The 576,716-nt window shown below is 44.3% G+C and overlaps 1 protein-coding gene and 8 pseudogenes across 1 annotated transcript; 4 read left to right on the plus strand and 5 right to left on the minus strand.

Annotated features, from left to right (window-relative positions):
• The first annotated feature begins 637 nt into the window (after window positions 1–637).
• ABCA13 (ATP binding cassette subfamily A member 13) lies at window positions 638–257,253 on the plus strand. The gene is made up of 55 exons (XM_066629193.1): window positions 638–1,327; window positions 8,927–9,087; window positions 9,934–10,049; window positions 14,830–14,963; window positions 18,673–18,840; window positions 26,453–26,629; window positions 28,686–28,888; window positions 31,801–31,940; window positions 35,353–35,467; window positions 37,106–41,794; window positions 43,899–45,617; window positions 46,876–46,991; window positions 48,547–48,665; window positions 50,146–50,318; window positions 52,087–52,163; window positions 58,587–58,708; window positions 62,186–62,380; window positions 63,321–63,485; window positions 77,473–77,650; window positions 80,223–80,362; window positions 88,100–88,213; window positions 88,960–89,050; window positions 93,507–93,683; window positions 95,787–96,093; window positions 97,628–97,742; window positions 98,253–98,582; window positions 100,842–100,911; window positions 103,114–103,248; window positions 107,259–107,398; window positions 112,107–112,116; window positions 114,638–114,809; window positions 117,919–118,137; window positions 120,223–120,419; window positions 125,935–126,092; window positions 128,035–128,265; window positions 131,629–131,734; window positions 142,384–142,630; window positions 146,058–146,144; window positions 149,794–149,946; window positions 158,510–158,597; window positions 164,887–164,995; window positions 192,363–192,417; window positions 193,516–193,693; window positions 193,927–194,042; window positions 203,447–203,603; window positions 205,130–205,383; window positions 206,100–206,295; window positions 209,164–209,273; window positions 223,584–223,734; window positions 230,407–230,541; window positions 239,292–239,395; window positions 240,569–240,661; window positions 249,238–249,343; window positions 251,836–251,973; window positions 257,164–257,253. Exons 1-55 carry the CDS (start codon window positions 638–640, stop codon window positions 257,251–257,253), a joined length of 14,736 nt encoding a protein of 4,911 aa, XP_066485290.1.
• LOC136654532 (5S ribosomal RNA) lies at window positions 62,490–62,606 on the minus strand (annotated as a pseudogene).
• LOC136654670 (5S ribosomal RNA) lies at window positions 83,022–83,141 on the minus strand (annotated as a pseudogene).
• On the plus strand, window positions 127,833–127,951 carry LOC136654449 (5S ribosomal RNA; annotated as a pseudogene).
• On the plus strand, window positions 228,666–228,782 carry LOC136655147 (5S ribosomal RNA; annotated as a pseudogene).
• A 152,773-nt stretch (window positions 257,254–410,026) lies between the features above and the next one.
• Window positions 410,027–410,146, minus strand: LOC136654774 (5S ribosomal RNA; annotated as a pseudogene).
• Window positions 410,147–426,656: 16,510 nt separating this feature from the next.
• On the plus strand, window positions 426,657–426,776 carry LOC136654515 (5S ribosomal RNA; annotated as a pseudogene).
• Window positions 426,777–480,277: 53,501 nt separating this feature from the next.
• LOC136654817 (5S ribosomal RNA) lies at window positions 480,278–480,397 on the minus strand (annotated as a pseudogene).
• A 45,786-nt stretch (window positions 480,398–526,183) lies between these two features.
• LOC136655013 (5S ribosomal RNA) lies at window positions 526,184–526,297 on the minus strand (annotated as a pseudogene).
• Window positions 526,298–576,716: the final 50,419 nt, after the last annotated feature.

Below are 576,716 nucleotides of genomic sequence, written 5' to 3' on the forward strand. Positions count from 1 at the left end.
AGAAAAAACGTTTGGGGCCGTTTCTCAACTCTTCAGTCAAGGAGTGAGTAATCTCCCAGTTTGATATCTTTGAAGACCGGGTTATTTAGAAGATACAGTTGCTTAATAGACTGAGGGAATTTGTCCTTGGTGGAGAGAGGAGGAGCTGAAGAGATGGCGTTCCCTCAGAAACCCGCATCAAAGACGCTGTGATTTACAATTTGAAAGACTAAAGATAAGACTAATTAAGGAAACAACAACTTTGGGAAATTCAGAGCGACCTGCTGAGATGGCATTGCTGCCTTTTTAAGCTGCAATCAATAAGTAAGGAAAAATAATCTACAGACTGTAAGGGACATTTCAAACACTGGATAAGGATACCATGAAGTAGAGAGACATCTAGTGGAAAAAAATATAACTGATTTGTGTGTGTATGTGTGTCTCCTTTAAGAAGACTCTGGATGAAGGAATGCTAAAAAGACTGTCTGTGTTGGAGATTAATGAGTGTTAATGCTGAGAAATCAATATTGTAAGCTTTAATGAGATTTTGATTTATGGAATTGACATGGTAGTTATTGGTATAAGAGCAATTGAAATTATTTTGTAGGGATATATTATTTTGGATGCCCTGTCTATTTTTTATTTATCTCAATGTACAATGGAATATTCTAGGAAACAGTCTTTAAAAGCTCAGAAAGCCTCACCAAATACCAGTACTTCCATTCAGACAATGTTAACCCTTGAGAAGAGTACAGAAAGAAAGAAAGAGGACCAAGCAGGAATTATGGATGTTCTCAGAGAGATCCGCGAAGAGTCCAGACAGATGAAAACACAGATCTCTAATCTAGATAAAAATTTGACTGAGAAACTAGACCAGTTATCATTTAAACTGAAGGAGATGGATGAGATGGCGAAGGAAACACGTAAAAAGGTCAATAGAAACCAGATAGAGATCAATAAGATGAAAGAACAAGCAAAAAAAGACCAGGTAAAGATTGAACAGCTCACTCAATGCGTGGAGGTTGCTGATCAGCGCAATTTAGTCCTGGAAAGAAGCATTATGTTACTGGAGCTTCAACAGGCAGGCTGCATGCTCCGCGTTCAGAATTATCCAGAAGAAAAACAAGAAGATATCAGAGCAACAATGATTCATTGGTTGGGAGAACAAACAGAGTTTGAAACAGAACTTTTAGAAGGTGGATTACATGCAGTGTATAGACTTAGATCTGTATATGCAAAAGCTCACAATCTACCAAGAGAAATAATGTTGAAGTTTACACAGAAAAGGGTGAGAGATATGGTTCAACAAGCACTGATGGAGAAAACATTAATGGTTGGAGGAAATCCTGTGAGAATTTTAAGGGAAATACCATGGAGCATAAGACAAAAGAGATTACAATATAGGACTCTTACATCATTTTTGAGAAGAGAGAATGTTAGATATAGATGGTTACTCCCAGAAGGATTAGTCTTTACATATCAACTGAAAAGATATAGTATAACATCAAGAATGAAAATGAGAAACTTCTTGGAGACGGTGCAAAGAGATCAAGAGGAACAAGAACTACCAAAAGATGCAAGAAAGGATAACTATGATCGAGGAAAAATTAAAGCATCTCTAGAGGATACAACATCCTTAGAGAAAGAATCAGAAGTAGGATTGGACCACAGCATAGAAGATGAAGAAGCAGAAGGGGAAGAAGAAGATGAAGAGGAAGAGGAGCAGGATGATGAATCTGAAAAGAAAGAAACCATTAAAATTAAACAACAAAGATGTCAACCAAGAAGAGAAGTGAAAATAAAAAGGAAAAATATAGAATGATAGCTGCAGATACCCGACTTGAGATTTTATCCATAAATATTAATGGATTAAACGCACCACGAAAGAGAAAAAGGATTTTTCATCAGTTAGAAAAAGAGCATAAAGATCTAATAGCAATTCAAGAAACACATATATTGAAAAAAGATTGGAAATTTTTACAAAATAAGAAGTTAGGTGAACTATTTTATACAGCAGAAACAAAAAGGAAGAAAAAAGGCTTAGCCTTATATGTTAAACCTTGGTTGAGTCCAAAATTGATTTATGCAGATGAAGATGCCAGAATATTGATAGTAGAAATCACATATGCTGAAAAGAAATTATTGGTGGTAAATATATATGCTCCTAATGACTCTCGTGAAAATTTTTTTGAAAAATTACATAGAAAATTGGCTACTCTAAATGAATTTGACTTGATCTTGTTAGGTGATTTTAACTCAACGTTTGACATAAACCTAGACAGATCAGTTAAAAGGAAAAAAAAAAGGAGGTAATCTACCCAAATCTTTCTTACAAATGGCAGAAGAATTTAATTTGATTGATGCATGGAGAGTCCAAAATCCAGAGAAAAGGCAATATACTTATTTTTCGACACGACATAAAGTATGGTCAAGAATAGATATGTGTTGGATTACAGCAACAACAGAAGCATTTGAAGCAGAAATATTACCAAATACCTTCGCGGATCATAATCCAATTAGTTTAAAATTTAATAGATCTCGGAGGAAAGGGCTCTGGAGATTGAATGTTATTGATATGAAAGATAAAGATTTTGTGAACTTAGCTAAAGAAGAAATGAGCTGGTTCTTTAAAATAAATAATCATCCAGAAATGAAACCACAAATTATTTGGGATACAAGTAAAGCGTACTTTAGAGGAATTATGATGAAATTTTCAGTAAGGAAAAAAAGGAAGGAAATCCAACTTATCAAAGAACTAACCTTAAAATTAAAGAAGAAAGAGCGGGAGTTCCAAGAAAATCCATCTAGAGAGGAATTAGTTGCGAATATACAGAAACTTCAACATGAGATCAGAATCATACAAACGGAAGAAATGGAGAGAAAATTAAGATTAATTAAACAGAATTATTTTGAAAACGCTAATAAACCTGGAAGATGGCTGGCACACAGACTGAAAAAAGAACGACAGAGGAACTTTATAAATAGTTTGATAGATGAAAATGGAATTGAGAAATACAAATCCTCAGAAGTTAAACTTATTATTGAAATTTTTTTCAACAATTATACAAGAAATATAATGTAGATCCGGACCTGCAAATGGATTATTTATTAAAAAACAATATGCTAAAATTGACATCAGAACAGAAACTAATTTTAGATCAAAAAATTTCCATGCAAGAACTATCAGAAGCAATCAAAAGACAGAAAAATCAGAAAGCTCCCGGACCAGATGCCATTCCAGCAGAATATTATAAATTATTTGAAGAGACGATACAATTACCATTTAAGAATCTGGTTAATGATATATGGGAAACAGGAAATATTCCAGATTCATGGACAGAAGCTTTAATTACGTTAATACATAAACAAGGAACAGAAAAGAAAGAAATTAGAAATTATAGGCCAATTTCTCTTTTGAATACAGACTACAAGGTTTTTGCATCAATATTGGCTGGAAGATTAAAGAGAGTTCTGCTGCAAATAATACACCAAGATCAAACGGGCTTCTTGCCAAAACGACACTTAAAAGATAATGTGAGAGTTATTATTAATATAATAGAATATTTTGAGGCACACTCAGAGAAAAAATTAGGATTAATTTTCGTAGATGCGCATAAAGCATTTGATAGAGTAAATTGGAACTTTATGATTCAACAAATGTACCAGATGAACTTTGGGCCAAAGTTTATAAGGGTTATAGAGAAGATATATACCAAACAAACGGCAAGAATAAAGATAAATGGTGACATAACAAGAATGATAGAAATCCAGCAGGGAACAAGACAAGGATGCCCTCTATCTCCATTACTGTTTATTATAACTCTGGAAATATTAAATAATATAGTAAGAAGAGATGAAAGAATTGTGGGAGTGAAGGTCCAAAATGAAGAATTTAAAATTCAAGCTTATGCAGACGATCTCACTTTTATCTTGGAGAATCCAACCCAGTCTTTAAAATATTTGATAGAGAATCTGACAGAATACGGTAAAATGGCAGGATTGAGGATAAATTATGATAAAACGAAAATATTAGTGAAAAATATGAGAAAACAAGAGAAACAGCAACTACAGGAATTTGGTATTAATATCACAAAGAAAGTTAAATATTTGGGAATTACTGTATCAGATAAATGTAGTGAGTTGATGGAAAATAATTATCTAAAGTTAATGATGGAGATTAAGAAAGACATAAAAAGATGGAATGGATTAAATTTATCATTGTTGGGTAGAATAGCAACAGTTAAGTCAAATGTGCTGCCAAGAATATTATTCTTATTTCAGACAATCCCAATTTTATTAAAAAAGGTGTTCTTTCAAGATTTGAATAAAATGATGGCTAATTTCATTTGGCAAGGGAAAAAAGCTAGAATAAAGATGAAATTATTACAAGATGTGAAAGAACGAGCTGGTTTCGGAATGCCAAATTGGGAAATTTATTACTATGCAGCGGCATTAAATTGGATAAAGGATTGGGCAGAAGCCGAAAAATCTAGAGAGTTAAAATTAGAACTACACGATTTGCAGGTTGGTCCACATGCCTTTTTGATTTATGATAAAGCCAAATATCATAGTTACTTTAAACAACATCTGATAAGAAGAGCATTGTTGTTTGTCTGGGAACAAATCAGATATAAAGTTTATGAGAAGATTCCAAGATGGGTGAAACTGTTAGAAATTGATACTAGGCCAATGTGGTTGCGAGGTTCACAGAATAGGAGATATGATGAATTATTAGATGAGAAAGCAGTTATGTACTCAAAAGAGGTATTGTGGGAGAAAGGGATTGAACTGGATTGGTTGACGGAGTTACAGATTAAAACAAGATGGTTGAAAGATAAAAAAGAAGGAATCTACCCAGAGGAGACGGAATTTGATAAAATATTTTTATCAAATGAGCAAAATTATATCAGAAGGATGTATCAATATTTGTTGAGTATGGAAATGGTAGACGAATCGGTAAAAGAGGTAATGATTATATGGGCAAAAAATATTGTACATAATATAACAATGAATAATTGGGACCAGCTTTGGAAGAGAAATATGAAGATAATTAAGGCAGTAACAATGAAAGAAAATATATACAAAATGTTTTATAGATGGTACCTGTCTCCAGATAGATTAGCAAAAATGTATCCCGGCACATGTGATAAGTGTTGGAAATGCAAAGAGGTGAAAGGTTTTTTTTATCATATGTGGTGGCTTTGCCCTAAGGCCAAAAATTTTTGGCAAAAAATATATAGAACTATTCAAATTATTTTTAATTGTGAAATACATTTCCAACCAGAACTGTTTCTCTTGAGTATTTTTCCTGAAAGTTATAACAATGATCTTAAACATATTTTGTTGTATGCAATTACTGCAGCGAGATTGGTGTATGCTAGATTGTGGAAGAACCCTGATACTCCCACTGTAGAGATGTGGATTGAGAAATTATATGAGATGGTTGAAATAGATATATTGACGGAAAGATTGGGAGATGGCGAAATAGAGAGAATACAGAAATTGTGGAAACCATTGTATGAGTGGTTAGATAAACAATAAGTTATTCAAGGATGATAGGTAGGGAAACATAAGAGTAACGGCTACAGTTCTGTGATTTCCTGGTGTTTTTTCCCTTGTGTATTACCCTGTACATATATGTTTGTGATTTTTCCTGTACCCATGTCTTAAAGTAAGTAAATAAAAAAAAAAAAAAAAAAAAGAAAAGACACTGCTGGGGTGAGGAGGGCCAGTTACTCTCTCCCTACTTAAATAAAAGAGGTTTAGCACCCACTTGAAAAATTACCTCTTACCCAGTCAGCAGGGGTTATTTGTACTTGTTATCTGTATCATTATCTGAACTCTGGAGTAAGCAACAGTGCTGTCAGTTTGTCACGCCAAAACTCTCCCTGTCTTTCAGCAGCAGTCATGGCTTTTCCCACTCTACTCCTCCCCTGTCTCTTTACCCAAGCGAAAAAAGAGTTTTGCTTGCTCTCCTTTTCGGGCAGCCACTGAAGGCACATAAACCCTACCACAAAAAATACTGGTCAAGCATACCAGAGCAGGGGCAGCTCATCCAGTAGGTGAGGTGGTATTGGTTTAATTAGTGGCGGATTGCAAGGGGAGCAAGAAGGTGGCAGATCTGGGGTGACCTCCACCCTGAGTCTACCACCACTGCCTCCCTTCAGCCCACTGCAGTTGGAAAGAAGATACTTACCTGTCAATCAAACATGGAAGGCCTGCACTTCTGCATTGGAAAAAATTGCGCCAAAAACAGTTTTTTCTTTTTGTGCAGAGGAGGCAGTGGCAGACTCGAGCCAGCATTCCTGGTCATGCCACCACTGTACCAGTGTCCTTACCGAAATGCTGCGATCTGCCTTCTAATGAGGTGTGGGGTGGGTCACTGAGTGAACACTACTCCAGAATTCCAGCAGCTTTTTCTTCCACTAGAACAGGGGTCTCTGAACCTTTTGGCCAGAGGACATAAGAACATAAGAACAGCCCCACTGGATCAGGCCATAGGCCCATCTAGTCCAGCTTCCTGTATCTCACAGCGGCCCACCAAATGCCCCAGGGAGCACACCAGATAACAAGAGACCTCATCCTGGTGCCCTCCCTTGCTTCTGGCATTCTGATATAACCCATATGTTATGTCTGCATCAAATATCTGGCACAGTGTCAAGGGCTGGATTTTTTTTTTAAATATAAAATTTAAATAAATACATTAGAGATGGAATTTAGATGAATGAATAAATGAATGAATGGGCTCAAATTTCCAGGATTTCTCCAAGCACCAACACACACCACAGAAATAATGCACATGCTCAAATCAACCCCTAATTCCCTGCCTCCCAAGCAGCTTACTTAAATATACAGAAGTAAATAACTCATAATCAGTGCATCACAGGAAATACCCGGAGCATGTTCTGAGGGCTGGGGAGACTTCCCCAACCTTCAGAACACCTTCAAAAGGCACAAAAAGTTACTTCTGGGCAAGGCCTAGGAGAGGGGCGTAAAGGGGGTAATTTGTACCCGGGCCCAGGGTCAGGAAGAGGACCCAGGAGCCAAAGGAAAGGGCCTAGAAATTTCCTTGGATCTTACATTCTGCAATCTCACTGCCCACGCAGAATACCGTGGGCACATGGCCACAATTACTGCCATACACACGAGGCCCAGGATTGCATACATTCCTTAACAGTCTCACATCTGGGAGGAAACTCACCTGCTACAGTAGCTCTTTGGTTTGTGGATTTGCTAACCATGAAGGAGTGTATAGGAGCTCAGCGACACATCTGCAGGACTACAGCTGCTACAGAAGTCGGTTTTGGTGTACACAGGACACTTTCCATTCTAGTGTGAGCATAAATACAATGGTACTAACCTCCTGCAATGATTTTCTATATTTGAAAGATTTTAGAGAGACGTAGCAGTATGTTTGGTTTTCCGTATTACTGTATCTACCTGCCAACACCAGGGAGGCAAGCAGACCTGAGCTCTGCATTGGGAAGACTAGTAGACCTGGACTCCAAAGACTATTCCAGCTGCTGCCACTTTCCCCCTGCCTGTTTTGCCCCCACTGCCACCCCCCCATTCTGTTTCACCTGTCCCTCTTTGGGAAGGAGCCCAAAAGAAACTCTGTACTCCCTGATAAAATTCCTCTCCGAGGCCCTGCTTCTGGGTGTTTTGGAAAACCAGAAAGTGATGTTTTTAGGCCTTTAGAAAGAGTACTGAGGGCTGGGAAAGTTGCACACAACCCCCCTTGGCCCTCAGAACACCCTCTGGACGTGACCTGAGCACAGCTCCAGTGGTGTTCAGTTGAGTGGGCCAGAGGCCTCCAGGGGATCAGAGACTGGCATCTGGCCCCCAGGCCGGGGTTTGGAGACCCCTGCGCTAGAGACTCACCAAAGTCTGAGTTTGTGCATATTTCTAGAAGTTTGTAAGACAATTCTATTCATACTGGCATTTGGTGACCAGAGATAGAGCAGAATACTCACCTCACCTTTCCTGTTCTAAGGTCTTAGGATGGGGTGGATTTTAAGCCCACACAAACTGACAAATAGGCTGCCAACCAAACTCATCTTTTTTTGTCCAAATTTTGTGTTAATATACTGACACATGTTTCCATAAAGCTGTTTGAGAGGAGGAGGGGGTTTCTAGTTTGGTGGTATAGGTACAGACTGGGAAAAAATATTTCTTTAGATTCCCAAATAATGGTTGGAAGAAAGTATGTGAATGGGTTAGTAGGTAGTGGAAGGGGGCTAAATATTTAAGGGATACTTAGCAAAAAACAAAAAAAGTTTGTGAATGACAACCTCACCTTTGAAAAAAAATAAAAGAAATATATTTTCTTTTTTATAGATCCTGCGGACAGTTCGCTGTTCTTAGGTGTAAGTGTTCTTTGTTTTTGTTTTCAAATTGGATTGAAAATATTACAACTCTGTACTGGACTGTAGCGGAGTTCATCTTTGCTGTAGGTTCATAGACTAATAGGTTTTCTGAAAGAAAAGTCAGGCGTTTTATCTGTTTAGATGGGCTTCCAGGAGTGATTCCTAAGCAACTGTAGTCTTTATGTCCCTCTTCACACAGCAAATCTAGGACCAAAATACATGTGAGGAGATAAAGCTGTGTTTGAACTGAAGGTGGGGGTTCACCTGTCAGGGCTCAGGGGAAGAGTTCTAACCTGAACTTATCCCTGGAATCTAATTGTTGTGTGCAGAGAATTTTTTCGTATGGAGGGACTTTCAAAACATGCGGGCCAATGTATGGGAATGTGCCATAAAGACAGCCTGGAGCTGAGCGAGGAATGAGTGCTAGGCCAAATTTCTCAGATTGTTTTGCTTCACCATCCTTTCTATGGCCTCTTCTTCGGATTGCTGTTCATCTCATGCTGTCCTTCTTTCTGCTTGCTGCCACACTCTTACCTTTGACCCTTTTTTGTTGTTGTTAATGTTGCCGTTTTGTTAATAAGATGAACTTGAATGAAACGGAGGCAATGATTTCTCAAGTGGAAAGCTTCCATCATCAGCCCTATGTCTGGGACCTGCTATACTCACTGCCATGGCTTGAGACAGGAAGTCTTCAAGAACATGGAATCGAGTATCTGTCAAAGTTCCTGACGACTATTCAAAAGTAAGTTAAAAAAACGGAATGACTGAAACTTCGAATTGTGTGTTTGTGTGGGGGGGCGTTCAGGGAGTTATATTTATTCAAAATCTTATGCACTCACAATTTGTTGAATGACTTTCAGTTTCCTAAGCTGGTTATTGATAACTCAAATGGTTTCACAGTGGCGGGCAGCAATTCTGAGCTGCCGTGGCACCTTAATGACTGGTGTGGTATCTAGTGTGCAACCAGTCCCGCCCTCATCCCACCCCGCTCCCTCCACCGCCTCATCTCCTCCCTGCTCTCCATCTGCCTTTCCCTGCCTCCCCTGCCCCAGACGGCCTCCTCCCCACCTTCTCCCACACCCTCACTTTCCTCTCTGCTGCCAGGTGGCCCTGGCAACCTCTGGGCGGTGACCACTGGGCAGCGAGCTTGAGCTGGGCTAGCTCTGGTGCTGGGCCTGTGGTAAGGGCTCGCAAACATGCCTTATGGTACATTTCCGACAGTGTGCACTGGCAGTGAAAGGAAGCAAACACTAAGGCTATGTACAGACAAAATATTTTCAGTGCCTTGAGGAGGCATTGCAAGAGTAGTTATTCTTTGTGGTACACATGTTCTTTTTTGTATACGTCTCATCTTAGTCTTCAGTCAAACCAGTTTGCCAGCTGAAACCTGTGCCTGCATGCCAGGCAGTTTCCAGTGCCCTGGAAAAGCTTAAACGAGCCCTCTGAAGTGTCATCAGCATACACTTTGACAGATATGTTTAATTGTCTTAGGATGGATTTTACAGTATAACGTATGTCACTCATACTTTTCTGTTCAAAGTTTGTAATATCATTTTCTGTTCATAAAAAAATGATTCTTTCTGTTAAGTTCCTTAGCAATTTTGGAAGATTTAGATGTAATGCCATCGAACAAAAAATTTTATGAAGCCATAAAAATAGGACTGAATGTAACGGTTGCAGTGTTGCAGACCTGGAATGCAGACGGTATGTAACTATTTTCTGTTTTTTTTTTCCTTGTCTCTTCTCCAAAGTTTTCAGTTTCCATTTGAAACTGGAAGCTATTTATTTATAGAGCTAGTTCTCAGTGTTATGTCCCACTTGAACTTGCCCAAGAAACAAAACCCAGGACAGGGCTATATAGATGGTGGGAGTTTGCAGATTGTTTCTTAGTGGATTATATCCCTCGGAGCAGGTTTAACTCCATCTCTAATTGTGTTCCCCAGAATTCACCCCTTTACTTTTTCCTATATTTGTCCTTCACTGCTCACACTCTTTATGCCCAGAAAAGTGCAATTTCAGGTTTAGAGATACTGTTGCAAAGAGGGCAAAACTTGACCTCCATCTCTGACATTGGATGGCCTCTTTTCCTTTTGACAGGGCATCCCTAGGATTCTTGCAACATGCAAACTCTTCATCTACATATGTGCTACCCATCAAAATGATCAGAATTTTTGCTGGTATCATGCTAAACCTGAAGTGCTTATCATGGCAAACCACTGCCAATGAAAAACCAGGTTGCTGTCTTTGTATAAGTGATTCAACTGCTGGTGTGCTTCTCAAGTTCCCTGGTTACCTCTAGCATAGCAATTCAGCATGAATATTTAATTTTTTTAAAATTTTTAAAATATTTATACCCTGCCATTTCTCCTGGAAAGGCTCAGGGCAGTTCTCAATGGAAACAATTGACTTCAAATCCCTGTTCAGCCTACTGAGTGACATTGGGCCAATCACTGTCTCTCAGCCTAACCTACCTAACAGGGTTGTTATGAAGATAAAATGGGATGGCAGAGAAGGAACCAGGAGGAAGGGCATTGTATAAATGTTGAAAAATAAATGAGTAAATTGGATTAAATATTCTGGCAGACTAACAGCCCAGTCCTAACTAATGCCTGCTGCAGGGTGCGGTGGTGTCTGCACAGACTCACCTGAATCCTGCGGGTGGACAAGGACCATGTTGAGACAGAGAGGTAAGTAAAATAAAGTTTCACTTATCTTACTCTGTTCCATCTTGGTCTCCTATGGGTCTACTTGGATTTGTGCCAACTCGTTGACTGGCACAAGTCTTAGAAGAGCCAAGGGGGGGGGGTGTCAAGGCTGAACAGGAGTGGAGTTAATTGGCAGAGCCATTGCCACCAACATCTGGAGGCCCCAATTTGCACCCCATTCTGCCTATCCCCTGCCACTGGCTTACCTTTTGGTGGCAGATGTTGCTGGTTCTGGCAAAGAGCCTCTGGCAGCACCGCTGTTTGTGGTGGCAGTTAAAAAAATGGCTGCCAGAGGTGCATTGTGTGTGCTTCCATATATCCATTTATGATAGCGGAACTGTGTTCCACTATCGTAAATGCCTGGTTAGGATCAGGCTGTAGGTTTTGAATTGTCGCTTTCTCTGAGGCAAGATGATAGTGAAAGCAGAAATAAACATTATGTGCAAATGTATATAATTATGTGCAAACCCTAATAGTCGTTTGTTTTTTTAAAAAGCAACTTTGAGAGGGGTCAACGTAAAACAAAGTAGTGGTGGATGGAAAAAGTGTTAGACAGCTCTTCCCCCTCACATCTCTCCTTCCAAAATCTCACATCTCTCCTTCCAAAAGCTGCACAGGGGAAAGGGAGGAAGGAACCCATTGGTAGTTTTATGTATTTGCAAGTAACATTAACTTTTGTCCCTTGATACTTAACAAGATTTTGCTTCAAAGAATTATTGGGACTTAAAGGGCAAGATCCCAAGGGCTTCATGTGCACGCCAGAATTCTTCTGGTCCCTTTCTCCCTACAGGCCCTTGTGCCACCCAAAATGCTGTTCATGAAAGGCAGAGGAGTTTCTAGAACAGGTTCAGCATGGTGCAAAGGGCAGCAGTTGGAAAGCAAAATCAACAGCTTCTCCACCTGCAAGTAGAAGCAGGTGGCCCCAAGGCAGGCGCGTGGGAAGCTGGGGGTGGGACGGGGACCTGGCGGTTTTGCCAGATCCCAACCCCCGTTCCTGGGGAGAATGGAGTGGCTTCAAGCCGTTCCACTCTCCTCGGATTTGCATCACCTCCAGAGGTGGTGCAGCTGAAATCAGCCTCCTCGGTCTGGCGTGCCTCCACACGCCAGCCCAGCCGAAACTCAAGAAAGTGCAAGCATACCTTATGGCATGTTTACAACCCTCCTGGGCTGGTGCAAGGTACTTGCGCTGGCCCAAGGGCGAGTCAGGATTCCGCCCTCAGTTTGATCCTTGGTATAGGATCAAACAGCAGGTTGATCCTTGAGCTTGGAAGGCTGCATGTTTGCCCTTAGAAGGTAGGTTAGACTCAGCAACAGTAACTTTCCTATACAATATAATCTAGTGAGCTTCAGCTTGAGCAGGAAACTGACCTTGGGTCTTGCTGGTCTTTGCCCAATACTCCCATCCACTACACCCCAGCTGTCAAAGGGTGCAATCCTAACCCGCACTTAGGCTGGCATAAGTGCCCCAGGAGTGGTGCAAATGTGCTGTAAAGCACGTTTGTGCCTCTGTGGAAGGAAGATGCATTGGCGCATCTAGATGTGCCGATGCACGGAGGCCAGCAGAAGCCTCTGCGGCGGCTTCCTCGCCGCTGCTTGTGTCAGCGCACCCGCGCCGACACAAGCAGCAAAGGTAGCCGTGGGGGGGCGTGGAGGAGGCGGGAGGGAGGTGTTTCTGGGCGGGGGGAGGGTGGGCGATGGGTGGCCCCAAGGCGGGCGTGTGGGGAGCCGGGGGTGGGGCGGGAATCTGGCGGTTATGCCAGATCCCAACCCCCGTTTCTGGGGAGAATGGAGTGGCTTCAAGCCATTCCGCTCTCCTCGGATTTGCGTCACCTCCAGAGGTGGTGCAGGTGCGAGGAGACCCATTGGGGCCAGCAGCCCTTACCCACAGGTAAGGGGAAGAGCTTCCCCTTCCCGCTGGCTGAGCCGCTGTAGCCAATGAACCTTCGTTGGATGCAGTGCAAGCCTCCTGGCTTGCCTGCTCCAGAGCAGGTTTGGATTGTGCCCAAAGTCTATCAGAGGGCATCTGCGGTCTGGGAATACTGCCCGCTAAATAATTATTTACAAGGTTGCCTGATTATATTGGGGCCACTATGCAAAATAGGACCCAAAGAAACTAGATGTGTCAGTAGTAATGTGTTTGTTTTTCTATAGTTATGTTTTGTTTGCAATACTGTACAAGGAAGTTTTTTTTTTCTCTTTTGAAAATGTTTAAGCATCTACATAAACAAGACTAGAAAAAAAAAGACTGAGAAATGCTCCTGGAAAATTGGCATGCAGTAGTGTAATCTAGAGTCCATGGTGTTCATCCTTCTCTTAGCAGTCACTCATTTATCCAGTCCACTCGGCTGCTCAAAATTTCAACACCACATGCTGAATAGCGCTCACTAATTTAGATAAATGGTGCAGCACCACTGCTTTTGGCACATGCTGTTTCATGGCAGGAGCAGAGCCATTTTGCTGTCTGCTTTTAGTTTGTTTACCAAACCAAGCCACATGATCACAGTAGCAATTCTGTATGAGGCCTGTTCTAATGTGGGGTGAGGGAAGTGCATATTTTGGTAACAGGAGAAGCCAAAGAGATGAAGTGGTGTGCTTAACAGTTGTATGCAGTGGGCCAGATGATACACTAAAACAGGGGTGTCAAACTCATTTAATACTAAGGGCCAAATAGTATTCATGATGGCTACTGAGGGCCGGAAGTGATGTCATTAGGCAGGAAGTGATGTCATTAAATAGGTCATAATAAAAAATAAGCACTTTTTCTCACTTCGTAACTCATTAGCTGCAAATGACAGAAGAGAAAATACACAAATCTTGATCATATTTCAAGATATGGGAGAGCCAATTTTCATGTGGGCTGCCCTTACGGCAGTAACACCTCAGCACTGCTCAGAAGCTGAGAGCCTGAGGGCAGGATAAAAGCTTCCGTGGGCCGCAACCGGCTCCCGGGCCTTCTGTTTGACACCCCTGCACTAAAAGGTAAGAGCCTGATCAACGATCAAGGAGGAAAGGGCTTGGTTCTCTTGCTGCTGTGGAATGTAGGGTAGTATTGGGGTCAGGGAAGGCCCCTGTGAAAGAGTTTGGCTATTGATGGTAGCACTCTATGGGGGCTCCTGTTTTCAGTGCCTGTGTCCATACTAGGTGTTTCTAGCTAGTGTGTGGTTTCATATCTGCCTGATGCTGATTCCATTCTCTCTCTTCCACTGTGCCACTCTGCTCCTATCAGTAGGAATGTCAGGTAGTGGAACTGTTTATTAACAGAGAGCTACCTTTAACTTTTCTGACACCTGAAGCAAAAACATGAAGGGCCCAATTCTGTCCAACTTTCTAGCACTGATGCAGCCACAGTGCAGCCCTAAGGTAAGGGAACAAATGTTCCCTACTTTGAGGAGGCCTCTGTGACTGCCCCCCCAGCACAGGATGCAATACATTCCCTGTTGGCACAGCTGCATAAGCACTGGAAAGTTGGATAGGATTTGAGCCCTAGGTACCAAGACTCTTCCTCCTGCCTCACTCCTGCCATGCATCTAGTTGTCACCTTCCTCTTTGATGCCACTATCAGGGAAGCAATTCCAAGAAGGAGCTTCCTTTGAAAAGGGGAGTTTAGAACAAGCTTTCAAATGTAGCGTCATATAGGCTGAAGTTTATGGATTCATGGATCTGACTGTAACATTCAAGCCATGTTTTTACCATATCTTTTTGTATTTGTGTCCTACTGCATGAGAGTTATGAGAAATGGAAGGAAAGCATAACATAGACCAAATTGTTCCTTCTTGCAGATTTGCTGTATAATCTTTCTCTTTGGGATATTGTGTGGAACCCAAATGTTGTTAAGACGGATCTTGAATCACAGTTTGGTCTGGAAAAGAGTCTTGTTGAAAGGATACTGAACTATACAGTAAATCTGAGTAAGGTGAGATCCTGGTAATTCTTCTTTGTTGATTAATATTGTTGTACCGCTCCCCAATTTCCTCTCTCTACTGAAGTGTTCATATCTATATCGATGGATATGCAGAGAGGTATACTGTAGATCAGTGGTTCTCAAACTGGTGGGTTGTGACCCACCAGCTTGAGAACCCCTGCCCCTTTCTCTTTAAGGGGCGGGGTAGGGGAAAGCAGCAATGTGATCCCCAGGATCATGCTACTGTGGGGGAAGGGGGGCTGTTATTTAATTGTACTTACTTGCTGCTGGGATCTGGGGGTGTGGGAATCCCTGTGGAGTCCTCTACTGGGTTCCCTGTGGCTTGTAGAATGTTAGGAAAACTAGTGCTACCCACTTCCAGTTTAGCGATCACAACCATGAAGTAAGTTGCAATCTTTTTTTTAACATTCTACAACTGCGGGGAGCCCTCCAAAGGGCTCTGTGGGGCTCTCCACACCCCAGGACATGGCAACAAGTAAGTACAGCTCCCCTTCCCCTCCAGAGGCACGATCCTGGGGATTGTGGCTCTGCTTTCCACCCCCCCCCCCGCAAGGACTTGAACTTCCTGAGAGTTTGAGAACCAGTGATATAGATATAACAAAATGTGGATGACAAAACAGAAATGATCTAAAACTTTTCCATTTGAGATTTTGGCTTCTGCCTTTGTCAGTAACATGCAGTTTAGCTTTAATTATATAGTTTTCGACGAAAGCAAAAGGTGAAATGTCCAATGAAAAGTTTTAAATCATCTTTGTTATGTCATCCACTTATTATTCAGACTGTAAAGTATTTTAATTTACAGTACCCTTCTGGGATCTAGAGCCCATTTGTCTGAAGCAAAGTCATGCACATTGGGGCAAAAAATCAAAACTTTAGATATAGGCTGATGGGTTCTGAGCTGTCTGTGACAGATCAGGAGAGAGATCTTGGGGTGGTGGTGGACAGGTCGATGAAAGTGTCGACCCAATGTGCGGCGGCAGTGAAGAAGGCCAATTCTATGCTTGGGATCATTAGGAAGGGTATTGAGAACAAAACGGCTAGTATTATAATGCCGTTGTACAAATCTATGGTAAGGCCACACCTGGAGTATTGTGTCCAGTTCTGGTCGCCGCATCTCAAAAAAGACATAGTGGAAATGGAAAAGGTGCAAAAGAGAGCGACTAAGATGATTACGGGGCTGGGGCACCTTCCTTATGAGGAAAGGCTACGGCGTTTGGGCCTCTTCAGCCTAGAAAAGAGACGCTTGAGGGGGGACATGATTGAGACATACAAAATTATGCAGGGGATGGACAGAGTGGATAGGGAGATGCTCTTTACACTCTCACGTAATACCAGAACCAGGGGACATCCGCTAAAATTGAGTGTTGGGCGGGTTAGGACAGACAAAAGAAAATATTTCTTTACTCAGCGCGTGGTCGGTCTGTGGAACTCCTTGCCACAGGATGTGGTGCTGGCGTCTAGCCTAGACACCTTTAAAAGGGGATTGGACGAGTTTCTGGAGGAAAAATCCATTATGGGGTACAAGTGATGATGTGTATGCGCAACCTCCTGATTTTAGGAATGGGTTAAGTCAGAATGCCAGATGTAGGGGAGAGCACCAGGATGAGGTCTCTTGTTATCTGGTGTGCTCCCTGGGGCATTTGGTGGGCCGCTGTGAGATACAGGAAGCTGGACTAGATGGGCCTATGGCCTGATCCAGTGGGGCTGTTTTTATGTTCTTATGTTCTTATGTTCTTATGAAGCATTGTTTGACTTGTTTTGATTATAGATTTATATTTACTTGGTATTTATATTAATATTTGACATCTGTATAGTACTTTCTGAGTGTCCAAAGCCCTTCGTTTGTATGAAGTTGTCCTTACAATGTCTCTGTAAGGTGAGTAGTTAATACTGTAGCTGAGACTGAGGAACTTGCTTGTCTGAGGACACCGAAATATGAACAAGGGAAGTTCTGATTTGCAGTTTGGTCCTTTAACTACTTTGCTTCATGAAGCATTTCACATACATTAGGAAAAATTACATTCAGCCTTAGTTAGCTTCCAGTCTCACCTCTGCTGTGAACCTAGTAGGTAATCTTAGGAAAACTAGACCTCTTCACTTCAGTCCCACTCCCGGCTGCAATGTGTAGGTTATAATACTTTAATAGTGATGCTTCCACGATTTGAAAAGGGATTCAGAATATGAATTTCTCAAGCTTATAAAAAACGAATGTACGAGCTCGTATTTCCACATGAGCTCTCTTGCCCTTGAAAGTGGTCCTCTGCTCATGATCTAAATCAATATTACCAGTTTATGTGACTATTCTGCACCTGTGCTGTCTGCATCCTTCAGACTGTTGCAGCAAGGCAACTGCTGCATTGAAACATGTTTATGGATTGATTTTTTAAGAAACTGAGTATACAGTTTGTGCCACTTATACTGAGTTTTGAATTGAGCCTTCAGTTTGTCCATGAATTTTCAAATGAGAAGAATGCTCCTATGTCCCAGAGCAGGACATTCATCATTTTCATGGGACCTTTAAAAAGCAAATCATGAGTCAATGTGGTCCAGCATCCCTAAAGTTGAAAGTTTGAGCATCCCTGGTGTAATGGAACAATGGAAGGACAGGAATTATCACATAGCTGGCCAGGCAACACACTGCCACCCCCTCTTTTGTACTCTGCATTACAAGTTCAAAGTAGTATTGCAAGACTGTGTGCGCATCTGGGAAGGAATTAAGTATGTCATAATTGCAAGCCAGTTTAGAACCTCATTTTAAAATTTTGTTTAGCATTCTCTGATGCCACTCATAATTGGCATGTACTGAAGTGGATTTGTTCTTGATTGCCCTGATAAATGATTAAAATTACGAGAAGGGAGATCTTAGTTAAACACTAGGAAAAAAACTAGGAGAAACTTCCTGATGGTATGAATTGTTCAGCAGTAGAACCAGGGCCTCTGAGAGGAATTTTATCAGGGGTTACAAAGTTACTCTTGGGCTCCTTTTGGGGTACAAAGTTTCTGAGATCCCAGGATATTTCTGGCTCCCTTCCTTTGGCTCTTGAGCACCCCTTTTTGACCCTCGGCCCAGTTACAATGTATCCCTTGCATCCCCCTTTGTGGACCCTGAGTAGAACTATTTGCCTGGGAAGATGGAAGACTATCGCTGAGATCTTTAAGCAGAAGGTGGATAACCATCGGGATGTTGTAGTCGTGAGCAGACTATGTTGGTAGGGAGATGGAATTGATGGTCTTGTTGGTCCCTTCCAACTCTGCAGTTCTATGAATTGCAACCCATTTTCAATCAAGGGGTGTTCAACTGGTATGCTAAGCGCTCCTCAGCAGGCAGGTGAAGTTTTTCTCAGTGTGATGAGAAACGTTTCACTTGCTAAATTTCTTCCTGTCAGCCAGTTATTAAAAGGTTAAGAGCCATATTAGAAAATGCTGATGCTATTAAGGAGATGTCCTTCAGAGGATTTTGTAACCCAGCATTGCTACAAGGCCAGTTAAGCACATTAGCAGATTTTCTGTTTTTCTACAACATTTGTGCAACAACTTTTTTTTGTTGAAATTATTCGATATCATTAGGTCATGGATGCTTGATTACGGGGCTATATTCATGGTGCTTGAATATGTGTTCCTAGCTGAATGCTGGCCCTTGTTCGTCAGGTAAGAAATTTGATATGTGTGATACCTGCATAATCTCATCTATTCCTGCCAGATTCCCACCAAAGATACACTGGACAAGTTTGTGTGCTTGGTCCTGACCAGTGTGTCAGAGCCTGAAGCTGACAAAAGGGACAATGAGCGAGGCTGTATCTTCCCACCATGGCTAGAAGCCAAGACCTATCTTGTCCATTCTGTCGACCTGCTCAAGCTTTGTACAAAGGTATGCTTTCATTTGGGCTGCCTCAAGCATGTTTAGCAAGCATAGCTTCCACTGGCAGGTACTGGGTTACTTGAACTCTATACCAAACATGTAATTGATAAATCTTAATGAAGAAGACAAAATTGAATTTAAGATTGGGTGTTGTTAGTGACATTGCTGAATAAAGTGAAATGAATGTGAGCTGGTTTAGTGAGCTCTGTCTTTCACTTCATTGACAATACCATTACTGGTGAAACTTTCCTCTTATCCTACATAATTTGTTTGCACCATTCAGGTTTCCCATAGCTCACCAAATACGGTGATTTAATATGTTCAAAAAATGAATTTTGACTCCTGCACTGCACCCTGGGAATATGGGTTGGGCTGGGCAGAATTTGTTCCTTCAATGCAGTTTCATTTTGGGAAAACTGATTGGATTTGTTTGACAGATTTTGAGGAGTGGTTCACAAATGCTTGTACTGTACATCACTTGATTTCTTATCACTTAATGATTAAGGGAGTGGGTTCAGCAGCAGTGGAAGCCAAGCAGATCTGCTCCAGCGATTTCACTGGTGCAGATCTGAGTAGGTACCAGACCTCTGGAACTCTCTACCCCTGCAGGATGCAGCAGGAGCTAGTTTAGCACATCTGCATTGGCATGGGGGGGGGGAGAAAAGGATTGGGCTGTATGTGATTTCCAGAAAGGTTTTAACAGCTTCCCTCACCAAAGGCTCCTGAATAAATTTAGCTACTGTGGAATAAGAGGGCAGGTCATGGGTTAAATCTTTAAGGGCGCAATCCTAACCCCTTATGTTAGTGCTTTCCAGCACTGACATAAGGACAATGCAGCTCTGAGGTAAGGGAACAAACATTCCCTTACTTTGAGGAGGCCTCCGTGAGTGCCGCCCAACTGCAGGATGCAGCACATGTCCCATTGGCACCGCTATGCCAGTGCTGGAAAGCACTGACATAAGGGGTTGGGATTGTGCCCTAAGTGGATAAAGAGACTGGACAATGATCTTCTGATCCCTTGCCTTGTTAATAATTCCTCCATGTTTTGCATAATGGGGAAATTCCCAACTTGTAAATAAGCTAACTTTATTTCCTTTTAAATGTCCTAGATATTTCAGCAGTGGATTACCAGTAATAACCTTCCTAAACGCTTTACTGGGCTTGGGCAAAGCATAGCTAATTTTATTCTTCAGTATCCCAGAATCAATGAACTATGGAAGCAATACAATACTATCAGCAGTACAATAATTCAGAACTGGAATGAAAGCCTCAAATGTAGTTTTCTAGATGATGATTGCCAAACTCTGAATGTGTAAGTCGACCTCGGTATTCATAGGATTATTTTTGCTTTATTGAATATCAGCTACTGGAAGTCATTGTAAAAAACCTTACTATGATTATGATCCTGCCAAGGTCCCTTGCCCTCATGTTTTACGTGTTTCAGAGCCAAATCCTGAGCTCTTACCACTGATTCTCCACCAGTGCTGAGTGTCGCAAATATGCAGTAAGGCATGTCTGCAACTCTCAGTGCCATTCAGCACCAGTGCTAGCTCAGCGCCAGTGGACTGCTGCTGCACTGCCACTCCCTGGCTGCCCGAACTGCTGGGTGGTGGAGAGGTAGGTGGGGGCATGGGGGGGGAGGCTGGGAGGAGGCTTTCCAGGGTGGGGGAAGGGTCAGGAGAGGGTGGGGAGGAGGTGTGCCAGAGTAGGGAGCAGGGCGGAAGGGAGGCGGGACTTGAGCAGCTCTGTTCCTCCTCATCCAGGGCCTCCATGTTGGGACGCGGGCCCGACATGGAGGCTCTTGATTCTACAGCAGTCCAAGGGTTGCGGGGCTACTTGCCTTAACCGGGGGAAGAGGTCAAAAGTCCCTTACCCCTGAGGAGCCAATGGCAGCTGCCGTGTTGCAGATAGGATGCCGCGGCAGCTGTTTCGATGCTGCGGCAGTCCCAGTGCAACAGGCAGCTCAATATTGGGCTGCCTCTCTTTCAATTTGAAATGGCCGGGATTCCACTTGACTTGAAATCAAGTGCTCAGCGTTGTTTAGATCATTGGTTCCGAACCTTCTCCTTGGAAGTTGAGAAGCACATAAATTGTTGTGTGGTATGAGAGAAGGCAGCACTGCAATCACCAGATTGTGCTGCTGCCAGGGACGAAAGGGTTTGTTTGTTTTTAACCAGGGGCAGTACTGGCCACCTTGGTGGTGTGGCGAGCCCGTAGATGCCTCCACAGGACTTTCTAAGCCTCAAAATGTTTAAAAATCACAATCGTGACCCACTTCCGGTTTGCGATCACATAACCGGAAGTGGGTAGCGATCGTGATTTTTAAACATTCTGAGGCTTGGGGAGCCCTGTGGAGTCATCTGTGGGCTCTCCACATCCCCAGGAAGCTGGTGCTTGCCCCTGGTAAATTAAAAAAAAAACCCTTCATCCCTGGTAGTGTTGCAATCCTGGTGATCATGTTACTGCCTTCTCTCCTGTTCGTCCCTTGAGGGGGCAGAGACAGGGCTTTCCCTGGCTGGTGTGTTGCAATCCACCAGTTTGGGAACCACTGGTCTAGATCATGTCCTCATGCTTTAGGGCCTAATCCTATCCAATTTTCCAGTGCCAGTGCAACCATGCCAACGAGGCAATGTGCTGCATCCTGTGGAGGGGAAGCACACAGAGGGCTCCTCAAGGTAAGGGAACATTTGTTCCTTTATCTCGGGGCTGCATTGTGGCTGCACCGGTGTGAGAAAGTTGGATAGGATTGAGTCCTTAAGTATCTATTCTTGGCTAATATTTAGCTGCAATTTTAAACATGTTTACTGGGGATTACGTCCCATTCAATTAATAGGGCTTTTTCCTTGGTAAACATGCATGCGGCCATACTGTTTTGTAATATAAAATCAGAACTTGACAAAAAGTGTAATGCAATGAGAACAAAGAGAAATTACTGTTCATTTATGCAGAAGTGGATTATTACAACCTGCAAAAACTGTTGGTTCTAATCACATTATTCATTATTTCATGTTATTTTTGTAATTCGGCATGAATTATAGAAAAATGCCTGATGTTCAAACTGTGTATAGATGGAGTGTGAAGTCTGAGCAGCAACCCTGAGCATGCCAGTTATGTTCTGCTGAAATCAACAAAGTTTACTTCAAAGTAGGATAGCTTGTTAGCTAGCTAGCTATACTTTAGTCTTAATGATGTATTTTAATTGTTGGTAGGACCAGAGCATAAATTCCTTGTAGTATAGGTCCTAATCTAGCAGCAGGTCTTCGTCAGGCAACAGTGTGATGCATTGCACACAATCCTTTTTAAGCTCTTGACTTTAAGAAGCAGCTTGTGCTCTGGGGGAGGGGGCAGTGCAATGGAAGTTGAATCTAGTATTTACAGAAAGAAGGTAGGATCATCATGGTTGTAGGAGTATCCTTGAAATCCATATTATTTACTCCCAAGCAAGTGCTGTGAAGACTACAACCTTCGGTCAGTAGGGGAAAAACAGTAGTTTTTCAGTAGGGGAAAAACAGATTTACAGTGCATTCCTATGAATTTCTGCTCGAGAAGTAATCCCCATTGAGTTTAATGGAACAGACTCCCAGATAAGTGTGTAGGATTGCTGTCTTAGGGCTGCAATCCTATCCACCCTTTCTTGAGAGTAAGCCCAACTTTTAGACTTTCTTCTGAGTAGACATGCATAGGACTGTGCCCTAGATCTGTGCCCTAAAGCTGTTGATGTGGTCATCCATTTGTTTCTCATATAAATAATATTTAAATTCCTGACTTGCCCAAACTTGGGGCAAGTTTCTGGAGGAAAAATCCATTACGGGTTACAAGCCATGATGTGTATGTGCAACCTCCTGATTTTAGAAATGGGTTATGTCAGAATGCCAGATGCAAGGGAGGGCAACAGGCTACAGGTCTTTTGTTATCTGGTGTGCTCCCTGGAGCATTTGGTGGGCTGCTGTGAGATACAGGAAGCTGGACTAGATGGGCCTATGGCCTGATCCAGTGGGGCTATTCTTATGTTCTTAACTCATTTATTTGCATTGTCAGTCAATAAATGATATAAGGAAGAATTATTTTGCCATCTGTTGTTGGGGAAAAAAAATCACTAGGAGACTATCCTAGGGTATATTTTAGCATCTCAAATGTACATTTTACAGTCAAAGATTCTGCCATACTTTTATTTATAAACAACAACATCTTTCCCCCAAATTGAAATGTATTCAAATTAAAAACCGATAATTTATATTTTGAATTTGTATTTTGATTGTGAAGTTCAAAGGCTGCAATCCTGCACACAGTAGTTACCTTCATACAAGTGCCATTGGTTTCACTAGGAGTAATTCTTATGTGACTGTGTGCATGGTGATGGTAACTAGGGCCAGAAGTCAGAGGAAAGTACCATTTCTCCCGCCCCCCACTCGTTTTAAAAACACATCACATCAGTCATGCAGTTTGTTCTTTTACACTAAAAAGTAGTTTGGGCATTAGGTGTGGGAGTTGTTGAAAAAGACATTGCCGCCAAGCCTTGTTCCCTCACACCTAATTTCCAGCCTACTGTTTTGAACCCAGAGGAGTATAAAGAGCAGCTTAGAAAATATTGGGGGGGGGGATGTGGGGGAGCAAGTTTTGACCTGAAAACTCTGGAATGAAGTTGGATGCATTCACTCAATGTCCACTTGTATGCATCCTTCTGGATCCTAGTTTGAGTATGTTCATATTTTTAATTTCAAATTTATTTGATTTCCAGACTGTGTTAAAATGTAGCGATTGCAGTTGTCTGTTAATCTAGGTTTATTGCCAGCTGTTCCATTTCACTTTAATTATATCTACAGAACGTTGTTTGTGAATAAGCTGCAGGCATCACTTCAGAATTTGTTTCAGTGGCCAGTTATGAAGCAATGTTTTCTTGTGGATGCAGCTATAAGGAACTTGGCACTCCAGAATATATGTTTTTTTAAAGGTAATGCTTGTGTGGTTATTTGTTATCACTAGCTCTGCCAGTGGTTGTTCTGACACTGATATTTCTCTACAAGTTAGAAACTTGAGACTTTCAAATTCTGTCCCCCTTGGACCTGCTTCACGTAAACAACTAATAACACTGTAAGTTGCTTGAAATTCAAATTGTTTGGGTATTGTTCCATGGACTGAGCCATTTGCATACAGAAAATTGTCAAGTAATCCACGAAGTACCTTTTGTTTATAAATATGTCCAGTTTTGTTGACTTCAGTGAACTAGCACTGCTGATCCTAAGAGCCCAAATCCTATATCTTTGAGACTTGGCAGGAAAACACAAAGAAAAGTCTTCATCAAAGGCATGCAGTAACCAGCAGTTAGAGCTGGGTTGCTACACAAAGAAAGCTTCCCCCACCCACACACATTGCTACGCTATGCTATGCTAAACCTGGGGAAGTTTGTATGCTGGCTGGAGTCAGTCAGCACTCAGAAAAATAAAGTAATTTAAGTCAAGATAGCTAGACAATCTCTAATGTGCAGCACAATCCTATCTTGCACTGGAACAGGCAGGCCAGGAGGCCTGTGCTGTATCCAGCACAAGATTGGGGCCTGAAGTAGCTTGGCTGGAGGCAAGAGAAAACTCTTTCCCTTATCCCTGAGTAAACCACCACAGCCCCAATGGGTCTCCTTGGACTTGCGCCACCTCTGAAGGTGGCATAAGTCCGAGGAGAGCAGAGCAGCTTGAAATGGCTCAGTGCTGCTCAGGAAACAGTGTTGGGATCCGGCATAATAGCTGGGTCCCAGCCCCACCTCCTGCTCCCTGCCTGCCCTCCCTCCCTCTGCCCCGGAACTCCTCTCTCTTGCCTCCTCCCCACCCACCCCAGATGCCTGTGTCAGCTGAGTTTGGCTGATGCAAGCCTCCCTTCCTAAGTTAGCGTGGAGGCTGTATCCAGCCTCCATGGGCTGGCGCATGTCCCTGTGTTGGCCCAGCTGACTCTCAAGGAAGCGCAAGCGTGCTTTACGGCATGTTTGCGACCCTTCTGGGCTGGCACAAGGGACTTGTGCTGGCCTAGGGTGCAGTCAGTATTGCGCCCTTAAGCAACTTATTTACAGTGCTCAAGGAAGCCCCCAAGCCTTGCACTTGTGCTTGAGCAAGTAGGTGATCCTTCCATCGTGCTTGAGGAATGGGTCACTCGGTGACTGACAGAGTGACTGACAACAAAGATTTTATGTTGGTTAGTGCTTCTATAACTGATTTGATGATGACATCAAGTTACTTGATTGGAGGAGTGCAGCACACCAGGTTTGCTCCACCCCAACGCCTTGACCTAGAGAGATAGGTCTAAAATGATGATCCAGCAGCTTTTAGCAGGAACTTATTAAGTGGATCCTAGAGGACCAAAAGTGTCTCAAAATACGGAAAAATGGTGGGGGGAGAACAAGGGCATTCATCCCAACAACCTACTGATTTACTGAATTTTATACATATTCAGCTTTTTCTAGTGCAGTCCTGCAAATTTTTGGTCCTAAGAAAGGTATGATAAAATTACATGATAAAATTGTGATGGGTGTTGTTCATATATTACAGAAGCTTTACAGAATGTGGAAAGTTTGGTATCGAACATTAGCAGAGAAAAGTTCATGCATACAGACGTTGGAACATTTCTTATGGGTCTAAAACAGGTAAGTCTTGTTTGCAGATAATACAACCAGGGATGTGATTCATCTGCTCATCTGGAGTGAGAAACCGATGAGCAAGTGAAGGCTTGTGATGCAACCAGTGAAGAAACTATGGGCTGGAAAGGGCCAAACTGCACTTCTTTTACTGCATGGGTTGCATCTTGTGGGGCTTAAGGAGTAGAGTGTGTTGCTGTGATTGCAGTGGGGAGAAAATTATGATGCCACAAAGTTGCCAAGCAGACAGAAAACACTCAGATGACCAATCGTAGGGCTAGTGTATTTAGTGTAGTGTAAACTGAGCAGTAAACTGTACCACTTTAAGCTGCACGTGGAGAATTGTGTGTTCAAATTCTCTCCCATATTACAAAATCCGTCCTTGCCAATGCATATCTAGCGTGTTAAGGAAAGAACTACAAACTAATAATCTTCCTGTCTTACTTTATTTCTGGGGTAGAAAGTTTCTTTTTAGTGGGAGAAAAGTCAAACATGTGAACCTTCACCTGCAGTCCAATGAAAGCTCTGTCACTGGATTATTTTGAATGCATAAAGTTTGCTCTTAGGGTCTGAAAAGCTATGAGCATCAGATTCTTTTAAAACATGTTTATTAATTAAAATGCCAATTAAAAATAGATAAAGGAAGAAAAGAGGGTTCTCTTTTCACAAGAGGGTTCATCTGTCAGTAACATTTGTCACTTATATATGGTCAACTCAAGGTAATGCCCAATGTAATATTGTGGTCAAAATTTAATTTATTAAGTTCAGCCCTGGCTCCACTCCTGAACTGCCAGCTCTTGTTTTGGCTGTGTATTTTTGAAGACAAAAACTGGAAACCTTGCACTAGTTAAAGATCCAGAGGTAAAGTGGAAACCTGAACAGGTGCAGTTAAGATCACCTTTGTAGACAAGAACTCAATATTTGATTTGTATAGCTGTGTGAATTACATTTCTGAGTGTGCATATATTTAACTGGTTCAATTATGTATTGTCTGTTCTTTAGATTCTGATGAGTGATGCCTCTTGCACCTTGAATAATATTCTTAGAGTTTTTGAAAAGAGCCTTGTGCTGCTACAAGACTCGAGAGTCAAAGATGTCCTTGAAGCATTTGTGTGTCATCAAAACCATTCCAATGAATCCTCCAAGTTAAGGGACCAAATCCAACTAATAAAGGAATCTGTAAGTTTTCATGAGACTGATTTGACATTGGTCCCTATCACAAGGATTTAACGCAGTGTAAAATAGATTATTGCGGGAACAGTTGAATTACGCAGTCTGTACCAGCGAAATTAAATCAATTGTCGTATTGATGCCTTCTGTAAACATGCCATCTAAATGGAGTTATTTGCCTCATTTGACTGAGCACAGACAATAGGCCCCCCCACCTCTCCGAAAAACTGAAAGTGGTATGATAGATCCTTTGTTTCCGATCTGTGTGCTTCTTTTTTTCTGTTCCAATATTGTGTTTCAAAAACCTGTTCCATCAGAGAATAGTAAGACAAAGGACATCAGTGTTTACACCATAAGCAATGACAGATACCACCTTCAGCTCTTAAAAACAATATTGTTTGACTCTAGCTACTGTTACAATCTCTCAAGGAAACTGAAGCTACAAGCCTCAGACCAGTGTCTCTCAAACTGTGGGTCGGGATCCACTAGGTGGGTCGCGAGCCAATTTCAGGTGGGTCCCCGTTCATGTCAATATTTTATTTTTAATATATTAGACTTGATGCTACCACGGTATGTGACTGCATTTGGGGAAATGTTACAGACCTGTACTTTTAACAAACTACTGTGTATATTCTTTTAACAATGTTAGTAAATGGGACTTACTCCTGGGTAAGTGTGGGTAGGATTGCAGCCTAGGATTGTTAAAAATTTTCCTGCTTGATGATGTCACTTCTGGTCATGACATCACATCTGGTGGGTCCTGACAGATTATCATTCTGAAAAGGTGGGTTCCGGTGCTAAGATTTTGAGACCCCACTGCCTCAGACTATGTGCTCTGAAGTGTGGTCAGTGGCTTCAAACTGTAGTCCATGACAGTGGTTTTCAAACTGTGTTCCTAGGACCCCTTGGGTTCCTCAGGACTTTCTTCATGTCAGACAAGCTACCACCATTACTGATCTTAGCCTGCAATTTGCAGCAACAGGGAACTGTTTGCACACTTCTAGAGCACATTCTCATTGTGAGGAAAGGCATAGAGGCCCAACAGAGGTGGTCAGTGCTGTGCCTGAACTTAGAATGTACCCCAGAGTTCTCCACTATTTGCAGAGCTCTCCACTATAGCAGACAAGTAATGGTGGAAGAGGCTCCCTGGGGGCAGAAAGTTCTGGAAAATGCTGGAGAAAGGGGCTGATACAGACATGACTGTCTGCTTACAGGGATCCATTTGTTGAAGACCATCAGTGTGCAGTAATGTAATCTATCCTTTATTTAGATCTCAGACTTACTCTAAGATTTCAGCGTAGGTACGCTCACTTATTCCTATCCTTTGCCTTCGTCTTAAGAATTATGGGAGAGTACACTATTGCAGAGGGAGAATTAGAGTCTGGCTTGAAAGGTGTGAATGTGTGGCCTCAGAGTCAAGGTGGGAGTGGAGAGAAGGTGAGGACAATAAACCAAGGTGAGACACCTGTTCATCCTGTCACTATGACAATGGAGGCATGACTCTTTCTGTCACAAAGGATGCATCAGAACAGCACTGACCCCATTGCCAGTTAACAGAAAGAGTTGCCTGATCTTGTGAGATATGGCAGTCATGAGGGATCTGGGGAGGAAGGAAGAATTAGATATGGGGTATAGAGGATGCAGGCAGTGGATGTCAGGAAGGAGGTAGCATGTAAGGATGGATGGTTTTCTTGGAGCTGTGCTGAGTCCCTAGAAGTTATGAAGGAGATGGAAAGTGAGTTGCTGTTTGTTAACCTCTTTCCTTGGTGTCAGGCCTCAACAGGAACTCTGCAACCTGAACCCTGGCCATTACTCTGTGCCCAGACATTCTGCAGTTGACCATAAAATTGCACATCAAGTCTACAGCTTAGGTTGGGTGAAAATCCCCCCCCCCCTTGTAGCTATGTCCAACTTTCTATCCCCTGAATGACACTGGCACACTTTCTTGTATTTTCTATGCCACCTGACAAAAAGGAATAGGAAATGGTACTTGATCTTCCTTCTTAGTAGCCATTTCCTCTCTGCTTGCTGATTAAATGTCAATGTGTCCTTGTTTTCCCCTTAGGTCCAGCTTCTGCAAAACACAATTCAAGGACAACCCAGCATGCCAGTTTCAATAACTGAAGGGTATTTGGGCTGGCAAGATATAGGAGAGAAGATTGCAGAGACCAGTGCTGTTTGCTATGAAATGATGAAGTTATTGAACGAGAAGCAGCCTGTGGAGTTTCCCTCTTTCAGCTCTTGTCAGGAACAGCTCATCCAATTGCTGTATGTAGCATGTGTGTTTTAAGATGTAAGATGAACCTGAGTTTGGTCTCCCTTTATGCCAGAGTGTACAATAAAGTGCCACCTAATTTGTGATCACTGATGTGCATTATATTTCTAAGCCAGGGACTCTGCAAATTGTCACACCATTGCAACATTGATGGCATTCTGTTTACACTTCTGAAGTTTTATCTACAGGCTAACGACAGGCTGATGCAATCAGTTAAGATGGTAGTTCCCTAATGTTTTTGACTGAGGACTCCCTTGATCTACTGGGCCATTGGCCTCGGCTCCCTATTAGGGTTACAATCCTATACACCAGCAATTTTCAGTCTTTTTCATCTCATGACACACTGACTAGGTACTAAAATTGTCAAAGCCAAACTATCAGGTTTTTGACCATTAACAAGGCACACCATACTGCCAGTGGGGGGGGGGAGGGCTCACATACCCCATTGGCCCTGCTAATAAATTACCTTCCCCCAAATTCCTGTGGCACATTTGTGGACCATTTGTGGCACACCAGTGTGCCACAGTACAGTGGTTGAAAATGACTGCTATACACTGTATAGGGCAGCAATTTTTTTTGTGAAGATTCTGTGGCACCCCTGACTGGTTTCTGTGGCTCCCCAGGGCTCACAGTTTGGGAACCACTGAGTTAAGGGAAAAGATGGCTTCTTGAAAATGAGAGTTGAGATCAGGGAGATCGGCATATTAGTATTTTATGATTTTAGAAGGGTCCAAAAGACAGCCCACTATAGGCAAAGCAACATTCCATTCCATCCGTACACATGATGGTAGGTGCGAGAGTGGCTGTATTGCTTGCAATGCCATTTTGGAAATGAGAAAGTAAATGATGGGGTGACTGTCCTTTTCCATTTGGCAAATATTGATTTTTTTCCCCTCTCTCCCTCCCTCCCTCATGGTTCCAAATGAGTTTCAAATTGAAAAAGTGTTCTGTTTGCAGCTCCCGTCTGCCCCAGCTTCATGGTAATGAAGAGTTGTGTATAGGCATACAGTTCTCAAATTAAATAATGAAGCAAAACTGGTTTCCAGGCCCAAAGAGCTTTAACTGTGTGGAAATGTTTCTAAACAGTTTCATTATTTCTCTGTGGTTGTGACAGGATGGTGAATTATTTCATAAGGCTGTTCCACTGTATCACTTGATATATGGAGGTTCAGCACTCTTAGTTAACTTTATAAATGATGACCATTTCCATTATTAGTGTAGTTACCACAGTTCAACCAGTAACGTTTATATGTGAGCTTTGATCAGTTCAGCCAGAAACTTTATTCATTGTTAGGGGAAGTGATTAATCAGGAAATGGCAGATGCTGCACCAAAAAAGCTGATCTGTATTTTACAAGACAAGTGAATTCACCCAGGCCGAATACTATGTAATGAAAGAAATGGGGCACTTTATATGACAAAAATATTTGCTATATGTGTGTCAGTGGTAAGGAACATGAAATGGGGTGTGTGTGTGTGTGTGTGAACAAGCAGTGGTCACATACCAGGAAGCCACAAGTAAATGGAGCTGGGTAAATGAAGCTGCTTTGTGTGTGCCTATTGCATGTTTTCAGTGATGGAAAAGAGACAAGGGTGGCCTAACAGGCACAGCGCCTAACAGTTAGTGACAGCTCTTGCTCCCTTGCTCACTCCTTCCCTTTCTTTACTGGGTAGCGTGATGTTGCTGGGAAATTACACAACTACGCCTAAGACTCGGAAACTCTCAAGAGTTTTTGTTGGTTGTGTTGTGTCTGGCCTCCCAATCTGGAAAAAAACTGGTAATGACATCTTTACCAGTTACTTCCACTGATACTTCCAGTAGGTGGACCATGTGAAGTGGTACGGCAGGGGACTCAATTGAGAAATACTGCTCTATGTGCAGTTTCAGCCAATCATGGCTTTCTAATGTATGTATCTGTATGATATATGTGCAAACAATTGTCAAATTACCACGTTGCACTTTTAAAACGACTTTAGCATGCGCTTGAAGAATATCTGAATCAATGGAAATGTATAAAGGTTATTCATTTTAGTGTGCAGAGTAGAGGCTTGGAATATAGTGCTGTCTTACTTCTGATAGTGTAGTGGGATATGTTCTCCAAAACTTGAGTGCCGTGTCTCTACTATCAGAGACATTGTTGCTGTGAGGCAGGAAACTGCTTCCATTGGCTACAATGGCTGTCAGCCAAGACAAAGAGTATTGCAAAGAACCAGCACTAAAGCAGCCCTCTGAAAGGTGTTAACAGGTTGAGTCTCATTATTTATGAGAGAGAATTTTTTCAACTATTATTCAACTCATGTGGCTGGCAAAAGTCACATTAAAGCAAATCCATTTTAAAAACAATGTTCTTTTAATAGGAGATTTAAAAACAGTCTTGCTGACCTTTGTGATGTAAAACAGAGACATTAGGCAGATAATCCATCAATCAGTCTTTCTCCAGGTGCTTAGGAGCCAGCAATCCCTCCCTTCACCCAGAGCAAAGTGATTATCTTTCATTCATGTGCTCAGGGGGAAGGGAGGGATCACCTGCCTTGAAATGAAGCCTGGAGAGAGAATGATTGATGGATTGTCAGGTGTTCTCTCTCTGTTTTCCTTTAATTTACCCTTCTCACTGCATTGAGATAGAAAAATCTGTGGATTTTTCCACAGGTGAAAAATCCTTGGATAACTAGGTTATACCTGTATTCTCTTGCATGACAGTTTCTACAACAGTAAGAAAAGCAGTTTTTTAAAACTGTGATTTTAAAGGGATGCATTTTTCCCCTTCTCCAGGGATCAGCACAATCCTTCTCATTTGCAGCGGCCATTCGTGTTGAGTCAAATCCGTGTATAAAAAATCTGCGTATAACAAGGTTGAACCTGTACTGCATAACTTATTGCTGTTTATCTTTTATTTCTGTCCCAGGTTTTGGGATATCCTTGATGAATTGTGGTTTGGTTTTGAGAAGAACTTCTTCTGGAAAGGCCTATCAACAATTGTTAGGAAAACTTGTGAGATGGTTTACTATGTAAATGAACAGGAACGTTTCACAAGAAGACAATCTGGTATGTAAGGAGTATGCCCTTGTTTCCTGTCTTTATCTAGAATGGGACAGTTCAACTTCTGCTCTGCTGGATCCTGAACTTTGTGTTGAGTCAGAAGGCCCAACATGGAGTCTCTCAAGTCTGTGCTAGCAAAATAGCCAGAGCAGACTTGAGAAGTCCCATTGCAGAGCTTGGGGCTTTCCCCAAGGGAAGCGAACTTTCCTCCCCTTCCTCCAAGAGACCTCTGGCAGCCTCACCAGTGCCACTGAATGCAGCGATAGCCGTTTTGGTGCAGCTGCACCTGGCGGAGCTACCAGCTTTGGGACTGGGATGCCCATCACCTTCAAAGTATATATTGCTTAGCAGATTTAGACACAGAAATATTAGTTTTCTGACTTTGTTCTCAAATCTCTCTGATGAACTTTCATATTCTGGTTTACCGTAATGTCTCCAAATGGAACCTTTCAGGCTGCATAATTGATATACCAGGGCAGCATTAATGCATTTCTTCAGGGATTTATTTAAAATTCTAATATATTAAAATATGTTTGATCGACTTCTATCGACTCACCCTTTTGGCCCAATCTTAGTTTAATAGTTATGCATCCACGTATGTAGATCAGTAAAAACCAATCATCTGCAATCACGGCGGACCAAAGTATGTGTTTTAAATTAGCAAACTAAAAAACTGGTGTGTCTTTTTCTTAACAAAAAGCAGATTCAGATTTTCAGATTCAGAAATCTGAAAATTCAGATTTTCAGATTCAGAAATCTGAATCTTAACAAAAAGCAGCTGCTGAAGTGGGGGCAGGAGGGAAATATATTAGGACTGTGGCACACACAGGAGTTTTAGAAGGTACTATTTTCTATATTTTGCACTGTCACACTCCATCACTCACTTGATCACCTTGCCCAGAAATGGGAGGTTTGAGAATGACCGGTAGTTATCCAACATGGTGGATGGTGGAGTCAAGGGAGGGCAACAGGGTTCAAACCACCGCCCGCCTCAAAGCAAGCAGTAGCACCTCCTCCATCAAAGAAGAGATGACTGCCCTTCCTTCCATTCAGCCAGCCCCTCCTGGGCAAATCTAATAAGCCAAGCTGGACAAGGGTCAGGCAGGCAGATGGCCTCACACTCCATAGGAGTCTGTCCACATCCTCAGGCTGTACAAGCTGAAAAGTATCCTACACAATCGGATATGGAGACGCCAAGGGGACACCAACAGACATTGTCACTGTGGCATCCAAATTATGACATATTCAATCAATTTTTATTTGCAAATTGTTTTGCAAACACATTGCAGCAAGCAACTGTGTGTTCCTCCTGATCTATTAGAGGGGCCTGGTGGAGTAGGCCTCGCACCATACGGAACAATTCTGCTGGACCAGTCTCTGCAGACGTAATGGTAGCAGAGAAAAAAGTTCTCATCGCTGCAATCACTGCCATGGAATGGGCTCTATAATGAGTTCTATTCTGTGTCTGGTCAGACTCATCATGAGTTTTCTGCCACCGTTGCTCTCGATGTCTACCCTGCTGTTTCATCATTCACAGCTCCTCAGTAAACCAAGGAGCCGCTCTGATTCTACGGCATGGCAGAGGTTGCTCAGGAGCAATCTCATCCACTGCCCAGGTCATTTCTCCATTCCAGAGGTCCACCAGAGCCTCAAATGGGACACCAATCTTGGCAGCTAGCAAATCCCCCAGATACCTCAGGAAACCTTCAGGATCCATTAGCCTCTGGGGGTGGACCGTACAATGTGGTCCCTTGTCTCTGCAGAAGTATGAAACCACAACAAGTCTAAATTTTACCAATCTGTTCATGACAATGAAGTGATCTTAATCTCTACCAGATCAACACCCTGTTACTCAGCTGTGAACACCAGGTCCAGCATGTGTCTTGCTGTGTGTTTCAGGCCAAGATCTCCTGGGAAAGGCCCATAGTTTAAATTCCCCCAGCAGGGGCTCCAAAACGACCCCCAAGATCAGCCCTGTCAGCTCAGGCAAGGAAACTGTTGGGCAGCAGGACAAGTGGTACACCAACAAAATCCCAGTCCTGTCCAACCCTCTCAACACAACATGCAAATACTTCAACCCAGCGATCTGCTGAACAGGGCACCTGGCAAGAGAGATGGACTCAAAATAGACTATTGTGACTTCCCTCCCCATCCCTGCAGTAATGGCTGCTACAACACCTGAAAACCTGGAGGACAAAGCTGGGAGAGATTGACCTCATCCAATCAGCTCTTCATAGTACATACTACGTTGTCACCCTCATTCAGGATTAGGTTCCAGATAATACAGGTTTTATTATTCACCAGCCTGGTGTTCAAAAGCAGTAGCTTTTGATTCAGGGAATCAATGCCAAGACTACCAGTCACTGAAGGATTGAGAGAGGGACCAAAACGAGAGACGATCTGTCTACGATGGACCCTCATTCTCCTGGAATGGCATGTCTGAACCCCACTGCCACACCTTATAGACACCTTATAGTGGCATCCCTCCCACAAGCTCCCTCCTGATAGAAGACACATGCTTTTCTGGCAAGGCCTGCCCTCTGAGACTGGCCTATCTGCTCAATTATTCAGCAAGGCTGCTGATAAAGCAGATTAAGAACAAGATAACTGTAATGCTGAATAAACAACTAAGGGCCCAATCCTATCCAATTTTCCAGCACCGGTGAAGCTGCAATGCAGCCCTGAGGTAAGGGAACATATGTTCCCATGCTTTGAGGAAGCCTCTGTGACTGCCTCCCCACCACAGGATGCAGTGCATGCCCCATTGACACAGCTGCACTGGCGCTGAAAATTGGATAGGATTTGGTCCTAATAAAGGTGAGGACATGTCCTTGCTACCCCTCCAACAAACAAAGTTGTTAACAACCAATCATTTTTCTTGTTGCTGTAGTTTTAGATTGGCTCTTTACTCCCCCTAGTTTAGTGGTATGAGGGGGAAGGTAGTCTGGATGTTGTATCACCTGGCCTGCTGACAAGGGCTCTCCAGTCTTCTGGGCATGAGCTCTTGGGCTGTGGGCCAAGAGCCCTTTGGTGGACTGCTAAATGGCGAGCCAGAGGCTTTTGCAATTTACCTGCAAGAAAAGGGATCCAGTCAGCCTTGTGACTTCCCAAGGCCATAGGTGGTAGCTATCAGACCCTTCTCTCCACCCTCCTGGCTGGCAGCTCACTGACTCCCTCTGAATGAATGAATACAATATTTTCTATTTAAAAATTAGGATTGCTATTCTCATTTGCTTCTAGAAGTTCATCCGAATACTTCTAATTTATGAAAGACATTTTTGTTGCTTGCAGTGACAAGTCTGAATTTTTCCACTTCATTTTGCATCAATTGTATGAAAGGTCATCTAGCTATTTGCTGATCATGTGACAGTGCAGTAGAAACTTTGTCTTTGAATAAGAATCTGACTTTTTTGTGCAGATGCATCTCAAACACTTCTTTGTTCTCAAGAGAAGCTCAATTTGAAGGCCATCACTGATAATTATGCTTCATTTCTACAGAACTTCTCAAAGTTGCCATTTACTTCATGGGTTAGGTAAGCTCAATGAAATTTCTTTCATTTCTTAGTTCAGTACTGCCTTTTACTGGCTGTTTTACCTTCTGTATTGTTTTGTTGATGTTTTGGATTATTGATGCTGATCTTCAAAAAAAAAGGAGAAGGGACCCAGGAAACTACAGGCTGGTCAGCCTAATGTCTGTTCCAGGTAAGATGGTGGAATGCCTCATCAAAGATAAAATCTTAAAACACATAGACGAACAAGCCTTGCTGAAGGAGAACCAGCATGGCTTCTGTAAGGACAAGTCTTGCCTCACAAACGTTCTAGAATTATTTGAAAAATTCAACAGGCATGTGGATGTGGAAGAATCTGTGGATATTATATATCTAGATTTTCAGAAGACATTTGATTCTGTCCCTTACCAAATGCTGCTGTGGAAACTCCACAGTCAGGGAATTAGAGGGCAGGTCCTCTAATGGATTAGGAACTGGTTGAAGACCAGGAAACAGAAAGTGGGTGTCAATGGGCAATTTTCCCAATGGAGAAAGGTGGTGTGTCCCAAGGATCTGTCTTGGGACCGGTGCTTTTCAGTCTGTTCATAAACAACCTGGAGACAGGGTTAAACAGTGAGGTGGCCAAGTTTGCAGATGACACCAAACATTTCCGAATGCTGAAGACCAGAAGAGATTGTGAAGAGCTCCAGAAGGATCTCTCCAAATTGGGAAAATGAGCAGCAGGGAAAATGAGCAGGAACTCTGAGGTTGTTGGAAAAAGTGTGTGTGTGTGTGTGTGTGTGTGCATGTGGGGGGGGAAGCAGAGCAATCTGCAGATGGAGCAACACCTGACAGGGCTTTTGCTATCAATTAACATATACAGGGGCATAGACTGGTTAAGATTTCAAAATAAATATTTTACTCACAGTTTCCAAGTTTGCATATTTTCTGAGTAGTCAGAAGTTTCTACTACTTGTGGAACAAAGAACCCTAGAGGAAGTGGTGTGCCATTCTTCTGCTTCGTTGGAGTGGAAGAGAGAGAGGGAGTAGCGAAAGGACAGGAAGTAAATAGCATCAAGGACCACACCTCCTGCAAGGATCATAGAGGGCAAGTAAAGGGTCTCAGGTGTCTGGACAATATGATGCTCTTCAGAGACCTGCAGGTGGCCTTGCATCCAAATTCCAACATATATTAGCCAACATAATTCTGATTACCATAAAGCAAGCGTAAATGGGGAAGCAAACAAGGAGATTGGCACAGAGGTATTATGCAGATGTAAAAATGTGACCAGCCCATGGGCAGTGATGCTAGTGGAATGTGTCACTCTCCCACAGAAGACTATACACAACTAAATTAAGTCTGGTCCTGTCAAGCTATGACTACTGATTTAAGCTCCACAGAAGTTGGTAACAACATATATATTTAACAAATTTATTTATGGCTCCCTGGGAGCTCTTAATGTGGGCCTGGAGCAGGATTCCTTCAAAGCCATGGGAAGAGAGGGTAGGTGAAATCTGGAGGTTGGATTGTATTTAAAGAGCAGTGCTCAGTTAATACATTGTGCCTGAATAAAATACTTTAGGAATTTGAAGCTGTTTCCAATCTATGCAGTTAAGATAGATAGGCTGTCACCTACATTTCCTAATGACCAAGTATATTAAAAATATTGGTTTGTATTGCAGGATTGTTACATTTATTCAAGAATTTCTCAAGTCAGAAAACAACTTGTGGAAACTTGACAAGACAAAAACAGGTTTCATCGAACAACTTGTTGAATTTATCCAAGAAATCTTTCTGTCTAATTCTTCTGTCTCACTGAATATTCACAATCTCCAACCCATTGTAGAAACTGTTATAAACAGTACCGTCTTTTTGATTAATGATTTGGGAAGAACTGAGAAAGAAAAGTTCCTTGATGAAGATGATGATATACTTTCCAAACTTGCTAATGGAGTATTGGAGAGCTTCCAACGGCTTGCAGTACTTTGGCATTATCAAAAGGCCAATGGATTTTTGCAAATGATGGAGGCATTTTTGCATGAACCTCACCCCAAACAGCCCCATGTTTTGAGAACTGAACACTTGGTGAAAGAAGTAGCAGAAGATTTAGAGGTTTTATCTAGAATTGTGATGCATGTTTTAGGAAACCAGAGAATTCTCAACAGAAGCTTGCAGTTTTTTGAGCACTTCCTAAAAGATTGGCCTGAACCAACTGTTGTGAATGCAGATTATGTAAATGGTTTCAGTGAACACTTCGTAAGAATTCTCTACGATATTGGATTGTTGTCTCCAGAACATGCTGCCACAGCTTTTAGCACAATTTATACTGTGAGAAATGCCATTTTCTTTCTGGTGTCAAATTCAAGTTCTGTTCCTAAGATGCAGGAACTGGAAAAAATGGTTTTCAGCTTCTACCAAAAGCTCCACAGAGTAGAAGGAAACCATACTGTTTTGCTTGTCCAAAAACTTGCATCCCTTTATCATGATGTTGACCAGTTCTTAAGGATGCAGAACAATGGGCCTTTGGTAATGTTCTTTGATAAAGTCTCGAGAAACATGTCAGTTCCCTTCCAGCAACGTGATTTGATCAAGTTTTTTGAATTTGTTTTGGATACTGTGAAGCTTCTTCAGGATCTTCCTCAGAAATCTCTTTGCAAAAAACTGGCAATGCTTTATAACTATATAGAACATCAATCTCAGCTGTTAGTACGGAGTGGTGAACAAGAAATGGAGGCGATAGCTAACGCATTAAATAATCCAATATTCCTAGACAAGGAACGTTGTATTGCTGCTTTTCGACATTTGAAACAACTCGCTGGCACCCCCATGGAAAACTCATTCATTAATATATCTGAAACTCCTCCTGTGAATCATTCCAGTTCATTTATGCTTTCGCTGTTTGGTCATCTCCCAAATGCACCACCTCTAGGAAATGAGACAGATGGACCTTTATCCCAGAATTGTACTACTGCATGGTTTCAAATGTGGTTTAATGTTTTGGAAGAAGTGTCTAAATTGTTAGAGCTGGATTCAGATTTTTTCACTGACCTCCACGAAACCTTTGACTTCCTTTCAGTTCGTCTTACAAATAGTAACATTACTGAAAGGTGCAATAAGACAACTGCTGTTGGTGAGCAAATGAAATCAAGATTAAATATGTTGAAAGGTGTGACTGAAGCAGCTGATTTGGTTGATTTTGAAGCATTTATGTATCTTACTACTACACTGAGCCATGCTGTAGGCATAACCAGTTCATACACACAAGAGGAATTGCAAGAAGTGATGGAGATGGTGGAAAACGTAACTATTGAATTGCACAAAATTCTATCAGATGCTAACTTTAGCAGTAACTTTTTGGACTTTTGGATTGACATTTTCACTCCTGCCAGCTCTGAACTAGAATACAAACTATGTGCCTTTGGGAAATCTATCTCAAATATTCTGACACACTGTTGGGAAGAATTTCAAACTACCTTTGTTGTGCTCAGAGAGGCTATTGAACTCCTCAACAATATATCCCAAGAACAGAATCTCCTGTCCTGCACTGAAATTCTTCAGAATGTAACCAAGCTAAAGTCAGTAGATATTTTGAGTAGCCAGAATAGTTCACGGAGATGGTTTACTGTGCTTATAAAATCTCTTCTGAACTTTGAAAATGCAGCAAGCACTGTTAAAGATTGTAATGCATGGGTGATTATTATTAAGAATTTCATTGAAAAATATTCCTATTTCCACTTTGAGAACGCTAAAGATGTTTTAATTCTACTGACCTCTCTTGGCCCTTTTAGTGAGACTGATAAAAGACGAGAGAATATTGGAGATATTCTTCACGTGACCTTTAAACTTGCAAAACTTCCTTGTTTACAAAATATAACCACTGCACATTTGACAAGCGATTGCTTCAGTGTAGTGGTGGAGTATTTAAAATTAATACTGCCTACTTTTTCTGATCAAGATGATCTGCAAATAATTGACTTCATTCTCACCCTGTTTAATTACACAGATTGGCAAATTGAAAACTTAGTTCAAAAGTTAACAGGTTCTTCACTATATGCGCCTGACTCAAACTATACAATGTTCTTAGAAGATATCTTGAGTTCAAATGTGTTTCCAAGTTTTCTCCAACAGTTCTGGTCTTCTTTAGTAGAACCCCCAAAAGAAATTCAGACTATCCTGAAAAATTTGTCTTCTGAATATCTACAAAATGGTTCATTTCCTTGGCACTCTGTAATTGTGCTCAAGGCTCTTCAAAGCTTCCAGCAATACAGTATAAACTTCCTGAAAGAAGCCTTTCAACAGTTAGTTCATTTCTTTAAGGACACCTTGTCTTGGCGTGTACACAAGGTTCACAATATCACTTTCCATACAATGACAAATGCATCTAATATTGATGTTGAACTCGTAAGAGAGTTTTTCAGAATGTTGAGATCTTATAGCCTCCCCAGTTTTCCTGGAGTATTGGGTGAGGATGTCTTCCCAAAGCATTTGATAACTTTATTACAACAAACTGAGAACATGGATGGAGAACTCGCAGTAAAATTCCTGAGGCAGATCAGCAAGAGTCTGACCTATATCCTGACAAATGTCAGTGAAGATCAGTTCACTGAGAGTTCTGAGCTGAATGTGGTAGCAAGCTGGTTAGATGGCATTGCTTCATTTTCTTGGAACTCCACTGGTTTGTGGCAGATCCTGCAGTTATTCCAAGAGGCTGAGCTTACTGAAGTAATGCAAATATTTCATGAGCTTTCAAATGCTGTTAGTCTTTTAGAAAGAATAGCCCACAAGAACTTCACAGACGTCCTGATAGATGTGTACCAGTTTATGCTGAAACAAAATGCAAACATGGCTGTACTTTCCAAGGAAGAGTTATCTACTGGAATAAATAACTTCCTCGAGTTACTAGATCCCGAGACAGGTTTTACCAAAGAGTCTACAAATGCTCTGAGATGTCTGGCTGCTGTCATTTGTTGGAAAATCACAACAGCCACTTCCTGGGCATGCAGTTTAGGCATGCAAAATGATTCCTTATCTATTCGTGACATGGTTGCTGACTTCCACGAATGGTTCACTCCAGAAGCACTCCAGAGAAAATTGCCCTGCTCTGACGAACATTTTCTCAAAGGCGTAACATACAAAATGGCCTGCTTCCTTCACCAACTTGAGCAGTGGCATCCTGTTATCTCAAAGTTTTATCAAGGTAACAGCTCAGTCCTGAATCAGCTGCTGGGATTGTGGAATAAACTTTCAGACTATGCTCTGACTTCCAGAGCCAATATCAGCAGTTTAACCCATTGTATTTTGATTGGGAAGAAGCAAACCTCTTTGCAATTGATAGAGACACTGAGTAACATGATTCCATCTGAAATTATTGCAGCCAAGGCTCTCTTTGCACAATTTACAGACTTGTATGGTGACCAAAACACAGACAGGGACACTGCGGTGTTGAGGATAAAGTCCATCCTTATTATTTTAAACAGCATGGCCAATTGTATCTTGGAAACAAATGCTACTGAGGATAATTTGATGACTTTCCTTTCTGCAGTATGGCCTTTAATAACACTGTCACCGGCTAGAAAGGAAGCATATATGATGCTTAGAGCTTTATTAACTTTAGCCAGCAATGGTAGTCTCATAGAAAACTTGGAGGCTGTCTGGCTTGATACAGAGAGAGACATAGAAAACTTGTTGTCAGATTTTAATGTTAGGCATTTGTTGTCACTGATTGACAAAGAAATTCAACTATTAAGTACAGCAACAGGGCAAAATATCCTGATGTCACTTGCAAGTACCCTAAGACCTTTGACTACATTATTTCCAGAAACACCACTAAAGAGTTTTGAAGATGTTCTTGAGCTTTGGAAAAAGAGACTACAAGAATACAGTACCAAAGATTACTCTAAAATAATAAATACTTTAGTTGTACACATGGCCGGCAGAAAATCACCAGATGAGATAATACAGACCATAAATGATATGATTTACTTTTTGAAACTGTTCAGGAATGGAACTCAAGAAGACAATCCTATTTCCTTTATTACTGATTTTCTTAGTGGCAAAAAGCTGAAGAATGTTCAGATCACACATTCAATTCTGCAAAACAGGTTGCTTAATGTGATCTATGATCTTGTGACTAAAGAGGAGGAATTGCATTTCAACGATTCAGACCTTCAGATAATGGAATTCATTGACATGTTCTTTGATAATACACAGTATGAAAACTATGAAAAAGATATCACTGTATCCCAAAGCAGGACAATGGAATTAATTAAAGAATTTTTACAAGTCATCTTTCCATCTTCCACAGAACATTACGGGAACAAAATATTTTTCTTGCTGAAAGATATACATAAGGATATAATTGCAGAAATGAGGTAAGCATGTGTAGTTCTGCCAGCTATATATATTCCAATATGGTAGACATTTTTTTAAAAGATGCTTCACTCGTATTGTAGTGTGAGCCCCAACTCCCCTTTCTCAACTTCCCCAGTATCCAGAATTGAAATGAAGGCCTGGGCCTGACTATGGAGCCTGACTGAAAGAGGACATGCTGTAGGCTCAAGGGCCTGGCATTATATCTTACTGTGAAGAGACTAACAGTGCAATCCTATCTTGTGCTGGAACGAGGAGGCTGACATGCCTACCCTGTATCCAATGCAAGTTTTGGACTGCAAATGGTTCGGCCTGGGGCAAGGGGAATCACTTCCCCTTGCCCAGGGAGAGCCCCAATGGGATGTGCGTCACCTAAAGTGGTGGGGCAGATCCGAGAACCCGAGAGCTGGCCTGGCCTGCCCGGGAATGGGGTCAGGATCCAGCCTAACTGCTGGGTCCCATCCCCATCCCCCGCTGTCCACCCACGGGCCTGCCTGCCCTCCCTCAGCCCTGAAATGCCTCCCACCCATCTTTCCCAGACCCCCATGCTGGCCTGGAAAGGCCAGCACATATTTATCCATCCGCCAGCACAGTGAGGCCTGATTCAGCCTCCAAAGGCCAGCACATGTCTGTGCGCCAGCCTCCCTTCTCCTAAGTTGGTGCAAAAGTGCTTTACGGCACTTTTGCAACGATGATGGACCGGTGCAAGGGACTTGGGTCTGCCCAGGGCGCTTTTTGAACTGTGTCCTAAGGGCCCAGTCATGTTCTTTCCCCACTGATGCAGCCACACAAAAATGGTGCTTACTGTAACTGGTGGGGGAAGGGGGGAATGGTGACATTTTGGAGGGGAAAGGGGAAATAAATTCTTTTCCCTCTGTAAGCCTCCTACTGCACAATGGATCTCTTTGGACCTGTGTGAGCTCTTCAGCTGGTGCAAGTTCAAGGAGAAGGAAGGGGTGGCGAAGTCTGAAAAATAGGGGAGAGGATCCGGTGTACATCATTGCAGCAGGATCCATGTCTCCCACCCTCCATGCTACACTCCCCTGTCACCACTTTGTTCCATCCACAAACATTGTTTGTTTAAGAACAAAAATAAAAACAAGAAAATGGTTTTGACCTTTTTCTTCCCATGTTGACCGCAGCGTCAGGCCTGGTTAGTCCTTGGATGGGAGACCGCCTGGGAATACCGGGTGCTGTAGGCTTATACCATAGTCTTTTGAGACTGAAGGTTGCCAACCATTTTGACCATGCTGGTGAGCATACTGCTACTATGTGGTGAGTGTAATGGACTTCAGTCATCCTCTCAACCTTGGAGAGATGAGTGGGGATTGTGCCCACAGTTGCACAATGATCGCTATCCCTTTCCCAGCTCCTTGGCTGGGAGGAAGTTAGGGGTGGTTTCACCGCTGCCTTATCCGAGGGATCAGAATGCCTTGGCCATGAAGGGTCAAACTGGCAAACTCTCCACCATATTTTCTTTTTGATTCCTTTGCTTACTACTTGGTCACGTTGCCTTGGGCACCTTTACTGAGCAGCAGCCAAATGGTCAAGCCCTGCAGCAGGCAGGAGGCTGAAGCACATGTCCGAAGCACCTGGAATTTATGACTGTAATTTTGGCTTAGCAATCAAGACTAGCCAAAACTTTCGTATCTCTGTTATGTAAACTTAATTAGGAGTTAGCCCATTGAACTTAGTGTTGCATCTTTCTATGTGAACGTGTTTATGATTGGTTGTGAGGCTATATACAGAGGTTAGTTTTTCCAAAGAGATGGAAGTAAAATTGTAGAGCCATTATTATTAACAGTATTATTATTATTAACAGTATTATTCACAGTATTAATTACCGATACATTCATTTTCTGTGTTCCACAGTGGTCTCTAATTGAATGAGTTTGGCCAGTTTTTCTACTGGTATGGAGAATTTGTGATTATATATGAGTACTATAGTACACCTGTAATTTTTTCCTGTTGTTTTTTTTTCTTGTTCTGACCTATCTCTTTTATAGTATTCAAGATTGACATTAGCCATTGTATTGTTAACCTTGTCCAATGGTTCTGTTGCAGTGTATTCCCCAGGGATAAACTTTTAGCTCTTTTAAATCTCAGTCAGTTGGATCATCTAAATGAAGAAGGTAATGACGTTGCACAAAATGCCATCTATTTAAGTCTTGGAGATGTCATATACAGCTTATTAAGTGAAACAGTCATGTCAGCAGGTGAGGCTTTTCATTTTGACCAAGCCAAAGGATTGATGTTTGCAAAATATTTTCTCAACATATTGCTTGAAAATTCTGCTGTTAAAAAAATCATCAGAAACCATGAGGAAGTGTTGGCTTTTACAAACCACATGCTGCGGAGTGCAAATAATTCTTGGGACTTCATTCGATTGATTCGGAATCTCTCTGCAACTCCTCAATTTATGAAACAACTTTCTGCAGAAATCAAAAACTTCATGAGTATTCCAGCTCAGAACAATTTTTCTCCCAAATTTAAAGAAATTATCCAAGAATTGTTGACCTCGGTTAACAGTGCTTCTCTTTTGAAACATTCAGATATAATTGTGGGAGCGCAAAGATTACTTTATATCCTCCTTTGGAGTAGTAGAGTCAATTTTACTCACTGGCCCTTTCCAGAGATTCATGAGGTTTTGAAATCTGTTTCTCAGGAAAACAGCAAATATGGGCAGGTGGAGAAAGTAATAGAAATGCTATTTAGCTTCCTAACATTATCCAGAAAAGCTTCAGAGCACTTGGTTACTATTTCTGAAGCACTCATGAATTCAAATACTACTGAAAAACTTGGTTCCCTTGAGGTGGTTTATTTAGCTTTTGAAAAAGACGTTCGTGATGCCGTTCGAGAGAGGAGCCTGATGAAGAATGCAGAAGTGCCAGATTCTAATGAAGACCAGCTGGCTGGCTTGTTGAAAACATTTCTTGATTTGACCCACTTGATAACACCACTTAATCACTCTAGTTTGAATGGACCTGAAACATCTAGGATGGTGGCAGAATTGACTGAAAATCTGAGCAAAGTCAGTGGTGTGTTAGTAGACGAAATTGCAGAATTTTTAACAAGTGTGTTCAATTATTCCATTGTACTGGAAAAGGTTGTTAAGATGGTCACAAGTACAGTCATAAACTCATCCAAGGAGGCTTCCAGTCTAGTGGAAAATCTTCTTGATTTCATTGCACCAGTTAACAGTGTGATGCAAAAAATAAATCTCAAGCTTATTTTTCATCAAATCCTGAAGCAGGTGAAAGAAAGAGATGAAATACAGGAAGCAATCTCATATGTCCTCGAAATGATGCAAAATTTTATGGAAGAGAAGGCTGCTGTCAGAGCTGTGACAGATATTTTCTCCGAAATCTCCTTGAAAAACATCACTGAACAGGACTTGAATGTGCTGCTTACTGTTGCAAAAAGACAAGATGGCGCTCTGAAAGTCTTAGGGATAATTCTGGAGTTGTTTAATTTAACATCACATTTTACCCAAGAGCATTTGAGTGCCCTGTCCTTTCTTAGCAATCCTGTCATCCAGCGTGCCGTTGAGCTATCTATTCTGGGTTTGTTTAATAAAACAACTCCTTTGATGAGTCTGCCTCACTTGAATAATAATCAAAACTGGGACTTCAATCAAGGCTTATTCCAAACAATTTTGAGGACTTTTCTTAGGGAAAGTATTATAAGAGGAAATAGCAAAGAAATTGTGAAAAGTGTACTAAAGCTCTTGAATGATTTTGACCTGCCTTTCAAGAGTTTATCATCTTATGAAAAATATCCAGAAGGTTTGATTATCCTGGTGGAACAGTGGCAAAATGACCAAAGGTAAGAATCTGTAAGTTTTATATTTATGCAAATAGTTCTAATTTTCAGAACCAAAGTTTCCAATTAGATCAATGGAAGTTAGGGGCATGCTGGGAAGACTGAGCGACCAAACTGTAGACCAGAGCCATCCCCCAGAAAAAGGCTCAGGATAAGTCCAGGAGCTTTTGCAGGATGCAGCCTTTGCCCAGACAATCATTTATGGAGCAGGGCTCCATAACTAGGTGGACCTCATTTCATCTCCTTGATGAATAGGGAACAAACAAGACAAATCAGTGAATCAGATGGGCTCAACAGGTATGCAGGGCAGACAGGCAGATATCCAATGGGAATCCAAGAATCAGGATATGATAGAAAGCTGAGAAGAAGCAGTCTGGAGGCATAACCAGCAGTCCTGCCTCCTGAAATCCTGATACAAAGTCTGCCTGGGGAAAAAAACAGGGAATCCCAGCAGCCAATCACATTGCACCTGATCGCTAACAACTGATGAAACTAAAGGTATCAACAAGTGCAGACAAGGCCAGGTGAGGGACTCAATCCTGACAAGTATTTATCATGTACATAAACTGTACCAAACATACTAGGCTAAATATTGGCTGTGTTCTCGTGGGTTTCCGTGAGCCAGATGACTGAGCTACTGTGATATAATGGAGGATCATGAGAATTCAAACCCTAAAGTCAGAAGTCACTTGTGAAATGTTGAAAGCTAGTGCCTCTGTTGTGAGAGTAAATGTGGGGTCATTTGAGGCAGTTAAGGGTTAGATAGTTGAAGGATGACGGGGCTGAGGAGAAGTAATATTCGGAGAGAAGGTGTTTTGCCTCATGTACCAAACTTTGATCTCCTTACCAATGTGAATTGAGAATAACTTCAATCATGTAATGAACAACTCCAGGATGGTGTAGTGGTTCTGGTGTTGGACAGACTTGGAAGATCCAGGTTCAAATCCCTAATCAACCTCAGGGCTTCCTGGGTGACCTTGGGCAAGTCACTATCTCTCAACCCTCATTGGGTTGCTGTGAGGACAAAAGGAAGGAGGGAACTTTATACACCACCCTGAGCTTCTTGGAGGAACGGTGGTATAAAAATGTGAAAAATAACTATAATTTGGTTCTCCCAGTGTGAAATGATCCAAACAGAACAAAATAAGACCTGTGGATTTTTTGAGTGATGTTTATCCCTGCACCCCCACATATATGGCATTTATATTTTGGTCTGGCTTATATAAATAACTCCTTCATATTCTATTTTTGTTCCTTTCAGAATCTATGAGACATGCCAAACTCTACACAAATACTTAAACTCAGAAGATGCCCTCCTGCTGGGGAAATTGCAAGCTGCAGCTTTGCATATATTGACAGTTTTTTCAGGTGGTCACAGTAGCATGCATTTATTATTATAGTGCAAAGCTGATAAAAAGCTATTTTTTATAGTCACCAGGGGAGAGGAAGTTGCTTCCAGGCAGGGAAGCACTGAGAAAGCTGGTTCTTAATTTTGTCCACATATGCCTAACATATATAGAGTCCCAAAGGACCATGCATCACTTGTGCATTACAAAAACATGCAAAGAAAACCAGAAGTGTTCATACTTTCTTGGAGGCTACAGTTATCTCACCTTGCATATCTGTAAAGAGGACGTGACAGCCTTGGAAAAACCACTGTATCTATACAGGTAGTCCTCGAGCTATGGATGTCCAGCTTACAGATGTCCCAACTTATAAACGGCTGCATCTGTGCTTTTATGCTTGTATAGTATGTTCAAGCTTGTGTTTTCACACCTGTGTGATAGTGCAGTTCTGACTTAACGGTATGTCAGTTACAACTTTTGGACAAACATCTGGACAGAACCTGGATGCAAATCAGGAACGACCTGTAGTGGATTAAGTTCCAGTATGTAACATCCTATATATAAAAATGATTTTCCTGTTATGCAATAGTGTGACCCAGAAACAAAACCCAGGACAGGGCTATGCGGAGGAGAAGATTAACCCAGAGTAAAGCCATACTGGTTATCCACTGATCTGTAACGATACAGCTTGCTTGATCTGGTTATTTCTGGTCTTTTCTTTTCCTTCTCTGGGGTTGATGTGAGTGGCTCACAGAAACCAATGGAGAAATCCAAGATTTTTAGTGTATCTGTGTCTGGATGGCAGCAGTATGTTTTCTCCCCATCACCACTGCTCGCAAAAAGTAGCAGGGAAGGCTTGAGTTTCCTCTCTCCAGACACTGACATCAGTTGCCCTTGTATGCTCTTGTTTTTGTGCCCTCAGCTTTCTGTAAGGTACTAAAACCTCCTGTGGCTGTTTTGCGTTTTGAAAGTACTTCTTTTAATTTCCACACATTCAGTATATTGCTGTGTACCTTGGGGGTTCCCTGCATATTTAGAAGGAAGCCACTATGCTATTTATTTCCATTTTGCTTCCAAACTGATTGGCAACTCTGAGTTTGTTACTATATATGAAATTAGATGAGATGGATGTGATTAGACTGCAATCCTAATAACACCTTCCTGAGAGTAAGGCCCATTGAACGAAATAGGACTTACTTCTGGTTAGGGTTGTGCCCAATATGAGATAATAAAAAAGCCTTGCTTCTCTCACTGTTTTGTGTATGGCAGGGCCTTTTACATGGCTGATAAGGTGTTTCCTACAGCATAATTTGACATTTTTGTTTAATTTATTCTTGAAAAATCTCTCTAGTGTATATGAACATTTTGATTTATAGTTCTACAGCCTTTGTCCCTTACACTGAATCCCTTTAATGTCACATTGGATTCCGAGGAGCAAGCTGGATAAGTGTGTAATCAGCCCCAACCTGTGTGTTATACATAAATAGGCAGATGTAGCTACCTCCTCCCATCATATCTAATTTAGCTTTGATAAGTTTTTAGCTTGCTTTTGTTTCTCCTGATCTATTGCATGTTCTCTGTTACAGACAATTCTGCTTTTATCAACAACCTTCAGTGTGCTCTTAAGAGCTGTCAACTTGGCTTCACAAGGCATTTCCTTCTCTCTGTCCTTGAAGGAATCCATTTTTTCTATGACCAATATGTGGTGTGTATGAGACTTTTCACTATGCTCCCCTTAAAATCTACTTAAAATAAGCTATGTTGATTTGAGTTTTTCCTTAGTGGGCTTATATCAGGGCCTACCCAAGGCCTCCTGGTGCCAGACAGTGTGCCAAATGCTGCCCCACTTTTTACCTGGTTATGTTCCAGCTTCTTCTCCACACCTCCTTTTGTGCTCTGTTCTTCCTTTTTCCAATCCAGGGAATGAGAGTGGGAGGAGAGGCAGCAGTTGGTGGACAGCAGTGATCACCTCGGGCTAATCTGCTGCCTGACAGCTTCAGTTGGCTTAAGGGATGGACACTGGTCTACTAAGTCCCTGATCAGCAACTCTTTTTTGCCAGAGGAACACTGTGAAAAAGAGAAGAGAGAGTAGTGGACCAAGGATCCAGTCCCCCAAAGTGGTCTGCTTCCTAGTTCCATTACTTCAGTTACCCCTCCCTTCACATCCATCTCTTGCCTCTAAATCAAGGGTGCCCAAACCCCGGCCCTGGGGTCACTTGCAGCCCTTGAGGACTCCCAAGCCGGCCCTCAGGGAGCCCCCAGTCTCCAATGAACCTTTGGCCCTCCGGAGCCTTGCTGGAGCCCGCGCTGGCCTGTTGCAACTGCTTTCAGCTCTCAGTCAACTGTTTGACTGTCATGTGAGCTGTGGGTCGAGGGCTCCCTCCACTGCTTGCTGTGTCACGTCTGTGATACAGCAGCAATAGCAAAGGAAAGCCTGGCCTTGCTTTGTGCAAGGCCTTTTATAGGCCTTGAGCTATTGCAAGACCTTCATTCATTCATATAAGTTCCATCTCTAATATATTCATTAGAGATTCACTGGACCTACCCAGTTGTGCCAGTCACTGAGTCCTCTCTAATAGTGCCCGCAGTAGCACCCAGTGCACTGTTTGAGGGCGGAGGGCACCATGAGGTGCAGTGTTTTACCTAAGGACCCCCAGCAACTGCCAAGGATAATTGGAACCATCATACAAGGTGATGGATACATGTTTCATGTTGCATGGATACATGTTTCATACTTTCCTATGGCTAGTTCTATGAACTTATGATTTCAAAGGACATTTATGGTTAAGGGCGCAACCCTAACCCACTTTCCAGCACTGGTATAAGGATAATGTAACTCCAAGGGAAAGGAACAAACATTCCCTTACTTTGAGGAGGCCTCCCTGAGTGCCACCCAACTGCAGGATGAAGCACACATCCCATTGGCACAGCTATGCCAGTGCTGGAAAGTCGGTTAGGATTTGGGCCTATGTAACCGAAAAGGAATGTAGCAGAAGACTTAGGTAGGTCTTAGTGTTGGGAGTGAGAGCACAGATTACTGTCTCTGATTACCTCAGCCCTGTTTACATTTAGTGATCAAACCATTCAACTGTTAAACTAAATGGCTATTTTTTTCATCCCTGAAAGATGCTGCATTCTAATTTACTGTGTGTTAACTATTTGTTGTTGTTTTTTTCTTTGTGCAGCATACTGAGGACCCACGGACAGCTTCTACGCAAGGGGCTTGTGAAAATTTTGTGCATCTCAAGAAGAAGCTTTCCAGTACTTTGGCAGAATTCCAGAGAACCTTATACAATAATTCTGACAACAGCTGTGAATGTCAACATGTTTCAGAAAGCATTAACAGGCACCTGCAAATGTAAACATCTCTCTGTTCATAGTTGCACACTGGATTGTTTTCAGAAAGAGGACTCTTGTTCATAGCCTGTGGTTGAAATGGTAATAGGAAAGATGTATGGTGCTGAAGCTTTACTTTGTTTCAGATGGATTGGAGAAGGAATCAATTGTCTGTTAGGGCCAAACTGCATGCTCCTTTGAATCTGTCATTTGCCTTGATGTGTTTGTTTTTCTTTGAAAGCAGAAGCTGGAAGGGAGCATGTGATTACTACAGGGATTTCAGTGCATGGAGAGAAGGGTTAACCCATTGTTCCCTAAACTATAGACTCAATAAAAATCTATTCAAAGCTCCTCTTTGCCCCAAGACAGAAGCTGCCATTGGTTAATGCCAAGCTGTTATATTAAATAGTTTGGCCCTCAATGTCATCCTTGCTCGCAGATCATTACTTCACTAGGCACAAAAAACTCGCCCTGACATTGTAGAACTGTCACTAGGATAAGCAGCACATCTATGAAAGGAGGGCCTCTGTATAGCAGGCAGGGCCTAGGAGAGGGAGGTAAAGGGGGTAATTTGTATCTGGGCCCAGGATCAGAAAGGGAGCCCAGGAGCCAAAGGAGGGGGCCCAGAAAGTTCCTCGGATCTTACATTTTCCAATCTCACCCAGACTCATTGCCCATGCAGGATGCTGGGGGCATTACTATGGGCACATGGCAATGACTACTGCCGCAAGTATGGACACACCAGGCCCAAGTATGCATGCATTCCTTAACAGTGACACATCTGGAAGAAAACTGACCTGCTATAGTAGCTCTTTGGCTTGTGGATCTGCTAACCATGAAGGAGTGTGTAGGAGCTCAGCAACACAGCTGTGGGACTGCAGCTAGTGCAGAAGTCAGCTTTGGTGTACACAGGACATTTTCCATTCTAGTGTGAACCTAAATGTAATGATGCTAATCTCCTGCAATGATTTTCTATATTGGAAAGATTTTAGAGAGGCTTAGGAGTGTGTTTGGTTTCCCATATTATTGTACCTAGCTGCCAACGCCAGGCAGTCAGGTTGACCTGAGCTCTGCATTGGGAAGACTGGTAGACCCAGAGTCCAAAAACTATTCCAGCTGTTGCCAATTTCCCCCTGCCTGTTTTGCCCCCATTCTGCCCACCCCCATTGCCACCCCTACTCTGTTTCACCCCTCCCTCTTTGGGAAGGAGCCTGAAAGAAACTTTGTGCCCTCTGATAAAATTCTTCTCAGAGGCCCTGATAGCAGGAAATGTAATGCAATGTCATGCACTCTGCACATAGGAAAACACTGTTCCTGTTGGTGAAGGTAGGGCCACCCAATGATGGGAGCTGATGAGGAACATTTATGTCCACTGCAACATTGTCCTGAAGTGCACAGCTTTCTTTTTCCCAACAGGCATGATGAATGGTAGCCATTTTCTTTTATAGGAAAAAATAAAAGTGTTGCATTTGAGGACTGGGGAAGGAGGATTAAGCATGCTCTTGCTTCTCCAGACCACAGAATCTGGTACAGGAGGCAAGTCTATTATGTCCTACATTATAGCCTGTTCACTTGATACTTTGTTTACTTACTGTGCCCCACAGAACTCCATGGCAGGCATTAGGAATTATGTGCATAGCCCTGCTGGTTGTTCTCCATATCCCCTACCCTGGGTTCTGTGTCTTGTTTACTCTACAGCATGATGGAAACTTGACAACTGACTTGTAATTTATAATGATATATTACTTTGTACGACAAACACCTTTACTAAAATTGTTTTGTGTTTTTAGGTTAATGGAAACCATACAGATGCCTTTGTCAGGGAACCCATTGATCTCTTTCCTTAGAAACTTCAGTTTGCCAACTGGTAAGCTTCATTGATTCTTTGCGAAAGCTTGTAAAATTCATCACAATGTGATGTTGATGGTCTCAACCATTTTTACATAGTTTTTGTATAATTGTTTAACAAAGCACTTTAGTGCTGACGAAGTTGCACTTCAGTCGGCGCAAGGGACTTGTGGCAGCCTCTCTACACCAACGTGGGCCCTGGGGAGGGTGAATTTGCACCTAACATAAGAACATAAGAACAGCCCCACTGGATCAGGCCATAGGCCCATCTAGTCCAGCTTCCTGTATCTCACAGTGGCCCACCAAATGCCCCAGGGAGCACACCAGATAACAAGAGACCTCATCCTGGTGCCCTCCCTTGCATCTGGCATTCTGACATAACCCATTTCTAAAATCAGGAGGTTGCGCATACACATCATGGCTTTTTCCTCCAGAAACTTGTCCAATCCCCTTTTAAAGGCATCTAGGCTAGACGCCAGCACCACATCCTGTGGCAAGGAGTTCCACAGACCGACCACACGCTGAGTAAAGAAATATTTTCTTTTGTCTGTCCTAACCCGCCCAACACTCAATTTTAGTGGATGTCCCCTGGTTCTGGTATTATGTGAGAGTGTAAAGAGCATCTCCCTATCCACTCTGTCCATTCCCTGCATAATTTTGTATGTCTCAATCATGTCCCCCCTCAAGCGTCTCTTTTCGAGGCTGAAGAGGCCCAAACGCCGTAGCCTTTCCTCATAAGGAAGGTGCCCCAGCCCCGTAATCATCTTAGTCGCTCTCTTTTGCACCTTTTCCATTTCCACTATGTCTTTTTTGAGATGCGGCGACCAGAACTGGACACAATACTCCAGGTGTGGCCTTACCATAGATTTGTACAACGGCATTATAATACTAGCCATTTTGTTCTCAATACCCTTCCTAATGATCCCAAGCATAGAATTGGCCTTCCTCACTGTCGCCGCACATTGGGTCGACACTTTCATTGACCTGTCCACCACAACCCCAAGATCTCTCTCCTGATCTGTCACAGACAGCTCAGAACCCATCAGCCTATATCTAAAGTTTTGATTTTTTGCCCCAATGTGCATGACTTTACACTTACTGACATTGAAGCGCATCTGCCATTTTGCTGCCCATTCTGCCAGTCTGGAGAGATCCTTCTGGAGCTCCTCACAATCACTTCTGGTCTTTACCACTCGGAAAAGTTTGGTGTCGTCTGCAAACTTAGCCACTTCACTGCTCAACCCTGTCTCCAGGTCATTTATGAAGAGGTTGAAAAGCACCGGTCCCAGGACGGATCCTTGGGGCACACCGCTTTTCACCTCTCTCCATTGTGAAAATTGCCCATTGACACCCACTCTCTGCTTCCTGGCCTCCAACCAGTTCTCAATCCACGAGAGGACCTGTCCTCTAATTCCCTGACTGTGGAGTTTTTTCAGTAGCCTTTGGTGAGGGACCGTGTCAAACGCCTTCTGAAAGTCCAGATATATAATGTCCACGGGTTCTCCCGCATCCACATGCCTGTTGACCTTTTCAAAGAATTCTATAAGGTTCGTGAGGCAAGACTTACCCTTACAGAAGCCATGCTGACTCTCCCTCAGCAAGGCCTGTTCATCTATGTGTTTTGAGATCCTATCTTTGATGAGGCATTCCACCATCTTACCCGGTATGGATGTTAGGCTGACCGGCCTATAGTTTCCCGGGTCCCCCCTCTTTCCCTTTTTAAAAATAGGCGTGACATTTGCTATCCTCCAATCTTCTGGCACCGTGGCCGTTTTGAGGGACAAGTTACATACCTTAGTCAAGAGATCTGCAACTTCATTCTTCAATTCCTTAATAACCCTTGGGTGGATGCCATCAGGGTCCGGTGACTTATTGATCTTTAATTTATCAATGAGGTCTGAAACATCTTCTCTTTTAACCTCTATCTGACTTAACTCCTCGGTTAGGAGGGGCCATTCGGGCAGTATCTGCCCGAGGTCTTCTGCCGTGAAGACAGATGCAAAGAACTCATTTAATTTCTCTGCCATCTCTAAGTCTCCTTTTATCTCCCCTTTCCCTCCTCACCATCCAGAGGGCCAACCGCTTCTCTGGCGGGTTTCCTGCTTCTAACATATTTGAAGAAGCTTTTATTATTCCCCTTAATGTTGCTGGCCATGCGTTCCTCATAGTCTCTCTTGGCCTCCCATATCACCTTCTTACATTTCTTTTGCCACAGTTTATATTCCTTTTTATTCTCCTCATTAGGGCAAGACTTCCATTTACGGAAGGAAACTTCCTTGCCCTTCACAGCCTCTCTAACTTGGCTGGTTAGCCATGCGGGCACCCTCCTGGATTTAGTGGAACCCTTCTTTCTTTGTGGTATACACCTCTGCTGGCCCTCTATTACTGTTGTTTTAAGCAGCCTCCATGCACTCTGTAGAGATTGGACTCTTTTTACCCTCCCTTTCAACCTCCTTCTAACCAGCCTCCTCATTTGAGGGAAGTCCGCCCGTCGGAAGTCAAGGGTTTTTGTTAGAGATTTACCTGGTATTCTTCCCCCAATGTGCACGTCAAAACAGATCGCAGCATGATCACTGTTCCCCAATGGCTCAGTAACGTTTACATCTCTAACCAGGTCCTGCGTACTGCACAATATTAAATCCAGAGTCACCTGTCCTCTGGTGGGCTCCGTGACTAGCTGATCTAAGCCACAGTCATTAAGCACGTCAAGAAATCCGGTTTCCTTATCGTGACCAGAACACAAATTGACCCAGTCAATATGAGGATAATTGAAGTCCCCCATGATTACAACCCTGTCCCTCCTTGACACCTCCCTGATCTGTTTCCTCATTTCAAGGTCCCCATCAGATTTCTGGTCTGGAGGACGATAGCACACCCCCAGTATTACATCGCTGCACAAGCCTGGTAATTTAACCCACAGAGATTCTACGGTGGAGTCGGACCCACCTTCAATCTCTACTTTGCTGGATTCTATCCCTTCCTTAACATAAAGGGCCACCCCACCTCCAACACGCCCCTGCCTGTCCCTCCTGTAGAGTTTATAGCCTGGGATTGCGGTATCCCACTGATTCTCCGCATTCCACCAGGTTTCCGTTATGCCCACTATGTCAATATTTTCCCTTGTCACCAGACATTCCAGTTCTCCCACCTTTGCTCATAGACTTCGGGCATTCGCATAAAAGCATTTATACACGGAATGTCCCAGGATGGGCTGCTTATTTGCTCCTTTGTCCCCGCATCCTCTCATTGTGCCAAACCATCTATCACATCCCATCACCCTACCTTTCCCAATTTCTTCTCCTACTCTGTCTTTGTCTTGTTGTTCTCTAACCTCCCCATCCTCATCCCATAGGGATGAGGAGTCCCGAACCGGATGCCCCTCGGCTCCTGTCGGCCTTCCCCCAGGGATCAGTTTAAAAGCTGCTCTGCCACCTTTTTAATGTTATGCGCCAGCAGTCTGGTTCCATTCTGGTTCAAGTGGAGCCCGTCCCTCTTGTACAGGCCCCGCTTGTCCCAAAACGTTCCCCAGTGCCTAACGAATCTAAACCCCTCCTCCCTACACCACCGTCTCATCCACACATTGAGACCCCTGATCTCCGCCTGCCTAGCTGGCCCTGTGCGTGGAACAGGTAGCACTTCAGAGAACGCTACCTTTGAGGTCCTGGCTTTCAGCTTCCTGCCTAAAAGCCTAAATTTGGTCTCCAGGACCTCCCAGCTACACTTGCCCACGTCGTTGGTGCCGACATGCACCACAGCCGCTACCTCTCCCCCAGCACTGTCTACTAGCCTGTCTAGATGAGAAGTGATGTCCGCAACCTTCGCACCAGGCAGGCAAGTCACCATGTGGTCCTCACATCCGTCGCAAACCCTCCTCTCTATGTTTCTAATAATCGAATCCCGCACTACAAGAAGCCCCCGACCCCCCTCCCACCGAGGAGTATCCCGAGTGCGCTCGGATACGGGCCCATCCCCTGGAGAAGGGGTCCCCCCTAGGGGATTGTTTCCCTCCTCTCCAGGATGACGTCCTCCAGTCCCGAGACTTCTCACCCGGGCAGCCGAGGAGCTGCACGCCTGAGGTTGGGACGAAGCCTGATCGTCCCCGGAAGTCTCCCCACGGTCCTCCTCTGCCTGCCTGCGCTTCTCCAGGTCGGCCACCAAGGCTTCAAGGGAGCGGACGCGTTCCCTGAGACCCTGGAGCTCTGTGCACCGAGGACACACCCATGACTTATGCCCCAGAGGCATATAATCATACATGTGGCACTCCATGCAGAACACTGGATAGCCCCCACCCTGCTGCTGGCTGTCTGACTGCATAGCTTTTTTTGTTGTTGTTGTTGTTGTTTTATTTAGGGGTCCTTTTAAAAACCGTACACTGGTTAGCAGCCCTCTTCTCAAGGGAAGAGGAAGGGCAGTGCATGGGGCCCTGGCCTCCTCGCCCTGCTGCTGAACTCTCAGTTTACTTGGCACTTAGTTCCCAGAGGCACCTGGGGTTCCCAGAGGCCACACGCGTCTGGAGAGAGCCTCACGCGATGGCAGGCCTAGCTTTATACTCCTGGCTGGCTCCTCCTCCCTCCTTCCTTCCTGATTGAAAGGGGGGCTGGTCTTCCCAGGTGAGTTTACAAAAGCTCAGGAAGACAAAAGGCTGCTGATGGGCGTGACCTACTCTGCAGGCTCCTGAATGGACTGCTTGGATTAGCCTAATGGGGCTCTTAATGGGTTGGGAATTGGCCCTTCCTAGGTTCTTTCCCTCCTAGCTCTGTTCTCTTAGGCTGGACTGTTTTTGTAACCTCAAGCTAGTTTTTATTTGGGTTTGTTTAATTATTTATTGCTCTCTAGATCCTGTGTCCCAATTTACTGACCTGTTTAGGTTATGTTCTAACTTACATTAAGTTTAACCTGGGTTAAGTATAGGTTTAATTTAAACAAGTAGAAAAACCTGCTTTCCACTTTATCCTCCTCCCTTCCTTCGATTAGGTGCTACCTTAGGTGCAGCTAACTTTCAACTTTGATTTAAATGCCTGACCCTTGGGCTCTTACTCACGAGTAGGACTCTGCTCTTACTCATGAGTAGACCTATGTACCTCCCTTAGGTGCTAACTTTCAATTTTGATTTAAGGTTGCTTTAAATGTAAGGTTAAGGTTAGAAGACAGGGAGTTAGAAAGACAAAGCGTTAGAATGAGTACACTTACCTCCTCCTCCTCCTGCTCCTCCTCCTCTCCTTCTCCAAAACTCAGAGGTCTCCTTGCCTTCTCCTCGCCCAGATGCTAAACTCTTGTGCCTTACCTGGCACTTAGTTCCCGAGGCACTTGGTTCCCAGAGGCCACACGCGTCTGCAGAGTGTTCAGAGGCCACGCACACCTGCTGAACTGGGCTGGCACAGTGATCTGGAGGGGCCATGGGGAGAGTGGGAAGGAGGCAGCAGGGAGGTGTTCTGGGGTGGGGGTGGGGGTGGGCAGGCAGAGGGCTTTCCTGGTGGTGGGCGAGGAGCAGGAGGTGGGGCCCGGACTCATCAGTTATGCCAGAGCTGAGCCCCATTCCTGGGTGGTCCGGGCAGTCCCAAGCAGTTTGAATTTGAGCTGCTGATTGAGGTGGCACAGATCCGAGTAGCCCCAGGGGGACTGCAGTGGCTCTCGCTGGGGTAAGGAGAAAAGTTTCCCCTTGCCTAGGGGCGAGCCTCTGGCTGCCTGAAACTTGTGCTGCGTACAGTGCAGGCACACTGGTGTGTCTGTTCCAGTGCAAGTTAGGATTGTGCTGTTGGTTTCTTTGCTGAGCTGGGTAGGTATTTGGAATCTTGTTAGAAAATAGTCTTCTGTTTCCTCACAGAATTGAAATTCCTAAGAAGCCATGAAAATTAGATGGGTATAAGGCCAATTTTATGATAGGGTGCATGTACCCCTAGTTCCCAACCTTTCGTCCTGTATCACAAATGAACCAGGCTGCTCTCTCAGTCTAACTATGAGTTACCATACCAGGCATGCTTCTGGTAGTGTTCCCTTTAGTCCCAGTGCCGTAAAGGCCACTTACTCACTTTCTTCTGTCAGAGTTGCACATTCGGGCATGTTTCATATACTCCTTGAATTCTGTTGCTCAAATATGCAGTGAGATAGCAGTGAGGCATGTCCTCTTTCTACAGTGTGTGGGACCCAGATGTGGGGGGACTTTCTGATGTATGCAGATGGTCTGATGTGTACAATCATTTTCTCTAAAAAGGGGTGGGTGTTGGTGGGATGCTTCATATGGAGTAACTGCCTCACAAGTAATGTCTTGTGTGGTGTGATGTGAGGTGACTGCAGTATTCCTACACCAGGCAAATCAGAACACCAATTGAATGAGTATATGAACTCAGCCGCTATTTCTTCCATCCCAAGTTTAAAGATGCATGACCCTGCCAAAGACTGCTTCTGCCTTTTTTTAAATGCACAATTTTATATTGTGTTGCAGATGTGAAAATCAAAGATTGTGTCCAGAATACAACTGAGCTGGTCCAGGAGCTTCATTCTTTAACCAATATCTCTGACAAAACCATCAGTATCGTAATGGAATCCAGTATTTCACATCCAAAGGTATACGATGGGGGAGGAAAAAGAAGAGTTTGTGTCATATAGAGTTATAAACTCCCCAAAATGCCTTTGTGCTATTTTTGTAGAGTGCCAGCATCAAATGATGGCCCAACCCTATCCACACTTACCTGGGAGTAAGCCCCATTGACTATAATGGGACTTACTTCTGAGTAGATGTGAATAGGCTTGGGCTCAGTAAGGTGCTTTATTCATATGTCACTGGAATGGCAGCTTCCTCACAATATGGTCCCACTCTACTTCATCTGTAACATGTGAAAGAAGAAATGGATGCAGACTGTGTTGAAAGGAAAGGGGCATTCTAAAAAGTACCTGGAGTGTTTATTGCAAGCTTGTTCATACATTCATGGGCTGTCAGCAAGTTTTGTCTAATGGTGGTGAAGTTTTGTGAGATAAGTGTCTAATATGGGCACTCCATATGGATGCCCAAATCACATTATCTCCTCCTCCCCAGCCCTTTCGTGAGGACTTAAGAATTTGCCCACAGTTCTTCTTCAGATGGGGAGAGGACAGACGTTAACATTGACTTCGCGACCATATGAAATGTGTTGATGTGAGAATGTAGGAAAAGGGCCATGGGAACCTGTAAAGCAAGTACTTTGCATAAAATATTGCTATGTCTTGTTGGGTAGGTGTTGGGGATCTTTCGAGAATATATCACAGAATGCCAGTTGTTTGCTCATTGAATCAGATAGGGAGCTTTTGAACATCATGGACTTTGAACAGCATAGCCAGCAACTCACAGTGAGGCTGGGGTAGTCACAGTAGTTTTCAACCTGGGAAATGCTGGGGTTGCATGGCAGCTTATTAGGGGTTTAACTAGGAGAAGATAAACCTCGACGGGGAAACAGAGAAGCTCAAGAGGTCTTGTCGGTGTCCTATGTGTTTGCTTTAGAGCAGGGGTGTTCAAACTTTTTGGCAGGAGGGCCACATCATCTCTCTGACACTGTGTCAGGGGCCATTTCAAATTTGAATAAATTTACATAAATGAATATATTAGAGATGGAACTTATATGAATGAAGGAAGGTCTTGCAATAGCTAAAGGCCTATAAAAGGCCTTGTACAAAGCAAGGCCGGCCTTTCCTTTGCTGCTGCTGCTGTACCACAGATGTGAAACAGCAAGCAGTGGAGGGAGCCCTCATCCCACAGCTCACGTGAGAGGTTGAACAGTTGCCCTCAGGCTGAGAGCAGTTGCTTTGGGCCAGTGTGGGCCCCAGCAAGCCTCTGGAGGGCCAGAGGCTCATTGGAGACTGGGGGCTCCCTGTGGGCTGGATTGGGAGTCCTCAAGGGCCGCAAGTGGCTCCCGGGCTGGGGTTTGGGCACCCCTGCATTAGAGCATGCTCCATAAACTCCTACAATACACTGGGATTCCATGGCAGGAATGCAGGGATTCCTTGACAGATGGGTTAGTGTGAAAGAAGGTAGAAATCTGAAAACCATTTATCTAGACCAGCTCCTAGTAACTCCCTCAAGGTGTATGTGGAGAATTATAACTGTAATTGCTACCCTTCACTTTGGGGAAGTCTGAGTTATTTGTTGCTTGACTGTCCTAGAAAGCATTGGCTCCTCACTGCATGCCATATCTCCATCTCTGTTGCCTTCTGCACTTATATGGCTTGGAGTGGCATTATTCTGGGCCTCATAAGGCAGAAGTGGAATACTGAATTTCTTCTCATTGCTTTGTGCTTGAAATTGGGATAGTGGAGATAGCCAACTCAGACAAATGGCCATTAGATGTCACTGGTGCTCCACAACAAAGTAAGGTGCAAGAAAGTTTCTTTCCATTGGAAGCTTCCCTGTTAAAATCCGGTTTGGATCTGTTTGGATTCGCTTCCAAGGCAGGTTTAATTCTTATTTTAATTTTATTTCTATTTGTTCCTTTGCATCTTCCGTAATGAGAGGAACTGGCATTGTTGCTTGTTGATTTAGACAAAAAGTTCAGTAAGAGTGGAATTTGACATAAAGCTCTAAGTTTGTATTCTTGTGAATTATCCAGGCTTTGGGACTGAATTATGAAACAACATCCACAGTAGCACCATAGGAGAGTGGAGAACAGGAAAGTAGAGGGCAGTCCAAGGTGGCTGAGTTATAGAGATCTGTTTTACAGGATAGCAGTGAATGGGTTCAGCCTTCATATTGTTGTGTAAAATGGACTTTCTGTGAGGAGGCAATTTATATTGCTCCTCTAAAAAGGTTGTTGGTTTTTCTTTTCTCTTATAATTCTCTCTCTGTGGTAAATATATGCACAAGCACTAAGCTTGGCCTTAGTATGTTGGCAACAACGACAACAGTCGCGCCTGCACAAGAGCAAACTCTTGGCCTTGGTAGTATGCTGAGTGTCTGAAGCCCAGTGAAGTAAACAATGGGAGGTCTTTATCTCAAGAATGTTTTGCGGTTAGCTAGAAAGCCAGCTAGTTATAGCCAGTATAAATCTCAGCAACCTTCAGTAATTTTCCCTATTGCCTCATGTATTTTGAGATTCAATAAAAAGGGCTTGCTGAGAGCTAACTGGAAGCTTTTTTCCTCAGTTCCAGCTCTCCCCCTGCCTCTATACTTTGAAACCAGTCTGTGTCTCTTCATTGCTTTGACTTTCTGCTGTTCTAGCCTCACTTTTAACCCTTCAGTGCTCTGCACTCCATCAGGCAGCAAGGTCCAAGCCTTGTGTGCTTCCCAAGTAGCATTGCGTTGCAACATCTCTCGTCACACATGATGAAATATTACACAAGGGTTCATTGTGGGATTGTCATTGTAGGATTTTAGAAATACCTTAGTAGGTGGTCGGGGGTGGGTGGATGGGTGAGGAGAGGAGCCAGGAACAGATTCTGACTGATCAGATGTGGACCTTGGTGGATGTTGGTGATTCAGGAGATGGAACTATGCAAAGTTTGGCAAATCAGTGGGTGGGATTAATAGAAAACAATTATATAACCCTCATCACATGCCTCAAAATATTGCATTTATTTAACAAAATACCTATGACTAAACTCAAGGCCAAATGCCAACTGGGAAGATAAATTTTCCCAGGTTCATGGGACAATAGGTTTATGGGACAATATAAACTCCATTTCTGAAATGTCATATCTTTTGCAAGTAGGGGAAGAAGAACACATTTTTATTTCCACCCCTTCCTTTCACCTGGACAATGTCGTTTTTGAACCTTTTCCCCTCATGCCTTTTTTCTCAATTACAGTGCTTCCTCCCCTGAAACTGTTTGCCCCATGCTTGTTGAACAAAGCTCCCTGCCCCATTTTGCTGCAGTATTTAGTTTTCTGCTCCCTTGATGTTTTGTACTGGTTCAATACATTTGTATATGCAAAAATCCAAAGAGTTACTTTAAATGAGGCTAAGGCCTTGCTCATACCTAGTGAGCTTCCCCTGCTTTTTAGGAAGATTTTACGCCTGCAACTTTCATAGTCTTTTCAGATATATTTTAAACTATACATTTACTTTCATTGTGACAGTTCTTTTCTAGTGCCCTGGCAGTGCTGTTAGTTGGCAAATGTGATGTGGAAGCACTTAGCCCTTTGCTGACTTTTCCAGCAGAAGGTAAAAGTCCTGCTGCCATCAAAGAACTTTGCTCTCTGCCACCACAGGAGTTGTACACCATGATGATACTTCTTTTGCAGAACCTGAATCTGCGCAACATCATTTATAAGGTGAACAAATCAGTTTTTTATTTTCTGCCCATTTCTGAAGTTGGCTTAAAAGGGGGGCTTAAAAGAAACTTTGTTGGCAACCTTCAGTCTCGAGAGACTATGGTATATAAGCCTACAGCACCTGGTATTCTCAGGCAGTCTCCCATCCAAGTACTAACCAGGCCTGACCCTGCTTAGCTTCCGAGATCAGATGAGATCGGGCATGTGCAGGGTAACAGTTAAAGACATTATCAGAAAAGTAACTAGCAGAAAAGACAGAAATTTTGAGTACAATAAAATTCAAAGTGAATGTGGGCTTCTTCCTTTGGCAAGTCACTTGAGTTGAGAGAAAGCCAAAAAAGTTTCATAAGTGAAATTTCTTAAGGGGGGGGGGGTGATTCACAGAGCCGTAAGTTGTAACTGGTTGAGGTCTACAGTGAAGTTGGAAGTGGATTTTCTCAGGAAAATGCTTGGAAGCTAGCTCCCCCCTGAAAAAAAGTTTCAATTATTAAGATTAGTGAAATTTCTCTAGGGTGGGCTTCTATATGAAGGGGGTGGGGAGGGCATGGGGGATTAGGGAGGAAGGAGGAGGAGGGATAAGGGGCCAGGAGGCTGTGGGATGGAGTGGATTTGGTGGTGAAGTCGTGCGCCAGATCCTGTCCTTTTTTCCGCAGCCTTCCTGTTCCCTTTCTCTACTTGAAACTGTGCCAGCTAATGAGCTGGCAGCGGTCCAGGGAGACCCATTGTGGAGCAGGAGGCTTATGGTAGGTGATTTCCAGGGGAAAAGGGATTTAAATCCCCCTTCCCTTCTGAAGCCACCTGTTCTGTAAACCAACTGGATATAGCATGCACCTTTTTGACACAGCTGCACATGCCGGGGGAAGGGGTTGGATTGGGCCAAAAATTAATTAACCAAATGAAAAGAAGGAGTAATGTTAGTATTTTCCACTTTACCTTTAAGATCAAAATACCATCTGAAGTAGACAACTTACTCAATACACTGTTGGATGTTGTATCCAGCATCAGCTCTCTTCTAAATAAAGCTCAGCATGTCTTTGAAAATCTTCCTGTATTCCTTCAAACAATTAAAAGCACATCTCTCCTCGATATCTCTGCTTTTCAGTCGGTAAGTGTGTGATTTTATTCAGCTACATTTCTAACTAATTTTCAAGAATAACTTTGATAGAGGACTAATTTTAGGATATAGGCTAAATAATAGCGCCTTTTATAAGAAAACATATTGTGCATTGTCCAGACTACTGGATTATATTGAATAATGTGCCAGTGACGTCTTTATTTCCAGAAAACAGATTAGATGCTACATCTCCTGCTATTTCTAGTTATCTCCCTTCTTGATATAATTTAGATCATGAAAATCTTTTAAAGATTGCCATAATACACAATCAACGAAACTGAGCAGTGAATCTCTTGTTGGACAGTATTGTTTTACTGTGCAGAGTGTTCTCAAATAGTAAAATCTCTCTGCACATAGAAAACTAGGATGTCATGGAGAAGTGAAGACTAGAATTCTTTCCTTTTGACATGCTACATGGTAATGGACAGGGAGTTCTTGACGTAGGACAGCATTCAGTCATACACTATCCCATGTCTACCATTTCTGCAGTTCCTTGGAAGGATTGTTATACCTGTTCTCCTGATTGTGTGGTTCAACTCTGAAATGTAATGATGGATATGTAATATAGTCATTGTTTTGGGCCAGTGCCAGAAAGCAAATTATAAAGTCCTTTCCTCTTTAGCTGTTTATTTTTACTTGGCTTGTATTACACAGGTCTACAAAAAACAAACAAAGCAAAAAAAAACATACTTTTTTAGTTACCAAGGATATTTGAATGAATTTAGGATATTTTTGGAGTACTGAATTCAAAAATGGCAATGGTTTTGCCTGCGTGGCTCTCATTTTGGGGGTACGAAACCAACACCATGGCTTTCTCATAAAGAAGCTGTTTGAATAGGCATATAAGCCATACTACTATGCAATACCCCCAAATCTACAGCCAACTGGGCAAATCTGATGCCATTTTTGGATTCAGCACCTCAAATATATCCAAGGTCTAACTTTTAAGATCGCAAAATGTGTGTAGGCCTTTGTTGTTCTTATTAAGAGCACTCTATTTATATACTGCTTTTTTTACAAAAGTGGTGATGAAAAGGCAATTTTGGAATTGGGTTCTGTCCCTGGACTTGCCAAAAACTGCTGAACTCTGTTCTGCCAAGTTCTTGATTTCAGGAGTTGACTCCTCCATTCAAAGGTTAGTATGAAGAAAGGCTTAACCAAGTATTACCTTCAGAATTTTATTGGAAACGGTCCTTAAACAAAATACCTTAATCAGAGTTGGATGTGACAGACTTTTTATTAATATTGTCTTCAGCTCTGAGTGAGGGGGAAAATCCCAACAGATAAGTTCATAAAATAAGCTTAAGGAGTTTGACACAGTTTGTCTGGATCTTGTCTCCAACAGTGGTCAGTTTTGAATGCGTTAGATACACATAATATTGCTTTATATGAATAGAGTAATTTTTTGCTGTTTAGTATTATGGTATTCTTTTTATTTTCTCCTGGGAAAGTCATGCCTGCTTTTTGTCATCTTCATTCTTCTATGAAAGCCCCGGAGAGAAAAAAAATTCATTGATTTAGCAATTCAGTGTCTATCTTTTGTTAATAAATTGCCTGTGTGATTTTCTCAGACCTTTCTATCTCCATTACTGGTCTTTTTTGTTCCTTTCTGTATCTGGAGTAAGTTATTTGCCTTAATCGGTTTCTAATTTTCCCCTCCTTACGCTGGTCAGACAGTGGGGGGGGGGGGAGGACTAACGGCCCTATCCTTGGATGCTCTATAGAAGCATAGCAAATGATAAGATTGGTTGCATAAAGAATCCTCCTTTGCAGCCCCAGGATTTGGAACCCCAGAATAATAACTGCTTGAGCCTCCCTAATAATAATAATAATAATAATAATAATAATAATAATAATAACTTTATTTTTACCCCGCCTTTCTCCCCGAAGGGACTCAAGGTGGCTTACAACAGATTAAAACATAATTTAAAAACAAATAAAAACATATTAACACATCATAAAAAACAGGAGTCAGAATAAAAAATAGGTAAAAAGAGCATAGAGCAGCAGCAAGTCATAAAAGAATCAGGCCTGTAAAAAATATTAAAAGATGTTAAAAAGATGTTAAAAGGCCGAGAACTCAGAAGGCTTGTTTAAACAGAAGGGTCTTCAGGCCTTGCCAAAAGGTCTCAAGAGGGAGCCTTTCTTAAGTCAAGGGGAAGGGAGTTCCATAGTGTTGGTGCCACTACTGAGAAGTGGCATTTCTATTTCTTGCAGCCTATTTCTTGCAGCCGCCCCACGTACCTCCCTAGGCGGCGGCACTTGTAAAAAGGCCTTCTCTGATGACCTAAGAGGACGAGCCGGATTGTATGGGAGTAGGCGATCTCTAAGATACCCTGGCCCAGAGCAGTATAGGGCTTTAAAGGTCAATACCAGCACCTTGAATTGGGCCCGGAAACGAATGGGCAGCTAATGCAGCCGCTGGAGAAGCAGACTGACAGAGTCAAACCGCCTACCTCCAGTAACCACACGGGCCTCCACATTCTGCACTAGTTGCAGTTTCCGAACTGTCTTCAAGGGCAGCCCCACATAGAGTGCGTTACAGTAATCTAATCTCGATGTCACCGAAGCATGGATCACCGTGGCCAGGTCTGCACGATCCAAGTACAGCCGCAGCTGGTGCACCAGCCGAAGCTGAGCGAAGGCCCCCCTAGCCACAGCCGCCACCTGGGAATCCAGGAGCAGCTGTGAGTCCAGGTGGAACCCCAAGCTGCGGACCTGCTCCTTCAGAGGGAGTGCAACCCCATTCAGTGCAAGCCGATAGTCCAGCACCTGCATCGAGGATTTCCGAACCAAGAGTGCCTCTGTCTTATCCGGATTTAATTTCAGCTTGTTAGCCCCCATCCAGATCCTCGCTGCCTCCAGACAGCGCTCCAGGCCCTCAACCGCCACCTTGGAGTCTGGAGAAAAGGAGAGATAGAGCTGGGTGTCATCGGCATATTGATGGCACCCCACTCCAAACCCCTGGATGACCTCTCCCAGTGGTTTCATGTAGATGTTAAATAGCATGGGGGACAGAATTGAGCCCTGTGGCACCCCGCATCTCAAGGGCCAGGGTGTCGAACAGGCATCACCCAGCACCACCATCTGGGACCGACCCTCCAAGTAGGAGCGGAACCACCGCAAAACAGTGCCTCCAGCTCCCAACTCGCCAATCGGCCCAGAAGGATACCATGGTCGATGGTATTGAAAGCCGCTGAGAGGTCCAGCAGGACCAACAGGGATGCACTCCCTCTGTCCAGTCCCCGGCGTAGGTCATCCACCAAGGCGACCAAGGCGGTTTCCGTCCCAAAGCCCGCCCTGAAGCCAGATTGAAAAGGATCCAGATAATCCGCTTCATCCAAGACCCTCTGGAGTTGGGATGCCACCACCCGCTCAATTACCTTGCCCAGAAACGGGATGTTGGAGACTGGCCGGTAGTTATCTAACACAGTGGAATCCAGGGAGGGCTTCTTCAGGAGGGGGCGAACCACTGCCCGTTTCAAAGCAAGTGGTAATGTCCCCTCCATCAAGGAAGAGTTGACCACCCTCCCTGTCCACTCAGCCAGTCCACCCTGGGCAGCTCTCATCAACCAAGCTGGGCAAGGGTCGAGCAGGCAGGCAGATGGCCTCACACTCCAAAGGAGTCTGTCCACATCCTCAGGCTGTACAAGCTGAAAAGAATCCCACAACACTGGACAAGCAGTTGCCAAGGGGACATTGTCAGACACTGTCAATGTGGCATCCAAGTTGTGACGAATACGATCGATTTTATCTGCAAAATGTTGCGCAAACACGTCACAGCGGCTGACCGTGTATTCCTCCTGGTCTACTGGGGGGGCCTGATGGAGGAGGCCCCGCACCACACGGAACAGCTCTGCCGGACAGTTGTCAGCAGACACAATGCAGCAGAGAAGAACGTTCTCTTCGCTGCTACCACCGCCACGGAATAGGCTCTGTAATGAGCTCTACTCCGTGTCCGATCGGATTCATCCCGAGTTTTCTGCCACCGTCGCTCTAGACGCCTGCCCTGCTGCTTCATCATTCGCAGCTCCTCAGTGAACCAAGAAGCCGCTCCAAGTCTGCGACGTGGCAGAGGTCGCTCCGGAGCAATCTCATCCACTGCCCTGGTCATTTCCCCATTCCAGAGGTCAACCAGGGCCTCAGATGAGACGCCAGTCTTGGCAGTGGGGAAATCCCCCAGAGCCCTCAGGAAACCTTCAGGATCCATTAGCCTCCGGGGGTGGACCATAGAAAACGGTCCCCCGCCTCTGCGGAGGTAGGAAGTCGCAACAAGCCTAAACCTTACCAGGAAGTGATCTGTCCATGACAACGGAGTGATCTTGATCTCCTCTACATCCAGATCACTGCCCCCGTGCCCAGCTGTAAACACCAGGTCCAGCACGTGTCTTGCAGTATGTGTCCTCCCTATTCTCATTGGCTCTAGTTTCCCAGAAATCCCTATTTTAAAAAGGGCAGGGAAAGGCTGCTGGTAGGTTGGTCTAGAGTTTCTGTTCAAAGTGCCTTGATTATATCCCTGAACAGGTCTGTTTTCTTTCTCCTTTTTGCTTTTCCCTGTCTCATAAGAACATAAGAACATAAGAACAGCCCCACTGGATCAGGCCATAGGCCCATCTAGTCCAGCTTCCTGTATCTCACAGCGGCCCACCAAATGCCCCAGGGAGCACACCAGATAACAAGAGACCTCATCCTGGTGCCCTCCCCTACATCTGGCATTCTGACTTAACCCATTCCTATAATCAGGAGGTTGCGCATACACATCATGGCTTGTACCCCATAATGGATTTTTCCTCCAGAAACTCGTCCAATCCCCTTTTAAAGGCGTCTAGGCTAGACGCCAGCACCACATCCTGTGGCAAGGAGTTCCACAGACCGACCACGCGCTGAGTAAAGAAATATTTTCTTTTGTCTGTCCTAACCCGCCCAACACTCAATTTTAGTGGATGTCCCCTGGTTCTGGTATTATGTGAGAGTGTAAAGAGCATCTCCCTATCCACTCTGTCCATCCCCTGCATAATTTTGTATGTCTCAATCATGTCCCCCCTCAAGCGTCTCTTTTCTAGGCTGAAGAGGCCCAAACGCCGTAGCCTTTCCTCATAAGGAAGGTGCCCCAGCCCCGTAATCATCTTAGTCGCTCTCTTTTGCACCTTTTCCATTTCCACTATGTCTTTTTTGAGATGCGGCGACCAGAACTGGACACAATACTCCAGGTGTGGCCTTACCATCGATTTGTACAACGGCATTATAATACTAACCGTTTTGTTCTCAATACCCTTCCTAATGATCCCAAGCATAGAATTGGCCTTCTTCACTGCCACCGCACATTGGGTCGACACTTTCATCGACCTGTCCACCACCACCCCAAGATCTCTCTCCTGATCTGTCACAGACAGCTCAGAACCCATCAGCCTATATCTAAAGTTTTGATTTTTTGCCCCAATGTGCATGACTTTACACTTACTGACATTGAAGCGCATCTGCCATTTTGCTGCCCATTCTGCCAGTCTGGGGAGATCCTTCTGGAGCTCCTCACAATCACTTCTGGTCTTTACCACTCGGAAAAGTTTGGTGTCACCTGCAAACTTTGCCACTTCACTGCTCAACCCTGTCTCCAGGTCATTTATGAAGAGGTTGAAAAGCACCGGTCCCAGGACAGATCCTTGGGGCACACCGCTTTTCACCTCTCTCTATTGTGAAAATTGCCCATTGACACCCACTCTCTGCTTCCTGGCCTCCAACCAGTTCTCAATCCACGAGAGGACCTGTCCTCTAATTCCCTGACTGTGGAGTTTTTTCAGTAGCCTTTGGTGAGGGACCGTGTCAAACGCCTTCTGAAAGTCCAGATATATAATGTCCACGGGTTCTCCCGCATCCACATGCCTGTTGACCTTTTCAAAGAATTCTATAAGGTTGGTGAGGCAAGACTTACCCTTACAGAAGCCATGCTGACTCTCCCTCAGCAAGGCCTGTTCGTCTATGTGTTTTGAGATCCTATCTTTGATGAGGCATTCCACCATCTTACCCGGTATAGATGTTAGGCTGACCGGCCTATAGTTTCCCGGGTCCCCCCTCTTTCCCTTTTTAAAAATAGGCGTGACATTTGCTATCCTCCAATCTTCTGGTACCGTGGCCGTTTTGAGGGACAAGTTGCATACCTTAGTCAAGAGATCTGCAACTTCATTCTTCAATTCCTTAATAACCCTTGGGTGTATGCCATCAGGGCCCGGTGACTTATTGATCTTTAATTTATCAATGAGGTCTGAAACATCTTCTCTTTTAAACTCTATCTGACTTAACTCCTCGGTTAGGAGGGGCCGTTCGGGCAGCGGTATCTGCCCGAGGTCTTCTGCCGTGAAGACAGATGCAAAGAACTCATTTAATTTCTCTGCCATCTCTAAGTCTCCTTTTATCTCCCCTTTCCCTCCCTCACCATCCAGAGGGCCAACCGCTTCTCTGGCGGGTTTCCTGCTTCTAACATATTTGAAGAAGCTTTTATTATTCCCCTTAATGTTGCTGGCCATGCGTTCCTCATAGTCTCGCTTGGCCTCCGCTATCACCTTCTTACATTTCTTTTGCCACAGTTTATGTTCCTTTTTATTCTCTTCATTAGGGCAAGACTTCCATTTACGGAAGGAAGCTTCCTTGCCCTTCACAGCCTCTCTAACTTGGCTGGTTAGCCATGCGGGCACTCTCCTGGATTTAGTGGAACCCTTCTTTCTTTGCGGTATACACCTCTGCTGGGCCTCTATTACTGTTGTTTTAAGCAGCCTCCATGCACTCTGGAGAGACTGGACTCTTTTTACCCTCCCTTTCAACCTCCTTCTAACCAGCCTCCTCATTTGAGGGAAGTCCGCCCGTCGGAAGTCAAGGGTTTTTGTTAGAGATTTGCCTGGTATTCTTCCCCCAACGTGCACGTCAAAACGGATCGCAGCATGATCACTGTTCCCCAATGGCTCAGTAACGTTTACATCTCTAACCAGGTCCTGCGTACCGCACAAAATTAAATCCAGAGTCACCTGTCCTCTGGTGGGCTCCGTGACTAGCTGATCTAAGCCACAGTCATTTAGCACGTCAAGAAATCTGGTTTCCTTATCGTGACCAGAACACAAATTGACCCAGTCAATATGAGGATAATTGAAGTCCCCCATGATTACAACCCTGTCCTTCCTTGTCACCTCCCTGATCTGTTTCCTCATTTCAAGGTCCCCATCAGATTTCTGGTCTGGAGGACGATAGCACACCCCCAGTATTACATCGCTGCTCAAGCCTGGTAATTTAACCCACAGAGATTCTACGGTGGAGTCGGACCCACCTTCAATCTCTACTTTGCTGGATTCTATCCCTTCCTTAACATAAAGGGCCACCCCACCTCCAACACGTCCCTGCCTGTCCCTCCTGTAGAGTTTATAGCCCGGGATTGCGGTATCCCACTGATTCTCCGCATTCCACCAGGTTTCCGTTATGCCCACTATGTCAATATTTTCCCTTGTCACCAGACATTCCAGTTCTCCCACCTTTGCTCGTAGACTTCGGGCATTCGCATAAAAGCATTTATACACGGAATGCCCCAGGATGGGCTGCTTATTCGCTCCTTTGTCCCCGCATCCTCTCATTGTGCCAAACTGTCTATCACATCCCATCTCCCTACCTTTCCCAATTTCTTCTCCTACCCTGCCTTTGTCTTGTTGTTCTCTAACCTCCCCATCCTCATCCCATAGGGATGAGGAGTCCCGAACCGGATGCCCCTCGGCTCCTGTCGGCCTTCCCCCAGGGATCAGTTTAAAAGCTGCTCTGCCACCTTTTTAGTTTAAAAGCTGCTCTGCCACCTCTGTCTCCTCCAATCAATACATTTCCTAAGTAACTTATTTACCCTGTTCATTTTATACCTGCCTCTTCCATGCCTGCCTGTTCTGAGTTTGTCTGCTCAGACTTCCTATCTTTCTATTTGTCCAACTGTGCTATCCATGTACTGGCTTGTCTCTCACAGCTTTCCATAAAGCCAATAAAGGGGGATGATGACACCTGTGGTACTTGACCCAGCTCCAGTGTGGAAAACCATATTTTCCCCTATCCCTATTTGGCATAACTATTTGCACAGCTGTTTGATGCTTCTGTGCCTCACGGCCGAACCACAATCACCCCCGGCGACAAGGAAGACTCAGAGGCAGAAGTTCACCACCACACTCCTCCTTTACTTATGTACAGATATTTACAAAGTCCAAGTAGTACAAACGGTACACGATCCACTCTCCAACCAACGTAGCCTCCGGCTCACAATGCTCTGCTTCTCCCACACACTTGCTTGCCTCTGCTGGACATTTATATTTCTTGCAGCCAATCACAGCATTGGGAATTACTGCACAGTCATGCTGACTGTGCAGCTGCTGCCACACACACACACACACACACACACACATGAAATCACCTGATGCAATATCACTAGATATTGCATCAGCATGAAGCTCCCAGGATGCTGTGCACTCCTGGTTTGGCCAAGGCTTCAGGCCTGATACTGTGCAGCCAGTAAATTACCAGTCAGGCTGGGGTTCAACCTGTGACAGTACTGTATAACCCAGAAGAAATGTATTTGGGTCTGGAATGATCCTGAAAGGAGCAGGGCTGGCAATACTCATGCACTATCCTGCTGACTACTAGCCTGGCTTTGGAGCAGCACTCTTTGAAGCAATACCCTGCCTGGATGTTTTACATGGGTGTACATGGGTTTTACATGGGTACCCTCCCTGGATGTTTTACATGGGTAGTACATGGGTGAAGGGCCTACCCACTCTTCTCAAGCATACTTCACCTTTTGAAATGAACGTAAATAAGAAACCAAATAAGAGAAGGGCAAATCTCCAATGCGAACGTATTTTGGCTTTATACCACTTCAGCTTTTAGGACTCCCTCTAAAGAATCCTGGTAATTTTCTTTTGGTGAAGATATTGCATTAGAGATCCTTAAGAGGATCTCTTTAGAGGTTCTGCTGCATTTAGAGGTCATTTTAAAGGTCTCTGCTGCATTAGAGATCCTTAGGCTACAATCAAATACACACTTTTCTGGGAGTAACCCCGTTGGATTCAATGGGACTTACTTCTGAGTAGACATGCGTAGACTTGTGCTGTAAGTCTCTTTTCATGGAACTATATCTCCCAGGGTACCCAGGGGAGCGAGGACTGCTATTAAGCCAGTTTAATGGTATAGATTTTCCTATTCAGGACCAGTAATCTGTAATCCTTATCCCACTTGCTCCAGACAAAATATCCCCATAATAAAGCAAACTGAGCACTTTTTCTAGGCAATGGGCTGGTTAGGACAAACAGGCTAAATGCATGTGAGTGTGGGTGCAACAGGACTGAAAAATCTAGAGTGTGTGTGTCAACCTTCCTGTAGGCTTCTATCTCAGTGTTCTAGAACTTGGTGATTACAATGATGTCATCTCCAAGTGCTCTACATCCACCCCCACACAACCCCATAGGGCTCTGTACACTCTGGTAGAAAATTAGAGGAAACTTTGGCATGTACACCTGATGGTAAATATAGAACAAGACTGGGAGGTTAAGGCTTGTGCATCTATACAAGTGTGATATTTGAACATGGGTGGTTAGTTTGCCCTAGAGCTGGGACAATGATGCCCAATTGGTGGAGTACAGTGGACATGATGATCCCATTCTCTGACAGCTTACAGTGTATCAGCATGTCTTAGTCAGCTCTGAGTGGTTTGTGGATTGAAAGTTAAGCTATACTTTTTATATTCTGCAAATAAGAAGCCCCTTTGCCCTTTGACTAGTTTGCTCACTTGTACAGTCATTCATATTTGCCTGCCTTGCTGTCTCTAGTAAATTTATTTTACTAAATGGCATAAATAGCCCTTGGGCATATGCACATTTTCTCTTTCTAAAATGCTTATCGTATCCCTTCTGTGTCCTTGCTGCTGGGATTTCATCTAGTGATAGCTGGGAGCAAATTTCCAATTTAGTAGATGGGCAAGTATAATCTGCTTTTTCCCCCTTGCCCTGATATATAAGAAATTTAATTGATGAGCTACAATACATCCCTTGGGCCAAGTCTGATGATTCAGACAATTGACTTTCTCTGCTTTAGCTACCTGCATGAGGACTGTATGTCACTTTTTTTTAGTACTGCCCTGACATTTGGCTAGCTTTGAGGTCTGGATTAAAATGGATGGATTCGAGGGAGCTGAAGCATGTCTTGAATTCTTGACACAACTGCTAAAAATTCGTTGCTTTATCAAAATGAGAGAGGGATTTAGCTCACCAACTTGTGTGATTTAGGAAACTGCCATGGAGCAAGGGTACTGGAGATCTTTTTCCACTCCTCCCAACTCACTGTAAATAACTATCCAATTGTATTGGCAACCTTCAGTCTCGAAAGACTATGGTATCGCGCTCTGAAAGGTGGTTCTGGCACAGCGTCTAGTGTGGCTGAAAAGGCCAATCCGGGAGTGACAATCCCTTCCACACCATGACTTTGTGTACCTTGGCTCAACGATCTCCGACACTCATTCTCTCGATACCAAGCTAAACAAGCGTAACTATCCAATATGCTGCTATTAATTTGGGTTACAATCATCCAGCATCTTTTCCTATGAACAAGCCTATCACCAGAAATGTTGCAGTAGGAGTGGTGGAGAAGCTTACGTGTCCATTAGGGATTAAGTTGATGAGAAATGGGGGGGGGGGACGACGACTGGAAATGAATGTAGTCATGTTTGTTTATAAAATCAGCTTGATAAAATTAAAAGTTAGTAAAATTTTAAAAATTGTCCAGGTGCTTTTTGGTCACCCCATTGCCTTTGTACTAATTGGAGGTGACCCTGGAAGGCTTCTTTCTGACTATGAGCAACTGGGTAAAATACTACTTGCACACTTTCCTTTAATCTATAAGTCAGGGATCTCCAAACCCCAGCCCGGGGGCCAGATGCGGCCTGCAGTAAGCCTCTTTCTGGCTCGCGGCAACCTCTTTTCCCCTGAAGCCTCTGGCCCACTCAACTGAACATGACCAGAACTGTGCTCTGATTGTGACTGGAGGATGTTCTGAGGGCCAGAGAGGTTGAATGAATGAGCCCATTCATTCATTTATTCACTCATCTAAGTTCCATCTCTAATTTATTTATTTAAATTTTATATTTAAATTTTTTTTCCGGCACTCCACACCACGCCACATATTTGATGTGGCCCTCTGGCCAAAAAGTTTGGAGACCCCTGCTATAAGTAAAAGGGGTAGCAACTTAGACCTGACCTAAAAAAAGAGACAGCCCAATCTTAACCAGCTTTCCAGTGCGGATGCAGCAATGCCAGTGGGGTACACACTGCATCCTGTGGTGGTGGGGGCAGTCATGGAGGCCTCCTCAAGGTAAGAGAATTTTTGTTCCCTTACCTTGGGGCTGCATTGCAGCTGCATCTGTTCTGGAGAGTTGGTTAGGATCGGGCAGTTAGACTGATCCTTTCATCACATCTGAGAACTCTGGAAACTGTATAGACTACAGATCTCTAGCAGAGAATGTTCAGTATTCTTGCCTAACTATAGTACTTAGGAGTATTTGGGGGGAAGCCATGACGACAGTTAAGCCATGCCAACATAAAACAGTTCTAAGTTTGTGTAGAGCCATGCCCTTAATTTTGTTTTTTGAATGAAAACTGAAAATTGAGGAAAATAGTCAGGAATATCTTTTCGGGCATGGGAGCCTCCCTGTATAGCCTCCCTGGCTATAGCTCTGTTTGAACAAAACCGATTGAAATGAATAAGACCACAAACTTTAATTGAATTTATTTATGGGGGGGGGGGCAATTCTAATCAGAGGCAACATAATTTAATAAATGGGGCTTTGCATAAAGAGTATAGCATCCCCCTGTATCTTTGGGTCCTGTACCTGGTTTCACTTCTCTGTGGTTCACAATCCCCCCCCAACTCTGCACAGAAAAAGCCAGACACGGGAGACAGTGACAGGAGGGCAGCAGTCAGAGACCAGATAAGTCATTTGGCAGGAGGTCTGGTCTAGAGGGTAGAGCCTCCGTTGGCCTGAAGATAACATCCGAAGGTCACCAGTTCGAGGCCACCGGCACCGTGAATGGCGAGACCTTGAAGCAGCTGACAAGCCGAGCCGAGTTATGCCGAGTTATTCCACCTGCTCTTTGTCAGCCTGTGTGGGAGGAAAATGGAGGCCAGAATGTGATACCAGATCATAAAAGATCCATCTGAAATGTTGTGGTTCTTGAAAGACAGAACCTTCTTCAATTGTAAAAATCCCTATTGGGATTTAGTATAGCCTGCCTATGTAAACCGCCTTGAATTAAAGTCTGAGGAGAAATCTGACGACCAAGAAAGGCGGTATATAAATACCTGTATTATTATTATTATTATTATTATTATTATTATTATTATTATTATTATTATTGTGATGGAGGAAGATTTGTGATCCGCTGCTTGTAGGGTTTGTGGCTATTGTTGGTTTCTGGTATCCTAAGTGGCAATTGGAACTTATCCCAAGTGGTTATGGGGGATACATGTATACCTTTATTTTCTGGTACTGTTTTGGTTTGAGTGTGTTACTGGGAATGGCAAAGACAATTTAACATTTTTCTTTTTAATCTTAAGCTTCCTTTCTTGACCTAGCTTGGATGTTATTACAAACCATAATTTGGAGCTAGGTTGGAATGGTGGGGGTGGGGTGGGTTCATTGCCCCTTCACAGCAAAGTGGCAGTTTTCTGTCATCTCCAATGGGAGGGTGACGGGTGTACCTTTTGGCGCATGGAAGCACTGTGAAATGGGCCCTCCCTCCCACTCTCACTCCCACATGGCTCCAAATGGAGCCGTTTCTGGGGCTACTGTTGCGTATGCACAGTGGAGGGAGTGTCTGCACATGTGCGGGGGTGACATGATGACCCAGGGGTGTCATTGCTTCCCCTGGCCCAGGTTCCTGCCCCCTCAGCTATGTTACTGATAATTTGTAATTACATGCACTAGAAGGTGTGACTCTCAGGTTTGCATGTTGACCCTCTTCCCTTCCTTTTACTCTTCCTCCTTCATGCCTGAGAGGAAGATGTTTAAAGTTTCCAAATCGCAGCCTTCCATTTTCTCCGAATTGTGAAACTATCTTGTTCAAATTTGGTTAACAAACCTGGATATCAAAGTAGGCTCTGATGTTTGTTTGATATCCTGGTTTGCTACCGTTATACTTTGTACAAACTACAGTTTCCTACATAGGGAGGAAATAGGCAGTTGTGGTTTGCTGCAAACTTTGAACACTTTCGCTCTTTGCATGTGGAGGGGGGAGCACATGAACTCATGGAAGCTGGCTGCTTGTGCATATAACAACAAATCATTATTTGCTTTACATCTGAACCAGACCACACCCCCAGAATGCAGCTATCTTGGTGGTGTAAATGTCTAGATAAAGATATTTCTTTAAATGTGAGTAATTGATTTATCACCTTGAAATTCTGCAATTGGTTAATAACCCTAAAGTGAATGGGACCTGCAGAGAACTTCCCAATGAACTAAGACCTTGGTTTTAGTTCTTCAAGAACACATTTTTAAATCCCAGTTTCCAGTTTTTTCTTCAGTATGCTCTGCTTGTATTGAAAATGACAACACAGTCTTTGCTATCAAGTTGTCCCTACATTCACATTCTTTTTGCTGTTCAGCCCATCAGAACATGACTTTGGAGAAAGGTTAAAATCATGCATTATACAAACTGTCACTCACATACTGCATTAAGTCATTAAGGTTGTAATACCTTCCTCAGCACAATAGTTGTCATGAGAACAAAAAAGGGAACAGTTTTTCGGGCCTTTGTAGGTAATCTCAGCATTGTCATGTTTTTGGCCTCTTTGGATGTCGTAACAAGGAAGACGTTTGAACTGTCATTGTAACCATGACAACTTTCATCTAGATGACAATTCAAGGCAACAGTGAAGTTTGAACTGATTTTTCATTTCTTGACAATTGCCGTTCCAGATTTTCCACAGTGGTCAACCCAGAAGTATTGCAGTCGGTTCGTTGCAGTCATTCATTAAGGCAGTATGTAAAGAAGAATCCTCATTCTTCAGCAACACAAATATGTTCATTGACATGCCTCGAATCACAGAAGTCTTGGAGGAAGACATGGCAAAATTCAGCATTCCCAAAGACTCATGTAGGAACAACAGGAATCATGTATTTGTACACTTGCATTAATAATGTCGCTGCATGTTTACATTGAATTCTGAAACTTTACCTCCTGTGTAAGATATTGTTCTCACAGTATTCAATTTCTCGGAGTGATAGAAACTTACAGCTGCAGGATCATCACCTTTTTGAGGAAAGAGAAATAGGGACAGACTCATTCTATTTTTGTACTATATGGGCGCAATCCTAACCCCTTATGTCAGTGCTTTCCCAGTGCCAATGGAACATGTGCTGCATCCTGCAGTTGGGTGTCACTCACAGAGGCCTCCTCAAAGTAAGGAAATGTTTGTTCCCTTACTTCAGAGCTGCATTGCCCTTATGTCGGTGCTGGAAAACACCGACATAAGGGGTTAGGATTGCACCCTATGTTTATGAATATAAATGTTGAGCATGAGGTTGCAGACAGCCATCCAGACAGATAGTGGGGCAGCACAATCCTATCTGACTCTCTGCATGGAGATGCGGTGGCGCTGGTGAGACCTCCACTGCATCCCACTGGGGAGTTTTGGCTGCTGGAGGTCTCCTTGAGGTAAGGGGATATTGGTCCCCCTTTCCCTGAGGTAAGCCCAAGGAGCCGATATGGGTCACCTTGGACCTGCGCCAGCTTGATTGCTGGTGCCGGTTTACATTGACCCGTGCAGGCAGATCACATCCAGGAAGGGGCTTTGAATTTGGCGCACACTGCTGCTGCCAAACCTGCTCCCCTCCTTTGCCCGATCCACCCATTCCCCCACCCCATCTCCTTCTCTTTCTGCCCCCATTCCTCCCCCTCCCTGCCCTGGTCTAACCCCTACTCACCAGTGTTGTAGCTGCTGCAAAGTGCAAAACACTTTATGGCTGTTTTGTGGCAGTCTATGCCAGTGGAACATTGTTCCACCAGCGCTTCAGTTAGAAATAATTGGGCCTTTAATCTGTCAAGCAGCATCAGTTTTTCCGAAAGCAAGGAGATTAGCAGCCCCCTCTTCCAAGGCTGCTTCTTACCAGTTGGATGCAAAATGCGGACTTCCTTTGGTGGCTATATTCTCATTGTCTGCTTTCTTCAGTTTATGCTAAGATTTCATGTTCCCCAAAGGTTACACGTATCAGCTACTAGAGATTTTTAAGCACCTAATGTGTTATACAGATATCTTTAGAGAAGGCATTGTCCAATGCAGTGTGGATGTCTGTAGCAATATATTAGCAACCATTAGTGAGCTGACATGGTAGATGTGGCAAATAACTTTATCAGAGATACAGGAGAAGAGCAAGCAATTCAGGTTCCTCTTTGTGCATATCAAGAATATATTACTCTTGCTTTGCAACTAATTTTCCACCAATGCTGGGTGTCTGCTTTAGATAATACCAATTTTTTCTTGCATTTTTTTTCATATTTTTTTGTGGGGAGGAAAATTTTAGAGAAAATAATTGTCCTTTTTGGGGGAGGGGAGGAAGGGTTCTGCTAAGATGTCTCAGTCAAAGGGGAATAAAAAAAGATTTCCTCCACTCAAATGGATACCCTCACTGGAAGCCACCAGCAAGGAGGACAGAAAAGACATGTAAAAGAGAGAACTGGAATGCACTGTACATATTGTCCCCTCTGTCTGCTGTTCTTTCCTCTGTGTGTATTGGTGGTGGTGGGGGGGGGGAAGATGCAGAGGTACAGTGTACATATACATGAAGAGAATGGAACACTGCATTACTCAGGCAATGCGCCACACATTTCTGGTTCTGTCTTTCACATGTTCTTTTCTTCCCAGTGAATGATGGCGTTCAGTGGGGTAGCCATTTCAGTGGAGAAATTATTATTTTTTATTTCCTTTTGGAACAAGATACTTGGGGGCAACCAAAAGGGTAACCCCAGTTTCAGCAGAGTTTCAAGAACTCCACAGGTATTACTCCACAGGTATTACCAAAGAAAATCACCCCCTCCCCTCCAAAACAGCAGAAAAGGCCATTCCATTTTTGAAGACAGAAAGTTGTTGTGAAATTGGAGATGGAATTTTAATCAGCCCTTGAATTTTGTTCCTTCCCAGCACCTGCTACACGCTGCTACTTAACATTTCAGTTTGTTCTAGCTCTCTGCCCCATAACTCAGTGATCTGAGTCATTATTCTTTAAATGCTTTGATGGCGAATTAGGCAGAAATCTCTAATGACTGAAAACACGATCAACTCTACCTTTGTTGTCTTTCAGAACATTGTCTGATGAGGATGATTCATTTGTTTTGTGCACTCTTAACAGGCAGAATGCTACATATTCTTCATCTCATTTGTTATCCCAGCAGTCCAGTAATGTATTCTTATTTTATAGATGGGGAAATGTGGATTATATCTATTGCAATCAGAAGGTATTATGCAATCCAGGCACATTTTTTATTTTTGTTAATCTTCTTTATTTGTGCTCTATTCCCTGGCTCATGGATGCCTCACTTGGAGGCTTTGACAGTACACTGCCTATTCATACCCTCACTTTAACAAGCAAAAATGTGTGATTACTAAGTAAATCCATTTCTTTCTGTGCTTGCTTTTTTTTCCTCCCAAGAACTTTCTTTGTTATTTCAGCACAGTTCTGCTTGCAACTTTATCAGGAAATTTTACAGTCACCTAATGGGGCTCTGATTTGGACTTTCCTGAAGCCACTCTTGCATGGAAAGATACTGTATACTCCCAATACTACGAAAATTAACTTAGTGATTAAAAAGGTAAGTAAATCTACCCATGTGGATGAATTATTCCAATGTATTTGTATGTATTCCATGAGTGCCAGCAGTTATTAGTCCTGTATGCAAATATTTAGAGCAGTGGTTCCCAAAGCCCTCCTCAGGAGGAGAGAACCACTTAAGTCTTTGCTGGGGCAGGGGGATGGCAGCAACGTGATCCCCAGGATTGTGCTGCTGCCGGGGCTTACTTATCTTCTGCAGTGCTGGCCTCCAAGGGGTGTGTGTGGGGAGCCCAGCAGAATCCTTCACAGGGCTTCCCAAGCCTTTGAAAATGTAAAAAAAGTGATTAGAAACACTTCTGGTTTTCACTGTGCACATGCCTGATCTCCTCTGATCTTGGAAGCTAAGCAGGGTCAGGCCTGGTTAGGACTTGGATGGGAGACCGCCTGGGAATATTGGGTGATGCAGGCCTATACCATAGTTTTTCGAGACTGAAGGTTGCCAACCATTTCAATTGCCAAACTGGAAGTGGTTTCTGATTGCATTTTTTACACTTACAGAGGCTTGGGGCGCCCTACAGAGGGCTCTGTGGGGCTCCCCCCCCAGAGGCCAGCGCTGAGGAAGCTAAGCAAAACCTCCTATCAGCCCTGGCAGCAGTGCGATTCTGGGGATCGCATTGCTGCCATTCCCCTGTCCCTTAAGGGGCCAGAGCAGATTGCTTCTCTGGCTGGTGGGTCGTGACCCATCAGTTGGTGAACCACTGATTTAGAGACATGACAATTATGTGTCATTTTCACTGTCACTCCCCCCTTCCCTGTAAGTAGTTTTGGAATAGCCTTATGCTTGGTCAGTTTCCTTGTGAGGAAAATGTCCTGAAGTCTTATGGGATGTTTGCAATATCTTTGAATTCTGTGAAACACTCAACATAAGGGAGCAGGCATGCATGCAGAGTGTGCAAGTTTTCAAAGCTGCATGCGTTTATTCCCCCCCCCCCCCAGAGCTTTCCCCTTGCCACACTGCCTCATTGTTGCCAGCCAACCACAAAAATACTTGGGCTGTTCTTTCAGTTAGTTAGCAAGTTAGTTAACTCCAAGCAATATGTCAACTCCACCTCCAAGTTAACTCCAAGTTAACTCCAAGCAATATGGACGAAGCTGATGAAACTTGTATATTGGCTTTCACAAAATCTTAGTATTAAGTTCCTTACAGCTGCTGTTTACCTTGGATGACTCCTTTGCAGGGGTAACAGCAGCTGCATCAGAAGGGAGGGATTGGGTTAAATCCCCTTCCACCCATGCCGTGGTCCCCAGTCAGATCTGCTATTTGTAAAGAAGAAAACAAAATCCACACACACACATGCAGGGCCAGAAGTCACATCAGTGTTTATTTGAGCAAGCGTCCTTTACTCATCTTCCATCCCGAAGAAGAATCTTTAGGTATTAACTGTAGAAAGGCCAGCAAAGGAAAGCTGGGAAGCAAAAAGACTCCCTCTTGCAATTCCAGTCTGCTTTAGCTTGAGAGGACATTGACAGTGTAGAGGAGGGTTATAAATGATAGCAATACAAAGAGTCTTTGATGCAGCTTTGTCCTGTTGCCCTGATCCTGCCCAGTTTCTGTGCTTAATTTTTGGAACTGATACCGGATTCCATGAAGCAGAAAATTTTGAGTCAAAATTTGAGTTTTTGTTAACATCCTTGCTTTTTAACATGCCAAAGTGCAAATTAAGTGATAAATAGGAAAAGCACTTGGTAAAATTTTCAGGAAGGGGGGGGTCTCAGTGGTTCCTGCTTTAAAGCTGAAACGTGAATCTTAGCTGTGTTGACAGGCTATCTCTGTTCTCAGTATTCTTTGCAGAGTTGAATTAATTTTTAACTGTTGAATGATATAGAAGTGGCTCTTGATTTGTACAGTACAGCCTATTCAAAGCAGTAACAATTGCGATAGGTGATTTTTTTTTTCCTCTCCAAAAGGTTGATACCCTCTGTGTGCAGAATTGCATTCTTCATTAGAGTGATGACTGGAATAATGTGCTGCAGACATTTGTCAGGTTATTTGAAAATTAGCATGCTCAGACTGTTATCTTAAAAGGAGCTGTGATACGAAGACTCCCTATGAGAGCATATACATTTCTTAAGCTTGTACCTGAAACAATCTGAGCACCTCAGTCAAAATATAATTTTAAAATCACAAAGAAAACTGAGAATTGTAAAAATGTCAAGAATTGAGATATTGTTTTTCCCTAACTAACTCCAGACTCTTTTAATAGTCCTGTGCAGTTCCCTAACCATAAACCGTAGCCCATAGATGGCCATGGCTGCAGAACCTCCTGCAGCCCTCTCCTTGACCCATGCCTCTGGCAAGATGTGAGCTGCTCACCTTTAAAGAAGCACCCCACTTTTCTGTGTAAGAGAAAACAAGGAGATGGCTTCATCCTCAGCTCTCCATTCTATTTGGTAGCAGCTGGACCTCTCTGTGGTTATAAGGGAGAAGAGCAAGGCAACATAATTGTTGGCAGTTGCAGAGAGAATAGTGAAGGAAGCTACAGATCACTGTGGTTATGGGAATAAGAATGTTTGAGCTATCAAAGCTTTCCAAGGTGGAGCTGAATATGAGAGGCTTTGGGTGAATTTTTAGTCCTGGAAGGAAGACTGAAGTGTAGATTCTAGGTTGGCAACCTTCAGTCTCGAAAGACTATGGTATAAGCCTACAGCACCCGGTATTCCCAGGCGGTCTCCCATCCAAGTACTAACCAGGCCTGACCCTGCTTAGCTTCCGAGATCAGATGAGATCAGGCATGTGCAGGGTAACAGTTGCTGCAACAGTGTAGATTCTGTGTCCTGACCTTTGTGGTCTAGAACCAGGAACCCACAGCTCTGTGCACAAATGCCCTGGCCTATGTGGTTAGCCACCAAGGTGGTAGGTCTGTGTGATGTGATGTGGAGTGGTGTACATATGTGTGCCAATTAGCCATTCTGTGCCATGATTTTCAAACTGCAAGTTGTTTTTCTAAGTAGAGGAATAGTCAGTGACCACAGGAGAGTCTACCCTGATGCACCCATAAAACAGGGATGCCCAGTCTTATCAGCAAGTGTGCCACAGATCAACTCCCAAATATGAGATTGTGCCACACTGTAGCTTTAATGGAACATGAGCTCCTCTCAAGCTTCCCCTATGATAGACAATGATGTAAACACTAACATATCCCCTTAGGCAAATTTACATCCTACATCCTTAGGCAAATTTACATCCTACTGGTGCTTCATCTTGACTAAGATCCTTCTGAAAACATTTTAAAGGGTGTACCTGAGTACTTCTGCTGCTGTCGTCACTCACTTTACCTTTAGGAAAAGTGCTACTGCCTATGTCAGCTACCCCTTGGAAATGTCTGGCTGGTGTCAGGCAAAACTGTTAATCAGACATAGCATCCATTTTCACTATTTTGTATAACAAACATACATGTTTGTTTTGTTCTTGGAAAAAGAGCTAGAGGCAAGTTAATTATGAAAACCAAATGTGAGCAACTGTCGTAACACTTGTTGGCTTTTGGCTGGTTTCTTAATATGCATGTAGAGGTGGATGGAAAGGATCCATTTATTGTTGGGGAAAAGAATAATGTCCAGTAGTAATTGAAGGCAGCATTATGTTGCAGGGTTGTATACCCAGATTTGGGTAAGACCGAAATAGACGTGAATCAGAGGGGACCTGTTTTATACAGCCATGTATAGGGCACACTCTGCCCAGACCACAAACAGAATCCAGACTACTATGCTGAGAGGACCATAGATGTGTGTGCACATATGCCACAAGAACAGAGGTGCAGTGTGCTCCATAAGGTTCCTTGCAGTAGTAATATAAATGTTGAAGCTCCAGATTACTTTTATCTGCTGTAACAATTGGCATTTTGCTAGTTAGTTTTGGCCCACCAGCAGGTGAAGGCATTTTGGTAGTTGGGCTCCAAAGATAGTATATTTGAGCAGTACCTGAACAGGGCTTCATTAAGCCCATCTATCTATCTGAAGTTCAGGTGTCTGAGGCCCCTTCAGCTATAGCCAGCTGGATATATGTGCATATGCAGGTAATTTAATGCTTGGCATTTCCACCTGTTGAAGACACTCTGGGCAGTTTGCAGTAAAACAGGAATAAAAAAATTAAAATATACAAAACTTGCAATAATGTAATAAAGAGCACGAGTACAAAACAAATATGAATAAAACAGCAGTGGGAATTAATAATTCAGTTCAGCTTAAGAGTCTAAAACATTTGCAAAAGAAAAAAATTTCATGCGGAGTTTACTAAGATCTGTGGAGGACTGGATTTGGCCAACCTCTCTCAGAAGTTCAACAATAATGAATCCATAGCTGGGTTCCATAGGCCTATTCATGCATTCAGAGGAACCTAAGGGGAGACATGACTGAGACATACAAAATTATGCAGGGGATGGATAGAGGGATGTTCTGTTCACTCTCGCACAACACCAGAACCAGGGGACATTACTAAAATTGAGGAGCGTTAGGACAGACAAAAGAAAATATTTCTTTAGCCAGCATATAATTAATCTGTGGGACTCCTTGCCACAGGATGTGGTAATGGCTTGACCTAGATGCCTTTAAAAGGGGATTGAACAAATTTCTGAGGCTACGGAGGTGGTAGCAACTTGATAAAAACAAAGGATACCAGCCTGGTAGCATTCAATATCAGGTGGTACATTAGGATCAAGGAGCAATATGTGGAAGTGCAGTGGAATTTGTGTTAATTCCTGAATTTCAATACTATTCCACTATATGCTGTTCAATAGTAGGCCTGTTCGTGTAACTATCTCTAAACAGCGAATGAATTTGAGGGGGGTGGGTGGGGAAGAGCTGGAAAGGTTTTAGTGATAGACCTTGTCCCTAACCTGTTTGTGTTCAGTTGGGCATGTGAACTGATCCTACATGTATAGGGTTATCCAGGCAGTTGGGAACCCTGCTTTTTAAAGGATTTTTCACCATTCATACAAATCCTACATGCATATAGTTCAATGCCTAATTATCATTATTAGTAATAATAATATTTATATATCTCTTCAACAAAAAACAGTTAACAAAGCAGTTTACATAGCAATATAAATCAATAAATAGTTCTCTGTCTTCAAAAGGTTGAGAATCATTTTTAAAAAAAATTGCAGAGACACCAGCAACAGCCACTGGAAAAGACACCAGGTTGGGGTGAAGAGGAACAGTTGCTCTCCCCCTGCTAAATGTTGAGGACACCATTTTACGAGGTGCCTCTTTGCCCAGCTGGCAGTCCAAATGATAGGCTGGCATGCAAGTTTGGAAGGAGGTACATACCCCTCTCCATAGTAATCTAGGGGAACCTAGTCTACACACTCCCCTTTCCTTTTCTGAGGGAGGAAAGATCAGACTATTGTGGCTCTGGCCATGTCAGGTGTTATGTTTTGTCTATGATACCGAGAAGGGTGTATGACAGGGGTGCTCAATAGGTGGATCGCGATCTACTGGTAGATCGCGAGGCAAAATGAGTAGATTGCGGAGTGCCGACCCCCCCTTCAGGTGCCTCTGGGAGGAAACGCCGGGAGTAAGGCCCATTGTACTCAATGGGGCTTACTCCCAGGTAAGTGTGGCTAGTATTGCAGCCTCACAGCCTAATCCTAGGCATGTCTACTCAGGAGTAAGTCCTGTTATACTCAGTGGGGCTCAAGGTACACCAACATACATTGTACACATAAATGTTATATGTTATGATGGCGCGAACATTGTAAAAAAAACTCTGGTAGATCTCCGGGCCTTTCTGGGTTTCAAAGTAGCTCTCGAGCCAAAAAGTGTGAGCACCCCTGGTGTATGACCACACCTCCACTCTGTGAATTGGAGTACCAGTCCAACAAGTGTCTGTATCTGTCTGTATTGGTCTGTTGATGTTCATTTGATCCAAACCATCCATCATTCATGTTTCATATCAAACTTCCTATTGTATTCTTGTCCTTGCTGAAGACAGTGGCATAGAAGATAGTGCAATTCCCAGGTAGCTTGCTTGTCCCTCTAATCCTGTCATACACATTTTCTCCTTATCGTAAAAAGGATGATCCCCCCACAAGCTTCAGGACTAACACTAGCTACCAAATTTAATTCTTCAAGTAAGCTATCAGTATTTACAGGCAGAAGATATTTCCAGCCTTAACGAATACTGCCATTCTCAGTAATAGCATTGTCTTCCTTATCACAGAGTAATTTACATGTGAGGAAATTATTCTTTTAGAGCTGCCCCCTCTCTCTTTTGCTGTGCAGTACTGCTTTTGAGCAATGCCACATGCAGGTGCTTCATACCAGTCTGTTCCGTTGGCCTTTTCTGCCTCTGCTATGTAATGTTTTCTGTCATTCTGAAACCAGCCTGCCTTGTTCCACTCCACTGTGCCCTGCCTCCAGTAGGTGGCATTGCATATGCCTGGCCATGCCTTTTGACAGCCACTTGTTGAAAAAGTGTTGTTGCCCTATCAGACAAATATGACTCAGATCTTTGCTGCTTCCAGAAGGGCTGCTTAGCAACCAGCTCCTCTATGTCCTTTCTTTGGCCTAGATTACCTCCCTGCCCTGCCCTAACCAAACCGCTTTGTTGGAGTGGACGTAAGGGCGATTTAGACTCCCCCTCCCGGCCCATGCATGAGCAATCTTAAGGAGTGCAACCAAGATTGTTGCCTCCTACCAAAATGTCTCCCTACCATTTGGGGGTGGTGCCAAACCTCAGCCATGAAAGCATAACCCTATAAAAATATAATGGATTGAGTTTCAAACTGTTGATGCCCTCTCCGCCTTGGTTTGTTAGTGACAGATACAGCCTTCTAGGAATAGGATCCTACAGCAGGTGACGTGTGTCTTTCTTGACTAGTCTGAATAGACGGAGAGCCCAATCCTGTTCTCCCTTCCCCCCAACAATGCAGCTGTGCCATGGAGGCTTGTGCTGCTTTTTGTGGGGAGGGGGGGCAGAGTGGGATGCTTGAGAGAGGTAAAGAAAAATATTTTCCCTTACTCCCCCATAAACCCTTCAACTGCTACTGTGTCTCCTTGAACCTGCACCAGCTCCTTAGCTGGCGAAAGTCTGAGGAGAGAAACAGAGTGTGCCAGCTACTATCAAAGGGGATAGCATCTGGCACAAGTCACCCACAACAGGTGCCAACCCCTCCTGCCCTGTCATGCCCTCATCGTCCCCATCCCTATTCTGTCATCCCTGCCGACCTACCTTTGCTGGCAGGCACTTTACGTCACACTGCCACATGCAGGGCTGTTCCAGCCTTGCTGCCAGAGTCCTGGAAGGCTGTTTATGATGGCCGGAATGTGAGACCCCCTGTCAGAATGCAGGAGGAATATGACTGGACTGAGGTCCTTCAAAGCAAACTCTCACTGCTCCATGCTGAATTTATGGGGGTGATCCTCCCTCTTGTGTCCTTTCATTCCAACATGACACGGGAAGAAGAACGTTCTGCATCATATCCAATGTAGCAATTCATGGAAGATCACAACAGCTACTAATTAACCTGATTAAATTAATGGCAAGATGCAGTTTTACTAATTACTGCGATCTTCTTGATCCCTGACTTCACACTAATTGAAACATGAAGAAGATATTGAAGATCTTTAATAATGTAATGACTTCACCCTCTCTAAGACAGACAGCAAGCAGTAGCCTGATGAAAATTAAGGCTACATTGAAAAAGCATGTGAGATTATCTTATATACTTTTAGTTAATGGCTTTTTGTTAACTTCAGGGTTTTCTGTCTTGTTTTTCAGGCTAATCATACATTTGATGTTGTGGAGAAGTTGAAGATCTATTCTGAGTCTTGGCTTCAAATGACAGAGCTTGCTAAAAACAGTGAAAACTTCCCCATGATCACCCAGTTACAGGTTGGTGAATTGGGGGAAATTGTTCAACATAAGGGTAAAGAGAGACATAGCAAATGTTTAATGGTCTGGAAGCACACTCACCACATTCAGTAGAAGAATATGCAGTTATTTCAGTTAATTGTGTGATCTTCTGAAAGCAAGAACCATACTTCCTCAACTGGACCTTCTAGAGTTCTCACCCTCTCCACCGCCACCCTTGGCCCTGTTATCAGCTGTAGGATTGACGGTATTACATTTGTACATTGATCAGCTTTTACAAAAGGCTGCTTCCCAGTTTCTGAATTACAGTTTGTTTAGTAGCATCTAGACAGGGCACTTTGTGAATGGTATACACCCCTGTATGTTTCCTAGTCTCAGATCCTGTTCTTTACTCACAAAATTTAAGTCTTGCTACATCTTGCCGTAGAAGCCATAAATCTGTCGGGGGAAAAACTGGAGCCTGTTGTACCTTTTGTGAAGTTCTGTCACTCCTTGGCCTGAGAATGAAAACTCCAAGGAACCATGCTATGTTGATTTCACAGTGATTCTCTCTTTTGATTAGGATGACAGTGCACCAGGGAGCGTTTGGGATCGGGAGAAAAAAAGGCCGTTCCTTTGCTCTCTTCTGTGATCTAATAATAAAAAGCAATACAAAAAAATAAAAGTGACAGATGGGAATGGATGTTATATGCTAGACTGTATTACCAAGAGAAGCAGTACAATTTTTTTTCCTGTTCTTTTTCCTCCCATTCAACTTCTTGTTTTAGGATGCACTGCAAAATACTTTTGTAAGGAACTTTGTGGAAAGCCAACTGAATGTGAACGTGAAAGAGTTAATTGAAAAGCTGAGAGAATATGGTAAGTATGTGTGGGCTGGTTGAGTCAATTGCATAAAATACTGGACTATGGGTTGGGTTCAGACAGGTGGCACCGTCCTCTACACCAGCAGCACCAAGGTCAAGGCCCATATATTTTTGGCAGCCCCCATGCATTTTCAGTAATAGTCATGACATGACATGAATAATAATGATGACCAGAGAAGAAGCTCGGACTGTGAACATTTTCTTTTATTGAACTTTGTGTAGCTATATATACTATATAGTTTGTATAGATTGTACAATTATATTGTATTATATCTAACTTTGTAACTTCATATATATAATTAGACCAATAAACGTACTTCTCTTGTGGGTAACTGCAACCAGAACTAGACAAATTGTGGCTGCAGCAATGCTCACCCCTGCGGCCTTCTTGGGGTGGCCTCTTGGACACCACCCTGCAGCCTGGCACCCAGGTCCGCCCCTCTGACCAGCGTCTTCGTATGCCACTGCTCTGCGCAGGTGTTTTCTGCATATCAGTTACTAGATACTATTGCATACTGACTGCTACTGCTTGTCAGCTAACAGCCCAATCCTATCCTTGAGATATGCAAACATATCACTACATATGCAGGCACAATGATAGCCTGCCAGTGTTGAAGTATGCTCACCGATGGATGCACCACATATGTCAGCAAAATGTGAGAAAATGTGTAACTGAGATGCTACACCAGCAATGGGATGAAGGAGAGTTGACGCACACCATATCCCAACCGCTCTTATTACGATGGACCTGTCCCTGATGTGTGGAAAACACTATGCCAATAGATCTGGCATAGGTAGTAAATCCACAGGGAATAATGGGTAAGAGAAAACTCCAAAAAAATCTCATCTCCTGTACCTTGCACCTTCCGTCTCTGTGCAGTGGAGCCTAGGATACAGACTACATTTGGCAGCCAGTCACAGCGTTCCAATCTTGTATAGAAACCTGCACCAGGGAGATAGCAGCTTAGATGAGGAAATGCACAGTGTGGCGTTAGGGCTGTACCTCTTTGGTTACTCAAAGTAGAATTTTGGTGATGAGAATCATGGTGAAAGGGCACTTGGCACACAAAAGGAGCACTTTGCATAAGCAACCTTTGTAACACGTATAACAGGTTGTCTTCCCAGAATTCTTATTGCAGGTATTCTGCCCAGAAGAACTCCACACACACCCAAATGGAACCTCTACCTCACCAGCCCAACAGGGAAAGCAAGGTAAGCAAGGAAGGGAATCATATGCCACAACGTGCTGATGATACATCTCTGTCTCATCTCTCCATGCTCCCCCTCACACACACACTGACCCACCAGGATTGTCAGATGTGTCTTTGCTATAAACCAGTGTTTCTCAACCGGTGGTATTCATACCACTGGTGGTACTTGAGGTGGTATCTGGTGGTACATGTTGGCAGCAAGACCAGCAATGCAATGTGTCAAGCAGCAGTGGGAGACTTGGCTCAGTGAGCAGAGATCCAGCGTGTGCTTTTTGCAAGCTCAAAAAAACTCTCTCATCCACCTGGAGCCTCTTACTGGTGTTTGTCACATTGCACTGACCTCCTATTGCAGAAGTAACTGGTGATGATATCATCACCAGTTACTTCTGGTGGTACTTCTAATAGGTGGGCTATGCAAAGTGCCACTGCAGGGAACAAATGTTGAGAAATGCTGATATAAACCATCACTTCTTTTTATAACATCTAACAGCAAGGACTGTCTGTTTCTTTTTGTCACAGACTCCAACCATTGGTGCTGCTGGCCAAACACTCACCTGAATCCTTTCTGTTTTTCAGGATTGCACCACTGTGGAGTTCCACTGCAGCCGCTCCAGGAGCCACCAGACTCTCACCCACAACAGGGTGCCCCACTGCATGTATGTTCCACTCTCCCTCACATCAGTCTCCCTCATATCAGTTAGTGACTTATGCTGATGTCTATATCTTGTTACTCAATCTGTGCTTCTCCTTGCTCCTCAATCGCAATTGTCCCACAGGCGAAGACACCATCCAGACCCCAAGGGAAGCCTGCCTGCTTTCCTGCCTGCTGTGACCAGTGTGAGTCTAGCTGCTGCTTTGTAAGGTTTGCTGACCTGCTTGTCACACTCAGGCCCCTGTGGCATATCAAATTCCACGGCAGATAGCAAAACAACTGGTGCAACCAGACTTCACAGGCAACTATTACATGACTGTCTGTTGCATTGCCACAACAGTCTTACTGGGAGGAGATGATGAGCAACCTTACATCTGTGTTTCCAATTCAGATTGTGTTCTATCACTTGATACCATTCAATAAAAGTTGTCTTTGACTGGACCACACTTGTTGTCTCCTTGTTAGCGGATCGGGAACCCTTCTTTCTGCCTTAATTGTTTCCTATCTCAGCTGTCCTCAGGTTGGGGTCCTCTCTGGTCATGAGCCCCCTGTTCTTGCTGCCATCAGTCAATGAAGCAAACAGTATCAGGGAGATGGTTGGTAGCATACTGACAGCCAGCAATGAGGCCATGAATGGGTGTGTGTGTGAGTGAGCTGTTGCAGTAGGCATCCTGTGTCGCATGCCAGCCCATACCATACTTCCTCTGATAGGCCCATATGCTTGCTGCCTTCCAGCCAGGTGTGCCTCTCTGTGGTGATGCAAAGTGTTAAGTACTAGATGAAGTGCACTTTGCTTGTCTCCTGTTGCAGCTGGGTTGTTAGCTTTGTGGAGTTGGCAGGGTGGGTTTTAGACCTGCCTCCCCCTCTTGTTCTGTCCCTGCCATGGGTGTTTTTGTCCAGTTCTGCAAAAGATGAGTGACTTGCTAGTTAGGGCATCCATTGTTTGGGCTCAAACCTATCTGGCCTTGCTCCCAACCTGCATCCTTGTGCAGTGAGCTACCAGCATCTTGCTTTGCTTGAGTGCCCTTGCAGCTCCGCTTGGGACTTGCCCAATCTGCCCTCCCCCCTTTGGCAAATGGGTTCCTTCCAGCTGGAGAATGCCCCCATAGGGACTCAAACTCTTGCCATGGAGAGGCTTGTGTGTTTCACATGGCTGCCTTCTTTCAAAGGAGCTATCTTTCTCCCCTATGTCTGCTGTGGTCAAAATTACATTCCTTGGATGTGTGTTTTTGTCTGGTGCCCCTGGGGTATTTTCCCACAGTGGACGGGGTGTTGATTACTGTGTTGCTCATTTGTAGTTGCTCATTTGCTGGCAGAGGGACATCTCCCCCCCAGCACTGGTGGTTCATTGGCCTTGTAGGTGCCCCCTCCTCCTGCTCTGTTCACCCTGGTGGTTCTCCTCTGACAGTCAATCAGAACTTGGAACTGAGTATCACAATTGGTGTATCAATCAATCAGGGTATTAATCAGCATTGATTGGCTCCTTGGACATCACATTGATCATGCATACCAATCTGTGGGTGATAGGCTATGTTGGGGTTCCCATGGACACTGTCAGTGTTGCTGGGAAGGGCTGCGCCATCATTATTCAAAGGCACTGGGCTGGCATCCATGTGATGTTGATGCAGTGTCCAGATAGGATTGTGCCATAATTGATACTGTCAAAACTTACTTCACTGTCAACTGCTGAGGGCTACTGAGCTTAGGAAAGGTGATACAGAAATTTTTAAATAAATAAATACTGCTTGTCAGCACACTGTCAAATGCGAATGCTGAACATTCAAGTACTGTATTGATTGAATGTTCACCCATCCAGGGAATATTCATTTAGAGAATATTTACCATCTAAACATTGAAAAAATTGAGAACTTTTTGGAGCAAATTATTTTCAGCTCTACCCTCACAGTACATGCAATTTCTGTGACTTTTGCAGCTCCAGAGCTGATTTGCACAAATAGGCAATACTTATTCTGTATGAGAATGTATTCTTGGGTGATTCTTGACTATGTGGTAAAATGTCAATGTGAACGGTATACTTCAAAAGGAAGAACTGCAGTCCTGAAAATACGTTCTTATTGTCATTTCAGCCTTACTATAAGCTATTGTTGTAATGGGGATTCTATTACATTAAGCACTGTGGGAATTTTATTGCAAGTTTCTCTAGCCATTTGTTTCACTAATAGCTGAAGATATTTCCTCTGTGAACACGGATGAGTAGAAGTTGCTATAACGAGCTTTTACAATTGATAGCTTCTGGCACAGCTTGCTTTGGTGGGAGCAGAAGGGAAACAATTTGGGAGTTGGAGTGTAGTCAGTAGAAGAGATGGTCACCAGAGTTTTGAAGCTGACTAGGAGACCTCCAAGAATATGCTGTCGGCTTTGGATGGAATTGATGCTATTTTACAAACTAGCACTGTCTGTCTAGATGCTTATTCACTTCTCAATGTGTTACAAAGTCGTAAGTCTCCAGTATTCTCTCCTCACAAAGAATGTGACCCTGCCTTCTCCTAGAACTTCTGATTGCTTAGAGAGTTGCTTAGAGATAACACTGTCATTAATAGCTGTGGTATTTTTTTTTCTCTTCTTAGAGGTGATGCTGGATAAAGTGCTTAACAATTCTGCAACTGAGCAAATCAACCTAATGACACAATTTGTGGTCAACATCTCCTCCTGCCTTTTACTGGATCGGTTCCAGCCTGTTGAGTCTGTGCAAAAATTGGAGGCAAATGCACAAGAACTCATGAAGGAAAATAATTTCTTGGCCAGTAAGTACCATGTTAAGCAGCCAGCAGTAGAAAATGTCCAGGGTCAGCAACACTTTTTCTCGTTTCCCCACTTACTTGTGAGTAAAAACAATTAGAATAAGATCACAGTCCTAGGCATGTCTACTTAGGCCAACTGACGTTCCTTCCAGGTAACTGTATAGGATTGCAGCCAAAATCCCACTGAATTCAGTATACATGTGATCAGGCTGCATAGCTACAATGCAAAATAACTTAGGATCAAGTTTCAAGTGGGACTTCTTCCTCTTCCTTTCCTTCATACTGTAAATGATCAGCCTGAAGATTCTGTTGCTTTCAGTGAGATATTTAAACATTGCTGAAACCTTTACTTTTTTGGGGGGAGGGGAGGGCATAAATGTATTTTACTTCAACTACGTAGTGCCCAAATTTTAAAGGATGTCCCCTTGTTCTGGTATTGTGCGAGAGAAAGTAACTTCCCTCTATCCACTTTATTCTTCCCTTGCATAATTTTATATGTCTTGATTGTGTTTCCCCTCGGGTGCCTTCTTTCTAGTCTGAAAACTGCAATGAATAGAACTGCATTAAGCATCATGTGTGAAAATATCCTTAGAATTAATTATGCTTGCTAATGTTTTATTGTAAACAACATCCAGCCAGTGTAGAGTACATTAAAACAAAATAATGAAACTAGGGGAAAAAAACATCCAGACATTTAAGAAATTCATGTGCCTTTTGGAAAGGGTTAGACCCAGATCAATGGGCAATAACTATCAGGTACTATTAGGCATGATCATAGAATCATAGAGTTGGTATGATTCTTGGTAGGAACCTCCAAGGTCATCTAGTCCAACCCCTGCCTGTAGCAGGAAATCCTCCTACAGCATCTTCAACAGGAGGTTGTTGAACCTCTGCTCGAAGATCTCTGGTGAGGGAGAGTCCACCACCTCTCTCAGCAATCTGTTTCACTGCAGAACCACCCTTACCCTCAGGAATACTGTCCAGATGTCCAATCAGAATCTCTTCTCTTGCAGTTTGTAGTTCTCAATTGACTCTGAAAATAGAACAAATTTGTCCCTTCTTCCATATGTGAAGAGCTGTATCGTACCCCTCTCAGCCTTCTCCAGGCTGAACCTACCAAGTTCCCTCTACCTTTCCTCATAGGGCTTGTTCTCCATCCCGCTTGTTCTCCAGCCCTCTGATCATTCTTGTCACTCTCCTCTGAACCTGCTCCAGTTTGTTTATGACTGAATACCAGATGCTGAGGAAAAAGAAGGGAAGACTCACCTTCATGCCTTGTGAACTTCCTAGAAGTATTTGGATGGCCACTCTTGGAATGAGAATATTTGATAGAGCTTATCTTGATCATTGTTGGCAACCTTCCGTCTCGAGAGACTCTGGTATCGCGCTCTGAATGGTGGTTCTGGCACAGCGTCTAGTGTGGCTGAAAAGGCAGATTCGGGAGTGACAATCCCTTCCACACTGGGAGCAAGTGTAGTGTGTCCCTGGTCTCTCTCGCTGGCTATGGGCCTTCCTTCTTTGCCTCGGTCTGTTGGCAAAGTGTCTCTTCAAACTGGGAAAGGCCATGCTGCACAGCCTGCCTCCAAGCAGAACGCTCAGAGGCCAAGGTTTCCCATCTGTTGAGGTTCATTCCTAAGGCTTTCAGATCCCTCTTGCAGATATCCTTGTAGCGCAGCTGTGTTCTACCTGTAGGGCGCTTTCCCTGCACAAGTTCTGCAAAGAGGAGATCCTTTGGGATCTGACCATCGCCCATTCTCACGACATGACCAAGACAATGCAGGCATCTGTTTCAGCAGTGTTCAGCACTGTTTCAGCAGTGTATACACGCTGGGGTTTCCAGCTCGTTCCAGGACTACAACAAGATAATTCTCATGTACAAATATTCTTTGAAAAACTTTAGTGAGAAGTATGAGAAGTGCTGATGAGTCAAAACACAGTTTTAAATTACCTCTTGTGTATCATGCAGGAAGTCTGCCTATGCTGTATTAAGACTGGTCATCAAAGTATTCAAATCTTGAAATGTACATCTAAGGCATGCTAATGACATTAATTTAGTATATATGCTTTTCTAACAAACTCTTTCTTTCTGCTTATTATCTTACCTAGGTGTTATATTTAATACTTCAAGCTGTCAGAAGGGTGGAGCAGATTTGGTTCATGAGCTCCCAAAACATGTCTCTTATACGATTCGAACGAGTGTCCTGTACAGCATGAGAACAGATTCAATCCAGAATCCAGTATGGAAATCCCACCCCCAGAACTTACCAGCCAGTGGGTTCAAGTACAACCACATCTTCGTTCCTCTGCAAGACATGATAGAAAGAGCCATAATTTCGGTGCACACTGGAACAGATCCTTCGGATGCAGGAATACAAGTTCAAGCTATGCCTTATCCATGCCACACCAATGATCTGTAAGTAGGTGACTTATTTTGGACTAGGAGCTTCTGGTGTTATGATAAAATTCCATGACTGCATTTCCTCCCCTCACACTTTTCAAAGTGGGGAGATGAATATTCTTCCTCTGCAAGAATGGACCATGCATATCTCTTTGACGGAAATGCACATCGCTCCCTTTGGTTGAGACCTGGAAGCACAGGGAAAGAATTCTTGTCACTTTCATTCTCACTGCTCTTTTGAAACATTGGAAGTGGCTCTTAGTGCATCCTTGCCATAGATACGAGTATTTTCAAGTATTTGAAGCCAGATCCTGTATTCTTTAAATGCTGACAGATCATCACTGGGGATCTTTTTCTAGCAGGATATTGCATCAGCATCAGTTGCACTGCACTTTAGGGTGTGAGAGTTTTCCAGGAGATGGGATGATTAAGTCCAGAGGCCTTGAACAATTGATGCCTTGATGGTGACTCATTTTGGCTTTGACCTTCATTTTTGTGCCTCTAAACCAGCCATTTTCAACCACTGTGCCGTGGCACATTGGTGTGCCGTGAGAAGTCCGCAGGTGTGCCTCAGGAATTTGAGGGAAGATTATTCATTAGTAGGGCCAATGGGGAAGTGAGCCCTCCCCCCCCCCCCCACTGGCAGCATGGTGTGCCTTGTCTAATGTCAAAAACCTGATGGTGTGCCTTGACAATTTTAGTGCCTTGTCAGTGTGCCATGAGATGAAAAAGGTTGAAAACTGCTGCTCTAAACCATGCTGATTCCTCACTATAGATTGAGATTCTTCTGTGGCTGGTTGACTCAGAGATGGGGTGAGGCAATAATTATTGTGAAATGGTGAGGAGATGGAATTCTTGGAGCTCTTTCCCTTGTTCTGTTATGTCAACAGAAAAGGACCTTAGCTGGGTAGTGGGTATTTAGATGCTGCTAGTAGGATTGCCCCATTGACAACTTGAATGGTTTTTTCTTTTTAAGTCACAGATGTGGCCAACTAGATATAGAGTGGGAGGCAGTACCTGGCTCCTGAGCCACACCTGAGGGGGAGGGCCCCCACATTCTTTGTTGTAAGGAGGCAACCAACTTTGGGGTAGCACTAGTACATGTAGGGTTGTATGTCTGGTGAATGGCCAACAGCACTGTCTTCATGTGCTGACATCAGCACTCTTCATCCATGTGCGTGTCAGGCTATTGAGGACAGTGAGCATCTCCTATTTATTTGCTGTACAGTATGGAAACCAAGTGTTGCCTCCCACATCTTGACTTGCTGGCCACATTGGTGCCTTCAGTAAGAAAATTTCTCCAAGTTTCTGATCTGTCGCTCCTAACTACCAGTGTCCTAAAGCATACCTAATTGTTTCAGTGTAGCACTTTAAAACATGAAAACATAAAAGTGAATTAGGGAATACTGCCTTCATTGGAAAAAAAGAAGGGTATATTGCTTCTACAAACATATTTGCAGGACATAAGCAATACTTTACAAATAATCATTAATATGTTGTTTCTAAAATCTATATCTCGCTGAACTTACAAACATACTTTTGCTTACAGCTTCTTGAACAATATTGGTTTCTTTTTCCCACTGATAATGATGTTATCATGGATGGTATCTGTGGCAAGCATGGTCCGCAAGCTTGTTTATGAGAAAGAAATTCATCTCGAGGAGGTAAGAAATAGCTGACCTTTCTACTTGTGAAGCACTTAGGGGGACTTCTTTTGGTTTTTCCTGTCTCTAACTACCGTTGAAAAACTTTGAATTTTGGGGACAGAGGCACTTTTTCAGGTGGTAAAAATCTTTATATATTTAGCAAGGGGAGAGTAACTGTCCCTCTTCACCTCTGTGCAGTGTCTTTTCTAGTGGCTGTTAGCTGGTGTTTCATCTGTATCTTCTTAGGTTGTGAACGCTTTTGAGATGGGATAATTTTCTTCACTTTTCTCTGTAAACCATTTTGTGAACTTTGTTGAAAAGTTGTATAAATTGTGAATTGCTTTTATGTTTTTATACTTTTTTAGTTGCTTTGGGATTACCTGCACAAGATATGAATGAATGAATAAATAAAATCATGTATTCCTTTGGGAGGCAAATGTTACTGATGTGCCGCAGGTGGCTGGGGTTATACCTACTAATCTCTATTTCTTTTGATTAACAATAGTTCCATTGGTTTTGCTTTGACAGTATATGAAGACTATGGGCGTGCATGCAGGTGCTCATTTTGTAGCTTGGTTTTTGGAGAACATCATTGCGCTCGCTATAAGTAGCTGTGTTCTGACTGTCATTTTAAAAGTGAGCGCCATTTTTGCCTATAGCAACGGCTTCCTCGTCTTCCTCTTTTTCCTGGATTTTGGCATTTCTGTGACCATGCTAAGCTATCTGCTCAGTGTGTTTTTTAGCACTGCCAATACAGCAGCCCTCTGTGCTAGTTTGGTGTATATGATTAGCTTTTTACCCTACATTATTTTGTTGGTCCTTCAGAAACAGCTGAGCTTTGCAAACCAAACTGTTGTGGTAAGCATTTCTTACAACTTCTTTTAAATAGTTTTGAAACTAAACATGCTGTAGAAAGCCTCCTGTTCCTTAGTCTTGGTTTCCCAACTTCCAACTATTTTTGTTTAAATTGCTTTTACCTACTCTGATAATTTTAACTATTATTTGCTGAGTAGCAGATGTGATTTTTGTCCGATATAGACAACACTCTCTGTTTAGTATTGGAATTCAGTGATTAAATAATTACAGCATAGAGATGGGGGGGGGGGGCATTAGCCAGACCAGAGGGAAATGAATGAAGGATAAAAAAGGCCTGATCAAATACGAGTCATAATCAATTAGGATTCATGCAGTCATTATGAGGGAGGTGGTTACCTGAAACAGTGGATTATTTCATAGTGTGTTGGGTGGCAGTAGTCACCCTATCACTGATGCCACCCCTCCAGCATGTTCCAAGGGTGGTTGCCCTCTGCATGTGTCCATATAGCTATCCCTATAAAAGGAAAATAAAATGTATGCTCATCTTATCTGACCAAGGTGCTCCTCTTTCCACACTGGATTTGAAAAAAAGAAGGAGATGGAGCAGAAGAAGATCTGTAGGAGAGGAGGGTGGTGAGCGGATGTGCTAGCCTACTGCTTTCCTCTCTTTCGTTTCCTCTTCCACTCTATTTCTTCTTTTTTTTTTTTTCAAATACAACCCAGGAGGAGGAGGAAAAGTTTGCTCTTGGTATGTGTGTATGATGATTATCAATAAAGGCTGTTGTTTTGAAAGTACTGAGGTGTAGAGAGGATGGAAAGAAGTACTGGTATATTAAAATCTTCTTTTAAATAGGAGCATTAATGGGGAAAGGCTGCAGCATACAAAATTCCATAGGTTAAATCTAAGAATGTCCAGTCCAGGAATGTCTGATTCAAAAACTCTTCAAATGAATGAATGCTGATCAAGAGCATGTTTGTGCTCCCCGACAAGATGTGTGCATGAATAAAATTTATTTCTGAAGAAAACCTTATGGCAGGTATTGCCATTTGAAAAAAAAAATATAGCTGTAATGTTCATGACTGTTATACTTGGTGACCCTCTGCCAACATGCTTAGGAAGTCCTGTCTCCCACCCTACTGTATTTGTCTGCAGTGACAAATATTCAAATACAGAGACTTTCTCTCTGTGTTCGCTACTCTGATCATGTGGCAGGTGGAGTGTCATCAGCCTGGGTTAGGACTTACTGGTGCATTCTGGACCTCTTCCTTGTGATCTTTCTATTTATGGATTTATGTCTGCATAGGGCTATAGTATGCCTCATATTTGGCTAGTGGCCTCTTTCTCCAAGCCATATGCTTCAACTATCTCATCTCTGTTGATTTCCAGTATCAAGCATTTTGTACTTTTATGTTTTGCTCTCTATTGATTCAGCAGTGATCCCATTTCAATTTCCTTGTGAAGTGATGAAATACTGCTTAGCATTGGCATACTTTGCCCATTTCAGAATATGTGTGTCCCCTATGTCCACCCCTTGTGAGAAAATAATAAATTGCCTTATATACTTCTCCAGTGTTATGCATTATATAACTATAAAGTGTGATAGATTTATATTCCTCTCTATAAGGTGAACACTTTTTCAGGGATTGAGTGACCCACTCCCTAGGTCTTTAATTTTGGCAAGAATACTCCTGTAAAAAAAATATACAGGTATATCCTCCATACCCACAGATTCTGTATCCGCAGATCTGGCTCAACAGAGGTTCCCGGAACCCATGTTGAGCCAGATCTAACCCAGTCTGAGCCCTCCAGAGGTGACTGGAACGAAGCTCCTATCACCTCTGAAGGTTTTCTGAAACATGCAGAGGCCACGCACATCTGCCCGCAGCCTCCATGGGCTTCAGAATGGGCATTTTGGCAAAAATGCAACTTCTGGTTTTCTGAGGAAAACCGGAAATGTTGGGTTTTGCCTTTATAAGGCATTCTGAGGACTGAGGAAACCCCTGGAGGGGGCTTCAGAAAGCCCTCCAGTTACTCCACAGGGCTTTAAAGGGTTGAAACCACAAATTTCATTTTCTGCGGTTTTCAGTATCCGCAGGAGGTCTGAGGACGGATTCCTTGTGGATACCAAGATCCCATCTGTATATTTTTCCCCAGTTTCAAACTGTAGTTAAGGGTTACTAGAAGATTCATTATTTGATTGAAATTTCTTCCATTTCAAGGTGCAGTCATTCTTTGTTGTTCAGAGTATCCTGACGTAGCGTTAAATATGTTAATTCTTCCTTTCTTTTTCTCCTTTGCAGTGCTTTCTTTCTACAACTGCTTTTGGGCAAGGAGTGTTTTTCCTTACCTTATTTGAAGGTCAAGAAATAGGTGAGATCATTGGGGCCACTCTCTGTGCTGCTTTTCAACCCCCCTCATATACTCGTACATTAATAGATATTATGAGTAGAAGTGGGGGATAACTGAAACAGTCGAAACTGAGGGCACAATCCTAACCAGGTCTACTCAGAAGTAAGTCCTATTTTGTTTAATGGGGCTTACTCTCAGGAAAGTGTGGTTAGGATTGCAGCCTGAGTCCAGAATATGGGGGTAGGAGCGCTACTGTACTTCCTATCCCTTTTGAAAACTGTTACAAAGTTCAGCTTGGCTTCACCATATGTAACTCAAACAATTGCATTTGCTTCCTCTGTTTACCCATGTTTCCATCCCCTTTTCCTCCCTCAGTATCTAGACCAGGATGGTCTTATTTCTAATGGCTGGGGGACATACACAACACTGGCATTGTCCATCCCAAGTGTGCAGATGTGGAAGTAATTGGCAGTGATGTTATGATGTCACTGCCAATTACTTCCATGTTCTGAGCCGCTGAATTCACTTAGCAGGCTCAAGTGGTAGGAGGCGGAGGTGCGGAGGTGGTTGTGGGCGCAGCAGGGCTTTTTGGTCTCTCCGCTGCACTGTTCCAGCTTCTCCTTCTCCAAAGGGAGATTGAAAAGCTGCTGAAGCAGGAGGAGGCGATGAGTGGTGGCTGTTGTGGAGCTTTCAAGGACTGTCAAAAAGCTTCCTGAGGGCTACTTTTGGCCCGTGGGCCATGTATTGGACCACCCAGGGCTAGTCCCTGAGCCTCTTAGGGCAGGGACATGACTTTTCACCCTGTTATAAATGTCATGTACATTGATGGTGCAATAATACATAAATTAAAATGCAGAATGTTGTGAATGCCGATGTTAATTCCAGTCTCATGGGAGATAAGTTGTCAGCTAGTTATGTACTAGTTTGTGTACAACCTGATCCACACTATTTATGGTCTTTGCTCTTTCAAATATTTGATAGCCTACATGCTTTTTGCTGCTAAAATGACCACAGTGAGTTACTCAAAGTCAAACGATAGTCCAACCATGCATCAGTAGTATAATTAAATCTGAGAAATAATGCAAATGTGAGACACTGACTTGCCAAATAAGAACTGAACTGGGGTGTCCAGCTTTGGTGTCACCATCCTATAGAGTGACTAACCCCTCTCATGAACTTGCCAACAGTGACAGCACAGCAGGACAACTAAAGAGCAGCTATAGCCTCCCAAGGAGCAGGAATACTGCCCATTGATGAGCATGGGCAACCTGGTTCCCCTCAGATGGCCCAACTCCCAGAGCAGGCAAGGAAAGCTGAGTGGATGGCCTCTTGCTGTGAGAAAGGGAGAGCAGGTTAATTATGGCCTGGGGGGGGGACAAACAGGAGCAGGAACACCTGGAACAGCCTCAGGCTGGCAGAGGGTGGGGCAGTTTGTGGGTCTAATCAGGCTGGGGGGGGTGTGTGTGAAAAAGAAGCAGATTATGAAGCTGGGGAAGTGACAGAGAAGAAGCCAGACCCTGAAAAGGAGAAGGTGCTCTCTCCCTCTGCTTCAAACAAAGCACCAGTAGGTGAAGGAGGAGAAGGGTGAAGTAAAATTCTCTCCCCATCCAAGTTCTGAGGCTCCTGGCAGAAGGAGGACACCAACTGGCTACTTGTGGTGGGGTGATGTCACACGGGGCATTAGAAAACGTTAACCTAGTTTTTGGATTTTTGGTTTCTATTGGTAATGCATGTAGAGAACTTTACAGAACATTCTTGACACAGCAATATAATTATCTGCTCTTATGCTAAAAGCATGGTTTCAAACAAATACCTACACTAAACTATATACTGATGAAATGTGCTTACTTTTTTGTTATTGATCAGTGCAACGGATTGTTTGGATAATGAATAAATAATAGCTGTCACTTTGTAATGGCAGAGTCAATTTTGCTAGTGAAAACTGAAAATTTTCTGTTATTGATTAGTTCCTGTTTTTATTTTATTTTCCTACTCTCAACAACAGCAGAATCATTAAAAATACAACTGAAAAATGATACTAAATCTTGCTGAAATCAATAGAATGGGAGTATTTAACTATGATTTATGGGTCTCTGTTTCAGTGGCAGTTAAACACACCTCATTTTCTCTAGATTGCACCCAATAGCATTAATGCTTGGTATTGAGATATTTATGAGCAAGCAACCTTGTTCAGATTTAGGTTTTACTTTCTATTGTTCTTAGGAATTCACTGGAGCAACATGTACCAGCCATTGGCACAAGGAGGATCTATGACCTTCGGGTGGGCATGTTGGATGATTCTTTTTGATTCCATTCTCTATTTTATAGTTGGATGGTATTTCAGCAATATAATTCCTGGTAAGGTTGATGTCAACCCATCCTCGCCCCCCCTCATTTTCTTCACTGTTTAATAGCAACTATATAAGTAAATTTTCCCTCTATTTTCTTATAAATGATCTAAAGGAAGAGAAAATAATCAAATCGTTAAGGTGATACATTTATTTTTTGTGCTTTCAGATAGTTCAGATCTTCTGTTGGGGTTAATGTTAGGGTACTCTGCCTTTACTTGTGTTTGCAAATTGTGCAAAAAGGTGCCAGATGAAGGGCTACAGTGTGTCACATACAATAATTTATATAGGGGAAGAGAGTTAGAAAAGGGGACAGAACATAAAAACAGCACCTAGTTCTGAAGAATGTATTGAAGTTAAATGAGGCCGCAACCTATCCACACTTACATGGGAGAAAGTCCCATTGATTATAATGGAACTTACTTCTGAGTAGACAAGCATAGGATTGGGCTCTGAGTCTGTTCAGTCAGATTGATACTAATAAAAGTAGTGATAAATTGTTTCATATTTTCCATTTAGATCCAAAGATAGGGCTATCTACAGTAGGTTTTTGTTTCCTTTGGGAGAGACAGCACAAAAAGCTTATTGTATTTTAGTCATACCTGTAGACCTACAGGTAAACCACAGCTGCGATACAAGGACAACTGCAAGAGGGATCTGAAGGCCTTAGGAGTGGACCTCAACAAGTGGGAAACCCTGGCCTCTGAGCGGCCCGCTTGGAGGCAGGCTGTGCAGCATGGCCTTTCCCAGTTTGAAGAGACACTTGGCCAACAGTCTGAGGCAAAGAGGCAAAGAAGGAAGGCCCATAGCCAGGGAGACAGACCAGGGACAGACTGCACTTGCTCCCAGTGTGGAAGGGATTGTCACTCCTGAATCGGCCTTTTCAGCCACACTAGACGCTGTTCCAGAACCACCTTTCAGAGCGCGATACCAGAGTCTTTCGAGACTGAAGGTTGCCAACATGGATTTTAGTCATACTTGCTAAAAGTGTGCAGGAGGCAAGCAGCATGCACACACCTTTCATACAAGTCATGCTTCGTTATTCCCTCAGTGGATAAAAAAAATCAGTGGATACCAAATCAGTGGAGAAATAGCTTTAAAGAGTAACTTCCAGGTTTCTTGCTCCTCCGTCGTCACCCCAGAATGCATTGGTGGGTCACAAGCCAATTTCAGGTGGGTCCCCATTTGTTTCAAAATTTTATTTTTAATATGTTAGACTTGATGCTACCCTGGTAGACAACTGCATTTGGGGAAATGTTACAGACCTGTACTTTTAACAGGCTACTATGCATATTATTTTAACAATGATAGTCAATGGAACATACTGCTGGGTAAGTGTGTGTAGGATTGCAGCCTAGGATTGTTAAAAATTTTCCTGCTTCATGATGTCACTTCCTGCCATGACATCTCTTCCAGTGGGTCCTGACAGATTCTCATTCTAAAAAGTGAGTCCTGTTGCTAAATGTGTAAGAGCCACTGGTATAGACACCATACTGCATTCAACCACTAGATGAGGGGGAATAATGGAATCAAATGGAATAATTTCATAACTTCATTCCATTAGATTCCATTATTCACCCCTTCTAGTGGCAAAATGTGGTATAGCGTCTATAGTGATGCATTCTAGGGTGACAATGGAGGAGCAAGAAATCCAGAAGTGGGTCTTTAAAGCTATCTTTAACCCTGAGAAGCTTGCAACTGGTGCAATTTAACAGCGCAAACAGTATAGGAAATTGGATTTTGATGCATTTTTCCTTATTACAAGGCACTTAAAGATGGACCTCTGTATCAGTGGTGAGTCAAGTCAGTGGATAACGAGGCACAACCTGTATCTGCTATCTCACATCAGATTCCCAGGGACAGAGAGACTTGCACACATAAGTTGCCTTCAAAAGCGTGACATCAGAAGGTTGACCAGTTGGGGCACTGGCTGAGAGTCCATGCCCATCAGAGGATCTACCTGGTCAGGCCGCTCCCTGAACTCTCAGAGACATTGGAGAGCCCACTGCAGAGATTTGTCCCAGGACCCCCAGCACTGTGAATTCAGCTCACATCTCTCTCTCTCTCTCTCTCTCTCTCTCTCTCTCTCTACTTCTAACCTAGTCTCTCTCCTAGTCTCTTCACACACACTGCGTCTACCTACATGCCTTACACCAGCCCTTCTTCATAGCTTGGGAGGATCACCTCCTCCGAGTTCTGATGGCAGCACCCATGAGAGATTTTCAGATAACTTCCATTCACTAGCTCCCATTAAAGAAAGTCCTGGGTCATTAACACTATGGGCGCAATCCTATCCTACACTGGAACAGGCTAGCCAAGAGGCTTGCGCTGTATCCAGCGCAGGATAGTGGCCATCTTCCCCTTACCTCTGGGTAAGGGCTGCTGACCTCTATGGGTCTCCTTGGACTTGCATTACCTCTGGAGGTGGCACAAGTCCGAAGAGATCAGAGTGACTTGAAACTGCTCTGCTCTCCCCGGGAACGGGGGTTGGGATCTGGCATAACTACCGGATCCCAGCCCTGCTTCCCGTTGCCTGCCTGCCTGCCCCCAGGGTCGTCCACCACCCGCCCTCCCCCCACCCAGGAACTCCTCCCTCCCACCTCCTCCCCACCTCCCCCACGCCTACCTTTTCCTCTTGCGTCAGCCCAGCCGGCCCAACACAAGACTTAGCAGGGGAGCTGCCATGGAGGCTGGATTCAGCCTCTGTGTGTTGGTGCATCTGGATGCGCCAATGTGGCTTCCTCATAAGGAGGCACAAACGTGCCTTACAGCTTGCATTGGCCCAAGGTGCAGTTTGGATTGCGCCCTATGTCTACATGGTAAAGGAAGAGCCTACTGGCAGCCATAATATTGTAAACTTGCTTAAAGTGACTCTTCCTGAACTTATGAAGAAGCAGGTATCTGCATACTTACAGAACCCACCCCCACCCCTGAAACCATGGCCAGTCTCTCTTTTGTCACAACCTTGTGCTCCTTTCCTCCCCATCTTGATGTGTGATGTACTTTACGGAAAATCATTTTCTGGAATGGTACCACAAACATAAATGGCGTATGCATTCAGAAACTCTTCCAAGCTTGGATGCATTTTGTCTGCACAACGCTGTTTTGATAGGAATGTCTATTCCAACATGCGTTCAGTTGTGCATCCCCATCCCCATTCTTAACATATGCACCTAGAAGTGACTCAGGGTATATGAGTTAGTTGGGGGGCAAGTGGGTCTGAGAATCTGCCTTATACAGAATTCATATCATTGGTTCATATAGCTCAGTATTATCTCCACGTAGTTCTGTATAACTTGGTAGCAATGCTCCAGGGTGGTACACACGGGCCTTTCCCAGTCCTACTTGGAGGTGGCAGGGTGGAATCGGAGACCTTCTGTATGCAAAATACATGCTATATCACTGACGTATAGCCCCTCCCCAAATAATGGGCTCTTGATGGACTGTCAACCCAATCCTATGCAGCATAGTGCTTTGTGACAGTGGAATGGAGTCCAGCAATGGACGGGGAATGCTCAGTTGGCGGCCATTTTGGGAGCACACCAGATCCCATCTCCTCTGTCAGCAGCCTCCCCAATCCCTTTCTCTCCTCATACTTGCATCAGCTAAAGAGCTGGCACAGGTCAAAGGGGAACTGTTGCGTAGCAGGAGGCTTACAGAGTGGTAAGGGAATTTAAATCTCCTTTCTCTTCCAAAGCCTTCTGATCCCCACCCCCGCTGGATATAGTGCACGCCTTGGTGTGGCTGCACAAGCAGGGCAAAGAGGGAGGGTAGGATTGGGCTTTGTGTTTGTCTTCTTCCTTCTTAACTTTTTGTGTATTTGGGTACTCATAGTACTTTCCATGAATCTACTGCAATGAATTCCAGTAAACTCCGTACTGCTTCCCTCTATCCTTAGCAGCACAGTAATTTTTGATAGTGTTTGGGGATGTTATGTATGGTTATAAATACTATGTATACCTTATATTTTATTTTAAAATATAACAAATATTTGATTTTGTTCTTGTATTTAACTTCTAGGAAGGGTTGGGTTGAAACGATCCTGGTACTTCCCCTTTACTCTCTCTTATTGGAAGAACATGTGTGGTGCTGGAAGCAAAAAACAATCTTATCTAAATCCTACTGTATTTGTCGTCAGTGAAAACTTCCAAGAAATAGGTGTGTGAAGTTAAACACTTTTCAGTATTTCTTTTGCTGTATGATATACTAGTTTAGCAGTTGTCATCTTGTGGGACTACTACTGCATTCATAACTTGACTTGTTTTCAAAAAAATGCATTTTATTTTTTTGTTAACCTTGTAATAACTTGTTATAGTTACATTATAAATCATAATTAGGCATGGCTAGTTCATGTTCCTTCTCAAACGTTCTGAATTTTCATTCATCGTGGTACTGTCCGGGTGCCTGGTCTTACTGCATTTTGGATTTCTGTGGGGGTGGGAATTTCTTCTTTAGATACTTCATTTCATTCTTACATTAGAAACATGCCATTATGGAAATAAGGACATGCAACCTTCCCCTTTTGTTTCCTGCCAGCACCTGGTGCGCAAGTATTGTTATGGCTAATAACAGTTGATAAACCTATTTGTCTAATTCTTTAAAATAATGGTTGGCAACCTTCAGTCTCGAAAGACTATGGTATAAGCCTACAGCACCCGGTATTCCCAAGCGGTCTCCCATCCAATTACTAACCAGGCCTGACCCTGCTTAGCTTCCAAGATCAGATGAGATCAGGCATGTGCAGGGTAACAATGGTGGTTTTTTAATTTCCACTTTTAAGGAATGCTTTTCACATTTTCACTTCCATATTTTCACACTGCTAATGAAACCCTTGGCTTGTTGCAGACGATTCTGGGGTATTCTAGGGCACATAGGTTCTGACCAGAGCTGTTGAGCCTCACTGTCACCCCAAGTGAACAGAGAGTGCACCCTGGAACACCTCCCTCCCCCCACACCTGAAATTGAGGAGAAAGAGCAAGAATGGTGGACTATCACCATTATTCACCATTACTGATTTTCTCATCGAGGAACCCCAGGGATCCCTTAAACACAGTTTGTAACTAGAACTGAGTTAAAAAATATATTTCAGAGGAACTGAGTCAAATTTTAACTTGCAAGTGGGCCTTAGAGCAGGAGGGATGAAGTAGGGTGATTTCTGAGATTGGGGCAAAGTTTTTAGTCAATTTCATGAGCTACAGTTCACTGCTGGGCAATGGTGTTGGGAGATGTGGTGGCAGCAGTAACATTGAAAGTGCTGAATATCTTCCTGGCAACTGGCTCTCTCTGTTTACCTTTTTAAAAAAATCTTGGAGTGCCCTGGGAATGATGCTACATAAAATCATGATAATCTAAACATCATGAAAACTTTCAGTGTTGTTTTTGCCATCACTGTCCAGAGCAGGGCTTCTGAGAGGAATTTTATCAGGGGGTACAAAGTTTCTTTTTCGGCCCCTTTGCAAAGGGGGAGGGGTGAAACATAGCAGAAGAGGGTGGTGATGGGCAAGCAGAATGAGGACAGGGAGGGGCAAAATAGGGTGGAGGGAGGGTGGAGACAGCTGGAAAAGTCTTTGGAGCCCAGGCCTACCCACCCATGTGGCATCAGTAGTGTCCCCAGCATCACTGGCATCACTAGAGGGGTGCGGGGGGTGCGGCCGCACCAGGTGATGCGCTGGGGTGGTGATGCGCCCTGGGGAGGACGCGCTAACATCATGGGGTTAGGAGCTACCACATTATGCCATACACCATTGGATACAGAATGGCTGGCGGAGTGCAGTGCAAAAAACAGAATTGAAATCGCTCCTTTTGTTCAAACGTTATGGCCAAAAAACCAGAAGGAAAAAATGCATGGAGCCCTATGGAAAGTGAAAGTGAGCCGTATCGCGCGTTTACTCGCCATGTCGCTAAGTACGCCATGGTGTACTTACCATGGTCCATTCGAAAGGGCAGGCTGAGAGGAATCCAACGACACTAGAATGGTCCCGATCCAATGAATGCAGCCCCCCCCAAAACACCTGAGAAGCTCCCTCCTCCCAGCTGTGAGTTTGAGCCTGAAACGAAGCCACATGGCTGCGTTTACTCACGAGTAGGCAGACTTGCCTTAGCCTGCTCTCAGGCAGGCTGAGAGGCTCCAAGGACGTCAGAATGGTCCTCATCCAATGAGTGCAGCCTCCAAAAATACTGGAGAAGGAGGTTCCTCCCTCCCAGCTGCCTCCCTCCCAGTCTATGGAGCCCTAAGGAAAGCAAAGCAGCCTCACAGTCGTGTTTACTTGCGAGTAGGCAGACATGCCTTGGTTGGTGGTCAGGCCAGGCAAGGGGGAATGTGAGGACACCAGAAGGTTCCTGATGTGATGGAGCTGCTCCAGAAGGCAGCCTCCCCCTCTAAAAAGAAGAAAAAAGAGGCTTGAATGGTAAGCAGAAAGTTTTCTATTTTGCACTTGTGAAGCCAGGAGGGTCTTTATTCTGATGTGCCTGAAATAGAAGAACTTTAAACTGGGCACTGGGAGGGCTGGAAATCTCACTGATTCTTTTTGGGGGGTTGTTATTGCAGGCAGACTACAGAGTAAGCCCCATTGACCACTATGGGACTTACTTCAGAGTAGACATGCAATAGGATTGGGCTCACAGGCTGCAATCCTACCCATACTTTCCTGAGAGTAAACCACATTGAACACAATAGGACTTACTTCAGAGTAGATTCACTTGGTGGAACAGGACTGGCTCCCCCTTATTTAATTATTTTATTTTAATTTAATTATTTATTATTATTTATTTTAATTTGCTTGATGATGTCACTTCTGGCCATGACATCACTTCCAATGGGTCTTGGACAGATTGTCATTCTAAAAAGTGGGTCCCAGTGCTAAAAGTTTGAGAACTGCTGCAATAAGGTATTAGTAAGTTGACACGGGTGTGTGTGTGAGACTCTATAAGTTTTCAAAATCACTAAAATCAGAATTTGGAGGAATAAGACCATCATGTTATATATCAATCAATGCGCAATTTCATGCAGAATGCAATGAAGCAAACCACATAGAAATATCTGTGTTATAACAAAAGGTACAGCCAAAAAACTGGTGGGGGTGGGGCGATGGTACATCACCACGCCCACCTGGGGCGTTGCCCCGCCCACTACATGGGGTGACGCACAGGCCTCCCACACCGGGTGATGCGAATCCTAATGACGCCACTGCCCAGCATCCCCAGTTGTGGTCATGTCCCCAGCATCCTGTGCAGGCAACAAGTTGGAAAAGATAGGAAAATGTCAGATCCCAGGACATTTCTGGGCTCCCTGCTTTGGCTCCTGGGCCCCCTTTTTGGCCTGGGTACAAATTACCCCCTTTACCCCCCTCTCCTAGGCCCTGGTCCAGGGAACTGGGGATTTTAAAAAGAAATCATGCTTGAGAAGGGTACCAACCAACAGTAAGCTATGTCCCCATAAACTTCCTCCTTGCTCCCAATCATCAAATTGGCCCTCACCGTATTTGTGCCATTTGCTTTAAGATATAGGGCAGTATTTCTCAAGGTTTGCCTTCCGCTGTACCACTTCACATGATCTACCTATTCGAATTATCACAAGACATGACTAGTGATGACATCATTGCCAGTTACTTCTGGGTTAGGAGACAAGATGCAATGCAACAAATACCAGTAAGAGGCTCAGGGTGGACAAGAGGGCTTTTTTGAGCATGAAAAAGCATGTTTTGGAACTCTGCCCACCAAGCCGAGCTTCCTACCACTGTTGGTTGCATTGTATTCCTTATCTTGCTGCTGTGTGGCAGGTGTCCAGGAGACCTGTGAGTACCACGAGACACCACCTCAAGTGCCACTTCTTGTTCCATCCTGAACCAAACAACTCATGTTAGGAGCTGGGGATGCACTACAGCATTTTGCAGCAGGTCTCCACTTGATGTTCTGTTATATAGTGGGTCTCACGCATCAGTAGACTTTAATAAAAGTTCCATCATAGTTTATTCATACTCCAAATGAGTTAAAATCACACACCCACATACACAAATACCCCAGATATATATACAACTCCAACAAGCCTACATCCCTCTTGATTGGACAGCCAATCACATATAACCTGTTGCTTTTCCCACAGGTGATAATACTCACATACATAACATGTTCTCTTCTCAATTCACATTTTAACAACACTTCTTTTTGTCTCTCTTACTGTGCTTCCACTTCTTTATAACCAATTTTCTCCTGTTTTTGTTCTGTGTCTGTACTTGGTTGCTTATCTGTTCTCTACATTCTTCTCTGCTTAGAATTAGATTTTTTTCCCCTAGCATAACACGATTTTCCTATATATTTTTTCATTAAATGTCTGTGGACAAAGAGACTCACACTGCCCACCACCAATCTTGTGCGATACGAATCCTCTGTAATAAGATGAAACTCAATTTCCCTTGAAATGGCTCACTCATTTATGTAAGAGGTCAGGGGTGCAAGCCATCTATCTAGGAGACTTTTATGTTGTTATTGCTGTACCTGTGCAAAGAAACTTCAAAAGCCTCTGGAGGTCTACTCTCTGGATGGAAAAAATCTACATGTTATATATTACAGCCTCACTTGCAGATTCAGACTCTGGTTCAAAAGAATATAACTTCCCTAAACAAGACTGTTAGCACATGTTTCTCACACTGGCACCTTCACCTCGCCGCAGCCCCAAATTGTGTGGGTTGCAGGACGATCAGGCACATCAGAGCAAGAGGCTTCCTTTGCTGCCAGCTTGATTGGCCAAGAGCTGTAAGTTTTTTTTTTTTTTTTACCTGCCCCAGACTGTAGTTGGGTGTTGTGTGGTAGGTTTTCACTGTTAAGGTCAATTTGGCAGGTAGTGTGTGGCGGGGAGGTAGGTAGGAGGAGTCATCAGTGGGTCCGTTTTGAGGTTGGCAAGGCCAGAGGTTGAGTAAGAACTGCTGTAAAGATGCTTGACTGGCTCAAGGAGGCTGTTGACAAGCCCCTGGTTGGAGCTGGGAATTATCCACTGGGCTTGGCCTATGGAAAAGTTCCATTGCAGCTGCCTCAACCCTTTGGGGTTGGCTATGACAGGCATGCTCAGTCCAGTCAGTGTAGCCTCAAGTCAGATGTATGCTTAACCCTACAGGGAGAGATATATGACTAGGGCAGTTTCCCCCAAGTTTAGATCCCTGCACATTTTGGGGCAGTTGAGTTTGGTTACTCTGCTGCATGTTGTAAATAAGAAATAAAATGGCACAGTTTAACTTCATGACTCTGCCTTTTAGTTTATTGGGGGGTGCATGGTAATGGGGTGTGTGTTTATTGGGGGTGCATGTTTATTAGGTTCATCTTCTCTCATATCGTTTTTCCTTTAGTTCTGACATATTGGCAAGAGTACAATTCCTCTAAAGGCTGCACTTGCTTTGGGTGCGTGAAGGGCATAGCGTGCAATTTATTAGTTTTAGTTATAATATTTATAAATACTTCCTATGGCAAAAGGAAATAATGTCCATTTTTTTGGTATCGTATAATGCCAGGTTTCTTAAACTACTTACTTTGGCAACCCACTGCATTGTCCATGATGGATCCAGAGCCCTCCAAGACAAAGAAGCTGCATCCTAAAATGCCATGTGACCCGAAACTAACTTCAGGGTTGTGCTGGTGCATGATCCATCTCAGTGGCTGTAGTGCACTTTTGTTGTCACTGGTGGATTGCAACATGATTTTTGGACTGAGAAGAAGCATGGCCACTGTAACAGGTCACACACCGGCATAACCTGGAAGCAACTTCCAGGTCACATGCCACTTTAGGCTGCAGCTTCCTGGTCATGGGACCTGTGTACCATCAAAAATCAGGTTGCAACCCACCAGTGGGTCACCACCCACAGTTTGATAAATGTTGGTATAATAGAAAAGCATGATTTAATTTAACAAGTGGTAGGTTATTCAGTTCTGCATGACAAGTTAGAAGAGGAAGAATTATAGGTATATGTAAAAAGGAGGCTAGCGCCAGTGGATCTCCAGAGTTCCACCGCTTTGCGGTTGCATGTGGAGAGGTTGGGGAGAGGCGGAGGGAGGGCGAGGAGAAGGCATGCCAGGGGGAGGGAGCGGGGTGGGAGGGAGGCAGAACCGGTGGAGTTTTGCCCCACCGATTCCAGAACCTCCGTGTTGGGCTGGCCACCTGACACGGAGGCTTTTCATTCTATACCGACCTTTGGGTCGACATGGAATTGTGTAGCCCCATTGTGGGGCTACTCGCTTCACCCAGGGGAAAAGGGTTCCCTTCTCCCGAGGAGGAGGCAGTGGCGGCTGCCTGGAGTGCGCTGGATATAGCAGCAGCCATTTATGGCACCACTTCAGCCCCGTGTGCCAGGTAGCTCAGGATTGGGTAGCTCAGGATTGGGCTGTGGGTCATCTAAACATTGCACCAGCTGAATGGGTGCTATGTTTGGAAAAATTCCCATGCAGCTGAGATCATATAAATGATTCCCACTTCAGAACATTTCAGGAAATGGGTGCAGCCAAGACTTCCTGGGGTCAACTTCATTTTGATTTCAAGAAGCATTTGAAAGTTTTAGCTGAATGTTCTCTTAATCACATTGTCACCTTTTGGTCAGTGTTTGGACTGATTTTGTGTGCTATAGATGACATGTTGCTTATTGTTTATGCTACTCTTCTTGTTGTAATTTGTAACTGCCTTGAGGGCTCCTTTGCTGCCAAAAGAGAGGGTGAAAACACTAATCAATAAAAAGAATTATGTCTGCGCAGGAAATCCCAGGCATCCCATTTTTTCTGCCCAGAGGGACTACATCTTACATTTTTTTTCTAGCATGGAAACTTTCTTGAGCAGATGTAACTTATTTTGGATTTTGAGAATTTTGGAGCACCGCACATTTTATCCAAACAAAGAGCGCTAGAACTCTAAAAAAACAAATCTGACCATGAAATCCTCAGTATTCTAATCCTTAATCTGTATTATTATTTCCCATTCTTTTTTTCACTGCAGTGATTTTTATAGTTTTCATTTGATAAACATGTATAAACATTTGATAAACAAGAGCCAGGGTGGTGTAGTGGTTTGGGAGGTGGACTTGGTCCTGGAGATCTGGGTTCGAATCCCCCCTCAGCCACAAAGCTTCCTGGGTGACCTTGCGCTAGTCACTTTCTCTCAGCCTCACCTACCTCACAGGGTTGTTGTGAGGACAAAAGGAGGGGAGCAGCTGAGCTCTTTGGAGGAAGGGCGGTATAAAAATGTGAAAAATAAATAATAGACTAAACATATGTATGTCTCCAGTCACAATGAAGTATTATACTCTAATCTAAACTTTTTTTAGATAGCACTTTACAGTTCATATTTTGGTCGTAAGATGTGTTACTGCCTGATTTTATTCTGTCTGAATTGTTATATATTACTGTTGCAGGTTCCTGTCCAAAAGAACACAAAAGGCATAGCAAAGAAGCAAGCTCGGAAGGAGTTGTGTTGATGTCGCTTACCAAGGCACACAGTGAGAGCAACAAGATTGCTGTTAAAGATCTCAGTCTCACTTTCTACAAAGGTCAAATCACGGCTCTCTTGGGTACAAATGGAGCTGGAAAGACAACAGTGATGTACGTTGCTTGTTTAATGATGAGATACTGTACAGCATCATTGTGCACTTTGTATGTTGTCAGAAAAATCTCTCCGTCTAGATTTGTTTATCACATTGGTATTCCATCCTTCTTTGGGGAAGATGGGGTGATTTTGAACTCTGATTTCCTTGAGGCAATTAACACTGATTCTTCTCCATTTCCAACCATGAGTTTGTAGGGTAAGACATACATAAGCAGTCCTATTGAATGCATATTTGGGGGGGAAGTAAATCCTAGTGGATTCAGTGGGGCTTATTCTTAGGAAGCGGAGTGAAGCAGGGCTGTGTTCTCATGCCGACCTTCTTTGGGATTTTCTTTGCTGTCCTGCTGAAGCAGGCCTTTGGAACTGCAACAGAAGGCATCTCTCTCTGGACCAGATCAGACAGAAAGCTCTTCAACCTCTCCAGACTGAGAGCAAAGTCCAAAGTCCAGCTGAAATGTCTGTGTGACTTCCTCTTTGCGGACGATGCAGCTGTCACTGCCCACTCTGCCAAAGATCTCCAGCAGCTCATGAGCTGTTTTAGCAAGGCCTGCCAAGTCTTTGGAATGACAATCAGCCTGAAGAAAGACAGGTCATGATTCAGGATGTGGACTCACCTCCCTGCATTGCAATCTCTTCACATGAGCTGGAGGTTGTCCATGACTTTGTGTACCTTGTGTACCTTTGTGTACCTTGGCTCAATGATCTCCGACACTCTTTCGATACCGAGCTAAACAAACGCATTGGTAAAGCAGCTACCACATTTTCCAGACTCATAAAGAGAGTCTGGTCCAACAAGAAGCTGACAGAACATACCAAGATCCAGGTCTACTGAGCTTGTGTCTTGAGTACACTTCTGTACTGCAGCGAGTCATGGACTCTTTGCTCACAACAGGAGAAGAAACTGAAAGCTTTCCACATGTGCTGCCTCCGATGCATCCTCCTGGCAGGACAAAGTTCCAAACAACACAGTCCTGGAACGAGCTGGAATCCCCAGCATGTATACACTTCTGAAACAGAGATGCCTGCATTGGCTTGGTCATGTCGTGAGAATGGGTGATGGTCAGATCCCAAAGGATCTCCTCTATGCAGAACTTGTGCAGGGAAAGCACCCTATGGGTAGAACACAGCTGCGCTACAAGGATATCTGCAAGAGGGATCTGAAAGCCTTAGGAACGAACCTCAACAGATGGGAAACCTTGGCCTCTGAGCGTTCTGCTTGGAGGCAGGCTGTGCAGCATGGCCTTTCCCAGTTTGAAGAGACACTTTGCCAACAGTCTGAGGCTAAGAGGTAAAGAAGGAAGGCCCATAGCCAGGGAGACAGACCAGGGACAGACTGCACTTGTTCCCAGTGTGGAAGGGATTGTCACTCCCGAATCGGCCTTTTCAGCCACACCATAACCACCATTCAGAGCGTGATACCATAGTCTTTCGAGACTGAAGGTTGCCAACAACAAACTTCTCAGGAATATGTGCAAAGGATTGTAACGCGAGTTGTGTAAAGATCGTGTGTGTCACCACAGAGTCCATGGGATACCGTTTTAAAAAATGCCTTGCGATGAAAATAAATCTCCTGTACAGAAAGTTACTTCTAGCAATGGTAAACTAGCAATGGTAAACTGTATCTGAGTTGAACCAGTTCAGATTGTAAGGTTATAAGCTCATAGAGCTGAAGACTCCTCTCCCTATTCTCTCCCAACAAACTATTCTCTCCCAATGGAAGAGTAGGGGAGAGTTCAGAGAAAGCTTCTTTCCCTGTTCCCTTTCTCAAGCTTGCTTTCCTTGACATGCTAGCTTTCTAAGTATATTGTAAAGAGATTTGGGGTATGTTATATGTCACAGGTTTTATCACGTGAACCTCCATCAGAAGTCACGTAGCCCAGAGGCAGATTTACCACCTCAGTGGCCCCACATTCTCCAGGGATTGTAATGTGAATTGGCTCTCTGTGCTGCTGGCTCGGGCTCTGTGAATTGGCTCTCTGGAAACTGCTTTCATGGATCAACTATCTTGTTGTTTAGATACAGTTCTTAAATTTCAGTAATCAGTGATATTCTTTTTTATGCTGTTGTATGAGAGTGGAAGGGAAACAGAAGTGATAAACTTATTGCATGACTTACTACCACATGAGTAAAACTATTTCAGAAGCAACTTGGCAGGCAGCCATTTTGGAGAAAATTGCCTTGAAAAATATGCAGAGAAAATCCCTTTTCCTTTTCTTGGAAGCTTCTTTTTCTTGCTTCCTCATACACAGCTATGTTGAACAAGTAACTTTGTTTCAGGCGCACAGACTGCACCTGGGGGATATGATGATGGGAAAAGTGAGCAGATATAACAAAAGTGAAAATCCCCCTCAACCATATTTTTTAAAAAGTAGTTTCATTAAAAAGTTAATATCTTTTCTGATTTTTGTATTGCTGAAATATTAAAAATTCTCTTCTTTTTCTCTCCTTGATTCTGCATCTCCCAAGGTGCATAAATTACTAATAAGAATGAGCTGGATACTAGATTTATTCTGCTTGATTAACATTACTACTGGCTACAGGAATGTGAGTGCCTAATGAAAAAGAAAGCCTTGATCTCACCCTTTAAATACTGTGACTGTCCATGGACATATACAGTTTGTTCTGCCACAAGTTGACCTCTGCTGGAGACTTATATCCACATCCTTTGGATGGGTCAAGACTGCATAGTAGTTAACAGCAAAAGCTGGGGTTGAGGCAACTTTTCAGGTATTTCAATTGTCGTAGGACCCAACCCTATCAAACTTTATAGCACTGATGCAGGCTTGATTGCACTGCAAGCAGGCTAATGGAGCACACAATGCATCCTGCATTGGGGGACGGGTTAGGGAATGTTTGTTCCCTTACCTCAGGGTTGCATTGTGGCTGCATTGGCACTGGAAAGTCGGATAGGATTGGGCCCCTAGTCATTTTTGTAACTTGTCCCCAAGTTTGAGGAATTTCTTTGGATTGGGCCTTTTGGGGTTAAGTCAAGAACTGCAGTTTCCTCCTGCCGAGGTATGCAGAACTCTCCTACAGAGCTTCATCCTGTGTAGCCATCTTGTAGTGAAGCAATCCCTGTTTCTTTTCACTCCAACTTTATTTCAGATCCATGTTGACTGGCCTATACCCACCTAGCTCTGGTAGCATCATTATCAATGGGAAGCACATGGAGACAGACCTCGCTGCCGTTCGGACAGAGATGGGAGTATGTCCTCAATATGATGTCCTATTTGAGACTTTGACTGTTCAAGAACATCTGCTGCTTTATGGATCTGTAAAGGCCCCTTTCTGGACAAAAATGCAGTTACATCAGCAAGTCAACAGGTTGGTGATGGTTATAAATCTTGTTGAAAAATATAGGTGTGACCTAATTATCCACAGATTTTTCACTCAAAGTTTCATCTCAATGTGATGAGAAGGGTCCTTTAAATTAAAGGAAAAAAGTGTTTAACAATAGCTTCGTTAATGCAGCAGAGGGCAGCAGCAGACAATCCATTAATCATTCTCTCTCCAGGCGCTTAGAACAGCTTTGCTCCCTTCCCTTCCCCCAAGCATGTGAAAGAATGCAAGTGATGATCACCTCCTCTTTGCATTCTTTCCACCTGCTGCCCTTGGGTGAAAGGAGGGGCTGCTGCTGCAAAGCCTTTCTAAACATCTGCAGAGAGGCTGATTGTCTGCCTGATGCCTCTGTCCTGCATGACAGAGGTAAGCAAGGCTGTTTTTAAATAGCTGAGCAAAGAGACATTATTTTTTAAAATGCATTTCCTTTAACACAATTTTTTGTATCCATGTGGGTTCTGGGAACGGAATCATTGTGGATACTGAGACTCAACTTGTAGTGCAATGCTGGGTGTCATCTCCTCCCCCAAGTTTCTCTCCCGATTAGAAGCCATGATTTATGAGTGTCTCAATGGGAAAATTTAGGGGCCTGTTGTTGTTGCTTAAAAATATATGGCTGCATTGAGTAGGCTTTCCAACTTCAGCATCAATTACCCACTTTCACATCCAGGATCGAGCTGGATTTCATGCGTATATAACCAATGGTATGCAGAAGTGACAGTACCAGATATGCTGGCTGGCTGGTTGTGAGGTGGAGTTGTTGATGAGGGTTGTTGGAGCAGTCCAGGCATGGAACTCAGAAGGGGTAGCAGCAGGCAGAGGTGCAGAGGCATCGCAGCCAGGCAATTTTTAAAAGGGTCAAAGGAGTTCAGGGAACAGAGTGAGTCCTTTGACATAGAGTTATTGCCAGCAACCTCAGAGGCTGCTATAGGCCTCCTGCAGAGTTCTTGGGGTGTATGTGGGTGTGTGTCAGAGAGACTGAGAGAGGTGAGCAAAATTTTAGGTTAGAAGTAGTTTGAAGAAAATGGCTGATGTTTTCTCTTTCCTCAGAACTGCATATCAGCCTGTGCAAGTGACTCTCCCTCTGGGCTCCTCCTCATCTCTCCCTTACTCACTCATTTGCTCATTAAACTGTTGACCTGTCATGCTCTCACTCATTTTCTTGCCTTTCCTGCTGTTGCTATACATAGAACTACTGTATTTTTTTTTTTTAATCAATCTGGTCTCCTTGCCTTCTTCTATTAAGACATTATTTAAAATGTCCCTTCTTTTCTTGCATTTGCTACCTGATGTTATTCAACCATTTTAAGTTCTTCTCTATTTCCAAGTCTTTCTATTGTCTCAATTCTATCTATTCCTTAGCTCAGTGGTTCCCAAACTGTGAGCCGTGACTCCCTGGGGACTTGTGGATACCAGCCAGGGGAGCCACAGAAGCCTTGCGAAAAACCAGCCACCATATACGATATATAGGATTTTAGCCCTAGCAGGGAGCCATAGCCAATGACCAAGTAGGTCAAAGGAGCTGCCAGTCAAAAAAAATTTGGGAACCACTGCCTTAGCTACATCCAGCAAATGCAAAGGTTTCTTTTTTTCCTCCACATTTTCTTTCCTTTTGTTTCACGATTTAACTTTGATTGTAAGAAAGATGGACCTTGTTTATCTTTTATTCATGTGCAGTGCCAAGTAAGCATTTTAAAAATATTGGATGATGACAATGAGGGGTAGAGCTTGTAGTCAAGTTATTGTGGAAGATGATGGTTCTCAGAGAAGCAAATGAAATGATGCTTTAAGCACGCTGTGTTTGGGAATGTTTTGTTTTTAAGTGGCCTAAATCTCAGAAGAGGGGCTTGGCACAAAACAAATTTGAGGACTTCTCTTTTCTAATCTAAGCAAATGGCATACTTTTGGCTCCTGTGAATCCATGGTTTCTGTCATAGCCAATTGCTCAGTTACTCTCATAATACCAGAATTGACAAATTTTGCTCCTGGGTGAGATCATTCATATGGCTGCTATGCTTTTTTGCACAAATTGATGAAAGATTTTCAGATCTTTTCTTATTCTTTCTTAAGAGCCCTGAATGATGTAGGATTATTTCAGCATCAATACAAACGTGTTGGAGCCCTGTCTGGAGGAATGAAGAGAAGGCTGTCCATTGCAATTTCCTTTATTGGAAACTCAAAGACTGTGGTCCTGGATGAGCCCACCAGCAGTGTAGATCCTTGTTCACGTCGTGACATCTGGGATATTTTGCTGAAGTACAGGGCAGGTATGATTATTTGGGTAGCACTGTTCCTTCTCCAGACATGGGAGCCCATGAAACCCCTTCTCCAGGTTTGTGAGGTTTTTTAACTCTGTCTCTCTGAAATGTCCTTGGGGCTTCCACAAGATGGAGGGTATGTGCATCATCTTATGTTCCGAGTCATGGTCTGTCTATCCATCAACTTCCTGAAATCCTCCCTCCTTCTATTGGGATTCTCTGTTTCCATGGTTCCTGTTTTTATGTAATACCAGAATGCGACTGTAAAGTAGTTCTCATACCACAGAGACCATGTCAAAAACCAGGCCTCACATGCCCTTGATGGAAGCCTTCCTGGTTTCAAATAGGAAATGATGGCTATTTGGAGGCGTATTAATTCATATGCTCAAATAATTATTTGAGTACACATAGTACTCAGTACACATTCCCACCACACTAAGGCAGAATAGAGAAAGAAAGAGATGGTGGTGAGCTCAGTGCTGAGTTCCATTCTTGAAATGAAGAGTGTATGCTGACTGGTGAGCATTTATTATGTTTATAGTTCTTTCATGGCATACTTTGCTTTTCTCCTTTTTGGGTTAGTGGATAACTGCCATAACCCCTGCTAATTGGGTAAGAGGCACTTTTTCAAGTGGGTGCTCCTTTTTTTAGCTGGGGGAGAGTAACTGGCCCATCTCACCCCAGCACTGTCTGTTCTAGTTGCTGTGTGCTGGTATTCATTTGCATCTTTTAGATTGTGAGCCCTTTTGGAACAGGGAGCCATTTAGTTATTTGATTTTTCTCTGTAAACCGCTTTGTGAACTTTTAGTTGAAAAGCGGTATATAAATACTGTTAATAATAATAATTATTTATTATTATTAACTATTTATATACCGCTTTTCAACTAAAAGTTCACAAAGTGGTTTACAGAGAAAAATCAAATAACTAAATGGCTCCCTGTCCCAAAAGGGCTCACAATCTATAAGATGGGAACATTGATCTGGAAGTATTAATTAATTAATTAATTAATTAATTAATTAATACTTCCAGATCAATGTTCCCATCTTATAGATTCAAGGAATCATATAGGCCCCTATGGGAGCCTGTCGGCACATAGTTACCTTGACTTTTGTATCAACAAACGGTAGCAATCATAAGTTCCCTAATGAAATGTTATCACAGGGAATAGCAAGTGAACCTTGAAGTCAAACTAAGATGCAACTACAGTAACCATGTTTGTCATTCACATGTCTGTCGTATTCACACATAATATGAGGAGTAGAGATAGATCTAGCTTTAATAAAAATATATACAGAGGTGAGGGAATCTGAAACCCCCCCCCCCCACACTACACATTCCTGTCATCTATCACCCAAACTCCTACTTTCTTCAGCCTGGTCCTTGTACTAACTAGAAGAGAGCCAGGCTGAGTTGAAGTGCTTGGTGCGATGGACTATGTCACAGTGGTTTTCAAAGTTTTTAGAGGACCTAGAGGCTGTTGCCTGATTTATAAATGCCAAGGTGTGTGGCTGTAATGGTGATTGGGTAGCAGTGCTCCCCCTAGCAGCTTATTTAACCCTTGATGTTCATAGCCTAATCTGTCTTGTCAGTTTCATGAACCACCAAAAATTGAGTCATGACCCACTGGTGAGTGCCAGACCCACAGTTTGAGAACCACCAGACTATGAGAAGATGGTGCAGGGGGCAGATTTAATTTCCACCATGCATCTTTTTAATGTTAAAATGAGACCCCACTCATTGTTTTATAAATATGAACAAGTTCCTCCCACCCATAAACTACTACACAGTGTTACCATCACTGCTTCCAATATATCCTTTGATGTTTGCATAACTGGAATTCAAAGAGGGCAGGACTCATATCTTGATATACAAGATGAAATTTCCATAGGCACAGCTTGCTGTGGAGGATTGCTAGTGTTGTATTGGCTGAAATTTTCTTTTCTATACAATATCAAAGGTACATGATCTCTGTTCTCCTTTGTATCTGCTCACTTAACCTTTTTGGATGTCTAGGTTGGAAATATCACAATAGCTCAAACAGGATGAATCAAATTTAACAGGATGAATCAAATTTAACACAGCTTCCCCAAATACTTTGCAACTGTGAAAATCAGGGTGAAATCATTACCTTGAATCCTTTGTATGATTCACAAACTTTTACTGCCCTATCTGGTGTACATTTAACAGCAGCTGGGGTTGCTGAGATTAAGCAGGCAAATGTTTTCCTAGCATGGAGATATAGAGACAGGTGTTCTATGTAGAACTGGCCACTATATTGTAGCTTTGCTTTCAACATTTCAGCATTTTGACTGCTGACAGTAACAGGTGATAATGTTTATCTCCATGACATGAAAAGCTTTACCTGCTGTTTTTTGCAGATCAAGCTGTTATTAAAGAGGTAAGAGAAGTCTGGACATTTTTTCTCTCTAATCAGTTGGCAACCTTAGTAATTCATCATCTGAACAGTAAGTAGTTGCAAGTCAGGCTGTTGTTAAACGTGTAGGAACAAGACCTCTGAAAAAGCAAAACCCAACACTTTGTAAAGCCAGAAGAAAGAAAAAAATTGCAAAAGGAACTTTTATGATTTACAACTAATATCTAAACTGTTCTTCTTTAGGGGGAAAAAGTAATCTAGTGAATGCTTTCTGTGATACTTATGAATTGCTTGCAGCTCAGTCATCTTCAATATACATTATTCATTGAATTTCTAATTTCATGACATTGTTTGTCACCTTTGTGAGGATTACACCTTTTTATGTGTAATTGCATATATTTTTTATTATTCAAGTATACTTATGACTCACAAAAACTCATTAAACTTTCAAATGCCAAAATCAACAACTGAGTACAGAAGGTAGACTTTTGAAGCAGTAGTTTCTTAACCCATTAAAAGACCATCCAAACAGCCTCTCTGTGATTAGAGGCAGAGTACCTCTGTTTTCCAGCTGCTAGGAGTTAACAGTGGGACATGGCTGTTACATATGAGCTTCCCATTACATGCAGCTTTCCACTATTGGAGACACAATACTATACTAGATGGTGGTCAGATCCAGCAGGGCAGTTTTGGTTTGAAGTTCATTTACTGAAAATTGCCTTGTGTGTGTGTGTGTGTGTGTGTGTGTGTTCAAATAAAATACAGGCACCTCTTATTTTATGCGGGGATTACATTCTCAAAAATCAGTGGGTATCCCAAACGTGTATAAATTAAAATCATTTTTACCATTGGAACATATGTAAATAGTGCTGTTTAAGGGCCCAGTCCTATCCAATTTCCCAATGCCAGTGCAGCCATGCCAATGGGGCATGCACTGCATCCTGTAGTGGAGGGACAGTCACAGAGACCTCTTCAAGATAAGGGAACTTTTTTCCCCTTACCTTGGGGCTGCATTGTGGCAGCACCAGTCCTGGAAGTTGGATAGGATTTGGCCCTAAGTTATATAACACTTAAACGGATGACTAACAACTTCTGTTTGCTGAAGATGTAGTGGCAGAGACTATAGATGTCGATGACTAAAAAGCAATGATGCTGTGAGAAGGAACTGAGAAGGGGGTAAGCTGCAGCTATGTGAATGCCATCATACATGTGGCGCACATGGTACAAGAGCACATAGGAAGGTTGACCATGTTATTTCAAAAATTTTCCAGTGTAAATTAGATTCTGGTATTAATGGAACAAGCAATTATTATAAAAACATGTAAAGCAACCCCATGCAAAATCAAAGCTGCCTGTACAGGCAGGAGTATGTTCATTTATTTTAAGCGTGTATATCCTACCCTTCTCATCTGGGATTCAAGGCAGCCTACAACAACAACCATTACACCAGGGTTTCCCAGCACAGGGGCCAGCACCGACAAGGGTGTCTCATGAGCAGATACTTGCTGGACTTCTGACAGCGGTGGAACTGACAAGAGAACCTCCCTAAAGAATCTCACAGGACAGGCAGATTCATGTGAGAGAAGACAGTCTCAACTAATTTGGCCTCTAGTTTATGGTTTTAAAGCAATAACTAGCACTTTGATTTTGGAAACAAACTGGCAACCAGTGCATATGGACCTCTTGCACTTTTCCTGTTCAGGGGAAGTGCAACCCTATCAAGAACTGGGCAGTACACTGTTTCCATCTGTTTACAATATACTGTCTATTTAGAACAGGTTGGAAAAGGCAGAGGAAATAGTGGCAGTGTTTCAGTTATTTACGTAGTTCCTATGTAAGAAGTACAAACTATAGTGACAAATTAAATTTTCTGAATTATGGTTATCTGATTTTCCTATGTGTCCCTCATAGGAATTCATGCCAGTTGAAGCATAGGTAATAGACGTTCCTCTTTTTTCAAGCTTTTGATGAACTAAGGCTGCAATCCTGTGTATGCCTTCCTGGGAGAAAGTTCTACTAAATTCTAAAGGAATTCTTTCCTCCTTGTGTGGAGACGTGTGTCTCTGAGGAAGCTTTCAAGATCTTCAATCCATCACTGAAAGGAGTTTCTGTAAATAAAAGCCAAGCTGGATAAAGAGCAAGCACAGATTTATAACTAGCAATCCATGTGGTAATGGGTTTTTGTTGCTTCTTCCTCTCTTTCTCACATCCCTTATGAGGTATTTAGGGTTAAGTTCAGCACTGAAAGAAAAAAATTGTTTTGGTTGCTGTTTCTCTGTACATTCACTGAATCCAATCATTAATCTTATATTTGAACTTCAGGAAAAAGGCAAATTTCATCTGCCCAGTTACCAGCCTCTTCATTTTGTTAAGAAATATATGCATGCTCAAATATAATTAAAAATTGTTGGCATCTCCACCATGGAATATTTAGGGATCGGAATATGGCTTTAGAGCCCAATCCTATGCTCAGAAATAAGTCCTGTTATGGTCAGTGGGACTTACTCCCAGGTAGGTGTGGACAGGATTGTAGCCTTACAGCCCAATCCTGAGCTGCCCGTTGCACCAGAACTGCCGTGGTGCCAAAATGGCTGCCATGGCATCCTACGCGCAACGGGGCAGCCGCTGGTGGCTCCTCGGGGGAAGAGGACTTTCGTCCCCTTCCCCCAGGTGAGTCAGGCAGCCCTGCAACGGGGCTATTCAATTCTGCAGCAGCCCTTGAGCTGGTGCAGAATCAGAGCCTCTGTAGGGCTGGTGGCCCGACAGGGAGGTTCTGAACGCAGAGGAGCAGAGCTGCTCCTGTCCTACCTCCCTCTCATCTTGCTCCCTCCCCCAGCACGCCCCCTCCCTGCCTTCTTCCCCCCCCCAGAATGCCTATTCCCTGTCCCCCATGCCCCCACCTACTTCTTTGCCGCCCCACCTTATGGCACGTTTGTGACACTCAGTGCCAGCGGTGGACTGGTGCTAAGAGCTCTTACAGCCCAATCCTATGCATGTCTACTTAGAAGTAAGTCTCATTGTGTTCAATGAGACTTGCTCCCAGGAAAGTATGAATAGGATTGCAGCCTCAGTTTTATGGTATAGTGAAATTTCAGTTTTACTTGCACGTTTATAGTTTTTTGAAGAATGGATTGTTCTTCCTCATGTAGGTCGCACTCTGATCCTCACCACTCATCATCTTGATGAAGCAGAAGTTCTGAGTGACCGCATTGCCATCCTGCAGCACGGGCAGCTGAGATGCAGCGGTTCTCCTTCTTACCTGAAGGAAAAATATGGTCAAGGACACAGCCTAACATTCACAAAAAAGGTGAGATGAACAAAGGGTGCAACACTATAGTCAGCTGTCAAACATGAATTGTTCTTACTAGGAATTTGACCAGTCTTCCAGGATCTGAGTCTCATACTAAACCCTGCCCTGTTCAGCTATTTGCCAGTACTACTCAAACACCTGCTGATTTTTTTTTCATGCCAAGGATCTTATATTAGTATGGTCTTGTGGTGCTAGGCAGATAATGTAGTAGTGCAGTGTGGTAGTTAGCTTGAATCAAGTATTCCATGGCTGCTGAATATATTTGATTGCATTTATGAGGGTGACCCAGTTGATCTGGTTGTTTGAAATCTCTGTCAGGAGAAAGTAAGATGTAGGTGAGACAAGTCTGATCTGGTAAGAGTTAACCCTGCTAACTGGTTAAGAGGCACTTTTTCAAGTGGGTGCTCCTCTTTTATTTAGCAGGGGGAGAGTAACTGGCCCACCTCACCCCAGCAGTATCTTTTCTAGTGGCTGTCTGCTGGTGTTGCATCTTTTTAGATTGTGAGCCCTTTTGGGACAGGGAGCCATTAGATATTTGATTTTCTCTGTAAACCGCTTTGTGAACTTTTGTTGAAAAGCGGTATATAAATACTGTTGTTGTTGTTGTTGATCTCTAAGTACAACACTGGTAGCCAGTTTCCTTGGACGGTTTTGGCTCATATTGAATTCTGAAGGAGGAATATCATTTTATTCCTATAGACAGGTTGAATATCCCTTAACCACAATGCCTGGAACCAGCAGTGTTTTGTATTTTGGATTCCCCCCTCCCCCCAGATTTTGGAATATTTGCATATACATCACACTTTGACGTGAAAGGTGCAGAGGGAGGGGAGCAAAGTGGGTGGAGCGATCCTACCAGCAGAGTGCACAAGTCAGCTAACAAGTCTGCTTCTTTCCCTGCCTGCTTTGTACAACAGACACAAGAGGAGAAATAACAAATGAAGAAATAGGGAACATGTGTGTAAAGGGCCAAGTCTTCAAACCTCCTTTAGCAGGATACTGGCAAGGAGAGGGACAACTGCACAGAACAAGTTAAGGAGTTCTGCAGAATAGGAGTTCTGTAGAACTGGGAAGGCTCTTATGTTTGTCATAGCTTTCCATGGCACAAAATTTGCAAAGCATTGATGTTTTAGTTGATCTTATACACAACTCTGCTTATAACTTAACACTAGACCTTGGTTTGTTTGTTTGCAGTATTGCATATAATATTTCTATAGGTGGGGCCTCTGTATCAGTGAGGGATCTTTTCTTGGATCCCCTGCAGATAATGACATCCGTGGTTTCTGCCCCTTTAAACACTCCAATCTGTGCTCCGGTCACCTCTGGAGGATTTTCTGAAGCCCACAGAGGCTGCGTGTGTCTCCCGCAGCCTCTGCAGCTTTCAGAATGGTGGAAAAGGCAAAAAACAAGCCACCTACTTTCGGTTTCCCCTCCAGGGCCTTCCCCAGGCCTTATAAGGCATAAAAATGCTACTTCTGGTTTCCCCTCCAGAAGTTTCCCTGGGCCTCAGAATGCCTTATAAGGCATAAAAACATCTGGAAATGGCAAATGACTTTTTTTGGCCATTCTGAAACCTGCAGAGGCTGTGGGCAGATGCCTGCGGCCTCTGCAGACTTCAGAAAACTCTCCATTCGGCGGGTTCAGATTGGACCAAGCCTGGCTCAATGCAGGTCCGGGAGAACAATGTTGAATATAAAATCCGTGGATAAAAAGGCTTCACCTGTAGTTCCACCTTTTCTTTCCTGTCTATCAGCCCTGCACATGCCCAATCTCGTCTGATCTTGGAAGCTAAGCAAGGTCAGGCCTGGTTAGTACTTGGATGGGAGACCGCATGGGAATACCAGGTGCTGTAGGCTTATACCATAGTCTTTTGAGACTGAAGGTTGCCAACCATCATCAAAAAAAATACATATGTGCTGTTCTTTTCCTCTCTGTACAGCCCTCTACATTTGCAGTTGAAGATCCCAGAGATACCCTTTGTGTCACATCTCTGGTACAGGCCTGCATTCCGCAGGCATTTCTGAAGGAGAGCAGTGGGAACGAGTTGACCTATATGATCCCGAGAGAGGCTGATGAGGCCTCTTTTAAAGTCCTTTTCCAGACTTTGGATGAAAACCTTCAACATCTGCCTGTGACTGGCTATGGTATTTCTGATACTACGTTGGAAGAGGTAGTTTGTTTCCTTACAATATTTAGCAGTGGACTTGATTTTTTTTAAATCAATTACTCTTTCCTGATGATCTCTGTGCATTATTTTGAGGAAGATATTTTGAAGATGATTTTTTTGTTGTGTAATGCATTAGTAGAATATATATTGTTTAAACCAGTGGTTTTCAGACTGGGGCGTTGCGACGCTCCAACCTGAGAGCCCTGGGTAGTTCTCCCTTAAGGGGAGGGGCGGGGGAAGGCAGAGACGTGATGCTCAGCATTGTGCCTCTGATCTGGACGCAGGGGCACACTGCCACTCACCCCTGCCTGCAGCAGCCTCCTGGGGCTTGGGGGAACCTGGCGCCAGCCTCAGCAGGGCTCCCCACGAAGCGCAGAGCCCTCCAGAAGACAATCGCGACCACTTCCTGTTTCATTATCTGGAGGGCTCTGCGCTGTGTGGGGAGCCCTGCTAGCTGGCGCCAGGCTCTCCCAAGCCCCAGGAGGCTGCTGGAGGCAGGGGTGAGTGGCAGCACGCCCCTGTGCCCAGATCAGAGGCACAATGCTAAGCATTGCGTCTCTGCCTTCCCCCCTGCCCCCACTGCCTGCAGCAAAGACTTAGTGGCTCTCAAACTCTCCCAGAGAGATAAGAACCACTGGTTTAAACCTTTTGTGCTCTTTTTCTATATACATCAGTGTATGCCATTGTATGAATTCATACCCAGTAATCTTTCAAGTTCTAAGAAACACTTTTAAAAAATACCCTTGTTTTTGGATGCTTCCAGCATTTGAGGAATCTGATATCCTTTGTACAGTATTGAATTCAGTGGTATGCCACACACAGACGTTACTGTGCATGACAGACATGACACTTTTCCCAAAATGGAAGGGGCAGGGCCAGTCCAAGATATTTTGTTGCCTGAGTGAAAGACACGATAGCTCCCTCACCCAATCAGTGCCAGGTTACTGGGGGACTTGCAGTGGGTTCCAGTTGCACTCTGCTTCTCCCACGCTCATGACACAGTTTATCAGGAGTGTTTAAAAAAAAAAAATTACTGCAGCCAATTCCATTAGGGCAAAACTCCGAAATCCAAAATTCACAGATAATGATGTTGGTATACAGCCTGGCCACTGTGGTGTTCTGGGTTATCATAACTCAAAATAAGCCTCACCAGCATGTAAAATAGCAGGTTATATTCTGCATGTGGCCTTGCAGTGCATGTGTACACAGAAGTAAGTCTCATTGTGTTCAGTAGGACCTATTCCTAGGAAAGTATTTATAGGAATCACTGTCCCTTGCTCAAAGTTGCATGCTAAACTGGGTCACCGACTGCAAATGCCTTCCAGGCTACATATACCTGGAGTAAATTTTGCAGCTTTTTTTTCTTCTGCAGCAATATACTGCAAGGATCTGGCTGAGATCTCAGCTGTGAATTTCCCCCCCGCCCCCCTTCAAAGCACATGTTGTATTTTCTCTACATTACACAATGTGTGTGTGCTCTAACAACTCACAAAATAGACATAATAAAATACAGAAGTGAGCAAGGGCAGAAACACTAACCTCCAGTCCTCTTGAACTTTGGAGGATACAAGTCATTACAAACTCTATGAAAGCTACAAGATGCTTTCTGAATACAACATTTGTGTGTTAAAGAATAAAATCAAACTGCCAACTGCCTTCCTTGTTTGTAATACATCCCAAAACTAGTTTATAATGTCTAAAATTAGCTGCCCGGAGACGTGATGAGGGCCACTAGTTCAGACAGCTTTTTAAATGGTTAGACAAATTAATGGAAGCATAAGTGCTGGACACTTGTGCTTGTGCTGGGCACAAGTGTTGTTGGAGCAGATGGGATGTGCTGCTGTAGAACTTTCCTGGGATCCCTGAAATCCTGGACCTTGCTTGGCAAATAAATTGGTAAAGATAAACATGCTAAGGCTTTCAGTGAGCCTTAAGTTCAGTATAAATTGGTAAAGGTTCCATCTTTTGGTTCCTATGGCAGCAGTCAGGAAGGATGGTCATTATACCACTAAGTGCAGCCAAATGTTTACAACCCTAGAAAAAGTCCCCTTTGAGTTGATGGGTAAAAATGGTATTGAAGAAGCCGTTATAACAGAAATGAGTTATTTTCTTTGAATTGGACTCATCCTAAGTAAGACGTATCAATTTTCCCCCTCCTCCTTGCTAGGGTTTTCTATGCTACCATTCTCCAGATAATGAACCACCACTATTCTGCTGAAGACCATTTCTTGATCACAGTTTTTTTGATTCTCAGATGGACAATAAAATAATACACCACTATTTTTCAATAGGGGGTGAGATAATATTTTTGTTGATAGTGCAGGCTCTTTACTAGACTTTGCAGGAGCTGCTGTTTCTGTATTGATTTCCTTGCTCTCCAACAGGAAACTGCTCTCAGCAGCAAAACTACAGGATGACAAGGATGAGAGTGCTTGCTTTCCTGCAGGTCCCTTGTATATCATTCAGTGAAAGGAAGGGTTGGCAAGCACTTCATTTTATGTTTTCCCCCAAATAGTGGGGATCATATGCTATGATTTTCCAACCTGTAGAAAGTGACCTCCTGAAAGACAATTTTTTAAAAAACTCTTTCCTTCTTCCTAGCCAATAATTCTAACAGACTGGTCCCCAGATCTTTGGCTGCATCCAACTCATAATTTCCCCCTAAGATTGCTAAGGGGGAAATCTGTGCTATACCATTAGCAGTATGGCAAAAAGATGGTCAGCCAGTCTACTCTTTCTTCATATTGTTTTAGTAACAGAGGAGAACTTGCTCAGTTCTTCCTTGTCCACAGTTTCAAATTTGCTTATTTTTCACATTTTTATACCACCCTTCTTCCAAGGAGCTCAGGGTGGTATAAGTTCCTCTATTCCTTTTGTCTTCACAACAACCCTGTGAGGTAGGTGATAGTAACTGGCCCAAGGTCATCCAGGTAGCTTTATTTGAACCTGGATCTTCTAGGTCTAATCCCCAAACCACTACGCCATCCTGGCATGCGCTCACTGTTATGGCCAACATTAGATTTCCTTGTGAGAACACAGCTTTAAAATGGGATTGTAAACCACTGCTGAGATCTTTCAGAAATAATACCCCACCCTTTGTTAAAAGGTGATAGAAGAATGGACGGAAATCTTAATGAAATATCCAGACATACATTGTTGCATGCAAATGCTCATTTTTTCCCTTTCTAAAGGAGTGAAACAGAAAATAGCTATCTTGAGAATGGCCCTTAAATATTCATAGCAACAGTGATTATCCCCACGTTGAAATTGGTAGAGACTGTGTAAAGACTATCCTTGTGTAACTGTGTGCAGAATTTCTGCCATATTAAAGAGAATTTTATATCTGATTTCCCCCCCTTCCCAAAGGTGTTTTTGAAACTCCTACCAAGCACAGAGAAGACATCACATATTCCAGCGGCTGTAGACTTGGAGTTCACTCAAGCTTATAGCAGAGAACCAACACATAAAAATGGTAACTAGAACCCACCCACTCTTTGCCATCCACACATGAAAAAGCAAGTTAGCCTCTGAGGCAGCTTAGTTTATAATATAGCGGTATAAAATTACCTGGATTGTAAAGGGCCATCATCACCTTAAGACAGAATCTAAGGGCTAGGTTTTGGAAGCATGCCTTAGGGCCTATTTGTAATGTCAATTTTTTTTCCTGATGATCTTGCACTCCTCTTTCTTGAATTTAAGCAGGTTTATGTTCCTTATTAAACATAAGAATTTGTAAATAAATGATCACTTTTGTAATTCCTTCTGTGCTTCTGATCTGTTTCTCTTGATACCATAACCTGTCTGTTCTACTCTGATGGGCCTGTATTACTTGGGTAAGTTATTTGGCTACCTGGCCTCTGTTAGGTCCTTTGATGTCACATCTCCCCTTGGCTACCATTAATTCAGCTATTCTGACATCACAGTATCCATTGCTCTGTGGTCTCAGAGTTTGGTGGATCACGGCCAAGCCTGCATGAGTGCTTAAAATAGGCTTGCACTTCAGCCTGAATATAATCTGCTAGCTGTGTAAAATGGCAGGGAGTTGATAAACCTGCTTTTCCTGCCTACCTTGGCTTGCAGAAATAGAAGGATTGCACCTCATCTGGCAGGTCACAGTAAAGGAATAGTGGGCTCCATTTGGGTTGTAAGTCACAAGTTGTACAAGTTTAATTTAGACAATCTTATGCATGTCTATCAGAAGTAGATTCCATTGTGTCCAACTGGGCTTACTCCCAGGAAAGTGTGTGTAGGATTTCAGTCTTAGAATCTAAATTCTAAGGTCCATGATCATCTTATGGCAAGAGCTTTTTAATGACAGCTCAGTTGAGTGATCTCAGGGATTTTTATCTGCTAGTCTAGTATTTCTAGATAATCCAGAAATGAGAAACTGGCATTTCCCCTATATTTTTGTTATAGGGGAAATGCCTGTTTCCCATGTCATTGCTTCAATTCCCATCCCTTATCCCCTTTCCTTAGAACAGATCAATGCTGGCATAAACAGCAGTATGTGTGGTGCATTGGTGGCCCTTGCTTGACGGACCAGATACTTGGTCAGTAGCCCATAAATGGGTAGTTGCTGGCTGATGCATTAGACTCGCTTTATGTGTAGAGCAGTATGTGTAGAATACTGCTCATGTTCTGGGGATTTGGGGTAGAGTTGCCAATTACCAGAAAAGAAACCAGCAAATGCCTGACACACATCTGCCTTTAACCAACGTTCATACATTGCGTGTGGAAGGTCCAAGGATCATACCTGGCAATCAAGTAGCAAGTGATGAGAAAGACTTATACCGAGAGTTTTCAATTCTGGGCTATTTAGGGTAATGGTCTGACTCAGTACTGTATAAGGGAGCTTTATGTATTCATATCAAAGTTGGCAGTACTATTTGGGGGGCTGTTTTGGAGAGGGCGCAACTGGTGATAGAGAAATAGTAGTAGGGAATTGGTAAAGGGTTTCTTTGGGTATGAAGGATTAAAGTGCTTGTTTCAAGATAAGAGAGTGGGTTCTTTACAATGAATGTTTGGGTAATTTCTTTTGCATTTGCAGTAATCACGGGGACTTTACATGAAATACAGAAACTAGTTCTGCAGCCACAAAGCATTTGACATTTGTTTATATTCTGATGAATTCCCAAAAGTTTTGAGAAGTGCAATTTATTAAAAAATAGTGATTGAATTTATGTATAATTAACAGCCACCCTTCAGAGATAAAGCTGTGTGCATGTAAGGTATTTTGTCATGTATCTAAAAGAAACCCAGTAATTAGAAGTTGTAGCTTCATATTTTTGCGACTGATGAATTACAGGAAGAAAATATGGCAAATGTGGGGAGGAGATTGGAGAGAAAAATCTCCATTCTCCATTGATGACTGTCATTTATCATTAAGGGCAGTTATGTAGAGCTGGTGTATGGAGCTAGGGAATTGCCTGAAAAATGTATTTGTCTTTGTCGGAGTTAACGAGAATTCTTTCAAGATGCTACTTTGACCCTTATAATTTTGTCTTTGAAGGTATATTCAAAGGCAGCAGCAAACTTTTCATTTAAGAAAGAAGTTAAATAGATACTCTCTAAAGCAAAACAATCAGAAAGATGATTAAGCAGATCACAAATTAAACAGATCACAGGAACTATTTCTATGCAAGCTAAAGAGAGTTTGGGTCCCAGAACTGTTTGACCGTCCAAACCTAGTGTAAGTTTATATAATTAGGGCTTAAAAAGACAATTGGAAGACTCACATTCCTCTGTCACCTCAGTCAGAATAGGGTTTGCCTATTAAAGCACTACTCAAATCTGCAAAACCTGTTTGCAAGAGCACTGCGATGGTTCACCTCGCAGGCAGCGATACCTCTTTCATCCTACTTTCAGTTCTCTGAAGTAACGGTATTCTGTCTCCATCTCTTGTCTCCATATTTCCCCCGTTTGAAGACCTGGTGCATCTTCCTCAACTAAAATATTTATTCTTCTGGCATATGAATAATAAAAACACCTGTCAGCCTTCTCAACTGACCCTTCTTCTTCCTGAGATTATTCCACATTGACAGTTTTGTAGACTTGCTTCTCTTTCCTCATCCTCTTGTCCCCCACACTTGTCCCCCACACAAAAAAAATTGTTATTTTAAAGGCTCATGCCTAGATTAAATATTCATCTTGTTCTCTCCAATGGAAGGGGCAGTTCAGCATGAATGCTATATGAAATGAATCTTCAGTCTTCTCTATGAAGCTTTTTAGTTTTTGGGTAGGTGGTCAGCTTAAGAAGGTAACATGATAGAAGTATATAAAATAATATACAATTTGGGAAAAATGGTTCACACCAGAACGTGGAGTCATTCAGTGAAACCAATATTCAGGACAGGCAAGAGAAAGTACTTCACACAATGCATAACTAACTTCTGGAATTCATGGCCACTGATTTAGATGATTTAGGAATTCACTACCACTGATTTTAATCCTCCTTAAAAAAAAAAAAATAAAAGAGTTAGATCCAGGCAGGATAGGTTTATCCAAGTCTATTAGAAAGGATAGCTAAATGAAACTTCCACATTTAGAAGCCATGTATGTCTGAATGCTGTTACTGTGGAGAAGTGAAAAGGGCTGTTGCTTTCATACCCAGCTTCTGGGTTCTCCAGAGGCATCTGCCTGAGCTAGATTGGATGGACTTTCTGTTGTTATCAGTGTACAGATGTGGTTGCTCTGTGGACAACAGTTGTTAAGCCCTATAGTAGCAGAAATGTGGCAAGCTGTAGGCTAAAAGGACATAGTGTAGTCAGAGCTGTGATTGTATGCATGCTTGCTTGCCAGAAAGCTCGATTGGACATGCATGTGATCAGGCTGCGCATTTTGGAAATGGCTGTCCTTACAGCATCTCCTGTTTGCTAATTATCAGCTAATGCCAAATATGAAAATGAAATACAGTTGGGACATCCAATTTTGATAGCAACTTTTGGATGACTATATGGCAAATATCAAACTATTCTGAGAATACTGAACATTGAAATGTGCAGAGAAGAATTTTGAGGTGAATTTGTGGGTATACATTTGCAACTGTTGCAATGAGACGTGAGTATCAAGCAGAAGCACTCCGATTCCTGAATCTGCCCAGATGTTAAAGAGCTATTTTCTCTCTGTGTTTGTCAGTATTTGTCAGTCTGTAATGCTTTAGGAAGTTGTGGTCTCTGGAGAGTAGAAAGCCTAATGAATTGTAGCTTTTATGGTCAGCTCCCTTGGCTGTGAGAAGCAGTGAATGCTAAAATTTTGTAGCTGGTAGTACCTGAGATACAGCACAAAGTGTAGTTAATTGCCAGTTGTTCCGGTGGATGCTCACTAAAGCAGACTCCCGAAAGACAGCAAAGCTGGCATGGTTAACATTTCTAGGTATCGCTATCAATATATGCAGTGGGAATGTAGTGACTTAGCAACATCTCTTTTTATTTGAAATACTGCCAACAGGGAGTTGGGATTTTTTAAATGACTTTTCCCATAGCAAATAGAAAAAAGCCTCTGATATCAGATGGATAGATCTGGCATGCACCGTACTGTATATTTTCTCAAATAAACTATAGAACAGCATTAGTCAAAACAGAAAGCAGTCTGTTGTTCTCAAGCAAGTATTGGCTGTTGTCAGGACCCACATGAGGTCAGACCCTAAATCAGATGAGACCTCATAGGAGGAGGAACAAGATACCAGTGATGGCCCCAGCACAGAATGGGACTGAGGGGAGTTACTGCCACCCCATAAGTGAGGCCACAAATTTAAGGGACCTATTGCCGACGACTAGACCCCCTCCCCTAACTCCAGAACCCTTCACTGTCCCTTCCAGGACTGCAGGAGCAGGAATGTTGAGGGAACTGTACCAAAGCCCGGAACTGGATACACAGTGCCTGTTGGGCAGCCTGAGGCTTCTTCTCCTATCTTTCTACCTAGGAGGCAATGGCAAGCATAAACATGTTTCAGTTTACAGCCCTGCTGTCAGGAAGGGGTGGAGCAGCAGAGCCGAATATAAAACTACGCGATTGCTGCCTGATGTTGCTGAGGACAACTTTTTGGTTATTTCCTGGCCTGGACAGCTCCATGGCAAAATCAGTATGGTTTCTCATTCAAGTACAAAGGCAAATCTCCTGCTTCTGCTACCATTACTTTGAGTGTTGAATTGCTTGGACTGATGGACCGTCCCTGGAGCCAAGGTTTTATAGGTGAACTGGGATTGGTCTGTGATGCATCCATCTTACATTTTGCCTCAGTTGTTCCAATTATACAGGCCAACACGTACTTTGCTGTTTTATGGGAAGTCAGCAGAACAGGAATTTATGGTATGAAATTCCCATTTTTCATATTAGATTACATACCTAAATTAGAAAGTCTCTTGATTAGGGATGATCATATGTGCATTTGTAGCACCTTCATAGTCTAATTGGAAATAATTTTTTGTCTTTAATGAAAAGGGATTTGTGTAGGGTTACCCACTGCCGGTTGTGGGTTTGTCAAAGTTTTGGTGTGAGACAATAGTTTTAGGATTCTCAGAGCCCAATCCTGTCCAATTGTCTAGCACCAGTGCTGCTGTCATGCAGCCCCAAGGAGGAGGCCTTTGTGACTGTCCCTCCTCCACAGGTTGCAGTGCATGCCCCATTGGTGTGGTTGCACTGACCTCCCTGCACATGCCTGATCTCATCTGATCTCAGAAGCTAAGCAGGGTCAGGCCTGGTTAATACTTGGATGGGAGACCGCCAGGGAATACGAGGTTCTATAGGCTTATACCATAGTCTTTCGAGACTGAAGGTTGCCAACCATAGCCACTGACACTGGAAAATTGGATAGGATTGGGCCCTCAGTGTTGTAACTAGTGCATCATGGGAAGAGACAGTCTAGAGAACTTAAACTAAAAGAGTATTATTAAGATCCTCATTCTTTATAAACAAGAGTCCCTGAACATTGAAAAATCAAGCTAAGAAGCATTTGAAAGCCTCTTTCATCCTCTGTTTCTTTGTTACCTTAACTATTGAGAAGAATAACAATAAGCCTACTTGCTTTGATCATTAATATGTTAATTAAGCATTTATTCTTCAAATGATTTGTAAAAAAAAGTTAGCTGGGATAATGATAATGAAGTCTTCTTTCATGTTAAATCTTTCCTGAAATGTTTTAAAAGGAAGTACTATTTTAATTATACATTATTAACTTTTAAAAGACAAGTATTTAATTAGAACAATGATAAAATATAGTTGTATGTGAATCATTTTATCTAACACTCCATTATTCAATACAAGGAGTCATTATTTTCTCAAAATTGCTAAAATAATTTACATTTTCCCTGCAACATCTAAGGTTACATCTGATGCCCACTTAGTTGGGACTAAATCCCAGGGATTTATGGGTTTACATCTGAGTAATTATGCATAAGAATATTACAAATTTAATAGGAAATTTCTGCCCCACCATTACAGTTTCAAAGAAGATCTCAAGTGGCTAATTTTTAATGATTAAAAACAATGAACCAGCTGAATCTTTCACAATTGAACCAATTGATTAACCATAACTAGTCATCATATCTGGTAGTACATCAGATTTCCAGTTTTTTTGCTGTAATAATATTTACTGCAGTCAGCACTGAGAACTGAAATAGCGTAGTGCCCAAGAGACTTAGCTATACATCTGGAACTCCCAAGTTCAAATGGTTCTATAAAAATGATTATTATGATAATTAATTCTGAGTAGATCTTTTAAATTTCCTAATAAATACGTGGACTGTGATCTTATGCACAGTTACTAGGGAGCAAGCTTCACTAACATCCTGGCAGCTCAAGGACCTTTAGGACTATTGCAAAAGGTGACATGCCATTTTTCAGAGCTGGATTGCCACCACAGACAGCTGTTGGCTGTAGCCACTCACCAGCAGTCTTGCAATGACCTCTGGCACTGGTAAGTCAGTGTGGGGAGAGATGGAAGGGAAGCAAGGGTGGGCAGAACAGGGCGAACATCAGAGTGGGGTGGATTGAGGTCAGTATTGGCAGCAGTGGAGCTGCTGGTATCCACCTTCTGAGTCCACTTGGACTTGCCCTAGCTAAATTGCTGCTGCGGGTTCGAGTACACCCAGTGGAGCAGTGAAGGCTTACCTCTGGGCAAGGGAACAAATGTTTCTTTACCTAGAGAAGATCTCTGGGATTGCCCACTCAACAGGATGCAGCACTTGCTCCAGTGGCATTGCTGCATCAAGGGGGTGGGGTAGATGGGATGAGGCTGGGAAGATATACAGGTCCAACCTTGTTATACATGGATTTTTTATACACGGATTTTACTCAACAGGAATGGCCTCTGCAAATGAGAAGGAATGTGCTGATCCCTGGAGAAGGGGGAAAATGCACCCCTTTAAAATGCTTTTCTTACTATTGTTGAGATTTTTTATCTCAACATGATGAGAAGGGCCCTTTAAATTAAAGGAAAACAGTCCTTGACAATAGTTAGAGAGAGGGCAGCCAGCTGACAATCCATCAACCATTCTCTCTCTCTAAGGGACCCCCTCCCTTCCCCCTGAACACATGAAAGGTGATCCTTTCTAAGTGCCTGTAGAGAGACTGATTGTTGGATTGTTGTCTTAATGATTCTATCTTAACATCACCAAGGTCAGCAAGACTGTTTTTAAATCACTTGGGCAAGGGACTTTGTTTTTTTAAATTGATTTGCTATACTGTGATTTTTGCCATGTACCTGCCTTCTGGGAAAACCCTCCTAAATAACGAGACTCAACCTGTATAGCCTTTATGAGATGGGAGCATTTACCATCATGCTAATCCCACATTTTCCCAGGATAGTGCCACAGCTGGGCAGGCTCAAAAGAGGGATGCTGTGTGGATGTGGGCAGCCCTTGACAGTTGTTGCAGTTGAAGCCTTTGGCCTGAAAATGGGTAGATTCCAGTATGTTTTTAGCAGCATTTTTTGCTGCATGAGTTACCCATGCAAGGCAACTGAGGAAGCTGATAGGATTGGGCTGATACTTATACAACACTTTTAATATGCACAGTGCCATAGAGCTTAAGAAGAAGAAAAGTTCTTGCTCCTAAGGAGCTGACAATCTAAATTACAATCTAAATAAGGAGTGAATAATGCCTATCAATGCTGGTTGCTTGAATTAACACACATGTGTAGTCACAGTCACTTCCAAGATGAGAATGGAGAATTGGGATGAATTGGGGAGTACAATTTAATTGTGGTTATAATTGCATCTCTGATATGTAATTACATTCATAAGTCAGGCAAAGCAACTTTTAACAATTGGATTAGATTTTTAATTTTATCTTCTAAATTATTCATGTAAAGGTTCTTTCAGGAAAGAAATTCAAATTCACAACTTTGAGTTTGGTAGGTTCTTATTCATAGTAATTTTGTGAAGAAATTCTACCCACTTGTTAGACTTAATTGAGTGCCTAGTTCTCAGGTGAAGATTTACAGGGGCACAGGATGCTGCCCTCTGTGGAATCAAATCATTGGTCCAACTAGCTCAGTCTTATTGACACTGGCTGCAGCACCTCTCCAGGGTTTCAGACAGGAATCTTTCTAAGCCCCGTCCAGGGATTGTCTTTCTTTATGCACTTTGCCACAGAGTGATGGCCAGAGATGGCCCAACATAATTACCCAATGCCACCGTGCACAGTCTTCCCCTGTGACTGTGCTGTCTCCCCCTGAAAACAAAACCTGAGCAGAAGATAGTAATTCAGCCCCTTATCTCATCACCTCCCTCCCTTCCCATGTAATATTTTTCAACAAAACAGGAAGTGTGGCATGCACCAGAAGTTCTCAGTATGTTCTCAGTTCTCACTTCCTGCTTTATTTAAAGGGACTGCGCAAGGAAGGGGCAAGGTGAGTGGACAGGGAAGCAGATTCCCACCACCTTCTGTGTGATTTTATTTATTATTATAATTTTTTTTTGGTGCAGACAGCAACAAGGATGATCTGCTTCCCTCCCCACTAGCCTTGCTCCTTCCTTGTGCAGACCCTGTAAACAAATCAGGAAGCTCACATACTGATTTGTTTAAAAGTATCACAGGAGGAATGAGTAAGATAAAGGGTAAGGATGCAGATCACTGCTGCTCTGTTCACTGCAAATTGAGGAAGGCAGTGGCAGAGTTGAAGAGCACCCAGGCTCTGTTTGCAACATCACCTGCTTTTCTTTAGTACAGTTTGTATAGTTACATATTTATATCAGTTGCCCTAAATGTCAGAAACTTTTTGAATGTTGATGTTTACTAGTAATTCTTAAGAGGCCCAGATAATTCTGACAGTTGCCAATAAATCTCAAAACCAACTGCTCATTTCCTTTTCTCACAGATTCTATAATCAGTTCCCTTAATCGCATGGTGCTGATAGGTAGACAGTTCATACAGATTACAATTCTACACGCACTGATTAATAGGTTTTTAATAGGATTAAAGGAACTGGCCTCACCAGGAAGTGAGAAGAAGGGCCAAAACATGTGTATGTCATGAGCACGCGCATACTTAAATGTATGGGGCCAGTCAGGTAATTTAAGTGATCTGAACTGGCTCCCTGCTTTCACTTAACCAAGTGTTAACAAACTTACCATGTATTTACCAAGAGGGAATTTACTACTTATTTTAATGTAGCTCTTTTAACGCAGAATGTGTTTTACCTCATTCATCTTCATTAAGATGCCCGTAATGGTGTATAGTATAATGTTCCTTGCACAGATGAGGAACTGAAGCCGAGAGATTTCTGTTCAAGGCTACAAATCAATTGCTGCCATTAGCACAATGCACTTTGCACAAAGGAGAATGGATCAGGATCACATGTCCCTATGGAAAGAAGTATTGAGGGTGGTGTATGGAAGGGATTTATGGACTTGGGAATGCAGGAATCTCAGAGTAGGAGGCTAGGACCTAGCTAATTATCAAGAATTGTGTGTGTTCATGCTTTGGAACCCTTTTAAGGTGCAGAAAGGATAGTCTGAATTGTCTGCATTTGCAAGGTCCTGCTCTCAAGTACAAAAGATTGGCCCTTTTTCCTTTGCTGGCAAAACTATGCATTCTGCTTTCAACACTTCAGTTTCCAGTAACCTGAGTTTCAGATTTCAGCTCAAAGCACCAGCCTCAGGACAGGACCGGTGAGCAGTCTTACACTGGGCTTCCAAGCATTCTCTGCCCACCCTGGATGACACATTGGATACTACTGCTCCCAATAGTACTGCTTGTTCAAGGGGGTGGTCCTGACCATAGGCCATCTGATGGACATGGGGCTTTAGCTAGTGCTTCACCTAACTATCCTATGATGTCATGTTCCCCCCTCCCCACCTCTGAACTACACAGCGTAATTTCCTGGTCAATATTTGGGTAGGGCCACACACATCCCAGGCCTAACTTTGACAGCGAACAACTCCTTGAGGCTTAGAGCATTGGCCTGTATTCCAGCTATGTAGTGTTGTGATCTGAAGCCCAAGCTGAGATGCACTTAAAGTGAAGGCCAAATTTTCTGTTCCTTCTGGTTGTTGTTGTCGTTTTTTAAAAACAACAACAACAACAACCTTTTGCAAGTGCATCTGCTCACACTTGTGCCCTCACCCCTCCACCCCGCTCCTCCCCTCCATGCCCATCTAGCAACTTCTTCAAAAGTAGGCTGGGCAGGACATACTGGGAGTAGAAGAGAGTCCTCTTGCGCTCCTATCATGCTTGCCAAGCCAATTTTAAAGAAGCAGTTGTACAAGCCAGGAGGAGGAGCCTTGAGTGACTGGGGCGTGATTGCCGGTTCAGCAACCCCTTGCTTCATCCTCCAGCCCTGTGGTTGCTTGCTTGTGGCAGCATTGCAGGACAAAAAGCTGGATTGCCAGTGCTCTGGTACTCATTTGCTCTCAGCAAGCAAGAAGAGGATCAGAGTGCAGGGTGAAGTGGTGACATTGGTGGTGGAGTGGGGATGGTGGTGGACAGGCCCTTGATGGAGACAGCACCATCAATTTGCCACTTCCACCGGCCCGCTGCTCCAAATAGCTACTCCGCTTGGTCACATGGGTAGAGCAGCCCTGCTAATAAATTATAAAGGAATTGACAATCTTGAGAGCCCTTTGCCTTCTATCCCTGGCCATTCGCTTTCCTGAACAGGTGCATCTGTTTGTCACACAACAGGTAGTTTTCTAACGGAGGTTCAGAGCTTCCACGGAGGAATGCTTGTTCTCACCCAGATTGCTGCTCTTCTGATGAAGCGCCTTCGTCACACCAGGCGAGACTGGAGAGGGACTCTATCAAACGTTCTACTACCTGTCATCTTTGTTGCCATGGCAATGGCCTTGTTTACTGTGAAGCCATTAGCTATTGATTATCCTTCACTTAACCTGATGCCTGGACTTTATGACAATGCTGAATCCTTTTTCAGGTAAAAAGGCTCATTCATCATCATCAATAATACAGGGATAGGGTCGTTATTTCTGAAAGGGTATTCATTTTTTTTTTTAATTTAAGAAGTTATTCCTTGAAGCAGGATAATCATGGTTCAGATATACAAAGGCAGGCACAAAAGAAAATCCATAAGGCCGCTCCCAACCTCAGAAGCCATTTTCTTTTTTTGGAGAACCATGCAGACTGCATGAGACTCGTGTCTTTGAGCACAATCCACCAAGTACAATCTGCAACAATTTTTGGAGTATCTGCCACATTTCATATACATGAAGATGTTGTAATCCTTACAATAATCACGTAGCTTAAGAGCCAAATCCTATCCGACTTTTCAGCACCGGTGCAGCCGCAATGCAGCCTCGAGATAAGGGGACACATTCTCCCATACTTAGAGGAGGCCTCAGTGACTACCCTTCCACAATAGGATGCAGCACACATCCATTGGTATAGCTGCACCAGCACTGAAAAATTGGATAGAATTGGGCAGCAACCCTATCTGCACTTTCCCGGGAGGAAGCCCCATTGACGATAATGGGTCTTACTTCTGAGTAGACATGCAAAGGATTGGGCTCTAAGCCAGTATCATTATCCCCACATTGAAGCTTGTGGCCTGAGGCTGTATGGTTATGGCGCACCAAAGGCCCCTCATTGAGATCATGGCAAAGTCAGGACTGGAAGGAGGGACTTCTTGATTTTGTAGCTCTTTGGTTTTGTGCCTACACTACACCACCTTACCTAGTCTGCCTTATTGAAATAATGGTTGCATCACTTTGCTTTGCAGACAGCCACATCATGTACACACACAGATTTTTTTGCATTCCAGTCTTCCCAGTATTAGCCTACCCAAACCCCAACAACCTTTTGGTCCCGTTAGGACATAATATTGTTTTGCTATTATTCTATAATGGATTTGATTGCTGTTATAGAAGAGGAGAAAATACTCCTCAAAGCTACATTTGATCCCCCATTATGCTGGGGGAGCATGTGCTCCAAACATCCCAAACAGCACTTTGTGACAGTGCCAAAGTTATTTGCATTGGCTGGAAGGCCTATGCCAGGGGTGTCAAACTCATGTCATACAGAGGGCTGAAAAGCATTCATGATGCCTGCCGAGGGCCGGAAGTGATGTCATTACACAGGAAGTGATGTCATTAAACAAGTCAAAACCAGAAATAAACACTCTGTTCTGGTATAGGAACTCATAAGCTGCTAATGACAGGAGAGAAAATACACAAATCTTGATCATATAGCAAGATATGGGAGAGCCCAATTATCATGTGGGCCACCCTTTCAGCAGTGTCACATCAGCATTACTCAGCAGCTGAGAGCCCGAGGGCCAGATAAAAAGCTTCTGAGGGCCGCATCCGGCCCCTGGGCCTTATGTTTGAAACCCCTGGCCTATGCCATCTGCCACCACCAGATCCAGGTAGAATTTACTCTGGGGCAGGAAAGGGCTGCTTTGAACAGTGTGGGAGGTGGATTAGGGCAGGGGGAGGGCAGGGTGGGAGTGTAAGGGAACAGGGGCAGGCAGCAACGAGGTGGGGATGGGCATATTAGACCCATGAAAGGGTGGGATTGGTGACACTGGGGTATGTTGTATCCTGTCCCCCTTCCTGGAACCAGTCCTCTGACATGGGGCAACGCAGACTTGCGCTGCCACTTAGCAGGTTATCAGAGTTGCCCCATTATGTGGGCTTAGACTTAACCCGGGGCAAGGAGACAAATGTTGCCTTCCCTGAGGAGGCTACCAGAATGGCAAAAACCTTGATAGAATGCAGTGCAGGCTGTGTTGGCCCTGCTGCATTGGCACAAGAGTGGGGTAGATTGGTTTGGGCTGTTTATTTATTCCACTATCTTATAGTCCTTTATTCCACTATCTTATAAAAGACCTAAAGCAGTGGTATTCAAACTGGGGTATCGCAATGCCTCAGCCTGTGGGTCCTGGCCTCTGCCCCCTTAAGGAGTGGGGGCAGCCAGGAGATAGGGGAAAGGCAGCGGCGTGATCCACAGAATTGTGCCGCTCAGGGGGGCTGCAGGGGCTTGGGTACACTTGCCCAAGCCTCCTGCAGCCTCCTGGGAGTGCAGGGAGCCCTGCGCAACCTTCGGTAGGGCTCCCCAGGTCAGGGAAAATGAAAGCAGAGCGATTGCGGCCCACTCCGCAAAACTGGAAGCGGAGCACGATCGCTCCCCTTTCCCTTCTGACGGGGCTGCAGGGACTGGGGTGCACCCTCCAGTCCCTGCAGCTGTCCCTGTGTGCGGGGAGCCCTGTGTGAGCACCTGCAGGGCTCCCCAGGTCAGGGAAAGGGAGAGCGGGGTGATCGCGCTCCGCTTCCACTTTTGCGGAGGCAGAGCAGATCGCTCCACTCTCCCTTTCCCTGACCTGGGGTGCCCTGCAGGTGCTTGTGCAGGGCTCCCCGCACACAGGGACGGCTGCTGCAGGAACCGGTGAGTGCATCCTAGTCCCTGCAGCCCCCTGAGTGATGCGATCCTGGGGATGGCATCGCTGCCTTCCCCCTGCCCCTGCTGCCTCCCCCTCACCCCCGCAAAGACTTATTGTGGGTTTCAAACTCACGGAGACTTTGAAAACCGCAGACCTAAACTCTGGTCAGCAACTAGACAATGGGAGGGCTGTTCTGAGGGGCAAATAGAGGGTATTAATCCAAACTCCTCCCCCACACCTAGTGAAATGCCAGGAAGACTCCCTGCCACCTTCAGCAATCTCTACATTTACTTCTCTTGCTTTTGGTTTCTTAACTGGAAAGGGCCACTCACTACTTTCTAGATACCAGATTTGGCCCTGGGTCTTCCAGCTTTAGCTGCCCCCCCCCCCATTGCTGATCTCTACCCAAAAATTTGTTTTATTATTTATTTAAAAATGTTTTTATACCACTTTTCCATAGAAACTGGGCAGGAGAGTGCAGGCCGGAGGGCAGATTGGGCTGACAAGGGGGCAGGGACAGTTGCAGAGGCTGCCACTGTATCCTATCCCCCTTCCAAAGCTGTAGAGTCTGAAATGGGTCTCTTCTGTTCTGCGTCTGCTAAATAGTGGGAGAAAGACCCATTGGGGCTTCTGGAGCTGTACACGGGGTAAGGGAACCGAAGTTCCCTTACCACAGTGAGACCTCCAGCTGCTTCCCTGGCCCCATAAGATACAGTGGTGTCAATTTCAGTGCTGCTGTACCGTGGGGCAGTGGGGAAGCATAGGATTGGGCTCGTAGGCTGTGATTCTATCTTACTCACCAGAAACAAACACCTCTAGTATTAGGTACTTTAAAATGCAGTCAACAATATCATATGAACAGTAAAAAAGTAAAAACCATAAAAGGAGCATTAAAACTCGTAAACAGTGACTCAAAAAGATAACTACCTTACATGTGTGTTTTTTTCCCCTTATATTCATTTCTTAGCAGTAGCCAAGGTGATAACCTTTCTCACATGCTGTTGCGGTACTTTGCAGATGAGGATGACATGTGTGTGCATTCAAGACACAACAAGTAAGTGAGAACAATTCAGTTTGTGTGTGCTGTATTGCACGAAGGTAGCCTAGAATTTTCTTAAAATAGTTTTTAAAAATTACTAATTTAGCAGGGGAGATTGCAAGGGAGGGGGAAGATAAACAGTAATTACAAATTGCATTTCATGCTTCATAACATTTTATGTTAGTATGCTAATTATTAGCCATTAATCAAATTGCTATTAGCAATTAGGTGGCTACTTAGGTATATTCTTTATTGCTTGTCAAGGGCTGCTTCATGCTTTGCTTAGTAAGTATAAATTTAAATGATACCATCTCCAAAAATTACAGATTGAATTACATGTACTCCTGTAAATTTTGCTTCTTGCGTTGTTCATATCATTGTAAGTCTGTGTTGGCTTTCTTTTAAAAAATAATCCTGTAGTGATTTACTTCCGTGGGCTGCATCCGGCCTTATGTTTGACACCTCTGCTCTCGGGAACTGGTCTTATAAATGAAAACTGCACCTGTTCTCTAGATCTTTTCAATAAAACTTATATTCTTTTTGGAAACTTGTCTCTTGTCTACCGGTTGCCTCATTAGAGGCACTTTGTAGTTGTTCACTCTGCGATTCAGTCAATGGCCCCATAACAGACATTCACTGTGTCACCTCTTCCTTGGCAACTGAGCCTAAATCCCCCCAATTTGGTCTTAATTCCGGACTGGACAACCTGAATCCAAGATAGTAGATTTGCACATGCAGTAGCAGACGTGAGTGTGTAGGAGTAGTGTTGGTAACAGTACCTGTTGGAGAAAGGCAGGATGTAGGTCTATTCAATAAATAAGTAAACAAACATGTTTTGAAGGTGAAGGGGAGAATTTGACAATAAAGCTGCTGTTTTGGGCAGCAGTCGTGTTTCTCTTATGGCACAATCCTTATCTAGACGGACACCAGCACAGAGACCTCTGCATCAGTCTAGGGTGTCACAAGCACTCTGTGATGCCTGGCACGTAAACAGTGCCGATGGGAAGGCCTGCACCATCCTGCCAGCACTAAATCCAAAAGGAGTGCCTGATACAGCAGGTAAGCTCCCACCGGGCAGTGCAGAGGGTGGGGGTATATCAGAGTGGGGGAGGATTCGGCCCAGGAGTGGGGGCAAGATTGGCTGCACTGGCACATGCTGAATCCAATCTCCCTTCCTGGGTCTGGAAGCTCAGCATAGGGTTTCTTGGACTTGTGCTGGCTATTTGGCAGGCTCAGATCCAAATAGCCCTATTATGTATGCTGGAGCTTTACACAGGGTAAGGAGACAAATGTCCCCTTACCCCAAAGAGACAAATGTCCCCTTACCCCAAAGAGACCTCCAGCCTGCTCCTTCCCAGTGCTGGATCCAGCGTGGGCCAAGCAGCCCCGCTTCTCTGGAGTTGGCTAGGATTGTGCTTCCTGTGTGTAGTTCAACCCACATGGAGAAAGCTAAACTAGAATAATCCTCCCTGAAGAGTTGTCTAAATGAGTAATTGTTCCCCATAAACTCCAAACACATATTTGCTCAGGGGCAGTCTGAAAGGGGGGTAAGCTTTGTGGAAAGAGATACTTTCACTTTAAAAAACTTGCTTAAAGCGAGGACTCTGTATCTCTGAGTGTGATGCCATGTAGTCAGCTTTATTTACCTGCATGTCAGTATCACAGAGCAGATTCAGAGTTGGTGAGACCAATGCTTACTGCCTTCATTTTGAATGCATAAAAACATTTGTCCTTGCTTCCATCACACAAAGTTAATTGGTACAGGGTGGGAGAGGGAGAACTGTGGATACAGGATATGTGGATGGGGGAGGCATACCTGTATATCGCATTACAGCCAGACTGCATCTTATGTGGACTTGTGCAAATTCAACTCCATGCACATGGCAAACATAAAACAAACGTCAAAAAACAACAATTTAAATAAGGCAGGTAATTCCGCCCTTCACTCCACTTGCTAGATACATGCCCCAGAGTGATCAGGAAATTAGAGAATGGAGCTGCAGTGCGCTCTGTTGGTCTGTTTTTGTCTGTCTCTTGTAATTTTTAAAGGAACAGTATATATTTTTCTGATGTAAGGGATTTTCAAGGCAATACAGTACAGGCACTCCATTTTAGCTTTTAGGCGCTGACTCTGGAACATAACCCTTGTGTAAGACGTAGCTGACTGTATGTCTCTGCTTGTTTCTAATTTCTACATGCTGGCTTCATAGTTGTGATGAGCAGTTACGACTTGGACACTTGAGCATATTGTGAACAAAATCTGAATCATTTAACAGCAGGAGAGTTGTGGATATGACTGACTGTAGTTAAAACAAAAAGAATGAAGACAAGCAAAACATTTTCAGACAGGTGAACCTGATCTGGCAGCATCCTCAGGGCCTTTGGACCAGCTGTACCATCCTTCTCCAGGGTTGAGCTCTGCAAATGAAATTGTTGAGCAAGTTTGCAGCAGAATCAGGCTGTACATAGCGCAGATTGGCTGCCACCGTATTATGTCATTAAGAAGGCTTCCTCCCCAAATCCACAGAGCATTTCTGCACTTTAAAAATAATTTGGGTTTTTTTAAAATTAATGTGGTGCTGAAGAAACAAATAGATGGATAAACCCATGTGCAACTGTCTGATTTTTTTTTTTTAATAGATAATGTGCCTGAAGCAGATGGCAGGGAGGCAGACTCACAGCTGGACCAGTGTCCAATTCACTGGTATTACATCTGTAAATCAAATTGCAAAGGCTGGGGGGAAGCCAGGCTCTTGCCATAAGCTGTGAGACCTGTTGCAAGCTCTCTATTTGGCTTCCATTTTCACCCCTATGGTACAGTGATTGCATTATTACCATGCATGACTACTATCAAATCGTATTGTTTATTTTGTATTGATTCTCCATGGTGTTTCTCTTTACAGCATTAGAATAAATAGTTTGTGCTGGCAAACCACTCCTGGTTCAAAACAGGAATCTTTGCCTTGGTGTGGATGTGCAGTGGGCCAAGAGGTATGCAAATTTGCTTTCCTTGGGGAAAAATGAGCTGTTGGATGGAACATTAACATTACTGGAGATTTCATTCTGTTTTCTGTTGTTATCACTCTGCTGATCTGCCTTTTATGGAGTGACTCCATCAGTTCACTCATAGCCCAATCCTATGCATATCTACTCAGAAGTAAGTCCCATTAGAATCAATGGCGCCTACTTCCAGGAAAGTGTGGATAGGATTGGGCTGTTAGTCCAGTACTGTCTGTGCCAGCTGGCAGTAGATCACTGCCTGAGATCCTTTTAACAAGAGATGCTAGGGAATGAGTCTAAACATTCTCTATACCACAGTTGTTTTCCACCCTTGATCTGTGGCTCTTCTGCCTCACATCCAGAGATGTTTTAAATTTAGAGGCAGTAGAGAATGAATCTAGAACTCTAGGCATGCACTCTTGTGACTGAACTATGAGCCACAACATTTTCAGCCCTGGGTGTTCCAATCAAATTGAAGACATCTGGGCTTTTGAAGCTGAACACCATCCTGAAGTTACCTTATGATGTGGCTTCTCTGCCCCAGCCCACTTCCATTCTTTGTTTTGAGCAACAATTTCCTGTTGTGTTTGTCAAGTGAGAGAATACTAATACATTAATAGACATGCTAGTGTGGTATTTCTCCCCTTCACCATTTGCTTACCAGTCCTCTTTGGACTCCAAATCAATTTTTTTCCCAGATGTGTCCACCACTAAATATATCTGCTCCATATTTGCGGAACAAGAAAGGACATACCTTGTACAACTTCTCAGGCCTCAATGTTGAAGAATATATAATCAGACCTTCAGACAAAACAAGGTATTTTTGAATATTCTGTAGAATTGTTCAACTACTGCACAAATGTTTGGACATTTTTTATCATTATTATTATGAAAAATATGCATAGCCAGCCAGATGTCAGTGGCTGAATTTGGCATGTTGAATAAGGTCCTTCCCAAGAACCTTGGTTGTTCACAGATATTTTTTGTAATATGTGTGCTTTCTATAGCTGGTGTGTAGTAATTTTATTTATATCCAGGATGTTAGGTGTTCTGCAAAGTCTTCTGGCATTGTGCCTAGAACTTTGACAATGATTGGTAAAATTTTAGCACCATCATCATAATTATTATTAAGCATTATGTAGTCATCTATAGCATGTGTGCAATATTTTATGTTTCAGAATCTTATTACTCAGATTTGATATTTAGTTAATACTGGGGTAGAATCATAGAATGTTAGTGGGAAGGTACTTTGGATGTCATCTAGTCCAACTGCCTTCTCAGTATAGGTGACTTCAATATCCCTAAGAAATGGCCATCCAATCTCTACTTGAAAACATCAAATGAGGTCTAGCTTTAGATCTACTTTTCTGTAGTTTCAATGCATTGGTTGTAGTCCTGGCCTCAGGAACCTCAGAAAGTTAGTCCTTTCCTCCTCCTTCATGACAGCGCTTCAGATACTTAACAGTGGATATCATATCACTCCTTCTCTTCTCCAGGCTAAACATACCGTAGTTTAGTTACCATACCATAGTTAACTGTTTCTCATAGGACTTTGTTCCAGACCCCTCACCATTGTAGTTTTCCTCCTCTGAATTTGCTCCAGCCAATCAATGTCTCCTTTAAAACATGGTGCCCAAAACTACATGCAGTACCCCAAGGGAGATCTGTTTAGGTCAATATGAAGTGGAATTACTACATCTGGTGCCTTTGCTTGTTTTGCAGCCACATCATACTGCTGGCTCATGTTCAGCTTATGGTCCACTAAGACACGTAGATCTTTTTTACACATGCTGCTACTGCCAAGTCAGATTTCTCCCATCCTGTACTTGTACCTTTGATGGTGGTTTTTTTTTTTGTCTCATCATGTGAGAATTTAAGATTTATCTCAATTGAATTTCATTTGGTTGATCTGGGCATGATCATCAAATTTGCCAAGACTATTTTGAATCCTAATTCAGTCTTTGTAACTATCTACCCCCGCTTTGTGTCAGCTGCAAATTTGATACGCATTCCCTTTATGCCATTATAGTGATCATAGATGGTCTTGAAACTAAGGGCATGCCTACATAATTTGGTGGTGAAAGCAGGGCTGTAGCTAGGAGGGCAGGGGGGTTTCCCCCCCCCTGAGCCAGCAGTTTGCCCCCCAGGCATTTTTTCCACACTTGTCATGTAAGTGTGGTTGAATGTCCTCCAATTTAGCTCCTGTTCCTTAAGAGCCCAGCCCCTCCCTGCAGGCAGCCTCCTCCAATCAGCTCAGGCTGCTGATGCTTAGTAACTCACCTGAGGGGCCAATCATATCAACCTGCTGATAGTCACAGGACACCAGAGAGGCGGGCATGAAAAAGCCTGGAGGGAATGTGCTCAGTGCCTTCAATCACCTTCCTGGGAGCTGAGTGGCTGTGCAGGCACTTTGCAGGACCCTGGAGGCTGCTGCTGAGTGACTTTGGCATTGTTTGGGGGTGAACAGGCAGGAAGTTTTGGATGGGCCATTTCTGCTGTTTGGGTCTGGTAGGGCCTTTCTCTTTGGGAGGGGGGAGAGGAAAGCAAGGATCTGGCCTCTAAGATTTTGAATCTTTCCTAGAGATCTCAAAGTTTGTTTTTTTTATGGGTATTGGATATATATACCACCAAACAGGCACTTACTCTGAAGAACCTGAGTGCAAAAGAATTAGTGTTGAAATCTTCCAACATGGACCATTTTGTTGTCAGTAAGGCAATTAATGAGAAGACTCATGATGATTTAGCACGAGTAGGAGAGCCTATTAAACAAATTAAACTTGGTAAATATCCAAAGAACAAAGATGGCAGATCATTCAGATCAGAGTGGTTTCAACATTTTAAGTGGTTGGAATATTCTTCAAAACTAGATGCTGCATTTTGTGTGTCACCAATTTGTTCCATTTACTAAAGAGCCAGCTTACATAAAAAAGGGATTTAGCAATTGGAAGACTGCATTAGATAAAACTAAATCAGGATTTTTCAAGCATGCTTCATCTGAGACCCACATGCAGGCTATGTTAATGTGGTCTGAACCAAAGAACTGATTCAAACACATCTGTTTCAACTCTAATTAATGACAATGTGCTTGAAAAACATAGGTATTACATTTCAAGCATTGTTGAAATCATTCAGTTTCTTGTAGCTAATGAGCTTCCAATGAGGGGAATATACAACACTGAAGAACATGTGGAGGAAAGTTTATTTAAAAACCTTTTCAAATATACCCTCAAAAAGGACCCAAACCTAGCTGAATCTTATAAAATTATTCTAAAGAATGCCACTTACCAATCTCCAGAAATTCAAATGAAATACCGTATTTTTCGCTCCATAAGACGCACCTGACCATAAGACGCACCTAGTTTTTAGAGGAGGAAAACAGGAAAAAAATATTCTGAACCAAACAGTGTAATAAAATATTTAATAAACTATAACAGAATAACATTTGAACCATGTAAAGTGAACAGCAGTCAACAGTGGCATTAAGAACCATTATCACTCTCATTAACAAATGGAGAGACTTAAAGGTTTGAGTACTCTAGTTTTCTGGAAACCCCAAGAACTCATCATCATTAGAGTCAGAGTTTATGAAGCTCACAAAAGCAGGTGCACACAAATAGGGGATCACATTATCTTTCTGCTACAATGATGTTCTGCCAAATCCCAATCCATTGGGCCTTGTGCCCGCTTAAGGCTGATCAGTCCCCCTTGTGCAACTCACCAGTGCAGCAAGCAAAAGTGAGTCCAGTTCCAGTACACAGATGCCAAGTAAATCAGTCCCATCAATCAGAGTTGCCAAATCAGAGTCCAGAACCAATAAGCCAAATTACAGTCCAAGGTCAGTCAAATCCATCAGGGTATCCAAGTCCAGTCACAATCCACAGTCAGATTCCAAATTCAATAAACCCAGTCAGTCTCCTCTCCTGCCTCCAACCTGCACTCCTTCAAAACCCACAAACCCTTTCTGCCTCAGGTACTCCTTATATCCCTGAGGGCCCTATTGCCTTCCAGTGGCTGCAGCTGTGCAGCACACTCTGCTGAATGCCCAGGCCTTACCCTTAAAGGGGCCACTGCTGACACCACATCTACCTCCTCGCCAGATCTTCTGTGATTCCAATACAAATGAACAAGTGGAAAGTCCAACCACAACTTGAATTCTAAAGACACAACAAACCTCTGGATTTATGGTGAGAGCCTTACCTGGGGCTTGTGCAATAAGCAAACACTGGCATTCTGACCAAGGAGACAGTTTTTTCTTTGTGATGGGGGGGGGGGCTTACATTCAGATGCTGGATGAGGTGAGTGAAAGTGCCCCTCCCCTGCTGTGTGAGTGTGTGTGGGGGGGGCAGAGCATCTGTGTGTGTGTAAGAGAAGGGGGCAGCCTGTGTGTGTGAGAGAGGGGGGAAAGTGTTTGTGTTGCAGAGAAGTTGTGATGCTCCAGGCTTGGGGTGGGGGGAAAGAGAAGCTGTGATGCTCCAGGCTTTGGGGGGGGGAGAGATAAGCTGTGATGCTCCAGGCTTGGGGGGAGAGAGGATGTGATGCTCCAGGCTTGGGGTGGGGGGGGAAAGAGAGGCTGTGATGCTCCAGGCTTGGGGGGGGAGAGAGGCTTTCCTGGGAGTAAGCCCCCCTGACTCTAATGGGACTTACTTCAGAGTAGGCATGCACAGGATTGGGCAGCTAGACTGCCACCCCACCCACGCTTTCCTGGGAGTGAGCCCCACTGACTCTGAGACTTACTTCTGAGTAGCCTCTGACTGCCCGGGGAAGCAGAGCAGAGCGAGGGGGTGGGGCCAGGGCTGGGGCGGAGTTTTTTCCCCCCCAGTATTTGCTCCATAAGACGCACACACTTCTCCCCCCCCTTTTTGGGGGAAAAAGTGCGTCTTATGGAGCGAAAAATACGGTAGTTAAAGTAATGACTGATCTCATTCGAGAGGAAGTTTCCAGTGACATAAAGAATGCAGATGTCCCATTTTTTCTGTCTTGGAGGATGGAACAAAAGACAAAAATTGAAGAGAAAATATAGCAATTGCTACTATATATGTTAAAGATGGTGAAATTTATGAATCCATGCTATCCATAGAGACAACAACTGCTTTGGATGCTAAGAATTTTACAAACACAACTTTAGATACGTTCCGAAGGTATGGTTTAAATCCTAACAATTTGTTGTGTCAATGTTATGATGGAGCATCGGTTATGAGTGGTAAGAAAGGTGGTGTCCAGGCATTAATTAAAAAAAAAAACTGAAGAAAGAAATTCTATATGTCCATTGTTTTAACCACAGGCTACATTTAGTTGTAGTTAAAGCAGTTGAAGTTGTGCCAATGGTGAGGAAATTTTTTGGACAATGTGTGGAATTATACAACTTTTTGTCCCGTGGGGTAGTAGCTGCTGAGTATGAAGGCAAAACTCTTTCTCGTCTGCTGGAACAGAGATGGTCAGGACATCTTCAGGTGTGTAGGACAATTTTTGAAGAATACAAACATATATCAGAAACTCTTAAACTAATATCAATAAATCATGGAAAAAGATTTGCTGGGGAAGATGTGGTTCTTAGCACTGGTCTCCATCTTATAATGTGGAAGCAAGAGTTTAGATTTTGTCTAGTGGTAATGAAAAATATTTTGGAAATTCTTTCTCCAGTAGATAAGGGACTCCAAAGTCATGACATTTCCTTGGAGCAGGCCTATAACTTAATTCAAGCTACAAAAAGTTCACTAGAAGACTTAAGAAACAGTGAGACTTTGAAATAAGTTCTGCAGCAAACATCAAAACTGGCTAAAGAGGAAGAAGTAAAAATGCCAAGGAAAAGGAAATTTAATTTCTTACTTGATGATTATGTGGTGTCTGAAACAACAGGTAACAGAGCATCATGTAGTGACACCCACAGTAAGCATGCTTCTGACTTTTTTGAAATTCTGGATGTAGTGCTAGCCGAAATAAAAAGAAGATTCCATGACAATGAAGAGATTCTTCAGGCAATAATCTGAATAATCTGAATAATCTGGGCAGGAGGTCTGGTCTAGAGGGTAGAGCCTCCATTTGCCTGAAGATTAACATCCACAAGGTCGCCAGTTCGAGGCCACCGGCACCGTGCGACCTTGAAGCAGCCGGCAAGCTGCAGCTGAGCTGTTCCATCTGCTCGGAGCGTGGGAGGATGGAGGCCAGAATGTGAAACCAGATCGGAGTGTAACATCTTGAATGTGGTGGTTCTTGAAAGAGAGAACCTTCTTTCAATTTGTAAAAATCCCTGCGTGGATTTAATAAGCCTGCCTGTGTAAACCGCCTTGAATAAAGTCTTGAATAAAGACCAAGAAAGGCGGTATATAAATACTGTATATTATTATTATATTATTATTATTAATTGCAGCAGAAAATTTATATGATGAAATTGGTAGGGTTAATTATCTAAAAAATTTCAATATTACCATTTCAAGTAATGAAGAAATGAAAGCAGTAAAACATTTCCTTGAGAAGAACAAAATTGAAAAACGAAATTTCTTCAGTGAAATATAAACACCGGAGTGCCTTTGAAGATTGTTACAGTATGTTAGCGGCTGTAAGAACTTTTGCATGTAGCACAGCAGTTTGTGAATCGACCTTCTCAGTGCTTACAAGAATTAACAGACCTCAAAGACTATCAATGTCTCACTCAAGAATGGCTAATTTAGTATACCTAGCTTTTGGGCTAAAGAGAACCAAGAATTTAAGTGTGGGAAAGGTTCTAAGAAGATTCAATTCTCAGAAAGATAGAAGAATTCAGCTCTACTAGGTCGTTTCAAATCTTCTGTACCTTGCCTTTTAAAAGTAATGAATAATATAAAAAACTAATGTTCCATGGTGTTGCTATATTTTACTTCAATATCTTTCCTCTTGCTTTTAGGTAAAGCAGATTTACTTTTGTCATCAGCAAATGAAAGGCTTTCAATAGAAGTATCATGTATTGATGATACATGATACCATGTATCATAGTGATATGTTTTACTTTTGCAGTGTTGCAAGTCTGTGTATTGCTCTGGTGTCCAAAATGAAAGGACAAGTTGCATGTTATTTCTATGTAGACAAATAGATTTTACATTGCATACAGAGATGCATTTATTCTATGCTGATCATTGTTAGATTGCTTTACAGATAATGAATGCATCTTTTAAAAAAAAAAAAAAACACCCCAAAATATTTCCTCCTAATGAAATTTGGGTTAGTTATGGGTCTTTGATGTTTCTTCATACTTATCCTTCATTTTGCACACCAGTATAGATACCTGACATAATTGTCCCGCCTGAAAAAATGGTCCGTCCCCCCCCCCCCCCAGAATCCTGGCTGCGGGCCTGGGTGAAAGATAACTAAGGCAAAAGTTAAGGTGTGCCAAAGTTTACTAAAAAGTGCTCGAAAACAAAAAAGGGGGGAAGGGTTAAACTGGGACAAGAGGGATTAGTAGGGAGGCAAGTAAAAGGGTACAGGCAGGTTAAACCATGGTTGAAGGCTGTGGCTGAGAATGGCTCTCTATAGCCTGAACCTGAATCTAAGGACATGGTATGAAAGCACTTCAACCACCTGTAGCAAGGGAACGAATCTATCGCATCAAACAAATTCTCCTTGACCATGACGTCAAACCTCCTAAGGAGATTGGTACAGGACAGAGAGATTTTCCTTGTTCTGGGGGCTTGTCGGATCAGTAAAGTGAGTCTGTAGCAGAGTGCTGAGTTTGATCTCAGGATCTGATCTGAGTTTGATCTATTACAAAAGCCCCCCCCCCCCCACGCACGTGCACAACTCATGGAAGAGAAACAGATAGAATAACTAGGTGTGCAGTCCGGTTGACCTCACTAGGCAAAGAAGAGGAAAGGTAATGGGCATTTGGGGTCCTTGAGACCGCTGCACTGCAGACCAAGTTTACCTCTCCTGTTTTGCAACAATTGGGAGCGGGTTGTTGAAGCGGGTTGTGGCAGCAAGGGGTTGACCGAACAAATCTCCCTAGACAAAGAGGGTCTCAAATGCATATAGAGGACTCCTAAGCAAGCCCTGAACATGCTTAGAAGGGAATAGCCTTTCAAGGAAAGGCAAGGATTTGAGCTGCTTTTCTTCCCAGGAGAGAGAGAGAGAGAGAGAGAGAGAGAGAGAGAGAGAGAGATGGCCAAAGAAGTTTGGCTCACCAGTCTATTCTGGTTTCAACAATTTGATAATGCTCAAGGAGAAAGGGAAGAAGGCAGAAAAGAGAGGGGTTTATGGGTGACGGTTGGCATGGTGATTCTCAATAGAGGCTAGAATTGAGGTGACTTGTTGCAGCACCTTCATGTTAATGATCCACACCCAGCAAGGTAAGATGCTGTTGGTGGGATGAAGAACACAAGGCTCTGAAGTCAAGGGTTTTTATACATTTTCGCCCAATAGAATCCTATGTGATTCTTAGGTGAGGTGACTCAATTAGGAGGTAGAATTGCATACCTTAGTTTTGGAAATGATCCAGCAGCCATCCAACAGCTACCATATCCTGGGAGGCAAGACAAAGGCAGAACCCAACTTGCCCTTGGGCCGGTGCAAGTCCCTTGTGCCAACTCGGGACTCTTGCAAGTGTGCACGTTTGTGCTGACTTGGGAGTTGGGGAGGCTAGTTCAAGGGCATGCCTCCCTGTGCCAACGCAGGCTCCAGGCCCAGTAAGTTTGCACCAGCCTTTCCATGCTGGTGCAGGGGTCTGGGGGTGTGTAGGGAGGGCGGGGAACAGGATGTGGTGTTTTGAGGTCCAGGGGGGGTAGGCGGTGGGTGGGTGGGGAGTGGGAGGTGGGACCAGGATCCGGCACTTATGTCAGATCCTAGCCCTGTTCCCAGACAGCCTGGGGCAGCTCCGTGCTGCTCAGATTTACACCACCATGTGTGGCCTGTTTCGGTGGCGCAGATCTGAGTAGCCCCTTTGGGGTTGCTGCAGCATGATGCAAGGTAAGGAGAATTATTTCCCCTTGCCTCAGTCCTAGCCAGCCCCCAAACTTGCGCTGGATTCACCATGGGCTCACCACCCAACTGCAAGTTAGGATAGCGCTGTGAGCTTCATCATGAGGTTGGTGAGGACCATAGGGGGTGTGAAAAAGTTCCTTTGTTTTTCAAAAGGTGTTTTTTTTAATCAGCTCAGGAGTTTTTTTTGTTGTTTTTGGCATTCCTTGCCAGCCTCAGTTCATTCTGTACTCAAGACTTCCTGATATCATCCCTGCAGGTGCAGACTGTACTTGTGTACTATTTCTTTGATAACTGTTTCTCCTTCTACTTCTTGTACATGTTGAACCAATAGTATTGACATAAGGCCATTCTTCATATCTTTCCCCACCCTGCTAAGAAATCTATCACTGTTGATGAATAGTATGCTCTGCTGTCATTTTCTTCCACTTTTCCAGATATGGAGGTTGGTCTTTTGATGGGAGATTATCTGCTGAACCTCAAAGCATGAAGGTCAAACTGTCACATCATAAATCTTTGGCTAAGGTAAGCTCTGTGTATTCAGAATGCTGCCCAATTTGTACTGATGCTCAGATTCCTCTTTAAATTAAAAGCTGCACTGGTCACTGTAGTAAACATCTAGTATCCACTCATTTCCAAATACAAAAGTTATAATAGTTGCATCTTGCCAGTAGTCTTGGGTTCAGAAGCATACAGCTATGTTCCCTAGGTTTTTCAGCACAACTTTTAGTTTGTTTTCAAATAAAATACTCCTTTAAATGTGGGAGTTTTTTAGTTGTTGTTTTTGCACTAGAACACAGAAGGGCTATAGCTCCATGGCAGAACACATATGTCACATGCAGAAGATCCCAAGTTCATTGGTTGTTTTTCCTTGAAAGGATCTCAATGCCAAGAAAGAGCTCTGCCTGTGTCTTGGAGACCTGCTGTCAGTCAGAAGGAGCAACAGTGAGCTAGATGAACTAATGACTTGCTAGATCCATATACAGGCCTGCGCTGCTTAGCAACCGTTTGCTTAACGACAGATCGCATATATGATGGTGGTCAAAGCACAACAACGTTGCTCTTAATGAGGCAATCGCGTCTCCCATAGCCTGCAGCAGAGTGTCTGTTTACACAACAGAGAGAATCTTAATGCAAAGAAGAGGCAATCTATCTCCAGCAGCCTGTGCAGCCAGCTAGTGTCTAGCAGGGAGTATCTGTTTACACAACAAAGGCAATCATTTGGACTGAATGTTCACTGAACATATCCCCATGGTTAGGTGGCGCACACCTGTATATCAACATATCTGTACTATTTATTTTTCTTATTTTTATACTGCCCTTCTTCCAAGGATCCCAGGATGGTGTACGTAGTTCCTCCCCTCCTTTTTTTCTCATAACAGCCCTGTGAGGTAAGTGAAGCTGAAAGACAGTGACTGATCAAGGTCACCCAGGAAGTTTCGTGGCTGAGCGGTGATTCAAACTTGGATCTTCCAGGTCTCCCAAACCACTAAGCCATCCTGGCTCTCTCTCTCTCTCTCTCTCTCTCTCTCTCTCTCTCTCTCTCTCTCTCTCTCTCTCTCTCTCACTCACTCTCCCCCCCCCCCAGTAAGGTGCTTTATAGATATGGAATAGAGCAGGCAGTAAAACCTATTCTTGACTTAAACAAACACCAAGCAACAATGAAATAAGATTCGCAAGACCAAACTCCTGTGTTCAGGTAAAGCTTCAGAAATAATATAAAATCTTTAAATACAGATGAGGGAAGTTGTTTGGTGGACCTTCCCATGCAGTAAATTCCAAACAGGTACAATGACAAAAAAGTACCTGCCCTGCACCCCCGCTGTTTCGATTTCCATAAACAAAGGGGCATGGAGCAAGGACATATCAGTTGGTCTCGAAGGATACGGAGGGAGAAGGTATTTCCATGAAGACTAGATCTGTGCCCAGCATGGCTGATTAGATCTGCCCAGGAGGGACTGGCCGAGTGGACAGAGAGGGTAGTAAATTATCTTTGGGGGAGGGAGTGCTGCCACTGGCATTAAAGTAAGCAGTGGTTCGCTGCCTCCTGACAAAGCCCCCTCTGGACCTCTCTGTATTAAACTATTGACCAGTCTCGAGCCTCCCATTCCTGAGCAAAGTGGTTGAGCGGGTGATGGCATCTCAGCTCCAGAGGGCTCTGGACGAAGCAGGTTATTTAGATCCTTTTCAGTCTGGCTTCAGGCCAGGCTTCGGGACCGAGACGGCCTTGGTTGCCTTGGTGGATGACCAACACCAGGGACTGGACAGAGGTAGTACATCCTTGCTAGTCCTTTTGAACCTATCAGCAGCTTTCAACAGCATCGACCATGGTGTCCTTCTGGGATGGTTGACCGAATTGGGGATTGGGGGCACTGTCTTGTGGTGGTTCTGCTCCTTCTTGGCCGACAGATCCCAGATGGTGGTCCTGGAGGACTCCTGTTTGGCAGCTTGGCCTTTGGGGTGTGGGGTATCAGAGGGTTCTATATCGTCCCCCATGTTATTTAATACCTACATGAAACTGCTGGGAGAGGTCATCCGGGGATTTGGAGTTGGGTGCCATCCATATGCTGATGACACTCAGCTCTCTCTCCACTGGAGACCAGGGTGGCTGTCTCTGTCCTGGAACTCTACCTGGAGGCTGTTGAGATCTGGATAAGGTCAAACAAACTGAAACTAAATCCCAACAAGACAGAGGTCCTCTTGGTTACAATAATCTAATCTTGATGTCACCAAGGCATGGCCATGATCCTATTGAGGCAGGTATGGCTGCAGCTGGCACACCAGCTGAAACTGGGCAAAAACATTCAGGGCGTCCAGCAACCTGGACGTCCAGAAGTAGCTGTGAGTCCAGGATGACCCCCAAGCTGCGAACCTGCTGTTTCAGGGGGAGTGCAACCCCCTTCAGAGCAAAGAGGTAGTCCAGCACCAGTATCATGGATTTCTGAACCAAGAGGACCTCTGTCTTTTGACAACCACTTGACTTGAGGTGGTTTTATTCCACAAAGTAAAACCACCGGTCTCCAGCAACCACATAAACATTCTGTACTAACTGTAACTTCCAGACTGTCTTCAAGGGCACTAGACATTTATTTAATGTTTTTATTGATGTCTCTTACTGCTTTTTAAACCCATCCATGCTGAGCTGCACCTGCCAAACTTCCATAAAATGATTAAAGGTATAGGCACTCTGTCCTCCATTGTATTTGGTCACCCTGGTCCAGTGTGGTTGGTGGGTTGCTTCAGGAAAAAGGGTCTTCCGATTTATAGCTCTGGTTAATATAGATGCCTAGACCCCCTTTTTCTATTGTTGCCATCCCGGGATGGCTGCTCTCACATATCTCCCAAGAAAATATGTAGCATCTGGGTAGATTGTATGATTATGTACCACGTAACAACATGCTATGTAGCCACATGATCCATCCTAAAAATGTACATGGAACCTGAATGCATTTCCAGGAGTGGTGCAAATGTTGTTGTCAATCACATATATATGGGGATTAGCGTGTGTTTTCTGCCTAGTCAGTTTGCAGTGAGTAATCGATAACTTCTGTTCCTTGATTTTGCATCTTCTGCAACAAACACAGCTAGTGTAGCCAGGACCGTGGACGAGTGTGTTTGGAACATTCAGAATCAGCATCAGGGAGGAGAAGGATTTCTTTTTAAGTCTAGCCACCGTGAGTAGATAGGCTGATAGATCACCTGTAGGCCTGGCCATGTGTGGCAGTTGTTAGATGTCAATATCATTGGTACTAGAGATGTATGAAGTCCCACCCACCCCTTGGGAAACCCTTTCAGAATTATTTTAGTTCTCTACAGAATTTCTACAATTATTTCTTTTGAGCAGGGCCCTCCACTGCTGGGTTCAATTTTATTTAGTTAAATTTGGTAGCAGTTCTTCCAGTTACCCACATGTGAAAGAGGACACAGGATAACAGCTAAGTGTAATGTTTTAGAGCCAAATTCTATCCAACTTTCCAGCATGGATGCAGCCATGCCAGTGGGGGGAGGGGGGCAGGCAGTCATGGAGGGCTCCTTAAGGTAAGGGAACATTTGTTCCCTTACCCCGGGCCTCATTGTGGCTGCATCTGCACTGGAAAGTTGGATAAGTCTGGGTCCTTAGTTACAGAAGAAAACAGTCCTCTCAATCTTCCTGAGTCTCCAGTTCTCCTCCTTTCCCCACCTTGTAATATCTTATGTTTGACAATCATTTCATTCTCTGTATTTTGTTCTCTAAAATGACTTTCGTCCTTGATCTGGACAGATGGGAAATGAAGTTGGCGTGGGCAGCGATCTGTTATTTCTTTCTGATTATAAGAGGCTTTTAAAAAAATGACTGTACCTACAAACAATTTTGAATTGTTTTGGCATGACCTGCGTATTTGCTTTTGTCAGTATCTTTAATAACTTTGGCACAACTCCCATATTATCAGTGCAACAATAAATTATAGTTACACTGTTATTGAATGAGCTTCCTTTTTTTTTTTCTTCTCTCAGCAGAACACAATTGTGCATTAGACTTAAAAAGGGCACAGTATAATCTAAAATACTGCCTGGGACTGACTTTTGACTGATGTAGTATCAAATTATGGCATTAACCTTTTGATAATTAACGACCACGCTTCTGCTTTGACCTTTAGGACCTGTAAGCGTGATGGTGAAAGTACCATTTACCCAGACTTTTATGAAGAAAAGTGGGAAATTAGAATATGAGAGAGCTGCAGTATGATTCATTACTATCTAGAAGGCCCCTGACCGGAGTTTTACAAATTATCCCTTTCTGTTGCACAATGAGTCAGTTTGCACATTTTTACTGCAATTTGAAAATAATTGAGAAACCCGGTTGCCTATGTGCAGGATAGCAGCAGATATTGAGAGCAGATTCACAGATGTTTTTCATCAATTCAAGCCTACATTTTTTTCCCATTTATTTAAACCCATTTTTGTTCGTCTGTCTTCTGACTTATGGCCCAATCATATTGTCTAGTAGTGCTGGTGGGGCACATGCTCCTTCAGTTTGTGCTGTCGCAAAAGCACATAGGCCAGGAGTGCTGACCAGAAGGCCAGAGCCTTCCTGCTAGCACCAGCGGTCACACAGATGCCAATTGGAGCAAGTAAGTCTAGCGCAGGGCAGGGGAAGGGCGGGAGGGGTAGAATGGGGTGGTTGGGTGGATTGGGTCCAGGAGGAGGGTTCAGTGGTGCTGGTGTGTGCCATATCCTATCCCCCTTCCCAATTCTGATCCACCACTACAGATCAACTTGAACTTGCACCAATGATAGCGCTGGTGCGTTTGTGTTGAACCATTGCAGCTGCTGGGGCTTATCCAGGGGCAAGGGGACAAATGTCCCTTTACCCCCCAATGGTATAGCTAAGGGATCTGGCACCAGGGGGCAAAAAAAATGTATCACACCCCCTGGGGGGCTGGATGCCCAGTACATCCCACCCTGAAGATGTCTAGCAGGTGATACGTGGCATGGGGAGACCTGCTGGAGGCTTTAGAAAGGCACTTCTGGTTTTCGGTAAAACCTTCTGAGACCTGAGGAAGCTGTGTGCCATGCTCCTCAGTAAACCATTTTAAAAACTGTACAAATGTATGCAGAACTATGAAAATGTAGAAATGTAGAATGTTTCATTTTGTGAAAGGGTTACATGTAGTGGTAACAGGTCAGATAAATACACTTCTCATACTTTATTATATATGTAGGAATTTTTTTAAGCATGCAGCTTGTACGTATCTCAATTTATTGCACCATAATGCTGTGTCATAATGCTGTGTCATAATGCCTTTCCCAGTTTGAAGAGACACTTTGCCAACAGTCTGAGGCTAAGAGGCAAAGAAGGAAGGCCCATAGCCAGGGAGACAGACCAGGGACAGACTGCACTTGCTCCCTGTGTGGAAGGGATTGTCACTCCCGGATTGGCCTTTTCAGCCACACTAGACGCTGTGCCAGAACCACCTTTCAGAGCGCGATACCATAGTCTTTCGAGACTGAAGGTTGCCAATACAATGCTGTGTGTGTTTACTCAGAAGTATGTCCCAGTTTGTTCAGTGGTGCTTAATCCCAAGTAATGTGCTTAGGATTGTCGTCCAAATCTCTTTTCTAAAAATATTATGCAACGCAATGTCCAATGAAACATGAGAGAGAGCATGTATTGTTCAGTTGGCAACCTACTTTCCCTGTTTCACTAGTCTGTCTCCATTCATGATGGGCAATTGGCCTCAGTACTTTGGGTGTTTTCTGGGAGGGTAGGAAAGCCAGCCCCCATCACTGATGTTTGGTGGGCGGCAGTTTTCATGGTGCATGTTTCTGCATTTCACTCTTCTGAAAACTGTCACCTAAAACCAGCACCATTTTCTGTCCCGGAGTCCACTTGGGACATCATGCTTACAGTTGATTCTTACAGAGTTTAGAATGCACACAGGCCAGGATCCAAAGGTCTCTTTGAGATGTTCTATGCGTATACTAGGGCTTTCCAGACTTCCCATTCCCACTGTAGTGTTCTACCTCCCACCATTCCTGCAGAATTGAGTTCCTCCATAGCAACACTTGATGCAACACAAATGACGGCAAGTAGAAATTCAAAAGTATTGTAAGCATGTGAATGGGAACTTTTAGATCCCAGCCAGAGATCTTAGTCAGATTCTTATTTGTTGGTACGCAGATTCTTTTTCTTGCCTGATTTTTCTCTCTTCCTGCCTGATTAGTACAATATCTTCAGAGTAGTGTTTGGTTGATAATAAACTTGGGTCCTGAAGATATAGTATTGTGGATTGGATGTTCAGGCCATCCTGATATTAACTGCTTCATCTTTTAGGTCTGGTACAATCAGAAAGGATTCCATTCCTTGCCTTCTTACTTAAACCAGCTAAACAACTTTATTCTATGGGAGAATCTTCCTTCAGATATGGACTGGAAACAGTATGGTATGGCCACAATATTTTACACACTTGTCTCTTTTTTAAAAGTATTTATTGGGTTTTTATAAAAATAACCTTCAAAATACAAATGGAAGGATATGTGGTTTTAATTGAATTGTTGTACATTGTCTCAATCTATTTGAAAGACACCTTATAAATCTTGCAAATGAATGAATAAAATTGTAAAGACCAAAAAGTGCAGTAATTTTAACAGCACGTATCACATAGAAAAAAACTGGAGTAGTCCATGTTTGCCACTGATCACTTACAGAAGTTATATTAATAGCTAGTAAAAGGAGAAAAGAGGAAGTTCTGTCTTTGAATGAATGGTTTAATAAGCTCCTGTCTATTGCCAATATGGTCAGACTGCTAATTTCGTTTGGGAGACGGAAATGATGGGTATGTTTTCCAGATCTGTTTCATGTGAATGCATTGCTTTTTAAACCAATTTGTGGATAATTAACCTGAAAAAACAGCAACTTCTGTATGCTTAACCCTTGGTCGAAGCCAAAATTTTCTCTATCAATCTGATGTTGGGGTCAAATGTATTTGAAGAAAGTCATTTTTAAAAATCCTGGTATTAAGCACAAAACCATTCACAAGTTTTAAAAAAAAAAATTATTGAGACCTTTCCTTTTTCACTGGAACAATATACTAGTTTGTTCATGTACCAGTAGGGGCCAATGATACCCCACAATGTAAAATTCAGAAGCAATAGGAAATAGGCAACCTCAGTCAGCAAACCTATTAGCTTCTACAATGTGACTTGTAAGGACACTACTTAGTCATCCCCCCCAAAGTTTGACACCTACAGCCCAAACCTAACTAAATTCCCTCCCTGCTAACACAGCCATGCCACCAGAGCACACACTGCATCCTGCAGGGTGGGGGAGGGGCAATCCTGGAGGTCTCCTCCAAATAAAGGACTGCTTGTTCCTTTGCGCACGTATAAGCCCTCACTGCCCTGCTGGGTTTACTTGGACCCACACCAGTGCTGCTGCTGGCGCAGTTTGAGTAGACTCAGGAAGGTGGTTTGAGGCCAAGAAGAGGGATAGGATATAGGCGTATTGCCCCCACTTCCCAGCCTGGATTCAACCCCTCCCCACTCCAGTCTCTGCCCTGTTCCTCCCCCTGTCTTTGCCCTTTTCCGCCCACCCCTGTCTCCCACTTGCCCCCTGCACTGACTTACCAGCTCTCGGTGCCATTGGTGGACCGCTAACGTTGCTCACTGTTTGTAACCATGTCCCAACCTCACTGAAAGGTGTGTCACATTTTGCTGCAGGCATAAAACGTGCTGCACTGCCAGGCAGTGAGTTCTGGTGGTGCAGCCCAATAGAATTGGGCTACTAAAGTGCTAAGGAGAATTTTTTTTTTAGCTAAATCCACATTTGTATGGTTCTGGACTGATTGTTTACAAAGATCCCGCAGGGAAATCTTCAAAGGCAACTTTTGCAGAGAGGTTTACGTAAACAGAGAAAAGTAGTTCACATAAACATTCTTGATTGAGAAGCGCTATCAAGTTTGCCCTCAGGAGAGGTGAGATGGGTGACTTGCAAATTTGCAGAAGAACCCCAAAAGCCATACTGGAAACTATTTGTCAGCATGAATTCTGCACATAGCTTGATGAAAGAAACAGTTTTGCTCAGTCACAAGGAAGGTTTTACTTTTAAAAATTTAGTTTTTGTAAGGGGTTTTTGTAAGCCTAAGGGGTACCCCATGTCCACTTGTTGTGTTATTAAGAAAAGTGAAAATGTTGTCTATTTTGAAAATAGACTTAGGGTGCAATCCCATGTACATTTATTGGGAGTAAATGTCAGAATGCCAATGCAAGGGAGGGCACCAGGATACAGGTCTCTTGTTGCCTTGTGTGCTTCCTGGGGCATTTGGTGGGCCGCTGTGAGATACAGGAAGCTGGACTAGATGGGCCTATGGTCTGATCCAGTGGGGCTGTTCTTATATAAATCACATTGAATTCAACAGAATTTTGGATTGTCAGACATACTTAGATTTGTGCTGTTGGGCTGCAATTCTGTACACCTGGAAGTAAGTCTCATTACATTCAATGGAGTCTACTTCTGAGCAGACATGCATAGGCTTGCACTGAAAATATTGGATCACCTTTCATGCTCTTTTCTTACAAAAAATGTCTATATTAAGTTCTGGTCTAAGCATCTGTAAAGATGCTTAGTGTAACTAAAGAGTAACTATCAAGAGTGACTTGCTTATCTGGGTGCTCTAGAGCCTTGTGCGGTGCTCCCCAGTGCTTGGAAAGCCTTCTGAGCATCCAGAGGCCCTTAAATGGTACTTCTGGAAAATCAGAAGTAGCGTTTAAAGGGTCCTCCGGAGGCTCAGAAGGCTTTTTGAGCACTCCGGGACACCGTGCAGCACCTCACTGCCTGGTACCACATGACTCCCTGACTCTAAAGCCAGGAATGCCACTGTGCCCTAAGGATAGTCCCTAGGGAGTGGTTTCATGGAATCACAGTACAATGATGTATAATTATAGGGGTGATTGCTGCCAATATACTGATGAACTACAGCAGGGGTCTCCAAACTTTTCAACACGAAGACCACATTGCATATCTGACACAGTGCTGAGGGCCGGAAAATTAATACATTTAATTATAAATAATAAATAAATGCATTGGGGTGGAGGAGGAGGGAATGAATTTTGAAAAGGAAAAATTAATTTTGGGAGAACTTGCTTTCAGTATTTGTTGGATAGACAGGACCGATTCGCCAGTAGTTTGATCAGGGTAGTGAGTGTATCTGAAACTCCTTCTCTCAGGTTTGTGTTGTTATTTTGGGGAGCTGAGAATCAGGCAGAAGTTACTCTTGCGTTGCCCCCCTACGCACACACACAGCCTACCTAGCTCGCTTGGTCGGTCTCTCTTTCTCTCTCTCTCTCTTCCTTCTGGGGCAATCTTCAGGAAAGCCTCTTCAACAGAAACATCTCTCCACACAAGGCTCTGCATTCCTGGCCCATTAGCAGGTTGCTGTGGACCAGAACAGTCAAGCTTCCACAACACTTGCCGTGGGCCGGATCGAAACCTCCCTTGGGCTGAATGTGGCCCCTGGGCTGGAGTTTGGAGCCCTATGAACACATGACCTATGAATGCAAATCAGAACACAGATGGATTGTTGAAGTTATGTAGAATAAAATAACTGCATTTTGCTTTCTTAGAGAAAAATGCAGGGATTTAACTGGTGGAGATCTGCAGAAGTATTGTTTTGCTTATGAGCTCTAAGAATACCATTGAGAACTGAGTGATTGATGTCTACTTATGCCTTGCAAAATGGAGCTGATATATTGATTTTTAGTGTGCTTCAGAAAGAAACATGCATATAATTACCATAAAATTTTAATGCCAATTATATTTTGCTAACAAAGCAGTAAAAATAACATGGTATTGTCAAATAAGCAAGGGATTAGAGCCTAACACTTGTTCTTTGAAACAATAAGTTTCAAATTCAGATATCTGAATTCTTAGCATAACTGATATACTTGGTTTCTGGACTGTGACCATAACTGAAGTGGTGATTGCCACACCGGCTCAGCAGTGGGAGAAATAGTTCCTATAGGACAACGTACATAATAATCAGGTGTTTGATGCTAGGTTTGATATCTTTTTTCCTCCATCTCCATGCTCACCCATGCTAATGGCTACTGATTGAATGGACTAATAACAATTTGCAGTAGCGATCACCACCATTTACTTGTGTCTTGCAGGTACTGGGTACAAGTACAATACAAAAAATTAGTTATCAGCTCTTAAACAGTCTAGACTTATTAAAAATTAAATTGTTCACAAGAAAATTAAGAAACATGAAAATTAACTTCCTTATCTACTCATCAAATCCATAGATTATTTGGCTCATTTTCCCCTCGGTGTGCCAGAAGTCCATGAATGGTTTCCAATTATCCATAAAAGTTTTTACTGACTTGTCTTTAATAACAATTGTAAGTTTATCCATTATCCATCAAAACCTCTTCCTCCTGACATTGATCCTGTTGTATATCTTCTAATCTTCCCTCTTGTCCTCTTAAGTCCTCCTGTTCTTCTTTAAATTTCTGCATAAAGTCTCTTGCCTTTTGGATCATATCCAGCCAGTAGATTTTTTTGTTGTCTATAAACTTGATCAACTTCTGAGCCAAAGATTTGTTCTGTTTGTAAATACCAAGCTAGGACCTGTACCATTTGTTGTCTCAAAGCTTCTCCAGCTTCTCCGAAATTCTTTGGTACGGCTCTTAATCTCAGTGTTTTTTCTTTATTTGCTTGTTCCATCAAAGATATCATATCCAATGTTTTCTCTTGTTCTAAACTGAGGACTTCCATACTACAATCAATGATATTGACTCTGTTCTGGATCTCCTGTGTCTCTTGTTTAATATCTTTGACAGATTCTTCCAGCTGAGCCATATCTTGTTTCAGTTCCAGTTTCAGGTCTTTAAGCTCTTGTTCGTTTTTAATTCAATTTTAACCTGAAACTGCTGAAACAGGTGTTCCAGAATTCCATACTCAATTTTTGGTGCCTGTGTTAGTAATCTTTGCTGTTTTGTTTTATTTGCTCCATAGTTTTGGATCATTATTCCAGTTTTCACCAGCAGATGTCAATTTGAGCAATTCAAAATATCTATGGGTTTGCAGTTCTTCCGTTCTAAAGTTCATTCAGTCAAATTTCGTAAGCAATGACATGTCACATAAGAGTAAAATATAAACATCCTAGATATTGTAATCATTAAAGTCAATAAAAAGTCATTAATCAGTAGAAAAACATTCTAATAAAGCATTTGGAGACCATTCTACCATTAGAAGCTTTCGAAACACATCTTTATTTGTGTTTTTTAATTTTTGACAAGATTTTTTAATCTGTTTTAACCTGTTGTAAGCCGCCTTGAGTCCCTTCAGGGAGAAAGGCGGGGTAAAAATAAAGTTATTATTATTGTTGTTATTATTATTATTATTATCTCTTTGTCACAATGCTTGCTGCGCCACATTCCATTCCTTCTGATAAGCATAACTTTCATCTCATTAAAATTCTTTCAAGTTCCTTTAATTGGCAGTCTTATCTTGAATGTCCAAACAACTTTTATAAATCTTTACACTATTTTTCGCCACTTGCCAGAGCGAAAGTAGTAAATTTCGGGGGAACCGTCAGGCTTTGTCTCACCACAAAAGACTCGAGCTAGATGTCTGTCCTTCTCTTCCATCGCTCAAACTAAAGAGGGGTTCCCCAGCCTTTGCCAGAGATACCTCCCTAAAAAGAGCAACCTCTGAAGAGTTGTAGGTAACTTCTCATTATCCCTTTGATCCAGGGAACTCCTCGGCTGCAAGCTGTCAATAGCAGCCGGGTTTAAGTCTCCTGGTGCTTTCCCAAGCAGGAAAGTTCAGCCCGCCATGTTAACGCCCCCCCCTTGCTTCTGGCATTCTGACATAGCCCATTTCTAAAATCAGGAGGTTACAAATATCCATTTGCAACCCTGGGTTGCAAATACTCAGGAGGTTGCAAATACTCAATACTCTCCTTACCTTGCGCTGCAGCAAGCCCTATGGGGCCACTCGAATTTGCGTCAGGGAAATCACTGGCAGGAATCTGAGTGGCCCGTGTCGGGCCAACCCATCCAAGGATGGGGGTTGGGATCTGGCTTAAATGCTGGAGTCCAGTCCCCACCTTCCTGAGCTGGTTCGCTCACCAGCCCGCCTGTTACCCATCTTTCCCTCACTCAACCCAACTCCCTGCGCCAACTGCCATTGACCGACACAACCTTACCTTCCTGGAGTGGCTCAGAGGCTGGATGCACATCTTGGATGCATGGAGACTGAATGCATGTTCCTTCCACAAAGGAAGAAGGGCTTGACTAAGTTCAGGAGGGTGCCCACATGGCTAATGAGCCAAGTTAGAGAGTCTGTAAAGAGCAAGGAAGCTTCCATAAATGAAGAGAATAAAAAGGAAAATAGTGGCAAAAGAAATGTAAGAAGGTGATACGGGAGGCTAAGAGAGACTATGAGGAACACATGGCCAGCAGCATTAAGGCGAATAATAAAAGTTTCTTCAAATATGTTAGAAGCAGGAAACCCACCAGAGAAGTGGTTGGCTCTCTGGATGGCGAGGGAGGGAAAGGGGAGATAAAAGGAGACTTAGAGATGGCAGAGAAATTAAGTGAGTTCTTTGCATCTGTCTTCACGGCAGAAGACCTCAGGCAGATACTGCTGCCCGAATGGCCCTCCCTGGCTAAGGAATTAAGTCAGATAGAGGTTAAAAGAGAAGATGTTTCAGACCTCATTGATAAATTAAAGATCAATAAGTCATCGGGCCCTGATGGCATCCACCCAAGAGTTATTAAGGAATTGAAGAATGAAGTTACTGTGATCTCTTGACTAAAATATGCAACTTGTCCCTTGAAACGGCCACGGTGCCAGAAGATTGGAGGATAGCAAATGTCACACCGATCTTTAAAAAGGGAAGGAGAGGGAGTCTGGGTAATTATAGGACAGTCAGCCTAATGTCTGTTCCAGGTAAGATGGTGGAATGCCTCACCAAAGATAAAATCTTAAAACACATTGATGAACAAGCCTTGCTGAGGGAGAATCAGCATGGCTTCTGTAAGGGTAAGTCTTGCCTCACAAACCTTTTAGAATTCTTTGAAAAGGTCAACAGGCATGTGGATGTGGGAGAACCTGTGGACATTATATATCTGGACTTTCAGAAGGCGTTTGACATGGTCCCTCACCAAAGGCTACTGAGAAAACTCCACAGTCAGGGAATTAGAGGGCAGGTCCTCTCCTGGATTAGGAACTGGTTGAGGTCCAGGAAGCAGAGAGTGGGTGTCAATGGGCAGTTTTCACAATGGAGAGAGGTGGAAAGTGAAGTGCCCCAAGGATCTGTCCTGGGACCTGTACTTTTCAACCTGTTCATAAATGACCTGAAGGCAGGGCTAAGCGGCAAGGTGGCCAAGTTTGCAGATGACACCGAACTTTTCCAAGTGGTGAAGAAAGGAAGTGATTGTGAGGAGCTCCAGAAGGGTCTCTCCAAACTGGGAGACTGGGCAGCAAAATGGCGGGTGCGTTTCGATGTAAGTAAGTGTAAAGTCATGCACATTGGGGCAAAGAATCAAAACTTTACATATAGGCGAATGGGTTCTGTCTGTGAAAGATCAGGAGAGAGATCTTGGGGTCCTTGTGGACAGCTCGATGAAAGTGTCAACCCAATGTGCTGTGGCAGTGAAGAGGGCTTATTCCATGCTTGGGATCATTAGGAAAGGCATTGAAAATAAGACAGCTAATATTGTAATGCCATTGTACAATTTGATGGTAAGGCCACACCTGGAGTATTGTGTCCAGTTGTGGTTGCCACATCTCAAAAAGGATATAGTGGAGATGGAAAAGGTGCAGAAGAGAGCAACCAAAATGATTACTGGGCTGGGGCACCTTCCCTATGAGGAAAGGCTACAGTGTTTGTGCCTCTTCAGTCTGGAAAAGGTGCCTGAGGGGGGACTAGCCACTGTTAATAATAATTTTTGCTTTGAGTCATTCAAGGCGTACAGGAACAAAAATCACGCGCATACAAACATTGTCCTGAACTTGAACATCAGAGTTGAAAGGGATAATATACGCAGGAAAAGGGGTAAGGTTTCACATATCCAAACTCAAAGGGAGATGGGTTTGTGCATGAAAATCCATTTACACAAAGTTCTGTTGAAAAGTCGACACTGAAGAAGACACAGAATATCAAGAATTAAGGCTATAGCAAACCTCCAGTCTAGTTAGGAGTGGTTTTGTATTTATGAACAGTACCTAGGGCAGGAACAAGAAAAGTTAAGCATTTGTATTGACAAACTCTGAAAAGAGTCTTCATAAGAAGTTTCAACAGCATAGCTCAATAATGCTCCCTTGTGTTAATGTGATGTTTTCCTTTCAAAGGCATTACTTTTTCCTTTCAAGATAAGTTCAATTTGTTTAGAGAGTCAAGGGCATAAGTGGCCATATCAGAAAGCAAAAAAAGAGGCAAGTTTATGTCCTACCGTAAAAGAACAATTGATGGGTTTCTGCAAGGAAATTCTTCGGAAATATGGAAGAATAAAATTTATATATCTCTAATGACAAACAGGGAGAACAAGCTGAGAGCAGGCACACTAAATGTGTGGCAAGATTGATCTAGTATGTGCTAAAAGCCACACATAAAATGTGAAAAGTTTGCAAATTGCTTGCATGCCAGTCCACTAGACCTCCCTTTCAGAACACCCAATTTGGCTCCCCTTCACATCATGCTCTTTTGCATACAGAGAGTGATGTGAGGACTGCTGTCTCATTATGTAGTCTCATTTAGTATATTCAGGAATATGCACCTGATGAAATGGACCATAATTCACAAACTTATGAATAAATTTGTTCTTAAAATGGCAAATTGTTTTAGCAAGGCCTACCAAGACTTTGGACTGACAATCAGTCTGAAGAAAACACAGATCATGGGTCAGGATGTGGATTCACCTCCTCATTTTATTGCAATCTCTGTGCATGAACTGGAGGTTGTCCATGACTTTGTGTAACTTGGCTCAATGATTTCCGACACTCTTTCTCTCAGTACTGAGCTAAACAAATGCATCAGTAAAGCAGCTACCACGTTTTCCAGACTCACAAAGGGAGTGTGGTTCAACAAGAAGCTGACAGAACATACCAAGATCCAGGTCTACAGAGCTTGCATCTTGAGTACATAAGAACATAAGAACATAAGAACAGCCCCACTGGATCAGGCCATAGGCCCATCTAGTCCAGCTTCCTGTATCTCACAGCGGCCCACCAAATGCACGAGGGAGCACACCAGATAACAAGAGACCTCATCCTGGTGCCCTTCCTTGCATCTGGCATTCTGACATAACCCATTTCTAAAATCAGGAGGTTGCACTTACACATCATGGCTTGTACTCCATAATGGATTTTTCCTTCAGAAACTTGTCCAATCCCCTTTTAAAGGCATCTAGGCTAGACGCCAGCACCACATCCTGTGGCAAGGAGTTCCACAGACCGACCACACGCTGAGTAAAGAAATATTTTCTTTTGTCTTTCCTAACCCACCCAACACTCAATTTTAGTGGATGTCCCCTGGTTCTGGTATTATGTGAGAGTGTAAAGAGCATCTCCCTATCCACTCTGTCCATCCCTTGCATAATTTTGTATGTCTCAATCATGTCCCCCCTCAGGCGTCTCTTTTCTAGGCTGAAGAGGCCCAAACGCCGTAGCCTTTCCTCATAAGGAAGGTGCCCCAGCCCCATAATCATCTTAGTCGCTCTCTTTTGCACCTTTTACATTTCCACTATGTCTTTTTTGAGATGCGGCGACCAGAACTGGACACAATACTCCAGGTGTGGCCTTACCATCGATTTGTACAACGGCATTATAATGCTAGCCGTTTTGTTCTCAATACCCTTCCTAATGATCCCAAGAATAGAATTGGCCTTCTTCACTGCTGCCGCACATTGGGTCGATACTTTCATCGACCTGTCCACCACCACCCCAAGATCTCTCTCCTGATCTGTCACAGACAGCTCAGAACCCATCAGCCTATATCTAAATTTTTGATTTTTTGCCCCAATGTGCATGACTTTACACTTACTGACATTGAAGCGCATCTGCCATTTTGCTGCCCATTCTGCCAGTCTGGAGAGATCCTTCTGGAGCTCCTCACAATCACTTCTGGTCTTCACCACTCGGAAAAGTTTGGAGTCGTCTGCAAACTTAGCCACCTCACTGCTCACCCCTGTCTCCAGGTCATTTATGAAGAGGTTGTAAAGCACCGGTCCTAGGACAGATCCTTGGGGCACACCGCATTTCACCTCTCTCCATTGTGAAAATTGCCCATTGACACCCACTCTCTGCTTCCTGGCCTCCAACCAGTTATCAATCCATGAGAGGACCTGTCCTCTAATTCCCTGACTGTGGAGTTTTTTCAGTAGCCTTTGGTGAGGGACCGAGTCAAACGCCTTCTGAAAGTCCAGATATATAATGTCCACGGGTTCTCCCACATCCACATGCCTGTTGACCTTTTCAAAGAATTCTATAAGGTTCGTGAGGCAAGACTTACCCTTGCAGAAGCCATGCTGACTCTCCCTCAGCAAGGCCTGTTCGTCTAGGTGTTTTGAGATCCTATCTTTGATGAGGCATTCCACCATCTTACCCGGTATGGATGTTAGGCTGACCGGCCTATAGTTTCCCGGGTCCCCCCTCTTTCCCTTTTTAAAAATAGGCATGACATTTGCTATCCTCCAATCTTCTGGCACCGTGGCCGTTTTGAGGGACAAGTTGCATACCTTAGTCAAGAGATCTGCAACTTCATTCTTCAATTCCGTAAGAACTCTTGGGTGGATGCCATCAGGGCCCGGTGACTTATTGATCTTTAATTTATCAATGAGGTCTGAAACATCTTCTCTTTTAACCTCTATCTGACTTAACTCCTCGGTTAGGAGGGGCCGTTCGGGCAGCGGTATCTGCCCGAGGTCTTCTGCCGTGAAGACAGATGCAAAGAACTCATTTAATTTCTCTGCCATTTCTAAGTCTCCTTTTATCTCCCCTTTCCCTCCCTCGCCATCCAGAGGGCCAACCACTTCTCTTGCGGGTTTCCTGCTTCTAACATATTTGAAGAAGCTTTTATTATTCCCCTTAATGTTGCTGGCCATGTGTTCCTCATAGTCTCACTTGGCCTCCCGTATCACCTTCTTACAGTTCTTTTGCCACAGTTTATGTTCCTTTTTATTCTCCTCATTAGGGCAAGACTTCCATTTACGGAAGGAAGCTTCCTTGCCCTTCACAGCCTCTCTAACTTGGCTGGTTAGCCATGCAAACACTCTCCTGGATTTAGTGGAACCCTTCTTTCTTTGTGGTATACACCTCTGCTGGGCCTCTATTACTGTTGTTTTAAGCAGCCTCCATGCACTCTGGAGAGATTGGACTCTTTTTACCCTCCCTTTCAACCTCCTTCTAACCAGCCTCCTCATTTGGGGGAAGTCTGCCCGTCGGAAGTCAAGGGTTTTTGTTAGAGATTTGCCTGGTATTCTTCCCCCAACGTGCACGTCAAAACGGATCGCAGCATGATCACTGTTCCCCAATGGCTCAGTAACGTTTACATCTCTAACCAGGTCCTGCATACTGCACAATATTAAATCCAGAGTCACCTGTCCTCTGGTTGTCTCCGTGACTAGCTGCTCTAAGCCACAGTCATTTAGCACGTCAAGAAATCCGGTTTCCTTATCGTGACCAGAACACAAATTGACCCAGTCAATATGAGGATAATTGAAGTCCCCCATGATTACAACCCTGTCCCTCCTTGTCACCTCCCTGATCTGTTTCCTCATTTCAAGGTCCCCATCCAATTTCTGGTCTAGAGGACGATAGCACGCCCCCAGTATTACATCGCTGCACAAGCCTGGTAATTTAACCCACAGAAATTCTACGGTGGAGTCGGACCCACCTTCAATCTCTACTTTGCTGGATTCTATCCCTTCCTTAACATAAACGGCCACCCCACCTCCAACACGCCCCTGCCTGTCCCTTCTGTAGAGTTTATAGCCCGGATTGTGGTATCCCACTGATTCTCCGCATTCACCAGGTTTCCGTTATGCCCACTATGTCAGTGTTTTCCCTTGTCACCAGACATTCCAGTTCTCCCACCTTTGCTCGTAGACTTCGGGCATTCACATAAAAGCATTTGTACATGGAATGCCCTAGGATGGGCTGCTTATTCGCTCCTTTGTCCCCACATCCTCTCATTGTGCCAAACCGTCTATCACATCCCATCATGCTACCTTTCCCAATTTCTTCTCCTACTCTGCCTTTGTCTTGTTGTTCTCTAACCTCCCCATCCTCATCCCATAGGGATGAGGAGTCCCGAACCAGATGCCCCTCGGCTCCTGTCGGCCTTCCCCCAGGGATCAGTTTAAAAGCTGCTCTGCCACCTTTTTAATGTTATGCGCCAGCAGTCTGGTTCCATTCTGGTTCAAGTGGAGCCCGTCCCTCTTGTACAGGCCCCGCTTGTCCCAAAACGTTCCCCAGTGCCTAACGAATCTAAACCCCTCCTCCCTGCACCACCGTCTCATCCACGCATTGAGACCCCTGATCTCCGCCTGCCTAGCTGGCCCTGCACGTGGAACAGGTAGCACTTCAGAGAACGCTACCTTTGAGGTCCTGGCTTTTAGCTTCCTGCCTAAAAGCCTAAATTTGGCCTCCAGGACCTCCCAGCTACACTTGCCCACGTCGTTGGTGCCGACATGCACCACAGCCGCTACTTCTCCCCCAGCACTGTCTACTAGCCTGTCTAGATGAGAAATGATGTCCGCAACCTTTGCACCAGGCAGGCATGTCACCATGCGGTCCTCACATCCGTCGCAAACCCCCCTCTCTATGTTTCTAATAATCGAATCCCCCACTACAAGAAGCCCCCGACCCCCCTCCTGCCGAGGAGTATCCTGAGTGCATTCGGATACGGGCCCATCTCCTGGAGAAGGGGTCCCCCCTAGGGGATTGTTTCCCTCCTCTCCAGGATGACGTCCTCCAGTCCCGAGACTTCCCACCCGGGCAGCCGAGGAGCTGCACGCCTGAGGTTGGGACGAAGCCTGATCGTCCCCGGAAGTCTCCCCACGGTCCTCCTCTGCCTGCCTGCGCTTCTCCAGGTCGGCCACCAAGGCTTCAAGGGAGTGGACGCGTTCCCTGAGACCCTGGAGCTCCTTGCACCGAGAACACACCCATGACTTATGCCCCAGAGGCATATAATCAAACATGTGGCACTAGACTTCTGTACTGCAGTGAGTCACAGACTCTTCGCACACAACAGGAGAGGAAGCTGAACACTTTCCACACTTTCCACATGTGCTGCCTCCGACGCATCCTCGGTATCACCTAGCAGGACAAAGTTCCAAACAACATAGTCCTGGAATTAGCTGGAATCTCTAGCATGTATACGCTGCTGAGACAGAGATGCCTACGTTGGCTTGGTCATGTCGTGAGAATGGGCAATGGTCAGATCCCAAAGGATCTCCTCTATGGAGAACTTGTGCAGGGAAAGAGCCCTATAGGTAGACCACAGCTGCGTTACAAGGATATCTGCAAGAGGGATCTGAAGACCTTAGGAATGGACCTCAACAGATGGGAAACCTTGGCTTCTGAGCGTCTCGCTTGGAGGCAGGCTGTGCAGCATGGCCTCTCCCAGTTTGAAGAGACACTTGCCCAACAGACAAATCAAAGAGGCAAAGAAGGAAGGCCCATAGCCAGGAAGACAGACCAGGGACAGACTACGCTTGCTCCCAGTGTGGAAGGGATTGTCACTCCCGAATCAGCCTATTCAGCCATACTAGACGCTGTACCAGAACCACCATTCAGAGCACGATACCATAGTCCAGCCATTTTCAACCACTGTGCCATGGCACACTGGTGTGCCGCGAATGGTCCCCAGATGTGTCGCAGGAATTTGGGAGAGGGTCATTTATTAATAGGGCCATTGGGGGATGTGAGCCCCCCATTGGGAGCACAGTGTGCCTTGTCAATGGTCAAAAAACTGATGGTGTGCCTTGACCATTTTAATGCCTTGCCAGTGTGCCATGAGATGAAAAGGATTAAAAATTACTGCCATAGTCTTTCAAGACTGAAGGTTGCCAACAACTGAATAAATTTGTTAGTCTTTATGGTGTCCCAAGTCCCTTTGTTGTTGTTTTTTTGGTGTTACAAATTAGCAGAGCTACCCCCTGAATGTTGAGGAATGTGTATGAATGTAGTGACCGTTTAGACAGGGCTGATTGAATGTGTCCTTCCTACCCAATGGGTATCCCACTGTGAGCGACAGTGTGGGTGAAAACTTGCCTATTTGACTGTCTGGTTCACATATTTATTTCATTCTCGCACACTTTGCAGTGGTGTGGAGTTGCATCACACAGAAGTACTCTCATACCACTAGGCACTGTACATGTGTGAAGCGATCTCAAACAGGCTCGATGAGAATGCCCACATTTGTTTAATGGGAGTCATGCTGCGTTCATTTAAGTTTGAAGTCTTAATGGTTTCAGTAGGATTGTTCAAATAAATTCACTCCCCATTTGCAATGTGGCTGTGTGTCAGTGTTAAAAATGCAGTTTCTTCCTGCTTCTGTAAGAATGGGCATTTATTGAAATATAAGGTAGGGACAGATTGTTTAACCAGTGGGCTTAATTGTTAGGAATGAGAGGAACCCCTCAGAGAATTTTTGCTATTCTTTGGCTTTACTGTGTTTGTTTTCCTTAAAATTCTTCAAGCATTTTTCTTTGAAGAGAACCCTCCAAAATTCAGTGCTGTTCGAGCTGAAATTCAGTGGGAACTCTAGTCGTAGGACTCACCAACATTGCTCAGGATGTGCTGAGTTTCATCACAAAATAGCTGATATTGGTGAATATGACTCTTAAATATTTCTCAGAAATGTTCTCAGAAATGTTCTATGCATTCTTTGGTTGCCAACAGATTTTTCCAGAAGTGAAATTTGAAGTAAATCTGGAGGCAAAACATCATTTTACATGAAACCAAAAGAGCTTCAATAAAGCAAGCGAAACTTCTTTGCAAGAGGGACTTGAACATTCCTATGTTAAAATTTCCATTAAGAAGTATACTAGGCCTGCCCCGGTGCATGTCTTATGAGGTGCTCTGTATCGAATCAGGCCAAATTCATCTTGAAACACTGGCATGGATTAGAGCGACCAAATTTTGGCTAAAAATTCTCTATAATACTGATCCTAACACTCTCCTATATAACCTCCTTGATGACCCATATTTCTCAGATAAACCTTGGAGCACAAAAATAAAACAACTAGGAGTTGAGCCTGACCTTCTTGGTCATTTGTCCCAAGATGAGGCATTTAGGCTCATTAAAGGGAGACTTTTGGATACCTATACTTCTAATATCCTACTTGCTGTTAATAAAACTTGTTCACCAGTATATCATCACCTACCAGTCAAAGTGGGGGAAATTCCCAACTATTTTTACATTTTGGAATGTCCCAAAATTAGAAGGGTCTTTTCTATGGCCCGTTGCAACTCTATTCCATCCGCTGTTCTTTGGGGTAGATTTCAAGGTATTCCTCTCCAGGAAAGAATCTGTCCTTGCCCCCAGCGAGTTGCAGAAACATTAGATCACCTCCTTTTTCACTGCCCGCTTCATAGTGTGGCTAGGAGGAAATGCTTAGTTCTCCAATCTTATCTTAACTCCTCTTTTGAGGTCTCTGTTATATTGCAATCTTTATTAGCCTCCACTGACCCTAACATCATTTTCCAGATAGCAACATTTATTTCACAAATAGTGGCGTCCAACTTGAAGCGTGTCCCTACATCCTGAAGTCCGTGCTTTATAATTGTCAATTTTAGTTTGGTATGTTATGGTTCTCTAGTCAGCTCTTTTAAGTTGTTTTTCTCTCTCTTGTATATGTGTGTATGTATTGTAACTGTATGCCAATAAAGGTACTGAAACTGAAACTGAAAAAACTGTTAAAATTTCCACATAGGGCCCAATCCTATCTAGCTTTCCAGTGCTGGTACAGTTGTGCCAGTGACGTTTGTGCTGCATCCTGTGATGGAGGGGCAGTCACTGGGGTCTTTTCAAGGTATAGGAACGTGTTCTTTTACCATGGGGCTGCATTGTGGCTACACTGGAGCTGGAAGGTAGGATAGGTTTGGGTCCTCAGGCTGCAATCCTTACTTGGGAGTAAGTCCAATTAAATTCAATAAGACTTACTTCTGAGTAAACTTGCATAGGATTGCTCTTTTAATCAATATACTTAGGATTGTTTTTCTCTTTTGCCAAGATAATTTATACTCCAGACCTTTCTGACACTAGATGAGGAGATAATTTCTTTTCCTGCTAATGATAATGCTAATCAATAATTAGCTTGGGTCATAAATCCAGTAAGACAGCTTTTTTTAAAAAAAAAAAAAAGACATCAAGTATTGAAGATCATTTATGTGTAAGAGACAATTCATTAACATGGGGAAAAAATCTGATAGAATGCCACACAGATTATCTTTAGAGATGTACTTGGCTCCTATTACAATGGACATTACTTGTATCTCTTTTGAAATCTCCGAGCTGCACCTTTAAGATAAATACTGCCAAAAATTTAGATGATAGGAAAGAGAGTGGAAGTGGGGGGAACATAAGGAATAAAATAGAGATATTTTCTGAGAGGCTTCAGTCTGAGACATCAAAAACATTTTGTGTCTGACCTCTCCATTTATATTATAGCAGACTTGTCAGTAACTTTGGAGGGGGTCCTTGGTTAACCTTGTTTCATTTGCCCAGACAATCCTCCTTTCTGTCCAGACATTATGAGAGACATTATCCGCCATCCTATAAACCAGTGCATTGCTTACATCTATTCCCTAGTAAGTTTATTTGCTTGAAAGGGCACCATTGATTTATTCTGTTCGGTTCCTTGCTGTTTGTTTTGCAACTCTTTGTTCTTAGGGCAAATGGGCACACAGGAATAGTATGAAAGACAGTCAGGGGCAAACTGCTACATAATATCTAGAACTGACATCTTGAATTTTTGTAGAGGGAAAAACTATAGGCATGGACTCATAGTATTTGACCCAATAAAAGATATTGTTCTCTGTATCTAAGATTTGTATCTCCTCCAAGGTGCTGAGGATGGTTTACATGAGGTTTCCATTTTGCCCTCAAAGTATCTGTGAGAGAGGCTAGACTGAGAGATGGTGACTAGCAAAGGTCAGCATGACATTTCATGACTGAACTGGAATATGAACCTAGGTCTTTCCTGTCTGAGTGCATCACGGTATTTATTACACTGTACTAGCGAACTCTCTTATACTAGCTGGGAGCAGCAAAGCAGTAGAGGGTATACACTTACAGGTGCTGTTCTCTTTCAAATCCCGTTAAAAAGAAATTGTGTAGGAGCAATGCCTAGTTACAAGGTATGAAGCAGAAACTACATATTCACATTGCAGATCAGTTTCCTGAAACAGGGAGGAGGGATGCAAATATTATTGTCAGAAAAAAAGAATCTGTTTAATTGCATATGCTTTAAGGCAGGGGTGCCCAAACCCCGGCCCTGGGGCCACTTGCGGCCCTCGAGGCCTCTCAATGCTGCCCTCAGGTAGCCCCCAGTCTCCAGTGAGCCTCTGGCCCTCTGGAGATTTGTTGGAGCCCACACTGGCCCAACACAACCGCTCTCAGTGTGAGGGCAACTGTTTGACCTCTCGCGTGAGCTGTGGGATGAGGCCTCCCTCCACTGCTTGCTGTTTCATGTCTGTGATGCAGTAGCAGCAGCAAAGGAAAGGCCATCCTTGCTTTGTGCAAGGCCTTTTATAGGCCTTGAGCTATTGCAAGACCTTCATTCATTCATATAAGTTCATCTTTAATGTATTTATTTATGTAAACTTATGTAAATTTATTCAAATTTTAAATGTAAATTAATTATTTTCTTCCCTGGCCCTCGAAACAGTGTCAGAGAGACGATGATGCCCTCCTGCCAAAAACTTTGGACACCCCTGCTTTAAGGCAAGCAAACTAATTTGGCATACTATGTGTTACAGTGATTCAGGCCAGCATTAATCGAGACTGCTTTGGATACTTTTGAATGAAGAACATGATGTACAGGCTTTTATTCAGATTTCTACTGCTGTTTGCACTTTTGTATAAGCAATTGCTGATGCTAATACTCATGTAAATTACAACTATTATGTGACTCTGCCTTGGCAAAATGATGTACTGTATCTGCTTTTGTGGATATGTATTTCAAATAGAGATGCCAATAAAACTGACCAGGCTCAGGCCTAGAAATGAAATTTGAGGATCTGGTAAAGTGTGCCTCAAAGGAAAGGTAAAGATTAGAAGCTTCTCAATTCTCCAGTTTGTGTTAAATCTCCTTAGTGAATTAAGAGGAGACATCAAAGTTTGCATTGTACTCAATAGGGCAGTGTTTCTCAAACTGTGGGTCAGGACCCATGGTGGGTTGTGAGTCAATTTCAGGTGGGTCCCCATTCATTTCAATATTTTATTTTTAATAAATCAGACTTGATGCTACCCTGGGATGTGACTGCATTTGAGGAAATGTTACAGATCCATCCTTTTAACAGGCTACTATATATATACTTTTAACAATGATAGTAAATGGGACTTACTCCTGGGGTCATGTGGGTAGGATTGCAGCTTGGGATTGTTAAAAAAAATTCCTGCTTGATGATATCACTTCCAGTCATGACATCACTTCTGATGGGTTCTGACAGATTCTCATTCTAAAAGGTGGGTCCCAGTGTGAAATGTCTGAGAACCACTGCAATAGGGAGATTTGACGAGGCTGCAGCTCTGAACTTGCAGTCCTTCCCCAACCTCTCAGGCACCAACCAGATTGATGTAACACACACAGGGCCAGAAGACTTCACAGCTCACCTAAGGGGAGAAGGTCCAATCAGTCTCCAGCAGCACTGTCTCCCCCCCCCCCCCAACCAAATTCAAATTGGTTTAGATTAGTCTTCTTGTCCTGATTTGGGGTGGGAGGGAGGGGAGGATGGCTTGGCATATTTTTCACAGCCCAATCTTATGCTTTCCTCCCCACCACTGCAGCAACGCAAAACTGGCGAATGCTGCATCCATGGTGGGGGGGCGGGCAAATCAGGAAGCTTAAGCAGGGAAAGTGGATTTTAAATCCCTTTACCCCTATGTAAACCTCCCAACCCGCAAATGGTCTCCTCAGACCTGTGCTGGCAACTTGGCCAACTCAAGTTCAAGGAGGAAAGGGGGCAGGGAGGCTTCCATCAGAGAAGGGAAGATCAGGTGTGGGCTGCCCACAATGGATCCTCCCCTTCCTGCGACCTCGTTACCTTCCCCACCTGGTTTTGCTCCCTTCCCACCACTGTACCGCCCTCCCGCCACCCCCTCCTGCCTCTCTCATCATCGTACCTGCTCAAGTGAGTGGGAACTTCCTGGATGGCGGTGGCAGGGTGGCACAGGCCTTCCTGTTAGTGCTCTGGACGGCACACTGACTTGGTGCTGTTGGAGCACCTTTCATGACAGGTGCTGACTGCTTGATTGCAGTCAGCGCCATCAGAGGAACCTTGCTACCATCGGATGGCAAAGGAAGGATTGGGCCCTCAGTCAGTCTGATGCAGGCCATGGAGGACTTGTCTATTACTGGTCCCAAACATGCCATGACAATGTACAAGAAGTCAGAAATATCAGCAAAAATATAGTCAGGTTTCCCACAACCTACATTTGCTCACTCATCTAATTCATACTGGGAAACTGGAAGGCCTTGCAACAGGAAGAAGCATTATACTACTATTGCCCTTGATAGCTGTGCCAATCTACTCGATTCATTTTAGTTAGACCAGAATTCCACAGAAGCATAACTGCTTCCAAATGTCCTGATGCTGAAAGTATTCTAGCATTGTATTTGAAAATTCCAAGTTGTAAATGATACGTTATTGTTGGTGGCCGTATCGCTTTATGAGAGGATGAACCTGTCAAGAATTAAGGGCCTTATTCTTGTAAAATGCTTTATACATTGTGATACATTGTAACTCACTCTGAACGGTGATATCCTTTTCAATGCCAAACAACCAGATAATAGTACTGGGACTCTTCGATGTAAATGCCTACTGTACTGTAGAACTCCTGCACTGTAGTCACTATGGTGACTCTGCAGGACACAAATGAACTAAAAGATGTTAGCTTGATTGCTGTGGCAGGGTGCCTGGCACTTCAGCTGAAGGTATATGCTTCCTCCACAGTCACCTGGCATAGGACTCTCTTCCGCCCTATTCAACTTTTTTATAAATGATATGGATGGGGGGGTGGGGGTGGAGGGAATGTTTTTTGAATTTGCATATAACACAAAGCTGGGGGAGGATAAGCAACACCCTGGAGGACTAAATTAGGATTCAAAATGATCTTGACGTGCTTGCTGATTGGGCCCGTACTGACAATATAAGATAAAGTCCTGCACATAGGGATAAAAGATCAGAGGAACGACAGGATGGGGAAAACCTGGCTTGGCAGTAGTATGTGGCAAAAAGATCTAGATGTCTCAGTCTGATCCTACACCAGGGCAGCACCGAAAGCCTGTGTGCTGCCCTGACAACAGCTGTTTGCAAATGTACCATAAGGCATGTTGAGGCAACTGGGAGGGGAGAGGTGCTGGGGAGAGCCCAGCACCAGTCGATGCTGGGCCTCTTTAAGGACCTGCTGGAGTGCATGACAGTAAGTATCCCACTGAGTGGCAGGAAGGCGATTCTGGACGGGGGAGGGCAGGGTGAAGGAGGCGAGGAGGAAAATCTGGGTGGTTGCGAAATCCTATCCCCCCTCCTGGGCCTCAGAGCCTGACACTCCTCAGTTCTGCACCAGCTTTTTAGTAAGCCCAGCTTTTTAGTTGGTGCAGCTCCAGGCAGATTCATTGGGACTGCCGGGGCTCAACATGGGGTAAAGGAACCAAAGTTCCCTTACCCCGAGGAGACCTCTTGCTGTTTCCCCAGCACTGCAGGATATCACACTGGCCGTTTCAGCACCCAGCTTTCCTGGATGTCTGGCAATGACATACAATGTCATCGTCAAGTCTGGAAGCACCATTACTCCACCGTGCAGCTACTGAAGGAAGCTCTTATGCAATGATGTGGGCCGCTTTGGGAATGCTGCCCGCCCTTGCCACCACTTTAACTGCTCTTGTACAACCTTGGTGAGCCTTTGGTGCATGCACAGGGGTCTCTGGCCATTTGGGCCACCTGTCCTACAGTGCACAGCAGCAATGTTTGTGATGTTGTACTGGACTTTTTGTACTATACTAGATGTTGTACTGGAACTTGGGCAACGGATTGCAAGATCTGCCACTGTAAACCCAGGATTGGGCTTGAGCTGCCTGGCTAGACATGAGGAAGAATTTCCTAACTGTAACATCTGTATGACACTAGAACAATTTGCTTTGTGCCGTTGTGGGCTCTTCCTTATTGGGGGTTTTCAAGCAGAGGCTGCATAGCCACCTGTCAGGATTGCTGTAGTTGCTTGTACTGAGCAAGGGCTTGGGCTGGATGGATGATCTTTAAGGTCCCTGCCAACTCTAACATTTTATGGTGCTATGTGGGAATTTGTGCTTATGAAAATTGCAGTAAGGAAAGGTGCCTGCAGCATTGAGCTATAACGGGTGCCCAAACCCTGGCCCTGGGGCCACTTGTGGCCCTCGAGGCCTCTCAATGTGGCCCTCAGGGAGCCCTCAGTCTCCAATGAGCTTCTGGCCCTCCAGAGATTTGTTGGAACCCACACTGGCCCGATGCAACTGCTCTCAGCGTGAGGGCGACTGTTTGACCTCTCGCGTGAGCAGTGGGATGAGGGCTCCCTCCACTGTTTGCTGTTTTACATCAGTGATGCAGCAGTGGCAGTGAAGGAAAGGCCAGCCTTGCTTCATACAAGGCCTTTTATAGGCCTTAATCTACTGCAAGACCTTCATTCATTCATTCATATAAGTTCACCTTTAATATATGCATTTATGTAAATTTATTTAAATTTTAAATGTAAATTAATTCTTTTTTTCCCCGGCCCCCAACGCAGTGTCAGAGAGATGATGTAGCCCCCCCTGACAAAAATTTTGGACACCCCTGACAAAAATTTTGGACACCCCTGAACTATAATATTCACATACCACTGAGAGGACAATAGTGAAACCATCATGACCCTCAGAATGATTTGAGCGTTCCATATCCTATCCCCCCTTCCTGGACCTCTATCTCACAGTGCAGGTCCATGCAGATCTGCACCAGACATTTAGCTGGTGCAGGTCCAAGTAGACCCTCCTACAAAAACACACAGTGAAGGAATGATTATTCCCTTACCCAGAGGAGACCTCCTGCTGGACTACCTCCTCCCCATGGGATACAGCACTAGCCATTTTGGCACTGATGCATTGGCAGGGGAGGGAATGGAAAAGATTGGGCCTTAAGGTATGGTGAATGGATCTGAACATGAACTTGGGAAAGAAAATCATCTCCAAAGTGTAATGTTAAAGTTTCATCAATCCTGGAAATAGACTGTAGTTCAAACAGTGATGATTTTTTTTTTTGGTCTCGCCCTATCCCCTCTCCTCCTATGTGCATACAAAATATATTTAGACACATTTTTTACTTCCACAAAACAAAGGAACTATGATTGATAATATTTTAGAAGTTGGTTGTACTGGTGCAGGGTAGCTCAAAGCAGTTTGAATTTGAAAGCTACACCTTCCAGGCAACTGATTAGATATCTGTCCAGGACATGGAAAGCCTCCACACAAACTCTTTTATCCCCACATATTCATGTGTCAGGAGGAGCTTTGCTATCAAAGGGGCCACAGTTCTCCCAGCAAACCTTTTATCCTAACAGTTTTATCCTCCTCGCCTTGTTCATATTCCCTTCCTGTATGGTTATGTTGGCTGCCTGTGAGTCTTCTCACACTGTGGACTATGTTCACCAGTGTGAATAGTTATGTTTTTACTATATTCTCAGTTTTACTTTTTTAATGGTTTTAAAATAAACCAAAATATGATCTTGAACAAGACAATTCTATTTTAACTCCCTCCCCAGCACTACTTTTAAGCTTTTGTCCTCCTTGTTACATATAGATTATGCCCAAGCTCATGCAATTCAGTGACGCCACTCCGGTAATTTACTTTCCTATTTTTTTTTAATAGACCAGAGGTGGCCAAATTTGCTTAATGTAAGAGCAACATACAATAAACCTTAGCCGCAAAAGAGATGTTTGAGGGTCACAATTTTAAGAAGCATTTCAAATTCTTAAATACGTTTACTCACCATGACATTAAACTTACATTTTAATCCAGTGGACTCTCATTATACCTAGTAAATAATTATAAAGCTTGAAAATTTCTTATTTACCATTGATATTAATTGTGATGCAAAAAGGAGCTCCGCCAATATATTTCCATGAGCTGCACATTTATATATCAAACAAATACATTTGGCTCATGAGCCAAGATTTGGCCATCCCTGCAATAGTTGAACATTCTGGCTGAATATCACACTGATCATGTCACAACATTTAAGACAAGCTCTGGGTAAGTACTGATGGCTATGTGGGAAATGTGGCTGATGTCTTACATGTTTGCTAAAGTACAGCAGTGCAGATGATTGTGACTGGTTTTGAAGTATTTTATGGTTTCTGTTGTTTCATTCCATCTTACTGACTAGTTATGTTCTGACTACAGTGGACCCACAGTATCTGTGGGTCCAGCATCCATAGATTTGACTTACCGTGGATGTCAGTGGATACCATGGTCCATGTTTAATGCCTTTGAAACAAAAAAGGCACAAAAATTGGGGCTCCTACCATTTCACGCCCAAATCATGCAATTTCCAAGCCACCAACGGCTACTTTTAGGGCTTAAAGACCCACTTCTGGATTGTACGGAGGTTCCTCTCATCAGCCTCACCCAACAAACCTGGGAGAAACAAGGAACCTCCACATGACTCGGAGGTGTGTCTTTAAGCACTAAAAATAGCCATGGAGGCTTGGAAATGGTATGGTTGTGGTGCAGAATGGTAGGAGCCCTGATTTGTGGGTCCCCCCTTTTTTTTGTTTCAAAGGCATTTAAACATGGACCTTGGTATCTGCAGATTCCTGTATTTGTGGGGGGTTCTGAAACAGAACCTCTGCGGATACCAGGGTCTGACCTGTAGTTATGTTTCTACTTCTACCTCCATGCACTGCTGCAGTGTTTGGTCACCACTTCTGATTTTCCCCCCCTGCTTTTGTTTACAGAAGTAAATGGTTTAATATTCTCTTCTAGCTGCCTTAGTAATATCCTCTTAGTGATAATGATGTGCAGTGGGCTTTGCTTTAAATAAAATAAAATAAATTTTGCTTTATTTTGTTGTTGTAGCAGCTTGGTTGTGCATACTTTGCCCGAATATGGCAAAGAAATGGGAGAAAACCCCTCCTAGAAAAGGTTCAGCCTACACATTAAAAGCAGGATTATCCTCAACCAGTGCCCTCATTATACAATAAACAAGCTAGCAAGGCTTCAGAAATACCTCTCCCCAATTTTATAGGTGTCAGTTCTGATGGTGCTGGGGAATATTGACTCCCATGTAGAGCCCTCAAGGGAATTGTGAGAAACTGGAGTGTACATATGTGTACACCTGAGGTATTCAATCTGTGCGTCCGGCTTCCTTAGGGAGGCGTGGCTAGCCTCCAGGGGCATCGCCAGGCATCTGGGGAGAGAGGCGAGGCTGGGCTGCTCTGCTGCACATGCTGCCTTGCTGCTTTTCTGCAGCTGTGAATGAGGTGGGTGGGGCAGCGTGAGGCTGGGAGGGCTGTGAGACATGCTGGGGGGAGGTAGGAGAGAAGGCTGGTTGGACAGGCAGGCAGAGGTGCAGCATCTCAACATGGAGCTCTCTCCATGTGCAACCTCACCCCAAGGACTACATTTCCCAGTGTGTCCCTCGCCCTGGCCATCCTGGGATTGGTCAAGGCTGCTTGGGACGGAAGGAGCCAGCCTGCTCCTAGTGGGGGGGTGTCCAAATGCCCCAGCCTGCATCGCTCCATCTTGCCTGGGGGCAACAGGGGTGGCATTTGCATGTTGGGTGTGTGTGTGTGTGTGTGTGTGTGTGTGTGTGTGTGTGTGTGAGCAGCCCCCATCTACTTTGGGGTGAGTTGTAATCTTGCTGGGTGTGGCTGCAATCCTTTCCACACTTTCGTGGGAGTAAGCCTATTGACTCAAATGGGGCTTACTTCTGAGTAGACCTACATAGGCTTGGGGTCTGTGTCAGCTTAACCCAGGATCTTCACCTTTCTCTTTTTCGTCCCCCTTCAAAAAAGAAAAAAAGCCACTCTTGATGGCTTTGTCTCCAAAAATTGATTAAAAAAAAAATCCGCATTCCTTTTTAGCCATTCCCCTTTTTCCTCCTGCCTCCTTTTGGGGGGGGGGTACTCTGTTGGCTGCTATTGTAAGACAAAAGGCACAGTCCTAGCTAGGTTTACTCAGAAGTAAGTCCTATTGTGTTCAATGGAAAGTGGGGTTAGGATTCTAGCCAAACAGTCTCTAGGTCTCAGTTAGCAATCAGCAGATACACACAAAACAAAGTCTTCCCCTCCCCCAGCAAATTCATCACTTCCCCCCTCCCTTTCTAAAATTCTCCAGGTGTGCTGCTAACAAACTCAGGGCACAATCCTAACCAGGTCTACCCAGAAGTAAGTCCTATTTTGTTCAATGGGGCTTACTCTCAGGTAAGTGTGGTTAGGATTGCAGCCTCAGAGTGCTGGCAGCCTTGTTTCTAGTGTATAATTATAACACCTTCATCCCCATTTTGGGGGTAACTGAGGTGAGGTGTTGTAATGAGGAGCCGTGGCCAATGGCTACAAGGATCCGGGGAGGCGCGAGCTGGAAAAGTTCGAGAACCACTGGTGTACACAGTTGTTTTGGTTCTAAAGTTGAATTAAAATTTGGTGAAGCCACTAGAAGTCAGATAAGGTTGCTTCAGGAGCTGAAACCAATTTGGCATTCCTGCTGTCATAAACGCTTCTTCATTTTTCCAACATATGTTAGCATGTTTACAATTCCATCATATATATGTTCTCTGTACCACATCCCTGCGTGGGGTGAGAGCTTTTTATAGATATTACACAATGTAGTGTGCATGTAACATTGATGATAACATTTTAAAAAGTCTACTTTCAGATTACTACAAACCAGATGAAGTGTAATTCTTTTATTATCAGTTTGTATGGTTTCTAAGATGTTGCTGTGTATGAGAACTTGGTTGAGAAATACATAGTTCTGCACCTTTAATTGTTCATCAGAGAGAGTCATTTTGTTTTTTAGTATAAAATTCTTCACTTTTAAAACTCTCGCAGGGTTCGTTTATACATACTCCTACACGTATGTGAGTAGCTTGTATTTCAGTCCGAGAACATTTTCCACACCAAGAAATCATTCAGTTCCATTGAAAAGCCTCAGTGGGCTCTGAAAATCTGGTCGAGGTACCAGTCAATTTCAATTGCCATGGCAACTTGAATGGCAAACCAATCAGAGGGTAGTAAGTATACTATGCACAAATTCTCAGGTGTGCCTTTTTATCTCTTGCACTAAACAAACCCACAGACAATACATTGCTTAATTTGCCCTTCTTGACCGCTTCAGATACAGAGAAGCAGATGTCCCACTCTGCATGTAATGTTTTATTTTTTCTTGCTAACAGCTTACCTGGGTTCAAGTAGCTGGGGCTAGGGACATTTCTTTTTGTGGACAGAAGCATAAAAGAAGTGTCGAAGTTCATGTAATAAATTGACAGTTATAAAAATCACATTACTTGATTTTTTTCTTTTTGGTTTGAAAACATGGGCAGAGGGGTTGATAGAAAAACCAGGCATTGGCATGCTAAGTGGCTTAGTGAGGACATCAGGCCAGGCAGAACTTACACAACACAGCAAAGCACAGTCAGCCCTCAAATTCTGCTGGTTGGAGAGAAGAAAATTTAGCACATGATACTAACCAGTTGTTGTGAACTGAATAGTAGCAACTAGTCAGGTTGTTGTTATTTTACAGCTTCTTAACCACTTCATTGTAGAATAGCAAGAACATTCTAAGCAGTGAGGACTTGGAATTGGAGCAGCTATATCCCTTACTTTTCCCGTATTTCGCCAGTTGCTTCTCACAGACATCCATCCAGTGATGGGTCCTGTTTTATACTTCTAGCTTCTTTACCTATTGCATATATTCTCCCACATGATTAAAAGAAAATGTGTGTAGTGCAGAGTCTTGGCAGAAGGGAACACAGAATTGGAAGCCTACCTCAAATGTAAACCAAAATGTAATTATGCGCTTGTAGGATTCCTTGTCTGTGTCATAAACCATTGTGTGGACTTATAATTCATTTATTTTTCTATGATCTGGGCATGGGATGAGCTTTTAGTTGACAACCCTCTTTATTCCAAGAAGTCAAAGAGCTCAGTGAATGTCCTGATGCTCGTAAACGTGTATCTTAATAAACTCTGCTGAGTAAAGCAGTATGCTATTTTGGTGAACTGTTTTTTGCAGTGTGGTGCAAAACAAAACAAGAAGTCAGTTGCCCTTTTCTCCACCTAATTTAAACTCTGCAAGCAGATCTGTTTATCTAAGGCAGCAATTTACAACCAGTGTGCCATGGTCCACAGATATGCCATGGAAGTTTGAGAGAGGGTCATTTATTAGGAGGTCTATGTGAGGATGTGAGACCCCCACCAGCAGCATGGTGTACCTTGCCAATTGTCAAAAAACTGATGGTGTGCAATTTTAGCACTTTGTCAGTGTGCTATGAGATGAAAAAGGTTGAAAATCTCTGATCTAAGGGCTCACAGTGTTAAATATGGTGCTTTTTTTCTCTCTCCCCACAGGAATCACACTTTACAGCCGTCCGTATGGTGGTGCACTCCTGGATGAGGATAAGCTGTAAGTAAAACTTTAAACAAATATTAAACATATTCTAATATGAGTAATCAATATGGTAGGTTAGGGATGGGCAACTGGTAGTTCACAGACCTGCTCAAGGCCTTCAGCAGGCCTTGAGGATGATGTTGAAAGTGAGGAGTTGGGGGCAATCTTCAACCACATCCATTAAGAAGAGTTGAGGTGAAAAGAGAGAGACAGAAGAACAAGACAAATAATTATTTGCTGGGCAACTACACAGTTGTCCCCATTGCCTTAAGTCAGGGGTGTCCAAAGTTTTTGGTAGGAGGGCCACATTGTCTCTCTGACACTGTGTCAGGGGCCGGGGGGGGGGAGAATTGATTTACATTTAAAATTTGAATAAATTTACATACATTTACATAAATGAATATATTAAAGATGAACTTGTATGAATGAATGAAGGTCTTGCAATAGCTCAAGGCCTATAAAAGGCCTTGCACAAAGCAAGCCTGGCATTTCCTTTGCTGCTGCTACTGCATTACAGATGTGAAACAGCAAGCAGTGGAGGGAGCCCTCATCCCACAGCTAACACGAGAGGTCAAACAGTCGCCCTCACTCTGAGAGCAATTGCGTCGGGCCAGTGTGGGCTCCAATGAAGCTCTAGAGGGCCAGAGGCTCATTGGAGACTGGGGGCTCCCTGAGGGCCGCATTGAGAGGCCTCAAGGGCCACATGTGGCCCTAGGGCCGGGGTTTGGGCACCCCTGCCTTAAGTGAACAGATGCAATATCTGTCCACTATAGTATACCACATTGGCTCATCATCACCAACCATTACAAATCTGCATTACAAATTTCTTTGAAATTTGTTTGCCTGAGATAATATTTTGAAGTTCAGATAGTGTGGAATTTTGTAAATTTCAAATTCCTGGAATTAGAGAAAATAAAAAAGTGGGTGGTATGCTTTAATGTACTGCCTATGCATAAGAGAGAGTCAAACAGTGATACATTTATGGATATGGATATGAAAATATAGATGCCATATTTATGGATATGGCTGGGAGTTATAATGGAGTTGAGAATAAAAGGGACTAGATCTCATGACTCCAATGTTTTCATGGTGTTGATTTATTTTGGATCCCAGAATGGAGAATGTCCGTCAATGTGGAGTAGCGCTCTGCATTCTACTGGGGTTCTCGATCCTGACCGCCTCCATTGGAAGCTCAGTTGTTAAAGACAGAGTATCTGGGGCAAAACGTCTGCAGCACATCACTGGACTTGGCTATAAGACATACTGGGTTGCTAATTTTCTTTATGACATGGTATGTATTGTGTATGACATCACCCCTGGGCACTATCAAATTGTTTCTACTTTCAGAAATATGTAGATATACTAAAAAAAATTATCTATGAAGCTAAGTAGAATTAACGCTTAATTTCATCCCGGCAAAATTTCAACACCCATTTACGCTGCAGTCCTATGTGTGTTTACCCAGAAGTACAATTTGTATAATGAGCCTCCTCATTGATACTTTGCATTTTGTGTGTTTTGTAGCTGTTGTACCTGGTTCCAGTTAGTCTGTGCATTGGCATGATTACTGTCTTCCAGCTATCAGCCTTCACTTTCCGCGAGAACTTGGCGGCCACTGCTCTCCTGCTGATTCTCTTTGGGTAGGTGATTGGAATTGCTGCTCCTGAACTACTGCTGGAACAGAAATTTTGAGACTTGTGCTACCCCTGCTGCTCAGGAGCATGATATTTTTGCTTTGTAGATGATTAAAGTTTTGCTGAGCAAAATGAGAGAACAAGCTGCAACATGAGGCTTAATATGCTGTGGAAAAAGGGGTGGGGAAGAGTTAGGAGAAAAGCCTAGGAGAAAAGCCACCAAAAGAAAAATGAAATGGTATGGTACTCTTTTACTATTAGAAGCTGATCGTGTTAACTTAGCTAAAGGATACCTGAGGTTCTAAAAATTAGACATAGTCCAATATAATCAGTCAATGAAATATGTTTTAGAGTTCAGATGTAGTTTTTGTAAATATGCTGTCCTTCAAGGAAGTCAGTTTAGTGCCCTGTTCCTGCAAAGAATTTCTGCCTTATGGAAAATAGTGTGTCATTCCTAATAGTTGTGGGTAAGAAGAGGGCTGTTAATTCTTTCCCTAGCAGTTGCTTTTCCAGTTAAACTCTTTCCCTGACCTCCATCTTTCCCTATACTTTAGGGGATTTTGATCAGAAATGGACTACACACACACCTGTACACACAGAGCAAAAACTGCACAAAGTGTCTAGTTCCACCTTAATGTAGTTTTAGAATCCAATTAGAAAAATTCATAGAAGATATTCCTTTCAGTAGCTCTTAGCCATGAGAGGTAAAAGGAACGTCGATGTACAGAGGCGGTGTACTTCTGTACGTATAAGAAACGTGGGGAGTAGTGTGTCATTATAACATGAACTTGAGAATTGTCAGATTGCAGAAAACTGCTTTTCACTGTCAAATCATCTGTCTGCCTAATTTAGACCTACCTTGTTGGAGTGGCAGCCGCTGTTCAAGGTCTTGGGTGCAGTTCCTCTTGCTTTGGATGGAGGTGCAGGTGATTTGGCCCTAAAAGCTTATGCCCATACTGTACCACTGCATTATGGATCCTCCCTCATAGTCATATATACAACTCTTTAAGAATTTCTTCTTGATTCATTTTGTGTCACTTGTCACAATGACATGTTGCCATGGAGGTCATATGACATAGTGTCACCAGCTCATGATATTACAGGAGTGTCCAAACTGTGGCTCACATGTGACATATAATGTGCAGTTCGAGGAAATATGTTGGCTGAGCTCCTTTTTGCATCATAATTGATATAAAAGGTAAATAAGAAATTTTAAAGCTTTATAGTTACTTGCTGTGTATAAATTGAGAGTCCACTGAATTAAAACACAAGTTGAATGTTCATGGTCAGTAAATATATTTAAGAATGTAAAGACTTCTTAAAAATTGTGGCTGTCAGACATCTGAAGTTTATCATATATGGCTGTTATGTTAAGCAAGCTGGGCCACCTTGGAATTCTTAGCGGCATACTTCTTTTTATCAAGTATGTCAGTTGTTTTGGTCACTTTCATTTGGAAAAAGGGTGATGAAAACTCTTCTTGAAAAGGTTTACAAAGTCAGAGGATTTTATACCTAGCCTTAGGTCACTGAAAGCAGTCAAGTTCAGTACATCCAAGTCTTGCTAGTTTAACTTTGGACTAAATCAATGGTTTGTTTGGAAGATGGGATGTGAACCTAAACTTTGATACACTAAGCATAATTCAGCCAACTAGCCGTGAATTGTATGACCTTCCAGGAGTTTGATGCACATGGCTGCCTGTCTTTTGCAGCCCCTGTTTGGGATAACAGGAGAATTATCAAACTCTTAGTGGGCCCTTGTACATGGCTGACAGCCTGTATTTCCTTTGTTTAATCACAATTTGTACAAACCTAAATTAAAACAAGTTACCCACAAGGTGCATTTCTAAAATCTGAAATGGCAAGCTTCTTCTGTCTCAGAAATTTTGTCTCTTTGGTCTGTACTAAATCTGCGATGATCAGATACAACTCTCTGCTGGTTTTAATAAGTTTGTTGCTAGGGCCCAGATGCGTATTGTTTTGCTTCACTGAAATCAAATTAAAAGGCATGTCCTGAATTGAGCCTGACTTGCTATACATGAGAATTGCAACCTGATCTTAAGTACATTTACTCAGTAGTAAATCCTGCTGCTTTTTCATAGACTTTATCTTTGCCTATGTGCTTAGGATTGCACTTGAAAGCATCAGCTCCTTTTAATAAGCCCCATTGTTTCATTCAACAAATGCTGCTGCTCTGAAAAAGTTTAGGAGGCTGTCCTATGAACAGACGTTTTGGAACTTGGTGGCACTTACGTTGACTAAAGACACTTGGCATTGGTTTGTAAACTGCAGTGTGCCACAGGCAGATGGTACATGGAAACTAGGCATACTAATGCTAGAAGCCACTAGAGAGACGTGGGATTAATGTGATGACTAATACGCAAATTATTCATATGGGTGAACGATATTTATTTTGCAGTAGAGGACAAGCATGTCCTGAGGCCATGAGCAGTCTTGCATTTTGCTCTGGCAGTCATTGAGGAATTAATAATAACAGCTCTGTAGCAAGATTATATAGAACATTTCTTGTTATTTCCACATGTCCAGAAAATAATAGGACATATCTGGGACACTTTGCAACAGTTTTTCTACATGATGCCAGGCCAGTGCACACCACCCATCTTTCTTATAGCTGAAGTTATCAGCGACAGGCAACAGGAGTTCTATTTACTCATTATGTGTTATTTTATTATTTTTCTTTTTTAAAAATTGTGTTGGTTAGCTCCATTGAGTAGTAGTTCACTGAAGACTGTGTTACTTCATATTCTACATAATGATATTATAAGCTAGACTGGATTCCTTACATCTTTTCTCGGAAGTGTAATGGTCTTCCTTAGAGAGCTGTACAATATAAGAAATGTTTAATAAAATACAGAGCACTAAAACACTACTCCAAAACCTTTACATTGCAGGAAGTTGCATCATAATCCTACCTTTGATAATTTTACAAGTACATCAAATATAAATATACATATACTGGGACACAAATGTCCAGGATGCAAAAAGAAGAGATGCAGATGTCCAATACTGGGATGCATTTTACTGGGACACAGTTGCCCAGGACGCAATGGTCTTGTCACTCTTAACAACGTCCTGTGAACTTCAGTGCATTCTGCCAGAATCACTGGCCATTTGATGTATCAAACTAGAACTCAGGCTCTCTTGCTTCCTCACCCCCACAAGTATAAGACAACCTTGTATTGATCAAGGCTGACATGGCACACATTCATGCCACTTATTGCCACCCCAGCCATGCGGTTCGTTCATTCCTTTTTGGGTGGTGTACACAGATTGCATGAGTGTGTGTTCTTGTCTGCAAATGTACATGCAGTTCTTCAACAGCTCAGTGATGTACTTTGATATTTCAGTGGCAACTGCCACATTAGGCACCCTTCAGCTTTAGACAGCTGATAGCGATAAAGTGTCTTCTGCTGTAGGTTTAAGTTATCACCTGGGCATCATTTTCTCTGCTCTTGGTTCTGGTTTCAGTACATTGGAATTCCTTTTGCTCCTTGTGAAACCTATAAAAACAAATGGCAGCTCTGTGCCTAAGGTTACTCCTCGTCAAATTTATTTTACTATAGCTCATTGGAGCTGAATTGCTGAAAATCGGATCGTTATTCCAAAAATCAAAGTTGCAAGCTACTTGTAGCTTGAATGTAGAAGTACCTGGGGCTAGAAAATGAATAAGATAACAAGTTGATCCTCACACAGTATAGGGAGAGATAGGTACATATATGGGAAGGAAGCAAGATGCATAGGAAAGGCAGCTAGCGTGCCTGTATGGGCACGCTAGCAATGATTGCCAGGCTGACCCCCCTATCAGCTGGCAGCAGGGCTTTGCTGCCAGCTGATTGGCTGGCTGGCCTTGGGGGGCGGGACGACTGAGCCTGATCTAGCGCGCAGGTGCTAGACCCGGCTCAGTTCCGTTCCTGGAAGCGACCGAGCAGGTCGCTTTTCCAGGAGCGAAGGAGAGGCTGCCCCGGGACGGGGCTTGGAACGCGGCGATCCGCGCTTGCAGGCTCCGGCCGGCAGCAGCATTGGGTAGCCTCTCCAAGGGGGGTCGAGCTGCGTGCTCTGCAAGACCGCTCCGGGCAAGAAGGACACGCGCCCTGTGAGCGGTCGATCAATTAGGGGACGACCCACTGCGCGCTCTGCATAGCGAGCATCATCAGGGGCGGCCCGTTGCGTGCTCTGACCAAGCGGCAACGACAAAGGGCCGCCCAGGGGACGTCCCGCTGTGCGCTCTGCAGGCGAACAGCACCAAGGGAGGCCCGTTGCGCGCTCTGTCCAAGCAGCAACACCAAAGGGCCGCCTGCTGCGCGCTCTGCCTGCCGCACCGCGGGGTGCAGGGCGCTAGGGCACCCTGATAGCGGGGGCTGCGCGTGCTTCCCTACCCAAGGGGTGATCGTTGGGGCCTCATTTTGGCAGCCATTGGGGGGCACCTCGTGGCTGGCCGCCATTTTAGGTCCCTGCCTCGTGGCGCGCCACCATTTTGAAATTTAAAAAAAAAAATTTGACCAGTGGCCATTTTGAGGGCTTCAACTGCCCTAGGGTTTTTGCCTTACAGAGTTGGGAGACTTCCAGTCAGCGGGCTCCAGTCGCCTCGTGAGGGGCAGGAAACTGCTGCTGCAGCGGTGCTGCCACGACCGTCCTCTTTCCGGATTGTTCCCTTTCGTATCGTATACAGTAAAAAATTAGAACACAGGAGGTGGTGGGCCCCTACCAGGATACTTCTTCACAGGGGGGCGGACATGGGGAAGAAAGCCCAGAAGTCGGGTGGCAAGGCCGCCAAAAAGGCAGTTCCAGCTTGGCCTCTCCCCTCCCCTCCCTCATCATCGGATGAGGAGGATCAAATGTCTGAATTGCGGGCCTTAATGTCTCGCTATGACACGCGAAAAAAAGAGAAGGCCCTTCGCAAGGTGGGGCAGGGTGATGGGGGCTCCAGCTCCAGGGCAGTCCCCGTACCTCGCAGATCAGGTAGTACGAGTAAAGGGGCCTCTCTCCCTCCCCGGCAGGTTCATGTTCTGGAGGATAAGCACGTTACTGTCGAGGAGGGCAAGGCACAGGACGGCAATACCCTAGAGGCAGAGGACGAGGTGGTCCGTCCTGTTAAAAGGCCTTGGGCACAGGCTTATAGTGGCTGCGGTGGGCAAGGTGAGCCGTGGGCGGGCTTTGCTCATAATGCAGAGTCTGTGTGGGAAGACAAGGAAGGTATTCCTTGGGCACCTAGCAGGGCTGCACCAGATCAGCCCTGGTCTCCTTGGGGGCCTCCTTCCTTTTGGCAGGGGCCCAATTACCCACAGTACCCCTGGGCCCTGGGTTGGACATATCCCTGTCCCAAATTTGGTCCCAGGGCCAGCAGGGCACCCCCCCCCAGTGTGGTCATTATCCTGCCACGGCCAACAGAGTTGGACCAGCAGGATGTGGACTGGGGGGATGAGTCATTTGGATTGGTGGTGGAGAGGGAGAAGCCTACGGTTTCGTATGGCATCATCGCCATCCCTCTGGGCTCTCACCTCGCCATGACGGCCAAGGAGAAGATATGGCGGGGTGACTTTGTGGACATGTTCAGTCTCCTTCACATTGAGCCTGAGCCTACCCCTAAAGTGGGAGACCCTGTGCGTGACGAGGAAACCGTCAGGCAGAGGAAGATAGATACGAATTGGACCAATTGGCTGAATGGGTTCATTGTCTATGCTGGGGTCACTGTCCAGTTACACCCCAAAAAGGCGGGGAAACTATTCAAATACCTGGACATTATTCATCACGCTTTGTGTGATCATGCTGGTGCGGCTTGGATGGCTTATGACCGTCAATTTCGCATCAGAGCCGCGCAGGACCCATCTTTGGACTGGACTATACCCCAGTGGGAACTCTGGGTGCAGTTAGTCCTGCCGACTAGGGCAACGTTGGGGGATAGGGCAGATAGCGGGCATTTGATTGCTCGTTCCAGACCCGAGCAGCCTGCGGCACCTGAGGGTGCGAAGGGGGGTCAAACCCCTCGCGCTTGCTTTCAATTTAATGCCACGGGCAAATGCAACAGGCCGGGATGTTCGTTTTCCCATGGCTGCCCCATGTGTGGGGCTGGGCATCCCGTGGCAAAATGTTCACGGATCAGTGGACCACGGCAAGGTTTCCGCCCCTTCCGTGGGAAAAAGCCGGGTGGTGGACACTCCTCGTCAAATTTATTTTACTATAGCTCATTGGAGCTGAATTGCTGAAAATAGGATCGTTATTCCAAAAATCAAAGTTGCAAGCTACTTGTAGCTTGAATGTAGAAGTACCTGGGGCTAGAAAATGAATAAGATAACAAGTTGATCCTCACACAGTATAGGGAGAGATAGGTACATATATGGGAAGGAAGCAAGATGCATAGGAAAGTGAAGATGGCAGAATCAATTAGGGTTATAGTTGCAAGCAATATCCTCTCCTTTTTCTGTAATAACATTAAGGATTCTCAATAAAGTTCTTGAAAGGATCAAACTAGACATGTGCCTAACAGTGCAACATGGCCCAATGGGAGGGGCCAGTCATATTGGTAAACAACAAGAGAGGGGTGCAAAAGTAGCTAGGGGAGTAGGTGGGTTTTAGTGCTTGGCTCCACTGTGCTTCTGTCACTTTCATGGGATGATGATGATTAATAGTATTTCTATACCGCTTTTCAACAAAAGTTCACAAAGCGGTTTACAGAGAAAAATCAAATATCTAATGGCTCCCTGTCCCAAAAGGGCTCACAATCTAAAAGATGCAAAAGAATACCAGCAGACAGCCACTAGAGCAGACACTGCTGGGGTGAGGAGGGCCAGTTTCGCTCCCCCTGCTAAATAAAAGAGGAGCACGCACTTGAAAAAGTGCCTCTTACCCAATTAGCAAGGGATCCACTTCTTTTTGTTTGTGACAAAAAATGACCCCACATCAGGCCATGGTGTATGAAGACGCACACATGTCATTTGGACTTAAACCAATGAGATTTAGGGCACAATCCTTTTTTTTAAAAAAATTATTTTTAATTAACACACACAAACATACAAACATATAACATACATTTAGGAGTGCTAAATACCATATGCCATTACTCATTAATCATACTATATCTCCTAATCTACTACTTATCTACTTCTGCCTCTTATTAGTTTATCCATTTATTTATATAAAATATACTAAATTTTCCCTAATGCCCTGTACTATATTTTCTAAATTTTCACTTTCTATCAAACATAAACTTACTTCAATTACTCGTTAATATTAAAACAAAATAATCTAATTACCAAAGTATAGCAACATATAAAACAATTCTTCCATCTACTTCTAACTCTTCTACTCATTTATATATTTCTTATATCAAATATAATAGATTTTTCCTAATTCCCTATATCTTTTCTAAATATTCACTTTTTATCATCTCAACTAGTTCAATTACTCATTAATATCAAATAATAATAATAATCTAATTTCCAAATTATAATAAAACCAACCATCTCTTGTAATATGTTCTTTACCATTCTCCAATCTAATTCTCCAATCTGATTACATTTTTAACATAATAACCACCTATAAAACAATTCATCCACACGCTAACATTTCCAGCTATTTTTTCTAATTCATTCTAATTCATATATATCAATTTCATATATATTTATTTTTTAAGTAAATTTAAACCAGTTATTAACTAAATAAAATCCTCCAATTTTCTTTAACCCTCAGGTTTCTTTTTCTTTCTTTCCATATTTTCTCCTGTAATATCTTTAATAATTTATCTCCATAACAGAATCCAATAAGCCCACACTTTCTTGTATAAGGTTTGTTCATTCTTCCAAATAACTGGGATATGTTTTCTTCTTGTTGTTCCAACAAATTCTGTATTTTGTGCACACCATGTCCATCTTCTCTATTTCAATCTCCATCAGCATCCCCTCTAGATCCTGTTGATTTTCCACTCTTCTAATTTCTGTATCCACTCTTCTGATGATGATTTCATCCCTCACCATCATCTTTTCTGCTTTCTCCTTCTGTTTATCTTCTGTTTTCTTCACATCTTCCAATTGCTCCTTGCACACATTTATCTGTTGAGAGAGAGTCTTTAAACTGGCTTGAATCTGCAAGGACCAACTCAACTGCTGTCTTCTCATTGTGAGCAATTTTTCCAAATTTTTGAGGTTCATTTGAGTCCAAATATCTGGAACAGGCTCCATCTTGCAATTTCTCTCTGATCCACATGATGTCCACATCCTATTATTCTCCTTACTTCCACCACATGTTTTTTCAGTCAGGCATTTTTTGAATTTTTCTTACAGATAACAGTAAGTATCTGTAAGAAATTAATTAATGGAGTAATTAATATAATTAATGGAGAAAAACAAAATGAAAGAAACAGTCTCAAGGAGACAAAACTCTTTCAGGTCTAATAAAAATTATGTCCACAAGTAATTCTGGATTTTAGTCCACACAACAAATTATATTTATAATTATAATCCACGACCGATTTATTCCACTACAAAGAAAAAGAGCACTTTCAACATCCTTAAAAAGTTTCTCATTAACACCTTCAGTGTATCCAGGGCTTTTAGCCAAATCAGTCAATCAAAGCCGGGGACAATATTAACACATACTTATCTTAAATTTCCAACTTAAACTTTACGCTTCATGCTTTTTCTTCCATATGGTATCTTAGTATGGAGCCAGCAGCTTGATTGCAGACACTACACCTCCCCCAATACTGTCCCTGATGATTAGGTTTTTGAGAAGAAACCCCCCCCCCCCGGGTTGGGCTTTCAAAATCTCTGGTACCTGCACCATGGAAAGATCTTATCTCTCCTGATAAAGATCTTCAGATCTTCTTCAGACTTCCGGTTTTTTGGGGGAAAACAGACTGTCTCTCAGGAGCCCCTGGAGACATGTCTGTTCATCTATTGTTGGCTCCTCCTCCCTCCAGATTTAGGGCACAATCCTAACCCACGTTCTAGCACATTCAGGGCAATGCAGCTCTGAAGGACCGACGGAGCTCCTGAAAGCTGCATCTTGTTGCCCAGACTGTAGCTCTCCCCCCCAAAACATTGCCTTACTTTGAGGAGGACTCCGTGACTGCCCCCCAACTGCAGGATGCAGCACATGTCCCATTGGCATTGCTATGCCAGTGCTGGAAAGTTGGTTAGGATTGCGCCCTTAGTGGTTAGAGGTTCAGATGAGGAGCAGGGAAATCCAAGTTCAAATTCCCACTCTTTCACAAAATTCACAGGGTGATATTGGGCCAGTCACTATTTCTCAGTCTAACCTACCTCAGCAGGGTTGTTGTGAAGATAAAAGGGGGGAAGAACCTTGTATATGCCCCTAGCTCCTATGATTAGACAGAAATGTAATTCCAGTAATAACAGATCAATGAACGCATGTATTCTTTTCTCGGCTTTTTTCAGTTATGCTACACTTCCGTGGATGTACCTTTTGTCACGTTACTTCTCTAGTCCAGATGTTGCTTTCATTTCCTACATATCCTTAAATTTTGTGTCTGGTCTTTGCACTATGCTGGTGACCCTCCTGCCTCGTTTGTTGGCTGTGATTTCTAAAGGAAAGGTCAGTATGAATTATCTTGCCTTTGTGCCATTTAGGTATGCTTCTGTAAAATTTCACATGCATTAATTATTTCTTTTAAAACACAAGTTAATCCTCTCTCTTTTTTCTTGTTCCTAACACTTTTAAATATCTGGGATATTCTCTTTATTTTATTTATTTCCCCTAACAAAGCTCTTGGGCAATTTTAGTAAACACAAAACTGACTTTAATTGAAACCTTGACATTTTCTAGCCAATTAATTCTTTATTGGCACATAATAGAAGTTGTTCCAGTCCACTGAATATAAAATGTGTTGCAGAACTTGTTGGAAGACATACACGACAAGCTTGTTAGTTAAGGTGCGTAATGCGATTTGTGAGTTGTAATAATATGAGATTTTCTTTGCAAAACGTAGCTAGATATTGAGCTCTCATCAATCAATGGAGGTTATTCTTGGCACAGATGTGATTTTCCAAGTCATGCGCAAGAAGGTTGTTTGGAATAAAAACCTCCCAGGGAGGATTATGTTAATTTCTTTGCCTTTCTAGATTGCTGTAAAATTCTTCCATCATTCTCTGGTAGGAGGTCAGCTCAAATAATGCTCAAGGCCCACCTATCTGTCATGGGCAGACCAACTCAACCAGTGTGGCCGCACAACCCTCACTGTATTCAGCACTGGTATTGAGATGGGATTCAATTAAAGTGAGTTTTGTGTTTACTAAAATTGCCCAAGAGCTTTGTTAGGGGAAATAAATAAAACAATCCCAGATATTTAAAAGTGTTAAGAAAGAAAAAAGAGAGAGGATTTGTATTTTAATGTATTTTTTGGTTTTTAAGTGCTGTTAGCCGCCTTGGGTGCCCTTTGGGGAGAAAGCCGGATTACAATAAATAAATGAAAAAATAAATAAATTGAGCAGGCTGGAGGTCTCCTTGGAGTAAAGAAACATTTGTTCCCTAACACTGTGCCAAGCCCCAGCCTGCCCAATGCGGCTACTTGGATCTGCACCAGTGAAATTATTGGCGCAAGTCTGAAAAGACCCATGTACAGCTTCCAGGCCTAAGAAGGGGTTAGGATATTGTGGAGCTCTCCTCTGCCCCCCTCCTGGTCCTGATGCACCCCCTGTTTTACCCTGCCACGTTCCACCCCGCCCCATTACACCCTGCCCCGCTCCCTGCGCTGCTCAGCACAGAACTTACGTATAGGCCTTCCCATCAGAGCAACTTACGCACGCAGCACCACAAACATGCTTTATGGAACATTTGCAACAACCTTATCTGGTGTGTAGGATTGGGCCATGAGAGGAGCAGTCCTACATCTCTTCAGTAATGTCTCATAAAAGAAGAACTGTTGTGATATGTTACTTGGAACTTCCCCACTTCACTTCGTTTATTGGTCTTTGCAGGACGGATGATATGGCTCATGTGTGTTACTAGATGTGAAGCTACTGCTCTTGGTTGCAGCCACACAGCCCACATAAAGTCTAGTTTGGCACCACTTCTCCTGTGTACTTATATTACTGCCCTCTGTCTTTTTCCACCCTCTGCAGAGCTTTCAGAATATCTACAGCATCCTCAAATGGGCCTTCATTGTTTTCCCGCAGTTTTGCTTAGGTCAAGGTTTAATCGAGCTCTCCTATAATCAAATTAAGTTTGACCTGACCAGTAACTTTGGAATCAATTCTTATGTGTCTCCTTTTGAGATGAATTTCTTGGGCTGGCTTTTCATAGAAATGGCCCTCCAGGGCACATTTCTCCTCCTCCTGCGTGTCCTACTGCATTGGGACCTGCTCCAAAAACCAAGGTTTGTGGTGGCTTATCTTTTGTACTCTGCTATAACGAACATTAGGGTTTTCTCCCTATTAAGAGAGTGTTTCCTTTTCCAGATAGGTTACTTTGGTAGGTCATAATTAGATTTTGTTCTGATATGTGAAGGCATTGGACTTTATTATTCTATGTCTTTCTCCAACTATTGAAGCTTAGGAAAAAAAGATGGAAAGCTACTTGGAGTGGTAGTGTGGTTGTTAATGTTTGGTTAATATTCAACCTAATGGCAGCTTTTTATTTGCCCTCTTCCAAAGTGTGTTAGATTTTTAACAACTGTTACCTGACGCGGGACACCAACAGTCCAATCCTATTGGGCTCTAGCAGAACAATAGTTTGCCAGCATTAACTGCCTTACACCAGTCGCAAAAGATGCTCTGACACCATGCGGAGGCACATGCTGCTGGAGCGCCAGCCGGAAGCTGTGCTGCCTCCATTAAGACCTGCCAACGAAATTAAGTTGGTGGGGGAGGCAAGATGGGGTGGGGGGAGGGCGGAACAGCCATTTAAGCCTATGCAGTGGAACTTTTCAGGCAGTTGTGCTCCGTGAAATTGGAATACTTTGTTTATCAGTATCCCACTTGTTATTTTCATGGCTCTATCCAGCTACCATGTTATGGAAGAAAATGTAGTCAGAATGTCACTGCATGCCATCACCCACTTGTGCTTTCACTGTGAATTTCTTTGTGCTCTTAGGGGCTCTTGCTATCACACCAACACCTCTATCATGCATTCAGAAGACACAGATGTTGAGCTGGAGCGAAAGAGGCTTTCTGAAGGAAAAACCCATAATGACATCCTCCTTCTGTACAACCTTACCAAGAGTTATTGGGGTTTCAGCAAGAGAAGTACTGCTGTGAAAGGCATAAGTTTGGGGATACAGAGGGGAGAGGTAATGTTATCTGTCCCTGTTTCCATTTTATGCCTCCTACCTTAAAAAATAAAATTGTATGTATGCATGCCACTATATAAACCTATTCAGCCTGACTGAAGCTAGAGGCTTGTGATTTAATATCAGAAACTTATTTATTTATTTACACTATTTTTAGTATTTGAGGGCAGATTCATCAAAACATATTTCCTCATTTCATCCAGATGTTTAAATCAGAGCAGCCCCAATCACTAAATGTGCCTTTTCTGAACTTCCAACGCTTTATTTCAAAAATACTGGGCTCCTGGGCAGAGCCAGGGAAAGTCAGTGGAGAAGGAAGAGAATGAGGTACTTGAAACTGAAAAAAAAAAATTCAGTGTGCTGTGGCAATAATTAGAAACACATTCTACTGCTGACAAGAAACCAAGGAGCCTTCCTTTCCAATGTGCATTTAGAGAGTCAGAGGAACTTTGAATACATAATAATATAGTACAGGTTGAATCTCATCATTTGTGAGGGTTCTGTTCCCAGCACTCTTGTGGATGACAAAAATCGCATTAAAGCAAATCCATTTAAAAAACAATGCCCCTTTGCTAGGCTATTTAAAAACAGCCTTGCTTACTTTTGTGATGTAAAACAGGGTCAATAAGAAGACAATCCATCAATCAGTCTCCCTCCAGGCGCTTAGAAAGGCTCCATGACCCCTCCCTTCACCAATGCAAAGTGCTCAGGAGGAAGGGAGGGGTCACTCCATAGAGGCTGAAGCTTCCTGGAGAGAGAATGATTGATGGATTATCAGCTGGCTGCCCTCTCGAATTACAGGTAGAGCCTATTTATCCGCGTTAGTTCCATTCTGTGACTCAGAGTGATTAACAAAAAACGCGTTGTGCTGAGTCAATAGAGTTAGAGTCCATAGGGCAAATAGGCTGCAGCCTGACACTTCTGGATGGAAGGAAACTAAGACAGCTGTTATCAATCCCCTCCACCTCCCCCTCCTTCCCCTTTCACAGGTGGGATACTGAGCTTGCTTGGGAAGCCTCATCCTCTGTGTCCCAGGCAGCCTCCCGACAGCACTACAGGTTCTCCTCCTCCTCTTCGCTGCTGCCACTCCTGCAGCCCTCCCTGGCCACCGCCATCATGGAAGTTCCTCTGCCCCAGAGCATTCTGGGACTTGTAGTCTGGCTCTCTGCTCACCCTCACCTGTCTCTCCAAGGCTTCCCAAGGCTTGCTTGGGAAGGCTTGCTGGAGCAGGAGAGCCTGCATCATGGGGGGGGGGGAATTCGGCAAACACTCCCTGGTTTTTTTAAAGCAATCCCCTCTCCTCCCCTCCTGCATCCCCCTCTGTATTCAGCCCTCCTTGTTGCCAGCTGTTCTGCTTCTTTCACAGGTAGGATGTTGAGCTTTTAAGAGTCCAGCCCTAAGCATTTCTACTCAGAAGTAAGCCCCATTCCAGTCAATGGGGCTTACTCCCAGGAAAGTGTGGAGAGAATTGTAGGCTAAATCTCATGCTTTGCTTGGTGTGAAGGCTTGCCTGTGTAGGTGATTGCCTGCACCATGGGGGGGGGGGGTGGAATTGGGCAAACACTCCCTGGGTTTTTTATAGCAATCCCCTCTGTTGCTACTGCACCTGCCCATGTGTGTGTGAGTGAGTGAGTGAGAGCTCCACCTTGCTGTATGTGTTCTGGCTACAGAGGTTTTTGGTCCCCCCTTCCCCTCTTCAGCCTCAGCTGGCTCAGGGGCTCCAGGAATGTTACTGTTCCTTTGCAAGGGGAACCTCTTCCATGGCTCCAGGGCTATTTCCTTGTCTGGGTGAGGCAGAGCCTTTTTGCAGTGTTTTGGGCTGCCTGGAAACAGAGCGAGACACCAGTGAAGGGCAAAGGAGGCAAAGGTGTATGTGACTTTCAGTACCCCCACCCCATTCGCATTGAGACAAATCCGCAGATAAAAAATTCGTGGATAAATAGGCTGCACCTGTAATGAGGCTATTGTTAAATGACTTTTTCCTTTAATTTAAAGGGCCCTTCTCAGCCCTTCTCATCCTGGTGATACAAAAAAAAATGTGGATTTTTCCATGAATGAAAAATCTGTGGATAATTAGGTTATACCCGTCATCACTTGCATGACTGTCTCTCTACAACAGTAAGAAAAGCAGTTTTTAAAAACTGTGATTTTAAAGGGATGCATTTTTCCCCTTCTCCGGGAATCAGCACATTCCTTCCCAGCACATTCCTTCCCATTTGCTGTGGCCATTCGTGTTGAGTCAAATCCGTATGTAAAAAATCTGTGTATAACAAGGTTGGACCTGTATGTGGTTTTAGAAAGTGAACAGTTGGAAGCATTATTTCATTTTGTTCTGATGAAGATGAAGTTTACCTTTTGGGTCTGTAGTGGAACCAGGCCAGACCCTGATTGGTAGCAAGATCAGTTACCTTCAAGCAAATTCCACTGAACTCAATGCATAGGATTGCACTGTTAATGTGACATGAGCTATATACTATCTCTTAAGCAGCCCTTGGGAAAGATAATGATGTAGAGTAGACATTACCATATGCCCCTAAGTAAATTTCTCAGTTTGCCCCCTGATGAGTCTGATGCTTCTTCTTGACTAAGGTCCTTTGCAAAGTTTTAGAAATAGCACCTGTGCACTCCTCCTTCAGCAGGAACGGTAATGTCATCAGCAAAAGTCCCAGAGCTCTGGTTCTCCTTGCTCCCCTATGGCAACCTTCCTATCTGTCCTGCACACCAACACACGCAAGTGCACACAAGCACATGGGACACCATAAGATGACATTGAGATGCAGAAGAATTCATGCTGAAAGCTAACACTGCCAAGCAAACTACAATTCAGCATGCAGCATAATAGTGAATTTTTTGTTTGTTCCCTATTAGTGCTTTGGCCTTCTGGGAGTGAATGGAGCAGGGAAAAGCACCACTTTCAAGATGTTGACTGGAGATGTGACTCCATCGGCTGGACGAGCCATTATCCGGATTCCTACAGGGTAAATGAACATAGAGTTTGATCAAATGAGTGTCGCTCAATGGACTTAACAATCAAAACCAGGAAAAGAAACAGCATGCTTCCGTGCTTTCAAATTGTAGGCGGCCTAATTATTATCACAATGTGTCAATGGGGGGAAAACGATTTGAAAAGCTAATGATTAGATTGAGCATTAGTCTTGAGCGTTGTTTAAACCTGGCAATTTACTGCATTGGGATGCGCAATTACTTGTGCAGTGGTAATATAGGAGGAAGGACACTGAAGCACGTAAACGTTCACATACACAGTGTCACAAACAGTTAAATCAATACCACATCAAAAGGTAGAAGCAACATGCAGGGCTGATGGTTACAAAATGTTTTTGTGATATTCCACAGTTTCTTAGTTAATCAGGAAGGCAAATGGTGGACAGGAAGCAGAAAACTTTTTAAAATGAAAGAGAATAACTTTTCCTTTGTTGTGTCTGAATCTTTGCCAATTGTGCTGCATTCTGGATTTTGCAATCAATTGGATTTAGGGTTCATATTCCTCTTTCAGAATTCTGATCTCTTCTAATTTTGCTTTTGCATCTGGTAGCTTCTCTGGACAATTTCCTCTTAAATAACTACAGGTCCAACCTTTTTATACATGGATTTTTTATACACAGATTTGACTTAACACGACTGGCCCCTGCAAATGAGAAGGAATGTGCTGATCCCTGGAGAAGGGGAAAAAATGCACCCCTTTAAAATCACAGTTTAAAAAACTGCTTTTGACTATTGCAGAGAGACAGTCATACAAGTGATTACAGGTATAACCTAATCATCTACAGATTTTTCTATCTCAAAGATTATGTGAAGTGCCCTTTAAATTAAAGGAAAACAGTTGTTTAATAATGCCAGAGAGGGCAGCCGGCTGACAATCCATCAATCATTCTCTGCAGGCTTCACTCTTCCCTTCCCCCTGAGCATGTGAAAGAAGGCTAAATGGCAGTGATTATCACCTTCTCCATTCTCTCCCCTTTGCTGGGGCTCCTGGTGAAGGGAAGGATTGCTGCCTGCTAGTGAAGCTTAAGTTCCTGGAGAGAGACTGATTGTCTCTGTGTGCATTACAAAGGTCAGCAAGGCTCTTTTTAAATCACTAGAGCAAAGAAACTTTGTTTTTTAAATTGATTTGCTATAGTGCGTTTTTTGCCATCCATGTGAGTGCTTGGAACCCATGTGAATAATGAGGCTCAACCTGTAAACCAATATTGGGAGAGTTTAATGAGTGCTTTGGGGAAACCTCTGAGAAGGAGATCATTGAAAAATTGAGCTGTGTGAACGGATGGTGTGTTCGTATCTTTCTGGATTGCAGTCTGGATTTTGGCTAACAGCCCAATCCTGTGCTTCCTGGCACCCAGATGAACAGCAGCGCCAAAATGGTGACCACTGTATCCCTCAGGTGCCAGGAAGCCTCTGGAGGTCTACTCAGGGGAAGGGGACTTTTGCCCCCTTTGAGGAAAGCCCTGACCCCTCAATGGGGCTTTTCACATATGTGCCAGCTATTTTGCTGGAGCAAAAATTTTGCTATTTTGCCAGAGTAGGGCTCCATCCTCCTCCTGGGCTGGTTCCTCCCCCACCCCACCCTGTCTTAGAATGCCTCCCCCCTACCCTGAAAGTCAGTACTGCCACCTGGAGCTCTTAATTTGCTCTGGACAGTGTGCATCCAGCGCTAGGCCCGATGCCGGGCCCAGCGCCAGTGGTCCCTACTCGGAGTGTGTTGTAAACGTGCTTTACGGCATGTTTACAACACCCAGCGCTGGCACTGGACCTCAGCACCAGTGCTCAGCTCGAAGGATTGGGCCCTAGGTGTTCCACTCTATAGTTACTGGGTGGATGGAAGTTCTGTTACATCTTAGATATGCAAATTAGCATAGCTTGATTAGCATCCTCCCACAGCTATTGACAGCTGTATAAGAAAAGATGCTCTATTAGAGTTCAACATATCCTGTGTGGTACCTAGACATCTTAATAAATACTAAGTTGCAGTTGTAACTGTAACAAGATCGTTGGCTAGATCTTGTCATGTGGTACTAAGCACCTGCCTACCTGAAATCACAAGCATATGTAGGCTTGTTAACCTGAGCTCATCTGTGTGGCATAAATAACAAGACCACAATAATGTGTCACCAAGCATTTTTCAAATTTTTTTAAAAGCAAATGCCTTACAGTCCAATCCTATCCACACTTTCCTGGGAGTAAGTCCCATTGACTCAACTGGGGCTTACTTCTGAGTAGACATGGATAGGATTGGGCTGTTAGTGCCCAACTTTCCAGCACTGGTGCAGTTGCAATGCAGCCCTCAGGTAAGGAAACAAATATGTTCCCATATCCTTGCGGTTTTCAAACTCTCCTGGAGTTTGAAACCCGCAGTAAGTCCTTGTGGGGGTGGAGGGGAGGCGGTGGGGGAAAGGCAGCAACAGGATCCCCAGGATCGCGCCGCTCAGGGGGGCTGCAGGGACTGGGGTGCACTCACCAGTCCCTGCAGCAGCATCCTGGGGGTGCGGGGAGCCCTGCGCAAGCCTCTGCAGGGCTCCCCAGGTCAGCAGCAGTGAAAGTGAGTGATCGCGCTCTGTCTCCGCAAAACCGGAAGTGGAGCGCAATTGCTCCACTTTCACTGCTGCTGACCTAGAGAGCCCTGCAGAGGCTTGCGTAGGGTTCCCCACACCCCCAGGATGCTGCTGCAGGGACTGGTGAGTGTATCCCCGTCCCTGCAGCCCTGTCAAAAGTGAAAGTGGAGTGATCACGCTACGCTTCACGTTTAACGGAGGCGGGGCGCAATCGCCCCACTTTCACTTTGGAAGCCTTGGGGAGCCCTGCAGACAGCCGCGCAGGGCTTCCCGTACCCCTGGGAGGCTGCAGGAGGCTGTGGTAAGTGCAACCAAGCCCCTGCAGCCCCCTGAGCTGTGCGATCCTGGGGATTGCACCGCTGCCTCCTCCTGGCTGCCCCCACCCCTTAAGGGCAAAGAGGTCAGGGCCTTGAGGCTGGGGCGTCGTTGATGCCCCAGTTTGAAAACCTCTGCCATACCCTGAGGCCTCTGTGTTTGCCTCCCCAGCACAGAAAGCAGTGCATACCCCATTGGCACAGCAGCACCGGCACTGGAAAGGATTGGGCCCTTACACTATTGAATTTTATTTAATTTTAAAATATTATACTGCCTTTAACATATTAGCCTCTCATAATTTAAAAACTATATTGCATAATGCACTGTTTTAAAAGGAAAATAAAGAGAAATAAAAACAGAATCTATCACGTAATACTGCCAATAGGAAATCTGATGCATAAATGCTACTTGGGGAGTGGTGGGGATTATGCAACTTTAGATTTTCATTGTTAACACAACTTTAGGAAGCATCTTGCTGGAAATGGAGTGGATGTGACCATGCCCTAGTTCAGGCATGTTCAACAGGTAGATTGCGGAGGGGTCAGAGGTAGATTGCCAGCCCCACTTGGCTCCATCTCTCTAGCAGCTCGCCCTGTCGCTAGGAGAGAGCTCATGCCGGCAGGTCGTCTGCCAAGGCCTTGCCGCTGATCCTTTGCCTGTCTTTTTTCCCTGCCTGCGGGAATCTTGCCTGCGGGTGTATTGGGGGCGCTTGTTTTCGTGCCAATAGTTTGTGGGTACCCCAGGGGGCTGCCACCCGCGATGAGACGCCACAGGCCCGGCGTCATACCTGGTCTCCTGCCTCTCAGAATCACCCATTCCTGCCCCCGCCCCAACACCCCTTAGAAATGAGTTATATACTGGGCGATATCCATTCACCCGACTTTAACTGAATACACTTACTGTATTAGTTGTGTCGTGTGCTGGTCGTTGGTCGCTTTATAGTTCGCTTTCATTAAACGTTTTCGGGCAGACACAACAAAATGTCAAGAATTTGGTGATTTTGGCAGGCTTTTCCAATTTTGTTCTAACTTGCCTATGCCTTGCCTTCGAATTGGTTCAAACCATTTTATTTTGCCTAACCTTTGCGTTGATTCTACACTGCAATTTTATTTTGCCTTGCCTTTGTGTTGATTCTACACTGTGTGCAGAATTTATTAAATCGCATGTGGTGGTATTTGAACTTGTTTGGTGGTATTTGATTTTATTTGGTTTGCTGGACAGGTGTTTGAGTTTTTTTGATGATTGTTTGGTGATATTTGATTATTGGTGCCAGTATGATGAATTCTTATTTTTACTTTTAGAACTGCATGTGTGGTTTTGGCATCTCTAGTTCTTGTATTGCACATCATCCAGAGGTCTTCAGTTTCTGTTGATCTTTAATACTTTGGGACAGTGACAGTTTTGGACCGGATTCAGCCAGTGTTTATACTGACTTAGCAGATTTGGCCTTCTTACATCCAGCCACCCCAGTATAACGAAGATGAGTGTTCCAAAGAAGAGCAAAACCTATCACTTCCATGATGAATGGGAAATGGACTACTTCTTCATCATGGTGAAAGACAAGTGTTGTTGTCTAATTTGTAACGCCCTGGTATCCTTGCCCAAAAAGGGTAATCTGGAATGTCATTATAAGGCTCTGCATAGCAATAAGCTTGATGCTGATTTTCCACCCAAAAGTGAAATTCGTAGCTCAAAGAACTTAAATCGAAATTGGCTACTCAGCAGCAGTTGATGGCGAAGCCAAGGTCCCATTCGGTCAATGCAACCATGCCATCCTTCAAGGTCAGCAACCTGATCGCAAAGAAATGCGAATCTTTCACTGAAGGGGAATTTGTAAAAGATTGTTTTCTTGAAGCAGCTGACAATCTTTTTGAAGGATTTAAAAATAAGAAAGAAATCATAGCTGCTATTCAAGATGTACAATTGTCAAGAAACACCGTTGTGCAGTGAATATAAAAGATGTGTGGAGGCACAACTGAACAACTGTTGGAGGATGTTTCAAATTGTGTTGCTTTCTCACTCCAACTGGATGAATCTACAGACATAAGAGACATAGTCCAGTTACTAGTCTTTATCAGGATGGTTTTTGAAGACTTCAGAACTACTTGGAATGATTTCTTTAAAAGGGAGAACTACTGGTCAGGAAATATTCAGTTCTTTCCATTCTTTTGTGACACAGTGTAATCTTCCATTGCATAGACTTGTTTCCATCACTACTGATGGAACAAGAGCAATTACAGGTGAGGTTAATGGTTTCATAGCCCTCTGTAGACAGCATGACGACTTCCCAGATTGCCTTTCTTACCACTGCATCATTCACCAGCAAGTTTTGGCAAGCAAGAGACTCAATACAAAGACTGTCATGGACATCACTTTCAAAATTGTAAATTCAGTTCGTGGAAGATCACTTCAAAGACGGCTTTTCAATCTCACTCTTGATGAAGGGGCAGCGGAAATCATTTTGCACACAGAGGTAAGGTGGCTAAGTAGGCACAAATTTCTGCAAAGATTTCATGATTTGTTGAATGAAATAAGAAGTTTTTTGAAGGAGAGGGGAGATGACAAAGCAGAGTTGGAAGATGAGGAGTGGTTATGTGATCTGGCATTTCTCGCTGACTTTACAGGCGAACTAAGTGATATGAACCTTGAACTACAAGGTAAAAACAAATGCATTGGCAAGATGATGAGTACAGTTTCATCCTACAAGAGCAAATTTGAGCTAATGATGACTGACCTTGCAAACAATACTTTTGATCATTTTCCTAATACGCAGGACCCTCTGGGACAATATCCAAATTTTGTTTTTCAGAACGAGAAGTATATGACAGAAATCTGTTCTGTTATCCAGGAATTTGAAAATAGATTCTGTGACTTCCAAAAAATTGGAACAGTTGTGGAGTACTTGTCATACCCATTCAAAGTAGATGTGGACATTAAAGAAACTGCAGCTGCTATCAGTAAAAATTACTCATTGAACAAGCCATCTCTTGAAAACGAAATATTAACCCTTAAAAATGACATTTTTCTGAAGACCCGTGCTGAGCAAGAATCGTTTTGGAAGCTAGTGCCTAGAGACAAATTTCCCAACTTGAGAAGATGCAGTGAAGCTGTACACTCCTGTTTCGGTTCAACTTATTTGTGTGAATCTGCATTTTCCCATCTGAAAATGACAAAGAGTACACAACGTTCCAACATGACAGATGAACATCTCCAGGATTCCCTGAGACTGGTCCTCACGCAATATTCACCCAACTTCAAAAAGCTGGTGGATGAAATGCAGGCTCAGACATCTCACTAATGAGCAAGAGTGAAATATTAAAGATTGTGCAAGATCAGCCTGGATCAATACCTGGATCAATACCCGACAAATTTAACACAAATTACTCAATAAAAGTTAAAGAAAGTTATTAAAACAGTTAAAGAAAGTTATTATTCAATAAAACTTTAAGAAAAAATGTACTTTCCATTTCCCCTTGCAGTTCTTACTGGATCTTCATCTCTCTGTTTTGTTTTTGCTTAATTTGCTTAACAGCTGATCACATCCAAGTAAATGACAGAAGGTTCATTAAAAATGGGGGCAGAGGAATCCTCCAACTTTATTGGGTTAAAATTTAATTTGAAACTTAATTTTCATGGTGGTAGATCACCGGCACTTTTGGCCGGAAAAAGTAGACCATGACCTGTTCGAAGTTGGACATGCCTGCCCTAGTTCATTAGATTCATATTGAAGCGAGATCTCAGAGGCCAAAAGATCCCAGCATGAACGTTCACTGAGTCGTGAAAATGTTTCTGTTCTTCTAATCTATTGAGCAGTACAAGCTGCCCTCTGGGGGGTTCTGCGTGAGCTCAGAAGCTTCTGTTATATTAGGAAAGCCAGTTATAAGTTTTAAATAAAACTTTCTAGAAACTGAAATGACTGGGCTTCATTCACATTGGATTTTCACTTTCCCAAGTTGTACAATTAAATATAACCTGCAGTCTTGAGCACAGATTGCATAAGCCCCAAGGCTTCAATGGGTCTACTTAAGTACCCTAGCAACATAGAGGATTGTAGTCTTGGGCAGAAACTGGGTATTTTCTCTATCACATAATTAGACTTGTATTGAATATTTTCCCACTTAAAACTTTTAGGTAGAATGTATTACTTTCTCAGCCCTATCCTAATCAACTTTCCAGCAACAATGCAGCCATATCTGCAGCGCCCATGCTGCATTCTGGGGGAGGGGAGTCATGTAGCTCTTTTCAAGGTAAGGGAACATTTGTTCCTATATTTGTTCCTGCATCAGCATTGGAAAGTTAGTTAGGATTGGGCTGTTTACAGAGATAAGAGATATCATTCTATGGTTCTTAAAATATAGATAAATACTTCTTCCTCCAAAAACACTTAATTGCAAAAATTTGTAGCTTTTAAAATATCTTATTAGCTGTCATTTTCCCCCTGCTTGCTGCTGCTTCAGCACCTCCCTTCCATCCCCTCCCCCCGTTTTACTACTGCTTCTTCCTGGTTTGGGTGATTCCAGCCTATTAAGGGATACTATAGTGAACAGGCCAATGCTATGTAGCCAATTTGATTTTACTGTATAGTAATGGCAATGACAGCAAAGTGAATGAAGAATGGCCACAGTAGTTCCTGAATCAACCATATGAACAATCCCAGCCGACTGAGGACCACAAAGTGAACAGAGCATCATCTCAATAATATGTCGGCAGTCAGATTTGGCTACATAAATACGTTACTGAGGGCAAATAAAGTCAGTTTAGAATGGAGAGCAGTGCTTCTGAACAGGCAAACATTTTTCAAGCAGTCACCACAAAATGCACAAAGGAGGATTTTTTGATACTGCCAAAAATATTCATGAAAGAGACTGAATCCTTTTGGCTTAGACCAGGGGTGCCCAGACCCCAGCCTGGCGCCACGTGGCCCTCGGCGACTCCCAATCTGGCCAGCAGGAGCCCCCAGTCTCCAATGAGCCTCTGGCCCTCCGGAGATTTGCTGGAGCCCATGCTGGCCCGACGCATTTGCTCTCAGCATGAGGGTGACTGTTCAGTCTCTCATGTGAGCTGTGGGACGAGGGCTCCCTCCACTACTTGCTGTTTCACGTCTGTGATGCAGCAGCAGCAGCGAAGGAAAAGTCTTGAGCTACTGCAAGATCTTCATTCATTCATTCATTCATATATTCCATCTCTAATATATTTATTTATGTAAATTTATTCAAATTTTAAATGTAGATTAATTTTTTTTTCCCCAGACCCTGACACAGTGTCAGAGAGATGATGTAGCCCTCCTGCCAAAATGTTTGGACACCCCTGACTTAGTCCTAAACATGATATTTTTTGTTTAGAGCATTTTCCTCTGGGTAGTCCTAAATTCCATGTTGAACTACAAATTAGTGATAGTCATTAAGCGATGTTTACTCCTTTTTCCACATAATTGCAAAACGCTATTTACACTTGACCTTGATGGTTAACTCTTTTCCTCTGCTGAGGAAAAGCAGCTCTCCTCTTCTGTCCCTGCTAAATCCAATTGTGTGAGCTTATGGACCTGGATTACCTGATAAATTGAAGCTCCAGCAGCTCTCAGTCTGTGGTGAACCAATTGTATTTATCATCTGCCTCTTGAGGGTCTGAACGCACAGTCTGTTTGCACACCAGCATCATCTATCCCCAACCACACTATTGTTTCCATGAAATGATAACATTTGGGCCCAGAATCTTGATGCAATTTAGATGTGGGCTTACCCAACTGATGACTCACCAATCAGAAAGCAATCCTCAAGCTAGACCAACAAGATTTCAATTAAAATGCCCTGTTTACTTTTAAACCTGTGACTTCAAAACTATGGCTGTAGTTTTCAAGCACCTGGTAGAACACAATAAATAGATGGTGGCTTTGTTTGGCTTCATGGGTTACAAATTCTGCCAGCCTGCAAACCTCACCCTGTGCAAATCAGACTCTTGTCGCCATATTGAAGACTCTGCCGTGTAACCTTTCATCCCTGCAGGAATCCTTTATCCCAAAATAGCTGCTTGTGAAAGTTGGGGCTTGGGGGTCTATGTGACCCCTTAGTAGCAATCCAGGCAGGAGGAGCTGCAGACAGAAGTATAAATAAAGAGAATTCTCAGGTGGAGAGATGAAACACTTGGGTGCTTGCATGGCCATCTTGCAACCCTGAACGTAATACTTAAGCAAGCCATGTATTTGTCTTTTCCTTTCCTTTGATGGCCCTCTTTCTAGGAATGACCTCATCCCAGAACTATTGCTATTTCAACAGCCCTTTAACTCTGAACAGAACTGGTAATATTATTAAGTGCTTCCCACTTCTGAGAATGGTGAGAAGTTTCAAGAGCAGCTCTGCTTACATTTGGCTTCCTTTGGGAGACCTCGCTTGGAGGCTTATGGGGCTTGAGCGCTTCTGGAATATTGGGTTTACAGGTATAAAGTCACTTAACAACGGGGATAAGTTCTCCGATCCCTGTTGTTATGCAATTAGGTCATTAAGTGAACATTCAGCCCAGTGTAGTGCCTTTGTTCTGTAAACAGACTCTTCCTGCTGGCTGCACAGGCTACTGGAGATAGATTGCCCCTTCTTTGCATTAAGAGCCTGTTTGTTGTGTAAACAGGCACTTTGTTGCAGGCTATGGGAGACCTGACTGTCTCATTAAGACTCTTTGTTGTGCTTTGACCACCTTATATGCTGTCCGTAGTTAAGTGGACAGTTGTTAAGTGATGCACACCTGTATTTACAAATGCGCCAGTAGAGCCAGAGGCAAGCAGCCAGTGTATGCACCCCTACAGGGCAGCAGATCCACCACCTCACATCAGATCCAGAATGGCAACAGCTTTGCCATCACAGAATCACAGCTTTGCCATCACTGCCCAGAATTGCTCCAGCAGTGAATGGGAGGGGCCGGTTACATGCAATACTTACAGTGCCGCCGCCACCCCTTGTAGCTATACTACTGGCACTTGCTGAGTGCATTATATTCACTAAGGTTCAGTGGCATAGCTAATGATCGTGTAGCCTAAAGTTCAAAATGATGCCCCGGAAGTGATGTCATGCCCAGCCTTTTATAAAAAATGCAAATCAGAGGAAAACCTGCCTCTTCGCCCCAGCAGCTTGCCACCCACTTGCTCTTCTGCCTCCCCCCAGCCAGTGGCATAGCTAAGGCATCTATCTGCAACCTGGGATCAAACAAGATTTTGTAGCCTCCCCATGACAAAATCAAATTTAATTAAGTAAATAAATGAGTCGCTTATTGGTTAGAGGCACTGTACTGGGCTGAAGAGGGACAGTTATTCTCCCACTGCTAAATATAACACCATTTGAAAATGCCTCTTTACCCATTTAGCAGGGGTAACTATATGTTACATGGAAATGAGAGTCGCCTCATATTAAACCTTACTGGTTCCATGCTGTATCATAGTAACATCTCATTGGCTGTCAGAACAATCAGTCTCATAGGTCAGTTTTGAGTTAAAGAAATCCATTTTTTGTTCCATAAAGCAGTTGTGTTTTCATTTTCTGGTTAATTGGCCATAACTTTTGTTAGAATGCAGATATTTCAATGAGGTTTTTTAAATTGCATTCTGCATTAAATTACCTTTCCAATGATATATAACATGATGGTATTATTCGTACATACCAATTTTTTCACAATTTTGGTCAGTAGTATCAAGCTCAGCTTGTTGCCTGCCTAAAGCTCGTTGCCTGGTGCAGCTGCTACCCCCTGCATCCCCTTAGTTACGCCATTGCTAAGGATGCAATCCTATACACACTTTCCTGGGAATAAGCCCCACTGAACACAAAGGGACTTACCTCTGGGTAGACATGCATAGGATTTTGCTGGAAATAGTCATTAGCTCACTCCTCTACATCTGAGTTAAGGGGAAGGGCTATCTGGTCTCAGAGTATGGCATCCCGGCTTCTTGGACCTTGTCACCTCTTTCTCTGGCAGTTCAATGCTGGATAAAAATTCAGAAAATTCAGCGTATTTGAGTTCACAATATTTCAGGAGTGTTCTTTAATTTGGGGGAACACGTACTTTGCAGACTCCACAACCACTCCTCTGGCATATTGTAGGTTCCATGCATTAAAATTGGTTGCTTGTGTTTGATAAAGTGGCCCAAGTTAAACCCAAATGCAGTCTAGTGTCTTCGTTGTTGGGTGCGAGGGTAAATAGAATGCCAGATGCAGGGGAGTGGTAGTGAGATGCAAGTATCTTGTGGTCTGGTGTGCTCCCCAAAGCATCTGGTGAACCGCTATGAGATTCCGGAAGCTGAACTGGATGGGCCCTGGGCCTGACCCAGCAGGGCTCTTCTGATGTTTTTGTGTTCATATATCCTTCTCCATATCTTCTCAGGAAATTTGCTGCCACCGCAGCTGTAATAATAGTCTGTTCTTTCCATGCACACAGAGATATTGAGGCAGCAGGAATCAAATTTCATGGCATGTCTAGAGTTTGGATTATGAGGCCATAGGAGTCGTATGTGCATAAATTGATATGTTCAGTGCATATGGAAAAAGTATTATAATCTATTGTACCCCCAATAGGGACTCTCCTAATTAGCTGTGATTGCTCAACCGGATCTGAACACAATTTGATGTGTACTTTGAATCCTTTTATTTTCAAAGCAGAATCTATTTGCCCATTAGAGTGGCTGAGATGGTGGGTGTTGTGCTGTATTTATCACTGTAATTAGTTTAATTCTAACTAAGCAGGAATAACATTAATTGTGTTTTTAACCATTTTTGAGGGGTGGGGGGTTTACAGTAATTGCTTAGAAGCATGCTGCGATTGAAATATAAGACTATGAGCACAAAGGATTTTCCAACTGCTATTTATATTTCACTTTCCACTAACGAATGGAAATTATCTCTTCATTTAAGTCATTCCACGCATTGTACATCTCACTGTCTTTGCTTTCTACCATCATTACTGCCCAGCAGAAAATTGCAAAACTGAGACGAATGGCAAATGGGAATCCACAATAAAACTTCAAGGAACAGCAGGAACTTCGCTTCCAAAAGTCCGCAACCCCCTGTTCCAAAACCCCCTGTTGGCATGGCTGCATTGGCACTGGAGAGTTGGTTAGGATTGACTGTTTAGGTCAGAGCCTATTGGGCATAAATTGTGCCTTCATAATCACAACATGATATGATTCCCGGAGCTGTTGTGCCTGTATGGAGACTCACAGAGCTAGGCCATTATTCTGAAGCAGTCTTGCCTCGCCTTTCATTTGATGTGTCTCTTTAGTCCCCTGAATTTGATCTTTCTAAATGAAAGCAACATGTCTCCCTGTCATTGTCCATTAATTGCATCTGCTGGTTTATGTACACTGAACCCACTTTAGCAGCCTGGTCCCCAAGGTGCCACTGGCCTTGAAAACCTACTTGAATTTGATGATGCTGTGCTTCAAATGAGAACCAGAATAAATGGCCTCTGCCACACATTTTTAAAGTGTATTTTTTGGGGCCAAACAGTGGATCAAGGGCTTAATCAGGGGCTCATTTTTAGGTTTTAGGTAGATGTAGACTTTTAGTAACACCCCCCTGAATAGTCTTGTTACCCTCCACATTAATCAAGGAATGAATCTAAGAATGAAAATGCCTCTTAGCTGTATTTTGAGAGTGGTGCGTGTTCTGATTGGTTTGTTCATTTTTGACCACACAAATTAATGTTGAAATCTTTTAGAACATTTGGATAACCGTGATTCAATGCACAAATCCCACAATTATGAGTAATCTTCTCTCCTGAGCCTTATTATAGGGTCACAAACAGGTTTTTCTCTTTCCACTCCCTTATTTCTTTTAATGCTGATTGTGTGATTTCCTGTCATTCTAAATGCTGAATGACTTGTACAATGTTATTGATGAAATAGCAGCACACAAGGGTGAATGAAGAAAAAGAGAACTTTAGTGTGTAATGCAAGAGCTGTTTTCTCCAGTCACTCAAATCTATATGTATATAGTTGATTGTGACAAGGTTAGAGCTGAGCTTTTCTGTAAATCCAAGAACTGGATTAGGTGGTGGGAATAAATAGGATGCATTTACTGTCATTATGTATAATGATCCACCACTGCAATCAAGCCTGCTTCTTAGCAATGAATTCTATTTAGAGGATCTCTGTACAGCTACAAAATTGTGATTAAAAATATGCAGGAGAATGAAACGAGGAAAGCGTTTTTTTCCCCACCTTGGACAACCTCTGTCCATGGTCGCAGCTGCAGCAGGGCCAGTTTTCGTCATGAAGTTAGGTGGTCATCCACAGCCTAAGGAACAGGCAAAGTGAAAGCAGAAGGCGCTAGTCCCCAGGACTGGAATATGGGGGGTGGAAGGTGGGAGCAAGCAGTCATGTGAGCAAAAACCAGGCACTGTAGAAAAGGTCAAGACCTGCCCTGGATGTTTTCTAGCTTTGTCTTGTCAGCAGAAACAATTGAGTTGCCTGGGGTGGATCATCTGGGGGGCTAGGAGGACACGGTAACCCGTGGAACTTTTTAACTTGTGTCACTGAGTGGCTTGCCACAAGGATAACAAAACACCAATCCACAGACACCCAGTTCTGGCCCTGACAGTTTGTGACAGATTCTCAGTGTTATGCAAGCACTGTCAGAGCTCCATATGCCAGACAATAACACAGAAAAGCATGTAATTAGTTTGTGGAACTCTTTGGCACAGGATGTAGTGATGGCATCTTGCCTGGATGCCTTTAAGAGGGGATTGGACAACTTTCTGGAGGAAAAGTCCATCATGTGTGAAAAGCCGTGATGTGTATGTGCAACCTCCTGATTTTAGAAATGGGCTGTGTCAGAATGCCAGATGCAAGGGAGGGCACCAGGATGCAGGTCTCTTGCTGTCTTGTGTGCTCCCTGGTGCATTTGGTGGGCCACTGTGAGATACAGGAAGCTGGACTAGATGGGCCTTTGGCCTGATCTAGCGGGGCTCTTCTTATGATCTTATGCCTTTTGTCAAAGTGCCGGCCTATAAGCCTGCAGCACTTGCATGCTAATATTGTATATCCCAGTATACAGTATCCCAGTAGGTGCCTGCAGGGCTGGGAAAAATTACATTTGTAGCATTGCATATGTGTCTAAAGGGGAACTGTGAGTGAGAGGATGTTCGTATCCCACTGATGATTGTTCGAAGGTTTTGCTCATCCTGCGTTCTGCTTTCTCTGCCTTGGTGCCACTCTAGAAACAAGACTGGGCAATCTGCAAAGCTGGAATCAATTTGGGGAAAAATTTGGATGGGAACAATTTTATAATTTCCATTATTGCTGTTAGTTAGAACCATTTAATGTTACACTCACTACATGAATTTCTGACAATACTATGAGTGCAATACTATGAGAGACAATACTATGACTTTTTGTGTGTGCAGTAGCTCTCGTGTGTTTCTTGTAAATAGATCCGAAATGGATATATCATCTGCTGCCTCTGAAGGCATTCTCATTGGCTACTGCCCACAGCAAGATGCCCTAGATGACCTTCTGACCGGTTGGGAACATCTCTATTATTACGGCAGTCTACGTGGAATTCCAAAGCAATATATCCAGAAGGTGTGTGTCAGTGTGTATTTGCTTTGAATGCAACAGCATTACATTGGGCCACGGAACTTACAAAACCCATTTCTTTGTGCTCTAGCTAGTATGCTGTAAAAATGTACTCTTTATACTTTAGTTGGCATGCTGTAATCTGTCTTTCGACATATTTCACTTGAAAAAGCCCCTTGCCTGAAAAACCGCATACATACTTATTTTAGGTTTTAAAAAGAAAAGTGAATTAGTTAGCTCTCATGCACCTTTATTGAAGTTAATGGAGTATAAAACCAAGGTTAGAGCCCCATCAAGACTGCAAATGGGAAAAGAATAGAGATGGGTATTATAACGAGAAAGCAGCTTCATTCATCTTGGAATGCTGAGCCAAGAAAAGCAGCCACATTTATTCTCCCATTCAGGTTCTACAGAGCGGAACTGAGCTACCTCTAGGGATTGCATTATCAAAACAATCCTTATGGAAAGAGCATTAATTGACGACAGTAGGAATCCGCTCCTCATCTTCTCTTCCTCTGTTTGGTTACCAGTGATAAGCAAAACTCAAAGGAACCAATCAAGTTGTCAACCAGTAAAACTATGTTCTGTTGGGCAACTAGGTTTGAAAGCTCCAAAATAGGGATGAGCAGGTTTCCATCTTTCCATCATTGTTCCACAGATTCACTCTGTCCTGCATTCTGCTCTACCTGCATTTAGCTCAGAGAGTTTCTCCAATTAATTTTGAAATTAGTGCATGCCTGGTTGCCACTGTTTTAAGTTTGCATCCCCCCCTTTTACAGGTTATTAAGGCTCATTGGCACGCATGCTTTTCCATTAAGTCACTGCATAACCAGGACACTTGATGGAGTGCACAATCTTGCTCAAATCGTGATTTAATCATTATACATGTATGTTGGTGTGCATTGGTAACCTGTAAAGAAAAAAAAGTGCAGACTGGGAACTGCAAAAACAGGGCACACAGCATTTTTAATCAAGTCCAGAAAACCAACAGAGAAGAAAAAGCAAACACAAATGCAATGGTCTGGAAACAAGATCAGATAATTCAGAACCCCTAAATCCACAGAGGAATTCATGGGGGGGGGTGTCACAACCATCCCTACTTTTGAATTTTAACACTGTCCACATTCCACCTGATTCTGACAAACTTCACAACACCCAGATTTTGTGCCAAACACACTCTTGAACCATCATGGTCCAGGTACTGGCTCTGTCCAAAGAGGCATTATTGTTGAAATTAGATTTGGTAACCTTGCCCATAGAACTGCAGACATGCAGATCATATTCCTATTGGGTTTAAGAGGATAATTGTTATTCCTTTGAAAATAGTTAATCTCTGCTATAATTACCTGTCACTGTAGTTTCTTTCTTGTGGTTAGCATTTTCATACAATAGGATTGTGCCTTCAAGCAGTAATGGACCACCAGCCTTCAGAGTGGCTGCTAATACAGAGCTGGGATGAAATTATTTCTAGCAAGTTTCAGACTAACTGTGCATTCCATCAGGAAACTGATAAATATGTATAAATCACGCATATGACATTGACTCTTCTTTTTTGGTCCTAAACGTAATTTGGAACAGGAGTTTAATTAGGCAGCAAATGAGCTCCTTGAGCTCTATAAAATGTGTATTAACCTTTTCACTGCTCTCAAGCATAACAAAGGACAGCATACTTCTTAATGCAAATTCCTAACTTTTGGTACTGCATACTTTACTAAAGTTGCTTATGAATAGAGTTGCCACCAGAATTTTACCTAAATTGAATTTGGAGGGTCCACCTTAGGTGAAAGATCTCAGGAATTTTTAAGCACTGCACTCTTGAGGTGGCGCAGATCCAAGTAGCCTCATTGGGGCTGCTGCAGCATTACTCAGGGTAAGGGGAAGCGATTCCCCTTGTCCCGGGCTGAGCTGCAACTGGCCCCAATCCTGCCTTGGATGCGGAGCAAGCCCACCACCTGCCTGCTCCAGGGCAGGGCAGGATTGGGCTGTTAAAGCAACACCTTTGAAATGTGTTTAAAACAGAGTGAAGCTTGTAGTATAGTTATGTTCTCAGACGACATCTGTAAGTAGAATACCCATCTTATACAGTGAAATACCCTACTGAAACCCCATACCCCATTCTATCAGCCCTTTGTAGTCCCTTCATCTGTATATAGGATGTGCTAAATCCACCCTTCTTATATAAATTATTTTGGCTTCTCACATATTTCCTCAGACATATTTTTGAGGCAGAATCATCAAAATCACTTTGAATTTCAGGGAGTTTTCACAGAGTAGACCAGGTACATGGTGCCCGGTTCACTTCCTGGCAGCTCCATTATTAATTACTACTGAATTTTTCATCCCACCCTTTCTCCAAGGAGCTTAGAGTAGCATATATAGTTCTTCCCCATCTTCATAACAACTCTGTGAGGTTGATTGTGCGGAGAGAAAATGATTGGTCCATGAACTTCACAGCTGAGTGGGAATTCAAACCCAGGTTGTGCCAGTCCTAGTCCAACACTCTTACCACTACACCACACTGATTCTCTGAGTGAGAAGATCTCAGCTGGACTGGGATTAATCCCTCCTTAGGACCTTTGAGAACTTCTGCCCATCAGAGTAAACTGGATTGGATAGACTAATGAAGCACAAATTAGCTTTGTGTGTTAAGTCCAGTCGAGTAGCAAGCTAAGGACTTACAGAACCTCCCATGAGAAACTACATTGGTCCTATTGAAACACTAGGGCTCCAATCCTATCCAACTTTCCAGCAGCACTGATGCAGCCCCGAGGTAAGAGCACAAAGTTCCCTTACCTTGAGGAGGTCTCTGTGATTGCCCCCCACCTCAGGATGCAGCACACGTCCTGTTGGCTCAGTGCTAGAAAGATAAGATTGGGCCGTAGGTTCCTTAATTAAGCTTTTAGCAACTGGAGTCTGCCACTTAGTGAAAACGTAAAAGTTCAATTACAAAATAATTCATCAGTACCAGTACACAGTTTAATCTTATCTTCAGACCTAGACCTGAACCATAAAGAGACAGGGAGGTTCATGAATACTTTTGCTTCCCATGCAATTAAGTAATTAAATTGATTGATTGATTTTTACCCTTCCTTTCTCCCAGTAGGGTACTCAAGGTGACTTACAATCATATTAAAATATAAAATATTGAAAAACATATAAAAAACCCCTTTGGGTTTTTGCCCCCCTTTTCATGACTTGGGAGATCTGTGATCAACAATTCAAGTGTTTGCATATTCAGAATGGGGACAACAGTTCCTGTCCACACTCTTGAATTGCCTTTGTAACATTTTTATATATGCTATATTGCAATTTGATGTAGCAAGACCCTCACTCTGAATTGGCTTCACGTCATCCTGGCATTATCATGCTGACTATGTGAAAACAGGCATGAAAAAGGTGATTGCTGTTATTATGGATGGTGATCAGAAAACATTTTGTGGTCCTTGAAAGCTCTCCTCTTGTAATCACAAAAATTCAGCACAGCACTTTCAAAACTACATCTCACCAAGTCAGCAAATGCAAACATCAGCTAATCGTAATGGTAACCGTCAGCCAGGCCATCTTATCTCATCCCTGAGACATCAGATCTGAGAGGGGAAAGACAACTGTACAGAATGAAGATGGAAAAACTGCCTTATAAGCATGTGAAACCCCTTTCAACCATTTTGATGATCCTGTAGAGCTGTCAATTTTCTTTAACATCTTCTTTTGTGGGGCTCAATGGAATGGTAAGACTGAAATGTCAATTTGGTGGACATTTGCATTTCTTAGCTTTGAAGTGTTTCTCTTGAGGTATTTTTTTTAATTCTGCGTAAGTAACTTTCATATTAGTGAGAAAGGAATGAACAGCATGAAGAAAGTAGCCCTTGTGGTTACCGCTCTTACAAATCTAAACAATTGGAGAACCTTCAGCTATGAACCTTTTTTATCACATCTATTTTAAAGGCATAAGAAAAGCCCTGATGGCTTATATTAATGGTTCTTGTAGCCTAATCTACAGTTTCCTACAGTAGCTTGCTTGATGCCTCTGGGAAAGTCACAAGCAGGACATGAGGGTAACAGCCCATTGTTCCCAGCATCTGATTCTCAGAAGTTTACTGCAAATGAACATGTTGCTTCCATAGTCAATATCGTGACTATATTGACATCCGAGTCTTAAATTCTTACTCTTGCATACCAGTCCTTTGCAGTGATGATTCCCAGACAGTGCAATAAGATCCTTTAATGCATCAATGAGTCTTGTGTTGAGGTCAAAGGCCATAAACTATGATGCAGGGTTCAGCATGCTACAGCAAAACCAGGAGGCTATACTTTTAAGCAGCTGGAAATGACTTGTAGCTCCTGAGCAAAATGGCATTCTGTTGCTAGCTTCCTTTGTAAGGTTATAGGTCATGACTTGTTATCCACTGATTTGGTATCCACTGATTTGACTCACCACCTATTACCGGGGGTCCACCTTTATATGCCTTGTAACAAGGGGGAAAAGTGACCAAATCCCATTTCCTACCTTTGCACTGTTAAACCACACTGGTTGCAAGCTTCTTGAGCTTAAAGATAGCTTTAAAGAACCAGTTTCACATTTCTTGCTCCTCCATTGTTGCTCCAGATGCATTGGTTTATAGACGCTATACTGCATTCAGCCACTTATTCGGTGAATAATGGAATCTAATGGAATGATTTCATTTCATTAGATTCCATCATTCATGGTATAGCATCTATACCAATGCATTCTGGGGCAACAATGGAGGAGCAAGAAACCCAGAAGTGGGTCTTTAAAGCTATTTTTCCACTGATTTGGTATCCACTGATTTTAGTTTAAACCACTGAGGATTTTGGAATGGAACCCCAGTGAATCATGAGGCACAACCTCTATTATGTTTCAGCTCTTCAAGGGTTACAATGGTCCCCTCTGTCAATATGGTATTTTTAGGGTAGCAATTTTCAACTGTTACCCTGCACATGCCCGATCTTGTCTGATCTCGGAAGCTAAGCAGGGTCAGGCCTGGTTAGTACTTGGATGGGAGACTGCCTGGGAATACCGGGTGCTGTAGGCTTATACCATAGTCTTTTGAGGTTGCCAACCAACCAATTTTCAACCTTTTCCATATCACAGCACACTAACAAGGTGCTAAAATTGTCAAGGCACAACATCAGTTTTTTGACAATTGACCAGGAACACCACTCTACTGATGGGGGATTCACATTCCCCAATGGCCATTCTAACAAATGACCCTCCCCCAAACTCCCACAGCACACCCATGGACCATTGACAGCACACCAATGTGCCACAACACAGTGGTTAAAAATCACTGTTTGAAGATAGGGTTTTTATATCTAATGCACAGACGGGGCCTGCACAATTTATGACCCATCATGAGACCACCAGTCTGCTTCACACACTTCCTATTTTTCCTGTTGCCTAGGATAACCAAAATAAGGCATGCCATAATATAGGACAGGTTGGCTGTGCTTGTTTTGGTAGGTCTTATGTTGTAGAGATCTGCTGTATGATGATTCTATATTTGTGGTTGTTTAAAAAACAGGACCCTGAATTTGAATGAACACATTAAAAACTGCTGACACCATCCCTCATGTGGTGAGTCACCACAGATCATTACCCTTTGGCACCTTCCAATTTAGCTCTCATTTTTGGTAATGATCCGTGATGACTCATCCTGTGATGAGTGATACCAGCAGATTCAAATCTCAGGTAATCAAATGGATAATTACAACTATCACAAGAATCATATAATGTGTGAACACATCCTGAGTTTTTACCATTAAAATAGTTTATCAGCAAAAAATAAGGATACTTTCTTTGCAATATAGCACAAGTTGTTTGAATTTGAAATGCAGAATAATAGCTGTTCATTTGTCTCCTCCCTCAGTAAATTTGTTAAAAGAAGATGACTTACAGTTTGAATTGATTCCATAAGTAGATTTAATATATTAAAGTTATAACTTCCAGGAGGTTCAAGCTTTCACTAGTAGAGCTATCAGCAGGAAGAGTTTAAGCAGCCGAAATAAATGTGAAATTGCATCTCGTACTCCCAAAGAACAGCTAGCTGGATAGGATATGAAAACAGAGCATTTCTTATCAGCAGGACGCTTTTTATTAACACATTGCAGTGGCTATTTGTTGAGTTTTAAATCATTATGTTACAAAAGTAAATGAACTGAACTGAGAGTCAGCATGATATAATGGATAGTATACTGGCCTGCAGAGACCTAGATTCAAAAACTCAACTCAGTTAAGTTAGTCAGTGTAACTCAGTCTAATCAGCTTTGCAAAGCTAATGGGAAGATTACATGAGATACCTCCTGACCTCCTCAGAAAAAGGCTGGACTACAGTGATAAATGTTAGTTTTATACTATATATATTAATTGGAATAAAAAGAGGAAATCATAACATTAAATACAATGTGGCATCTAGCTGGAGGCACTCCCAGACTTACATAAGAGTTCCATTCTGGACTCCCTTACATAAGTTGTTTGCAGAAATTGGGAGGGGCAAGAAGAGCCTCCCACGCTCAGTTCTCAAAACAAAATTGGGATGGATGAGATGGATCATCTTAATTCACTTAGGACCCAGCTATCTGTTGTTGCAAGGAAAAAGAATATGACTCCCTCTCCCCTGGTCACCTCATTAAGAATGCAATGCAAATTCTTTCTTGCAGGTGGCTGAAGACCTAGTTGGTCAATTATACCTGGATGCAGATGCAGACAAGCTAGTGAGGACATATAGCGGTGGGACCAAAAGGAAGCTTTCTACAGCCTTGGCTTTAGTTGGCAAACCCCATATCCTTCTCTTGGTAAGTAGACTAGATTTTTACTGTGGCTTATGAAGAGTGTGCAAGGACATTTTTTTTTTTTTAAATTTCAGAAGTGAATGAATTAAAAAATGCTGTTCGGTTATAAATGAAACAAAAATAAACTGTGGATCAACATTCCAAGCTTGTATTTCTAGGTGAGCTTCTGTGTCACAGGTTGTGTTGTATGACTAATACATGTATTGCAGGTAAGTCTGGACATCAAATCAGTATAGAAAACACCTTTCTTTATAAGCAGGAATTCTAAAAACCTGAGGATAGTAGTTTACAATCTTGTAACATGAGGCCATTTTCTTCATGCACCCTTTCTGACAGCTAGCCATACCATCTGCATAGAAGAACACATTTGCTAAGAACACAGTTGGGTAATTTCATTCATGTGGAATGAACACAAAGAGCCACCCACTCACCAACCCACCCCCAAAAATCACCCCCAAAACTCTGTATCATCAGTGTAAGCATGCAGTATTAAGAATCAGTTTTAAAAAGAAATACCAACAGCCTTAATATTGTCTAAAGACCATATTGGATGTGATGGCCAACAGGTAGCTATCATCTGTCTTTCTTTCCCCCCCCTTCCCTCTGCAATGCCTAATGGCACTTGCTTGCATTGTGACATCATGACATGCAGCAAATTTGGTTGGGTGCTGAGGAAGAAGAGAGGGAACTAAATGCATGGCTATCATTTTTGGCAGGAACTACACTTTTACCGGTGTACTCTAGCTTTCTCCCAATGCTTCAATGTCTTTGGGTTTCTTTAGATGCAGTGCAGAATCTAGTGCATTGATTTGCCACCCCCCCCCTCCCCACAGCATAAAGAACCAAAACCCAAAAGGTCCTCATAAATCAATCAATTTTATCTGGATCAAATGTTTTATTTATTTAGAAATAAAATCACACAATAAAGCAATCCAGAGTGCAATAAAAGGAATAAAATGGCAATAATCCCAATTAAAAGCAAGTCTGCAATCCACTCACCGGGGAGTAAGTCCAATTTATTTCAGTGGGGCTTACTTCTGAGTAAACATGCATAGGATGGGGCTGTAAATCCTTTTTCACAGTGAAAAAGCAATGGTAGAAAGTAAAGATCTGAAATACTCAACATGGACTAGTTTGGCCAATACTCTTGCTACTAGACAGCACTTTTCCACTCACCTGAAGAAAATCACATGAAAGGAGAGGGGCCAGAATGAACATGCACAATGAATGTGCATGTTTTGATCATGTGGGGCCAATTTATCAGCAACCAGAAAGAGTATTGGCCAAACTGGCCCAAGGTTGATGTTCAGATGTCTGGCTATGAACCTCACTGATTATGGACCATTTAAATTGATCTGCTAACTACCCTAGAAAAGGGAGCGTGATGGTTGCAAATCCATTCATGTTCTTCCCCCCACCCCACTTAATTATCTAGCTCTATATTCTATGTTTAGCAAGCCTAAAATGAAGTAATTATATTTTCTCCAGCAAAATGTGCATTCTACAGCGATTGATTTACTATGAAGTGATTTAAAAAAAATTTGTCTGCTTTAGATACCACTACTAATAAATCACTGTTTAAGTTTTATCTGTACATCATCCTAAGGATTTTTAAGGCATATAATTCTGCCCATTGGATACTTTAGTTCATGTCCATGGAAAAATTGTTTTGAAAGAAGCATATGCTAACAAAAAAATATTGATTTTAGAATTTATTTCCTACTAGAGTCTACAAGCATATGTTCTCAGTCTCTGGCAGTTTACAGCCTAACAATAAAGCATCTGAAAAAAATTTTTTTTAAATTACCAAAACAACAGGATAGCATCCAATTCAATTAGGCAGAAGTCAGAGATTTCAGAGGAACAGCCAATGGACCCAACCCCTTTATTGTCCAAAAGTCTTCTGGGACAAACATATCTTTACCAATCTTGAGAAGGCCCCAAATGCCTACTTAGCTGTTGGTACAATGTATTGTCTATATATAAGCATTTTCAATTTGTTGCATGCTTTATTTACTGTCTTTGTCTTCACAATAATCCTACGAGGTAGGTCATAGTCTCGTTTTACCAGTTAAGAACAAGGCTGAGAGAACCTTGCCCAGAGACACACAAAATCCATAGCAGAGGTTATACCTGAATCTCTGTCTCCTAACTCCAGTATAACTCTTTCCTTTGGGCTATGCCAGGGGTGTCCAAAGTTTTTGGCAGGAGGGCCACATCATCTCTCTGACACTGTGCCCGGGCCGGGAAAGAAAAGAGTTAATTTACATTTACAATTTGAATAAATTTACATAAGTTTACATAAATGCATATATTAAAGATGAACATATATGAATGAATGAAGGTCTTGCAATAGCTCAAGACCTATAAAAGGCCTTGCACAAAGCAAGGCTGGCCTTTCCTTTGCTGCCGCTGCATCACAGATGTGAAACAGTAAGCAGTGGAGGGAGCCCTCGCCCCACAGCTCATGCGAGAGGTCAAACATTTGCCCTCACACTGAGAGCAGTTGCGTCAGGCCAGTGTGGGCTCCAACAAATCTGCAGAGGGCCAGAGGCTCATTGGAGACTGGGGGCTCCCTGAGGGCCGCATTGAGAGGCCTCAAGGGCTGCAAGTGGCCCCAGAGCCGGGGTTTGGGCACCCCTGGGCTATGCTGAAAGATTAGAAAACAAAGAATGTGTGAATCTTGAGGTATTTAATTCCCCGCCTATAATGGGGGGAGTGTGTATATACCTAAAGGGTGATTATAAGCAAGCTCCAATGTTCTGACCCTCTTCTCAGGCACTTCATAAAGAGAAATTGAAGACCTCAGGAGAAATTTAAGGCCCTTGTGATAGACATTACTTGTGGTGTGAACTCTCTTTTATTCAAATTGGCAACAGTTTTTTTGAAACCCATGTCATTCCACCAATGACCACAACAGACAAAGTAACACATCACCCTGCTTACTCTGGCAGTAGCTGTTTTCTCAGTAGACAAAGGGAACCATTGCTTGAGTGATCCATCTTTAAAACAGCTATTTGCTGCTACCGTCTATACCTAGGATGCGAACACAGAGGGAAAGCAAAGCCAATACCAACTAAGCCAATACCAGAAATCATTTGCAGCCTCTTCTGCCTGTTGGGGGGAAGTGCTGCTGGCATTACGCTTTGGAATGGTGGGAGCTCAGAATACATATTCTATCCCCCCCTTTCTGAACTGGACACAGTTCCTCCCAGCTTGCGGCTTTGTTCATAATAGGCTTGCTTGGTGCCATCAATTACTCCACTTCAGTCATGTCTTCTCTGTTCCTTTCCAAATGTATTAGGCTGCAGGGATGGAGAGGACTTGCTGCAAGGCTTCCAATATGCTCTACAACACTGTTCTGCCAATGTCCTGGGGGCTAGAATTCCCCCCAAATTCCAGGCATTCTAAGTCTTTAAAGGGGACATCAGGATCCCTGGGAAATGTGGTTTCCCAGCCTTCCTGATGCCCAGGATGCTGACATTCTGCTTTCCAGAAAAAAACAGTATTTTCATGGATCCTGAGGCACTTCAGGCACAGTATTCCAGGTGCAGAATTTTTCATCCAGTGTGCCACAGCACATTAGTGTGCCACAAATGGTCTGCAGGTGTGCTGTGGGAGTTTGGGGAGGTTCATTTATTAGTAGGGCCATTGGGGGATGTGAGCCCCCTGCCAGCAGCACCATGTTTCTTGACAATTGTCCAAAAACTGATGGTGTGCCTTGACAATTTTAGCGCCTTGTCAGTGTGCCGTGAAATGAAAAAGGCATAATGGAAGTTCTTATTGAGAGGCCCAACTCTTGTAACCATCATCAGCTAAGTTCCACCAACCCCTAACAATTGCTAGATCCCTCTTGAGGAAGGTGAAGTGTGCTGCCACGTACTAGATGCTTTATTCTGGGGCACACTTCCGAGAGGGAAGCCCTTATTATTAGACAGGGCAAAACAGCTAAGCAGCAACCAGGAAGGTTGGGGATGACAGCAGTGGTCTAACATCCAACATGCGTCCTCTGCTGTCATCCAGCAACTGACAGCACTAGCAATTCAAAATGCAAGAGGGGGCATGATCCTGATTTAGAGTGCTGGAAACCACCCCATCTTTTCTCTTCACCATACACATACCCTCATTTACTTATATTGTGTCTTCTCAGGGATTTTAAATTTTAAATTCACTTTGAGAACCAATCATGAATGAAAAGTGGGGTATAAGTAAATAAATATGGGGGAGAGTTCGGCTGGCCATAGGAGCTGTGGGGCCCAATGCAAGACATTTTTGCGGTGGGGGGGGACCCTGCAGAGGCCCCTACTCATCAGAATAAGTGGCAGCAGTGAGGCACCCAGCAGTTGTGTCACCACCAACTTCTTTGGGGGGGATTTCAAGCCAATTGGACCCAGTGGTGGACAGATGGGAGGGCCATCCAGTGGCAATGATCTGCTCCTCCTGCTCTCCTTGTGATGCCAAGGCACGAAAGATTCAGAGCAAGGTGACAGGGAGCCCAATTTGGCCAAATTGTCTTAAGGCTGGACCTGCTAGGGAAGGGGGGAAAAGGAGGGGCTCTGGCTCACAGAGGGTTAGTGGTCCTAAAGGGGAGGCATTCAGGACCTGTCATATGCACCTGAAAGTGAAACTACGGGTGTGGCAGGACCCAAACTTCAGAATGGACGCAAAATTTTATGATGGTGGAAAAATAGTTGAATTTAACTGAGTCCACAAGATGGAATGGGATTGTCCCTTTACCAACAGGGAGCCCATTTACTTCTTCAGAATTCCAAAACAGCTAAAGTGGAAACTCTAGAAAATGTGCATTCCCTTCTTAGAATGACAATATGTGAACAACCTCATGTATGTGGACTTTGCCAGGATCAATGTGCTTGTTGTGCCTTGTTTCTGACATTTTTGGGGGAGAGTCTGACTTTGCTTCATCCCACCCTGTACTGCTGACCCACTTTAGGGCTCAGATGCTTTTTCTTACTACAGTAAGGCCAGCTGACCTGGATGAATTAGCCCAAGGGGAGGTTAGCCTCCCAAATCAAAGCCTCCCTTGATAGCAGAAGATGCTCCAGCTGCCTGCTAATCGATTTATGGCAGCCTGTCATGAAGCAAGTGGCCCATTCAATTTGTCTCTTGCTGAGAAAGCAACCACATCACATAGGCGGTCTCAAATGGAATCCTTCCCTTCCCCACCTTGCATTTTGGAAGCAGACCCCCTCCATCCTTTAAACTTAAATTGACTTAATAGGTTGAAAGATGAATTTTCAGGGATTGTACACTGTAAAGGAATGTTAAAGGGAGAGGCACGCAGAAGTCAAATAAGGGCGCAATCTTGAGGCGCCCTTGGGCCAGTGCAAGTCCCTTCCGCCTGCCCAGGAGGGTTGCAAACATGCCGTAAAGCTCGTTCGTGCCTCCTTGTGAGTTGGCTAGGCCAGCGTGCAGAGGCATGCCAGCCTGCGGAGGCTGACTTAATTCTCCACGCTGATGGAGGCACTGAGCCTTGTGTCAACCAAGCGTGGCCAATGCAAGACTCTGGGGTGGGTGGGGAGGAGGCGAGCGGGAGGCGTTCCAGGGCGGGGGGAGGGTGGACAGTGGGCAGCCCCAGGGATGGGCGGGCAGGGAGCAGGAGGCAGGGCTGGGACCTGGCAGTTCTGCTGGATCCCTGCCCCATTCCCTGAGCAGCGCGGAGCAGCTTCAAGCTGCTCCGCTCTCCTCGGACTTGTGCCACCTCAGGTGGCACAAGTCTGAGGAGATTCATAGGGGCTGCAGTGGCTTACCTGGAGGTAAGGAGAAGAGCCACTTGGGGCACCTTTCCTGCGCTGGATACAGCGCAAGCCTCTTGGCTTGCCTGTTCCAGCACAAGATAGGATTGGTCCCTAAAAGTGTCCACTTTTGTGCTAAATCATCAGGGAAGAAATCGTAGTTTGTGAAGTTGAGAAGACTGTGTCATGGAAAACTACTTCCCCTTCTCCATAAGATATGCAGTGTAGTTACAGATGAAGTTCCCTTTGACTCCATTGCATTTAACACAGACATTTAAGAGGTGACACTTGTCCCTGTGACCCTATTCAGGCAATAGTTCTCTGTGGAGGACCAACAAGCAAGGACAGGGAAAATGGCAGTATACTGGCTAGCTACACTCCCATGCTGACACACACCCAGCCCACATCCTCCAGTGTCTCCAAGTTGTCTTAAGAGAGCTGGTGCTGAACACAGGGAGAGTAGCCAAGGTTCCAGAATGTGGGGACAAATGCTCTCTGCAGACATGTGTTGGGCATGGGGGTGGCTGGGGAAGCCAAAGGGCACAGCTAGCTGGCAGGCTCTTGTTTGCCCTCTTTAAGCATTGATCTTTTCATGTCTTTCCCAAATGAAACAATAGAAGTGGCAATTTCCTACCAGGAAGTGAAGAGCCTCACCCATAATATCCCTATAACCTCAATGGAATTCAGCTGGGCTCCTTGGACTTTCCTTCTGCACTCCATGCTGTTCTTCCTCAGGACAATGAGTTCACCTGACACCAGAGGGTTTTTCTTTCCAATGCAGCTGTCAGAAAACAGAAGCAACTTCCATTATGCACCTCCTCTCTCTTTTTTATATGTGGCTTTCCAAGTATGCCTAATTCCTAGTTTACAGAATTATTAGGGTATTCATCCTAAATCACAGGATGAATACCATGTCCAGTCAGGTCCTATCCTCCTGGAGACAGCCCTAAACATGTAATTTTAAGGCTCCCTAGGGGGCAGGCATGCAACTTTATCTCAGTGCTAGGCAGTGGTGTCACTAGGATTCGTGTCTCATGGTGCAGGAGGCCTGCGCGTCACCCCATGCAGTGGACGGGGCAATGCCCCAGGTGATGGACATTGTGATGATGGTGTGGGTGGGTGCAATTTTAGCATGTCACCCCCCAGGGTGCGTCAACTCCCCTAGCATGTCACCCGGTATGGCCCGCACCCCCCTAGCAACACCACTGGTGCTAGGAGAGAAATCTGCTACATTTTTGCATGTTAGGCAGCTATTAAAGGCAGTGGAGCCTTTCAGAAAATGGTTGGCAAAACTATAGGATGCACTCTGTAGATTGGTGAGCTAAAAGTTGTGCATCTGTGGTCCAGTTTACTTAGTAGCAGTAGTCCTGGAATACAGAGACAATAGAATTGCTTCTAATTCATAGCCAGGCCTTCCTGCCTCTGTCCAAGAGTGCCACAAAATAGTCCATGCCATCTCTGCTAGTTTAGCCATACCGTGCTACAGTCCTAATGACTACATTGTTTTCCATGTCCTCAGCACTTTCAAAATAATATGCAATACCTCTATGCTTAGCAAACATAGTTCATGAATGGCCAGTGTGTGTCACAAATGAGTGACTAACCTTACTCTCAAGCAATTTCTTCCTGGATGGATGGAGGGATTGAAAAACAAGAAGACAAAACCCAACAATTCTATGACCAGCCTCAATTGCCATAGACCCTCCGTCATCATTTGCTGACAGTGAACAAATAGCATAAGTAATTTTTGTGTGCGGAGAAAAATTGCATTGAGAACCATGGAGGTATAGCACCCTGGCAAAAATAAATCCTTGTAAACTTACTCTGTAATTGCAGTTTTTGACACAATGCTTGCATAGATCTGCAAAATGCTGACTGCACATAAAGCTCAAAAGACCTGTTTCCTAGAAAATATGGTCACCAAAATAAAAAAAGGAAAGCCCACCAACATATTCAAATGCATAGTGCTTTTTCTCTCGGAAGAAGAGAGAACCCCCTTAGTTCCCCATAGGCAAAAGGCAGAACCATGTACATAAGTAAGTAGCTGTATCACCATTCTGGAAGAAAAATGGAGCCTTGATAGTCATGAGCTAACATTTTATGTTCACCAACATTTGATTCAGATCTGGTATGTTAAAATCATCAAGACTCTGCATAAGGTACTAAAGCTTGAATCTTGATAGCTAAAAAAATGGTTTGCAGTAACTGCTAATTGAGGGGGGCTCCTATGTCACAAGAGAATAAGGAAAGTGGGACAGATGACGGTTGATCTTGGCCAGCTAAATCCTTTTTCTCCTTGTTCACCAGGCCCGGCTGTGATTGTCGGATTGGGTCCTAGGTGTCTGTTGTTCTGTTTGTGCAGTTACATTTCAGCTTGTTCACCTAAGGATGTGGACAGGATTCTTGGTGGTGTAGGTTTGACTACATGGTTGACTTCACCCTTGCCCCACATGGCTCATGTAGTAGCTAAGCCAGGACATTTTTTTTCCAGAGTGGCAGAGGTTATTAATGCCTCTTCATGGGAGGGGTAATTCAATATCAGTGTTAAAAGAAGCAGTCGAATGCCCACTACTGGAAAAAGCCATCATTGTACCCTTCTGACTTGAGCAATTATGTACACAATCAGAATGAAAAATATTCTGTCTTTGGGCAAGAATGATCCTTGACTGTGTTGTGACAACCAAGCTCCAGGTTTTCCTAGATGAAGCTGTTTTATCTGGAACCTTTTCAATCTGGCTCCTCTCCCAATTTTGGAACTGAAACTACCTTGGTTGCCTAAGTGGAAAGCTTGTTCCAGGAGGACCTCTAGTCATTGAGTAGAGAAAGATTTTTCTCTGCAATTTTTCTAGTGGTAAACATGGCCATCAGACAAAGAGTTGTATACTGTATACTCAGTGTCAATTAGAAAGAACCAATTCACACTCTAAAAGCATGTTAACAGTTTCTCTAATTTGGATGTTGTGCTGTTCCTTCTCCCTCTTTTGTTTCTTGCTTATGTAGGATGAGCCGAGCTCTGGAATGGATCCCTGTTCAAAGAGGTACCTCTGGAAAACTATCATGAAGGAGGTGCAGGATGGTTGTGCTGCTGTTCTGACCTCACACAGGTATAATTATATATATATATATTTTTTTTCCTATCAGCTGTTACAACTTATTGTTCCCCAGGATTTGCTTGCCACCTCCAGCAGAGCTCTAGGAGAAGCTTCCTCAGTCTGCATATTTGTATTCCCCTCCATTCCATGCATATTCTCTGTCATTATCCAAAATCTCATGAAACTTTTGAACCCCATGATGATGCAGAACAAGACCTTGTTATTGCAACTGGGTCACCACTCACCTCATTGCATCCCACATCACCAGAGAGTGATTGCGGAACTGTGGCAACATCCCATGATGCTGCACCCATAAGATTTGCTGGGGCTACGGCCATTGGCCCGCGGCAATTTGCAAGCAATAATTTGACTTATCAAGGGTATGCAGTAATGTCTTAGGAAGATCCAATAGATCTGGTAGCTGTTTGTGTCTGCTATATGTAGTTTGGCTTTATTGGTTATTGAGGCTGTTGAGTCCCAAGGAAGTAGAATGGACTGTGCCAGTTCAGGCTGCAAGTGGGGGTGGGAGCCGTATCTCATTTTGAATGTACTCCCATGTAGATAACTAGCTCCCTGGAAATAGATAACAAGCATAGCTGGGAAGGGGCATGAATATCACCTTTTCCCTGATGTGCTACTTTTCTTCTTGAATGTAATTTTTTATTTGGGAAGCATTAATAAAAACGACAGTTGACTGTGTGGAACAGTCTAATCTGCTCTTCAGGACTCTTATCACCATGTTCCCATCTCCTTCTGATTCTAAGTAATAGCTTTCTCCATCAGGATTGTTATATCACGCTTGGCAGCAGTGGCAATTTTCTTCCACAGTCCTACCAAAATTCCGACCTTTAGGACTGAGTCGAGGTGCAGCATCTCAGCTGAGTCTGCCAACAGGGAAGTTAATAGATATGTGTGTAGTAATAGCCATGCTCTTGTAATGTGGCTGAACCTTTCCATCTGGAACTGGAGATGGAAATGGCCATTCATTTTTATAGGACTCTGCCAGCTGTCAGCTTGTAATTACAAAAAACCTTTTGGCCTCTGTCTTTGAATCATGGAACTAGGAGCCAAGGGTTACATTCCCATTTCATCCATTAGACAGACTCTCTAACATTTTAATTAGACTTGGTTATTAATCTCTTTCTTCCCTCCTGTCTGTTGTTTTTTGGACTTTCTTTCATGTAGCATGGAAGAGTGTGAAGCCCTCTGCACACGGCTGGCTATTATGGTCAATGGCAGCTTCAAGTGTCTTGGTTCTCCTCAACACATTAAAAACAGGTATTGTGTAACTCAGTAATTTAATACGCTGCACTCCACTTTGGCCCAGCCTGCTTTGAAAAACAGATCTCACTTGTGTCTTTATAAAGTGAACTTACTGAGAACTTACAATGTGCAGCAAGATTTCAGAATTCGCTTTTGAATTTGTATGAAGTTCATTCCAGTTCTTGCTTTTACTGGACAGAGGAATGGCTGAAAATAAGGCTATGATTCTAAGTATACCAGGGATGTCAAACATAAGGCCACTGTCAACTACTCTCCACTATCATCCGGCACCACTATCTACTGCTCTCAGCTGCTGACCTGCAAAGTGATGCCATGGCAGAAATGGCACTGCTGAAAGAGTGCGCCCCCATGATAACCGTCTTTTCCCATATCTTGAAAATATTATCAAGTTTGGCATATTTTCTCCTCTGGCAGGTCCAGAATCCTTTAGAACAGTGGTTTTCAAACTTCCCAGGAGATTTACTCCCGGGGTAAGTCTTTGCGGGGCAGGGGCAGGGGCAGCAAAGCGATCCCCAGGATCCGCGCCCCTGCGGGAAGAAGGGGGGCTATTTTTTAACAAACCATACGTGCTCCCAGGGTCCAGGGGTTGAAACCTGTTTAATTGCGCTTGGAACTTTCACTGTTAAGAAGCCGCGGGGAGCCCTGTAAGTGCTCCGCGGGGCTCCCCACACCCCCTGGACCCTGGGAGCATGTATGGTTTGTTAAAAAATAGCGCCCCTCCCCCCCCACAGGGACACAATCCTGGGGATCTCTTTGCTGCTTTCCCCCTCCCCCCGCCCCTTAAAGGGAATGGGGCATTGTTACACAAGCAGGTGGGTCACGACCCACAGGTTTGAGAACCACTGCTTTAGAAAGTAGCAGATCTTGGGCTTGCCTTGATAACGTTTCTATCCCTGCCAGAAATTATGTTTCCTGAGTGGTCTCTGGAGGGAGCGGAACACCATCCCGCCACTGTCGGATGCCAAATTTCCAAAAGGCCCTTATCTCTGTAAAGCTGAAATCCTATACACACTTTTCTGTGCATAAGCCCCATTGGATATAATGAGACTTACTTCTGAGTAGACATGCCTAGGATTGTGCTGCAAGAGCTCCACATGGCCAATACCTCATTTAACCTTTCTTACCCCTTGTGTTAGGCCACATGTGTTCATGGCTGCCACCTGGGCTATAGAACACTGAACACAAACACCGAAATGCTTCATAAACGTTACCATTTTATGGGTTTCTAATCTTTTCAGAATGACAGTGGCTATGTGCCACTGCTACACTCCACTTTGGCAAGGGATGCTGGGGCATGGCTAGAACTGAAATTAACTTGTATTTTAATATCACAGACACTGTATTTCTGTTGTTGAGGCTGTCCAATGTGCACATAAGAACATAAGAACATAACATAAGAACAGCCCCACTGGATCAGGCCATAGGCCCATCTAGTCCAGCTTCCTGTATCTCACAGCGGCCCACCAAATGCCCCAGGGAGCACACCAGATAACAAGAGACGTCATCCTGGTGCTCTCCCCTACATCTGGCATTCTGACTTAACCCATTTCTAAAATCAGGAGGTTGCGCATACACATCATGGCTTGTACCCCATAATGGATTTTTCCTCCAGAAACTCGTCCAATCCCCTTTTAAAGGCGTCTAGGTTACACGCCAGCACCACATCCTGTGGCAAGGAGTTCCACAGACCGACCACGCGCTGAGTAAAGAAATATTTTCTTTTGTCTGTCCTAACCCGCCCAACACTCAATTTTAGTGGATGTCCCCTGGTTCTGGTATTATGTGAGAGTGTAAAGAGCATCTCCCTATCCACTCTGTCCATCCCCTGCATAATTTTGTATGTCTCAATCATGTCCCCCCTCAAGCGTCTCTTTTCTAGGCTGAAGAGGCCCAAACGCCGTAGCCTTTCCTCATAAGGAAGGTGCCCCAGCCCCGTAATCATCTTAATGCACCTCTGGTAGGGGCCTGACCTGAGTATTCATTGTTTTGCTTTCAGCCTTCAATGGGTATTAGACAGGCCATCACAGCGACACTGTGTATTAGTGACTTGCTAAGGTTGTTGAAGAGGCAAGCTTCCTTCTATTTCACAGTTCAGTGATTGAATTTAGCCTATCGGATTTATCACAATTACATTCTAAAGGACTATTGGATTGTCTGCCCCAGATTATTTGGATAGCAGAAGCTATATATGTTCGGGGCGGGGGGGGCACCACATCACAACCATTCATCTTTGAAATTTAGCTTTCATTATCTTTTTTCCTCCTTCTACTTATGTTTCTTTCACATTTCTAACACAGACATGCACAGTCCCCATTCCATCCTTATATTTCAGTTTTCTCCCTGTCTTTCACCAATCTTTTCCCTTATGCTCCATGCACCTTGCTGGTCTGCAAAATCATGCTATGCCTGCTCAAGCAAGACTGAATTATTCCTTTCAGTATTCTCTAGAATGCAGCTTGAAATCTAGAGATGTGCAAAACTCCTTCCTTAATTTCCATGAATGATTCCAACTTCCATGTGCATAGGCCTCAGCTACTCATAGAGTTCCATGCAAACTTGGATCATTATAGTACGTTGTGCTTTAAATTTTTTTAAAGGAGTGACCAGATACACAAGCATTCGCATAAGAATCCAATGGCTTAAAGTCACATCATATTCCCCACTGGAGGCACAGAACTAAGTGAAATCCATTAGCAGACACGGCTACATATTACGATATATCCCTAAGGCAGTATAAACTGGACTGTGCCAAAGGACATTGGTGCCCATTATCCTTACAACTGTCTAAAAATTACAGCATGTTCCCCATTAAGAAGCATGCCTTATGGGACCTATTTTCTGCAGTTTCCAATGGATGTAAAAGGACTTGTGCATTGAGTGCCACCACTCTTTTTCTCACTGAAATAGTCCATAATAACCCAAGCCTGATAATCTTGAACACTTTTCCCTAAAGACAAATATGCACTATCTCCAGATAGAAGCTGCAAGTGGAGAATGTTCATGGCACGTCAAGGAAGAAATCATTTGCGTAGCAAGATTAACATGTTGATACATTTCTTCATACATGACATATGACTGTGACCACTGGATCAATCAAAACTTTAAAATGCAAACTCAAACGAAATCATCAGCCTGCTAGCAATTTAAAATTTGCATACACTATAAAAAAAAAGGCATTATGAAAAATGTACCACTGTGTATAAACCTATTCTTGTTTCTTGGAAGTAACACATCGCACTGGGATGAACAATATAGAGGCTAAAAATGTGAGCACGTTAGCTGTGGTGGCGACGAGTCCCACATGGTGTGAGCGTGGCAAAGCACACCTTATCAAGCAGAGCTGGAACAAATGTTCTCCTCTAAATTTGTGCTTGATTAATTTTATTGATTCAACCCTTGCAATATTGAACATGAACCTCACGGCCCACAAGCAAAGCCTGCCCTTGAAGTCGGCATGGAAGCAACGAGAGAAACAACTTCCCTTGCAAACAACAATGAATCCATTTGTAAGAGGTGAAGTGAAACAGATATTGTCAAGCTGGTTAACTATTTGCTGCCATCTATAACAATAACAAAAAGTTGATTAAAAACAGAATAGGATGCATTTCCTTGCCACCGTAGCACATAACATCAGGATGAATTATTAGCAAAGCATTCAGTTTGGACCAACTCCCTGTGTCTGTGTTATATATGCGAGAATAATTTTGTTTTCCTATTAGGGCTTTCTGGTTCTATAACAGGAGATGAGGTACATGAGACCTCATGGCAGAAATGGGAATATACATATTATTTCCTTCATGAAAACAGAATTGTCACAAATAGCACAGAGGACATCAGAAGATCTAATATTAGGTCTAATATCAAATGATCTTCTGATTATATGCACAAATAAAATATTAGATTCTTTACTCGACCAAAGCATGCCCCCAACTCATTGCAACATTTTTACAGTAGTTCTGGAAACCTCTTTTCAGTAGCTATACAGCAACATCTTCTCAATGTAGAATAGATGGGGGTGAACAAGAGGAGGATATGGCAGTGTTGCTGATAGGTGTTCACCACAGGTGCTAGAAACCGGGAATATCCTTTCCTGGAGTATGGAAGGAGTATGAACTCCTTTCATACAGTGAGCCAAATAGAATTCTTGGCCCCTGCTAATGGCCAAGTGTGATAGATGACCAGGAAGGATAGAGTGGATAGAGAGATGCTCTTTTCCCTCTCACACAACACCAGAACCAGGGGACATCCAATAAAATTGAGTATTGAGAGAGTTAGGACAGACAAAAGAAAATATTTCCTCAGCGTGTAGTTGGTCTGTGGAACTCCTTGCCACAGGATGTGGTGATGGCATCAGGCCTAGATGTCTTTAAAAGGGGATTGGACAAATTTCTGGAGGAAAAATCCATCACTGGTTACAAGCCATGATGTGTATGTGCCACCTCCTGATTTTAGAAATGGGCTATGTCAGATGCAAGGGAGGGCACCAGGATGAGGTCTCTTGTTATCTGGTGTGCTCCGTGGGGCATTTGGTGGGCCGCTGTGAGATACAGGAAGCTGGAGTAGATGGGCCTATGGCCTGATCCAGTGGGGCTGTTCTCATGTTCTTACGTGCTGTCATTAAGCAGGAACTACATCATTAAGCAAATGTCAGAAATAAGCACTGTGTCTCATTTAGGAACTTATTAGCTGCAAATGACAGAAGAGAAAATAAGAACCTAAGAACATAAGAATGTGCAAATCATCATATTTTCCAAATATGGGAGAGCCCAATTATCACATGGGCTGCCTTTTCAGCAGTGCCACTTCTGCTAAAGCAAAAGGATTGGGCACTCTCCTGTCTCCCATGCTCTTACTTACAAAGTGTGTGGCATGCAGCCTCCCTGCTGGGCATTGCTTCTGTTTGAAATGAAGAGGAGCCAGGGGTGCTGACAACCCATCATCCACTGCTCCTTGCAAACTGAAGCAGTACAAAGCAGGGAGGCTGCACACAATGTCCTTTGTAAGTAAAAGGAAGAGGGGAAGAGAAGGTGGGTGGACTCCAAATCATCTGTCCCTGCCTACTTGGTGCTTTGTAAGTGAGGGGGAGAGGTGATCTGGAGCCATGGCAGTATTTTTTTCCCCCTTCACCTTCCAGCAGTGTTGCTGTACTCCTGACTTCCTCCCAACTGGTTGCGAGAGGATCACCCAGTGGAGCAGCAGCTTCGGGAGGGTGGTGGAAAGATGGACGGTGGCCAATCTAGTCACCCACTCTTCCAAGCATGCTGCTCTGTGCGACTGTTTCAGGTCATTTCATGGCAAGGTCCACCCCGAGAATACATGTGCAATCATGATGAGGACTCGTAGAGAAAACCAGAGTTTTAAAAGTTTCGAACCACAAACATGCTCTTTTTGTGAACTTCTGGTGAGCAACCCCTTTGTGCCAGCAAAGAGGAGCTGCCTATATATGTTGAAACACATACCAGCCTATGAGGTGTCCCATATCTGTTATTTATTTTTTTGTATTAGAATTTAGCTCACCACAAGGATCTTTTGAAAATAGTTAGGTGACTGGCTCCTTTCCCATCCATTGCAATTCCCTGAATTCTTAAGGTCTTTGAGCAGGGCCAGCTATAAGCCAGTTGGACCAATTGCTTCCAGTTGAGCCCTGTGCCTAAGGGCACAAAAAAAAATAGAATTAATATTTTACAAAATCATTTCACAGTCACTAAAACAAGTGGTTTTGTAACTATTTACTTTTTAAAGGTTATCAACACATTTCATTTATTTTGCTTGTAGACTTACTTGTATGCAGTTTTATATTAAAATGTGCTTAGATCCACTTAGTCCAATAACTCACATGCACTTTTTAAGCATATATTTTGATGGCTTTCCATTCTACCATAGAGATATAAAGTCTATACTAAATTTTATTTCTACCTCTAAGATTTTACAGACCTTAGCTGTGAACCTGGGGCCCCACAGATCCTAAGGCTGGCCGTGTCTTTGAGTAACGTTCATTTTTTGTCTTTTAGTTTTTACTTCTGCCTTGGTTCTGTGCAATGATTCTCTTGCAACAGATGGATGTTAAAGAGGTGCCAGGGTTCAGCTTATGTTGCTTTAGCAATAATGTTTCCCGCCTGGTCTAACTCTGGCCTGCAGGGTATTTAAAGACTAGATTCCAGCAGTCCAAATGAAGCCAGAACATATTTCTGTGTAATTTGATTTTGGCTCTTTTCAGTAATTACATCAGCTGAGTTAGAGAGGAAAATATTTGAAAGGGGAAACATGGTCAGTTTAATTTCCTCGCTTGCTTGGGATGACTGCAGAAAACAGCTTGCCTGATTATTATAGTGAGGGGAAATGTTTTAGCCTGCCATGTATGAAAAGCCTGCTTAATGAACAAAATTATGCATTCAAGGTGTGGGGAAGATGAAATTTGGCTAGTCTGAAAAGACTCTTTTCAATTTGAAAAGCTTTCAGTTGTATCCTTGTTGATATTTGTGCCATCTTAAAATTAGGAATTATTTCAAAAGCCACAGAGACATCACGTCTTCTGCTAATCGGGATTTTGATTCATTTGCCTGGGAAACTCAACAGCATACACCAGTTTCATTTTATGAGATTGCTGAACATCTCCCCTAAACCAGTATTTGCAAACTGTAATTTGCAAACTGTAAGGGATTATGTGCACGGATGCCAGAAAACTGAAAAGAATTAATGATCTCTTGTAAAGGCTGCCTCAGCTTGATTCTCATCTAAATAGAACACCCTGGTTAGTAGTAGTGACTTTATTGTCATTGTGCTACAGCACAATGAAATTTATGCACCTTTGAGATACAAGCATAAATATATACAACAATTCCAACAATCACACTCTACACACTCATTCTATACACACATTCTATACAACATGCATTATAATATAAAAACAGCATAACAGACCATAATGCCCAGGAGCATGGTAACAACTATATCGCCTCATTCAACGTAATTATGGCTGTGGGATAAAAACTGTTCAGGAATCGTGTGGTGCTGCTCTAATAGTTCTGTATCGTCTACCCAAAGGCAACAGTTCAAAGAACTTATGAGCCGGATGGAAGGGGTCTCTCGGAATACTATGTGACTTCTGCAGACAGTGAGATGTATAGATGTCCTCCAAAGCTGGTAGATGAAGGTTGATGATGTGCTGCACGATCTTAATAATTCTCTGCAGAGCTTTTTTGTCCCCTGCAGAGCAATTTCCGACCCCTTCCTCTATTCCCTGTATACATGATTGTACCCCATCACATAACACCAATGAAATTATAAAATTTGCAGACGATACTACAGTGGTGGGACTTGTTAGTGGGAATGATGAGACTGCTTATAGGAAGGAGGTACAGGAGTTGTTATTGTGGTGCAAAGAAAATAATCTCTCGCTTAACATCAAAAAAACTAAAGAACTTATAATTGACTTCCGGAAAAAGAGGGATGTACACACACCATTATGCATAAATGGTGAGGCGGTGGAGAGGGTTGCTAGTTTCAAATTCCTAGGTATTGACATCACAGAGGACCTCTCATGGACTATTAACACCAGCATGTTGATAAAAAAGGCACAAAAGCAGTTATATTTTCTGAGGAAGCTTGGGAGGTTAAATTTGTCACAGCAGCTGCTTGTGTCTTACTATCGTTGCACCATTGAGAGTGTCCTAACATATGATATCTTGGTGTGGTACGGAAATTGCTCTGCAGGGGACGAAAAAGCTCTGCAGAGAATTATAACTCTATCCATCTTTGCATTTCTGTAGAAACAATGTTATGCATTTAAAAGATGTAATTACAGATCGGTTATAGGGTAGCAAATTGTCACCAGCCAGTCACTGCTATGGAGACTGCTGTGTTTTGGCTCTCTCTCCCAGGTGTCTTAATACACAATGTATTCATATCACAAAGCTCAAGAAAAGATGGACATTTATAGTCTCCTAACACATTGTTGGTCTTGCCCACATAGTTCATTCATACACATCTGACTGGACTGTTATGGAAAGTAATGGGAGTAAGTCCCATTAAATTAAATGAGGCATATCTCTGAGTAGGCATGCATTGGCTTGTGTCCTGCATGCAGAAGATCCCAGGTTCAATCCCTGGCATCTCAAGATAGTGCTAGGAAAAATGCCTGTCTGGAAGCTTGGAAAGCTACAGCTGCAGCATAGAGAGTAGATGGACCAGTGATCTAACTCAGTACAAGGTATCCTTGTGTGCTCATATCTTCATGGGTTTCCAAGCAGCTTATACAGGGCGGCTTTGGTGCAACATTGGATTGGAAGGAAAACTGACGTGGCTTGGCCATCCGGGTGCAGCTTGTCTTTCTGGCTACATTTCTATACACATTCCTACTTTTAGGTGGACATGGTACTGGTATGCAGTAAATATCCCCCCCCCCTTTTTTAGAACTCTCTTGAACGTTTCAGGAGACTTAACAATACTGTTACACACGAGCGATGGTCATCACTTGATACAATGTTTCATGGAAAAGCAAATATAACCAAGCGTTTCTTTTCCCTTTTTGCATCTAAATCTGGATCTGTGCCGCTGGTCAACGGACTCAGGTTTGGCAACGGCTATTCGGTCAAAGTGTGGCTACACAAAGATGCTATCTGTCCAAGCGCCATCATAGAATGCCTGCAATTTCATTTTCCTGGAACACTTTTCAAGGTCTGACTGGGTTGTTGATTTATTTTTCCCCCTTTCCTGCATTCTGCATTATTATGCTAGTTGAAATCCCTGTACAGTAGAGCCTGAAAACCAGGGAAACTAAACAAGGCAGTGAGGATTAGGCTGCAGCCATCTAATTGCTCTCTCTTTAGACTATGTATAAATGTTCTCAAACTCAGGTGTATTGTTGGATGAATTGGTAATTAGGAAACATGCGTGATAATTGTGTGGTTGGGCAAGAAAGTCTTTGTTGGGCAGTACTGGTAGAGTTTAGAAGTGTGGTAGAAAGTACATACTTACATAAGACCTTGATTGGCATAGATAAAAGAGATAAACAACAACAAACAAACAGAAAACAATAAAATAAAACAATCATAATCATCCATTACCCCCTCCCCCCCATTCATCTTATGTAGCAGAAGACCCAGAATTCCATCCGGTAGGAAGTACAAGCAGAGCTATGTGAATGCTGCAGGAGTGTAGCAAACCCACAGAATTTATGAATCTCCATCCCTATATTTCTTCCAGAGTTAACATCTTTTTCAGTCAGGAAGAATCACTTGTTATTACGCTTGTAAATCTAAGGTTCTGTTCTAGTTTCTGTGAAGTTAAAATGTTTGGAAGCTTGTGGAGCAGCCAAGAGTGTGCATGTGGTATTAAGGGTGGAAACAATGGCATAAGTTTTGTTTTGTTGAGGGGGGGGAATTTTTCAAAACTCCCCCGCAACAGCTTTGTAGAAGCCAATGAAACACAACGGAAGTATGAAAAAATGAAAGTATGTACAGTCAGTTCTCTTTATGTGCAAATTCATGATCTGCAAATTTGCTTAGCTGTGAGGGGCAGAATTGATATCTTCTCTCATTATCTGCACATTTGTTCTCTCCTTATCTGCTGTGCAAAGACCTTCTGGAGGCTGCAGGGACCTTCAGAATGACACCTGTGACCAGCGTGGACCCCTTTAAAATGACAGGGGGAAGCTACTGCCTGTCATTTTGAAGGGGTCTGTGCTGGTGGCTGGTGCCGTTCTGTAGGTCCCTGCAGCCTCCTGAAGGTCTCTGCAGCATTCATAGATATTTTGGCACTTCCTGCTGCACTCTGCTGGCTACCTGAGGGTCTGTGCTGGATTTTCCTGATGTCAGGGAAGGTACCCCTTCCTCCCAAGGTTAGCCCTTGTAGCTAACCCCATGGATTCCATAGGATCAATTATCTGCATGTAGGGGTATCTGGCGGGCTGGGGGTGAAGGCAGCTTCTGCTTGGGGATGGTCCCTGTTTGGGGCCCTTCAGGAGACCTCAGGTTGGCTCAGGGGGAGGGGGTTAAGTCACCCTAGTCCTCATCCCTGGCATAGCCCTTTAGACCTAGGCAGGAGCTGTTGGAGACACAGCCTTCTCCCTCCCCAGTTCTAGCTTTCTGCCCTCATCATGGGCCTCCTGTCAATTATATAGGCTGCTTCCTTCTCCAGCCCCACCCCTTCCTTACTGGGGAAGGCATAAAAGGGACCCCGCCCAGGGCCTCTCTTCCTGGTGTTACCCCACTTGACTCTCCCTCCACCCTGACCTCTTACTGGGTCAGGTCCTTCTGAGCTCCCATCTTCTCCAGTCAGGGAGAGGTGCCCTGACAGCAGGTGCTCTCCCCACAAGCTGGGGATGTGGGAGGCTGTCAGGCAGACTTGCCTGCGCCGGATGGCTCTCCCTCTTGCCTGGCCAAGCTGCCTTCCCTTTGTGTCTCCTTGGCCCCCTCACAAGGTAAGTTTGGGTCTGGCAGGTAGGAGGGCACCCTGACACTGTGCATTTGCTATCCACTGGGGCAGTGGTTCTCACACATTTAGCATCGGGACCCACTTTTTAGAATGAGAATCTATCAGGACCCACTGGAAGTGATGTCATGACCGGAAGTGACATCATCAAGCTGGAAATTTTTAGCAGTCATAGGCTGCAATCCTACCCGCACTTACCCAGGAGTAAGCCACATTGGCTATCATTTTTAAAAGAATATACACAGTAGCTTGTTAAAAGTACAGATCTATAACATTTCCCCAAATGCAGTCACCGACCATGGTATCATCAAGTCTAATATATTAAAAATAAAATATTGAAATGAATGGGACCCACCTGAAATTGGCTTGCAACCCACCTAGTGGGTCCCAACCCACAGTTTGAGAAACACTGCACTAGGGTTTCCAGGAACCTAGCCTTGGCAGATAATGAGAATTGACTGTACATAATTAGCTACAGGTTTTCAGTAGCAACAAAAAAAGTTAGAAACATTTGTCTGAATGCGCATTGAAGAATCTTACCTTGCTTAAGTGAACTAGTAGTTCTCTCACTTTTTTCTGAAAGTTAGAAATGGTTAAAGTCTGTTTTGAATTGTTTGATGATATTCTTCTTAATAGTGTTGCATTTTTTACTGCTTTTCATTACTCTTCTGATGATGTTAGAAAACACAGAGCAATACCTGACAGAATTTGCTCTGATTGCTTGTTTTCGCTTTCAGGGGCAACGCCTTAATTTGTTGGAATATCATGTGCCACAAAGATGGGGCTGCTTAGCAGACCTTTTCGAGGTTTTAGAGAGCAACAAAGCCTCCTTGCAAATGAAACATTACTCCATTACCCAAACCACTTTAGAACAGGTATGAACTCCTTTTCCTTTGCTTGCATTGCAACGCGGATTCTACATAGCTGAAGTTGTAATGTTTTAACTGAGAAAATTCCCACTTAGAACATAAGAACATAAGAACATAAGAACATAAGAACAGCCCCACTGGATCAGGCCATAGACCCATCTAGTCCAGCTTCCTGTATCTCACAGCGGCCCACCAAATGCCCCAGGGAGCACACCAGATAACAAGAGACCTCATCCTGGTGCCCTCCCTTGCATCTGGCATTCTGATATAACCCATTTCTAAAATCAGGAGGTTGCGCATACACATCATGGCTTGTAATGGATTTTTCCTCCAGAAACTTGTCCAATCCCCTTTTAAAGGCATCTAGGCTAGACGCCAGCACCACATCCTGTGGCAAGGAGTTCCACAGACCGACCACACGCTGAGTAAAGAAATATTTTCTTTTGTCTGTCCTAACCCGCCCAACACTCAATTTTAGTGGATGTCCCCTGGTTCTGGTATTATGTGAGAGTGTAAAGAGCATCTCCCTATCCACTCTGTCCATCCCCTGCATAATTTTGTATGTCTCAATCATGTCCCCCCTCAGGCGTCTCTTTTCTAGGATGAAGAGGCCCAAACGCTGTAGCCTTTCCTCATAAGGTAGGTGCCCCAGTCCCGTAATCATCTTAGTCACTCTCTTTTGCACCTTTTCCATTTCCACTATGTCTTTTTTGAGATGCGGCGACCAGAACTGGACACAATACTCCAGGTGTGGCCTTACCATCGATTTGTACAACAGCATTATAATACTAGCCGTTTTGTTCTCAATACCCTTCCTAATGATCCCAAGCATAGAATTGGCCTTCTTTACTGCCGCCACACATTGGGTCGACACTTTCATCGACCTGTCCACCACCACCCCAAGATCTCTCTCCTGATCTGTCACTGACAGCTCAGAACCCATCAGCCTATATCTAAAGTTTTGATTTTTTGCCCCAATGTGCATGACTTTACACTTACTGACATTGAAGCGCATCTGCCATTTTGCTGCCCATTCTGCCAGTCTGGAGAGATCCTTCTGGAGCTCCTCACAATCACTTCTGGTCTTCACCACTCGGAAAAGTTTGGTGTCGTCTGCAAACTTAGCCACTTCACTGCTCAACCCTGTCTCCAGGTCATTTATGAAGAGGTTGAAAAGCACCGGTCCCAGGACAGATCCTTGAGGCACACCGCTTTTCACCTCTCTCCATTGTGAAAATTGCCCATTGACACCCACTCTCTGCTTCCTGGCCTCCAACCAGTTCTCAATCCATGAGAGGACCTGTCCTCTAATTCCCTGACTGTGGAGTTTTTTCAGTAGCCTTTGGTGAGGGACCGTGTCGAACGCCTTCTGAAAGTCCAGATATATAATGTCCACGGGTTCTCCCGCATCCACATGCCTGTTGACCTTTTTAAAGAATTCTATAAGGTTGGTGAGGCAAGACTTACCCTTACAGAAGCCATGCTGACTCTCCCTCAGCAAGTCCTGTTCATCTATGTGTTTTGAGATCCTATCTTTGATGAGGCATTCCACCATCTTATCCGGTATGGATGTTAGGCTGACCGGCCTATAGTTTCCCGGGTCCCCCCTCTCTCCCTTTTTAAAAATAGGCATGACATTTGCTATCCTCCAATCTTCTGGCACCGTGGCTGTTTTGAGGGACAAGTTGCATACCTTAGTCAAGAGATCTGCAACTTCATTCTTCAATTCCTTAATAACTCTTGGGTGGATGCCATCAGGGCCCGGTGACTTATTGATCTTTAATTTATCAATGAGGTCTGAAACATCTTCTCTTTTAACCTCTATCTGACTTAACTCCTCGGTCAGGAGGGGCCGTTCGGGCAGCGGTATCTGCCCGAGGTCTTCTGCCGTGAAGACAGATGCAAAGAACTCATTTAATTTCTCTGCCATCTCTAAGTCTCCTTTTATCTCCCCTTTCCCTCCCTCACCATCCAGAGGGCCAACCGCTTCTCTGGCGGGTTTCCTGCTTCTAACATATTTGAAGAAGCTTTTATTATTCCCTTAATGTTGCTGGTCATGCGTTCCTCATAGTCTCGCTTGGCCTCCCGTATCACCTTCTTACATTTCTTTTGTCACAGTTTATGTTCCTTTTTATTCTCCTCATTAGGGCAAGACTTCCATTTACGGAAGGAAGCTTCCTTGCCCTTCACAGCCTCTCTAACTTGGCTGGTTGGCCATGCGGGCACCCTCCTGGATTTAGTGGAACCCTTCTTTCTTTGCGGTATACACCTCTGCTGGGCCTCTATTACTGTTGTTTTAAGCAGCCTCCATGCACTCTGGAGAGATTGGACTCTTTTTACCCTCCCTTTGAACCTCCTTCTAACCAGCCTCCTCATTTGGGGGAAGTCCGCTCGTCAGAAGTCAAGGGTTTTTGTTAGAGATTTGCCTGGTATTCTTCCCCCAACGTGCACGTCAAAACGGATCACAGCATGTTCACTGTTCCCCAATGGCTCAGTAACGTTTACATCTCTAATCACATCCTGCGTACCGCACAATATTAAATCCAGAGTCACCTGTCCTCTGGTGGGCTCCGTGACTAGCTGCTCTAAGCCACAGTCATTTAGCACGTCAAGAAATCCGGTTTCCTTATCGTGACCAGAACACAAATTGACCCAGTCAATATGAGGATAATTGAAGTCCCCCATGATTACAACCCTGTCCCTCCTTGTCACCTCCCTGATCTGTTTCCTCATTTCAAGGTCCCCATCCGATTTCTGGTCTGGAGGACGATAGCACGCCCCCAGTATTACATCGCTGCACAAGCCTGGTAATTTAACCCACAGAGATTCTACAGTGGAGTCGGACCCACCTTCAATCTCTACTTTGCTGGATTCTATCCCTTCCTTAACGTAAAGGGCCACCCCACCTCCAACACGCCCCTGCCTGTCCCTCCTGTAGAGTTTATAGCCCGGGATTGCGGTATCCCACTGATTCTCTGCATTCCACCAGGTTTCCATTATGCCCACTATGTCAATGTTTTCCCTTGTCACCAGACATTCCAGTTCTCCCACCTTTGCTCGTAGACTTCGGGCATTCGCATAAAAGCATTTATACACGGAATGCCCTAGGATGGGCTGCTTATTCACTCCTTTGTCCCCGCATCCTCTCATTGTGCAAAACCGTCTATCGCATCCCATCAAGCTACCTTTCCCAATTTCTTCTCCTACTCTGCCTTTGTCTTGTTGTTCTCTAACCTCCCCATCCTCATCCCATAGGGATGAGGAGTCCTGAACCGGATGCCCCTCGACTTCTGTCGACCTTCCCCCAGGGATCAGTTTAAAAGCTGCTCTGCCACCTTTTTAATGTTATGCGCCAGCAGTCTGGTTCCATTCTGGTTCAAGTGGAGCCCGTCCCTCTTGTACAGGCCCCGCTTGTCCCAAAACGTTCCCCAGTGCCTAACGAATCTAAACCCCTCCTCCTTACACCACCGTCTCATCCACACATTGAGACCCCTGATCTCCGCCTGCCTAGCTGGCCCTGCGCGTGGAACAGGTAGCACTTCAGAGAATGCTACCTTTGAGGTCCTGGCTTTTAGCTTCCTGCCTAAAAGCCTAAATTTGGCCTCCAGGACCTCCCAGCTACACTTGCCCACGTCGTTGGTGCCGACATGCACCACAGCCGCTACCTCTCCCCCAGCACTGTCTACTAGCCTGTCTAGACGAGAAGTGATGTCCGCAACCTTCGCACCAGGCAGGCAAGTCACCATGCGGTCCTCACATCCGTCGCAAACCCCCCTCTCTATGTTTCTAATAATTGAATCCCCCACTACAAGAAGCCCCCGACCCCCCTCCCACCGAGGAGTATCCCGAGTGCGTTCGGATACGGGCCCATCCCCTGGAGAAGGGGTCCCCCCTAGGGGATTGTTTCCCTACTCTCCAGGATGACGTCCTCCCGTCCCGAGACTTCCCACCCGGGCAGCTGAGGAGCTGCATGCCTGAGGTTGGGACGAAGCCTGATCGTCCCCGGAAGTCTCCCCACGGTTCTCCTCTGCCTGCCTGTGCTTCTCCAGGTCGGCCACCAAGGCTTCAAGGGAGCGGACGCGTTCCCTGAGACCCTGGAGCTCCTTGCACCGAGGACACACCCATGACTTATGCCCCAGAGCCATATAATCATACATGTGGCACTCGATGCAGAACACTGGATAGCCCCCACCCTGCTGCTGGCTGTCTGACTGCATAGCTTTTTTTTTTGTTGTTGTTGTTGTTTTATTTAGGGGTCCTTTTAAAAACCCTACACTGGTTAGCAGCCCTCTTCTCAAGGGAAGAGGAAGGGCAGTGCATGGGGCCCTGGCCTCCTCGCCCTGCTGCTGAACTCGCCCAGATGCTAAACTCTCAGTTTACTTGGCACTTAGTTCCCAGAGGCACCTGGGGTTCCCAGAGGCCACACGCGTCTGGAGAGAGCCTCACGCGATGGCAGGCCTAGCTTTATGCTCCTGGCTGGCTCCTCCTCCCTCCTCCCTTCCTGATTGAAAGGGGGGCTGGTCTTCCCAGGTGAGTTTACAAAAGCTCAGGAAGACAAAAGGCTGCTGATGGGCGTAACCTACTCTGCAGGCTCCTGAATGGAGTGCTTGGATTAGCCTAATGGGGCTCTTATCACCTCCTAAGGTGGTGATGCTGAAATTCTAAAAATGGACTCTACCTGGGTAGTTGGGAATTGGCCCTTACTAGGTTCTTTCCCTCCTAGTTCTGTTCTCTTAGGCTGGACTGTTTTGTAACCTCAAGCTAGTTTTTATTTGAGTTTAATTATTTATTGCTTTCTAGATCCTGTGTCCCAATTGACTGAACTGTTTAGGCTATGTTCTAACTTAGATTAAGTTTAACTTGGGTTAAGTATAGGGTTAATTTAAAACAAAGTAGAAAACCCAGCTTTCCACTTTATCCTCCTCCCTTCCTTCGATTAGGTGCTACTTTAGGGAGACCTGGGTTCAAATCCACCCCGCCACCCCCGAGCCGTGAAGCTTCCTGATGCTCTTGGGCAATTCACTATATCTCAACTGAACTTATCTCACAGGACTGTTGAGGATAGTTAGTGAGGGAGTGACTTATACCATGCCCTGAACCCCTTGGAAGATGCTAAGGATACAAATGTAGTAAATAAATAAACTGCAAAATTGCACCCCACCCTTATATACAATTTTTTTTTTTTAAATCTTACAGGTATTTATTAACTTTGCTACCCAACAGCAGGAGGCTGCATACTCAACACAGGGATCCTGCACCAGTCATCACCATCATTTGCCACTGTAAGCTTGAGAGAGGATGCTATAAGCAATAAGAGTTTCTGGCAGATGATAAAAGGCAAACTGCGAGAATGAAATGCTGCTGTTTTTGTGGGCCCAAAATTACAATGAAACCAGCTCCTAGTACGAAAAAAGAATTTAAAAATGCGAGCTTTATTGAATGAGAATTGTATGTTTTGGGTAGAGACTCTCAATTTTTAACCTTTTTTTTTTGGCAGTGCTGAAAAACTTTCCCTTTTGGGTGATTTTTCAGTACTCTATGAAAATGGTCTGCTCTTTTACATTTATATGGCCCTCACTTGGCCTTAGTGATATCCCAAGTAGCCAAATCTCATTGGCACATAGCACAGAGACATCAACCCAATCACTGACTGAGCTCTAATTGGGTACAGTCACCCATATGAATGACTTATCTAGGAATGGGAAACTAGTAGCAATGAGTCAAATACATGTTGCCAAAGCAGCAGGAGCCAGGTGAGCCAGTGGTAGCACAAAGGGTTTGTTAAACAGTTAATAATTGCACAATCTGTGCTTTTCAGAAAAAATACCTAACCGCTTTTTGAAAATTACCACTTTTTACTTAAAAATCAAAGCTAGAGCCTCTCCAAAGCAACACTAGTTTTTATATGTTGCATATCTCAAAAGCAAGATCTGAATAGTCTTTATAGCAAATCGTAGGTTTGGTTTGATTATTTTTCATTTGATTACAGCAGTCTGTCATAAAACACATCGACTTTACATGACAGGAAAGGCATGACCCAATGGGCATTGTCAACAAGAATTGTTATCATGCAATGTTTGTTCTTAATAGTTGAAATGAGAATGTTTTGACTGAATGAATTAGTTCAGATGTATGTTCATCTAGAAATGAATTTGACAATTAAAAAAAAAGCGTGCACTGTTCTGCAAAGATTTTCTTCCAAATCAGGCTATTGTTTATTAGTCTGATTCCTAGTTATAGGAAATAAATTGAACACATTTTTCTATGTGATGCTTGACAATTATTTCACTTCTACCACCTGAACTATGCGTCTCTTAGGATGCTAGTCGATGTTTAATCAAGATGTATTTTGCTTATTAGTTTTTTTTTAATTTTAAAATCTGAGAACAGGTTTCAGATCAGTGATATATGGCACGATATAACCTGCAGTCTCTGGATCGATATGCTTCCCAGCAAACGTATTCTAATTTTGGATTCATCAGACAAGGCTGTGTCAGTGGGCTAATAAATCTCAAGCTGAGCTAACATTTAATAAACCAAAATTTTCTCTTTTTTTAATCCAACCTCATATCATCATGGTTAGCTTGTGTTTGGGGATGGGGGTGGGATAGGATTACTTAGAGTGAGAGTGAAAACAGACCTCTGTGAGGGACTCTCAGAACTTTCAGTTCTTTGGGATGAGAACTGGGGTCACAGGATAATCTAATTCAAGAGAAAACAATATTACAATTACCATAACAAACAAATTGCTTATTTTGAGACAGAGGTTTCCAATTATTTCCTTCTCCTTTACACGTGGGCATTTTCAGATCCCTTCTCAGATGCGCGCATTCAAGCATGGTTGTTGCTACTCACAGAATTGTTCTTAAAACTAGTAACCAAAGGGTGAGGGTATTGTCTGACAGATTGCTAAGCATCACAAACACCAATAAGTGCATGTCTATGGGGCAGGGATTTTGCTTCTGAAGTTTTTAGGAAGTTGCTATAGGCTTCTATTTCAAAAGCAGCTGCCCCCCCCACCCCCAAAGTGTAAGGAATACATACAAGGGGAGGAACCTGAAAAAGCTAGGATATTGAGGTAGGTGAAGCTTTTGTTTTCCCACCAGCCAAGACTTGAGTATGGTAAATTCAGTGTTCTCTGGCAGGCTCTCCACTGATCCACTCTCAATTTAGTGCAGAAGGCTGTTTCCCCACCACCTCATCATCCCCATCCTGATTGAAGAGTAAGAGTTACTGTTTTGCACTAATGATGCAAGATGTGGGGAAGGCAGCTAGAGATGTCCTTTTTTTTTTTTTTTAATATCAACATTGGATTAGTACCTCAGTCCATAGAGCCGTGCCTTCAGCATGGGCTACATGCACACAACAATTCTCTCCTCGCGAAAAGCCCTGCTCACCTCTGAAGGTGTACATCTTTAGGCCTCAATTTTTAATTTTTGTAAGCTGCCTTGATGGCCCCTTAAATGGGGCAAAAAGCAGCATAGACTTTTCTTTAACTGAATAAAAAACTGCATGGAAGGATTTCCACAGGCCTGGCTGTGGAACAAATATAGTTGGTGGTGATGAAATGGGAAACATTGCTGAAAAAGTCTTGAGAAACACTGGGATAACTTAAGACATAAATCTTTACTATTTCGGTGAAGAGCATGAAATATTCATTCAGTATATAGAGGATGGGTAAAAATTGATCCAAGATCATTAATAGTGAAATATAGTTGTGTTCTTTTCTTCTGTATTGATTCACCTTCATATTTGTCTTTGGGGACCTAGTTTAATTCAAAGGAGTATCAGATAACTTTTCCTTCCTACTTCTTTATGGCTGAAGAAGGTCAAAATCTAATTGACTTTCCTCATACTGGGCCCTTTTGAAGTTATCCTAGTCTCTGAGTAGTTCTGCTTCAAAATTACCTCAAAGCTAGTCTGTCTTTTTGACTAAATTAAAAACTAAACATTTTTTATTTCAAAAGTTTGAACAGAAAAGGTTAGCTCATAAATTTAATATGCGGAAGCAATGAATTTCTGAACCCCACAAACAACTCAGCATTGCTAGAAAATGTGACATTTGAGAGGATAAAACAAACTACCTTCCCTTTTGAGTTTTCTCTTGGAATTTTTTCATGAGCTAAACAGGGGTTCCTAAATTACTTACCTTGGCGACTCACTGCATTGTCTGTGGTGGATCCGGGTCTGCCAAGGCCAGGATTTTGCAATCTCTAATAGCAGAGAACCCAGAATTTGCTCCCAGTTCACACGCATGCACTTTCTGAAACATTGGCCGCATCATGTCGCATTTCCCCAAAGTGTGTGTTGCGCTATGTCAGTGTGACACAGATTTTGGGAAATGTAGCACAATGCAGCCAGTGTTGCGGGACAGGGGCACACAATCTGGAAGTAACTTCCAGGTTGTCTGCCATTTTGGGATAAGTTGGCACGTGACCCACCAGAAATTGGGTCACGACCCACAGTTTGGGAAACGCTGAGCTAAAACAAAGTAAAACAAAGCTAAAAGTATTTGAGTGCCTCACTGTGAGCCATTATAAGAGGAGATGCCTTAACAATTGCCAGTATTACATGTGTGAATTGTTGCTACAGATGAAAGTTGGGAAAGGTTTGTACAAAAGTTACAATCATTTTCTTATGTTAACAGAAATGAAGTATTTTCAAATGACTTTATACCATTTGTGCAATCCAGAGGGGAAAAAACAAACTATGTCTAAAGGCCAAATCCTAACCAACTTTCCAGCCCTGGTGTAGCCACGCCAATGGTGTGTGTGCTGCATCCTGTGGTAGGAGAGTAGTTATGGAGGCCTCCACAAGGTAAGGGAATATTTGTTCCCTCGCCTAGGAGCTGAATTGCAGCTGCACCAGCACTGGAAAGTTGGATAGGATTGGGCCCTAAGAGCCCAAGCAGACAATGATCACATACTAGGTACAGATGAGTGGTGGAATGTATGGTATGATGGTTGTGTGTAACTTCCCTTAGCTCTATTGAACTCAATGTGCCACCAGTCTGGCATACACAGAAACTGGAATCCTGCCCATGTTCTGGTTGGTGGTGCACCAAGGTTCTTTCGTGTGCTTCTTTGTTACACCTCAGTATGGGTTTGAATAGCAACATGGCCCAAGGTAGTCATCCTAAGTCAGGAAGACTATACACATTTCTTGACTGACACATTTCTCAGTTTGCCCCCTGCTGAGCTTGACCTCTCTTCTCAACCATGGTCCTTTTGACAAAATTTCAAAGGCAGCATCTGGGTGTTCTTGCCAACAACCTCACTGCTCCCGGTGTAGAAGTTCCCCCTTGGCCACTTTGCAACTACGTACCTGCTCTTTTCCCCTGGGGGCTGGGGATAAGAATAGGCCCTCAGTTTGGCTGTACTTGTCGTAAGAGGCGACTAAACAGCCACCGGGTAGATGGGACGTGTCAGCCTGGGAAGGCAGCTCATCTGAGAGAAGGAAAACTCTGATCCCAAACCTCCACTGCCTTGTGGCTACATCCAGTTATGGAAAAGGCTCCAGGAGTCAACCTCGAGGCAAAATCCGGAGCCGGAGTCCCTGAGGCAGTTCACGGGTGAACACAGTCATGTTCTGGCAACTCCTGCGACGCCGCTGGAACCAACCGTATTGGCCTCTGCCTTTCCATTGGACCATTTCAGCGACATGGAGGGGGGGATTTGCTGCATGGGTAACAGCCTATCCTCCATACCGGCTCTACCCAGGCTTCATGCACTGGAGAGGACACTCTGTTCCAGAACCACCATTCAGAGCGTGACACCATAGTCTTCCAAGACTGAAGGATGCCAACAACCTGCTCTTGGAATGGGAAGCCAAGAGATGATATTAATAAAGAAGGATTACCTCTTTGCTGTAGGGAGGGTAGGGCAGTGGGTGAATTGAAGTCCCTTTCACTTGCTTGTTCAGTCCTGTAGGCTCTATCATCTTTGGATACTGCCAGAGACTTGGAGTCACTCCTTAGCTGAGGCAGTAATTTCTTTTTTTTCTAAAAGCGAAGGTGCAATCAGCTCTGGAACAACTGCTCTTTAATTCAAAGTAGGCTGCAGTTCTTTGGTGATCAAGGAAAGGAACTTTGCAGATGCTCAAACACCATACCTAATCATTTATACTCGTACCCCAGGGTTCAGCTCAGGTTCTGAAAACAAATTCCAGGGCTAAGCCCTGACCCAAATGAAGCTCTGCTCTCAACGCTTAACCAGATCATCATCTTCCAAGGCAGTGATCTGGTAGGTGGGCAGATTCAGGGGATAGGTCTAGTTATGACATCACGGAGTAAGAAGGAACAGCATCATAATGGCCAGATGTTCAAGAGTCATCATAACCCACCCAGCCCCAACATTGGTAACCAGGGAAAATTGCCAGAGTGAACCAAACAGGGGGCAGTGGCAGGTGCAGGTCCAAGAAGCAGCAGCAGCTGGACAAATGTCACCCAGGCAGTCCCTGGATGGAAAGAGTCAGCAGCAACTGCTACCAATGGGTATCCACTACCAAGCCAACACTCTCCTCCAGCCCCTGAGAAAAAGCAGCACAGTGATTGTGTTACCACTGGTGCTCAAATTATTTATTTGGGTAGTTAAAGAGCTCAAGGTGAGCTTCAGGAGGATTGGGGCAATCAAACTCTGTCTAGCCTTTTCCTTCCCTGAAGACGCAGCCAGTCAAACTTAAGAATCTTTGGGCAAAGTGCAAATACCAGCATCAGCCAGAATCAATTCAAGAGGCAGGCAAGGGTTACAAGAGATAAAGAAACATATAATTGCAATGGAACAGATTCAATAATGCAGTCTATAAACCCTAACAGGTATGTTTGTGTGAAATGTTAGGTTATGATGTGATCACGTGTGCCCTTGTAATTGATGGATAGGAATGGAACATGGGAATGATTTCCAGGGAAGGAGGTTCAGTACATCCCTACACCTTTATTCCCAACCCCAAGCTTGAGGTGTGAGAAAGTGGAATAGAGGAAAGTTGCAATGAATGTTTCAAAGTTTGATTATGGCTACCTGATTCCAGAGAGCCTTACAAAGACCAGGGGGTTCTGAGCAGCTTGTGGTAACTCTGCCTTGATGCAACTCACCTGGAGGTCAACATCAGTTTGCATGCTGGTCAAAATCCTCCAATATTTAAGGAGTTTTGGAGTTGCTGCTACATGCAGATCTTAAGATGAGCAAGCTAATTTTGTTATGGGTAGAGGTGTTTGCTTTCGGTGAGTAAGACAGGATTACAACCTATGTCTTACTGAACACAATGGGCTTATTTCTGAGTAAAATAAATACATTTTCAAACACCTCTAGTTATGTGGCAAGAAAGAGGTTCTAAGGCCTTCTGTATTGGTGCATAAATGTGTAGCCTGGTAGGTAAATTCAATCAGATTGGGTGTTGATATGCCTGTTCCTGGTGCACAATCAAGGGTAACACTTCTAATCAAAATGCAGCTAGACAGAGGATGTTGCCTAAAGGGCCTCAGTGGTAACAGCTAAAATGCAGATGGACAAGGAATATCTCACAACCAAGATGCAAATACAGTCTCCTAATGCAGATGTGACAGGGGGCTGTCTTGACAGATACCAACAGAAGGTGAGAATTATACTTTGCATTGGAATGGGGCTTCAACATGAAGAAGGTTGCGCACAAAATGCTGATACAAGCAGGAGGTTACATACAGACATTTATTCAATGGAAACAGGGAAAAAGCAGTGTGCCTATTGTCCTTTTGGGTATATGGATCTATAGTAGAATAGTCCATGATGCAGTGCTGGATGGTTTATAATTGGAATGGGCCAGCAGGTTTGACTTGAGTGGTGTTGCCTGGCATTAAGCATGATTGCATAAGTGGGCATGGCACCAACAAGAGATGATAGTCTGGGAAGCAGAGGAATGCCAAATGCGGCAGGAAGGGAGGAGCTGCTCGTGGATGGCAGGGACCTTTATGGGAAACAGGTGAATGACTTAGGCTGGAGGGGGAGGGACCAAGTTCAGGAAGAAAACCTTTTAGGGCCAGTATGAGCTGATGATGGAGCTTTTTTGGCTGGGAGCACAGCCCAAGTTTGAGGAGGGAGATGGTGTGGATATATACCTAAGAAAAAGGAAGGGATAATTAACACAGCAGTGGTGTAGCTAGGGGGGGCAGCATGGCAAGTACTGCAGGCGCTGCAACTCAGTGGCCCCACCCACTTGCCATCAGAGCCATTCAGGTGGTGACAGTAACATCAGCAGGAGACACCATCTGGTTCAGCAAGTGCCTGCACATTGCCCTCACTGCCTGGAACTGTTGTGATGGAGAATGGGAGGGGCTGCTTACATGGTGTGTTTCAGCGCCTGCAGTACTCATTGTGCAGCCCCCCTGTAGCTGCACCACTGCAACACAGTTGATAGCAAGGACACTTCTGACAGCTCCAGAAGGTCTGGGTATGGGTGGGTGTATTGGCATTGCAGAAGATCTGGCGAGGAGGTAGAATGTGGTGTCTGCAGTGGCCCCTTTAACTATTAAGGCCTGGGCTTTCAGCAAAGGGTGTGCTGCACAGCTGCAGCCACTGAAGGCAATAAGGCTCTCAGGCATAAAAGCACCTGCTGAAGGGAGAGTTTGGTGTGGGTTATAGAAGGAGTGTATGTTGCATGGACCGGACCTGGAATCTGACCTTGGACTGTGACTTGGCTTATTGGCTCTGGACTCTGATTTGGCATCTCTCATTGATCGAATTGACTTGCTTGGAATCTGTGGACTGGGACCTGACTCTGACTTTTGCTTGCTGCACTGGTGAGTTAAACAAGGGAAACTAATCAGACTTAAGCGGGCACGAGGCCCAGTGGGGAGGAGCTGTGGCAAGACAGTGGGTAGAAGCATGAGGTAGATATATAGCCTCAATATGTTGTAGCAGTGGATACCCTCCCCTCTGTTCCTTACTAGTGGGATATTTTGACACCTTTTGGGGGTAGTGGTGGAGGTTTTGCTTGGGTATGTGTGTGTGTGGATTCCTCCTGGGGTAGAGTCCCTGCAGTAATAATTTTGAGAGGCCAAGTGTATCTTGTCATGAATATTTTGAGGGCAGCAGGCTGTTTGCGTGAAGTGCTCCCTTTGTATGCTTAAGTGGCCTTTCACCATAGTGCTATTGCTAATGTTCAGGTCCTAAGTGTGCATGACCTGAGGTCCTGTCATCTGAGGTCTGGTCTTCCTGGCAGGGTCTAAAGGGGGTTATGTGCTGTGTTTGTCTGCAAAGTGCAGTCTGTATCAATGGAAAAGTGTGTAGGGTGGAGAGGATGGTGGGAGTTGGGATTTTCTGATGTTTTTCCCCTTCCCCTTTGGCTTCTGGGTTTTTGTTTGTTTTTTGAGTTTCTTCATGCTAGGTTTGGGACCTCGAGACAGTGACTTGGACTCAAGTTGTGAAAATACATGATTTTGGGTGACTTGTTGACTCATGAGTTGTGTGCATGGAAGACTCTAAAAACACTCACGTCAGGGTCCCCCTGACTCGGCACTCATCCCCATGCATGCAGACTCGAGTCTGCCTGTGTCTAGGTGTGCTTGCTTACTGTTTTTGCAGTGTGAAAAATCTCATGGGGCCAGCATTCCAACCAGGTGAGCAGCAGGGAATTTCCAGCCAGGAGGCAGGAAAGGGTTAATGCTTTTCTCTTGCAATGAATAGAGGAGGTGGAACTGGGCTCTCATTTCCTGTCTCCCATAGGAAGGAAGGAACAGATTATCATTGGACAAGGGATGGGCATTCTGATATTTTCATTGGCAAGGGAGGGCAGGAGGAGCCAAGGGGGTTCTTCCCTTACAATTGGCTTGAGAAGCCCAGGGAGGGGGAGGAGGCAGGGAAGTCACTAAAGGGCGACTTGGCAAGTGCCCCCATTATGACTCCTTTTTGAGTCAAGTTGCAGGGGGCGGTGACTCTAGACTCGACTTGAGTCAAGCCAAGCTGGACTTTCCCATCCCTGGTTCATGCAGCAGTACTCTCATTGGTTCTGGTGAAGTTTGGAGGGTGCCCATCATCTGGAGGGGGAATAGAATATGGCAGTCACTGGCTCCTCCCCATCCTGCCTATTTCTGAAGTATAGGATTAGGCTGAAAACCACTAACTGCTTCTCAATAAACTTTTGGAATGGCACACCCAGATCTGTCTATGTATTCGATGACTATCTATCTATGCCTGCATTCTCTGCAAGTCAACCCCTCAAAAAGCTGCTTATATTCAGTGTAACCTTCCTTCACCCCCCCCCCCCACACACACACACAGTTGGGTGAATTGTTTTAGTGTCCAGGATGGATCCCTGCTGCATGACGACTGAGCCTTTTTGTAAAAGAATGCATAATTGAGGAAAAGTGGACAATAACTGTACCAACCCATCAGGCTGATGATTTGTTGTGAAATATGAATGAGTAAATCATGTCATAATAGATGGATAAATTCTTATCCGTTCTGGCAAAAGAGTTATTCATAGACCAGTTAGGGTTAATGACACTGATCTTATTAGAAGAAAAGAGAATTATTTTGTTGAAAAGAAAAAGATAATTATAAGAATGAGGGAGTGTTGACAGCCTTAAAGAGAGATTTAATTTTAAAAAGGGACCAAGGTGGTGATATTCAGGAACTCTTTTTAAATATAGGTATACCTGGATTTGGGGAGTATAACTGTCAAATCAACTGTGATGAAAGTTGTGGTTCATTGTGGAGGATTTTCCCTTCACTTCTGAGATGCTTCAGGTTCCAAGGCAGCTCTGTGGATTTGTCAGCCTTCCCACTGCAAGTACTACTGTCAGAGTGAAGGCAAAAACAACCCTGAATACTATTCTCGGGGAAGGATTTTGCCCAGGGAACCCCGCTGGGAACCGGATCTCTTGGGCTGTTGGCAACGGACTAGATCTAACAAGTCTTGTTCCACTAAGGGCGCAATCCTAACCAACTTTCCAGCACCAACATAAGGGCAATGCAACTTTGAGGTGAGGGAACAAACATTGCCTTACCTTCAGGAGGCCTCTGTGACTGACTCCCAACTGCAGGGTACAGGGTATACCCCTCTGGCACAGCTATGCCAGTGCTGAAAAGTTGGTTAGGATTGCGCCCTAAGCTGCACATCCAAACCCAGTGGAAGAATGGGGAATGGTTAGGGAATGGTTGTTGTGATTTGGTGTATTGATCAGACAATATTAGAATATTAGGCATAAATATAGGGGGCCCTCTATATCCACAGATTCACTTGTCTATGGATCGTGGGCCCCTATTGTGCAAGCCCCAGCACGTCTCCTCTGGAGGTGAGGGGAGCTCTGCTCCTTTCACCTCCAGAGGGTCTTCTGAGTCCAGCAGAGGCCACGGACCTCTGTCTGCTGTCTCTGCAGGGCTCAGACTGAGCCTGAGAAGTAAAAAAATGCAACTTCTAGTTTTTTCATAAAAAATTTTTTAATGCATTATAAGGCCCAGGGAAGCCTGCTGCCTCTGCTGGTCTCAGAGGAACCTCTGGAGGTGAGGGCAGCAGAGCTCCCACCGCTTCCAGATGGTGGTGGGAGTGTTCACCAGAATACACAGTTCTGGTTAACCGCAGATACCACGGATACCAGGGCACACCTGTACATCACATTGAATTCAGTAGGACCTACTAAAGATAAACCTTGTACATAGAACATTAGCATGACCAGGAGAAGCATGTACTAGAACATTTCATCCTGACATTTTAACTTTATTTCTGGAGAGAATTTTTCATATGGTGAAATTATCAGTCATAATTACTTCCCTGCCCCCCACACACATACACATACCTGCAGTGTGAATTGCTCCAACTGACCCCAGAACAGGTTTACCACCTCAGTGTGAAAGACATGTTTATTCTAGGAACAGCACCAAGAAGGTGCATCAGTCTGCAAACGTCTACTCAGAACAGGGTTAAATGAAAATCTGGATCTCTTGTCACAAATGAGTGGAGACAGTGAGTGACCTTCCCTTGAAAGGAACCATAGCTCAGTGAATGAGTGCATAAAGTCCAGGGTTCAAATGTTGACATCTCCAGTTAAAGGCTCTCAGGTACTGGGGCTGGGAAAGACCTCTTCCCCAAGACCTTGAAGAGCTGCTGCCTTCAGAATAGGCATGACAGCCGATGCTGCTGGCTCCACATGAGTAAAGGAACATTGATTTGAATCTAAGGGAGTCATGCCCAATGGAGGTTTTTTTCCCCCCTTTTCTTTTTTAATGTGACATTTGACATTTGAGGGAGGACATGATTGAGACATACAAAATTATGCAGGGGATGGACAGAGTGGATAGAGAGATGCTCTTTACACTCTCACCTAGCACCAGAACCAGGGGACATCCACTAAAATTGAGTGTTGGGCGGGTTAGGACAGACAAAAGAAAATATTTCTTTCCTCAGCGTGTGGTTGGTCTGTGGAACTCCTTGCCACAGGATGTGGTGATGGCATCTGGCCTGGATGCCTTTAAAAGGGAATTGGACAAGTTTCTGGAGGAAAAATCCATTACGGGTTACAAGCCATGCTGTGTATGTGCAACCTCCTGATTTTAGAAATGGGCTATTTCAGAATGCCAGATGCAAGGGAGTGCACCAGGATGAGGTCTCTTATCTGGTGTGCTCCCTGGGGCATTTGGTGGGTCGCTGTGAGATACAGGAAGCTGGACTAGATGGGCCTATAGCCTGATCCAGTGGGGCTGTTCTTATGTTCTTATGACAATCCTGAAATTATAGTCATTGGGTGGGGGGGGAAGCAGAAAGATTCTATGTAATTGTTGCTCATGTAACTATAAGCATAATGTCGAGTACTAGGGCTGGGGTGACAGTTCCTCATGAATTCAGAGTATGCTTGGTCAGAGTATACTTTGCAGGCAGATTCTCTGTGAAGGCACATTCCCTCCTAAAACAATTTCAGTACGAGACCTGAAAAATTCTATACTGAGCTAGTTTGCTTGCACTTTTTGTTTATGCATTGCTATATCTGAAAATACGAATTAAAAAGGATATTCCAAATGTTAAAAAAAAAAGTGCTGTACAGGCCTGAGGAGAGGGGGAGGGGGGAATCCCCTCAGTCTAGGCTTCCAGAGGGCCCAGGCCATGACAGAACAAACTGTACAGTACAAAACAAATTTTGGGCAGGCAATCGGGCATCTTGCCCCAGGCCCAATGCCAGCTCTCTGCAGCCCTGGTGCTTTAGGCCCAAATCCTAACTGACTTTCCAGCACTGGCATAGCTGTGCCAATGGGGCATGTGCTGCATCCTGCAGTTGGATGTCACTCACGGAGGCCTCCTCAGAGTAAGGGAATGTTTGTTACCTCAGAGCTGCATTGCCCTTATGTCGGTGCTGGAAAGTGGGTTAGGATTGTGCCCTTAGGCGCCTTTATTTCAGGAGCTGATATTTTTAGAATAGCTATCACCTACTTTTGTTTCCAAGAAATGTGTATACAGTAACGTTAGTTTTCTGTACTCAATTTAAGAAATATTTCATCTTTTGTTCTTCCAGACAAAGGGTGTCTTCACCCAATCTATGATGAGGTATTGAATATATGCTTAGTCCAAGAAACATTTTCTGTGCCTTTGAGACTTTTCTTGATGCAATAATCTCCTTTAGTGGCTTTGAGACTCCAGTAGGGCAGCAAAATGAGTGTGGATGTCAGGGGTGATGTTGGCACCTGTCATACCACCTCCAGCTCTCTAAAAACGCAACTGTTTCTCTCCACCCAGTATGCTTACTGCCCATTGATTCCACAGAAGTGCTCCTAACATTTGCCACACTATGTCCATTGTGTACTGTAAGAGTTAACGCCATTTTGTGTTGGGCTTTGTCTGCTATACAGAGGTCCTTTTTAGATGTGTAAATGCTGATGCCATTAATGTCCTTTTTGAGGTTTTAAAAGGCATAATCCATACTGGTTATATGCCCTCTTCTCTAGTGTGATGCAGGATGGCATTAACCTCTCTGTCAGTTCACTGAATCACTTCTGCAAGCCCCTGTTGAGAGGCATTTAACAAAATCCATAGACAGCAGTAGATCAAGAGAGAATATATCTATGCTTGAAAAGCATCTGAGAGCTAGGATGGATTTACAGGGGCATTCAGCATGTATAAGCCACTTATTTTCTTTAGATGTTTTACTTAGCTGCCACACTGAGATGTGTGTAGCTGTATGCATTATGGCATGGCACTGGCTATACAACAGCATCAGGAAGCACTGAAGAGAGCCCTTTAGCTGCATAATAACTAGCCAGTCTCTAAGCTCCCATTTTTGAAATTCATGGACGGGACTGATTATCTAGATCCCTTTCACTCTAGCTTCAGTTTGGGGTATGGAACTGAAATGGTTGCTTTAGGTGAGGACCTATGCTGGGAACTAGACTGATGGAGTGCATACCTGCTGGTTTCTAGGGCTAGGCTATGCTAATGTTTCCTAGTCAGTTGGCAACCATACTTGTTGGGGCTGTGAGCCCTTTGCCAGAGCCCAGGAAATGTTCGATCTTGCTACTCCTGCCCATCGTCCCTTATAAAGGGTCCCAAAGCCAGCAGTTTCACTAGGAATTGCTAGTGAGTTTGTAGGGGAGGACCAAACCAAGTGTGCAAAAACCCTACGAAGTAATGCGTATTTTGCCATGGAATAAGTGCATGTTAGGAAGCAAAGCCTATGTGGTTTTCCATATCACAATCCTATCTATACCTTCACCGAAGTCACTCCCATTGTGTTCAATGGGGCTTACTCCAGGGAAAGAGTGCATAGGATGGCAGCCCAGGCAGAGAGAGTGAGGGGATGGCATCTTTCCTGTGCTACATTCTCCATTTACTTTTAGCACTTCTCCTTGCATCACTACCCCCACCCTGGTTCCAGCCAGGGGAGGATAATTCTCTCCAAAGAGATGATCCTATCCTGATCATTCAATGCATGAATTCTTAGAAGTTCCATTGTGTTCAACAGGCCCACTGACATAGCTAGAGGGGGGGGCAGTGCACTAAGTTTGGAGGGAGCCACCCTGCAGCATGCAAGCGGCTCCTCCCCCTCCCCTTGGGAGCCATTCACCTCATCTTGTCCCTGCCCACATTGCTCCCAAGGGGAGGGGGAGGAGCTGCTTGCATGCTGCAGGGTGGCCCCCTCCAAACTTAGTGCACTGCCCCCCCCTCTAGCTATGTCAGTGGGCCTGTTGAACACAATGGAACTTCTAAGAATTCATGCATTGAATGATCAGGATAGGATCATCTCTTTGGAGAGAATTATCCTCCCCTGGCTGGAACCAGGGTGAGGATAGTGATGCAAGGAGAAGTGCTAAAAGTAAATGGAGAATGTAGCACAGGAAAGATGCCATCCCCTCACTCTCTTGTCTAGCTATGCCAGTATACAGGCCTTACTTCCAGGAAAGTGAATATAGGATTGCAGTCCAACTTATGTAGCAGCAGGGCATGAAAAGAGAAGTAGGGAGGATGACATTGAAATATCTTTGTCTGCTTGGCTGAGTGTCAGTGTGAATGGGTATGGCAGGGATGGGAGCAGGGCTATCTTTAAGCCAATTGGACCAATGTCTCCCAGTTGGGCCCCACACCCTGGGAGCCCCCATGTTAGGGTAAATGAATCTAGTCTTGGATGCAATTTTATGTTAAAATGTGCTTAGATCCATTTGGTCCGTTAACTCGCGTGCATTTTTTTAAGCGTACATTTTGATTGATTTCCATTCTATCATAGAGGTATAATGTCTATAATAAATTTTATTTATATCTCTAAGATTCTACAAACCTTGGCTATGAAACTGGAGCCCCAACAGAATGGTTGCCAGTTGGGCCTCGCAGCTCCTAAGGGATGGCCCTAGATGGGATGGTGCCTGCTCTGGGCATGATCCTATGCCTTCTTGCTCAGAAGCCCCAAAGAGTGGCTAGCAGTTTGGTCCTGCATAATTGGGTCAGCTCATACACACTGGGAAATGAATCCTGTTGTTATTAGTAAGAGCAGGTTGTTAACAGACCACAAAAGAGCAAGCCCTCAAAGGGAAGCTTGTATTCCTTTCATCGGGCAAGTATTGCTGGGATACCTGCAGCCACAAGAAGTTTGCTGGAGGGTGAGTGGCAGTACCAGAGTGGGGCTAGCACAGCTTTTGCCTTGCAGAAAGGCTTGGATTTCAGTGACCACGTGGTTGCAAATTCCACGAGTGGAAACGCATGGATGTATTTTCCCACTGAATAACTGCACGCTTGGTCTGGGCCTGTGGTGAGATTGCAACTGGGGGTTTCCTGGCTCACAGTGCAGTCACTCAGCCCTTTATGCAGGGCAGCAACTGTGTGGCACTCTCTTTAGCAAGTCAATGAACAATTATAGAGGTGGATTACTTAGACACCATATGGCAGAGAAGCCTGGTATCACTTGTGTCCTGTTGAGGTTTGTGCTGCACTATGATTACCGGAGAGAGATGTTTTTGTCGAAAATTTCAGGTGAACAATCCTTTTTGTTAACCAACTAGCCGGGTGAAAAATATATACCTGACAATTTCATTTTCACTTGCGCAGTTTAAATCTGACAGGTTCGCTAGTATATTTGTCAGCAACATCGTCTGGGTTCCCCCCCCCCCCCCAAAAAAAAAATGTTACATAACAGCATCTCTGGTGTACAATCACTGCATAATTATGGAAACAATTAAATATTAACTGGATTTTCAATTCCCTGGAAAGGCAAATTACAACATTAACAACTGTGTGTTACAGTGAGCATTTCTAGAGAGGATTTATCCAACCTGAAGAAATAACACTGCAGTTTTCAAGCTTTATCTTTAATTAAATATGTATCTGAAGAAATGGGCCGAGAGAAATCATGGAGCCATTATTGTTGTGGCCGAACAGGTTTACCTTCAGCAGTTGTGCAGCTTTGCTTCTGCAAATTGACATCAGCAATTTTGTTACACTCATCTATCAAAATACAGGCGAATGGATTCACTCAAGATGATCGTGGCACTTTTTGGTATATATGCATAGTACTTTCTAAATAGTAAATCACCTTAAGGTGGCTTTAAACTATCAATTGAGATTTTCTTTCTTTCTTTCTCTTTTTTTCTTAAAATAGCAAATTGTGGGTCTGTGTTTTTATCCAAATTCTTATTCAAAATTGAATTGTATATTCAGAATCGCAGCATTTCAGCTGTGAACATCATTTTAGACCATTACTAAACATATATACATACATATTCATTGGTTTTCCAAGCTTCTCAAAAGTGCAACAACAGGCACAAAAACAATTTTTTTAAAAAATCACAGTATCCCCCACTTTGCATACCAGAATGGTATAAAATGTGCAAAAGGTCACAAAGTGATTAGGTCAAGGTACAGTACAATACAGAAAAAAGACAATCAGAGAAAAGCTTCTTTGAGCCTTGCTTGGTTTTCCAAGCTTCTCAAAAGTGCAGCACCACACAGACCAGCCCCAGTAAAGGCATTTACAGAGAGTGGCTTGGGGCAGAAGGGAGATCCAGATCCGAGCACATTAACCTGATCCCAGATCACATACATCACAGTTTAGAACTCAATCACCTCACCTCCAGGTTGCAGTTCAATGCTCATACCCTACCTGGGCATAACAGAATGACATAAAATTGACAAAAAACCGAGCAGCCTGCAAACAGCTGCAGTCTCTGCAGGGCAGAAAAGGGTGGAACGCAGCAGCCAGAGGAGCAAGACTAAGCCACAACTACTAAACAGCAGCCAGCAGTAGTGCCTATGGAATGATTACAAATTATGAACTCTGACGAGAGGCAAAGAGGGAGTAAGGCCAGTTGGAACTGCAGGCTTAGCTCTTCCTTCTCAATGCCTCTGCTCAGGTATTTGCTTTCTCCCAATCCACTCACATCTCTTCTCCCCCCCCCCCCATGTCAGGATATGAATTTACAGATCTGAAAAGAAGAAGGGACAAAGTGCACTGAAGGTCATCCTGACCAGGTGCCTGTAATCAAGCTGAAAGTGCTAAGTCATGCTGAGTCAATAAAAGCTGATGCAATGCAATGAGACAGTGTTAAATCTGATTGGCTAACTGAAATATAAAGGTAAAAGTGGAGGAGCAGGATGTGGCTAGCTTCTGTGTTTTCCTCTTCACTCTGCTCTTTAATATTTGATCTGAACTGCATTACTGAGTGACTGCTATGGACTTTTTGCTGCTGTACATATATTTGTAAATAGACTTGGTGATGGAAGCTACTGTGCCTGCATTTTTTCTTCGCTGCAGGGACCAGTGCTTGGAGTGCTGGAATTTCTTCCTTATCTGCGCACTCTGACATGTCACACCTAGCAGATACTTTTACTCAGCTGCTCCACCATCAGAAACACTTCAGAGGCTCTCTGCCTTCATGAAAACTATTGTGGATTCCTCAAAAGAAAGCAAAAGTGGTGTTATTTGTGAAATGAGTGGTTTTTCGTGTTTTGATCTTCATATAGATTTTTATCACGGTTTGAGCAGAAATTCTCATTATTTTGTGTTCAGTGTTGGTCACCAGAAAAAACACCCCTACATATAAAAGGAAGAAGATTCCAGGTTCAGTCCCTGGCATCTCTATGTAGGATAGAGAAAAACTCATGTCTGAAACTGTGGGGAGCTACTGCAAGTCTATGTGAACAAAAGTAACTAAAGGACCCAAATTTCTGCAGCAATGCAGCTGTTCCAATGGGGTGTGTGCTGCGGCATGTGGGGGGAACAGTCAGGGAGACCTTAAGGTAAGGGAGTGTTTGTTGGCGGGGAGGTAGGAGAGGGAGCCCCACTGAATGACTGGCTACAGTGGGACTACTTCTGAGTGCAGCTGCAAAGGATCAGGTTGTCCTGGTAAGCCTCACAGCTGTTGCACGTGACCCTCCTTCCTCTTGTGGCTTCTGTCCCTACTCTCACACAGTCCCTCCTGCCCTGTTTACATATGGGATAGGATAGTAGGAAAGTGATTAAAGAGAACTCCAACATGCACACAGCCCAAAAGCAGCCCCAGATCTTTTTTTCTATACCTGACACGTGTATCAAAAAGACGTGAGTCTTTTTAAGTTGCGAAAAGGCGACTTGGTGACTTGGAAAGGGCCCCTGTTATGACTTGTTTTTGAGTCAAGTCTTGGGGGTGGAGACTTGTGACTTGACTCGTCAAGCCGCACCGGATTTGCCTATCCCTGGAACTTATTATAATGCCATCAGCATACCTTGATAGTGCTATGCTGATAATAATAATATAAGAAAAAAAGAGACATTTGTTCCAAGTATCTTACAAATTAAATTTCAACAATAGATGGAAAAGATGAAAGAAAGGCCAGAAAAAGAGAGGCAAGATTATTTAGGACAGGGGTGTCAAACATAAGGCCCAGGGGCTGGATGCGGTCCCCAGAAGCTTTTTATCTGGCCCTCAGCTGCTGAGCAGTGCTGAGGTGTTACTGCTGAAACGACAGCCCACATGAAAAATTGGGCTTTCCCATATCATGAAATATGAACAAGTTTTGCATATTTTCTCTCCTGTCATTTGCAGTTAATGAGCTTCTGTATGAGAGCTAGGTGTTGCTTTCTGGCCATCAGCTGCTTAGTGATGTTGCTTTCTGCTTAATGACATCACTTCTGACCCTCAGCAGGTGCCCTGAATGCGAACTTCAGCCCTCTGTATGAAATGAGTTTGACACCCCTGAACTAGGATGAATATGAGCAAGTGTAGTCACACTTGCTTAGGCTTTGTTTCAGCTGGGGATGAAGGCTAAGGGATTAAGCCAAAAGGATAACTGAAGAAATAGGTTTTGAGATGGGATTTGGAAGGAGAGAGTGCAATCCTATGTCGATTTTGGGAGAGACTTCCAAATGAAAGAACAGGCCCAATCTAAATGATACAAATGCACCTTAATGATTTTATCACTGGAATGAGCCGAGAGGGAGGTGGATTCTTGAGATGGAACCTGAAGGAAATCTTGCATAATAACAGAGCTAAACCATCTCAAATATCACGTGAATAATCTATTCACCTTGAGGTGAGGGTATCATTTAGATTAAGTCAGAGATCCCAATCCTATGCATGTATACTCAGAAGTAAGTCCCATTATAGTCAATTAAGCTTGCTCCCAGGTAAGTGTGTATAGAATTGTAGTCTAAGAGGGGATGGGTGGAGCCTAGCAAGGCTGATAGAAACAGCCATTTTGAGAGGCAAGTTGGGGGCAGCAGTGAACTAATGAGGGTGCTTTGCACCCTGCATCTTCCTACCACTCCCCTCTAACCAGCCACCCACAAAACACCTTTAGTTGGATTTCCAGTCCAGCCCCCTTCCCGCTTTATGAGGGAGAGAAGGACTGAGTCAGCAGTAGCCCAGCTCTTCCTCCAATACCTCTGGAGGACGGAGAAGAAAGCTATCACTGCAGTTGTCATGGTGGTCCACTCATGTTTATTTCAGAGGGGGGGGGGTCTCATGGAAGAAGAAGGTGGTGCCAGAGTTCAAGGTAAGGGGGTAGGGAGTGGCTTCAGATCTACACACCCTTTCCTCCCCAGTCGCTTCCCTAAGCAACTGGGTGTGTGAGGAGGAGGGTGAAGTGGCAGCAATAGCGAAGGTGTTTTCTAGCAGGGTGGCAGATCCTCCCCTAATTCAGACCACTCAAGCTGCTCCTGGATGATGGAGTGTGTGGTTGAGGATAACAGAGCTGGAGGAGCAGCAACCATGGGGATAAGACAGCATATTTTTTCTCTGGAATCTGCTTCAGTGACGATGAGCCTAATGTCACTTGCATGCTCTGGCCCTTCAGTGCTGCTGAGGCACGACATTCCACAGTCAGCTAGAAGCAGAATTAGTCATGGTGCCACAATGCACTTAATCTCCATAACAAACCCACAGTGCCTGTTGCCATGGGACAGACCCTAAGATATATGTCTACAAAGAAATAAGTCTCAGTCATCAAAGAATCTCCTTCTCTCAGCCTCTGGCCTTATAATTTTTTTTTCTCCCTATGCAGCCTGAGAGGTCCCATCATATGCTTCTCAATTTATTGTATTTTTTTATTTATCTTTTATGAGCCATTGTGATAATAGTAATAAATGATTGACAATTATTAATAAGCAAATGGTGGAATTGCTCAGCCTGAAAATAGGAAAGAACTAATTAAAAGGCTAACTGTAGCTAGAAGCTGTCAAGTACTAATTAAAGTACTACTAGCATGGAAAAGTCCCCGTAGTGTTTGGCCAGTTCACACTGGATACGCTGAGACTACTATACCTGCAGTGAAAGTCAGAAAAATGTGTCATGATCCAGGTTTTAAAAGGGCAGAAGGACATCAGAAAAAAACAGTGGTTTTACTGTGACATTATCTCCATGATAACTAAGTGAACAAATTATGTTAATTCCTGCTTCTGGATACCATCTGGACAGGGGTTTATCGCAATTTAAATAATAGGTTGATTTCTCAAATCTATTGCATCCTTCTTTCATCCCAAATACAGTAAAACAAAATGCACTTGTCTCCCTTAACCCTTGAACAAGAAGAGTTAAATGTGAAGTCATCTGTGGATAGCAGATGTGAAGAATCTTTAATTTGCTTTAATCTTGTTTTGATCTGGGACCAAACAGAAGTAAACCAGAAACATGAAAAGTTTCTTCTTCACAAATACATCTTGTTTTTAAACAGGCAGTGAATATCATCTTCTTATTAGCAGGTCACTTGCCTGGACCTTTAGTAGTACTACAAAAGGATAAACCAGCAGAGTATGTAGTTTGTATATATGCACAGTACATGGGCTTCACACAAACTGAGTTAAGCATGCCTAAGCCAATTTATTTTATGTGGCTTAAATGTGCTTCAAAGAATCAGAGTTGGAAGAGACCCACACGGTCATCTATTTCAACCCCCTGCCTATAGCAGGAAATCCTCCTAAAGCAGGTGTCTGTCATACCTCTGCTTAAAGATCTCCACTGAGGGAGATCTTTGGAAGGACATTCACATTCTGATGGACTATATGAAGTCCTTAGTTATTAGTTTATTTTGTTGACTGCCATAAGAATGGAAAATGAGCTTGCATGACAAATGCAAATGATTTTTTTTAAAAAACTCACTACAAATTGTCCTTAAAACAGATATCTAGATCAAGTTGTCTCAAGCTTGTCTAATCTGGAGAACACATGAGGTGGGTGAGAGATAGGGAGGAAGACAGCTCCTAGACCTAGATCGTCCCTTGGCAGTCACGGAGTCAATCACACACATGCGCACACACATGTAACTTGCCCTGGAAAAATGGCAAATAGTGCACATGCAGAGGCTCAGTTTGCATCAGGACAATAGCCAGGTTTAGGGTTAAAGCCATAACCCTAACCTGTCATCATCCCTATCTGGATCAAGCCCCATCTGTGTACTATTTACAAACAAAAGTGCAAGCACACCAGGCCTAATGAATGTGACCAGGTTGGTCCTTCTTGTATCTGGGTACTCAACCCTTGCAAATTATTGTTCTGTGATGCTCCACACACTGGTCCTGATCCATCTCCAGTCTCATGTGCATAAGGTGTTGCTGACCGAATAGCTGTGAGAGAACAGAAATGGGGATGCATGCCCCATTCTAAACACTGCAGTGTGGATTGAGTGCATCCACTTAGAGGTGCATTGTAGTAGTAGGCAACCTTCAGTCTCGAAAGACTATGGTATCACGCTCTGAATGGTGGTTCTGGAACAGCGTCTAGTGTGACTGAAAAGGCCAATTCGGGAGGAAAGGGACAATCCTTTCCACACTGGGAACAAGTGCAGTCTGTCCCTGGTCTGTCTCCCTGGCTATGGGCCTTCCTTCTTTGCCTGTTTGCCTCAGACTGTTGGCCAAGTGTCTCTTCAAACTGGCCAAGCTGCACAGCCTGCCTCCAAGCAGGCCGCTCAGAGGCCAAGGTTTCCCACTTGTTGAGGTCCACTCCTAAGGCCTTCAGATCCCTCTTGCAGATGTCCTTGTTTCGTAGCTGTGGTCTACCTGTAGGGCGCTTTCCTTGCACGAGTTCTCCATAGAGGAGATCCTTTGGGATCCGGCCATCATCCATTCTCACATGACTGAGCCAACGCAGGCATCTCTGTTTCAGCAGTGCATACATGCTAGGGATTCCAGCATGTTCCAGGACTGTGTAGTTTGGAACTTTGTCCTGCCAGGTGATGCCGAGAATGCGTTGGAGGCAGCGCATGTGGAAAGCGTTCAGTTTCCTCTCCTGTTGTGAGCGAAGAGTCCATGACTCGCTGCAGTACAGAAGTGTACTCAGGACGCAAGCTCTGTAGACCTGGAACTTGGTATGTTATGGCGAAGTTGGAGTGTCCTCTCCAGTGCGCGAAGCCTGGGTAAAGAACGTATGGAGGATAGGCTGTTACCCATGCTGCAAATCCCCCCTCTTCACGTCGCTGGAATGGTCCAATGGAAAGGCAGAAGCCAATATGGTTGGTTCCAGCGGTGTCACAGGAGTTGCCAGATCATGACTGTGTACAGCCACAAACTGCCTCAGGGACTCCAGCTCCTGATTTTGCCTCGAGGTTGACTCCTGAAGCCTTTTCCATAACTGGATGTAGCCACAAGGCAGTGGAGGTTTGGGATCAGATCTGAATGTGCATCCATTTTATACCTGCAGTTTCCAATCTGCACACAAGTCTGTTTATGTGGCTGCATAATCTTAGCTGGATTGTCTGTGACCTGCGTCGCATCACCAGCTGCTCAGCCAATCACCTTTGGCCTATCTTATGACCACAACTGCAATTACCGATTCAAATAAAATTTTCTGCTGGTTTTGCACAGTTCTTCAGGTACATTCTTGTTTAAAGCAGTGTTTTTCAAAGTGTGTTCCTAGGAGCCCTGGGGTTCCTTGAGACCCCTTCAGGCACACCGTACATGGTTGCCATCTGCATGGTGTTGTGCCACTCAATGTGTGCATCACCACTCTGAGGCTCCCCCAGACTCCTCCTATGTACCAGTGGGGATCCCTGAGACTCCTTTTAGGAATGTAAAGGGCTCTGGAGACTGGAAAATTTGAGAACTGCTTACAAGATGATGGGCATGGAAATTGAGAGGCCTTTTGGGAAAGATGGGTGTATTTTCTGCCTTGGAGCACTAGAGGGCACAAATAGGTCAAGCACATCTCAGAAAATCTGTTTCTGGGCAAACAGGTATCTTCTGAAAGACAATATTTAACATTTATAACATATTTATAATGGATATTATATATACACATATAAACAAGGTAGTCAACTAATGTACGCTCTAATAATAACATGCATTATGAAACCCCCAAACCAGAAAATGATGAAGCCTCCAATGTATGCTGCTCCAGCTGGTATCTGCTCAATTTTGACTCTCATTCTTGCTGAGTTGTTGTTACAGATGGGAAGTTTGTTGTCTTATCTGCTTGAATAAGCACATAACATGACTGAGATTAAGAGACACATAATGAGAAATGGGACCTGCAAACACTATACTCCCCTTTCCCAGTGTGATTTCCCACTTCCAGGATTAGGCCAATTCCTTCTCTCTTTCCTCCCCAGTTTGTTGTTTTTGATAACAATTGCCACCTGCAAGAGACTGGCACCTGGTAGTGAATGAGCATACTCAGTCCTTATTAGGTTGTTTTGTGGACATGTTAGGACGATGCTAGGAAGGGCTAGAGGAGAATGAACTAGTGGACAAATTCTTAGGAGTCAGCCCAGATAAGTCTTTGTGTTCTGAGAAACAGAACAGAACATAAATCAATGGAGCTTTTCAGATATCCAGAGGCAGAACAGTCCACACAGAAGAGATGGGGAGAGAATGATACGAAGAAGACAAGAAAAAGATATGACAAGAAAAAGAGTTGGGCTGGGAAATGAGGCAGAGTAGCAAGAGATGCAAGAAAAGGGGGAGCAAAAGAAATAAAGATGCTGCAATCTTGAAGGAGCTTAAACTGGAAGGACATCGGAAGAGCTGTGCAGACCAAAATTCATATTGTCTGCCACAATGTAGTCAGCCAGATGCTTCTGAGGATCCTTCAAGCCAAGTATGATGATGACAGCCCCTTCTCTGCTACTTGTCACCAGCATCAGTTCCTCAGAGGTATATGGCCTCTGAATATGAAGGCTCAGTCTAGCAATCATTGCAAATGCCCATGGAAATGACTGTCCTCTAAGGCAGGGGTTTCCTATGTTGTTTTTTTTTTTATTTATTTGCATACTCCTTAGCAGCCCATTTCCATAAATTATACCCCCATATTAGCAAAATGTTTGTAATTAATATAGTTGCTACTATTTCAAATTCATATGTTTTCAACTGTTGATCCATAGCTGATATTGATGACCTGAAACTAGTAGTTGCTGGGGCTTTCACAGCCAGCTAGCTGTCTTCCTTCCTGTCTTGCCAGCCCCGCAAGGCATTCTAATGTACACCTGCCTTTTCCCACCATTATTCAATTCTTTTTCAAGTACCCCTAAAGGTCCTGGCAAGTACCCCTGGGGGTACATGTACCCCAGGTTGGGAACCACCTTTCTAGGATTGTATCAATTTTTTAAAAACTCATCTTTGTGATCATCACATCTTGTGGCAGTGACTTCCATATGTTCATTACATGGTGTGAGAAGGAAAGGGCAGAAAAACATCAGATCAGCGTCACACAGACAAGAAGTTTCCACATACCCGGTCCTCCCTATGGAGAAGGATAGGACAGTGGCCTTTATAGTTGATTTGTGAACCCAACACCTCACAGGATAGGATCCTTTGCCTTTCAGGTCTTCAATATGCAACTGATGCATATGAATACAGCTGTTCACTCCTTTGTTTTTTAAAGCAAATGTATGAATTGCTTCTATGTTCTCAAAGCAAGAAACCACCTGAATGAGAACTCCATCTTGTACAAGAGTACTTTTCAACCAACAGCACTGGCACCACCAGTGATGCTTCACAACATGCCAGGTGATACTTGTACCCACTGTTATGGTGACCATGAGAGCCAGGGTGGTGTAGTATTTTGGGAGTTGGCCTTAGACCTGAAACGTCCAAGTTCAAATCCCTGCTCAGCCATGAAGCTTCCTGGGCGAACTTGGGCCAGTTCACGCTCACTCAGCCTCACCTACCTCAGAGTGTTGTTGTGAAGACAAAAAGAGGGAGGGAGCCATGTATACCACCATGAGCTCCTTGCAGGAAGGACAGTATAAAAATGTGAAGTAAATAAATGTGGCATTGCCCCACCCTGCCTAGCTGGAAGTGCAGATGGCCTAGCCCTAGAAAAGAGTCAGAATGTGAGGTGAGGGGTGCAGCGTGAAGCTCCAACAGTGCGGCAAGCCATCTACTCCTGTGAGCAGCTGCCATCTCTGATAGTAATGGCGGTACTTGAAGTAGTCTCTGCAAACAGGTGGTACTGTTACAAGAAAATCTCCCCCCCCCCCATTTTATTGTATTTCTGGTTATGCTACTTTGACATCAAGAAACATTTTACAGGCCTTCATATCGGTTGCGGACCTACCATAGATGTCTGTGGGGCAAATGCCTGAGGTGTGAGCCTCTAAGACCCCGCAGAAGCCTTTCTGAGGCTCCTGATGGGGTCGGAAACTGTGCTTCCGGTTTCCTGGAAGCACAGTTTATAGCACTGGGGATCCACAGAGAGGCTTCCCCAATGCAGGCACGGGTCATGCGAGACTCCATGAGCCTCAGGTGAGTGGGGGCGGATTTGCACATGGGAGGGCCATGACAGCCCGCGGTGGGGGGAGCCATCACAGACCTTTGCCCTGGATGTGGGGCTGAGGAGTCTGCTGCTGCTTCATATATGGATGACAGCATGCAAAATGAATCTAATCTAATCTGTATTTGAGCTGACACTGCTAGCCCTGTTTACATGCATCCTGTTTGATTAAGAGGAATTCCCTTCATTCATACTCAAGTTACCCATTCATTAAAAACAAACACCCCAAGTTACACACTTATTCCCCAAACATTTTGCTTACACGTAAGCAACCTTTCAATATCCTTAAATACTAAGGGGATTTGAGTTGCAAATGGTCACTCTCCAGGGTGTCCAAACACGCTGCTCGAAGAAACCGCTGCTCATAGATCAGACGCCCAGACAGGTAGCTATCTCTTGTGGTTTGAACTGAAAAACCTGTTGTACAGAATGAACGTGGAGCATCAGTATCAAAGGAACTGATGCAGAAACTTCATCGTACACTTGATGATCTATCCTGGAACTTGAAGTCTTAATTTTCTCATGCTGTTCACGAAAGGGTGCCATCCACTGCACACTTCTCACAGTCAAGCAATACTGAAAAATACAGCATGATGGGGAAAATGGGCGGGATCTATTGTAACTTAGGAAAACAGATAGCTTTTACAGGGATGGCTGGATAAATGGCTTTATCAGACTATGTTCCTATTAAAATGAAGGAACCTAGAAGTCATTTTTCAAGGTGCATTTTTTCACGAGGCAATTCCACAGTGAGCTGTACAGGAGGATCTCACTGAGGTGGTTCATCTGTCTGAAATGGAGCACTTCAGCCTGCCAGTGTGTCAGCCTAGATCAGCCATTTTCAACCACTGTGCCATGGCACACTGATATGCTACGAATGGTCCACAGGCGTACCCCAGGAATTTGGGGGAAGGCTATGTAATGGTAGTGCCAATGGGGCATGTGTGCCCCCATTGGCAGTATGGTGTGCCTTTTCAAATGTCAAAAACATGATGGTGTACCATGACAATTTTAGTTTCTTGTCAATGTGCCGTGAGATGAAAAGGGTTGAAAATCACTGGCCTAGATGGAAGACTGCTGAATGATCCTCCATATAAACACACTTCCTTTACATCAGAATAGTTTCACAGCTAGAAAACTTCTTCTTGACATTCTAGTTGCAGGGAATTTTGTTGAGTGGAAGACTGGATCTTGTGAAATCTTGCAAGATTTGGGCGCCACCATCTTGGATCTCACGAAATCCAAGATGGTGGTGCCCAGCTGAGCTGGGAAGAAGAGGCTGCAAGGTGCCATGACCCTGGTAAGTTTGGAAACCACTGCTCTATAGAACTGTTGTTAGGATTCCAACAAGATAATCCATGTGAAATGAGTTGAACACTTGCTGTAGAGATGCTATGAATTATTGTCAAGTGTTAACGCCCTGCTTTTGGAATTGATTGGAATTCTACATCTCATGTGGCATTTTTCTAGTCTTTTCCCTTTTACAAGCAAAGAGATTCTATGTCAGCCTTTAGATGGATGGCCCTTTAGCTGTTATCTGACATTGGCTTCCTCTGGGGATTATTTGGAAGATCACATTATTAATCCTGATGTGCAGGTAAATACTCATGTGCAAGCAAATTTAGTACTGAATGTTCTAGCCTCAATTTCATAGACGCATGGAATACTAGAGATGGAAGTTCTTTTAACACCTTCTAATCCAGTTCACTGCACTGAGGTTGGATCATCCATAACAAAACATTCACATCAAACACTAATCTTGATCAACATCAATCACAAGTCCTGTGAACATGATGAGGTGCCTAAAGAACAAAAATGAGTGGAAAGGCTTTGGGATGGGTATGGCTAGTCCTGTTGGCATTAACAAACACTGTCTTTCTCTCATCCTGCTCTACTGATGTTTATGAGGATTTTGACACTTACCTTATTTACGCAGAGTCTGAACCCTTACTCCTTTTGGAGTGAAGGTCAGCTGACTCCATGACCACGGCAGCTCAGGAAGGAGGCCAAACCGGTCCAGCTTGCTATTTTATTAGTCATCTGGTTACTTGAGCATTTTGGCATGAATCGAGGCCAACAAATCTTTGTGATGCGTGCCAATGGCAAAACATTCAGATGACCACCATAATATAAGCCAGCCAAGTCAGCACCTGGATATGCCAAAGGGTTGTGTGAAATCAAGCTTTTAATTGAGCTCTGTAGCCCCATTACATCAAAGAGGAGCTGAATGAGAGATTGTTGAATGGCTTTTCTCTGGTCAGCTAGGGGAGGTGGAAAACAGACAACACCCCTTAGAAGTAGAGTAGGTAGGTACTACCCTCTAACCCATAGAGCCCTACGTAGGGGTGGTGTTTTACCTTCCCCCCATTTCAAGAGATCCAGCCCTTTCCACCCATCTCTGGCTGCTTCCAAAGCACTTTTTAAGGGGCTGCATACCCAGTACATTATGGAAGGTAAGGGAAAGCCCACCCTCCACAGGGAACCTTCTCAGGCAGAGGGTCCCCTGCAGGGGAGGTCTTTCTTTCATGCCTCCCCCTATTCTGGAGGATCCAGAACCTTAAAACAAGAATTGAGAGTAGCTAACAGAGAGGTTCTCCTTTGGCTGTTTTGGATAGTCTCTTAAAGGGATGCATCCCCTGAAATAGAAGGGAAAATGAAACGCTGCCCACACCCATGAGCCACCCTCTTCCCCAAAGAGTCCTATGGAGGATGGTCATTCCTCAAGCTCCCATAATTTCAGAGGAAGTGCTTAAAAATAGCATCAGGAGCAGTCAGAAGAAATTTTTCTGTTTGCTGCACCTGATCCTTTTTTCAAAGGGGTGCCCCCTTGAAAAAAAGAGCGTGAAAAGGCCACCTTTGACTTTCCTCCCTCTCCACACTTCCCAATGAAAATGAGCTTCTTTTTGAGCCTTGAATTGGCCCAAGTGGGGAACCACGTTATTTGAGGGGAAATAAATTGGTTGCCTTCCAAGCAATTCCAATTCAAAGCCAGCAAAGCTTACTCGCCTCTGCTTGAGTCACTAATGGGACACACTTTGGAATAACAAAATTGCCTTCTTTGAGAGATGCTGGTGCAAAAAAAAGAGCAAGTGAAGGACAGGCGTGCTCAGCATGCAGGAGGAAGCCCAGCCCAAGGTGTCTTCTTGCGGCCCATCGGAGGAATGCCAAGTGACTTTTTGGCTTCCAGAAATAAAGGTGCTTAAACATGCCCATCACAACATAAACGTGAACAGTGCCATTTGAGTTGTTTACTGTGTGTGCTGCAGCTTTTTCTCCATTGAATATATAGAATTTAAAACATGGTGCTCCCTGGGTTTGCAGACACCAGGCTATCCATCACTGTGTTGTGCCATTTGTCAAGACAGCTTTTCTCAGTGTCAGGTTTTTCTTGTTTCTGTTTTCAGGGAGAATGTGCAGTACACGAGTCTGTACCCCTGCCTGTCCTGTTAGGGCCAGACTACATGTTCACTTAAATGTATCATTTCAGCTAGCGCTTACCTCTTCTTTTGTTCTGTGAATAACAGCTGACAGCTGCCGATCCCAAACTGGATCACAACCAGTTTGGTTGTGGGGGAGGGAGTCTAAACCCTTGGCACTACCATGGTCCTGTTCCAACATCCCTCCACCACACACACACACATATTTGAATATGTTGTGAAAATTGGAGTTAGTTTGCAACTATTGGAATAGATGATTCAATCAAGGGTATAGCAGGCCAGCTAGCTTTCCATGTGCAGGGAGGTTGGTTTAGACCAATCCTATCTAAATCCCACCCCTGTCAATGCAGTGTGCTGCACTGGAGTGCATGCTGCATCCTGTGGGGCAGAGGGGCCAGTCCCGGAGGTCTTCTCTGGGTGAGGGAAAATTTGTTCCCCTGCCCAGGGGCAAACCTCTGCTGACCAATTGGGTCCACTTGAATCTATGCCATCAATTCAGCTGGTGCAAGTTTGAATGGATCTGGGAAGGCAAATTGAAGCCCAGAAGGGGGATAGGATGTCAGCTGTGGTGCTGCCAATGGTACCATGCCCTTCTTGGCCTCAATCTACCCTCTTCCTTGCTCCAATCTTCTCCCCATTCCTCCCTCCCCACCCCATTCAGCCGACCCCCACCTCCCTTTTGCCCTCCATGCTGATTTACTGGCACTAGGGTTGTGGGCAAGCTACTGGATTCTGTTGCCATCACCACTCACAATGAGCCCACTTTCACCAAATGGCACGTTATAAGAACAGCCCCACTGGACCAGGCCATAGGCCCATCTAGTCCAGCTTCCTGCATCTCACAGCGGCCCACCAAATGCCCCAGGGAGCTCACCAGATAACAAGAGACCTGCATCCTGGTGCCCTCCCTTGCATCTGGCATTCTGACATAGCCCATTTCTAAAATCAGGAGGTTGCACATACGCATCATGGCTTGTAATCCATAATGGATTTTTCCTCCAGAAACTTGTCCAATCCCCTTTTAAAGGTGTCTAGGCCAGATGCCATCACCACATCCTGTGGCAAGGAGTTCCACAGACCAACCACACACTGAGTAAATAAATATTTTCTTTTGTCTGTTCTAACTCTCCCAGCACTCAATTTTAGTGGATGTCCCCTGGTTCTGGTGTTATGTGAGAGTGTAAAGAGCATCTCTCTGTCCATCCCCTGCATAGTTTTGTTTGTCTCAATCATGTCCCCCCTCAGGTGTCTCTTTTCTAGGCTGAAGAAGCCCAAACACCGTAGCCTTTCCTCATAAGGAAGGTGCCCCAGCCCCGTAATCATCTTAGTCACTCTCTTTTACACCTTTTCCATTTCCACTATGTCTTTTTTGAGGTGCGGCAACCAGAACTGAACACAATACTCCAGGTGTGGCCTTACGATCGATTTGTACAACGGCATTATAACATTAGCCATTTCATTCTCAATACCTTTTCTAATGATCCCCAGCATAGAATTGGCCTTCTTTACTGCCGCCGCACATTGGATCGACACTTTCATCGACCTGTCCACCACCACCCCAAGATCTCTCTCCTGATCTGTCACAGACAGCTCAGAACCCATCAGCCTATATGTGAAGTTTTGATTTTTTGCCCCAATGTGCATGACTTTACACTTACTGACATTGAAGCGCATCTGCCATTTTGCTGCCCATTCTGCCAGTCTGGAGAGATCCTTCTGGAGCTCCTCACAATCACTTCTGGTCTTCACCACTTGGAAAAGTTTGGTGTCGTCTGCAAATTTAGCCACCTCACTGCTCAACCCTGTCTCCTTTTTTGCCTTTTGCCTTTTGCAACAGCCATAAAGACCCTTGCACTGCTGGAATGTTAGTTCGGGCAGTGCAAGGTCTCATTAGGATCAGGCCATAGATAGGAGCGAACATTTAATTTAATAATTTCCCCACCTGTAGTCTGAAGTGGTACTGTCTAGGATGTTTTACCATGCAATAATCCATTGCTTGTGTAAATGAGGTGCTCAGCGTTCAGAGCAGAAGAAAAACCAGGGAGGAGAAAAGAGTGATGGACTGGAGCAGGGGTGTCCAAACATTTTGGCAGGAGGGCCACATCATCTCTCTGACACTGTGTCGGGGGCCGGAAAAAAAAAAAGAATTAATTTACATTTAAAAATTGAATAAATTTACATAAATGAATTTATTAGAGATGGAACTTATATGAATGAATGAAGGTCTTGCAGTAGCTTAAGGCCTATAAAAGGCCTTGCACAAAGCAAGGTTGGCCTTTCCTTTGCTACTGCTGCTGCATCATAGATGTGAAACAGCAAGTAGCGGAGGGAGCCCTCATCCCACAGCTCAGGTGAAAGGTCGAACAGTCGTCCTCATGCTGAAAGCAGTTGGGCCAGCACGGGCTCCAGCAAGTCTCTGGAGGGCCAGAGGCTCATTGGAGACTGGGGGCTCCCCGTGGGCCTGATTGAGAACCCCCGTGGCATTTGGTGCAGGAAGGTGCTGTGTGTTATTGGGTAAATGGGGTAAGGGGTCCAATCCTGGGCCAGTCCAGATATCACTGCAATGTTGTAGTTGTTGGGGCATGCCCATGCACGCATAAACTCATCCTTCTTTTCAGACTGGGGACCTATGCACTTGTAGACTATGCACTTTATAACACAGTCCTTCTCCCTTTCTGCATGTAACCAACTCTAACAATCTTTCAATCGCTCTTGCCATCATTTTGAATACCTTTCAAAATCTGAGTTGTCTACTTCTCTTCATTTGTGAAACATGAAGGACCTCTCCCAATTTCTGCACTTTTTAAAAGTTAATGTTGTTTGCACCCCCTTTTTTTTAACCATATTGCAGTATTTCTGAAAATCAATACAATAAGGTACAATACAATAAAGTACTGAGAACAACCCAGGAGCCAATGACTGAACAATATTGGAACATATAACATAGAATCTGGTGCCTTGCTCTCAAAAATGATCAAATGCCCCATTCTGTTTTTTAAAAATGGTATTTTCCTCTTTCTTGCTGTTCTCATAAAAAGATACCTTAGAGGTGCAATTCCATCTTTTACAAGTGGGTTTTAATGCTTGTAATTTCAGACCAGAATAATTGAGATGTTGGGGGAGGAACTGGAGACGGTTAAGAAAAGGACTTAGGAAAGCTTTTTAGGACAAACCATTATGTGGATGTATGCTTTCAATTTAAAAAGTTATTTTCTGGCTTTAACAGAAAAAACAGAACCTCCTGGTTATACCACCAGCAGAAATATGCCGTGCCCTTTGGGGAAGTGGGTCCCATGGCTGCAGATGCCTGGGAAAACCTACTTGAATTGCAGATGGATTCCTGAAGGCCATTAAGAAGGGCTCCATCCCCTCACTCTCTTCATTCTGCCTGTCATATGTTTGTTGTTCTGCACACAGAATTGGCCCTGACACCCCCATGCCCGTGTGCAGGGAGCTGTGCACATGGGTGAGCTGGGCAGTTGGTGGGAGGGACCAACTCCCTCTAATGTGTAGAAAGCAAGCCCTGCTGGATCAGACCAGAGGCCCATCTAGCATAGCATCTGTAGTCCATCAGCTCCATTTGGAAAGCTCACAAATAGGGCACGAACAGTCCTCCCCCAGAAACAGGTATTCAAAGGCATACTGCTACTCCATCTAAATAAAGGCTCACGGAATCATTATAATTTGAGTGTAATACACTTGTACTCACCAAGGTTAACAGTGTTGCAAGCATTCTTCTTGGAAAAGCCAGATTTTTCTCACGGGTTTTGTATATTTGCTATCTGAAGATGAAAACTTTGAAAGCATTGATGGTTGGTGGCTACTAACTACTGAACACAGTGCCGGTGCCAGGTTGCTTGAGGCCCTGTGGCAAAAGCCTGTGAGTACCCCCACCCCCAGCTTACTGGGAGCAGATGATGGCAATGGTGGCAGCTCCTCCTGCCCTCTCCATCAGTAAATGGCGGCTGAGAATCTGCAGTAGCTGAGCAGTTCCAAGAGTTCAAAGGGTTCTTGGATTGGCCGTACTTGGATCGGGCAGACCTGGCCACGGTGATCCATGCCTCGGTGACATCAAGATTAGATTACTGTAACATGCGCTCTGTGTGGGGCTGCCCTTGAAGACAGTTCGGAAACTGCAACTAGTGCAGAATGCGGCGGCCCGTGTGGTTACTGGAGGTAGGCGGTTTGACTCTGTCAGTCCACTTCTCCAGTGGCTGCATTGGCTGCCCATTCGTTTCCAGGCCCAATTCAAGGTGCTGGTATTGACCTTTAAAGCCCTATACTGCTCTGGGCCAGGGTATCTTAGAGATCGCCTACTCCCGTACAATCCGGTTCATCCTCATAGGTCATCAGAGAAGGCCTTTTTACAAGTGCCGCCGCCTGGCGGTACGTGGGGCGGCGGCAAGAAATAGGGCCTTCTCAGTAGTGGCACCAACGCTATGGAACTCCCCCTTGACTTAAGAATGGCTCCCTCTCGAGACCTTTCGGCGAGGCCTGAAGACCCTTCTGTTTAAACAAGCCTTCTGAGTTCTCGGCCTTTTTAACATCTTTTTAACATTTTTTACAGGCCTGATTCTTTTATGACTTGCTGCTGCTCTATGCTCTTTTTACCTATTTTTTTATTCTGACTGCTGTTATGATATGTGTGAATATGTTTTTATTTGTTTTAAATTATGTTTTTAATCTGTTGTAAGCTGCCTTGAGTCCCTTCAGGGAGAAAGGCGGGGTAAAAATAAAGTTATTATTATTATTATTATTATTATTATTATTCAATCAACTGGTTAGCCTCTCTGACACCACCCCTCAGACTGACTCAAACATATTTTGCTGGCTGGAGGAAAGTTTGCCAGATTTTAATTTTAGCTGGTGAAGAGAAAGATGTTTGAATTTTGCATCTGATTGGAAAGAAAGAGCCTCGGAGATCTCCAAGAGCCCATGGCTGGCTTTCAAGACTGGCACCATCTGTCTAAGGCCCAAATCCTAACCAACTTTCCACCAGCTGTGCCAATGGGATGTGTGCTGCTTCCTGCAGTTGGGTGGCACTCACGGGGGCCTCCTCAAAGTAAGGGAATGTTTGGAGCTGCATTGCCCTTATATCAGTGCTGGAAAGTGGGTTAGGATTGTGCCCTAAGTGTCTGTCTGCTCTCCCTTCAACAGTGATAAATGGCTGCATAAGACCCCAGAGCCCTTGTGAAAAGGGTTCCCTTGAAGTTTCCTACTCCTCAGCATTCTGAACACTGGGTTGAACTAGTAATGAGCATTCAGGATCATATTCTGAATTAGCCGAACATTCTGACTGAAAACTCAATCACATTCCACCTGTCCTTTGAACAATACTTCTTGTTGCTTGTCAATTTAACCCACAATTTAATCCGATAAGTTTTAAACTCTTCTCCCTCTGAGAGTAACAGCTTGTACTAGAGGCGAACGTCAATGCAGGAGACAGGAGGCCAACCAGGCCTTGAACCCTTCCTTCCGCTCCTGTTCAGAAAGTTTAGAATTCTAGGAAATAAAAACTCTTGGTCAACAAAAGGCGAATTGGTTCCTTCCTGCATTCTTTTATCAGTCAGCCTCATCACAGTAAAAATGAAAAGAAAAATTGCCTTGCTTCAAACCCCCAAGGCCTGTGAAGATCACCGTTCTGCTTTCCTCCGTTGTCATTCTGTGAAGTCAAATGCCTCTGGAAGTCCCCAAGCAGGGCAGGATGCGAAAGCCATCCTCTGATGTTTTGTCTGCAGCATCTGGTGCTCAGAAGTGTTCAATGGAGGCAGTTTATATGTTCAGTGGCAAGTCATCTGGTACTCAGAAGTGTACTGCCTTTGAATGTGGACTCTTTATTGAGATGCTTTATTTAGCTGCCTTTAGTTGGACCTATCCTCAACTAATACTTTGAAAAAGCCACCTAAGCGTGGTTCTGTCCATGGGAAGAAAGACTGGCAGTCCAATCAGGGCTGGCTTTATGCCAATTGGACCAATTGCTCCCTTTGCTTAAGGGCCCCCCATGCTAGGGTAATCTACTCTAGTCCTATATGCCATGTTACTTTAAAATGTGCTTACATCCACTCGATCCATTAAAACACACGCACCTTTTATGCACACATTTCGATCACTTACTATTCTACCATAGAGATGTAAAGTTTATCATAAATTTTATTTATATATCTAAGATTCTACAGAATTTGGATGTGAACCTGGGGTCCTACAAAAATGTTTCCAATTGGGCTTTGCAACTCCAGTTGGACTTGCAGCTCCTAAGGCCTGCCCCAAGTTCAGTACCAGTGGAACACTTGTTCCACTGGAGGAAGTGAGAAGACGCTGGCAGAGATGATGTTCTGCTGGCCAGTGTAATGAATCTGCCAGCACAATGACTGGTGTCTGTGAGTGTGGACTGGCAGAAAAGCCACTGTCTGCCAGTACCAGTGAGACGTCAATGGGAGCAACGAGGGGGAAGATCAGAGAAGTTTCTGGGCAGGGACAGGGCGGGCAGGGATGTGTGTTGAGGCAGGCATGGACCGTTACTGGTTGCAGCTGCTCCGCTTATATCCTATCCCCCTTTCTGGTCTCAATCCACTTCCCAGAGTCTACTTGGACTTGTGCTAGTAAAATGATTGGTGCAAATCTGAGGAGACCCATTGGAGCAGTGGAGGCTTGCTCTGGGATAAGGGAAGACATGGTCCTTTATTTTCAGGAGGCCTCTGGGACTGGTCCTCACAGGGTGCAGCACATGCTCCATTGGCACAGCTGCATCAATGGGAATGACAACTTAGGTAGGATTGGGCTGTTTGTTTTGTCAGTCCTTTTTAGGAGAGGCCCCACTTCTTGAAAGAGATGGAGCCATAGCACCTGCTTTGCATGCACAATCCCTGGCAACTCTAGCTACCTGAAACCCTGGAGAGCTACTGCTAATAATCAGATTAGCCAGGACTGATCTAGATGGACCTATCGGCTGACTCAGTAGAAGGCAGCTTCATATGTTCAGGACTGGTGCTTTGGGGTTTCCTGATTCTGAGGTCCATGACACTTGAAGTGCCGGCAGTTGTCCTCTCCAAACAGTAGTGTAGGCTCTGAGCCACAGTTCCAAGTATGAGTCCCACAGCATCTGGTACATACAACCTCCTTGCACATTCAAGCCATGAAAGGAACCAAAAAATAAAAGATCTGCATGGGGTGAAAGAAGCAATTAATGGTTGTATGCATCAATGAAACCAGGAATACAAATACCTTGCTAACTGTTTTCACCTTCCAAGCGGGTTCATTTTGCTACATGTCTTGGGGTGCATGATACGAATGGGGTGGTAATGTCGCTCCGGGAATCCTAATGGAGAGAGATAAAAGAGAGATGAAAGATTATCACATTTCCTTTTAAGTAAAAATAGAAGCCAGGATTGAGGACATGGAAAATTTTGCTGCAACCTTTAGGCCAAGCAATTGTACGAGAAGGCCACATTGTCTTGGGACTGTCGTCAACCATCAAAGTAAAACTGGCAAAGAATAAAACTGCTCTGGAGCTCTACAGAGGTTCCTTTCATCAGAGCAATAACCCCCCTTAAGCACTTGAGTTAAGGCTTAGCCTACACTTTGAAACTCTTAATTTGAGGAGTTTCTGATCTCAATAGTTAAGATTTTGCTTGAGGGTTAAACTTGGCCTACTATGTTAGTGATACAAGGTATGGAAAGACACCACATTTTGTATATAGATTCAGATTGCAGTCCTTTGAATTGGTCCTGCCTTGCAGGCCCAACAACACAAACGAACGGGAATTTGGATTTTAAAATCATTTAAGGGAAAACAAATTGAGCTATCTGAACACGGACATGTTGAAATAGATCATTTGCCAACAAGCTTGCATCCTTCCCTGAAACTCAGATTAACAACCCAATCCTGAGCTGCCCAGGGCGGGGCTGCAGCAGTGCCGAAAATGGCTGCTGCCACATCCTGCAAACTCTGAGCAGCCACTGGAGGCTCCTCAGGAGAAAGGGACTTTTGTCCCTGTCCCCCGGGTAAACGAAGCAGCCCCTCAATGGGGCTACTTGATTCTCCCTCAACCCAAAGGTCGGTGGAGAATCAAGAGCCGCCGTGTTGGGCGGTGAGCCCGACACAGAGGCTCTGAATCCGGTGGAGCTTTACTCCACCAGTCCCGCCTCCCTTCCTCCCTGCACCCTACCCCAGAACACCTGTGCACACACCGTCAGCCACTATTTTACAACAGGCTTTTCCGCTGTCATAAACCCCTGTGTGTGTGAGAGAGCTGTCACAGATGTTAATACCACAGATCAAAGTCTTAAATCACTGCAGATGCTATGCATTTCAATGGAGGCCATCAATATGTTCAGTGGCAAGACATCAAGCAATTCACCAAACATATATAAACCTAAATATATATGAAAGGAGCTCCACAGCCATGAGCACTGATAAGGTGTTGGGAAGTCTGTATTCTTACTAGAGAGATGGGTATATAAGGACCTCGTTTGTGAGGATTGAAGAGGCATATTTTGTTTCTGGGAGCAGCTTGGTCCCTGAAGTGCAATGGGACAAATATTCATTGGAAGTTATAGCCTCATCTTTGCCTCATTATTAGCAACTAGCAGTAAGAGCAGAAATCTAATCCTGAATATCAGCATAATAATATCTGTAATAATGTGCAACAATCTCTGCCTGGATTTGTCTCTTCCCTGTTCAGTTCTGTGTTAAAGACTTTTTGTCAAAGGCTTCTGATTCCTGATTATCTTGGGCTGCCATCCAATACACACTTTTCCTGGGAGTAATCCCCACTGAACACAATTAGACTGAGTAGATAAGCATAAGATTGAGTCAAATAGCCCCTTCCCCTGCCTGGGGGAACAAGATGTGTGGGACAACAAGTCCTTCTTTTTTGTCTGTGAGCCTGGTTGGAATTGGGGTGTGAGAGGAGGAAGCCTCCATCATTCCCTTTGCAGCAGCTAAGAGGTGAGTAAGAAGAGGATCAGATCTGCAAATGAGGCAAGAATTGGATTGGAACAGCAACAATCCCCTTCATGCTGAGCCATGCCTATTCACATTTGTCTGAGAGTAAGTTCCATTGAACACAATGGAACTCATCCTATGCACGTCTATTCAGAAGTAATATAAACAGCAGCACCAATAGCACTTCCCTCCATTGAGAAGTTGATCAAAGTGCTGGTAAACACAGGAGCTCTGCTGGCTCTCCTGAGGAGGGGCTTCCCTCTTCTCCCCCACCCCCTGATCATAACCAAATTCCCACAGTAAAAAACAAGCAAAAGCCGTGTCGTCGTCCCCCCCCCCACTTGTCATAAGCAAGGGGGGTGAAGATGGCTGCTCTTTAAAGCTGAAATCACAGAGAGAACAAGCTGGAGAAGGAGCCAGTCTAGGGTGCTGTCTAACCTCCTCCAAGAACTTGAAACTCATGGATTGTAAAAACCATCCTGTGGTTTTTGTAAAACAGTGAACATTTTCCTGTCATACCTTCAAAGACCCCGTGGAAAATATGGAACTCCCAGAATAAAAATTCAGAATGGTCGCTTGGATATTCCATGGTGAAATACTCAATGGATGTCTCGCAGATAAAGAAATCCACTTGAGATTTGCTTCCAAACATGCACACATATGGAGTGGAGTAGCAGATTACAGAAGCTATGTCAGATTTCAAGATTCGCTTTGGAATATAAGAAGAGCCCTGCTGGATCTGGCCAAAAGCCCATCTCATCCAGCTTCCGATATCTAATAGTGCCCCACCAGATGCTTCAGGGAGTGCACAAAACAGCAAGAGACCTGCATCTGGATGCCACTCCCTTGCATCTGGCATTCTGAGATAGCCTACTTCTAAAACCAGGAGTTTTTAGAAGTTTTGGTAGAGCAGCTCTCCACCAAAACTCAGCAGGCAAGAACCTAATGGTTCTATCTGCCTCTAATTTACCACCCTGATATAAAATGTGCTTGCCTGAAATTAGAAAATGATTGCTTGGGGCTCTAAATAATTACTGATTGTAACACTCTGTATGTGTACACATGGAGAGAGTGAAAAAGTGTGAAAGGATAGGGAAATATCTTTAATTATAAGCTTGCTTTGTTAGAAACTTAGAGTCATTTTGTTGCTTATAAAGGGCTCTGATGTATATTGAAGAACCTTGGATAGTATTTGCCGACAAAATATTTCCGTATTTTATTGTACTATGAATTCCACTATATCCTCTAAGCATCACTTATTCAGAAAAAAGAATTAAACATCATATGCTATATCCCAAACTACTGCTGTGTTCTTCAGTATTATTGAGGCCCAAGTAATGTTTGTAGGCATGATGCAGTGCCCATAACACTTGAGTGAATTGTATTTTTATTAGCACTATCATCTCAGTGGTTTTCAGTTTAATCTCTGCAGGAGAACTCTGTAACAATTACTACAAATGACACCCCTGAAGTTCTCTGTGAATGTGCTTCCTCCACAGGTTCAAGCCTCCAGATCAAGGGACAAAGGGCAGCCATTAATTTCAGTGGGAAGATTGGCCTGAGACAAATATCTTGGGAGGGAAAAATTAAGCAGCTATTTAAAGAGGAAGGTGAAGAGAAAATGCTTAGTTGTTGACCAGTGAGATTGGTGACCCAGTCTTGGGCATGTATAGTCCAGGAAGGTACAGTGGAGGAATGGCAGGCGAGGCAGAACTGAATCCAGAGTCCTTCAAAAAGCACAGCCGCGAGCATGCAAGTACTCACAATTCACGGGCTCTGAACAGCAGCTGGAGCATGTTGGTTGTGAATGCTTGTGTTGATAGTTCTTAATGTAATTTTTGTATGTATAAATTTTCTATTCCCCTGGGGGCCGGGGATAAGAATAGGCCGTCAGTTTGGCTGTACTTGTCGTAAGAGGCGACTAAACAGCCACCGGGTAGATGGGACTCGTCAGCCTGGGAAGGCAGCTCATCTGAGAGAAGGAAAAGTCTGATCCCAAACCTCCACTGCCTTGTGGCTACATCCAGTTATGGAAAAGGCTTCAGGAGTCAACCTCGAGGCAAAATCCGGAGCCGGAGTCCCTGAGGCAGTTCATGGTTGAACACAGTCACGTACTGGTAACTCCTGCGATGCCGCTGGAACCAACCGTATTGGCCGTTTTGGACCATTTCAGTGACGTGGAGAGGGGGGATTTGCTGCATGGGTAACAGCCTATCCTCCATACCGGCTCTACCCAGGCTTCACGCACTGGAGAGGACACTCTGTTCCAGAACCACCATTCAGAGCATGACACCATAGTCTTCTGAGACTGAAGGATACCCACAACAGATTTTCTATTAATTCTATTAATATGTGTCTCTGATTTTTTTATTCTCATCCATTTTGGGCCAGCTGCTTTGATCCCTGGGAAGAGTGGTTGGAATATTAAGTTAATAAAATAAGAAACTTGAGGGTAGTACCTGGACCCATGGAACACTTCATCCAAATCTATGTGTTCTGGAAAAGAAAAGAAAAAAGCACAAGGTTAACTTTGCCTCTCTTGGAATCACAGAATGGGAGTGTTGCAAGGTTGAGGGATGCAACAACAGAAGAACAACTCAGTACTCAGGAGTGAAAGCTTACAAGCTGTTATTGAATTGCATGCAGGTGGCCCACGGGACTCATGTCACAAAGCATGGAGCCCCGTCAGAATGCTGGTCCTCAACCTTTATATGTCTCACAGCTCTTTGTCCTCAATCAAGGGGTTCCACAGACCAACCACACGCTGAGTAAAGAAATACTTTCTTTTGTCTGTTCTAACTCTCCCAACACAGTTTTAGTGGATGTCCCCTGGTTCTGGTGTTATGTGTACTTTCCATCAGGAGTGCAGAACAGAATGGGTTGGGTTGTGGTTGATTCACTGTCATGATCCAGAACATAGTTATTTCAATGGAAGTTAATGCATTTAATTGAGTCACTGGTTTTAGATCTAGGCCCTGATCCAGCTGCACAATTAAATGTTTCATAGTTTTAGATCTTGACCAAAACTAGATCTAGACTATCATAGTTTCAAATCTAGACCAAAGGAGCCAGAAGGACACACTGCTGATCCCCAGGACCACCTCAGTGCCCATAGTTTTTTTGTGGAGCAGTTGTCTCAGGACCCACATAGATAAAAGGGGGCCATGAGGGCCATTCACTGAGGGCTCCCTCATTATGCAATTGGCCCAGGCTCTGAGAATTCTTTTGTTAACTTGTTTTCTGCAGTTGCCCTGATTAAAAAACTAAGCCTGCAACCCTACACAGTGCACAGTTACATGAGAGTATGTGCCATTGTACTCAATGAAACTGATGACCCAATCCTATGACTTTTCTGCTGTCATAAACGCTGCCGTCACAGATGTTAATACCACAGACCAAGGGAGCAAATATTCCCTGACATCAGGGACTGTGTGCTCTGGTGGCATGACTGCATCGGCCGGGGGGGGGGGGAGTTTGGACAGGATTAGGCTGAAATTTGCATAGGATTGCACTGCAAAAAGAAGCAAAGAGTGAGCCTGGAATTCTCAATGCCTAACTTCAAACACAGCAAACGGAACTCACAACAAAGAGCAGCACACAATCCCAGGAACGGCTTCATTAAAAACTCTTCTGGCAGCCACAAATAGTGCCTCCGGCACTGACAGTCCCTGGTGTACTCCTTGATGCTATCAGCTGCTCTATTAGACCATATAGTTTCTTCCCGTTAAACTGATTTTATTGCAGCAAGCAGATTTACTTCCAGGCTTTTGTTGCTGGGCATTTGGGAAATTCTCCTTAATTCTCTTTAAACCTAATATCTAAAATGCAATGTTTCTCCTTCTTAATATTACAGAGCCATTTTAATAACTTGGAGGAATATTAAAAGAAAAGAAAGGGACCTGCCATGCACATACTGCTACATGGGCATGGTAAGGTCTTGGTTTTTTGGCCTCTGCCCATTTTGACAATGGTTGGCAACCTTCAGTCTCGAAAGACTATGGTATAGGCCTACAGCACCTGGTATTCCCAGGTGGTCTCCCATCCAAGTACTAACCAGGCCTGACCCTGCTTAGCTTCCAAGATCAGATGAGAAACTCCTTCTTCCTTATGCTGAAAAGCAGACTAAGAGCACATTATGTCTACCCAGTCTATTTTTGTGTACACATTATGACCCCACACAATCAACTTGAATGCCTGTCAGAAACAGAGCTAAGAATTGGCTGGATGGGCTCTGGCCAAGGGCCTGTGCCCATCTGAGAATCCACCCAGCTAGGTAACACTTGAATCCTCAATGCTGGTGGTAGCAGTGCTGCTCAAAGCACAATTGGATTGTTAGGTCTAAATCTTGCTCTTGCTTTTTGGCTATGTACTTGTGGATAATCTCAAAGATCTTCTAGCCATTAGAAAGCTGGTGTCTTAGTGGAACGTTAGGCAATTAGAACAGTGGTTCCCAACCATGACCCACCACAACCCACCTGGGGAACTGGAAGAGGGCCATTCCCCCTTAAGGAAAGTGGCCCAGAAATGGGTGCCCCAAAAGCACTGCAGTGATCCTGCCACTGCCAGGAGCAAGGGGCTTTTAAACTTACTTGGGGGTTGTACTGGCCACCGTCAGAGTGCCTGGGGCTCGCAGACTCCTCTGCAGGCCTCCCTACTGCTGCAAATAGCTCTGATGGCCAATTGGAGGTCCTCATTTTTGATCAAAAAAACTTTAGGGTTTATAAGTTTAAAAGCCTCTTGCTCCCACCCAAGTGGCGCAATTACTGCAGTGCTATCACTGCCCCTGCTTCTGCCAAGACTTACAGGGTTCCCAACTCTCTTGTAGGTGTTTGCAAACTGCTGAACTATAATATTGTAAGCAGTAGATATAATGGGAAGAGCTATTGTCATGCCTAAATAGTAACACCAGGCTCAAAACTCTTGCGGCAAGAAATCTTTTAAAATAATGTAGTTTTGTTTGGTGGAGGAATTGGGAGAAGCTGAATTCCCACTAACCATCACTCATAGATCAATGTCTAGAAGTGATCTAGGATTAGGCTGTAAATCAAGAATCTGGGAGCCCAGTCCTATCTAAACACACACACACCCCTTCTGATGCAGCCATGCCACTGGAAAGCATGCTGCATCATGTGGGGGGAGGGTTTAGTCCTGAAAGTCTCCTCTGGGTAAGGGAGCATTTGTTCCCTTGCCTGGGTGTAAGCCTCTGCTGCTCAAATGGGTATACTTGGACCTGTGCCAGCAATTTTTCTAGCACAAGTCTGTGTGGATTTGGGAAGGCAGCTCAAGACTGGGATGGGAGCATACAATATAGGTGGTGCTGATACTGTCCCCTTCCTGGCCTCTACATGCCTCCTCCCCATCCCAGTCTCTGCCCTGTTCCTCCCCCTTTCCTCTACTTCCAAACTGCCAATATCCCAGTGCAGCTACCGTAAATTGTGATGAAGTCATGTGGAAGCCATGAGATTTATGATGGTCGCAACTAACCTGTCCAATTGATTTCAGTGGGACTTGGTCATGCCCTTTGCTGGATTGTGCCTTATGTATTTTAACAGAATTGTTTGCAGTTACTTTACTTGAGTTCATAACTGTAGCAGCAATACCAATACACCATTTACACCTAAAGCAAAGAGTGTTTAGTTCTTATGCCTATATAATTGTTCCTAACAATGATTCTGTGTGTAAGGAGTTGTCTAGAAATATATGTGCCTCTGAGAAATTTTCAAATCTATAACAGCAGAATCTTATGCATATCTGCTCAGAAGTAAGCCCCAATTGAATTCAGTGGGGTTTATGCTCAGTAAAGTGTTAACAGGATTGCAACCTAGGTGCTGAAATATTGGGCCTTTTCAGATTATCATCTACATCAGGGATGTCCAAATGTTTTGGCAAGGAGGGCCACATCATCTCTCTGACACTGCATCAGGGGCCGGGGAAAAAAGAGAATTTACATTAAAATTTGAATAAATTTACATAAATGAATATACTAGAGATGGGACTTATATGAATGAATGAAGGTCTTGCAGTAATTCAAGGCCTATAAAAGGCCTTAAACAAAGCAAGATCAGCCTTTCCACTGCCACTTCTGCATCACAGAAGTGAAACAGCAAGCAGTGGAGGGAGCCCTCGTCCCGCAGCTCACACAAGAGGTTGAACAGTCGCCCTCACGCTGAGAGCAGTTGCGTCAGGACAGTGCAGGCTCCAGCAAGTCTCTAGAGGACCAGAGGCTCATTGGAGACTGGGGGCTCCCCACGGGCCAGAGTGGGAGTCCCTGAGGGCTGCAAGTGGCCCCAGGCTGGAGTTTGGGCACCCCTGATCTACACCATGCTTAAGACGATTGTGGATGAGCCTACCTTCTTCATGGGTTTGCATATTCCCTTCCCCTCTTCTTTGAAAACTTCTATTTTTGTTTTTAACTTAACCTCAATTCCTGTTGCATCAAATTTTGGGAAACTATTGTTTGTTTAAATGGGCCAGGATTAAACTGTAGCTTGATATTCTGATTTGTTAACAAACCACAATTAGAACAAACTGCAGCTCTTTGAGTTCAGATACAATGGGGAACTGTGGTTAGTTCAAAAGAAAAGTGAAAACCTTTGGTCTTCTTCTCTAGTAGCCAAGAAGGAAGAGGGAGGGAGGGAGGGAGGGAAGATATGCATGGTTGTGCGGAAGACAGGCTCATTAACGATCATCTGAAGTTAGATAATCATCTGAATTGGGCCATTACTGGGTATTTCAAACGTGAATGGAACTTTATTTAATAAGCACATTGGCTGCAATTAATTCACATGCATCTCCCTTCTCTCCTAGTTTTTACTAGAAGACATTCAAACCTCAACTGCAGAAAAGTAGCTTATTCAAAGTGCATTTATTGTAAATATTTTCTTTTTTGTATACCTCATAATAACCACAGCAATACTAGAGACACATGACAAATCATTTTTAAAAGCAAACCGTTCCTGACCGAAAAGATCCATATCTTTAGAGTACATATCTACTGAACACTTCCTTCCCTTAAAGTTCCAGGCATTCCTTAATAGGTGCCTCTCTGTTTTTTAAAATTTTGTTTGTTTTTTGCTAGTGCTATTCTAGGGAGTGACTTACTAGAGAAAGGATGGAAGAAAAGGGTGTGGTAAATCAGCTGCTTTGCCCCCAGACTTTGCCCCTCGCTATGGGTTTCAAGGTATAGCTATTGCCACAAAGGCATTTTGTGCTCTGTTCTCTATGTCCATCACTCCTTTTCAGATAGATAATGTTTACCCATGTGCCTCATCTCAGTATGGTATGTATCTGTTGTGTCTATAGGCTGCAGCTTTGCTTGAATAAACTTATGTATTTCAAAGAGCAAAAACAGTCTGCGAGGCATTTTAGGGCTGTTTGGAAGTCATCTTCTCTTGCATGTTGGAGTGTTTCAAATACCTCATGAACATGCATAATGCAAAACAAAAGCTCTCTTTCGTGTATGATCAGTGACATCATGGACCAGAAGGAAAGTTTGCTGTCTCTGTCTAGTCTGACTTGTTCCTCCAGCTCCATCTGTATGCACTTCCAACTGGGAGAAGAACAGACCATGGCATGAATAGAAGAAAATATTCTTTTGGAAGAGAAGGCACCTTTACAATTCCTATCTCTTCACTTGTGTTGCATCAAGTAAAGCAATTTTCATATGCGGCAGCCATTGTGATCCTTCCCCTCCCCCCCAAAAAAACCCCCTATGTTTTCAAGGTGGTGGTAGACAATTCCATGTGGAAATTGTTTATCTGAAGACAGACATTTTGGAATTTTGAATGTTCTCTGTGTTCTAGAACAGGGGTGTCCAAACATTTTGGCAGGAGGGCCACATCATCTCTCTGACACTGTGTCAGGGGCTGGGAAAAAAGAATTAATTCACATTAAAATTTGAATAAATTTACATAAATGAATATATTAGAGATGGAGCTTATATGAATGAATGAAGGTCTTGCAGTAGCTCAAGGCCTATAAAAGGCCTTAAACAAAGCAAGACCAGCCTTTCCTTCGCTGCCACTGCTGCATCACAGAAGTGAAACAGCAAGTAGTTGAGGTCACCTCGTCCCACAGCTCAGGTGAGAGGTTGAACAGTCATCCTCACACTGAGAGCAGTTGCGTCAGGCCAGCACGGGCTCCAGCAAGTCTCCCAAGGGCCAGAGGCTCATTGGAGACTGGGAGCTTCCCGTGGGCTGAATTGGGAGCCCCTGAGGGCCGCAAGTGGCCCCAGGCTGGGGTTTGGGCACCCCTGTTCTAGAACATAATCCCTTCTAGGCCATAACTATGTTTATGAATATATGGTCTTTCTGACAGTTGAGAAGGGTGGAAGGTGGAGGAAATGTCAGGCAGTAATACTGGTGCTGCCTGGGAAAGTCTGATTAGTTGGTGGGATGGGGGAGGAAGTGACTCTGTGAGTTGAGACTTGTACGGCATTTCCTCCTCTTACACTGACTTTAGCACAGTTCATCTATTGGAAGTACCACCAACATGATGAGATCATCAGCAGTTACTTCTGGATTGGGAGACCAGATGCAACACAACAAACACTTTTCAGAGGCTCAGGATGGATGGGAGGGCTTTCTTGAGCATGCAAAAACGCATGCTGGAGCTCTGCCCACTGAACCTCCTTCCACTGCTTGTCACATTGCAGTCCCGGTCTTGCTGCCAGGCAGTGGGGATCTGCAGGTCCCATTTGTAACACCAGACACCACCTCAAGTACCACTGGTGGAATGAGTACCATTGGTTGAAAAACACTGAATGCGACCAAGTGCTCGAAATGTTCCCCGCTGGTGTTTATACACCACTGACATTGTTGACGAAGGGATCTGTTCATGTGCACCCACATGTGTGATGTAGGGTTCCACACATCTCTTCAACTGCTTCCCTTAGATGTTTTGAGTGTTGCAGATTTTCTGTCATGTAGTACGTATAAATGAGAGCTCATTAAAATGTGTGGACATTTTTCAGGACACCCTGTACATATGAGTCTTGTATAAAAATAAGAATATATAACGTCGTCACCTGGTTATATATTGATATTGACTCATGTTATTTCTCCATGATACAATTCATGGGGAAGCTCTTCATGTTGTTGTTGTTGTTGTTGTTGTTGTTGTTATTAACGGTATTTATATACCACTTTTCAACTAAAAGTTCACAAAGCGGTTTACAGAGAAAAATCAAATAACTAAATGGTTCCCTGTCCCAAAAGGGCTCACAATCTAAAAAGATGCAAATGAATACCAGCAGACAGCCACTAGAACAGACAGTGCTGGGGTGAGGTGGGCCAGTTACTCTCCCCCTGCTAAAAAAAGAGGAGCACCCACTTGAAAAAGTGCCTCTTACCCTATTAGCAGGGGTTAATTTTTCTCTTTTTATAGATTATCTGATTGTTCTACTTGGACACAAACAAATTTTGCGTACTCTTTCCTGCTAATGTTATAATTTTATCTGGCTAGGAATTCCTGAAAGCAGAAGAAAAGCCCTTTTATCATTTAAAAACACAGGCAAAACCCCTCAAAAAACCTTTGTTTTCTTTCCTGGCAACATTGACGAAGTGTTTTGGATAGAAATAGTTCAAAGACAAAAATGGGGAATATGTATGGGCTAAGTGAAACACGAGGAGCAGGGATGTCATCATAGGAAAGACAGTAAAGAAGATGAATCTGAGGATTAGCCTGGCTGCAGCTCCAATATGAAAAATGCTTGCAAAAGCAAAGCTGCACTGAAGCCAATGAAAACTCTGTTGGCAGAAGAGGTTTTTCAGATCATCGCCTATAGCTATAAAGCCCGGATTGCAGTGTGAAGGGGCAGAATAAATCTAGCATCACATACCCCCTAAATGAGATGGATGATTCCTTTTTCCTCGGTCTATTTTAGAATTGTAAGAGCTGGCCATCAGGGGTCTCGTTCGTGATAACAGCACAACAGAATTCTTCAGATTTCCACCTGCTGAAGTTTTGCCCTATACAACCTATATAATTTAAAGAGGTGGCAGCCGGAAAGGTTAAAAGACTCAGTGAACCCAATTTGAAAGGGGGGCAGGAAACATTAGAACCGTGTGCTTTTCTTTACAAAAAAAAGCAAATGACCTCATTTCCAAAATGCTAAAGGGAAGGAAAGGGACAGATGCTCGAGATGATTTGAACTTGTGTCGGAGACAGTAACCTGGGGCAGCCTCTAAAGCTGAAGAAGGGCTTAAAAGCAATGAGGCGGCCATTCCTTCAGGGGGCTTCTCCAAAGGTCTAAACATGCTTGAATAAACACATTCAGATTTCTGATCGGCTAGTTCTCACAAACCCCAAAGGTATCCATTCTCTTTCAGCCTCTGAAATGAATCACTAAAACTTTCCTCAGCATAACAAAATGTGCCAACTGCTCTGTATCATTGCTGTCATTTCAACAATCTCATTCACACATGCTACATTAGGCTAAAGACAAGGGATTTTATATAGACAGATATCTCTGTACTTTAAAGAGAGTTGCGGGTTGCATAACAGGCACTTGTTACCTTTGAGGTGCATTTTTTTTTCCTAGCCCAATATCCTCTCTGGTCACACATGTTTTCATACAGTTTCAAAACTCTTTGCAGCCAGAGATGATAGTGAGACAATAAGGCTCTCTGTATATTTTATAGACTCTTGAGGATAACAAGTGTCCAATCCTATGCACGCCTACTCAGAAGTAGGTTCCATTATAGTCAATGGGGCTTACTCCCAGGCAAGTGTGGCTAGGACTGTAGCCTAAAGGTTGTACCATATTGCCATACACTCCCTCAAAAAGTATGCCGGGCCTCCAAATTACAGACATTCAAGTTATGTGTCCAACTTATGGGGACATAGTGTTGATGCATGTAGGCATAGTCTGCCCAATTGTGGTGCTTTTGGGCAGGTAAGAGTTGTCTGTTTCAGTTCATGAATTTTCCATTTTCTGTCTAAACCTCTGCAACATAACTGGTACGTATCTGGGGGGGAGGGGGGTTACATCATCAAACCTAAGTTAATTAAGTCCAAGAGCAGGGATGATTTGTGTGTTTTCTGCTCAGTCCAGTTATGAAATTAGAGTGGGTTAGGTGGGGGCGTATTTCCAAAAATCGTGGGTCCCTTTTTCCCATGGGAAAAAACTCTGAAAAACTATTTTTTCATAGTTTCTATTTTTCCAGCAATTTTCTGTTTCTATATTTATTGCACTTTGCTTTGCTTCAGGCTCCTCAAATCCATTGGTCTTGCTAAAGAAGACCAAAATGTTTTACACAAGGATCAAATACAGATTTTGCTTTTTCTCTCTTTTTCTCTGGCACCCAGGAAAGGCAAATCCTTTGTCTAGCTGAAGGCTTGACATGAAAGCCAACCGGATCCCTTGCCATCTGATGTCTTTACAGCACAGATGACGGTTAGGGGATGAACAATGTCATCGCTGCAGTACAAAGTGCTTCTCTTCTGTTCCAAACCACGTTTGCTTTGGATAAAGGATAATATGCAGCCTGAAATTTTCCAAAGAATCTGCTTTCCCCCAGGGAGCTTCATTTTATGGTGTTATTTCACATGATAGAGCAAAACCTGGGTCATTGATGGCTATTACCAGAAAATATCAATTATGTAGTTTGCTTCTGTATACTGTATAACTGTGGTTTGTTTATTCTGGCTCCCTATATGGTGCTCCTTCTCCTATACCAAGGTAGAAGCAGACCAGTTCAGCAGAAAGAGACTCTTTCCATTCCTCATTTCCACTACAGTAAGGGTCAAAATATGACCTTTACTGTGGCATGAATTATGTATCTACTGATTGGATCTACTTGGGTAAATAACTGTCTGGTTCTCTTGTTACATCTACTTGTCTGTATTCCCATGTGTTCTGCAATTTCTCTCAACAATGACACCTTCACGGCTTTGGCTCTGCTAAGATTATTGCGTTCATTGCATTCGTGAGCATCTCCACTGCATGTCTGTGGTCTCTGTGGTTCAGTGTTAATTTAACTGATAGCCAGTCCGTGATTGGAGAGTCCACAAGAAACTCAATACTGAATGCAGTGTAACTGAAATGTCTTGTATCTACAGTGAACCCTCTGTGCTGTCCAAATGACCAATCTTCTCTTCCATCAGGGATCCCCACCTGGGGTTCTCAACAGGAGAATAAGATCATTTCTCCACTGCCTTGTGATAAAGAAACTGCAACCCCTGGAGGACCTTGTGAAGGGGAGCCATAAAGCAAGATGAGAAACAAAACAGAACCTTGGGGTATCTTCATAGGGTTATATTATATGACTGAGGGTGCAATCCTAACCCCTTATGCCATTGCTTTCCAGCACTGGCATAGTGGTGCCAATGGGACATGTGCTGCATCCTGCAGTTGGGTGTCACTCATGGAGGCCTCCTCAAAGTAAGGGAATGATTGGTCCCTTATCTCAGAGCTGCATTGCCTTAGTGCTGGAAAGCACTGACAAAAGGGGTTAGGATTGTGCCCTGATAGAGAATCTTTCCTCTGTCCACAGCAAGAAGGAACTGAATGGCCTTCCAGTTCCCATTAGCCAAGTGATTCTAGAATACTAAACCCAAGGAGGCCCTCAGCCAAAGCTGCTCTCTCTTGGCTACTGATCTTGATTAGTTCAAACTATTCTGTTGGTCTTTGAGATTTTTGGAAGTTGAACTTTGCAACCAGGTGGGGGAAAAGAACAATGTGCTTCTGGGTTTCTTCCAGGTTTAGCAATGATAGAATACCATAGCACCAAGAAAAAGCTCCCTTTGCCTGTGTTGTGTGAAGCAACTTCCACAGGCAGCTACAAAACACATCAGTTCATAGTCCACATCAAATTGAAGGTCAAACTACGTAATTAGAGCAGTGCTGCTGAGAGCTGACATTGGGCCCAGAGCAAAATGCCTGATTGCTCCTCCCTTTCCTAAATTTTCCTTCAAAACCAATGCTCCAATACAGAAAGCAACTTTATGTCCTAGTGGTGCATAAATTCACCATCCTATTTCAGGTATATGGAAACACCTGGAACTTTTTCTTAAGGTATATACCTGTCCACTGAAGTCCCCTGACAAGGATTTCAAAAGCAAACCAAAATATTTTAAATGCTTTTTTAAAGTTTTGGGCCTAAATGGGTTAATATTTTAAAATGCAGCTTCAGTCCCATCACTTCACCAGGACTTAAGATGGTAACAACAGTACAAAAGTAAGACAGAACACAAATAATAAAAGCAAAACACCTAATTTAATGGAAGTTGCCACATAATCCTAGCTGTTGATGACCAGTACAAATAGGAACATGGAAGCACTTCCTCAGGGAAAATTTCTGAGGAATTTTAAGGGAAGCAAAAGAGTTTCGAGAAGACTAGCCACATCTCCCGGGATGACACTGGATTTCACCTTTAGCAACAATCAAAGAGAATTTTCTCATTCCCATCCGGAATGGCGAATGGAGTCATGAGGAAATCTGCTTTGAAAGATGTAAAGTATAGTATATTTATACAGCACTGCAGGAACCATAATGGCAGCTGTACTCATTTGCTGAACGCATTCCTTGCTATCAATCAGCTGCATTTCTCAGACCCTGGTACTTTTCTCCCAGTGTTCATTCTTCTGTCCTCTTTAAGTACATTGGTTCTGCAAGCCTTTTACATTTGTAGATGCCTCCACCATAGAATCAGAATCTGTGAGCTGTCAACAGAAAAATGATTTTTCTACTGCACTAGCATAAAATGCATTATGTATTTTCCACCCACATTATGGAGCCAAAATGTGTAGGCAATAAATTATTTCTGCAACGAGGTCGTCAATGGATAATTCATGCTACCCACTGAGTAAGTATATCTGATCTGCTAAAATCCTACCCCAAATGCAAATCACTAACAAAGTTTGTTTGCCTTGATATTTCATGTTGAAATGCTTTCAGCATTTTACCATGTCATTCTGTTGTGAATCTGCAACTGACAGATATTACTGAACGAGGAGTCCAATCTTTGGAACTGAGGAATACATTTTGGGAGAGAAAAACATATGATCAGAGTTTATCCATAAAATAAAGGCTGGACTTACACATGCATGTGCAGCTGGAGGTGGTTTGCACATGTGAAAGAGCCATCACAGAATAATGGCAGGCAAGAGAATGGTGAAATCACTGCAGAAGTCATCCAAGGAAGAGCATTTTTGGTGGCATACCTGTGTCAAATGTAACAGAAGCACTGATACCCAGAGTATATTGCAGGAACTGGTAGTTTCACTTGAAATACAGTAATTCTTTTGTACAATCTCCTTTAACTTTCCTCCATCAGTATACAATGGCTTATTTCAAGGCATTGGAAAGTTTTATGGATTTAAGCGGGGGGGGGGGGGGAATCATCATACAACAGTACTTTAGGTTTTCATTTTTCATAGCTTGTCATCTTGTCACTTATGATCAATGTATGCATTGAACAGCAGTTCACGGGGTATGGTAACCACATGAAACATGAAATCTCAGTCTTACATAAGTTGGTATTTTGCTATCTGAGCCCAAATAGCACGTTGGTTTACAGAGCCATCAACATTATTCATAACTTGGTCATTTTTAGTGCGGCTTGGCTTCTTCACAGACCATGGGCAAAAAGTTTATTTCCACATCTTTAGCAGGGGAATGTTCATAATATGCTCGGTAATGTGGTTTGGTGATCACATGAAACTGTTTAAACACAAAGGGCACATCAAATGGAGCGAGATCTAAGGAAAATGATTTGTGAGGTTTGGTGTTTGGGAATATAACTTTCCTCTACCTTATGCTCTGCTGGCAACTTTGGCATGTCACCTGTCACCAGGGCCAGCCTACCAAGAAGTGGGGAAAGGTGGGCCACCCCAGGTATCAGATTGTGGCCCAGTTCTCAAGGGCTTCACAGATGCCCACCCTGCTATGAGTGGCCTGCAGAGGGAGGGAGGTAAACTGGCACCATGTACTTTTCCTATTCCTTTGGTCACTGAAAAAGGAAAAGAGATAGATTTGAAAGAAGAAAGGACTCTCTCTCTCTCTCTCTCTCTCTCTCTCTCTGTGTGTGTGTGTGTGTGTGTGTGTGTGTGAGAGAGAGAGAGAGAGAGAGAGAGAGAGAGAGAGATTCTGTCTGGAAGAAAAGAGAACGGGGAGAGAAGAGGGAGGTGTTATTTCGTGTTCTGCCATTGACTGGCACTTCATTTTGTTGGCCTTTTGTAAAACAGATGTTGCAGCAGCAAATGCAGAAGCAAAGGGCTGGTTGTTGCTTGGTGCTCAGAGACCACTTGGGCAACAAGTCTCCACATGGTCCACCACTGTAGTATGTCCCCAGCATTTGTTATTCAGAGGTATTCTGCCCCTCACCATGGAGGTTCCATTACCTTTGATAGCGAATAGGAGAGAGTTTGATAGGCAGACTTGGGGTGGAGCTGGCCAGAGGAGCTTTGAGCGGCTGAAATGAAGAGAGTGTGTCATAGGCAGCTTGAGTAGGGTCTGAAGAAGCCCCACCTTGTAGAGGTACCAATTGCCCAGGTACATTTTACAGTTCTCATAGGATCCTGTTCTATTCTAGCTGCAAACAGATGGATATTTTGATATACTGTCATTGGGATCCTTCACCATCTGAGTGCATGTCACTTTTCCTCCTAGCATTCCAGCCAAAACACCTGTACACAAATATGCTGTTCTAAAGGTGATAATCTTTCCTCCTGTTTTTCTCTCACCATGTAGGCCTGATTCATACATGCATTTACATCAGCTGATTTGTCTTTACTTATTTACGGTGCATGTGAAGACAGCCACTTTTACATGTTTACAGCTGAATTCTATGGAACCCCCACCCTTTGATTTAGCCCTGCCACTGGAGCATATGCTGTATCCTGTGGGGGGTGGGGTGGGGACACTGTCCCAAAGGTCTCCTCCCAGTAAGGAAATATTTGTTTCCTTGCCGGGGGTGGGGGGTAAATTCTCACTGCCCTACTGGTTCTATCTGGATCTTTGCCAGCTATATAGTTGGCTCAAATCCTAGTGGACCCTGGAAAGTGGACTGATGCTGGGAAGTGGGATAGGATATCAGCAGTGCTGCCATAGCTGATACATCTGCTTCCCTGGCTTCATCAACCCTCCTCTCCACCCCAGTCTCCTCTTCCTCCTTGCCACATTCTGCTTACCCCAGCCCTCGTCCTGCCCCAGTGCTGACATACCGGCACCATGATCCTTTTCCAGGCCGCTAGTGGGTGGCTGTGGCCACTCGCCACTTACGGTGGTGGCCCAGTTACGTTGAATGGCATGCCATGTCTTGCAACAGCCGTAAAAGACCTTGCACTGCCCGAATGGTAGTTCTGATAGTATAAGACCCTCATTGGATTGGGCAGTCAGTTGTGTGAACTGACTTCACCAAACAGAAGAACAGAATGACCTTTGCTGAATCAGACCAATGTTCTTGATGTACTGTTCTAATCCAGCATCCTGTTTCCTGCAGTGATCCACCAGTTGCCTCTGGGAAGTTCACAAGCAGGAAATAAAGACATCTTCCCTCTCCCTCTCTACCACCATTGCTCTCCTGCAACTGGAATTCAGAGGTATACTGCTGCTGAACCTGTGAGTTAAGTTGGCAACCTTCAGTCTCGAAAGACTATGGTATTGCGCTCTGAATGGTGGTTCTGGCACAGCATCTAGTGTGGCTGAAAAGGCCAATCCAGGAGTGACAATCCCTTCCACACCGGGAGCAAGTGCAGTCTGTCCCTGGTCTGTCTCCCTGGCTATGGACCTTCCTTCTTTGCCTCAGACTGTTGGCCAAGTGTCTCTTCAAACTGGGAAAGGACATGCTGCACAGCCTGCCTCCAAGCAGGCCGCTCAGAGGCCAGGGTTTCCCACCTGTTGAGGTCCACTCCTAAGGCCTTCAGATCCCTCTTGCAGATGTCCTTGTATCGCAGCTGTGGTCTACCGGTAGTGCATAGCCATCAAGACTAGTAGCAATTGACAGGCCTATGAATTTGTCCAATCCCTTTTTAAAGCCATCCAAGCTAGTGTCTGTTACCACATCTTGTGGCAAAATTCCACAGTCTAATTATGCATCATGTGAAAAACTATCTCCTTTTGCACATCCTAAATCTCCATTCTTTAGATGGTCCCTCTAGTTCTAGTATTGTTAGAGAAAGAAAAACACCTCTCTTTCAACTTCCTTCAGACCACACATAATTTTATAAATCTCTGTCAAAACTGAAAGCACCTGAAGACCTATACCTTACTTTTCACATATCTCCAAATATCTACACAGGAATGTTATCAGCATAGGCCAGGCAGACACCTCTTTTTAAAATCAAAATAATTGGTGCCTGTGGCATGCATATCTTATATGATTGTTTATAATAATAATCTCCCACTGTGTAAAAGCAATGAGTTGGTTAGAAATGTAGATACCCCTGAGGAATGATCAAATGTAGTCTGAAACCTTGCTCCTGCATAACTTGCAGAGATTATTAGTTTCCAAGGTTTGGAAGCTCACCCTATAACTAATAACTATACTAACCCAATAACTAACTGCAGATATTTAAACTTTTAGCAAAATTGAGAATTCCCCAACGTTAACTCTGGGAAGGGGTGCAGAGCAGGGGATATTAGGTAGCTGCCTTAACAAGCATCCTAGGCTGCAATCCTATTCACATTTACTTGGGAGTAAGTCTCCTTAAACTCAATATGGTTTACTTCTGAGTGGACACATAACGGCTTGCACTGTTACTCTTAAGCTTCCTGCAGTTCACACAGAACAGCCACATCTTTTTTCCTGCATTGATCAAGTGAACATATACTAAAAAAGGAGACAGCAGACAAGGCACTGATAGCAAAATTTAAGGCAAGGGAGCAATCAATCTGTCTAATCAAAAACATGCTTGCCTCCACCACTCACCATCCTTTCACCAATTTGCCAGACAACAGCACACTTGTGGTACTTGGCAATCCTCTTGATAGACAGGCACAAGCAAGCATTACGAGCCCTTTTCACACTCCTCTGTTGGTTTTCCAGTGCCAGCACAGACTTCACAAAGACTGCTTAGGTCCCAACCACCATTTTAAGGGCAGAAAAACTTTAGTAAAAAAAAAAAAAATCAATGAGGATTGATTTTTACTGGGGATTTTGGCCTCAAAATCACAGTTCAGTATGCTGTGTACGCACCACATAAAAAAGCACTAGTAAACAGTAAAGGAACAATTCCCTGAAAGAACAAATGGGTAGAACACAGGGAAGAGCCTCCATTAGGTAGTAAAAATGAGCTTACAAATGAGAGCGGGGTGGGGCGCAAAGGAAAACCTCCTCCTACATGGCTTCACAATGTAATTGTGTGACTCACTGACTGTTGATCATTAAGAACATAGAATGAGCACATACAACATTTTGGGAAGGGAATGTAAAAGGGGAAGAGCCACAATGATGAAGTGATTAACAGACTTATGGCCAAATCCCCTACCCTCCACTGTTTTATGCCATGCGGGTGCACTGACAAACTGCGCACGACATTCTATGGGGGAGGTGGCCTGACAGCCTGGGAGAGCTAAGGAAAAACATTTTTTTACTTACCTCTCTGTAAGGTTCCTGGCAGTTGATGGATCTACTCAAATATGCCAGCTAATTTACTGGAGATGTTCGAGGAGAGAAAGGGGGTGTTTTGGATTCTGCCTCCTGACTTCCCCTTTGTCTTCTCCACTCCCCAACCCAATCCTCCCCCAAACTGCTTATGACACATCCATGGGGAGAATATTCTTTGATCAGAAAATAATAAACATTGTCTACATTCATTCAACACATCATGACAGATCCATACCACCACCTTACCTGCTGGATCTATCTCTGGTGGGCACATGGAGCCTCCAGCTGTTTGCAGCAGTGGCTCCAATGTGCATAACTGTAATGCAACATTCATAACAATGTAAGAGGACTTATAGCAGCATAAAAGGCTGGGGGCGGGGAACATCAAGTGGAAAAGGAATGTCTTCAGTCTCCACCTAAAGGTTAACAGGGAGGATGCTGAGCTTAACTCAAAAGGAAGGGGTTCCAAAGTTGTGGGGCCACTAAGGAGAGGTCCTGCCTCCTGTGGCCATCAACCTGGCCTCAGCCAGGGAAGGCACATGCAGCAGGGCTCCTGCCAATGATCTTAGGGGGCGATCTGGTTGGTATGGAAGAAGGCAGGCTACCTCATTTTATCCTTAAAATATATCTGAGATGTAGGTTAAACACAAGGGCTGTTAATGCATTATGTTTTACCCAACTGTTTGTACCTGGGTTCATGTAATGATTGCACATGAATTCATTTCTTCAGTCAACAGTTTATGTACACTGTTCACAGAGTGCTCCTGCCTTGAAGGAGAAGTGTGAATAACCATACCCAAGTACAGACTAAACTTTATTGTCCCTGACTACACAGATGTACCTGGGAGCAACTGAACATCTGAACAGTCCTTGAGAACTGCCCAAAGTAACACATGATCATGCTCTTCTCTATGCACTCAGTGAGTGCACATCATGTGCACCGCATGGGGGGCAGCACTGCAGAGGCAGACTGCCTCTCTAAAGAACATGTAGGGGCACAATCTGCCAGTGCTTCCCTGTACACACCTTTAGAAGGAGCTGCTCCAAATCCAGCACTTAGCCTAATCCATCATTCCAACTTTTTAGCTCTTTGCATTGGTGCTATCCCTGAAAATCAAAACAACAGACATATAGAGATACAGACTATTTTTTCTCTGAGGAACCACAAAAAAATGAGAGGCCAGAGAGAGAGAGAGAGAGAGAGAGGAAAAAAAAATCTGGATGGCTTTGTGGTAGGAATGGGGAATTTCAAGAATGATAAAGTAGCTGGAAAAAACAGCTTTAGTGCCTCTACATTGGAAGCCATCAAATCTAAGCCATCTGACAGTATCTTTGTGTATGCAGAATTCCTGAATAATTTCACAATCAGTGAGCCAGAAATATTCCGTAATTGAACACAAATGAAAGCCGTTGAGTCTCCAGAAGTAGATAAAATTTGCTCTAGGGTTTTGTTTAAGAGGCTGTGCAGAAGGAATATTCCAGACCCCTGACAGGGAACAGAGGAAATCTGTCAGGCTTGAGCAGGTTCCCCAAAAAGATGATGCCTGTAATTAGAGGGATGGCTTCTCATATCTCCTTACATTGGGCTGCCTTTTTGGCTTAACATAGGCAAATGGAATGCATGAGCTGAATGCCTTCTGAAGGGATTTACTCAATGGAAGATTTTTGTAAAGGGTTACATCTAATATCAGGGGCATGGGTGGTCTGTTTCAGTGCTCACTGAAGGGTAACTCCACACCAGTGGCATAACTAGCTGGGTGTAGCAGGTGTAGATCACACTTGGTGACACCACCAGGAAGGATGACACCGGAGGCATGGCAGCAAGCAGCTGGTCTGTCTGCAAGCTGGTCGGTCTGGAGGCACCACGGCAGGTGGCTGGCCTGGAAGTGCCATAGTGGGCAACTGGCCTGCTAAACTGGCCCTGTTCTCATGAGAGGATGGGGCTAGAATGAGACTGAAAGGAGTGGGAGCATGTGGGTGGCACCGCTAGTGCACTGGGTGACAGCACTGCTCCACACACCAGTATGGAGGGTTACTGTGAATCACTGAGGATACAAGCCTAACCCCTTATGTCAGTGCTTTCCAGCACTGGCGCAGCAGTGCCAATGGGACAGGTGATCCATCCTGCAGTTGGATGTCACTCACAAAGACCTCCTCAAAGTAAGGGAACGTTTGTTCCCTTCCCTCGGAGCTGCATTGCCCTTATGTCGGTGCTGGAAAGCACCGACATAAGGGGTTAGGATTGCGCCCTGAGTCTGTTAAGCTGGTGAGAGACAGGACCCTATCCCTGGAGAAGCCCCACACTGGTTTCTAGAGTGAGGGGACAGTCCACTCCACCCCCCACCCCCCCATGACGCATTCGGTAAATGCAGAACTTGTGAAGTGGGCTTCACATGGAGAAAGTGTCTTTGGGTGTTGTATGAACCCCATTGAATGGAAGTTCCACAAAAGTATGTGTCTCATTGCAATGGGGGCTGTACAACACAACTTCCTGGGGAGGATATTCTTTGATCAGAAAATAATAAACATTCTCTACATTCGTTGAACACTGCTGCCTGAGAGGCTTGGGCAGCAGTAAAATTTTCAGCACAATGGTGAGACAATATAAGAAAACATATTTAAAAAAACTGCAGTTTTCTTCTTCACGGTTTCCTACAGAGATCAAAGCCAAGTCAGATGACAACGGCAGCCCTGAGAAGACGTGTTTCCCCTTACAGAAGTATCTCAAAGAGCATTCTTGTTTACAAGAAAAGAGGGAGGCAACTTCATGCTAATAATGCACCAAATTTTTGCTCTCAAAAATTTTCAAAGGGAAAAGGGAGGGGAGGCCTTGAACAATCGTACTCAAAGCCCCTTCCTATTCACCCCCTTCCCACTGGTGCAGCCACACCAAAAATGAGCATACTGTATCCAGAGAAGGGGGTGGATTGGGAGGCTTCAGCAGGGAATTTAAACCTCCTTACCCGCATGTAAGCCTCCTGAAATGCAAAGCTTGTTGGATTTCCTCTAGCAATTTTTCTAGTGCAAGTCCGAGGATAGAAAGTGGGTGAGGAAGCAAAATTATCATGCAGGTCACCCTTTCAGCTGTGCTGCTTCTGCCAGGGCATCACTTCACAACTTAGATGCTCTGTAAAGTGACACCTTGGCAGAAGTGGTGCTGCTGAAAGGTCAGACCCTGTGATAATTGGGTTCGCCCAATTAGCCTTGGCAGCATCTCTCTCTCTCTCTCACCCCTTTTGTTCTCCCATCATGTTTGTTGACTTCCGAGGCTTTCTTCGTCTCTCCCTCCCAGAGTCCCAACAGAAGCACCCCTGCTAAAAATGTGGTGCTGGCTCAATTATCGTGGGGAGGGGAGGCAGATAAAGAGCTTCTGCAGGCTGAATCCAGACTACAGGCATGGTGCAACACCCCTGTTCTATGCTATGTTGAAGAAAAGCAAGGGATACATTTAAGGCTTTTCAAACTTTCTGGGAGAGTTTGAGCTGCTCTAAGTCCTTGCAGGGGCGGGGGGAAGGCAGCGACACGACCCCCAGGATTGCGTTGCTCAGGGGGCTGCAGCAGTTTGGCTATACTTACCAGAGCCTCCTGCAGCCTCCTGGGGGTCTGGGGAGCCCTGCGCGACAGACTTCAGGGCTCCCTGAAGCTTCAAAAGTGAAAGGGGAGCAATTGTGCCCTGCCTCCACAAAACTGGAAGTGGAGCATGATCGCTCCCGTTTCACTTTTGAAACCTCAGGGAGCCCTGCAGTCTGTGGCGTAGGGCTCGCCGCACCCCCGGGAGGCTGCAGGAGGCTCTGGTAAGTGCAGCCAAGCCCCTGCAGCCCCCTGAGTGATGCCTCCCCCCGCCTCCTTGCTGCCTCCACCCCTTAAGGGGGCAGAGGCCAGGGCCCTCAGGCTGGGGTACCCCAGTTTGAAAAGCCCTGATTTAAGGAATAGGTAGAGATGGGTGAAATTTTTATTTGTTTGTTTTGCAGATTTCAGCGTTTTCCAAACTTAGAAGTGCAGAAAGTGATGTGTTTTTACCCCAAGGGCACATTTTTATAAATTATAATTATAAATCATAATTGTTTTTAAAGTGTACTAGGTAGGTGATATAAGTGGCATTGTGTCAGCAGATACAGCCACATGCATGTAGAGGTGTTAGAAAATGATTTTATTTGCAGATTTTGTTTTTTGGTTGTTGTTTTTTAAAACAAAATGAGTAGTGCAGAAAGCGGTGTTACGTGTTTTTATTTTGTTATGTCAGAAAAACCCATCTCTAGGGATAGGGCTTAATCTGCTCTCTGCTTCTGTAGTTTCCTCTTTTGGGGGGCAGACTGCACTACTTTCCCACTATTTTTGCAGACTGAAGCCCAACCCCTCCCCCCCTCCCACCTGAACAGATGCAGCCACGCTATGGAGTTACACACTGTATGCTATTGTGGTGGGGCTGGAAGCAATCAGGACGTCTCCTCCAAGTAAGAAGTTCTCTTACCTCTAGGCAAGCTCCTGATAGCTTTTGGGCCCCCTCGGGCCTACATCAGATCTGTTGCTTAAGAGAGTAAGGAGGATGTGCACACCAAATGTCACAGGATAGGATCTGGTGTCTGTGCTTATCTCTGAGATCTGCCACCTCTGGGCTGCCTGACTCCTGAACGGCCCCCTCCCCTGCTCAGGAAACCCCAGCACTGACTACCTGCTCCGGTGCAGTTTGCCACCTGTGCAGCACTTCTCTGAGGATGCTGCCACTTTGTGGCAATGACTTGGACCAATGGCACGCTGTCTGCACTACCCTAAAGCTATTTAGAACTGCAGGGCAGAATCTTTGTGACATGGTTTCGTGTCGGCATGCCCAGCGCCATATGACTTGGCTGCCCATTAATGAGAGCTGCTGCTCCTGTCTGCATAATTTTACCCTTTCATTTGCACAGTCCTATCCTAGGTTTCATTTCTTGGTCAAGTGGAAGTGTCACAAATACACAGGTTTCAGAAATGGCTTTTCTATAATGATAGTGTGCTACTTAGGAAATTGGAATAACACAGAAATACATTTTTCTGATGTCTGCATTTATTCAATATATCTTACCCGAGATGACTATTTCATTTCCACTCCCAGGCATTAATGGGCAAGCATGTGTGTCACCAGCATCTCAGTGTCTTGAATCCATCCTTTCAAAACTGTATAGTTTCCCCACAGCTTTCATGATTGCAACAGATGTTTACCTTCTAATTGGAGTTTCAGGACCAGATTTTTCTCTTCTATCTTTCTGTTTCCTCCGTCGCCACCTGTTGTTTATGTTTTCAGGTTCACAGCAGGACAACTTTCTTGCCACTCAGAAATTACCACACTGAAGTTTGCTGCATTGCAGCGGAACTGACAAAGAAATGAGGACGATGCTCTTTTTTGGGGGGGGGGGAGGGGAGACTTCTTTCTCAAGTGTTTTGGGAGGCCTTCATTAATTGGATTGGGACCATTCTGGTGGCTTTGTGTTCCTCTTGGTGATCCTAACTTTTGTGCCCATTATGTGCAAGGATTGTAAAAACTGCAAAACACTTTGCAAATTAAATGTAGTGTAGAAATGAACAAGTTCTGAAGTGCGAATGAGGGCATCCTTCACGCAAGAACATTGATGTATGAACTTCGACAGAACAAAAGAAATGTTTTCAATGGTCTGACATTCGGATAGTTAAAAATGGTCATTTTGACCATGTGTCTTTTTTCATATTGTACCACACAATTGCCAAGCGTATGTTGAATAAGTGGAGAACTCCATATAGCTTTCTTTTCTCTTAGCTAGCACATTGGAATGTATACAAAAATGTTTAGAAAGGCAAATTTGTTAAATCAACTACTTCTCAAAATCAGGCTTTTTTTCCAGTTTGCTGTGATTATACATGCAAGACCAGGGAAAGGGGAAAAAGAGAGAACAAACCTTCTTTAGAAACTGCAGTCTGAGGGTGGAGTGGAATGATGCAATTGGTGAGAGCAATCTCCACCTCCACATGGTAATTTCTGAAAAAATAAAACATGTGATGCAACATTGTGACATTATCAAGGGCTTTACTCAATGTGTAGTTACTGTGGAACTCCTTGCCACAGGATGTGGTGATGGCATCGGACCTAGATGCATTTAAAAGGGGATTGGACAAATTTCTGGAGGAAAAAATCCATCATGGGTTACAAGCCATGATGCGTATGTGCAACCTCCTGATTTTAGAAATGGGTTGTGTCAGAGTGCCAGATGCAAGGGAGGGCACCAGGATGCAGGTCTCTTGCTATCTTGTGTGCTCCCTGGGGCATTTGGTGGACCACTATGAGATACAGGAAGCTGTACTAGATGGGCCTATGGCCTGATCCAGTGGGGCTGTTCTTATGTTCTTATGATGTGCCCTTCTTTGTGAGTGCAGCCATTGAAGGGGAATGGAGCAGCAAAATAAGAGAGCAACAACATCACAACAACTGGGTGTTGTTGGGCTCTCTATGGGTGGGGTTGCCAGTTGACCCAAAACGATGTGGTTTCTTCCTGTTCCTCCTTTTTGCCTTCTTTCTCAGGTGCCTGGGCTCTTAGGCCATTTTGGGGCCACTGCTGGACCCTGGCATCAGATTTGCCCCCATTTTTCAAGGAGGTTGACATTATCAGGCCCTACCTTGGAAATCTCAGGGTTTTGGATGCAGCCAGCCTGGCAACCCTCATTGCAGGAGGGGGGAGGGAAGAAGGAAGTCATGAGATTGCTGCTTTTGACAACAGCCACCTGTCCCTCACGCCATCAACGTCTAGCCAGAAAGGGAAAAACTCAATAGGATTTTAACAGTAAAGGCATCAGCCAGTTACTCTGGGGACTGGCCATGTGACAGTGGCAAGACAATGTTGAAGCATTTGCTCGTGAATGAATAGATTTCTTTTCCCTCCCTTTGCAGCACCTTAGTGTCAGAAGCATGTTGTCTATTGTCTTGATCTATGGCTTCATCATATTTGTTTTCAATACTCTCTACAGCAGCGGTTTTCAACTGCTGTGACGTGGCACACTGGTGTGCCGTGAGGCTGCCTCAGGTGTGCCGTAGATCCAAGGAGTCAGGTGGTGGCGGCGGCCGCAGCAGCAGCAGCTGCGTGAGGGGAGAAGCGGCAGCTTGGAGCCTCGCGCGGCAGCAGGAGAGAAAGGGACAGCCGCGCAGGGGCTTGAACACTCCTGCTGTTGCTGGTGCCTGCCCCGCGCACTGATTGGGCAGCCAGCCAGGCAGCTAGAGAAGCCTGGAAGAGCTCCCAGCGGGTGGAATGTGGAGGGAGTGAGGGTGAGCAGAGAGAGGAAGGAGGGAGTGAGAGTAAGAGCAAGCCTGAAGGTGGAAGCAGGTAGGAGCCAGAAGCAGCTGGCTGGCAAGGATGCTGGAGAGACCCTTTTGCTTGCCAGCAATGCCCCAAAGTGACCCTGCCTGCGTTACCTCCCCTGGCAAGGCTTTGGCAGGAAGGGCACTGGGCCACAATCCTATCCACACTTACTTAGGAGTAAGCCCCATTGACTATAATGGGGCTTACTTCTGTGTAGACGTACAGAGGCTTGGTTGCATTCTTTCTTGAATAAATGAGCAGGCAAGTGATGCTTTTCTTTCCCCCACCCCACCTTCTCCCCTCCTGCACACACATCCCCCATCATAATTGCAGTTAACCCCTCTCTTTCTGCCCCTCCCCTCCCTCTTCACCACCTTCCAAAGTTCAGAAGGTGCCTCCCATTCCCTCTCTCTCTCTCTCTCTCCCCACCCAGTGAATCCTGCACTTGTTTCAGCCACATCTCCTCACTGTCCCTCACAGCACATTCCTGTTTCTCCAGTGTGCTCAGTCTCATCTCTCTTTGCCACTTCCTAGCATATCAGTTGATAACAGTTTGAACAGACCTGCTTCAAAACCTTTCCAGAAACCACATACACCTCCCTCTCCAAGCTTCTGGGGAACTTCTTTCATTGTCATGTAACGATCTAAGGCTTCCATGCTAACCACACTTTCCTGAGAGTAAGCCCCATTGAACAAAATAGGACTTACTTCTGAGTAGACCTGGTTAGGCTTGTGCCCTTAGTGAAATTAATTGTAACATAAAAAGGTAATCAAAAAGTAGTAGTGTGCCCTGACAACTTTAGTGCCTTGTCAGTGTGCCGTGAGCTGAAAAAGGTTGAAAATGGCTGCTCTAGAGTTTCACATTTGCGACGCTGTGCTCCCTCCCACTGGATTTCAAAGATGACAGTTGTGATGTTCATGGGAACAGCTGCTAAAAGAAGCCTCTGATAAATTGCTTAGATCAGTGGTTCTCAAACTTTTCAGAGCCCCTAAAGGCTGCTGCCTGATTTATTAGTACCAAGGCAGGGATGTGCCGGGATAACTGTGCCTAGTCGTGAGTCATAAGTCTCCGCCCCCTTGACTTGACTCACTTGTGAATCATAATGGGAGGCTTTCGTGACACTAAAAGCCTTTTTTAGAGTTATTCTACCTCATCCGAGTCTTTTTGAAAAGCGAGTCAAGCGCAGCTCCGCAGAAAAAATGGAGGTGCTGGTAGGGGTGTCAGAGTTCTCATTTAACACTACTCTAATGTTCCCATCCTATCTGCCATCAGTGAAGTCCTTCAACCACCATTCATTTCATTGATGTAAACAAAAGCTCTGGAGTGCAGCAGTGCAGAAAGCTGTTCCTTATGAACCCCAGCGACAAACCCCCCCCCCCACATTCACATCACGACTTCCAATTCCACATTCAGAAGGAGTGCCAAGCAGCATGTCACAGACCTATAAGGAGGCAGCGTCTGAGCTCAGCAAGGCTGGAGAGATGGACAGAATGAGGGGACAGAAGTGGCAGGCGGGAGGGAAGGTTGCTCTCAGCAGCCAGGAGCAGGGCCTCTGAGAGGAATTTTATCGGGGGTACAAAGTTTCTTTTGGGCCCCTTCCTAAAGATGGTGGGGGGTGAAACAGAGTGGGGATGGGTGTTAATGGAGTTGGGCAGAATGGGAGCAAAACAGGCAGGGGGAAAGTGGCAACAGACAGAATAGCCTTTGGAGGCCAGGTTTATCACTCTTCCCAGTCTTCCCAGACCTGCCTGCCCAGTGTTGGCAGAGTTCTGCAGCAGCTGCAGTCCCACAGCTGTGTCCCTGAGCTCTTCTACACTCCTTCACGGGAAGCAAATCCACAAGCGAAAGAGCTACTGTAGCAGGTCAGTTTCCTCCCAGATGTGACACTGTTAAGGAATGTATGCATTCCTGGGCCTGGTGTGTATGGCTTGGATAGTAGTTGCCGCCATGCCCCCACAGTAATACCCCCAGCATCCCACGTGGCCAGGGAGTCTGGGTGAGACTGGAAAATGGAAGATGCCAGGAAATTTCTGGGCCCCCTCCTTTGGCTCCTGGGCCCCCTTTCTGACCCTGGGCCCAGGTACAAATTGCTCCCTTTACCCCCCTCTCCTAGGCCCTGGCCAGGAGACTTATGACCCAGTCCTTTGCAGGTCTACTCAGAAGTCCCACTGTAGTCAAAGAGGCTTCCTTTCTCCTCTTCTACTGCAAGAAAATGCCTCCCCCTGCTTTACCTGCCTCCTTTGCCCCCTCCCTGGGTTATCCAGGCATTTGTTCCTAATGCAAAAACACCCTCCCCGTCCACTGGGCTCCTCCTTCTCCCCTCCCTTGTCCAGAGAAAAAAATCAGGCCAACTGTTCGGCCCTGACTCCTTTCATTGTCCTGTCGGGATTTCCAGTATTGAAAAGGAGTGTTCTGCATAGGAAATGTTATATTTCTTCACCCAGTTTCAAACAGCTGGTCTTTTTAGAACCCTTCTTATACCCTGAAACCTCATTCACTGCAGGACCACCTGCACTGATATGGGATGATCAAGAGGTGATGCATGGCCTTATTGCTTAGTGATTAAGGCCCAATCCTATTGGGGCCGTGTGCTACCAGAACTGGAATTCCAACAGTGCAATGTCCCTTATGGCAGCATGAAAGCTGGGCTGCTGTTTTGCACTGCTGGACCATTGCGGTAACCGGCAAAAGGTGTAGTATGTACAGCAGCAGCCCTGTTAGGCTAGCAGGTGCCTGTAAGTCAGTGTCAAGGGTGGACCATGGGTGGGGAAGGGAAGTAGCAGGCTGGGAGGGGTGAGGTGGATCTAGTGGCAAGCACACATGCCAGATCTTATCAAAATCCAGGTACAAAATATTTTTGCTTACCTCCTGCAGGCTGTCAAATTGCTGCCCAACCACAGCATGCAGTGCAGCCTCCATTGGCCTGTCTGTATGCTATAAGTTTGGGCAGTAAATGTATATTGAGACCCTTCTGTCAAGCTGAAGTTAAAAAAAAATGATTAATGTCACCTATCTAAGGAGAAAGGACTGCAGGGAAGCATAATGAAAATCTGCAGATGACATATTTGATTGAGATACTGGAGGGTCTTTCTATTAGAAGAAAAAAGAAGAAAAGAGCCTCTTTAAAAATTGTGATGCCAGATCAGTCTTCCCTTTTGAGTAAATTATATTCCATGTGTCGGACTAGTGTAGCTAGGTGTATTTGCATTCATTACCCTTTCCTGCAATAGGTATATATTTATTGGCAATAAAATTGAATTTGCCACATAGTAGCCCAGGCACTTAATATAAACTGCATCGCCCTTCTGTTTCTCATGGAACAGAACTGAAATTATTTGTGTTAATTGCCAAGGAAGATTTTTATTACCAGTTCTAAAATCTACATTTCTGGATTTTGTTTTGTTTTTCTGCAGGATGCCAAGAGAGAGAACCTTGAAACACCATTAGGCACACTAAGCAGAGCTACGCTTGAAGGCTCTTCCGAACATTGCCAGTTAATCAGCAGGGAGGCAGCCAGTCAGCTGATTGCTCCACTGCCACCTTCAGGACCTGATGAGGTCTTTGGCTCTCTGTTATCCTCTGCTGATGGAGAAGATGGAACCTGGTGTGGGAGAACCTACCATTTATTTGCGCAAACGCCTTCACGGCATGTGATTCGGCTTGAAACTGAAGGTGTGGAAGACGGTGAAGAATGGCTGGGGAATGATTTCCCTGCATGCTATGCTTGTTTCGTGCCATCAAGAGCAGGAACTCATGGTTAACGGGGCCTTCAAGTGACAGTATCTATGACCTATTTGTTGACTCCTTGTAAGCAGCCAAAGCTGCAGACATATGAGGCCATGTTGCTGCTGAGTCTGAGCAGTTTTGCTTATTCCAGAGGCTGTAGCTCTCCAAAGCTTTCCCAGCTCTGCTTCCTAAGTTCCTTTTAATGTCACTGATTGTACACAGGATCTCATGGATGCAATGCAGATGATAACTAAGCACATTGAGTGACCACCCCATCCAACTCATAACATTATGTGGCACCATATTTGAAATAAAAGAATAGGAGGCATTACTTTCATACCAACCCTCATAAGTCCTCAACCTTTTGAGGAACTAGACATAAAAATGACTTGCACATAGTTCTTTTATTGCTGCGTCCCTGCCCGCATAGCTTCTTTCTCTTCTGAGTTCTTAAAGGGACGCCCCTTTAATTAGCCTTTAGAGTTTGCCTTTGCTGGGCCTGTACGCATTTCTTTCTTTTCCCCACAACCTCCAAGCTCTTAAAGGTTCATAACTTTTTATTAGAGCATTGTCAATTTTGGCATTGTGCTCATTAACTGGAATAACAGGGAGAATAACCCCTGACCCCTGGCTACTTCACTTCTCTTCCCTGGCAGCCACTGCCATCACTGCTTCCTGTAATGACCACAGAGGGAATTCCCTCCCTGCATTCCATCTGTGGCCATCAGAAGGGGGCAGTGGTGACAGCGGTGCTGGGCACTGAGTTTCTCAACTCACAGCATGTCAGGGATGGACTGCCCTTGTATTGGGTGCACTGGTTTACACATGTCCAGGACTGCATGCCACTCTCTAGAGTTCCTATCTCTACCTTATTCCATTATTTCTTATGAAATAAAATTCCCTCTGTAAGTTGTTTTGCTATAGATCCAAGCTTCCTGGTTCCTATATCTGACTTATAAAGGGGACCCCCCCATTCTTGAAAAATCCCTCACATTTGTTTGCAGGTCACTAGTTCTATACTCTAGTATGTTTTTCTGTTTTTTGTTTTGTTTTTTGCTTAACCTATGTATGAGTTTAACTGGCAATTATTAAGATGGGTTGTTTCAATTTCTGCTGCAATCCACTTTGACTGAAAGACGGAACCAAGATTTTAATAAAAATTATCTATACTGTGTAAATGTAGGAGGACCTCTTCATGCTCAGTTATGAAATGTGAAAAAGTTTTCCTAACAAAATCTCTAGAAAAGCTCAAAACCTGATTGCAGCTCCAACAGCTTATTTCATTTTGAAAATGTTTATAGCTATTGGTATCTTTTGCTTCCCCCCTCCCCTTCTCGAAAATATATCAGTGAGATTTAAATAGGTGTGATGCTTCTGAAAAAGGCTCCTCCAAAAATAATTATTGAATTCCAAATAGAGGTCTTTATACAATAATGGTATCATTTCCAGTTTAACATTTCCTTCCTCCCAGGCCAAGAATTGAAAATTGCTACCTCTAAGCTTGCATTGTGTGATTCTATGAAATGTTTTTTCAAGTGCAAAATTTCCATTTCCTGGTATCTTATTATCCATCAAGGATTTCATTAACATCCTTACACAGTGCCAACAATGGCTGCACAATGCCTCCTTGATGTGTGCCCTTTATCTGCCGCCTGCATTTTTCACTCCAAGAGTGGCTCTCATGAATGCAGGCCGAACCGACAAATGAGAAAAAAGGACTATATCTCATTTCCCAAGTGCTTTGAAGTAGTTGCAGTGATATAGTCCACAAACCACATAAGCCAGTGTGCTTGTTCAATCAATCTGGACCCAGGCTCCATGAGCTATTTGCACCTTGGTAGAAGTACATGTGATCCAGTATCAGACCTGGTTCACCTGTTGTGTGGCGTGGCATGCAGTTGCTCCCATGCTGGTCTGATGTCAGTACAGGATCAGTGGCAGCTGAGCATTCAGGAAGCTGAATGGTAAGTTCTGGTAGGAATGGGACCATAGGTTGGATGGAGTGGAGGAGGATACAATTCCTCAGGAAAGTCAAACAGGAGGCAGGCAGGGGTTGAGCTGAGCATACAAAGACACTAGAATGAGAATTCAGGCTGAAGGACAATAGGAAGTTAGTGGGGAAACATGCAGACTGACAAGCAATGACTTTGGGGTCAAATCTAGGAAGCCAAAGCAGCAACACAGTCTGTCTCTTGCCCAGGTAAAGACCCATACCTGACCTGGAAGTATATATAAATGAAGGGCAGCCCATTTATGAGGCCAACTGAGGTGGTCACAGGAGTGGCTCAAAAGAGGTACCATGCATACATGGCCCCTCTAACTATCACACCAGTGGGGAACGGCACCTGCCGGGATGGTGAGCAAAGTTGGGCACCAGGGGAACACCCATTGGGTGGGGTGCTGGTGAAATTGTGCTCCACTGACTGAGCCAAGTCGGAATGAGAGGCCCAGGAGTTCCCAGCAGGTAGATCTGGGCTCCAAGGTCGGGCAGGAGTGCAGGTCTACCCACCCAACAAACCTTGGCCATGGAGGCCACAAGTTCAAATGGAAGCCCAGGTCTACCCAGCAGGTAGATCTGGGTTCCATGTCTGGGTGGGAGCCCAGGTCTACCTGCCTAGTTGACCTGAGCTCTGGAGTTAAGGTAGTGCTCATAGCCCCCTCCCTCCAACACAAACACTGAATCTGCTCCTGGGTCATTGCCTATGGCAGCAGATTTGTGGGGAAGGCAGGCATCTTTCCACTACTCCTCCTCCTCCTCCCTGGATTGAAAAAGTAAGAGGCTCTAGCCCACCATTCTCCTCTCCTCCAGACTTCCATTCTGTTTCCTCTTCCTTTTCTAATCCAGAACATGGGAGGACCAGAGGCCCTCCGCTGCTTGCTGTTTCACGTCTGTGATGCAGTAGTGGCAGCAAAGGAAAGGCCAGCCTTGGTTTGTTAATGGACTTTTATAGGCCTTGAGTTATTGGAAGACCTTCATTCATTCATATAAGTTCATCTTTAATATATTCATTTATGTAAACTTATGTAAATTTATTCAAATTTTAAATGTAAATTAATTCTTTTTTTCCTGGCCCCCGACACAGTGTCAGAGAGATGATGTGGCCTGTTACCAAAAGGGCTATTTTGTTTAGGGGAATTATTACACTGCCCTTATTGGAACCTTAGGATCGTAGGCTGGATAACAAGACGGCGTAATGCAGAGAAATTCCCTTTAGCTTAAAAAGGAGACTGAGAGAAAGATAAAAGATTATAGTTTTATTACAAAAGCACAAAGGTAAACACAATGCACATGGAGAAATGATAAGTGTATGTTTCTTGGTCCTAATACTTGAATCCAATGTACCTAGCTTTCATGGTGATTGCATGTAAAGAGTATTTGGTGCATCCGAGGAAATTAGAAAAAGGAAAGGTTGTAGGGAAGGATTTTAGGGGTCCATGCTGCCAACCCCAGCAGCTAACTAAAGATGGGGAGAGAAGGGGGAGAAAAAAGGGGGGGAAGAAGGGAGTTCTAGGTGCAAGATAGTTACCTGTCCTGTAGAGCAGTTGGAGGGGTGGGGGAGAGTCCTGTGAAGAGGACCCTCTGACACAACACAGATGTGTTGGTCCTTGGAGAGAGAGAGCCCAGAGAGAGCATGTGAGAGGAAGCCCTCACTTAAAAGGGGTTCTGAGCCAGAGCTGAGCTGGATGGTAGCTTGATTACTATCACACAGCAGGGTGCTTGGAATGTATAAAACATTGAAAGGATCAGGATGTCAGTTATCAGCAAAATTCAGTGGGGTCTATGACTGGCTTCCTAGATGGGGGAACTTAAACAATACAATGAATCAGCAACACAAGAAGGCAGTTCCAGTTTGCATACAGTACTTAGACAGTAATTGGGTTAAAACAATACATTGAATACAAGTAATGTAGGAGACACTTAAACAATGATTTAAGATGCTAGACTTCCTCCCATAATGTGTGACCACAGGGAGGTGGTGGTTGTGTAACCATGAAAATCACAACTAAAAGGCAAAAGGGGATTTTCACGTAACAGGCCCTCCTGCCAAAAACTTTGGACACCCCTGGTCTAAGACAAAATGAGGGGTCAGATTCCAGGGCAGGCAGGCAGACATCCATGGACCAGAGGCAGGTGTTATGATGGTGACTGGGTTCTACATTGACCATTCAGGAATCTGAGGAGTACGGTGTGGTTAAGGTTGGATTGGCGGTCAGGTACTGAGCACTCCAACAAGATGGCAAGGAAAGGCAATATTAGGCAAGGCAAGCTGGAGTCTTGCCATGAGATGCTGAGACTGGGAAGCCAAAGCACAGGGAAATTCTTCTATAAGACTAGAATGACTCTGATTGGCTCTCAAGGTCATCTCATTCATCCTCATTTCTCATCTAGCCATTGTCAAAGGGATGCTTTGTAGCAGCAACACTCACATCAGCCGCTCCTTCTGAGCTGTTTTGAGGCACAGAGCGTAATGTGCCTGAGCCTCACTTCCAGAATTCCTGACCCTTGACCGCTTACACTAGGAGAACACTGACCCTTTCCCCTCTGCTCAGCAGTCTGCAGTGTTGTCTGCAGTGCAATTACCAAGAGGCTCTCAGTCTGCATTGCAACTAATCATATAAGAGATGGGCCAAAGTATTGCTCCAAACAAGTCAGAGGGACATGAGAGGAGCCCCACATGTACCTTTCTCAATTATTTTCCTGCAGTTTTTCAGTCATGATGACCTCAACTTACCTTGGTAAGGGGGAGAAAATACAGCCTAGCAACTGAGCAATACTGTACTCGCTCTTGCTGGAAGACAGCAAGTATTGTCCAGTTGCCTAGACAACACAGCTATGTACTTCCTCTGTCCCGCACTCTGGTAGACATTGAGCTGACAATTAGGGACACCACCCAAGAAATACTGCCTCATGGCTGAGAAACATAAGCTTCTTCCATGCAATTATACTTTTCATAAAAAGGCCCAAACTTACCTTCACGATCTTGTGGCAAGCAGGCTGACAGCTAGTAACACCCAGAAGACTTTGCATGATGGATCCTCAACTGAATGTTGGGCAATGCAAAATAGCAGTAGCCGTGCTAAGCAGGCCAAGATCTTTGCATGGCTATTGTCAGGGTTACAGGGGCAGCCACAGGGTGGCAGCAGCAACCACGCTGCTTTCTGTTATTTAAGGTCAGGAGGACCAGAGGAAGAAATGCAAAGCGAGGGGGGGGAGGTGGAGGGGAGGAATTACAACATACAATAAGAAGGTTGAACAGAATTGTTCCTGAAGCTCCTTTCTCTTATAAGATGAGATGGCAGTCTCCCCGGCATTTGACTCATTCTCACGAGATTTTTCCTACATAAGAGAACGCTTTTGTTTCTGTTTACTTGTTTATGAGGACGTTGATCCTCCTGGTGTTTTGTTTTAAGAGCAGATGAGTGAAAGCTTTGTGTGTGTGTGTGAGAGAGAGTCGTGCTTTGGATGCCACATTTTTAAAAAGCATTGTAGAGATGGGAAGGGGGGAAAGATTTCACTAACACCAAGCAGAAATCCCTTGTGATGGAGGAGCTCAGCCTTATTAAGCACAATGCGCTGCATGCATTATTGTTTATTATACATCAGTTTTGCTCTAGCTTTCAAAATGATGCTACTCCATGCGCATGTTTACAAAGGCACTTGAGTGGAAAGGACACAAGGGGAAAAGAAAGACATATTTTGCACTGAAGCAAATTTGCAGTATTTCCCAATGCTTTTGAATGAACAAATAGAATAACGAATCAGGAGTCGTAAACTGTTTGTTTATAAGCAGCCTTTCCTTCTAGACAGAAAGCATTGCACTCTTATTCTTTTCTCTTTGTTAGGAAACACGCCCACTCCATAATATTAGGAATACAAAGACAGCAGGCAAATCCTAAAATTTAGAATTTTTAGGCGAACTCACATGCTTGCCTTTTCCAATGGCAGCCATAGCTAGGCCTGCTGGTTCCTGTTATTTATGGATGCTCATTATCTACACACTGTTGGGATTGTGGTAGAGTTGTTACTGTGGCTAGATTTGTTCAGATTCTTGGATGGTGACTGTGGGTGACTCTGGAACCCTGGTTTTATCTGGTAAGGGAAAAATGTGGGCAAGATGGCATACAGCACCTAGTGGTTAGTGACTGGCACCCCACTCCCTGCTCTCTGTTTCATTCTCTTTTACTGAAGGAAAGTACTGGGAGAAGGCAGGTAGTTTGCTACCACCAACCACAGCTAGAAAGGCCTTCAGAAAATCTCCCTCCTAGGATATAAGAGAGTCCCAAAGTTTGGAGGAATCCCCTTAAAACAACCAGTAGGGGAATGTAGGTGGTTTGGTAGATGGGACAATTCGCTCCCTCTTAAGTGAACTGAGACAAGGCAGGTCAACAGTAAAGCATGATACTTTTATTTAAAGGCTGACAAATCAGAATTGAGGAGAAAATGCTAGGGATAAAGGGTTGATCTAACTAGCAAAAGGAGGAAAGGGGAAGGTCATAGCAAAGGATGACAAGAATGTTAAAAGGTAAACTACAAAGAAAACAACCCCCCTGATGCAACTAACTGGGTCCAACTTCTTCCCTTCTTCTTCAAGCTCTTCTAGGGTCCTAACACTCATACCTGCAGCAAAGCACAGAGTCAAGCTCCAAGAAGCATTGGGTACATGCGCCAAGGTGTGTGCGATTCCACTTTTTATAGCCCGTAGGCACTCATCAGGTTTCAGCTGTGGAAATGAATATGGGAAGTGATTGTCACCTGAGCTCCTGAATTTCCTGCTCTTGGAATCAGGTGGGTGTCACATTTCAAAGGGTTCAAACGTCTTTATTTACTGGTCAAGTTGGGGAAGAAGAAGATGCTCAAACCAAAAAAACAAAGGATATTCAGCTCCTGTGACCGGGTGACTGAGTGCCTCCCTCAGGAGGTGGAGGCATCACTGAAGGTCTTTGAGGTGATGGAAAAGTTCAAAACAGGTAAAATGTGGGCCAAAAATCAGAACAAAGTAGGGGTTTTCCCCACGTATCCCAGAGCCATAACCCTGACCAAGTCGCTCACCCTCTTAACCCTGACTGTGAAAAGTTACTCTGAAAAGTTTACCCAGCGTGTAATTAGTTTGTGGAACTCTTTGCCACAAGAAGTAGTCATGGCATCTTGCCTGGATACCTTTAAGAGGGGATTGGACAAATTTCTGGAGGAGAAGTTCATTACAGGTTACAAGTCACAGTAGGTATGTGCAAGCTCTTGGTTTTAGAGGCAAGCTGCCTCTGTCTGCCAGATGCAGGGCAGGGCACCAGGACTCAGGTTGTGCCTGTTGTCTTGTGTGCTCCCTGGGGCATTTGGTGGGCCACTGTGAGATACAGGAAGCTGGACTAGATGGGCCTTTGGCCGGATCCAGCAGCGCTCTTGTTATGTTCTTAAGCTGAGTATGTTAATTTCTCCCTGCACGAGGTGGCTATGAGGGCAACCAAGATGCATTTTATATATTAAACATTTGGTGTAAGCGATTATGACTAGTAGCAGTTCTGTTATTGCAGACTTTGCATAACCAGCAGGATGGCAGAAGCACAGACTACCCCACTTTATCTCCCCAAAGGACATTCAAAGCGACTAGTGTAACTAATGCCCCATCACATCCCCCACCAGTTTATGCCATACAGCCATGCTATTAGAGCACACACTACATGCTATGATGGGAGGGGGACAACGAGATGGCTCAGAAGAGTTACCACTCCATAGTCCGTCTGACCACCAATGGGTCTCATCAGATCTACACCAGCTCTTTTGCTGGCATAAACCCAAGGAGACTCTGAGGGGTGGGGCAGGACAGGAAGGAGAGATAGGATCTATGCGCTGTTGCCACTGAGATTGCGCCCCTCCTGCTCCCAGTTTGGCACACTCCGTGACCCAATCCTCCCCCAAATGACCCCCTCTACCTGCTCTGGCTCAGCATCCAAGGGCCACTGGCACATGCACAGGACTTCCAACTGTTTGTACCAGCAGTCCCACTGCATGCAACAGTTGCTCACCTTTTGCAACGCTCTAAGAGGACTTTTGGCAGTGAACTGTTGCCATAGGCCCTCCATAGGATTGGGCCGTAAGAAATGGGACCTAGTTTGGGGCAATGCAGAATATGGGATATGTCTATGCAGGGTGGGGTGGGCTTGATTGTCAAAAGCTCCCATGAGGTTCCAAAGGACATCAGGAAAAAAAGCAGCTCCATCTTTAAGACACAACTTTCTTTTCTCCCATATAAGTAAATGGCCACTATTCACCTTGATGGGAAAAACTAAGAGTACTCATGAGGGACTGTTACCCTGCACATGCCTGATCTCATCTGATCTCAGAAGCTAAGCAGGGTCAGGCCTGGTTAGTACTTGGATGGGAGACCGCCTGGCAATACTGGGTGCTGTAGGCTTATACCATAGTCTTTCGAGACTGAAGGTTGCCAACCATGAGGGAACACTGTAGAACGTTCAACACAAGTGGTCCAGTACTTGGAGATTAACATTCTGTATATTGCATCCCATAACACGGTATTTTGTTTGAGCTCATTCATTATAGAGACTGAAAAAGGAAATGTCGGCAGAAGCTTATGCTATGTGCTACTTTTCACCAGCCACACTGCTGTGCTCCTATGAAGGGCAGTATCTGCTCTGTGCAGCGAATGAAGAAGGGAAACTAATAGATGACATATTTCTAATGAATAATAACAGAGAGGACTGTGCTTTTAAATTACAACTGACAAGGCCTAATCCTGCTTGCATAAAGTGTCTCATTTTCAGCTGCCTACTCTGTGTGGGATGAAAAAAACAAAAACAAAAACACAGGCCTAATATGACAGAGAGTGAGGAAAGAATTATTTTATAGAGCTGCTCCAAAACAAATTTTAAAAGATTAGAGCAGGAATGTGCTTCTGACACATTGAAAAATGTATTTTTGTACGTTTTTGTAGGTGAGCGGTGTGCGACTGAAATTTCACTGCAGTTGTGGTTTAGTAGCATGATACAAAGTAAACACAATACAGACAAGACACTCTTTTCAGCTTTCCTCCCCCACCTCAAGTGACATTTTTTCCAATCTAATCTCCAAATGAAAACTGACTATTCATCTCTTTATCTTCTATTATCAAATCTCTTTTTCTCTCACAGGTTTTTATTGCCCATTGTACTTTTTTCCCCTAAGACATAGTTCTTTATATGCTTTGTGACGACTTCTGATGAGCAGCAGTCATCATTTTATAGTACAGAGAGGACATTATTGTTCTCTCATGAGCAATTATTTCTGAGGTAATTTTGCTTTGAGAAAATAGACATGGTGGTAGTCCAAGAAAAGAAAGAAAACAGAAAAGAGACTTTGCTCTTTGCAAATCTGATTTCTCGGGTCTTGTCCACATGTCCTTTATTCATTTCTCAGAGCTTGGTTGTGTAGTATGAGGACCAGGGTTAATGGCATCTTGTCATAATCATTACATACCATGGATGGCATATTCAGGAAAGAGTGGCATAGCTGAAAGATAAATACTTTGTGGAAAACCGAGCCCCAAATGATTTGACAAAAATAGCTGTCAGGTATGGTGTCAGGGCCTTCTTACAGCCCAATCCTATGCATGTCTACTCAGAAGTAAGTCCCATTAGAGTCAATGGGGCTTACTCTCAGGAAAGTGTGGGTAGGATTGGGCTGTTAGGCTGCTGGGCTTTTGACAGGTACCTGGCCCTGTCAGGCATCTGTCAAAAGCTCAGCAGCCTAAGAAGGTCCTGTTGATCACTGATTTGTTGGTTATTGATCCCAGATGCTACCTCTATGAAACTCTCTTGGCTGTGAGAGTCACTTCATTTTTCCACCCTCTCCTTCAAACCATCTGCCAATATTAACACCACCATGAGTATCGAGGGGCACCTTAGCTAGGAGGGGACCAAGGGAAGGCAGTTTGCCACAGGCTCTCTAAAACCTGGAACTGGTCTTATATCTGATATATTACTCTGATATCAATAAAAGTAGAAATTTGTGTGGAAACTTGGAAAGAATGGCTCTAAAATCTGTACTGTAACTTTAAATATTTTATACCAATTTAAATGTCATGAAGTCTCACAGAATCTGATGGGAAACTTTCCATCATAAAAACAGGATGAGGGCGCAATACTAACCGCTTATGTCAGTGCTTTCCAGCACTGACATAAGGGCAATGCAGCTCTGAGGTAAGGAGGCCTCCTTACTTTGAGGAGGCCTCCATGAGTGACACCCATCTGCAGCACACGTCTCATTGGCACCACTATGCCAGTGCTGGAAAGCACTGACATTAGAAGGGGTTAGGATTGCGCCCTCAATCTGCCAATGATACTTCTCTCTCTACTTCTGGTTTTATCATTTTTTAGTGCCCTCCTGGCTTCCCCAGGTCTCAGACCGGCAGTTAAAATGTCACTTCTGATTTCATGATAAAACCAGAAGTAGCAGGATTTTTTTATTTTGGCTTTTTTGGGCATTCTGAAGCCTGTAGCAGCCATGGGCAGTCACGCGTGGCCTCTGCAAGCCTCAGAAACCCTCCGGGCCTGACCAAAGCCCAGCTCTGGTCAGGTTCAGAGGGTGAGGGTGGGGGGCCGATAACCTCAGGTTCCAAAACCTGCAGTTTTCCATTTCTGCAATGGTTCTGGGAACAGAACCCCCACAGTTAATGAGGGCCCCTTGTATATTGGCTAGGTATAGTTTATTTATAACCAATGCAATGTGGTAAGTTGATAACCAGACTAACAGAAGAATATTTGCGAAAGGGAAAATGTATTGACTTGTTCTATTTGAAGAACACTTAAGAACCAGGTGTACTCTGAGAACCATATCTACAGCTGACACCAACATTTCACCAAAAGTAGAATTCAGAACACATTTGGGTGTCCCTTCGCAAGTGAAACTTCTGAAGGATTTTGAGAGAAATTCAAAAAGTTTTAGAAAAGACTGTGGAAATTTCTCAGAGGAACTGAACATTTCTTGCATATACAAACATAATTTTTAGTACTAATTGATCTTTTGCACTGCATGCGATACCTTTCCTTGTCCCTAGCGTGTTCTCACTTGGATATCTGTCTTTTCGCAGGCTCCACTTTTACAACTTTCCAAAGCCTTGAAGACTGGACTCCCTTGTGTACCTGTGTTCTTTGTCCTTTATTATGCTGGCTCAAAGAATTCTTTCTTCTTGCCTTCCCTCTTCTCTCTTCTTTATTTATCTTGTTTATAATTACTCAATTCAATAGGCATTCTCTCTGTCTATTGGCTTCCCAATTTCCCTAGGCCCCTTACTCTCTCTAAACTGAATAGGAGAATGTGAGTGTGTGTAGAAAATAGTTCTAAAGGAAAAAAGGTCTAGGGCATCTTCTGTATTCTTCTGAGTCAAAGTCAATTGTTTAATATTCCCCATGAGACGGATTCCTCAGAAGTCTCTCAGGATGCTCTGTTACTATCATCCATAAGGTCTTTCCCACTCATACACAATTAATGCACTGATGATTAAAAAACAACATTTAACATACTTAAGAATCATATTGATTTGTTAATGGGGATGTTGATAGGGTAAAGTCAAAACGGCAGGGAGACTATTTTTGCAAGCATCTGTAGCCCATGTATAAATTGATTCATCCCCTATTTGGAGGATTTTGGAGTAGGAAGGCATGTAAATAGAATACTTTTAAAAGGATCATTGCCCTCATTCTGAATTGGCTTCATGACATCATGTAGCCAAATCTGAGTAGAGACTTGATGTCATAATATCATTAGGCTGACAATGTAATCCCTAATTGACTGGGATAAAATCATCAGTTTTTAGACATTTCTAATTTTAAAAAATGGCTTAAAAAAACTTAAGGAGCTGCTGATTGGGTAGCAAGCAGCCTTTGGCCAAAACAGAAGACAAAAATGGGGTTGATTAAACAACTTCAGTTCCAAATGAAAATGACAGCCATCTGTACCCTTAGTACCCACATAAACATCATTGTTTTGTTGCCTGCAAACATTTATTTCACTTTCAGGGACTAAATGCCCATGGAAACCATATATTACCCCTTTTTTTGGTCCTCGTTCAAGGGTTGCTAGACATATGGGTAGCCCAATCTAATGCTTCCCAGTTCCCAGGGCTGCATTGGTGCCGAAATGGCTACCTCTGCATCCCATGGGGCTGGGAAGCAACTTGGGATTTACTCTGGGAAAGGATCTTATGCTCCTTTCGTAGATTATCCATGTACATAGATTATACATAGATTATCCATGTAATCTCCAGGCAGCCCCAACCAGGAGAGGGTTAGGCTATGGAGGCAGTGCCTGCCATTATCTCTGCCCCCCTCCTGCCCAGCTCTCTCCCCCACCACACCTTCTCCCATCCTCTCCCTGCCCCAGAATGCCCCCTTGTCCCAACTTACCAGTCCGCTGCTCAGCGCTCGCCCAGAGCTCCAGGTGGCAGTCGTCACTCCTCCTCCCAGTGTGGGTTTGGATCTGGCCCCTAATTAGAAGCTTCTTTAGTGCCATTTTTGAAACAAGAACTTTTTCAAACTGACAGTGTGACCCCAGTGAATCAAAGATGACGTAGTAAGAATGATGATTTTATACCACCAAGCTGATGCCGCGTACCCACTCAGATTCAGCTACGTGATGCTATCTTGAAGCCATTTAGAAGGAGAGCAAGGATTCAGGTTCTTTTTCTGAATGAGCAAAGGTATTCACCTCTGGCCCCAAGGATTTTTCCCCTCTAGAACCCCTCAAAAGGACGGAAGGACCCGAATAATCACTAAACATTTTATTCAGTGAATATTTAGGACTAGTATTGGTTTCAGTGTTGAACACATTCCTGAAACCAGACTGAAACGTATTCAGATGATCCACTTCAGTTTGGATTGTGAATACCCTTACTGTGGATCTAGTTATACTTATTAGACTTATTATAAGTATAGTAGTACATAGGCATTTTGTGTTCATGGGCCTGCATTTACACACACCCGCAAACCCACTTGTCCCAGTCAGAGATTTAAGTCTTAGAGAATCAGGAGAGGTTATGGAAACTCTGGCATATATTTGTGTACTTCAAACAATTTTTTTATCCTCCCCTCCCCCCAGGTCAAAATAACAGTTTTACCAAGAAAAAGGTTTTCTCCCTGGTAAACAAGGAAAGTAGATCATAAGGCAGTACATTATTCGGTACTGCCTCAGTGGAAAAGCAGGTTGCAAGTTGTGTTACTTCAGAGCCATTGCGGGCAATACACTATTGGCAGCAGTTCTCAAATTGTGGGTCCGGGACCCACCAGTGAGTTGTGACCCGATTTTTGGTTGGTCATGAAACTAACAGGGCAGATTAGGCTACGCACATCAAGGGTTAAGCAAGCTGCTGTGGGGGAGAGCAATGCTGCCCAATCACCATTATAGCCACACCCCTTGGAATTAATAAATCAGGCAGCAGCCTCTTGAAAATTTTGAGAATCACTGCACTATGGTATATATATCCATGAAACAATTTCTGAAAACAACATGAAAGAGATGTATTAAGCTAAGGTGATAGTTGGAAGTTGCAGCCAGAATGGATGTTTCAATTTGTCTCTTGATTAAAACTGCATGATTGAATGTGCAAGTCAACTTATTAAAAATGCTAATTGCGCAAGAAATCATGAAATATTTAATAGGGTCACAAAGATACTGAAAACAGCCTAAGCAGCCCAGGCAAATTATTTAAATATTCTTAGTAGGTTTTTTGGGTGTTTTTTTTTTAAGGGGGGGGGAGTTAGCCTGTGTGTGATAGTAATACTAATTCTGGGCAGATTTGAAGGAAATACACACAAAGGAAAAACCAAAGATTTAGGTCAAATATCATGGTTTTGTCACTTTGAAATCTCACTCAGAATTCTACCAGCCACATACAATTCATCACGCTTTTGAAGACTTTACCACACATTCACTGTGGATCCCTTAGCATTTTTCACCATCATGACCATATTTTTTTAAGCAAAATGCTCACAAAGTCATTTAAATAGAAAAATCAACGGAATGATTCACTGTCCCAAAGTCACACACACACACACACACACACACACACACACACAGACCCACAAGCACAAGGCAGCAATAAACCACCACTGAATAGGGATCACCCCTCAGCTGCCTTTACTCCCACTGGTGTTGTAGCTGTAGGACGTTTCTGGGGTGAAGTGTCCTTCAAAAGAGGGCTTAAGTTCAGCATTCTCCCCTCCCTTTTCTGCTGGAAAGTGCCTTTTCGCAATGGCGCTTCACAATGGAGAAGACTGCAGGGCTACAGCATTTCATGGATTAATCCATTAAATAAGCAAACGTATTTCAATTGACTAAAAAAGGCCTCCTGATTATTTAGGCAGCAGATCTCTCTTTAAAAAGTATTTTAACATTCCAAAATTTTGTATACTTGCAACATATTTTTCATGTTATCATTAAAGGTGACATTCTCCCTTCTCTCACTCACAGGAGGGAATGCCTCTTCTACAGCAGTGCTTGCCATGACACATAATCTGGAAATAAAGAAAATATGCTTTTTGCAGCAGAATTATTGTTTTAACAATATGCAAATGAATGGAAATAACGGAGCTTGGCTCCACCAGATCCTGAGCCCCACGTTAAGCAGCACAACCTGACACTGGACTCCTTGATTCTGTGCTGGCTCAAGAGCTGCTGCAGAATTGAGTAGCCCCATTGTGGGGCTACCTCCCTTACCTGGGGAAAGGGGATGAAAGTCCCCTTTTCCTGAGGAGCCAGTGGCAATTGCCTGGGGCATGCTGGATACCGTCACAGTTATTTTTGGCACAACAGCAGCCCCATGCTCTGGGCAACTCAGTATTGGGCTGTTAGTTAGGGGTTGGGCTGTAAATCTAAAATCAGATGCTAAACCAACAATGATGTCTTGGGGGAGTGACAGCCTAGTTACATGCAGCTGCAGGATACTATAGAGCTCTATAGAGAAAGGTGCATCATCAGTGGGAAAATATGCAGGGAAAGGAAATGCATCACTCAGACTTCAAAGTGCTTTAAGTAGCTGCTGTGAAGGGAAGAGCAGTGGCAGCTGAGATGGTCTAAAAATAGCTGCAGGGTCATCAGGTCATGACTACAATAATCATTAACCAATTACTGCTTACTGTTCAATAAGCGCTTACAGTTCAAAGACACTCATTTGGCCTTGGGCACTCTCTGTGCGCAGAGTGGAACAATTGCCGGAGCTGGTCAAGTGACTGTTGAGTGGCTTTTAAATGGCAATTATTTACAGAAGTCTGACAACCTTCCTTTATGGCCCACTGCTTCTCATGGGGTGTCACTGACAGGGGCTTGCTCTCTGCCCACTTTTTAGTATGCACACTTGAGCATACACGCCGGCAACATCCCACTTAGTCACTGCTGGTAAGGCATAAATATAGTGTACCTTTCCCACCTTCAGTCCATCTGCACTCTGTCTTTTGCAAGCAGGACAATGAGGCTCAGTTATTTTCTTTATGCAAGAGGAAGCATATCCATTTGCTGGACAGCGCCTTATGAGAAGGAACCCATTACAGTGGTGCCTCACAAGACGAAATTAATTCGTTCCGCAAGTCGTTTCGTATTGCGAAAATTTCGTCTTGCGAAGCGCGGTTTCCCATAGGAATGCATTGAAATTTAATTAATGCGTTCCTATGGGCAAAAAAAGTCAGAACAAAGTCAAATTTGGTTTACTAAGTGTTTATTAAGTGCTCTTTAAAGGCATACATACTGTACAGAGGATTTCAAAAATTTCAAGCACAAAACTTCAACTTTTTAAACATGCACAATGCATCCTGGGTATTAACGGTTGTGCGATTTAAAACAAACCAAAACAAACAAAAAAAATATGCAAAAAAATTCGCCTTGCGAGTCAACAAAAAAAATCGCAAAACGCTTTCGTCTTGTGAGTTTTTCGTTGCGCGAGGCATTTGTCTTGCGAGGCACCACTGTATATCCCTGTTATCACTTTTCCTTACATTTCTTGTCCAACAAATGCCCCAATCCTGCTGGCCCTTAGTGCCACTGGAATCAGCATTCTGGCAGCACTCGGTACTGTCTAGCTGTTGCAAAAGGCACATGCCCTGGCCATTGCAGCAAGCAGCAAATGGCCAGCTCCGCATGCCAGACGACTCAAGAAGCCCATTGGTCCTAGTGAGTGTGGGTGAGAGGGAGCATGGGTGGGAGGGAGGCAGGCTCTGGGGTGGGTCAGGATCTAATTGAGCTGTAAGGTTGCAATCCTATGCACACTTGGGGCGTAACAGCCCAATCCTGAGCTTCGGGGTACCCAGAGGAACAGTGGCAAAAAAATGTGACCGCTTTATCCTGCGGGCTCCAAGAAGCAGCCAGAGGTCTCCTTGGGGGAAGGGGACTTTTGTCTCCTTCCCCTGAGGAAAGCCCCAAGCCCTGCATTAGGGTTTCTCACGTTTGCACTGACTGTTCTGCCGGCGCTGATGAGAGAACCTCCATGTCAGGTTTTGCAGCCCAACATGGAGGATAGGATCCAGTAGAGCATTGCTCTGCTAGTCCCACCCTCTCCCAACCAGTTCCTCCCCTGTTCTGCCCTGCCCTTCCCCCCTGGAATCTCTCCCCCCTCTCAAAAGCCCACACCACCACCTGGATCTCTTACCTTGCTCTGGGCGGTCTCCATCTGGCACTGGGCCCAGCACCATACAGCATGTTTATGACACCCAGCACTGGCACTAGGGCCGGATAGGATTGTGCCTTAAGTCCCATTGAATTCAATGGAGCTTACTTTTGAGTAGATATGCATAGGGTAATTCACTCCCATTTGTTTCAATAAGATTTATTTAATCATAACCGCATATAGGATTATCACCAGAATGTGTTTTTCTTTGCTATTGGTTCTCGTTGTTTTCTTATTGTTGACCATTTGTTTGCTGTTTATTCACCGCTAGCACTGCTTTGATAAATGAATTTGTATCGATTCCTTTTTCATTTCTAAAGGAGAGCCCTTTAAAAATATCAACCAAACAGAGATCCAAGAGAAAATAAATGGAAAAGCCAAGCTGGATAATAATTCTAATTGACAGCAGTTGACCCTATGGGTGGGCATGGCTCAGTGAGGAAGCAATGCCTGAGGCTAACCTTCAGTGTTTCTCCTTGCTGAAAATTAGCAGCAATCTGCTGTGAAGGAACAATCAGTCTACAGACAAAGCAACCCATTCCTTGAACTAAAGTTTGCTTTCATCCTTCTGTTGTGTGCCTACCTGATCACTTGGATAAATATTCAGTTCAGGGCTGTTGTTTTTATTTCTTCCAAAATAAATTAAAATTATTTCTGGAAACAATGGGAGACATTTATCTCATCAACCTGCTGTTTTAAGGCAACATCAGCAGTGCCTCTGTTGCATCAAACTGAGAGTCCATCTATTCTGTCTACAACACTTGGCCAACTAGAGGCTCAGAGAAGTTCACCAACAGAGCGACACTAATGAGACCAGCCTAGCATTGGGGGTTTAGGAGGAGCAGTGGAACTGAGAAATGCATGTTTTATTTGTTCTAAATCTGAAATCTCATGCAGAATCTCCCATCTACAATTGTGCACAATTCTCTACAGGCGTGATGGTCACGTAAAGTGTCTTTTGTACTCGAGCCTCCCTCCTTTGTAAGAGTGATCAATAACTAACGGATGACACAGCTCATTTCAAGGCTCTTATTCACAGAGGAGCTGGTTTCTTTAGCTTAGAGGGACAGCTGAGCTAACAATGATACTTTTAATGCCTAATCGGTATACGATGACTGACGACTGGTAATGAAAACATAAGAAGCTTGAACTGCATTTTTTTCTCCCACCCACCATGTGTGCAAGCTTCAAAACAAGATTCTTCAGGAGACACTTGATTTATATGAACCATACCACGTGTGTAAACTTCTGAAATATAGTGTTACCACAGAGATATTGTACATTGATTTCTCCATGATTGTGTGAAATGTCCCTAAAAGCATACAACATTGAGATTCTTTTCCATTTATGATCATGGATGATAGTTGAACTTTATAGTACCTCTAAGGTACCTCTAAGGTACATTCCTGACATCTCAAGGTCACAGTGGGGGGCCATTATCAGTGTCTTTCCTATGGTAACTGCAGTATAGTCTCTGGTCCAAAGACTGGCATACCTCTCTTGCCATATGCAAAGAGTGAATGAGCCCTTTGTGGAAGTGATGGACTGACAGATAGAAATCTACATATCTGCACACATCTGTTAACTGCGGTTCAAGATCCTTAGGCTCAGAACCAAGTCTCTTTGACTCCAGGATCTTAGCCGCACATCTGCAAAGCATCTAACTGTTGTTTATTAGGTGACTGAGCCCAAGATTTCCCAGCCGCTGAGGTGGTGTGCCAAATGCCTCTCCCCACCCCTCACACAGAAGTATGGCAGTCACAGCCCTGCTGCCGCTCCTCTTCCTATTCCACCCCCCTCTTTTTTATCAAATCCAAGGAGCAGGGATAGGAGTAGTGGAGGTGGGCAGGAAGATGGTGGGAGGCAAATGCCTCACTTGGCCTCATGCCACTTAGTAATAAGTTTGTTGTCTTGCTTATTAGTATCAAGATTTTGTTGAAAAGCGATTTGCAGCCCAATCCTACCTGGGTTGAGTGCTGGAAGAATATGTATTCCGCTAGCACTGGCTGTTTATGGTCTGTATTAATAGGGATTGTTTTTTTCAAACTAGACACATTGTTTTGTTGCTTTTAACTCCAAGCCACCATGCAAATTTCACTGGTTTCTCTAAGTTGGGGACATGTGTGCTTTGCTCTTGAGTCACTTCCTGACTGTGGGCATTACTGGTTATTGTATCCATTGTTCTCCATCCTGTCCTTTCATCAGCCTTCTTGTCTACTCCCCCCCCCCATTTTGTTTAATTCCCTTTCTTCTGACTTTTTAATAAACAGTTGTCTAGTTCCCATGTTCACAGGTAATGCAGTGAATCTCAAATCAGATTATTCAGAGTGGTACTGAAGTTTGATTTTTAATAAGAGCCCCTAGGATACTGTGTTTTCCCTAGGAAGGGGTTTTCCCTAGACAGCTCCCTTTGAGCTTGATTCAGTAGTCTGGGAGGGTGGCCTTAGATACAACTACCATTTAGTAGAAGATAGACTCCACCCTTGCATTCAGTTGCTGATTCAGTGAAATGGGAAAGCAAAGAGCAGGAAAGGGGCTCATGAGCACTAACCATTAGATTACCCTTGATCAGTCTGCCTTTTTCTGGCGCTTTCCGTGACAAGGTCTTACTTCTCAGTGGACATGCATATGATTGCAATGTAAGCCCATCTCCTTTGACTCTTTGTTGGTGAGAATAATTTAAATATACTTTAAACCGTTTAGAAGAGCAAAGTGATTAGTGTGAGCTGTAATGATGTTACATTTTGTATTAAAGCGTCTCTCTCTTTCACACACACACACACACACACACACACACACACAAGCTTAATAATGCTTGAAAGTTCATTATACATCAATTCAGACAATGCAAAAATCACTTCCTTTTCTGGGACTAAAACTGCTTAGTGCTTAAACAATTGAAGCTTTCATAAAGCTCATTATAAAGCATTAATCAGATTCCACATCCCCCCCTTTTTTTTTTGCCTGACAGTTTAATCAACCATGTACTTCTGTATTAGGAAAGTAAAAATAATTTAAAACATTTTAATTACTTTCACGGCAATTATTCAAAATCCTTTCTCAAGATTATAATTGTTGCCTTTCTGTGTGTCCCTTCCTTTCACAGACAGCTTTGTTCTCCCTTATGTATCATGTTCTACCTTTTGTATCCACCCATTTCTATAAAAAAAAAAAAAAGTAATTTTGTTAAGCAAGCTTTTCAGTCTGTTGTTGACATTTCTCAGCTGGATATTGTATGACATCACTAATTCTTCCAGATTTATCACACTGTATATATCAGGTTTATACCCAAATCCTACACTGCATTGGTGCTGTGATGTGTGCAGTCCTTAGTGCGGTCGTTAGTACATTCTTAAACATGTGTATGTTGGCACAGCAAGGCTGAGGTTCAGGGCTGGCCTTAGGAGCTGTGGGGCCCAATGCAAAGCATTTTTGTGGGGTCCTCCTTCCCTGCAGGGCCCCCCTACTCACGAGGAAAAGTGACAGCAATGAAGCATTTGGCAGTGGTGTCACCGCCAACTGCTTTGGGGGTGTGTGATTTCAAGCCAATTGAACTCGAGGACAGGAGGGAGGGAGGGCCATCCAGCAGCAATGCTCTGCTTGCTGCGCTATCCTCACATTGCATTGGCTTGGAAGATTCCATGCCATAGTGTCAGCTACAGAGCTAGGTGCCAGTTGTGGCTGCGGGTACTCTGCTTACCACCCCAGTGTGAGGACCCTGTAGGTTCAGGGCCCAATTTGGTCCAATTGGCCAAATTGCCCTAAGGCTTACGCTGCTCTGGATTGTGTTGGGGACAACACAGCTATTTCAGTATCCCAGATGTTGATGGTATAGCACCCAGTGATGGTAACCTGCTTAGGTCACTGAAAGAGAATTCCCTGCTACTCCTGAAGCATGCATAATGAAAGGAAGAGGAGAAAGTATGTCCTTACCAACACTTATCAGGTGGAGGTGACAGAGGCAGAGGAGGCTCCAACATGTGGGCCATTTAAAGAACTGGGGACTGTTAGCCAAACAGAAGGCAGGCAGTTGCAATGCTAACTCAGATGTCCCTTGCTAACAATGCTGTATCTTCTTCTGATTGCCGGTAAAAACATGCTTTCCTCTCTTTTCCCAACTGACCGGCAATGACAACAGGCAATGCATGCCAGTGAATCAGCTCACTGGCCTCTGCTGACCAATAAATTGATTCTTCTTTAAGAACATAAGAGCAGCCCCACTGGATCAGTGGGATCAGTGGGAATTTGTTCCCCTGCCCAGGGGCAAGCCTCTGCTGACCAATTGGGTCCACTTGAATCTATGCCATCAATTCAGCTGGTGCAAGTTTGAGTGGATCTGGGAAGGCAAATTGAAGCCCGGAAGGGGGATAGGATGTCAGCTGTGGTGCTGCCAATGGTACCATGCCCTCCTTGGCCTCAATCTACCCTCTTCCTTGCTCCAATCTTCTCCCCATTCCTCCCTCCCCACCCCATTCAGCCGATCCCCACCTCCCTTTTGCCCTCCATGCTGATTTACTGGCAATAGGGTTGTGGGCAAGCTACTGGCATTCTGTTGCCATCACCACTCACAATGACAGCCCACTTTCACCAAATGGCACGTTATAAGAACATAAGAACAGCCCCACTGGACCAGGCCATAGGCCCATCTAGTCCAGCTTCCTGCATCTCACAGCGGCCCACCAAATGCCCCAGGGAGCACACCAGATAACAAGAGACCTGCATCCTGGTGCCCTCCCTTGCATCTGGCATTCTGACATAGCCCATTTCTAAAATCAGGAGGTTGCACATACGCATCATGGCTTGTAACCCATAATGGATTTTTCCTCCAGAAACTTGTCTGCTGGTTCTGGTGATATGTGAGAGTGTAAAGAGCATTTCTCTATTCACTTTATCCTTCCCATGCATAATTTTGTACGTCTCAATCATATCTCCCCTCAGACATCTCTTTTCTTATAAAGATGTGGCAATTTCAGATTACAAGGTGCACAGGAAAGTTGCATTTTAAGTATTTAGCATCACTGTGTTTTTTTAACCTGCAATCAAACCAACAGTTATCAAAGAATGCACAGCAGCACATAGATAGGTCAAGAATTCATGGGTTTTACAAAAGTTTGAAAGCAGGTATTTCTCAAATAGGAACTCTGGTGAGGTAAATGGAATATCTATGGTCCCCAACACAGATCATACACACAGGTCATACCCTTAAGCCTGTGCTGCTGCTTCAACAAGAAACTGGGGGTCCAATCCCATCCTTTCCACCACTTGTTGATGCAGCGGTGCCAAAATAATGATTGTTGCATCCTGTGCAGGGGGAGCAGTACAGATGTCTCCTCTAGGAACAATAGTTCCCTGACATAGAGGGAAGCTTCTGCACTGCAAGGCATCTACCTAGACCCAAAACAACTATTTTGCTGGTGTAGGTTCTCATTAACCTGCAGCTCAGGATCAGGCCCAGGAAGGATATTGGAGGCGCCAGCACTATTGATAACACCCTTGTCCTGGGACCCTATCTGCCCATTCCCACCCTCTCACCTCCCTCCCCTGCCCCATTTTGCCCCCTCTGTGTCTCCATTCTGCCCTCCCACCTCCCGTCCCACTTCCCCCATCATCTTACCTCCTCTAGTGATTGGGGGAATGAATGAGGACATGGGCAGGAAGGTGCTGGCTTTCCCACCAGCACTGCTAAGTTGCATGTTGTCAGAGCATCTTTTGCAACAGGTGCTGACTGCTTTATGACAGTCAGTGCCTTTGCAAGGGGGAAAGCTGAAGATGTGTGGCTGCCTGCTGCATGTACAATATTGGGCTATGGGTGGACAAAGTTGGAAGAGATAAATGCTTCCCAGTTCATCCACCTGCATCTCATCAACAGTTTGATCATCATCCTCATCATTTAGATCAGGGGTGTCCAAAGTTTTTGGCAGGAGGGCCACATCAGGAGGGCAGGAGGGCAGGAAGTCTGGTCTAGAGGGTAGAGCCTCCATTTGCCTGAAGATAACATCTGAAGGTCGCCAGTTCGAGGCCACCAGCACCGTGAACGGCGAGACCTTGAAGCAGCTGACAAGCGGAGCCGAGTTATGCTGAGTTATTCCTCCTGCTCTTTGGCCGCTGTCAGCCTGTGTGGGAGGAAAATGGAGGCCAGAATGTGATACCAGATCATTAAAGATCCATCTGAAATGTTGTGGTTCTTGAAAGACAGAAACTTCTTCAATTGTAAAAATCCCTATTGGGATTTAGTATTGCCTGCCTATGTAAGCCGTCTTGAATTAAAGTCTGAGGAGAAATCTGACGACCAAAAAAGGTGGTATATAAATACCTCTATTATTATTATTATTATTATTATTATTATTATTATTATTATTATCATCATCATCATCATCATCATCATCATCATCATCTCTCTGACACTGTGTCGGGGGTTGGGGAAAAAAAGAATTAATTTACATTTAAAATTTGAATAAATTTACATAAGTTTACATAAATGAATATATTAAAGATGAACTTATATGAATGAGTAAAGGTCTTGCAATAGCTCAAGGCCTACAAAAGGCCTTGTACAAAGCAAGGCTGGCCTTTCCTTTGCTGCCACTACTGCATCACAGACATGAAACAGCAAGCAGTGGAGGAAGCCCTCATCCCACAGCTCACGCGAGAGGTCAAACAGTCGCCCTCACGCTGAGAGCAGTTGCGTCGGGTCAGGGCGGGCTCCAACAAATCTCTGGAGCGCCAGAAGCTCATTGGAGACTGGGGGCTCCCTGAGGGCCGCATTGAGAGAACTTGAGGGCCGCAAGTGGCCCCAGGGCTGGGGTGATCCCTGATCTAGATCATCGATTTTCAACCAGTGTGCCACTGCACTTTGATGGGCTTTGAAAGATCTGCAGGTGTGCTGCAGGAATAAATAGCTGAGCCATTTATTAACAGTGCCTCTGGGGGATGTGAGCCCCCCACCAGCAGCATGGTGTACCTTATCAATTGTCGAAAACCTGATGGTGTACCTTGACAATTTTGGCACCTTGTCATTGTGCCATGAGATTAAAAAAGTTGAAAATCACAGTTCTAGATTCTAGATCCTCATCACCTAGGATCAGGACTTGGGTGACAGCTGTCTTATTGTTCACCAAGCTGGCATTTAGCAACAGCGCAGCAAGGTCCAAAGGCAAACCGGTGGGGCAACTCTTAGATTGTCTTGAACAGCAAAAATATCATCAAGGGAGACAGCGTTCCATAGTGAATCTGGTCAATGTTTTTACAGTGGTGATTTTCTCTCAGTGAGAGCAGTGTTAAAAGATGGGTTCATTACGAATCTGTCTCATCTACTTTTCAGGCAAGAAGATAATTAATTTCTCACTATGTGCCTTCTTGAAAGCAGATAGCTGCTAATTTATATATTCTTGTGTAATAATGGGCTTCTCTTCTCTGTTTTGTGGTGCTGTGTCTCTGGCTTTCAAAACTGTGATCTTCTTTCTTATTATGTGCTTAAAGAAAAAGGCAAATGAATGAACTGTTTGAGAACAAAGAGTTCTTTCTGAACTTGTGGTAAGTGGCATTACGTGTATTCAAGCATCCTGCAGAAACTGCTGAAGGTTAGCCTGTTCATTATCTTGATTGACAGTGAGGAATCTGGCGAAAGCATCTTTCTGTGACCACTTTGTCAAGAACAGCACTGTCTGTACCCTGCCTCCTCTGTGTGTATCTTGGCATTTTGGCACAATATCTAAATCAGGGATGACGAATGAAATGCAGTTTGAATGTACCCAGGAGCATTGGTGTTGACAGAGCTTGTTTTACAAAACATACAAGAGATGAGAATGTTGCAACGCAGAAATCGCTTGGGAAGAGGGCCTGGGAATTTTCTCAGGAAAGGTTTTCCTTCCTGGTAGGGATGAAAGCTTCTGTATATTTAATTGGTTGCTCAATCAACTTTAGGCAAGTCCATTGCCAACAATGAGTGGTAGTGTTGGACTATTGATAGTTCTCAAATTTTCTTTAATATCTAAAATTGGAATCTATAATAAGATGTTGGCAACATGCAAATTTATTTAGTCAGTCAATGCATTAATTAATCAGTTAATGACCAAGGCCAGGATCCAACAGTGAGTTAATGAGTTTACAAGCACTCATCAATGTGCTGGTTTGTAGCCCAGATCATTGAACTGATAATAAAAATGATTTAATTGGTGCACAGCCGTACTTTCTGTTTTTTGAAGTTCTGTTTTGTAGAAGTCCTTGAGAAACAATGTTGGCATTTATCTTTCTTTGAATATGTATTATTCAAACACACGCTCCTCTTTTTTTTTTGATATATCTATGCATCTTGTTGGACCAGATTTTCATACTCCTAATAGTGAATCTCAATCAGCCAGCAATGACTTCAGGGTTTCAGGGAGGGCTAGATAAGGTGATGCCTTCTAGGAGGTTAGGCTATTATAGGGCAGCCAACTTGAAAAATGAGCTTGTCAACAGGAGGGCTTGCAAAATCATTTCTGCAGATAAACTAATCATAAGGGAGTCTGACTGATTCTCATTACTGTGCACAAGAAAGTGACACCCGGTGGCTGTGGGAAGATTATTCCTCACACATCAAAACCTAAACATTTCACTCATTGTCCTGGAAGGGATGCTCATTGCAATGCTAACAGCAGAGATATCTGCTGTCAAATTTAATGCAAGGAACGTCTCAGGGAGGCTAAGAGTCAATTTTTTTTCAGATAGTGAAATAGTAATTGTTAATTTTAGCTCAGACCTAGTAAAATAAGGCAACAAGCAGTGTGCCTCAAAACTAGGACTGCCACCAGCTTGACAGCATCTTAGCTTGATTCTTCACCTGAGTTTTAATCAATTACGTCCAACACAAATTTGCATACTCATAGGAAGAGTAACTCTGGAGAAAAATGCTCATGTCGTTTTTAGAGGCCCGTATGTGCTGCGCCACCGCAAAAGAGGCATTGTCTACTATGGAACAGAGAAGGGGAGAACCTCTGGGGCCACTGTGGATTCAGACACAAAATGGAGTCACAGAGGGATTCTCATAAGGAATGGGATAACAGAGTTCAATTGTAGTGACAGTATGCTCTTACCTTGTGATTCCCTGAACAAATAAAGAAACAACGGAGCAATTGTGATAGATGTGTGGAATGTTGCTCGTTTCCCCATACTTTTGCCCCCCTTTTAATGTTTTTATACATTTTTAATCCTTTGGAGGCGTCTGTGATACCTCAGCATCCTAAAAACAGCTAGTGATACATTCTGCTACAATCCTTATAGTCTTGGAATGTGTCCTTAAGAATCTTGGACTTGATTGCCATTGCTGAAAGACAATGGTTGAGCTTAGTTATCTGCATGGGTTCCATTCCAAGCACTCACGTGGATGGCAAAAAATGCATTATTGCAAATCAATATAAAAAAACAAAGTTTCTTTGCTTCGGTGATTTAAAAACAGCCTTGCTGACCTTTGTGATGTAAGATAAGAGTCCTTAAGAAGACAATCCATCAATCAGTCCTCCTCCAAGCGCTTATAAAGGCGCTTCACTCAGCCCCTCCCTTCACCGATGCAAAGTTCACCTTTCTTTCAAGTGCTCAGGGGGAAAGGAAGGGAGGGGCCTCCTGGAGAGAGGAGGATTGATGGATTGTCAGACAGCTCCCCCCCCCCTCATTAAGGAGGCTATTGTTAAAGAACTACACTTTTTTAAACTGATTTTAAAGTGATGCATTTTTCCCCTTCTCCAGGGATCAGCACATTCCTTCTCATTTGCAGTGGCCATTCGTGTTGAGTCAAATCCGTGTATAAAAAATCCGTGTATAAATAGGCTGGATCTGTATATGACATTACTGACAGGTCATTCTGAGAATTACTTGTCTTCACATCTGGTTCCCCACCACCAATAGATCTGATTCCAGTCCACCTACTGGAATTGGAATGCAGCAGTCAGTTGGACACCCCAGCCCAGGTCAAAGGACAGATGGGGTTCCCAGGTGGTTGTAATTCACCCAGACCAATGGTATTATCAAACCTAGGTATTTTCAGATGCTTAGGTATGTGTCCTCTGGAACATAATTGAAAGCAACTCATGCTTTGTCAAAATATACCAAATAGTGAGTGCAGGGACCAAAATGACAGTGTGAGTGATAACAATAGGGGCAGTTAATTGTGTCAGGGAATTCTTTTATTTGCCACTTGTGCTTTAATTCCCTTGCCAACCTTTTCCAAGTCCCCCCTTGTTGACCCTGATTGCTTTTTGATATATTTTTTTTTAAAAATTGATCTTTAGCATCCCTCCATTTTTCTCCCCTTCAGCCTTTGATAAACTCAAATTATTTACTGATTTACCTGCCAATTGGGAGGAAGTGGGTTGTCATGCCTATCAGATTGCTTAAATTCTGCTACTATTTGGCTTCAAGAGAGATCCCTCAAATTTAGTATCCCCTGGAAAGCTGGGAAAGGGAATTAAAGCACAAGTGGGAAGGCAATCATTTCCCAGTAACCCCAATCTGATGAGTAAGACAAGTGGAGAGCCAGGGTCAAAGGGCTGTCATTAACCAGAAAGTATGGCACCCATCTTGACCTCAACCCATCTTCACAACAGAAAATATATGTGTACTTGTCACATTTTTCCTTTTATTTTCTCCAAAATCCAACTTAACAATATTCAGTGGAAAGCAAATACAGGTACAGAAAAGGCTTTTGAAACCGAGGATTGTTTCTCGGACATTGTTTTTTCAGAAAGCCTGGTTTCTCACAATTCTCTTGTTCATTAAAGACAAGTCCATTCAGGATGGTGTAGAGCAGGAGTGTCAAACATAAGGCCTGGGGGCCGGATGCAGCCGGTGGAAGCTTTTTATCCAGCCCTCAGCTACTGAGTAGTGCTGAGGTGTTACTGCTGAAAGGGCAACCCACGTGAAAATTGGACTCTCCAATATCTTGAAATATGATAAAGATTTGCATATGTTCTCTTCTGTCATTTGCAGCTAATGAGTTCCTAAGTGAGAAAAAGTGCTTATTTTTGGTTATGACCTGTTTAATGACATCATGTCCTGCCTAATGACATCACTTCCAGCCCTTAGCAGGTATTAGCATGAATGCTATTTGGCTCTCAGTATGAAATGAGTTTGACAACCCTGGTGTAGAGATCTATGTCTGTCCAGCTGTCTCCTCTTCTTTGAAGGTTGCTGTCCTCTGAAATAATGAATTTTCAATAACGGACCGTAATCTCTGAAGGCCTCCTGAGGGGAACTTGCTGCCTCAAGTCCTTCTGGTTCTGATAATTTTCCACCCCCCTAGTGGACAAGCAAGAAAGATCTTGATTTTATTTATTTATCTGGAGATCTGGTGTCTGAGGAATGCAAGGGTACCTTTCAGTCAAGAGGTGTTTAACTTTTTTCATCTAGCTAACTAATCAACCAAACACTGCAACCCTACTTTTATAGAACGTATTTCAAATATCTGACACAGCAAAAGTCAACCACATGTTGGGAGTATTACTATCTTTTAAACTGGTGAATCATGGGAAGCCAGCTGCTCCTTGAATCAGTGGGGCAAAGGTCACAGGATATAAAGCAACTTATTGTGATCACAGGAGAATCACCAGTATTTTAATTATTAAATACGCAGAGAAATTTGAGCTATAACAATACTGCACCAAACTGACATGAGATGGATGACAATGTAGATTGGTTGCACTATATCAGAGGAATATCAGAATGCAAGAAAAAAAGGCAAGGGTACCAGCTGTTCACATGAAAATGTTTCAAACACCACTTTCCTCAAGGGAAAAATTGCTCCACAAATCTCAAAATGCATAAAGAAAAGAAATAAATCAACAGCCATATCTTTCCATCAGAATAATCCAAATACTTATGTACACAACTTTTACATAAATAGCACTCATTTTCCTCATGAGTAAAGCAATTGGATCTGCTCATCTACTAAAACACAATAATTTTTACGACTTGTCTAATTATTTGCCCAGTTGCCATTGGCTACCTTGAATTCACGTCGGGCTGAGTGGCTGCTGCAGGGGTTTACTTGATTTCTTTTTAAACATTTTTCTCTCTCTGTGCCACTGCAGGCAGCAACACCTTCAGCAGTGCTTGAAGTATTAATTGAAGTATCCTTAACAGTGGGCAAGAGTCATCTCCTCTGCGTTGCTCTCACCACTCAGAATGGCTTTAGAGGTGAGGGGGAGGAGCCACTTACGCAGTAAATTGAGGTGCCTGCAAAACTTACCAGTCCTCCCTGGAACGCTACTGCAACCACAGCCTGCATCTGCCCACCTGTGCTGCCAATGGCATTCCTTGCCACTGTGGTGCCCAGGGGCACACCTCCAGAAGTGCTGCCCCCCACCTGAAGGTGCTGCCCACTTGTGCCCACTGCCTCCCCCTCGAGGCCTTCTGAGGGATGGGAAGGCTGCACACAGCTTCCCTGGTCCTCAGGATTCCTTCTGGGGGATGAAAACCATCACTCCCGGTTTTCAGCCGAAAATCGAACGTGATGATTTTCAGCCCCCAGAAGGCATTCTGAGGGCTGGGGAAGCCATGCACAGCCTTCCAGGCCCTCATAACACCTTCGGGGGGGGGGAGGCAGCAGGTGGGGGTAGCAAATGCTGTCCCTTGCCCTCTGCAGCCCTGGACCATGTGACCCTTTGGACTCCACTGTGTGCTGCCGCTTCTCCTGCTCCTGCTCTGTGGCTTCAAAGAAAAGAAAGAGGGTTATGGAACAGAAGAAGTGTGGGGAAAAGGAGAGGGCTAGTCTAGAGCAGTGGTTTCAAAATTCCTGTAGGGGAGTTGGGAACCAGGCAGGCCTTTGCAGGGGCTGGGAGGGGGCAGATACTGTGCTGGGAGCAAGGAGCTTTTAAAATTACATCTGTAAAACCTCAACCACCTGCAATCCTATATACACTGACTGGGAAGGGGCAGCCCAATCCTGAGCTGCCCACAGTGCCTAGGCTCGACGGCTCCATGGTGGGCTCCTGCTGGATCCTGCGCCTCCTGCACTACCATGGGAGGCTTTTGTCCCCTTCCCCCGAGTAAGGGAAGCAGCCCCGCAATAGGGCTACTCACTAGCAGCGACCAAAAGGTTGGCGCTAAAGTAAAGGCGCTAGAGCACCTTGGACCCTGTGGAGATTGGCTCCGTGGATCTGCCTCTCCTCCTCCCCCTACACACCTCCCACCCGCCCCTGGCCACACTTCCCTCTCCCCAGAATGCCTCCCCCATGCCCCTGGCCACTCCCCCACCTCCCGTTCCGGGGGACCGCCGAGCTGTGGAACCCGGGCTCCCGCCGTGCACCAGCCCAGCTCCGGCCAGCACTGGGCTAGCTCCGGTGGGAGCCCAGCAGTAAGCCCCGCAAATGTGTCTTATGGCATGTTTGCAACTGAGGTCTGCAGCGCGGAGCTGCGCTGCGGACCTCAGGATCGGGCTCTAAGTCCCATTAAACTCAGTGGATCTTACTTATGAGTAGACATGCATTTGAATTATATTGCCTACATAATCTGGTTATAATCAACAACCCAGCTTCTAGGAATTATTATTATTATTATTATTATTATTATTATTATTATTATTATTATTATTATTATTATTATTATTATTATCCCGCCTTTCTCCTCGAAGGGACCCAAGGCTGCCTATGACAATTAAAAGCACACGTTAAAAACATAATTTAAAACAAGGTAAATGGGTAAATGTAGTTATTTTTTTTAAAAAGGGAGAGCTAAGACCCTTATAATGTTCTTGTGCAAATAATTTACTCTGTTATACCAGCCTTTATTTCAAATTTCAAGCACTGAAATATAATATACTTACTACCAGGTCCAGGCACTAGAACTGCTTAAACAGACATAGGGAGTTTCAAACAGGTTGGAATGGGAACTGAAAACTTGTTTTGTCTAGACTGCTGCAGTGATTTCCCCCCCAGTATTTTTTCACAATTCTTGGATTCTTTTTGTTGCTTTAGACGGTCACAGTGCCCCGGTCTAGACAAGGTCAGAAAAGATCACGCTTAAGTGAACTGTCATTTTAAGTAAGTACAAGGGCCTCTGCTGCTGAATAAAGTTGTCTTTCTTTATCAGAGGAAAAACTCCAGTGCTGAGAGCAGGTCAACCATTGCCCAGATGAAAACTTTGTCACTCATACTCTTTGTGTCAGCTGAGAAACATCCAGCATCCCTGCAGCACATGGAGAAGAGGGGAAAAAAATGAGGCTGTCTTCAAACTTAGCAGAAATTTCCATTCCTGCACAATTCAAGTCTTTTTTCTGTAGATGCTCCTTCATGCATTCCATGAATGAACAAGGAAGTGGGAGGTTCCACCTCCCAATTGTGGGTTAATTGAATGTCTTGACAAGGCCCACCTCCACAACACATGTGGAAGTTCTGTCTGCACAATCAGAAGCCCTTTAAAGACTCCTTCTCACTTACAGTGCAATCCTAACTTGCGCTGGAACAGGCAGACCGGCGGGTCTGTGCTGTATCCTGTGCAAGTTTGGAGCTGAGTGAGGCCTGGCTCAAGGCAAGGGGAAAGTTTTCCCCTTACCTCAGGGAGAGCTGCAGCGGCCCTAATGGGTCTACTTGGATCTGCGCACCCTGACGAGGTGGTGCAAATCTGAACAGAATGGAGCAACCAGGAGCTGCTCTGTGTCTCCTGGAAATAGGGGTTAGGATCTGGCAGTTATCTTGCCCCACCTCCTGCTCCCTGCCTGTCCGCCCATGGGCCCACCCGCCGCCTGCTCTCCCCTGCCCCCAAACGCCCCCTCCCCACCTCCTCCCTGCCCTCTGCCTTCTGCCCTCTGTCCATCCCCTCGTGCCAGCTGAGCTTGGCACTTACCTTCTCCTGTTGCCATGGAGGCTGGATGCAGCCTCTGTGGATTGGCGCACCTCTGTTTGCCGGCACAGCTTACTTCCATGGAGGCACACATATGCTTTCTGGCACATTTGTGACCCTCCCAGGCTGGTGCAAGGGACTTGCGCCAGCCGAGCACATCTTTAGGATTATGCACTCAATGTATTATTTTTTTCTAACACTTTCAGTTTGATTGGATCCATACTAGCATTGAATGGTGCTCCTAATTGGCATGGATGCCTCCTTGTACCTCACAATGCCTCCAGGAAGCAAATTGGAAGTCAAGGGTGTGAACTGGAAGTTGGTTCTGGTTGCTTTCCAGAGGTGTTCTAAGGCATTGGAAGGTCAATGGAGTGGGCCGCAGGCTGGGCCGTTAAGCAGGCCTGATGTGAGCTCAAAGTAAGGTATGGCAGCACCGCGACCCTGCCCCCACTTGACCTTTATTCTGAACTCCAGCAACTGCAGAATTTGATATCCGGGGGGGGGGGGGTCCTAGAACCAATCCTCTGCAGACACTGCAAGGGCGCACTGCATTGTGCTATGCATCTTATTTATTTGTTTATTCACAGGATTTTTATACTGCTTTTATAAAAACCCAAAGCACTATATAACAAAACATAAATACATAAAAATAAAAACATAAGAATAAAATATTAAAATAAAATTCATTAAAACCATAAAAACAATTTTAAAAATAACAATAAAAGAGCAGATAGCAGATAAAATAATGTGTAGCAGCATAAAAGTTAAGAGGTCCCTAAGGAGTACCTCCTTCCCCAAAGGCCTAGTGAAACAGATGGTCTTCAAACCTCGCCATAAACCATATACTGAAGAAGCTGCTCTCAGATCTTCTGGCAGCTGATTCCAGAGGCATGGTGCCACAACCAAGAAGCCTCTACACCTTGCCGCCATCCCTTTCTTCAGATGGCAGCGGTATCCTGAGAGGGCCCTCTCTGATGACCGCAGGGGACGTGCAGGAATATATGGGGAAGGCAGTCCTTGAGATATCTCGGTCCTATGCTGCATAGGGCTTTAAAGGTCATCACCAACACCTTGAACTGGACTTGGAAAGGAATGGGCAGCCAGTGTAGCCGCCGGAGCAATGGCATAGCAGATTCTGTATGCAGAGCCCCAGTGATCAACGGAGCTGCCGCATTCTGCACTAACTGCAACTTCCAAACTGTTTTCAGGGGTAGCCCCACTCAAAATGTGTCATTTTGTTACTCATCTATTCTTCCACATGGCAGAAAAAGCCTGAAAGTTCTCATTATCTCTGCAACATGTTAGAGATGAGCTTTTCCTCCTTTTATGTGCCCCAGAAGAACAGAGAATCCTTTCTTTTGGATTTCCACCGTTCAGTTTGGAAGAATTCCTGTCAATGGTACGTGTGTTTCTTCCCCTCTCAATAACACAGAAGGCAGACAGAGTGGTAAAGGGGTTATTATGTGAAAGATCTGTCCATTATAATGCAAGCGTCGTGCAGGTGGCACAAAAAGGTCGCCTCCTACGTTGTACTGAAGCTTGTTTGTGGCGTAAGGCATGTTATTAATGGAGGATGAAGCAGAACTGACAGGAAGGGTGATCAAATCATTGAGAAAGTGCAGCTGGCTTTCCTTTCTCTTTCTTCCAAGGAGATAATTTTGGAACAGTTCTTTGGGGGGCTGAGGCGTCCATCTTTGTCTATGTCCACATGGCTCCACAGGACAGAGGGTGGGACTGGCACGTGTGTACTGATGCATGCTGATAGATTGCTCCTGCTGTTCTGTGAATGACAGTGCAATCCTATGCATGTATACTCAGAAGTAAGTCCCAATTGGGTCACACTTAACTCTCAGGTAAGTGTGTATAGGATTGCAGCCTTAACTGATGCTGCATGGAAAATGACACACGGGTACTGGGTTTCACTTGCTCACCTACACACCCAACAACAGCCCCCTTCCCACCCATGCTGTTAATTCCTGTGTTGTCACAACATGCTTTACAGCACATTTGCGACAGCCTGCCCCAGTGGAGTGTGCACTCTGCCAGTGGGGGGTGGGTAGGATTGGGTCAAAATACACCTCTGAGTCCACTTTCTCCACACCATGCATCAATTTATAAACCTTGAACATGTCCTCTCTTCTTTAGTAGACTTTTTTTCTTAACAAAATGGCCTCAAACTTTGTAGCTTTTCCTTATAGGAAACGTGCTGTTAGGACCCAGTTCTGGGATTTCTTTGCCCCTGAGAAAGATAAATTCACAACGGGAAAAAAAAAAAGGAACATCACTATTCACAATGGGTTTTCTAATTCTCTGAACCATGCATAAAAACTGTAGTAAAATACCTGCACATTTGTGTTGTTGTCTCACAAAACGAGTGCTTAGCTGTTGTCTTGGGTGTTGTTTGCATGGACACAGAAGATCAAAAGATCTGTAAGCATGAATCGGAGAAGGCTAATGAGAATATTAATAGCTTTTCATATAAATCCATAACACATGAGGTGGATATTTGGGAACACTTGGAGAGGTACTGGATAGAAAATATTATAAATGGGCATTCACGATTTAAAACCATTTGGGATCTGATTTTTAATTTCTTTTGATTATATTTAAAGCAAGATTTCAATCGGTGTGGGCAGCACTTTGGAATACTGCAGATTGGTACACCCTAGAGTGGCAATTAATTTAGGGCTCTGTGGATTGACTTTCCCTTCTGTGGATTGACTTTCCCTTCAGGGGAAAATCTACTCGCACATACCCCTTTTCCCTTTTGAATTGATAGCCTCATTCCTGAGGCTCAGTCGAGGGGAAGTTAATTTAGTCTGAGACAGATCTGGTCGAGCTCTTCAATGAAACAGTGAGCAAATAAGGAACCAGCATATAGAGAAAAGCAGGACAATGATTAAATAGGAGGCTGCTACAGCAAGCTGTGAATAGGCATCTGTACAGCAATATATGTCAGGAAACCACATTTGAATGTATTCAGAGTTAGTGTTATGAACCATCCATCAAATTAAAACAAAAACATCTCACTCTCTTTGGTTCACACATCCAGTATTATAGTTCATGTCTTGCGATATCAACCGACATGAACACTTGAGAACTTATGCATGTGTGAACTGGTTTCATGGAAAAGGTTTGTGTGTGGAAGCGACAGGAAGATGGGGAGCCCAGTCCTAAGGCAGTTGTAAAGCATGTTCAGCCAGGTGCACTGTGTCCTATTCATGCCATTGCCACGCTGGCTGCCCAGTGGAGCAGGCATGCCAGCAGAGAGGCGTGAGGGGCGTGAGAGGGAGGAATGGGGGCAGGGGGGCTGTGGGAGGGAGTGGCCCCAGCAGCTATGGAATGCACCATATCCTAGCTGCCTTACCTGCAGCCTCTCTGCACTCTTTCTCTTCTTGGAATTGCATCAGCAAAATCGCTGGCACTGGTCCAAGGAGACCCATTGTGGGCCAGCAGCCTTTCAGAAAGAAAGGGGATTTAAATTCCCTTTCCCTTCCAAAGCCTCCCGTCTCCTTCCCCCCCCCTCCCGATACAGTACACACCTTTTTGGCATGGCTGCACTGGTGGGGGAAAGGGTAGGATTGGGCCATGTATCTTTGATTCATGATCTGTGATGACTTATTCGTATATGCAAGTCATTGCTTGATGCTGCAGTTATCATGATGGACATGCGCGTGTGAACTGAACACCAGATCAGGTTTCAACTATGCGGTTTTAGCAGTATCTACAACCAGTTCTGACATCTGTTCCTCTGTGTATTCTTTAAGTTTCATTAATTTTAATTATGTTTATCATGCTCAGTGAACAGTTCAAATAACTGCTGAGCAATGAATATAACAAATTATTAGTGTCATTGTCATTATTCAAAGACAGATGCAAGCTTGTTCTTTTAATTCTCATGCCCTATTATCAAGATTTAGATTGTGCTAAGTGTTCTCTTGGGAATTAGTAATTAGACAGAATTCCATCACTAATAATAATGTAAAAATATCTTTGCAGGAGGTGCTTATCTCTAATAATTATAGAATATTGAAATCTGACTGGAACATAAAAGGGGAACAGTATATCTGGAAAATGATGCGTTGAAGCCACTGTGGTGTAATAGTAGTGCTGGAACCAAGATTCCTGGACCTGGGTTCAAATCCCTGCTTAGTCATGGAGCTTACACTGGGTTCAGGGATGGGTCCAGGCCAGCTCCAGATTTCAGGAGGCCCTTAACAAACTCTCCTCCATGAGTCCCCTCCTATCTTCTTCATGAGCCCCAAGAGAATTGCTCCACCACCACTGCGTGAAATCTACAGGCTCAGAAGCGGTCTTGGAAATCAACAGAGTGGCTTTTTGAAAGCCCTGCTGTAACTAGGCAGAATCTGCAACTTATGTACATGGGAGTTTCGAATGAGTGTGGAGGAACCTAAGTGCAGTGGCTTGTGGCACATCTCAATGAACTGGCATTTAGTAAGAATGGGAGAGATGAAGATATAGATGCAACACAATGCAATTTATTGTAGGATTAAAATGTACAACAAGAGGTAAGGGGGAATTAGAAAATAATGTAGTACTATACACAAACACACAACCAAACCCTAAATGATAGCCATTTCTAGACAGTACAAAGAAAGGGGAGATCCTTGGAAGGAGGAGGGACGTGTATGTATGCGAAATAGATAAGAAGGAGAGAGAAGGAAGGGAAAATTAGATGCAAACAGGTAGCCTCTTAGGGGAAAAAGGGTGATTACCCAGAGAGACCAGGGTTTGTGCAATATCGAGGAAAAATGAGAAAGGTTGGGGAGGAAGGGGAAAGGAACTAGAAAGAACCAAGTGTTCCAGTAGGGGCATGAGACTGTCGCTTATGTCAGAGTTCACTGGAGCCTGACGTAGTGGCTACAGGCAAGGAGCATGCTCCATAATGGGCCATAACATACTTCATTTACTTGCAGAGGGAGAACATGTCTTTCTCACAGTGTGATTGCTCCTAACTCAAGCCTCCAAGAAGACTCAAATGGAAGAAGGATTCTCAGAGTCCTTGCTGAATCCGTCAAGAGGAACGGTGCATTTACACAATTTCCTGGAAATCTCACTGGGTACAATGGGACTTGCATCTCAGTAGACATGCATAGGATTGTGCTATAAGTGTGGCATTAATTTGACTACAGGGGAGATGCAACAGCAGGGCCAATGACCAGTAGGGCTAGGAGCCAAGGTGTCTTAACTATTGTTGTTAGGATGGTTGTGCTGAAGCTATGGGTGATGTGGGAGTTGTGGGACTAGTTAAACAAGATGCAGCAATCTCTTGATTAGAAAATTAGTTCCAAAAGCATGAAGGCAACTGATAGTTCCATAAGTGAACACTTCAGGGAATAGGTAGCAGTCTTAGCCAGAGAACCAGGGGCCTTTTCCAGGGGTTCTGGAGGGGCAAGTTAGAGGGGGCTGAAAGAAAGAAAGAAAGAAAGAAAGAAAGAAAGAAAGAAAGAAAGAAAGAAAGAAAGAAAGAAAGAAAGAAGCCAAATAGCTTTCCTGGGTGCCTGATGGCATAATGGTGAAATGTGAAAATAAATGTGAAATAGCAGTCCTTGTGGTCAAGTAGTTTTGTGCTGCCCTACAGGTGCAAGGAGATCACTTCTCTGTTTTCTGGGAATGTCTAGTATTCTCATGAACATGCCATTGTGTTGAGTTTCCCCACTACAGGAAGTGCCAGCTAGTGAAGTGGAGGAAGGGTGGAGATCTCTCTACATGATGTAACAGCATGTATTTTGTTTTACAAGATATTACTGGGGAGAGAAGGAGGCTGCCGATGCCCCCTAGGGCTGGGGTCGGCAACCTGCCATTCTGGAGCCGCAAGCGGCTCTTTGAGCCTTCGGCTGCGGCTCTGTGCGGGGCCAACCCGTCCTGGGGGAGGGGCTCGCCCCTCCCACTACGCAGCCGCCGCTCACCAGCCCGAGCATACGGGCTGCGCCCCATAGGAGAGGGCGCGAACGGCTGGCGGAGCAGCTCCTCTGCCGAGAGCGAGCCCCCGCCACCGCATGTTCCCAAGCCACAGCCCGAGCACATGGGCTGCAGCTGCACCCCATTGGAGAGGGCGCAAACGACTGGCGGAGCGAGCCCCCGCCCCCGCCGCCGCACGTTCCCTCCTGCCGGAGCCGCAGCCCGAGCCTGTGCGTGTCTCCTCAGAAGTAAGTCCCATTGAACACCCTGATGATCCCCCCTTCCCACAAGCAGCCCTGACCCCAGGAAGCCAAGGCAAAAGCAAGCAATTGAGTGCAGCTGCTCTCTCCTCCTCCCAAGCTCAGGGCACAATCCTGTGCGTGTCTCCTCAGAAGTAAGTCCCATTGAACACCCTGATGATCCCCCCTTCCCACAAGCAGCCCTGACCCCAGGGAGCCAAGGCAAAAGCAAGCAATTGAGTGTAGCTGCTCTCTCCTCCTCCCAAGCTCAGAGCACAATCCTGTTCGTGTCTCCTCAGAAGTAAGTCCCATTGTGCTTGCTCCCAGGAAAGTGTGCACAGGATTACAGCCTTCAAGCTCCCCACTCAGCATTCCCCCGTCACTCACTCACACTCTCACTGCTCCATTTCCTTCACTTGGAAACTTGAAAGGGGTTTGTAGACCCCTGCACCAGATGGTATTCTGTATATGTTTGTATACTGTATGTGTATCATACTGTATATGTAGCACCAAAGCATATTTCATGGTTGTGAAGTAATCACTGTTAGTCTGCCTTTTATTTTATGCAGTTTTGAACTCTTAGCTTGTTTGTTCAGGAGCACTTTTGTGAACAGTGTTAAGTAGTACTAAGTGGTCTTGTTCAGAGGTAGTATTGTGTGGAAAGGCATTTACAGAAGTACAGAAGTAAATGACAGTAAAGAATGACAGTATCCCTCACAAGCAGTTCACCTGTGCACAATCTGTTGTTCTCCAGCTGTGGGACTGGACCTGATTTTTAGTGGGACCTCTAAGAGGGGAGTGTATTATATAACTGGGACCTATAAGAGGGGAGCGCAAACTATATATGCAGTGTTATCTTCATTTTAGATGTCAAAAGGGTTTTGTGGCTCCCAAGGTTTTCTTTTTTCCGGAAAACGGGTCCAAATGGCTCTTTGCATGTTGCCGACCCCTGCCCTAGGGAACTACACATTCTCCATAGATCGACTCAATAAAACAGGTTCTAAGTGCAATGCTGAAAACCTGCTCATATCCCAGTGAAATTCATGGGAAGGAAGTGTTTCAACTATGTATTTGATTCCCCAGTGATGTCAAGAGAACTTAATATGCACTTAACCTGTATGCACTTACTTAGGAGTAAGTCCCATTGAACTCAGTGAGGCTTACTTTTGTAGATGATCCACATCAGATAGTGTCTGAGGCTGCAATGCTAACCTCACTTTCCTGGGAGTAAGTTCCATTGAACACAGTAGGACTTACTTCTGAGTAAACCTGATTAGGATTGTGCCCTAAGTGTGCTTAACATTGTGATGGTGCACACATGAGGCCTGGCAGGTCCCAAGCTTAAACCGACATAAGGGCCTTTGTGGGTTTGGATGTGGCTGTTGAAGCTGCTGCACAAGTCATGACAACAGCTGAAGTCTATAAGAAAATATAGACTGTGGCACTGACTCTGTACTGTAGTTTCTCATCTCCAAATGTGACTTGAAGTAGCATGTAGTGACAAGAAAAGATAAGAAAAGATAAGAAAACTGTGCAACTCCATATTTTCTTATAGACTTTCTAGAACAAGGGAGTCAAACGTAAGGCCCTGGGGGGACAGATGTGGCCCACAGAAGCTTTTTATCCGGCCCTCAGGCTCTCAGCAGCTGAGCACTGAAAACACATGAAAATTGGGCTGTCTCATATCTTGAAATATGACCAAGATTTGGGTATTTTCTCTTCTGTCATTTGCAGCTAATGAGTTCCTAAGTGAGAAAAAGTGCTTATTTTTGTTATGACCTGTTTAATGACATCACTTTCAGCCCTTCGCTGGCATCATGAATGCTCTTTGGCCTTCTGTATGAAACGAGTTTGACACCCCTGTTCTAGACTGTTGTAGTTTGCTCAGCAGCCAGTGAGTTGCTCCTATGACCCAGGCTGCATACTCCACTTTGCACCTTTTATGTAGAGATACATGGTGCACTGAAATGGGGAATCTTAGTGAGCTATCTGATAGGGCTGTATGATGGTAAGTGGAAATCATCACTGTGCACCAAAGCCTAGAGGCCTTTGGACAGGCATAGTGTAGCCTACAGACCTGATCTGGGTGACCTGATCTGGATCAAGATGGAATCTGTAACAGAATTCAATCACCTTGCTGGGTCAACCCCTGAATTCTCAGTACTGGTAGCAGTGGAAGTGCCTACTGTGCTATTGGAGGTGGGAAGGCGAGGGACACCACAGGAACCTGGTGTAGTGTTTTGTTTGCACACCCCTGGCAATCTGGTGCTAGCAGAGGTAAAGATGAAACTAGGTGAGCTTCAAGTTCAAGAAAAGTTTCATCAAGAAAACAGGGTATTTAAAAAGACCTGATGCTGTAAAAGCAACAGAAAATAAGAATCTAAGTAAAATGAGATTCTAAAGCTCAAAGCCCAAACTCGGAAACAAATACACCATTATTTACACAACCAAATGATTCTAAACAAATGGTTGCATCTGCTTCCATCATGCCCCATTACGGATTCTTTGACAGGGTTGATTTAATATGAAATTGCTTCTGCGGAACAAAAAACACTGCCTGCGCAGCATGAGGGGGAGCACATAAGCATTCCATGCACACCATCATTGGTTTTTGTTTGGTACACAGGTTATTTCAATCATCTTGGATATGAGTAATTCACTTAGCCCAAAATGACGGCTAATGATGTGTGAACTACAGCCAACCAACAGACGACAGACACCAGAAATGTAATCGTTTGAGGCCGGTGCTTATGCAATGAAAGCGGAGGGATGGTTGAGGGAGGGAGGACAATCAGGATGCAGCTTGAGATTCCTTGTTAAAAAGCAAGTGAGAACACAACAATAGTTTTGAAACTTCCCTATGAAAAGCTCACTTTCCATTTATTTGGGGGGGGGCAGGGAGTCAGAGAAAATGTGTTAGTATCTCAGTGTCAGTCTCATCTTGCAATTCAACCTGCCTGCACTGATGACTGCTACGTATGCCAACGCAGTATTAGCTTTGCGTGCATCACCCTTTCTGAACAATTTGCATTTTACTGGCTAGAAATGCACATTAGAAACTTGGCGCTGCTGATGAAAATGTTTCTTTCTGTCCCTCTGTACCATTTAGTACAATTTACCTTGCGTCCTGATGTCATTTATTTCCTTGGCTCACTCCACATTGCTGGCCGCTGCTGGTCAGAGCAGGGAAATACACTGATGTCAGGACACAAGTCCAACGTGGAGGTTTTCAAACTGTAGAGAGTGAGAACATCCAGGAGTGTACTAAGCCCCACCCCTATGCTTACAGTGTTTCAGCGCAATCCTAACTTGCGCTGGAGCAGGCAAGGCAGTGAGCCTGCTCTGCATCCAGCGCATGTTTGGAGCCAAAAGCGGCACATTGCACTGGCCCCGATGGGTCTATTCAGATCTGTGCCATGTGATGAGGTGGCGCAGATCTGAGCAGAACGGAGTGGCCAGGGTCCACTCTACCCCGCCTAGGAACCGGGTCAGGATCCAGCATAACCACCAGATCCTGGCCCAGTCTCCTGCTCCCTGCCCACCCACCCCTGGGAATGCCTACCGCCTACCCTCCCCCTACACTGAAACACCTCCTCCCCATTCTCCCCACACCCCACTCCAGACCTCTGCATTGGCCAAGCTTGGCTGATGCAAATTTACCCTGCTGCGTCTGGATCTGGTGTGGGGAGGCCAGTGCACTTCCTTGCGGCACATTAGCAACACCCCTGGGTCGGCGCAAGTGCCTTGTGCCGGCCTAACCTGGGAGTTAGGATTTGCACCCTTTGTCTCCCAAGGGAAACACTGTAATGGGGGGAGCAGGAGTAAGGGGGGTACAGAATGAGGGGGTTTACTGGCATGCTCCCAGGTGTTCTGAAAAGGAGAGTTTCTGTAGTTTCAGAATTTTTAAAAGGCTACACAATGAGTTATGTATTACATATCATGGAGGTATTGTGGAAGAACACAACATGGAATTACCATTTTCATTCCCTGACTAAGGAGGCCTACTAGTTGGGGTTTATGGATCTCTTGCAGGCACAGTGCACCCACAGGACCCTATCTACAACCCTGGATTTCCCCCAACCTTTCCTGGTGAATATGGTCTAGCCACAGACCTGAGCCAGCCAGCTGTGCCCTGCTGGGAAGCATAGGGTATATTTCCATTGTCATCTACAGCCTAGGCCTTAGTATAAAGTAGACTGTGTTGCCTGGGTTTGCAACAGTTGGTTTCAGGCCGGGCCGTGGGATGGAGACGACCTTGGTTTATGACCTGCTTTGGGGACTAGACGGGGGAGTGCATCCCTGTTGGTTCTGCTGGACCTCTCAGCAGCCTTCAGCACCATTGACCATAGTGTTCTTCTAAACCGGCTGACTGGATTGGGGCTTGGAGGAACTTTTTTGCAGTGGTTTTGCTCTCTCCCAGATCAGATCCAGATGATGAGACTGGGGAACACCTGTTTGGCTCCCCAGCCACTGACTTTTGGGATGCCTCAGGGATCTATCATGTCCCCCATGTTATTTAACATCTATGTGAAGTCACTGGGGGAAGTCATCTGGGGATTTGGAGTTGGGTGTCACCAATATGCAGATGACACCCAGCTTTATATCTCTTTTCCACCAAGTCCCAAGGGGGCTGCTGAAGTTCTGGGTCGCTGTCTAAAAGCAGTCGTGGCCTGGATGAGGGCTAATAAACTGAAATTAAATCTGGACAAGACAGAAGTCCTGATTCAGAAGGCAGGTTTTAGACCCACAACTTGCTCTGGATGGGGTAGCATTCCCTCTGAAAGAGCAGGTTCATACTCTAGGAGTCCTCCTGGACTCACAGCTGTACCTGAATGCTCAGATGGAATCTGTGGCCAGGGGAGCTTTTGCCCAGGTTCAGCAAAAGTGACATCTAGTGATATCTCGGTTAGACTACTGTAATGCACTCTATGTGGGGCTACCCTTGAAAGCGGTTCAAAAGTTGCAGTTGGTGCAGAATGTGGTGGCTAAGTTGGTCATTGGGGCTTGGTGTGTGGAATCCACTATGCCATTGCTCTGGTGGCTATACTGGCTGCTCATTTGTTTCTGAGCCCAATTCAAGGTGTTGGTGATTACCTTTAAAGCCCTACTGTATAGGACCGGGATACCTTCAGGGACCGCCTTCTCCCATATATTCCTGCACATCTGCTGTGATAATCAGAGAGGGCCCTTCTTAGGGCACCTCTGCCATCTGAAGCCAGGGGGATAGCAGTGAGGTGTAGTGCTTTCTTGGTTGTGGCACCACACCTCTGGAATCAGCTGCCAGAAGATCTAAGGGCAACCTCTTTAGTATATGGTGTCCAGTGGGGTTTGAAGACATACCTGTTTTGTCTGTCCTTTGGGGAGAGAGGCACTCCTTAGGGACAACTTAACTTTTATGCTGGTGACATTTTAATCTGCTTTTTTTATTGTTATCTTTTTAAATTGTTTTAATGGTTTTTCATTTCTTTTATACCTGATTCTAATGTTTTATCTTTATGTGCACAGCTTTGAGTTTTTAGAAAAGCGGCATAGAAATCTAATAAATAAATAAATAAATAAAAGCACAGCATCTGCAAGATGGATGTAGGTGGGGAACACACACACATCTGATCCTCAGGGATGCTCCAGAGCTTGTTTATACTCACAGATTCTTTTGCGGCTTGTCCACTTCACCTGCCAACAGGTGGCTCGATTGTGCTGGTCACTTTTAAAAGGCTTGCTTCATGCTAATGATGACAGGAGCATTACTGCGGTGTACTAAGCATGGCGAAAAACATTTGGGTTTAGTAACAGATTTTCTTCTTTGAGACAACACACTTGATTCATGACTTTTCCAAGGACAAAGCTACCTACAGGAGACCACTGTTCCCACTATAATTGCCCATTGCCAGGCGATTCATTTATTGCTCTAGTGCCCTGTGACTTTATTAAGTCTGAAATATTGGCTGTGCCCCCATGTGCTGCTAATTTTGTAAATATGTTTGCTTTATTCAGACATGATCTTCCCCTTCTAAATTTGGACTGTGGCCTCTCTTTGCGCTCGCACTACTGTTTCATGCTCTCTTCTTCCCCAAGGGCTAGGAAACTCCAGATGCTGCCATTTCCAGGGTCAGCTTCTTTGTGAGTATGAGAAAGTTGTTGCGTTTCTGTAATATCTGCTTCTTTACAGATATCTGGGGAGCAGCCAGTTGACAGTATGAGGCTTCAGCATTATTAGTTCCAATAACATAATAAACATTGAAGTGCAGAGTTTGTCATGATGCCCTTGCCCCTAGTCACAGTCCCTAGCCACAGCCATGCCCTGCTAAGAATATACACAAAATTGATTTTTAATGTCTTCATTAGTTTCTTCTCCTGATACTTATTCCTAATCTGAAATTGCTTTTCAAAGAACCTTAGTTGAAGAGAAGCATCAGGCTCAGAAGAAGGCAATTTGCCTCTGGATGCAAGTGTCTTCTGCCCTGCCAAGAAGCAGATTATGTAGTTCACATTACAATCCAATGCAAGTTTACCTTGGAACAAGTTCTACATAGTGGGACTTACTTCTGAGCAGACATACATAGACTTGGACTCAAATATCTTGCACTTGCACAAATATCTTGCACAAATATCAAGACATACATAGCCTTGCGCTTTATTATGATAATACCCTTGTAATTTGGGAATTTTGTTTGTTTTACTTTCCAGGTTCCGTTTTGAAGAGCCTTCATACTTCTTTTTCCTCTTGTTTGGTCACGAGTCTGCAAATACATGAACACCCATTGGCTTGTCAGCACTGTTGTGTGTCCAATGCAGCTGATAGGGCTGTCACGTGACTAAAGGAGCAATCCTGACCTGGGGTTGAGCTGGCACAAGTCCCTTGCACCGGCCCAGGTGGGTCGCCAAAGTGCCGTAAAGCACATTTGTGCCTACTCATGAGTTGGCTGGGCCGATGCAGGGATGTGCGCCGACCCGCGGCTGAATTCAGGCTCCAAGTTGGGGACGGAGCCTTGCGTTGGCCCAGCTCGGCCGATGCAAGACTCTGGGGTGGCCAGGGAGGAGGGGGGGGAGGGAGGCATTCCAGGGTGGGGGGAGGGCAGTCCCTGGGGTAGGAGGGGATTGGGAGGCGGATCCCAACCCCCATTCCTGAGCAGCAGGGAGTGGCTTCAAGTCACTCCGTGCTCCTCAGACTTATGCCACCTCTGGAGGTGGCGCAAGTCCGAGGAGACCCATAGGGGCTGCAGTGGCTTATCTGGGGGTAAGGGGAAGAATTTTCACTTACCTCTGACTGAGCCATTTTGGGACCCTATTGTGCCACCTGGCCTGCCTGTTCCAGAGCAAGATAGGATTGCACAGTAACATGCCTTGTTTGTGTGAGCCTGCTGTCACACCTTCAGAGGAGATATTTGGGGGATAATGACATGCAGTAAGGAACTGTTCAAGACCAACACATTTATCCATAACCATTTCCCAAGCCATCCTTTTCTATGAAGCTAAGTCTCAACTCTGGTTTGGAGTGTGAGGAAGAGGGACTGAAAGGAACCAAAATGCAGCATGGCATAATTGCTGTGAAAAAGATGATTTTTCTTCTTCGTTGGGAAGCCAGGCTGTCACTATCTTTAAAAGCATATGTATGGGGCCAACATGTGTATTAAAATTCATAAGGCTTTAACTCACCTGATTCTATCACCAAGCTTCAGGTTGATTTATCTGGATCCCATTTCACAATCTCATTTCCACTTGAAAATGGGTTAACATCCAAATGTGGCATTTTTTATTTTAAATGATGTCAATTTTGTTTTCTCTGTCCTCTGTTTATCGCCTCCTTTGTCAATCACATTTTCTAGAGGTTTTCTGCCTGTCGTCCAAACATTCTCTTGTTTGCTCTGACTGTGTTTTGTTTTTGATTTATTTTATCTGGCAAAAAGACTCTTGACACATGGCACTGACAAAACCCTTACATTTCCATATGTAGATAAACCAGTGTGAAACTGTGCGAATGGATAATACTGCTCCAAATAACTCTTTGGCTTTATCAATAAGAGGAAATAACCTCTCCCCTTTCTTCTCCTACAGTCTTATCTCTGCAAAGGCTCAAAAACCGAAGGATTTTAGGACCTGTTCCAACTACAGAATTTCTCATGCTTATGAATAGTGATAGGTAGACTTGCTTGAGTCTGACAATGAACCAGAAATGATCCATTAAAACAGATTAATGAAATAATCCACCTGTTTTCAAAATGAATCTTTTTTGCAGAGGAATTATACATCAGCAAGATCTCAAGTGTCAAGGGACATGCATGGAAACCTAGAGGCATCCCTGCAGCCTGCATCCCTTTTGATCAGAATGGGACTCTCTATGATATGCATCTCCTCTGGTCATAAGTCATATAAAGTGGGAGGGTGGAAAATGTCCCATTTGGGTTGTGGTTGGTTCAGGCTACATGGAAACCTATAGGATCTGCAGTGTGCACTGCAGCATCATCAGGAGCTCCAAAAAATCCAGAAGCCTGTGAGCTTGCCACACTGTGGTAGTCACTGAAGAAGTCCTCTCCACTACCTTCACCACTGCCATGGAGTCAGTGGAGGGGCTGTTGGGGAAAGCAGAGTCCATGTCAGGAATGGCACTAATTGTTCTTAGGCTTCACTGAGAGGGTAATGGGTTGATGGGCTTCACAAAATGGGGCCATGAAAAATGAATGCCCTTAATCTGGTATTCACTATTTCAGGATGTATAAAGGTGCTTTACAGAGAGTCAGAGACCACGGGTCCATCTTGCCCACTACTGCATGTTCTCTAGGATCTCTGGTGGGGATCTTTCATAGCCTTGATACTTGAAATCCTTCTGAATGAAAATACTGGGAATATTTTGTAGCGAATAAGAACAATGAATCAGGCTTAATTTTTTTTCCTGTGTTGCTAGTAATGAAATGAATGACCAGTACAAATGAATTTAGAATGGTCATATCACCATGTGTTTCCTTAAATGTGGACCTAAGACCTCCAGGCACCTGGCAGCATATCCCTCCACCACCTCAATCCCCTGAATATTGCATCTGCACACATGCATGCCTTTAGTCCCATCCCCTTACTTACCAAGAGCCCAGTCTGAAGCCTGTCTGGTCTACACTTCTTCTGTTCAAAAATGGATAGCAGTCTAGGTCCCCAGCCTACACTGCTTCCACTCATATCAGAAGCAGCATGAACCAGGCAGGCTGAAGCTTGTGCTCCTGGCAGGATACCATGACTGACAGTATTTGAAAGTACACAGAGCTCAATATGTGGAGAGTCAATATGTTTTACTCTCATATATTCCCCAATATATACCTCCCAGCAAATAGTCCCCCAGTATCTGAATACCTCCCCCCCCATGATGGCATTGTACAAATGCAATAGTAGTGAAGTAAACTTTCTTTCTCACCATCACCACCATAGCACAGGCTCGCATGGACTGTAGCCCGTGGCTGACTCTGAATCTCCTGCTATTTGCACTGTAGTCATTGCCTCAAGGATTTCATTGCCCACTGGGCTCTTCTGTCTGTGATGAGATCAGGAGCCCACAATATCTGTACCAAAGAGAGATCAGAGCTGTGGCAGGATTGCCAGACCTGTCAGCAGTCCAGATCTATATCAATGCTCCAAGGGATTGTATGTAATTTAGAAATGGTAATGGAAACATCTCTGCAGAAATCCACAGTAATGATATTTTTCCTTGCCTTTGATATATGTAACCTGGGCATATGCAAAGCAGCTGATTCTGCATAGCTTCTGTTTATTAAATGCACAGTAATTCAAAACGCTATTACTATACCCTTATTTAAATGTACGCTGAGTTGAAATATTCATACTCGCTCCTAATTAGGCAAATTTTTGAGATTTGCGTGGCAATAAATTCAGATTTGAATATCTGTCCATGTAAACAAGTGCTGTATTCAAATTTGACTTGTACTTTGCTTTAAAAAAAAAAAAGGCATTGTTTTACCTGTGGAGATAAAGCAAAAGTAATGACTTTGTGTCAAGCAAAAATGAGCATCCATGATTAAGAACTGATTCTGCCCCCAACAAAAACAATTACTTTTCTTTCCCTCGCTCTTTTGATCCTAAGAAATAAGAAGCCAAAAATCAGAGTTGGAATTCAGGCAACAATATATTTTTTTGGTCACAAATCAAAACTATTGTCTTCTTTCCACTGCAAGGTGGAAAAGAGCCATTTCCACCTGGAGGTTTGCATACAGTATGCCAGTGTTCAGATTTCCAGATCAGGACTGGGCTTGTTCCCTTTAATTATTCAAGACCACCTGACTTCAAAGCAGTGGCGTCGCTAGTGAATTGCAGAGGGTGCGGGTCACACCGGGTGATGCGCGGGGTGTGTGTGTGTGACACTACTAGTGACCAAAATTGCTAAAATCACGGTTTGTAGGAATAATACCATCATGTAATACATCAATCGATGGATAATTTCATGCAGAACGCAATGAAACAAACTGTGTTGAATTATCTGTCTTCTATCAAAAGATATAGTCAAAAAACCAGCAGGTCCATCACCACACCCACCACCCAGGGCACTGCCTCGCTCACTGCATGGGTAGAGGTCCATCATAGGGGTGACACACTGGCCTTCCACACCAGGTGACACAAACCCTAGTGACACCACTGCTTCAAGGGCTTTCTGAGGAGCAGATGTATTTAGGGAAGGGGAATTTTCCTGGCCCTCTGGAACATTGGGGTAGATGATGATGATTCAAATGCTCATCATTATGACATCAAGACTTGCATGTGGCAAGAGCTGGCCTGCAGTGCATCTTTTTGGACCCTGTCTACAGTAACACATTGTACTTGTGCACATGAAGAGCATTTCTATCGTGCAACAACATTGCCAAGGGCAGCATTTTTCCCATATGAGGTGAAGAGCAACTGCTAGCATATATGGGAGAAATTGACCTTGGTTGTCCTGGTGGCAAGGCCAGGTCAGTCATGAGACAGACTGAAGTGGTCACTTTGAGCAGCAACCAACAAGGAGCGTCTTGCACCCTGTCCCTGCTTGGCACCCCCCCTGGCTCACTGCATACCCTGCTGCTTTACCCTGTGCTCCAATCTTCTTTTTGCTTGTTGAGAGTGAGTGAGAGGAGGATCAGGGCAGTGGTAACCCACCTTTTCTTCCAGGGCTGCTCCCACAAGCAATCATGGTGGCGGCACTGGAGATGGAAGGAAGCAGAGTGACCCTGCCCTATCACTCCCTTCCAGGAGAGCAATCAAAACAGGATTCTTCCACCCCTCCTGTCTCCTACATGCTCTACTTGCCTATTTGTCCTGCTTGGGCAAGAAGAAGATGGAGGCTTAATCAACACTTCCCTTACCTTGAGTTCTACTCCCTGCTGGGTCCTGCTGTACCACTTCATCAAGTACATTGGTGGAGCATGACAGGAGTGGAGTCCCCCTCCCAGCATCAGCTGCCCAGCCTGTGTGTCCAAAGAAGCGCCGCGATTGGAATCAGCAGGCAACTGAGCTCAAGTGAAGAAGTACTGCACTTTCCTCCCCTTTCCTTGTCCGACCTGCATTAAATGGCTGAGCAAACAACAGACAGTGGGTGGGGTGCAATGCACTAATGGTTGCAAAGATTAAAGGGCCAGTCTGCGCCACTTCCACTAATGTCAAGCAGAAGTGATGTGGGCCAGGCAGTCTGCAGTCCATGGTCCTGGGAGGTAAACTGAAGGGCTCAGAACTGCCTGCCCCTACCTCCTTGATGCTTCATAAGCACCAAGTAGGTGGGGAGAGGTGATCTGGAGCATGGTTATCTTTTTGTTTTTTTTAATTCCTTCTGTGTGCCCCTTTACTTAAATGCTGTGCAAGTATGAAGTGAAGGGAGGGGGGAACTCTTTCCTTGTGCTGTATTTCACATTTATTATTATTTTTTTCCACATTTTTATACTGTCCTTCCTCCAGGGACCTCAGGGTGGTATAAAGCGTTCCTCTCTTCCTTTTGTCCTCACAACAACCCTGTGAGGTAGGTGAGGCTGAGAGAGAGTGACTGATCCAAGGTCCACCCAGAATGTTTCATGGTTGAGTGGGGATAAGAACCTGGATCATCTAGGTCTAAGTCTGGCTCCTGAACCACTACATCATCCTGACTTTAAAGGGACCTGTTCCCTTTCAGCTTTATACTCTACGCAAGGACAGATGGAAAGGAAAGGAGATGATCCAATTTCTGCTGGTGTTTAGTGATCAGAGAGCAGATCAATATGGCGTGTGGCTTGTGCAAGAAGGTGGCAGCAGACTCGGGGTGAAGGGTACCCCAAAACTGCCACCCCTTCCATCAGCTACCCTGATGCAACCCTCACTTAGCTTCATGGTTGGGCTGACAATAAGTAGGAGATTAACAGCTCTTGTTAGCCTGACTGGTAATGAGGACTGGGTTGTACTGGCTTTCCCTGCTTTGGCACAAGTTTATCTCTAACTATATTTGGTTTCCCTTCCTCCCCTCTCAGCTTGCACCCATTTCTATTCCTGTTGTTTGACTCTACTGAAGAATGACAAAGGCAAGACAAGATGCATACAAATGTTAGCAGTGTCCCCTTGTTGCCACCATACCAACAGCAAGTACAAACCAACCAGCATATGAATAGTGGCATTGTTTCTGGAAAAACAGCAGCAACCAGAGGCCTTAAGAGGGCTTTTTCTACGATATTGCAGGATGTAAGTACTTTGGTTATTCTTAATGGCATGCCCAGCATAACTGAAGTACAAGGTAACTACAGCCATTTGCAGTCGGTAAATGCAATTTAGCATATAGAACATTAAAACAGTCCAAGTGGGAAATTGCACCCAAATGTATTCCCACAGACTTAATTCCACTGCTGCAATTGTGTGAGGCACCACTTTCTTTGGCACAATGTGTTTGTTTTTTTCATTCTTAGAAAATGAAATATGTTTTCCGCATCCTGAATCCATATTTGTCCTTTCTGCTCTTTCATTCCAAAACTTTTTACCGTGTTAGCTCAAGGGTCTTCTATGAACATAAGAACATAAGAACAGCCCCACTGGATCAGGCCATAGGCCCATCTAGTCCAGCTTCCTGTATCTCACAGTGGCCCACCAAATGCCCCAGGGAGCACACCAGATAACAAGAGACCTCATCCTGGTGCCCTCCCTTGCATCTGGCATTCTGACATAGCCCATTTCTAAAATCAGGAGGTTGCACATACACATCATGGCTTGTAACCCGTAATGGAGTTTTCCTCCAGAAACTTGCCCAATCCCCTTTTAAAGGCATCCAGGCCAGATGCCTTCACCACATCCTGTGGCAAGGAGTTCCACAGACCAACAAAATGGAGAAATGGAGTTCCTTCTTGATAACTGCACCAAATTCAGAAAAATGAAAGTAGAAAACATGAACAATTGGCAAAATATAGCACATTTCATAAATGGCCAAAGTTGTCCTCAGTAACCTTTGCAATAGCTTTTTGAGGGTGACCAGCATTGTAATCCCCTGCATATGTACTGTGGTTGACATACACCACCTTGCTTCAGATCACTCAGGAAGTTTAGGGGCAAACTGAGATGTGGCTTGTAGAATTTCTAGCTCGTGCTCTTAACCACAACACTATATACACTATATCACAGATTCCAACTTCTGTTCTTTCTCCATATCATTTTACACTATGAACCATTCTATATTGAGATCAAAGAAGCCAATGTGCACTGTGCATTTATTTTTATTTTGAAGTGCAGTTCATTTGTCTTGTGTCAGTGTTTCATAAATGACATCTAAAATAAACAGACGATTCAGTCTTACATACACTTAGGTGCATGGTTTTGCTCTTAGAGATCTCACATTATTAAGAATTTTTATATACTGCTTTTCAAAAAGCAAGTTCACAAAGAGACTCGCATAGCGAAAACTAAAAAAGGAAAAAGTTATTATTTTACTAAAGTTTTTGTGATTAATTATTGTTGTCAATGTACAAATTGGAAGCTCTTTAGGAGCAGGATGAATGACTTGGAAATCCTCCCACAGCAAGATAGTGCAAGACTGTTGAGCTCTGGTTTTAGGTGAGTCAGTTCCTGGTCACCTAGGTCTTAAACTCTGCTGCTACAGCAAATTCATCCTATTCTGGATTATTATTAGAATCATTACTGATGAGGTACGGGGCTGTTCCTAAAGTGACTGCTGCAGCTTGGAACAGTTTCTCTCTATGTGGACCATATAATCAATGACAATTAGAGGAGGCTCATGTCCCATGCTGTAGATGGAAGCACATTGCATCATTTTGTTGTGGGTCCTCAAGTATTCTTGCTAACAATGAATTTTGGTGGCTCACTAGGAAGTGAAACTTGATCACTAGAAAATAAGGTTGTAGTTTTTGAATATTGGGCAGAGAGGTCCCCAGGCACATAAAAAGTATTTTTCTTTGTAAATCAGAAGAAAAAGAACAGAAATAAACCATCCCCATTCCCCAAAAATAGCTCAACAAGAACCTATTCCAGTCATTTTCAGGATTCACAGAAGGTTGAGGACAGTTTTGCTGTGGAATGTTGAGGGTGCCAGGTGGGGGGAATGAAGAGGACCCAGTTGAAACCCTAAGAGATCATTATAGCCTGTCGGGATTAGGATTGGATGGATGTGAATCATGAGGCTAAAAACTTTCCTCACGTGGTAAACATTCAAGAGGGAGGAAAGGGGGAAAAGTTCAGTCTTGATACCTAGTAGCTTCTGTTATGTTATATGGGAGAAAGTAAACAGATGGCAATCTGGAACACAGATGGGAGGAGCTAAAACTATACATTCCTAACACACTGCAACAAATCCAATTTCCATTATTTGGACATGTATGTGGCATTTAAATAGTAAAGGGGAAGAAATGGAAAAATGATCACACGTGAAACAGCGCCACTTGGTTTGGCTTTCTAAGAAAATACGTGCACAAATCTGTTAAATAAGTACAGTAGACCACCCTAAATTACAAATGGCCCTGATATTTTTCCCATGAATGTGAATTTAGGCACGGCTTGATCCTGAATGAAACAGACTGTCCTGAATAGGCAGCTTTTCTTGCTGCGTTACTGGAGACATTCTGAATGTTTCCCAACTGCCCGTGCATAATGTGCGCTGTGAGTTCACTGCACTATTTCTTGGCTTCCTGACAGATATACTGTGTCATCTGATGAGGTGAGCAAGTATTAATGAAAAGAAATGGCTGTGGTATCAAGGGAACCCTGGAAAGCAAGCTCAGACAGAGTAATGTGAGTACTTTGGAGGCAATAAAAGAATGATTGCAATGATAGATGGATTTGTGGGCTTTTCCCACCTCTAAGGACAGCTCTTACTTCTCTTAGATGTATTTTTTTACGTTTAACCTAGCCTGCACAAGCATCATATGAGATGTTAGAGCAGCTCTTGGTCTATACTACTTTACACTGCATGTTTATACACTGCCCTACACTCACTTCACTTAGAAAACAAGCATTTCAGGGAGATCACTGACTGGAACCCTTGTCCCTGACTTGCTTGTTTTTTAGGTGGAGATATTTTTGCCTGATACATTGGTTTACACATGTGCTTGGTGCTGGGTGCATGCCAGGTGAGCATGACCCAAATGAGTCTCGTTGTATTTTGCTTGGGCTAATGGTTTGCTTTTCTCCACCTTTCAACCCAGAGATTGCTGTTTCTTGGAAACTGAGCCTTCAATCCTTACAACAATGCAAATTTCATCTCTGCAGATACAAGGATAATCTTGGCCTTTAGCAACCCTGACCACTGGCCCACCATTCCTCCTCTATCTTCTGTGCCCCAAGTGCAACCAAACTGATGACATGCTTAATGTTCTGTTCCTTCTTCCTTAAGATTGTCCTGAAAGTGTGGGAGTCTAGGACTTCTTGGTCTATCTATTCCAGTTAAGGGGGAAGATTACAGTTAGCTGTAATCTCGGTCTGAAAGCACAAGATAAGGCAAGCCTAAATCGTACAACAAATTATGGAATACATTTGAGGAGAATGAAGTACAGCTTTAGAAAAACACAGGCCAGAATGCTTGGGTTGAATGAATGCTTTAATTGGAGGCTGGGTTGGAGAGGGTGATTTGCCCTTGAAATTATATAGCCTCATGACCAAACTTATCGGAGGCAGCAACACTCTAGGAAGAAAACCTGTCTAGCTACAGACGGAACGTCAATTCCCAAGGCTCTGGGAAAAGGAATGGAGTTGCTATTCTGCAAGCTACAGGTGCCTTGCTTATCAGAAAATGGGTGCATTGCCATAATGATGGAGAGATTTCTAAGGCAAACTGACATTATAAACAACCCAACCCTAAACAAATCCCCCCACCAATGCAGCCATGCCACTGGAGTGCACACTACTTCCTGCAGGTGGGGGCAGTCATGGAAGTCTCCTCCAGGTAAGGAAACAAATGTTCCCTGCCTGGGTAAACTTCCATTAGCCCAACAGGTTACCTTAGATCTGCGCCAGCTAGTTTGCAGGGACAAGTGCAACGTGAGTAAGAGAGAGGAAACAGAGCTAAAATGGAACAAGGATATTGGCAAAAGTCACCTCTGCAGATATCCACACAGTTCTGCCCACCATTCCACCTCTCTCCCCAACACTCCCCCATTCCTTCCCCTCCCTGCCCCATTCTGCCCACGTTCCTCCCCCACTTCTGGCTTACTGGTCAGGTTATGGCACCACTGCCTCTTGTGGCAACGCTTGCAAAATGGCCACCAGAAGCTCACTGTGCCATCAACAACCATTTTACAACAACAAAACAGCTGTTGTAAAACCCACTGCACACTGGCTGAGCAAGTAACTGGGATTGGGCTGATAGTAAAAGAGATGAAAAAGTGGCAAATCACACAAAATAACTCTTCCATTTTTTACCCCCTACACCAGTGTCAATGGGATAAAACAGACCACAAAATGAGTGGTGGAGGGTCTCTGAGTCAAGGGCTGCCTCCCATGTGGTGGTTCATCACTTGATGATTGCAACATCAAGTGATATTAGCATGTGTGAAATGGTCACCACTGATCAGCCACCACAGAAGGAACTGCCACATCACCAAGGCACCTCGAGAACAGTGTTCATCAGTTCAAGTAGTCCACTACCAGGCATCTTGGGCAGTGGCATACCTGGGGATCCCAGTGCTTGGGGCAATCCCCAGTTTTCCATACACCCCCACACACCCCTTGCCCCCTACCCTTCCCCCCCACCTGTGACCCAGAAGTAATTGCGGTGAAATCGTCACCGCAATGACTTCCATGCAGCTACCTCCTCTGTTCCCCCTTTAGAAAAAAGGGAGAACGAAGGATGCAGCTGAGCAGTTTGGGGTTGCTGGAAGCCCACCTGTCTGGGGCACTGCTTCCAGCAGCCCCAGACTGCTCCAAAGGAGACCTCATCCATGCTGCTTACAAGCGGCGCAGAAGCCTCCATCGGGGCCTGGGAAGCCTAGCAGCCACCCTCTCACTTCCAGAGGCCTCTCCAGAGGCAGCGAGAGGGCAGGGGCGCCCAGGCCAGGACATCAGTGCTGATGCTGTTGGCCACCCTCTCACCTCCAGAGGCCTCTCCGGAGGCAGCGAGAGGGCAGGGGTGCTCAGGCCAGAGCGTTAGTGCAACAGGAGTCACGCTGATGATCTAGGGTGCCCCTGCCCTCTCCTCCTATAAAGGAGGAGGTGAGGGGCGGCCCAGTCCAGCGCTGAGTTGCTGCCAGAGAGGCAGCTTCTTGCTACCTCTGCAGGAGCACTCCTGGGTGCCCTTCCTCTGTCGGGAGGAGGCTTTTCTTAAAGGGGCAGAAGCCGGCAGAGGTGCCGGCTTCTCTCCCTTTAAAGAAAAAAGCGGGTGGGCAGTGGGGGAGGGAGGCTCGAGGAGGCAACCCTGGAGGGTCAGCGCCTGGGGCATTTGCCCCATTTGCCCCCCTCTAGGTACACCAGTGATCTTGGGTTGTTTCACACAGGCATGTGCATTGCTTGATGTCTTTGTACTTGATGAATGGCAGCTGAATGTATGAACTGACTCCATTGAAAAGAATTGTGTGATATGCAAGTTCTGTTGGTAGCATTATATTACTTGATGATGTAGACATTGCGTTGAACAAGTATGTGTGATCCAGACTCAATATTCCTAACTAAATTATGTGCCTGAATGCATAAATGGCATCAGGTTTCTCTACCCACATGCTTGAAATCGTTTTCAAAATAATGTTAAGATTTATACATATATTCTCCTTCTTATCCACAAGTAAAGCAACATAATCCTTTTCCATTTATTGCACTATGACATAATCCAATAGTTCTGGTGGAATTTAATTATCTAATAGCCTAATTGAAAATAAATTAAACAAGACTATGATGAACTGCAACAGTGAATGATGATTTAAAATTATACCCGTAGCCGACAGCACCATACCGAGAAAATTTAAAAAGTGTGACATTCCGCTTTTAGGTTAATCAATGAAAGCTTCTCAAGTCCTTAATCTGTTATGAATAAAATTACAAACATTCTATTACCAGAACTTGTTCCAAATCAGAAAGAAAGTATGACCATCTATTGGGTACATGAGTCTAATACAGTAATTTTCAGCCAATGTGCTACTGCACATTCGTGTGTGGTGAATGGTCTATAGGTGTGTTGCAAGAGTTTGGGAATGGTCATTTGTTAGTAGGGCCTTTGGGGATGTGAGCCCCCCTCCCGCCGGTAGCATGGTGTGCCTTGTTAATTGTAAAAAAAACTGATGGTATGCCTTGACAATTTTAGTGCCTTGTCAGTGTACCAGGCTATGAAAAAGCTTGAAAATCACAGATCTAATGTAAGCATTTTCCAGTTTCAACATAATGTTTGTAAGAAGGTCTGTCATTGGGGAATTAGGTTTGGGGGATATGCAGATATCAATAAAAGGGCTATGCATTTCTTCTGTAGATTCATTCCATTTTCTTGCATTGCAGTATGGCATGAAAACATTGCAATGTGCTGAAAACTACTGATGCATTTTACAATCCCATCCGTGCAAACGTTTTATGTTTGCTTGGTCTTTAATTGCCACTGCATTTTGCCTTGATGAAGTTATTTTGAAGGATCCTTTTCAGATTAAAAACATTGGTAGGACTTTGAGGGAAGCCACTATTTAAAATGAGTGCAGTGTCTCTTGGGGGTTTCTGGAACTTCCCTCCAGATCATTAAAAAGTTCCCTGGATCTTTAATGATCTGAGGTCATAACTCTGATCTCACACCTACCTCCATGTAAAAACCAATATATACAGAGAGGCCCTAAACATGCATAGGCTCTATTTGCACACTCAGATGAACATAAAGAGGTTGGGGAAGGGGTAGATGCAGTCCTACCTCCCTCATGTGTTCATTTCTACACAGGTGACTTTGTGACCTGGGCTTCTGTGCTTTTAACAATTGTATGATAGACGAAAAATCCACAGGTTCAGCTTTCTGCCACCATATCTCTCTTGCTGGGAAAGTTTTACCTGATGACTTTTTCCCTCTCGTGAATCTGTTAAAAATGCACATGAAGCCTCTTCCTGATAAAAATGCAGAAAACAAAGGAGCTGCTGCTGAATTTTACCCAAAGTGAGGCAAATAGGGAGGTTCACTCTGAGGGTCAAACCAGATCCACAACCAATGTCATTAGAGATTCCATTTTTTGCTGTAAACTTCAATGGTAGCTGGGGGAGGGCTGAAAAGGATTGGGACCACAGCATGGATGCGGGGTATGTTAACCCCTTTCTTCAATTCTGGAGTCCAAGTGAAAATTGCTCCCTCCAAAATAGTCACAGGAGGAAAGCTCCCATAGGCACTTCCTCTGCCCAGATCTGTTCAGATCTCAGGCAACTACTACACTATCTTGGCTCTGTCTACGTGACCTCTTGCCCATCTCTCTCCTTGAGAGATGTCAGTAGTGTGAGATAAGAGAACATCTTAAATAATATAAAGTCAGCTCTGCTGACTGGTGGGGTGAGCATAATTAGGCACATGAGGATATTGTAGCTAGAAAGAATATTCCCTGGATAGTCCAGACAATAGTCCCCAACACATTCTGGAAAGAAACTGAAATTTGAGTTTCCTTCAGATAAATTCTTTAAAACCAATACAACTGATCATCATTAAAAGCAAACAAAAGTCACAGCGACGAAACTACGGTTTTTAAATGTACATCAGTGCTACATTTGAGAAAGATCCAACTGCTTTCTTTTTTTCTGGCACAGGTGTGAGAGATTTCACACATGGATGGCCGCACACAGTTCCTTTCATTCACTAACAAAGACACAGGCAGGACACCATCAGAGAGCCATTCTTCAATAAAGACTCTTCTCTCAGAAGAAATCAGTCGAGTTTTTGTTTCCTTTACAATAATAAAAAAACACTTCCCCCCCCTTAATACTTTTACTCTTTTATCGCTCAAGCTCCTCTTGTTTGACCAGCTGGAGGCAAAAAGTACAGGACATGAATGTCTCTCATGTGGAGAACGCCAGAGAATTTTGAAGAAATAGAAAATGCGCCCTTTCCTTTGGCAAAAATTAATACCAGTTGCCTACATACAAATGAGCAGACTTATGGAAAAGGGGGAGATGGAAGAGCCAGGACATTTCCTACAGCAGGAGTGGTGATATCAGTAAGAGTGCTCTGGTGGTGCCTTTGAAACACTAGTGAAGAAGCAGCATCAGGCTCAGCAAGAGGCAAAATGAGAAATTTGCCTAAGGGTATATGTTAATATCTAGGCCAGTGGCTCTCAAATTTTTTTAGAGGCTTTAGAGACTGCTACCTGATTAATAAATGCCAAGGGGTATGACTATAATGGTGATTGGGCAGCAGTGCTCTTCCCCAAGTAACAGCTTGTCTAATCCTTGATGCACATCCTAATCTGCCCTGTTAGTTTCGCAAATCACTAAAAATTGGCTCATAACTCCCTGGTTAGTCCTGGACCCAAAGCTGACTCACTGATCTAGACAATCATCTTTTGTGAGGACTGCCTAAGAAATGCTGTGTTCTACTAAGGCTATAATTCTATGCAAATTTATCGGAGAGTAAGCAAATTTACCTGTACTGAACATAGTAGGACTTACTTGTGAGCAGACAACCACCAGGGCTGCAATCCTAACTACACTTTCCTGAGAGTAAACCCCATTGAACAAAATAGGACTTACTTCTGAGTATACCTGGTGAGGATTGTGCCCCGGGTAACATATTTATTAACTTCCAGGACCTCAACAGCCTCTCCAGAATTTGATGAAAAAGAAGATAGAGCTGGGTGTCTTTAGCATATTGGTGACACTGAACTCCAAAGCCTCAGATGACATCTTCCAGTGATTTCATGTAGAAGTTAAACAACATAGGAGACACAATAGAACCTCACAAGTCAAAGACCTGGGTTCCAAATAAGTGACCCCCAATAGCATTTCCTGAGATTGGTCAACAGGAAGGATTGGAACCATTCCTAAGCAGTGCTCTAAGCCCCAACTGCCCCAGAAGGACACCATGGTCAACAGTGTCATACCACTGAGGTCCAGCAGAGGTCCAAAATCTGGTCCCTGACATAGATCATTCACCAGGGCAGCCAAGGCCATTTCTGTCCCAAAGCCCAGCCTGAAAGGGATTCAGATAATCCATTCCATTCAGGGTCCTCTGGAGCTGATGATTACACCCCACTCAATCAGCCTGCCCAGAAACAAGAGATTCAGGACTGGTTGATTATCCTGAACAGGTACAAGTATTTTAAATTTTCTAAATACTTTTTAAATCTCATTTTTCAATTTTTATACATTTATTCTAAAAATGATTGTAGTCCACTCCAAGAGTTAGGGATGAAATGAGCCTGACCTTTAAATGAAGTGCAAAAAGTTTCAAAGTAGAAATAAGGGGCAAGAAAAGAAAGCATTCTAATGATGACATTTAAATTTGATTTTTTTTTTTCAAAGGGCAGGTGTCATGACAAGCTCCTGCACTTTAAAATTTATCACTACACCACTCTGGATGAATCCTTGTATAATGAGCAGAGTTTGTTTTGGTTTTCTCCCAAACCTTGGAGAACAGACCCAAGTCATACATGGTCATTCAGTTGTGTTCCAGGGCAGCAGCAATTTCAGCTGATGTCAGATGTGTAGCTGACATGATGCTGGGTTTTAAGTAACCTTAGAGAGCCAGCAAGGTGGAATGCAGGAGACACAAGCCCCCAGGACCAGCAAATGGGGATACATCTAGGCAAGCAATGGAGCTAATAATTACAAGAGCTGACTCTTCAAGGCCACCAGGAATGAAACAGTAAATTTGGAAATGCAAGAGCTTGTCATTAAACTCTACGTGTGGCCAGGAGACACCCCACCTCAAGCAACTGAAGAGCTTGGGCTGTGCTGGGACTGTTACCCAGGTCAAGTCTTCTTGGAAGTCAAGTGGATGGATCTCCTTGGAAGTGCTTCTCAAGGGACAAACAAAGAGCTGCCTCACCATGGAGCACTGATTTTTGCCGTTGTGATGTCACTGCCATCTTCTGGGAGACTTTTCCAGGTTCTGCGGCTCTCTTTCAGTACAGCTATCTATCCTTAAAAGCCAAAAACAGAGCCACAGAACCCAAAAGAGTTTTTCAGCAATTTTTCAAGTGCTGTGCTCCAAACTTCTGTGGCACACCGGCAGACCTTTCACAGCGCACCACTGTGTCACAGCACACCAACTGAAAATCACGGTTCTACTATATGAGGGGAAATTACAACCTTGGGAAACTTGACCCATAGCTGTAGGTAGCTCACCACATGGGTTACAAAGCACAGGTCTAGTTCTGATGGCAATGAACTTCCCCACCAGAGGGAACTCTAGAAACAAAATAGCACTTAAAAAAAAGTTAAGAGGGGGAAGGGGCGGTGTGACCTCAGGATGTGGATGAACTCAGCATGTGAATTATAATTTTCCCCACATAGAAACCATTCCATATTTTACAATAAGGTCTTGAGGCTAAACATATTAACTTAGAAGCAAACCTCACTGATTTTGGCTGGGCCAAGTACTGACTTCAACAATTGTACAACAAGAAAACAATGGGATGCACTTTTCATGTTACTTTATCATATCTCCGGAAATCCATAGTGGGGAAAGTGGCAGCTTTGGATTACACATCTTTTATGCAACCTCTAACACATTTATTTCAAAGACTCTAAGGCTGCCTTCAGTCCCATTCACCCCACACCATTCTTCTGCAGAGATGCACTGCAGTGTGTTTGCTTACGGATAGCTGTTCAGGCGTTCAGATCAGCAGCTGTTTCACAGCCTCACAGTAGTTCTGAATTCCCTTCAGCTACGGCTGCAACACACTCTGTATTTTTAGATTTTACTGTAGCAGTAAACATACCTCAAATTTGTACTTTCTCAAGTGCATGTACTGCAAAGGTTGCACATTCCAGTGCTGGGTGCAACGTTAATAAACACATCCATAAGCTACAAGAGTGTCAGTAGTTGCTCCGTAAGCAAGTCTGTATCAGAGCCCAACTGGTAAAGCGCTATTTTAATTTGCTGCCTCCACCTTTTTGAGGAGTAGGACTCCATTTTTGTCTTTATTCCAAATTGTCACACCTCCGGTTTTGGCCTACTTAATGTACCAGAGCTTGGTCTCGGTTGGCACCTTTAGATTCAGTTTTCATACATTGCAACATTTTTCTTTCTCCCCATAACAACTACAGCCTCTTCCTTTTGTAGCGTAGGCACTTTTATGCAAAGAGTGGTCGCCGAAGTCGAAGTAGGAATTTTCCTTGCTAATTGATTTGGCTTACAGTTTCTACATTTGTTAGTTTTGAGCATACTTTGTTTTAGAGCAGGGGTCTCCAAACTTTTTGGCCAGAGGGTCGCATCAAATATCTGGCACAGTGTTGAGGGTCGGAAAATAAAATTTAAATATAAATTTTTTTTAAATAAATTAGAACTTAGATGAGTGAATAAATGAATGAATGGGCTCATTCGTTCAACCTCTCTGGCCCTTGAACACCCTCCAGAAGCAACCAGAGCATAGTTCTAGTCACGTTTGGCTAAGTGGGCCAGAGGCTTTCAGGGGACTAAAGGCTGGCTGCAGGCCGGATAGAGGCTTGCCGCAGGCTGCATCTGGCCCCCAGGCCAGGGTTTGAAGACCCCTGTTTTAGAGTCTCCAACATTTCTCTTTCCTCCTAGGCTTCATAACTTTTGGGGGTAGGTCTCTCACTGTGGTGCATGTAAAATCTAGCATCTCTTTTGGTGGGATCCCACAATCACTGCCCTTTTCCCTTTCTCTGTTGAATGCATAAGATAAATACAATCAGACTATTAAGGGTGGGGACTGCTTTCTGCTCGTGCGGTGATAAGGTCCTTAAGATAGAAGAGGTAAAGGTCAAACTCTCCCTAACAAGCTTTTCAGAGGTTATCAACGTTTTCATTTGGAACGTTTCTTAAATATTTACTGCCTGCATGATATAAGCTGGACAATCACCTCAGTCCTCTCTAGGAAATATCACCTTTTTTCAGATCTGTTTACCCCTGTAAAGAGTAGATGAGACTTGTTTCCATAGAATCAGTATATATGAGACTCAGCTGCTATTCATGGCTGTAGACTGCTATACAGTGGACCCGTCACATCTGTGAGTTCTTTATCTGCGGATTTACAGCCCAATCCTGAGCTGCCTGGCATGCTGCGGCATCCTATAGGTGTTTGGGCAGCTGCCAGCAGCTCCTCAGGGGAAGGGGGCATTTGTCACCTTCCCCCAAGTAAGGAAAACAGTCCTGCAATGGGACTACTCAATTCTGCGCTGGCACTATTTAGCCAGCGCAGGGTAAAGAACTCCCGTGTCGGGCCAGGAGGCCTGAGTGGGGCTCTGGAACCGGCGGAGCTAAGCTCTGCCAGTCCCATCCCCTCCCTCCCCTGCCACATCTTCCCCCACCCCAGGATGCCTCCCCCTCGCCTCCCCCCATGCTGCCACTCACCTGTCTGCCACCTGGCGCTCTGTGCAACCTCTCTAGGTAACTCCGGGCCAACAACCCACTCTATTGGCCTCTGTGGGCCCACAGAAACCTCCAGAAGCTACATCCAATTTTCAGAGACAACTTCCGAGGCCTATAGAGGCCTATGCCCGGCACAACCCAGGAGAGGCCTTGAGAGGCTCCAGGTAAGGAACTGCGTGAGCTTCAGGAGTGGGTCCCTTATAGCAGAATTGCTCATCTACAGGGGGAAGGGGGGTTTGGAACCAAACCCCTGCAGGTTAGGAGGGCCCATTGTACACTGCTTTTCCTAGGTAAACTGCTTACTATAATTGTTTCCCAAGCAGGCTTGTCTAAATGAACCTTCTGGCTCCCCCAGTTTTGTGAGGTCACTTAACTGATGTAGGGCACTAACACCAAATGGGGTGGCAGAGGGAAGAGGAGGGGTAATATTGGGGTAAGATGAGTAGGCCTATATATTCTTCCTCAGGACCTCTATTCTTTGACCCACCACCCTGCCCTTGGAAGGAATGTTCAGTACTTTGTTCAGGTCATGTCCTACCTCCTTCCCAGAATCCTTTTGAGACTTCACCTTCCTGCTCACCTTGCTTCCTCAGAATGACCTCCCTATTTTGGAACAAATAGCCCTAGCAACACAACAATGTGTGCGCTTTGTAGCAAAATCAGTAGCTCTTTTTAGACAGCAGTAAATCCATAGATAAAAAACACACAAATGGGGGGAAATGGGTGGCAAGTCTCACCCCACACCGACATGCTCCAAAATGTTGCCTCCATGTCCAACTTGAATACAGAGCTGGTTCGCAGTGACAAGTGCTGTATTTGAGGAGAGATGCCTCCCATGAGTACAGTGTTGGGAGCCCAGTGATGGGGAGTTTCTCTCCTTGAGAACATAACTTGTTTGCAGACAACAGCAGGATTCACTAGTATTTCACTAGTCTTTCTGAATCTTCAGCCTATCATCGCACAGCAGACTGTTCATAAGGTGATAACAGTAATGAATTTATTTATTTGGAATGGAGAAGGGAGCCAAGTGGCTAATGTCATTCATTAGCAACATCTAACACAACACAAACGCACAGTAAAACAAAAAAATTGTGTCCTTTCAGTGCCGTCAATTAGCAGAGAATGTAGTTTAGCAAATCAGGTGATGCCAGGTTCCCATTAGCACATATGCTTAATGAACGCTAATTGCAACTGAAAAAGTAATTGATGTCCTAAAAGAATGTTCTCAGCTTGATTTAGTATTCTTTTTACTGCTGTTCATTGCCAGGTAGCTTCTGAATATCCCAGAAATGTGCTGCTTTTCTGTGATTCATTTAGTAATGATGCTTCTTTCTGATGCTTGCTCATTTTGCATGGATCAATGCAAAACAGGCTTGTGTGTGGGTCTTCAAAGACTCCGTTTCTAAGGAGGGAAAGAGAAGTGAAAGGTCAAACTATTACTTAATAAAAGGGAGCACTGCGTATTTGTTTTACTGTATTACCAGCTTCGAATGAGGGGAAAATCTAGCTCAGAATCATGGTGTAGGAGGTGGTGCTTAACCTTCGACACCTACTTATATCCCAGTCTAGAACCCTCCCTCCCTGGCTGCTATCTACACTAAAATAAAGCACTGATTATGTGTTCCCAATAATGTGTAGGTTTCAGGGCCAGCCCAAGACCTCCTGATGCCAGATGCAGCAGCATCACTCGGGGTGCAGATCAGAAAACACCATGGGAGGTGACACCAAAAGAGGGGAGCTGGAAATTTTCTGGCCAGGTCAACCAAGAGGCCAAGTCCTACTGGGCAGGTAGACCTGGGCTCTAGGTGGCCAGCTCTATCTAGCTCCACATTGGGAAGTGCAGTACACCTGGGCTCCACAGACCTTCCTGGTTGCTGCTATCTCTTCCCTCATTCTACCTGTTCCCATCACCGCCATCGCCCCACCCCACAATGGATGACACCAACCCTAGTGATGCCACTGGTCAGATGTTACCCCTCACTTACTTGCCAAAATGCCAGTCTCTGCAAATTCCATTTCCTGGACTGGAAAAGGAAGAGAGGGTGGAGCAGCCCAATGTTCTAGCCTGCCATTCCCCTCACCTTCACATTTCCTCTTCTGCTCGATTCCCCTTTCCCCTTCCAATCCACAGAGTGAAGGGAGGTGAGCTGGTGGGTGGAATGGTGGGTGCCCTTTGCCAATCTACTGCCTGAGATGACAACCTCATGATGAGCCAAAACAGGTGGTTTGTCTCTAAGATAATGGAGTCAGAAAGAGCTCTGAACTCTAGGGAATGCATGGGAGAAAGAAACCACCAGTGTTGGCTGTGGTGGTGCAACGGGTAGGTATGCTGCTGGTGCTGAGTGGTGACTGAAAGGGCGAGAGCATCATGCAGGCACTGGTTGACCAACAGGTATGGCAAATAGGTCAGTGATGCCTCTCTTCATTCTCCTCTCAGCAGTGATGGCCAATTCCGATCTGCCACATCCCCACACTGGATGCTACTGAAAGAAACTTCTCCGGTCTCTGAGGATTATCTTGCAATTGACAGAGACCAGCTTTTTAATTAGAGAGGCCACAGCTAGACGTAAAATGTCATTAATTGAATAGCTGCTTTTGTATGATAACATTGACACGTCTCTTTGTGTAACGCTATCGCTTTTTGCCCAACATCCCTTCAGCACTTCATTACCACAGTTGTTGACCTTTAATCATTTTGATGGAAAGGAGGCCATGGTGATAAGTCAAGAGGAGGGAATGGCTTGAAGTGATCAATCCAGACAGGAAGATTAGATTTCAAAAAAGCGCCATAGTGCTGACTCTGCTCATTCTTAGGAAGGCTAAACTAGGACAATTCCTTTCATTCCAGCTAAAGCATACTTTGAAACTAATTTGGGGAGTTTCTCTTCTGAGATGACAAATTTTCTATGAGATGGGCAGAACTTATCAAGGGAAGATTAGGACCATCTTGGCACTGTCACCAGATTTCACGCAAAGCAAAATCACAGCAAAACTGAAGGCTCTTTTTCCACAGGGCTGGTCCATCCAAGAGCCTGACTGACAGCCCAATCCTATGCTGCACCCTATGCACATACAGAGCAGGCTGGAGTCTTAAGATGAGGGGACATCTGTCCCCTTACTCCAGGTAAAGCCCCAGCCTGCTCAATGGGGCAACTCAGATCTGTGCCTGCTAAATAGCCAGCACAAGTCTGAGTTGCCTCGTGTCAGGTTTTCAGGCCAGGGAAGGGGGATAGGATTTGGCGTGTGCCAGCACTGCTGATCCCGTCACCTCCCGTCACCTCCACCTGTCCCTCACTCTCCCTCACCCCATTGCACCCCCTTCTCACCCTTCCCCTGCCCCCGTGTTGCTTGGAGCAGCTCCTACCTGCCCCGGCATGTGTCACCTCTAGGTCTGGCACCAGTGAGATGCTGCAGGCCATCTTGCCAGCGTTCCAGGTCGTTGTGAAGCACTTTATGGTGCTTTTGCGACAGCCGAAGCTGGCACAGCAGTTTCTGCGCCAGCCCCTGATGCTGTTAGGATTGTGTCATAAGGCAGTCACTTCAGCAGATTGATTGCAGATAGGGACACCCACCACCCTGCAATCCCTGCCAGCCTCTGGTCCTCTTCCTGCTCCCTGAATCTGAAATGGAATTGGGGAGTGAAATAGAAGAGAAAATGTACTGGAGAGGAGAGTGGTGGCACTGTAGCCTGCCACTCTCCTCTCCCCCGTGCTTCCTCTTTCACTCCATTACCCTCTTCCTTTTGGGATTTAGGAAGCAGGAGGAGAAGGAATGGTGGAGGTGGTATCTGGTCGCTATAGGGTGAAAGAGGGCAGCATGCCACAGTTGCTAGAAGGTCTTGGGTCAGTCCTGCTTTTCAAGAAAGCAGCACAGACACACAGTGAATTGGGGGGATGGACGGACATGTGTGCATGTCTTCCTTCTCATGTAATGGGCAATTAGACAGTATTGCCATGATCAGATTATTAAACTATCATCATCACCACCATCATGGTGATGGTGGAGGTCTGGTCTAGAGGGTAGAGCCTCCATTTGCCTGAAGATAACATCCACAAGGTCGCTAGTTCAAGGCCACCCGCACCATGCGATCTTGAAGCAGCTGACAAGCTGAAGCTGAGCTATTCCATCTGCTCTGAGTGTGGGAGGATGGAGGCCAGAATGTGAAACCAGATCAGAATGAAACATCTGAATGTTGTGGTTCTTGAAAGATAGAACCTTCTTTCAATTATAAAAATCCCTATGGGGATTTAAATAAGCCTGCCTATGTAAACCGCCTTGAATAAAGTCTTAAATAAAGACCAAGAAAGGCGGTATATAAATACCTGTATTATTATTATTATTATTATTATTATTATTATTATTATTATCATCATCATCATCATCATCATCATCATCATCATCTTGCCGGTGAACTCAGTGGGACAAATCCTGTTCATTCGAGCAGCTGTGAGCGCACTTGCATTGCATTCTTTCGAGTGCCTGATACATGATTGAGAGGGCATGGACAGCTTGTACGTGCTCCATGGAGAACTAAAAAAAAAAAAAAGGAGAATCCTCTTATTGTGATGATGGCGTAATATACTGCCTCTTTGCAAATATGCATCCGTTTTCTTAGTTGCACATATTGAGAATTGAGCTTCATCTGAACATTTAGACAATGTCTTTTGTTTTTAATTATAAGTCATCTGCCCAAATGAGCACTTATGCTAAAAAAACTATTCATCTGGAATATATTCCACCACTCCCTTCCTTTTATTGTGGTCGGAATATTTGTTTAAAACAAAAGTGGAGCTCTTTTTCTCTTTGTCCCTGCGGAAGAATATTAAGTCTGACAGCTTTCAGACATGTTGCCTATGCAATCATTTGTGGCAAGAAAGATGTCTTGAAATCTGGCAGATGAGTTTATGTCCCTAATGGCTGCAGTAGCATTGAAAGAAACAACAGATGGGAGAAGAAACTGGGGAAAAAACACCAATGTTCTCTTGAAAATGCATAGAGATATTCCAATTGCAGGATTATAAGGCTGTATTTTCCTCTACAGCAGAAAGAGCTTCAGCAGGGCAGTCATTTGCCGGAAAACCACACCTTATGAAGGGTGCCGCAGGGCTAAATCGGCCCCCTTGAGTTGGCCCTCTTGGCCCTCAAATCGGCCCAGTTGCCAACCCAGATACAAGAAATGTGTAAGGAGGGAGTAGTGGCTGCTGTATTGGTATATGCTGAAGGAGATGGGGCTCGGATGTGACTCATCTTCCCCCCCCCCAGCTTCATAGGGCTCATGTACTGGAAATATATACCTATATACTGAAAATCTGGACTGCAGCCCATCAAGTGTGGCTGTGACTACTCAGTACTGAACATAGATGCACAGCCTCTTGTTTAATATGTGGCAAATGCAAGTTTCCATAATGCTTAGTATGTGTTCTTAAGACTTGCGAACACAAACTAGTAGTGACCAACAGTTTTGCGAAATACACTATTTGCATATACCAGGGAATTGCTTTTTTGTTTAGATTATTATCTAAAGCAGAGAAGTATTCCAGGGGTGGGGATGAGAGATTATGCTCAGTCTGGGATACAGCTGAGCATTACAAGCTGGGCAAATGCATTAATGGGGGTGGACTTCAGCAGCAGCAGAGCAAACTGGGATCCTATTCCTGATTTCCTGCCCTGACGAGCCCCACCATTCAGACTTATACTAGCTCTTATGCCAGCTCTTTTGCTGGTGTTGGCCAAAAGAGACCCACTGACATCCAGGCGGCCTATGGTAAGTCAACCCCCCCCCCCGGTATGTAGTGCGCATTCTAGCAATGCAGCTGCATAGCATAACATGGTGGGGAAGAGGGTTGTGTTCTACGAAGTGGTACTGGACATCAGGGAGGAGGAAGGGGCAACTCAACACAGGGCCTTATAGTGACAAGTGTGGTTTTCTTGTCCAGTTCTGTTTTTAAGTGCCCTGATCCAACAAAGGTAGTGTGAATGCAGAACACTTCCAAAGAAGCATCCCCTTCTAGACTGAGAACAAAAAAGGTGCTGGATCTCTGACATGTAGCACTCAGGGCTGTATTTGGAATTTCTGGCTCTGTGCCAGTAACTATCACAATCTGTGGTTGCAACCGTATTTTGGGAAGGCTAAAGAGCTTGAAACTCAGTTTTGCCTTCATTTTTTTCTTTCCCGTTAGCTCCTTCTGTTAGCATGTCATCTCAATGTACTTATTTCATGCACGTCTCCTTGTTTGTTACTTTGGTTTTCAATGTTTTTCCAAGCACATTGGGAGTGTTGGAGCTGATGTTCTTAATAACTGTTCAGTACTTCATAAATGGCATATAAGACTTCTTTGACAAGGCTGAAAATGCCAGGATCATTTGGGAAGGGAAAGATTCAATAAATTGGATTATGTGATATAGTTAACATGATTCCGATATATTATCTTTTGTTGTTTGCCCTTGCCCAGTCAGATATCTGTATAAAATATTGTGAACATGAGAAAGGTGAAAGATAATTTTAGATCCAATGGGATGCTAACAAGGAAAATGGTTAGCTGTGATTAATGGTACAAGATTAAAACAAAGGGGGGAGGCATTTTAAAGAATACTCAGAGTATGATCTCTGCAAGGAGTTGGCATCCTTCAGTCTCGGAAGACTATGGTATCACGTTCTGAATGGTGGTTCTGGAACAGAGTGTCCTCTCCAGTGCGCGAAGCCTGGGTAAAGTAGATATGGAGGATAGACTGTTTCCCATGCAGCAAATCCCCCCTCTCCACATTGCTGAAATGGTCCAATGGAAAGGCAGAAGCCAATACAGTTGGTTCCAGCGGCGTCGCAGGAGATGCCAGAACGTGACTGTGTTCAGCCGTGAACTGCCTCAGGGCCTCTGGCTCTGGGTTTTGCCTTGAGGTTGACTCCTGAAGCCTTTTCCATAACTGGATGTAGCCACAAGGCAGTGGAGGTTTGGGATCAGAGTTTTCCTTCTCTCAGATGAGCTGCCTTCCCAGGCTAAGGAGTCCCATCTACCCGGTGGCTGTTTAGTCGCCTCTTATGACAAGTACAGACAAGCTGAGGGCCTATTCTTATCCCCAGCCCCTAGGGGAAAGTAGGAGTGTCCCTACTTTTAAGTGATTTTTGAGTAGGGACACTCAAACGAAGTGTGAGACCAGGGGAGAAGATGTGAAATGCACAACCAGAAGAATCGATATATGACTAGTAAAATCAATAATGATGAGTGTGTGTCGGGGGGGTGCATGATGAGTGTGTGGAAGTGCTGAGGAACAGTGAGTGGGGGGCAGTGCTTTGCAAAGCAGCTGTTACAAAGACATAAAATACAAAAGGGAGAAGAAAAGTTTGAAAGGATCAGCACATATAAAAACCTGTTCTGAGAAGTCCATCACAGTGGGGTGTGACCAAGAAAATATCCTTCAGGAAAAGGATCCTTCAGTTGGGGAAAAGGCAATGTATCAGAAACATTGGGACATAGTTTTGGGAGAGGAAGGAGCAGCTGAGAGTTGGACTAGATGAAGAGCTCAGTAGGAATGCTGGAGGAGAGGGGTGATGAGTGAAGGACTAAATTTGGAGATGATGGGAAATGGTGATGGAGACCGGTGCTCTGCCTCTCTCCACCTGCACCTCATTGCCCTTTAAAATCGACAAACATTTCCCTAATAATAAATAATAGCAAGCTGAAGATTAATAGCAGAGCTGAAATTACCCTACTTCTCAAAATTCTGTTCTAGGAATGGATAAGTGTTCACCAGGTATTTATTGAATATTCAGCACATACTTCATACTGGCTTTTGACATTTAATGGTATTTAATTTCAATATTTGATCATTGCCATGTAATTTCATTTAATTTTTTTTACTGTATTTGGTAGTTGACAATATCTGAGAGGTGACACACAATGTGGGCTGGCGTTATGAGAACTTATGAAATCTTATAATTGATAGCTGCCTAAATTAAAACAATCAACAGATTAAGGGCCCAATCCTATCCAACTTTTCAGCACCGGTGCAGCCACAGTGCAGCCCCAAGGGAATGAATGTTCCCATACCTTAAGGAGGCCTCTGTGACTTCCTGCCCACCACAGGATGCAGTGCACGCCCCATTAGCACAGCTGCACCGGCACTGGAAAATTGGATAGAATTGAGCTCTATCTCAACTTGAATTTGATATACATGTATATAAAATGGTATAATCTGTCGCCCAATCCTATTGAGCGCCACTGGCAGCAAATCTTGTGATCCGCTGACATAAGTCTGGGGGCACATGTTGTAAAAACTGCAACACTGTACTGCACTGTGGGATTGTGACTGCAAATGGTTGGAGTCCCCACTCATGCACCAGGGGCCCACCTTGCTCATGCTGGAGCAGCTAAGTTTGTGGCAGGGGCAGTTATGGGGCAATTCAGAGGAAAATTGGGGTGGTGAGTGGGCCAAGCCAGGGATAGTTCAGGGTTGAGAAGGGATGCGTCTCAGCAACAGTGGTGCACGCCAAGGTCCTAGCATCCTTTTTCAGGCCTGATGTGCTCTTCAGCATGTGGCTTTCACAGCCACTCAGTGAAAGCTGCAAGAGTTACTTCAGCCTTGGGCCATAGAATGGCATCCTTCCTCTTGTCTTCAAACTACACGCTTTAGATTTTCTTTGGCTCCTGATAACATTCCTATGGATTGGCAAGAGAAGCCAACAGGATGTGGCAGCAGGAGGAAGAGACAGACCATAATAATCAGGGACATGGGCAGCCCAATCCTGAGCTGCCTGGAGCTGCAGGATCCGGTGACTCCACAGAGGGCTCCTGCCAGATCCAGCACCTCCCACGCTACCGCAAGAGGCTCCTCGGAAGAAGGGGACATTCGTCCCCTTCCCCTGAGTAAGGGAAGCAGCCCCGCAATGGGGCTACTCGCTTTAGCGGAGCCTGTTTGGTCGCCGCTAAAGCGAAGGTGCTTGTGTAGGGCGAGCAGCCCAGCCCGAGCGGATCCGCCGCTCCCCCGCCCCGACACGCCTCCCCCACGCCCCCAGCCACGCTTCCCCCTTCCCCGGAACACCTCCCCCCATGCCCCCGGACATGCCCTGTCAGGTCAGCAGGGGAGGATAGCCCTTGCTTTCCCAATAGCAGAGTGGCACGGGAGCGTAGGGAGATAGCAAAAGAAGCAGGCGATCCCAAACAGAGCCAAAGAAGCAGACACAGGCTTGTTTGTTGCAGAAGCATGTATTGGTAAAGGAGCAGGCAGAAGAGTAGTCAGTCATACGGTCCAGAAGTCAGGGATACAGCAGGTCACAGTCACGATAAGGCAGTCCAAATCAGTACACAAACCAACAGCATGACACGGAGAAACTCCACCACAACAACCCACACCTGGAGTCTGTGCTTGCCCCCATATATGCTGGGGCCAGCCAATCAGAGTAGGGTGACCTCATAGTCACAAGACACCCACTCTGATTGGCTGTCCAGTGGTGCATTGCACCATTCCTCCATAGCCTACGTGACTCAGCACTCATCTCTCCCCAAGTCACATGACTTCCACCTGCAAAAGGTGCAGTTTATTGCATCAGCTGTGCTGCTTTGCTGGTTGCTTCACACCAGGCCTAGATATCAGGGCCTTCTGCCACATCCTGGCTAATAACAATCTCAAGCCTGGGATGCCAAAAACCTGACACGCCCCATCTCCCGTTCCACAACCCGGCAGTCACAGAGACTGCCAAGCCGCAGAACCTGGGCGCCCGCCGTGCGCTGGCTCAGCGTCGGCTGGAGCTGAGCCAGCTCCGGGGGGGGGGAGCCCCGGGGGAAGCCCCATGGAGGCGCAGCGTGGACCACAGGATCGGGCTCTGAGATCCCAAGAACAGTGGGAGCCAGTGCTAGAATTTGGATACCAGGGACAGCAAGTGGAGTTAAAGGGCATGTAAAATAATTAATATCCATAGATGCCAATGTCTTTCATGGAAGGGAGCTCATATTGCACATTTGCACCAGGCTCTAAGGAATTATGCTTGGGCACTGCGTGATCATATCATGAACTAATCTGGGCTTTGCAAGTGTTTCACTTCAGGATCCCCCCCATGTGTTAGAAAAGCTATAAGATAGAGGCTGTTGATGTATTTATTATATATGAACACTTGTGTTGCTTGTCTCAAAGAAATGAAATGATGATTTCCAAAGCTCAGGCAATCCTAGGTTAAAATAGATAGGTTAAAACCAGATAATAGTGAGCTCTTCTGAACCTAAAAATGTCCAGAAAAGTTGTACATCATACTATAACAGTCTCTGACAGCAATTAAAACTAGAATTTGAAAAATGGCCCAGTGTTTCTTAATGGAGTAAGGAATTGATAGGCGTCTGTCAACAATATTGATGACCAAAAAAGCCATCTTCCTGCAGACTGAATTGTTCCTGTCAATACCGTACAGTGGTGGAACATCAAAAATTCAAAAACAGAACAGATGGGCAAAAACTTTAGACCGTGTGCATCACAACAGACTCTGGGCAAAGTCAACTTGCACATAAGGTGATATAAAGGAAGAAAACCAAGAACCACATGGAAGCAGCCTCACCGCATAAGAACTCACCGCATGGGTCCCGTTAGGGAGAAGGGCGGGATAAAAATAAAGTTTTATTATTATTATTATTATTAACTCTGCTTGTTGATAATTCTGATATACACAGTGAAGGAGGAGCTATTTCTCTATCCATTACCAAGTACTCTTTTGAATGCATATTTCACTTGAAGTCACCCTGAATCTTGGGTTTCGTAATCATAAAATTCTATTAACGTTCACAGCAGTATTTCTGAGCATGATATCAGATGGAGCAGAAGTAAATTGAGAAGTAAATTTTTCATGATTTAAACTGACTTGTGGCCCAATCCTTTCTTGGGCTGGCCTACAAGGTGGTCGTGTGGGCCAGTTGGGTATACCAGGCTGGCCAGTATAGGTAAGTGAAGAAAAATCCTCAGCCACTCTGTGGTCCCCAATGATACTGTTCAAAGCTATGCCAGTTCTTTTGCTGGTGTAACCTTGAAGAGACTTCTGGAAGCAGGCATAGACCAGGCCAGGAGTTCCAGATCTGGTGTGTGCTAATGCCATCAAGATCTTTTCTGAACCCAAAAATGTCCAGAAAAGTTGTACATCATATTATAACAGTCTCTGACAGTCTCTGCAGATCCAATCCTGCATCTGCCCCATCCCAGCCCCAATCCGCCCCTGATCTACCTCCACTGCCAGCAGCTCCGTTTCAAGGCACTGTCTGCATTCTGTGGCCTTCTAGGCCAGCGGCTGTTCTCCACAGAAGGACAGAAAGTCTGCCATGACAACGGCTTATGCAGTATGCTAGTGGTCCTCTTGGTCTCGCGTCTCTTATGGCCTTGTGTTCAGTGTATCATGTGGATAGGAGTGAGTCCCTGGGTTTTTTAAGGTTATTGTAGGATTTGATGGAACTATTGAAAGGAGGTGGGAGACACCTTTGCACTTTGAAACAGTGAATAAGGAATAATCAAAGAAAATGTTTCATGAGCTGTGTTTTGTAATCAAAATTTAATCAATCAAATCATTAAGTGCTAATGGTTTCTAATTAAGTTCCATAGTCACTTAAGATTTGCATGTGATTGTCTTTAAACTAGTTACTTGAATACGATTGATTATCTATGATCCTGAATTAAGTAAGCAGTTTCTAATTAACCTTTATTCAATTGAAATAGTAGGAGCAAATGGTTTCTAATTATGTTCCTTGATCATTTTGGTAGTTGTTGATAGCCCTGAAATTTATGTGTTAGTGGGATTGATTCATCATGATTTTTATTTGAGCAATGGATAAATTGTTAATTATAAGTGATTGGTAATAAAATATGTATGCTGAACAACTAATGGTATATCAATAAGTGAGTGGATTAGAAAAATATGATAAATGGAGAGCACTATTACTAGGGACATCCTTTGACATCCGAAGCAGAGTGAAGCAGGGCTGTGTTCTTGCGCCAAACTTGTTTGGGATTTTCTTCGCTGTCCTGCTGAAGCATGCCTTTGGAACTGCAACAGGAGGCATCTATCTCTGGACCAGATCAGACGGAAAGCTCTTCAACCTCTCCAGACTGAGAGCAAAGTCCAAAGACCAGCTGAAATGTCTGCGTGACTTCCTCTTTGCCGACGATGCAGCTGTCACTACCCACTCTGCCAAAGATCTCCAGCAGCTCATGGATCATTTTAGCAAGGCCTGCCAAGATTTTGGACTGACAATCAGCCTGAAGAAAAACACAGGTCATGGTTCAGGATGTGGACTCACCTCCCTGCATTACAATCTCTGCACATGAGCTGGAGGTTGTCCATGACTTTGTGTACCTTGGCTCAACGATCTCCGACACTCTTTCTCTCAATACCGAGCTAAACAAACACATCGGTAAAGCAGCTACCATGTTTTCCAGACTCACAAAGAGAGTCTGGTCCAACAAGAAGCTGACGGAACATACCAAGATCCAGGTCTACAGAGCTTGCGTCCTGAGTACATTTCTGTACTGCAGCGAGTCATGGACTCTTTGCTCACAACAGGAGAGGAAACTGAATGCTTTTCACATGCGCTGCCTCCGACGCATCCTCGGCATCACCTGGCAGGACAAGGTTCCAAACAACACAGTCCTGGAACGTGCTGGAATCCCTAGCATGTATGCACTGCTGAAACAGAGACGCCTGCGTTGGCTCGGTCATGTTGTGTGAATGGATGATGGCCGGATCCCAAAGGATCTCCTCTATGGAGAACTCGTGCAAGGAAAGCACCCTACAGGTAGACCACAGCTGCGATACAAGGATATCTGCAAGAGGGATCTGAAGGCCTTAGGAGTGGACCTCAACAGGTGGGAAACCCTGGCCTCTGAGCAGCCTGCTTGGAGGCAGGCTGTGCAGCATGGCCTTTCCCAGTTTGAAGAGACACTTGGCCAACAGGCTGAGGCAAACAGGCAATTAAGGAAGGCCCATAGCCAGGGAGACAGACCAGGGACAGACTGCACTTGTTCCCAGTGTGGAAGAGATTGTCACTCCTGAATCGGCCTTTTCAGCCACACTAGATGCTGTTCCAGAACCACCATTCAGAGCGCAATACCATAGTCTTTTGAGACTGAAGGTTGCCAACAGTAAAATTACTAGGGAATACATTAATCTCTGAAGGTTATTATTTATTTCATTTATGAGCTGAGCTCATACCTCACTGCTGCATTGCCCTTATGTCAGTGCTAGAAAGCACTGGCAGAAGGGGTTAGGATTGCACCCTAAGATTCTAACTTCCATTGAAAGTGCAATTCTGAGCACCCAAAACTTCATCTGTGCTATATTATTAGAAGTATTCTTTGTATTTTTTTATTTTTAAATGTATCTTTAATGTTGTTTGGTTTTTTCTCTCTTTTCTCTTTTCTTGTGTCTTTCTTTTTATAATAATAAATAAATGAAATTAAGGTTAAAAAAACACACACACATGTGCCATAAGTCACATTTGTGCCTCCTCCAGAGTTGGCTAGGCCGGCAAAAGGATGCATGCCAGCCTCTGCGCTACCCGAAAGAGGTAAGATTGTGCCAGCCTGAAGTGTCTGGCACTGGGGGTTGGGGAGGACAGGAGGAGGGTGGAACAAATGCCCGGGGAGGGGAGGAGAGGGGAGGGGGAACATTGTGTGGGCTGATGGACAGACTGGTCTGGGGAGGGGGGAGGGCCAAATTTTGGCACTTAAGCCAGATCCCAACTGCCATCCCCAGTCGGGTCATTTGGATTTGCATCAGCAATTTTGCTGGCACAAATTTGAGTAGCCCATAGGGCTGCCTGTGGCATGACACGGGGTAAGAGGAGTTCATTTCCCTTACTCCGACTTGCACCTCAGCAAGCCCCAGGCCCGCGGTAGATATGGGACAGGCCATCTGGCCTGACTGTTCTAGCATGGGTCAGGATTGGGCTGTCCGCCAGGTAAAAAGAGGATATAGTTAGCTCACTCCTTTCTTACAGCTCAATCCTGTGCTTCCCAGCACACAGGGCTGCAGTGGTGCCAAAATGGCTACTGATACATCCCATGGGACTGGGAAGCAGTGCCGGGGCTACCCAGGGTAAGGGAGCTTATGGTCCCTTACTCCATGTAATCCCCAGGCGGTCCCGATGGATCTCTTCAGATCTGCACCTGCAATTGAGTGGCTGCAGATTCGAGGAGACCCATGTTGGGGTTGCCGAACCAGGAAGGGGGTTAGGATACGGCGGCAGGGCCTGCTACCATCTCTGCCCCCTCCCGCCATGCTTCCTCCCCGCCACACCTTCCCCTTGCCCTTTCCCCCCCAGAACGCCTTCCCCCTCCCAGACTCACCATTCTGCCACCTGGCACTAGCTCCAGGCAATGGTCTTCTGCCCTCCACCTGGCGCTGGCTCTGCATGGGCTGGTGCTGAGCCAGCACTGGACTGACACAGTGTCTCAGGCATGCCTCATGCTACATTTGCAACACTGTGTGCCAGTGCTGGGCTGGCGTGAGCCCATTTGGATCAGGCTCTCAGCCTCCTGCAGTGCTGACCAATGCACTGGTTAGCTTCTTTCTCTTGCTTCCGACCTGATCCCTCCATATTTTTCCTCTCTCCTGTTACCCTCTCTTCACCTCTCTCATCTCTCTTCTGCCTCCCTATGTCTATGTTTCCTCAATGACACTGGCTCCAGTTGCCTCCTGTTTGTGCATTTCCGGTTTGTGCATTTCCGGTTTTAGCAGTGCGGTTGTCATATCACAGCTGGTCTCACAAGATGATGAACTCCACTCTTTCCCACATCCTCCAGCACAGTGGGTGTCACAATATGCTCTACAAGTAGTGAGAAGACAGGTCTTTATTCCAGTGCATTCATTATCTAAAATTGGCAGAAGGGATAATGATAATAGGTTACGAATAACCCCATCGTGCTATATACCAATGGATGTGGAATTTCCAGTGGAATGCAACACAAAAAACCAGAGTAAAATATCTCCTTTCCATAAGAAGTTATGGCCAAAAAACTGGAAACAAAAAAAAATGCATGGAGCCCTATGGAAAGTGAAAATGAGCCAAATCGCACGCATACTCGCAAGTAGGTGAACTTGTCTTAGTCTGTTGGACAGGGCAGGCTGAGAGGAATCCAACAACACCAGAATGGTTCCTATCCAGTGAAAGCAGCCTCCAAAAAGCACCCAAGCAGATGAATGTATTGAGCCCTATGGAAAGTGAAAGTAAGCCACTGGGTCGCGAGTAAGCAAACATGCCTTGGCTCCTGGTCAAGTCAGGCAAAGGGGAATGCAAGGCTAGCTGCATGATCCCAATCTGATGAAAGTGGAGCTCAACAAATGCTCCAGAAGGCAGCCCCCCCCCCCCAAGAATAAAATAGAGACTTCAGCTGGTAAGGTCAATTTTTCTTTGTTTTTAGACTTGTAAAGCTAGGTGAGCCCTGATAGTGATATGCTTGAAATATAAGAATTTACACTGAACTGGACACTGGGGAGGGCTGAAAATCTCACTGATATTTTTGTGTGTGTTTGGAGGGGGAGTGTTATTGCAGGCAGGCTACAGAGAAAATTCACTTGGTGAAACAGGGCTGGCTTCCCCTTATTTAGAGCCCAATCCTGTGGTCCGCGGCACGGCTCCATACCGCGGACCACAGTTGCAAACGTGCCATAAGGCACATTTGTGGGGCTTACCACCGGGCTCCCACCAGAGCTAGCCCAGTGCCAGCTGGTGCTGGGGTAGCGCCGGGCAGTGGCCCAGGTTCCACGGCTCGGCAGTCTCCCGGACCACCAGGCTGCGGTATGGGAGGCGGGGGTGTGGCCTGGGGTGTGGGGGAGGCGTTCCAGAGAGGGGGGAGGCTGGCATGCGCGGGCTGGAGGTGTGCCAGCGGGCGGGCTGGAGGTGTGTCGGGGGAGGGAAAGAGGCAGATCTGTGGAGCTGTGCTCCACAGGATCCAGGGCACTCGTGCAGGGCTGTGTGCCCTACACGAGTGCCTTCACTTTAGCGCCAACCTTTTGGTTGGCACTAAAGAGAGTAGCCCCATTGTGGGACTGCTTCTCTTACTCTGGGAAGGGGACGAACATCCCCTTCTCCTGAGGAGCCTCCTGCAGAAGTGGCAGGCGCAGGATCCAGCGGCAGCCCTCCACAGAGCCACAGAGCCTGGGCGTTGTGGGCAGCTCAGGATTGGGCTGCCAATTATTTGTTTTACTCTGCTTTAATTATTTATAATTATTTATTTTATTTTGCTTGATGATGTCACTTCCAGCCATGACATCACTTCCGGTGGGTCCCAGACAGATTGTCATTCTAAAAAGTGGGTCCCAGTGTTAAAAGTTTGAGAACCACTGCCTTTACTCAAATCAGGCCCCATTTGATGCAGAATTTCATCCATTGCTTGTGGGGAAATATTCACCGCATTTATTTTCTGGCCATTATTATTATTATTCATTTCATGTCATGACTATTACTATCTCTCAGTCTCACCTACCTCACAGGGGTGTTGTGAGGACAAAATAAGGTGAGAAACCGTGTACACCACCCTGAGCTGCTTAGAGGAAGGGTGGTATAAAAATGTGAATGAATCAAAATTAATATAAATAATAAATTATTATGACCGATGGAGCACCAGAATCATGCACTGGATCCCATACCATGTCAAAAGGACCTGCAGCTGACCAGCTACTCACTGGTCAGATACCTTTTCCAGGTCATTTAAACAACAGGGACTTCCGCACTGGACAATAGTCGCACTAGACCAAAAGACATGGAGCGAGTGTGGACCACATTGGAAAGATTGCCAATGAGGATGGACCATCAATGTATCAATGTATGTAAATTATCAATAATAATTAATTAATTAGGTTGTATGGGGTGACAAAAATTTATGGGCCCTGGGTGTCCAATGACCTAGCTACGCCACTGGGGCCATTTGGAACTGATGCCGCAAATTGGTAACAGCTGTGCACACCCAGCGCCACAGAGCCCGGGCTGTGCTGACCCTGCTAAGTCGGCAGCAGGGTTGTGCTGTGGGAGGGCAGGGGGAGTTTGGGGGCAGAGAGGAGGGAGTATGGGGAGGGGAATGGCAGGGAGGGCATCGGTACTGGTGGCGTCAACTTTCATCAGGATCCTATCTCTTCTTTCCTGTCCATCCTGCCCCTTTCCTCTTCTCAGGCTTATGCCAGCTACACGCCAGATTGCAAACTTGGGATCCATTCTTCCTCTTTTCCAGATCTTTCAACCTCCTTGCTGACTCTGTCCTTTTCCTCCTGTCTCCTGCTTTCTTTTCTTCCTTCTGTTTCCCATGCTGTCTCCTTTTGCCTCTCCTCTCCTTCACTTGCCCCACTTTCCCAGCACATGCTTCTCGGCTGCTCTTTGTGTTCTTCCACCCACCCCTTCTTTGTCCTTCCGCCTTTTATATCTGACCCAGCCTTTCTTGAAGGCTGGGACCAATTGCCTAACCCAGCTGTCTGCTGTCAGCTGTGTCCCCCGCTGCAGCTGCAGTGCCACCAGTCTCCTCAGAGTCAGTGCTGCCCAGCAAAAATGTCATCCATGGGTATTAACAGGCTCCTCCAGTGGCTGCCACCTCACCACTGCGTTCCTGCAGCAGGGTGGCAGTCCACGGGCAACAGCCTCCAACAAGCTGGCTTTGACACTGTAACCCAGTATGGGCCCAATCCTGTCCAACTTTCCCACACCGGTGCAGCTGCAACACAGGCCTGAGATAAGGGAACATATGTTCCCATACTTGGAGAAGGCCTCTGTGTCTGCTTCTTCAACACAGGAAGCAGAGCATACCCATAGGCACAGCAGCACTGGCACTGGAAAATTGGATAGGATCGGGCCCTATGTCAACAGTCTGTGCTAGTACCTTCAGAGTCTATATTTAACTTCATTTCTGCTGCTAAGATCCCCAAAACAGAGTACTGCAAATGTATAGAAGCCTCTCCAATTAAAATTTAGTTATTAAAAGAGAGCAAAACTGAGAAAGTAACATATTGCATTCCATTTCGAGGAGTGACCTTTATGGATTTGTGGAATAGGACATATGGTCACAGACAAATTAATCAAAAAATGAGCAAGTGTTTACTTAATTAAATACGACTGAGTACATTAGATTACTTAATTATTACGTCCAATTTATGTGTTGGAAACATTCTAGGTTGTTCCCTTTCATCGACTTACTGGTGGATTTTTTTTAGGTCACATTGTGTTGGATCACATTTTCTGGTCACATTTAAGATGTCACGAAAGAGGTGACGAAAATGTAAGATAGTGTTCGGTACTTAGAGAGAGACAAACTGTTTTAAGCCTTAATATGTCATTTTGGTCAATGTGAAAGTAAAGGGACTCTAAAATGAGGCTGAAGTGCTATAAATACTATAAAGTCAAATCAAAAAAGAAAGTTCAATGGTGCAGAAATTCACATCTGAGACAAAAAGCTTTTTAAATATACACTTTGAAGACAAGGGGCATAAGAAACCTGCAGAGGCTCTAAATCAGCAGTTCCCAAATTTTCAATCTTCGTGACCCACCTTGTCATTTATGGTAGGATGCAGGCCCACTGCTGACTGCCAAGCTGCCAGGCATTATGGGCTGTGATGCAGATGTTGCTTCCGAGTCATGCTGGAGCACAACCTGCATCATTGGGAACATTGCACCACTTTGTGCGCATAATGCGATGTGTTCTCAAACTGTGGTTTGCGACCCACCAGTGGATGATGACCTAATTTTTGGTTGGTCGCAGGCCTGCCACAACCAGGAAGCTGCATGGCAGCCTACGGAGCAGTGTCATGTGGTGCAATGCAGCCAATGACATAGGCCACACACCAGCACGACCCAGAAACTTCTGTGTCACGTACCATGATACCTGCTGGTCACATTGGGTTGTGACCCACTAAAAAATTGATCACAACCCACCGGTGAGTCATGACCCACAGTTTGGGAACCAAACCGCTTGCTCCAATGTTGTCTAATTATGCAAAGGCTTTGAAAAATGAATGACAGAAAGATGTAAATTATAAAATGTGGGATAGCACAAGGTTTCATCTTGTACCCATTCCTTTTCAATGCACACATGAAATTTTTACTAAATTCTACCTTTATTTTTCCTGTGATGTGGGCCCTGCATTGATGGTTATCTAGTAATCTTTGCAGACCAAAGGCAGATATTCTTCAGCAATGTACATAAAACAAGAACAAACCATGTATCAAGTGTATCACAAAAGTTGCAACCTGCAACTCATTAGCTGCTTTCTCTCTTAGCTGGTTAATGAACTGGCCAATTGTATCTCCTGCTATGTTATAGCATGCAGCTGTGCCAAAAAGGTGTGTGTGGGGGTGTGTGTGTGTGTGTGTGTGACCTGAATGCAAGTGGGAGTTAAGTGAAAAAAACTTTTTTACTTTCCTCCGTGTAGGCCTACAGGTTGCCTTTGGGTCTCTTCAAACATATACCAGCCGTTTTGGTGGTGAATGTCTGAGGACAGAAAAGGGGGGAGGAGGTTTTCAAAAGAGGGGTTAAGATCCAGCATGTGTGACTGCTTCTGGAACTACCCCCTCCCTCCCCACCCACAAACCACCCTCTGCTCTGGCTTACCTGCAGTGGAGCAGACTGCCAGCTGTGGCAGTAGGGTGCTGATGCTTACATGACCAAACCAACACAATTGATCAATTGAAACAAATGTCAATCAGCTGACAACTCTGATATATGATTCCAGTGGGGCCCACCTGGCACCATCTAGCACAAGTTAATAGAGACAATCTCCTATTGAAATAACTGGGACCTTAGCTAATGCTTAATAAGTCCCATTCCACTATTTGCAATACAAACTTTGGAGTGCATTGTGCTCATGCTCAACAACGATGCATATGTTATTAACATTATTGTCCGTATTCAAATATTTAACTTATTTAAAAGGGGAGCTGTTGAGACATGGATGAGATGTTACCGTGACATTATCCCATCTGTCCATCTTGGCTGTCCTTCTAAGCAGGATGTTAATAACTGAGTACATTTTTAAAGCTCATTTTATTCAGGGGCTTTACGACTGTTCTGTGGCTGAGTGCCAACAGGTAGTCAACACAGGACGGTAATCATTTTGGGTTTGTCTAAAAAGTCGGCATATCGGAAGTGTTCCTCATAATGAGACTTTGATTCATGCTGTTGGCAATGAGCCATGATATATTAGCAAATACTTCATTGATAAAAATAATGTGCAGGAACCAGACAGCTAAATCATTTATTAAATGTTGTTGTGGATGTGTTCATGAAACTGCATAGCTTTGGGGAGTGCATGACTGCAGCCTGAAATGTGGCTGTTGGGGAAGGGGGGTACCATGGGCCCCTGCTAGATATTATGATATTAATTAGAGATGGACAAATCCTACTTTCATGGCCACACCACACTGAGTTGTGTGAACTTTAACTGATGGATTGTCTTTGGAGGATGAGTGTGGTTCTTGTTGGTTTTTAAAGTAGTGAACGCCAGTACCGTGTTCTCATTCCCTTCAGCAGTATTTGACCATTTTCTGGACCTTTTGTTTAGATTGATTTCACTGTGCACACTCCACTGAAAAATCCTGTACCAGTCACATTCAAATGAGGAAGGAGTTTGGAAGTGCTCCGCTATTGTTTCAATTAATTTCAATAGGGCTGTCCCAGGAGAACCAGGAAGCCCTGCACACTCTTTGAAGATTGTGTACTCCTGCATTTCTGCACTGGAGGGCACATCTATTCATACGGCTGTTATGGGCAAAGAACTGGGATGTGATTTCAGGCTCAGGGGGGACAAAGAGATGTTAGTCGTGCATGGAAATAATGTGCATGGATGTGCATAGTTGTAATGGAAATAATAATAATAGTATAAATTGTAGATTTATAGTTAGGGTTTGGGAGATGCACCTTTAGGGAGGGTCCTAGAACAGTGAATTAGACTCAGACAGAAAATCACAGTCATCAGAGGGCACATTCATACTCCCCAGAGGCAATTTCTACTTTTGGTTTCTGTCCCGACTACATTGCCAGCCCTATTTTGTTTTTCTTTGGGGGGATACTGTATTAAATGTTGTTAGTACAAATTCCCACTTTTTCAGTGATCAGTTGGTCCCTATCTCTAGTACACATGTTTCTCATGCATGAAACTAAAGCACCATGCAATGTGCAACTGTGTCACTCCCTGTAGGTATATTTGAACTATTGATAATGTACATCTGCAAGAGGGATCTGAAGGCCTTAGGAGTGGACCTCAACAGGTGGGAAACCCTGGCCTCTGAGCGGCCCGCTTGGAGGCAGGCGGTGCAGCATGGCCTTTCCCAGTTTGCAGAGACACTTGGCCAACAGTCTGAGGCTAAGAGGCAAAGAAGGAAGGCCCATAGCCAGGGTGATAGACCAGGGACAGACTGCACTTGCTCCCAGTGTGGAAGGGATTGTCACTCCCGAATCGGCCTTTTCAGCCACACTAGACGCTGTTCCAGAACCACCTTTCAGAGCGCGATACCATAGTCTTTTGAGACTGAAGGTTGCCAACAAATGGTAATGTATAGTAGGACAACTGTGTTTTGTAGCGCATCTTTAACACATCTCGAGCATATTCTCCTTGGCTTTGAACAGAGTGGAGGATAGTCTTGCCATCTCTCCAAGAATCAGCATCCCTTTTCAGGTGGCTACAGAAAGCAGTCCTGGAGATTTAAACAGAGCTATCTGGACTTAATAACATTACAACTTGTAAAGAAAACGATCTCCAGGAATAGCTTTAGTCAGAGTTGGCAAACCTAGCAGAGGACAAGCTATCGCAGGGTAAATGAATACAGCAGAAAGAGTGAGCCTTTGGCAATATGCAATGATAGTGGGGACAGGAAGCCTTGAGCAGTGATCCTTGGTCTGAGAACAGGGAGTTACACGCAGGTACTGGTAGCTTTACGATTTATTTACAATATACTGATCCCTAACAGGTTCCTAACACAGGCCTTCACATGGGTACTCCTACGCTAAAGGAGGGGGAGGAGAGTCAGGAGTATGGACTGTCCTGAAGAGGACATTGCACGGTTAACATATATGCTTGAATACAGCACAGAGGAAGGGTGCATTTTGAGTGCTTCTCTGCCCCCACTCCACCACAATGGCGGCTGGTGGTGGGGCAGGGGCTGCACAATATGAGGATGCCAAAACCTGGTACAAGTGACACTGCATGTTCTGAGGGATGGGAGAGAACATGACATGGGAATGTTGTTTTCAGTGGCAGCCCCATGCCCTACATCAGTGGTTCTCAAACATTTTAGCACCGGAATCCACTTTATAGAATGGCAGTCTGTTGGGACCCACCAGAAGTGATGTCATTAAGCTAAAAGTAATGTCATGGCCAGAAGTGACATCTTCAATTTAGGGCCAAATTCTATCCAGCTTTCCAGCATGGATGTGCCAATGAGGCATCAGTTGCATTCTGCAGTGGTTGAGGCCTCCTCAAAGTCAGGGAATATTCGTTTGCTTCCCTCAGGGCTGCAATGTGGCTTCATCAGCACTGGCATGTTGGATAGGTTTGGGCCCTTAGGCTTCAAACCTAAGTTGCAATCCGCTAAAGGTCCCATTATACTGCAAACTTGTGCTTTGTTTTGACCAGCTCGGAATTCAAACATTCCAGCTTGGAAGTCAAAGCAGAACACAGACCTGGGCCTTTTTCCAGCCACACAGCCTTCCCCCCTTTCCAGCATCCCACCTTCCCAACTATTCAGGGTGAAGTACCACACATCTCTCTCCCACAGGGAGCCCGCCCTGCCCAGCAGCTCTGTACCCTGTATTCTCCACTCTTTATTTTCAATGGCGGCTGAGCTAGATGCTATGCAACCTACCTGAAATCGGCTCATGATCCACCTAGTGGGTCCTGACCCACAGTTTGAGAAATGCTGTCTTATATAATGTGAAATCCAGCCCTCCATGACAAGTCTACCTGGGGCAAAAATGGTTGGTTGGCAACCTTCAATCTCGAAAGACTATGGTATAAGCCTACAGCACCCAGTATTCCCAGGCAGTCTCCCATCCAAGTACTAACCAGGCCTGACCCTGCTTAGCTTCCGAGATCAGACGAGATTGGGCATGTGCAGGGTAACAGTTGCTGTTGGCAGAACTTGTAGTCTTCTCTTAATGAATTATGCTATGCTCCTCTCATGTGGTCATAATATTCCCTTTGTCTGTATGAGCTATTTTGCAAAGCAGGTTTTATGAAATCAAAATAAAAACCGTTCTTTGTAAGAAGAGAACCTAGGATCTAGAAAATAAAATGTTTACTAGATGTTTTGAAGGGCAAATAACTGTTCCCATCTTGTAGCTGCTAGGTTTAAGACTGCCATTTGCAGTTAACATCAAAGCTGGATTTTTGTCCCCCACAATCAATTTCTCTTCCAAATGAAGATCTGCAAAAGATATAACAAGAGACTCCCACACTACATTGCAATTATACTAGGGAAGGCTGACTATAAAGAATATTCTCAACCTATGTAAGATCATCTAAGAAATTAAAACACCCCCACCCCCAAGAAATTAATTTAGTTCAATTCGAAGTACAGTGGGGGGTGGGGTTGAGATCAGCCATCACTGGAAGAAACTGTGGCCTAAGGCACAGGGTGTGGGGGAGGAGAGGGAGGAAGGAGAGGACAGTTTTTATAGACATGAAATTGTTATGTAATGTGACGAGATGAGGAGAGGCAGGGCTCCCGGGGACAATCATCCTCTACTTGCTGGATGCCCAGCCATGCAAAAAACATTTCCAAACAACAAATTAGCCCAACAGGGATTGCAGCTGCATGGGGTTGGGTGCAGGGAGGAAACTAGCATGCTCAGCAAAGAGATGTAACCTGCAGATGCCCCATCTCATCTGATCTCGGAAGCTAAGCAGGGTCAGGCCTGGTTAGTACTTGGATGGGAGACCGCCTGGCAATACTGGGTGCTGTAGGCTTATACCATAGTCTTTCGAGACTGAAGAAAGGTTACCAGCCACTAAACAGAGAAATCAAAGCACCCAACAAGTCACTCTTGTCTAATGCAGAGTCTTTTTTACAGACATTTTGTGTATCTGCAATCATAGTTACCCAGCTATTGCAGTGGATCCAGACTCCTTTCCTCAAGTTTGTGTTTCCATTTATGGAAAGCACAATTTCCCTTGATAACATGGCATGGGGGGATGCATTAACACCCTCACCCATGCCACAATCCAACCTTGACATGCCCCCTCCTCACTTTAGCTGCAATCACACATGATTGTATAAGTTACAAAGAACCCTCCTATATCACTGAGATGTTATCCCAGGCTGCAATTAAATTGTTCCAAACTCTCAGCCAAACTAGACGTGATGCGATGAGGTCCATGCATAGGATCTCCCATCATTTTTTATAAACGTTTAATAGCAGCTGAAGGCAGGAGGGAGCATTTCAAGGCTGAATTGTGGCAGTGAGTGAGGGTGTTATCCCACCCCCCTGTGCCATGTTCTTAATTGGTTGTGCTTTCCATAAATAAACAGGCTGCCCACGCTTTGGTCTCAGCTGTCTTTGGTGGCGAATCTGCTCAAGAATATGCAACAATACTGTCTGGTGAGTGGTGAGGAATTTGGAGGAAGGGGACATTGGTCCCCTGATGCAGCTTGGGAAAAAACTGTCTAGTCTTTGAAGTCAGATGACTTAGACAGATTCTTTGTCTGCCTCCCCCAAACCTGAAATATCACTCCTACAGGTGTTTTGTGCACAAATACCTTGCACTTCACAGTTTGGCTTTTTAAAAAATAGGTCAGGCTAGCATGGCGAAAGCACTGTCTTGCCATTTTTTTCTTATTTTACATAGTTTACACTTTTGACAGGCCAATCCTAGAGGATTGGGCTGCCAGCTGAAGCTCATTGCTACAGTGGAAGGCCCTTCTGCCATTGTAAAATGACTGGCAATGGCAAACACAGCACTCCAGTAGTGGCCATTTTGCATGCGCTGCTGCAGTGCTGACACTGGTTCCCACCACACCCACTGGACCAGGTAAGGTAGAGGTAGGGGTGGGGGTGGGTGGGGAGGAGACAAAACACAGCAGGGGAAAGGAACAGAAGGTGGGGAGGTGGGGGAAGATGGTGGATCCAGTGGCAATGGTGCCTATCCCCTCCATTGAATACACCGGATCCTATCCCCTCCATTGAAGAACTCCCCACCCCTACAGAACTGATGCAGGTCTGAGGAGACTCATTGAGGAATGGGAGGCTTACAGAGGGGTAAGGGGAAATTCCTGTTTCCCCTCCAAGCCTCCCAATCTGCCCCTCCCCCGAAGCAGAATGCACCATTTTGGCATGGCTGCATCATTGGTAGAGGGAAAGCCTCTTAATAATGTAGACCACAAAGTTCTTAAATGAGTCCTCCTCCCTTTAATGCAATTTCTGCTTTGCTAATGAGATCTTACATAATGTTACTTTTCTAAAAAAAATTTTTGAAGCTGCCTTGTCACTATTGAAATGCCAGGGAGCAAACTGAGTGGTTTTGAGATACATGCTTCCATCATATTGGACTGAATCTCATTAACAGCAAAGCACTGCTTTGATGCACGTGTACTGCTCTATACAGTGTTTTTTTTGTAAATAAAAAGGTGCAGGAACTCATAACTTGTTAATCTTTTATTTATTTATTTATTTATTTATTTATTTATTTATTTATTTATTTTAAAACCATTTTTTTATTGGAGAAATAAAATATTTTTATGTGCTTCCCCCCTAAAGATGAATTTACTTCTGAGTAGACATGCATAGGAATGGGCTGTCAATCTCCACATCCCCTTCCCCCTAGCTACTTTTTCTACACATGGGGAAAAATACTGTACAGGTGCACTTGTAGCGTGTAGTATGTAGTGTGGCACTACTTCGAGGAGAGGAAGCAGTGAATGGATTCCGAAAAATGGCTTACATGAGTTCCATGTAGTAAAATTACTCTAAGCAACTGTGGGAGTAAGAACAAAAAAGGAATTCTTACACGAGAGGGGTCCTTAGGTGCACATAGAAACAGCTACGTTTGCAAACAAGCAATTAAATATGGTTTAATTCAGGTATCAGAATACTCTGTGTCGTTGGGAAGGCGCTTGGCATGCAATTGTATGTTCTCTGCTGCCCTGAGCAGCTGCTGTGCATTGCTGGAGAGGAGCTGCAAACGCTGGCTGGCAGAGGGCATGCTTGTGGGGGAAGGATGAGGAGGATCTCTGGCAAGGCTGGACAGCACGTTGTACACACGTAGAAACCCTTTTGACCTGCCCTTAGCATGTGAAAATGGGTGCAGATATATATCTGCCAGGATTAAGAGCCCAATCCTAGGTATGCCTACTCTGAAGTAAGTCTCGTTCTAGTCAATGGAGCTTACTCCCAGGAAAGTGCCTAGGATTGCAGCTTAAGAGCCCAATCCTATGCATGTCTACTCAGAAGTCCACTTTAGTGAATGGGGCTTACTGTGGAGAGGACTGCAGCCTCAGAGCCCCTCCTCTGCCTTTCTCCTCAGAAGTCAGTCCCAGTAGAGGCAGTGGGGCTTCCGCCCAGGAAGGTGTGGAGAGAACTGCAGCCTCAGAGCCCTTCCTCTGCCTGTCTACTCAGGCTGCAAGGCTATGACACTTTCCCGGGAGTAAGCCCCATTGAACACAATGGAACTTACTTCTGAGTAAACATGCTTGGGCTCTCAGACTGCAAGGCTATGCACCCTTTCCCAGGAGCAAGCCCCATTGAGCACAATGAGACATACTTCTGAGTAGACACGCCTAGGCTCGTGCTGCAGATTGGCACGGGGGCTGCACCAGCCAGCTTCCTTCCTCTCTTCCTCTGCCAAGCCAGTACCTGGGCGTTCCGTGGGTGCCACAGCCCATCTCCCTGGCTGGCTGGCTGGCTGTCTGTCCTCCTCCTCGGGCACTGGCATGTGCCCCCTGCGCCCTCCACCGGCTTGGAAGCTGCGCTGGGAAACAGAGCGTGGGGGGAGGGGAGGCGGGCTGGGCTCAGGCGAGAGGCTTGGAGATGGGGGCAGGAGGGGGTCGTTGTGTGGTCAGGCAGGGGCCAGGTGCCCGCCCACCCTGCACCCCCCAGCACCCACCCAGCGAATGCCTCTATTTTGCTCCCCCCCTCCTGGAATGCCTCCAAAGGGGAGGGGCCCCTGCAAAAAGGTGCCGGAACTCCGTCCCCCCGCGTTCCATTAGAAAAAAAGCCCTGGCTCTATAGCAGGGGAGAACCTTCTGTACTTTGGAGAGTCCTACTTCAAATTGGTTGCAAATGACTGGAGGGGCATTCCATGTTGACGCCCCCTCATTTGAAAAGCAGCTGCATTTAAAAAGCAGTATTTAAAATGAACAGCCAGTAAGTAAACACTTCATGGCTGAATGAATTCCAAGCTAATCTGAAAGATGAAGACCTTGGAATGCAGTGCCTTGGCCTGCTGATATTTTCTGAGTCATTTTAAAAATAGAAATGTATCCTCGTCTTCACCCGGCTCCTCTCGATGTAAGATGCCAAGCTGCTACTTTTTCAGCCAATGCAAATGTCGAGAAGGAAATGGAGTACAAATTAATGTAGTATAAATTAAATCTGATCACACCAGACTGTCAGGGGTTTCCATTTTTGTACTGATTTAAAGCCATTACCGAAGAAACTTTGTAGTCCATGAGCTGGCCTACCCAAACTGGTAGAGACAAGTTAGCCTCCTGTTAAATGTCCTGTGTACAGCTTCCCTACAGATCATGCCTCTAATCCTAATTAATTTATTTTAGAGAACCAAGTAAAGGATATCTCTGCTCAAATAATCCCTGTTTGCTAGGGACAGGTCTGATTTTCTGGTATCTATTCATCCTAAATTGCTGTCCCCATTTTGCCTTTGGGGATCCCTTTTGTAATGACTGTTGCTGTTATTGTTATTGCTAAGTGGCCATTCTTCAGAGTTCAGTCCCCTTTGTTAGAGTGCTACAAGTTAAATCTTTGAGGTGGGAAAGGATGCGTGCATCAGTGGTGTTGCTACCTCTTCTGTGTCCTGGGGTGGTGACTCATGGCATCACCCCCCCCCCCAGTACACAGACTTGATGATGTCACCACTAATTACTTCCAGGTTGCAAGCCGCTGAACAAAGGTAAGCTGTTGGAAATTATAGGAGAATTCCCCACTTGAGTCCAGTCCCGGCTACACAACTCTTGGTGGAAGGAGGAACGGGGGAGGATGAAAATGAATGAGCCAAAGTTGGCTATGGTTTGCTGGATGATCCTGGAAGTGTCATGGCAAGCAAAGTACCTCCAAAATATCTGGGCTACACACCTGCCTGCACCCATAGGTGGAAAGCTACATACTGTAAAATGCCATCTTTGATAGGTTAGGCAACTTAATAGTAAAATATTGAAATAATAGAATAGAGGGTAAGAATATTTGTGGATAATAGGTAAGACTTTTGTATCTATGGGGGCAGTGTTTGATAATTGGGTGGTTATCATCAGCTTAACACTCCTATAACTTTAGCATATTTTACCATGAGGAGTCCCCTAAATGTGGCTAGGTGCATGAGGTTACAAAAGGTGTTTTGCAAAAAGGTGTTTTGCACCTTTGAGGACTCTTCTGTGTGCCAATGCCTAATAAAGGTTTTTGAAAAAAGTGATTCTTCTGTGAAATGTTTAAGGTTGAAATTCTCTAAAATTGCAAGTCTCCTGAAAAATTGCCCCAGAGAACATCACAGAAAATGCTTATTTATGATATTTCTAGCAAGAATGAACAGGTAATAGGCGCGTGAAGGTCATCATGGTCCAGTCGGAGTCGATAAAAGCTTTGCCATTAATCGCAGCCGTCATGATTTCGCCACCTGGAAACAGCTTCTGTAACGTTTGACAAATTACAGTTGGTCCCCACTCCCAGGTTTCAGATAGAGTGATATGGTGTCATGAAGGATATTCAAATGTTGCTAATTGGGATAAGGGGAAAGGATAAGTAGAAAAATTCAAAAATATTCCTGTAGTTTCAAAGTTGATAGAGGATGCTTACCGGAAGAGTTTCTAAAGCTTATTTTGTGTATTGATTAGAATCCTTGCTTGGTTGTTAGATTTACAGGCATGCTTTGTCATTCTCTAGCATGCCTTTTTGTCTCAGGGCTAGTGATCAGTAAACATGGCCAGTGTAGGCAGGTGAAGACTGGTTGGCAATGGATGGGAAGGGCTGGGAGAGGTGAAGCAAGGTAGGTAATGAACAGGGAGGCCGATCAGCTGATCTACTAATGAAGCAGCACAGGCGGTCTAATCACAACTTTGGCTTCCCACTAAAGACAAGTTGTTCAGCACAGCCTTCTTGGTTTTTCCCATGAAAATTCCCTTCACATTCAAAAATATTTCCCTTTCTGCAGCAAAATTTCCCTTTAAATCCCCTTTAGTCTCCAAAGTCTACCAATCCGCTCCCCACCCCACCCCTAGATATAGCGTGCCTGTTTTTGGCACGGCTGCACCAGTGGATGGGAGGAGGATAGGATTGGGCTGTGCATTTGGCTACTTCCAGTGTAAACCCAGTCTAACTGAGTCATGTGCGCAATGACAAATTCAGCATAAGCCAGGCTAAGGTGGTCATTCAGAGATACATTTGAACAAAAGGGGGCATGGCCAAAACTCAACGTTACAATCTCTGACCCACATAGTACCTTATTGTGGAAAGGTTATCGCTGTTCCACCAGCCTCTAATAGTCACTGGATCCCTCCTGAGGAAAGGATGGTCTGTCTTTGCCTGGTATTTTGCACTGCCTGGTTTAGTTTGTCAAGGCATTCTTTGAGGAGGAAGACTTTCTTGGGCAGAGATGGCATGACACCCAGCAGTTAGCAGCAACCAGCACTTAAACATTAAGATTGCAAGCAGTCTACTGTCTGAAATGCGCCTCTCTACCTCCATTATCTTCAGCACCTGGCAGTACCAGCTTCTCAGTGTTTCACCAGACCTTAAGTGATGCAAGAGGATTTAGTGAAATGTATTTCAACATATTGGGGTGGGACGGGGCGGAGGAAGACCTGCATGCTTCTCTGCAGTTATCAGAATGCTGAAGAGGGTGTTTTACAAAGGTTCAGCAACTGGCTTTAATAAAACATGCACAGGAATAAACTAGCCAAGCAATCTATGGGAGCACAAAATGTGAGAGAGAAAAAATCCCCCTCCCCATTCATTCATTCATTCATTCATTGTGTGTAATATGCACACACACACACACACACACACACACACACACACACGCACGCACGCACAGAGAGAGAGAGAGAGAGAGAGGATACAATATTTTATTGTATCTTCATGGTGGATTTCACTAGTTGTAAGTTACCTTGAGACAGATACACAAAACAACCATGTGCAAAATTGCTCTTCAGGACCATAAATCAAATGAGGACGTATGATAGGGCATGTAACATTTGTCTGAGACAAGCTGTCTACAATATCAAGCTCACAAGGATGAACTATGAGGGATCTAAAATGTCCCTCAGATGCATTGGGCTGAACCCATGCTGAATTTTTTGGGTCAGCAATGAAAAGGATGCACTAGCATGAAATCATGTGATGCTAACTTGTGTTTACAAAGGAATAGAGTGTGGGCCCAATCCTATCCAACTTTCCAGCACTAACATAGCTGCAATGCAGCCTCAAGGTAAGGGAATAAATGTTCCCTTACCTTGAGGAGGCCTCTATGACTGTCCCCTGAGCACAGAATGAGGTGCACACCCCATTGGCACAGCTGCATCAATGTTGGAAAGTTGGATAGGATTGGGCCCTGTGTCAGGTATAGGGTAGATACATGTGTAAGCCTCTTTGGGAGCAGATCTTGACTGAAAAAATGGCCTGAAAATAAAGTAGTGACCACTTTCCTAAGCACACTGTCTAGGAAATAATCTTCAGGGAACTCAGCAAGACATATTTCCAGTGTGAAACCTTCGAATTCAGCTATAACTTGTCCAAAATTGGGTAAAGAATGTAAAATCTGCTGTCACGTACTATGAAGAAAAAGTAATTAAAAAGAAGTCAGGGACAGGCAGAAATTGAGAGAGTCAGAAAGGCATGTGGATGGTACTTTCAGGTTGTTAATGTTGCATAGAAAGATTTCTAAATGCACTGTGCCATAGAACACTGAATCTATCAGAAAGGGAGATCCTTAGGTGAAATCCTATGCAGCAGCCAGAACCTACTGCAAGATGTGTCACTGAACAGACCCGAGTGATATGCAGTTTCAACACTTGAGTAATTGGAAAGTTTCCATCATAGACACATTTGACTTCAAAAGAAGGGACTTCTCAAAAATGAGGGACTAATAAAAAGAAGAAGAAGATGCTGGAAGAGAAAGTCAAAAGGGTCAAATCTCTCCAGAGAGCATGGAGATTGTTTGAAACCATAATAGAAGCTCAGCAAGACTTCCATTTTCTGAAGATAGGCTTCCTGCCTTTTATAGCCTCCTTGATTTATGGTCAGCTAGAAGGTATACCACTAAGGAGGGAAAGTCTGACTGGTTCCAGCAGGATGCCAGCATGGCTGACTGACAAGTAGATCAAGGAGGCTAAAAAAGGCAAGAATGCTATATTCGGAAATGGAGTTCTGGCTGAAATGAAGAGAACAAAAAGAAACACAACTTCGGGCAGAAGAAATGTAATAATAACGGGTGTGAAAAAGGAATATGAGGAGCTTATGGCTAAAAACATTGAGGCAAACAATAAAAATTTCTTTAAATATATCAGGAAAAGGACACGTGGCTGGGAGGTGGAAGAACTGTTAGATGAGAGAGTCAAAAGAAAGCTTAATGAGGATATAGTGATTGAAGAGAGGCTGAATGAATTTTTTCCTGTTTTCACTACAGAAGACATGGGGCAGGCGCTTCTGTCTGAACGAACCTTCTCAGGGAGGGAGTCTGAAGAACGGAGTCACACAGAAATGACAACAAGTCTAGAGCATACTGGCCAATTAAAATCATTCAGCCCAGATGGCATTTACCCAAGAGTTCTTAAGGAACTCAAATGTGAATCTTCTAACAACAATCTGTTACTTGTCTTTTAAATCAGTCTCTGTGCCGGAGCACTGGAAGGTAGTCAATGTAACACAGATATTTACAAAGGGATTGGAGGGAATCTGGGATACAACAGGCCAGTCAACATACAGCCCAATCCTATTTGGCTTTAGTGCTGGCAGAAGGAGCGTTCTACCAACAGTAACTGCTGTAAAAGCCTCGGAAAGCAGATGCCTTCCTGTCTCACTGTCAGCTTTCCTGTCACCTGTTGAAGCAGGCAAGTGAGTGGGAGAGGGGGTGGGGGAGGGTGCAGTGGGGCAGAAATGGCACAACTGGGCCGAGGGGGGAAAAATGGCGGCAGGGAGGCTGCAAGAAGGGGTGGATCTGGTGGCAATAGCATGTGCCAGATCCTATCCTCCTTTCCTGTAGCCCTCCTTTCCCCATCCCTTTTTTCTCCTCGGAATTGCGCTAGTGAAATTGCTAGTACAGGTCCAAGGAGAACCATTTTGGAGCAGTAGGCTTACAGAGGTGCAAGGGATTTAAGGGCTGGGAGGGGAAGGAATGGGAGAGTTGCTGAGTGGGTGGAGTGTGTGTGCCACCGTGGGAAAGGGCAGTTATCAATGGCAGCAGATAAACACATATAATTTCTATATCATATCCCCCTTACCGACCTCAATCCACTTCTCTAAGTCCACTCAGATGTGCTCCAACAAAATGGCTGGTGAAGATCCAAGTAAACCCATTGGAGCATCAGGGCGCAATCCTGAGAGGTATTTGGGCTGACACAAGTTCCTTGCGCTGGCCTCAGATTTGTGCCACGTCGTCAGGTGGCGCAGATCCAAGGAGACCCATTGGGGCTGCTGCAGCGCGACACAAGGTAAGGGGAAATGTTTCCCCTTGCCCTGGGCTAACCTACGGCCAGCCACAAACTTGCACTGGATACAGTGCAGGTTCGCCAGCCTGTCTGTTTCCAGCACAAGTTAAGATTGCGCTCACAGAGACTTAACCCAGGGAACAAATAGTCCCTTATATCATGGAGGCCTCCGAGACCCCCCCCACACACACACACAAGATGCAGCATGCATAAAGGCTGATAAAGGCTATCTACTATCACCAGGTTCAACCCCTAAATGCCAGGTGCAGGAGAGCAATGGAGGAGAAAGTTTGCCTTTCTCTCCTTCTTGAGGGCTTCCCAAAGGAAGCTGGTGGGACTGTGAGATTCTTGACTATATGGGGCTTTGATGTGATCTAGCAGGGCTTTTCTTATGTTTCTAACGTAATAAGGAAGTATAAAAGTGAGCTTTGTGCCAGAATATGAGTTGTTTTAATAAGTTACAGTGAAAACAGCAGCGTTTATCTGCCAACTAACCCATCTTCTAAAAGCTGTGATTGCATTTCTGGATGCTCTACTAGTTTGGCTCTAACTACGCACCATCACAGCTGGCCAATGTGTTTTGTGTAATTTGTCTGAAGAACATTCACACTTCTGCCAAGGATGCTCCTTTTTTAATTTGAGAATAAATGTGGTCATTACTTCTACAGGTTGATAGGTAATAGAAAATGTTGCACATAACAAGATCAACATTTTCCCCATCAGAGGTAATGATAAAATTGATCATTTAGCCAAGTCAAATTCAACTTACAACCCAATCCTATCCCCCCCCACCAATGTGCACAGCGCAGCTGTGCTGATGGAGTGTGCACTGTATGCGAAGATGCAGAGCAACTAAACAGTCTGAAAGAGGTAAGTAAAAATCATTTTTACTTACCTCCCCATAAGCTACCTGGCTGCCAATGGGTCTCCTTCCTGTTTAGCCAGCAATTTAGTTGATGTAAGTTCAAGGAGCCTCAGATTACATTAGGCTGGGAAAAGGGGGATAGGTGCTTGGTGTGTGCCACTGATGCCAAGATCCTCTCTTTTCCACCCCTGAACTGCCCCCACTTCAGCCCACTTCCCACCCCACTCATTCCCCAATTCCCCCCTGCTACCATCTTAACTGCTCTGGCACAGGCTGGATGAGCCACTGGCATGTGCAAGGCCTCCTGCCATTTGAGCTAGCGGCCCTGAAGTGCACAATAGTGACACAGCTGTTGTGTTGCTGAACCGGGACTCATGGCAACAGATTCAGAGATCTGCTGCCATAGGCCCTGAGTAGGATCAGGCTGTTTGTTCCTTCCTAGTGTTTTGTTTTCAGTGAGTGTTAAATTGGGTTGGCAGAGAGAGCAGGGAGTTAAAAGGCATTCACAGGATCACTTGCAATTTGTTCCGCCAATTGATGGTTTTTTTTAAATGTGAATTAATATAAACACTACCAGCAGTGCATATTGAATCCATCTCTCTTGTCCTCTGATTTGATTTGACCATCTGGACTGAAAAAGACAAAGTTTGAACATCTGAAGGCATGTTTGTCAGAACTGAACCTAAAATTTGAAATCATAATTCTAAGCTGTATGTTGAAGAGCCATTCAATCTATTTCACATAATGAGGTGACAGATGGAGGTCACAACATTCATTCATTCGTCCATTTATTCAAAAGAGTTATATCCTGCCTTACTCTCTAATATAGGGTGCTCAAATACAGGGCACTCTCTTTACTGCCCCACCTTGGACTCCACTATTGCGTTTTGAATTCTTTGCTATTAATAAGTTCCCTGCATGTAGTAAAACTACAGAGAAAAAGCTTTGCTAAATCCAGTGGCATCTCTAGGGTTGGTGTCACCAAGTATGCCAGTAGTGTCACCACCATGGCCTGCCCCTTCCAGTCTTGCTCTAGTCCCATCCTCTTGTGAGAAAGGAGCAGGCTTTGCAGAACAACCACCCACCGTGGTGCCTCTGAACCAGCTGTCTTGCCATGGACCAGCCACTCACCACGGCATTCCCAGGCCAGCTGGCCACTTCAGTGCCTCTGGACCAGCCAGCTTGCTGCGCAAGTCATTTTGGTGTCAACCCCCCCCCCATGCAAACACTCCCTAGTGACACCATTAGCTAACTCTTTCTTACCTGTGTTCGAATCTGAAGTGGTAGAGTCAAAATTCCACAGCCTCAGGACTGCTGCTGCTATTGCATCACTGGATACAGTGGCAGAGGTGGGGATGCTGCATTAAAGGTAAAAAAAAGATGCAGCCACAAACATGGTTGCCGAAGAGCACTTTGAGCTACCGCCATAAAGGTAAGTCTCCACAAGGGTTTTGGAGAGACTTATTTTGGCAATAGCACAACAGAGTGCTTTTCAATGCTGCACTGATAGCAGCCATCTAGAGTTCAGGTAGCAGCCATAGGCCCTCAGCCAATGACCAAGTTGATCAACCCCAACACTGGCCCTCTGCTCGATCACAATTGAGATGTGCTTCACAGCCCAATCCCATATCCCCCCCCCCCATAAGAACATAAGAAGAGCCCTGCTGGATCAGTCCAAAGGCCCATCTAGTCCAGCTTCCTGTATCTCACAGTGGCCCACCAAATGCCTCAGGGAGCTCACAAGACAATAAGAGACCTGCATCCTGGTGCTGTCCCATAAAATGAAATGTTTTCTCCCCCCTGTTGAGACTTGAACCCACAATCTCTGGCTTAAGAGGCTAGTGCATTATCCATTAGGCCACTAGGGCTATGATTAGCCTTGTCCATTAGGTCACTGGGGCCCTCATTGATGCAGCCATACCAAAAATGGGCACACTGTATTTAGCAGGGGGTGGGTGGGTTGGGAGGCTTTGAAGGGGAAAGGAGATTTAAGCCTTCCACCCTGCAATGGTCTCCTTGAACCTGTGCTAGCAGCAGTTTTGCTAGCACAAGTCCAAAGACAGAAAGGAGCTGGGGAGGCTGCTGCCAGAGGGGATAGGATCTAGCTCACAGCATTGCCACTGGATCCACCCCTCCAGTAGCCTCCCCGTCCCCCATTCCTCTCCCTTCCCCTCCAGTTTTTGCTCCTCCTCACCTCATTGCACCCTCCCTTGCCCCCCCTCTCCCTTGGCAGGTGACTGAACTGGAATGTTACCTTACTTGGCGGGTGACTGGAACTCCAGCTACTCAGCATGCTGCTCTAAGGTGCTTTATGGCTGCTTTTCAGCAGCCAGCAGTAGTGGAATGTGCAGTCCAGTAGCCCTCAAAGCTCATAGGATTTCTGTTTGGGAAGATGTTTATTCCTTTCCTCATTTCTAACTCAAGATGTATACTTTTTGATATCATAATGCTTATTAATTGGCTGGAGGATAGGGAGCTTTCTTCCCCCTTCCTCCTAGGGACCTCTCTGCTGCAATGATAAGTTGCCTAGTGGCTAAAGGAATGAGCGATGGGACAATGTGGCCCCAATGTGAATAGATTGTGGTGTATCACCTTCTTTCCAACCCGGAAAATCACCCTGGTCCCAACAGGATGAAAATATCTATTAAAATTTCAACTCTTCATTTGGCAGTCTCAAACCAATCGGCCTTCTCTCCCTTTTTCTTCCACTCTCCTTATTTTTTGTGTAGATTCTAGCATCAAAATTGATGGCAAACACTCCTAGTTCCCCTTTCCCTTCTATAACTTTTACTGTAGCACTCCTAATTTCTCTCCCCACCCCCAATCAACAGCCAATGTTGGGTAGTGGGTTTGGAGAAATGCAGAATTGTGTCATCTATACTCTATAAATTCTTTGTGTATTATAATTGGAAAAACAGGAGCAATATAGCTAATGTTTAGATACTTTGCATTATATCCTAAATGTAGCTCCAATACTCTCTTTTCCACTGTGGTTGATACCAAACTCTAAGCTTCCAGATGAGTTGTCCTTGATCTCCATTTTTAAGAAGGAAATAATGGTTGGTGGAGAGAGGAAAGGGCACCTTAAAAATCTGCCAGTATTCAATGGACTAGAAAATCATTGGAATGCTTCTCCTGTGCAGATGGGCTGTTGACCTTGTGCGTTCTGTGAATTTTAACAGAAGATGTATTATAGGTATTTCCAGACATTACATGACAAAAACCACAGTTTTCAATTAACTTTTAAAAGCAGGGTTCTGTCTGATCAAAAATGCTGCTTACATATACCCAACATGTTCTATCACATCTTCTTACTGAATCCAAGAATGTACTCCATTCTCCTTATATTGGGTGAGCAGGAAGCAAGCCGTATGGTCCACCCATTTAAGTATTACCACGTTTTCATTAGGGATGCACTAGAAGTGAGCGGTGCAGTCAGAATAACTGCAGAACCATTTGATGAGACATCAGAAGCATTGTTTGTTGTACCCTTATAAGCTAGCGAAGCTATAGAATGGTTAGGAAATCCAGTCAATGAATACTTGGGGGAGGAAAGGGACTGGAGAACAAGTAATAGACGCTTATATGAAATTCAAAGGAAATGCTCTTTCAGTGTTGAGCGTGTTCAGGTCTGAATTTCACATCTGACATACTACAAAGGTCATGGACTTTCAGAAAAGGAGTTGTCACCAATGAAACCAGGAGTCTTTGGTCAGGAACAAAGAGTGCCCAATACACAGTCGGTCATCTTCTCTAGGAAGATGCTCCAAGCACCTGCCATTCTGCTATAACACCCTTTCTCTTTTTGTTACCAAACACTTTAACTCTGTCCTCAGTGCATTCTCTCACAGTCTAATCAAAGAACCTGTGAATGAAAGTGCCCTGTGGGCTGCTTCAGCTGAATGTATGAACTGATGCCACTCAACCACATTGTACCTGAAATGCTGTAGAAATGGTGCTTCCAGCTGTTGTCATGTATTTGTACATGACATATGTGAATTGGCATGAAGCATTTGTATACCGTTTGGGACAAAACTATATGACTTCACACTATACTTTTGTATCTAAGCCTGCAATCCTATGCATTAAGTGTAGCTGGGAGTAGAACCTGGAAATAGTGGTTATTGAACCTATTGAAATAGTCCTATTGAGCCACTTCATAGCTGGCTGTTCTGGCACCCAGGGGCCGTGACTCCCAAAGACACCCCCCTCCCCAAAGTGCCTGACCTGGAAGTAATTGTGGTGATGTGATGACATCACCGCCAATTACTTCTGGGTTACAGCACTCTGGAGCAGTTGCGTGCCACTCTGAGTGGCTGACATCTTTTTCACCTTTCCCCCTTCCTTTCAAGAAAAAAAGGTGAAAAGAGCAGTTGGTCACTCAAAGTGGCATGCATCATCTGAGTGTATGTAAGGGGAACGGCGGCTTGACACCCCCTCAGGCATGGCACCTGGAGCCCTGTACCCCTGACACTACCTTAGCTATTCCACTGCACTGAACTCAGTCGAATTTACTTCTGAGTAGACGTGCATACACATATGACCTGGTCATGAGTCGAATTCCAGTAACCTGGATTTTCCTAATTGAAATTGGCTTAGTTCTGAGCGATCCTGCAGAAGATCAGTCTGCAGGTTTTTATTTTTTTTTTTATTTGCTCAGTAGAAATCTGGACAGCTGTGACAGCAGACTGTTCAATTTTTGTTCAGAGAAATGAAATTTTATTTATTTAGAAATTTCATTTACAAATTTGTATTCCGCTTTATCTCCCGAGTGGGCATTCAAAGCGGAAGGGAAATGCGCCTTTAGAGATGAATCCTATGCAAATCTAAACAGAAAAGTTCCATTATAGTTGATGGAACTTACTCAAGGGTAAGTTTGGATAGGATTGCAGCCTTGCAGCAAAATCCTACTCACGCAATATGCTGGCAGATCTTACAGTCCATCATTGTATCACATGGGCCACCATTGCCGCAGCCACTCCACTAGTGGCTGCTGACAGCACAACGCCAGCAAGCCTGCGCTGTCCGTGGCAAATCACAGAATGACCATTGGCACAGGTAGAATGGCAGCAGGGGTGGCTCAGGGGTATCCTGGGGTGGGAATCAGGCCCGACTGGGAGCAGATTGGGGGTGGGGAGGGGGCAGGTCTCAGCAGCAGTGTGCACAGGATCAGGAGCTCCTATTGTGGGCGTGACACACCCCCTGTGGCAGTTCAGTTCTATGCCAGCAAAACAGAGAGTAGTGGAGGAGGTAAGTGAAAATTTTCTGAACTTACTTCTCTTGGCCAGCATGGTCTCTTGGCAGCCCACAGGATGTAGCAGATGCTGCATCAGAGTCCCTGCACAGTGCAGGCTGGTCCTGAACAGCATTAGGCTGTTTGTTTTTGGTGCTTCTCCTGATTTCCATGAATTAGCTTTTCATAGACACAATTCTTTTTGTGGTGCTTTCTTGCTTATGGGAGAAGGACTGGTGCAACATATCATCAAGTTCTCCTGGAGAACTTGAACAATGCAACTGGAATCAAGAGAACAGAGACTGATTCTTTTTTGTTCTTTTTCACCCGCCTGCTGTCTTTTCTATTTGCATAAAATATTTTTCTAGGAGATTTACAAAGCTAAGCCCCTTGGATCCAAGAAACAACAAGTTAATACCTGAGCAGTAACTAAGCGACTATTAACAAACTGATTACCATAGAAACTGAAGTGTACACAGATCCATACAGCAGTTGTACAGGTTATCACTCTGTGGGTTTCCAGCTACTTTGGGCTTTTCTTTAACATAGTAAAAAGGGAACAAGTGTTTCATGTCCGAATGAAATTGGCACACTGCAGAGCATTAGAAAACATTAGAATTCCATGACAGATCTATTCCATAATCATTCAGTGTGCCTGTAATGCTTTCCAACTTATTTTACGCAAGAGGCAACTGTTACCCTGCACATGCCCGACCTCGTCTGATCTTGGAAGCTAAGCAGGGTCAGGCCTGGTTAGTACTTGGATGGGAGACCGCCTGAGAATACCAGGTGCTGTAGGCTTATACCATAGTCTTTCGAGACTAAAGGTTGCCAACCAGTCATCCAATCAATTGTATCAGCAGCATCACACACAAATAATTCCCCTCCCACCTATTAGCATGTTGCTGTACCTGATTAGGCAGGAAAGATTCTCATTTCCTCCTGTAGCTGAAATTGTGCATACATTAGATTTTTTTAAATTCAATAATTTGGTTTTCCTGACTCCATATTGGTTTCCGTCCATTTCATGTTTCTTCTATACCCTATCTAGGTTGGCAACCTTCAGTCTCGAAAGACTATGGTATAAGCCTACAGCACCCGGTATTCCCAAGCGGTCTCCCATCCAATTGCTAACCAGGCCTGACCCTGCTTAGCTTCCAAGATCAGACGAGATCAGGCATGTGCAGGGTAACAGTTGCTGCACCCTATCTATAAGACACCCTGCTTCTGTGAAAAAGTGCCTTGAAGTGATCTTCCACCCCAAACCAGAATCCACACACTCTTCAATTAAGGGTGGATAAAATTCCAGTAATGCATCAAAATGGTCACATAAGGTATAAGTACTTTTCTTCATGTGAACTTTCTATTCAATTGGCTGAGCAATAGCTGAGCAGGGCTTTGAACTGAAAGGAAGACTTGAGGCAGCATACATTCTAGGTAGGATGGAAGTGACTTGAAGAACACACTTTCTTCAAAGTGGCTGATGAATGCATATGCTTTCCAAAGCATGGAGGAGCATGCATTTGGGAGCTCAAAAGGGTTGTTGTCCCAGGGCCCCTCAAACCTGGAGCCGCCACTGGATTAGGGTCCCTGTGAATGGGATGTGTGTGGGATGGACCATGAGGAATGAGCCCTTCCTACCAGTGCTGGTTTTACGTCAATTGGATCCATTGCTCCAAATTGGGCCCCGTGCCTAAGGTGGCCCCATGCTAGGATAATCCAGTCTTGTTCACAATTTTATATTAAAATCTCTTTAGATCAATTTGATCCATTAACTAACATGCATTTTTGAAGTGCCTATTTTGATTGCTTTCCATTCTACCATAGAGATATGAAATGAATAATAAATTTTATTTATATCCTTGGCTGTGAATGTGGGGCCCTGAAGAAAAGATTTCCAGTTGGGCTCCACAGGTACTAAGGCCCACCCTGCTTCTACATAATTGTTACTACACTTGGAGCAGGTGCAAATTGTATGATCCCTACCCACGTGGTTGAGTCATTCACATGCAGCACCGAGATGCTAGGAGTGCTTCAAGAACTGGCCCACAAATAGCATTACATGCTTCCCCATCCTTCAATTTTGCTACCATTGTCCAAAAGATAAACACCTTTTTTCATTTTCCTGACTCCTTGGAATGCTTTTTTCTACTTTTATCACTGGTACTTTTATCACTGATTATTTGCTTTGACTCATATTTCAGGTTCTTTGGCTTCACAAAAGTTCTTAATAGCCCTGTAAATGTTGTTTTATTTTCAGAAGACACCTCAAGGTAAACATCCCCAGTCCAATTTCTCTAATGTTTTAAAATATTATAAATCTCCTAAATCAAATCATGCTCATTACCACTTGCTTGAACTTTCTATTATTTTGGATAGAGCAAATGTTTATTTGCTATCTTTAAAAAGTAAGCAGGAGCTCATTTAATACTGCAAACATGACCTCATCAAGTCCTTTCTCTAATGTTTGAAAAACTAATTTTACAACTTGCCTGTTCTGTTTCCTTTGTACTTCCCAGAATTGTGTCTTGCTTTGCGAATCTGAGCACTGAGATGATTTTGATTGCAGTCATTGTAATCCAATAATACTTAACCCGTCTTGTACTTTGCAGTTTCAATCTTGGAGAGTAGGCCTGCGTTGTTGTGGTTTTCTTTTTCCTATTTGTGCTCGGTGGGATTTATTTGCTGTGCTTTTGTGGTAACAAGATTTCTTAAGCAGCTTATACTTCTTATATTATCTGCTGCAGCTCACTGTGAATCCTTTCTATTGACTCTCCTTTGGTTATCTTGCTCATACGTGGTGAGTTGTCCTTCCTAGTCATTATTTTAGAGAAGCAACCAAAGTATTCAAGTATACTCCCAGCATGGTTCTTTCCACTTTCAATTCAACTGGCTTCTTCATTCCAGAGTATATTATTAGATATTATCCCTGATTCTGTTTTCTTAAAATTTATGATAGCCAAGGATTAGGGCAGCTAATTACATTATTGAAAGGCTGTAGGCCCCAAAATCTCACTTGGAAATGTAAGATACAGTGATGGCCACTAGCTTTCATACCTTTAAATGTCTGAAAACTGAATTGCTATTCATCTTCAGAGGCAGAACTTCCCAGAGTATGAAATGCTGGGGGCAAAAAACAGTAAGCATTTGGTCATAATCTTCGTGTCCTGCCTGTGAACTTTCAGAGATGTTTAACTAGCTGCTGGTAGAAATAGAATGTTTAAATGAATAGATTTTGGGGGCATGGCCCTACCTGCAGTGTAGGTTATCTGCATAGCTGCACAGTCAAGCGGCTCAATGCTGAGCTCCATGCAGCATGGATTCGGTAATCTGGAAGTTTGGTGAAGATATGTGACATCATCAGTGAGTGTCTGGTGATGGTATGATGCAGTCATGATGCCATGCAAGGTGAGAAGAGGTTCATGCACTAGCGCAGACCCCTTACAGGGAATATAGCTTACCAGTAAGGTAGTTTTTAGGGAATAGCTGCCTTCAAACTGTCAGACTACAAGTAGAAACCTGACTCACTAGGTTGAGGTGGCCAAAGGTGATCACTATGCTGACGGCCTGTCCTTATTCATCATAGGTTGACAAAGCTGTGTGTGTCTGAACTTCACCAATCTAATGTGACGAAAACAGTTTGTAGTAATCTTTGAAATGACCTGTTTTCCTCTATTCTGGCAATGCAGTTGTCACCCTATGTATGTTTCAATTTACTCCTTTAAACTAATATGAACAATCTGTTTGCAGAGCTGAGGGATTAAAACAGCCCTACACACAGCAAACTGACTTTTATGAAGAGCTTTACAATAACAAAGAAAGAACTGCAGCCATTGTGACACACAGGAAGAAACAACAAAACTGGAAAAAAAATTAAAGGGAGCTCTAGTCAAAGTAGGAGAGCGACCTACAAGTCCTGAACCAAGTAACAAGCTAGGTTACAGCTTCCCCCTACTGGTCTATGCCAACATTTATACCCTTTCCGAGTGTATACAGGGTGGCTTTGCTCACATGCTGTTGCTTTCCAACATTATCTTAATTTGCTATGTGACCTACAAAGTATTGGGAAGATACCTGGGAGCAAGGGTGTGATTTCAGTGACTGCTCAACTTTGAGCTGAGTGAGGAAATAAGGAAAGCAAGAAGTCCTTCCATGGACTGAAGACTCAGTATCTTGGACTCTCCACCCTCATTCTGATATACAGAGACTTCACTCATTCCTGGATATGAACCAGCAGCTTTGGAATATGACTCCATGTAGCACCAAGCTTCAAATTTTGATCCAGATTTTGCTTGTAGTAGAACTGGCAACCTCCCCCATATATTGCTCAAGAGAGAAATAGCATGAGCTAGGTCAGGCAGCAAGGAAAAATGCTTGCTTTACCTGTCAGGGATGGGTACCAGGAGAAGGTAGGCTGACCAAGGGGAGCAGCAGAAGTCGGCTAGTGCACACACATCCCTTCCTGCTCTTTGCTTTTCCTTTACAGGACCTGCAGCTGAATGAGGGAACAAATGGATAGTTTCTATCTGCTACCAACAACCCAGGCTACAGAGACCAGGCAGAGGGAGTGGTGTCAGAGAAACCACCCCCATCCCTGGACAGCACTGAACCTCAGGGGTTCAAATTAAAAATCAAAACCATGTTAGCATCTGCAAGGTGATCAGATGTGACAGCCCACCCAGGAACATGAACTAGGCAAGCAAAAAATACAATATTGATTTTTTTTTTAACTATGTGAACCACTTTGTGAACCACTCCAGGTGAAAAGTGGTATATAAATATTCTTAATAATATTCTAATCGCTTTAGAATATTATTAGAATCGAATAATAAATATTCTTAATAATTATTTTTTTCTTGAATCTTATTCTTTCTCACTACCTGAAGCAGTCCAACTTTCTTTCTTTTTTTTTAAACTGTCTGTGTGTTTAGCAGTGAAAATCTACAATTTAGGTGAAAAGCATCTACACAGTCATCCCATTCAGGATGCAACAGAACATGAGATGGCTTGGAGATGGGGTTGCTATGCATGGAATTCCCAACATCAGTTTAGCAAGCCACACTGGCAGTTTAACCACAGTCGTGGCTGCCCATGGTATAGAGATCAATGGGACACTTCCATACCATACAATTCTTGCTTTTAGAGGCTCCAGCTCATTTATGTTGTCTATTTTAGGTCACATATAGTCAAGGGTCACCCTTCCTGCCTCATCTCAGCATACTACAGCTAGTTTACGCGCAGTTCACTTTCCATCAGCTGATTACTACAGCGCTGCAATTATTTTCATGCGAGAATGATTGCCATGAGCTCTGCAGGAGAGGCAATGCAAAACCTGCCCCTACAAACCACTACTATCAAAGAAACACAATTTTCAGACTTGGTTCCTTACATGCTGATTACTGTACTGTTTATTAAGGCACTGGGAAAACTGCTCACACAGGAGTTTATGCCTCTATGCCCTGAGCCCTCTCTAAGGTACTGAACTGTGGTGGGTTCTATTGTCCAGTGGGCGAGCGCAAACGCCTCTTAGTTCCTTCTCTAGCCACTCTGTTTCCTGCTTTTCCCAACCAATATCCTCATGGCCTGCTTCTTGGTTTTTTTGCCCCCGGAGATGACTACTCTGCTCCCAGCCAGGGCAAGTTTCACCAGGTACCATGTTTTGTTCTGATGTGGTTTGGAGAAGTCTCAGTGGAGCTTGTTCAACTGGCCACCAGTTACCTCTGCCCTGATACTGACCACTCCTCTGCAGGCTGGACCATTTACTCTGCTCTGGAGTCCTCCTGCTCACGGCTGCCTCTGCATCTGGCCTCATCCTGGCTGGTTCTATGTGGTTTTCTCTCTTCCAAGCCTTTCCTTCACCTGGCTCAGTCTCTGGTCTCATCCTTCCTCCTTCTCCACCTCTTTCTCCTCCTCTGCTGTCCTCTCCTTTTCTTCTCTTCTGTTTCTCATCTTGCTGTGCCTCCGTTTGGCCCCTGCTAATTCCCATCTTGGCCTGCGGTCCCAGGGTATCGCTGCTTGATATTACTTCTGTGAGCTGAGACCTACCACCAAGATGAGCTGGTCCCATGTTGGTCATGGATCGAATAGGATCACCATCAGTCACTAATGCCTGGTGACACTAATCCGTCACAGATTAAACAACACAGGAAGGAACATGTAAATCACCAGATGATACCGCAAACATGACACTTTTCCACAGAGACAATTCACAAAATTGACTGGAAGACATCACACATTGAATATTCAAGGGCTGTTCATGAAAATGTGAAGTGACCCTAATACAGAACCTGTCAGTGTGACCCTCATCCCCTCTTGAGTAACAACATTCTAAGAGGCTGTCACTAACATATTATGATGCGTACAAATCTGAATCAGGTTCATGAAGGCTCATATGAAATAACCTGGAGGTGTCTTTGTGGGCTTTCTCTAGATTTGAGCCAAAATGACTTACAGTGTTTCTTCAACATTTTCAGTAGCGCCAAATGATTCCTCATTTGATCTACATTTTTGGGGCACTCCTTGTGAACATGTTGGAGCATTCATTATTAGTTTCATCTCAAAAATAAAACATGGAGGGCAATTGACACAGCTCTAGTTTATTTAGTGTAGACTTTCTCTTCTCCCAGTCTCAAGGGAATGAAAGAAATATAAGCCATTGTTGCCTGATGCATTTATATACACATGCACATGTTGCTGGGTGCATGTCAGGCAAGAATGACTCAACCAGTGCTGGTTTGTTTTGCCTGGGCTGATGGCAAGAAAGAATCAGATCCCACAGGCCTTTAGGGAGAAGGCCAAACTTTGGCACCTTAGAGCAACCCCCCCTCCCCACCTCCACTATCTGACTTGGGAGAAGTCTTGACTCTGGAAGTTTCCATGACCATTGCTTTATCAGAAGATTCAAACTTGTAAACATGGCCACATTCTGCAAGCCTCCTGACTTCATGGTAAACGTGACCACTAGTGATCACAAATGAAGTGCCTTCAGCCTTGGCTTCCTTCCATGCAAATTCAATCATGGGTCATATATTAATTGAGGCATAGGACTCTTGGAGCAATCCAGAAGTTCCCTGCCACACCTTCCTCAGAGCACAGACACCCATCTCCAACTGGGGATGGACCATCAAGAACCATCCAGGCATAAAAGAACAGTGCTTCATGAGCTCACTCCACAATAACCTACAGTGTCTGTCTGGGATTTTCTATAAGCTAGGTCACAAAGTCTTTGGTGTTGCTGTGACATGTGCTGTGCTGTGTTCTTTTGTACTGCCACCCGAGGAAGGTCAGACACACAGTGGTGCTGTCAGGCGTCTGCATTCCCTCTGCTACCCAAGAAACCACTACTCCACCTGGCACTCATGATGTCTCAGACCATTTTTTTCCTAGCGTTTTTGTTTTGTTTTCTTCCCCATACTTTTCTCTGAGCACTACCACAAGCCACAACTCAAGTGCCCACTGAACTGCCTTCCAAGAAATATTCCCCTGAGAAAGCCGTTGTGGTTTCCTTACCTTGCTTCTCTCCTTGAAACTAGCTAAAGCTTCTGCCTACCCCTCCTGGGTTTGCCTGTCAAGCCCGTTTCTGCCTTTTTACTCACCTTTAAACCAAGAGATCATTGTGTCTTGGGAAACTTGTCCCATCCCTGCAACATCACAAGCTTCATCCCAGTCGATATGGATAGATAATCTTGGCTTACCTAAACGTGACAAACATTGGCAAGAGGCTAAGGACAGGCAAGAGAGCTTTTCCGAGAGCATGAAAAGGTTATGCTGGATCTCTTACTGGCGAGCTGAGCCTCCTACGGTTGCTGGTCTCACTCCCAGGTGGTGGAGGCCTGGGAGTGCTGCAAATACCGTCTGACACCTCTTCAAGTTCCACTGGTTATACAAGTACCATTAGTTGAGCAACACAATGGTGGCTGGATGCAGGTAAAGGGCAACAACCTGTTGGGACAATCACTTCTGAGGTAGCAGTTTGGACTCTGAAGAATGTGGACTCTCAAATCATTCCCAGCTACCATAAAATCTATAGCAAGAGAAAATCCCTGTTTTTTACTCTATGATAAAAAGAAATTACTGTTGCTTGATATCACCTTCCTAGGACCCCCGCTCTTATTTGAAAGTTCATGCTGTTGCATCAAGGGTGTGAGCAATTCCGTTCTTCCAAGATTCTATCATCCCTGAAGTAATTTTGCCATTCATATGTTAACCATTTGAAGGGCTCTGTGAAACCTCATCATTAGTGCTTGTTCAAACCTAGTTTTCCTTGTCAGAGAGCATTTTAATAATAATAATACAGGTATTTATATACCGCCTTTCTTGGTCTTTATTCAAGACTTTATTCAAGGCTGTTTACATAGGCAGGCTTATTAAATCCCCATAGGGATTTTTACAATTTGAAAGAATGTTCTATCTTACAAGAACCACAACATTCAGGTGTTACTTTCTTGATCTGGTTTCACATCCTGGCCTCCATCCTCCCACGCTCAGAGCAGATGGAATAGCTCGGCTCAGCTTGTCAGCTGCTTCAAGGTCGCACAGTGCCGGTGGCCTCGAACCGGCGACCTTTGGATGTTATCTTCAGGCAAATGGAGGCTCTACCCTCTAGACCAGACCTCCTGCCCACTACCACCACCAGACCACTACCATTTTATAGTGGTATTATCACAGGAAAAATACTTGAAGGTCAGAACTCCATGTCACCTTGGTACTATAGAAGGAATTACTGTTTCACAAAGTCTGACAGACAAGAGCAAACTATTCAGGAGCATTACGGTCAGAAGCACAAAACCAAACAGGAGATTGAGGTTGTCTCCACAAATTATATATTCTTCCTTGACATTTCAGGAAAAAAAGGGAAAAGTCATTAGACAGGAATGCAAAGGGCACTTTCCAGCACACATTATTAGGCCTTGCTTTGGGTTGCTTCGAGGCACTTCTTGTAATTGTACCATTCACCATATTCTTTAAACATACTGAAAATGTGCCTTGACTGTCCATCAGAAAATATAAAGCAATATGATTGCTCAAATAAAGATAATATAGAGGAGCCTGCTGAGTGCAGGTACTCTATTTAATTGTCAGGGAATCGATTAGTCCTAACAGGTTATATAAACCACAATGAATGCATCCGTCTTTGGTCATAGCTCAGTGGAAAGGGCAGATTATCAAACTCAAAAAATAGATATAATCACTCTAAGGCAATTCAATGTAAGCAATTTTTAAAGCAATTATTCTGAGCATAACATTTAAATGGGCTTCAAATTTTATTATACCTGAACCTTTTATTTTTTTCCCTTCCTTCTATCTTATTATTAGAGTGGTTTCTCTTCAAAACATTCCAATTAAGAACTGGGACCAATGACAAACATCTAATCATGACCTGATCAGGGCTAATCATGAATCGGTGTACCAAATGTTATTCCCCCCCTTTACATGGTAATGCACCAACAGCAAATTGGAGAACTGGTGACTGCCTCTGTCTGCACACTCTTTGGATTGGAAAAGGAAGGGAGGATTTAACGGAAAACGGGGTAGAGGAGAGTGGTGGGTTAGAGCAGGGGTGTCCTTTTTGGCAGGAGGGCCACATCAACTCTCGGACACTGTGTCAGGGGCTGGGGGAAAAAGTTAATTTACATTTCAAATTTGAATAAATTTACATAAATGAATATATTAGAGATGGAACTTATATGAATGAATGAAAATCTTTCAATTAAGGCCTATAAAAGGCCTTGCAAGGCCAGGCTTTCCTTTGCTGCTGCTGCTGCTGCATCACAGATGTGAAACAAGCAAGCAGTGGAGGGAGCCCTTGGCCCACAGCTCACACAAGAGGTCAAACAGTTGGCCGTCACACTGAGAGCAGTTGCATCAGGTCAGCATGGGCTCCAGCAAGTCTCCGGAGGGCCACAGTCTCATTGGAGACTGGGGGCTCCCTGAGGGCTGAACTGGGAATCCTCGAGGGCTGCAAGTGGCCCCAGGGCCGGGGTTTGGGCACCCCTGGGTCAGAACATTGCTCTCCTCCATACTTCCTCTTCCACTCCATCCTCCTCTTGAGACACTCCAGCCCGCTACTTTCCTCTCCTCCAAACTTCCTCTTCAGTTCCATCCCCCTTCCTTTTCCAGTCCAGGGAGGATAGAGGTGGGCACCCTCCCTACCAGTTTAATGCCTAAGATGGCTGCCTCAGTTGACCTCACGGATGGGCCAGCCCTGGATCCAAAGTCCCCATTAGGTCTGTTTTGTATAGTGGCATACTCTTTGTAGTAGTTAGAGACACCCAGGTGCAGCTGGTGCAGCCACACTGCAAATGAGCATGCTGTATGTAGCAGGGAGAGGGGCAGATTAGGAGGCTTTGAAACTGAAAGGGGATTTAAATCTCCTTTCCATAAGCCTCCTGTTCCACAATGGGTCTCCTTGGACCTGTGCCAGCTCTTTAGCTGGTACAAGTCCAAAAAGAGAAAGGATGCAGGGAGGTTCAAAAAAGAAGGAATAGGATCTGGCATGTGCCATCACTCCTGGATCCACTGCCTCTCATAGTCTCCTCGCCTCCATTCCTCCCCCTCCCCACCCAGTTTCTTCCCCTTCTCACCCCTCTCCCTCCTGTTTTGTCCCCTCCCTGCCCATAGCAGCCTTTGGTGAGGGACCATATCAAACGCCTTCCGAAAGTACAGATGTATAACATAACATCCTGGCTGTATACTGTGGAAGACAACTACTACCTACCCATTGACTTCCATGGGGGAGGAAGACTAGCTGTCAATAAACAGTTGCACTTAGGTGGATGTGGTCACAGTGCCCTTCTGTTGCTTTGAAAGCTCTAGACTTGTACCTCTGAAAAATCCACTTTTTTCCTACAGACAGAATAAATATTTACAAAAGCTCAGCTCAAAGAACAAGAGGAGAATATTAAAGCCACTCAACCCTCTCTCTTTGCACACAGTGTTCACTTCATATTTGAGAATTTGAGACATGCCATAAACTAAAATTTGAAATGCCTTCCATTATTGGCTTTGCTAATATATCCTAAAATGCTAACATGATAGTGCTGCCACATTGAATCAGCATCATCATGTCATTTCTCCTAACACAGTCTCACTTCCATATATCTGTAATCTAAGAAGAAATATAGAGGGGATTGTTTAGTGCATGCAATTACTTGGACTCTAATCAAACCCCAACACAGGATGTGTTCTCAACAAGAAGTAGTGACACTGGTGCTTGTTGAAGGTGGCACTTATATAGCAGTCTTCGGGCGCAATCCTAACCCCTTATGTCAGTGCTTTCCAGCACTGGCATAGCTATGCCAATAGGGCATGTGCTGCATCCTGCAGTTGGGTGTCACTCACGGAGACCTCCTCTAAGTAAGGGAATGTTTGTTCCCTTACCTCAGAGCTGCATTGCCCTTATGTCAGTGCTGGAAAGCACTGACATAAGGGGTTAGGATTGCGCCCTTTATGTCTTTTCTGAACTAGGACCAGGCCAGTCCAAGCCAACATGCTGCCTAAGACCAAACTCTGGAGCCATCCACATTTCCATATTTCCTGCCCTCAATATCCCTTGGATCACCCATCACTCAATGCCCACAGATCACCCCTAAGGCCCTTAGATCGTTCCTGCTGCTACCAATTTCCCCCACCTTCCTAAGGCCCATGGATCACCCCCACAGGAAAGGGGAATGTATAATGGGCACCAGAAATGGCACTTCACTCTCCTTGCATCTCCATCTTCTCTGCTTTTTGGAAGCATGACAGGGAGCTGTGTGAATGCCGGGGCAGCCATGAGTCTACAGCAACCCACTGAAGTGGGAGAAGTAGTTCACCCCATGGTACCACTGGGGATCATTAAAGGTTGGTCCTTGCTAGGACTCATTTTTAACCCCAATGGCATCATGGGGTCTATTTTTAATCATGATATCCTATATGCCGCTCTCTCCTCTTTCTACTTCATATAATCTAACATGTCAATTGTCAAGGTTTTTTAGAAATGCAAACTTTGCTGACAATATCATGGAATGGATAAAGATAATGAAATGGTAAGAACTATTTGGGTTTTTTAAATTCACATTTATAGACCTGTAAGCTCCTCCTCCTGGGCTCCACTAGTGGCCTGAAAGAGAGCCCTTCAGGGTTGTGGTAGGTTGTGGGAGGATCAATCTTAGGGTCCTCATCTCCTCCTGTGCTGGTTCCTTGTAACCCCCTTTGGCCTCAGAGCTTGAGCCAGGGACTGGTTCTCCTCCTCTGCCTTTCAGGATGTCCTTCCTCAGACCTCAGGATTTCCCCACTTCAGCGGGTCTGCCTGTTCCTCCTCATCACAGGTCTGTTTGTGGCTTTTGAATCCCACACAGCCCTTGCTTTCTTTACCCCTACAAGCCCTTAGGAAAGAAATGTATATCAACATTTCATTTTAGGAAAAAAAATATTTCTAAAAATATAGCTAAGCCTAAAATGACTCACAGGTTTTCACTAATAGTCTCACCAGTGTCAACAAGTCTCTGTATTTTGAAAATTTTCCTGCACTCTTTGCAAAATCATTTAACATAATCATTTAATTGCCCTTGCTTGATCTCACTCTGAATTAACTTCAGTTGCCCTCAGTATTAATATTGCGCAGCCAGTTCTGATTGGGGATGTAGAACTGTGGCATGGCTTGATCCCTGATTGACTATAATCATCCGTATGACTAATGCAGGAAGAAGAAAGAAGTAACTAGGAGAGGATGGGAGGGAGAATAGTACCAAGGAAGCAGAATCAGACTGCTGAAAGAGCGGTATGAAATAGGCTTAAAACAAGAGAATATATGCAAAGTCATCTCTGCATTGGAAGCATGCTAATAGCATGCTAGAAACATCACTTCCACCAATTCTCCTATCTTAAAAAAAACAACAAAACACACACACAGCCCAGAGGTCAGCCAGGTCAATTACTGGCCAAGGGCCCACACACTGACCCCTAGACCTTCAGTACCAATGACAATAGTACAACCTAATGTGCCATCAGGAGATGCTATGAGTGGGGTCCCAACACAGTGCTTAATCTCAGGTTTTCAGAAGCTTAATTGCATCACTGTTTCAACCAGGAAAATGCAGCCGGAGAATATTTAGCATGGCCTTATCGATACATTCTCCATCTTCGCTTTTCTGGGATAACTTTCTTTTAAGGTTTACTTGCGCAACCCTGAACATGTCTAATCAACAGCGTCCTCCTTCTGTCTCCATATGCTTTGGACCTGAATAACTTCAGCCATGGAGACAATTTCAGTCTGAGCGAACCATTTGTTCCTTCTTATTTGCTGGAAATGCTGAAGCTGATTCTCTACTATAAACAGGAAGATGCAAAGTGTGTGTGGGGGGCGGGGCGGGGGAGGAATGTTCATTTCAAATGACATTTTTTAAGTATGATCTCTAATAATCCCAAGGACAATACTGAAGAACTCCATTTTCCTTCCAGTTTTATTTTTCGTAAACTGGCTATTCTCAAGATTGTCTTGGGAAAGATATATTTTCACCCATATAGGTTACTGAGAAAGGTGACTCACAACAGGCTCACCACAGCCAGAGGGAATTGCGCTGCTCCTTAAACTTCTCATGATGACCACAGTTTGAACTTTAAGAAAATAAGCAAGGACTATTCCCCACTGCTCAACCATCTTCAAAACAATGCTCCTCATTTAAAAGATGCAATAAACTTGTGCTGGCGGAACCTTGTGTTGTGCTTCTTCCAAGCCATTGCCTCCCCTCTCACTTATTTTCTATGTGCGCAATCCTAGCCCCTTATGTCAGTGCTTTCCAGCACTGACATAAGGACAATGCAGCTCGGAGATAAGGGAACAAACATTCCCTTACCCTGAGGAGGCCTCCGTGAGTGACACCCAACTGCGGGATGCAGCACATGTCCCATTGGCACCGCTATGCCAGTGCTGGAAAACGCTGACATAAGGGGTTAGGATTGTGCCCTATATGTCCAAGGCATAGACAGGGATGCTTCCATATTTCTTTACAGAATCTGCTCTTCTGATGAGTCCCTTACAACAAGCAGGACAGAATTGCATGCTGTGACTTTCCACTACAAATCTCCATGATTTTTGATGATTTCTTTTTCTTTTTTAGTGTATTGGTATGCTGCTAGCCAACCATCTGACAATGCTTTTGTTAGGAAGATTCCTCTTTGGCCCAGAATGCCTCCCCCTGCCCTGCAGACTCACAGCCCAATCCTGAGCTGCCCTGAGCTGCCCGAGAATGGCTGCCACTGGATCCTGCATGCCCCAGGCTACCGCGGGAGGTGACTTGGGAGAAGGGGGTGAAAGTAAGCTAAGCAGAGGTAAGGCAAGCAGTCCTGCAATGGGCTCGTAAAGGTACTCATGTAGGGTGCTGAGCCCTCCACAAGTGCCTTGGATCCTCCGCAGACCCACCGCCCTCCCTCCCCCGGCACACCTCCAGCCTGCCCCCTCGCCGTGTCATGCCTCCCCCCGCCCTCTCTCCGTCCCCGCCAGCCTCTCTCCTCCCTAGAACGCCTCCTCCCCGCCCCATCCCTGCCCCCGCTTGCCGTGCCATGGCTCTGCAGTTCATGAGACCGCCGAGCCACGGAGGCTGGGCAACCGCCCCGCACTAGCCCCGCACCAGCCGGCGCTGGGCTAGCACGGACGGGAGCCTGGCGGAGACGCTTGCAAATGTGCCTTACGGCACGTTTGCAACAGTGCTCAGTGGCACAAAGCCATGCCGCCGAGCACAGGATTGGGCTCTTAGGGAGCAGCTGGGATGGCACAGCTGCTGCTTCCTTGCCCACAAGAGCAGGCAAGTCAGTGGCACTTGTAAACCAAGGCTGCCATTACCTCCAGTTGCTCACCTACCCTCTCATTTTGGGGGGTGCGACAATAAAGGCTGAGACCACTGCACTGCCCAGAGGCACAAGGCTGAGAAACTGAGCAAGAGGAAGAGGAGGCTGCTTCTCTCTCTTCCTGCTCCCTGCGCCCAAAAGGCACAATGGAGAGAATCAGATTCAGTAGGATGCTCAGTAGGAATAGAGATGCTCCAAGACACCCAGCAAATTACTACTGTGCAAGCCACAGTAGCCAGGAGCTACTATTTATTTATTAAAGTTTTTATAGACTACCTTTCCCATAGACTTAAGGCAGTTTATAAAGCCCATTTTTTCAAATGGGGTTTTTACAAGTGTTATTCTATGAGAGAAACCAATAAAACCATCCACTTCTCCAGATGTTTCCCTTCACGGAGCAGTTGTCATTCTGACTGCACAGCTCTTGCCTCCTAAGCTTCCACAGGCAGCCACAAATCAAGCCTCAGACAAGTTCTCCATTTCTTCTCAGCTGATGCCTCACATGAGCTGCACCTTGCAGTAGATGGCTTGCACAGTTCTGCCTGCCATGTTCTGTTTCACCCCACTTTCCTGATTTGGTCCTCAAAGCCAAGCTGCAACAAATCTGGGTGCTAAACCATGTTGAGTGGCACGCTTAGACCAGTTCTCGGAAGAGAAAAAAAAAACCCTTTGTGAATCTTACAGCAAATGTAGAATGCCAAGACTCTACAACTGTTCTTCTACCGATTATATTCCTGTTCTGTAATACAAGTCATGCTAAATCCTTCCACATCCTGCTTGATCTTCTATCTGCAGTCTGAAGCCAGACAATCCAAGAAAGGCTGCCCTGCTTGCTATCGCAGTGCCTTTGAAATGACTCTCGGATGTGCACCATCAACATTCCTATTAACACTGATTCAAATTTTGAAAAGAGTTTTAAAACATTAAAAGCATCACCAAAGTACCGTATGTCAGCTGCCATTCCAGCCCTGAAGTGATGGGAAATAGCTCAAGGATGAAATCTTGAAATATATGAAGATGAAATTGATAAAGCCTGGAGTTCAAACAGTAATAAGACATTGTGACAGAATTGCCACAACTCACTATCTAATTGGAAGAACAGGAAGTCTCCTTTTGTAAAGGAGTTTCCGAACTAAATGGACAATTTCATTGAAATGGGCTGAATGTTCAGCCAGTCCTTGCCATTTAGATTTAAGAGGCATTAGCGGAGACATACTGTCAATCAACCACCACATCTAGACAGCGCAGTAATTTTTTTGGCGCTAGAGGGTAAGTTGAAAAATCATGACTAGGAAAGGGCTTGGATTCTACTTTTTCATCTTTGAAATCTTTTGTGACAAATGTTCTTTTGTAAGACCTTTGTGGTTTAAATAGCTTTGCTATTTTGAGACATCCCCTTTTCATTTCTCAAACTCATTTCTTCTTTCCTTAATCCTAATGGGCAGGCGTTGACCTAAAGCAGTGGTATACATGTAGAAAGAGCTTGGTTTGGGCCACTTCACGCATTTCATTTTTACGTATTTTTTAGGTGTAGGCATAATTTTCTTCTAAGAATGGAATAGTGCTTTTTAGAACATGTGGTCCTGCCCTAAGTGTATACCTAAACATTTGATATGAACAGGCAAGCCACGTTCTTCTGTGTCCCGGAGCAGGGCCAGGAGCTGAGCCCCATGGTGTATAAACCTGCCCCTCATGGTACTCTGGTCCAAAGGAATGGTTTGCCTCACGAAGCACTGAATATGGCGGCAGCAGCCAGTCCCCCTCTTCGTACTTATCCCACTGACCAACAGTGTTCTCCCAAAGGCCCCTGTGTTATTGCAGGGGTGTGGGAGGACAGCCATTGGCCGGTGGAGAGGGCAGGCCAAGGAGCTTTGTGTAAGCCACACAAGAAACATGCATCACGCAGCAGCTGTATTTCCTTGCTTTTATATGCAAGTTGCAACCCTGTATTTTCTTACATATGTGAACCGCAAAGCAGCCCATGGGCCAAATCCATCCCAGGTGGGCCCTTGAGTAGGTGTGGGCGGTGGCATAGCTAGGTCATTTAATGCCTGGGGTCTATAAATTTTTGACACCCCCCCCCCACACACACAACAAAATTAATTATATTATAATTAATTTTAAAATATTAATTGATTGATTAATATTTTCACATTTTTATACCACCCTTCCTCTAAGGAGTTCAGGGTTGTGTGCATGGTTCCTCCCCTTCTTTTGTCCTCCCGACAAAAGAGGTAGGTGAGGTTTAGTAATAGTCATGACATGAAATGAATGGTAACTCATGGTGTCACTCCCATTTACTTTATTTATTTATTTTACTATACAATAGTACGGGTCACCCTACCAATCAGTAACCCAACAAAAAAATCAGTGGCCAACTTGATGACACTCACACAACTGAATAGGTGTTCAAGTATTAGTTCTGATACATGGAAAAGGGAGCTGACTCATCATAACATCTTACTGGTTCCATGCTGTGTCTTAATAACACCACGTTAGGTCTCAGAACACTCAGACTCATTGGTCAGTTTTGAGTTAAGGAAATCCACATTATTACAGAAGTCAGTCAAGTTTTCTTTTTCTGGTTATTTGGCTATAACTTTTGATGGAACACAGATATTTCAATGCAGTTAGTTACATCATATTATTAATTAAATTACATTAAATTAAATTAAATATTTGAATGAAATATAGCATGATGGTATTATACCTAAAAACCACAATTTCCACTATTTTGGTCACTAGTGCCCCCCCCCCCCAGGGCATCACCTTACTAACACCTTATTGGTTCCATGCTGTGTCATAATAACATCTAATTGGCTCTTCGAACAATCAGTCTCATTGGTCCGTTTTGAGTTCAGGAAATCTACTTTTTGTTCCGTAAGACGTTAGTGGTCTTACTCCCCTTAGGGTGGTACCCAGAGCACCTTCCCACTACTTATGCAGCTAGGTGTGGGCCCTCAAACCCATGCCCAACGACACCCCTGGCATCTATTCTGAGTATGAACATGACAAATACCAGCTTGAAAAGTCATGCGTTTTGCAGATGCCCTCATCAGAAAGCTGGGATTGGCTACAGTACATTGAGTGATAAGCCAAGTTGTTCCAGAGTGTACTTGTGCTCCTGGGCAAGTCTCTGCCTTGATTTTCCATCTGTGAATAATTATGTACAGTTGCAGTGAAAATGAGTGATACAAGGACTGTAAAGTGTATTTCATCAACTGATGGAGTGGTATGTAACTGCATAGCACGTGTTAGTAATGGCCACTCTTAAGTGGTTTAGAATTGATTTCCTGTTCAGATTGAAAACAAAGAAAAATGGAGTCCAATTTTAAGATAGATTCCAGTCAAGTGTCTCTTTGGCAGTGGCATTCTGTCTTCCTGGAACATCTGTCCAAAATAGGGTACTGTCTTCTTTGAGAGGTTGTGCGTCTAAGGTTATAGTCTAAATCTGTAGAAAGAATGGATAAATGCCAGCTGGTGGTACTGTAATGAAGAAACACTTCTTAAAAATCAGAACAAATGGAGGATGGCCACTTATTCAGAATTTTTATGTATTGTTCATATTTGAGACCTCAGTCCGTAACAATTAAGAAAACCTCTTCTCAGTGAGTCCAATCAAATTTATAGTGAAGGCAGAATTATGTGCCTGATTAGTTCTGTCATTGGTTTCAAAAATACGTCTTTAAGAAATAAGAGTTCAAATATGCATTTTAAAAAAAACCAAGTAAGAATAACTGCCCAAACATATCCTTGTCTTTATGATAGCTGGACAACTGCTGGACAGTCTCATTGTTGTAAAGGGCCCAGCAGTGGCATGCAGAGTGTGCAGTTTGAGCTGTGGACTGTACCAGGGCTGATAAGTTGGCACATGGGGCATTTCATTGGTGGGAAGGGCAGTTTGGAGCAGGGCAGGGGGTGAGGAGTGGGCCAGAGGGAGCTGATAAATCCCCTTTCCCCTCCAAAGCCCCCAATTCCCCAACTGGATATAGTGGGTGCCTTTTCAGAAGGACTGCACCAATGGGTGGGAGGATAGGATTGGGCTCTTACTCTAAAAACTAAAATTGTTGGGTTGGATAATAACAACAGCCACCAGGTATTAATGACTTGATTAATGGCCAGGTTCATTAGTAAAATAATGTGACTAACTACCCCTGAGTAAATTGCATGATTATATCTGCTATAAGAGTTGATCTGATGCAGTGAGCAATTGGGGGGAATTGGGATGTTCCCACTACAAATGTTGTCTCATCTTTGAATTTGCTAAGTGGTTATGGGTAAGCCATTATCTTTCATCTTCACCCTATCGTACACATACCTGCAATATTGGGTATAGTACTGATCTTCCTTGAAGGGTTGTTGCAAAGATAACAATTGCCCTGAGAAAATTCAGAGCAATCACCCAGAGCAATTCCACATGTGACCTGACACATTTGACTACAATGTAGACATGTGATAAGATTTGGATCCATGTAAAAGGGCTTTTAGAGACCAGCTGCATGACAGCAGATTTGTATGCTGGATTGTACTACTTCAGCTTGCAAGTGAAACACTTGCATTCAAACATTTGATCTTCTATTTGATGTCTGCAATAACATGGACCAGCAACACATCGATCCCTGACAGTGCAATCCTATACTTACCTTCTGCCAGCACAGAGGCCCTACATCAGCTTAGAATGTTGCTAATGTACTGTAAAGCACGATTCCAACTAATGCAAGTAGCACTGGCTGAAAAGCCAGTGACAGCCCTCCAGCACTGCAGGTGGGGAGGAGGGTGGAACAGGGCAGGGGGAGGGTGGAACAGGAGGACAGACCCAGGAGGGGGTAGGATTGATGGATGATGCCTATGCTAACCTCCTTCTCAGGCCTGGCTGGATAACACAGAGCTGCTTGGATTTGTGCCAATAATTTAGCTGGTATAGATCTAGGTAGCCCCATTTGGCAGGCTGGAATGTTACATGAGGCGAGGGGGAAAATATACTTTTCTCCCACGCAGACCTCCAGCCTTCTCCTAGAAACAATGTAGGCCACTTGGCCCTGCTGCTCCAGCTCCAGTTAGGATTGGATTGTGAGTCTCATTATTCTGCAGCACATCTCTTTACGTAGCTGTATTGTGAGAATTTTATTATGCCACCAAATTTTCTACGAAGTGTTTTGGATTCACAGGGTTGCTGTGAAATTGAAATTTTCTGAATTTTGGTTTATAATTTAATATTAATGTTGAGCTGTGCAGTGTGGATATGTTCTGAAATGAAAGAAATTGTGCCCATGTTAACGCTAACAGTAAATTTATATATATTTTTTGAACAAAGTCTGCCTTCTCCTGAATCGCCTTGATTTTGATGCTAATTAGAAGACAAAGCAACAGCCAAGAATTCATTAAACACTTGTCATATTTGATCACAAGATATATCTCATTTAAGATATCGTACGGCATACGGTGTTGACTTTACTATAATGTCCACAGCTAATTTCAAGGCTGTGAGAGAACCGTGTTCAATCTTGCAGTTCTACTAATTTGGAACCTAATTATGCTTAACTGAAAATAGGCAATCTACATATCTACAAACCTCTGAGCTTCTTTGGTTTCACTAACTGTTAACACAAGAGAAAGACATTTCTGCAGTTACATTTACCTGCATGGACCCCTACTCAGTAGAAATAGGTACATTTTCTATTGCTGGAGTGTATTTTGGCAAGCTAGTGTTTCACTTTCATAAATCAACACTCGATTTAGGCCTGAATAGACATTCACCTGAACCCAGGAAGGAACATATCACATCTGCACAGGAAACAGATTTCTCTGTATCTATTCAGTGCTGCATGCAGGGTTCTTGGCCCAATCAAGGTGCCAGAGTTATACACATGATAGCATTGGTCAAATTGTTGATAACTGCATTTGTTGGTTGTTCAGTGTGAACTGGGGCCTGGATTTAGTCCCTCCAGCTCTTGCAGAACAGTATACTTCTACATATATCAAATGTTCTTACCAGGGCTATTGTGAAATGTTATAAGTGTGTCGTGCAACGCAATCCTATCTTGCAATGGAACAGGCAAGCCAGGAGGCTTGCACTGTTTCCAGTGTGAGATAGGGCGCCAAGTGGCTCAGCCAGAGGTAAGGGGAAACACTTCCCCTTACCCTCGGGTAAGCCACTGCAGCCCCTATGGGTCTCCTCGGACTTGTGCCAGCTCAGGAGGTGGCACAAGTCTGAGGAGAGCGGAGCAGCTTGAAGCCACTCTGCACTGCTCGGGAACAGGGGTTGGGATCCAGCATAATCCACCTGCCTGCCCCTGGGACCGCCCTCTACCCACCCTCCACCCACCCCAGAACACCTTGCTCCCACCTCCTCCCTGCCTCCTCTCCACCCACCCCAGAGCCTTGCGTCAGCCAATGCAAGGCTCGCCCCACAAGCTGCCACAGAAGCTGGATGCAGCCTCCATGCACTGGCACGGCTTACTCCTGAAGAGGTGAAAATGTGCTTTACGGCACATTTGCAACCCTCCTAGGTTGGCTCAAGTCCCTTGGCTGGCGCAAGGACATGCATTGACTCATATCCACAGATGAAAAATCTGCAGATGATCAGCCTCCGCTTGTAGTTCACGATGACCACGACGACGATGACGACACACCAGCAACAGCCCACTGGAAAAGATGTGATGCTGGAGTGAAGAGGGACAGTTGCTCTCTCCCTGCTAAATATAAGAGGACAACACATTAAAAGGTGCCTATTTGCCCAGTTAGCAGAGGTAATTTTTCATCAAGAAACATGTGATTTTCTAATGAATGTACTCTGATCCTTGCTTGCAGAAAGGCCAGCTTAGACTTCTATTGAGAAAGGAGGTTTATATGGGCAAAGACCACCTAGACATGAAATTTTACAAGGTGGGGGGGGGAACATGCACCAAATGTCCAGTTTTTCCATTCAAATGTTAACGCATGAAATTTGAATTTCAAATTATAACTTGACCTCAAAATGAAAGACAAGAGAGTACTTTCTTCAAAGGTTTGTTTCCTTGATTTGGATCTCTTTGCCCCAGAAGACGCCAAGACAAGCAGGTTCAGAGTGAGTTTGTAACATGCTGGCACTGACAGGAGCTGCAGCCTGTAGGCAACTGTGCTGGGGAAGCAAGGCAAGCCAGCATCAGGCATCAAACCAAAAAGAAATGAAGTGACCCAGCATGCCAATATGCCTCATCACTTTTCCCTCCTCCTTTTTTATACAGCAATACAATAAAGCAATGGCTTGTTAAGGGGCTTTTCAGTGTACAGATCCCAGTCCCCCCCCCCATGACCTCTGTCTAAACTAAATGAAAATCAAACTTCACCCCAAAACAACTTCATGGTGATATGTCATCTTGCTTCTACCATAAGCAGGCTTTACTTTGGAGAACGGGGGACATTTTGCTCCACTGACGATTTTATAAATTATTTTTGAAGGCTTTTTGTTTTGCTTCCTTCCTGTCCCTTGGTGCCGCTGTGCAGCGCCCTTCCTGGGAGAGGCTGATATACTTCCATTATTTTATAAAAGCAGTGTCATGTTTTATTTGGGAGGATGAGAGCTCTGGAACCCAAGTGACTGTCAGTCATTACAAGAAACATCAAAGAAAATACACAGATGGGAATGAGATATACCTGAGCTTGGGACAAGGAAGTTATGCCAATTTGTTGTACAATGTGTTGACATGCAATGCATTTAATGGCATTACAGCCTTCAGAAATAAATGACTCATGCACGTTTGTTCTATTTTCTTTTAAGAATCCATTTCTTGCCATCTTCTGCTGACTCTTCAAAGATATCTGCATTGAAATATCTGTATTCTATGAAATGTTATAGCCAAATAACCAGAAAAGGAAAACACAACTACCTAATGGAACAAAAAGTGGATTTCTTTCTCAGAACCGACTAATGAGACTGATTGTTCTGAGAGCCAATCAGGTGTTATTTTGACATAGCAGGGAACCAATAAGGTGTTAGTATGAGTCAGCTCTCATTTCCATCTATCAGAGCTAATACTAGAACACTTATCCAACTGTGTGTATGTCATCAAGTTGGTCGTTTGTTTTTTTTTTGTTGGTTACCAATTTGTTTGGTGACCTGTACTATTATATATTTAAATTAACAAATAAATTAATTAAGTTAATGCAGGTTGCACCAACCTTAGTGATGCCACTGCATTAGTGGCACTGCACCAACCTTAGTGATGCTACTGCATATGATGTTGCAATCTGTATGATCTAGTATGGGAAGAGGTCCATCATGGGGTGATGCAATGAGCTCTCTCACTGGGTGATGTCTCTGGGTGTCACTAGGGAGATGCAGGGGGGTCTATTACTGGTCTATAATGTTATTGAACAATCTTAACATAAGCCTGACTCCATTTTGAAAGTGCTTGTCTCCATATTAAGTTACCATGTAAGTCACATACTTGGGAAAACATAGATAAACAATTTGAGCTGTTGCTTGGACCAGGTGTTATGATCTTTATCTTTTTCCACTCAACCCCAGACAAACCAACATGATCCGTATCTTTCACCTTTTACACAATGAGAAGTCCACCTGTCTCCAGTACATCCACACAACTTTCCAAGAACTTGTTTCTCTAGTTTGAACTTTATGTATGTAACTTGACTGTGAGATAAGCTTGTTGCTGAGCAGAATTGGATCACAGCTTATATAGGATCTCTCTCTCTCTCTCTCTCTCTCTACACCTGTGCTTGGGCTCAATCCTTTTAGTTTTGAATTGTTCAGTGACATTTCTCAGGGGAGTGTCACATATCCTTCAAGGGGGGCAGAATGTCTCAGTGGTGCTTTTCAAGGCTCAACTGTTAGCATGTGGAAATGTTGATGAAAATGCTGTTAAAGTGGGTGGGTGAGAGGATTCAAAACAGAAAAGGCACAGGAAGACTCTTTTTTGGCTGAGGACAAGGAATACTAAGCATGCAAATGAGGTCCTTCTGAATGGAAACCTACAGGAAATTTTTTTTCCATACAAAATCACAGTGTGCCCTGCCAGATCAATATAGCTTTGGAAAAGGTTGGCTAGACACAAATGTTTATTTCCTTTCTGTTGGCATTTGGCAGGACATTTGGTTTCTCGCTTGTGCTGCTTCTATTATGTTTGGTTGCTTCACTAATGGATGTGCAGACACCTGCCCATGTGTAAATTATTATCCTGGGCTTACTGGTTACACTTAAATATGCAGAGGCGTCATGTACCAGCAAGGAAGTGTTTGGCTTCTCCAACACAACTGTGAGCTGTCTAACATTTTAACCATTCCTGTTTTGTTTGTCCTTTTCTTGGTTTCCAGAGATACGTAGATCTCAGTGGTTCTGAAACTCAGATCCAGGGAACTGTGAGGTTCCTCAGAAGCTTACTATTGGTTCCTCGGTGAAATCATCAGCAACAGTGGACACGCTTTCTTGAAAGAGTAGAGTTGTCAGCAAAGTTCTCCTGAGCCAAGCTCAGAAGAAAAACTTGCAAAAGCCCACCTCAGTGAAAGGTGAGCTTTGAGGTAAGGGTGGCATTATTATTTTAAGTGAAGTTCAAAGTGAACTTCAGCATTCCCCCCACAGTAAAGCATGTGAGAATTTTCAAGGGAAGTCAAATGAACTTCTATACCAGTGGTAACCAAACAGCATGCCAGCCACATGCACCTCTTTGACATATAATGTGCGGCTCTCGGAAATACAGGTCCCAACTATTTATCCATGAGTTCAGAACCCACAGATTTAACTCACCACAGGTTCTAAACCCATGGTGGAGACCTGAGCTCCTAGATGCAACCACAGATGTTCTCTAGTTGCATCTGGGAGACTTTCGGAGGTTTGCAGAGGCCATGCGCTGCCTCTGTGGGCCTCAGAAATGCCTCTGGAGGTGCCAGAATGGCACCTCTGGTTTTTACAAAACCTGGAAGTGCGTTTCTGGAACCTCTGGGCCTCAGAACATCTCTAGTCACATCCAGAGGTCCTATGGACCATACCTGAAGATTCACTTCAGTATCTGTGGGAGGTACAGGAATGGATCTCCAGCAAGGTCCAACTGCATGTTGGCTGGGCTCCATTTTGCAGCACAATTAATATAAAGGCAAATAAGAAAGTTTCAAGCTTTATACTTATTTACTGGGTATAAGCAGAGAGTCCACTGGATTAAAAACAAACGTTTAATCTTCATGGTGAGTAAATATGTTTAAGAATTTAATGCTTCTTAAATATTGTGGCTCTCAGACATCTGAAGATTATAGTTTGTGACTCTTACATGAAGCAAGTTTGGCCATCCCTGTTCTATAGGAACAGCAACATTTCTCATGAGGTTTCCACACACTCTACTTTAAAGTCTATAACATTTATGTCATTCAAATCAAAATTTGAACAGAGAAAAATGGTCAACCTCTGAAAACATCCCTCCTCTTCTTTTACGGACCTATCAAACAGCAGCCGGAACAGCAGTGGCAGCAAGTGGGGAAAGGAGGATTGTCCCGTCCCTTTTTGTATGGCCATCAGGAGAACTATCATTTTCATGACCTCCCTCCAAGCTCTGCCTCCTGGTGCATCACAGTGACTGCATAACTGACACCCAGTGCATCACAGTGACAGCAAGGGAGGGAATAAACCATGTCTCCTCTCCCCAGTGCCACTAGAAGTGGGTCAGAGGGAAGCATAGGAGGACTGGGGGTTGTGGAGATGGCTTTTGTGGCTGGGGAAGCATTGTGCCTTGAAGGCACACATTCTTCAGGTATATCACAAGGAGAAAGTACAGAGAAATGGGAGGATGATCCTGCCTTAGTGCTACCAGGACACTGAGAGAGGAGAATCCCAAATCTCACATGAGTTTCATCCTCCAAGAATGAACTACTTGTGCTATCACAGGGACCTCTGAGGAGGCCCAATTGTGGATGGGGTGAGTGGAAGCCACAGCAAAATGTCAGTCAATCAATGCCTATTACCACTGCCATACCCTGCTGCATTGGGTGCTCCTTTGGGGTGTGGGGCTTCCACCATTGCCCAGCCTGGCTTTCTCTGACGCCTGGCGGCTTTGGTCTAGTCACACATTGTCATTGCGTGGACAACTTTTCCAGTAGTCCCTGAAACACAACCTGAGCATCATCCTGTTTCTGCACAAGGAAAAGTGTAACTCATTGCTGGTTGAGATGCTTAGCAGCTAGCAAAGGAAGCGGTAACTTTCAGCAACATGACCAGGGGCCTTGGTATGCCACAAGTCCTTCACTACCCCATTTGTCTCCTGTGGCGAATTGCCCTCTGGGTAGTTCATGATTATATAAGGAGGTAACATGGATTTGGTATACAATGAAACATGCAGTGAGGTGGCTGTTGCTTGATTATGTGCTCACGAGTTCCTTTCATGATGGGTGGTGACTGTCAGAGTGTTCCGATGCCTACCAGGCTTTGCATGCAAAATGATGGCTTGAAGAGCGAACTCCCAAGTCCTGACGCCTACGTGAAAAAGTTGTGGGGTCCTCAATCGCAGGCAGGGGAAACTTTCCAAACCATTTTTAACCAGCAAACAGGGAAGTGTGGTATAATCAACAGTTGACAGATAGGGCTCAGGAGCAGGCGAAAGTCAGCAGATCTAGCTTAATGCAATTTTCATGGGATGATAAGTACCACTGCCTGCTGCAGCCCAGAAGGTGATGTTCATCAAACTGCTATTTCGGCTTTTTTCCCCTGTACTTTGCAGTCGCAGGTCTAAGCCAACCCACTTCAGAAACAGGTCAAGGGCATATTAAAACACAATCCAAAACACAGCTTCATCAAATATGAATACAATAAGCTTCTCTAAGCAAAGCAGGTGGTGGTTTTGTTTTTAAGTCACTGAGCTTGTCGCTGAATTGCCTTTTGGCTGATTCACATGACGGGTACGAGTATCACTTCCCTATGGCCGTATCCCACATCAGCAACGTGTGAGAAATTGCCATGCCGTCTAGAACTGGGGCCAAATGACCATTATGGAGAAATGTCCCAGATGTCCCATTCTTTGGGACATTGCCTTTTTTTCATAAGTTACCAGCACAACCGCCCATCCACAAGATCAACTGAAGCTGCAGTGGCAGCAGAATGGCAGGGGGAAGTCCACTTCTATCCACCTGCTTGCTCCCACGGATTCCTCCCCCTACACACTGGATTGGAAAAGGAAGAGGGTGCAAGGAAGAGAAGTGGAGGAGAGGGGAGCAGTGGGTTAGAGCAGTGTTTCCCAAACTGTGGGTCAGGACCCACCACTGGGTCGTGAGCCACTTTTTGGTGGGTTGGCCAAATGTTTTTGAAACATAAAAAAAACCTTTGCAAACAACCTTGCCTGGTTTGCAGAAGAAAATCTAAAATGGAATACTAACCTATGGGGTGAGATTTATAGCCCCAGATTAAAATGTCACATTTTCCAATTTTCTCTAATTGGTGTGCCCAATTTTAGTGTGAAGCCAGTTTTAGCCTTTTGTCTGACCTGGAAGTCCCTAACTGCACATCTTGCTCTCCAGTTCAGGCTTCTGGGTACCCTGGAATGACTGTAAAGGTTTTGGGGAACAGTCCTTGAACTCCCTTTCTAGGGGGATTCTAGCAATTCTAATGTTTTTAGCGGTCTCAGGAGCACAGGACCCTGGTCATTATTAATAAAATATTTCTTTCTAGATATATTTTTCTTGTTGAGTAGGCTGCAATAGATAGTCATTTTTAAAAGTGGGTTCCGGTGCTAAAAAGTTTGGGAAGCACTGGGCTAGAGTGTCAGAGGAAAAGAGGCTGGCACATTACCAGGTAAGGGGAGAGAAGCATTTGGCCTGCTGCCTCAGGTGCCAGAAGGTTTTGGGCTGGCCCTGGTTACCAGAATGGTGTAGGATGCATGTAGCTGAATAGGAAAATAGTACCTATGCCTCCCAGATAAAATATAATTTCAGCCTGGTTTAACCCTTTTACCCAGGGACTTATGCACTTGCAACAGCAAACAGGCTTCCTGCTTCAGGGAGGAACAAGGGATATGTTTCAGCCTTTTGAGACAAAACAGACTTGGTTTTGTGACTTCATAGGTTAAATCTTCTTTCTTGGCTTCCACTTCTGGGGTACTGGCAGGAGGGCAATCAAGCATGAGCGATCCAAAGAACTGTGCATCTAATTCTGTGTGCTCAAGGGGGCTCTGGGCTTAATATTGAAGCTATCCCCCCACGTCAGTTAGCAAACTGCTTTTAAATCAAAAGAGAGGGAGGCTTTTAAAAGCTATAGAATGGCATGGAGCAGGGTTCCTGCTGGGGTCTATTACTCAAGAAAAACCTCACTGTGCATACCCTAGGCCAGTGTTTCGCAAACTGTGGGTCGGGACCCACTAAGTGGGTTGTGAGACAATTTCAGGTGGGTCCCCATTCATTTCAGTATTTTATTTTTAATATATTAGACTTTATGCTCCTATGGTATGTGACTGCATTTGGGGAAACGTTACAGGCCTGTACTTTTAAAAAGCTACTATGTATATTCTTTTAACAATGATAGTAAATGGGACTTACCCCTGGGTAAATGTGGGTAGGATTGCAGCCTAGGTTTGTTAAAAATTTTCCTGCTTGATGATGTCACTTCCGGTCATGACATCACTTCTGGTGGGTCCTGACAGATTCTCATTCTAAAAAGTGGGTCCCAGTGCTAAATGTGTGAGAACCACTGCCCTAGATCTTTAAGCACACTTGAAAGTGGCTCTAAGAATCTGACCCATGTCATTCTTTTTGTGAACCCAGCAAAGAACAAGACCTTGAAATACTCTGTAAGTTTGGCAGCTTTCCTAAGATAAAATCAGCCAGTACTAATTAGAAGAAGAGAGGCACTGGGCAGTGTAAATCAAGGTGATGCATAACATTAATTTTTAATTGTAATATCATGGAGGTGTAATGCAACCAGGACACACATGAAAACTTCATGAGGTTACAAGTACGTTTAACACTGTCATCTCTTTTTTAAAGGACAAGACTAAATGAACAGTCCAATACCAGTGTTATTATGCTTCATATGCATTTAATACCTAATACATTCTTCTAGAAAAGGTCTCCTTGAGCAAGACATGCTATTTCCCGGCAGGCAAATATGGAATTGCAAACTCCAGGATCCAAAAAATAATAATAATTTGAATACAAGATCAGCATTGCAATCCAGTGGTCTAGTAAACATGATGCTAGGCTTTGTGGCAGCACATCCAGTTCTGAGTAGTTCCCAAATGACCCTGTCCAGCAGGTAAGCTAATCTTTGGGGGCCCTTCTGTGTGCCCACATCATCAGAGGTGAAATGGGTGGCAAGCAGGACATTTCTGGTGGTCATCCCCTTATTCCAGAATTCCCTCCCAAGGCAGATTCACATGGTACTGCCATTGCTGTCTTTTCAGAATCAAGAAAGTCCATCCTGTTTCCTGGGCAGTTTTTAAACATTGTGTGCTTTGGGTTTTTATGCTTCTTCCAATTGTTTTACTCAGCTGTAGTTTTCCAGTACAATTTTAGCAGCAATGCTTTGTTACTGGTTCATATTTTACTCTTGATTAATATTTTTATTGGAAGCTGCTTTGATCTTTCTTGATAAAATGAGATAACTGATAATGTAATAAATAGTTGTTTCACCACTATCACTATATTTGCTCAGCAGCAAAGTGAAAAGTTCAGGAATAGACATATAGACTGCAATCCAAACACTTACCTGGGAGTAAGTTCCATTGAAAACAATGGAAGTTACTTCTGAGTAGACATGCATAGGCTTGCACTGATAAGGATCCAATGAAGCAAAAACTACTCCTATAGCAGCCCGGACAACTACACTGTAACTACTAGTTACAGTGGCACATACTGACAATGCCTGCCTGTTATGCATATATGAAACCCCCAACCAACCAATAGCAACAAGGCAAATGCCATGGTATCTATTGTATACTTGCTCCCACATACAGCACACAAACCGTTTGCAGGAAGAGCCTTCAATACCTCCCTCTGCACAGTCCTCCATAACTGAAAAGTCACAAAAGCAGCAACTGAACTCTTTGCCTTGGATTATCATGAGCTGTTATGGTGGGCAAACAGTTTAACCCAGTGGTTCCCAAAGTATGGGTCATGACCCACCATTGGGAACAAAAACTGGGCCATTCCCTCTTAAGGAGAGTGGCCCAGGAATGGGTCCCCGACAGCACCACAGCAATCGTCGCGCTATGGGGACCCAGGGACATCCCCACATACCTGGGGGTGTCCTGCAGCTTCCCGGGGGATCCTGGCTTGCAGCCACCTCCACAACCCTCTGCATCACTGCAACAAGCTGCTCTCAGATCTCACTTGTGATTTGTGATCGCTGGCCCTCCATAGTGCTGCGATCACTGTGGCGCTGTTGGGGCCACCACCCCCCCTGCTCCCAGCCCACCCCTGCAACAACTCACAGCAGTCCTAACGTCCAAGTAGGTCTTTGGGAACTGCTGGTTTAATCCATTTTTACCCTGCCCACAGGCGTACACATTCGATCCCTGTTGCATATATGCAACGTTGGGCAGAAATGGCTTAACCTGAGCTGAGCTGATTCTTGAATCAATCTCTTTGAACTTTAGAATGTTATGAAATTCTACTTTTGCCAAAATTCACAAGAGAATGCATAGCTCTGGTCCCTATGTGTTCCTCAGCAAATCAGACTGTATACAGACATTGTGGAAAAGTATGTGTTAAATGCCTATTTTGCCACATTTTATCACACCAGCTGTTTGGGTACAAAATACAAAATATTTGGAAAAAATACAAATACATATTTTCCCCCAGTGATGGAAAACAAACAATCCAGGGTTTTAAACAGAAAATTGTGGCATAGAAATCAAAGGAAACCGTTTGAAGTCCTGATGGAACAGAAACAGAGAAATCTGTCCATCTCCATTTGCATGTTTTAACTTTCCATTTCTTCTTAGTGCAGAAGATAATGGCATGAAGGAAATATAAAGAAAACGTTTGCAGTAAAAATCATTTTTCAAATGGAATGGTATTTAAAAATACTATGGCATTCATGCCCCAGAGGCATTAATTGCCTCTTCCATTAATATGCTTTGTAGGAGCTGTAAACTATATTTTGTGTTCTTTACAGTCCACTTAATACAGGCTAATGGTTTGGTCACACTCTGTATGCGAAGGAGAAATTAAGGAACTATCTTTGACTGTGGAGTAACAAAGCCTAATTAAGTGCCAGAGCTCACACTATGGGGAAGCTCACACTGGTGGAAATATATAATTATGAGAACAGAGTTCTTTCTTGACACATACAAACATAAGAGTGCTCGCTTGGCTACGAAGTCAGATAATAATGGGAACCATTAATACTTCAAGAACAAAAAAGAATAAGGTGCTTAGGGAAACGGAGGCTAGCCATGCTGCAAGGATGCTGACTGTCAGAATGGAGACCAGGGGGAAAAACAGGTTTGACAGGTAGGTAAGGAGGAGAAATAGAGAGAAACATTTCAGTCAGTGTGAGGTTTGGGGAAAGAGCTCAATAGCACTTTGTTCTGACAGTATTAGAACCCAAACATTCTACCTTGGCAGTAGCAAAAAATAAAAAAGATAGCATATATCCATTTCCTTTACTTCATAAAGCCAACCACATGCTAGTTTTCGTTAATGGGGGGCAGAATTAGACATAATAGCAGCAGACGCATATCTTCAAATGAAAGTTTCTGCCAAATGGTTAGAAAACAGGCTGTGTGGTGGGGCACTTTCAAATAAAGGAGTTATTAGGGGACACTGAAAGTCAGTGGTGTCACTAGGGTTTGTGTCACCCGGTGCAGGATACCAGCGCGTGACACACACACACACACCCCCCATGCAGTGGGCAGGGCAACACCCCAGGTGGTGGGCTTGGTGATGTACCATCACTTCGCCCCCACTGGTTTTTTGGCTGTGCCTTTTGAGAGAACAAAGATAGAACACATTCTGCATGAAATTACGCATTGATTGATATATAACATGCTGGTATTATTCCTCCAAACTGTGATTTTAGTGATTTTGGTCACTTGTGGTGTCACCCCCCCCCCCCGGGTGTCAACTTACTAAGACCTTATTGCAGCAGTTCTCAAACTTTTAGCACTAGGACCCACTTTTTAGAATGACAATCTGTCCAAGACCCACCAGAAGTGATGTCATGGTGGAAGCGACATCATCCGGCAAATTAAAATAAATAAGTAAAAATAATTAAGTAAAATAAATAATTATATAAGCAGAAGCCAGCCCTGGTCCACCAAGTGAATTTCCTCTGTAGCCTGCCTACAATAACACCCCCCCTCCAAAACCAGTAAGGTTTTAAGCTCTACCCAGTGCCCAGTTCAATTTAAGAACTTCTGTTTAAACCAGATCACTGTCAGGATCCACCTGGCTTTGCAAGTCTCAGAAAAGTTCACCTTATCAGCTGAAGCCTCTGTTTCGATCCTTTCTGGGGGGGGGGGGGAGGCTGCCTTCTGGAGCACTTGTTTAGCTGCAGGTGCATAGGATCAGGACCATTCTGGTAGCCTTGCACACTCCTTCACCTGATCTTCCACACCAGCCAAGGCATGTTTGCTTACTTGCGAGTAAACTCAACCGTGAGGCTTAGTTTCACTTTCCATAGGGCTTAATACATTCATCTGCTTGGAAGGAGGGACTTCCTTCTCAGGTGTTTTTTGGGGCTGCATTCATTGGATCAGGACCATTCTGGTTTGTTGGATTCCTCTTAGCCTGCCCTTTCCGATGGAGTAAGCTGCAGGGGTCTCCAAACTTTTTGGCCAGAGGACCACATCAACTATCTGGCGTGGTGTGGAGGGCTGGAAAAAAAATTTAAATATAAAATTTAAATATATAAATTAGAGATGGAACTTAGATGAATGAATAAATGAATGAATGGGCTCATTCATTCAACCTCTCTGGCCCTCAGAACACCTTCCAGATACAATCAGAGCACACTTCTGGTCATGTTCAGTTGAGTGGGCCAGAGGCTTTGAGGGGACAAGAGGTTGGCCACGGGCCTGAAAGACGCTTGCTGCGGGCCGCATCTGGCCCCCGGGCTGGGGTTTGGAGACCCCTGGACTAAGACAAGGTCACCTACTTGCAAGTAAACATGCGATACAGCTCAGTTTCACTTTCCATAGGGCTCCATGCATTTTTTGTTCTCTGGTTTTTTGGACATAACTTTTGAAAGAAAGGAGATATTTCACTCTAGTTTTTTGCTTTGCATTCTGCTGGAAATTCTTCATCCAACGGTATATAACATGATGGTATTACCCATAACCACCTCAATTTTAGCATGTCACCCCCCCCAGTGTGCGTCCCCCCCTGTATGTGTCACCTGGTGTGGCCCGTACCACCTGTGCCCCTCTGGCAACGCTAATGCTGAAGACCCTTTCCTCTGGCCACCCAATTCCCCCCAGCAGCTCCTCCTCCCCCAAATATCTTTCTCCTATGGTCCAATTCTATCCCCCACCAAGTGGGAAGTGACCAGACTGTCTGGGAGAGGCACATAAAAATACTTTTTGCTTAACTCTCAGTTGGCCACAATACTTTGCAGGCATAAGTTCAAGGTGAAGTGAGGGGCATGTTGGGCCTGGAAAACTGGGATAGAATCCCAACATGCGCTGCTGTTGTTGAGGTCTGCTGAAGCTTTGTGGCTAGATCCTAAGGCAGCTGAACAGTGACAGGGGCAAGCTTGAATGTCAAACAAAGGCAATAGTCCATTGGTGAAATTGGTTTATAAACAATTTGGAGACTACTGGCTTACACAATAGTTGGACAAAATAGCATAATGTTGTACTAGAAGAACTAAGGGTTTAGGTCAACTATGTATGAAAGTTGTCTTGGAGTTTGCAAATGGAGTCTACAGGAAGTTCAGTTACATGAGATATTAGTTGTTGGTTATGTAGTTAATTCAGTTTTTCCATTCAGTTTTCCAACCATCCATAATTTTCCAAATCCGATAAATATTTTCTTTTTTGGTTTGGATCTAAATTGTACGTAGTAAACAGATCCCACTCTTTCCCACTAGATTCCAACCTGACTACTCCCCTGATTTGGCAAGCTCTGTCCCTGATATGAACTAATGCAAGGCTTTTCAGACTGGGGCGTCACGACACCCCAGCCCGTGGGCCCTGGCCTTTCCCCTTAAGGGGCGGGGGCAGCCAGGAAGCAGGGAGGAGGCAGTAGCATGATCCTGGGGATCCTGGGATAGCTCAGGGGGGCTACAGGGGCATGCGTACACTTACCAGAGCCTCCTGCAAGCTCCCGGGGGTGCGGGGAGCCCTGCGCGGCTGTCCGCAGGGCTCCCCGAAGCTTCACAAGTGAAAGTGAAGCGATCATGCTCTGCAGGGCTCCCCACACCTCCGGGAGGCTGCAGGAGGCTCTGGTACTGAAGCCCCTGCAGCCCCCCTGAGCGGCGCAATTCTGGGGATCACGCTGCTGCCTTTCCCCCACCCCTGCTGCTTTCCCCTGCCCCTGCAAGAGCTTACTGCAGCTTTCAAACTACCTGAAAGTTTGAAAACTTTCCAGAACTCATGCTTTGCACGCAGAAGGTTCCAGGGTTAGTTCCTGGCATCTCCAGGTAGGGCTGGAAAGCCCCCCACATCTGAAATCCTGAAGAGCTGCTACAAACAATGTAAATAATACTGAACTGTTGAACAGTTGTTGTTCTAAAGTCTGACTCAGTATAAGGCAGCTACCTATAACCATGTAAGTTCATAGGTTACAGACTCTTCACATTCTTCCAGATTCTACTCCGAACTCATCAGATTCCACAACTGTCCCAGTCCACTTGTTTTCACCCTGGACCCACCAAATCATAGTTTCTCATCTTTCCTTTCCAACTATGGCCCACCAATTGTGCTAGCCTTGTACTGTGGCCATTGAAGATGCTTTGTGCAGCCCAAGGGCGAGGCAAGGTTAAAAGTCCGGGACGTTTTCAGTCTGTTGTACCTGATCCTGGCAGTCAACAAAATTAGTTCAACTCATTGGGCAGCTGCTAGCTGGTACATTTACCACCACCTGCAACAAGATAAGTCTGAGTAGCACAAAATCAATAACTCGCAGAGGAAGAAGGGCGAGTGACGCATCCAAAGCCAGCTACGGAAAAAGTACTGACAACAAAAGCAACCAAGAGTGGGAAACGTCCTTCAGCTTGTCTGACATTTCCTTGCTGCAGGAAGCATTCTAGTACTGCTCCTGTCAGTTTCCAACAAGATGGTGGCAAGGGCAGAGAGTAAATCTGAAAAAGGCAAGGAGTTTGCACACCAGGGCCACTGCTGCTGGGGCTTTACTCTTAGCGGCTTGGTCTCTGAGCTCCCTCAGAATGGTATTGTAACTGGGTCAATTTGTTAACCAATTAATAAACAACCCAATCCAAACCAGTGCCGACGTAGTGGGGCCAGTGCGACCCTGCAGGATCCTATGCTGGGACTGAGCAGGCTAGAGGTCTGCCTGCCATTTGTTGCCTTGTCCCTGGGAAAGCCCCAGCCTGTGCAATGGGTCTACTCGGACCTGTGCTTGCTAATCTGCTGACACAAGTTGATGTGGAACCATGTTGGGATTCCAATCCCAGGAAGGAGGAGAGGATAAGGCATGCACCGCTGCCACCAATCCAGCCCCCTCCCGGGACCCCCCCTCAGATACTCCACCCCTGCCTGTCTGCCCTCCCTTGCCTGTTTCATGCCCTCCTCACCTTCCCCCCAACCCTGTGCTGCTTGGAGCAGCTCTTACCTGCCCCAGCATGCATTTCTGCCTGCACTGGCACCGGTGGGATGGTGCAGCCCTTCCCACTGGCATCCCATCTTCTGCACTGTTGCAATGCGCTTGATGGCACAATTACACTGGTGCATAGAGTACTTCAGACACTGCTGTAACTGAGTCATCATACACTGCAACAGTTTCTGTGTACTCTGTACACTGTATATGTGTGAAATATAGCTTAATAAATTTGATATTATAAAGTGTGTGGGGCAGCGCAATCCTAACTGGTGCTGGAACAAGCAGGCTAGTAGGCTTGCACTGTATCCAGTGGAAGTTTGGGGGTGGCTGTGGCTTGGCCTGAAGCAAGGGGAAATAATTCCTCTTACCCCAGGTAGAACCGCAGCAGCCCCAATGGGTCTACTTGGATCTGCACCACCTGAAGAGGTGGCACAAATCCAAGCAGTCTGGAGTTGCCCCAGGCTACCTGGGAACAGGCTAGGATCCAGCATAAGTGCCAGATCCTGGCCCTGGCCCCACCTTGCTTCCCCTCCACCCGCCCATGGGCTCGCCCCCGCCTACCCTCCCCCTATCCCAGAACGGCTCCAAGCTTGACCAGCATGAACTTGCCTAGCTGGGGTCTTGCTCTGGCACAGGGAGGCCAGTGCATATCCTGGTGCTAGCCACCCCAACTCAAAAGGAAGCACAAACGTACTTTATTGCGACCCTCCCAGACCAGCGCAAGGGACGTGCGCAGGCCCAAGGGCACATTAGGATTGTGCTCTAAATTTTCTTGAGACACCCTAGATATGTGTTACTGACAGAATCCAGAATTCGTCTTCATGCATTCCAACTTGTAAAATCTGGAAACTCCCAAGTGTATTGGGAGGTTTGTGTTTTAACCAGTCAGAACATGAAGCTCCAGGGTGCCTTCAGAGATTCTAACTAGTCAGAATGAGAAAGCACTGGGCATTTTGGTCCAGCGCGTTTGCATTCTGACTATTCAAAACTAGAATCTCTGAAATGCTCCAGACTTTTGTATTTGCACTAGTTGGTACAGGAAACTCACAACAGGCTCGGGAGATCTGCATTTTTCCTAGTTGAATTTAGTTTTGACACATTTTGCATTTTTATTGTAACACATATAAAATCCATGGCATGAAACATTCTTCCCCTCCCCCTTGGAGAGATAGAAACCTATGGCCCTGAGCTCTTGTGTGTGGGATGAGGTTGAAGTTAATGGGCTGGTCAATACAGTCTTTTAATTTCTGCCAGTCTAGTGCCCCATAGTCATTGGATAGTTGCATTTAATCTTTTGAGCAGCTTCAGAGGTTAAAACTTATTTTCCAACCATTAAATGCTTCATTTATCTGCAGTTATTCTTTGACAAGGCTGAACATTATTGCCTTGATCCAGCTGCTACCATGCATGCAGGGGGTTTTCTGATGTGCAGGCAGCGTTCTATGGAGTTTTGGATTGTGAGAAAGGGTTCAGCCCTCTACAGCAGGGGTTCCCAAAGTGTGCATTGCAGTGCCTTAGGCCAACGGTTCGCAAACTCTCTGGGAGAATTTGAGCTGCTCTAAGCTCTTGCAGGGGTGGAGGGGAGGCAGCAACGCGATCCCCAGGTTCGCGTCATAAGGGGGCTGTAGGAACTGACATTTATTTACCAGTCCCTACAGCAGCCTCCTGGGGCTGTGGGGAACCCTGCGCAACCGTCCACAGGGCTCCCAAGCCTTCAAAAAGTGAAAGCGGAGCGATCACACCCCGCCTCCGCAAAACCAGAACTGAGTTCCGGCAAGTAAATGTCCGTCCCTGCACGCCCCCTTAGCAACGCAATCCTGGGTATCATGTTGCTGTCTCCCCTCTGCCCCCACCTCTGCCTTAAGGGGCAGAGGCCATAGCCCTTGGGCTGGTGCATCGTGACGTCCTGGTTTGAGAAACCCTGCCTTAGGGTATTGCAGCACACTCACAGGGCATCATGGGAGGTCCTTGGTGGCCCTTCCTACCTATTCACCTGGGTGCTGCTATCTTGGATCTCGTGAGATTTCACAAGATTCAAAATGGCAGTGCCCAGCTCAGAAGGCTGCAGGGGTGTCGTGACCCTGGTAAGTTTGGGAACCACTATCTTAAAGTACCACTATCTTAAAGTACAATATCGTAGAATTCACTCAAAACCACTTCAATATCACTCAAAACCACTTCCGCTTCAGGAGGAAAACATTCCCCCAGCTCTGACTGTGAGAGGGGCACACCACTAGAGAGTAAGGGGTATCCTTAAAAATCTGCAGATATAGGGTGCAGTCAAATGTGCAGATACCAATACCATGGATGCCAAGAGACCACTGTACAAATGTATCAGCCTCACATTATCCTTCCAAGTAGCAGAGGGGGAGGCAATTCTGATTCTAATTCTTTACTTTCTAATCACCTCTTGCATTTTCTCAATGATAGTATTTTCTCTGCAGCTTTTTTCCCAGCCTAACTCTCTCCACCATCCTCTTAGGCATATTTTCCTTTAAAAGTGGCCAGCTGTTTGATAATTGTCCTCTAATTAGTATCTAAATTACTAAAAGTAACTCTAACATGCATGGGTGCATGAGGTTCCACAGAAGCAGAAGCTGCTCCCATTGACTCCTACAATAGGGAAGGCTGTGCAGTCACAATGAGGCGGCTCATTCACACCAAGCCCTAACACTGAAGTTAATGGAACAAAGGTGAGCCCCAAAATGAGCAACTGACAGTGCAATCCTTTGCATGTCAACTCAAAGAGTAAGCCCAATGAGTTTCAGAGGGATATGCTTATTACTCATAGGCCTTTTCGAAACAAGACACAGCTAGTTCACATCAGAACAGTGGTCAGCATGCGTTCGGTGTGACTACTCATGCATATAATAAAGTTTCCGCCAAGGTGTGACAAAACTGCCATTAGCTTTTCTGAGAACTGGACTGAGGACATACCTGGTGGCGTAGCTGGAGGGGGGTGGAGCACCCAGGCTGGCAGGGAGTAGGCAAGCGGCCCCTCCCTTCAGAGCCATCCAAAATGGATTAAAAAAACCCATCTGCTCCAGCACACTGTTTCTGGCAATGGTCAGTTGGATGCCGCTGTGTAGCTTACAAGCTGGGCATGAGATGTTGACCCTCTTCTATAGCTACAGATGTACTTGGCACCTGGTGTTTCAACAACAATGAACATGGAGGATTCAATCAGCAATCATGGCAAATAGCCACTGATAATAGACCTAACAACTCGGAAAGTGGCCAGTCCTTTTTCAGAGCTCAACTAGTGGCCATAATCATATCATTTGCAGTCAATTTCATAAATTGTGCAACTGTACTGGTAAACGCAACTTCACAGTAACACACATATGGAAGATTTTCTGCCTATTCTCTACCAGTATAGAAGCAGTCACCACACATACTAGCAAACATACATTTAAATAGGATCTTACAGTTGAACTGCATATTCAGAAGTATGACACATGCACCATATATTCTGGACAGTGTCACTTCATAACGTAAATTACATATCTGAATGCTTTTCTACATTGAGAATATATACCTAGACCAGGGGTGCCCAAACACTGGCCCTGGGGCCACTTGCGGCTCTCAAGGACTCCCAATGCAGCCCTCAGGGAGCTCCCAGTCTCCAATGAGCCTCTGGCCCTCTGGAGATTTGCTGGAGCCCACACTGGCCTGATGCAACTGCTCTCAGCATGAGGGCGACTCTTTGACCTCTTGCATGAGCTGTGGGATGAGGGCTCCCTCCACTGCTTGCTGTTTCGTGTCTGTGATGCAGTAGCAGCAGCAAAGGAAGCTTTGTGCAAGGCTTTTTATAGGCCATGAGCTATTGCAAGACCTTCATTCATTCATTCATTCATTCATTCATTCAAATAAGTTCATTTTTAATATATACATTTATGTAAACTTATTCAAATTTAAAATGTAAATTAATTCTTTTTCCCCCAGCCCCCGACACAGTGCCAGAGAGATGATGTGGCCCTCCTGCCAAAAACTTTGGACACCCCTGATCTAGACATTCCAACAATGGATGGGCTGAGGTCTTCTCTCTGACATGCTTCCCAAGGGGAGAAAGATTTGGCTGCGAAGGACATTCAAGCATATAATTACCAATTCTAGTGGAACAGTTCCAGAAGGGCTGAACCCAGGCCCATAGTCAAGATTCTAGAGGTGGATGGGCAACTATTTATTCAGGGTGGACAATTATGTCGGGTATACGATACTGGTGTGCAAAATTAAAGGATAAATATGGAGAAATATTAACGACCCATAACTCAGCCAAATTTCATGAAGACAAAATATTGGGGGGGGGGGAGCTGAAAGGCAGTCAACATCTGTAAAGCACTGTAACAATAATTTGCATAGAATAAATCAGGGGCAGACCCAGTGTTTGTGTTTGGGAGGGCCATAAGTACCACCTTAACTCCAGAGTCCAGGTCAACCAGGCAGGTAAACCTGAACTCTGCCTCCATAGCTGAAGTTTTCTGGGTGGCTAGACCTGGGCTCCTGCTCAGACTTGGAGCCCAGATCTACCGGCCTCTGTGGCTAAGGTTTACTAGGCAGGAAGACCTGGGCTCCCACCTGGACTTGGAGCCCAGATCTACCTGCCGGTGGAGCTGCCTCTTCCAGGTGGGTAGACTTGGGCTCCTGGCCCAGCATGGGCTGCTTCCCATCTTGGCAGGTGCCTTCCCCGCTGGCGTGACAGTTTGGGGGGGGTCATGCACCCATGCCCCCCCCAGTTCTGCCCCTGGAATAAATGCAATGTAAAATGTATTTGTCTGCATAGAAATAACATGCTACTTATTCTTTCATTTTTGCACACCAGTGTAATACACAGGTTTGCATCCCTGCAAAAGTAAAATATCACTGTGATGCAGGTAGTATTTACTTTTATTGAAAGCCTTTCATTTGCCAGTGACACATCCCTCCCTGGCCCTCAAAACTCCTTTTCTCCCACCGATTTCTTTTTTCAAAAATGCGAGGGTGGGCAAACTGCTGGCTCAGGGTGGGCAATGCTAGAGCCCTGGCTGTGTTGGAGTTGGTGCAGCTCTGTCTGCTGTCCAGAGGGGGCAGGATGCTGTCCAGAAGGGGTCAAGCTATGGCCCAGTGACCCTGACCTTTCTACGTGTTTTCTCTGTGATCCTTGTGGGGTGTGGCCCTAATCTTTTATCCTTCCCTTCCCCTCTGAGCACTTCCTCTTGTCCTCTGATCACTGACCTGTTAAGATGCGCACACCAGGGCTCTGATGCCCTGCCATCTTGAGGACAAGGCATGCAGGGCAGGGCAGCTCCAGGACCTTGCTACCTCTAAGTATTAGCTGAACCTCTGATCCTAATCAGATGCTGTAAATATATATTCGATGGAACTGTAAGTAAATAACTTCTTTTGCAATTTTAACAAGCCATAGCCTCTTTTGTCTTTTTATTGATTAGCAGCTGGGTGAGGGAGGTTCCCTGGCGTGATACCCAAAGGGGCAGTCCGCTGCTTAAACTATTCTGCTTCCCCCCATCACCAAAGAGGAAACTGTTTTAATTTTCTCCAACAGATTATGGGCCCAGGGACTGTGCACTAAGAAGCCCAGATACCTTGGAAGAATTTTGCTTTTGCTTTTTGACTTTTGGGATCCCTTCCCACTCACTTGTGTAAGGCTGAACTTGCTTGCTAAGTAGGAGATGGCAGAAGGATCAGATGTGGAAGCCTTAGCCATCCAGCCAATGATCAGGCTGAACCCCAAAACCTTCCACAACTGGTATTGTAGAATAAAGGTGGAAACCCCTGCTAATTGGGTAAGAAACCCCTGCTAATTGGGTAAGAGGCACTTTTTCAAGTGGGTGCTCCTTTTTTTTAGCAGGGGGAGAGTAACTGGCCTCACCCCAGCATTGTCTGTTCTAGTGGCTGTCTGCTGGTATTCATTTGCATCTTTTTAGATTGTGAGCCCTTTTGGGACAGGGAGCCATTTAGTTATTTGATTGTTCTCTGTAAACCGCTTTGTGAACTTTTAGTTGAAAAGTGGTATATAAATACTGTTAATAATAATAATAATTAATAATAATAACAAATACAAATGTATGGAGATTTATCTGCTCTAAACAAAGAGCACCCAACTAGTGGAGAGGCTGCGAATGACAAATGGGATCAGGCAGATGGGAAGGCTAAATGCCTAATTCTCAGATCACTAACTGAGCTTCAGTTGCCTTGTGAGAAGCTAATACAGCCAAAGAAATGATAACAATTCTAACTGAAACCTATTCAAAAACAGGAATGAAAGACCAGTTCAGTTTGATTAATGATTTGTGTTGCCTCAGATTGGAAAGGAAACTGTGATAAATACTGTAGCAAGATGATCCAACTTTGATCTTGCACTCATGATCTTGCACTCATTGGCATGGTTCTTTCAGAGGATCAACATGGGGGGGTCCGCTGCTTAAGCTACTCTGCTTCTCCCCATTAGCAAAGAGGAAACTATTTCAATTTCCTCCAACAGGCTGAACCACATCATACTTCTCAACAAGGAGTTTCATTTGTGGTTTTATTTCAGAGCATGGTGCTGGGAAAAAGGGAGTACATTTGTATAATTCAGCCTTGTCACACCACCTTCTGAAGAAGATGTAAGATACAAACACTGGGCGTGCTGATACGTTCTGTTAGATGGCATTATACCACTCCAAGTGTATCTCATATTTAAACAGCTTAAGACTCTTCTAATTGATTATCTTTGTCATCGATGCAATGTCACAACAATTTCTGTGCAACAGGAACAAAATTGCCTTGCGGAGCAATAAAGAAAACTCCAGTGAGATGACCCAAATTTAGAAGTTGTGAATAATAATAATATCTACAACTGTTTACAGCTGCAATAATTTGGCTCGGTGTGGAACCAGAGATAGAGAAGCATAAATAATGTGATATTCCTCCCCTCTCTATATTCAAAAGTAGGGTGTTTGAATATAGAGAGTATATTCAGTAGGCTCACAACAGGTAGAGCCACCAATTGCATGAAAGGGAACCACCTCATGGGCAGGAACGCATGTCCAACATGATGGCCCCTTTCCCCACAATCATGATTGTACAAATTGCAGTCACCCCCAGATACAGATCTTACATGGAAGTGGAGTGCAAAGCCGTTTTCATAGTGTTGCAAACCCAGTTAAGTATCTCAGCTTATTTTTGAGCAAAAGCCAAATGTTTCCTCAGTCTCGCTCCCTGACTGGCCAACCAAGTAGTAGCTGTGGCACTCCAACCATAGGAGAGGAAAGGAGGGATGTACTTCCTCTTCAGTACCTGGTATGCTGTACAATAGTGCACTAGGACAAAAGACCACAGTGATCCTTGAGAAAGGGTCCAATCCTTTCCCAAAGACTCCAGCTCCGTATTGCTATCCTTGACTGACACAACTTCAAAATACTTTTTCTAGGCATGCTGCCCAAGATATCAAGACATCTTGAGGAGATCTGAAGACAGAACTTGGGATTGTCTGCATACCAAACATGTGCTCTATCACTGAGCTACAGCTCCCCCATGTGTTCCACCCAATGATAAATCAATCACTGCTCTTTTAAAATTAACATATTTAGTATAGAGGAAGGTTGACATTTACTGCTTGAAGTTATTCAAAAACATTTGCAGTCCTTTGAAAATTATTCTAGGAACAGCTTGTTTGGCTAATTAATGAATGAATATATTGTGAAATGGATTGTTTGTATATTGCAATTTATTATAGTGTTTTAATAGAATGTACCACTCTATCGTATATCAACTGTATGTAAAAAATTAAAAGACATACATCTATCCCTGCAGATCACACAATCTATTACTGATATTATACAGTATGCTGAAGTATGATATTTGCAGCCTGATTCCATGAGTTTTTACTCAGAAGCAAGTCCCATACTTCAGCGGGCTCTGTTTGTAAATGTGCAAAAGAATGCCATATGCTTGTATTTTGTTCATAGTTATTGTGAAATGCAAAAAGTGGCTGTTCTAGAAGATGACCCAGACATTCCTCTAGGATTAGTCATGGAAAAAGTTGAGAATACTCAAGAATGACAGTAAATACTACAGTACCCATACTGAATTCCCTGGGGGCTTATCTCCTGGGGGCTTCGGATAAGAATAAGCCCTCAGTTTGGCTGTACTTGTCATAAGAGGCGACTAAACAGCCACCGGGTAGATGGGACTCCTTAGCCTGGGAAGGCAGCTCATCTGAGAGAAGGAAAACTCTGATCCCAAAACTCCACTGCCTTGGGGCTACATCCAGTTATGGAAAAAGGCTTCAGGAGTCAACCTTGAGGCAAAATCCGGAGCCGCAGTCCCTGAGACAGTTCATGGCTGAACACAGTCACGTTCTGGCAACTCCTGCAACGCCGCGGGAACCAACCGTATTGGCTTCTGCCTTTCCATTGGACCATTTCAGCAACATAGAGAGGGGGGATTTGCTGCATGGGAAACAGTCTATCCTCCATATCTACTTTACCCAGGCTTCACGCACTGGAGAGGACATTCTGTTCCAGAACCACTATTCAGAGCGTGATACCATAGTCTTCCAAGACTGAAGGATGCCAACCCTGGACATCTGGATAACTGGACAACCACTATTCAGAGCGTTATATCATAGTCTTCCAAGACTGAAGGATGCCAACCCATACTGAAGTTCACACATGGTCCAATCCTAGCTAACTTCCCACACATTGATGTAGGCTTCCACTGTATCCTATAGGGAATTTTGGCTGCTGGAGGTCTCCTTGGGGGAAGGTACCTCCTTGCCCGAGGTAAGCCCCAGGAGCCACTATTGGTCAACTTGGACCTGTGCAAGCAATATCGCTGGTACAAGTCTGTGTTGAGCCATGAGAGTGGAATAGGCCTGGGAAAGGAATTACGGTTCAGTGGGCACCTCAGGCCCAAACAAGCGCCTACTCAGCTTGCCTTCAGGCTTGTGAAGCCACCATCTGATACAGTCTTCATGGTGGTGCTTTAAATGCAGAGTTAACTGGCAGCTCCGTGCTTTGTACTACTACTAAGTCAAAACAGTAATAGAACTTTCCTTATTGAAATTTGTGTGCCATTGTCAGCAGTTTATGCCCATTAGGGAAGAAGCATGCAAGGAATATTTGGGAATAAATTGGCAATTTTCTATCCTATCAGTAATTACCCAGTTCACCACTTTAGTAGCTCCTTGTAAATATATTTTTTTCCATCTGCACCAGTGTATAATTGGTAGAATTCAGCATATTAGCACTGTAAATAAAATGGAAATGGATGCAATAAACCACTTGCTTTGCTTCAGTACCTCCTTGCTCTTTTTTGTTCTTTAGCTTAAACCTTACTAATTAGCTCAAGCGACTGAGTGATCACTCGAATGATTAAGGAATAACAAGGCAGAAGTGCAGATTTATGAGGCAACAGGGTTACACATTCAGCTAAGTAGACTAGCACAGGTTTACCGTGAGGGCAGAATAAAAGCCAAGACCATCAGCTTCTCCTGTAGGGGAGAGATCGATTCAAAAGCTAACATCAGCGGATTGATTGTCGGTATAGGTAGGTGGTTGAGGTACTCTTTTAAGGACCCTCAGGTTTTTGTTCCAGTTCCATTCCCTGCAAACATTTTATCCTAGAATCTCAACATCTTTTCTCTAACAATAACTTCAAGAGTGAAAGTAACCATAAATACAAATGCAAAAATGATAGTTGAAAAGAAGAAATGGCCTTCTTTTGTTGGCCTTCCAATGACCAATTTCCCTGCAGGCTGGGGATAAGAATAGGCCCCCAGTTTGGCTGTACTTGTCCTAAAAGGCAACTAAACAGCCACCGGGTAGGTGGGACTAGTTAGCCTGGGAAGGCAGCTCACCTGAGAGAAGGAAAACTCTGATCCCAAAACTCCACTGCCTTGTGGCTACATCCAGTTATGGAAAAGGCTTCAGGAGTCAACCTCGAGGCAAAATCCGGAGCCGGAGTCCTTGAGGCAGTTCATGGCTGAACACAGTCACGTTCTGGCAACTCCTGCGATGCCGCAGGAACCAACTGTATTGGCTTCTTCCTTTCCATTGGACCATTTCAGTGATGTGGAGAGGGGGGATTTGTTGCATGGGAAACAGTCTATCCTCTATATCTACTTTACCCAGGCTTCGCGCGCTGGAGAGGACACTCTGTTCCAGAACCACCATTCAGAGCGCAATACCATAGTCTTCCGAGACTGAAGGATGCCAATGCACCAATGACAAACAAGCAAGATTAAAACTCTGATTCAAATGCTCCTCCTCACACATGCAAAACAATCTTATACACTTATTAGGCAATTCCATACACATTTACTTGAGAGTACATCCAATTAAACTCAACAGGACGTACTTCTAAGCAGAAAGACATGGGAGTGGACTGTGAGTTACAGTATCTGGGGCTTTTTGTTCAACAAAGGTCAGTGTGCTGCCTCGTGCAGTGTAGAGTCAAATATTTTGTTTGCTCCAGCCCTGGAGAGTGAATCCTTGAACTACATTTTAAGAAACAAAACAGATACATGAAATATTAGGGGATATCCATACCTGAATCACTGGTGGGGGAAAATCTGAACAACTAAGCACGCAGTCCTAACCAACTTTCCAGCACCAACAGAAGGGCAATAAAATACCAAGGTAAGGGAACAAACATTGCTTTACCTTGAGGAGACCTCCATGACTGACCCCTAACTGCAGGATACAACATGTGCCCCACTGGCACAGCTATGCCACTGCTGGAAAGTGGGTTAGGACAGCACTCTCAGTTAAATACAGGAGTGGTAACAATTGATATATCACCAGGGTGAGGCATATATCCAAGAGTTCTTAAAAAGCTCAAATACATAATTGTTGGCCTTCTGACAAAAATATACAACTTACTACTAGTGATGTTGCTAAATTTTCTAACTACACAGTTCATGATACAAATTTCTCCAGCTCCTAATGCCCTGATATATTATAAATTGAGCATCATTTCCTGAAGAAGTTCTTCAAGATGGTGCAGTGATTCAGGAGTTGGACTTAGACCTGGAAGATCTAAGTTCAAATCTCTGCTCAGCCATGAAGCTTGTTTGCTCCAGTACTGGAGCGTGAATCCTTGAACTACATTTTAAGAAATAAAACAGATACATAAAGCTTCCTGTGTGATCTTGGGCCAGTCTCTCTCTCTCTTTTCTCAGCCTAACCTATCTCACAGGGTTGTTGTGAGGACAAAAGGAGCAGAGCAACTATGTACACCACCCTGAGCTCTTTGGAGGAAAGGCAATATAAAAATGAGAAAATAATTCTCTGGCTCACAATGGATAGTGACTACTTGCATGTGCAGTTGGGTGTGGCTACTTGCACAAGCTGCTTTGTAGACCTATACTGAAGAGTTTCATTTTGTCATGTCAAAATGTCCACATTCCATGAGGAGAACCTGCTAAATAACTAAGAAGGCCACATCAGAATCCAAAATGTTGGGGTCTCAGAGCAGGGGCAGAAGGCAAAAGATTGGTCAGGATTTTGCCAGTGCCTGCATGGGAAACTGCCTGTGAACCTTACATTTGCTGCCTTGGGTTTCACAGAAGAAAGGAAAGATACAAATGTCATAGAGCTGTGGAAAAGTTCTTGAAGGCTTATTCTTATAACTCCAAATATTCCTGAACTCTGACACAGGTTAGCTCAGGGAGGCTCTGGGCAATGGAGCTTCCCATCTCTGTGCTTGCCTGTCCAATCAGTGGGAAGTTCCCTGACTCAAATTAGCCAATGCTTGGACAGTCTTCTGATATATTATTGTCCAGGGAAGCGCTTACTGGTTTATGGCCCAGGGCCGATCATCATCCGCCAGGCAGCTTGGGCACTCACGTGGGCTTGTGGGGAAGGATCACCTGGCATGGCAGCTCCCAAGGATGAGAGGGAGGCAAGTCAGTTTTGGCTGCTCCATGGTCCAGCCAATGCAAAGCCTGTGGTGTGATCAATTAGGATACCAGCTGCATCCAGCTGGGAGCCTACCTTAGGGTGGACCAGGCAAGCCCAGGCAGCCCACCTCGAACCTCATGGTCACAGCAGAGGAGACAATTATATACAGTTCCTCTTTCTAAACCCTTATTTCAACCCTTGTGTACTGGAGGTGACATCTAAAGGCAACTGGCTGACTGCTATTGGAAACAGGAAGCTGGACTAGATGAACCCATGGACTGATCTAACAGGGTTCTAATTATTTCTAGGATAATTAATAGTGTTCAATCTCTCAGGAATTTCAGAATTTTTGAAAGTTGCATGATCTAATAAGATGTTCACAGAATCTACCTCTGTAGGTAAGGCACAGCTTATTGCACAAGCTCTGTATATCTCCACATCTAGAAATCAAGACTTATTCTTAAGTGTAACATTTTTTGCCTTGAATGATGTCACTTTAGATTATGATGGTGTTCGCCTGAAAACAACCAGGGAAAACTCAGAATACCTAATGTTATTTCGGGGGGGGGGGGTGCTTATTATCTGACTCAGTATACAGGGCACTGTAACCTTTTGCAGACATCCTGGGGCTACACTGTGCCTTGATGAACAGCCCTGAGCAAAGAATGCAACATAAATTGGCCTCTAGCAAAAACAAACCAAAAAAAAAAAATTGTGTTTAAGAAACATTGCAGGATTTATCAGCTTCTTGGCAGATGTAATAGGAGTGAAATAGTTTCCTGGAACTGGTTCATATATGCATGTTCTTCACTTGATGTCTGCAATATCAGATGAAGATTTGCATGTGTGAATGAGCTCTTAGGAAACAAAAACTATCAATAGAACTCCTATCACCTAGCCTCAAAAGCATAATCCTTCTTAAATGAATTAGATCATATACTTAGCTGCTGCTCACCAAGTGGGAAATGTAAAAAATGAGTGAATAACAAATTTATGAAAACCCATTTCCTGCATATAGAAAGCGAGTACTTTAGGGAGAAATACAAGTTTGAACCATTCCCCTGACATACAAGCTTTCCATGTGAAGGGAGTTTTCGGATGAAAATAAGCACTCAAAGGGATTTCTACCACACCTGCTGTCATCGGGCCTATCCCAAGATCTCTTGGTGCTTGAGGTAGTGAACCAAATGCTGCCCCGTCTTCCAAGGTGACACAACTACCACTCCTCCATTTGCCCCCTGGATTCCAAAAGGAATGAAGAGGGGGGGAAAGTGGAAGAGGAAATGTGGAGGAAAAGTGGTGAGCTAGAGTGTTCCTCTCCTCCACACATCTTCTTCCGCTCCTGCCCCCTCTTCTTTTTCAAATATTGAGAGAGGAAAATATGCACAGGAAATGGCTGAGTGGATGGAGACAGGCATCCCCGCCAGTCACCTGGCTGTGGCAACCATCTCAGTCAACCTCAAGGTCAGGCCCTGGAAGCGATCTATTTCCAGGAGGCATTGCTACACATCAGGGAGTATCCTTCCACATCAGGGAGTATGACTGAGCCTTGGCACATCACAGAGCACATCATTTGCATGCAGAAGGAGCCATGTTCAATCTCTGGCATCTCCGGGCATAGCAAAGAAAAATTCCCATCTGGAAATCCTGGAGGGCCACTACTAGTCAGTGTTGACCATACGAACTGAGCTAGGTCAATGCTCTGGCTCAGGATTTCTAAATAACCACTGAGAGCAAACAGCCCATCATTTTGATTAGCATCTGCTCCGACAAGCCTGAAATGTTCCTGAGGGACCAAAAATTCACAACACTGCGAGGAACAACAAGCCTCACATCTTCTGTGGCTCTTCTTTAAAATCATCACACCAAACACTGCAGCCCACAAGGAGTCTTACATTTTGAAAACCCTTGACAGAACCACTAGAGTAAAATTTAGGAGGTGAAGAAATCCCCTCCTGTTGCTTTTCCAGCACAGATAGTTCCCTTAAAAGACTTTTTGCCTCCTTTGCTTAAATAAAAATGTGATTGTTGTTAAAAAAAAAAGAGGGAGGGAGAGAAAGAAGCAGCAGCAGCAGCTCTAGAAGCTGTTCCATTATGCAAATACCCAGAGTAAGTAAATGCAAATGGCATGGTAACAAAGAATTTAATTTGCCCCCTTGAGAAGTTTGCAAACCTAGCAATGAGAATGGCAATGGGAAAGAGCTGATTAAAGCGAGCACCTAAAGGTTAGCAAGACCTGATGCCAAGGGCCAGGCTCCTGCACCTTTAATAGCTGAGAAGAAGAGGGAATTTCAAAATTGCATCTTGTTATACATCCCCCCCCCACCTTTTTAGTTCCAGAAACTGAGCAAAATCAGGCCCCAGGCTGGGCTACCATTGTTGCATATGGATGTCCCATTTCCCTGACCCTAGAGAAGTTCCAAGAGTGCAGCACTATCTACCAGTTTCCTTCAAAGCAGAGATCACTGGAGGCTTACAGTGTCTTTGTCATATCTGCCTTATTTACAAATATACATGACTGAGCATTGATCTAGGTTGCACACAGGCTGCAAGCAACATCAGGTCACAGCCAGCAGCCCCAAAAGGCTGGCATGCTCTTTCGCTTCCATCACCTCAACCCCTCTCTTTGGGTGCCTTTGTGACTTCTGCCAGCTTTCTGATAGAGACCTCCCATTCAGAGAGGTTTTCATGTGTTTCCTGGACTACCAACCAGTGATTTGCTTAACAAAAGCCTTGGCCTTTGGTAGCAGTGTTTCCGGATCCCCTGCAGAATACTGATTCCACAGATAATCGAGGTAGTGGAGAGGCCCAGCCCAAAAAACCAGAAGTATTTTTCAGAAGGCTCTGGCAGGCTTTTGGAGGCATGGAGAGGTCATGGACAGCCTCCTGTGCCTCAGAACACCTCCTGGACGCTACTGGAAATGCATCCTTGCAATGGAGGAGTCGTAAAATGATTCCTCACATTGGGTCATGTTGCCCATTTTTGCCTACTCTTAGCTCTCCACCGTCTTCAGCAAGATCATTGCACAGCCTAAGATTGTTCAGCTGAAAATGTTGAGGATTGAACCTGACATTTTGCAGGCAAGGCACATATGGTATCTCTAAGCTTATCCCTGCTCATTATTCTAACTCAGGGGTGCCCAAACTCCGGCCCTGGGGCCACTTGCGGCCCTCAATGCAGCCCTCAGGGAACCCCCAGTCTCCAATGAGCCTCTGGCCCTCCAGAGATTTGTTGGAGCCCACACTGGCCCGACGCAACTGCTCTCAGAGTGAGGGCGACTGTTTGACCTCTCGCGTGAGCTGTGGGATGAAGGCTCCCTCCACTGCTTGCTTTTTCACGTTTGTGATGCAGTAGCGGCAGCAAAGAAAAGGCCAACCTTTCTTTGTGCAAGGAATTGTATAGGCCTTGAGCTATTGCAAGACCTTCATTCATTCATATAAGTTCATCTTTAATATATTCACTTATGTAAACATATGTAAATTTATTCAAATTTTAAATGTAAATTAATTCTTTTTTTCCCCAGCCCCCCCCCCCCGACATAGTGTCAGAGAGCTGATGTGGCTCTCCTGCCAAAAACTTTGGACACCCCTGTTCTAACCAATGGATCTTAAGCATAATTCTTCCTCCACTAAAAAACAAACAACAGCACAATCCTATGTATGTCTACTCAAAAGTAAGCCCTATTGTGTTCAATGGAGCTTGCTTCCAAGAAAGTGAATACAGGGTTGCAGCCTAAGGGACTGCAATCCCTTAATAGAGGGCTGCTCAAACCCAGGCTCGAGGGTCAGATCCAGGGTTCGGACAGATCCATCCACCTGGTGAGTGGATCCTTTCATTCTGCCTCTCCACGGCTCCTCTGCTGGGTAGATCTGGGCACCAGGATGCTCTGGGCAGTTGCATTTGCCTTGGAAGTCCTGTTGCACAGCCTTCTGGGACCCCAGGCAACAGATGCAACTTTCCAGAGTGTCCCAGTGCCCAGATCTACCCAGCAGGGGAGCTGTGCTGAATGGAGATTGCATATGCATCAGACAGTGGTCCTGACTTTGGGCTGACTGCCTTAATAATACAATGGGACACTTCCAAGTAAATATATACAGGTACAACCTTGTTATACAAGGATTTGACTCAACATGAATGGCCACTGCAAATGAGAAGGAACATGCTGATCCCTGGAGAAGGAGAAAAATACACCCCTTTAAAATGCTTTTCTTGCTGTTGCAGAGATTTTTATCTCAACAGGATGAGAAGGGCCCTTTAAATTAAAGGAAAACAGTCCTTTACAGTAATTAGAGAGAGGCCAGCCAGTTGACAATCCATCAATCATTCTCTCTCCAAGTGACCCTCTCCCTTCTCCTTGAACAGTGAAAAAAAGATAAACCTTTCTAAGTGCCTGGAGAGAGACTGATTGTTGGATTGTCGACTTAATGACACTATCTGAACATCACAAAGGTCAGCAAGGCTGTTTTTAAATCACGTGAGTAAAGAGTTTTTATTTTTTAAATTGATTTGCTATAGTTTGATTTTTGCCATCCATGTGAGTTCATAATGAGATTCAACCTGTATAGGATTGCATCTTAACTATGCAAGCCTATACAGGTTTACTCAGAAGTAAGTCCCAATAAGACTTACTCTGAGAAAAGTATGCATAGGATTGCACTGTAAAAAGTCATTAAATAATAGATTCATAGTTATCCTACCCACATAGCGGTGATCACAATTAACAATTCATGGGATTGTTCCAAGAAAACTTGATATTTTAGAAGACATTGAAAAAATATTGTGTGAACAAGGTGCTCTTTTCCCTTTGGCAAGTGTTGATCATTACATCCACACTAGGGTTCTTCACTGTCAGATTCTATTTGTCTGATATATACCCCTTGGTAAAAACCTCTCCTTCTTTGTATGAATGCATATTCCTTATTTTTTTTTTTTTTTTTTTTTTTTTTGCTGGTTTCTCACTATCCAATTCCCCTTCATTTCTGCACTACAGAAACTTGGATGGATGAAGCAGAAATAGCCCAGAACTCATGAAAATAATATAATTGGTCTCCCGTGTACAAGACCTTGTTTACCGAGCTTGGAAGCAATACACTCTTGTTCTCCTACAAGCAAAAATATTTTCCCCTGAAAGCGTGTACATTAATTAGATCTGATATTTTGAAAAGAGCAGAAGATAAATCTTTTGTGAAGAATGAATCCAAAAACAACAATAAAATGCTTTAGACTAAATATTGAAACACTTTCTGAGCAAAGTCTTTGGGAAGATGGTGAGTTTTCATAGGATTTGGATTTTATTTTTGTCTTTCTCTTTGTCAGAACGATGACTCTTTAAATTAAAATTGGGGTGGTACTGCTTGTTTTCCAGCGTTCACTGCCCCTGAACTACCATATTATTTTACTGCTGCTCAGCTATGGATCGCCCATGATGATCAGGAACCCAAGGAGGTACCAAATTCCACGGCCCACTCCTGCCAAATTCTACTGCTGCCCCCAGCAGACTGGGCACACAAGCTGGCAGCCTGAAACCAGCGCTAGTGTGAGCACCAGCACCCTGTGCCAGTGCCAGCAATAGCACCAGCACATGATGCCTTAATGCAAAATGCCAGCCAGCGCTCCCATGTGCCAGAATTTGCTCAAGCACCAGCAGTCTGCCTGCCAGGACAAGCATCAGTCAGCACTCACCCACCCCTATACCAGGCATCACGCACCAACTTCATCTTCCTATCGCAGCACTTCTTCTAAAGCAGGGCCATGGGCAGCCCCCCCAAAGAACTACTGCTGCATCTAGTGGCTGCACAGAGGCCTCCAGAGGTCTCCTTGGGGGAAGAGGACAGTTGACCCCTTCCACCGAGTAAGGGCACAAGCCCTGCTGTGGGCTTCCTTGAGTGTTCCTTGTGCCAGTTCTTTTGCCGGCGCAGACTGGAGAAGCTCCACGTTGGGCTTTTCATCCCGACACAGAAGATGGGATCCAGCAGAGGAGAACTCTGCCGATCCCCCCTCCCAGGCCGGTTCCTCCCCCCACCCTGCCCTCCCGTGCCCCAGAACCCCTCCTCCCTGCCCTGAAAGGCCGCACTGCCACATGGCAATCTTACCTCCAGCAGCCACATGGCATCGTTGCCGTGCCAACTGGTGCTGGCCCAATGCAGATTCTCCTTACTCCATGTGTGCTGTAAATGTGCTTCATGGCACATTTACGACACCTAGCATCGGCACTGACCTCCACTGCTGGAGCTACTGGCCCATAGGCTTGGGTCCTTAGCCAAGGGGGAGCAGGGGAGACAGGGCCTTACCTGTCATGAAAATAGCCTAAGCCTCCCCTGTGATTATGCACATGTTTTCCCCCTCCCCCAGTTTCTGAGGGGTTGCACAATCACAGGGGAGGCTGAGCTCTCACTGCCGCAGCTCTAGAACACTAGAAGTGTGGCAGCAAGAGCACAGACTCCCCTATGATTGCGCATGCACTGTGGCTTCCAGGTAGCTACCAGAATGCCTTGTGCCTGCACCAGAGCAAGTGCCTCCCCAGCCATTCCCTTCACCACACATCACTACTCTAAAATGGCGGTAGAGAGGGTCATGGGAGCAGAACATCTCTACATCCAGTCATTTAAGAAGTGGCTCTGGAAAAGGAAGCAGCAGAGGGGGCTCCTGCATCCAAGACAGCAAGCATGAAGGCAGTGGGACAGAAGCCAGCCAATAGGTATGTTTGCCACCTGCTGCAGCCCACCACCTGAAGCACTTTGACCTCCCTCTTGGCTGAGCTGGCCTTGTGCTCAGCATCCTGTTGTTATCCTAGCTGCAGTTGCTGCTTCTGTGCCCCATTTTCCTTCTCTCTCACAGCCCTTAGTCCCACTTTCCCATATATAGGTTGGCAGCCTTCAGTCTCGAAAGACTATGGTATAAGCCTACAGCACCCGGTATTCCCACGCGGTCTCCCATCCAAGTACTAACCAGGCCTGACCCTGCTTAGCTTCCGAGATCAGACGAGATCGGGCATGCGCAGGGTAACAGTTGCCATATTGCTGTTTATTGATATTTTGGAAGACATTGAACCCAATATTGCTCTTAGTTGTGGTCACACTGTCACAATTCAGTCATCCATTGCATTTATCTCTCACCCATTCTCTGAAGAGTCCAGGACAGCATGCATGCTCCCTCAGTTTCTCCCCACAACCACCTGTAAAGTAGGTTATGATGAAAGATGGTGATAGGCCCAAGGTCATCCAGGGCCAGGGCTCAGCAGTTCAGTGGTAACTAATCTATATTGAGTGAGCTTGAATATGTTTTATGCCAGACCTAATCAACTCTGATCAGAGTTTTAGCAGTTAGCAAGCACTAAATGGTCCATAGAAATTGGCCTGTGGTCCACCAGCACACCACAGTCCACCTTCCTACTTTAGGAGTGTTAATTCTTTAGATTACTGGGACTCTGGTTCTAACCCCAAGGGATTTTTCTCTCTTCCATGAAATAATGGATGATCATGATTATGCAGAAATTGTGTGATTATTAGACTATTAAAGAGTTTAAACCTTGGCTTATAGGCTTTCATCTTTCCCGTCACCTCTCGCTTTCACACCTTGCCGTTTCACCAAAGGCCAAAGACAGAAGCCTGGAAACTTATTTTCTGCCTGAAGCTCCTGTAGAGGACAATCACTCAAGGTCATCTCTCTATGCCAGGCCTTGCTGACGATGTCATAATCTTTACCAGCAAGTATTAAATTGCTAAAGATAGCAAGAACAGCTGTGTACCCCACTGTATGTGGCTCCAAAATAGAAAAGAGGAATTGCTTGCTTATCAGCCAAGTAATTAGTATGCATAATGCCAGTGTCATCTACCCATGCCTCTCCATCCCATCTATTTAATCTGCATGGTAAGGATTTCATCTTGGTTTGTCAGCATAGAGAGTTGGACTGTAAACTACATCAACCATGGATATTGCAAATCCATGAGCAAGTTTCACATATACCAACCACACCGTTGAAAACAGCCCACCATGTGAATCCTGGCGATCATGTGGTTCTCTTTGAGTTACTATCAGCTGACAGTAGGGCTGCAGAAACTTCCTACATGATGATAGTCAGGACTTAATGAAGTGAGTGAAACTGGCTGCAAGGATGCCAGTCTTGTGGTGAAGAAACCCAGCTGGAACTCCATTCATAAACCCAACAGGTGTGGCGTTTTTGAAGAGAATTATGTCATGATGGTACAGTTATCTGCCAAAAGAGGGGGAAGAACGCACTTCAAATAGTCAAGAAACCATGAACCAGGGGAGAAGCCAACAGCAACAGAACAAAGAAGTGATATGTATGTGTGTAAAGGTAACTGCAATACATATGATAGCAAAATCCACATCCAACGCAAAACACTACAATTAAATATGGGTGTTTGTTGAAAAGCCATTCATGATTATTACCACCAATCTGTCAATGGTAATAACCACTGCTTGAATGTGAATAACCACTTGCTTGAATAACCACTGCTTGAACCACTGCTTAATATGATGCTTCACACACATGTTGGGCCACTGCAACATCTTGAGGTAATGAATTCCATAAGCTTGCCGTGTACAGTGCTGAAAACATTCTTCCATGTATTTGCTGCCAGTCACATCTGGATGCTCCCGAGTCACCCAAATGTTCTCTAGAGAAAGGTTCTTAGGTTTGTTGCCCATCAGTCCTAAACACATCATGGTGAGCTCCTTTGTGCATGCAGGCAACAGTACAGATACTTAAAAGAGGGAGTGACAGCATCTTAAAAAATATGGGAAAAGCAAGTTATTATTTCGAAGAAATTGGCTGCTAGGTCAGGGAGGAGGAAACAAGCTTCTGTGCCCAGAGGGCAGTGAGCATGGGACAATCATTGTCAGATGCTCAGGGTCTAGGAGAGGGGGGTAAAGGGGATAATTTGTACCCTGGCCCAGGGTCAAAAAGGGGGCCCAGGAGTCAAAGGAGGGGCCCAGAAATTTCATGGGATCTTACAATTTCCTATCTACTCAGACTTGTTGCCTGCACAGATGCTGGGGATACTACCACAAGCATGCAATTGCAGCTACTGCAGCTTCTAGCAAGCCAGGTGGAGGAATGCATACATGACACTCCTTAACACAGTGTCAAATCTGGGAGGAAACTGGCCTGCTACAGAAGCTCTTTGGCTTGTGGATCTGCTTACCAAGAAGGAGTGTAGAAGAGCTCAGGGACACAGCTGCAAGACTACAGCTGCTGCAGAAGCAAGTTTTGGTATGCACAGGACACTTTAAACTCTAGGGGGAGCCTCAATATGATGATGCTCATTTTCTGCATGATTTTCTATATTTAAAAGATTTTAAAGAGACTTAGGAGCAGTAGCGTAGCTAGGGGGTGCAGAGAGTAGCAGGTAACCAGGCTACAGGGTGGGTGGGGGCAACAACGTGGCTGAGGGGGCAACAACTTGCAGGCAACAGCAACTGTGCGCAACAATTGAGCGCTGCCAGCAGCCCTGCCAGTGCCAGGCACTCCGGAGGGAGGAGGGGCAACAGTCACGGAGAGGGGCGAAACTGCATGTTGCCCCTCCCTGCAGCCGAGATGGAAGGTAGTTTAGCTCGTCACTTCTGACACTCAAGAACCACAGGTCGTGGCAGGCATGAGGAGCTGGCCCTCACCCCCTCCCCCAGCTGAGATGCTGGTGACGGGCACAGACCTCCTCAGAGTCTTCCTTTCATGCACCTGCCAGTCCTCATGCCCTCGGTGATTTCCTCCACCTGTCCTGCTCAACATGCTGCCCCCTGAAGCCCTATTTGGCTTAAATGGCAAGAGAGGAGTGTAGGGAGTGGAGCAGAGCGCATCAGTGCTTGTTTGTGTTTAGAGAGGGAGGAAGAAGTGTGTTGGGGGGGCTGTGGGATGCTGATCAGGACACTGGGTGTGGGTGTGTGTGTGAGAGAGAGAGAGAGAGAGAGAGATGGAGCCCCCGGTAGGCAGTCATAGCCCCCAGAGACCCTTGTGGAGCCCGGCCTGGACTGAGGAGGGAGTTCCCCTTGTGCAGTGGGACCAGTTGCTCACCACTCCCCCGCCCTGCGTAGCCTATTCTCCTCTGCTCATCACAGTCCTCTCTCTAGTTGCCTGCCCCTTTATCCTCCTCTCTCCTCCTGGCAAGGCTGCAGCAGCCCAATTGTCTCCGCAACCTTTCTCCCCAAGCCTTTCCTGTTTTCTTGATCTCTACTCTTTGGTAGTCCCAATAAAAAGAACGAAGGTGCTGCTGATAAAATTTAGTCTGCTGTCCATGCTTGGTATTCCTTGTGCCTCCCCATCTTCCTGTTCCGCAAAGTTCTCTCTGCTCCGTTAATTCTTTTCCTTGCATTCCCTTGTCCCCTCATTTGCTCTGTTCCCAAGTGGGTTGGGGTTCTTTGCCTTGAATACAGCAAATTCTCTTATCACTTTATTTGCATCAGCCAGAGGCCACTGCAATCAATTTACAAGAATGACAAACCAAAATAGAACTAATTAAAGTGAACTACATCAATGGGACAGGTTAAGGATCAAAGTAACAGAACAGGCCTTATGCTAACAGCAGCTGGTAAACACTGTGCAGACTTCATTGTAATTGCTTTATCCTGGTCAGAAAGAAGGTATTTTACATCAAACTCAGATGAATGTGCTGAAAAGGGGGACAAAATCCTGAGGCCTTTGCTTCCTGTTGTTCCAGTGTGAGTTTCTTAGTCATAATTTGGTCCAAATGTACCACCTTTGCTGCAGCTATGCTACCTACATATAAACATGAAAGGCAGATACCAGTAAGGGTAAAGGTTTAGGTGAGGAGATGGATTTTTGGAAGTGCTCTGTTTAAGCAAGTGTCATCTCTTTCAGCAGTCTTTCAGGGATCACTGATAGAGGTATAATCAAAAGTTCTGCAGAGCAGGAGCTCATCCTGATACTTCACTCCCCATAGCCACACCCCACTGAGACTACATGATAAAAACAAAGTCAACGATAAATGCCTTGATTGGAATGGTATATTAATTCATTAATAGGTAAATGAGAATGCTAGCTTATGCGTGTTTACTCTGAAGCAAATCCCATTACAGTCCATAGGACTTACTCCCAGATACATTTCCATAGGATTGTAGTCTTACCTAAGCATGTCTACTCAGAAATAAGGCACATTCTGTTCCATGGAACTTACTCCCCGGGAAGCGTGTATAGGATTGCAGCCTTAGTGTAATGTGAACGTGGGAAATACAGAGGTCTAGACTAGTTGTTCCCAAACTTGTGGATTGTGACCCACCAGCCCAGGAAGCTCTTGTTCCTAGCCCCTTAAGGGGCAAAGGGAAGGCAGCAACATGATCCCCAGGATCATGCTGCTGCTGGGGACAGAGGGGAGGTTTCACTTACCTCCGCCTGTGGCAGCCTCCAGGGGGTGCAAGGAGCCCCACAGACACTTCTGCAGGCTCCCCAAGCCTTAGAAAAGTTAAAAATAACAATCAGAAACCACTTCTAGTTTTTGATCAAGTGGTTTCCAATCACTGTTTTTACCTTTTCTAAAGCCTGGGGAGTCCTGAAGAGGCATCTGTGGGGCTCCCCGCACCCTCTGGAGGCCGGAAGAGATAAGTGAAAAAAAACTTTTCTGTCCCCAGCAGCAGCACAATCCTCAGGATTGTGTCACTGTCACCCCCCCCCCATTCCCAAACTTCCAAAGAGAAGTTTAGGAACCACTCAGGATTGTGTCACTGTCGTCCCGTCCCCCCATTCCCAAACTTCCAAAGAGAAATTTAGGAACCACTGATCTAGATGTTTACATGTCCCTAGATAAATTTCTCAGCTTGCTTCCTGCTGAGCCTGATACACTCCGTTCAGGTCCTTTGAAAAAGATTTCAAAGGGAGCATCTGAGTGCTTCCTCCTGATGAGGTAATTGTTTCTGGTGTAAAAGTCCCAGTGCTCCACGCGTTCGAACCCTCCTTGACTGAAAAGAAACTGCTCACCTGGTCAAGAAATAGTCCCCGATTAGGCTTCATTTACCATAACCTTACCGATTGGCTGGAAACTTCTATGTGACCAGTTGAGGAAGCATTGCCCTCACTCTGAATAAGTTCTATTTACCATCAATTGTATCAGCACATAGCCAGATCTGATTGGCTATATAGCATAGTGATCTAATCATGTTCACTATATGACTGCAGACCCTTGACAGCCTGGGATCACAATACTGGAGAAAGAAGCTGTAACGTACATGGAAAATTGTATTAAAACATCAATGGATAAGTGGAACAAAAACAGAGAACAATGCAAAAACCACAAAAAGGTAAATGGTGTTTTTGTGAAGGAAATGTCCTTCCACAACAAGAAAGAAAATATCAATCCCATCCTAGACACTAACCCTGCCCATGATACAAGGACTAGCCTAAGCCATTCCTGCTGTTTGGTGAACATTCTGTTAGGACTTCTTTGTAGTATGCTGGCCTATACAAGAAAGAGAGACATGCTAGCAGAGTAGACAGTTTAATTGAAGTCATTTATTTTAAATTTCTGCACGTACAGTGTTGAGGTGCAGATCTTTTAATGCTCACTTGATATTATTAAGAGATCATCATAGAGCATCTCGTGTATTATAACGAAGTATCTCTGAATCATGGCAGATGAGATGAGTTACTGTTATTATGGGCAATTTCAGTCAAAGGCAATGATTGCAGCTCTTATTAACAAGGTAGTTCTTTTTCAGGACGTTAAAAATAAAGGAGTTGGAGAATCCCCAGTCAAGTTGCCAAATTTGGCAGTAGTTGTCCAGGGAAAATTTTGGCCATTGTAACATGGAGTTCCCAGTCAACCCAGTCCCAATCAGTGGTGTAGCTAATGATCCTGCTGCCCGGTGCAGAGCTCAAGATGATGCCCCGGAAGTGACGTCACTCCCAGGTTTTGCTTTCGTGCCCACTTTTTTTAAAAAACTGAAAAATACAAAATCTGCCCCATTCCCCAAGCTGCTTGCTGCCTCCCCCAGCACCAGCTCCCTCCTACTCACCCCCAAGCTGCTACCACTTCTCCAAATGAAGCAGTCCATCACCTTTGGCGTGCGCCCCACCAGCCAAGCACATGGACTGCAGGGGGCAATGGGCTACATTGAGGCCAACGCTGCACCCGTGTGAGGGGAGGTCGGGGCATGCCCCCTGCCAGGTGGCCATTTTGTTTAGCAGGCAGAGCTCAGTCCCTCAGCTGCCTCGTGGGGAGGGGAGAGGAGGCTGTGGAGAAGCCCTCTTGCTCGCTCCCAGTGGCTGAGGGGGAAGGAGAACTCAGGGCAGGCAGGTGGGAGGAAGCTGCACCTGACTGAGGCTGCAATCCTACACGCTCTTACCTGGGAGTAAGCCCCATTGACTATAATGGGACTTACTTCTGAGCAGAGGTGCCAAGGGTGAAGCCTCGCTCACAGTGGCTGGTGGAGGGGGAGGACTTGAAATGGGCAGGTGGGAGGAAGTCATGCCTGACTGAGGCTGCAATTCACTCCACACTTTCCTGGGAGTAAACCTCATTGGTTATAATGGGGCTTATTTCTGAATAGACATGTCTAGGATTGGCTCTTGGTGCAGGAAGCAGCAGCGAGCCTCCCCCTCCTTCCTTCCCCTGCTGTACCTCTGAGCAAGATGGAGGCAGTTGGCAGCCCCACCAGGGATGCTCCCTCACCTCAGCACCCGCAGGCCTCATAGGGTGGCTGTTGGTTTTCGGGCAGGGGGGCTGCGGTTCCCTCCCAACACTAAGGCACCCTGCAAAGGCTTCCCCCAGCCCTGCCAAGATCTTGGGTGGAGTGGAGCCAGCTCTTCCACTGCCTCGACCCCCTTCCCAGCTCCGCCAAGGCTGAGCAGGTGGGCAGGCAGCCTGCCCTGCACCCCCTCACCTCTCCTTCCTGCCCAGGCGAGGGCAGCCAAGGCAGGGCTTCCCCAACCCCCCTCCGAGGGGCTTCCACGCTCTCTCGCAAGTGCTAGGGGCTGCTGCTGGAGGCTGCTGGGGGCAAGAGTGTAGCCCATTGCCACGTACTTGATTTACACTCTCCTGCACACGGCAATAGCAGTGGACGACTTTTGCCCCCCCCGTCCAAGTTGTGTGCAGGCGTTTTTGCCCCTGCTGTTGCCCCCCAGCCCCTGATGTTGCCCCCCAGCCCCTGATGTTGCCCTCTCAGGAGCTGTAGCCCAGCGCATTTGCTCCCCCTTGCCCCCCTAGCTATGCTACTGGTCCCAATACCTGCCCCTACCACTCCTGAATTTTCATAATTTCTGGTCATTCTAGATTTTCTGCCAGTTGCCTAGTTCCCATCTTGATTTTGTAAACTATGTAAATACCTGTGATTTTAATGAGTTTTGGTGAATACCTGTGAATTTTGTGACCCTTGGAACAGTGGTGTTGTAGTCCAGAACATAGAAAACATTACGCCTAGCTTTTTTTCATGGGCAAACATTGCACCGGTAATGATCAAACTGAGATATGAAAACTATAACCAGTTTAAACAGTGTTAATGTGAGTAAAATGCTTCAGCAGATAGATTTCCCCCCCCCCCAAAATCTGTCAAAGTTCTAGATTAAATTACCGTAGTTACTTGAATATAAGTTGATCTCACAGATGTCAAGGGCAGGTTTTGAGCCAAAAATAATGGAATTTTCTATTACCCTTGGATAAGTCGGAGGTAAAACTGAGGAGTGTGTGAAATTCTTTGAAAACGACTTACTAGGAAGTGTGCCGAGTCAGCAGCAAAAAGGAACCAATTTACCTTCTTCTCCAAATATGAAGGGCGATGAAGGTGCTTATGAGAGTTGTAGGCTTTGTGAGAAATATAGTACCTTACTTCCATAGCAGCAACCCTTACACAGAATACAGTTCCCATAAGCACCTTTACTTCTCTTCCTATTGGAGAAGCTACGTTGACTACCTTTTTTGTTTGCATTCTGTTGCTGCCTCAGAACCATTACTCTAAAGTAAAATTGCTCCTTCCCCTCACCCCCCCCCCCGATGGATCCCTTCTCCCTAGTCCTTGGCTCTGCTCTTGCCCCCCCCCCCCAAATGATCCTTTCTCACTGGGGTGGCTGGCGCTGCATTTTCCTCTGGCCAGTCTTCACAGAGCATCGTTGGATGCACCAGTATGAAGGACCTCCTCCATGAGGCCAGATCTCATTAAGGGACCTATCCATGATACATCTCCCTCTATATCCCATGAAGCAAATGTCCCTGCAAAGGCAGTCCCTCTTTAAAAGCAGCATGGGGCTCTTCATCACTTAGAGCAGAGGGATAGGTCCAACTGGAGGTTGGAACAGAAAAGCTTTATCTTCTCGCTGATGGATATCCTTCTTCCCACCATCTGCCTGCATGCACAACTCTTTATTCTCCAGGGCTTCTTGAGTTCATTTGAGCTCAGTTGGGCTCAACTGACAGGAGGGATTGATTATTTTACTCTTAGCCCTTACCGCAGCCCATGTCAGCCAATCACCAATCGGAGCTGGGCCAAGTAATCCCAAGGACCCCTACCAGTGGAACCCCCCACAGTTGCTCTTCCAGTCTAGAAACGTGTCCTGAACTAGAATACAAACATCTGGCCTTGATCCCAGTTGGAGAGGAACTGCTTGCCACATTTAACATTTACATTACAGCAGGTTGTTTACCTGTTCAAAAGCATTGGTAGGCAATGTAATTTCATGTCAGCCCAAAACACTGTTATAAGTGCTGTTTCTCATATAAATACATAATAATCAAGAAATAAGTTACTGGGTAATGTTCTTATCCTTTCTCCACTACCTAATTCTAGCCTATCGACACTCATCTGGAATTAGTGGTTAACCTTCTCCAGGGTGGAGAGAATGTCTCCCAGATAGGGCTCAACTCCATCCAGGGCCAGCCCATCCTAAGACCAACTGAAGTGGTTGTTTCAGGCAACAGATTGGTGGGGGATACCCATCTCTGTTCACCTACTTGTCCTGACTGCTCTCTTTCTCCTTCCACTTCCTGGATTACAAAAAGAAGAGGTGGGCAGAGAGGAAGAGGAAATGTGGAGAGTGCTGGGCTAGAACATTGGAGAGTGGAAGCAGCAGAGGCTGGCACATCATTGGGAATGTGGCGCAGCATTTGGCATGCCACCTAAATTGTCAGGAGGTCTTGGACGAGCCCTGGCTCCATCCTGTCTCCTGTTTAGAAAGTTGACACTGGGGATAGTCTTATTTTTTAAGTAATTCATTTTCATTCTAGTACCCTCAGATTTTCAAGATGAAACGTACATTCTTTTTTATATACCCATCCATAATGGGACACAGAAGAACGATGCTTCTTTTAAGGTGCTGAGAGTTGGCAGAAGAAGGAATTACCGTAGTTCTTTTGCCTGGTCTTTTTAAAAAGTAAGGCAAGGCAAAGATCACAGCGTTTCTGAATACATTAAGTGGAGGCTGACACTCTGCAAACGCTTTGCTGTAGTTAATCTGCCCGACTTCGCCTGTCGCTGGTTTTCCCTTCATAAGTACTTCTTAATTGGGTTGTTTGAAAGTTCATCTTTTTTAGCCTACAGAGAGAAATTGCACTGCTGCCGTCAAACGAGCAGCCCTTTCTCGACTGGTGTGATCAGAATCAAAGCATGGAGGGCTTTTTTCCCCACAAGCAACTTTACATGGCTCTCCCTTTCTACTTGGCAGCATGTGCTATTAAAACAAAAAAATGCAGAGGATCAGACCCAACAGAATATTTAGGCATGCTTCAAAAATTCCCAACTTGGGGTGGTTTTGATCTTATTTACCATGCTTTGGGCAAGACTTGCTTAGTTAAAGTAGAGGGGGCAGATTATCTGGAATTTCTTTCCTGTATGGGACATTCAGAACCATTGGAAAGAAAGCAGACAGAGGTGGCAGAGGTGGATGCCGTCTCATCTTGACCATGTTCCCTGCTGTAGCAACAAGTAAAGTTCAGACAGTGGCTACAAGGACTGATGGACTGCTGGGCAGAAAGACACTTCGCATTTTGGGTACAGGTAGAGTTGCCAGTTGACTATTATTTCATTGATCAAGCCAATTCTGGAGATTAACAGGGCTCTCAAGACTGTAGGTGTCCACTAATGCTGGGAGATGAATATACAATAAGAACATGAGGCCAGGTGGATCAAGCCAAGAGCCCATCTAGTTCAGCTTCCTGAATCTCACAGTGGCCCACCAGATGCCTCGGGGAGTACTCGAGACAACATTCCTGAGAATGTCAGTTCATTCATAGATATCTGTCCTACATTTACTGCAGCTGACAGATGAAAAGAATTCATTCAGCTTCTGACACATTTATTGCTTTCGATGGACCTGAAGAAGTTGTTTGCCTTGCTGCTTCCAACCATGTCCTCTTTGTATCCTTACCTCTTCCACCCGTTCACAATACCTATCCCTATCCTATCCCTACTCCCCTTTCTGATTTTCTTCTTTATTAAAATTTGTTATTTCTCAGGTGCAAGGATCTAATTTTTTTAAATTTTGACTTTTTTACTTTGTAAAATTTCAGGAACAATAATTTTACTATGTATAGTGCTATATCATGACCATAATAACATCTTCATATGAGTGGTACCACCACCTGATATCAGCTATATATGCGTCATTTCTGGGAATACATGTACCAATACCAATACAAAAAATTTGTTCTAATTGTGGCTTAAAACTAGCACAGTATTCAAGTACAGCATTAATACTGCTGTGTTAATCTATTGTAATTTTATGAATTTCTTAAGCTTCCTTGGGTACCCTGATAATGGAGGAAAGGTGGGGTATAAATATTTTAAATAAAATAAATAATACGAGAGACACAAGATCCACCAAGCAACATAAAGTACAATTCAATGCCATTAGTTTTAATGAGAGAATTTGAAGCATATGCTTAATGCTTCCTTTACTAACTATTCTGTTTTCAATCCTGAGCTAAGAAAAAGTCAAAACATTGCTCAGTTTGCCCCAGATATTTCCAAGAATGCATGCTGAGTTTTGACAAATTAGATGGTGAAAACAAATATCTCTAGCTCTAACTCAAATTCTTTATTGCAACTAAATCAAAAGATTCCATTTTTCGGTCAGCATAAAAGAAAAGCTCATAATAGATGAGTGATGGCCTTACCCATGCTACCTATAGCACCTGACTGAGCTAATGCAATTGCTGAGTCTGTCTTACTGTCTATCAGTATAATTCGTGGTCTCATTTTGCACCTGTTCTGTTGAGCTTTTTTTAAGGTGCCGGTTAAGCACATGTAGAAGCAAAATGAGAGCAGATGTATCATAAGTGCAAAATGTGTTCTAAAAGGGCAGAGAGTAAAAGGAAATCAGAGTTGAATAGGAAGAAAAAACAAAACTATCACCGGATACGGATACACAGAGGACAAAGTCCTAAAATTAGCCCAGGCGAGATAACATGGAAAAGATGATCAGAAAAGAGCTCCTTGTTTTATCATCTAAAATCTGCCTCTTTGTGTTCTCTGAGAAGAGCATCAATCTGCTTTCATTTTCAACTCAGCTGAGCTCTCCGGAAAAAAAAAATCTCTGTACAAGAAGCCAAGTGTTTCTATTTTTATTCAGAAATCACTGTGACCTTTGATGGATATATTGTTCTCCTTATTTCAGGAAAAAAAAACAACCCACAAGGACTACCACCATCCTTCCCAATTATGGCTACAATACTGTGCTTAGCTACATGGAAAGAAACCCCACTGGAATCAATGGGGCTTATACTTCCAAGTGCACACAGTTAAGATTGGGCTGCCCTTATGCTACGGTGTTGTAGCCTTTCTTAGTGTTTGGCTTTGGCCACTGTTAGGTCCAGAACATTGGATACTCATTACCCTCAAGGAAAAACTTGACGTCAAGCAACCCCCAAGGCCAACAACAATGGCATCCCTATTGTGAGTTTTCCTACTTCCTCCTCTTAATATTCAGGAACATGCTCCTTTGTCTTGAGATTGTCCCATTGTGTGTTTCCCTGCCTCTTTTCTACCTCATTGACTACTGCTTGGGGTGAGGTGGGGTAGAATGAACTGCCTACCACTATGTTATCTATAATGGGGCAAGTGTACCTATTTGGGGCAGGAGGTATGGTTTGATGGATGAGCTACCTTACTTCCTGAAGAGCTAAATAGGAACAATTGTGGTCTCGCTCTGGATGGGAGATGGAATGGCTGACAATCTGCTGTTACCTGTTATGGCAGAATGGAATAGCTGCTGAGTTGATAAGCCAAGAGAGCGGGGGAGTGTGTGAGAAGGTCCACTGGCAAAGAATGGAGAACAGCCTTGAGGACCTGTCTGGGCTTAATATACAGTCACCTGTGGAAGCTTGACGGCACACAACCAGAAGAGATGACCACACTGTGAAGGGAACTTCTGGGGGAGTGAAGGTTCTGTGAGTCTTTTTCACAGAACATATTGTAAAAACCCCTTTGAAAAATGGTGGTTTAGATTAGCCTGCCTATGCAAACCACCTTGAATGCTATGTAAAAACCGAGAAAGGCAGTATATTAATACCTGTGTGTGTATGTATATATGTATGTAAGTACTTGTTGTGAGGGAGATAGTGAGGATGCTTTTGGGGTGGGCTCTAAATTTGTTGGATTTGTTTGTCACCTTGAACAATGTGTGAGAAATGTATATTTTGATAGATATTTTTGAAGAAAGAAATGAATATGCCCATAGAGTATCCAAGCTACAGGATAAAAGGGCAGTAGAATTCAATCACACATGCTCCTGCCAACTACTTTTCAAGCTTCAATATGCAAATTTATCTTCACAATGACATAGACATTAAATTAATGACATACTTTCCCCACTGCATTAGTTTGATTTAAAGCACAGAATTGGGATATTTCTTGCAGCCGATAATTTAAGTTAATCTTATGAATTATACCCCAAGTAACCATAAAATGCAGACAAGTAAGTGACAGAGGCAGATTAAATAAAAGCTTTCATTGCAACATTAACCAGTATTTTAAAAAAAATTACATTTCTGAGTGTGCTAAAACAAAGTGATGGAAGAAGAAGCCAAGGGGTGCTTTGATTTCAGAGAACGATTGCACTTCAGGGGCACAAGCCGCTAAGTGCAAACCCCATTGAATGATTTGTGCCATCATTGCCAACTCAATTCTTTTATATAACCAGTGCTACTTCTTGTAGCAATAAAAGCTCATAAGTTGTAGCAATAAGCAATCCATGCCACCTGGGTGCCTGAGTGACCCTCCCATGTGATCTTCATACATCTGTAAGTGAGGCATAGTATTCCAACTGTCAGGATGGGCAGCCCGATCCTAGGCTGGGGCTGCACCAGCAGCTAGCACGCTACCCCAGCAACAGCTGTCGCAAAAATGCCATGAGTTACTTTGCGGGTGGCAGGGATGGCGCAAAGCCAGTAGAGAGGCCAGCGCCAGTTGGCACTTGGACTCAGCACTGGAAGGTCCTGAACAATGCGTGCCCAGCAGGGAGGCTTTTTGGGTTGGGGGAAGGGTGGAACTGGGCAGAAGGAGGGTGGGTTGGCAAGTGGATTGGGCCTGGGAGGGGGGTGGGGATGGCATTAGAGGCTGCCAATGGATCTTGTCCCTCCTCTAGAACCAAGCCACCCAACATGGGTCTTCTCAGGACCTCCTCCTATATCCAAGTAGACCCATTGCAACCAGTCACACTCAACATGGAGTGAGGGAACATCAGTTTCCTTTGGGAACAAAGGAGATATTTGGCACCTTCAATGGCCCCACAGGATACAGCGGTGGCCATTTTGGTGCTGCTGTATCACTGGGTGCTGGGTAGGAATAGGATTGGCTCCGAGTCAAGCCATATCAACCATCTGTGGATATCTGTGAACAGCCATATCACAGATTCTCCAGCTCAGAGTCTCTGCTGATATGAGCCTGGAATGTGGCAAGCAGTGGCAGGCAGAAGGTTCGGCTCTGCCAGACAGGTAAAGGCAGTAAGCCAAGCTGTTCATATTTATGCCATGCTTAATATGGCGTAAATTAAGCATGATCCAAAGAGCTCATGCTATCTATCAGTGACAGAGGCTCTGGTGATTCTCATTTCCTTTTATGCCCCCAACAGCTCTGGGACCTGAACACATACAGTCCTGGGGAGCCTACTTGGTTGGGTTCCAGTCTCAAACCACAAGATTCCCTGTTCAAGCTCTGAAGTCATGGATCATATTGCACAACTGAAGAGCAGTGGCATAGCTAAGGGGGTGCAGAGGGTAGCAACTGCACCAGGCAACAAGCTTTAGGGGGGCAACAAGCTGAGCTTGACACTAGTGGCCAAAATTGTGAAAACTTTGGTATGTACGAATAATACCATCATGTTATACATCATTGGTAAGGTAATTAATGCAGAATGCAATGAAACAAATGAACAGCATCTGTCAAAAGTTATAGCCAATTAACCTGAAAATGAAAATACAACTGCCTTCTGGAACAAAAAGTGGATTTTTAAAACTCAAATCTGACCTATGAGACCGATTGTTCTGAGAGCCAATGAGAAGTTATTATGATCTAGCATGGAACTAATAATATGAGTCAGTTCTCATTTCCATGTATCATAATAGTTAGTTATGCCTGCTAACTGGGTAAAGAGGCACTTTTTCACGTGGTGCTCCTCTTATATTTAGCAGTGGGAGAATAATTGTCCCTCTTCAGCCCAGCACAGTGTCTCTAACCATAAAGGGGCACATTTATTTACTTAATTAAATTTGATTTTGTCACGTGGAGACTACAAAATCTTCTTTGACCCCAGGTAGCAGATAGATGCCTTAGCTATGCCACTGGCTGGGGGGAGGTGGCAGAGCAAGTGAGTGGCAAGCTGCTGGAGGGAGGAGGTGAGTTTTCCCCCAATTTTCACTTTTTAAAAAAGCCTGGCCATGATGTCACTTCCATTTGTGCCATCACTTCCAGGGCAACATTTTGAGCTTGGCAGTGGGCTATACAATCATTAGCTATGCAACTGCTGAAGACTTATGTAGTGCATGGGGTGTATGGGGTGTTCAGGGAGGGGTAGCACCTCTGGTGTAGGGGCATGTCGTATCCTTTCTGGGCAGCTCGTCCACCTTTGGTCCCCACCTGTCACTCAGCTCTCACCTGTGGCTCCCAGTAGCTGTAGTATGCGCAGCGGCCATACCCCGGCAACAGCTTCGACAGGCTGGCCAAACCAAGTTGAGGGTTAGGTCAGGTCATTGACCTTCAGTGAGTTAGGGGTCTATCCCAAGCATGTGACGACAGACTCCAGTGGATCGAGCAGATGAGTCCTACTAGAATAGGACCAACGCTCATGAAGGTGGTTTCTGCGAGCGACGTGGTACGCTAAGAGCACGGCGAGACAAAAAGACGCCCTGGTCAACCACTGCACCCAGCCCATCTCCAACCATCTCGACTTTTGTCCTGCTGTTGGAGTAAGATGGAATCTGGGAAGAGAGAGTGAGGCTGACTATGCGCACATCTCCCTTACTGTAATCCAATTCACGCGCAAGTCTGGACATCCCCCCAACTTTTATAACCCATTAGATGTCAAGGTCTTCTTCGAAAAACGATGGACAAACATCATCATCATGTAGTGCATGCAGTTCATAAACCAAATATGTGATCTTTTGAAGTCTGTTTTGTTTTTGATGTTTTATTATTGTTTTAATGTTGTGAGCCGCCTTGATTGCCCTCACCCAAAGAAAGGTGGAATATAAATTCTTTAAATGAATAAGTAATAAATGAAATAAAACTTCAAGATGAGATTATTAACACCTTGGGTTTCTGCTTAAAATTCGTGGAGTTCCTACTCCTCTCCTCTGTAAAATGTAATTGCATTTTAAAATGTTTTAAATTGCTTTCCAGCAAGGCAGATCATTGGTTCATCTAGCTCAGTATTGTTTACACAGACTGACAGTAGCTCTCAAAGCTGCAGGTCACGGTCTTTCCTAGCCCTAACTGGAGATGCCAGGGATTGAATCCAAGACATTCTACAGACAAGGCATGCACTCAGCCACTGTGCTATGGCCCATCCTTTTAATATTGTAGTGCATTTCTCCAGCCCAGTGTTTCTCAAACTATGGGTTTGGGCCCACTAGGTGGGTCGCAAGCCAATTTCAAGCTGGTGGGAATATGGGAAGTGAAATACACATTCACTTCAATGTGTATTTTATTTTTAACAGACTTGATGCTATCCTAGTATGGGACTGTATTCAAGGAAATGTTACAAATCTGTACTTTTAACAAGCTACTGTGTATATGCTTGTAACAATGATAGTCATAAGGGAGGCACCAGGATGAGGTCTCTTGTTATCTGGAGTGCTCCCTGGGGCATTTGGTGGGCCACTGTGAGATACAGGAAGCTGGACTAGATGGGCCTATGGCCTGATCCAGTGGGGCTGTTCTTATGTTCTTATGTCAATGGGGCTTACTCCTGCATAAGTAGATTGCAGCCTTTGGGATGGTTGGGGATTTTTTTTTTTTAAACAGATCAGCAACTGCTTGGGAGAGTTAGAAGTGTTCTTTATTTTAAATAAATTTTTAAACTTATACTTATTGTAAACTTTTAATTTACTTATTTACTTTAATTTACTTAGGGGCCAATCCTATCGAACTTTCCAGCACCGGTGTAGCCACAATGCAGTCCCAAGGTAAGGAAACAAAAGTTCCCTTACCTTAAGGAGGCCTCTGTGACTGCCTCCCCACCACAGGATGCAGCACACGCCCCATTGACACAGCAGTACCGGCACTGGAAAATTGGATAGGATTTGGCCCTTACTAATTTACTTGATTTGATTTTGCATATTGGGGTTGCAGAAACCAGGGTTGTGAAAACCATATAGGAACCAGTTATGGTTCCTATATAAAATAGTTGCTCTACCACACTGTGTCCCATACGCAGTATTATGTTTGGAAGCAGGCCAACACAAGTTAGAAACCATGCCCTGGGTGAGTTTCTGCAATTTTTGGTTAAGGGTTTGTTACGCGTCTGAGCAAGACATTCTGCTCAGAAACCTGTTAACTGATCCAACATTCTCCCCGGGTCTGTTATTGTTCCTAAATAAGGTTCAGGCCATAGATCTCTCAACAGATCTGCTAGGAGCCCTCTCACCAGAGTTGGCATTTAAAACTCTGAAAACCTGGTTTGAGGATATAGAGCGTCAAGAGCTGTTTGCAGCTGCAACCACAACCTGTTCTCCCCTCAAGTTTTTGCTTTTCCCAATCCCGGATAAACAGCCCGCATACTTACATTTCCTATTTAATTCACAGGAATGGAGAGCCTTCTCCCTGGTGCGTTGTTATGCCATCTAATTTTACATGCGGGAGATGCAATGGCCTGAGTGTGCAAGCAAGGGTGTGTAGTGCAACTCCCTGGACATTGAATCTCTTGCACATATGGTTTTAACTTGCAAATGATCTGCGTTTGCAGTTTCTCAGGCCAATTTTGTCTTCCATACGTGGGTCGGGGGACTTTGTGCTCCATCATTTGCTATTAGGAAAGGATGAGGCATGTACAAGCCAGGTTGCAAAATTTCTGTATGCAATTTTGAGGAGGCGTGATGTAAGTTAGTAAGGGCAGAGTATTGGTTGAGTTTACGGGCTGTTTTAGGTGTGATTTAAATGTATCGTCTTATGTTTTATTTATGCAAATAAAGGTTTCTGAATCTGAATCTGATATTAGGGTTGTTAAACATTTTCCTGCTTGATGATGTCACTTCCACCCATGACATCACTTCCAGTAGGTCCTAACAGATTGTCATTCTAAAAAGTGGGTCCTGATGCTAAAAAGTTTGAGAACCTCTGCTCTAACCCATGGGATTACCTGGTATGGCATCATCATGATGCACATTTCCCTGCTTCCCAGAGTGATATGGAGCAATGATATGGAGCAGGGCTGGGGAAATATATGAGGAAAGATATCACATGCAGTTTTCCATAACTATGTGCTGTGAATACAGAAGAGGCAATGTGACATAGGATTGCTTTTTCTGGCGACAATCCCATATTCACAGACATATCCAGCCTCCGTTTCAAGGAAAGCATACTGTGATACTTACTGTGAATATACTGTCCACTGCAGTGCAGGGCCCCTCCCACTGGGGGATGCCAGTTGGGGGGTGCTTACCCTGATATCAGATGGTCAGGATCACCGGGGAGGGGGAGACAGAAGAGACTGTGGATGGACAGCATTGCAGGAACGGTTTACTTGAGTAAAGGCCTTAACATTCATGGGGCCCTGTTACATGTACTTCTAACGTGAGCGCCTCCTGTTCCTCCTCACAAGAGGGCTGGTTGCTCTCACCTGCCACCAAGAGTCCAATGCATTGAGGCCTGGGCAGGGGCCGGTCAGTCCAAAAGGGTCCATGGTAGCTTTTGGGTCAGAGCTTATGACCCTGGGTGGTGTGCTGGTGGCCTGATCCAGGGCATCCCTAAGGATGTCCCTGCTACCTGGGAGCTGGCTGTTGCCGCCCGTCAGGCATTTGAGCTGATCCGGGTAGGTGGGGCTGCTTCCCTTGTCGGCCAGTCTCCTGCCCATTTTGAACCCCAGAGGGTTCTGTCCCTGGGAGCTCCCAGGTCTGGTTCCTGATCCCTGGGGCTGCGGCCTCTTCCAGGCTGGGGACAGGCAAGGGAAGGGCGAGGTATCCACCTCATATGGTCCCCCTCCCTGTGCTGCAGACACAAGGAGTGGAGCAACCTCTCCCTCTAGCTGCTGGGCTCCTTATATCCCAGCAACCAGCCCAACCACTCCTTTTGGCCATGTGACTGGCTTGATCTTAGGTCCTACTCTCAAGGAGGCCCTCGGCAAGGGGGCCGGGTCCAGGCAGGACTTGTTGCTTGCTCCCAAGGAAGTCCCTGCTCCTAAGGAGGCCCATGTGGCTGGGACCAGGCCTGGCTGACATATACCCGCCTAATAGGACAAGAACATAAGGACAGCCCTACTGGATCAGGCCATAGGCCCATCTAGTCCAGCTCCTGTATCTCACAGCGGCCCACCAAATGCCCCAAGGAGCACACCTGATAACAAGAGACCTGCATCCTGGTGCCCTCCCTTGCATCTGACATAGCCCATTTCTAAAATCTGGAGGTTGCACATACACATCATGGCTTGTAACCCACTTTTTCCATTTCCACTATATCCTTTTTGAGATGTGTTGACCAAAACTGGACACAATACTCCAGGTGTGGCCTTAGGATCGATTTGTACAACGGCATTATAATATTAGCTGTTCAGTTCTCAACACCTTTTCTAATGAACCCAAGCATAGAATTTGGATGGGAGACTGCCTGGGAATACCGGGTGCTGTAGGCTTATACCATAGTCTTTCGAGACTGAAGGTTGCCAACCAACCAAGCATAGAATTGGCCTTCTTCACTGCCACCGTACACTGGGTCGACACTTTCATCGACCTGTCCACCACCACTCCAAGATCTCTCTCCTGATCTGTCACAGGCAGCTCAGAACCCATTAGCTTATATGTGAAGTTTTGATTTTTTGCCCCAATGTGCATGACTTTACACTTACTTACATTGAAACGCATCTGCCATTTTGCTGCCCATTCTGCCAGTTTGGAGAGATCCTTCTGGAGCTCCTCACAATCATTTCTGGTCTTCACCACTCGGAAAAGTTTGGTGTCATCTGCAAACTTAGCCACCTCACTGCTCACCCCTGTCTCCAGGTCATTTATGAAGAGGTTGAAGAGCACCGGTCCCAGGACAGATCCTTGGGGCACACTACTTTTCACTTCTCTCCATTGTGAAAATTGCCCATTGACATCCACTCTCTGCTTCCTGGTCTTCAACCAGTTCTCAATCCATGAGAGGACATGCCCTCTCATTCCCTGAGTGTGGAGTTTTTTTAAGTAGCCTTTGGTGAGGGACCATGTTGAATGCCTTCTGAAAGCCCAGGTATATAATGTCCACGGGTTCTCCCGCATTCACATGGCTGTTGACCTTTTCAAAGAATTCTAAAAGGTTCGTGAGGCAAGACTTACCCTTACAGAAGCCATGCTGATTCTCCCTCAGCAAGGCTTGTTCGTCAATGTGTTTTGAGATTCTATCTTTGATGAGGCATTCCACCATCTTAACTGGTATAGATGTTAGGCTGACCAGCCTATAGTTTCCCAGGTCCCCCCTCCTTTCCTTTTTAAAAAATCGGTGTGATATTTGCTATCCTCCAATCTTCTGGCATCGTGGCCATTTTGAGGGACAAGTTGTATATTTTAGTCAAGAGATCTGCAACTTCATTCTTCAATTCTTTAATAACTCTTGGGTGGATGCCATCAGGGTCCAGTGACTTATTGATCTTTAATTTATCAATTAGGCCTGAACCATCTTCTCTTTTACCTCTATTTGACTTAATTCCTTGGTCAGGAGGGGTCGTTCAGGCAGTAGTATCTGCCCAAGGTCTTCTGCTGTGAAGACAGATGCAAATAACTCATTTAATTTCTCTGCCATCTCTAAGTCTCCTTTTATCTCCCCTTTCCCTCCCTCACCATCCAGAGGGCCAACCGCTTCTCTGGCGGGTTTCCTGCTTCTAACATATTTGAAGAAGCTTTTATTATTCCCCTTAATGTTGCTGGCCATGTGCTCCTTAAAGTCTCACTTGGCCTCCCGCATCACCTTCTTACATTTCTTTTGCCACAGTTTCTTCCTTTTTATTCTCCTCATTAGGGCAAGACTTCCATTTACAGAAGGAAGCTTCCTTGCCCTTTACGGCCTCTCTAACTTGGCTTGTTAGCCATGCGGGCACCCTCCTAGACTTAGTCAAGCCCTTCTTCCTTTGCAGTATACACTTCCGCTGGGCCTCTATTACTGTTGTTTTAAGCAGCCTCCATGCACTCTGGAGAGGTTGGATTCTTTTTACCTTCCCTTTCAACCTCCTTCTAACCAGCTTCCTCATTTGTGGGAAGTATATTTGAGGACTTCCCTTTTTTTTTTTTTTATATGTCTCTTTCACATTCAGAGTAAATACTGACATGCCTTGATGAGCAAGCACTGACTGCATATCCAACATATTGAAGAGCCAATGCTCAGTGGTCAATCACATGCACATGTTTGCATATTTCAATCCTCAGCATTGCCAGTTGAAAACAGCCCTGGTAGAAAGACCCTGAAATACTTTGTGCTTGAGCCTCTGGAGAACTGCTGTCAGTTCAAGATAGTATTGGGCTAGATAGGACTGTGGTCTGAGGCAGTTTCATATTGCTATGAAGGGGTAATAACCACAACATTCTTTGGTAGCACGTAAGGTGTGCACCGCTTGCTTGATAACATCACTCCACTCTGCACAGCTCCTTTCTTCTTTTGATAAACATGCAATGAAAGAGTAAAGTAATTTCATATTTGTTTGCAGACATAGTCAAACGAAAGCCGCATTAAAGTGGCTTGGGCTTTCTTTGGTGGGATTCTAGCATAATTGGAATAGGAGTTTTAATCAGGTATGTCAAAATTCTCTCACTAATTTAGAGAGGCTCGGTTTAACATTCCACTCCAGGCCTTTGTTTCTCTGACAGAGGACATTAGTACACACACCAGCCATTCTATTTCATTACTTCAGGAAACCTCGTTAAAGCTGTCAAGGCAACGCATGGCACATTTCTCCTAAATTGCTGGGAACATCGGTGCAGCAGACTGCAACTTATCAGCAACCAACTCAAATGTGAGTTAGTAATTCTGGAAGCCCAAGAAAAATAGTCACCCAGTCTACCAATGATTCTCCTTTGCATGCAGCAGAGGTACAGACCATGCATGATTCCATGCTATGCATGCAACCTATTGTGGGATCCTATGGACGTAGGGCATGTATGAAAAAAACCTTCCCATTTATTTGGTGGATGTTTCCACATTTATGAACCTTTTCATCGCATATGCAGGGCACTTCTCCTTAAAAGTGCATGTGCAAATTTCACACTGTGAATCACATACAGGTGGTTTAAGTATGCATGGTACCCATCCAAAAGTACAGATTTGTGCATTTATTGTGCACCATTCCCTGTTCAGCAAAACAGGCTTGCTTTGATTGCCCCTCATTCTCAATTAATATGCACAGACACAATGCCCAGTGGTATCCTTGTGCAATTGGCTTAGATGCAGACATCTTGCACAACAAGCTACTCATTTGGGAAGCTGTAAACATGATTTACAAACCCTTTACATCTTTGGGATACTTATAGGCAAGAGTGAATATGCAATGTTTGCTTCAGGAGCAGAAAATATTTGTACCTTCCCTACCTTTGCGCAGTGGTCCAATCTCACAACCATTCTCAGGGCTCCAAAGTACCACTGAGGGTGGACAACTTATAATGGGAAAGGGGTGTGTGTGAAGTATTTAATCTTTCCCCTGAAACTCCTCCTCTTCCACCAACCATTTTTCAATCACTGTACTTGAACTCACACATACACAGGTCTGGAATCCTAGCAGGGTGGGCTATGGCCGACTGGGGGATGGACTTACAGGCGGAAAGTGGTGTATGGGGAAAGGGTTATGCACCTCCCCCTGCCCACTATTTCTCCACTGTAAATCACTCTTTCTTGTGAATAAGTGGCCACCAGGCTTACTTTACACATGTGGCTGCAGTGTAACATGTAGTTTATGTTGGGATATGCCTATGTACAAAGTAAGGGGTAGCAGAGGAAGGATGCAGCAGATCCTCTTTGATATTACCTCAGGGAACCTCCCTCGCCCAGGCTGAGAAGAACAGACATCAGGCAGGGGCTTGTCAAACGTTTCAACAAGAGGAGTTAACTTGAAGTTTCATTTTTAGCATCTGATTAACTGAGGTTCACCTGTACATGGCAAGCCCCTAAAGCGGGCTCACCCTGCAGGCCTTATGTGCTCAGGATGGCTGAGGCATCTGAAGCACTGGTTTGCCAATCCTGTCAGAACTCTGGTCTGAGGAGAAAAAGAACACTCTGAGGAGAAAGGGAAGGAAAAATTAAGGACATGTCTCCAAGATCCACAGAGGGAACACAGAAAACAGAGCAATTTGCCCCCTGTGAACAGTTGGAGTTGTGCCTACTCCAACAGTTTAGCCCTCAGGAAAAGGAGACGGGGAATGGGGTGGAAATGGAGAGGAGAATCAGTGCAAAGAGAACTTTTGAGAGTGCTGAGTAAACCCAATTCATCTGCAGAACTATAGAAAAATGATTCTGCAGATAGGTCTGTGTTTTCTTATCCTAAAAGTGTTTGGCAATACAGCTGGAAACCTCCGTCCCTGCATCAGCAGTATATTTTTCACATAATTAATTAAGTCACCCTTCAGGGGAGGCATGATTGCATGCCAATGCAAATCAGCAGCCTTTAAGTTCGCCATCGAGACCTTGAGCTTGACTTTCCATATTGGAATTTAATTGTGTACAAACCATTCATCTGCAAAGTTTGAAGTTCCTGTGGAGCCGGGACAAGCCTCTGGCTGGCTTCCCACCTCAGGTGAAGAGAAGCCTGAAGTCATCCAGCAGGTTGCAGCTTGTTCTAATGTGCAAGTCATTACAGTGACTGTAGATGAGAGCTGCTTAAAAAGGAAGGAAAGACCTCACTGAAGGTATTAAGGACGAACAAGATGCCCATTATTCAGAAGGATAGGATCTGCAAAGAAGGGACCCATCTTTGGTGGAGGCAAAATAATCCCTCCCAAGGAACATAAGATCATCAAACCTGGCCCCACCCTCATACATCTCTATTTGTATGCCTAACAAGCCACACAATTCAGATGAAGAAAAGGCACAAAAACAGTCAGTTCTCTTTGTATGCAAATTCACTTATCTGAGAGGGGCAGAATTGCTACCATCTCATGTTATCTGCGCTTCTGTTCTCATTATCTGCTATGCAGAGACCTTCTGGAGGCTGCAGGGACATTCAGGGTGCCTGTGACAACCAGCAGAAACTTCCTAAGGTCATTTTAAAGGGATCTGCCTGTTATGGGTGCCATTCTGAAGGTCTCTGCAGCACTCAGAGATATTTTGGCACCTGCTGCACTCTGCTGGATTCTTCTGATGGCAGACAAGGCACCCTTCCCCGCCCCCGTACCTAACCCCATTGATTAGTAATTCGTGATACAGTAAATTCTTGTTATCTGCTAGGGTTTCTAGGAACCCGACTCCAGCAGATAATGAGAATTGACTGTAATAAGAACTTACTGTAATGCCATACTTAATAGACCTGGAAGCAAATTCTCAAAACAATTCTTTTGCATTTTTTTTTAAGACTGTGAGCCTTTGAAAACAGAGAACCATTTATATGTTCAGTTATGGAAACTGGTTTGTGAACTACTTTTTTTTTTTTTTAAGTGGTATATAAATATTCATAATAACTATTATAATAGCTAAATGGGAAGGAGGATGCAGATAACCAGCAGAGAGACAGAAGAATCATACATGGAATGGAGAGAGGGAGGACATGGCCCAAAGGAAAAAAGGCAACACCAACCCAGGTGAGAAGGGAGGTTGGGGGGGTGACACCTGCATCCTACTCCAGTACAACACTGTTACAGACACATCCCTACATGTTCCCACAATTTGCTCACTAGTATACTTTTATTTATTCAGAGGAATTGCTTAGGTTGCATTTCATGTAGCTCTTGTTTTCTTCTTCAGATACGACAAGTTTGATTCCCTCAGCTAGTATCTAGACTGGGGTGGCCAAATGTGTTTAAAGCAAGAGCCACATATGATAAACTTCAGGTGTTTGAGAGCCACAAGAGAGACATTTGAGAGCTGCGGTATTTAAGAAGCATTTAAATTCTTCAATATATTTACTCACCATGATCACCGAACTAGTGTTTTAAACCAGTGGGCTCTCAGTTCATATATGGTAAATAATTATAAAGCTTGAATATTTTGTACTTACCTTTTATATTAATCGTGATGCAAAAAGGAGCTCAGCAAACATATTTCCATGAGCAGCACATTATACGTCAAAGAGCTGTGGTTTGGTCACCCCCATCTAGACTGTCATTGGTAAATTTAGTCCTACACCCAACTCTGGATCTGTCTCATCTGTGATGGGATATAAATTTGATCATGACAGGAGAAGTTAATATCAGGACCATTAGCAATCTCTACAGCCTCAACTGTCATTATGGCATCATGCAGTTCCTTCCAAAGAATGTAGCCCAACAGCCATATTTATGCAGTAGATGTTCCACAAGAAGTATATCATGAGTTTTATTAACTCCTATTTGGAGGGTTTATGTGATGTTGTCTCACTACAATCAATGACAGCATAAAACAACTGATGTCATGCCAATGTTTTACGCCTCACTGTACTTCCATCCAAACTGGGAAGACAAATTCTCGTAGCCACTGCAGTGTGATCGTTAAGCATAGATTGGGTCAATCTAATATTTAAATGGTGCTTCCTGTGTGGGTTATTTATTCTTTTAAACTGATTCAGCACAAAATAATCACCACTACACATTTACGGATGAGTATAAGAACTAAAGCATTGCATGAGGAAGAGTTTCTCTGACCTCAAGTTTTCATATATCATGATGAAGAGACAATATTAAGTTGCAAGCCAGAAATACATTCTCCTCATTGTCAGTACAAACTCTTGAAAGCCCTACATTGCACATCAAATCACAAGCTGAGCAAAATGTCATTTTAGTTGGAAATATCTCAAATACCTATGATTTTCTTCTCCCTCTGCAAAATATATATATTTGTTCTTACACGTAGGCGTCCTGACCAGGGAACAGATTGGCCAGGAGGATTGCTGGACTGGGTAAAAATAAATCAGGGGCATAACTGTGTCAGCTGTCACAAAATTAAATATATTGTGCACAGGACAGCCCTTTCTTGAAAAAAAAGTGAAGTTATTGCCTCAAGTGGTGAGTGTCGTGAGATAGCAAAAAGCGCCGCCACCAAGCCTGAAGGGAGAGGGACAGGGGGGCAAAATTCCTGTGGTAGGTAAAAATTGAATTGTATGCTGAAGCTATCACACTACACATACATCATACATAGGAAAGACAACAATACTGGTCTAGTTGGTAGCATCCAAAGCACCAAAAATTGTTAAATATTCTTTGGATCTCAAAAATAGGCAAAAATAGCTAGCCAAGGAAGTTGTAAAAGATACATTGATTAAATATCAACATATCAAAAGATACGTTGACTAAATGTTGACATGAGATGGAGACAAAAGAAGAGGGTTTATATCTAGAAAGGTCAAGATGACCTCTTTGACAGAACAGAGAAAGACAGAGAAGTTACTGAAGTATGTTGTTTGTCTATGTTTGCTTATCTGGCTTTTGGTTTTGAGACTTACTTACCTCTGAATGTAACAGACAGCGCAATCCTAACAATGAGTTAAGCTGGCGCAAGACACTTGTGCTCATTCTGGGGTGAGGGCAGGTGGTGGGGGGCCCCAAGAGCGGGCGGGCAAGGAGCAGGAGGTGGGGCTAGGATCCAGCTGTTAAGCTGGATCCCAAACCTCATTCCTGAGCAGCATGGAGCAGTTTCAAGCCACTCTGCTCTCCTTGGACTTGTGGCACCCCAAGGTGGCGCAAGTCCAAGGAGACCCAGAGGGGCTACAGTGGTTTACCTGGGCTGGGCTGAGCCACTTTGCAGCCCTGTCTCGTGCTGGATACAGCGCAAGCCTCCTGGCTTGCCTGTTCCAGCACAAGATGGGATTGTGCCCAGATTTATGTAACTTGTTAGTGTGACCCTATAAAAAGATCCAACCAACCCAGCAAGACTGGGTCTGGATTCCCCCAAATTGTAAGGAGATCTGTGCAGGTCTGTGAGCTAAATTTGGTAACAATAAAAGAAAAATAAGTAAAGCGGCTTCTCAGACTTCTTATAGACTTCTTATTGCATTCAGATCAAAAAATCAGAATTTTTCTACATATCACCCAGAGCCTGATGGGGGGCAGGCTATGACAAAACAAATTATACAATACAAAACAAATTTAGGAAGGGGGGCAATCAGGCATCTTGCCTCAGGTTCAATGCCTCCTTGAGGAATCTTGCACATTTCCACTACACACAGCACTACTTTTTGAGATTGCCACTTTCCAAAACTAGGGCTGCACAAGCACACTCTGCAGCACATGCTTGGTAAGGGAATCAATAACTTTGTTTACTTGAGGTTTCTAGAGAAGTGGTTAACCTGGGCAGGCAGGGCATGTTGAAAAGAAAAAAGAAAGCAACAACTTCCAGGTCCATGTTAGTCTGTGGCAGCAAAGACTCTTGAGACATTCCTTTTCAGCATCAGCTTTTGGTCCAGGAAGTTCACAGAGCCGTTTTGGCGGTAGGGTTTTTCCCCCTTTGTCTTTTCATCTGCAAAAGAATATACTGCTGCATAGAAATATAGAAAACCACTACTGTACCTTGTTTGTAGGTCAGCCCAGTTCCACTGTCCAAACTAATGGGCATTTCATCACCCAAGTTCACTACTAAAGGGGGATGATGATAGGTCAGAGCCTATTCCCCAGCCAACTGGAGACTCTTCCTTTTCTCCCTCCTCTTCCCTTCCTCTGTTCACTCCCACACTATTGAAATTTAGACTATGAACAACTTGGAAGAGGGAACCTTTCCCTTATTTTGCTTATGCTGCCCTGTAAAGCCCCATAGATGTTGATGTTGCTGATGATCATAATGACTGCAATGACAATAATTATATTACTCTGAAGAAGAAACTTTACACATCCCAAAAATGAACGATAGCTTGTCAGTTCTGCATTGGCTCTAATACTGCAAATATTGTTGTTACGAGTTTCTGCCATTTCGAGAAGTACAAGAACACCTGAGAATTAAAAGCATATATTTAAACACGAAAAAGCAGTATTGAACCAGCTTTCATATCAGCCTCTCCATCCCTCTGAAGAGCTGAGCACACTTTGAAATCATTCCCATCTTCCATTGACCTTGACAGGCCTCCAGGAAAGCTCTACAAACTGGAGAGCTGCAAGTGCCTGCTATTTAGAAGTGGTTGTGGAAAGACGCTGTCTGAAAGCTTTATGCTGCATCCCCAAAATGATGAACGTTGACAAGCTTAAAAAAAGTGTAATTCAGGGCACAATCAAAAATGTACTGCTGGTGTTCTTTTTTGGTTTTTTTTAGATGCCTGCTTTGTTTCTCTTTCTCTCTTACTATCCTGTAATGAGAGCACACTGCTATTTCCTGATGAAACTTTGGAGACAACTTCTAAAGCCATGCACTCTCTCTCCCTCTCTCTTCAACAGCCTGGTTATTAGATATCAGAACATAGGTCTGTGGACATCACTTGCATGGCTGTTTCAAAATGTTTCAGGGACATTATCCGTTTCTCCCTGAGCTTGCTTTCATTTAAATCACAGCAGCAGATGTCTTCATCTTTGGTGCGCTGTGGCGCTGCGGTGCCACTGAAATCAAAGTAATGCACTGTCATGGCTTGTAGAGGACTCCGCCATGCCCAGCAGGCTACCACTGACACATGGAGATTGAGGACAGGCGGGAAGAATGGCAAGTGCCATCTTTCAGTGCATTTGCAAAGGTTGTCACAAACCTTGGCTGCAGTAGAGCATATTAGTTGTATGCATAAAGTCTCATGATTAATCCTCTGCTTAAAAGGAGAGGGAAAAGTTAAAAGAAATTCAGGTAGCAGAACTGGAAAAGATCTCTGAGACACCGGAGGGCCACTGCAACACAGAGACAATTGCCCTCTCAGGAGGGACCAATGATCTCCACCAGCATAAGGTAGGGCCTTACGTTCTTTCATCTGCATGCACTCAAAATAGTGTGTGCAGAAAACTGCACACAAAATAGGCACAGAAAACTATTGTTCATACATGGATTGCAACAAGCCTTTGTGCGGGTGTTGTATTCCAACACCATGAATTCACTCTGTGCTGCCTCTTCAGCACAGCAGTCTCCAGACTCCTTCATCTTTCCTCTGGACTATATGAAAACCTGCTGCAGACCGGATTTCATAGCCCTGCCAAGGAACAAAATACAAATCTCTTTAATAAACCTGTTGGTTTACCTGCAGCCAGAATGAGAAATCAACAGTCAATGGCCAGCACCACATATGCACAGGTTGTAGGTACATGAAGGAGAAAACTGGGTTTCCTAGAACAGAGTCTCTTATTCCATCACATCCTTCTGTCTTCACAGCTTGGTTGCTGCTCCTCACCAACCGATCAGGGCTGAAAGGGAAATGGTGAGCAAAAGGAGGGCACTCTACTCATCTGTTTTCTCCTGCAACTCTCCTCCCAGATGCTTTCCCCCACCCTGCTGGAATTACAGATCTGAAAAGCAGTGGGGTGGGACTGGGAGGAATTGCTAGGGAAAACCAGAAGGCAGGGAAAAAGTTAAGTAGATTCCTCCCACAAGTTGCTTTTCTGGTGCAAATCGCTCCTCCCAATCTGGATATCTGAGCAGAAGCAGCAGCTGGACTTTGAAGACATGAAGCTATCATTGAACATAAAGTTTTGCCTTATTTGCATCACGGACAGAGCAGCCTGCACTATACTATGTACCTGAAACACAGGCGATAATTTCTAGTATACAAGGGAGCATGCAGAAGAGAGGTAGCATTAGCAGGCTGTCAAATTCAAGGCAAAAGCAATACCTTAAGGCAGAGGTTTTCAAACTCTCAGGGAGAGTTTGAACCACAGTAAGTCTTGGTGGGGAGGGAGCAGGAAGCCCTGCACAAGCGTCTGCAGGGCTTCCAGGTTGTCAAAAGTGAAAGTGGAGCACGATCGATCCACTCGCATTTGTAGAAGCCTGGGGAGCAAACGCTCGCACAAAGCTCTCTGCACACCAGGACAGCTGCTGCAGGGACTAAGTGCAACCCAGTCCCTGCAGCCCCATTAGCAATGCAATCCTGGGGATCACGTCCCTGCCCCTTAAGGGGGCAGAAGCCAGGGCCTTCAGGCTGGGGCGTCCGCAACGCCCCAGTTTGAAAACCACTGCCTTAAGGTCTGGCCCATTATTTGAGTGATAATTTTTTTGGAGATGTTAGTTTGAGCCCTAATGCTGACCAAGAGAAATACTTTACTCAGATGAGTAAAAAAAATTCTTGAGATACTGGAAAAGGAGGACAGAGGGCAAAATAGGCAGAGTGCCTAGCTGTTAATGACTGCAGCTAGCTGGGGAAAGCTAGCTACGTATACTGCCTTGTCGACTGGGTATATAAATAAGTGAGTTGTTTGTGTGTGTGTGTGTGTGTGTGTGTGTGTGTGTTCTTATCAAGAGCAACAACAATAATAAGGTAAAAGAAATTTTAAAAGGCACTGAACAACTAGCAAATGAAGACAAGGGGCAGCAAGGTCTAGCAGGATACTAAAAGGCCAATGGAAAATAAAATGCAAACCCTGATGCATTTCTGGGTTCTTTGCCTCCGCTGTGTGCTGTCCAGGGCCCTGATTCTGTAGCACCCAGATGTGCAGCAAGGTGACTGGGCAAGCCCAAAGAACTATCAGGTGCTTCTGACATCACACCTGGGAAAATGTGGCAAGGGGTATGTGAGACCTTGCTTTTTATAACTAGTGAGTATTAACCAGGGTTCATCTGTGGTGTTAGGTAAGGGGGGGAGGATCCCCTAAATTGCTGTTTTTCCTGCTCTTGAAAATCAGATGGGCTTTACAGTCCAATGAGCTCACACAAAACCAAGTTCTTTGTTTACTGATCAGTTGTGAAAGAAGAAGTTACGCAAACAATAAACAGCAATGAAAGATCATGGCTATTGTATCAAAATGACTCAGCACTTTGCTCAGGATGCTGAGGCATCACAACAGGCTCTGAGGTAATAGAAGAGTTTAAACCAGGTGAAAAATAGACCAAAAGGGGGGGAATCAGGGATTTCCACCACAGGTGCCAGTTCACAGATGTCATATATGGCAGTGTCTCTGTGTCAGCAGTTTATTTTGGAAGATACAAAGGAAGCTCCAGAGATCACATAATCTGTAGTCATTGCTTACTCTAAACTCTGGCCTCACACTTTACATTGCTTGTGTGCCTGAGGCTGCAATCCTATGCACATTTTCCTGAAAGTAAGCTCTATTGAAGACAATGTGACTTACTTCTGAGTAGACAAACAGGAGTATGCTCTAAGGACACAATCCTTACCAGGTTCACTCAGAAGTAAGTCCTATTTTGTTCAGTGGGGCTTACTCTCAGGAAAGTGTGGTTAGGATTGCAGCCTAATCCCAACTAACTCTCCCCGTGCTGATGCAGCTCCACCAATGGAGCAGGTGCTGCATCTTGCAGTGCATGGGCTGTCATTGAGGCCCCCAAGATAAGGGGCCTTTCATTGCCTTGCCACAGGGTAAACCTCTGCTTCTCCAGTGGGTCTCCTTGGATCTGCGTCAATGTAAAATGCTCCCCTGTGTAAAAAGAACTTACTGCAAGTAGAAAACTAGGATAGCAAGCTGTGCTAAAAACTTTAGTATTGATCTGTTAGACTACTACTTGCAGAGAGTTGTTTATGTGAGAAAAATCCCTTGCTTGAATTCTGCAGTGGTATATTCCCAACATCAGGACTCTACCTGACTCAGGCTGCAATCCTATCCATACTTACTTGGCAGCAAGTTCAATTGACTATCATGGGATGTACTTCTAAGTAGACATGCATGGGATTGAGTTCTCATTCTGTGGGATGACTCATTGGAAAGTGTTCTGTTTGAAATGATATGAAAATTCTATCTGCAGAATTAGACCCACATTTTCACACCATCCCTGATGTTGCAACCAATGGACATACCTGTCTCTGTGTACACCAGCCCAAAATATAGGTGTTTCACTGAAATCCCACCTATGTGCTTGCAGGACATTGGCTTTCTAATTTCTTATATAAGGAAAAGATGAATTCAAATGAACAGCCGAAAGAAAGAAAGAAAGAAAGAAAGAAAGAAAGAAAGAAAGAAAGAAAGAAAGAAAGAAAGAAAGAAAGAAAGAAAGAAAGAAAGAAAGAAAGAAAACCTTAGTGTCAAGTAGTCTGTGTGTGCAGGAAAACTCATTTGCTGTGCAGTTTCTCACTCTTAATAAGCCCCAGCACAGACTCAGTGTACTCATATCAGAGTTGCTCTTCCCCTGCAAGAAGAAAGATTGGAAATATTATATGGCTGAGTGGACCATCACGTCCTTGTGCTAGTCAGCAAATGGAATGCCAGGCACTCATTGGATGATACAGCTGAGACCAAGACTCGGGGACAATGAGAGGCCTTTCTGTATGCTACCCCTGCCTTGCATGCTGCCCACACGTCTGACCTATGAGAAAAGCAGGCATGTCCCTTTAAGTCTGTAGCTACTGCTGCCAATAAATGTTAACTGATATTTCTGACTGGTGGCTGGCCTGTCAGTATAGTGGCAGGAGAGAGACCAATTCCTTGCCACTCTCCTGCACACAAAGCTACATTGTGAAAAGAAAACAAGGAGAAATCCTAGTTGAGACTAGAAGAAGAGACAGGGCACATTCTGTGGGGAAATTAAGAGGCTATCAATTATTTCCTTTCAGAATGTCTTTCTTTGTTTATCTGTTGTAATAGAGGCTGCAGCAGTACTTGGCAGGGAGTGCTGCTAGAGCCTTGGACGAAGGGATAGAAGTTAAAACTGCACCAGCTTTCTTTTTTCTCCTTCTGGCAGCCTCAAGGCATCCGGTCAAGCTCTGAGGATTTCCTGCTGGCCTAGCTGACTCTGAGCACAGACCTGTGCTTGCCTACTCATCATTTGTGTCCCTAGTGTGGGTGCTGCCTGGGGCTGGTGTCATCCCCCTGCACTGTGAGACATCCCCCCCATACTCTCTGGAAGCAATGTGTGGCACCTGGAAATGGTTCGGTGGTGATGCGATGACCTCTTTGTGTCATTGCACACACTGCCAAATTGCTTCTGGGACAGCCATTTCTGGCCGGAGCCTTGGGGGCAGGAGGGCCCATCCACTGGCAAACACAGCATGGGCATCCCCTCAGCAGGGGCTCAAATGGGGCGTCCGTCACCCTTTTCCAGGACATATCACCTGCGGCAGACTGCCTCCCATCCTCTGCTTGCTATACTACTGCTACTCAGAAGTCATTCCCTTTGTCTTCTGTGGGGCTTGCTCTCAGGAAAGTAAGCATGAGATCACAGCCACTGGCTCCACCCCCACCCAACAACAACTTACTGCTTCACTCCCAGCAAATAGCCACTTCCTTCATATCCACAACAGAAAACACTTCTCTTGTGACTGTCATCTCCCACCAAGGAGCATCTTTCTCTTGCCTAGTATGAGTTTGGTGCTTTCATTTCAGCCTGGACCCCACCGCTACCATGTAAATCTGTAAGGGTTTCAGAGATACATATATACACACCTCCAGACTCCACAGCACTGAGATCCCACTTGTGTTGTCTGGAGCTAAATTGTTTCATCTGAACTCCAATAAAGTTCAACCCAACTTTTCTAAGACTATTAAGCTATCGGCAGCAGTGAGGATTGTGATGTTGCAGATGGGGTGACAGACAGGGCTGACACTTCCAAGTGGCTTTTATGGTACCTTAAGGGAAAGGTTTTGTGTCTTGGAATAATAGTTGAATGAAATGGCATCAGAATACATTGCAATGCAGTCTTCTCCTGAACTCGCTTGCTGTGAGACTGCTTCACTAAATCCCCTTGCAGGAGTAGTGCGTAGCAACCACATCATGCTCTTGGGCAAAAAGCTAAGACAACAAAATGAAACTTACTCTCTCTTCTGACTTTTAACATCATCCAGTATACACTAAATTAAATTCAAACAACGTCAGTGAAAAAAATGAGAACCTATACGCACCAGAAGAATGCGCAAAGCAGGAATGGCCTAAGGCTATTCATTGTGGCACAATGAACCCCTTCCAAAGATCTATAGCCAAAGATCCAGGTTGTTAAATAAAATCAATACGTGACTTTCAACTTTCCTCACTTCTGCAGCTCCCTGACAATATGTACCTCTCCTCTCTGCCCATTCTTTTCTCTCCCAATTCCCCTTCATCTCCAATATTTATCCCTTGGTTTATTTCCTCTTCCCCTCATTCCTCTGGACCACTCCTTCTTCTAGTTTTCCCTTCCTAGGTATCCCTTCCTTCACTTTTCCAACAAATCCTTTCAGGACCCTGCCTCCTCCTTTCCTTAGGCCTTCAGTTGCCAACTGTGAAGGAAGTTAATTGTGAAGATTTCCTTTTCCCAAGATAATGTAATATTGAACACTCCTGGAGATTCTGTTAGCGTCTCCAAGATTGGTTTTAATCATCACCTGGCTAGAGGTTGTTGCTGGTTGCTGGAGACTCTAGGCCAGCAGGAGGCTCCGGGAGTGGTCTCAGGGAGCTTGAGAACCACTGTAAGTCCTTGTGGGGGAGTGGGGAAGGCAGCGGGGGGGGCAGCAATGCTATCCACAGGATCATGTCACTCAGAGGGACACAGGGACTGGCATGTATTTACCAGTCTCTGTAGCACCCTCCCAGTGGTGCAGAGAGCCCTGCACACTCCTCCACAGGGCTCCCCAAGCATCAGAAATTGAAAGTGGAGCAATTGTGCCCCACTTCTGGTTTGCGATCACAAACCGGAGGTGGAGCACAATCGCTCCACTTTCAATTTCTAAAGCTCGTGGAGCCCTTCGGAGGGCTCTCTTTTCCCAAGATAATATAATTGTACTTACACAGTGCATCTCAGGGCTCACTGCTCTCTTAGGGTTGCCATGTTACAAACACAGAGAAGATTCTCCCTGCCCTAATGACTCCTATACACTGCTGTCTGTGCTAATAGCACACAACAAAAGCAAACAAACACACGTCTTCCTACAATGGTAGTAATTTTTTAATTAAGACATTTCATTGCTTGCTGCTTTCTAATTGAGTTGTTTTAACTGATTTCCTTGTGCTTAAGAAGCACACACAGCCTCACTGGAGTTCCTCTCCATCCTATAATTTGCTGAAGTGAGCAGAACACATGGATTTTCAATTGCCTTTCTAACTCCAGGCCTCGCAGTGTTCCCATTAAAGTTGATTGGTCTGTTACTTGCCTTCACTGGAGGCTAGATCAGATTATTTCAATTGTAAATACATTCTGTGGTCATGTCTGTGCCTTCTAGAACAGTGTTTCTCAAACTGTGAATGGGACCCACTAGGTGGGTCATGAGCCAATTTCAGGTGAGTTGCCACTTATTTCAATAATTTATTTTTTAATAAATTAGACTTGATGCTGCCATGGTATGTGACTGCATTTGGGGAAATGTTACAGATCTGTATTTTCAACAGGCTACTATGAAGATGCTTTTAACAATGATTGGCAATAGGATTTATTCCTGGGTAAATGTGGGTAGGATTGCAGCCTAGGATTGTTAAAAAATTTCCTGCTTGATAATGTCATTTCTGGTTATGACATCACTTCTGGTGGATCCTGACAGGTTCTCATTCTAAAAAGTGGGTCCTGGTGCTAAAGGAGTGAGAATCACTATTCTAGAAGATACAGAAACTCAAAGCAGGTGCACTGTAAGCCACAAATACCCATTTCAAACCCTAACCTCGGCCATGAACATATAAGTAGAAGGAGTCTGCCTGGAGTTCAGTGTAGTCATGAAGAGAAACTAGGGGCCGAGTGCTCCAACTCTTGCCCTTCCTCAGACTTGACCAGAATAAACAAGCCTTGCTGAGGGAGAATCAGCATGGCTTCTGTAAGGGTAAGTCTTGCCTCACGAACATTTTAGAATTCTTTGAAAAGGTCAACAGGCATGTGAATGCGGGAGAACCCGTGGACAATATATATCTGGACTTTCAGAAAGCATTTGACACGGTCCCTCACCAAAGGCTACTGAGAAAACTCCAAAGTCAGGGAATTAGAGGGCAGGTCCTCTCCTGGATTAGGAACTGGTTGAGGTACAGGAAGCAGAGAGTGGGTGTCAATGGGCAATTTTCACAATGGAGAGAGGTGGAAAGTGGAGTGCCCCAAGCATCTGTCCTGGGACAGGTGCTTTTGATCCTCTTCATAAATGACCTGGAGCTGAGCAGTCTGGGCAGCGAGGTGTCCAAGTTTGCAGATGACACCAAACGTTTCTGAGTGGTGGAGACCAGAAGAGACTGGGAAGAGCTCCAGAAGGATCTCTCCAAACTGGGAGACTGGGCAGCAAAATGGCAGATGTGTTTCAATGTAAGTAAGTATAAAGTCATGAGCATTGGGGCAAAGAATCAAAACTTTACATATAGGCTAATGGGTTCTGAGCTGTCTGACAGATCAGATCTTGGGGTGCTGGTGGACAGGTCGATGAAAGTGTCGACCCAATGTGCAGTGGCAGTGAAGAGGGCTAATTCCATGCTTGGGATCACTAGGAAAGGCATTGAGAATAAGGCAGCTAATATTGTAATGCTGTTGTACAAATCAATGGTAAGGCCACACCTGGAGTATTGTGTCCAGTTCTGGTTGCCACATCTCAAAAAGGATATAGATGGAAAAGGTGCAAATGATTACTGAGCTGGGGCACCTTCCCTATGAGGAAAGGCTACACCATTTGGGCCTCTTCAGCCTAGAAAAGAGACGCCTGAGGGGGGACATGATTGAGACATACAAAATCATGCAGGGGATGGACAGAGTGGATAGAGAGAGGCTCTTTTTCCTCTCACATAACACCAGAACCAGGGGACATCCACTAAAATTGAGTGTTGGAAGAGTTAGGACAGAGGAAAATATTTCTTTACCCAGCATGTAATTAGTCTGTGGAACTCTTTGCCACAGGAAGTAGCGAAGGCATCATGCCTAGATGCCTTTAAGAGCGGATTGGACAAATTTCTGGAGAAAAGTTCATTACAGGTTACAAGTCTTAGTAGGTATGTGCAAGCTATTGGTTTTAGAGGCAGGCTGCCTCTGATTGCCAGATGCAAGGGAGGGCACCAGGACGCAGGTTGTGTCTGCTGTCTTGTGTGCTCCCTGAAGCCACTGTGGGTCACTGTGAGACACAGGAAGCTGGACTACATGGGCCTTTGGACTGATCCGGCAGGGCTCTTCTTATGTTCCCCAACCAACCCAGGCAGCCTGCACTACAAAAGTGTTTGCAGTTTCATGTTGTTCTCCTGAAGATGGAGAGAGAGCAATTGATGGACTTTTGCATAGGGAAGTGTGAGAAAATAGACAGATGTGATTTTACAACTTTTAAAACAGAAAAGTTTTTCATGCTGTGTATGAGTAATGCTTTGTAATGGGGAAGAAATTTGAATGGATTGGTCAATGGGAGAGGAAGAGATGGCAAGTACTGCAGATGCTGTAATACACCCTGTAAGCAGCCCCTCCACCTTGCCATCACACCTGCAATACTTACCGCATCACCCCCCTGTAGCTACACCACTGCAGGAAACCAATACCAAGTGAGAGTGACCTCCAGTTTTATATTTATATTCATTTTCATTTAGTCAGTCTCCATTTTCATTGAAATGCTATTAGAATACAAGGTGCACTCTGATTAAGTTCATGTTACAAAACATATTTACCTTTTCCTGAATGATCCTACCCAACAAAGTGAAGAAAATATTCACCATCAAGAATAGCATCAATATAAAATACATCCAAACTTGTGAATATTTAAAAAAAAATCTGTAATTTGTACCCAGGCCCAGGGTCCAAAGGGGGGCCCAGGAGCCAAAGGAGGGGGCCCAGAAATTTCCTGGGATCTTATGTTTTCCTATCTACTCAGACTTGTTGTCTGCACTCCCGTGCTGGGGACACTACTGATGCCACATGGGTTAGTAGACCTGGGATCCAAAGACTTTTCCAGCTGTCTTTACACTCCCCCTAACCTGTTTCGCCCCTCCCTGCCCCTGTTCTGCTTGCCAGCCACCACCCTCCCCAGCTCTGTTTCACCCCTCCCTCTTTGCAAAGGGGCCCAAAAGAAACTTTGTAACCCCTGGTAAAATTCCTCTCAGAGGCCCTGCTATCTTATACCAAAACTTGCTTCTGCAGCAGCTGTAGTCTTGCAGTTGTGTCCCTGAGCTCCTGTACGTTCCTTCATGGTAAGTAGATCCATAAGCCAAAGGGGGGGGGGGAACACTGTCCCTCTTTCACCAAACTTAGTTAGGATTGGGCCATCACTTAATTCGCAGAATTGCTCTATAGATGAATAAAAAAGAATTACTAAGCACAATTTACATTTTAAAAAAGTTACATTATAGTCCATGATTCATGGATAATAAATATTGCTGCTCCTACTTCTATTATGGCTACAACTACTACTAGCAAAAATAATGGTGGTCATTATTCAAGTCCCCTTGACTTGAGAATGGCTCCCTCTCTTGAGACCTTTCGGCGAGGCCTGAAGACCTTGTTGTTTAACCAAGCCTTCTGACGTTATGGCCTTTTTAACATCTTTTATATATCTTTTAGTTGCTTTTTTACAGGCCCGATTCCTCTAAGAACTGCTGTTTTATGCTCTTTTATTCTGACTCTTCTGACTACTGTTTTTATGGGTTCTGCTAATGTGTTTTTTAATATGTTTTTATCTGTTTGTGAAATTATGTTTTAATCTGCTTTATATGTTAGCCGCCCTGGGTCCCTTTTTGGGAGAAGGGCGGGATAAAAATAAAGTATTATTATTATTATTATAGTAAAACTGCTGAGAAATGAAGGCAGCAATCTTAATATACACCATTACCTGGGAGTAAGCCCTATTGAACTCCATGGGAGTTACTTCTGAGTAGATGTGTAGATTGTGCTAGCTGTCCTTTCCAACCTACTCACATTTTCTTTTTCACATGTACTTGCTTCTCCTCATTTCTGCTGTGCCAAAGAGGACCTGGGTTCAGTACCTCCAGAAGGGTCTGTAGTTAAGTGATTGAGTACATGTTTTCCCTGGAGAAAGTCCTTCACATTACCAATTTAAAAGGATCTCAGGTAACGGAACTGGGAAAGAATGTTAACTCAGCAGAAGGCAGTTTTAGATGTTCCTAGGTCAGAGGTCGGCAACCTTAAACACTCAAAGAGCCATTTGAACCCGTTTTCCAGAGGAAAAAAAACCTCAGGAGCCACAAAACCCTTTTGACATCTAAAATGAAGATAATACTGCATATATAGTTTTTTTTTTACCTTTATGCTCTTATAGATCCCATTTTTATAATGTAGCCCCCTCTTGTAGCTTTTAGTTAGTTTTGTCATACATTCTTGTCCTGTGTTTTCAGACGCCTGGTCCTCTATGGTGTTTTGCCCGATTCCAAGGCCATTCTCTGCCTGGAGAATTATGCCCACTTTAAGCAAATTAGCTCCCCTTCTTTCCCCCAACAAATGCCCTGGTTCTGCCCTGCAATCCTGCTGGACCCCACCTCCAGGGTAGCTCGCCTGTTCAACCTGCAGAGGTCCTCTCTCCTGCCAGCAGCCTCCCACCATTACAGCAGCCCCTTGGTCCTCAGCAGGTCTAGGGCACAGCAGCCACACTTCAAACTCCAGTGTCTCCAGCAGTCCATTAGTCACAAAGTCAGTCAGAGTATCCAGGGCAGAGTTCAAAGTCAATAAGCCAAGTCACAGTCCAAGGTCAGATTCCAAAGTAAGTCAGTCAAATCAGAGTATCCAAGCCAAAACCAATAAGCCCAGTCAGTCTCCTCTCCTACCTCCAACCTGCACTCCTTCTACAACCCACACCCCCTTCCTCAGGTGCCTGTTATATCCCTGAGGGCCCTATTGCCTTCAAGTGGCTGCAGCTGTGCAGCACACTCTGCTGGATGCCCAGGCCTTACCCTTAAAGGGGCCACTGCTGACACCACATCTCCCTCCTCACCAGATCTTCCAGGATTCCAATACATATGTCGGTTATGACATCTGCTTATCTTACATGGATACTAAAGAACTCCCCCCACCTTCCAGAGACACCCTCCTGGAAGGAAAAAAGGACACAGACTCCAGAGGTGGGGAAGAGAAGAAGGGGGGACAGCCACAGGCCAGCTTCTGCCCTGCCTGCCTGCCTGCCCTCCCTCCCTCAGGTTGCAACCCTCTCCACACTATCCTGGCAGTAAGCCCCATTGGCTACAACGCGACTTCTGAGCAGACAAGTTGGTTGGAGCTCTCAGGTTGCAGTCCTCTCCACACTTTCCTGAGAGGAAGCCTGACTACTTGTGAGTAGACCTGCATAGGAGGGGGCTGAGGCTGCAGCCCTCCACACCTTCCTGGGAGGAAGCCTCACTGACTACAGCGGGGCTTACTTGTGAGTAGACCTGCACAGGAGGAGGCTGAGGCTACAGCCCTGCACACCTTCCCGGGAGTAGCCCAGGGACTACATGGGGGCTTACTCTTGAACAGACCTGCGCGGGCTCCCACTCACCCGTCCTTGCGCTTGTCTTTCAGCAGGCTCCAAGGCTGCCATCCCAGGCACCCTTTCCTGGGAGTAAGCTTCATCTGCTGTAATGGGGCTTACTACTGAGTAGACACACAGGATGTCTCCTCTGCTGTGGAGGAAAAGCCTCTCCTTGCACTGAGTGGAGACCTGTTCAAGGAAAGGCAGGCTGCAAGGGCTTGCAATGGCTGAGGAGGAGGGCAGCTCAGGATTGGCTGGTGATCAGCCAGTGAAGGGCCTTGAGCCATTCCAACAGAAAAAGCCAGGAGCCTGCTGGATGCTGATTGGCTGAGCCTGCTGGAGAGTTGGGGAAGGGAAAAACAGGGAGCTGAAGCCTGCAGAGCGGGCAAAATTGAAAAGGGAAACCAATGTGGGGCAGGTGGGGGTGAAGGGAGAGGAGGGCAGTGAACTCAGGGGGCGGAGGGAAGCAGCCTGCCCTCCCAGCACAGGTGCCTCCTGTTACCCTGTTTGCCACTTTCACCAGGAGGAGCCGCAGCAGACAGCTGAAAGAGCCACATGCGGCTCTAGAGCTGCAGGTTGCCGACCCCTGTCCTAGGTTAATCCCTGCATCCAACTGTACAACACTCTCTCTCTCTCTCTCTCCCCCTCCCTCCCTCCCTCCCTCCCCCCCCCCCGAATATTTTAATTTAACCCCATGGAAAAACAAGGAAAGAAAGAAGGGCAAAGTAGAAGTTCCCTCTGCCTGAATTAGTATTCTGTAAAAGAACTTAAATGTCCACCTTGCAATGGAAGATAGATGTATTTTCCTTGTCCTTTTTCTCATCCTTCTGTCCAGGCACACAAGCGAGGCTCCATTTACTGTCTGACTGCATCTTTAAACACATTTAGTTGGCACACTTCTCCAACCCTGCTTCCCCAATATTAATCCAATATTCATTCGTAATTTATTCTAAAATGCATTGTACATGATGTAACTAGTAGATTCAATGCACTGCGGGCAATGGCAATGACATCCACATTGAATTTGAAAATTCACACGTACTTGAAAAAAATCTCTGCCAAATCTCCACTTCTTAGAGTGATGAACTTGGCCAAAAAAATAAAAATAAAAATAGAGAGATGGAAGGAGAGGATGCACACATGGACTTCCTTCATCTTGTACTCTTGGGCAGCCCAATCCTAAGCTGCCCAGCACCCAGAGGAGCAGTAGTGCCAAAATAGCTACCTCTGCATTCTATGGACACCATGGCAGCTGCCAGAGTCTCCTCATGGGAAAAGCTCAGACCCCACAATGGGTCTCCTCCAGTCTGCGCCAGCTATTTTGAGGAACTCCATGTCAGGCTTATCAGCCTGGCACAAAGCATAGAATCCAGCGGAGCATAGAATCCAATCGCTAGGCTTCTACATCTAGCCAACGGATCTATTCCAGCACAAATGCCACCATCCTCACTTGGGCCAGAGAACCCAGGCAGTGTGAGAGGCCCTGCTGCTTCCTATAATGGCGTCCACTGCCCCAACCCCAATCCTGGAGCCAGCACTAAATGTACACTGCCTTCCCCACTTGCACATCCTGGCTGCTTTCTGCTTTTCCATCTGACATGTCATTCCCCTTCCTTTTTTCCCCCCTCACCAGCAACCACTGCCAATGAGATTGATGTAGGTTTTATAGGGCAGCAGTTAAGAGAGGGCACAAAGTTGACTGCTAAATTGAACTCGGCCTTTCATTTGGTGTAATGATGGTGAGTGGCTCTTTAACAGCAACTGGCTTTTCACATCTCTCCTCACAGTTTGCCCTCTGGGCTCTTTTGACTTCCCATCTCTTTTAAGTCTTTGTCTCTTTAGGAGACAGCAATCTGAGAAAGAGGCAGATGTGGCAGATTCAGCCAGACACCACCACAGACACAGTCATTGGGTGAGTTACTATCAGTGGCATCCACTCAAAAAGTGGATTCGAAGGACAAGTAATTGTAGGACCGCTTGACTCGCCTCCAAGACACACTGCTAGGCTCACTGACACTCTTCTCCTTAGAGAATTGCGTCCATGCTTGATCAAAGCAGGAACATCCACTTTTTCCTCATACAGCATGTTGTAGTTGTTATTTAAACTGCTTATATTCCTCCTTTCTTCATATTGGCAGTGGCTCTGTGAAACTCAATGAAAACGTCTGTACAGTATGTGCCCCACCATGAACATGAGATGGGAGGATGACCCTGCTGTTCCATTAGTCATCTCAGTTCCCACCTTTCTCTCATGTTCCAAACCTATACAGGTTGAGCCTCATTATTCGCCTGGGTTCCATTCCAAGTACTCATGTGGATGGCAAAAAGCGCACTGTAGCAAATCAATTTTTAAAATAAAGTTTCTTTGCTTCAGTGATTTAAAAACAGCCTTGATTACCTTTGTGATGAAAGATAGGGCAGGAGGTGTGGTCTAGAGGATAGAGCCTCCATTGGCCTGAAGATAACATCCGAAGGTCGCCAGTTCAAGGCCACTGGCACCGTGCAACCTTGAAGCAGCTGACAAGCTGAGCCGAGTTATTCCATCTGCTCTGAGCATGGGAGGATGGAGGCCAGAATGTGAAACCAGATCAGAGTGAAACATCTGGACTGTTGTGGTTCTTGAAAGATAGAACCTTCTTTCAATTGTAAAAATCCCTATGGGGATTTAATCAGCCTGCCTATGTAAACCGCCTTGAATAAAGTCTGAGGAGAAATCTGACGACCAAGAAAGGTGGTATATAAATACCTAAAAAAAAAACATAAGAACATAAGAACAGCCCCACTGGATCAGGCCATAGGCCCATCTAGTCCAGCTTCCTGTATCTCACAGCGGCCCACCAAATGCCCCAGGGAGCACACCAGATAACAAGAGACCTCATCCTGGTGCTCTCCCCTACATCTGGCATTCTGACTTAACCCATTCCTAAAATCAGGAGGTTGCGCATACACATCATGGCTTGTACCCCATAATGGATTTTTCCTCCAGAAACTCGTCCAATCCCCTTTTAAAGGCGTCTAGGCTAGACGCCAGCACCACATCCTGTGGCAAGGAGTTCCACAGACCGACCACGCGCTGAGTAAAGAAATATTTTCTTTTGTCTGTCCTAACCCGCCCAACACTCAATTTTAGTGGATGTCCCCTGGTTCTGGTATTATGTGAGAGTGTAAAGAGCATCTCCCTATCCACTCTGTCCATCCCCTGCATAATTTTGTATGTCTCAATCAGGTCCCCCCTCAAGCGTCTCTTTTCTAGGCTGAAGAGGCCCAAACGCCGTAGCCTTTCCTCATAAGGAAGGTGCCCCAGCCCCGTAATCATCTTAGTCGCTCTCTTTTGCACCTTTTCCATTTCCACTATGTCTTTTTTGAGATGCGGCGACCAGAACTGGACACAATACTCCAGGTGTGGCCTTACCATAGATTTGTACAACGGCATTATAATACTAACCGTTTTGTTCTCAATACCCTTCCTGATGATCCCAAGCATAGAATTGGCCTTCTTCACTGCCGCCGCACATTGGGTCGACACTTTCATCGACCTGTCCACCACCACCCCAAGATCTCTCTCCTGATCTGTCACAGACAGCTCAGAACCCATCAGCCTATATCTAAAGTTTTGATTTTTTGCCCCAATGTGCATGACTTTACACTTACCGACATTGAAGCGCATCTGCCATTTTGCTGCCCATTCTGCCAGTCTGGAGAGATCCTTCTGGAGCTCCTCACAATCACTTCTGGTCTTTACCACTCGGAAAAGTTTGGTGTCATCTGCAAACTTAGCCACTTCACTGCTCAACCCTGTCTCCAGGTCATTTATGAAGAGGTTGAAAAGCACTGGTCCCAGGACAGATCCTTGGGGCACACCGCTTTTCACCTCTCTCCATTGTGAAAATTGCCCATTGACACCCACTCTCTGCTTCCTGGCCTCCAACCAGTTCTCAATCCACGAGAGGACCTGTCCTCTAATTCCCTGACTGTGGAGTTTTTTCAGTAGCCTTTGGTGAGGGACCGTGTCAAACGCCTTCTGAAAGTCCAGATATATAATGTCCACGGGTTCTCCCGCATCCACATGCCTGTTGACCTTTTCGAAGAATTCTATAAGGTTTGTGAGGCAAGACTTACCCTTACAGAAGCCATGCTGACTCTCCCTCAGCAAGGCCTGTTCGTCTATGTGTTTTGAGATCCTATCTTTGATGAGGCATTCCACCATCTTACCCGGTATAGATGTTAGGCTGACCGGCCTATAGTTTCCCGGGTCCCCCCTCTTTCCCTTTTTAAAAATAGGCGTGACATTTGCTATCCTCCAATCTTCTGGTACCGTGGCCGTTTTGAGGGACAAGTTGCATACCTTAGTCAAGAGATCTGCAACTTCATTCTTCAATTCCTTAATAACCCTTGGGTGTATGCCATCAGGGCCCGGTGACTTATTGATCTTTAATTTATCAATGAGGTCTGAAACATCTTCTCTTTTAACCTCTATCTGACCTGTAATATTAACCTGTAATATTATTATTATTATTATTATTATTATTATTATTATTATTATTATTATTATTATTATTAAGACAATCCATCAATCAGTCGTCCTCCAAGAGCTTACAAAGTCGCTTCACTCAGCCCCTCCCTTGACCAATGCAAAATTATAACCTTTCTTTCACATGCTCAGGGGCAAGAGAGGGATCTGCTGGGGAGAGAAGGATTGATGGATTGTCAGCCAGCTGCTCTCTCTCTCTCTCTCTCTCTCTCTCTCTCTCTCTCTCTCTCTCTCTCTCTCTCTCGTTAAGGAGGCTATTGTTAAAGGACTGTTTTTAAAAGGGTTTTAAACTGGTTTTAAAAGGGTGCATTTTCCTCTTCTCCAGGGATCAGCACATTCCTTCTCATTTGCAGGGGCCATTTGTGTTGTACCAAAACCATTTATAAAAAATCCGTGTATAAATAGGCTGGACCTGTACTTCCCTCCCCTTGCCAGTGCAACCATGCTGAAAAAGCATATTCTGTATCCAGCAGGGGTGGGGTGGAGCAGTCTGCTTCTGAAGGGAAATAGGATTTAAATGCTAATCATTTGGTGATATTCATGCTGGAGTAGGTCTATTGCCTAGACTTGGAAACCTGACAATGCCTGGCTTTGTCCCTTGCTGGCCCTGCATGTATTTCAAACAGATTCATTTTGTAAACCTCCTGCCCCACAATGGGTCTTCTTGGACCTGTACTAGAGAATTTGCTGGTTCTAGTCTGAGGAGAGAAAGGGGACTGGGAGGCTGCAGGTAAGGAGAAGAGAATCCAGCATGTGCATTTCACCACCAGATCTACCTCCTCCCACAGCTTCCCCACCCCATTCCTCCCTGTCCAGTTTTGCCACCTTTCAACCCTTGTTCTATGCTCTCCCCCATGCTCCCCCCCCCCGCTGGCTTACCTGCTAGAGCGTGCTTTACAGCTGCCTTATGGCAGCCAGTACTATCAGAAAACTAGTTCCACCAGTAGGGCAGCCCAATAGGATTGGGCTGCACTAGTGTGATTTAGGTTTTTAAAGAAACAATATGTATTTTTGGATTTAAGGGTAATTTTTGACTATACGCCATTACATGCTTTCAGAAACTAACCCTCACAAAAGATGCGAGCTGACTGTACATGAAAAGCACTGCATGAGAAATTCTGCTGGTTGGTTGGCAACCTTCAGACTCGAAAGACTACGGTATAAGCCTACAGCACCCGGTATTCCCAGGTGGCCTCCCATCCAAGTACTAACCAGGCCTGACCCTGCTTAGCTTCCAAGATCAGATGAGATTGGGCATGTGCAGGGTAACACTAGTCTCAATCAAAACTCTCCTTTGCCTCCCTGGACATTTCTCTATTGGAGTGGGGTGCTCCAAAATTCACCTCCAAATTTCGAATGGAATGAAATTCAGTGGCAACTCAGCCATATGGCAACTGCACTCCGTAGGTGGTCAGTCTGGGGTACAGCTCACTATGCAGGACATTCAGTCATCACCACATCAGTACAAACCCAACTTCTCTCTCAGTTTGCAGAAACAGGAGGCGGGCTGGATGTCTTGCATAGTGAGTATTTATTAGGGTGTATATTATCCCTTCAAAAATGCAGCAGCCTGCCTGAGGGATCCTGAGGGATCAATGTATTAAAAATAGAGAGGTATAAAAATGAGAAGAAATAACATCTTTTTAAAAAATATTTTTTTAACAATGGGAAATGGCTCATTCTTATGGTTGAGGTTTCATCCTTTCAGCCAGCCATCCAAGACTTTTTCCTTACGGAAGTACACATGCGCAAGCAGAAACAGGCAGAGACTTGGTTAGAGAGGGAGGGAGGGAAGGAATGAATGAATAATTTTCCACGATCAGGCACATATCCTAATTTAAAGTACACAAGTCAGCATTCAGATTGTAGATTAAAATTGCATATGTGAACCCATAAGACACAAGCAATCAGCTCAAAGACCAATTTGCAATCACAAATAAGAAGCAAATTCTTGCAAAGCCATGAAAAATCAGGGGGGGGGGGGAATTCACAGGGAAGTCATCTTGCACAAAAGGAGAGGTCCAATACAATGGGACTTTGGCACAAGAATTTCTTGGAAGAGTATGACTCTATGTGCAGTGTTTTTGCCTCATCCCTGAGCAACCATAGCCACCTCAGTGATGTCACTAGGGTAGGCATCACCCAGTGCAGGGCAGGGAGAAGGTGGTAATGGGGGCAGATGGAACAGGAGCAGGGAGGACAAAATGGGGCAGGGGGAGAGCAGCAATGGCTGGAAAAGTCTCGAGCTCAGTCTACTGGGCTTCCTGATCTCAGTAAGAGCCTGCCTTTTTGTCTATGGGGCCAGGTCTACCCACCTGGGGGGTCCAACCCACCCAGTAGCTATACCCATGACTGAGGTTCCCCCTCCCATCAGCTGTAGCAGAGGAGGCTCTGGAGCACATGCCTACTGGGCTTCCCAATGCAGAGCCCAGGTCGACTCATCCAGTAGACCTGGCTGCTGGTAGGGCTGGCCAGTATTATTATTATTATTATTATTATTATTATTATTATTATTATTATTATTATTATTAACAGTATTTATATACCGCTTTTCAACTAAAAGTTCACAAAGCGGTTTACAGAGAAAAATCAAATAACTAAATGGCTCTTTCTGTAAATTTCTGGCTCTTCTCCTTTGGTATTACCTCCCCCCCCCCCATGGTGTCGCCTGGTGCATTCCACACCCCTTGAGGGGTTGAAAAGAGAGATTTCACTTTGATGAGAAGCGATCCCAGGCTGGGAACTAGGAACCAACCAGACAAGGATCAGCCAGGGTTAAGGACTGCAGGCCAAGCATGCTCGGAAGAGGGCGGGGCGGCAGCAGCCACTCTCGCAGCTGAGCAACTCCTGTTTCTTCTGCTTTAAAAAAAGCGCATACGACGGACAGAAGGACGTCGCGCGCCTCCCCTTTGAGTTCCTGACGCCGCTCTAAAGAGCCGCGTCTCGCAGTTTGAATAACACTGTAATAGGCACTTCAGGACTTCAGAGCAGACACACCCAGGATTGCACTGTTCATTTTGTTCCATTGTATCATTTGTTCCATTGTAACAGGCATCAATCTGTTTACTCTTTGATCCCTAATTGGCTAAGACAGTCCATGACCAGACAGTCCATGACAGACCAGGGGAGAAGGATACAATGGCAGCCAATATTTCCTGAAAATCGTGAAGATATTCACCTTTTCCAGGTCTTTTTCTACAACCCAAAAGGTCTAATTTCAGCCTGAAAATTGACATGGGAGAACCTTCTTCCACAGCTCTAATGGAAAACTTAGCAAATAATTCTTCCAGTCGTTTCAAACACAAATATTTTCATATATGCTTTGGATCAACATTTAAAGGGACTTTCTTTCATCTTTGTTCACCAACTCACAGCAGAAAACTTCACCCCATTAAAACTGAAACAAGTGCAAAAATATGCCTACTTTGGGTTAATAGAAAGAGATTAATTAATGAATCCAGATTTCATTTCTTGCATTACATTTCACTACAGCAAGCAAAAAACCCAAGCAAAGTCTTATTGTTATATATGATGACCTAATTTGAATAGTAGTTGAAATGAAGAAGGTCAATTACAGCAAGCCAAAACTTATAAAGATTTGAAGATAAGAAATTGGATTCCAGCACATTAAGCTTGTGCCTTATTCATTTAAAAACAATTTGGATCTATTCTTTGCTTCATTGAATGCACAGTAAGTTTGACCCACGAGAGACTACTGGTAGGCATATGCATATGTGTGAGTGTGTGTCTTAATTTCTCTAATCTTCACATTAAAATGAAATTAAATCCAGAGAGTTTTATTAAAATTTGGCTCACTTTATGGTATCTGAGAGAAAGTGAAACTTGTAAATAGAAATGAGATTTTTCTCTTACTCTGGCATTTCTACACTGCTACAGATCTTTATAACAATTTGGGAGTTGTGGCTTCTTCCAAAGACTTATGGCAATTGTAGTTTGATGATGGTGCTAATAGTTCTGTTAGAGATCCCTAGTTCCTCCCAGAAAACTGTGGATTTTAGTTTCTCCAGGATCCTGGAAGAAAGAAAGGCCATTAAACCATAAGTCAGTACTGTCAATAATATGTTTTCTTTCTTTCTTTCTTTCTTTCTTTCTTTCTTTCTTTCTTTCTTTCTTTCTTTCTTTCTTTCTTTTGTTTACATTTATTTTTTATTCTCTGGTAAAGTCCTGTATGTAGAGCACATTAGGGAGAACTCTAGGTTAGAAGAACCTTCTTCCTGACTGATGTCATGGAAATTAAATAACAAAGACTTGGAGTCAGGAAAGGCAAGCTGAGCACAGTTTTATTGGGACTTCAGACAGACACTCCAAAAAGAAAAAGGCAAGAGGACTGACTGAGGGACTGACTAAGGCAAGGACATCACATATATAGGTTGCGATACAATTCAGCTGAGCAACAAGATTGTAAGCCACAAGTGAGTTATAGAAGGTTCAAACCATAGAGACATGTCCTAAGCTAAGGGAACAAACATTCCCTTACCTTGAGGAGGCCTCTGCGACTGCACCCCCATCACAGTATGCAGGACCCTCAGGCCAGGGCCTAGGAGAGTAGGGTAAAGGGGGTAATTTGTGCCCAGGCCCAGGGTCAGAAAGGGGGCCCAGGAGCCAAAGAAGGGGGCTCAGAAATTTACTGGGATCTTACATTTTACAATCTGACCCAGACTGCCTACGTGGGATGCTGGGGGCATTACCGTGGGCACATGGCAGCAACTACTGCCACAAACCATACATACCAAGCCCAGGTATACATACTTCCCTTAGCAGTGTCACAACTGGGAGGAAACCGACCTACTACAGTAGCTCTTTGAAGTGTGGATTCACTAACCATGAAGGAGTGTGGAGGAGCTCAGGGACACAGCTGCAGGACTGCAGCTACTGCAAAAGTCAGTTTTGGTGTAAACGGGACACCTTCCATTCTAGTATGAGCCTAAATACAGTGAGATTAATCTCCTGCAATGATCTTCTATATTTGAAAGATTTTAGAGAGGAGGGTGTTGGGTTTGCCATATCTAGCTGCCAATGCCTGGCAGGCAGGTAGACCTGAGCTCTGCATTGGAAAGACTGGTAGATCTGGGCTCCAAAGACTATTTCGGCTGTTGCCACTTTCCCCCTGCCAATTTTGCCCCCATTCTGCCTGCCCATAGGACACAATTAGCAGCTAAAGGTAGGCAATCAGGATTACGTTCATGGCATGGGGGGAAGGTTTTTGAATCATTTCTCACTCAACACAAGGACTAGAGGCTTAGGGCCCCATTTTATTCAACGTTCCAGTGCCGATGCAGCCATGCCAAAGGGGTGTGTGCTGCATATGTCAAGATATCTACCACACCAGCTAAGTCTTCCATGGACAAGAGTGTTGCCAACCAGACAGGCTCAAGCATGGGGTGGGTGTGGTCCAACCCCATTATTAAATGGAGAAAAATTGTAGGCCATACTTGGGAATATTCATGGAAATTACTTCCTGTATCCATGTTCTTGTTTTCCAGATCTTGTAAGATTTGTTGGAGCCAATTAGAAGGAACAAGTAACATTCAGAGCAGTGGAGCCCTTCTCTAGAATATTGAGACTGTCCTTGTGCAGCAGTTAAACTAGGCCTGTCATTTGAAAGTCAGTGAGATTTGTGCTTGCCTGTGTGACAAGGAGCTCAGGATCTACCAGTCCCAGAGTTCCTTGCGCAGAAGCAAGAAGACAAGACAGCTGGTGGGAGAGACGAAGCACCATAATCATTAGGAACATTGATCACAGAGGCAATGAGAGCCAGTGCAGCCTGTAGAATTTACAAGTCCAATATATATGTGAGCATGTATTTCACTCATACTATGGGGCAAGAACAGCCAGACACACAAACTTGGAAAAAAATTGAGGAACATGATTTTTCAATGAAAATGTTTATAAAAATTAAGTGAATTGCTCTATTTCAAAAATGTTTTCCATATAATTTTTTTTTTAAAAAAATCAAATATCAACAGGATAACTTCTTTATCAGGATCAACTAAATCATGATATTTTACATGTAGGATGGGATCATGGTATGTTATAAGTTTGTTCCAAACTTCCCAAAATTACTAATGGGTCATGCAGCCAACCAGGTAAAACATGTCTGACATGAGTAGTTCAGGGGTTATTCCTCTCTCATTGCTGGACAAAAGAAGGGAAACCTTGTCTCCCCACTCCATTCTGTTTTTCCCAGCCTGCTTGATTGTTTCAATTTATTTTTACGTTCATTTTGCATGTGTGTGCACTATCCACACATGCATATTTGTGCACAGGGTAGGTAGAAGCATATCAGAGGGGTGTGTGTGTGTGTGTGTGTGTGTGTGTGTGTGTGTGTGTGTGTGCGCATGAGAGAGAGAGAGAGAGAGAGAGAGAGATTGCTCTGATCATTTGTTACAGTTCTTCCTTATGGTCAGTCATGCTGTATTCATCAAATGTTGAGTAATCAACCAATGTACATGCTTGTGCATCCTAGTGAGGGAGAGTGAAGGAAAAGGACAGACAATAAGCTGTCTGGAGCCTTCTAGATAGGCAGGACAGAAAGACACAAACAAAGCACCAGAGGCGTAGCTAGGTCATTTGACACCCGAGGCCCAAAAATTTCTGTCACCCAATATGACTTAATTAATTAATTAATCAAGCAATTTATTAATAATAATTAATTAATAATTGTATTGTTTAATTAATTCACTTTTTATACCACCCTTCCTCTAAGCAGCTCAGGATGGTGTACATAGTTCCTCCCCTTATTTTGTCCTCACAACAACCCTGTGAGGTAGGTGAGACAGAGATAGTAATAGTCATGACATGGAATGAATAATAATAATGGCCAGAAAAATAAATGCAGTGAATATTTCCCCACAAGCAATGGATGAAATTCTGCATCAAATGGTATATAACATGATGGTATTATTCCTAAAAGCCACAATTTCGAGAATTTTGGTCACTAGGGTGTCACCACCACCACCACCCTCCCCCGGATGTCTCATTGGCCTGTTTTGAGTTAAGGCAGTGGTTCTCAAACTTTTAACACTGGGACCCACTTTTTAGAATGACAATCTGTCTGGGACCCACCGGAAGTGATGTCATGGCTGGAAGTGACATCATCAAGCAAAATAAAATAATTATAAATAATTAAATTAAAGAAAATCCGTTAAATAAGGGGAAGCCAGCCCTGTTTCACCAAGTGAATTTTCTCTGTAGCCTGCCTGCAATAACACCCCCTCCCACACACACACAAATAAAGCAGTGAGATTTTCAGCCCTCCCCAGTGCCCACCTTACCAGCTCAAGCTTCTGTTTTATTCTTTGGGGGAGTTGCTGCCTGCAGTAACACCCCCCCACACACACACAAACACACAAATAAATCAGTGAGATTTTCAGCCCTCCCCAGTGCCCACCTTACCAGCTCAAGCCTCTGGTTTATTCTTTTTTTGGGGGGGGGGGGGCTTCGGGCATATTTGTTGAGCTCCACTTTCATTAGATGGGGACCATGCAGCTAGCCTTGCATTCCTCTTTGCCTGACTTGACCAGGAGCCAAGGCACATTTGCTTACTTGCGAGTAAATGCAACTGTGTGGCTTACTTTCGCTTTCCATAGGGCTCAATACATTCTGCTTGGAGGGAGGGACTTCCTTCTCGGGTGTTTTTTGGGGGCTTCTTTCATTGGATAGGAACCATTCTGGTGTCATTGGATTCCTCTCAGACTGCCTTTTCTGAAGAACTATGGCAAGTTCGCCTACTCGCAAGTAAATGCGTGATATGGCTCAGTTTCATTTTCCATAGGGTTCAATGCATTTGTTTGTTTCCGATGTTTTGGCCATAACTTTTGATAGAAAGGAGATATTTCAATCAGGTTTTTTGCATTGCATTCAGCTGGAAATTCTGCATCCAATGGTATATAGCATGATGGGGCTACTCCTAACCTTCATGGTGTTAGCGATGTTGGGGCATTTGTAGTGTTACACCCCCCCAAGGGTGGTACCCAGGGCAGACTGCCCCCCTGCCCCCCGCTAGCTACACCACTGCAAAGCACTATATAAACCAAAGTGCAATGCTAGTGAAAAGTGATGGCAGACAGCCATGGCTCTGTTCCATCTCTTAGCTTCTTCTAATAATTTTGCTAAATGTTTATTAAAACAATGCATACTTATTAACACTGTGCAATACATATCTATTTATATCAGCACTGTAAAACAGCTTATACAGTTCATTTCATATTATGGGGCTGAGCATACTCAGGCCAAAGCAACTTATTGCACATCAGATTCAGAATTTGTCATAAATATTCCCAGTTTGCTTGAAGGCGATTAGAAATGGATTTATTCAGTATTATGCTAAACACTCGTCTCTTCCCAAATACCTTTGTGTCAAGGATGCTCAGCACATCATAACAGAGTGGAATCCATTTTCAAAGGGAATGCATTGGATTTAGCTAAACAGTCCTCATTAACTCATTAAGTGCAAAAGGAGCTATTAGTTGCAAATGTCCATTCAGTTTGCTGGAAATTTATTGTGGCGAGAGTTTTGTGCAGTAATTGTCCGAGGCACTAATAAAGCCATGTTCACAGAAACTGGCACCCATGGCTTGCATCAATAATCCATTTCTTGTAAAGATCTTGGAATTTCTTGGCATTTCAGGTGGAGTTCATCATCTCTGGGCACATGAAGCTGCAGCAGCACAAAGCTGCACCCCGCAGAATCCAAATGTGGATATTAACATTTGCCACTGCTGTGCATATGATTTGAGTGGGCTCTACCCATTGGAATTTCATTGGTCTTGTTAATACCAGCTTCTCTTTTGAAGGCAGAGGCTGATTATGTTCTTTGAAGGCAGAAATCATCCTTAATTTTTCACCTGCAAACTTGTTTTTCATCACACCTTTCATTTTAAACATATTTTTCCCCCCTTTTTAAGGCTAAGGAGAATTGAATGACTTCTCAAGACATTGGTTCTCATAGGAATCATTTGCATACACAAAGGAGGAGGGTAAACCATGGCAAACTACCAATTACAAGCAGTAAGCCTTGATTGCTGGGTGTCGAGAGCAAACAGGCTCCCATGCCTTTGGAAAGCTCTCCCCAGGGAGGTTTACTTGGTGAGGTGGCGTAGCTGGAGGGGGAGCAGAGCACCCAGCCTGACCTTTCTCTGAACTTCGGAGCCATTCCCGGCAGAGGGGCAAAGGGGCAGAGGGGCAAAACGGAGCTGTATGACTCCATTTTGCCCCCCCCCCGCCGGGAATGACTCCGAAGGGAGGGGCCGCTAGCCTGCCCCGCTGAGGCTCCCTGTCAGGGTGGGTGCTCTGCCCCCACTCCAGCTACGCCATTGACTTGGTACCTGCTCTTTCATCTTTTCAGCACTGGGCAAACACTTTTTTGTTTCTCCAGATTTTTTTAAACTGTGACTAATTCTTTTATGTTTTATCCTACTGTTGAGAAAGTTATTACCTTGAGGTAAAAAGGTTATTACCTTTTATCTGATATATGATTATAATAGTTCATCTAACAGCCCAATCCTAGGCAAGTCTGTGCAGAAATCCTATTGTGTTCAGTGAGGCCTACTCCCAGGAAAGCATGTGTAGGATTGTAGCATTTATGTATGTATGTATGTATGTGTAAACATCCCTGTATAATTGACAATTGAAGGTGGGGTATACATCTTTTAAATAAATGCATCCCAAGAGTGATGAACATGCTTGTGCACTGGCCCCAAGCATTGAGTAATCAGGTGATGAAAAATTAGCAGCCCAGTTTGTTCACCTCCAAGACATCAGACCACAAAGAGTCCCAAAGCTCTTTCTCTTTGACCTTTCAGTATATAGGCCAGGGCAGGCCAGGGCAGGAGGTCTGGCTCAGTTGGTAGAACTGCCGCCTTGTATGCCTGAAGATCTGAGGCTGCCAGTTCGAAACAACAGGAAGTACCCGAGAACTGACGACATGCTGTTATACTGATGAGCTGACCCTCGGTGGCAGAGAGAAGTTGCCGTGAAGTGGAGCATGGGAGGCGAAGGGCCAGAGAGAGGCCAGACCGGGAAGGAATCCAGCTGGAACGAGGAGTTCTATGAAAGATGAGAACTATTCAATTGTAAAAATCCCTACGGAGGTTTAGAACAGCCTGCCTATGTAAACCACCTTGGATTAAAGTCTGAGGAGAAATCTGACGACCAAAGAAAGGCGGTATATAAATACCTGTATCAATCAATCAATCAATCAATCAATCAATCAAAATCAATCAATCAATCAATCAATAGCTGGAGTAGCAGATTTAGGAAGACCTGTGCATTTGGAGGAGTTAGTGGTCTGTACAAGTGACTTGTGACTTGACTCATTTCTTGAAATGACTCAAACTAAAAGACTCAAAATTTTTCATGAACCCAGTCACGACAACCGCATGCTATGACTCATGCGTCGAGTTGAGTCATGAGGTTGCTGACCCGCGACCTGACTTGCAACTCAAGCTTAGTGACTTCAGCACACCCCAGGTTATGCCCCCTTTTCTGGACCAGCTAGGAGGAGAAACTAATGGCTTACCACCCCCATGGTAGCGCATCTGCTCCCTCCACAACTCCCCATACACACATCTGGCCCACTTTCATCTGGCCTCATCCCCTGCTCTGGGCCCTTTTCTTGCATTTGTGGAGAATTTTTTTTCACCAAACCCAGACTTCCAATAAGTCATCAATTACAGATGAGAAGCAGCTGCCATCCATAGCACAGCATGACTTGCAAAGTTCCACAAGGACCACCAGCAAAACATCAATGCAGATTATTATGTGCATTGATGTGTTCTGTGGATTCCAGGTAGGGATGTGCAGGGGTAGAACCCCTATGGAACTCAGCTATTTTTATTAACACTCTTTTTTGCTTCCCTTTAAAAAATCTTGGATGTTCTTCTGAGAAGACATTCCATATTCACCTTGAAATTTTGCCTTAGGCTATATTCAGTGGCAATTTCAATTAAAATGCAGAGATGTGGCAGAAACTTAACCAAAGAAAAGGAGAAAGAAAGTAAAAGAAAATGGGTTTTATGGACTGTGATGTGGGTAGTTGGTTAATTACAGTAACCTCATGTCAGCTGAAATAGAGAAGAACCATGCAAGTCAGGTTGGGATGTAGTCTGGGGGAAGGCTAGATAAGGGATAATTTATGTGTGAAGATTGTCTTGGCCTAGAGATCATTTCCAGTCCTGGCTGCTAGGCTTAAACCAGGAGTTCCCAAAGTGGGCATCATTACACCTTAGGACAGTGATTTTCAATCAGTGTGCCATGGCACATTGGTGTGCTGCGAATGGTTCACAAGAGTTCCATGGGAGTTTGCGGGAGGGTCACTTATCAGTAAGTTCATTGGGCGATGTGAGCTTCCCACCAGCAACATGGTGTGCTTTGTCAATTGTTAGAAAAACAGTGGTGTGCCTTGACAATTTTAGCGCCAAGATTTTAGAAATGAGATGAAAGAACAGATAGGCAATCTCTCCAACCAAATGAAGCAGATAAATACTTCTTTGATAAATATGCAGGATCAGATTACAAAGACAATTTTAGCGTCTTGTCAGTGAGCTTGGAGATGAAAAAGGTTGAAAATCACGGCCTTATGGTATTGTGGCACCCTCATAGAGGTGCAGCAGGATGTTCTTCATAGCCCCTCCTACCTGTTCCCTTGGGGATGCCATCTTGGATCTTGCAAAATCTGCCTCAGTCCTACCTTCACCCCTCCTCCTCCTTTGTTGGAAATCATCCCTGCAATGGAGCCACTACTGCCTTTCCTCCTGTCCTAATCAGGATGTTAAAGAGCTGATCTTGGTTTGCCTCATTGTGCAAGCTTACCAGAGAGAGAAGCCTAGAGTTTTCCTTGCAATGCGAATTTTTCTAGAGATTTTTTTTTCTTTTTTTTGAAGAGAGAGGAATGGTTCATCTGTTATTTGTGACAACAAGGCTTGAGTACTAGTTCACTCACGTCTTGGAAGGGACAGTGCCCTGGTAGGATAATGGTATGTTATTCTAGTCTTGGTTTCTATAGTTTAAAGAAAAGCATAAAAGAAATGCAGGGCTTCAGTCACCAAAAAAGTTGTTGATAATAAATAACATCAAAAATTGAAGGTTTCTTGATGTTCCCAGCAGTAAGAATCAGATAAACTGTATTTTTTAACTAAGGGGGAACAACACAAGTACCATGATTTCTTTTTGAGGCCCATTGAGTCCCTGAAGATTCAGCAAGATGGGGGAGGGAGCTTTATTTGTTTGTTTGTTTGTTTGTTTGTTTGTTTGTTTGTTTGTTTGTTTGTTTGTGCAGAATTTTCATCCTGCCTTTCTCCTACACTGAAGAGGATTAAAGGCAGCTAACAATGTAAAAAAAAACATAAAACCAATACAATTCAGTTACTATTAAAAACACGAACCTTAAAAATGTTTAACGGTCCAATCTTGTGCAGTGCGTGCCAGCTCACCGCTGGCCTGCACTGTCACGAACATGCCAAGGCATGTTTGCGAGCTCCTACTGTGGGTCCAGCACCGGAGCTAGCCCAGCATGAGGTAGCACTAGGCCAGCTCTGGTGCTGGGCTCGTGTTCCGCTGCCCGGCAATCACCTGAACCACTTGGCAGTAGAGAGGTGAGTGGGAGTGTGAGGGAAGGCAGGGGAGAGGCATTCTAGGGCAGAGGAGGCAGGTGGAGGGCAGGCAGAGGGAGGGGGGCGTGGCAGGAGGAGGAAGCGGGGTGGTACCAATGGAGCTCGGCTCCACTGGATCCAGAGCCCCATGTCAGACCGCATGGTCTGACATGGGACTCTTTGATTCTGCACTGGCTTGAGAGCCGCCACAGAATTGAGTAGCCGCATTGTGGGGCTACTTCCCTTTCTCGGGGGAAGGGGACGAAAGTTCCCTTCTCCCAAGGAGGCAGCAGCAGCTGCCCAGGGCACGTTGGATGCTGCAGCTGCCATTTTGGCACTACAGCAGCCTCGCGCTCTAGGCAGCTCAGGATTGGGCTGCCCGGCATTAAAACAAACACCCAGGATCACAACTATTAAAATATATCTCATTAAAAGCACCAACCTCCAGTGTCAGTTAAAAGCCTTCCTAAATAAAGAAGGTCTTGAGGGCCCACCAAAAGTTCTCCAGAGGGGAAGCCATTCTTAATTCTGGGGGAAAAGAATTCCACAAGCGCCCTTTGTCACCCTTTCTGTACTAGAGTTGCCAACTCTCACTGAAGCTATTCCTGGATTTATTTTTTTTTCAACATAATGTCACACTAGAATTCTTTGAAGGCCCTGTTTAAATCTCCAGGATTGCTTTCAGTTGTTAACTGGAGATTGATGTTGATCCCTGGAGACCCCAGGCCAATCTGGGAGGATTGGTAACCCAATTTTGTACTATGAGGGAGAAAAATCATGTGAGCTGAAGAGGCACAGTGGTACATTTCAAAACACCAGAAGCCACTGGCTCGGAAGCAAATTTAGAACTCAATCACAGAACCTGTCCTCCATACTAGAGAACAGCACTAGTACATAAGAAATGATAAAAGGTCCTAATGCTAGTATAAAATAACCCTGCCACCACGTAAATCAGTTAGTTCTGCGTCATTGATACTGACATGGTATCAGTACATAGTCTTTTTTTCCCCTCCCCCAAATAGAATCGGCACGAGGCTTATAACAAAGTAAGATTTTTGGCACTATTAAAACAGAGAAATGTTAACTGATTTCTGCATGTTAACGAAGATCAGTTTTGCTCTCCTTTAAAGGTAACAGCGGTGACTTCAGGGTTTGGCAACCTATTCCAGAATAGGGGGCAGACATTTGTGATGATGTCATCACATCATTGCCGAACTTCCGGGTTGCCAAGCTCTTCTGGATTATATATCCAGATATATATATGATATATATCATATATATATCACTATATATCACTAAATCACTAATATATCACTAAATATATCACTAAATATATATTTAGTGATATATCACTATATATGATAGTGATATATCACTAAATAGCTGACCTGCAGGATCAGGTCCAGGAAGGGAGTTAAGATTTGGCAAACACTGCAGCTGCTGAATTCACCCCCTTCCCAGATCAAATCCACCCATCCCCTGCCACTGATCGCACCACCTTCCACCCACCTTGCACCCATTCTGCCCTTCCGACCCCCTCTTGCCTCCCTCCACCTTACCCTCAGCAGCGCACAGCTTTGATTCTGCTGGCACTGGCAGAAAGACCCTGGCCTTCCCAGCAGCGCACTCCTGAACATGCTGTCACAGCGTCTTTTACAACTGGCAATGACTGCTTTATGGCCTGGATAGAATTGGGCCATAAATTATATCTTTATTATGTATTTGGAGTTACACATGCATGCCTCTATTATGGCCAAATGAACATTATACAGCAAAACAGGGCTCACTTTTGCTGTATTTTGAGTCTAAGGAGATACCAGAATTGCAACAAAACTATGAACAGATATTGTTAAGGATAGGGCTGTTCCTTCTCACTCACCTAAAGCTATTGATCTCTCTAACAGCCCAATCCTAACTCAGACTGGAACAGGCAGGCAGCTGGTCAGCACTGTATCCATGGCAGTGTTGGGGCTGGCTGCTGTGCAACTCAGACTAAGAGGAATTCATTCCCCTTACTCCATGTTGCATGGCAGTTGCCCCAATGGGGCTACTCAGATCTGTGCCACCTAAAGAGTGCCCCAAAGTGCCAGATCCTGTTCCTGCCCCCCTCCTGGGCTTGATCCTCCCATCAGCCCGCCTGCCACCTACCCTCCTCTGCCCCAGAATGCCTTTGTTCTGCCTCCCCCCCGCCCTCCCCAACCCCCCATGCCAGCCATCCTCAGCCAGTGCAACTTACCAGCCGAAGTCCGAGAAGTGGCGCAGGGAGGCTGGCGTGCATTTTTGTGCCAACCACCCCAACTCTAAGGAGTTGGGAGGCGCATTGCCAGGCCAGTGCATGGGACTTGCCTCAGTCCAAGGGTGACCCAGGATTGTGCCCAAAGGCTTTTATTGTCCTTTGGTTTTTGTCTCCTTTTTTCCTGAAACCAGGCCACAACTATTTGAGATGAATGTGGCAATGAAATTCTAACTCCCATTGATTTCATTGGGAAATAGCCCCACTTGCAGGATCCAGACATTAAAGATCAAAAATACAAAAAAAAAAAAAAAATCCAGTCCAGTTCACTGCATTTTTGAGGTGGCGAAAGCCAGCTGCTGGAGACTCCAATAGCTGTTCCTGCTTTGTAACTTCTTACCCTCCAGTTCCCTCTAAAAATTGTACAGCATAATCCAGATATCTGTCATATTGATCTTTTTTTATACAGTACTTGAAAACTCCAGTCTTGTAATACCAAGACAGGCTTTAGAATGTTATTTCTGAGTAAAAGAAATATCTCAGAAATGACATGTACAGGAACTGGAGGGGTTAGTAGAACATTGTTAGGGGAACTTCTTCAGAAGCAAATTCTGAGAAATGCGAAGAGACAGAAATGCTGACAGAAATGATTGACTTCCATAACTACACCCATAAATCCTTGCACATACAGAATGTCTAAATAGTAGGTGAGGACAGACAATACTTTATACTTTTTCCAAAAAACAAAGATCCGCACTACATGTCAGGAGCTGTGATGAATTTTGAACTGGTAGCATGGCAACAGTGCAGAAGCTTCTTTATCATCATCATCATCATCATCATCATTATTTTGATATTCCTATACTGCTTTTGCAGTGGGTGCTCAAAGAGGTGTAATATAAAAAATTTAAAAAGCAACTATAAAAAATTAAAATGAAGCAATTAAACAAAAATGAACAAAAGCAGCTCAAAACAAAGTGAGCACTCATCAGGAGTATTTTACTAGAAAGGGGCAATTTTTGCAGAAACCCCCATTTCTCAGCAGTCTCTCACATTCTGTCCTGCTCTGGAAGTTCCCTCCATCCTCAGGACTGGATTCTTGGAAGCTATGGGATGCTGTTGTAGTGGGGAGGGAGTGAGAATATTCCCCAGTGGGAACTTAATTCCGCATATGCTGTGGTTAGCTTATAAATCCCTGTCTGGGCATGACATCCCCAGAATCTTGACTCTTTTAGCAAAAATAATGTTACTTTGGGTCTGGGCCATTTCTGGAGATATTGTTAAATATCAGATTTAATAATAATAAAATAGATTAAAAATATTGCATTTTTTCCACATTTGTGCTGCCCCATCTTCCAAGGCATTTATGATGACACACATATGAGTTATCTCATTTTCATGGTCATCGCAACAACCCTGTGAGTTAGATTAAGAGCCGAGAGGCAATGACTGGCCTAACAACAGTAATCACATTTCATGGGTGAGTGGGGATTTTACCAGGGTGTTCACACTGCATATCTACTCCACCACATTTATTCATGCACTGGATACCGCTACCCACAGACAGAAAGGACATATCCAAAGATCTGCTTTCCAGATGCCAAGACCCAATAACAGTGTTTTTCCCAATGGAGGTTTGCCAGTGCCTCCCTTGTGGCTTTTTTTAAACACTGTGAGCCCCCTTGGGAAATAAAATACTTTTAAACATTTCCTTTGCTATGTAACCATTTTGGGAACTTCTTGGTTGAAAAATAGACTGTCACCTCCATTACCATCATGGTCTCTACAGCCGGAAGTCCACTGCCACCCAACCACTGTCCCCATCTCCGCTGCCCAGGCAAAGGTTAACAAGGCCATTGCAGCCAGGACCAACATCTCAGTAAGCACCTAATTCATGTGTTACTTTTTATTTTGCCGCTCTGGAGCAAGAACTTAAGCTCTATGGATCCCCTACATCATCTTGACTGACAACATATAGCCAGTCAGGACATGCGAGTGAATAACCCTTTCTTGTCAAGAAGGGCAGTGGGCATTTCAGAGCCCTCATAACTGGTACATAAATATTTTTAATATAAAATATTCATGAAGATGTTTCAACAGACTACAAGGAGAAGATCACACATATGCATTGTCAAATCCATTCTCTATTGCTCTTGAAGAGTTTGATTCAGTGCATGTTTTGAGAGTTAATGAGCTGTGGGAAAAGAGCACAGCACTTCCTAAATTGCAGCACTTCCTAAATTAGGGTCCAATCCAGTCCAGCCTTAGTACTAGTGCTGAGCTCCAGTGCTGGCCCTGGGTGCAATAAACATATCATAAAGTATGTTTATAGCACCCTGAGAGGAGTCAGTGCTGGTGCCAGCCCAGCATCAATCAGCGCTGAGCTCAGTGCTGGACAGACACCACCCGGAGCACAGTAGGGGCGAGAGCCTTGGCGGTGGGGGAGGTGATCTGGGGTAGGGGGAGTGTGGGGGCAGAACCAGGGCAGAAGGGGGTGGGACCAGTAGAGCCATACTCTGCAGTGGTGTCACTAGAGGAGTGCGGGGGGTGCGGGCCACACCAGGTGATGCGCCGAGGGGTGAACCGCCCTGGGGGGGTGACGCGCTAACATCACGGCTTTAGGAGCTACTGTGTCATGCCATACACCGTTGGATGCGGAATGTCCAGCGGCATGCAATGCAAAAAAGAGAATTGAACGCTTCTTTCCTTCAAAACTTATGGCCAAAAAACCAGAAAGAAAAAAGGCATTGAGTCCTATGGAAAGTGAAAGTGAGTTGTATTGTGCATTTACTCGTGAGTAGGCGGACTTGCCATAGTCCGTCGGAAAGGGCAGGCTGAGAGGAATCCAACGACACCAGAATGGTCCCGATCCAATGAAAGCAGCCCAAAAGAACATCCGAGAAGGAGTTCTCCCCTCCCAGCTGCTAGTGTATTGAGCCCAAAACGAAGCCACGTGGCCACGTTTACTCGTGAGTAGGCAAACATGCCTTAATCTTTCTGAAAGTGCAGTCTGAGAGGAGTCCAAGGATGTCAGAATGGTCCTGATCCAATGAATGCAGCCCCCAAAAACACCCGAGAAGGAGTTCCCTCCCTCCCTTCCAGCTGCAAGTCTATTGAGCCCTATGGAAAGCGAAGCAGCCTCACAGTTGCGTTTACTCGTGAGTAGACAGACATGCCTTGGCTGGTGGTCAGGCCAGGCAAAGGGGAATGTGAGGACACAAGAAGGGTCCCAATCTGATGGAGCTAGAGTGCAACAAATGCTCCAGAAGGCAGTCTCCCCCCCCCCCCACTAAAAAGGCCAAAAAGGAGGCTTGAACTGGTAAAGGGAATGTTTTCTATTTTGCACTTGTGAAGCCAGGTGGGTCTTTATTATGATGTGCCTGAAATAGAAGAACTTTAAACTGGGCACTGGGAGGACTGGAAATCTCACTGATTCTTTTTGGGGGGTTGTTATTGCAGGCAGACTACAGAGTAAGCCCCATTGACCACTATGGGACTTACTTCTGAGTAGACATGCATAGGATTGGGCTCACAGGATGCAATTCTACCCACACTTTCCTGAGAGTAAGCCCCATTGACCACAATAGGACTTACTTCAGAGTAGATTTGCTTGGTGGAACAGGACTGGCTCCCCCTTATTTAATTATTTATTTTATTTTAAATTAATTGTTTATAATTATTTATTTTAATTTGCTTGATGATGTCACTTCTGGCCATGACATCACTTCCAATAGGTCCTGGACAGATTGTCATTCTAAAAAGTGGGTCCCAGTGCTAAAAGTTTGAGAACTGCTGCAATAAGGTGTTAGTAAGTTGACACGGCTGGGTGTGGGTGAGACTCTACAAGTTTTCAAAATGACTAAAATCAGAGTTTGGAGGAATAATACCATCATGTTATATATCAATCAATGCGTAATTTCATGCAGAATGCAATGAAACAAACCACATTGAAATATCTATGTTCTAACAAAAGGTATAGCCAAAAAACCAGTGGGGGCGGGGCGATGGTACATCACCACGCCCACCACCTGGGGCGTTGCCCCACCCACTGCATGGGGTGACGCGCAGGCCTCCGGCACTGGGTGATGTGAATCCTAGTGACGCCACTGGTACTCTGTCAGATCCCATGCTCCGTGTCGGGCTGAAAAGCTGGGCCAGGATGAGACCCATTGCAGCCCCATGCCCTTAATTGGGTGAAGGGGACAAAAGTCTTCATCCCCCAAGGAGGCCTCTGGCAGCACAGCAGTGCCGCAGGATGAAGCAGTAGCCATTTTGGCACTGCTGCACCCAATGGAGCTGCCAGTGATAGACCTGAGCTGCTCATAAGTGGAATTTGATTTTTTTCAAATGAAGGATTCTGGGAGGTCCTGCCAGCTTTTCTGGAATGATATTCCACTTTAGCAGAACTGTATATTTGCTCAATTCAGCACAGATTTTGTTTTGACTATTCTAGAAACTGCAATCTGTTGATGCTGCTCATTTTACAGATAATTCATGCACTCCGTAGTCAGTTTACACTTTCAGTCTTGTCTGTTTTTATGATGTGAAGTTGCTAACATAACCCATTATTACAATACCATCTTGTTTCATCTTGTACCATAAGACTGAAGAAATGTCAGCCTCTCTTGGGAACAGCGCACCAGAACAGCATCAGAACTACAGTTTTGCCTGTGCTCCTTAATGCAGAAGGATGTATTAAGCAGGAGTGGGGCATTCCTACTGAAGGATTGCTCTTGTTTGGACGTTTAAACTCCAAGTTCAAACCCTAATGCTTGGCAGGACACAGTTATTTCCTGACACAGTTATTAAAAGGGGAGGATTCTGACTTCAAGCTGAACCACTGTGGGGATTCATAAAAAATTTGTTGCTCTCTGGGCCCAATCCTATCTAACTTTCCAACTCCAATGCAGCCACAATGCAGCCCTGAGGTAAGAGAACAAATGTTCCCTCAACCTGAGGAGGCCTCCATGAGTGGCTTCCCACTGCAGGATGCAGTGCACACCCGCTTGACACAGCTGCATCAGTGCTGGAGAGTTGGGTAGGACTGTCCCCTCCCATCTCTCTGGATACCTGTCATTCAGTAAAGCTCCCTCTGCTTAGGGAAGCCCTCAGAAAATGTACCCAACTGCAATGCTAAGGCTCAGGAAGCTGACAGGAATTTTGCTGTTTGCTCCCTTTAAGCAAGCTACCAGGCACATCCAACTACAGGATGCAAAGCAGAAGTTGCTACAATTACATGAGGACTTGGATCTGGGAGTTGTAAACTTTGCCTTACATGAGTGTCTGTCCATATCTGCTTGATGCTTCCATTTTCCCCAGGCCATCATCAAGTAATTGACCATCCAGCTACTGTCAATCCTTTTATGAAGGCCTCATTCTCAAACATGCACAGATGTATATCTCCAGATTGGGATGATGCCAATGTTTGAGACTTGTTTTGCTGCCAAGATGGAAAGCAACATTTACTTGATGTGGGTAAGCATCCTGGGTTAGAAGCTGATCTGGCTGGATCAGCAGAAGCAAAAACTGGCAGAGGGATGCGCAAGATGAAGCATAATTAAGCCGGTCAAGGGTGTAATGCGCAATAACTGTGCTGATCAGCATTAGAGTTCCTAACATGCTCTCTATACTATTGAATAGGGAAAGTGGTCATCCATTATGCCTGTTGCAGACAACAGTTTGCATGGGATGCTCAACAGAAATTCAGAATTCATCGTTCATCCACTTTCCCCACTAGGTTTTAGACAAGATATGTATGTGCATGGGGGACAAGGATCTATATTTTATGTTGGATTATGAATCTATGAAAGGAAACTGCCCATCAAAGTAGGCAGGGGAGAATTCTATTGTTATTAAATAGCATTGCTATAATACTCCTTAGCTTTCCATTAGCAATGACACTTTAGACCAGGGGTGTCAAACTTGTTTCATACAAAGGGTCAAATAGCATTCATGATGCCTACTGAGGGCTGGATGTGATGTCATTAGGCAGGAAGTGATGTCATTAAACAGGTCATGATAAAAATAAGCACTTTTTTCTCACTTAAGAATTCATTAGTTGCAAATGACAGAAGAGAAAATATGCAAATCTTGATCATATTTCAAGATATGGGAGAGCCCAATTTTCATGTGGGCCGCTCTTTCAGCAGTGACTCCTTAGCACTGCTCAGCAGCTGAGAGCCTGAGGGACATATAAAAAGCTTCCACGGGCCACATGTGGCCCCCCCGGGCCTTATGTTTGACATCCCTGCTTTAGACCACTTATAATGTGACTTCAGCTTCTCACACTTGATCTTACTACCCTTTCAGTGATGCTAAAAGACACTTTTCAGGCATGACAGAACATCCCCAAGTCTCCTATAACTGTTGATTGTTCACTTTATGGCTTTTGCATTTTGAGATGTGTACTGATGTGCTATGCTTCTGCTCATCTCCCTATGGGCTCTCTATGCTAGTGAGCATAAGCTATTCCATCCCAGGTAATGCCTGCTCAAACTTTCACTCCATCAGTATTATTGACAGTAGAATTAATCCAAGAGCATTGTGTTTCAAACATCCCCTCATGGCTTCCTTTTAATTACCCTTTGGTTTAGCTGATATCATGGAGTGAAATGGAAATACAATCACATTAGTGAGAGAATATCCTTTCCTCCCCACTCTTACACCCCAGCATTGAAACCAAAGCAGCAGCACTGATGAAGTATGTGCTGCATGCAGTGGAGGGTGTGTGTGATCAGGAGGCCTGCCAGAGGTAAGTAAAAATATTTTTATAGGTCCTCAGACCCATGCCAGCTATACAGCTGGAGTAAGTCCAAGGTGGGAAAGTGGATGAGGCAGCTGAAAAATGGGGAATAGGATCTGGTGTGTGCATTTGCTGGTGAGATCCTCCCCCCGGCCCTATCCGTACCCCCTGCCTCACCCTCTTCACCTTGGAATGCCCTGAACTTCGTCCTTCCCATTCCCACTGCCAACTTACCAGTGCTTGTGGAGCCTCCCGGAGCCACTGCCATGTATCCAGTGCCTCTTCCCATTTGCAGCAGCTGCCCAGCAGCATGCAACAGCAGCCCAGCTTTTGCACCACTGTAAAGGACTTTGCATTGCCTGAAAGCTAGTTCCAGCAGCACAAGGCCCCAGTAGATTTGAGGCCCAACTCTCTCCAACTTAAGGCAGTGGGAAAAAATGGTGGTCTGACTGGATCATGGCCACAGTGAATAAACTAGCAGGCACACCCCTTACCTACAAAGATATGCCAACTGTGGACATTCGTCCAGACTGATGGGGTATTCCTCCCAAACTACTTATGAAAGAAGACAAAAGGAGGTGCTTGGTAGAAACTTTCTTTTTCCGGTTTAAAGTGAGAATTCCATGTGTTCTTCTGGAAAGTTATAAAAACTGAAAAATTTGTGACATGTTTTGCACTGTGTATAAATAATGAAGGCCCCTCTCTCACTTTTAATCTGTTTCTCCCACTCGACTTTAATCTGGGAAGATCCTATCTGATGTTTGTCTGATCTCCAGAAGCTCATGCACCTGTCGCTTCAAATGATTTCAGTCTGCTGTTTCACACAGCACAAATCCTCCTGACAGAAGCATTTGAAAACCAAACACAGGGGAGATGGGTAAGTCTTCTGTTTATATTCAGAAGCTTCCGTTCCAAATACTTTGATATTAACTTTTAATTTTCCCGTCTTCTGAAACTAAAAAACCCCAACGCTTTCATATTCTGGAAGCTGGCATCTCTGTACATGGGGGACACCAAAACACTCTCAACTCCCGTCTAAAATGACTCAATCTGATTGATGTTCTCTTTTTTGTGACTTGAAAGGAATGCCACCTGCAAAGCTCAGCATTATCTTGTTTGTCTGAATTAAGTTTCTGTGGATAAAAAGAGTTTGGGGACACTGCATCTTAATGGCAAATGAGAAAAGCAACAACAAAAAATATGTTGTGTCAATGCACTGATATCGTAGGTGTCATGCTGTTTTATTTTTTTCCCCCACTGAACTGCAGCAAAAAGCCAAGCATTTCTGTTATACAAAAACACAGCTATTCTTGGCTCATTCCCAAAGCAGTAAAGAAATTTATGTCTTTCTTCACTTTTTAACACACGCCATAGGCACACTGCGTGGAGGAATATGGGCATGCGCATCTCCCACCACCCAGCACACTGTTCTGAACCTACCAAGGGATGTGTGGGAGGCACTACATACGAATGTGTGGGAGAGACACATATTTCTCTTCATTGGGTCCCTTTAGGGAGAAGGGCGGGATATAAATAAAGTTTATTATTATTATTGGGCAGGTGGCTCAATGGTATCAATGCTTGTCCAAATTCAGAGGGGTTGGGTCTATCAACGGCCATCATCCATAAGAACCGAAGGAAATCTATATACAGTGGTGTGGCAATCATGGGGCAGGGGGGAGGGCTATGAGGAGGTGCCATGTGTCCCCCCTCTCCACGTCACCGAGAGAGGTGAGAGGCGCACACTCCTGCAGCTGCCGGTTGACTCTGCCATGCAGACCAAGGCCCTATTCAGCTCCCGGCCACTCGATATTGCACTGGAGTTCACACAAGAGCCAGGAAGCCCCGGAAGCGATTGTCATGCAGGCACAACCCAAGGGGCAGGGATGACCCATGGAGGTGACAGCCACACTGGGTGTCACAATTTCTCAGGACACCTTTGCCTGTAGACATACAGTTTTAACATGTCCCCTGATTACAAGATGCTGGGGACAAACAACTAGGGATAGATGTTGCTTTCATGCCTTCCTTGTAAGCTTTCCAGAGGCATCTGTTTGGACTTCAATCTAATATGGTGAGACAGCTCTTGTGTTCTTTCTTGCTTAAGAGACACACAACAATTACTTCTTCATGTTCTTACAAAACAATAGCAATTCTTTTTGCATGTATGATTATTTGTTTATTTAGCCTGCAAAATCTCATGATAGACATCTTCCTAGGGAAACTGCATAGATATTACATTCTACATTACTGGGCCCAGTCGTATTGCAGGTTTTCTAGCTGTCCACTTTGTCAAAGTGGTTTGCAGGCGTCAAACAGATCCAATAAGCGGTTCATCCTGCAAGGCCCAATAGGAAACAATTTTTGTGGGGCCCCAGGTTCACAACCAAGGTCTACAGAATCTTAAAGATATAAATAAAGTTTATTAGAGACTCTATATTTCTATGGTAGAATAGAAAGCAATCAAAATGTGCCCTTAAAAAAGTGATGCGAGTTAATGGATATAAATGGATATAAACACATTTTAATATGAAATTGCATACAAGACTAGAGTAGATTACCCTAGTGCAAGAGCCCCTTAGTCACAGCGCCCAATTTGGAGCAATTGGTCCAACTGACTAAATGCCGGCCCTGTCAGCCTGTCCAAGGAAGTCAGCTAATCCACATTGGAAAACTGGGCACAATCCTAACCAACTTGCCAGCACTGACATAGCTCTGCCAATGTGGCGTGCACTGCATTCTGCAGTGGGGAGGCAGTCAAGGATACCTCCTCAAGGTAAGGTCATGTTTGTTAGCTTACCTTGGGGCTGCATTTCGGCTAGGTCAGTGCTGGAAGGTTGGTTAGGATTGCGCCCTGTATCTCTCAAATTCATATTTTTTTATACTTACTTGGGAAATGACAGAGTAAATAAGCCCATGTTTGCTATCAACAATTCTGTTGCTTTCGGTGAGGAAACTCTGATTTTTGTTGTAATAACTGGTAGATTGAAGTTCTTCTTTCTTTCGTTCTTTCTTTGGAACCAATATGGTAACTGCTTTTTTAATGAATATGTTTTAAGTTGTTTCTTCCTATGAGATTATGTTCCTATTCAAATTTACATAGATAACTACATCTTGAATTTTGTTTAAATTGTGGTGTTGCAATCAATAGCATTCGCTGAGCTCTGAGAATTCCCAGTAAGATTCAGTAGGATGAACAGCTGCTAGGCTTTCAAAACTTCTGTAATTGTTCTCTTTTGCTCCACAATGGAACTCATTTGGAATCCACCAACCCACAGAATCCACCAAGCACCGCTACATGCTTCTGAACAAGCTCCATTGTAATGAATGGAAGTGAATCGTAGACAGCCAGATTCATTTGCGATCCTGCCTTACGTAAATCAATGTGAGTCATACTATTGACCAGGCAAGTTTGCAAGTTTCCTAATTTCCCATGGGTTCAGCATTATTCCAAACTTAATAGCATGAAGAATAGATAAGACTTTAGTTAAATATTTCTTCTCAGCAGAGGATCAGTGAAAGAAAAGCTCCAGCAGAAACTACAGAAGTCTTCAGTTTACTGAAGTATCCCACTGGATGAACAGTTATTTTGCTTGATCGGAAGGCCCATAACATTTTTAACACTTCATTATAGAAAGAACAAGCCCTGTCCTTCAAACCTTTCTTTCTTTAATAACTATAGAAGCCACTGGCATTCCCAGACCAGGGGGGGGGGGAGAGAAAGGGGATGCTAAGTTTTTCAGGTGCCTGAATAACAGCGTAAAGCGACCCCTCCTTTTCAGAGCCAATCGTGGCTGCGCAAGCAAAGCTGAAGAGACACCTTCTCTTTGCTTTTGCACCCACAACTGGCTCTGAAGGGGAGGGGGAGAAGCCACTTTACACCAGTATTCAGGCACCTGTAAAAATTAGCATTTTGCACTCCCTCCAGGAATGCCAGTGATAGAAGCCAATATGAGTTTGTGTTCACTGTAGCACAATCCTAAGCATATTTACTCAGAAATAACTGTTACCCTGCACATGCCCAATCTTGTCTGATCTCAGAAGCTAAGCAGGGTCAGGCCTGGTTAGTACTTGGATGGGAGACCGCCAGGGAATACCCGGTGCTGCAGGCTTATACCATAGTCTTTCGAGACTGAAGGTTGCCAACCAACAACTTCTACTTAATTCAGTGGAATTTTCTCCACAGTCAATGTTCTTAGTGCTATTTTTTGTCTAAAAGTGCTAAATTGTTGTCCTAGATCCATTACCATCATTTAAGAAACCTGTTCTTTCAACTACCAGGTACACAAATAGCCACTATAAGATTGCTTCCCCAGCTAAGCCAAGAAATCAAATCAAATATCACTGGGTGTCAAAAATAGGTATCAAATCTTCCAGGGATATTCAAGCAACCAGAGAGCATCTGGGACCACTTGTCAATATCAAATTGGCAAAGACAAGAGAGCGTGTCTTCATACAATGCATGCCTAAGCCAGGATTGTGTCATGGTTTGGGAGTTGGACCGGAAGATCCAGGTTCAAATCCCCAGTCAGCCATGAAGCTTCCTGAGTGACTTTGGGCCAGGCACTCTCTCTCAGCCTCACTCACATCACAGGGTTGTTGTGAGGAGGGGTGGTACTGTGTACACTATGCTGAACTCCTTGAAGGAAGGGCGGTATAAAAATGTGAAACATACATTAATAACCTATTTAATTTGCTGCCACAATATCTTGTGATGGCCATTGGTAAAGATAGCTTTGAAAGGAGATTAGACAAATCCATGGAGGAGAGATATGGCTAAAGAATGGAACTGCAGGGTTCAGAGAAGTGTGCTTTTGAATACCAATTGCTAAGGTGTAAAACGGGGGAGGCTATTGTTTTCATTAGCTTGCATGTGAACTTCCTGGAGATATCGAGGTGACCATTGTTGGAACATAAGAACAGCCCCACTGGATCAGGCCATAGGCCCATCTAGTCCAGCTTCCTGTATCTCACAGCAGCCCACCAAATGCCCCAGGGAGCACACGAGATAACAAGAGACCTCATTCTGGTGCCCTCCCTTGCATCTGGCATTCTGACATAGCCCATTTCTAAAATCAGGAGGTTGCATGTTGTACTAGGTTGTCTGAACAGGATGATCTAATCCAGCAAATCCCTTCTTACAAATATTGCGGAGTGAATCCCTTCCAGCACTGAGTCCATTCTAAATCTTCCTATTATATAAGCACACTGTATGTAGGCTGTTTCCTCCTACTATCAACACAGCACACTGTTCTGTTTATGTATCATCTTGAGGCAGAAATGTGAGGAGGAATAATCCAATCGTATATCCTGAAAACACTATTAGTTTAAACAAGAAAATACTTTAAAAGAAGGCTTTCCTTTCCCATTCACCTTTGCATTAATCTTCTTAATAAACGTGGCAACACCTTTGTTTTAAGTGAGGATTACCTGAGATTTTATTTCACAATAATTCATTAAGAGACCTTGTTGACCTGTCAAGTTTTTTATATTTGGCAAGAGACTTGCTTGTTTTGCATTAATCTGAAGTTGTTTTTTCAATGCAGAAGAATTTCAGAAATACAAGCCCTAGAGACCCACACTGACCTGTCAATCATATGGTTCCAAATGTAAGGAGACATAGATAAGCTTTTGCTTATCCAACCCAGCCTCCATGCCTGGACACTATGCCTGGACAACATTATATCCAAAGTCAGCCATGAATAAACACCACTGAAATCAATGACACATGTTTCAGTGACACTTAGGCCGCAATCCTAACCAACTTTTCAGCACTGACATAAGGGTAACACAACTCTGAGGTAAGGGAACAAACATTGCCTTACCTTGAGGAGGCCTCCATGACTGCCCCCCAACTGCAGGATGCAGCACATGCCCCACTGGCACAGCTATGCCAGTGCTGGAAAGTTGGTTAGGATTGCGCCCTTAGTGATGATCTAACTTTCTTTGGATATAACTCTCCATCTTGAACCTTAGTGGTCGGTTTCGAAGAAAAGCCTACAAAATTGGAATTTGTGAACAAATCTCATTGGGCCTCTCAATGCGTGAACATGGAGTTTGGTTGCATTTGTGCTACAGAGGAGTCCATGTGTCCCCATGTGTCAACAGGGAATCGCTTTCATCAGTATGTCCTAACTCTCCAGTTTCATAACATTTTAGACACTACTTGAGAGCCAGGGTGGTGTAGTGGTTTAGGAGGTGGACTTAGACCTGGATGATCCAGGTTCAAATCCCTCCTCAGCCACAAAGCTTCCTGGGTGACCTTGGGCCAGTCACTTTCTCTCAGCCTCACCTACCTCACAGGGTTGTTGTGAGGACAAGAAAGAAGGGAGGAGCAGCTGTGTAAAACCGCCCTGAGCTCTTTGGGGGAAGGGCGGTATAAAAATGTGAAAAAATAAATAAATACTTTTGAAAAACTCTTTGGTAACTGTTTCAAAGGCTGTGAACTATTAGTTCAAATAGATGTCCTGCCAATTGATGTCAAGCCCTTGACTTTTTGGTGTAACGGAACTGCAGTGAAATGAGCACAATGGCAATCAATGTCATTTGGTTGCAGGTCGAGGCAAGGATGCAGGTGGACACCAAGAGGTCAAGGAAAACAAGCTTTTATTTTCAGCCGGCTGCTGATCACAGAGGAATAGCTTCCAAAAATCTGTGACCCTGATTTCTCGGGGCTTTGGGTTGATATACAGAACAAATCCTCATTGCAAAGCATTGGTTACATTCTTGATTGGCAAACAGCATATCACGTGAAGCTCTGCCCCTGCCCACATCTCCCACTACTCTATTTTCTGCACTGCATGCTCTTCGTTATATGGCATTTTAAAATATGTGAAATCTTTCTAAGCTGCAAAAGTCCCATCTCCCCCTTCCTCCATTGGCTAAGAGCACGCTTGCTAAAAGTCCCTGTTCTCCTCCGACCTCCCGCCCAGTTGCGATTAAGCTAGCAATTTCCTATTATTGAGGTTTTAGCTCTGCAAAACAACTTCTGCGGTCAAGTTGAGTCAACAACACCCTTTCCTCTTTTACACAGACACAAAAGGCATTCAAGGGGCATCTTCTAAAATGCTGACCCAAGCAGCCAAGTATAGGGCCTACTTTGGCCAAGTACCCTGCTTATGCTCACAGCAAGGCCCAAACGGGGCTCTGAATAGATTCAAACACTCTAAATTCTAGGGGACCCTCTCACAATTTGAGAAAAAGATCTTTAAATAAAAAGTTGTTGGCCAAAACCTACTGTGCAGGAAGTTTCAGGAAGAATGTTAAAGCACCCCTTTCTACTGGACCCCTGGATACGATTGCACTTCTGTAAAGGATGGACTGCACAGCCTAGGGGTACCAATTGATCCAGCATTGTCACTGGAGGCCCAGGTGGCATCTGTGGCATGTTCTGCTGCGAAGGCTTTTGCAAACCCTTCCGCCCACAGTTATTCATGTCCCAGTAGTCTTTTACGTGAATTACGGCAATACCTTGTAGGTGGGGGTGCCTGGAAAACTTCTCACAAGCTTCTATTAGTATAAAATTAGGCAGGAGGTCTGGCTCAGTTGGTAGAGCTGCCGCCTTTGTATGCCTGAAGATCCGAGGCTGCCAGTTCAAAACAACCAGAAGTATCTGAGCACTGACAACATGCTGATATACTGATGAGCTGACCCTCGGTGGCAGAGTTGCCGTCAAGTGGAGCGTGGGAGGCAAAGGGCCAGAGAGAGGCCAGACCGGGAAGGAATCCAGCTGGAACGAGGAGTTCTATGAAAGACTAGAACTATTCAATTGTAAAAATCCCTACGGGGGGGGGGGATTTAAGAACAGCCTGCCTATGTAAACCGCCTTGGATTAAAGTCTGAGGAGAAATCTGATAACCAAGAAAGGCAGTATATAAATACCTGTATAAATAAATAAATGAAATGTGGCTACTGGGTGCTTAGCCAGGGAGAGATGAATATATCTCACCAGTTTTCAAACAGCTACATTGCATGCCAGTCCATTTACAGGTCCAATTCAAAGTGTCTGGGACCTGAGACCACTTGAAGCACTGTGTTCTCCTACGTGATCCTGCATGAGCACTTGTTCTTTATCAGAGATTCTCCTCTGCATCTCTCCGCAACCAGAGTTTAGGCAGGTGGTGACCAGAGATAAGAAGTCCTCAGCCATGGTGCTTGAGACATAGGATGCCTTCTGCAGGGAAACTCACTTGGCACCAACACTGATGCATTTTGGTGTCAGATGAAGACTTTTTTGCCCAGGTATTCTTGCTTACTGAAATATTAATGGTCATTGCAACTTATTTGCAATGTTTTACGTTCAAAAAGCTAGAGCTTGACAGCCTGAGTTGCATTTCCCCCCTCATCCTTAAATATATAACAACCCCTCCCTCATGAAAGACATTATCTGCACTCTAATCCACAACTGTGACATTACAAATGCTACCTTTACTCAAAAGGCAATTAATTATATGATAATTTAGAAAGTATTTTTTTTCAAGAAGAGCAATTAACTACCCAAAGGACCCTGCCAATTCTGACTCTGTTTATTGCACTGTAAATTAATGGCTATTAGCGTCTTAATATCGGTAATGACTGTCCTTAGTACTTTTCCCAGCATGAATTTAGAGCTTGTATCAAGAGCTGCATAGCAACTGTTTAGAGGAAATAATCTACTTGAGTTAATTGTGTTCCTTTACTGAGGATTTGGAAAGTACTTTGAAAAATTATTCTTGAGTTGTGGAAAAACTATGCCCATTATGCTAAACTAGCTAAACATTCACCAAGTTTCTGACAATTATTATAAGAAATTAATTTGCATCAAAGCACAGCTTCTTGGAATAAGCAAGACATCACCTACAGCACAATCCTATCGAGATTCCCATGCTGCAGTGCAGCGGCACCAAAATGGCCTCTGGTGTATCAAGTGTGGGAATAGGCTGCTGAAGGTCTCCCTAAGGGAAGGCGACTTTTGCACCCTTACCCCAGAGTGAGCCCCAGCAGCCCGCAGTCTTGCACCAGCAAGATCACTGGCACAAGTCTGAGTAGCCTCACGTCAGTGGTTCAGGCCTGGAAGATGGACTAGGATATAACGGAGGCCTCTGTCACCAATCCTGTCCTCTCCTGGGCCCAATCTGCCCCCTCCATGTCCTCCCCCCACCCTATATTTATATTCACCCTACCCCTATGTCAGACCACAAGGAGCTTACCTACTCTGGTGATCACTTATTCCTCACCGGTGCTGGCAGGCTGGCACAGACCTTTCTGCCAGTGCCAAAGTCTCCAGCATGTAGGAATGTGCTTTCCAGCATGTTTGCAGCAGCGTGTGTGCTTATTCTCCTGGCGCAAGGCTGGTTAAGATTGGGCTGTCCTTCTCTGCAAAAATCTAATATCAACTTGTTGCTCTTCTCTGTATCCAGATGACAGAGCTCAAATACACATGAAAATACCCCAATTTTCATATCCTTATGGAATTAGAGCTGAGGTGTGGTCTTCTGAATAGGTGTAAAGTCTGAAATTTGTCTTTTAAAACATTGACCACTGCTCAAGCAATTGCAGAAGACAATGCCAGCATCCTGGTAAAAACCCTTATCTGGGGCCCCCATGGTGTCTCTTGCCCACCCTCTGGCAAATTGGGCCAATGCCAATGATTCAGAGAGTTTCAGGGTCAACCTGGATAGGTGGGACATCTCTGACACCACACCTACTGGAAGTTTCTGTGAGCCTTTGGATCCAAATGTACTTTTGATAGACAATTAATATGTGTGAATGAACAGGAGCCTCTAGCAATAACCAACAGGAACTGTAGTGGATCAGTATTACAGATTCCTGAAGTATCCTTATTTGTATACTCCTTTTGCAAGACTTACAAACTGAGGAAAAACAACTAACTACTGCATATTTTGTCATGACTGAAGCAAAGAACCATGAAGCAATGAATCTTCCATCTCCAGTCTGAAGGGGGGACGGGACTTTATTGTAATAGCTGTTATTCCTCAACATTCCCCTACATACCAAGCCAGTATGAGTTTGGTTTTTTCAATGATAGCTTCAGAAAATAATAGAAGCAAGCAACTTCAGAATGGACTGAAGACTGATAGGATCATATATATTTATGACTCTGTAACTCACAGTGCTGAGTAGGCCAACACATAAAGAAGAAAACAAACAGCAATCATACCTAAGGGAGCATCATTGCTGCCTAAGCCTATGCCTGCTTACTCAGAAGGAACTCCCACTGAAGTAATAGAATTTACTCCTAGGTTAGTGTGCATAGGAATGCGACCTTAGCTAATTTGTTGAGCACTTTTTAAGGTAGGGCTGCGCACTGGTACAAATGGAATGCTTCTTTTATTTTTTGATAAATAAATCAATAAATCAGAATCAATCAATTTATCAATTGATTGATAAAAATCAATCAGAATAAAAGTTGAATCAATTGATGGCCCAGTCCTATCCCCCGCTAGTCCATAGCATGCAGCTGTCCCAATAGAGCAGGGGTATCCAAACTTTTTGGCAGGAGGGCCACATCAGCCCTCTGACACTGTGTTGGGGGCTGGGGGAAAAATTAATTGACATTTAAAATTTGAAAAATTTACATAAATATAATAGAGATGGAACTTATATTGATCTTTACACTCTCACATAACACCAGAACCAGGGGACATCCACTAAAATTGAGTGTTGGGAGAGTTAGAACAGACAAAAGAAAATATTTCTTTACTCAGCGTGTGGTTGGCCTGTGGAACTCCTTGCCACAGGATGTGGTGACGGCATCTGGCCTGGACGCCTTTAAAAGGGTATTGAACAAGTTTCTGGAGGAAAAATCCATTATGGGTTACAAGCCACGATGCGTATGTGCAACCTCCTGATTTTAGATATGGGCTATGTCAGAATGCCAGATGCAAGGGAGGGCACCAGGATGAGGTCTCTTGTTATCTGGTGTGCTCCCTGGGGCATTTGGTGGGCCGCTGTGAGATACAGGAAGCTGGACTAGATGGGCCTATGGCCTGATCCAGTGGGGCTGTTCTTATGTTCTTATATGAATGAATGAAAGTCTCACAATAACTCAAGGCCTATAAAAGGCCTTGTGCAAAGCAAGGCTGGCCTTTCCTTTGCTGCCCCTGCTGCTTCACAGATGTGAAACAGCAAGCAGCAGCCCTTGGCCTGCAGCTTGCATGAGTGGTTGGACAGTTGGCCCTTGCACTGAGAGCAGTCACGTTGGGCCAGTGCAGGCTCCAACAAGTCTCCAGTGGGCCAGATGCTTATTGGAGACTGGGAGCTCCTCATGGGCTGGATTGGGGGTCCCCGAAGGCCACAAACGTCCCCCGGGCCAGTGTTTGCTTAACCCTGCAATAGCGTAAGTGCTGCATGCTATAGTGGGAGTGGGGGTGATCAAATTGACAGTGAGAGGTAATTAAAATATCTTCTACTTATCCCTAGTAGGCCGCATGATCACCAATGGGTTATGGACCAACACCAGCTATTTGTTGGCATAAGTTCAAGGAAAGTAAGGGAGTGAATCCAGGCCAGGAATGGGAGATAGGCTCTGGCATGCTTAACTGCTAATGATGTCCTCCCACTCCCACCATTGGACCACCCCCCCCCCCCGGTTTAGCCCTCTCCCTGCCTATGAACAACCACCACCTCTCCACCATGTTATCTGGAGCAGCAGAGCGTCCAAGTGGTTCTGGTATGCACATGGAAACTCCAGCCAATTCTACAAGTGGCTCCATCATGCATGATGGTGGTGCAACATTTGTGCCATTGCTGAGCCACACGACAGCGGATTGCGAGATCCACTGTTGCAAATGACTCATAGGATTGGATTGTAAACTGGCTGTTTGCAAGTGATTCATTTAACATTTGGCCTTGCTGTTAAGAATTCATGTATGAAAATGTGCATCTCAGAACAATCCTGCCCCACCACATGAATTTCTTCCTTTCCTCAAACTATGCTGGGGGTAGCAGTTGTAGTATTAACATAAAATTCTATTTCATGCAAGAAATCCACCAATAAGAACATTTCCACATTATCCCAGAAAGTCGATGCCCCAGAAGTTAACATTTATTCATTCACTGTCTCCACTGACACTGTCTGTAGTCTGACAACAAAATTCTACAAGGCACCCAGGAAGTGGGATTGAAACCCAGGAGTGCCATTTAGCGAAGGGGCGGGGGGCAGTGCAAAATGTGATCATCCCTTAGGGGGGGTCTTAATTCTGGTGGTAATGTGATATAAAAAAAACACAACAAATGATCTTAAAATGGCAGTACATGGGTAGGAATGCAATTTAATACCCAAGAGCAAACCTTTGAACATTTGCAATGAATCTTGTTTCTCCTGTGCCTGAAATCTTTTTTTTTTTCTTCCCCTACAACAGCTTGAAATAGCACTCCCATGTAAATAGGTAAAATAAGAGTTGACTCTGAATCTTACAATATAAATCTACAGGCTATGGGAAAAATAAAGCCACCGAGTTCATGGAAAACAGAGTCCACAAATGAATGGGAAATGCATCAGCCTAATTGAGGCCACTGCACTTTTCAGGGAAGGCACTACACTCAGCCATGTTCTCAACATCTAACAAAACCTTTAATATTCCGCACGTAAGGTAAAAAGATTTTGATCCAACTGTATCAAAGAAGCCTCAGAATCTGCAAAAAAATAAAAAAGCCTTTGGAGTTTCAAATGAAAAGTACTGTACAGCCTTTTTTATTAGTGAAGGTAGGCACATTCTGAACAGCTGAAAGTACGTATAAAAAGGCATGAAAGGGTCAACAAGATATCATAATTTGCTTGGTATTTTAAAGAAGCAGGCATGGTCTGGGGCAGAAATGGGCTCTGGAAGATCTCATCGGACTGGGGTTTTTATTCTGATAAGGTATCTTCCCAAAATCATAATTCCTGTGGGGGGGTAAAAAAACCATTACCCCAGAATCAATTTTCTCTTGCTTTTTATGTATTTGGAACCTGACTTTTAAAAGACTATTTGAGTATTTAGGAGTCTACATTTTAAATCTTGAACTCTGATATGAATAAAACAGTTGACCTTTTTTTAAAAAAAATTCTTTAATTTGAATCTCTCCCCTCAATTTTAGCAACTAGCATCCAGCACTTTATAATTTCACAGGGATTAGGATGTCAAATGCTTGATAGTGTGCCCAAGGGGGTAGGGAGGTTGGTTGCTGCCACCCAGTGGCGCTCGGGGGGGGGGCAAAATGGTGACTTTTGTAGGTGCCTCAATGCACCATATAAGTAGCCCCTCCCCCTCACATCCCAAGCAATTCCAGGCAATGAGAGCAACATGGAGAAGATGCCTCCACATTGTTCTCACTGCCCTGGATGGTTCTGAAGGTGAGGGGGAGGGGTGTTTTTCCAAGGCATATTGAGGCAACTACAAAACTTACCTTTTTGCCCTCCTTCTGGGAATGCCATTGCTGCTACCTCATGTGCAACCATTTTTAAAAAGACCTGCATGGAAGTTGGCAGGCTTTCCCCCTACTGCCTTCCTTATATGGTACCCTTAAATAAAATAGAAAGTGCAGAATGTACCAGGATCACTCCCAGCAAGTCCTACACTTTTTTTTTTTTTAAGGGACTGCACAAGGAAGATGGTAGAGAAAAGGAATACCACCTTCTCTGTGTGCGTCATTTTTTGGAGGGATTACTTCTGCCACCAATCACTGCTTGAAGGTAAGAGGATGGGAGGTTGATGAGGTGGTGACAGCAGAAAGCAGTGGTGGTGATATTTCTGTGCCTGAGAGTGAGTGTTCTGCCCTCAAGCCAACCCTGGTCCAGTCATATGTTTGACTTCCACTAAAGTGGAAGTAAAAGAGGCAGAGTCTGAGGATTAGGTTCGGACAAGTAAGAACTATTTCCAGGACATTTGTCATGACATAACCAAAAGTTCCAGATAAGATTTGGAATATCATGCTATCTCAGCTATTTTCAACCTGTGTGCTGTGGCTCATTGATGTGCCACAAATGGTCCACAAATGTACTGCAGGAATTTAGGGGAGGGTCTTTTAATAGTAGGGCAACTGGGGATGTGAACCCCCAGCTGGCAGTGTGGTGTGCCTTGTCAATTTTCAAAAAACTAATGGTGTGCCTTGACAATTTTCATGCCTTGTCAGTGTGCCATGAGATGAAAAAGGTTGAAAATCACTGTGCTATCGTCGCCACTCCTTACTTAGCTAATGCGTAGGATAACAGCTTCCTTAGGGATAATATATACAATACTTTTTCAAGAAAGAAAATGGCAGCTCCTTTCCCTCAAGTTAGTAACCTCTCTCCATTCTGCTCCAGGAAGCAGAGCTCTCTAGCTCTGTCCAAATACACCAGCTTTTTAAAGGGAGGGAAGATTTATTTTCTAGACCTGAACCTTTTCTTCATTATAAGATAACTTTCTTCATATAGCTGACCTACACCGCCCTTTAGCAAAGAAGGTTATACCTAAGATGCCAGAAAAAAAAGAAAAAATCTCTGCAATGAGTGCTACAGAAGGTCCCTGTGTAGAAAACTGTCCTTTGATTTTATTAGAGAAGGAGGTTACTGAACAAAGGTCTGCTTTAACCACTCCTTGCAAGAAGGAAACTTTCATTAAAGTACCAAAATATTAACAAGTATAATTGCCAATATATTGATTTTTCTGTTTTGCTCGTTAACTAGGCCCCAACAATTATTCTACATAATGATTTATTGTTATACAATGTAGATGATTTCCAAAAATGCTTGGAGTTTGATTTTTTCCCCCCTAGACATTAACTTGCCTATTATTTAGTAAAATATCTAGTTATTCTACTTCTATTTTTCATGTTAACATATATTTGAACAAAACCAGTCTTCCAGTCTAGCTCTGCATACTGATTGCCACTTAGCAGACAATGAACACAATGGATGTCATAGAGCAAGTTGGCATCGCTGAGTCCAAGACACTGCTCTGCTTTCATTTGGAGTCAAAAGGATGCACAGATTACACATTTTTCTTTAGACATTTACCACAGGGTAATTGTTCCTGTTTGACATGGAAGGCAAGCTCCAAAAACCTCCAGATAGATCCCTGCTTTATTGCTACTGAATTATTTCTAACTATGCCCCAAAATTATGCCTGCAGCTAAAGATAAACATATCAGTTTATCTCTTGATATAGCATCCAAGAGAAAAAACTAATGGGTGCCCAAGCCTGGAATGATTCCACCACATAGGGAGCTTTTTCATGTCTGTGAGTTGAATAAGTCTTTATATTCCTTTCTGGAACAAAGCCTAATGCATTTACACACACACACACACACACACACACACACACACACACCATTATATGTGATGGGAGGGGAGAAAATGGACACCCACAAAAATAGTATCACAGAGTCTGGCTTGTAGTGCCATCTTTTAAGTCAAGTAAAGCATCATATTCTACTGTGGTTTTGTCTTAAAATAGCCAAGGGACAAGGAGTGGGCAGAGGACAAGTCTACACTACAAATTCAAGTGTCTCGACAGCAGGGATATGTCTGAGTCACAGCACCAAAACTCAAGTCGAGTCCCGAGTCCCTGCCCCCTTGACTCGAGTAGCCTGTAAGTCATAACAGGTGGCCGTCGCGACTCATCCAGAGCTGTTTTTCTAGGCATTTTGATTAGAGTTTGAGTCTTTCGAAAAACAAGTTGAGTCACGGAAGCGGCAATAAAGAAGCAAGCACATACACAAAACAGAGTCACAAGCACATACAAAAGCGAATCTTGACTCAAGTCTATTTGAGTCTTCATTTTCAGGGTAAAACCCCCAACTCCCAAGTCAATACCCAAGTTTTTGACATGCATGACTCGAGTCTGTTCAAGTCATGAAAAACACTTGTTTCGCAACTTGAGTCCAAGTCATCCAAGTCGTGACTCAACCCTGCTCAAAAGTCCTTCCTTCTGCCCAGAGAACTTGTTCAGTAAGGGTAAGGACTCTGCAAAATCTCTGCAGCATCCCTTCTCAAACTACAATTGCCTAGTAGTGGGCAGACCTGAACTATTTTGACTGTTGAAAACAAATCCCAACGTTCTCTACTATAATTTCTGAATGTGGGGAGACAAGAGTAGAACCTGAGGATCTTATAGGATAGGGGAAGAAATCTCCCCAAGGCCGTAATTAATGCATGATGCCGCTGGCCTACTAGCCTCCACACTTCCTTAAAGGCTATTGGGGAGCACACACCATTAGGCAACTTAGGGTGCAATCTTGAGCACTCCTTGGGCTGATGCAAGTCCCTTGTGCCAGACCAGTACGGTTGCAAAAGTGTCATAAAGCTTAAGAATGACTCCCTCTCTTGAGACCTTTTGGCAAGGCCTGAAGACCCTTCTGTTTAAACAGGCCTTCTGAGTTCTCGGCCTTTTAACATCTTTTTAACATCTTTTAATATTTTTTACAGGCCTGATTCTTTTATGACTTGCTGCTGCTCTATGCTCTTTTTACCTATTTTTTTTTACTCTGACTGCTGTTTTTTATGATGTGTTAATATGTTTTTATTTGTTTTTAAATTGTTTTAATATGTTGTAAGCCACCTTGAGTCCCTTCGGGGAGAAAGGCGGGGTAAAAATAAAGTTATTATTATTAAGTTATTATAAAGCACTTTTGTGCTGACTTGTGAGTTGAGGAAGCTGGCACGAGGATGTGCACCGGCCTCCCTGCACCAGAGCAAACCCCAGGACCAGTATGTTTGCGCTGGCCTTTCCAGGTCAGTGCAGGGGCCAGGGGGCATGGGGATAGTGGGAGGGAGGTGATCCGGGGCAGAGGGAGAGCGGGAGTGGTCAAGCCTGTGGGTGGGCAGCAGGAGAACAGGGGGCGGGACCAGTTATGCCGGATCCTGACCCTATTCCTGGGCAGACCAGCACAGCTCCAGACTGCTAGGATCTGCACCACCTCTTTAGGTGGCGCAGATCTGAGTAGCCCCGTTGGGGCTGCTGTGGCTCTACCCAGGTTAAGGGGAAGCAATTTCCCCTTAACCACTGAGCCTCTTTGGGCCCCAGTCTTGCTCTGGATATGGGGCAGGCCTGCCAGCCTCCTTGTTTCAGCACAAGTTAGGATTGGGTTGTTCATTAAACTAGGATTTATCTAAAAGGCTTAGAAAATGAAAATGAGTAAGCAAAGGAAACAATACAGTAGAACCTCTTTAAGCTGACCACCCAAGGGACCAGAGGAATTGGTCAACATAGGGAGGTGGTCAATGTATGGGGAAAAAAGGCATTTAAATATTATCATGTTTAGCTCCCAGGACAACAAATGCAAGGCCAAGTTATTATTTAGATTGGATTTTTAAAAAGTTTTATTGCAAATATCAATGAGAATTGATCCTCTTGTGATGCTTACTATTTATATCATCTATATCTATATCAAGAGACAGAGAATAAACAGCCCACAATCAGTGTTTTTAAAAAAAAAACCTGAAAATTCATAAGCTTAAAAAAACTTGTAAGTAAAAAACAAAATACTTGATTTCATAGCAGACAGGCAGACCAATGCTATCTCTTGCCAGCCCATAGCATGTAGCATGTTACATAGCCCCAACAGCTAAAAAACAAAAACACTTTTTTATTTAGGCTGCCTGGCCTCCACTGGGTCTCCTCAGATTCACTAAATGCCAGAAGGTGTTTGATATGGTCCCTCACTAAAAGCTGTTGAGAAAACTCCACAGTCAGGGAATAAGAGGACAGGTCCTCTCATGGATTGGGAACTGGTCGAGGACCAGGAAACAGAGAGTGGGTGTCAATGGGCAATTGACAAAAAAGGTGGAGAGAGGTGGAAAGTGGAGTGCCGCAAGGATCCGTCCTGGGACTGGTGCTTTTCAACATCTTCATAAATGACCTGGAAACAGGGATAAGCAGAGAGGTGGACAAGTTTGTGGATGACACTAAACTTTTCTGAGTGGTGAAGACCAGAAGAGATTGTGAAGTGTTCCAGAAGGATCTCTCCAAACCAGGAGAACAGGCAGCAAAATAGCAGTAGTGTTTCAATATAAGTGTAAAGTAATGCACTGGTGATGGGAACCAAAGTGAAAGGACAGTGGCTACAGTATGCACAAGCAACCTCATGTCCCTCACAACTTGGTACATGTCCAGGTACAATCAGCAGCCAGCGCAGGTCTGTCGGCTATGCGCAGTGCACCCACCTATTAAAAAAACCTTTTGCACATGTGCTAGCAGGCGTAGGGAAGGGATTGTTGCGTGGCTTCTTGCTTTTCCGAGATGGGACAAACCAGACAAAACACTGGCCCACAGTATCACATTCAGTGGGCAACTTGCGGAGGGTAAATTAATACTCTGTGCAATGGTCAAAGTGGTCAAGATACAACTTACGGAGGTGGTCAATATAGAGAGGTTGGTCTCCCATAGTGTATATGCAGTGTCTGTCCATACTGTGAAAATTAGGTCAATTTAAGGAGATGGTCAGTATAGAGAGGTGGTCAACTTTGGGGGTTCTACTGTATAAAACATCTTTACCATTTTTAGGATGAGTCTTTACACAAAGGTGAAAATAGTGTCCCACAAATTAGTTTTTCATAGGTGAATCAAGGATTCAAATTAGAGTTGAGATATTGTACTTATTCCATCCCCAGGCTAGAATATAGTTGCAGACTTACATGTCTCCTAAATCAGTGCTGAATCCAATACTTGTTAGACGCTGTGTAAATGCAGAGATCTGCTACTTCATAATTGCTCAGTCTCCTCAGAGCAGTAGTATTCCCAGAGGGGGGGGCACAGCGCTAAGTTTTGCAGGATGCTACAACACACCCTGTAAGCTGCCCTTCCCCATCCCCCTCACCATCAGAGCCACTCCTGGTGGCAAGAGCAACACAGAGGCATCTCCTTCACATTGTTCCAGGCACCCAGAATTGTTCCAATGGTGAGGGGAAGGGGCAGCTTGCAGGGTTTGTTGAGGTACCCTGCAACACATAACTCTGTGCCCCCCCATCACCACTGTCTCAGAATCCTCCTTTTCTCACTCTCAACCACACACTCTCTTTCTCGATCCATCTTCCACCCTCCCCTCCCAGAATCTTCTTTCCCCAGTTCTCTCAGAATTTCTTCAGGCAGCTCCTCTACAACAGCTCCACTGGCCCAAAAGTGGTTGCTCCAGGCTTCCAATAGGAGGGGCTATACATAGGATCCAGAAGATTCTGGGGGGATTCTGCATTGGACCCAGAAACAGGCCTAGGAGAGGGGGGTAAAGGGGGTAATTTGTACCCGGGCCCGGGAGCTAGAGGAGGGGGCCCGGAGCAGTACAGTCTCCTGAGAGCTCAGCAGACTGCTGCACGGGAGACAGGACGCTGACACTAGTTCCAAGTCCCAGAAGGCAAAGCAGCAGGCTACAGCCTACTGGGCCTGCGCCTCTCCCTCAGAGCTTTGCGTGGCATGCAGGCTTGCCTCATCCAAGAGTGCTGGAACTCAGAGGCCCAGAGCGCAGCAGCAGGCACTATGAACTGGCCTCCAACTCCCACAAGGCTAAGAGGCAGCACCACCTACTGGGCTTGGGCACTAGTACACAAGGCAAACCTGTGCTCTGAGCTGTAAGAGAGGGGCTGAGATCTGTTCTTGTGGCCTGCTGGCATCCTAAATATTCCCTCAACATTTTCAACATCTGAAAAAAAAAAAAATTGTGGCTTCTCTTCAGTCTGGTCTGTCTCTAAAATGTCTTATTCTCATAAATCAGGAGCCCAGAAAAGAAAAAACAAAAAAGAACGAGATGAAACTCATAGAAGGGGTCAACCAACACTATTTTGGTTTGGGTGAGGTGCAGCTTCACATGCACAGAGTTCTCCATTGAGCTCACCTGTAGAATTAGAACAGGAAGAAGATGTTGAAAGCCTTATCCCCAAATTGATTTGGGTGCTTCTGCACAGAGTTTTGATAAAGAGGCAGATGCAAAAAATGAAAATGAAAAACAAAGTTTGTATTGGCAACCTTCAGTCTCGAAAGACTATGGTATCGCGCTCTGAAAGGTGGTTCTGGCACAGCGTCTAGTGTGGCTGAAAAGGCCAATCCGGGAGTGACAATCCCTTCCACACCGGGAGCAAGTGCAGTCTGTCCCTGGTCTGTCTCCCTGGCTATGGGCCTTCCTTCTTTGCCTCTTAGCCTCAGACTGTTGGCAAAGTGTCTCTTCAAACTGGGAAAGGCCATGCTGCACAGCCTGCCTCCAAGCGGGCCGCTCAGAGGCCAGGGTTTCCCACTTGTTGAGGTCCATCCCTAAGGCCTTCAGATCCCTCTTGCAGATGTCCTTGTATCGCAGCTGTGGTCTACCTGTAGGGCGCTTTCCTTGCACGAGTTCTCCATAGAGGAGATCCTTTGGGATCCGGCCATCATCCATTCTCACGACATGACCAAGCCAACGCAGGCGTCTCTGTTTCAGCAGCGAATACATGCTAGGGATTCCAGCACGTTCCAGGACTGTGTTGTTTGGAACTTTGTCCTGCCAGGTGATGCCGAGGATGCGTCGGAGGCAGCGCATGTGGAAAGCGCTCAGTTTCCTCTCCTGTTGTGGGCGAAGAGTCCATGACTCGCTGCAGTACAGAAGTGTACTCAGGACGCAAGCTCTGTAGACCTGGATCTTGGTATGTTCCGTCAGCTTCTTGTTGGACCAGACTCTCTTTGTGAGTCTGGAAAACGTGGTAGCTGCTTTACCGATGCGCCTGTTTAGCTCGGCATCGAGAGAATGAGTGTCGGAGATCGTTGAGCCAAGGTACACAAAGTCATGGACAACCTCCAGTTCATGCTCAGAGATTGTAATGCAGGGAGGTGAGTCCACATCCTGAACCATGACCTGTGTTTTCTTCAGGCTGATTGTCAGTCCAAAATCTTGGCAGGCCTTGCTAAAACGATCCATGAGCTGCTGGAGATCTTTGGCAGAGTGGGTAGTGACAGCTGCATCGTCGGCAAAGAGGAAGTCACGCAGACATTTCAGCTGGACTTTGGATTTTGCTCTCAGTCTGGAGAGGTTGAAGAGCTTTCCGTCTGATCTGGTCCGGAGATAGATGCCTTCTGTTGCAGTTCCAAAGGCCTGCTTCAGCAGGACAGCGAAGAAAATCCCAAACAAGGTTGGTGCAAGAACACAGCCCTGCTTCACTCCGCTTCGGATGTCAAAAGGGTCTGATGTGGAGCCATCGAAGACAACAGTGCCCTTCATGTCCTTGTGGAAGGATCTGATGATGCTGAGGAGCCTGGGTGGACATCCAATCTTGGGGAGAATCTTGAAGAGGCCGTCTCTGCTGACCAGGTCGAAAGCCTTTGTGAGATCTATGAAGGCTATAAAGAGTGGCTGTCGTTGTTCCCTGCATTTCTCCTGCAGTTGTCTAAGGGAGAATACCATATCAGTGGTGGACCTGTTGGCTCGGAATCCACACTGCGATTCTGGATAGACGCTCTCTGCAAGTACCTGGAGCCTCTTTAGTACAACTCGGGCAAACAGCTTTCCTACAACGCTAAGGAGAGAGATGCCGCGGTAGTTGTTGCAGTCACCCCTGTCACCTTTGTTCTTGTACAGCGTGATGATGTTTGCATCCCTCATGTCTTGAGGTACTCCACCTTCTCTCCAGCAGAGACAGAGGATTTCATGCAGCTCAGTGACGATGATCTCTTTGCAGCATTTTAGGACTTCAGCAGGGATGCTGTCTTTTCCAGGTGCCTTGCCAAAGGCAAGGGAGTCCAGGGCCACGTGAAGTTCTTCTAGGGTTGGTTCACTGTCAAGCTCTTCCAGCACAGGCAGGCACTCAATGTTGTTCAGTGCTTCTTCGGTGACTACATTTTCTCTGGAATATAGCTCAGAGTAGTGCTGCACCCAGCGTTCCATCTGCTGCGCCCGATCCTGGATGACCTCGCCTGTGGCAGACTTCAGAGGGGCAATTTTCTTCTGTGTTGGACCTAGGGCCTGCTTGATACCATCATACATCCCCTTGATGTTGCCCGTGTCAGCTGCTATCTGCTAAAAACAAAGTAGACATAAAGATACATGTGAAAGTGAATTTGGAAGGAGAGAGGAGTGATCATAATGTAGACCTTGACACTGGATATATCACAACTGAGTTTCCACCTCGAAAGGAAATAGAAAAGTATGTTATGAATGGAACTTTTACCATCAGTGCATAAAGCAAGTTTTGGAACTGCACAATTAAAACCATTAGCTCTGTTGAACTTGTGAACAGAATACAAACTCAGTGACCTGTTTCCAAATGTTTGTATTAGTTTAAGAATATTGTTAACAATTCCAGCAACAGTAGCTTCTGCAGAGCGGTCATTTAGCAAACTAAAGCTAATTAAAAGTTATTTAAGATCTACAATGTCTCAGGGACATCTTGTGGATTTGGCCAGGCTAAGTATCAAATCAAGCATTGCCAGAACAATTAATTTCCATGTTGCAATTCAAAACTTTGCACAGAAAAAGGCCAGGAAAGCTCTTTTTGCAAAGTAAATACTAAAGCTACAATTCTATACATGTGTTCCTGGGAGTAAGCCTTTTTGAACACAATTAGGCTTACTTACAAGTAGACATGAATAGGATTGCACTGTAAGTTTCTTAATAATAGTTATGTCTTCTGATTATCATATCTGCATATTAATATAAAATGATGTTTCAAAGTGAATTCTGTCTCCTTATCTGTATTGTTCTCTCTCATCTGCATTATAGCATAAAAAATATGTTCAAATCAAATGTGCTTTGTTATCATCTTTTATTTATTATACTCATCGACCCCATCTTCACTGCCCTCCCCCCCATTGACCCCTCCCCTGCCAGATTCCCAATCCAAGCCTCACTTAGGGAACTTATGCCCACTCTAAGTTAATTAGCTCCCCTTTCATTCCCCAACAATGGCCCCAGTTCTCTACTGCAGTACTGCTAGACTCCACCACCAGGGTAGCTTGCCTGTTTAAACTGCAGGGACCCAGTTCCTAAGGCAGCAGTCCTTCCAGGTATAGCAGCACACCTCAGCTCCCCTCCACAGCCTGTTCAAGTAGTCCGTTAGCCAGATAATCAATTAGCCAGAAGGTCAGTCCACAAGGCAGAGCCGTAAGTCAACAGTCCAGTAGGTCAGTTAACCACAAAGTCAGTCAGAGTATCCAGGCTAAAGTCCAGAGTCAATAAGCTGAGTCACAGTCCGAGGTCAGATTCCAGGTAAGTCAGTTGCCAAGCCAGAGTCAATGTCCAGTCAGTCTCCTCTCCAACCTGCACTGCTTCTACAACCCACCAACCCTTCCTGCCTCAGGTGCTCCTTATATCCCTCTGGACCTCATTGCCTCTAGTGGCTGCAGCTGTGCAGCACACCCTTTGCTGAAAGCCCAGGCCTTAACTCTTAAAGGGGCCACTGCAGACACCACATTCTACCACCTCACCAGATCTTCCGTGATTCCAATACACCTCCCCCTTTGGGAAGGGGCCCAAAAGAAACTTTGTACCCCCTGCCAAAATTCCTCTCAGAGGCCCTGCCCAGAGAGGACTGGGCACCTAGATCCCCAACTGGGAGAAGTCCAGGAAAGACTGTAACAGGGACTGAAATCTCTAGGCTTGGAACAGTCTGAGGTCTAATCTGAAATGGAGTCAGGAATGGCATGCAATCAGTTACAGTTGGAATCTGATGCTCACTCACCATTTTAAGATTCATTGCATCACCACAATTTCCAGAATTCTATGGAAGAAGCCATGATGGTTACTGTGGAATACAACTAATGTGAGTTTGCAGTGAAGATGTAGCAGCATGGTTTGGGACACCAACTATGGTGCACAGGAAGAAAAATCATATGCTATTGATTCCGGCATTAAGGAAAAGAGCAAGGTGCATAGGTTATTCCAGCCAAACTATTTTCTCCTCTTCTCCCTGACCTTTCTCCTGTTGACAGTGCACACCATTTGAATCTGAAGAGGTATCTGAGCTTGTGTGCAAATATTTGCTCTAGAGTTTTAAAAAGTCAACATGTTAATGACTGATACAGTATTTCTGACCTTGAATACTTAATTTTTCTCCTGCATGCGCCACCAGTTCTTTTGATTACTCTTCCTCTCAGATGATTAAGTATCTTTCTTTTAATGTTTTATTGCAAGATCCTGAGAGTCCTTTTAGCAAGATTGATTTTTTTTTTCTAAGCAAAATAAGATGCTTTGTGCATTATTGTTGTGATGCTTGCCTCTAGATCAGGGGTGTCCAAAGTTTTTGGCAGGAGGGCCACATCGTCTCTCTGACACTGTGTCGGGGGCCAGGGGAAAAAAGGGAATTAATTTACATTTAAAATTTGAATTAATTTACATAAGTTTACATAAATGAATATATTAAAGATGAACTTATATGAATGAATGAAGGTCTTGCAATAGCTCAAGGCCTATAAAAGGCCTTGCACAAAGCAAGGCTGGCCTTTCCTTTGCTGCCGCTACTGCATCACAGATATGAAACAACAAGCAGTGGAGGGAGCCCTCATCCCACAGCTCACACAAAAGGTCAAACAGTCGCCCTCATGCTGAGAGCAGTTGCATCGGGCCAGTGTGGGCTCCAACAAATATCCAGAGGCTCATTGGAGTCTGGGGCTCCCTGAGGGCCACATTGAGAGGCCTTAAGGGCCACAAATGGCCCCAGGGCCGGGGTTTGGGCACCCCTGCTCGAGATGATATGCACCTCTAAAAATGGCTGAAGTGACTTTGGAGGAAGATTCATGATGAATCTGACTGAACAGTGGCTGGATCCCATTTAAAGTCTACTCTGTGGGGGGGGGGGCGTGACCGCAGCAAAGAAAGTGTACTTCTTTGCTCCTATTGCATCAGCTCAAAGCAATCCAGCAGAGCTTTTTCAGGGCCTTCAATATCTTGGCCTCTTAGGAGGCAAGGACAAACTATTGGTAGCCCACTGTGATATGCTTGCAAGATACTTTGCTGATAACATTACTCATATCTGTTTTTACCTGAAGAGAAGATCCTGTTGATGTGTCTTCGGCACCTGCTTGTCCTGTTTTAATGGATCGTTTTCAGCCTGTTGTGGCATGCTGCATGGAAGTCTGTGGCCAACCATTTGTTCCCTAGACCTTTGCCTTACTTGGTTACTTAAAGGAGGCTAGCAGAGTCTTGCTAGAGGAGTCTTGTTTGAGTGACAGAGACGATAAATGGCTTCCTAATGAAGAGCAAGGTTTCACCAGCTTTAAAACAGGCCATTATAAGACTTCTACTTAAAAAAGAAACCTTCTGTAGATTTTATCAGCTCAAGTAATTATACAGTGGTATCCAATTTGCCATTCTTATTTGGGCAGATGGTGGTGACCCAGCTTCAGAGTTTCCTGGATGAAACCGATTGTCTGGATTTTTACCACTCTGGGAGCTGACCTGGTTTTGGAGCTGAGACTGCCTTTGTCACCCTAATGGATGATGTATGCCAGGAACTGAACAGAATAAGTACCTCTCTGTTTTGTTCTGCTAGACCTCTCAGAGACTTTCAATACCATCAACCATGGTATCTTTCTGGGTCACCCTGCTAGTTTGGGGTTGAGGGGCACCTTTTGCACTGACTCCCCTGGTTTTTGGATGATAAATCAAAGAAACTGGGGCTGGGAGACTCATTTTGGACCCCTTGGCCTTTGGTCTATGGGGTCCCTCAGAATCCTGTCATGGAAGACCTTGATGTATCCCATGCTGTTTGATATATACATGATGCTGCTGGGAGAGGTCATCCAGGGTTTGAGCAGTAAATATTCTTCTGTTAGCTTCCTTCCAACTCACTGAAAAACATGTCCTCCGAGCTTATTAACTCGTTTGACCAATTCCCTTCTTTCTAGTATTGCCAGGTAGTAATATGAAGACCAGGCAATTCTCTCTCTCTCTCTCTCTCTCTCTCTCTCTCTCTCTCTCTCTCTCTCTCTGTGTGTGCGCGCGCGCGCTTGTTTTTTTTTTAATGGTACCACCTAAGGCCTGATTCACTCAAACATGCTTTTCACTTAATACTGCAATGCTGAATCATGGCTTGCGTGTGTGAATCAGGTTATCACAGATGACGCATCAGAAACAGGCCAGTCAAGTCACACATGCAGTTGCCATTCATCAAGCACTGGAAATTCAAGTGATGTGCATGTTAGTGTGAACCAGCCCCAAGAATCACTTTCATGCTGGTGTACATTCTGTTTAGGCTCACCTTTTTAATGCCATCAGATCCACAACCAGGAAAAGAGAAAACTGCACACTATCATGACTGTCCATTTGTCGTACATCTGCATATGTTGTATGGCTCCTAAATACATACTGACCTCTCTAGGGGACTGGTGTGACTGTCACCTACTGTAGACATTTGAAGCTCCCCCCTTTGCTTTTCAGTCTATTTCCTCTATTTTACTTAAAAAATGCTGCCCCTCTTTAAAGGACTGACAAGAAAATTGTTGCAGGAACAAGCTGGGCTTCACATGAAAGTTCTATTAAAATGTAATGAAATTCTATCATCAAGCCAAAGGGAGAGCTGGTGCTGATCAGAGAGCGGTTTGGGAGCTATAGATCATTGCTGCCCCCTCACTGAGTGATTAAAATGTGAAAGGGGGCCAGTCAGAATGAATTTGGGTTTTGTGTTCTGGGAGAATGGGAACTAGTTATGCGGCTGCTCCCTTGGCGGAACTAACAGTAATTGAGCTGGGCATCTGAGGAACAGAATTCCTCCCGTACAGCTGCTGTCACCTATTTAGATGAAATAAGGGTTAAGAATACAAATTATATGCTAAAGAATGAAACCGTTCCTGTTGCAAGTGGAGCCCATTTTCACCTGCTGCAGGCTGAGAAGATGGGGAAATCTTCAGGGGGTGGGGTGGGGTGGGGACAGAAAATGTTGAACATTTAATATTCCCTCAAAACAGGGAGTGCACCCTCAGTGCCAGGAGCTTCTAACAAAACTGCTAAGCTGCATCCTTCCAAGACGAGCAAGCAAGAAGCAGCTGAGACACTTAATGGGATGAAAGAAATGGAGGGAGTGTGACTGCTCCCATTGCAAGGAAAGGACCATAATTGAGTGGTAGAGGAAGAACACATGCATTGCATAGATAAGCAGGGCTGTCTATACAACCCTGGACAAAAGGAAATAAAACTCTGCGCCCAGGCAATCAAAATTCTGCTCTAAGGAATTCCACTATATGGACACGCTATGCAAATAGAAAACATGACACATAATTTTGCATAATCCAATCAGGTTTTATTTCTCATGGGGGCAGAACAATAAGCAGTTGAGGTCACCAAGGTCCCACATCTAACCAATGAACATCTTATTCAGCCATTCCTCTGGTGCTTGAGACATTGTCAACACACTTTCAAGCATCTCTTCAGAGCCATAAGGACTAGAAACCTGCTTAACTGAAATGAAAGTTGAGAAGTTCCAGAAACTGAACATTGCAGCTAAAAACCACATTCTGCCTTTTTCTCTGCTCACACAGAATCAAAATTTGCACAGAGGTTAAGTCCTTGGTCTTACTTGGTCTTGGTGAGACCAGAAATCCCAACTACTAACAATTACAAGATGTTATGGTGCTCAGTGTGGAACGCTATGGACAAGTCCAGAAGAAAACAAAATAGAAAATAACTCCGCTTGTTAGTTTTTCAGTGCAGATTATCCATCAGGTTGTCCCAGTGCCATAGCCAGGTTGGATATCAGGCTGTAAAAGATGAAGGGCACCTCATCCAGAAGTATCTGAAGTTGCTTGACCACCATACATACAATGTCTCACCCAAGAAAGAGACAAGCCTGAAATAAGGCCCAAACCAAAGGTGCATTTATTCCAGGGGGAAATATATCTGTGACTATTTTCAACTCATGGGATTTGTAACTACATCCAGGTCTTTCTTTGAGGCCCAAGCTGCACTAGGCCCTCCTCCCACGCTGGCAGTCATCCCTCAGCAGTCTTCCTGTGTCTGTAGAAATCTCAGCAGCACTTGGCCACTGAAAGGGACAGGCATTTCCTGTTTGCAGTGACTTCTCTTCTCAGGTAGGATACTTACTTCTTTGTGCATGTACTAGACTGTGATTCCCTGTCTTGCCATTTACAGAAGACTTTCCCTTTCCATTTTCTGTAGTCCCGCTTTTCAACCAAGGAATCGGGGATACCCTAAAGGGAAAGACCTTTTGAAAAAATTTGCTCCCTTGCTTCCATTCAAGAATGTTCCCCCAGAGTTTATTTATATACTCTCTCATCCTCAGATTTCTCATCAGCTTTTACTCAAGGTGGCTTACATTGACAAGCTGTCCTATGCCTGATAAGGGTCTTTACAATATTGTTCTGTACTGTACATAGAACCATTCAGTCTCCAGATGTTTTTCCTTGCACGGTGTAGTAATCTCTTTTAGCTGCACAACACATGCCCCGAGTGTCTGCAGATAGCCACAAATTATGCCAAGCGGAAGATCTTCCAGTCGGTCACTCTTTGTCACAGACATTCTCAGCATTCCAGTCCACCCCCTCACCTAGGCGTGCAACTCCTCTCTCTCACCAAGGGTCATGACAGTTTATCACTTACTTCCAGTCTACCAGGCACAATCGGGCTGCTCCTGCTTAGCTTCAAGCAGTCTTCAGGCAACTCAAGCTCTGGACCACACCTTACAGTTCATTGTTTGGGGAACTGATTGGGCAGTTTCCCAAGACAACCTTCCCATTCAAAACCAGGGAAAGAAGCATCTGGAAGCAATCAATCATCTGAAATACAATTCATTTGCACCCACTGGAGACAGGCCAAGTATGCCTGCCTCTGCCTCAACCTCCACACTTCATGTTCAGTTGTCACCTTACAACCCAATCCTGAGCTCCCGGGTAGTACGGCTTCTGTGGCACTGAAAACAGCTGCCACCGCATCCTACATGCCTCAGGCAGCTGCGGACGGCACCTCAGGAGAAGGGGACTTGGGTTCCCTTCCCCTGGGTAAGGGAAGTAGCCCTGCAATGGGGCTACCTGATACCCAAAAGGTTGGCAGTGAGGGAAGAGCGCTCGTGTCAGGTGGCAATCCCCACACAAACACTCAGGATCCGGTGGAGCAGAGCTCCACCAGTCCCGCCTCCCTCCCTCCCCCAACACACCTCTTCCCGCCCTCTTCCTGCCTCCCACCTCCCCATCACGCCTCCTCCCTGCCCTCCACCTGCCTCCCCCTTCCCCGCAACGACTCCTCCCAGCCTCCTCTCAGCCCCCACTTCTCTCTCTGCGACTCGGTGGTCCATGCAACTGCTGAGTGGGGGACGCCAGGCACTCACCTGGCACTAGCCTAGCACCAGCCAGCTAGCACAGGTGCTGGCCTGGCATTAGGCCTCGCAAATGTGCCTTATGGCACATTTGCAACAGTGCGCGCCAGTGCTAAGCCAGCACATCAAGCCCAGGATTGGGCTCTGAGTCTTCCTAGATGTCTAGCATGTTCAGTCAGATTCAGCACCAGTCTTTTACCATGAGCTCCAACGGTCTCCTTACCCTTCCTGGTCTACAGTTCCTCTATTTATCCAGAGGGCTGATTGATGATGGGAGAGGGAATCAGGGCACAACTCTATCTATAGTCCTTGTCTACTATCCACCCCATTATTCAGCAAAGGCCTTCACAGAAGTGACTCTGTTATATCTTCCAGTATGCCTCAGAGAATTTCAAGAATCCAGTAGGATTCATACATCCTCTATAAATAGTTGTGTGCTAGATGAACTGTTGATCTGGCCGTTCACTATATTTTTACCCAATTAAACAAATGGAGGGATTTTTTTCTTGTTGCCAAGCAAAGAGCATGTAGGTGCAGAGAAAGATTTTCCATAGCATGTAACTGATTCCTACACAACCTAATACCCCCCCCCCAAAAAAAAAAAAGTTCACCGTGTTATAATGTAATCTGGACCAGGTGGCATTACCCAAGCACTTGAAAACAGTTGCTCTTAAATATCTAATGATTATACACTTTGACCAGCATATACACTTTGACCAGCATGTTCAGAAAAGTGACATTTAAGTATAAAAAGAATGATATATTTTGACCAGCATATACACTTTGACCAGCATGTTCAGAAAAGTGACATTTAAGTATAAAATGAATGACATATTTGAATGTGCATACGGCAGTTTCATCCACAATTCCTTAGCATAGAATTCAGTTGTCATTTCAGAAAAGACAAATTTCTAGCTCTTTTGGTTTAAAAGGT

The sequence above is a fragment of the Tiliqua scincoides genome, chromosome 5 (assembly GCF_035046505.1).
Source record: "Tiliqua scincoides isolate rTilSci1 chromosome 5, rTilSci1.hap2, whole genome shotgun sequence".
In the NCBI taxonomy this organism is placed as follows: domain Eukaryota; kingdom Metazoa; phylum Chordata; class Lepidosauria; order Squamata; family Scincidae; genus Tiliqua; species Tiliqua scincoides.

Coding starts and splice junctions, on each gene's coding strand:
- ABCA13 (XM_066629193.1), top strand. CDS start 638: ATGGAATATTCTAGGAAACAGTCTTTAAAAGCTCAGAAAGCCTCACCA. Junction 118,138..120,222: donor TTACATCAGCAAGTCAACAG/GTTGGTGATGGT, acceptor TTCTTTCTTAAG/AGCCCTGAATGATGTAGGAT. Junction 158,598..164,886: donor ATCATAAATCTTTGGCTAAG/GTAAGCTCTGTG, acceptor TTCATCTTTTAG/GTCTGGTACAATCAGAAAGG.